Genomic DNA, 532,193 nt, shown 5'->3' with positions numbered 1-532,193 from the left:
AAGACTACTCATTGTGGGGCACACTTGTATCAGTTGGTATTATGAGGCTATTATAAAATGAAACATTTATTAAACACTTTCAAATGTTAATAGAGAATAGTGTTTGTCACTAGTAATTGTGACTATCAGGGAAATTTACTGAGCCTTGGAGAATGATACATGGGAGGAAGATAAAGTATCAGCCAATCAGCTTCTAACTTCCATGTTGCAGGCTGTGTTTCAAAAATGGCAGGAACTGATTGGTTGGTAGTTTAACTCTTCCCTTTATCACTCTCCAAGGCCTAGTACCTCTGCCCCAATGTTCCTATTCTGAATACTTTGTACTCTACTCTTTTAAGCATCGCCAACACTAATCCTTAACAACTCCAGCATGGAATAGAGATTATAATAGTTGGTCTAATACCGATGGGCCACATACTGGGAAATTTCTGCTTAATTTCCAAGCAACTTGGCTAAATCGCTTAGAAATTAAACACAATTTGCTCAATGTGTATGCCCCATAGCGATGGCGATGCACAGCCCCACGTGTCGCTATTGACGGTTGTGGAAGTCGAGTTGCACACACGCCATTTTAGGATAGTATGGCCGCCATTTTGGTTCGCAGAGTTGCGCTAATAAAGTTTCCATACCCGATTCTGTGTGACAAAGTGGACCAGAAGAGTAGCCATACTATCACACATAAATTCATAAATACATACTGACACTAAGTAAAATGTAGTTAAAGGTTTAGAACGCCACACATAGCTTAGTTAGCCCTGCATACATCTGTCTGTATCATGTTTAGTACCGTTCCGTTCCGTTTCTTATGCGTAGTATTCCGGTCATTGCGAATATTTCGCAATAGACACGGCCCGATAGTTATGGACATAATTCCATATTCGAAAGACAGTTTCGGTTGAAAGTATATAACAAAGGAATCTAGATGTAACCGGTTTCTACAGCTGTTTACAATCCCTGCCGACGATACTAACGAACAAAGGACTCCTAAAGTTCACTCCCCTGCACCTAGTCAAACCAGGTGTATCATCTTACCCCCCAATCACAGCGGACCTGACATACGATCTCTGACCAATAGGAATGGCCTTTGACCTCCCCTTTCTGACCCTATAAGATAGGAGACCCAGGGCTGCCTCGGTCACTTCGGCACATCTTTCTTTCCCTGACCTTCAACCGGGCTATAGTTCAACCCTGAACGATAGCGAGCTCTGACCGGACTGCGCTTCGCATATTAGATGAAACGGTAACGGTTGCATTCACGGTATTTATTCTTATTGTATTGTTGGCTGATTGTGTCTTGTATCTGTTTCCTTCCCCCTAGCAGAGCCTGATTATCGTATTCATTGTTAGTCTATTGTATTACCTGTTAAACCTGTATTTTCTATTCCTGTAACCCCCTTTTGTCCATTAGGGACTTAAATACAACCTTTTTACGGAGTTCTTATCTCCATATTTCTATACAGTGGTTGTGTCTGTTATTCGCATTTAGCGATAAAGGTTTATTACGGACTCTGTCCTTAAAAAGGTATATTCGCAGATTAGAGTCAAAGTACTGCGAAAGGATCTCTTATTAAGGTATTGGTTCTTTGGTGTATAATACACGATAAAGGTACGCTACGCTGCGCTACGTTTTGTTCGCACGTAGCTAGGCATAAAGGGTACGCTGGTTACGGACATAATACTTAACCTGCGCTTTTCACTTATTGTTTCTTTGGTCATAATTCATCGGCATTAACAATTGGGGGCTGTCCGTCCGGCCGTTTCACATTCTAGAACTTAGTACCAGGCACGCGGCCCGACCTATACCAGCAAAAGGGTGGAAGTATTATTATCCATTGCTGGATAGGCCGGGTCCGCGGCGGTGCGGGGTTTGAGAAGTGCTAGCGTTGAACCCGGAGTACAATAAGTGAAAGCCACGTGTTTAAAGCATATATTAAGTGTTTAGTAAACTGTACTTCTGCCTGCCACAAGTAGTTTAACGGGGTATAGTGTCTTGAGTTGCTTGTTCATTACAGTATATGTACCAGGTGCGATAAGGTTCGCACACGTGGAGTCTGTGTTTATTATAGTACATAGAGGATCCCCTCTGTGCAAAACTATAACTGTTTATTGTTAGTTACTGCAAAACCAGGGACTCCGCCACGTGGCGACAAGTCCTGAGCCTTTTGCAGTAACGTAAAGCATCTATTGTGTATTACGCAAGGTGCGTGCGCACGTGCCCATATCGGGAAAGTTTCGCATCTTTGTACGTGATTTACGGATTAAGTGCGGGATTTATTTCGCATCTTGATACGTAACTTTCGGACGGAGTTAAGGGATTTATTCCACATTTAGGCGCAAATTACTGCGTATAGCGAAACCCGAGCGCAACCTTGCAAATACACTATAGAACACGTGGGTGGCCGATTCATCGGCGGCCTGTGAACAACGCACGTACACACGTGGCTGTTCATTGGTACTGCACATGCAGCACACATAGGAACTCAAAGGTGAACAGTATTAAACCATCAGCTTTATTTAAAACAGTATAGCAATATACTGTGGATAAGGCGGTGATTAATAAAGAGAAAATAAGTTTTTTTTTTCTTTTTGTTCATTTTCCAAAAACAAGCAACTCAAGCATTATTTTAATAGATTCCTATAGTCTTTTATAAGGGATTTATACCTGCATAAGTATCTAGTGAAAAGCTACCAGCCTGGGAAGATTTTCTGTACAGAAATATTTCAAAAATAAGCATAAGACCAAGGTGTAACTAGCGCCCAGTGTGAAAAATAACTGAGGCGAACGGGTGTGTGACGGCACGACTCAAGCGCAGTGTAGTCCAGTGTAGGACAGTCCAGTTAGGACAGGGTTCACGTGACGACGTGCCCATAGGAACTTCCCCTTCAGTGGAACTGATCCGCTAGGAGGGTACAAGAAGATACATCGGAACCCAGTGATCCGATTAGCTACTTTAGAAAATCCAGTTTTTGGGGGTACAGGAAAACAAGTTTGTTGTACCCTGGAAAAATTAGGCCGCACCTTGCAAGTTGACTAGAAGTTCGCTGCTAGTTGAAAGACTTGGTGATTGAGTATCATACCTCGTATCCTTCGCACCCGCTTGATTGTGGGACTGTTCTAGGAAGCTGTAGAAGTGAGTGTTTGGGGAGCTCTCAGACAAGTAATAACCCACCGGTATCTATTAAGCTGTGAACGTTTATTCCTGTAATTATGGGTAATAACGGGTCACGCTGTGATAACGTGCAAGTTAGGGAGGAAGCAAGCCGACCAAAAGGATCGGCGGCTTTTATTATGTGCTGTAAGCACGGTGAACGCGCAGTTGTTTACCAAAAGAAATGGAAGAAAAATGACACAAGGCAGCAAGTTAGAATTTCCCAGTGTTGGTGGCTTTGATCCAGAAATCTTATCAGCAGTAAAAGATGAAATATGTCTACTCTCCAGTCGTAAGGAGAGAATGAAGCACATAGATATTCTTAAATTGTGGCAGAAGGAAGGACAGGAACAATGGGGAATCAGAGGTCTGGCAATACCAGATACAATCAGCCACAATAAAAATGCAACCGCTGCCGCAATAGAATCAGCTCCCCCACCCCCATATGTGCCGAAGGGGTTAATGACTCATAAGAAAGACATGAGTAATAATGTATCCATTGCTAACTTGTACCCTGTCTTATCCCCTTATAAGGAAACCCGAGAGGAAAACGAGCAGCTGTTGGCACTGGGCGTCTCCCATGCACTTAACATGCTTGAGGGAAAAGCTCAACCCGCTGCTGGGGCTCCAGCACAGGAGGAGGAGACGGCTGATGCCAACAGCATAGTATTAGACACAGGTAAGTACACACAACACAGCACAGAGATAGTTGTTCCTGGGATGTTGTCCAATGGTGCAGGGGGGATACAGATCCACCCTCTGCACACAGTGGAACCTCCTTGTGGACGGGGAGACGGGGATGAGGTAATGCCTGTAAAGGATAGTGACATGCACAATACATGGACACGATTGGAACGTCATTCAATCATCAAAAATTTCCCTGATCCCAGCAAAGATCTGGCAAAGTGTCAGAAATTTGTAAGGGAGCGAGGAAATTCAGATGAGCCCACCAATAAGGATTGGCGATACATGTTGAGAGCTTGCCTCCCTTCACACATAGATGTCCAGAAGTTCATTCGAGACAGTGGTGTGGAGGGCGATAAGATTTTAACTGAACAGGGCAACCAGGAAAATATACGCCTAATAAATATACAATTGGGTGTATATTTCCCAGCGACGGTTGAAAATACCCTAGGGTTCACCATCACACAGAAAGATGGTGAGTCCAACAGCGGATATTTCAACCGTGCCTTACAGGCGTTGCCAAAACACTCTGGTATCCCCAGCCCCAGGGACAACATACATCTTAAGGGAGGGATTGTCTCTGTGCTGATACAAGGTCTTAGGGAAAATCTGAGAACCAACATAGAAACCATTCACCCCAACTGCAGACAGATGTCAATACACACTTTAAAGAAATCTGCTGTTGATCTGGACAAACGATTTATGACAGAAAGACAAAACCAAATGGTATGTTTCAAATGTGGAAACAAAGGACACATAGCCAGACATTGCAGGGTAAGTAACCATAGGAAACATAACACATATGTAAGTAACTGGGAGACACAATGGGAGAAGACAGGTAGGTCTCAACACATAGCCATAGCCCCACCTAGTAGCCAACGCCGCCCTAAGCATGACACATATATGCAAACAGGGAGTAGGACACACATACACCCCACATCCAGGTAACATAAGACAATATCTGAGGGAGGAGCCTCAGATATGGGTAAGTGGAATAGTTTAAATATAAAGTTTTTTTTGTATCAAACCCGTTAACAACATTCCCTCCTGGTCTAGGTTGTGCCAAGCAATTAGTAGCAGCAATTGGGGTAACAGGAAAAATACAGCATTACCCACTGACGAAACCAGCAGATGTTACAAGCGGGCCTCTTAATACCAAACACTCTTTTCTGTTGGCTGCAGCGGCCCCGACTAACCTCCTGGGTAGAGATTTACTATGTAAAATGGGATGTGTCATCTATTGCACCCCTGATGGGGTATTTCTGGACACTCCTAGAAATCTTACACAAGAAGTGCAAGATATGCTGGACAGTCCTCAGAGGCTAATGTTGTATTCCACTGTTATAGAGTCAAATCCATCTAAGGTAGCTAAAAACTACAGCACAAATACCGAGTTCCCTTTGAACTAAAGATGGGAAGGACACAGGATCAATGGCAACCATAGCTTCAATAGAAACCCTGTTAAAAACAGAAAGTATAGCGCCCCAAAGTACAGCTTCACCATTTGAAATCTGAGGTTGAGCTGAAAAAAAAAAATACCCAGTGAAATAACAAGGTTCCCAAAAGAAAACTTTTAGCTAAATACCCCTAGACACAGCCCATAGTCACAACCACACTGGGAAACAGAAAGAAAGGGAGGGCTTACAAATCAGAACAGGAGTTGAAAAGGGTAAGAACCAAATAGTTGAGAGCCAATTCCCCCATAGTGCTAAATCCTGGTGTCATAAAAATAAAAGAAAAATTTCCTGTTGAAAATAAATGTACACATTACTGTCATAAATATTTTCTACTTTTTTTTTGAGTTTTTCTCTCTCTCATTTTCCAATTTTTTCTCCTTCCCCTACTCTTCTGTTCCAGAAACCTCAGAGAACCACCAAGCCCCTCCCCCGGGTCTTGCAAGATCGCACACTGTCCTTACGGCCCACAAATGGGTAAATACCAATACAATGGGTTAATGATCTATTGTTATGTCCTTTCCTCATCCACAGCACCAGCAGTTGGCGATAGACAACTTCTGGTGTATCCTCCTGAGGCAGGACATAAGGTATCTCAGGACGGATTGCGGTTGCGCCTGAACAAGAAGGGGGGGGGGAGGGGGGGAAATCTGGGACACATTAGTAACCATAAACCCACAAATCATAGAAAAAAAATAGTTTGAAAGATCTGTCGCACTCCCAGCAGAGAAATACCCATTGTGAATATGCGGTACCCCATAAAGCGAGTAGTCAATATATATATTTTTCAGTAAATCTTGAACAAAGTCCCAGTAACTTTAAGCATTGCTCCTAATGTTACCCAGGGCAACCACAGCTACCATCTTGTGAAAAGCAGTCCAAGTAATGCACAAAGCATTCCCCTTCTACAAAGAATGAAAAGGGTTGTAAAACGCATTTACATATAAATAGGTACAATCGCAAAACCCATGTCTTCACAGACAAATGTGGATAGTAAAGAAGAAGAAACAGGCCTGATTACAGCCTTTTGCCATGGGTAAAACTGACACAAGAGACCATGTGATTTAGAATATTAGACCTGCTGAGGGGGCGACAGATATAGTGACGTAAGAAACCTGGTGATGCCAGCCTGACCAATGTCGTACTGCAGTGTGCAATTAAACCCTATTACTTGAGCACTTCATACTTGTCTACACAGTGTAGTTGCCATAGCACTACTGGTAAACAAAACTGAGAATGTGGTGTTGGGGTGTGTTTTAACTGTTTATGCTCCTCATATAGTCTGGACACTCCTAAAATTCTGCCTAAACATGTGAAAAAATATTCATCAGCCAAGTTCACTAAATGGGAACTTGCATTGATGTTACCAGTAATAACTCAAGCATTATTTTAATAGATTCCTATAGTCTTTTATAAGGGATTTATACCTGCATAAGTATCTAGTGAAAAGCTACCAGCCTGGGAAGATTTTCTGTACAGAAATATTTAAAAAATAAGCATAAGACCAAGGTGTAACTAGCGCCCAGTGTGAAAAATAACTGAGGCGAACGGGTGTGTGACGGCACGACTCAAGCGCAGTGTAGTCCAGTGTAGGACAGTCCAGTTAGGACAGGGTTCACGTGACGACGTGCCCATAGGAACTTCCCCTTCAGTGGAACTGATCCGCTAGGAGGGTACAAGAAGATACATCGGAACCCAGTGATCCGATTAGCTACTTTAGAAAATCCAGTTTTTGGGGGTACAGGAAAACAAGTTTGTTGTACCCTGGAAAAATTAGGCCGCACCTTGCAAGTTGACTAGAAGTTCGCTGCTAGTTGAAAGACTTGGTGATTGAGTATCATACCTCGTATCCTTCGCACCCGCTTGATTGTGGGACTGTTCTAGGAAGCTGTAGAAGTGAGTGTTTGGGGAGCTCTCAGACAAGTAATAACCCACCGGTATCTATTAAGCTGTGAACGTTTATTTCTGTAATTATGGGTAATAACGGGTCACGCTGTGATAACGTGCAAGTTAGGGAGGAAGCAAGCCGACCAAAAGGATCGGCGGCTTTTATTATGTGCTGTAAGCACGGTGAACGCGCAGTTGTTTACCAAAAGAAATGGAAGAAAAATGACACAAGGCAGCAAGTTAGAATTTCCCAGTGTTGGTGGCTTTGATCCAGAAATCTTATCAGCAGTAAAAGATGAAATATGTCTACTCTCCAGTCGTAAGGAGAGAATGAAGCACATAGATATTCTTAAATTGTGGCAGAAGGAAGGACAGGAACAATGGGGAATCAGAGGTCTGGCAATACCAGATACAATCAGCCACAATAAAAATGCAACCGCTGCCGCAATAGAATCAGCTCCCCCACCCCCATATGTGCCGAAGGGGTTAATGACTCATAAGAAAGACATGAGTAATAATGTATCCATTGCTAACTTGTACCCTGTCTTATCCCCTTATAAGGAAACCCGAGAGGAAAACGAGCAGCTGTTGGCACTGGCCGTCTCCCATGCACTTAACATGCTTGAGGGAAAAGCTCAACCCGCTGCTGGGGCTCCAGCACAGGAGGAGGAGACGGCTGATGCCAACAGCATAGTATTAGACACAGGTAAGTACACACAACACAGCACAGAGATAGTTGTTCCTGGGATGTTGTCCAATGGTGCAGGGGGGATACAGATCCACCCTCTGCACACAGTGGAACCTCCTTGTGGACGGGGAGACGGGGATGAGGTAATGCCTGTAAAGGATAGTGACATGCACAATACATGGACACGATTGGAACGTCATTCAATCATCAAAAATTTCCCTGATCCCAGCAAAGATCTGGCAAAGTGTCAGAAATTTGTAAGGGAGCGAGGAAATTCAGATGAGCCCACCAATAAGGATTGGCGATACATGTTGAGAGCTTGCCTCCCTTCACACATAGATGTCCAGAAGTTCATTCGAGACAGTGGTGTGGAGGGCGATAAGATTTTAACTGAACAGGGCAACCAGGAAAATATACGCCTAATAAATATACAATTGGGTGTATATTTCCCAGCGACGGTTGAAAATACCCTAGGGTTCACCATCACACAGAAAGATGGTGAGTCCAACAGCGGATATTTCAACCGTGCCTTACAGGCGTTGCCAAAACACTCTGGTATCCCCAGCCCCAGGGACAACATACATCTTAAGGGAGGGATTGTCTCTGTGCTGATACAAGGTCTTAGGGAAAATCTGAGAACCAACATAGAAACCATTCACCCCAACTGCAGACAGATGTTAATACACACTTTAAAGAAATCTGCTGTTGATCTGGACAAACGATTTATGACAGAAAGACAAAACCAAATGGTATGTTTCAAATGTGGAAACAAAGGACACATAGCCAGACATTGCAGGGTAAGTAACCATAGGAAACATAACACATATGTAAGTAACTGGGAGACACAATGGGAGAAGACAGGTAGGTCTCAACACATAGCCATAGCCCCACCTAGTAGCCAACGCCGCCCTAAGCATGACACATATATGCAAACAGGGAGTAGGACACACATACACCCCACATCCAGGTAACATAAGACAATATCTGAGGGAGGAGCCTCAGATATGGGTAAGTGGAATAGTTTAAATATAAAGTTTTTTTTGTATCAAACCCGTTAACAACATTCCCTCCTGGTCTAGGTTGTGCCAAGCAATTAGTAGCAGCAATTGGGGTAACAGGAAAAATACAGCATTACCCACTGACGAAACCAGCAGATGTTACAAGCGGGCCTCTTAATACCAAACACTCTTTTCTGTTGGCTGCAGCGGCCCCGACTAACCTCCTGGGTAGAGATTTACTATGTAAAATGGGATGTGTCATCTATTGCACCCCTGATGGGGTATTTCTGGACACTCCTAGAAATCTTACACAAGAAGTGCAAGATATGCTGGACAGTCCTCAGAGGCTAATGTTGTATTCCACTGTTATAGAGTCAAATCCATCTAAGGTAGCTAAAAACTACAGCACAAATACCGAGTTCCCTTTGAACTAAAGATGGGAAGGACACAGGATCAATGGCAACCATAGCTTCAATAGAAACCCTGTTAAAAACAGAAAGTATAGCGCCCCAAAGTACAGCTTCACCATTTGAAATCTGAGGTTGAGCTGAAAAAAAAAATACCCAGTGAAATAACAAGGTTCCCAAAAGAAAACTTTTAGCTAAATACCCCTAGACACAGCCCATAGTCACAACCACACTGGGAAACAGAAAGAAAGGGAGGGCTTACAAATCAGAACAGGAGTTGAAAAGGGTAAGAACCAAATAGTTGAGAGCCAATTCCCCCATAGTGCTAAATCCTGGTGTCATAAAAATAAAAGAAAAATTTCCTGTTGAAAATAAATGTACACATTACTGTCATAAATATTTTCTACTTTTTTTTTGAGTTTTTCTCTCTCTCATTTTCCAATTTTTTCTCCTTCCCCTACTCTTCTGTTCCAGAAACCTCAGAGAACCACCAAGCCCCTCCCCCGGGTCTTGCAAGATCGCACACTGTCCTTACGGCCCACAAATGGGTAAATACCAATACAATGGGTTAATGATCTATTGTTATGTCCTTTCCTCATCCACAGCACCAGCAGTTGGCGATAGACAACTTCTGGTGTATCCTCCTGAGGCAGGACATAAGGTATCTCAGGACGGATTGCGGTTGCGCCTGAACAAGAAGGGGGGGGGGAGGGGGGGAAATCTGGGACACATTAGTAACCATAAACCCACAAATCATAGAAAAAAAATAGTTTGAAAGATCTGTCGCACTCCCAGCAGAGAAATACCCATTGTGAATATGCGGTACCCCATAAAGCGAGTAGTCAATATATATATTTTTCAGTAAATCTTGAACAAAGTCCCAGTAACTTTAAGCATTGCTCCTAATGTTACCCAGGGCAACCACAGCTACCATCTTGTGAAAAGCAGTCCAAGTAATGCACAAAGCATTCCCCTTCTACAAAGAATGAAAAGGGTTGTAAAACGCATTTACATATAAATAGGTACAATCGCAAAACCCATGTCTTCACAGACAAATGTGGATAGTAAAGAAGAAGAAACAGGCCTGATTACAGCCTTTTGCCATGGGTAAAACTGACACAAGAGACCATGTGATTTAGAATATTAGACCTGCTGAGGGGGCGACAGATATAGTGACGTAAGAAACCTGGTGATGCCAGCCTGACCAATGTCGTACTGCAGTGTGCAATTAAACCCTATTACTTGAGCACTTCATACTTGTCTACACAGTGTAGTTGCCATAGCACTACTGGTAAACAAAACTGAGAATGTGGTGTTGGGGTGTGTTTTAACTGTTTATGCTCCTCATATAGTCTGGACACTCCTAAAATTCTGCCTAAACATGTGAAAAAATATTCATCAGCCAAGTTCACTAAATGGGAACTTGCATTGATGTTACCAGTAAAATGGGTAATATTGTAAACCCAGCAACACTCTTACCAGGTGTGCCCGCCAAGGCACAAAGGGTGGATTGATGCTGAGGTTGCTGGAATGGTGGAATTTAGTGGGAGCCGAGACGAATATGATTGCATGACATGTTTGAATCAGACCTTTGCAGCATGCCCCCAAAGGGTGGTAACAACCCATTGGAAGAGGTAATTCATTTTTTTTTTCCTCTCTCTCCCTCGTTCTTTCCACAACACCGGGAGGGGAAAATTGTACACTGGCTATACCGTAATAGATGGAAAAGGCATAGTAGAGGCTGAACCCATTGGACGTCTCACTCAGCAACAGCAGTCTCATTAGTAGTACTGCGGGCTGAGAGAAAAACAGCCAATATTCATGCCGACTCCAAGTATGTTTGTTGGGGTAATACAGAAGATCTTAGGCCCTATGGCGCCTCAGATGTTTTGTTTCAGTAGCTGGCACTCCAGTGGCGCAAGCGTTGTAAGTTTAAAAGATTCCTGACAGTCACACAGCTGCCGGACAGAGTGGCTGTTATCAAGTGTAAAGCCCACATCTTCGATGAGGATTCAGTGTCACTTGATAATGAACATGCTGGCAAGGCAGCTGGGTGAGCCATGTGCTCTGCGGATAATGTTTGTGTTCCCCCTGTAAATGTCAGTATATTCACATAGAAATACAAGATTTGTGTCCCCTGCAGGAGAAGCAGTCTGGAAGCCGAAGGGATGTGGACAGGAATAGAAAGATGGACAAGGAAAACCAGTGACTCTGAGAACATGCCAAACTGTCAGGACAGAGATAGCCCATGGCCTGACGTGTCTTGACAGGGAAGGTATGGGGAAAATTAGTCCGAAATTACTGGTGTGCCCACAGACAGGTAAGACGACAGGATCATGCCTTACTTGTCTGGGGGAAAGAAACTGCAACGGCTGTTCCCACAGAGCCATCTCCACATCCCTCCTCCAGCAGGATCCTCTGCAGGTAATACAAAATTGGCTTTGTACAGTCCACTCTAAAAGCATTCTAGTTATTTATTTATTTATTTTTTTATATACTGTATATATATATATATATATATATATATATATATATGTGTTGACGTTTGTGTGTATAGATATGGCAGCCCAGAAGCACCCTTGAGTATGCAAGTATATATATATGAAAGGTTTAAGTCATGTGTGAACCTTTAGGGACTGATGGTACACCCCATAATCTCTTTTTATAGTAGTAGAATCACTCTCAGAACTCCACCTCATTTGTCCCCATCGAAACATTGCTTGGCGGGCAGCCACAGGTTATGGTAATCCCACAAGGAGATCCTAGACCACAAATGCAAGTGATGTATCCACACCTGGAAAACTGCAGCAAAAGGACTTTGTTGACACCTGTTGTGAACTGTCATAACCATGAACCAGGAGATGTTGTTGTTTCCCCTGCTTTGCCATATACAGGTTGCTTGATAGACCTTTGGAAAGAACCACCCCAAATCTTGTTGACCAGCACTACCTCAATAACAAAGTCGCAGAGAGAGATTCGGGTACGTTCGTCCTACTGCCAAAGGAACAGAAAGCCAGAAGGTCCTTACACTCGAGGGCGAAAGAAAGAAATCGCTAAGAGGCACCATTTCGGGAGGACTGGAGAGCAGCTAAGGTCAAGCAACCTGTACAAGCTACAAAAGGGACTGTGACACACCCCACTGGTAACAGGTTGGAAGGATCACTAACCAAATTTTTTTTCCTTTCTCAGTTTTCTCTATTGTTGTGGGTCCTATTCTTGTCTCCCCCCCCCCACTATCCGTTCTTATCTTCAAAATCAAGGACACCGCCGCCGCACTGCTGCCAGGCATTGGACGGACGATACAGAGTTCTGAGAGTGTGTTACCCGTCCCAGTTTAGGTCAAGGTAGAATCTATAAACTTGACACATTACCCAGGACCGGATGTTTGATAGTGATAATACCATCATACTTAAAAGCATACCACAAAGAGAGACAACAAAGAGTTCAAGGGTCTGTTGTCACAAACAATACCTACCAAAGGATGCCATATCTGAAAAACAATTGTATATAGTGTAACCACCCCTGTTTTTATTTTTATCCCAAAATTGTACATTATCCTTCGTGACCCGGAGTAGATTGTTCGATAAATGCGGCCCATCGTTTATCCATGATCCTGGATCGGCCAAGAGCAGATGGTTTACTCCCCTTATATGTTTATTTCATGGATCCCAATTTCTCTGTTAGGATTATGAATTTCTGTATTGTCGTGTAAAATGTTTTGTACTGTAACAGTTTTATATTTACTGTTAAAGGGTGGACTGTGGAAGTCGAGTTGCACACACGCCATTTTAGGATAGTATGGCCGCCATTTTGGTTCGCAGAGTTGCGCTAATAAAGTTTCCATACCCGATTCTGTGTGACAAAGTGGACCAGAAGAGTAGCCATACTATCACACATAAATTCATAAATACATACTGACACTAAGTAAAATGTAGTTAAAGGTTTAGAACGCCACACATAGCTTAGTTAGCCCTGCATACATCTGCCTGTATCATGTTTTGTACCGTTCCGTTCCGTTTCTTATGCGTAGTATTCCGGTCATTGCGAATATTTCGCAATAGACACGGCTTGATAGTTATGGACATAATTCCATATTCCCAAGACAGTTTCGGTTGAAAGTATATAACAAAGGAATCTAGATGTAACCGGTTTCTACAGCTGTTTACAATCCCTGCCGACGATACTAACGAACAAAGGACTCCTAAAGTTCACTCCCCTGCACCTAGTCAAACCAGGTGTATCATCTTACCCCCCAATCACAGCGGACCTGACATACGATCTCTGACCAATAGGAATGGCCTTTGACCTCCCCTTTCTGACCCTATAAGATAGGAGACCCAGGGCTGCCTCGGTCACTTCGGCACATCTTTCTTTCCCTGACCTTCAACCGGGCTATAGTTCAACCCTGAACGATAGCGAGCTCTGACCGGACTGCGCTTCGCATATTAGATGAAACGGTAACGGTTGCATTCACGGTATTTATTCTTATTGTATTGTTGGCTGATTGTGTCTTGTATCTGTTTCCTTCCCCCTAGCAGAGCCTGATTATCGTATTCATTGTTAGTCTATTGTATTACCTGTTAAACCTGTATTTTCTATTCCTGTAACCCCCTTTTGTCCATTAGGGACTTAAATACAACCTTTTTACCGAGTTCTTATCTCCATATTTCTATACAGTGGTTGTGTCTGTTATTCGCATTTAGCGATAAAGGTTTATTACGGACTCTGTCCTTAAAAGGTATATTCGCAGATTAGAGTCAAAGTACTGCGAAAGGATCTCTTATTAAGGTATTGGTTCTTTGGTGTATAATACACTATAAAGGTACGCTACGCTGCGCTACGTTTTGTTCGTGGGAAATCTGGGACACATTAGTAACCATAAACCCACAAATCATAGAAAAAAAATAGTTTGAAAGATCTGTCGCACTCCCAGCAGAGAAATACCCATTGTGAATATGCGGTACCCCATAAAGCGAGTAGTCAATATATATATTTTTCAGTAAATCTTGAACAAAGTCCCAGTAACTTTAAGCATTGCTCCTAATGTTACCCAGGGCAACCACAGCTACCATCTTGTGAAAAGCAGTCCAAGTAATGCACAAAGCATTCCCCTTCTACAAAGAATGAAAAGGGTTGTAAAACGCATTTACATATAAATAGGTACAATCGCAAAACCCATGTCTTCACAGACAAATGTGGATAGTAAAGAAGAAGAAACAGGCCTGATTACAGCCTTTTGCCATGGGTAAAACTGACACAAGAGACCATGTGATTTAGAATATTAGACCTGCTGAGGGGGCGACAGATATAGTGACGTAAGAAACCTGGTGATGCCAGCCTGACCAATGTCGTACTGCAGTGTGCAATTAAACCCTATTACTTGAGCACTTCATACTTGTCTACACAGTGTAGTTGCCATAGCACTACTGGTAAACAAAACTGAGAATGTGGTGTTGGGGTGTGTTTTAACTGTTTATGCTCCTCATATAGTCTGGACACTCCTAAAATTCTGCCTAAACATGTGAAAAAATATTCATCAGCCAAGTTCACTAAATGGGAACTTGCATTGATGTTACCAGTAAAATGGGTAATATTGTAAACCCAGCAACACTCTTACCAGGTGTGCCCGCCAAGGCACAAAGGGTGGATTGATGCTGAGGTTGCTGGAATGGTGGAATTTAGTGGGAGCCGAGACGAATATGATTGCATGACATGTTTGAATCAGACCTTTGCAGCATGCCCCCAAAGGGTGGTAACAACCCATTGGAAGAGGTAATTCATTTTTTTTTTCCTCTCTCTCCCTCGTTCTTTCCACAACACCGGGAGGGGAAAATTGTACACTGGCTATACCGTAATAGATGGAAAAGGCATAGTAGAGGCTGAACCCATTGGACGTCTCACTCAGCAACAGCAGTCTCATTAGTAGTACTGCGGGCTGAGAGAAAAACAGCCAATATTCATGCCGACTCCAAGTATGTTTGTTGGGGTAATACAGAAGATCTTAGGCCCTATGGCGCCTCAGATGTTTTGTTTCAGTAGCTGGCACTCCAGTGGCGCAAGCGTTGTAAGTTTAAAAGATTCCTGACAGTCACACAGCTGCCGGACAGAGTGGCTGTTATCAAGTGTAAAGCCCACATCTTCGATGAGGATTCAGTGTCACTTGATAATGAACATGCTGGCAAGGCAGCTGGGTGAGCCATGTGCTCTGCGGATAATGTTTGTGTTCCCCCTGTAAATGTCAGTATATTCACATAGAAATACAAGATTTGTGTCCCCTGCAGGAGAAGCAGTCTGGAAGCCGAAGGGATGTGGACAGGAATAGAAAGATGGACAAGGAAAACCAGTGACTCTGAGAACATGCCAAACTGTCAGGACAGAGATAGCCCATGGCCTGACGTGTCTTGACAGGGAAGGTATGGGGAAAATTAGTCCGAAATTACTGGTGTGCCCACAGACAGGTAAGACGACAGGATCATGCCTTACTTGTCTGGGGGAAAGAAACTGCAACGGCTGTTCCCACAGAGCCATCTCCACATCCCTCCTCCAGCAGGATCCTCTGCAGGTAATACAAAATTGGCTTTGTACAGTCCACTCTAAAAGCATTCTAGTTATTTATTTATTTATTTTTTTATATACTGTATATATATATATATATATATGTGTTGACGTTTGTGTGTATAGATATGGCAGCCCAGAAGCACCCTTGAGTATGCAAGTATATATATATGAAAGGTTTAAGTCATGTGTGAACCTTTAGGGACTGATGGTACACCCCATAATCTCTTTTTATAGTAGTAGAATCACTCTCAGAACTCCACCTCATTTGTCCCCATCGAAACATTGCTTGGCGGGCAGCCACAGGTTATGGTAATCCCACAAGGAGATCCTAGACCACAAATGCAAGTGATGTATCCACACCTGGAAAACTGCAGCAAAAGGACTTTGTTGACACCTGTTGTGAACTGTCATAACCATGAACCAGGAGATGTTGTTGTTTCCCCTGCTTTGCCATATACAGGTTGCTTGATAGACCTTTGGAAAGAACCACCCCAAATCTTGTTGACCAGCACTACCTCAATAACAAAGTCGCAGAGAGAGATTCGGGTACGTTCGTCCTACTGCCAAAGGAACAGAAAGCCAGAAGGTCCTTACACTCGAGGGCGAAAGAAAGAAATCGCTAAGAGGCACCATTTCGGGAGGACTGGAGAGCAGCTAAGGTCAAGCAACCTGTACAAGCTACAAAAGGGACTGTGACACACCCCACTGGTAACAGGTTGGAAGGATCACTAACCAAATTTTTTTTCCTTTCTCAGTTTTCTCTATTGTTGTGGGTCCTATTCTTGTCTCCCCCCCCCACTATCCGTTCTTATCTTCAAAATCAAGGACACCGCCGCCGCACTGCTGCCAGGCATTGGACGGACGATACAGAGTTCTGAGAGTGTGTTACCCGTCCCAGTTTAGGTCAAGGTAGAATCTATAAACTTGACACATTACCCAGGACCGGATGTTTGATAGTGATAATACCATCATACTTAAAAGCATACCACAAAGAGAGACAACAAAGAGTTCAAGGGTCTGTTGTCACAAACAATACCTACCAAAGGATGCCATATCTGAAAAACAATTGTATATAGTGTAACCACCCCTGTTTTTATTTTTATCCCAAAATTGTACATTATCCTTCGTGACCCGGAGTAGATTGTTCGATAAATGCGGCCCATCGTTTATCCATGATCCTGGATCGGCCAAGAGCAGATGGTTTACTCCCCTTATATGTTTATTTCATGGATCCCAATTTCTCTGTTAGGATTATGAATTTCTGTATTGTCGTGTAAAATGTTTTGTACTGTAACAGTTTTATATTTACTGTTAAAGGGTGGACTGTGGAAGTCGAGTTGCACACACGCCATTTTAGGATAGTATGGCCGCCATTTTGGTTCGCAGAGTTGCGCTAATAAAGTTTCCATACCCGATTCTGTGTGACAAAGTGGACCAGAAGAGTAGCCATACTATCACACATAAATTCATAAATACATACTGACACTAAGTAAAATGTAGTTAAAGGTTTAGAACGCCACACATAGCTTAGTTAGCCCTGCATACATCTGCCTGTATCATGTTTTGTACCGTTCCGTTCCGTTTCTTATGCGTAGTATTCCGGTCATTGCGAATATTTCGCAATAGACACGGCTTGATAGTTATGGACATAATTCCATATTCCCAAGACAGTTTCGGTTGAAAGTATATAACAAAGGAATCTAGATGTAACCGGTTTCTACAGCTGTTTACAATCCCTGCCGACGATACTAACGAACAAAGGACTCCTAAAGTTCACTCCCCTGCACCTAGTCAAACCAGGTGTATCATCTTACCCCCCAATCACAGCGGACCTGACATACGATCTCTGACCAATAGGAATGGCCTTTGACCTCCCCTTTCTGACCCTATAAGATAGGAGACCCAGGGCTGCCTCGGTCACTTCGGCACATCTTTCTTTCCCTGACCTTCAACCGGGCTATAGTTCAACCCTGAACGATAGCGAGCTCTGACCGGACTGCGCTTCGCATATTAGATGAAACGGTAACGGTTGCATTCACGGTATTTATTCTTATTGTATTGTTGGCTGATTGTGTCTTGTATCTGTTTCCTTCCCCCTAGCAGAGCCTGATTATCGTATTCATTGTTAGTCTATTGTATTACCTGTTAAACCTGTATTTTCTATTCCTGTAACCCCCTTTTGTCCATTAGGGACTTAAATACAACCTTTTTACCGAGTTCTTATCTCCATATTTCTATACAGTGGTTGTGTCTGTTATTCGCATTTAGCGATAAAGGTTTATTACGGACTCTGTCCTTAAAAGGTATATTCGCAGATTAGAGTCAAAGTACTGCGAAAGGATCTCTTATTAAGGTATTGGTTCTTTGGTGTATAATACACTATAAAGGTACGCTACGCTGCGCTACGTTTTGTTCGCACGTAGCTAGGCATAAAGGGTACGCTGGTTACGGACATAATACTTAACCTGCACTTTTCACTTATTGTTTCTTTGGTCATAATTCATCGGCATTAACACGGTCTAGATCATTCAAGCACAGGGCCGGCGCCACCATTAGCAGCTCTAGGCATTTGCCTAGGGCGATGGCACCTGGAGGGCGGCAGTTCGCCCCTCACCCCCAGCGAACTGTGTAAAAAACTTGCAGGAGCGGTCAGGGGTGTCCGTGCGGCTGGGGTACCTGGCCTGCGGCGCCGTCATGTGTATAAAGCTGGCTGCGGCCGGCGGGGTCCCTGCAGTGAATAGAAAATAACTAGCGCTATGCGCGCGGCGGCGCGGGAAGCGCTAGTTATTTTCTATTCACTGCAGGGACCCCGCCGGCTGCAGCCAGCTTTATACACATGACGGTGCCGCAGGTACCACTGCCGCACGGACACCCCTGACCGCTCCTGCACTGCAGGGATGCCGGGGCCATAAGTTTTTTCCACAGGTACCAACCCCCCCCAGCACCGGGGCGCCCCCACCCCGACTTGCCTGGGGCGCTCCGGTGCCTTGCACCGGCCCTGTTCAAGCATGCAGTATATATCTAGTCAGATCACTTAGCAATCGTCCATGTTTTAAAAAGCAATCTCAGCGATCTACAGCCACTCTCCTGTAATACCATACCCATGATTTAATTATTATTTTTTGCACAAATCTCCTATACTAAATCGCTCAGCACAAATCTCTCCTGAAAATGTGTATGGGAGATCTAGACTGAGGGAAATCTCCCACACTGAACTGTGCTCAGAATACCTGTACATCTCTTGCTCAAATCTCCCTGTGTGTATGCCCCATTATTGCTTGCCCTGTGCAGAATCCCCCTTCTCTCCCTCACAATGTTATATAACTTATATTGTGCTCTGTAACTATTTGTTTATTATAATAATAAATGGCAAATGCTAACGATCATGGTGTGTACACACGGTAGATATGCCGTGTTATGTGAGTCCCGATGCGATCAGATCATATCGGGACTCGCATAGCATGGCATGCATGCTGTGGCACAATTTTGACTAAATAGTGCAGATCTGCACTGTATAGTCTTGGCTGCCCTCACTATTTGACCGCCAACTTTCACTCACACGGGAGCGCGCATCAGGCTCGCAAGCCCTAAAAAAGCATACAATCACCATGCGATATGGCTTCCTATGTTCACTATATCGGCAACATCGGAAGCCATATCGCACCGTGTGTACACACTATCAGACCAATGCTGTGTACACACGGTACAATTTTGAATATATAGCATGCAGATCGTATACAGATTGCACAGGTTTTTTACCTTGCGCTCCCGATGCGCGCTCCCGTGACAGCACAAATCGAAACCCAGATAGACAGGGCAGCAATGACTATATAGTGCAAATCAAATGTAGATTGCATGAATTGTATGTAGATAGTACAGAGTTAGCAAGATTGCATAGTAGTTGAATCTTATGTCGAATAGCAAGGGAATCTCACTGTGTCTAAACACCATTACACAGCAGTATAGTAAAGGGGCATACACACACAGCGATGATAGCTGTTAAACAAGCCATCATCGCTGGTATGCTGGTAAAACCAGCAGACTGGAGACTTTGCTAGCGATCATGCGGAAGAGTTCATCATCACTAGTCTACCATCGGTGGCCCATACACACTGGATGATTTTCAGCTGAAAATCTATCAAAGCGGCCAAAATTAGCGATTTTCAGCTGAAAATCATCTAGTGTGTATGGGCCTTAAGACCATGTAATACATCTAAATGTATTTCTTTGAATAAGTTGTGTCTATCTGGATTCCTGACTTTTCAGCAAAACAGCTTGACCACAAGAAATATGCTAAGTGGGGGAAATAATTTGAACATGAACAGATGCACTGTTGTGTAATATAAGCTCCATGTTTGTAGACACAAACCCTGTATAACTATTGAAAGTTATGTTAAGAGAATTATGCTGCATTATCACTTTGTGTAAGTTCGGTAATCATGAACTTGTACAAGAATAAAGGAGATCCTAGTTTAGAATCAGAATAGACTAGATTTAAAGTGGCGTAACAATAGCCCCGCCGTCGCGGGGAGGCGCCGACCATGTGTGGGCGCCGGGGATCTGCGGGGCTATTGATTCGCTTCCCTAGCCCTGCCTTACCCTGATGGCACTGCATGCTGTTGCTTCTGCCGGGTGTGTGGCCGGGACCGCAGATCTACTTCAAGTTGTCTGCGGTCCCGGCTCTCCTTCTGGCTGGCTCCTGATAATGGCATAAAATATCTTTCACAAAATGTCTGCCCCCTTACAGCAGACACTTTTGAGAATGCTAGAGGAGGCTCCTCTAGCATTCTCAAATAGTGTCTGCTGTAAGGTGGTGGACATTTTGTGAAAGCTATTTTTGCCATTATAAGGAGCCAGCCGGGATCGCAGACAAGTAGGTCCCAGCCACACACCCGGCGGCGGCAGCAAGCAGCGCCAGCGGGGTAAGGCAGGGTTGGGGGAGGGCAGGCTTAATTTTGCTGGGGGGGGCTTTATTTTACCGGGGGGGAGGGCTGCAGATAATATCTGGCAGGGGGCGCTGTAATTATAGTTACGCCACTGCAGATTTAGCTTATTTTTAGCACATGTTCAGTTTTGGAGGTCTTATTTCATATGATATAATTTTTTATATCTGTGCTGTACTTGACAATTACAATTGACAGCACATACAGACTACATTATTGGATCACAATTCAAAATATATGATTTTACAAATAGTTTGAATAAGAACACAATATGACTCCACCCACAACAGCTATCATACAATGCTAAGTGCCAGGTGTACAGGAAGACATCTAAAAGGCAGATTCGGGACATGTGTTCTGAAAAGGGGGTGTGACATCTAAAAAAAAGGCATGGCTTTATGGCAATGCAGTGACCACGAGCCACATCCCTATTTGACGTCACTATGGGGGCGTGCCCAGAGCTCTTTGTGCTGCTGTGAATAGATGTGCATGCTCTATTACTGCTGCTCTGCAGTGATTGACAGGTGGTCACCCAATGGCCCCCACCATGGGACAATGTTTACTGTCCTGTGAAAATCGGGACAGTTGGACGGTATGACTAAGCTGGTATGCAATTCATTCTGGAGCTTGGCATTGCCTAAGGGCATCTTTTTATGATATACACTGAGAGAGATCCAGTGGCCCATATTCAGATCTGATCACAGTACAAATTTGTTCTCAAAATGGGCAAAACCATGTGCACTGCAGGTGGGGCAGATGTAACATGTGCAGAGAGAGTTATATTTGGCCGGGGTGTGTTGAAACTGAAATCTAAATGGCAGTGTAAAGATAATGCAGCCAGTATTTACCCTGCACAGAAACAAAATAACTCACACAAATCTAACTCTCTCTGCACATGTTACATCTGCCCCCTCTGCAGTGCAGCATCGTTTTGCCCATTTTGGGAACACATTTGTACTGCGATCAGATCTGAATAAGGGCCCGTATCCGCTGTGGCGCATGCATTATAAGATGCATAAGCAGAACGAATCCTGCACGAATCCATACAAGCATAAACAAAAATAGAACATTTCACTCAATTAAGAATCCAAAAAGCAAAGGGGTATCTTCACAATAAAGCCCCGTACAGTACACACTAACCCATTAGCGGCATCACCCATTTAGTTAACTTTATCTGCGGTACCACTGGTCAAACAATATAGCGCATACACACTGAATGATATTGTTTAACGATATAATTCAGTGACGTCACCAGGCTGATATTGTCAGATTGAGCTCATTGCACAGATGATGAGGGTGGTCTGTGAGACTATATTGTTATCAATTGTATAGATTTCAACATGCTGGATTGACCAAAACCAAATATCGTCCAATGTGTATGCACTATGCACTGGTGATGTGCGCTCCCTCATGTCATCAGCAACATCCTCCTGCATCTGAACATAGCAAGAGCCATGCTGGGGAATGGGCCCCCCCCCCTCCCCCTGTTGCAGCGGATTCAGCTAATTTGTGTGCAGCAGGGTCCCTGTCGCGGACGATGTCGTAGTGTACAAATATCGTTAAATGAGTATCCAGTGCTACCTTGTTATTAAGGCCCTTATTCTGATCGGTGCGCACTTTCCCGAATTCTTACGTAGCGGGCCGCACGCCACGCTGTGCGTACATCGTCCGTAGAAACGCCCACCGAGCCTCCGCATTCGGACGGACTCACTGTTTAAGAAGAGGGCGTGTGTACGGACGACATACAAACCTTGCGTGTGCGGTGGACACGCACAGATTCTGCACGGTCTTACAGCGTAAGCATGGTCTTAACGCGTCAGAACGGACGGGAACCTGGCCGTACGCACCGATGCGGTGTATTTACGCACAAATCACCACTATTATCATAAGACCCAAATCTGTAACATGACCCGCTTATGCAATTAGGCAACCTCATTAAAAAGGGATTGTTTTTAATGGTCATCTATTATTTATCTAATTGATAATTAACCACTTTAATACCACTTTAGATTAACCCTTTCATCATGCTAAGTTCACAACATTCTTTCTTGCCCCTTTACGCCCATGTGTTATGTATGCATATGCGTACCTTTTGCACCTTATATAAATAAACAGCATTATTTATACTTATATACTTATAGTTATACTTATACTGTAAAATAAAACAATAACACACACACCACTTCTAACTTTTATGACAAAAATTTCTTACTATACAACAAACTATTAACCAAAAAAAAAAATCAAAGCAGGAGGTCACAAACGGTCTGCACCTCTGCGGCCATGTCCAGAAGGTGCTGCCGCAGCCTGAGGAGGGCCCCTATCAACCCCTCGCCTTCTTGCCTCTGGTGATCTGTGGGCATGTTAAAGGGGGATCAACATTAATTATGCTATTCAGGTTGACCTTGTACAGTCAATCCTAAGTACCTACAGCATGAGAATTCATACATACAAACAATTACATAGGCAATACTGTTTGTAATGAAAAAAAAAAATGGGCCCACACACACACACAGTAGCTTACACTACTGAATATGTGAGTGATAAAATTGGCAATGTATGTATCAAAATCATAACAACACTTGAGCCTCACTCACAATTCTCCTGCCTTAACACTCACAAATCTACTAGAAAGCTACATCCAATACAACATTTTGCCATACATATATACCTGCATGTCACTGCTTAATAGCTAAACTGCATGATAGATAGATACATAGATGGATACATAGATACATAGATGGATACATAGATACATGGATGGAGGGATGGATGGATGGATACCACATTTAAAGGCTAGCCTAGTCCCTCTACCCCTTACTTCCTGAATCATTGTCACATTGCCAGATAGGTGAAACTGCAGCACTAATCCGCTTCCATACACCAAACAATTTCTAAAGTCAATCCATCCTACAAAATAGCTTTGCAAAATACATGGCAACAACACGGGCCAACTGGCTAGAGGGGGCCCAGGGGAACTGCCCACTTGTGACTCCATTATAAATCACGCCTGACCATACTCCATTGATGTTTTATTTGTGCTTGTATAGAAAGGCCCTCCATAAATAAACACTCCTCACCTACGTGAGCCGCCAGATTCCACGTTTTCAGCTTGGGCCTATAACCCCTAAGTGTGTCTGTTGTAACCCACTTTTGTTTATTAATTAATAATAGAGTAAAACACACTAGATTCAGCAGTGGTACCTAACAAATAGTAGTACCACCAATTATTAATGATGCCTTATGTTTACCTACCAATTCCTTCTACCTCCACCACCTCACACGCCTTCTCCTCGTCCACGACCTCCAAGGCCACCTCCTCCTGGCCCATCTCCTCTGAGGCCACCTCCTCCTGGGCCACTTCCTCTGAGGCCACCTCCTCCTGGCCCATCTCCTCTGAGGCCACCTCCTCCTGGGCCACTTCCTCTGAGGCCACCTCCTCCTGGGCCACTTCCTCTGAGGCCACCTCCTCCTGGCCCATCTCCTCTGGGGCCACCTCCTCCTGGGCCACTTCCTCTGAGGCCACCTCCTCCTGGCCCTGCTCACGGGCCTGTCTTGCACGGTCACGTGCTGTAAGAAAAATCAAAATGCAGAGTGTTAAATAAGGCACATGATTTGTTCATTCATCATGCTGCAAAAACAATGACATATTAGACCCACATTACAGCATGTCAAACATGAAGTACCACACATATAGTGTATGCCATGTTTAACTCATGATCAACCAGGTTACCTTATTGGCTAAAAAAGCATTAATGTACAATTGGCCATTTAATGTGTAAACACTTACATCGTGCAATGCTGGCCCTTATTTGCTGGAGCAATTCGGGCTGGCGGCGCCTCAGATCAGACCATCGCCGCTCCATCTGGGCGATGGTCCTGCGCACCTGGGTGTTTGCGAATATGCACCTGCGGGCAGCGGCATACGCATGGCGCTTCTGCCGGTTCGTGATGAACGGGCCCGCACGGCCCAGCCTGGTCTCCATAACGGAGACCAGTGCCCTCAGCTCCGCGGGAGAGAAGGGTGCTGCTCTACCATAGGCCGCCATCTTAGCAATGGCACAATTCAAGCAATCATGTCCTGTAATTGGTTGTTCAGAGTGATATTTGGTATTAACTTTATTGTTCATTTTGTCATTAACAGCGTGTATGCGCCACAACAGACGGCTAACCCATTGCATCGCCAAACCACACTTGCTGTACCTTTGCATAGTTGAGCAGACCACGCCATTACTTCGTATCTCCAAAACAGAGAGGGTGAAAGAAGTTTGCAACCCGTTATATATAATCTATTACATTCACCAAACATGGGTGAAAACAACAGGTGAAATAGTCTGCATCACTAGCCAGTTACACCTAACTCTACAAGGTACTAAACTAGACAGCTTTATTATAGTGAAAGCTATACACCAGAAACATAGCAAATAGTGCAAGGCCATTTCCAAATATTAGGCCATGGTGCCATGTGAACACTTACCTTCTACCGGCCCACACTAGAGATGTGGAATGAAATGTACCTAGCATCAAGCCAGTATTTGGACACCTTTCACATGTGATTTGGATGCAAGCACTGATTACTATTGCCTGAGTGGTGGACTGGATTTTTTTTTAACTTTATACTTTTTATTGTTTTTAAAAGAGAAGTTGTCACTTACAACAGGTCACATTTTTACACATATTGCATTACATTTTACTCTGCTTTACATATTGCATTGTTACTGTCCAATTTGCACTTTACATTGTGCTACGCCACGTTTAAGAGGCAATACAAAGAACAGCAGCCCCGCTGGGTCCATCCAACTTGATGAATGAAGGAGTTGCCCAGGGTACGTTGCCGAGCAACCGAATACAGTGACATATCCCCACATACATACATACATATAAACAGACCCCTTGGAAAAAAAGAAAGAAGAAGGAAAAAAAAAAAAAAAAAAAAAAAAACCGACTATACATGAGAGCTAATATATATTACATGAGCTATTGATTAACACAAGTAATTAGGAACACCACTGTTGATATTTTGTTTGCAATTTGTCTTATGGCTTTAACGGACAGCGATGCACTTGTTTACAGATCTTACTATGCCAGACCTTTATGAACTAAGAGGCAGAGAATTACTACTACCATAGGATTGATTGATTGGGGAGCATGAATAGTACGTCACAAGTTGCTTTACAACAATAAACCAGTCATAGCCTTACTTCGCCTATACCCCTCTGTTTTGGTCTACCCAAACCCACTACTGGTTAACGATGACTTTCAGCCTGTCACATCAGACAATAGGGTTATACCGACTGGATTTACATATGGAATAGGTTAGTGTCATTTGTAGTACATACCAAACAAGTGTACAGTACAAATGTACATTCACATATACATTTCATGTCTGGCCACAGTTTGAGGTGTTTATTGGTGTTCAAATCTGCAAATAGCTACTAAATCAGACTTAGCAAGTTTGCCTGTTTTTTTTTTTCCCCCGCTGGTATGGGCGTGGCCTATGCGCCGCACGGTCTACGCTGCCGTACGGAACGCTGCCGCACGGAACGCAGGGTGTCGCTGATGTACGCCAATTACAGAAATAGGATATAAAGGTGTGCTAGAAAACCAAAATGTTGTTGCAAACATGGCTGGATCACAATCTGAAGGAGACCAGGAGTGCCAGGAACTTTTCCAACGCATGGACTCCAGCACCTCCTATGTGCCCCTCAGCACAGACCAGCCAGGGGCAGATGAGCAGGCTGCTGGGCCATCCACATCAGCCCAAGCAGCAGCTGGCCCATCTTCTGCCTCAGCAGAATCATTGGGAACACAACAGGTGGCTTCCCAACAGAGTAGCCTGGCCAGCACTTCAAGTACAGCGACAGGTGGGCGTGGGCATGGCCGAAATAGGCCAACGGAGGAACCAAGCAGCAGAAACATGGCATACGAACCGCAGGAGCTTGCCATCCTGGTACCCCGTGCACGGGATTGGATCGAGTGTCCACAGGACAGGTTGACACACACAAGGAGATGGAAGATTTGGGAGGACATAACTGCGGAGATTAATGCGGTAGCTCCACAAGTTCGTGAGGCGGAGCACGTTAAGAAGAGGCAAGTTCATGTGTGTTACATTTGACCAGTACAAGACCAGTAATGTTTAAAATAGATGTTAGATGGAGTTGGGAAATGGCCAGTCACGTTGCTTGGAGCCACAGACATGTTTGCCATGTCATTTAATCGATAGTTATTGTAGGGTGAGTGTGAATGTATCTTCTAAGGGTTGTTTTTATATTTTCATTGAATGTAAGTTGTGTGTAATGAAGCACATGTTGTAATCTGTTGCAGATTGCAATGGTTGCTACAGCAAACATCAGGAGTGACATGTAGTAATATGTAAACTTTGATTGCAGGTGACACGACTTCAAAACCAACCTCAAGAAGAAATTGACCAAGCGGTGGGAACACAGCCACACCTCTGGGGCTGGCCCCATGCCAGGCCGGCTGAAGCTCACCCCCCTGGAGGAGATGGCAGAGTGCTGCATTGCAGTAGAGGAGGTCTGGGGGGGTGTGTGAAAACTGCAGCATATATGTGTGTGTTTAGTAATGGTCCATTTAAGCTGCAATGGTTCCAATTGAAGCACTGACAAGCGTGTAATTAATGAGTAATGAGTAAAGGAGTGGATTGCATTGTGTTCAGCTGACATTTGTTGAGGTGCGCCCGTCCTGATTAGGCGTTCCGATTGCCTAGCACATGAGCGAGTGGTGTCCGCAAAGCAATACTTGCTTATGAACACCGCATATTTCTTGCCTTTTTGTTCGTGTGCATTCGGTGTGCTGTCCGAATGCACCACTGGCGTAACTATCGCCCCGCAGCCCCCGCGGTGGCGGGGAGGCGCTTGGAAGGTGAGGGCGCCGGGGGGCTGCGGGGCTATTGTTACCGTTCCGCTGCGTCTGCCACGGGATCTTTTGCCGGCTCTCCGTCTCCCTGCTCTCCCTGCTCCGTCTGCAATAAAAAAGGTGAAACACAGAAAATGGCTGCCCCCTTAATGCAGACCGTTTTTGAGGTCTGCTGTACGGGGGCAGCCATTTTCTGAGTGACATGTTTTTTATAACAGCAGGAGCCGGGGGAGCAGGGAGACGGAGAGCCGCAGCGCAGACTGATTCGCCGGCTGAAGGTCCCTGGGCAGACGCAGCGGCACTACGTGCAGGGGGTAAGGGGGTTGGGGGGGTCGACCTGGCGGGGGGCGCGCAAAAGGGTTGTTGCGGGGGGGAGATTTTTCCATAGTTACGCCACTGGAATGCACGCCTACCAGAATGAGTGCACTCCCTCGTGTCCGCCCATGTTTACGCCCAGTTTAGCCCACTTTGAAACTACGCCCCTGTGTATTTCCGAATGACGCCCATAATACGCCCATATTTCCCGAGTAATTGCGGTGCACATTTCTGTACGGTATTAGTGAGAACAAGTACGTAGACCATGCGTGGCACATGCACATAGCGTTCCCCACGCATGCGCAGACGGCTAAAAAACGCCATCCGAAAGTATACGGGAATTTACGCATGGACCAGAATAAGGCCCTAAGTATTAAGTTCTTCCATGAAAATAATATTTTAATTACCCCTCTGCCAAAAGTACTGGGACCATCTGGTAAGCTTCACCTTACTGTCCCCAAGGAATAACAATGACCAGATGTGACAAATAGAATGTGACTCAGAAGATTTGAAGGAGAAAAAAAAGCAATCTCTTCTAAACACTTTCTGTATAATCTACATGGGTGCATTCCACATGCCAAATCGCATTAATCCTGATATGTTGTCCAATCCACTGAATATTATACGCTGAGACAACTCCCCCTCCTCTGTCAGCCAAGCACTGTTGACAGATCTGACTGGGGGAGATTCATTAACCCCTATTGTGTCCTCTTACCACCTTATCAACCTTAATTATGTAAGTGATACTTTAAACATACTAAGGACCTGCTGGTGGTATCCTGATAACCAGGGCCGCCAACAGGGGGGTGCCATGGGTACAGCTGTCCCGGGCCCTGGCCTCTGGAGGGGAGATGCCGAGGGCCCTGGCCTGCTGGAGGGAGATGCCACGCCGCTGCTGGTAAGTAAAAGCAATTGCGGGGGAGGCTGGGTGCCGGCATGCACGCCAGGAGGGGGGGGGGGGTGCCGACTGTAGGTCAGTCCTGGGCCCCACCATTACTAGTGCCGGCTTTGCTGATAACCTCAATCACTGATCATGGGTAATAGGCTTGGAGCTATATAATTAGCCCCAATAAGGCAGCCTGTGCAGCAGTGGGTATGGGTCATTAGGTCAACCAATATTAGATCGACGTGCATTGGGTTGACACATGGAATAGGTCGTCATGGCTAAGATCGAAGGTCGACACAAACAATAGTTTCACAATGGCCAGGTCAACAGTCAAAAGGCTGTCAGGAGTTTTTCAATTTTTTTTATACCAAATGTCGACATAGCCAACATGCGCACCGTCAAAGTGTACCGCGTCCCCATGCACGGCTTGCGGCACTTGCCATACTTCGGGCATGGTGCCTCACTACGCTTGGCACACTATTCTATTCTAACATGCCCTAGTGGATGGTAGGGCATGAAATACTGCCCGTCGGCACATGTTGGCTCAAAAGAAAATGTGAAGAACTCATGTCAACCTATTGACTGTCGAATTTACCATTGTCAACCTAATGCATGTGTCGACCTTCCAACCCTGTCGACCTTAGCCTTGTCGACCAAATGCATGTCGACCTAATATGTGTCACCCTAATCACTGTATAATGCTGCAGCTTGTTTAGGAATATTAGCCCTCATTCTGGTTCACAGGCAAAGATACGAGTGCTTTAAACGCTGTCCGTTGCCCGTACGAACGCTGCTCCCTCCTCGCACGCAGAGTCCTCCCACACGCATGCAAATGGCTGTTTAGCATAACCATTCATTTGCAGCTTGTGTGCGGGGAGGAAATCATTAAATGGTCGCCGACCATCGAATAATTTCTAAGGTGCACGCAAAGCTGGTGTCTTATATTTGCGGCTGCCTTGTACGGGAAGAGCGAGGGCAGCTGACATCCAGTGATGTCAGCTGCCCACCTCCGGCACCCGCATCTTTCCCGAATTACCCTGGGAACACCAAGCGTTTTCATGGGGACGTCCATAAAACACTTGGAGTCCCCATGGGCCCAGCCCCTCGCTGCTGACCCACGCCCCCTGCCCGCACTGCTAGGTGCGAACGGGACACGAATAACCACTTTGCCGTACCCGCTCACATTAAGCGTCTAAACAAGCGCAGAAGCTAAACATCGCTCCACCATGCAAACACGCAGGAGAGCGATCAAATCAGACTCACCCCCCATTGTTTCACATGCCTCAGACAGACGAAGCAAAATCCCCGGACGCAGCCCCATTTTCCAGCGAAAACCGGGTTGAGGCTGCCACAAGCCATGTGTGCTATCGGGAGAACTCTTATCTGGCGATCCAAATTGGATAGCACAATAAAAAATATTGGCAAAACAACTGGGAAAAAAATGTTTTGTTGAGGATAATAGGATGCCGCAGGATTTTGCAAATGCAACAACCAAAGCTTCAATATACCATTGTATAGTACTTTGAATATTTTTGTAGTGCATCATCTATCCAACACTTTTGAAACTAATTATGTATATCCCAAATTATGCATATGAATTGATTGAAGCTAGTGATAAAGTTTTACAAATAATATTATAATTATTTTAAGAATGTCTTAAATACTTCTTACCATGGGGGTTATTCAGAGTTGATCGCTTCTGTGCGAATGTGCAAGCCTATAGATTATGGAATGAATGTGTACGGATTGTTTTTATTCAAGTATATTTCAAAAAAATACATCCATTCAAGATCACGTAGTACAATACAGAGATGAAATCGCAGAGATGAAACTTACAATAAGGCAAAACAAATATAATAAATGTCTGCCATACATAGAATACTTAAATTAAGGGAAGGGAGGGAAGGGTGTTCTATGGCTCAAGTACTGCTTCATCTTTCATAATGTATATAAGACACATTCGACACCACGTCTATGTAATCCGAAGATGATGATAACAATAATACATCTCAAATTATACCCACACTTATAGTCTTTAATCAAAGGTAAGATTATGATATGCTAGCCATGGGGACCATATTTCTCTAAAAAGGTCACATTTCTCCTCCACAATGCTGGCGAGGTATTCCATGTGGTATAAGTATCAGATCATCTCTTTTATAGCCAGATTGGATGGTGCCCTATCCGTCTTCCAGTGAGTGGCTATTTTTATTTTTACCACACTCAGCACAAACCAAATGAGTCTTTGAGCTGGGGACTTGATTCCCGGGATATTTAAAGGGAATAGTACGAATTCAGGTGACCTTGGAACATTGATTCCTACTGTTTGCTGGATTAAGTCCAGGGCAAATTTCCAGGTCTCCTGAATCCGAGGACATTCCCAAAATACGTGTAGTAAGTCACCCTTACTCCCACATTCTCGCCAGCAGCAATCTGTTGCCCCGTGATAAATACGTTTTAAGCTTTTTGGAGTTAAATACCATCGGGAGTAGATCTTAAAAGTGTTTTCTCTAAATCGTACGGATTGAGATACAAACGTCAGATTTTTCTTAATTCTATCCCACACCTCTGGATCTAGTTGTTTCCCCAGCTCAGCTTCCCACCTTAATTCATGTGGGGCTTTCTTCTGTTTCCCATAATTTTACAATAATTGATAAATAATTGAGATTAAGCCTTTGGAGGTAACCCTCTTCTGGCACAACCCTTCAATTTTTGTTTTTGACTGGGCACTTTGCCCCCTCTGAGTGCGGGATAAATAACTATGAATCTGCAAGTATTGGTAGAAACCGGATTCTGGAACCTCATACTTTGATTGTAGCTCCGCAAAGGAAGGAAATGTACCAGATACTTCCAGATCATTAATGAATAAGATACCTGTTTTTCCCCAAGTCTTTTTAAAATTATGATCTTTGCTGATGGGGATTGTTAAAGCATTCACTGGGCAAAAAAGCAACAAAAATAGCTAATAATCCCATCGCAATTTGACAGACAGGAAGCTGCCATTTGTGGATGGTTTTCTGGGAGTGTCAGGAAAACGCAGACATGCCCAAACATTTATAGAGAGGGTCTCTGACATCAGCACCGGCCTCCGTCAGTCTGATCCTGTTGCACAGTTGTGGAACACTTGCACACTTGCACAGACTGGGAAAACCATTCAATGGGGAGTGAGTTGCGTATCGATTTGCAAATGGAATGCGATCAGCGATTGCACAAGGTGGGTTTTCACTCTGTCTGGGCGGAGGCTATCTGATTGCAGTCATGTGCAAATTCACACTACAGTGATAAGCAGGGCTGCCAAGAGAAATCCTGGGCCCCAGTACAACAATTTCCCAGGGCCCCCCTGAGGCACCTCAAGGGAGAATAAAACGTAAGTATAAGGCGTGGTAATGGCATGGCACTATGGGGTGACACTACCAGGACAGCGCTAAGTGCCAAGACAGAGGCAGCAGGAACGTATGGTAATGTCAAGGGAGCAACTGTCTTCATAAAGGGCTACCCGCCCAAAACGTTGACTCACACTACCTGTGTCTGTTACTTTAATCATGTGTATCTGCCGCCGTGCAGTAAAAAAATCTTGTGAGCACGGTTTGACTTCGTTTGAGATAGATATAGATATATATATATATATATATATATATATATACACACTGTCTGTATTAGTAAACAAACTGCGGCACTCAGGGGACTCTTCAGTAGTTAAAAACAAATAGCATTTAATTCAAATGCATATATCCCAACGTTTTGGGGCACAAGCGCCCCTTTTTCAAGGTGATGGTAACAATCACCTTGAAAAAGGGGCGCTTGTGCCCCGAAACGTCAGGATATATGCATTTGAATTAAATGCTATTTGTTTTCAACTACTGAAGAGTCCCCTGAGTGCCGCAGTTTGTTTACTAATACAGACAGTGTCATATCTTCCAGAGGGCACCGGGGCAGTTGTAGCAGTGGGAGAGTGCCAGGCCAACCCCCAGGATATATATATATATATATATATATAAAATTTATATATATATATATATATCTATATATATATAAAATTTATATATATATATATAGATATAAAATTTATATATATATATAAAATTTATATTATAAATTAATTTATATATAGAGGTATATTATACATATTACGTTTATATTATACATATTAAGCCAGGCAGCGGCACTTACTAGCAGTGTTTTGATACTGGGTCTCAGTTTTCTGTCAGCAGACAGTGAGCTCAGCCTCTGAGCTCCTCCAGCTCCAGTCCACAGCACACTGTCCTTCCTCTTTCTGGTGTCCCATAGGCAGGCTGCACGCTGCAGCATCCGGTCCCAGCTGCTGCAGTCATCTCCTCCACAGTGAGACCTGCGAGATGATGAAATCTCGCGAGAGTCTCTGACTGTGCATGGTGACGCCGTCGGAAGCTCCGCAGCGGCTGGTGGAATTCCTCTGCCTGCACTCCCTGTCTGACTCTGCACACAAGACTGACAGACTGTAAGCGCCCAGCCGCTCGCTGCGGCCTCTCCCGTCCTCCTTTGATGTACCGCCGGCAGCGCCGCCCACTACGCAGAAGCGCACTTGCTGGGACAAAATAAAAAGTTATTTTGTGTGTTCTCGGACCCGGGCCCCCTGATAGGCCCGGGCCCAGGTAAAATGTACCCTCCCCCCCTCCCTCTCGGCGGCCCTGGTGATAAGGCCTGAATAACACCCTACAGTATATCGGTAGTCATGAGATAATAAGAACTTTGTCATTTGCTATTTCAACCACAAGGTGGCAGGAGCACAGGACTCAGTTTAAAAAGTGTCCTGTAATTTTCCTGTTTTTCCTGTTAAATACAGTATCTCTGTAAAATATACTGCAGGTTGAGTATCCCTTATCCAAAATGCTCAGGACCAGAAGAATTTGGGATAATGGATTATTCCCTTTTTCAGAATATATATATATATATATATATATATATATATATATATATATTTTTTTTTATTATATTTTTATTAGAATAAAGTAGTAATGGTTCACAAACGGTACAGTGATTTTGACAATTAAGCATATGACAAAGAGAGAACAAAATGGTGCATAGACATAATTTGTGAAAAGGCATATTATTAATCATAAAAGAGAACACATCCATGAAGTATGTCCGTATACAATAAGGTAGAAATTTACTAAAGTAAATTTGTAAAAAATAGGTGTATTTGTATCCAGAAATACACTTATTTTTGACATTTACTATCCTGAAAATATGGCAATTCGTAGTCGTAGTGATGTGCTATCAATACAAATATGAATTGCCGTATTTTCGGGATAGTAAGGGGGAAATTTACTAAAGGAAATCTGTAAAAAATAGGTGTATTTGTATTTAGAAATACACTTATTTTTGACATTTACTATCCCGAAAATACGGCAATTCGTATTCGTATTGATAGCACATCAATACGACTACGAATTGCCGTATTTTTGGGATAGTAAATGTCAAAAATAAGTGTATTTCTAGATACAAATACACCTATTTTTTTTTTTTTTCCTTTAGTAAATTTCCCCTTAATGTCAAAAATGAGTGTATTTCTGGATACAAATACACCTATTTTTTACAAATTTCCTTTAGTAAATCCCCCCCTAAGTAACAGTCAAATATTGAGGTAGCATGGGACATAGAGCTTGTGTCAAGTAAACATAAAATGTTGCTGCACAATATTTGAAGGTGAAGCGTGGTAAGGTCCAAATAAGGATTATACCAACAAAGTACGACAGCTTACACATAGAGCAATCAAGCATTGAGGGCAGGTCATCAAACAATGGATTAGAAAGGGGGGTGTCCCCTTTCCAAAGTAGCCAAGTTGTACCAAGTGGTAAGCTAGACTGCCTGTCTTACACGGTCTTTTTCATGAATGGGGAGGGATTGTACAAATGGCAGCCAAGTATTAAATAATTTTGATGCCCTGAATTCTGCATCGAGTAAACACTCAATCCAGTCCATCTGAAACAAGTATTTTAGTCTCGGGAGCATAAGTTGCAGAGGAATAGTGTCTGAGTGAATCCATTGGGAAAGGATAGTTTTTTTATTGGCAGCTGCAATTTTAGCTGGAAGGCATTTATTGCCTCGAGTGAGGGGAGTGTGTGAGCCCTGTGAGTGTATGTTCCAAAACGCCCAGGAGGGTGTCATAGTGAAGGGTATCTGTAAAACATTATTAATATAGCCCTGAACCTCTAGCCAGTGGGATTGTATTATGTCACACGACCATAAACAATGATAGATGTACGCTTCTGTTGATCGGCATTTAAAGCTGTTAGAGTTATCCGCTATACCCATCAAAAACCTATGTTTGGGCGTGTAGTAGGCCCTATGCAGGATTTTAAACTGCATTTCGGCATAGGATGCCGATACAAGCAGTTTATTTAGAGACAGTGTAGCTTTGATGATGGATGGGATTGGGATCTCTGGGAAAACAGCATTCCAATGCGTCAGACCCTTTTTAACTTTGGTTAGGTCTAAGTTGGTGCGTACAGTATATGGTTGTAAAGAGTAGAGGTAGGTATCTGTTCGCCCTTACGATAAATAATCATGAGGTCAAAAGCCCTATCCAAGCCCTCCTTGTGCAATTTCGTGACACTTAGTCACATAACTCTTTCAGAATATTGTTATATTTCAATGATGTATCTTGAGGTAACTTGCATTTATGTTGTATAAACACATGAAATACACACAAATATATATTTTTTGTGCATGAAACAAGGTTTCAAAACATGAAACAAAGTTTGTGTACTGTTTCAGATACTTAGGGACAAATTTATTAAGCTCAATGAAGTGATAAACTGTTTTTTATCACCGGCCAATCAGCTCTTACCTGTTATTTATCAAACCAAGTCTGTAGCTTCACAGGTAGGAGCTGATTGGTCAGTGATAAAAACCAGACACTTTATCACTTCACCGAGTTTAATAAATCTACCCCTTAATTTGAATGCCAAGCAATCATGTCCTTGCACACATTTAGTGCCAGTTACATATCATGTCCTCAGTAGTGCTGTTACAGATGTCCCCAGTTACATATCATGTCCTCAGTAGTGCTGGTACAGATGTCCCCAGTAGTGCCAGTTACATATCATGTCCTTAGTAGTGCTGTTACAGATGTCCTCAGTAGTGCTGTTACATATCATGTCATCAGTAGTGCTGTTACAGATGTCCCCAGTAGTGCAGTTGCATATCATGTCATCAGTAGTGCTGTTACAGATGTCCCCAGTAGTGCCAGTTACATATCATGTCCTCAGTAGTGGTGGTAAAGATGTCCCCAATAGTGCCAGTTACATATCATGTCCTCAGTAGTGCCAGTTACATATCATGTCCTCAGAAGTACTGGTACAGTTGTCCCCAGTAGTGCCAGTTACACATCATGTCCTCAGTAGTGCTGTTACAGATGTCCCCAGTAGTGCCAGTTACATATCTTGTCCTCAGTAGTGCTGGTACAGATGTCCCCAGTAGTGCTTTTAGCAACAACAACAAAAAATGTGACTTTCCGGAATGTATGGTTTTCGGAATAATATGGATAATGGATATTTGGATACTCAACCTGTACTAGTATTTTATTGTAGTTTAGCTAATGTGGATGTAAAGCAACACAATCAGAAAAAGAAAAGAGCCCTAGCAAAACATGGTGAAAATGAAGTGGACAGTAGGATACAGAAAACAAAACAAAATGTGCCAATATGCCACAGTTTATTTCAGGGCAGAATAGTCCAACTGTGCATTTATGGGTCAGGTCACCCCAAGCACATTATTGTCTGGAATCCTACCACCCCCCCATCACTGCCCCCTTTTTTTGGATGCCTCAAAACTGCTGAAGCAGCCTCACCCTACTACAACCACTATCTGCTTCCCATTGTTCCACTCATTGTTTAAAAAAAAAAATATATGAAATCATCAGCCGGAAAGGTCATGGCCTATACACGTGCCCACACCAGTTGCCGACATTAGTAGCGCTGCCTATACATGTGCCCACACCAGTTGCCGACAGTAGTAGCACTGCTTAAACACGTGCTCACACCAGTTGCCAACAGTAGTATCGCTGTCTATACACGTGCCCACACCAGTTGCCGATATTAGTAGTGCTGTCTACACACATGCTCACACCAGTTGCCGACATTAGCAGTGCTGCCTATACATGTGCCCACACCAGTTGCCGACATTAGCAGCGCTGCCTATACATGTGCCCACACCAGTTGCTGACATTAGTAGCGCTGTCTGCACACATGCTCACACCAGTTGATGACATTAGTAGCGCTGACTATACACGTGCCCACACCAGTTGTCGACATTAGTAGCGCTGCCTATACACGTGCCCACACAAGTTGCCGACATTAGTAGCACTGACTATACACACATGCCCACACCAGTTGCCGAAATTAGCAGTGCTGCCTATACATGTGCCCACACCAGTTGCCGACATTAGCAGCGCTGCCTATACACGTGCCCACACCAGTTGCTGACATTAGTAGCGCTGTGTACACACATGCTCACACCAGTTGATGACATTAGTAGCGCTGACTATACACGTGCCCACACCAGTTGTCGACATTAGTAGCGCTGCCTATACACGTGCCCACACCAGTTGCCGACATTAGTAGCACTGACTATACACACGTGCCCACACCAGTTGCCGAAATTAGCAGTGCTGCCTATACATGTGCCCACACCAGTTGCCGACATTAGCAGCGCTGCCTATACACGTGCCCACACCAGTTGCTGACATTAGTAGCGCTGTGTACACACATGCTCACACCAGTTGATGACATTAGAAGCACTGACTATACACGTGCCCACACCAGTTGCCGACATTAGTAGCGCTGACTATACACGTGCCCACAACAGTTGCCGACATTAGTAGCGCTGCCTATACACGTGCCCACACAAGTTGCCGACATTAGTAGCACTGTCTACACACATGCTCACACCAGTTGCCGAAATTAGCAGTGCTGCCTATACATGTGCCCACACCAGTTGCCGACATTAGCAGCGCTGCCTGTACACGTGCCCACACCATTTGCTGACATTAGTAGCGCTGTGTACACACATGCTCACACCAGTTGATGACATTAGTAGTGCTGCCTGTACACATGCTCACACCAGTTGACGACATTAGTATTGCTGCCTATACATGTGCCCACACTAGTTGCTGACATTAGTAGCGCTGACTATACACGTGCCCACACCAGTTGCCGACATTAGTAGCACTGACTAAACACTTGCCCACACCAGTTGCCGACATTAGTAGCGCTGTCTACACACATGCTCACACCAGTTAGTGACATTAGTAGTGCTGCATGTACACAGAGTTACAGAATGCCAATCAGCTAGTGCCAGTGTTATCACCGGAGAATCGCTGTGTGCTGAGCAATCTTGCTGAACTGTTCTGAGCAATCTAGCATTTCTCAGAATCAGGGCCGGTGCTAGGGGGTTCGGCGCCCTCCTGCAAACTATAAATTTGCGCCCGCCCAAGCTTTACAAAGGAACAGCGCACACCAAAAGAAAAACGTGTGATCTCACAAGGAAGGGGAATGGCCACACAATAGTACTCCCACTCCAAATTACACCACATAGTAGCACAATATTATTCACCTTACACAGCTGTAACTAGCCATTTTATGTGCCATGAGTAAAAAAACAGGGAGAGTTCTGCCTATACACGTGCCCACAACAGTTGCCGACATTAGTAGCGCTGCCTATACAGATGCCGACAGTAGTAGCGCTGCCTGTACACGTGCCCACACCAGTTGCCGACATTAGTAGCGCTGCCTATACATGTGCTCGCACCAGTTGCCGACAGTAGTAGCACTGCTTAAAGTAACACGTGCTCACACCAGTTGCCAACAGTAGTATCGCTGTTTATACACGTGCCCACACCAGTTGCCGACAGTAGTAGCGCTGCCTATACACGTGTCCACACCAGTTGCCGACATTAGCAGCACTGCCTATACATGTGCCCACACCAGTTGCCGACAGTAGTAGCACTGCTTAAACACGTGCTCACACCAGTTGCCAACAGTAGTATCGCTGTCTATACACGTGCCCACACCAGTTGCCGACATTAGTAGTGCTGTCTACACACATGCTCACACCAGTTGCCGACATTAGCAGTGCTGCCTATACATGTGCCCACACCAGTTGCCGACATTAGCAGCACTGCCTATACACGTACCCACACCAGTTGCTGACATTAGTAGCGCTGTCTGCACACATGCTCACACCAGTTGATGACATTAGTAGCGCTGACTATACACGTGCCCACACCAGTTGCTGACATTACTAGTGCTGCCTATACACGTGCCCACACAAGTTGCCGACATTAGTAGCATTGACTATACACGTGCCCACACCAGTTGCCGACATTAGTAGCGCTGACTATACACGTGCCCACAACAGTTGCCGACATTAGTAGCGCTGTCTACACACATGATCACACCAGTTGCCAACATTAGTAGTGCTGCCTGTACACATGTTTACATCAGTTGCTGACATTAGTAGCGCTGTGTACACACATGCTCACACCAGTTGACGACATTATTAGCGCTGACTATACACGTGCCCACACCAGTTGCCGACATTAGTAGCCCTGACTATACACATGCCCACACAAGTTGCCGACATTAGTAGCGCTGACTATACACGTGCCCACACCAGTTGCCAACATTAGTAGTGCTGACTAAACAAGTGCCCACACCAGTTGCCGACATTAGTAGCGCTGTGTACACACATGCTAACACCAGTTAGCGACATTAGTAGTGCTGCCTGTACACATGTACAGTTCACATCAGTTGCTGACATTAGTAGAGCTGCCTCTACACATGTTCACATCAGTTGCTGACATTAATAGTGCTGCCTGTACACATGTTCACATCAGTTGCTGACATTAATAGTGCTGCCTGTACACATGTTCACATCAGTTGCTGACATTAGGGGGGAAATGTACCAAAATGGATTCGTAGAAAAAAGGTGTATTCGTAGGGAGAAATACACCTTTTTTTTACGAATTTGTATTTTCGGGATTTACAATCCCAAAAATACAACAAATCGTAGTCCTAAAGATGGAACATTCGTATTTGTATTTACAAATACGAATGTCTACACCATCGATAGAATACGACAGAAATCACCATTCAAAGAATGGTGGTTTCTGATTTACTAAGCAGCCGTACTGACAATACGGCTGCTTAGTGGTGTGAAACACCCACGCAAATACGACAGGAAAATAGAACACCATTTTCCTGTTCTATTTGCGTTTTAGCCTGCACGGATCAGTCAGATCCGTGCAGGCTACAGTGTAAAAAAATTGAAAAATAAATAAATTAAAAAAAAAAACGGCGTGGGGTCCCCCCCACAGCCGAAACCAGCACCAGGCTGAAGGAGCCGGGGCCGGTAATTAAAAATCAGGGAACCCGACAAATAGGGGTTCCCCGATTTTTAACAACCAGCCCCAGGCTCCTGCTCTGGGGCTGGTTCCCAAAATACGGGGGACAAAATGACTAGGGGTCCCCCGTATTTTAAGAACCAGCCCCAGGCAAAACCAGCCAGCAGGCTAATGCCACAGCCGGGGGGAGACTTTTTATGCAAGTCCCCCCGGCCAAAGCATTAACACTACCGACCAGTCAGCCTGGCCAGGGGCCCTGGGGGAGTGGGGACCCCCCCAATAAAGGGGTCCCCCCCCTCCAGGACTTACCTGACCAGGCTGAAGCCTGGTGCTGTCCTCGATGCCCCTGGGCGGTGGGCATCGAGCTGATAGTTGTGTAAAAAATAGAAGAAACCATTGTTTTTTACTGTGGCACTACAAGTGCCAGCAAGCCTCCCCAGCAAGCTGGGACTTGGAGAACCACAAGTCCCAGCCTGCTGGGCATTAAAGGGCCCGCTGGGTCTTGTAGTGCCACAGTAAAAAAAATAGTTAAATAAAACACACTGACACACATTTTAAATAAAAGTTTAATACATACAAAACACACATACTGATACTTACCTAGCTTGATCCCGTTGGTAGGTCGCTGGCTCCGGTGTCGGCGGCTCCGTGTCGGCGGCTCCGTTGTCGGCGGCTCCGTGTCGGCGGCTCCGGGGTCGTCGGCGTCCTGTCCGAAGATAATCCATGTTGGACCTGTGGAAGGAAATCCTACTCACCCAGGTCCTGCATGGATGGTCTTCGTTCTTCATCCGTCGACATCCCGGTCTTCTGACAGCTGCTGGCGACTTCCAGCAGCTGTCGGCATCTTCCGCGACGCTCCCCGGCTTTCAGAGCCGGAGAGAGAACCTTCCTGGTCGGCGTCTGGGCTCAGAATGAATTCTGGCCAATCAGGAGCCGCCTAGCCGCCTAGCGGCCAATCAGGAAAGGTCTTTCCTGATTGGCCGCTAGGCGGCTAGGCGGCTCCTGATTGGCCAGAATTCATTCTGAGCCCAGACGCCGACCAGGAAGGTTCTCTCTCCGGCTCTGAAAGCCGGGGAGCGTCGCGGAAGATGCCGACAGCTGCTGGAAGTCGCCAGCAGCTGTCAGAAGACCGGGATGTCGACGGATGAAGAACGAAGACCATCCATGCAGGACCTGGGTGAGTAGGATTTCCTTCCACAGGTCCAACATGGATTATCTTCGGACAGGACGCCGACGACCCCGGAGCCGCCGACACGGAGCCGCCGACAACGGAGCCGCCGACACGGAGCCGCCGACACCGGAGCCAGCGACCTACCAACGGGATCAAGCTAGGTAAGTATCAGTATGTGTGTTTTGTATGTATTAAACTTTTATTTAAAATGTGTGTCAGTGTGTTTTATTTAACTATTTTTTTTACTGTGGCACTACAAGACCCAGCGGGCCCTTTAATGCCCAGCAGGCTGGGACTTGTGGTTCTCCAAGTCCCAGCTTGCTGGGGAGGCTTGCTGGCACTTGTAGTGCCACAGTAAAAAACAATGGTTTCTTCTATTTTTTACACAACTATCAGCTCGATGCCCACCGCCCAGGGGCATCGAGGACAGCACCAGGCTTCAGCCTGGTCAGGTAAGTCCTGGAGGGGGGGGACCCCTTTATTGGGGGGGTCCCCACTCCCCCAGGGCCCCTGGCCAGGCTGACTGGTCGGTAGTGTTAATGCTTTGGCCGGGGGGACTTGCATAAAAAGTCTCCCCCCGGCTGTGGCATTAGCCTGCTGGCTGGTTTTGCCTGGGGCTGGTTCTTAAAATACGGGGGACCCCTAGTCATTTTGTCCCCCGTATTTTGGGAACCAGCCCCAGAGCAGGAGCCTGGGGCTGGTTGTTAAAAATCGGGGAACCCCTATTTGTCGGGTTCCCTGATTTTTAATTACCGGCCCCGGCTCCTTCAGCCTGGTGCTGGTTTCGGCTGTGGGGGGGACCCCACGCCGTTTTTTTTTTTAATTTATTTATTTTTCAATTTTTTTTTACACATTGCAGCCTGCACGGATCTGACTGATCCGTGCAGACTGCTAGAAATAATTCGTATTAGCGGCCGTATATACGGCCGCTAATACGAATTCCTACGACATCGGTGGGTTACAAAGCAGTCGTATATGACTGCTTTGTAAATCCCCCTCCGGAACACGAGTTTGCATACGACTTAAACAGTCGTATGCAACCGTAGGGAAAATACGAATACGAAAAACTAGGTTTTTCATATTGGTACATTTCCCCCTAGTAGCGCTGTGTACACACATGCTCACACCAGTTGACGACATTATTAGCGCTGACTATACACGTGCCCACACCAGTTGCCGACATTAGTAGCCCTGACTATACACATGCCCACACAAGTTGCCGACATTAGTAGCGCTGACTATACACGTGCCCACACCAGTTGCCAACATTAGTAGTGCTGACTAAACAAGTGCCCACACCAGTTGCCGACATTAGTAGCGCTGTGTACACACATGCTAACACCAGTTAGCGACATTAGTAGTGCTGCCTGTACACATGTACAGTTCACATCAGTTGCTGACATTAGTAGAGCTGCCTCTACACATGTTCACATCAGTTGCTGACATTAATAGTGCTGCCTGTACACATGTTCACATCAGTTGCTGACATTAATAGTGCTGCCTGTACACATGTTCACATCAGTTGCTGACATTAGTAGCGCTGTGTACACACATGCTCACACCAGTTGACGACATTATTAGCGCTGACTATACACGTGCCCACACCAGTTGCCGACATTAGTAGCCCTGACTATACACATGCCCACACAAGTTGCCGACATTAGTAGCGCTGACTATACACGTGCCCACACCAGTTGCCAACATTAGTAGTGCTGACTAAACAAGTGCCCACACCAGTTGCCGACATTAGTAGCGCTGTGTACACACATGCTAACACCAGTTAGCGACATTAGTAGTGCTGCCTGTACACATGTACAGTTCACATCAGTTGCTGACATTAGTAGAGCTGCCTCTACACATGTTCACATCAGTTGCTGACATTAGTAGTGCTGCCTGTACACATGTTCACATCAGTTGCTGACATTAGTAGTGCTGCCTGTACACATGTTCACATCAGTTGCTGACATTAGTAGCGCTGTGTACACACATGCTCACACCAGTTGACGACATTATTAGCGCTGACTATACACGTGCCCACACCAGTTGCCGACATTAGTAGCCCTGACTATACACATGCCCACACAAGTTGCCGACATTAGTAGCGCTGACTATACACGTGCCCACACCAGTTGCCAACATTAGTAGTGCTGACTAAACAAGTGCCCACACCAAATACAAAATGGTGGACAATAGTGCGCTGTCAGGAAACAACTCGATACTCTGTTTCTTCTCCCCTTTTGGTCCAGGTTTCAATCCAAATAGGATACCGAAAAGCAATGGGGGTAGAAACAAAGGTATTAAACACTTCAGATGAACACTCTTATCTTCGAGGTAACACGTAGCTGCCCTCTACTGACCTGAATAACAGGCCCTATGTTCACGTAAAGGTTTCTTTCCTTTCAATAAGCATCAGACATTCCCATGAAATACAAGCTCACCTTGGCACTGGGCCCTATTTTCATATAAAGGTATCTTTTTATCTCCTGGGATCTCTGGATAGCCAAGATGGAATTCCACACCAACAATAATTCAGGTGAAAAACAGGGTTTATTCCAAAAGTCCAATGAATACAGATAAAAAATTAAAAATGGAGGCTTCCACGTGCCACTTTCCCCTTACTTCTTCACCAAACCAATCTCTCCCGGGTGTGAGGTAGGTACTTGCCCAAAGATGGTATAAGGCTCTAGGATCAGAAGGTTGGGTTGGAAGCACTGGAACCATCCACAGACTCCACAGCACCGACGCGTTTCGGACCTACAAGGTCCTTTTTCAAGGTGTGGAGTAACATGGTGTCTGCACAGGTATTTATACCTCTGCAGACTGACTTAATTGCAATTGATAATTAAAAACATGGAACCGGATCACACCGGGAGACACACTGTAATTTAACACAATGATTAAAAACACAATAAAATACTGTAAACACGGTATATATAAATACGGCGCCGTATAAACCGGCAGATATGAAATTCTGGCTCCGGACTGAAACTTTTATGCTATTTTACCCTCTGAGGACATGCATTTTTATACTTGTAGAAAAACGATCATGTAATATTGTATTTATATATACCGTGTTTACAGTATTTTATTGTGTTTTTAATCATTGTGTTAAATTACAGTGTGTCTCCCGGTGTGATCCGGTTCCATGTTTTTAATTATCAATTGCAATTAAGTCAGTCTGCAGAGGTATAAATACCTGTGCAGACACCATGTTACTCCACACCTTGAAAAAGGACCTTGTAGGTCCGAAACGCGTCGGTGCTGTGGAGTCTGTGGATGGTTCCAGTGCTTCCAACCCAACCTTCTGATCCTAGAGCCTTATACCATCTTTGGGCAAGTACCTACCTCACACCCGGGAGAGATTGGTTTGGTGAAGAAGTAAGGGGAAAGTGGCACGTGGAAGCCTCCATTTTTAATTTTTTATCTGTATTCATTGGACTTTTGGAATAAACCCTGTTTTTCACCTGAATTATTGTTGGTGTGGAATTCCATCTTGGCTATCCAGAGATCCCAGGAGATAAAAAGATACCTTTATATGAAAATAGGGCCCAGTGCCAAGGTGAGCTTGTATTTCATGGGAATGTCTGATGCTTATTGAAAGGAAAGAAACCTTTACGTGAACATAGGGCCTGTTATTCAGGTCAGTAGAGGGCAGCTACGTGTTACCTCGAAGATAAGAGTGTTCATCTGAAGTGTTTAATACCTTTGTTTCTACCCCCATTGCTTTTCGGTATCCTATTTGGATTGAAACCTGGACCAAAAGGGGAGAAGAAACAGAGTATCGAGTTGTTTCCTGACAGCGCACTATTGTCCACCATTTTGTATTTTCTGTGCTTGTTTGGATCTGGGGTGGTAACCCAGGGTGGTACAAGGTGCAGCAGCCAGGTTTGGCGCAGCTACTTTCACATACCCGTTTTTTCTGTGCAAGTGCCCACACCAGTTGCCGACATTAGTAGCGCTGTGTACACACATGCTAACACCAGTTAGCGACATTAGTAGTGCTGCCTGTACACATGTACAGTTCACATCAGTTGCTGACATTAGTAGAGCTGCCTCTACACATGTTCACATCAGTTGCTGACATTAGTAGTGCTGCCTGTACACATGTTCACATCAGTTGCTGACATTAGTAGTGCTGCCTGTACACATGTTCACATGAGTTGCCGACATAGTACACTTACACTTTAGTCTCCTGGCAGCTCAGCGTCTCCTGTGTCTTGAGTGACAGTCTTGCTCCCTCGTAGCCCCACCCCCTCCGCCCATGTAGCCCTGCCCCTTTTGGCCCATGTAGCCCCACCCCCTTTCGTCCGTAATGCTTGCTGACCGGTTTAGGAGCCTGGAGGAAGCTCTGTGCCTCCGGCGCTGCTGCATGCCCTGCAGTGTGACAGGCGCAGCAGCAGCCGGCAGCCACAGAGACAGCAGGGGATGCAGAGCAGAGACAGCGCCTCTTCTGCCCAGCGCCTACCTGCTTTGCATCCTCTGCTGAGTGGGTAGCGCCGGCCCTGCGTTGACAGCTACTTCAGTGTGTTGGAAATTTATTCCCGAGTGCCACCCGTTTCATGGACTTATATATAAGCAGCAGCAGTGTATGGACACCCGACAGCAGGGACGCATGCGTCCCGCTGTGATGGATCGCATGCGTCCCTGCTTCCCACCCGCTTCGCCGCCAGGAGGAACGGGTGGTCGGACGGATGCACACGGGTCCGCGCATCAGACCCGACGGCATGTCAGGGAGGGACGATTTGGTCCGATTTAACGGGCCAATTGGTCGCAATCGCCCGAAATCGGACCAATTCACTCGCAAGTACCTGCACAGAGGAGAAATCATTGGACAGTTGTGCACCATCAAATGACTTTTCCTCTGTTCGTCCAGGACTATCTTTTCTGCTGCACATTGTTGTTCACACTAGGGGACGGGTGCTGATGTCATGTGACCTCATCTGCCCGTCCCCAGCAGGCAGGGGAACGTCTGCGTTCCCTGGGACCCACTCAGTGTTTCTATGAGAGCATCCACCATTTTTGCGGGCAAGCCAATGAAACGCCGGTGTCACACCAGAATGCCCCCTGCCTGTCACTCAGGCAGCAAGCGTCCGGGCAAATGAAAATTGCAGGCGTTTGCTGCGGGGGATTGCACATGCACATTAGCGCCTCTGTGCAAGAGCAGTCTCCTTCCATCGGAGACGGGGCCAAATTCGGACCTTTACGAGCAGGTCTGAATCGACTCCATTGACTGCTGATCCTGTTCTTTTGACATGTAACTGGTTAACACAGATTTAATAGGCAAGAAAGCTAAAATTCTTAATGACCTCTTTATTTCTTTTTGTTGCAGTAAAAATTCTCAAGGCATTTGTAAAATGACAATTTATTTGCAGTTTCCCTTTAGTAATTCTGGTGGTTTTCTGACCACCATGGAAAAAGCCCAAAAATGTTGGTTTGGGAAAACCGGCCTTTATTAAAATGTCCTACAAGGTCCTCTCAGCTACATTGGCAAGTGTCTGAGCACCTCAGTGGGACACATTTATTTTTGTTTTGCCTTTGTATGTCTACAAAGTCTAAATACAAAATAATCCTAATTACTGTATATATCGGTATTCCATTGAGTCGTGTCATTTAAGATTAAGCAAATAACTATAATTAGTTCTGCACCTGAAAATTGTAGCTCACATCTTTATGAACAGTATGAGAATTAGCTCACACTGAAACAACAAAACACACCCCTCTTCCCTCATGCTTTCTTACTGGAACATTTTACTCCACAGTGTACAGTGAAGAGGCTACCTGGGGTAAATATATGCCATTTACATTGCCCCATGCCTGATGGTCACTGTGCAATTAAATAATTAAGCATGTAGAAAATGTGTAGTCAATGTATACTAAAAATAAAAACTGAACTCAAAATTCCATCTAGCAGTATAATTAAATGATGAGTTCTTACGCTGTTCTGATTTCATGCAGTTTATGAAACATACGAAAATGTGTAGGGAAAAGGTTAAATAAATACACCAAACTTCTACGTTACCATCAGTGGTGTAGCTAGGTGCCCGGAGCAAGGGCATGTTTCGCCCCCCTCCCTGATTTGTAGTAGGCATGGCGAATTGGGGGCGCGGCCTAACATTATGCCCATTGCACGTAATGCCCATTGCACATTTTAGTGAACTTTGTAATACCCATTACACATAAAGCCACATGCCGTAATGCCATTTACACATAAGGTCACACATGATGCCTATTACATACTATATAACACACCGTAATGCCCATTACATACTATATAGCAAACAGTAATGCCCATTACACACTATATAACACAACGTAATGCCCATTACATACTATATAACAAACAGTAATGCCCATTACACACTATATAACACATCGTAATGCCCATTACATACTATATAACAAACCGTAAGGCCCATTATATACAATATAACACACCGTAATGCCCATTACATACTATATAACACACCGTGATGCCCATTACCTTCTATATAACACACCGTAATGTCCATTACATACTATATAACACACCGTAATGCCCATTACATACTATATAACACACCGTGATGCCCATTACATACTATATAACAAACCGTGATGCCCATAACATACTATATAACACACCGTAATGCCCATTACATACTATATAGCAAACAGTAATGCCCATTACACACTATATAACACATCATAATGCCCATTACATACTATATAACAAACCGTAATGCCAATTACACACTATATAACACATTGTAATGTCCATTACATAATATATAACACACCGTAATGTCCATTGCATAATATATAACACACCGTAATGCCCATTACATATTATATAACACACCGTAATGCTCATTACATACTATATAACAAACCATAATGCCCATTACACACTATATAATACACCGTGATGCTTATTACACACTATATAACAAACCGTAATGCCCATCACATACTATATAACACACCGTAATGCCCATTACATACTATATAACACACCGTAATGCCCATTACATACTATATAACACACTGTGATGCCCATAACATACTATATAACACACCGTAATGCCCATTACATACTATATAATACACCGTAATGCCCATTACATGCTATATAACACACCGTAATGCCCATTACATACTATATAACACACTGTGATGCCCATTACATACTATATAATACACCGTAATGCCCATTACATACTATATAACACACCGTAATGTCCATTACATACTATATAACACACCGTAATGCCCATTACATACTATATAACACACCGTGATGCCCATTACATACTATATAACAAACCGTGATGCCCATAACATACTATATAACACACCGTAATGCCCATTACATACTATATAGCAAACAGTAATGCCCATTACACACTATATAACACATCATAATGCCCATTACATACTATATAACAAACCGTAATGCCAATTACACACTATATAACACATTGTAATGTCCATTACATAATATATAACACACCGTAATGTCCATTGCATAATATATAACACACCGTAATGCCCATTACATATTATATAACACACCGTAATGCTCATTACATACTATATAACAAACCATAATGCCCATTACACACTATATAACACACCGTGATGCCCATTACACACTGTATAACAAACCGTAATGCCCATCACATACTATATAACACACCGTAATGCCCATTACATACTATATAACACACCGTAATGCCCATTACATACTATATAACACACTGTGATGCCCATAACATACTATATAACACACCGTAATGCCCATTACATACTATATAATACACCGTAATGCCCATTACATGCTATATAACACACGGTAATGCCCATTACATACTATATAACACACTGTGATGCCCATTACATGCTATATAATACACCGTAATGCCCAGTACATACTATATAACACACCGTAATGTCCATTACATACTATATAATACACCGTAATGCCCATTACATGCTATATAACACACGGTAATGCCCATTACATACTATATAACACACTGTGATGCCCATTACATACTATATAATACACCGTAATGCCCATTACATACTATATAACACACCGTAATGGTCATTACATACTATATAACACACCATAATGCCCATTACATACTATATAACACTCCGCAATGCCCATGACATACTATATAACACCGTAATGCACGTCACATACTATATAACACACCGTAATGCCCATTACATACTATATAACACACCATAATGCCCATTACATACTATATAACACACCGTAATGTCCATTACATACTATATAATACACCGTAATGCCCATTACATGCTATATAACACACGGTAATGCCCATTACATACTATATAACACACTGTGATGCCCATTACATACTATATAATACACCGTAATGCCCATTACATACTATATAACACACCGTAATGGTCATTACATACTATATAACACACCGTAATGCCCATTACATACTATATAACAAACCGTAATGGTCATTACATACTATATAACAAACTATAATGCCCATTACACATTTGACACATAAGTGCCACTTACCTACATGCTCATTGCTAGGAACTTCATGCTCTATGCCAAGGGTGGGGAACCTTTTTTTGTGCCAAGGGCCATTTATATGAGGGACAAATCCTTTGGGGGCCATATGTAAACATTTCTCTTACAAATTGTCCTGCTGCAGCCGTCCCATGCTCAGCAGCTGACACTGAATAGGAATGACAGTCTCCGGCTGTACAGTAAATAAAACATTTAAAATTTATTTCACTATAGTAAAATTGCTGCTGCTGCTCACCAGAGACAAACTGCAACAGCAGCCAGTCAGTGTTCCGGTCTCCTTCTCTTAAAGCAGACAGGCTCCGTGCACTGTTCTCCCCCCACTCCTGCCCGGCACAGTGCCACCCTGCCCTGCACAGTGTCACAGAGATACCCATACCCCATGCGCGCCACTTGGCTCCTTACTCTATAGAGCAGCACAGCAGCTTATCCCCCAGGAGCCCGCCCCCCCTGACCCCTCCCACCCGGCACAGCGCGACACCCCGCACAGCAGGAGGAGCGGGGGAGCCGGCGGCAGAGAGCATGACTCCGGCGCCCCGGTGATATTTCGGCGCCTGGAGCTTGTGCACCACCGGCTCCGCCCAAGCTACGCCCCTGCTCATGTGCATGTCAAAGACAAAAACCTGAAAAAGGGTGCAAATTGCAATATTATGGTATGCTTCCATTTACATCTTTCAGTTGGCATGCCCAGCACTTCCTGAAATGCAGGACTGTCCACTGGCTCACAGCTAGCCATTAATGGTCTCCAACAGATATTGAATACATTTACCATTATCCCAATGATTTCCCGCCATCAATGGCAACCACAGCACTGCACTGTGTGTAGGAGGTGGTGTACACGTGCACAGCTGCTGAATGTCAGCCGAGTCTGTCAAGTCAGCTGCAGAGCGAGGTGGGCAATTGGATCAAGGTTCATTGGTAGTATCATGCAAGGTGGTAAGTTAAATGGGCAATCACATTTCTTGTATGCTGTTAGTTTGTCATCTCAGTACTTCTCAGGCAACCTCGTGTTTTGAGCTAAAAAGTAACATTTCTCCTTTGTTATATGTTTTTTACAAGAAAATATGCATTACAACCCCCTTATGCCTTTTTAGAAGAAAGAATGTTTTACGTCCCTTTATGCGTTTTGAGTTGAGGATGCATTACTCCACCATTATGCGTTTTTACAAGAAAGGATGTCTCACTCCCAACTTATGTTTCTACTAGAAAGGACGTCTTTCTTCCTCCTTATACGTTTTGAGCTGCTACCTTGTGCGCCTGGTCTCCCCTTGCTTTATTCATACAGTCACTGCTCATAGATGCGGTGTAGGAATTAGGTCCAACCGTGCTCTCATAGTCTGTACCAGGATGTGACTCCAGGGCTGCCCTCTCGTGCTCGTCACCCGCGGCTGATGCCTTGGCCACACGCTACCTCCATAGAGTAGCATGGGCTAGCATAAGCACGGGTGCCGGATGGGTTCCCGACAGTCGGGATCCCGACAGTCATTTACCCGACGTCGGCATCCCGACTTCCAAAACGCCGGCAGCCGGGTGACCGACGGCCACCCGCTATTTTCCCTCGTGGGGGTACACGACCCCCATAGAGGGAGAATAGAATAGGTGGCTCGCGTAGCGAACCACCGTGCCCGCAAGGGGCTTTTTTGCACTCGCCATGCTGCCTGACTCCGGGCAGTCGGGATCCCAACATTGGGGATAATGACTGTCAGGATCCCGACTGTCGGAGTCCCATACCACACCCAGTAAGCACACCTAAAATGCGGCCGCTCCTTACCACCGGAAGTCATTCCTCCAGACTTATAATCAATTAAGCCCACAGATAGCTCGTATAACCAGTAAACAGAGAAAAGATAGGTCAGTCAGTGCGCCTGGCAGCCTGGGGTGGGTAAACCTATGGCGGTGACCCTACACCACTAATAAATAACATGAAAAGGTGATGGCGCCTTAGAAGAAGAATGATACGTCCCTATAAGTGAAGGAACGATCCCCTTCTCCAAAACACATAGATTGTTTATATCACCATGCAAATACCATATGTTCCTCTCAATGGGAGAACGTCTCCTCTTCTCCAGAAATCGGACAGCAAAAGGGAGAATAACCTGAATCAGATGATGATGTACACTGGATCGTATAACCAAGCGTTTATGGCCCATGGTTCATTCAGACATTGGGCAGTATTCAATGTGAATACTGGCGACGTGCAGCGAATCCTGTTTAGGATTCGCTGCAGATTCGCCACTGCTCGCTGCGTTCCAGAGCCTCGCCGGCTCCGGTATTCAACGAGTCAGGGGCTCGCTGCCCCTGACCAGCAAATTTGAGCTCCTGCGGAGGACGCCGCAGGGAGCCTGAGGACGGTGGCAGGCAGGGAGATGGAAGTCTCCCTGCCTGCCCCAGAACGTTTGTGGGGGGGAGGTGGGCTCCCCGGGTGCCAGGCAGCACATGCTGCCCCCCGGGGGTGCCAGCAGAGGACCGGGTATATTCACTACACCCGATCATGCATATGTAATGATCGGGTGAAGTGAATATATGAATATGTAATGAGCGGCTCAGCTCCGGCCCCCTGCTGGCTGGTCTGTGTAAAAAAAAAAAATAATAATAATTTTTTTTTAAATTAAATATATATTCATGTGCTTACAGCACATGAATAAAAATAGCATGCCCCTCCTCAGAATAAAATTCCAGATTTTTTGACACCAATTGTAAAAAACAAAACACTTTATTTTAAAAGTTCACCTTCCACTTCACCATAAAAAGATAGCGATTGCTACTCGGTGAATCATGGCGAAAAAAACCTTGAAATGTATTCGCCATCTGGTCATTGAATAGGGTGATTCACCGTTTTAGTCAGAAATTCGCCTTACAGCACAAAATCGCAATAAAAACCTGGCTAATCAGCCTCATTGAATACCGCCCAAAGAGTTAAAATTACAAACTGCCTCGATCATCTTCGGGACTCCCTTGGGAAAACATTTACTAAGGGAGTTCTGCAGCACTAAACAGCAGTGTGGCTGTACAGTACACGTTGCACATGTGTCACTTGTCGGTATCTGATCCCTGGACCAATCTTTTATCAACCCCACACAGGAAAACCCCTTAAGATATGCTCTTAAAGGAATGTTGTTTTGTACTTGTTGTGTGAGCCTGATAATATAATAACAGGATGTCCTGAGCTCACCTTCCCTCTAAATATATTCTAGCGTTGTGTGGTAGCACAATGATGAAATGAGCCCCTGTGTGAGCCTGATGACAACATTCATTTGTTGAAACGTAGCTGCTGGTTCAAAAGTATTTTACACATTTACTAAAGGCTGGCGTGCTGCATGACCCATTTCTTCATGTATTTCGCTGTAGCGATCTGCGGGCACCCGCTGCATTAAGGATTATTTGTGGCTGTGCTCGATCCTTTGTTCCTACTACTATATCTATCTATCTATCTATCTATCTATCTATCTATCTATCCATCTATCTACAGTATCTACCTATTTATTTATAGGTAAAACAACTGAACATTGGGACTAATAATAATATAATATATAGATATATATCTATATCTATCTATCTATCTATCTATATAAAGATCTATCTATATATATATCTATATATATAGATATATCTATATATATAGTCATATATATACATACACACACACACACAAACCCCTGGGACTCATCCCCTGTGTATAGTTCCCGCCCAGCGGGATACACAAATACACAAACCCGCCCGCCCCCCCCCCCCCCCTAGGGAAAAGACCAGTGTTCTATGTGTATAACGTTCCCTCCCAGCGCGATACACAAACCCGCCCCCCCTAGGGAAAAGACCAGTGTGCTACACACCACCACCCCCTTGACATCACCTCCCCCCCTCTGCCAGCACACACCCCCCGCGACCCCCTCCCGCCATTCACGCCCAATGTTTTGCCCACATACCACTACTATACAGCCTCCTGCTCTCATGCACCCTCACTCCCTCCCATTGGGAGGAGACACTCACCCACTGTTGGGAGCTGCATACTGTCCCCCACCCTCCTCCAGTTCGAGAGATGCCCATCGACCATCAATGATTTCAAATCATCGATGGTTTATGGCCGATGTTGAATACTTTTGCCATCGATGTGGGAGGACCAGATGGTTTCCCTACATCGATGGCAAAGGAGAACCAATCAAGTTTCGAATTTTTTTATGGTGCCAGGACACGGAGCATAGCTCCGCACCCCCACACCTGAAAGTCCCGCCACCGAGTTCTGATTGTCCCACGGCCTATTCAGTCAGAAATAATGGATGACCATCGATAGCTACCATAATTGATGGTTATCCAAGTAATATTTTACTACTATCGATGGCAGGGTGCAAAATCGCCATGGCAGGGCCACCATCCTGTACTCCTGTGCTGCCACGCTGGACCCTCACCCACTGGCAGAAGCTGCACAGTGTCCCCCACTCTCCTCTTTAGTCCCCCGTATGCCCACACACCTCTATCACTACCCAGCCTCCTGTTTTCCTGCGTCGTGACCTCCTCCAGTGGGGAGCCGCTGACTCAAAAACACCCTACTATACTATTGCACACACACACCTAAACAACACGCACACACACCCCCACACCCACAAATGTCACTGTACCCTCCACACTATCAATGTACATCTTACTCTGTAACCGCTTTTTAATTAAACAAAACAATACACACCCCCTTCCAAATCATATGCTCTCTATTTAACACATTTCACCTATAACCAGTGGCGGGCTGGGCAGGGGGGCAGGGTGCCTTCTGCCCCCCAGGCCAGAACAATTTTGCAGAAATAGGGCCACTGTGTTTGCAGATCTGACAGCTGCGAAGGTTTATCTCCTTCCTCCCGACTGTCAGTGTCTGGCTGTCTCTCCCTCGCTGTCTCTCCTGCGGCCTCCCTCTCTCATACCTCCCAACAGTCCCGATTTTATCGGGACAGTCCCGATTGTCAGGGCCTGTCCCGCTGTCCCACCCGCGGGCGGCAGTGTCCCGCGGTGTGGGGGGGCTGTTGGGAGTCCCCCCTGTCAGCTGCTAAGCAGCGGGGAATAAACGCTGTGCGCATGCGCACAGCGTCTATTCCCGCAGCCAGGGGGCTGGGGGCATGGCTAGAGGCTCACAGAGCCTCTGGGTCATGCCCCCATAGCGGCAAAATGGGGGCGTGGCCTCGCGGGGGAGCCACGAATATAGGCCATGCCCCAAATTAGACCACGCCCCCAAAAATTTCAACGCGCCTCCGGCGCGCAGCTGCAGAGTCCCGACTGCTGTACTGTCAAAGTTGGGAGGTATGCTCTCTGTCTGCCCTGCGGCCTCCCTCGCTCTCTCCCCTGCGGCCTCCCTCACTCTCTCTCCTGCGGCCTCCCTCGCTCTCTCTCCTGCGGCCTCCCTCTCTGTCTCTCCTGCGGCATCCCTCTCTGTCTGCCCTGCGGCCTCCCTCTCTGTCGGCCCTGCGGCCTCCCTCACTCTCTCTCCTGCGGCCTCCCTCGCTCTCTCTCCTGCGGCCTCCCTCGCTCTCTCTCCTGCGGCCTCCCTCGCTCTCTCCCCTGTGGCCTCCCTCGCTATCTCCCCTGTAGCCTCCCTCTCCACTGCAACCTCTCTCACTATCTTCCTGTCCCCTTTGTTCTCTCGGGCTATGGGGCCCATTTATTGAAAAATCGCATATGCAGTGCGATCTGGGCATGGTATTAGCACCCAGTATTACATTGCAATAGGCAATTCTATTGGCCGGATGTTCATCCCTGTGATGTGCTCCAGGTGCTATTGTGGCTACTGTACATGCACAGTCCCATTGACCGCACATACGCATTGGCCATTGCCAGAGAGGGTTCTGCAGGAACCTTCTGCAGGCTAGCTATGCAACGTGTGGCACATATCTGTGGGGAATGGTAGCTGCAGGGAACAATTTCCAGGGATTCGTAAATCAGGCAGCATCACATCTGCTGTCTCTCATTAGCTCCCTTTCCTCTGCCGTTTCTTCCTCTGTCTCCTTTTCCCTAGTACAGTCTCTATCACTCGGGCCACTTGCTTGTGTTTGCCCCCCAGGCTGAAAGTTGCCAGCCAGCCCCTGCCTATAACTCAAGTTGCAATACAGGGCATCTTTCATACAATTCTAACCATATTTCTCACAATACAAACTTTCACAAATTAAGGGGGCGCATCCCCTTACGACGGTGTGAAGAGCACGATGAATCACCTAGTATGTATGTATATGTATATATAAATATATATATATATATATATATTTATTACTATTTATATAGTGTCATATAAAGTGAGTGTTCTATAGGAGGTAATTTGAATGTGCAATCTTTAAATAATGGAATATACAATGCATTCTTCAGTAACATTTTAAAAACAATGTTTTGTAGGAGACATGCACCATAGCTTGCATAGACACTCCTGTCTGACATTTTCTAGGAAACGGGGTCCTGTCTCCTGGTAGGACGTGTTATATAGCAGTACTGTCCTGGAATAAACCTGCTATTTGACCTTTCTTGGAAAGGCTGCATAATGATTCATGCATATTACTCATACTGGACCTGCTTGGCGTTGTTAGCAACACAAAAATGCCAGATATTTACTGCCAGCATTAGAGCTGTACATGATAAATAAAAATATGCAATTTCCGCCATTGGAAGACAAAACAAAAAAGTAATTAATATATATGTTACTAACAGAAAAGGACAGGTGTTCAAAGCCTAATGTTAAAACCATCTAGAAAGTTTATGAGTTATGCAGCATCACTTATTTAAATTGAAAGAACAAATGTCTGTGTTTTTCATACGTCAAATGGCTTAAAGGAAAATGTAATGTTGGCACAGCGTAACTTTAACTGTAGCAGATGGATGAGTATTCAAGGACAGAATGCCAGGTGACTGGACAGGAGCCAGGAATATCCAATCAGGTGTTAACTGAACACACCCTTAGCCATGTTGAAACTGTTGAGCCCAACAATGGTTAAAATTAAAAGGATGGGGGTGAGCACTGACTGATCTGCCAGGAGCGGTGTCTGTCAGTACCACAGCAGTGGAATTGGGCTGTTTTGCTGAGGAAAGACTAAAAATTAATTCATAGCAAAGAAAATCCACAGTGGGTGGGACTGCCACCGCTAATGAGTGGGATATGAAAGATTGATTAATTAGTTTAAATAAGGGGAGTAAAATGTTGAATGCGCTATAACTGTAGGAAAAGAAAAACGTATTAGTAGATATGCGTAACTTGTAGATATGTGTAAGACTTCCCATGGAATATATAGTATTATAGTTACAGTGGGTAAACTTACCATGTAGTGGGCATGTCACATTACAGGCAATGCCCCTCCTGTGCCCCAGTTCTTCTCTCTCCTAAGGCATATTTTCACATATCAACACATTTTCACTTCCCATTCCTTTGTTAATCCCTCTCCCAACACTGCCACCTCAGCAGTAACACATTAGCCCCCTCATGACTCTCCCCCCCCCCCCCCCCCCCCCCCCCCCCCGTCATTAGGCAGAGCTACTCCGAGATGCTGCTTTGCCACTGCCTGGGGTGCAGATGGGGTTGATTATGTTCAAAGCAAATAAATGTTGTCTTTGTAAAATGTTAAATTCTGCCCAAGGCTTAAAGTGGTCCTGGAGAGATGGCCCCTTTGTATACCTTTCCTCCTTGTGCCTCCCCAGCACCTTGCCTCCTTGTGTCTCTGCTATACCATCCCCCTCTGCATCTGTCCATCACCATCATCAGCTCCCCCTTATATCTCACCAGCATCATGCCCCTGCCTCTCCAACACTTTTAGGGGAGGAAAAAAGATGAAGCTTTCTGAACTAAAATCCTGGGGGTACCATTTTCCTACATTTCTCCAGCATGGTTCCCCTATGTTTCTCCAGCCTCACCCCTTGGTCCCTGCATCTCATTCCCAGCCTGGGGATCTAACCAATCTCTTCTCACTGATCCTGACCTTGCTTGGTGATGTGATCATTCTACTTTCTTGACATGGGTTCAACTCTCTCCAGCTGTTCTTATTAATGGCTCTATTTTGGGGGGGGGGGGGATCATAATAAAAATGATTATAGATTCAGGTCAATTAATTTGGTGCCTGTCCTGCCAGGCCCTATTCCTGAAGATGATGCTTAATACATACTTACCAAAATTATCTGTGTCCTCTCCGTTAGAAGCCTGGAAGTGTGGCCCACTTTGGTGGCCGGGGCACACTGTCACATCATTAGACTCTGTCCCCACTAAGGGAGAAATGCCACCATTCATGGATCTGCTGACGGGGACAGGGCATAATACTGTAGCATAAATCACATCATTAAACCCTGCCTGTGCCATTTACAGCACCACAATAACAGTGATTTTCTCTTCATTTGTCCGCTCCACAAGGAAGTGGACCTGAAGTGGGTGAGCGGTCTACACTTGTGTAAATTCGGAGTCTCCTGATACTTCTGGGAGAGTGTCGACAAGTTTGGCTTAATACCAGTGCATATGGGATTGTTCTTTTATAAACCAAACAAAGGAATTGAAATACTATGGACCTAATGCAGGCCGTTTCTAGACAATTAGCTCCCAAGGGCGAAGAAAAAAAATGCGCCCCCCCAACCAAATAAATTACATGGCACTGAAGAAATGCGCGCGGCCGAAATAGGGGGTGTGGCTTAATTTAAAAAGGGTGTGGCTTAATATAAAGGCGTGGTCTAGCAGGAAAACAATTACCTTACATCACACATTTGCATCCTGCCATGACCAGACATTGGTTACCGCAGGAATTGTCATTGTCCTCCTGCACTTAAGTTGGCCGGCTGAAGGCCACACAGGGACTTAGTACACCTCACAGATCAAGGCCAAACAATGACAGGCTACTTAAATCATTATACACTATTTATCCGTGATGACAATTACACATTACGCCACACACCGTGATACAATTACACATATGTCGCACACACCGTGATGACAATTACACATTATGTCGCACACACCGTGATGACAATTAAACATTATGTCGCACACCGTGATGCCCATTAGACCCCACACCGTAATGGCTATTACAAATTATGCCACTCGCGCCGCTGACACACAACTGATGCCGTTTAATAATATGCCCCACAGTGCCAGATATGCCCCCACAGCGCCACACATATATGCCCCCACAGTGACAGCTATGCCCCCACAGTGCCACACATATGCCCTCAGTGCCAAATATGCCCCCACAGTGCCAGATATGCCCCCACAGCGCCACACATATATGCCCCCACAGTGCCACACATATGCCCCTCAGTGCCAAATATGCCCCCACAGTGCCAGATATGCCCCACAGCGCCACACATATATGCCCCACAGTGACAGCTATGCCCCACAGTGCCACACATATGCCCTCAGTGCCAAATATGCCCCCACATGCCAGATATGCCCCACAGCGCCACACATATATGCCCCCACAGTGACAGCTATGCCCCCACAGTGCCACACATATGCCCTCAGTGCCAAATATGCCCCCACAGTGCCAGATATGCCCCACAGCGCCACACATATATGCCCCCACAGTGACAGCTATGCCCCCACAGTGCCACACATATGCCCTCAGTGCCAAATATGCCCCCACAGTGCCAGATATGCCCCCACAGCGCCAAAAATATATACCCCCACAGTGCCACACATATGCCCCCACAGTGCCACAGATATATGCCCCCACTGTGCCAGATATGCCCCCCCAGCGCACACATATGCCCCCACAGCGCCACATATCTCCCCACAGTGCCACATATGCCCCACAGCGCCACATATGCCCCCACAGTGCCACACTTATGCCCCCACAGTGCCAAACATATGCCCCCACACTGCCAAATATGCCCCCACAGTCTCAAATATGCCCCCACAGTGCCATAGATATATGCCCCCACAGTGTCAAACTCACTGTGTCTGTGTCTCCCCCTGTGCCATCGCCTCTGCCTCTGCTGCCTGCTTCCTTGGGGAGGGGAGCGGAGCGCATCGCGCTTCTTTCCTTCCCCTTCACTGTGTAGCGTCAGCGTGTACTTGTTCTGAGCCGTCGCGAATCAGCCATTCATACCTCACGGGCTGGCTCCTTATTGGCTGCCAGCCCGCGAGATCTGATAGGCTGAAGCCCCAGTGACTGTGAGCGAGGGGGAAGGAGAGACGCACGATGCGTTCCCCTCCCCTCTCCTCTGCTTGTTGTCATTGTGTGTGGACGGCTGGACGCCTGAGGAGGAGGCTGCGGCGGCCGCGGCGTTTGCGGGAGCTGCAGGGCGCCCCGACCTGATGTTAAACAGAGCGGACAAGCGTGCGGCGCCCCGGGCTGCTGCACGGCTTGTCCGCCTCTAGAAACGGCCCTGACCTAATGTAATAGGCTACAAGTTGTTAGTCTCAGTGCAATTTTAAACATGGTAGATTGTTAGATTTAAAGCAGCAGTAAGGTGGAGCCAATCTGGTGATCTGAAAGAGTAACACAGAGGAGTTGGCGCAAAGGTGGGTAAGAATGACATAAGCAATATTTTTAAGTTGTGCGTGTGCATTAATTAATGGTAGGAGGAGGTTTGGGAATAATGATAAACAAATAATTGTACCGAGAAGGAATACCAGGAGTGGATTTTTACATTGTATAATAATGTTCTGTAGTCGCCAGAAGACCTGTAATTATGTACTACTTGTATGTTAGTAAGTCATGTAAATGTATGTAATGGATGTTGTATGTTTCTGTACATGTCTTTTTTTTTTATACAAAACAAAATCAAATAAAGAATATTAAATCATACCTCCCAACTTCTGTGCTGATGAAATAGGGACACTCGCGTGGCGAAGCGCCCGAAAAGGGAGCGGGGCGCATGCAAATGGGGGAGCGGCTTATGCTAATTAGCCGCGACCTCATTTGTATACGAGAATAGACGCTGTGCGCATGCGCACAGCATCTATTCTATTAGATTGGGGGGTCTTCCAACTGCCACCCCCGCAGCGGGACAATGCCTGCCGCGGGTGGGACAGCGGGACAGGACCCGAAAATCGGGACTGTCCCGCTGTAATCATGACAGTTGGGAGGTATGATTAAATTAATGGTGGGAGGAGGTTACACATTTTAAAGCCACAAATGAAAATATGACATTAATAGGTATTGTAGATGACTGCAACATATAAAATACAATTATTGTCACTGGAAGAGATAAAAACAGGCATATAAAGAATTTGCCATTGTAATTATCAACATTTCCCCTCGTTTTTCTGGAGTAGAGATGACATTGATATTTGTGCCAGAAGGATCTCCCATCTCTCTCGCTCTTTCCTCATACTTGACTGCTAATATACATTAAACTCAGGTGAACTCTAATGTTCATTTATCATCCCCATAAATGAAGTACAAAGCTACAAAGTAAGCTCAGGACATGTTTAAAATGAGCCCCTCCTGCATGCAATGATGTGGTTGCCCAGGTTTTCTATGTACTGTTTCCATAAGCTTTTTGGTGAAAGCTTCATTGGTGTCACCCTGGCTGAAGGTTGTTTGTTGCGCTGTGGTTTAATCACTAAACTTGTCTACTAATGATGTGGTTGCGATGATATTATTGCCAATGCTGGAGGCATTGTATACTACAGACCGTGCCAGATAAACACCTTTGTATAGATATATAAATTATGATAATTTATTTTTATACAGCCAGAAAGGTAGATGATTTGGGTTTGCCTAAACAAGAAGCTTAGTACCTGCCAGCATCACTAACCCACGTATTAAGAACAACTACTAAACAAGTTAGTAGATTGCTTGAATCTCATTAACATTGTGTTCTCTCTATTATTGCACAACGTGCTTGTGAATTAGTGCGAAAGGACATAGTAATAATCACTTATAATATATAAATATATTCTCTGTACTTTTTAAGTTAACCTTTTGGAATTAATTGCACTTGTAAACACATTCACATAGTACTGATTAATCCCCACAGGGGGCCAGATGACTCTCCGTCAGTCGGGATTCCAGCGAGTGTTTTTCCGACATGCTAAATGCCGGACAGTTGGAATCCCTACTGCCAGGGGTTATATTCCCTCATGGGGGTCCAAGACCCCAATAGAGGGAGAATAGAACAGGTGTCCAGCGTAGTGAGCAACTGAGCCCGCAGCTTGGCAAGTGCAGTGAGCCCGCAAGATGCTCTGATGCGCTCACTGCACATCAGACTACCTGACAGTTGGGATTAAGATGTCGGAGAAACAACCGTTTGAATCCTGACGGTCAGGGCCGCACGCCACATCCTAATCCTACACAGTGGCAAACTATGGCTCTAACACCAGGAGTCCAGAAGGGACCCAGGAGCACCTGGGGACTGGGACCACAATCCGGGCTGTGCGCTGCAGTGCCTGCTCCTCCGTAGATTTAAATGGAAATGTGCAACACTATAGCGCTATCCCAGGAGGCATACACAACACAGAAGAGTGCTCCTACGGCATAAGCCAGAGAATACGCAGCTCTTTAAAAGCTACAGCGTAGATGTACTAAATATCAAAACATCATTTCAACGCTGTGACCCCTAAGTGACACATAAAGGCAGTACTAACAGCCCCTAACACAGGCAACCCTGAATATAAGAGTTAAAGTGTCAACATTAATACAGTTGTCTGGGTGCGTGTCGATTGAGGGAACACAACCAACAAGTGTCCTGGTGTGTATCCAACATAAACGATCGCACTTTAACTAACAGAGGCAACGGCACTTTTTCTATTATATGTGGCAGCAGACGCCAAGCGCAGGAGAGATACCACTATTATTGAATCACAGTAGCACTGGTAGACACTATTAGCTGTAGAAAAGTATCGATACATGCAGTAGCAGATGTGCAAATATAACAGGAGCACCCCAAATAATTCACGGGAGGAATCCGAGCACTGTATACATATATAAAGAACGTGCCTGCTCCTGTGGCATAAGCCAGGGAATATGCAGCTCTTTAAAAACTACAACGTAGATGTACTAAATATTAAAATATTTACCCCAGCGCTGTGACCCCTAAGCGACATATAAGGGCAGTACTAACAGCTCTTAATACAGACAATTCTGAATATAATAGCTAAAGTGTCAACACAATTGTCTGGGTGCATGTTGAGTGAAGGAACACAATCAATAAGTGTCCTGATGTGTATCCAAAATAAACGATCACACTTTAACCAATAGGGGCAACGGCACTTTAACTATACAATAACTTGGGGTCCCACTTACTGTGAAGTTACCTGAAAGAAATCTACCACACACCGTATAGAATAATAACCACCACAGTGCACTGCTAAAATACCCAGGAGGTTAGCAATAAATATAAATATTTGGCACTACAGTGGATGGTAACCAGCACATAGATACACTGTGTTAATACCAATACCTTGTGTTATACATTAAAAGAATGACACACTGCTGGCAACATAATACTAACACCAAGAAGTCTGGGAATTATACACTATCCCACAGAATTAAACAGGGGTTTAACTAGACATAGAGTCCAAGAAATCGATAAAAACATCAGCATCCACATCCTGTTTTTAACCACATTTTCTTTTTTCCTTTTTCTGCACATTCTTATTACTGTCTTATATTAGAGGATGTTAACCGTACACCTCTTTTTAATTGGATCAATAAAAGTTACATTTTAGAAATTGTGACAATACTCAGTTGGACGTCCCTACAGTATACCTCGGAGTGCACCTCACAAATCTCCAATCTTCCCTCTTTTTTTATAAAGCAGTATACAAAGTAGAAGAGATGTTATTGTACCCATGGCATATTTAGGAGTTTATTTAAACATATCTTATTACTAAACCCCTGACTGTGAATCACTATTACTTAAGCACTGCTTTCTCCCTTAGGACACCAGCAACCATCCTTCCTGCTCAACCACTGGCTCAGATAACTTGAATTTTATGTTATACCTAGCGGTTTATGTAACACCCTGTAAGAAACAGGCGCTGGCAATATTCATAGAATCTGGTCCTATGTTTAAAGCAGTAATTATACTTGACAGAGATCTTGACTTCAAAATATTGGCAAAAATCATGACATGAGGATCCAGTTCATTATTCCCAGAGTTCTTACACAAAATCAGCTTGTAAAAATTCTCGGAAGACACAGACCCTGGCTTAGACATTTCCAGAAAACAGGGGCGGGTGATATGTTTTTGGGAACATTGGCCAACTCCACCCACCTCCAAAGGCTGGCAGTCTGACTAATTGAGGCTGCTGCAGGATCTTTCATTGGAGATGAACGTAAACCATTTGTTTTACATATATCTCTGAATGAGGCCCTATGTGCAATGGCATGAGCACCACTTTGGAAAGCTTGAGCAAAAATGATTATTTGTGTGAGTCATAAAAGGCCACATTCAGCCTCTGGTCCTGTGTTAAGGTGCCCCAGTGGTATATTCTGCTGCTTGAAACATGTTAAGCTTAATACTGCATGTTTCAAGATACGTTTTATCTTTCTTGAAATGAATGTGGAAGCAAACAAGTCCTGGCACTACAGGTTCATTTAAACTAATTTATTTATATGGTGCCACAAGGGTTTTGCAGTACCTGACAATACATAGATGAGCAAAAAAAAAAGACAAGAAATCAGAAAAGTACATGTAAATTAAGGATAGTTGCAGTAGCGACACTGACACTATTTTAACAGTGACAAAGATATACAGGGGGGAATTTACTAAGTAAAATACATCTGACAAACTTGTATTTGTATATTAAAAAGAAAAAAGTACTACCTGAAAATATACCAAATATACCGACAATTAGCGGGATACGGCCGCTAATTGCCAGGCAAATACGCCAGGAAAATACACTTCATTTTCCTGGCGTATTTGGCAGAGGCCTGCATGGATCAGTCAGATCCTTGCAGACTTCAGTGAAAAAAAAAAGAGAGAAAAATAAATAAAAATGGCGTGGGGTCTCCCCACGGACATAACCAGCCGAGCTCACAGAGCCAGTCCTGGTTGTAAAAAATCAGGGAAATATTTGAGTAGGGTTCCACTTATTTTTTACAACCAGCACCAGGCCCAAGGGCCGTTCCTGGTTCCCAAAATATGGGGACTAAAATAATGACATGGGGTCCCCCATAGTTTAAGAACCAGCACCAGGCCCAACCAGCCAGCAGGGTAATGCCACAGCCGGGGGGAGACTTTTTATACAAGTCCCCCTGGCCAAAGCATTAACCCTCTGACCGGTCAGCATGGGCAGGGGTCCTGGATCAGTGGGGACCCCCCCAAACAAGGGGTCTTCCCCCTCCAGAACTTACCTGCCCATGCTTTGTATAAAAAGTCTCCCCCCGGCTGTGGCATTACCCTGCTGGCTGGTTGGGCCTGGTGCTGGTTCTTAAAATACGGGGAACCCTAGTCATTTTGTCCCCCGTATTTTGGGAACCAGGACAGGCCCTTGGGCTTGGTGCTGGTTGTAAAAAATAAGGGGAACCCTACTTACATTTTTCCCAGATTTTTTACAACCAGGACTGGCTCTGTGAGCCTGGGGATGGTTACAGCTCTGGTGGGGGGACCCCACGCCATTTTTTTAAATGATTTATTTATTTTTTACACTGCAACCTGCACGGATCTAAGTGATCCGTGCAGGCTGCCTATACAAATTCGTATTATTGGCCGTATATATGGCCACTAATACGTGCAGGCTGCCCATATGGATTCGTATTAGCGGCCGTATATACGGCCGCTAATACAAATGGATACGCCATCGGTAAATACAAAGCAGTTGTATTTGACTGCTTTGTAAATTACTCTCGGGAATATGAATTTGCATACGGCTATTACAGCCATATGAATTTGTATTCATTCGTATTAAGAATACGATTTTTCATATTCTTAGTAAATTTCCACCACAGTATTCTTAGAAAAGCACATGAGGAAAGAGGGCCCTGCTCGCTAGAGTTTACAATCTAAAGGCTCATGTCCCATTGTCTTGAGAAAGAGAGATGTTCTTAAAATGCATTGGCAGCAGCCGGTGACCATTAGTGCTACTACCATATCTGATGTACGCAGAACCAGATTCTTGTTACAGAAAGACCCATAAAGAGGTTCTGAAGCCTGCGACATTAAACATCTACAGCCATTTTTGTCACAGACATCTGGCAAACCTTTATCTTGACATGTGTTTTACTATTTGTCTCATTGTTTTATGGCAACAATAAGTTGTGCTACATATTACACCATGGCGGTTATTCTGATTCATTCGGTCCCCCGTACCAATGTTTTGCTAGTGCGCATGCGTATTTATGAGCATGTGCATACGCTGGGTGCGAACAGGCACGGAGAACTGCTAGTTTGCCATCCCATTCACACCCACCAGTGCGGACAGGGGGGGGGGGGGGGGCTGTGGCTTTGAGGGGATGTGCTCATGGGAATGTCCAGTATTTCATGGGTGTTCCTATGGAAATCAGGTAGTGACGCGCCTGCCGGGGAACACACAAAATGAGGGCACCTGAGAGTGCCTTAGTTTTGCGTGTATGCTCCAAATCATTCGATGGTTGGATGATTTGGTCCCCACACCCAATGCTGCAAATGGATGTTTGCAATGGGGAACATGGCGAGTGAAGGGGGGGTGGACCGACTGGACAAGAAGTGTTAAAATCACACGCAGTAGAAGGTCCCATGTTTTCTGCATGTGCTCCTCTCGCTCGATGTTTTGAAAACCATTTCATGCACAACATGGGTGAAATGTGATAGGATGAGAGAATCAGAACGTGAAAGTTTTGGTAAGAAATCTCCAGTTTTTTTAAACCGGCAATCATTTACACTTCCAAATCAAACTTGTTTTGTAGTATAAATGATTGCCGCTTTAAAAAAACTGGAGATTTCTTACCAAATCTCTCACTTTCTGAATCTCTCATCCTATTACATTTCACCCCATATGTTGAAAATCTATTGAAGACCAACTTGCAAGGGAAGTATATTTTATATTTAGTCTGCATTTTCTGTCTCTTAGTATTTACCACTATATTGCACTTGTTTGGTCTAAATCATTTTTACATCTATCGTTTTTAGTTTTTTTTTATCCTTATTTCTTCCACAGCGCCTGTCCATCACGCCATGTACGGTGAAACCTGAGGAGTTTGGCATTCAGAGAACAAAGCAGTCTCCTGGGGATGATTACTGTTTTGAGATGATATAAGAATGTGCAGATTTTGTTTTGAGAAAGTTTCTATTTCGGTGCTGTCTCTCAGCATGAAGTTTTGTACTCTGATGAAATAAGATATGAAGATTCTTTCTTTTCTGACCATTAAATTTACTAATGTTTTGAGGATGATTTTAATGTTAGATATGGAAAGTTCGTCGACAGATGTCATGATGCTGTTCTAGATGTGGGATTGATGCGCTCTCCCCTCTAGATGTGGGACAAATTCACTGTCCTTATACTGTGGGCTTTACTCAGAGGTTGCAATCCAGGGTCTGGCTGGCAACTTTTAGCTTGGGGGCTTGGGGGGGGGGGGGGGGGGGAGGGGGGCAAACTCAAGCAAGTGGCCCTGGAGTGATAGAGGGTGGGATGTACCAAGCAGCGCCACCCATCGCCACAATGCTAATCACATGCGTACTGACATATGCGATAAGCAACTTAACCCCTTCAGTGGTGTCCCTTTTTAGGGAGCGCTCCCCAGGGTGAGATTTTCTGGAGAGCACTTCTTTAAAAAAAAAACACCACTTCACCCAGTCCAGGCTGCGCTGCTGAACTGTCTATCAGCCGCTGCCCGGAACTGCCCCCGGCAACCCGGCTGTGTGCGGCGTGACGTTACAAGGTCACGCCGCGCACAGCCGGGGGAGGGAGGCAGAGCAGCAGTAGCTGGGCAGCCGCCGAAGCAGAGTGTGGTGCTGATCTCAGCGCTCAGCTCAGTGATGCTGCCCGGCAAGAGGGAGCACAGGCAGTGGCACTCCCGAGAATTTTCCAGGTTTGCCAGTCTGCGCACTGGAGCAAACCTCGGAGAATTCTCGGGAGTGCCACTGAAGGGGTTAAAGGGCAGCTCTCCCAATTAGAGCTGACCTTTGCAATCCCCGACACTGCCTAGACTTCCGGGGTTCTTACCTGGCAGCCATGGGGCTTCCTAGGAGGGATCTATGTCGCGCCAAAAACTTACACCATAATGCCTATTACACACCACACACCCATTATAGTATACCACATGCCATAATGCCCATTACACATTATACCATACACCGTAATGCCCATGACACCTTATGCCAAGGCTCAACAATTAAAAAAAAAAATATGGACAACAGGGACAGTGCAGGCCAAAGGTGCGCATCAAAAACTTACACCGTAATGTCTATTACATGTCACACACCCATTACATAGTATACCACATGCCATAATGCCCATTACATGTAATGCCGAACAATGTAATGCCCATTACACATTATCCCAAACACCATAATGCCCATTATATATACCATACCCCGTAATGGCTATTAAATTTTGTGCCATATAAGTGCTGCTTACCTAGATGCTAGGGGTTTCTTGCTCGATGCCAGGACCTTCATGCTCGTTGCCACATGGGAGTGCAAATACTTATTGCCACGGGGAGTGCAAATGCCTGTTGTCAAGGGGGAGTGCAAATTCCACTTGCCAAGGGGGAGTGCAAATATCTGTTGCCAAGGGGGTATGCAAATGTTCATTGCCAAGGTGACAGTCTCAGACAGCTGTAGGCAGCCGGGCCTGGGCAGAGCCCGTTGCTGCTCACCCTGGTGCCGCTGTATCAGATACCAGGAGGGAAATGTGCACCACCACCAGGAGAGAGCCAACTAGACGAGCAGGTCCGAGGTGCTATTTGAAATCTCGTGCCAGCTTGCGGAGCGGCGGCTAATCAGGAGCCGCCGCTCCTGATTGGCTGCCAGATCGCAAGCAGGCATATTTGAAATGCTCATCTAGCTTGCTCTCTCCCAGCAGCGCATGTCTCCCTCCTGTTTCCTTTCCCGGCCCTGTACACTAGATGACAGAGTGACCCAGGGGGCACATGGCACCCTGCCCCCCCGGCCCAGCCCGCCACTGTTGCAATCAATTCTTAATGATCACCAGGACAAGCTCTTACCACCACCAGGATGCTGAGCACCAACCCTTTCAGTCGAATAATAATAATATGTGCATCCTTCGTTTGAAAAATATGTGCCCCACTTTAGTTTAGTAAATTATATATTTTGGGACCCTTTCAAATAATAATTGCTGCCTCCTTTATAGCATAATAATCTGTGTCCCCTTTAGTTGAATGGTAATAAATGTACCCCTGTATTTGAATAATTCTAATAATATGTGCTTTGTTTGAATAGTAATAATATGTATTCTTTATTTTATATTAATAATCTGTACCCACTTTTGAAACTTTATTCAAAAACTTAATCTGTGACACCTTTATTTTGCTGACTTTTCCTGCATCTTCTGATTGGCTGCCTTTTCCTACATCTTCTTATTGCTTGCCTTTTCCTGCATCTTATCATTGTCTGCATCCTCTCATTACCTGCTTTTTCCTGCATCTTCTCATTGCCTGCCTTTTCCTGCATCCTCTTATTGCCCACCTTTTCCTACATCTTCACATAGCCTTCCTTTTCCTGCATCTTCTCATTGCCTGCCTTTCCCTGCATCTTCTCATTGCCTGCCTTTTCTCTTTGTCTGCTTTTTCCTGCATCTTCTTATAACCTGCCTTTTCCTGCAACTTCTTATTACCTGCCTTTTCCTGCATCTTCTCATTGCCCACTTTTCCTGCATCTTATCATTGACCACTTTTTCCTGTATCTTCTCATTGCCCACTTTTTCCTGCATCTTCTCATTGCCTGCCTTTTCCTGCATCTTTTCTTTGCCTGCCCTTTCCTGCTTCTGTGAATTTCAGAGCTCTTCTCTCTGCTACTGAAATATCTGTTATTCAGTACTGCACTAAACTTCTGTTGGTTCCCTCCTTTTTTCCTTATAATTTCTTTATTAGTGATTTATTAGGTTAATATAGGTACATACAATAATTTCCATCTTTAATAATTATACATTAACAAAAACCATCAAAAATAAAACTATATCATTATCTATCAGCATTCTTATTCATCTATACCATAGATTTCCCATCAATTTAACACCTCCTTGTGGGGCATACCGTGCGACAGCTCACCATGTTATACTGGTGGATCATTGGCCCCTAATCTTGTGAGATACCAAGAAGTATTTGAGAAACATTTCATTAATACCCCTTTCACACCAGCCTAAATTCCCGGGTTGAGTCCGGGAACAACCCGGTACTAGCGATGGTGTGAAAGGTTCCTGGGACAAATTACTGGGCTAATTTGCCAGCAATCCAACCCTGCTGTCACACCAGGGGGCTTAGTCGACGAGACTGAGACCTCTGGTGGGGACCTGGACCGGTACCTGAACCGGGAAGGTTGGAGAGGACCCTTGCGCATGGACTGCGCGACAGTGCACCCAGAGCCAATAAGCAGTCAGAGGTAAAATACAACCTGAGTTTATTTGCAGATGGTTGTAATATTAACAGACAGTAAAGTATGCAGGAGAAATGACAGTTCATGCAGATTGCAATACTTTACAGATGTGATGATATGTGGAATCGATGGTGGAACATCGGATGTGAAGACTGTAGGTCCGGAATGACGGACGGAAGACTTGAGCTTGACTGTGGGTCCGGAATGACGGACGGAAGCTTGGTTGGGAGATCCGGAATATCGGACTATCGATGATGATGTGGGAACATCGGATCCGGGTATCGTATATGGAAGAAGGCTGTGGGTCCGGAATGACGGACGGGAGATGACTGTGGGTCCGGAATGACGGACGGAAGCAGGAGATCCGGAATATCGGACTAGCGATGAAACATCGATGGTGGATGATGCTGGAGCATCGGAAGGACCAGAGTCCCGGAGCTAGGCTTGGTCGCTGGGCTGACGAGGCAGGATCACAGGCGATGGAATAACCTGGACTTCACAGGAGATGGAACAACCTGGAACACACTGCAGCATGGAAGACAACACCAGCAGAGAAATACACTTGCACGGAGACAAGGACAGCTGACCATACACTGGAGACAACTGAAGCACTAGCAATGGTTCTGAGAGCTCCCAGCATACTTATCCCCACTGGGTGGCCAGGATTGGCCGAGGAAGTATGACAGGGAGATCAGAACCAACAGGATTGGACAGCACAGACATGTGACTGAAAAGAACATGGCAGCCCCCATGTCTGCTATGGCGGGAAAGTGTGTTTGTGCACACCATGCTGGATACTGGGAGCAATGGCGGCGGACAGGTGGATTGCCGTGCACTGGGGACTGTCACTGGGAGACAGGACGCCGGCAGAGATGACGTCTGGACCGCAAGCTGAACCTGCGGAGGCACTTAGCCGGTAAGAAAGTCTGTCTGACAGCTCGGATCGTGACAGCACCCCCCCCTTTAAGGGTGGCCCCAGGACACCTTTTAGGCTTGCGGGGAAACTTGGAGTGGAACGCCCGGATGAGTCTGGGAGCATGGACATCGATGGCATTGGTCCATGATCGCTCTTCGGGGCCGTAGCCCTTCCAAGCGATCAGATATTGCAGACGACCATATCGGATGCGAGAGTCCAAGATTTTACTGACCTCATATTCTGTTCCACGCTGGGTGCAAACCTTAGGAGCCTTGGGGAGCTTGGAATGAAAGCGATTCAGAACCAGCGGCTTGAGCAGCGAAATGTGGAATGTAGCTGGCACTTTCAAATAGGGCGGCAACTTGAGCTTGTAAGCTACTGGATTGACGACTTGCTCAACTGGGAAAGGACCAATATATCGGGGAGCGAACTTCATCGATGGCACTCTCAATCGAAGATTCTTGGTTGACAACCAGACACGATCTCCTGGACGGAGGGCTGGCACAGCTCTGCGTTTCCTGTCGGCAAATTTTTTGTACCTGCTTGAAGCCTTCAGAAGTGAAGAACGAATGAGCTTCCAGGATTTGACGAATTGCCGGATGGTCGTGTCGACCGCTGGAACAGAGGACACAGGTTGCAGAGTGAAGTCAGGAACTCGAGGATGAAACCCATAATTGGCAAGGAATGGAGTGACATTTGATGAAGAATGATATTGGTTATTATGGCAGAACTCTGCCCATGGAAGGAGTTGAGCCCAGTCATCTCAGGAAGAAGAGACATATGTGCGGAGAAATGCTTCAAGGTCCTGATTCACCCTCTCCGTTTGGCCATTGGTTTGAGGGTGGTAGGCTGTGGAAAACTTTAACTTGATTTGAAGCAGGGAGCACAGGCTTCGCCAGAACTTGGCTACGAATTGGACTCCTCTATCGGAGATGATTTCAAGAGGCAGCCCATGAAGCTTGAATATCTCTTTGATGAAGAGCTGGGACAGCTTGGAAGCTGACGGAAGACCGGTGAGGGGAACGAAGTGAGCCATCTTGGTGAACCGGTCAACAATCACCCAGATGGTGGTGAACTTGTCAGACTCTGGAAGATCAGTTACAAAGTCCATAGAGATATGCGTCCAAGGACGATGTGGCACTGACAGTGGCATCAATTGCCCAGGAGGAGACTGACGACTGGTCTTGTGCTGAGCACATTTAGCACAAGAGGAAACAAAGTCCTGTACATCTTGTTTGAGGGACGGCCACCAGTAGGACCTGGTAAAAAACTCGTAAGTTTTCTGAATGCCTGCATGGCCAGCGAATTTTGAAGAATGCGCCCAACAGAGCAACTTCTTTCTTAGAGCTGGCTTTACATATCTTTTCCCTGTAGGGGGCGTGAGATTTGAAACTCTCGTTGCAGAGAAGGCCACTGGATCAATAATAAAATGTTGATGTGTGGACTTAGACTCACTTTCTTGCTCCCATGAGCGGGAAAGGGCATCAGCTTTTCGGTTTTGTGTCCCTGGACAGAACGACAGCTTGAAACGGAACGTGGAAAAGAAAAGTGTCCATCTGGCTTGACGGGGATTTAAACATTGAGCAGACTTGAGATGCAGAAGATTCTTGTGGTCTGTGATAATTGTGATCTCATGAACAGCGCCCTCTAGAAGATATCTCCATTCTTCTAATGCCAACTTGATGGCGAGGAGCTCTTGGTCACCGATGGCATAGTTACGCTCTGCAGGCAGGAACTTACGGGAGTAGAACCCACAGGGATGAAGACGACCATCGGGCGCTTTCTGCGAGAGGACTGCCCCAACACCCACGGAGGAGGCATCAACCTCGAGAATAAAGGGAAAGGTGGTATCAGGTTGTCTTAAAACAGGAGCGGAAGTGAACCTCTGTTTCAACAGATGGAAGGCTTCGATGGCTTCTGCCGGCCACTTCGCTGGATTAGACCCCTTTTTAGTCAAGGCAGTGATGGGAGCCACAATAGAAGAGAAGCTACGAATGAATTTTCTGTAATAATTGGCAAAACCCAGGAAACGTTGAATACCTTTCAGCGAAGAGGGAATTGGCCAATCTTGGATGGCCTGCAGTTTTCCTGGATCCATTTGAAGACCAGAACCGGAGACAATGTACCCTAGGAAGGGTATAGACTTCACCTCGAAGACACACTTCTCCAGTTTACAGTAGAGATGATTTGCTCGCAGCCGGGACAGAACCTCTTTGACCCAATAACGATGTTCTGTGATGTTATTGGCGTAGATTAAAATGTCATCGAGATATACAACTACATGACGATACAGAATGTCCCGAAAAATCTCATTGACATAGTGCTGGAACATGGCTGGGGCATTGCTGAGCCCGAAGGGCATGATGAGGTACTCATAGTGGCCGTCTCTGGTATTAAACGCCGTCTTCCACTCGTCGCCCTCTCGTATGCGGATGAGATTATATGCACCCCTCAGGTCGAGTTTCGTGAAGATGGTTGCACCGCTGACACGGTCAAACAGCTCGGTGATGAGGGGCAACGGATATCGGTTCTTTACTGTAATGTCATTGAGGCCGCGATAATCAATGCAGGGACGTAGGCCTCCATCCTTCTTCTTTACGAAGAAGAACCCTGCGCCAGCAGGAGAAGTCGAAGGACGGATGAATCCCTTTGCCAGATTTTCCTTGATGTAATTGGTCATGGCTTGAGTCTCTGGAAGAGAGAGAGGATAAGTTCTACCTCTGGGTGGTTCTTTGCCTGGGATAAGGTCGATAGGGCAATCCCACGGTCTGTGAGGAGGTAGGACATCAGCGCCAGACTTGCTAAATACATCTGAGTACTCTTGGTAGGGAAGAGGCGGAAGGTCTGCTGCATCGGCTGAAGAATGACGAGCTGGGAGTACCTTTTGGAGACAGGTACCGGAGCAGGAAGGATCCCAGGAAAGGATTTCCGATGTCTTCCAATCAAGACGAGGATTGTGAAGACGGAGCCAGGGTAAACCCAGAACCAGAGCATGAGTGGCTCGGGGTAAAACCAGGAAGGACAAAAGTTCAGTGTGCAGGACTCCCACTTTTACTGTAAGTGGCAAAGTTCTGCGGGAGACTGTCGCATCAGGAATCCTACTGCCATCCACAGCAGTAAGGAAGACAGACACAATCAGTTGCTGATGGAGAGGACTTAATTACTACTAGCCTACCCTCTCCTTGACGGGCTAGGAGGAGGAGTTTTCCTGACGCTTTGGGCATGCAGAAATTTGATGTGCAGGATCGGCACAATACAGGCAGAGCTGTGCCAACCGTCGACGTTCTCCTGGAGACAAACGGAAACGGTTTATCTCCATTGGTTCTTCTTTGGAATGGACCGCAGGAGCAGTGGGTAAAGAAGGCGGAGGAGTTGGCACTTTAACTGGAGCGCTCTTGTGACGTTCTACAGCCCTTTCTCGGAAGCGTAGGTCTACTTTGATACACAATTAAATAAGGTCACTTAGACCTGAGGGTAAGTCTCTGGTAGCGAGTTCATCCTTAATATGATCGGATAGGCCATGCCAGAAAGCTGCGTATAAGGCCCCATCACACCAGAAGAGTTCAGACGCCAGAATCTGGAACTGGACCAGATATTGCCCGACGGAGCGGGATCCCTGTCTGAGACGGAGGAGTTCAGTGGAGGCAGATGCTGATCGCCCAGGCTCATCGAAGATACGCCGGAATGTTGACACGAAGTCCTTGTAATTGGACAGGATGGCATCAGATCTTTCCCATAAGGGAGACGCCCATTCTAACGCTGCTGCACACAGGAGGGAGATGATGTAGGCGATCTTGACCCTTTCAGTAGGGAAGTTGCTGGGTTGCAGCTCGAAGTGAATCTCACACTGATTGAGAAAACCTCGACAGGTCTTAGGGTTCCCATCATACTTGGTGGGGACAGACAGATGAAGGCGAGGTGCAGCAGCCATTACAGGAGGATGAACTGGACTTGGAAGTTCTCTGACAGGCTCAGGGCCACTGAGAGTGGTCTGTAGCTTATCCAGCCGGGAAGACAGATCTTGCAGACAATGAATCACTTGGCTCTGCGCAGCCTCTTGCTGATCCAAGCGAACAGCTAGTTGCTGTACAGGGCTGGGTGGAGATGCTTGGTTTGCGGCTGGATCCATTTGGCTAGTGCTTACTGTCACACCAGGGGGCTTAGTCGACGAGACTGAGACCTCTGGTGGGGACCTGGACCGGTACCTGAACCGGGAAGGTTGGAGAGGACCCTTGCGCATGGACTGCGCGACAGTGCACCCAGAGCCAATAAGCAGTCAGAGGTAAAATACAACCTGAGTTTATTTGCAGATGGTTATAATATTAACAGACAGTAAAGTATGCAGGAGAAATGACAGTTCATGCAGATTGCAATACTTTACAGATGTGATGATATGTGGAATTGATGGTGGAACATCGGATGTGAAGACTGTAGGTCCGGAATGACGGACGGAAGACTTGAGCTTGACTGTGGGTCCGGAATGACGGACGGAAGCTTGGTTGGGAGATCCGGAATCGATGATGATGTGGGAACATCGGATCCGGGTATCGTATATGGAAGAAGGCTGTGGGTCCGGAATGACGGACGGGAGATGACTGTGGGTCCGGAATGACGGACGGAAGCAGGAGATCCGGAATATAGGACTAGCGATGAAACATCGATGGTGGATGATGCTGGAGCATCGGAAGGACCAGAGTCCCGGAGCTAGGCTTGGTCGCTGGGCTGACAAGACAGGATCACAGGCGATGGAATAACCTGGACTTCACAGGAGATGGAACAACCTGGAACACACTGCAGCATGGAAGACAACACCAGCAGAGAAATACACTTGCACGGAGACAAGGACAGCTGACCATACACTGGAGACAACTGAAGCACTAGCAATGGTTCTGAGAGCTCCCAGCATACTTATCCCCACTGGGTGGCCAGGATTGGCCGAGGAAGTTTGACAGGGAGATCAGAACCAACAGGATTGGACAGCACAGACATGTGACTGGAAAGAACATGGCAGCCCCCATGTCTGCTATGGCGGGAAAGTGTGTTTGTGCACACCATGCTGGATACTGGGAGCAATGGCGGCGGACAGGTGGATTGCCGTGCACTGGGGACTGTCACTGGGAGACAGGACGCCAGCAGAGATGACGTCTGGACCGCAAGCTGAACCTGCGGAGGCACTTAGCCGGTAAGAAAGTCTGTCTGACAGCTCGGATCGTGACACCTGCTAGGCAGCAGGGTTGTTTCCGGGTTCAACCCGGGGACCTGGCTCGTGTGAATGGGGTAGGGTATATTTACCCAGGTTGACGGCCCTCTGTGTCCTGTCCGGCTGGAAATCCACACAGTTGGCGGGCGCAAATGATGGGACAGGCGGATGATGATGAAGCAGCTCTCCGGAGGCAGTGAGGGCCCCGGAGAGCTGCGTCATCTTCATCCGCCGCCTGTCCCGTCATTTGCGCCGCCGCCTGTGTGGATCACCGGCCTGCACAGAGGACAAGCAACCGGCGTGAGTATTCTCACCACCTCCTGCCCACCTCCGCCGCCATCCCGCCGACTGCCCGACGCCATCCCACCGACTGCCGCCTCCTCCCCACCTCCTGCCGGCCTCCTTCCCACCCCCTTCACACACCAGAAAACGCAGGGAATTTTCAGGTGTGAAATGTCCCTGCTTGTCCCGGGAGTGTAATTCCCGGGTTTGTCTCTGCATTTCTGGTGTGAAAGGGGTATTACACATTTTTTGTAGATGTGGGGAGGATTGAGATCTAGCTCTCCCACAATTCAAGAAAATCGGTTGATTCCCTCCTTAACGTTAGACAGCAGAATAATTACAGACTCCCCGATAAAGAAAGATAGTAGCCGATACTTTATTCCTGCTCTGTTATGGATTTTACATTTCTGGCCTTACAAAGAGGTGTTATGTGGAAGGGAGTATGCTGAACACAAGCCATGTAGCAGCCTCACATGAGTATTGCAGTTCCATACACATTTACCTGCCAAACATTTCATGGCACATTTGTTGATTTATATTACATAAGCTTTTTATTCTTTCACTTGTACTCATACTGATTCCAGTGACACGCTCCAACTCAGTCATATTTTCCAGTATTATAAGTGAGTGCAGAAGTTTTCCACAATATCTTGCGTTTCACACAGGATACATTAAATTCTGCTGGCTCAAACACCAGACTTGCTAGTCCACTTGTATAGCAAAGGAAAGTAAATTAAAAAAGCAACATAACCATACAAAATACAAACGTTGTCCAAAAGAGACGATTAGAGGTAACAGCAGTAGTCTAAAGTGGTAATGTAAATGAGCAGAGTGTAGTAACAAAAATTGGCTCACATACTGTAAATACTACTTACATACCTTCCAACTAGATGCTGTGTGATGCAGAGGGCGAAAAATGGGGGTTTGGACTGATGGCACACTCATTTGCATAGACCACACCCTAATTCCTTTTTGGGCGTGCGAACGGCTCCACAATAGTGTCCCTCTTCATCAGATGAAGAAGTTGGGAGGTGTGTACTTATAGCAGCTTTACTGATGTGCCTATCTAAGTGGTTATATTCAAGAACTTTTATGCATAATGTGACTCATTCAGGTCCAGTTGTTAGAGAGCCCATCAGCACAAAGTACAGATTTTTGCTATTTTGCATTTGTGCAGAACATGTTCTGCGCATGTATAAATGGGTCCTGCACCACAGGACGCAGGTTGGCATCAAACTGTCATTGCTTTAAAGTCTGGTGCCATTTCAGGGACGGGAAGCTATGCTGTTGGGAATGACTGTTATCCATATTTGAAGGCATGCCTGACCTTACAGACAGCAGGTCATATTGAAGTCTCAAAAAAGTCTAAACAATATCGATGTTCTAAATGGTTAACCTGAAGCCTAAATTTATCCGAGCATCAAGTCGTGAGTAACAGGATCCAAAAGAGAAGCTGTAAATACACCTACATGCAACATATTTATTTGTCATGACATAAATCAGACCCAAATTTCATGTGTTACATTTATGTATAATAAATGTAACACATGAAATTTGGGTCTGATTTATGTAGAATAGTACAAAAATAGATCAAGAAATACTTTATAAGAAATTCAGAAAAGTTAAAATGAATCATAGTGGAAAGTTAAATTGTATACTTATTACTAGTAATAACGCCTTCCCTCCTCCAAGGTATATGCATTAGAACTATGGTGTCAATGTACATGGAGAGTGAAAACGTGGACGATAAAGATAAACATGCTACAGACTATGTTAGAACAGTGACATCTACAAGCTGATTGGTTGGATGGTCCTTCATCTCCGTCCACTTTATGTCTCTCCAAAGATTAGTACATATAGGCAGTACGAATGGTGTAATGGTTAACATTACTGCCTCACAGTTTACGATTCCTACCATGGCCCTAACTGTGCGGAGTTTGTATATTCTCCCCGTACATGTGTGGGTTTCCTCCGGGTTCTCCGGTTTCCTCCCAGTATCCAAAAATATACTGGTAGGTTAATTGGCTCCCAACAAAATTAACACTAAAATATCTGTGTGCGTGTACATGTGGTAGGGAATATAGATTGTAAGCTCCACTGGGGCAGGGACTGATGTGAGTGTTCAAATATTCTCTGTGAAGTGCTGCGGAAGATGTGGGCGCTATATAAGAAACTGTTAATAAATAAAATAAATACTAGCTATTTATTTATGGCAGCTAGCAAAAATCAAGATAAAGAAAACAGCAGGGGAAGTGCCCACCTGCCTGCCCTAAGCGCAGATGTATGTTTATGAGGCAGCTAGTAAATTACTTTGTGTGTTTAACTATAGAAAAAGGGATTCCACTTTTGTGCAGTAGGACTACACTGACCTTATATACAGTTAAATATATTAACAGAATGAAGTAAAGCCTTACAGGTAAGCAATAACTAAACTTAGATAGAGACACTAGAGAAGATTGAACAGAGCTTGGGGAGCCTGAAGCAATGTTCCAATTCACACAGAAAACCTCAAATATTGTAGATGTAAGCAAAAATAAGCAATATTTTGTACCAGTAATATCCCGCACACTACATCGAACATAGCCCCTGTGAAACTTTATCAGTCATTTGTTTTACCCCTCCTGGTGTGTCTACCTCTGTATATATCCAGAGCCGGTGCAAGGCACCGGAGCGCCCCAGGCGAGTCGAGGTGAGGGCGCCCCGGTGCCGGGGGAGGGGGGGGTACCTGTCCTGCGGCGCTGTCCGGTGCCGGGGGAGGGGGGTACCTGTCCTGCGGCGCTGTGTATTTAAAACTGGCGGCGGAGGCAGCGAGGGGTCCCTGCAGTCAATTAGAAATAACGAGCGCTATCCACCGGGCTATGCGGAAGCGCTTCTGTTGTGAAAACACTGGCCGCACGCTGATTGGCTGAGATCAGCGTGCGCCGTGCTGCCAGTGTTTTCACAACAGAAGCGCTTCCGCATAGCCCGGCGGATAGCGCTCGTTATTTCTAATTGACTGCAGGGACCCCTCGCTGCCTCCGCCGCCAGTTTTAAATACACAGCGCCGCAGGACAGGTACCCCCGCGGCACAGGGGGGGCAAAATGCCGCCCTCCAGTGGCCGGCGCCCTAGGCAAATGCCTAGATTTGCCTAGTGGTGGCGCCGGCCCTGTATATATCTGTGTGTCCCTTGCAAAAAAGGCATATTTTTCCTTCAATACCATTTGCACTGTTGCCGACGAAGGGGCAGATGTATTAAGCCTTAACAAGAGATAAATGCAAGGGTGATAATGAGAGAAAAACGTCCAGCCAATCAGCTCCTTACTGACTTTTTTCAAACCATGGGGGAGATTCTCTAAACTAAAAATGTGGTAAAAACACAGTTATCGGGGTTTTTACTGCATTTTGGGATGCTCTAAGCATCCCCCGCCGGGTTACCACAACGGGGGGCATTGCCAGAAAAATCTGGTGATGCCCCATAGAAGCCTATGGGCTTCTAACTCGACCCACTGCTGCCCTGAACCTACCCCCCCCCCCTCACCTGTGTCCGGGCAGCACAGAACTGTGCTGCCCGGACCTGTGACCTCCTCCTCCCTCCACTATGATCCTCTTCCGGGTGCAGGGAGGAGGAGAGCCCGGCGCAGCAGCACTGGGTAAGGGAGGGAGGGGAGAGCCGCCGGGTCCCCATGGGACCCGCTGACTCTCACCGCAAAGTGCTGAGCTGTCCTTTGTCATAATTATTGCATATGTAGTGCATATGCGATAATTATGAATGTGATGGGCGGCGAAGGGGGGGCGGAAATGAGGTGCGGATGTTAGAACATGGCAGTTAGGATGTGATTGGCTGGACGTTTATCTCTCTTTATCGCCCTTGCATTTATCTCTTGTTAAGGCTTAATACATCTGCCCCAAAGATATTTAAAAACACTGTTCCAAGTTAGTTCCCTGTGGTACTCCACTGGTAACTTTTCCCTCCATAGAATGCAATCTGTTTACTACAACTATCTGTTTCCTATCCTGCAACCAGGTAATGCTGCTTTCCCACTGCAGACCCGTTTTAAGTTACAGGTAATCTTAAACGGTATTTAGCATTCCCACTGCAGCAGATAACAGTTTTAAATGCCATTTAAGTACCATTCCCATTGCAGGTAAAACGTTTTAGCTCTTCAAAACGTTTTTACAGCACAAATGAGTGCCTGTGACTTTAATGGGCTTTTCAGGGTTGTGGGGATTGTCACAACACAGGCAACAACCAATCGCTTGAATTGTAGCCTGTTTTCATTGAGAATACCGTTTAAGATGCATTCCCATTGCCTCTTAAACGGTAGATTACCGTTTAAAACACTGCTTTGAAAACGGGTTGAAATACCGTTTAACTTTAAACGGTATTTCAACTCTGGCGCTTTCCCACTGCAGCCTTAAACGGTATTTTGCCCTCAAAAATCGGCAATATACCGTTTTAAGGCTGCAGTAGGAAAGGGGCATTATCCAGTTATCTGTTTTAACATCCAATACCATGCTATCAAGTTTATTTAGCAGTCTGTGATGTGGGACAGTGTTAAATACATTACTAAACTCTAGATATGCTACATCTAGAGTTTAGTAAGGTATGTACTAATACCTCCCCCCCCCCCATCTATTATTTATTCCACAGAGTAATAAAAAAAAGGTCAATAAGATTAGTTTTTTATAACCCCCTGCCATTAAATCCATGCTGTTTGGCATCCTGTTGTTGTTTGATGTAAGATATTCCTCTCTTTCTTTTACAGTGTTTCCATTACTTTCACTACTTCTTATTTAAGGCTTACTGGTCTTTAGTTACTTACACTTTTGAATCCCCTAGATTTGCACATATTCGCTATATGTGTATAGTAGTTAAGCTTTTTTAATATCCATTGATTGATGCAGAGAAAGCTAGCATAATGCTCGCTTCCCAGCTTATGCTATTGAGATGTCTTACTCATCTCCAAATACAATCATTTTGAGTTAAGTGTCAAAGAAAATGTTGGCGGTAGGTTCCGTAAGGGCCTGAAAGAAATAACAGGTAAGGAGTGGCAGAGACTAAGCTATATTATTCAAATGAATTATAATGTACTAGCACTAATTAAACAATTAACATTTTGTAGGTGACAGTGCCTTTAAGATGTCAATTCATGAAGTATGCATTTCTTTGGTTTCCATGACACTGTTCTTGATCTCTCTCCACACTTATGAGTGTTAATAGGCAATAAAAAAAACGCTCCGCTCCTTGTTTCCAGATGGCATTAATATATACATGACTAAACCGTTTTCTATGGGATAAATATTGCAGCTGAAACTAATACTGCTATAGCAACACTATTGCCAATTCCTGTGTCCGCCGGATCTGTCTGCTGAAAAGAGCCTAGCTCTGCGAGCGCTGTAGAAATCATTCGTTTGTCGGCAACCATCAAGTTATTTCACCCCAGCACGCAAGGCTGATAATGGATCTTTATGCTAAACAACCATTCGCATAGGGGAAATCGGCAAGCGAGGAGGGGGGGCGGGCGGTCGTGCTGGCACCGGGCGGTGTTTAAATGACCCACAAAGAATTTCACAGCTTTGAGGGTCAACCAGAATCACCCCCAATGTGTTGGTCTGTATATAAATACAGTGGGACTACAAAAGTTCCCCAGTCCTGGGTCTAAGGATATGGGGAATAAAACAAGTATGGTACCCTGTATTTTCAGAACCCACAGCAAGCTCCACTAGCAAGGGGGTAATGCCACTGATACAGGATGAAGAGTGTGTCCCGAAAAACATCTTTAGAGAGAAGGAGCATCCGAACAGCGACAGTAACACCTGGAGAAGTAGGGTCTGAGCACTAGAGCGCTCAAACCCTATTACGCATGTGCAAATCTCTGGAAAATGTCGCAGAGGACATTTTTCTGTCAGCTTTGTGGAGTCTGAACACTAGAGCACTCAGACTCTGTATGCCGCTGTATGTCCATATGCGGCAGGAAAGGCAATTACAGCAGCCCTTGCTTCTGTCTGCATTGTACTGCGCTTTCCTGATAACAGATTTATTTTACTGCACTGTACACAGTATGGCAGGGGTGGGGAACCTCAAGTCCGGGGGCCGTATGCGGCCCCTGTAGCCGGTCTGAGTGGGCCGCCCACCCGCCCGGCGTCTTTGCCGGGAGTCAAGTACAGGGGAATTCTCACGAGATTCCTCTTAATCAACAGCAGCCGGAGACTGTCAGTCCTATTCAGCGGCAGCCGCCGGAGCGTGGGACGGCTGCAGCAGGACAATTTGTAAGAGAAATGTTTACATATGGCCCCCGAAGGATTTTTTCCCCATACAAATGGCCCTTGGCACAAAAAAGGTTCCCCACCCCTGTAGTATGCCATCGGAAAGGGGAAACAGAGTGGCCTGTATGGCTTTCACTTCTCTAAAGGAATACATCCCTGCTGGTGATGGGGATGCTGGCGGTCAGAATACTGAAACCAGAATCCCCTTAAAGTGATTCCCAACAGTGGTCTGGTAAGTATACTTACTTTCCCCCTGCCTTCCCACAGCCTAACTCTAACCCCGCCCCCCCCCCAGCCTAACCCTAACCCTCATACTCACTGCCCTTCCTTGTGCATAAACCTATCCCCCTCCCGGCCTTATGCTAAGATGATGGCAGTCGGGACTCTGGCATCGATATCCTCAGTAATGTCAGGATTCTGGTGCTGGTATTCTGTCCGCTAGTCAGAATGATGGCGGCAGTACACTGATTGCCGATATCCCATATGCTGAGATGCTCACCGTAAGGGCGAGATGTATCAAACGGAAAATGCGGTAAAACCCCGGTTTTACTGCATTTTCCAATGTATCAAAACTGATACCGCATTAAAGGGTATCGCCACCTTTGGGTGGCGATACCCTATAGAAGCCTATGGGCTTCTTTTCGCCGCCTCCGACGCAAACCCGCCGCCTCGCCGACCCCCCCTCTGGCTTACCTTCCTGAAGGGTCCTCCTGGACCCCGGAAGGTAAACCCCTCCTCCCCCTAGTGAAGCAGCCGGACATCCTTCCAGCTGCAGGGGGGAGGAGGCGGCGCCAGGGACAGCCTGCTTAGCTGTCCCCGGCTTGAGGGGAGAGAGCCAGGCGGCAGGGAGGTGACGGAGACCCCCCGCACACCACAGTACAGGTTTCGCGGGGGGACTCCGTCATAGTACATATGCGCTGGCATCGTGGCGGGCGGCGATGTATTTTAATACATCCCGCCCTATATCCCTAAGTTCCAATGTAAGTGATTTTACGGTGCAATCCTCTTGATTGGATGACATATTGCTCAGTGTATACTCAGCTATTAAAAGTTCACAAGAAGTGTGAGTAACCAATAAACCAATTGATTTTTCATAGCTAGTTTTATTATTTGTTAAGTAAAAATTAAAGTATAAATACTATGGTTCTGTACTTTTAACCAGTGGGTGGTAAATTCTCCAGTGGAACTCCCTGGTTTTGGCATACCAAAATTGTCATTTTAAATCTAAATCCTCAATTGACAGAACATTTTTGATTTAAAAAATGCAGCTCATTAACCCATCTTTTCCTATTGTTCCCAAATGGAATTTGGGAACTGTATTCAATCCTAGTGTTACAATTTTTGAACAATGGTTTATTCATGATGCCTCTATCAAATATGTTTTGGGATATTCCACTTGTCCCCTACCGATTTGTGAAGTAATTTTTCCTCTGTGCCTACCGCCCTCCATTTTCAATGTATGTCCTTATGTTCTAGAACTTCTCTTTCTTTGAAGTTTTCTCTCTTGTATCTTGTTAAAACTGATTATCTAGTTTAGTTTCTGCTCTGAGAGGTTTAGCTCCCCTCCATCTTTTAATTGGGGAGGCAGCTGCTGGGAGAGCTACAAATCCTAGCAGCTTGCTGCAGTGGGGGTGGGGGGAACTACACACACTTACCCTGCTGAGGAAGACCCGGCTCCTGACATTGGGTGCAGTAGACACCACCTCCGAAGGGGAGTCATTTCTGACTAAATAAGACAATTGGAAATGTCCAATTGCTTAATTAGTCCTCAACATATCTGTCGCTGGTGTCCCACAGAAAGTACCGGTATAATTTTCAAAATTAATAATTTGTGGGGGGTGCATGAAAAAAGATGCAGTGTGTTCTACTCCTGCAATTCAATAGGAAAAGCATGCGGATACAGAACAGACCCCACACTTACAGAAACATAGGGAGGACAATTTTTTTTACCTGTATTTTAAATTGCTGTGTAAATAGTACAGGGCTGTTTATAAAATTGCTAGGGATTGTTTAAAAGAATAAAAAAATTTCCTATGTTTTACACTATACAAGTCTGCACAGATTTCAGGATTCTGCGCAGTGCTCACAATTTCGAGTTCTATTACCCATTACTTAGTAAATGTGTGGTTTCTATTTTTTAAATAGTAAAAACACAGATTTTCATTTTATGCTCTACTCTATTTTTTCGTGCAGCTTAGTAAATCCACTGGTAAGCTACTGCAAAACGACCAGGATTTCGAACCAGTGGCTTAGCATGGGATTTAGAGTATGATCCACAAGACAAGAGGCTCTACAATTGTATATGTTATGAATGGCCATCCAGTGTCCCCCTAGTGTACACATTGAGATACCCACTTGTTTAGTAACTAAAAACTTTATCTTTATATGATACAACTGATAAAGATATTTTTATCTTTGTTTATATGAATTTGTATTCTTAAATATAATTATGTAACTGTAACACTATTACGAAAAACGTTTTAAAGTAGCCGTGAGGTTCTTATAAGTTTCTCTGGAAGAAAAAAAACATAGCTAATTTAATATAAACCAAAATATTCTACTTTACTAGCATTCATAATAAAATTCCTATTGCAGATTGTTACTAATATAACACAATAAGAACACAGCTTTTACCAGTTACAGCTTACATGTTTATTGAACAAATTCTACTAAAATAGTTAAAATACATTGGGTACTTGAAATGCATCATTAGATATCACATTATTACAAAAGCTTGCCTTTATCAATACACAACTGCAACCATACATATATGCCACAACTGCTTAATACTGATTAAATTGCTCTTCTATATACAGCACAGCTGATATCTTCTAATCATACAATATAACACCCAAATGAAAAAAATAGATTACAAGATAAAGAAAAACATAGCCTAAGCATGCATCTGTATAGTAACAGTCAAAAGGCTAAAACAGTTCAGAGCATAGTCTGTCTTGTGAAGGAAGAGCTAAAGACAGGGTTATATATAAAAAAAAAAAAATAATAAAAAGTGGGCTTCCAGATCGTATCTAACACAACAGCATTCCATAAGTATGTTACTTTATTTTGTCACTGAGAGCAAGAACAAAAGTGTAAAAATAAAAAACCCCAAATATATATGTATATTTGTGGGTACTAGCACGTAAAAAATTGGGGCGGGGAATATGCCAAATTATTAGCTGCCACAATCCAAAAAGTAATACCTGCCACGGATCCCAGGACATTTAAAAACATTCCCATTTCTTTTATGTGTGCCTTCTAAAACAAATAATAAAAAAAAAAATTGTGAAAGATTTCTACAAGGTGTGTGATCTATTATTGCTATATCACTTAAATGTACAGGCAGGGACTTACATGGAAATTACATTTTTGTGATTGCTCCCACTAGAATTGCTTGTTGGTGTATTTACCCAAAAGCGCATTCGAAAAAAAGAATAATTAAAAACAAAAACCTTCTAACTTGGCCTGTTCGCAATTACCCTATACGACTTAATTAAAAAGCCACACTAAAGAAAAAAAAAATCTTGCCCAAAGAACAATCAGGAAAAATGTACCAACACCTTCTTAAAACATGAAAATAAAAAAATAAAAATAAAAATCCCCAACAGAGCTACCTTGCCAAGGAGCATGTTTAGAAGTCCAAAATAGCACCATTCATCAGTGTCTCAGATCCCGTGGCAGCTTCTCTGTCACTTACCACAAGGAAACAATGTGTTTCAAACAACTATTTCTATACATTAAAAAGTGTACATGGATAAAATATAAAGCTATACAGACAATGGATGAAAATAAAGTAAACATGTATGCTACATCTAGGTGAAAAGAATACATAATATAAGGGGAACTCTTAGCCTCTGAGAGGATAGTTTATTTTTAAATTGCATCTGTCACATACACATCATTGAGGCAGCCATTTTCTGTTTGAAACAATATTCACAAGATGGCTGCTTATTTGTTCACTAGTGACACCATTGAAGATCAAAGCACATGATAAGCGACGGCACCAATTCCTAGTGAACAAATAGGCCACTTTCACATGAATAATGTTTCCATGCACATGGCAACATGGCTGCCTCTACAGTGTGTAAGAAATGTTACTGAATTAGGAAGGCTTTATGTTACCGGTTTACTGTCAACACTGGTGCTTGAGAATAGGAAGACGTTGTTGTTGTGGTAGAAACAGGCCACGAGGCCCACCTGTACTGTATGTAAACATGGATTCACAGTGTGAAGAGATTCACCTGATCAAGACTGTATAAACTGAGTTATGGTACAACTTTGTCGGTGACCATTCTCTTAAGCAAGGCTCAGAGTCCCATATATTCTTACACTTGATGATTTACACAGGAACAATTCCCAATATATAACATCATGAGCGTGTCAACAACCATAAACCAAATGTACTACACATGGAAGAGATATGATTAAAAAAGGAAGAGGTAATTAATTTCAGTGAAATGAAGTCCGCAGCCATTTTCTGGAGTCAGGGATCGTTCTGGCTTATTGTCCTCTTTGTGGTTGACCCCTCGCGGCAGATGGAGAGATCCCTGGTGAGGAAAAGGACAGAGACTTTATGTTAGAGCACAGTAGAATTAATGTTGCCTAAGAAAAAAAGTCAATTAATAAACCATACTAGCTGATGTGCCCGGTTTCACCTGGGAACAGTTTGGGCGGTATTTTCATCACAATCAGATCTGACTGTATTACAGCCATATGACATGTACAATTATGATTACAGTAAAACAGCACTAGGCCCGTGCGTGTCATGTTGTGCAACCCAGGAATCCCAATACTTCTTTTTAAATCAATCACAGATAAACTATTTTGTAAAGTGCATCCGTTTTTAGGGAATCCGGTCAGTAACACTAAATCTATGGACACCACTGAGGCAAAAAGTCTATTCTGTGATACATCTATAGATACTGTTAGATTTAAGACACAGTAAATGATGTATGAAGCGACATACACTGCAATAGCAACAAGGCGACAACCACGAACCACCGATGTTTTCACTGCTTTAGTTTTCCACTTTTTTTATGTAGAGCTTAATGACTTGACGTTCATTACTATAACATAGCAATACACCGGACACACATCCACAAACTCAGCTACAGTACATACGGTATAAACAGTGTGTTATACCCAGGGGAGGTGAGGGCAAATGGCATCAGTATATACACTCTGAGAAGATTGTTAAAGCTAAAGAATGTTCTGTGCAAAAGATGTGCTAGTGTATTGGTTGGAACCTAGTGTAATAAGGGTTGTTAGTCTACAGAATCTATAGCAGGGGTGGCCAAACCCTCTAGATCTAGGCAACCTAGCTGAGGCAGTGTAGTGTAGTCATTACTGTCACATATTCAAATGTTATGCATTCATTCCTGACACATTCTACAGATCCACAAGTCGCCTGGAAAACATGAACTGTTGGTAGATCTTAAGGACCGGTTTGACCACCCCTGGTCTATAGATTCGACTGTTGCAAATGAAGCCATTCACAGCACAAAATGGCTACAGAACCAGATCAACTGAATAATGAGCAAAGTTACATAGCTTTACTATATGTTGTACCAATAGATTCTGCTCTGCAATATCATATAGATACATTTTTTTTACATAAATGATGAATTGTGCAGTACCGCTCCCCTGTCCCCCCTCTTTATATATAGAAAATTAGATACACAAGATTTCTTATTTTCTTTTTTTAATAGAATTTGGCCCACAGGCACATGGCTGTAGAATATATCCAGTTCTCTTCATACTTTCATGTGTCTGGCATATAATTATGATAATGTTGTTTATAGAGCGGCATCCAGAACACAGATCTATGTTGTGGCAAACAAATGATTTTTAACAGTTTTATGTTTATACTGAAAATACATTTTTATCCAAATTAGCCAGAAGGAGTACACTAATATGTATTTGTAATTAGAAAATGATCAAATCAACAGAGCTGTCTGTCTTGTCAGAAAATAGGCTGCTGTACTGTAGCATAGGGTGTTTTTCTTCCAGCCAAGGCAGCTCTGCAGGATGTGGGAGGCAGGAAAAGAACTGCAGTCTGGGAAAAGGTCCCAGTGTATTGTGCTGGGCAATTCCTCTCAGCTGTGAAAACATGAAGGAAGATGAAAGCTCATCGTGCTCTAAAATCCAATGGGACCATTCCAGGTGTTTCAAAACAAGAAGTTGGAATGTTTTCACTTCAATATTAGAAATAGTAAAAAAAAAAAAACACTGCTTGTCTTTACTACACTGTAGCATTTATTTTGTGCTGACAAAACACAGTGAAACGTCCATCAGGAGACAACACATGTTTAAGACATTAAACTTTTCTTCTCTTTTGAAACTCCAGAGGAAACGTGATTTTATAGTGATTTCCACAAGATTGGGAAACAATGGGATATAAACACTCAGTTTGTACATCAGTGCAAATGCTTCAATACTGTATCAAGATGGTAAGTCTATTAGGAGGCCTGAAGAGAACAATCCTGTGGTTTGGCCAGACAAATGAAATGACAGGATGTTTGCATTTTAGTCACATGGGTGTACTAATTGGTCATTTCATCAAGGATGACTTGGAACGGATCAGTGTGTCTAGAAGATAGTACATGCTATGCTCAAAGGATGTGGCGGTGTACATGGATGGTGACGTCAATCAGATTTTTATTGTGTACTGGGTATTGTGCTCATTTGGGGCGACAGATGAGCTACAATGGTGTGCAAATTTGCCAATACCACCAGTGATGTCATAGCCTGAAGGAATATGCTGGAGTTATGTACTTTACATATGTGTTAACAAATATTGTATCTGATGAAATGACTGCAAATGTGCATTAGAAACAAATGATATGATCTACTTACATGAGAAAATGGGATTAATATAAACACACTGAGCTGGGGTTCAAAGATTCACTGCATCAGGCCCAATGAGTAGGCAAGCCTACCCTGCATCCAGGAATTACATTTATTTAATTTTGTCCTTTGTTTACACCAATGTAGAAATGTCAGTCACAAATTTTATTACAAGGACTTATAACCATATATCCACTTATTTGCGGGGAAAAAAATACTAACAGAAATATTTTATTGAAAATATTTCAAATTATGGGGGCAATCCAGTTACCGGTTGTCAATGAGTGCAGGTAATTGGTTCACTGGGGGCAATCCAGTTAGTCCCAGTGCCGGCACCTGTATCTCCTGATACCCACACTTATCAGGTATTATGTTTCACGTGCCTCAGACAAGCAAGGAATGTTCCCCAAATAGTAATGACCATACCAGAGATAACACATGCGTCATTAATGATGCACACTCCCGCGTGGCCGATACCATTCAGTGTGTACGGGCAAAAAACGTCCGGTGGTGGCCGATATGGTTAACTATAATGGCCATAGTCGAGTAGTATAGAATAAAACTTGGTGCACAGGAAACAATGGTACTATGTGTTTTACTAAAAGCTATATTTTTTTATGTCATTATTGTTCAGTTATTTTCAACATTGCAGATACCTTACACTTCTCAGATTAGTTTTATGTACACATCTGAAATAAATCTGAGTGAGGAGCTATCAGGACTGTGAGTGTGACTTTGCCACAAAAAATGCTAATGTACACTGAGGCCTAATCGGCACTGTAGGCCAGCCGGCAAGCATCTGCAGAACTGAAACAGTAGGACAGCCGACAAGCATCTGCAAAACTGGTACTGTAGGTCGGCTGTCAAACATCTGCAAACCTGGAGCTATAAAACATCCGGCAAACATTTGCAAAATTGGAACTGTAGGACAGCCGACCAGCATATGCAAAATGGGAACTGTAGGACAGCCGGCAAGCATATGCAAAATGGGAACTGTAGGACAGCCGGCAAGCATCTGCAAAATGGGAACTGTAGGACAGCCGGTAAGCATCTGCAAAATGGCAACTGTAGGACAGCCGACAAGCATATGTAAAATGGAAACTGTAGGACAGCCGGCAAGCATCTGGAAAATGGGAACTGTAGGACAGCCGGTAAGCATCTGCAAAATGGCAACTGTAGGACAGCCGACAAGCATATGTAAAATGGAAACTGTAGGACAGCCGGCAAGCATCTGCAAAATGGGAACTGTAGGACAGCCGACAAGCATCTGCAAAATGGGAACTGTAGGACAGCTGACAAGCATATGCAAAATGGGAACTGTAGGACAACCGGCAAGCATATGCAAAATGGGAACTGTAGGACAACCGGCAAGCATCTGCAAAATGGGAACTGTAGGACAGCCGGCAAGCATCTGCAAAGTGGGAACTGTAGGACAGCCGAAAAGCATCTGCAAAATGGGAACTGTAGGACAACCGGCAAGCATCTGCAAAATGGGAACTGTAGGACAGCCGGCAAGCATCTGCTAAATGGGAACTGTAGGACAGCCGGCAAGCATCTGCAATGTGGGAACTGTAGGACAGCCGAAAAGCATCTGCAAAATGAGAACTGTAGGACAGCCGGCAAGCATATGCAAAATGGGAACTGTAAGATGGCCGACAAGCATCTGCAAAATTTGAACTGTAAGACAACCTGCAAGCATATGCAAAATGGGAACTGTAAGATGGCCGACAAGCATCTGCAAAATGGGAACTGTAGGACAGCCGGCAAGCATATGCAAAATGGGAACTGTAAGATGGCCGACAAGCATCTGCAAAATGCACATCTCTGCTGAGGATGTAGTTGGCATACCTGGGCTCGGAATGCCAGCAGTCCAAATACTGGCACCGGAATACCGACACTGGTGAGAAGACCCTCGCCATAATCCGGACGCCACTCACAATACAGTTATATGTACCCTTTTTCACACTCTCAATACAGAGTGCTTCCTGCACACTGAGGCCCAATGTCTTGGGGTGCACATAGGGAGGACGTCATAAATTATCACAAAACACATTCAATCTCCCACATTCTGTCTTGACCGAAGTAGATAAAACATTGATATTTTTTCCATGTAAGTGTACTGTTTAAAGCATCTGTGAAAGATCCTTAATAAAAGCAACATTAAGCATGCACAGTCTGTCATCAACTCTATCCCACTTTCCTTAGCATCTTCTGCATTTTTAACTCCAGGTTTATTGAATTAAGACATAGGGCCCCGAATGGGTGAGAAATAATGTAAAAAGCTGATGTGGGCATTTTTTTCCCTTGTGATTGGCTTTGAATAGCACGAGATGACACAGACTGTTTAGCAAAACAGCTCAGACCACTAATAGATATTTAAAAAAAAATAGCATTCTCTTTGGTTTAGTCACAATTTGAAATTTCTGCCAGATAATCTCCTAGAATAAATGAGTCACCGTACAACCAGACGCTGAGAACAAAACTTACAGAGAATCTGTCACTAAAACCCTCAACAAATAAACCATTTAAAATCTAGACTGAGGGCTATTTTTTATGGAGCGGCGGCTTTTTCTAGGCTTCTCGGCAGATCGGAGCAGAAAATTTAAAGCAGCGCTCGCATCCAGTGTAAAGCATGCCGGGCTTTAAACTGAATGTAAGTGCCGCCTTAACATATCAGCTCCACCCAACCAATAGAGGCAGCTTAAAAAATCTGCTGCTTTGTAATTATATAGGTGATTCAGATGGTGCCAAGCCGAATTCAGCCCCGTTCCAATGTTTGGGGCTCTGCGCATGCCATGGTATATTATGCGAATGTGTAGCTCCCCTTTGCTTATGGCTTTGGTGACTTGCAAAGTCGCCAAGTGATTCTCAAGGATCAGGGCGGGCTGGGGGAAGGTGGCGGCGAGGACGGGGGTCGGCCATGGGAATGCCAAGCATTTTATGGGCGTCCTCCTGAAAACGGCAGGCGTTCCCATGGGTACATGGACGGGACAATGTGTGCAAGGGCCGTCTTCGTCCCAGCACTTGCAAATAAGTTCCCACAGGCCTCTATTTGCGAAGCCAGGATAAATCATTTGATGGTCCATGACCATTGAATGATTTATCCTGCATCGGAGACATGCGAGGAGATGTGTCTGGATGTTCGGACAGGCAGCTTACTGTGCCAACCAGAATCAGAGCCATAACCTCAAGAATTGAATCGGATGCTTTATAGCATGTACTATGGTAATACAGGTATTGCTATATGTACTTTTCTGGCTTCTTCTACTTGTGCCTACACAACGGGTGAAGCTTAGAAAACGCCCCTACATCGCTCCGTAAGTAGGGGCAATAGCGATGTGCGATGTTATCGCTGGGTTATTAAGTTTCTGCAGGCTGGATAAATCTAGTTAGATGGCCCGTCAGGGACAGTGTTTTCAATGGAGAACACTGGCCCTGACAGATCAATCAGCACACAGCGCTGTGCAGCGATCTGAGTGATCTACCATCACACAGATCACTCAGCAAAGTTACTCTTTGTGTAGGCCCTATAACCCATGGACAGTCAAGACATGAAAAGTGCTCATTTATATGTTTACAGGTTAGTTTATAGCTGTCTACAGATATTAAGGGGGAAATTTACTAAAGGAAATTTGTAAAAAATAGGTGTATTTGTATCCGGAAATACAATTATTTTTGACATTTACTATCCCGAAAATACGGCAATTCGTATTCGTATTGATAGCACATCAATACGAATAGCCGTATTTTCAGGATAGTAAATGTCAAAAATAAGTGTATTTCTGGATACAAATACACCTATTTTTTACAAATTTCCTTTAGTAAATTTCCCCCTAAGAGTCAATGAAGTGGTCACTTGTCTGGCCAGCTTAAGGCAATGACAGGTTACCATTGAAATCCTGGTACGCAGACCAAAAAAATACAGGCAAGTAGCGCTGGGGTGACCTGGTGTATGGCGGGTCCGTATTACTAGTAGCAATATAAATCTTTGTATACTTATTGCAGATGCAGAGTAAATTCTGTACTGCAAGTATATGATATATGGGCAGATTTAATCTCTATGGGACAAAACAAGAACAAGCATAGTATTTAGTGACATAGTAAGGTATGCATGTACCAACAAAACATTTACCCTTCCAGCATAATGTCAGTATTTAACAATAATTTGTCCCCAAAAAACTAAAAATAAAAGATGGTTGTATCTAGGGAGATAAACAAACAAACCGCCCAAAGGGAATGTGGTGGCAAGTTCCACGTTCAATATGTTGGCGATGAGAGCAGGGGCACTGTGAGGTCACACCTGTGATGCTGACATGTTAGTCATGTGATTTATTGCTAAATCTCTGAATTTGTCAAGCCAACACTCTTAAAATGCTTTAAATTGCATAAATAGCATGTCGGCATGCAGATTTGGACGTCACACGGTCACCATTCTCATTGCCACCATGGTTTGGGATCGTTTGGTCTACAGCAAGTTGGTCTACAAGCATTAGGTCGACATGGGGAGCGGTCGACATGGTTCTAGGTCGACATGGGTCAAGGTTGACATGGATCTTGGTCAACATGGGTCTTGGTCAATGGGTCAATAGGTCGACATAAGTAATAGATCGACAGGGTCTAGGTCGACATGGAGTTTTTCACAGGTTTTTTTACCTGAATGTCGACAGTCGACATGGACACAGTTTCCAAAGCACTGCATCCCCTTGCACCGCATGCAATGCTTTAGGCATGGTGCCACTATTTTATTCTCCCACCACGCCCTAGTGGATGGTAGGGGATGAAATACCGCCTGTCAGTACATGTCGGCTCAAAATATGCGAATTATACTCACCGATAATTCCTTTTCTTCCTAGAGATCCCATGGCAGCCATGACAGTGGGGATATTCCCCTCCTCCTACCAGATTAGACAGGACTTTTTTCAGGGACCGCCCCCCTTGGGTATAACAGCTCACACCTCCCTCACCTCTGTGTCTTTCGAGTGTCTCCGCACCAACGTCCCTGAAAAAACTTCTAACACAAAGGGTGGGAAATAAGTGGCTGCCATGGGATCTCTAGGAAGAAAAGGAATTATCGGTGAGTATAATTCGCATATTTCTTCTACGATCCCCATGGCAGCCATGACAGTGGGACATACCCAAGCTGCACAATAAACGGGAGGGAGCCAATATGAATGTAACAATGATTTATTCAAGAGACTTATCTTATGGACAAGGCCTCTTCAATTACAAGATTCCCAAAGTGGGCTGTAGACACGTTCAAGGCATAGTGGTTAGTAAAGGTATGGACGGATGACCATGTAGCGGCTTGACAGATCTCCGATACTGACGCCTTGGCCCTTCTAGCCCATGATGTGGCCACTGCCCTGGTTGAATGTGCCTTGATGATTGGAGGCGGTCTCTTATCTTCATTTTTGTAGGCGAATACGATAACTTCTCGTACCCATCTCGAAATGGTTTGCTTCGTAGCCCTAGAGCCCTTCTTCGGACCCTCAGGGATAATGAATAAGTGATCAGACTTTCTGATCTCTTTTGTACGATCCAGATACACTGAAACTGCTCTCACCAGATCCAGCGTATGATAGGCCTTCTGTTCGTCATTAATCGGCTCAGGGAAAAACCTAGGCAAGGAAATTTCCTGATTCAAGTGGAACGCTGATATGACTTTTGGCATGAAGTCTGGGTGAGTTCTCAGCACAACTCTGTCAGGGAAGATCACTAGGTACGGTTCCTTGATCCAGAGGGCCTGAATCTCGCTGACCCTCCTCGCCGATGTTATGGCTATCAAGAACAGTACCTTCCATGTTAGGTACTTCACCGAAGAATCTTCCAGGGGTTCAAATGGCTGTAACATTAGTGCTTTCAGCACCAAATTCAGATCCCACGGGGCCACTAAAGATTTTCTTGGTGGCCGTATTCCCTTGATTGCTCTACAGAACTTCTTTACTAGCTTTTCCTCAGCTAATCTTCTGTCCAACAGTACACTGAGAGCAGAAATCTGTGACTTAATGGTGGCTACCGCCAGCCCCAACTCGAAGCCTTCATACAGGAATTGCAAGACCTTAGCCGTAGAGATGTCGGCAAACTGACCCTCAAAGTTCCCCCATGAGATGAACTTCTTCCAGGTTTTGTAATATATTAGCGAGGAACCTTCTTTCCTTGCTTTCAACAACAGTTCGGTCACTTGTTCGGATAAGTTATGGCGCTTCAGGGTCGCCCGCTCAATCGCCATGCCCTCAGCGAGAAGCTTTCTGGCTCTGGATGACATATTGGTCCCTGTTTCAACAGGTCTGGTATCACCGGCAACACCCACGGTGGTTGCACCGCCATCCTCAATGCTGAAGTAAACCAGGCTCTTCTCGGCCAAAATGGAAGCACTACCAGTACTTCCACTCGGTCCTCTCTGATTTTCTTGAGCACTCTGCTGATCATGGGGAATGGCGGGAAGACATATCCCAGAGTGAACTCCCATTTCACTGAAAACGTGTCCAGTGCCTCGGCTTGTGGGTGAAAGGATTTCGAGCAGAATCTGCTCACCTTCTTGTTGGAGAATGACGCCATCAGGTCTATCTCGGGTTCGCCAAACCTGGCGACTATTTGACTGAACACCTTTGAGTCCAACTCCCATTCTCCTGGCAGAATCCTCTTGCGACTTAGAAAGTCCGCTACAGTGTTCTCTGGACCCGGAATGTACACGGCCGAGATTGATTGCAGGTTGTTCACTGCCCACGACATGATCTTCTCCAACACTCTCAGTACAGGTAAACTCCTTGTACCCCCTTGGTGGTTTATATGTGCCACTACTGTCATATTGTCTGACATGATCCTTAGGTTGGTATTCTGAAGTTTGTCTTGTAGGCAACAGATTGCTTCCCAAACGGCGAGCAGTTCTCTGACATTGGATGACCTTGCACTCTCTTCTGTGGTCCAAGACCCTTGTACCGAGCTCCTCCCGAGGTGAGCGCCCCAACCTTGAAGACTCGCATCGGTCGTCATAACCACAAATTCTGGGTTTGAGAGACTGGAGCTTCTTCTCCTTAAGCCAGAGCTCCACCACCTTAACGAATTCTTCGTTTCGGCATTCAGGATTATCTGGAACCCTTCGTGGGTCTGATTCTTCATGAATGGGAGCAACTGCCACTGTAGCTTCCTCATGTACCACTGGGCCCATGGAATGATACGTATACATGATGTCATCATCCCTAGAAGTTGTAGCGCCACCTTCAGGGGGCATCTTCCTTTTGTTAATAACAGTTGCGTCAGATTTTGTATCTTCAGGCAGCGGTCTACCGACAGGCTCACTGAAAACCTTACTGTGTCTATAAGGACACCCAGGAACTTGATTGTCTGGCAAGGCTGCAGCTGACTTTTTTCTTGGTTGATCACCCAACCATGTTTCTGCAGAAATTCTATTGTAATTTTGACACTCATCTGGACCTCTCTCACTGATCTTCCTGCCAGCAATAGGTCGTCCAGGTACGGCCAGATTTGGATTCCCTGCTTCCTTAGTTCTGCCACAAGTGTCACCAAGACTTTTGTGAACACTCTCGGCGATGTCCTGAGCCCGAAGGGAAGGCAGGTGAATTGATAATGTTGGTCGAGGAGCGAGAACCTGAGAAACTTTCTGTCCTCTAGTGCCACGGGGACGTGATAATAAGCGTCTTTTAGGTCTATGGACGCTAACCAGTCTTCTTGCCTGAGACCCATAAGGATAGAACTTATAGTTTCCATCTTGAACTTTAGTTTCTTGATAAAGAGATTCAATCCTCTCAGGTCCAAGATGGTCCTGAAACCACCTGTACTCTTCTCCACTAAAAAGAGATTCGAATAATACCCCAGACCTACTTGGTCTTTCGGGACATGTTCTATTGCTCCTATTTGTAGAAGCTGTAGAATCTTCAAGGTGAGAGTCTTCTTTTCCAGTTTCTTCACTGGAACTCTTGACCTGACGAATTTGTTCTTCCAAGGCCTCCTTAGAAATTCTATTTGGTAGCCCCTTTCCACAATCTTGATGACCCATCTGTCTGAGATCGATGTCTTCCAGACTTCCGAAAACTGAGACAACCGGGCTCCGACTCTCACCATTGAACCACCGTCATAACTTGGAACCTCTCCGATACTGCTGACGAAAGGACTGGCGAGTCATATTCGGATTCCCCCTACGGGAGTACTGGCGTCCGGGCCGATAACTTCTTGCCTCTCTGTAAGTTTGTCTGCTAGACGTAGGGATGGGAAACCTATTCCTCCTATCTTGGGGTAGTCTCACGGATTTTCCCCCAGAAATTCTCTGGATCATCGAATCCAATTTTGAGCCAAACAAGAACCCGCCTTCAAAGGGTAGTGCAGTTAGACGATTTTTGGAGTTGGCATCCGCACTCCAGGGCTTGAGCCAGAGCGCCCTCCTGGCCGTCACCCCTTGTGCCATCGCCTTAGCCGAGAACGACACCGCGTCCAAAGAGGCCTCACACAGGTATTCGATAGACTTCTGTATGGTTTGTAAGCTTCTCAGCAGATATTGCTTGGAAATCTTCTCGGTTATGTCTGTATGGAGCTCCGACGACCATAGCCTCATTGCCCTTGCCACCGATGCGATAGCCACGCTGGATTTAAGTGACAGCGCAGAGGTCTGGTGCAATTTCCTAAGCGAATTTTCAATCTTCCTTTCCATAGCGTCTTTAAACGCCGCCCCATCTTCCAGCGGTATGGTTGTTCTAGACGTCAGCTCTGCCACCGCTGCATCAACCTTGGGCACTAGACACCACTTCAGGAAATCCTCATCCTTGAAAGGATACATCTTATCCACTCTCGCCCATCCAGCCATCCTTTTATCCGTGTTGACCCATTCCTTGTTGATCATCTCACGGACTACTTTGTGAACCGGGAATGTTCTTCCTTTCTTCGATCTATCTTCGAAGAGTGGATCCGCTGTGGTGTCTGAAACTTCTGGGTAATTCATGGACTTGTAAATGTTTTTCAACACACTTTCCACCAATTCGAGGTTGAAAGATCTCACATCTTCCTCTATTTCACCTTCCTCAATGTCCTCTGCCTCCAATGGTTCTATCTCCTCCGAAGAACCACCCCCTTCTGTCAGCATTCCAGCTTGCTCCCGAGACCTCTTGGGTTTCTGAGACTGCAAGAACTCCTCTTTAGAGACGAATGACTTCTGCATCCACTCCATTAGTTTTTTAAGGACATCTGATTGGTCCGACTTGTCCACCTTAGGCTGTGGGATTTTGTCACACTCTTCACACAGAGTCCTCTTATCGGCACTGGCAAATGCTTTATCACAACTCATGCAGGTGCAGGTAAGGAATTTCTTCTTAGCTGTCCTTTTTTTATGAACAGGTGATTTAGGCACACTGAAAACAAAGCAGAAACCTGACTAGTATCATGCAAAATAAATCAAACTAATGCCCAAAACCAAAGGGCTTACCTCAAAGGGGCAATGTCCGGCTGCTGGGAAGAAGGTGCTTGCTGCTGGCTTTCCTCCATGGTTCTGCTGCTGTATAACACCAACGCAGCTGTAATCCATGTCCGTTTATATTTAGGACAGATTTAACCCTTCCTCCGCCAGCAGCGCTTAAATCTGGCTATTTCAGCGCTGATTTCCGCAATGCGGAACCAAAAAATCGGGTCCCCGTTTCCGGGGACACCATTCTGCTGCACACTCGGTGCACAATGCCGGCGGAAGTGACGTCTATGCGCACTTCCGCCGCACGCGTCCCAGCACCCGGCAGCACGCAGCGTCTGCTCCCAGCTCCCATGCCAGGTATCTGCCGGAAAGCACTTCCGCCGCACGGCTACACGCGCCGACGGCCGCCTGACACCAGCTCCAGCGTGCTGCTCCGCTCAGAGTCTATAAGGTACTGCCGCCATACACCCACATTGAACAGGGGTTTTTGTATGCCATATGCTGCTGGGGTTTTCTGTAAGCAACTGGCGCTAAGCACAGTCCTTACTCCACATAGTTGCTGGAGGCAGGTATCTCAGAGGCCCCACTCCTCCGCAACTCTCCTTCTTCCCGGGAAGCCATCCCATACAGTATAGAGAGGTAGCCCTGTTTAAAAGTAAAATAACGCCCTGCCTGTCCTATCTAGACGGAGACAGGAGAAAAAGACACAGAGGTGAGGGAGGTGTGAGCTGTTATACCCAAGGGGGGCGGTCCCTGAAAAAAGTCCTGTCTAATCTGGTAGGAGGAGGGGAATATCCCCACTGTCATGGCTGCCATGGGGATCGTAGAAGAAAAAACTGTGAAAAACCCCATGTCAACCTTTTGACCGTCGACCTAGACACTGTCAACCTAATGCTTGTGTCGATCTAATGACCTGTCGACCTAAACCCATGTTGACCTAGACCCATGTCAACCTAGAACCATGTCGACCTATCTCCATGCTGACCTAACGGTGTCGGCCCAATGCTTGTCGACCAACTTGCTGTAGACCCAATGAACATATCCCGCCACTATTTTGATTGTCAACCTTACATACTGAACCAACCTAAAACCATCATGCATTTCTTTAGGTTACAATACTTTGGTGAAATGTAAAAAGAACACACTGTAGTCTTTTTAACAGTCTTCCCCGTCTTCAGAGGAACCCGATAGGCCCTCAGGCATCTATGCTACCAAACTGGGCCACATCTAACAGATAAATCTCTCTTCCATAAATAGTAGTCGTCAAAAAGTGAGTGCAGTAGGGCAATAAAAATCCCAGATACTATGCATGCACTTATACAGGGGTGTGGATCAATGGATCAACAATTAATTGTTCAACAATGAATGGTCGACAGGCACAAGTCAACGTGATTTTTTTGGTCAACATGGACAATAATTAGTTTACCGCTTCGCTCGCCCTGCTCCGGGCATCACTTACCATTTTAAAATGCAGTCCACTTGGATCATAAAATATGAAAAAGGCAAACTAATAAACATTGTAAAAAACTTATGTTGACATGTGTCAACCATTGACATGCTGACCTTGTGCTTGAGTCGACCTTTTGTCCATGTCAACCAATAGTGATTGACCAGAACCACTTACACTAAACCATGTTTTATCATCATTATTGGAGTAGAATGTATAGAAATAACACATGTACATAAATATACAGCTTTTCAGTGGAAGAGTTTTGTGTGGGTTTATAAGTGGAGGTGGTATTATATCAATCTGTTACAGAACAATGTTTACTCATTAAGATCAGACTCTCTCCCAGTACAATATTTAATTTAACACTCTACCACAATAACTAGGACCAATTAAAAGTCTACGATTATTTTTAGATTATAGGATGAAATGAACAAGACACCTAAGGACTGCATTGGCTGCCATAATAGCAGGGGAGTGGCTTTCCATTGGAAGCGCTTTCTGTGCTATCAACATCAGGTCTGGCAGTCCCAAGCGGATACTCCCCCAATGGGAAGGTCCTGCCACTGCCAGGCAGTCACTAACTGGGGAGCTACAGTCCTTCGGCCCCTAGGTAAAACCCACGAAAGATACACACGGTTAGGAGTGGTATATTAAGTATGATAAGTTACCTTAGGATATCTCCATCCACCCTTGTGGTGTCACATGGGTCTCCTGTACCAAAGGTTGTTAAAAGTGGATTGTATTCCTATAAAGACAATTATTATACAAGTGTTACATGTATCTGCATTTTCAACAACATAAAAAGGCTTTTGTCATCATGGGTTAAAATGACATATTTTAGAAATTAGCAGTTTCAATGGTTACTTAGACCTGTAGTGAAAATGCAATTCTTTGTGATATCAATCACCTTGTTGTGAAAAACTTTCCATGTGTTACTTGCAGGGCTATTTTTCAGCAGGCTCCAGCAGGAACTGAGGCCCTTATTCTAGTTCACTCTTTCTGACAAAATATTTCTTAGATGGACAAAACCATGTGCACTGCAGGTGAGGCAGGTGTAAAACCCCACCCAAATCTAATTATCTCTGCACAAGTAACACCTGCCTCACCTGCAGTGCACATGGTTTTGTCCATCTAAGAAATATTTTATCAGAAAGAGTGAACTAGAATAAGGGCCTCAGTTCCTGATGGAGCCTGCTGAAAAATAGCCCTGGTTACTGGTAAGCAAGGTTTAGCAGCTGCAGAAAGCACATGTTGCTTCTACTGAAGGGAGGAACTGCATGGTTTACAGAATGTCTTGGTAGATGAGGCCTGATTAACAAGGCTGCAACGTTTTCAGATAGACTAAACCAGAGGTTCTCAAACTGTGGATCCTGACCTTCTCTGCATGGGGTCATGACTCCATGTTGTTGACCATCAGGCTGATGACTTTTCTCATCTTTGTCAGTGATTGAAGGAGTCTAAAAATTTGTTGAATTGTCTGTTATTTTAGACTCCTCCCATCATGTTGTGCCTCCACAATGCTGCCTTGTGTGTGCTGTCTGCTGCCTACACATGTGACGTGATGACCTTCTGCAGTCACTTGCTGGGGTCCTGTAATTATTTTTATTGTCTAATGGGGTCCCAGAGCAAAATAGTTTGAGGACCCCTGGACTAAACCATGTGCATTGCATGTGTGGAAAATGTAACATGTGCAGAGAGTTAGATTTGGCTGAGGTGTGTTTAAACTGAAATCTAAATTACAGTGTAAAGGCCTCCATACATTTGTCTGATTTGGCCTCTTTTCACCGATTCCAACAGATTGGGCAAAAACATCAGGTGAAAAGTGGCCAAATTGGAGGTGTGTGACATCCAATCCGATGTGTGGTCCTGTGCGCGTTGGAGCAGAGTTCAGACCTGCTGCGCACCCAACCTCCAACTCAGCCCCCTCCTGGCAGCGGAGAATGGGATTGCATACGATATATGATATGCAGAAGGACAGCATAAAATATATTGTATGTGTCAAGGAGCATCGTATGTTACTTCTTCATTCAGAGGAGTCGCATAGTGTATGGGGGCCTTAAGAATAAAGCAGTCAGTATTTACCCTGCACAGAAACAAAATAACTCCCCAAATCTAACTCTCTCTGCACATGTTACTATTGCCCCACCTGTAGTGAGCATGGCATCTACAAAAAGTGCAGCCTTGCTAACAGGCCTGAATCAGGCCCATAGTCACTAACCACAGTACTGTATATCATTCTGCACCCAAAAGCAAAATCTCATGTTGTGGGATGTGGTAATCTAATACACCAGAGTGGGTGGAGGCCATGCATTTACTGAGGCATTTGGGGAATACCTAACTTATGTTTCATAAATCATGGATAATTTAACTATAAATAAATTCTGCTATCTCTCAGTGATCATATCAGATGTATGATACAGCATTAACAATGAACAATATTACATACACATATTACATGTACAGTATTAAGCAAATATGCTTAAGAGCAAGGTAATTCATTCTACTCCAGGACTTGTGCAATAGATTGAGTGATTTACTGTGGTCTACAGCGTTTCGGGCTGCTTCCCTTCTTCAGGACACATTGAACTAGGTTATAAAACAAATCTAAATGGGTAAGTTTAAACCTGGATTTAGCTTAGAGAATGAGTCAATGTGCAGATGTAGCTCTCTATGGGGTTTATTCTAGTTCATTCTTTCTGACAAAATCCTTCTTAGATGGACAAAACCATGTGCACTGCAGGGGGGCAGATGTAACATGTGCAGAGAGAATTAGATTTGGGTGAGTTATTTTGTTTCTGTGCAGGGAAAATACTGACTGCATGATTTTACACTTCAATATAGATCTCACTTTGAAGAAAAACCCCACCCAAATCTAATTCTCTCTGCACAAGTTACATCTGCCCCACCCGCAGTGCACATGGTTTTGTCCATCTAAGAAGGATTTTGACAGAAAGAATGGATTAGAATAACCCCCTTTATGGTTTTCCTTACATGACCTTTAGAATACATATTTTGGAGCTATACAATCTGTACCCTCTTGTGGCAGAAATGAAAACTGCAGGTGTTTCCAAATTGGAGAACAAGTACAATATAACAATAGCTTATGCCAGCCCTTTTCTGATGAGATAAAACCTCTTTTAAATCCAAGACAACCATAATTCTGTAGTTAACGTTTAGTTAGGTACATCATGGCTTCATTTAAAGTATTAAAGTAGCTGAAACAATTCTTGCCCGCTTGTTACATAAAGGTGGGTGGACACTATACGATTTTTGATAACGATATCATTGTCCTTATTGTTCAGTGTGTACCTACTATATAGTTAATGATGCTTGCTCCTGCTGATTGTTAATGATAACCCCATATTGAACATTCAGTCAAATCTGACCATATCGCCAGTGCCTGAATGTTTGGCGGGGTCTGGGGACATTGCTGAACTCTACAGTGAACGATATCATTCAGTGTAAACCCAACAGGTTGTTTTGTAATGTGTACAGGGCATAAGCCTCATACACATTGGTCAACTTTTCAAAAGATATCAATCAGAAGGGCCATTCTGGGCAATATCTTAAAAAAAAAAAAAAATCTAGTCTAGTGTGTACATTCAATATAGTTATCGGAGCGCATCGTTAACGCCCCCACCTCGGCTGAACATGCATTTCAAATTTGGCTATATAGCCAACAACTCACATGTTCAGCGGGTTCCGGTGATGTCTCTGAATGATATCGTCTACCGATATCGGTCAGTGTGTATGCTCAACTTGTCCGCCAGTGATCGTGTCCAATACCGTTTACTATATCGCCCTGGGTGCAGGTCGTCTAGCGTGTATGGGCCGATACTGTTGGTTTGGTTACTATTAAATTGTTTGGAAGGTGCTGGTTGGAGGTGTACAGTACCAAAGGGGTGGCATATGATTACCTGTCAGCTGTTCAAAACTACACATCATTATAACAGGAGGGGAAGAGACATTTTAGTTTACAGGCTGAATAAAAAAAAAAGAAAAAAAAAAGAAACCATGAGTTAATGCTGTCCTGTTTAGAAGACCCACTTTATGTCACAACTAAGTAGTCAATGGTCTGCCATAGTGGTTCTCAAGCTAGGTCCCTAGAGCACCGTACCAGTTCAGGTTAAAGGATATCCATGACTGAGCATAGACTATCAAATATAATTGGCTAAGGTACTAATTAAGCCACATATACCAAAGCATGGTTATCCTTATAGTCTGGTCCAATAAGATGCCTTGAGGAATGAGCTTAGGGGTAGATTTATTAAGCTTGGTGAAGTGATACAGGGCAGGATGTTGTAACATCCGCTGCCCATTATTGCCGGGCATCGCATTATTAATAATGGCATATGCTGTAACATATGCGGTTATTAACGCAAGGGACAGCTCTTGCGATAAGAGCTGTCCCTTGCGTTGCGGTGCCGGTGCTGGACTTCCGGGTCTGTGACCCGGGAGTCCATCTGCGCATGCGCAGAGCGCCGGGGCCTGCCGCAGAGCATGCTGGGAGGGATCCGTGATGGATCCCTCACACAGCACTGTGGTAAGAAGCCCATAGGCTTCTGCAGGGAATCGCCAGCTTTTGCTGGCGATTCCCTCCACAGCGCTGCCACTGCGGAGGGGGGTTAGAGCATACAGAAATGCGGTAAAAACCCCAATAACAGGGTTTTTACCGCATTTCTGTGTTAGAGAATCGCCCCCAAAGTGTCTTGGAGGGTCCCATTCAAGCAACATGCCACCAAATACATATTCCTTGTACAAGTAACTGCAACTTTCATAACAACTAGTGTATATATTCTGCACCTTCACAGAGATGGACTGCAGTGTATGCCAACAAATTGTGCAAGATGTGCAGGAAATATGGATAGAACTTGCCAAGTGCGGCGTTGAATGAATTATCTCTCACTAGAATTCTCCGCATCTGAATACTTTGAATACTCAAAGGATTATATATTTTAAGGATTAAAATGAGAAAAAGACTAAAGGTCGTGCTTTATCAAACCTTTCCAAACCCTTCCAGAGTGCCCAGCTAATATGGTGCAGCTGACAGCCTTCAATTATTGAATTTTCAGCAGAAAAGAACCATTGACTCACTTGATCTTCTCTTCACTGTACTTTCTCATATTTGACATCTTGTGGTTCCTTTATGCCTGAGAGCAATGTATACTTATAAACACGTCTGGTTCTTAGGAAAACTATATACATAAATCTGTGTCTTTATCTTCCCAACGTGTGCTTCCTGCTATAATATCTTTGGCACTAGCTATAGTAAGCTAACATTTAGTATGGGCTGTCCTGTGAAAATGCTGTGACACAGAGGTGTGGCTCTGGCAACACCACAACCTGTCTGCAAAAGGCAAGTGACTGAAAAAAATCAACATCAACCCAGTAAGTAATCTCCAGTACCAATGCCAAGCACAATCCTAAACTGAATTCACTTGTTAGGGCTATTTCACACTGTCCGGCTCCTGCCGGACGGCGAAATTCCGCACGGCCAGGAAGCCGTGCCGTGCACAGTAGTTGTGAATGGACACTATTGTGTCCATTCACATGGGACGGCCATGGCCCCGCCGTCCGGTTGCAGCCGGATCCCAACACTGGAAGGGATGGCTGCCAGGCTGTGGCCATCCCCTCCATGATAAACTGATGTGTGCAGCACGGCTTCCTGGCCGTGCGGGTTTTCGCCGCCCGGCAGGAGCCGGAATGTGTGAAACCGCCCTTAGGGTACAGTTACCCTGTAAATGTATTGTTAGATTTGCTGATTAATAAGAATATCATTGGTCCCATTACTACTGGTATATTGTTATGTTATGTATAGTTTATTGGGGGATTCAGTTGCAGATCAGTACAGGAAATCCTGTTGTACTGCAGGGTATGGGTGGTCATAGGCTGGACTGTATGAAGATCGACATACATTAAGTTGACCAATAAAGTTCGACAGGGCTTAGTTTAAAAGTGCTAAGGTCAACAGTCAGAAGGTCGACACAAGCTTTAGTTCGACAATGGGAAGGTCGACAGTCAAAAGGTTGACATCCAAACTTCTACGTAGTCGACATGGACACTGTATCTGTGTACTGCGGCACCTCACAGGGTTTACTGCGCTCGCCATGTTTCGGACAAGCTATTGTGTTCTCCCTCCACGCCCTAGTGGATGGCACAAGTCTGCTAAAAAAAAAAAAATGAACAAATGTTGTCAACCTTTTGACTGCGAACCTTCCCATTGTCGACCTAATGTTTGTCGACATTCTGACCCTGTTAACCCTAGCCATGTCAACCTAGTTCATGTGTCCATCTAAGCCATGTCGACATTTAGTGGTCGACGTAATGTATGTCAACCTTCATAGTGTTTCGACCTAGCTCCCATCTCCTATACTGCAGGGGACAGATGTAGAATGTGCAAAGAGGTTTAGATCTGAGAGACAGGTGACCAAACGCATATCTACAGTAACTTACAGTGTGACAATGGGCCAGATTCTCTAAGCTTCAAAAGTGATAAAATAGAGAGTGATAAACAGCCAGCCAATCAGCTCCTGCCTGACATTTTTCAAACACAGTCTGTGACATGGCAGGTAGGAGCGGATTGGCTGGCTGTTTATCACTCCCCATTTTTATCACTTTTGAAGCTTAGAGAATCTGGCCCATCATCAGCTGTGCAGCTACAGTACTTGCAGAAGCAGCCAGTATTTACTTTAGAAGAAAAATACAGATACGCGCGCTAGAAACAATGTATAAAAAATATTTTTCACAATTTGTTAGACACAAATCATTCTCACTGGCCAGTGATACTAGTAAATATTAAAAAAACAATATGCATATATTATTAGTAGCTAGACAATAATAAAAATTGGCCGGTGGTTTGTTAGTGTGTGGCCTCCGTAGGGTGAATTATATCCAGATATTGTTGGATACGACCTGTCGACAGTGTGTCGACTGTTTTTAGGGATACTGGTTAGTAAAAAAGAGAGTTCTATAATGTCCACTGTCTTGCCAGACAACACCAAACCAATGGTTGGTTTACAGTTAAAAAAACAAAAAAACAAGAAAACATTTTTTCCTTTAAAAACATTGAGATCCTAGTGATTGCTGGCTGCTGGCTGTCAGGCTGCTAATAGGTGCAGTGCTGGATTAGAGATTGACAGTACTTGCTCTTCCGCAGGCAGATAGGGGATCACATTCTGAAGCTTCAGAGGAAATGGTGAGGCAGCATGTAGTCATATGACTATAGGAATAGTTGTCGTGTAAATCTTCATTTGCATGAATATTACGAGCTCTCTTCAAGATGTAAAATCAGTAGGAAGGTTTTTTTTATTTTCAAGGAGCCCCTCCTCCTAGCAAAACCCCTCCTCCTGCCTGGTACTAAAGACCATCCCCCAGCTACAGCACTATATAATGCAGTATTTTTACAGGAAGCTCTGTCTGGGAGAAACCACCATAGAACAATATTTAGAAATTAGTAGTGAAGTTTTAAAACATATTTTTTATATTTATATAAAAAAAATATCTAACTTTTAACAATGGAAGTATAAATGGATGCTTTTTCAAAGAATCAAGACCTTTATGCCCATTGGGGCTACTTATATTTGTGTTGTTGTATATGTGACCCAGTTACACTCACCAGAGTATAAAGAAAGCTATTTATTAATAAACAAATAAGCTCATAGATTTTAACTATGCAAATAAGCTGAAACAAATGTTACCAAAGGAACAATTTATTTTAACTATAATATGACAGACAGTGAAGTTATACATTCTAAGGAAAGAAAGAAAGAAAGACACAGAGCCTTTTGGTAACCTTCCTCAGTACAGCAGCTACAGTGCACTTAGCAACAGTTGCAATGCTGTAGTATGGATAGAGTTCAGGTGTTGAATTACCCGGGGAACTCCTATTGTTACTTACATGTACAAACACACTCGTAGTGCTGGGGACACCTACATCTTTCATTCTGCTCTACTGACCTCATTCTGCAAAGGTGACATGTTCATTTGCCAGCTACTGTGAGATATTTTTCCCTATGTATTCCGGTGATAGCACAACAGGCTGGGAGGTACTATAGATAATTACCTGCAGGAACTGGATCCTGAAATGGGAGGAGTCAGACAACATACAATGCACCAGACATGGTAAATCAAACGATACATTTCTAAATATTATATCTTACCATTCTAACAACCTGGCAGCAGTTCAGTGACTGCATTGTGGCCATAACCACAAGGAGAACAATCTGCAAAAAAAAAGTATATATACATAATTATATAAAATCAATTAATCCCATACACAGTGAAAGTCAATAATATGTGGTTTAAAACATTAAAAAGATGTTATTTAGCAGGATACTGCAGATAAAGCATAAAGTATATTATTTGCTTTATTGCTTTCCATATTGCCCAGTATGTGTGGGTAGAACACAGCACAAAAATGGGAATACTGTAGTCTGTATTCCATCTCCATTGCAGAACAGCGCGCCCCCTATTGAATGTCCTTGCTGAGCCTGTGCTATTAATAGCTGCCTTCACAACTTTGCAATGCACCCAGTGATTCATAAACTGAATAAGACAAAGGCATAACATGTACCCCTGCAACCAGTGCAGACTTGCACCTCTGAGCATACCCTGGCAAACCTTTATACTGTCATAGAGCAGGGGAACAAAAACCCAAATCTCACTTACACTGGGGGTTATATTTAGAAACACCAGTCTACATAACCATTCTAGGTGCCATCAGCAGCACGAACCGGAGTCGGGCAATTCATTGTGCCAGGGCATCACCAGAAATGCTGCTGGTTGCAATTTATTCTGAAACCATTCAAATGTAAAAAAGAAAAAAAAAAAAAACCCACACACACATAATATATATATATATATACACTGTAGATATATATATATATATATATATATATATATATATATATATATATATATATATATAGATAGAGAGAGAGAGAGAGAGAGAGAGAGAGAGAGAGAGAGAGAGAGAGAGAGAGAGAGAGAGAGAGAGAGAGAGAGAGAGAGATACATACACAGAGAGATAGATAGATAGATAGATAGATAGATGTACTAGCAGTTTCTAATTTAAAAGTTATCTTCTTAGGTATTGATGTGCTCTGTATATTATCCATTCCACATACATGTACTGTACACCAGAAAGCCTTGTTGCCTGGAGCCCAAAGTGTCTGTGCAGGTTTAGCAGCCACAGAGCCGGGGATGATGTCATGCTGCAACTAGTAGCAGACACAGCACACAAGCCATTCCCTGCTCCTGCACAAGGGTGCCAATGCTGCAGCAAGGAGCCAGGCACAGGGGCAGCAGGCAAGGCAATGCATATACACACACACAGAGACACACGGGTGTGAGGGCATACTTACAGGCGGCCGCCCTGCTGACTGCTCCCACTCTCTCCTTACTTCTACATAGTTAGCAAAGAGCTGCTTGTAAAGGGGGCATTGTGCTGTGAGGGGGTCTCTCCTTGAGAGTAGTGCTAGTACTTCTAAGAAGAAGTACAGCCCTGTGAGGGGAAGGGGGAAGGAAGTCTTGTATCTGCCTCTTCTCTCTCCAGGGCAGGGCTTCACCTATGATGTATATTCGGAATTAATGAGCTGAGTTTCATGGTTCCTGGCCGGTTTCCCACAGAACCTCCGCTTTTGCTACTGCAGAGTCAGACTGTGCTTAGTCTGCAATAATCTGCAACTCAAAGTCCCCCCCAGTGTCTAGCAGCCAGAGCCTCCCAGCCAATCCCGGGCCCAGCCGCCGCCTGCAGCCCAGCCCTTCCCAGGGCGCAGCTCCTCCTTTGCATCCCCTCCTCTTTGCTGCGGGTGGGGTGCACAGGAGCCCCCCAGTACCGGTGCATAGCTCAGTCCTCGCATGATCCCCTGCTGCTCCCACTTTGCAGCCGGAGACCGGCCTCCCCAGACAGTGCACATGAGGTGATTGGCGCTTTGCACCATCACTTACTATTAGGAGGCAGATCCCCTTCTCCCCTAACTACAAATACAGTGAGAAGAGATTGGTTGAGATCCCAGCCATGAACCCTGGCCAAGCTGCTGCACAGACGTGGCTGACTGCCAGCCTGGGAGGAGGGGGGAGCGCACTGTAATGTCAGACCTGCAGCAGAGGTCGTTTCAGGCAACCAGGACAGAGACGTGCCGCTGCCTCCTTCCCTTATTTGTGCATGTCTGTCGTGAGGAGGAAAATGGTGCACTGGCTGTCTATGGCTGCCTTGTCACAGCCTGTCCCCTCACACTGCCTACTGTATATCACTTTATCCATTCAGTCTAATAACCAAATGGCAGTCCAGCTGTAACATATTCATTCTTCACAACACTCTGGGCATTTATAATTCGATATATGAATTGCATTTCATCATGCATATAGCTGTATTGAGAAATATCTAGCCATGGCCAATGTCAGTGGGCGAGGGATGCTGCAGCTCCCTGCATCTTGGTTATTGTGATATATTGTATTCTCACTGGAACCCCAATTGCTTTATTTGTGGCAAAGCCATTTCTGTGCTTGTAAGACAGCTAGCTACTTATTGCCTTAGCACTGGCACACATCTGGTGTGATTACATTTCTAGATCTCAATGCTGACAATATATATTTTTATATATGATCAAGTTACAAGTCTCAGACAGTCTTTCTACCTGACACCCTAGACATAAGTCTGTGCATGCACATTGTTAATAGACTGCAGGACAGTGTAATGCAGCCCACACACGCACAGATCCCGGCGTGCGTTGTGGGCTTAACTAGCACACATAGCATCGCATCGTATGCCTTGTGCATACGATGTGCATGCGATGCGATGCTGTGCTAGAAAAAGCTAGTACAAAAAGTATGTGCAGCACATACTTTTTGTACTGTACGATGACGTCCCGCGGGAGTGCGCACCCCATCGTACAGCATCGCACCGCCCGCATCGGTGCGTGTGTGGCCTCCTTAACCGAAATGCAGTGTTATTGCTGCTGAAATCAATATGGCAATGCCTTAATTTGTATAGCAGATATGTTTATTATATCACTCAGAATGGATACTTTATAGATTAGTTGCAGACGAGGGTCATGACACGCTGTGCGTACCTTTAATCTGCAGAGAGGTGTGCTATATTATATTGACAATGTCTAAGTTGACATGCACAAGGTCAACACTGGAAAAAGAGGCGGAAGCAGAAAAGGTCAACTCATGAAAAGGTCGACATGAGTTCTTCACTTTTTTATGTGTGTCAATGTTGACACCTGAGCATGTAGACCCCAAATAAGTGTACCGTGTCCCTTCAATTTGCTTGCCATGCTTCGGATGGTATAGTATGAAAAAGTATAAGGAATAAAAAAATCCCCAGAAACTGGTTTCAACCTTTTTTATGTGTCAATTATAACCGTGGAACCTTTTGCTTGTGTTGGCATTTTTGACCATGTCAATCATATATATGTTGACCATATGGTGTCAACCTATTGACTGTCGACCTAGACATTGTCAATTAGCCATCCAAATACATACTGTAGTTGTGGGTGGCATATCTTAAGGTTGCCATACACTACTGCAATGTATCAGAGCAGTGTATGGCCACCCGACTCCCCCTGAGCCGCTCTGGGAAGGTCCTTCCCTGGGCGGCAGGATCACATTCCATAAATTGCATGCGGTCCTTTCACATGAGATGTATTGCATGTGACTCCGCCACCGGGATGCAGCTGCAGCGCTGCGCCAATAGACCGGCGGGTTCTACCTAATCTGCCTGCTAGAACAGAGGCATAGCCATGCAAGTCTCCTTCCCTCCTAAGTAGTGTGTGTAGACACTGGAGAGAAGAAGACAAAAGCTCGTAGCGGAGCTGCTGCACGCCTCTTGCGTGCCTCTTGTGATCCTGCTGCAATGTGTGTGGCATATATATATATATATACACATACGCATGGGGGTCGATCCTATTAGCACCGTTCCACTTTACAGGGTGCCGAATATGCTTAAAAGTGCTCGCACCTACATAGGAATTTTAAGCGAATTCGGCCCTGCGAAGGGTGCGAGTTAGGATTAATTTGTTTGCCATTTTCAGCATTAAAACCGCACCCTTCGCGTTAATAGGATCGACCCCATGGTATACATATAGTATTACAAAAGACCAATCCCAGCATCCCGAGAGGGGCTCTGTACATACCGTAACCCTATCCCCCATCCCTACCTTGCAGCAGTCTAAACCCTCCTCCCCCACAGCCTGACCCTAACCCTGCCTGCTAGTGCTAAACCCTAACCTACATAACCCACTGCCTAAACCTAACCTTCCCACCCGCTGCCTAACCTATCCCCCCTTGTAAGTTCCTATAACTAACCCCACTCTCTGCATCCTAACCATTGCTTCCACCCCACAGCTTGACTCTACGTCCCCCTACTAGTGCATAAAACTATCCCCTCTTCCCTGGCCTGCCCCTAGCCCTGCACACTTACGTTTGGGATGTCAGCTATCAGTATTCCAGCATTGGCATTCTGAAGTTTGAAGCCAATTCTATACTCTCTAATGGTTACCCAAGCCTTTGTGACAGCTGGCAACACCCCCTCTAGAGACTAGCCTCACCCCTAAACATGGACTCCCACCACTGCAGTTACGCCCTAACCTCGCCATCCCGCTGTCTAACCCTATCCTTCCCCTCTCACAGCCTAATCCTTATCCTCCCTTCCACCATAGCCCAACCCTAAACACTCTACCCCTGAAGTCTAACCCTTCCTCTAGTACCTGACCCCAAACCCTGTACTTACTGGAACCTATTGGGATTCTGACAGAATGTCTGTATTTTAACCAGTTCCAATTTCAATGATTTCTGCATATTCATATACAGTGGTGTAACTATAGAGGGTGCAGTGGATACAACTGCTATGAGGCCCAGGGGCTTGGACCTCAAGACCCAGCTGGCAATCCCCTGCACCCCTGATTTTTAAATAGTGTCCTATTGGGGCCCTTATTCAGATCTGATCGCAGTACAAATTTGTTCTCAAAATGGGCAGAACTGCAGGTGGGGCAGATGTAACATGTGCAGAGACAGTTAGATTTGTATGAGTTATTTTGTTTCTGTGTAAGGTTAATTATTGGCAGCATTATTTTTACACTACAATTTAGATTTCAGTTTCAACACACCCCACCCAAATTTAACTCTCTCTGCACATGTTACATCTGCCCCACCTGCAGTGCACATGGTTTTGACAATTTCAAAAAACAAACAGATCTGAATAATGTCTGAATAAGGGCCCGGAAGCAGGAGACCCCGTGAACAGATGGAAATGCCAGTGCCAAAACTAATAAGTCCAAAATCTGAAGGGAGAGGGGGGTGTTCTTATGTCAGCCCACCTGTTAGTTCACCACCTTTCCACCCTGGAGAAGATCCAATTTAGAGGACAGTAGACAGAACAGGTGATATATGTACCCCCCCCCCCCCTCTTTTCTCTTTGTTTGCTCTCTCCTCATCTCCTCTCTCTTTCTCTCTCTAATTTCTCCCTGAGCATCTCTCCCTGACACCCCCTCTCTCACTTCTGGTCTCAACCCCTTTCTATTCCTAAAGGTGACCATACACTGCTTGCGATGTCTCGCAGCAGTGTACGGACACCCGATACCCTGCGAGCTGCCGTGACCTTCCCGGCGGCAGGGACGCATGCGATCCATTGTGATGGATCGCATGCGTCCCTGCTTCCCGCCCACCTCGCCGCCTGGAGGAACGGGTGTTCAGACGGCCTGCCAGTCCGACCACCTGGCCGGGTCCGATGCGCACGGGATCACGCATCGGACCCGACGGCATGTCAGGGAGAGGCGATTTGGTTAACGGCCCGATTGGTCGCAATCTGCTGAAATCGGACCAAATCGCCTCTATGTATGGGGGCCTTTAGACTCTCTCTCACTTGCTGTCTTTTCCCCTTTCTCTCCCTGACACACTCTCTCACTCCTGGGGTGAGAGTTAATAGGATGAGAGTTTCAGAAAGTGAGAGATTTGGTGAGAAATCTCCAGTTTTTTTTAAAGCGGCAATCATTTACACTGCAAAATCAAACTGGTTTTGCAGTGTTAATGATTGCCCCTTTAAAAAAACTGGAGATTTCTCACCAAATCTCTCACTTTCTGAAACTCTCATCCTATTAAATCTCACCCCTGGTCTCTCCCCCTTTCTCTCTCTAACACTCTCCAGCCCTGGGCGAGATGCACCGGTGGGCTGGTGCTAGCTTACCTGCAGCTCTCCCTTCTACCCACTCTTCCGTTCCAATGGCAGCAGCTGCAGAGAAAGTGTGTGTGGGGGGCTCCCTGGTGCTCAGTCACCTCAAACAGACTCACTCCAGTGTAGCCCACCCACCAGCAGTGTGCTCCTGACACAGTATGTATGTAAGCGGCATTGCAGCTGTAGGAGCAGCACCAGTGGCGTAAGTTTGTCCCAGTTGCCCGGAGGCAAGATGAATATTGGTGCCCCCCCACACACACAACGGTATTCAAAATATATATAGTCTGTTATGAAATATATATTATATACTGTATGTATATACAGAAAGAGAGGGAGAACACACATATATTTCAGAACTCAGCCACAGAAGCGATTTTGATGGCTTTCAATTAATGGATTTAAACTGGCAGTGGTGGAGAGGTGCCCCCTTGAGAGCAGGAGCCCGGCGGCAGATGACTCCATTGCCTCCCAGAGTTCTGCCTCTGAGCAGCACCACGCTCACTGCTGGAGGTAGCTACTACTACACCTCTGTTTTTGAAAATGCAGAAAGAATTCTCCTCACTAAGGAGAAAAGTTACCGCCCACAGCATTGATGCATAACCGGGAGTTTGGGACTTCCATTGAAATCTATGTGAAAGCTTCGCAATGACGATGGGTAGCGATTGACACAGGTATGCGAAGAGAAAACTAGAAAAAAATAAACGATAAACAGCTTGCTGCATAACTTAAAATAAAACATAACAAAAACAGTTTGCTGCATCTCACACCTTGTCTCTCTCTCTCCTGCTCGCATCCCTCATTTTCTCTCTCTTGCTCTTCCCATTCTCTCTCTCTCTCTCTCGCTCTTTCCCTCTACCCCCTCTTTCTTTCCCTGTTTTATCCATGAAGTAGGAATGGCTGTCGACCATCAATGATTCAAAATGTTGAATACTTTTCCCATCGATGGGGGAGAACCAGTTGGTTTGTCTCAATTGATGGCACAGCAAAAGCAATGTTTTGCTTTTGTTGTTTTTTCTTAAAGTGCCACCCCCAACACCCATGAAGCACCACTCCCACATTCTGATTGGCTCACGGGCTAGTCAGTCAAGGAAAATGGATGACCATCAATTGATGGCAACTGCACTGATGGCCATCCCTACCATGAACCCCTCTCTCTCACTCCTCTCTCTTTTTCTCTCTTTCCATGATACCCTCTCTGTCTCTAAATGGGGCCATACGTCAGAAAGATATTGTACCAAATCATACAATCTCAATTGATTGTATGCAGATTGTGTGCACATCTTGTGTACACAATCATACAATCAATCAGCAGATGGATTGTATGACTGATTGTATGATGGATTGTATGCAGATTGTGTGCACATCTCGTGTACACAATCATACAATCAATCAGCAGATGGATTGTATGACTGATTGTATGATGGATTGTGAGTAGATTGTGTGTCCAAAAACCACCAAGGACTGCTGGGGATTTCAAGGGAAATTGTACACAATCATGAGCGCAATCGATCTTAAGATCGATCTTTCTGATGCATACCTCCCAACATGACCCTCTCCAGGAGGGACACATTGCTCTGCTTCTGCCCTTCTGTCTTAATTTATGATTGACATCACCTGTGTTGAAACACTTTTCTTATTAATTATCCCAGCGGCGTAGCTAAAATTTGTGCACCCCCCGCCGATATCGGTAGCGCCGCCCCCCCTCCCCTCCCCCTAGCCCTCCCACCCACCTTCCCAAGTTAAGTTAAAACCCCCCTTACCCCTCCGCGTGCCGCCGCCGCATTCAGGGTCCCGCAGCCGGCTCCGTCTCCGTCTTCTCCTGCAGTTCTATAATGACCATCAGAAAATGGCTGCCCCCTAACAGCAGACAGTTTTTAAGGATGCTAGAGGAGGCCTGCGCCTCCTCTAGCATCCCAAAAAACTGTCTGCTGTTAGGGGGCAGCCATTTTCTCATAGTTATTTTTCATTAGAAGTACTGCAGGAGGACACAGAGCCAGGACAAGATCTGCGCTGCGGCCGGGAGTCGGGGCCCTGAATGCGGCGGCGATGGCGGCGGCATGCGGAGGGGTAAGGGGGGGGTTGTTAAATATAGTTGTAACTATAGCCCCGCAGATCGGCGCCCACAGCCCCTCAGCGCCTCCCCACCACCGCGGGGGCTGCGGGGCTATAGTTACGCCACTGAATTATCCTGTTCAACACAGATCAAGGTAATCATGCATTCAGAAGAAAATCCAGAAGCAGAGCATTTTGTCTCTCCTGGAGGGTCATGTTGGGAGGTATGCTGATGTATGGCCATCTTTACTCCCTTCAGTCTTTTTTTTGCTCCCCTAAGGGACATTATGGTGGAAGGGACCTTTAGGATTCTGCTATGGGACCCACAAAATTCTATTTACACCCCTGTGCATATAGACTTTAGTATCCACAAAGTCACTGTTAATTAGGTGATAGCATCATTTACAAGCATCTGCAGCTTCGGCATTTTTCAGGAAAATTCATAGGAGACACTTGGAGCAATCTGCCTGTTGTAAAGTTAGAAAACAGTACTTTTATTTAGATAGATAGTAGTAGACTATAAAGCTAATTCATGAGCAGTGTGCAACAAGATTTGCCTCAGTTCCAGAAAAACGGTGCATTAAAGACTTGCCCTGCAGCTGCTTATTTTGGCCTTGAACAGCACAGGACTACAGGCCTATACAAAATTACATACTGGGCGATTCTGAGCTGAAAGTAGCTCCGTTTTGTCTTTTTAGCTGGTTTCAGCTCGAAAGCCGCCCAGTGTGTGTGGGCTAGCAATGAGCGGTGATTGCTGGTTTATTACCAGCAGGTGGGTGAAGGTGTGGACGGCTTTCCATAGTGTCCTGCTATGGAAATTCGGCCATTCCGTGTGAAAATCACTGGCAACGGGGAAAATCGCTCAGTGTGAATGCACTGAGCGATTCTCAGGCCAGACATTTTTACATCATCGCTGTCCGTACACAATGGGCAAAATTGCTAAGTGTGTACCTTAATACATCACGGAGTCAGATTTTTAGTTCTCAGCATTTGCAGAATGTAAATTATACTTTATTGCAAGTTGCTTAAAGTTTAACAAAAAGTAACAATTATGATATCATACATTTGTTTCATTACAAGGTATCTAGACTACAATTAATGCAGAGCAAGACATTTTAAAGCAAAACAGCTGCTAAAAAGTACGTTTATAAAAAATTGCATTTTTGCCATAACACAGGATTTTCTACTGGATTTCTGTCACGTGTTTTTACATATGGAGCCTTCATGGGCTTCAATATATATTTAATAATTTTTAGAGTTGTCTACTATGACTATTTATTCCCACGACACTTTACAAAACGTCCCCTCAACTTCAGATCCTCTTATTTATTTATTTTCAAATAAGCAGTTATGTCACCGCTCTGCTATCCCAACTCCCTACTTTGCCTGAGGGTTGTAGATTGGATCATGTGTTGTCTCACCGCTGTACTGTGAGTCTGTGTGTCTATGTTTGGACACAGAGTTGACTGGGATTGCCAAATGGCACCTCACGTTTCTGATGATACCTATTACCACTATTCTTTCTTTTTTTTTTGTTAAACAATTAATTTCCGCATCATATGCTGAGATGCATTATAAATTATTGTTTCATGCTTACTCTACTCCACTCCTAAATTGTGATTTCTTATTAGTATTTTCTAAAGGCCCATACAACCTAAGCGACTTTGAGCTGAAAGCCACTCAAAACAGCATGTTTGAGTGACTTTCAGCCCAAAGCCGCCAAGTGTGTATGCCCCAGCGATGAAAGGTGAGCGCTGCTGCGCGCTCCGGCATTATTGATGGGAAAGCCGCTCCTCTGCTGGTAATACCAGCAGATGAGTGGCTTTGTTGACGGCTTTGCATACTGTAGCTCTGCAGTATGCAAAGCCGTCCTCCCCGCTCCGTCGGCGCCGGGCAGGGGGAAAGCCGCTCAGTGTATATGCACTGATCGGCTTTCCCCCCAGCGATGAACGCTATCATCACTGTCCATACACGCTGGGCATAGTCACCCAGTGTGTATGGACCTATTGACTACAATTCTTTCATGTATAAACAGCCATGTGAGGTTTTGATGCACTGTATGTGGTCTTGTGAGTTCACACTTATGCTTGCACCACACTAGGGTTTCATTTTGTAATGACTCTTGAGTGGGCATTGTGGGATATCACTTTATCTAGTTTCCAAAGGTACAAGTCAATTACTGGCAAAAAATGCAGCTGCTGCCAAAAAAACCCCCAAAACATCTATCACAATCTATTTTCTCTGATACGGTAATCTGGGCACTTTTACAACCAGAAGGCAAAATTTACTAAGAAACTTGATCACAGTAGGAATAGGTATGAATGAAATTGGCTGTGATCAGACAAAAATGCAGCCTGAGAACTCGGCAAAATTACTTAGCTGCCAAGTTCTCAGGATTGGTGAAGCAGTGGCAAACGCAGGATTTTCAGAAGGGGGTTTCCAGAGGGGCGGAGCAAAGCACGGAGATGGACACTTAGGTGACCCAGTATATGCCAGGTCAGTTAAAGTATTATAGATAGACCAAATGTATATAAATAATAATAATATTAATAATATATATATATATATACACACACACACACACATATATATATATATATATATATATCTCCTATATATTTGGCTACATCTGTCACTCAAAGTGGGTGTCTGTGTCTATAACGCTCTGTTCCTGGACTTTCCTCTTAATGTGTGATTGCCTTCATCTGTGCTGAACACCTTTCTGAGAAATTAACCTGTTTAAAACAGGTGATGGCAATCATACATTAAGGGGAAGTCTAGAAACAGAGCATTGTGTCCCTCCTGGAGAGGGTCATGTTGGGAGGTATGTGACAGAGAACCAGCCCAGTGAGCCCACAGGCAGTGCCAGACACCCACTGCCTTCCCATGTTGCCCAGCACTGCTACTCCACAGCCACCAGGTGAGCGCCCCCCTCCCGCGATTTGCGGCAAAACCTCCCCCCCGCGCCCCCCCCCCCCTCCCGCGATTCGCGGCAAAAACACCCGCTCCCCCGCGACCCCCCCTACCGCGATTCGCAGCAAAAACACCCCCGCGACCCCCCCTCCCGCGATTCGCTGCAAAAAGAACCCCCCCACGACCCCTCCCGCAATTCGCGGCATAACCACCACCCCGCGACCCCCCCTCCCGCGAATCGCGGCAAACCCTCCCCCGTGACCCCCCCCCCGATTCGCGGAAAAAACACCCCCCCGTGACCTCCCTCCCGCGATTCGCGGCAAAAAGAACCCCCCCCCGCGACCCCCCCTTGCACGATTGGCGGCACCCCCCCTGCGACCCCCCTCCCGCGATTCGCGGCACCCCCCCCCCCCGCAATTCGCAGCAGCCCCAGGATTAAATGGCACATGCAAAACACTGACATGGCTATGGTCGACAATGAAAAAGGTTGACATGAGTTTTTGAAGATTTATTTTTAATTTTTTTAATTTTTTCATATTCATTGTCATGTGTCGACATGGACACCAATGAAGTGGCACACTTATGTCAACATTTACATGTGTTGACCTTTCTGTGTTGATTTTTTTCTTGTGGCGATTCGCGTCACACCCCCCGCAACCCCCCCTCCGGTGATTCGCGGCACCCCCCGCGACCCCCCCCCCCTCCCGCAATTCCCGGCAACCCCCCACCGGAACCCCCATGAACCCCGCTCTCCCGCGATTTGCGGCACCCACCCCCCGCAACCCCCCCCCCCCTCCCGCAAATCGCGGCACCCCCCACTATTCGCGGCAGCCCCAGGATTAAATGGCACATGCAAAACACTGGCACGGCTATGGTCGACAATGAAAAAGGTTGACATGAGTTTTTGAAGATTTATTTCATTTTTTGAATGTTTTCATATTCATTGCCATGTGTCAACATGGACACCAATGAAGTGGCACACTTATGTCAACATTTACATGTGTTGACCTTTCTGTGTTGATTTTTTCTTGTGGCGATTCGCGTCACACCCCCCCGCAACCCCCCCTCCCGCGATTCGCGGCACCCCCCGTGACCCCCCACCTCCCGCAATTCGCGGCAACCCCCCACCGGAACCCCTGTGAACCCCGCACTCCCGCGATTCGCGGCACCCAACCCCGCGACCCCCCCCTCCCGCAATTCGCGGCACCCCCGGGATTCGCGGCAGCTCCAGAATTAAATTGCACATGGAAAACACTGACATGGCTATGGTCGACAATGAAAAAGGTTGACATGAGTTTTTGAATTTTTTTTTTTTCAGTTTTTGAAGTTTTTTTTTTTCATTTTTTGAATGTTTTCATATTCATTCTCATGTGTCGACATGGACACCAATGAAGTGCCACACTTATGTCAACATTTACATGTGTTGACCTTTCTGTGTTGATTTTTTCTTGTGGCGATTTGCGTCACACCCCCCCCCACAACCCCCACTCCCGCGATTCACGGCACACACACACACACCTCCCCCGCGATTCTCGGCACCCCACCCCGTGACCCCCCCTCCCGTGATTCATGGCACACCCCCGCGACCCCCCCTCCCATGATACGCCGCAACCCCCGCCCCGTAACCCCCCTCCCGCGATTCGCGGCACCCACCCCCGCGACCCCCCCTCCCGCAATTCGCGGCACCCCCCACGATTCGCGGCAGCTCCAGAATTAAATTGCACATGGAAAACACTGACATGGCTATGGTCGACAATGAAAAAGGTTGACATGAGTTTTTGAAGTTTTTTTTTTCATTTTTTGAATGTTTTCATTTTCATTCTCATGTGTCGACATGGACACCAATGAAGTGCCACACTTATGTCAACATTTACATGTGTTGACCTTTCTGTGTTGATTTTTTCTTGTGACGATTCGCGTCACACCCCCCCCCATCCCCCGCAACCCCCACTCCCGCGATTCACGGCACACAAAACCCCCCCGCAATTCTCGGCACCCCACCCCGTGACCCCCCCTCCCGTGATTCACGGCACACCCCCCACGACCCCCCCTACCATGATTCGCCGCAACCCCCGCCCCCGTAACCCCCCTCCCGCGATTTGCGGCAACCCACCCCACGACCCCCCTCCCGCGATTCTCTGCAATCCCTCCCCTCCCGCGATTCGCAGCATCCACCCCCCCACAACCCCCCCTCCTGCAATTCGCGGCACCCCCCGCGACCCCCCCTCCTGCAATTCGCGGCACCCTCCGCGACCCCCCCTCCCGCGATTCGCGGACACCTAAGTTGCAATACAGGGCATCTTTCATACAATTCTAACCATATTTCTCATATACAAACGTTCACAAATTAAGGGGGGCGCAGCCCCTTACGACGGTGTGAAGAGCGCCCGTAGGGCGCGATGAATCACCTAGTATATATATATATATAGACACACACACACAGGGGCGTCAACAGCAGTGTAGACCCCTGGGCATAGCAATGTATTGGGGCACCTACTGATCCTCCAGTGGTAGGGGTGGGGGAAGCTTTGATGTCCCACGGGTGGTAGGGGGTATTATATCAACCGCTCAGCATGTAGGGCCTGGATCAGTAATTTCCACTAATTACCCCTTTACTGCACAGTCGGTGGGAGATGGGGTGGGAGAAGGGGGCATTGGGCTGAATGAAGGGGCCCTGATACATAACTTCCAGGGTGGTAGAGGATGTTTAATATGCAGAGGAGGGGTGTATAGTGGAGTGGGCTTATTATTCATAATTTTCTGGTGGGAGGACAGCTTGCATGACTGCAGATATCTCCAGTTCCCAGAAATAGATTTCTTAGATTTTAATGGCATTACAAACTAGAGAATCCCACCTACCAAATGGTACTGGGGACTAGGGGATCAGAGTTCAAGAGGCAGAGCAATCTACCAATGAGAATATAAAACTACATACCAGGTGTGTAGCTAGAGCAGTAACCAGCTGCTGGAAGGCTGGTGTCTCTGGTTCTGGGAACAGGAGAGACAAGCTACTAGTGTCCATCAAAGGGGGAGAGTCACAGATTTTGGAATCTGCCCTCAGAAAAACTTTAAGTCAGACAGAACCTGAAATATCTGACTGGGAAGAGCAATCAACAGGCTTGGATGGGGACCAGTGCTTTGAAGTCAGATATCTCCGGTTTCCAAGGGCCGATTTTTAAAATTATTGTACCCATGGAAAGAGGGGACCCCCTCAGCTATCAGCCTAGGGCCCTTAGACTCCTGGGGGGGTTTCTGGGTACTCAGAACCCCCCCCCCCCTGCGTGCGCTACTGTGAAGTAATTCGAATTTGGCTGCCGAGCCAAATATGGAAGAACCTGAAGCATCGCACGGATCAGATCTGCGCAATGCTCCACCCCCCCCCCCCCCCCCCCCATGTGTAACCAGCCCCGGGCTCTTTGACTTTGAGTCAGTCCTGGTTCTGGTTTTCTGGTAACAAAAATAATAGGGTCCCTCTGTATTTCAAAAACCAGCACCGGGCTCTTTATCCAGTCCTGGTTATAAAAATACAGGGGATAAAGAGTAGGGGCCCCCTGTATTTTTATAGCCATTACGGGCTCCAACAGCCAGTGGTGTAATGCCAAAGCAGGGGGAGACTTTTTATACAAGCTCCCCCAGCTGTCACATTAACTCCTTTGCTGGTCAACCATCATAGGCGAATCTAGGGGGTGGTCCGGGGGTGCACAGGACCACCCATTAGCCCATTTTGTAGCTGAGGGATGGAGCTTTCTAACGAGCCCAGCCCTGTGTCTCTAGCCCCCTGGGAACCGGAGATACGGCCAGGCAAAGCTGGAACGTTTTCCCTATAGGATAACATGGGACCCGCTAATTCCGACCCCCACCCAGTTCAACGGCTGCCAGTTCCCCCTTTGGCATCACTGAAGCTCGAGGTTGATCTCAGTCGAACCCAAATCGCTGGGCCTTCAATCTGATACCAGGCTGAATGGGTTAATTGGTTCCAGGGATATTGAGGTTAAACCGTTTTTTTTTTTTTTTTTCTTAAATGTAATTTCATGACTGTTTATGTTCTTTGAGGGCAGATTCCTGTGGAACCAAACAGCCCCGTTTCACGGGACCAAAATCATTCGAAGCCAACTCAAAAGTTCTTCAATATGATACTGGTCTCATGTAAATGGGTCAGTTGGTTCCGAAGATATAGCTGGTTGGTTAAAGTGGGGTAGGGAGAGGGGAGTGGTTGTGTCCTGTAAATGGGTCAGTTGGTTCCGAAGATATAGCTGGTTGGTTAAAGGGGGGTAGGGAGAGGGGAGTGGTTGTGTCTCCCCCTCACACCAGAAAATGCAGGGACTAGGCTGGTGTATAAGGGGTCAGCCTGGGAATGTCCCTGCATGATCCTGGGACCATATTCCTGGGTAAATCCCTGCATTTTCTGTTGTGAAAGGGGTCTTATTTCAAACAGCCGTGACCTGCAGTGCTCTGAATACAGCCGGGCAGCCCCCTGCTCTCTGCCCACCTGTCAATGACTGTCACCCCTGCAGCTTTCGCTCCAATTCTTCTCCCCGCTTTCACCTCAGCCCGCCCCCCCTTTAATCATGTGGTGCCGGCGCCCGGCGTGCTCCCCCGACGTCACACACAACAACAGCGTGCACAATATGTCAAATGTCTACTCGGCTAGAGGGGACACCAGGAGGGGAGTGGGAGCGTGCTCTGCGCTGCGCTCTGCTCCTCTCCCCATAGAAGCAGCTGCACCGCTCTCCATCTCTCCCTGCAGCAGCAGCGGAGGCTCATATAAAAATTTACAGTAAATGACACTTTTGGGGGCATTGCTTAAGGGACGCTACAAGTGGCGGTATGTGGGGGCATTACGCATAATGTGTGGCTTAATGTGTAAGGGGAATTACGGTGTGCAGCATCATGTGTAATGGGTACTATGGTGCGCGGCATCATGTGTAATGGGTACTATGGTGTGCGGCATCATGTGTAATGGGTACTATGGTGTGCGGCATCATGTGTAATGGGTACTATGGTGTGCGGCACCATGTGTAATGGGTACTATGGTGCCATCAAGCAAGAACCCCCTAGCAATGAGCACTTAGGTAAGCAGCATTTATGTGGCAAATATGTAATGGGCATTATGGTTTGTTATATAGTATGTAATGGGCATCATGATGTGTGGCACAATGTGTAATGGGCATTATGTTGTGTGGCCTTATGTGTAATTAGCATTACGGCGTGTGGCTTTATGTGTTAGGTATTACGGAGTTTGCTAAAATGTGTAATGGGCATTACTGTGTATGGTCTAAAGTGTAATACCACACCCATTTTTGTGATGCCACACCTCCTTCCCATGAGGCCACGCCCCTTTTGCAGCGCGGCTACGCCGCACAAAGGTCCCCCGGCTATTATGTCTAGATCTGGGACCACCCATTACCATAATTCTAGATTCGCCTATGTCAACCATGGGTGGTGGGTGCCGGGTTGATAGTAAAAGTGTCAGCTATAGAAACAGTGGCGTCACTAGGCAGGTGCGGGGTGACACCAAAATCAGCCGTGCTACCGCAATCCACTGCCGTGACTCCAGTCCTCAGTCACTGACAGTCCACTCTGTTTGCACCCGCTGCAGGCAGCCCCGGCCCCCATCAGTCCTGTCATTATGCAATGCCAGCCCTGTCCCTCCCTGACGTGACCAGTGGTGCCCGCCCACCGCTACTACACACAGATCACTGCGGCCAGCCGCGGCGCGTACCTCACGTCAAGGTCACATGCCACCGGTCTTCCACGCAGTCAGCACTCAGCTCATCTCAGAAGCTCAGCCTCAGTGCGCTGCAGCCTCCTCCGCGGCGGCGGATTCCAGAGTCGGATGGAGGGCCTCAGGACATGCCACACAGAGCCTCAGGACATGCCACACAGCCTGTGTGGCATGTCCTGAGGTCCTCCGTCCGACTCTGGAATCCGCCGCCGCGGAGGAGGCTGCAGCGCACTGAGGCTGCAGCGCACTGAGGCTGAGCTTTTGAGCTGAGCTGCTGACTGCATGGAAGTCCCCTGAACCCTTTTTTTTCTAATATTTTTTTTTAATTGTGACCACGATCTCCTGTGCTTGTGTCTCTCCGGGTATGACTGCAGGGGACCCGACATGGGCCCTTATTCTGGTTGGTGCGGCCGGAGCCGCACACGGTGCTCCGGCCGCACAAACCAAACCCCGCCCACGAGACGGATCGCCACGGCCGTCCGTACACGGACGGCTGGCGATCCGCATAAAAATGGTGGAGGCGTACGCCTCCACCATGGTGGGAGCTGCCCCCTGCATTCGATGGTCGTCGACCATCGAAGGCAGGTCCGCACGCCCCAGCAGCTCCCGCAAGCTGAGACCACACGGACAATCGTCCGTGTGCTAGCTTGTATGGGGGCTGAAAGCTGACATCCGGCGACGTCAGCTTTCCGCCCCCATGAGTTGCGTCATACCCTCATTACCATGCATACGCCCCGCGTTTGCATGGGAACGCCCATGAAACGCGGGGCGTACACATAGGGAAATGAGGGTCTGAAGCCCCTCACGCCCCTATACGCCCCCTTTGCGGCGGACGAAATCCGTCTGCGGCGAAGGGGGCTGCACATGCGCAGATTGACCTCTGCGCATGTGCACAATAAAAACATCGGCGGTACGGCCGCACGCGGGCCGTACCGTCCGAACTAGAATAAGGGCCATGGGGCTGTGAATACAGGGGATCCAGCGCTCGGCTGAAAGTGCGGGAGACACAGAGCCAGGCTGTGAGTATGGGAGAATCGTGGCGCTAGGCTGCGACTGCAGGGCAAGTGGGCACCAGGCTGCAAGTACGGGGAGACCCGGAGCCAGGCTGCGAGTGCAGGGGGAGTGGGGACCCAGCGCCGGGATGCAATTGCGGGGAGGACCTAGTACCGGGCGGGATGCGAGTGTGTGGGACAGTGGAAGACCTGGCTCCTCCTCTCCTTTCCGCAGCACGTGCAGGAGACCAAGTGCCGGGCAGCCAGTGCAGGGGACCCGGATCCTGTCCCTCTCGTCTACGCAGTGTGTGAGGGTGACCCAGCAGCACCAGACAGTGCAGAGGACCAGGAGCCAGGGAGTGTGTGCGGTGAGAGACACAGCAAGGTACCCAGTCCCACCTGTACTGAGGGAAGGGAGAGATTAGAAAGGTAACAGTGATGCCAGTGCTGTCACAACTGTTTCTACCCACTGCTCTCCCTTCTCCCCCCCCCCCCCTCCACCCACCCTTCTCTATGCCTATCCTCTTTGTCTCTTCTTCCCCTCACTCTTTCATCTGCCCCACCTCCCTATAGGGCAGTGTGATGGGGGCCCTCACAATATTTTGCTATGTGGCCCTCAAAGTGCTAGTTACGCCCCTGCACACAGGGACACGGTCACCTGCTACCAGTGCTCACCCCACCTTAGTATTAATACACCAGGGTGACAGGATATATACACCTGGCCCAGGTGACCCGGGCCCAGTCTCATGCTCCTCTCACCAGTTTGAAGGCTCAGCCTCCAGTAAGTTATGTGCCACAATGACATTCCAGAAGGCAGGGCTAAGCCAGTACAATGCAATGCAGTATGAATGGGCTGTGCATGTGGGGTGTTCCTGACATTGATGCAATCTGCAGGTACACAATGCAATCATGGTACAGGCCATGCCCCCTTCTTATATGCCACGCCCCCAATTTTTACGGCACGCCCAAGCCTCCCGTTTCCAGCTTCCAGAAGGGTGACACCATGAGTTACTACACCGGGTGTCACCAACCCTAGTGACACCACTGTATAGAAATATTGGGTTTGTTGTAGAACCATTCCCTGCAATCCTCCCCGCATGCTGGGATTTGTGATTGTTCAAGTCCCTGCATGCGAGGAGGCTTGCAGGCAGTTGGAGCACAGTGCTGGTTATAAAAACGCATGTGATTTATCACATGGAATAAATGGCACATCAAGTGCCCAATTGTATGTGAGCCCTCCCGGGAGCTTCCAGGGAAATCAGGTCAGACTTGTCGCCTAATGTAAGATTGCATTTTCACATCCTGAACATTCCCATACACCACTTCCTCAATCAATTGTCATTTTCCTAGTCACATGGAGAAGTTTTGAAACTACTATTACTGCTCATGGCCCTCATTCTACTCATGACCACAATTAATCTTTTTTTTTTTTTGTAAATATATTTCATTACATTTTCTGAAGGAATAGGTTACAAAACATTCAAACACAGACGTGTTTATCAGAATATACAGGAAATTATGATATCACTCAATAACATTTTCTAACCACTTGATTAGTAGTGTGAGGTCTTGGATTTCCCCTATAAATGAAGGCACATATGCAATTGTGTAAAGTACTGTGTAATAGACAGACAAAACAAGACAGGACAGGGGGGAGGTAAAAGCATTTGGGAAAAAAGGTATCTGGATAGCAGTATAAAGAAACAAACATAAATAGCTCTATCAATGTGTGCCTTTCAAATACAGAAAGTTTACAATGGTCACTCACTTATTGACCATAGGAAAGAGAACAGTCCAGTTCAGATTTGTTCGTCCGGGTCCAAACTTGTCCCCTTTACGATGGTGGTGGGTGTACACATGAGCATGTATGCGCATGTGAAAACCCTGTTCGCTCCAGAGGGGGCAGGCAGGGTGGACATGAGGCTGGAACGGGAAAGTCTAGTGTTTTATGGGCGTCCCCATGAAAACTATTGGCATTCCCCTGGGAATGCAAGCCGGCCAATGCCTGCTCATGACAGACACATGATGCCAGCCCTCACCCCAATTCAGCCATTCCTGTCTGCAATAAAAGTCATTTTGATCTGACTTTTAATTCTGAAGGGGAGAGAAATCATTCGATGGTTGGCGACTATCGGCCACATGCGAGGGGATGTGTTCTCATTGTAGCGAGGGGATGCGAGCGTCGTTGGTGCCAGGGGGGGGCGCATTCGGTTGGCGCATTCGGTGGGGCTGAATACGACAGGAATCACCATTCAAAATAATGGTGATTCCTGATTTACTAGGCGGCCCAACCATCCAGCAGGGTAATGCCACAGCCGGGGGGGAGACTTTTTATACAAGTCCCCCCGGCCAAAGCATTAACCCTACCAGTCAGCCTGGCCAGGGGTCCTGGGGGAGTGCCCCCCCCCCCAAAAAAAAAAGCCCCCCCTCCAGGACTTACCTGATTAGGCTGAAGCCTGGTGCTGTCCCCGGTGACCCTGGGCTGTGGTCACCGGGCTGATTCCAGTGTGAAAAATAGAATAAAATATTGTACAAATTCATATTATCGGCCGAATGGATACGCCATCGGAGGTTTACAAAGCAGTCGTATTTGACTGCTTTGTAAATTACCCTCCGGAACACGAAATTGCATACGGCTGAAACAGTTGGGTAGAGATAGATTCATTGAATTCTCCAAGGATTTTCATGGTTTGAGCACTAGAATTAGAATGCGAACCATGCTTTCTTTTCAGATAAAGGATTAAAGACGAGCAAGTGGACCCTTGAAGGAGTGTAGACAATATTTTGCCAATGCAGCTTGCAAATCTATGGAATCTTTACTCTTTCTGGAAAGTGTATTTGTCTCAATATGACTGCAAAATATCTTCAAATTGTTGTTTAGTTTTTAAATATAATGATATTTTGGGGGGTTGTCGGAAAGTTTTTATACATCTGAAAGGAATTTGGGTCTTTGCTGGGCCGACTGGTAAGTGTCAAGAAAAGTTTGGTAACCAATTATTGAGCCCCTAATTACTAATTTAGCTACTTTCCAAAACATTACCTGATCTTCAGCAATATATTGTATATGATCATTTTCATACTCTTCCCAAAAAGTTTCTATTTTACTAGGAAATTTAGTTGAAATTTCTAAATGAGTAGGGAATGTCCATTGCCTGAAGACTCCCTTGTCCATCCTGGTAGCTACAGAAAACCGATAAACCTATTGGTCCAATCTCCGTTGCAATGATAGCCAGGAAAGGCGGCACTTGAGATCACTAAATAATTTATCCTGGATAATGTGCCATATGCGGCTGAGAGACAAATCAATTTTCTGTCTGTAGGGTGTCTTGCTCTCCAGGCATCAATAGTTTACAACCATGAACTGAACCAAGTCAGTAAAAATAAAAAATCACCATCGTCTGCAGTCCATCGAACTGAAAACTGTTGGACCAGGGAGCAGCTACTGACACTCATCCTGCCTTCAGCTCCTACATTACCCCCCCATGGCACCGGATCCCTCTAGTAGTGCTCACCTCTCTCTCCACTGCAGAACTCCTGCTGCCATTGCCGACGTCCAGTGCTGCTGCTTCCAAGTGTCCGAAGCTGCTCATTCATTGTGTGCTGTTCCCCTTCGGGGCATTCTTCAGCGCTGAGGAGCCAACTGGCAGGAGGTCAGCTGCCCACTTTAAAAAAAAATTGGCCCATTTCTGTGTGTGTGTTTTCTTTTAACATTCTTTTTACAGGTGGACTACAAGTCCCAGCGGGCCCATTAATGCCCCGCATGCTGGGACTTGTGGTTCTCCAAGTCCCAGCCTGCGGGGGAGGTCTGCTGGGACTTGTAGTTCTCCTGTATAAAGCAATGGTAGGATTGAAAGAGTTTACACCATCAGGCCGGCGTCCACTGGCCAGGGACGCCGGTGACAGCCCCGGGCTTCAGCCCTGGACGGGTGAAGCCTTGGGGGGGGGGACCCCCTTTATTGGGGGGTCCCTACTCCTCCAGGTACCCCGTCCAAGGCTGACCAGCCACGGTGCTCATGGTACGGCCGGGGGACCTTATGTAAAAAGTGTCCCCCGGCTGTGGCATGACACTGCGGGCTGTTGGAGCCCAGTGCTGGTTTCAAAATACGGGGGACCCCCAGATTTTTTGTCCCCCGTATTTTTGGAACCAGGACCGGTCCAAGAGTCTGGGGCTGGTTTCAGAAATACAGGGGACCTCTACGCTTTTTGTCCCCCGTATTTTTGGAACCAGGTCCGGCTCAATGAGCCCGGGGCTGGTTATGCTCAGGAGGGGGGACCCCACGCAATTTTTTTTTTAATACAAACCCAAAATCGCACATAAGCTCAGATTTGCACATTTTCATGCCTAAAAATCGCCCATTTTCATGCCGAAAATTCGCCCATTATCGCACTTAATTGCACTTTTCTTGCCGGAACACACACCTCATTAAATATGCGAATACAAGGCAAAAATGCGATTTGAAAAAAGTGCGATAATGGGCGAAAAACTGACGTGGGAAAACCTCTCATCCCATAGAATGTCACCCTAAATCTTCTTTATTAAGGAATTGAACACAATCATAATGCTTTATTTTATAACGGCCATTATATTACATTTATTGATAGGGTCCCCCACAAATGTGTTGTCCAGGGCCCAGACAGACCTTAATCCAGCCTTGTCCCAATGTGTTATGTCTTATTCATAATGTCTGGACTTCAGCAGTGGGGTTAGTTGTATTTGATTCCCAATATTAGATAATCACTGTTTGCACTGATATGTTAGCTTTAACACACGTCAGCTTTTCGTACACATTACTTGCAGCTTTAATCTGCAGCCAGAAAATTATCCTTCTCAATTACCAATTTCAAGGTGGTTTGGCAAGAAATGTTTGGTAAACTAAACAATGACAATATGTGAGAAAGGTCAGTCATGTGGAAAGGAGCTTGTAAGAAAGATTAGTATCATTTTTATATATAAATTATACAATTCTGAGCAGCTGAAAGATAAAAAGTCGAATTTGTCAGCAGTCCCATTATCCCATTATTCCTTGGAGGATGCCATGGTAACATTACATTAGGAATGCACTATTGGTCTAATTCAGACTTGATCAGCCTGTGAGCTCTCACCTCTGCCTTCTTTTCCTATTCACTACCACAGCAATTAGCAGCTGATGTGGTATAGAGCAGGCATGTTCAAAGTAACTGCAGCCCTCCAGCTGTTGTGAAACTACAAGTCCCATCATGCCTTGCCACTATGGCAAGGCATGCTGGGATGTGTAGTTGCACAACAGCTGGAGGGCCACAGTTTGGACATGCCTGGTATCGAGAGACTTTTTAATACTGTTGTAAGGGGTTTTTACTAAGAACTGTCCTTTCAGAACATTTTTTTCAAATGGACAAAAACATGTTGGACTGCAGGTGGGGCAAATGTAACAAGTGCAGAGAGAGAGGGATAAAGCCCCATATGATCGGCTGAGAGAATTCTCTCAGCCAATCAGGGTCCGGCCAGACTTTTCTAAATATTTTTTTAAATTCAGCAGCACTTCGCTGCCTTGAAAATGCCACTACCACCTTCCAGCCGCCACTCGGACCCGCTGGCCGTACCCCGCTGCTGCACATACTGTAGGTGTGTGCCAGTGGTACTTCATCACTGACACACACCTAGGATCCTGCCCAACATATTGTGGGTGCTAAAAAGTACCCATGATGTGTTGCTGATGGGTCCGATCTGGCACATTGACCCTGCAGCAGGTTCAATCTGTAGGGTCCGACCTGATGTGCACGGAACCGTGGATCCGGTTTTGCGGGGATGTAAAACATCCAGCAAAATCAAGCCAAACGTTGTAATCAGGCAAAATCATCCCAAATCGGATAAGTGTATGGGCACCTTAAGTGTAAGTACTGTATGTGAGCGACCCCCAGTGTGTGGAGTTGAGATTACAGGGAGTAACATAAACCTGCAGACCGGTAAGTATGATACTTTTTTTTCTTGCACTGCAGGTTTTTTTTTAAAGCAGAAATGAATTCTGTGGGTTTTGGAAGAGAGCATCCCGTGGCAATCCAAAACTGGGTGCAAGGTCCGCTTTCAAGGCGCTCCTTTCTTTTGTTGTCTAAAACCTCGCACCTAATTCAATACCCTCTTAGATTTAACATTGGAAGGTGTGTTATGCAAGATATGATCAGCAATGTGGCACAGAGGTTAGCATTACTGGCAGGGGCGTAACTCTGGGAGGCAATGGAGTCATCTACCGCCGGGCTCCTGCACCCAAGAGGGCACCTCTCCTCCCCTGTGAGTTTTTATCAGTTAATTAAAAACCATCGATATCAATTCTGTGGCTGACTCCCCCTCCTAGCAGGATCATAGATGCCAACATAATATTCATTACATACATACAAATATACATATATTTAAATAAGGTGGTTTGTGGGGGAGCACCAATATTTATCTGGCCTCCGGGCAACTGGGTCGAACTTACGTCTTAGTCTCATGGCAAACTCCTAGTAATGCACTGCACACTTGTGGCTCCTGATACTCAGCATCATTAATCATTGTCACATTGGCAGATAGGTGAAGCTGCAGCACTACCCCACTCCCATGTACAAAACCTTTAGCTAAAATATATATATATATATTTTTTAAATACAAGCAGACCACAGGGGGCCCAGGGGTGCTGAACCCCCTTAATCCGGCCGTGCTGCCGACCTAGACACTGTAGACCTAATAATCCACATCCATATAAAACTGTATTCCTATTTGAGTAATAATATTTTAGTTAGAGAAAACTAGTTATAAGAAGTAACCTTGAGAGCCAATATTCCTTACACATTTTGATGATCATATTTTTACATCAGTGATCTGGAAAGCACAGTGTGCCCTTTGAATTGTTTCTAAAATGATTAGTGCCCTAGGCCAAATGAAGCATTTACCTCCCCTGACTAACGTGCACAGAAATATCATGTACGAATATATAAACAGACAGGCAGCACACCTCTCTATGAATATAAAGGCAGGCAGCACACTTCTATATTAATATAAAAGCAGGCAGCACACCTCTAGCTGGAGATATTTTTTATTCCTATGGTAACTGAGTTTCCACCTTCATCATCATCATTATTGTTATAACATTTTATTTATACTTATCCACAATTCTCAGTACACAATACAGCTTAGAGTGAATTTGTCAAACAATTGAGGTGAAATTTAATAGGATGAGATATTTAGAAAGTGAGAGATTTGGGAAGAAATCTCCAGTTTTTTTTAAAGCAGCAATCATTGACACTGCAAAACCAGTTTGATTGTGCAGTGTAAATGATTGCCCCTTTAAAAAAAAAACTTGAGATTTCTTCCCAGATCTCTCACTTTCTAAATCTCTCATCCTATTAAATTTCACCCTTAAGGTGCATACACACTGTACAATTTTTTTGACCAATTTGGTTGAAAGACATTTCCATTGAACCCAGTGTCCTGGACGAGAGATGTTGACGAAAGACGAACTACGAATGATGATGCACACACCCGCCAGTTGTTCATCAAGATTGTTCGTCAACTGTGCGTACAGCTCAATTTGAATATCTTCAAAAAGAGCCTGTAAACTGTAGCTAGATCTTTCGTCTATTGTCAATATCTTTCGTCAACATCTTTCGTCCAGGAGACTGGGTTCAATGGAAATGTCTTTCAACCAAATTGGTCAAAAAAATTGTACAGTGTGTATGCACCTTTAGTATGAAAATTGGCAATCAAACATTTTTATTCATCATAATGACCTATAGAGGAAAATTTACTAAAGGAAATTTGTAAAAAAAAAGGTGTATTTGTATCCAGAAATAAAGGGGGTACATGCGCTAGAAACAATGTATATAGAATAAGATAGAAAATTTATTATATGTATATATTGCACTGGCTAGTGGCAATCAATTATTTAAAATAACATATGGATATGATAAAATCAGTTAACAGTTAAAAAAAAAGGTGTGTTTAGCCAGTCATTTCATTAATATACATCCTCCATAGGGCAATTATATCCGGACAAACTTATTTTGATGACTCCAGAGCAGTTCTTATTAACTGATGTCTGGCCAGACAAAAATAAGAAAAAAAAAAATATAAAAAAAAAAAAAAAAAAAAGGAGCAAAAAGATAAAAATAGTTAATTATAACATTATAGCCTGTGGGTCCCAGGCTGCTGCTGTCCTACTGCTATATTTGAGGCAGTGATCGATTTTAAAAGTAAACCAGTACTTGCTTTTTGGATAATTGACAGGCAGGTCAGGGATCCAGTTCTGGAGCTCCAGAAAGTGTAGAGGGGGTATTTAAAAGCTGTATGACGCGTTTATCCGCCTCCATACACTTATTTTTGACATTTACTATCCCGAAAATACGGCACATCAATACGAATACGAATTGCCGTACTTTCGGGATAGTAAATGTCAAAAATAAGTGTATTTCTGGATACAAATACACCTATTTTTTTACAAATTTCGGTACTTGTTTCCTAGCATGGCCACAATCGTGGGGATCGTGTACCTTTAAGTTAAGGTACACGATCCCCACGATGGACCCGATTTCCTTTGAAATCAGGTCCATTTTGCCGGCAAAGGTAAAAAATTGGGGGCATCGCGTCAGTCGGGACCATTAACATTGGTCCCGACGCGACCGACGCGACCGACGCGATGCCCCCGATTTTGCCATAGGCTTCAATGTTAAAATATTTTTTAACATTGAAATCGTGAGCATCGCGTCGGTCTTGTGCCATTATAATGGCACAAGATGAGATGGACTTGATTAAGTCCATCTCACATTGAAAAAAATGTAAAAAAAAATGTGAAAAAAATTTGAAAAATGTGAAATGGGCCAATATGACCCATTTCACATTATATATGGCCGTCACCCCACGATAGACGCCAACCCGAAGCGTGGCGAGCGCAGCGAGCCCGCGAGGGGCGGCGGTGCGCGTCCTCCAATCTTTTCATTCCCCTACTATCCACGTCAGCGTGGAGTTGAGAATATATAGTGTGGCGAGCGCAGCGAGCCCCGCGAGGGGACGCGTATACCTGTGAAGTTATACGCGTCCCCTCGCAGGGGTTGCTGCGCTCGCCACGCTTCGGGCTCAGTGGCTCGCTGCGCTCGCCACACTATATATTCTCAACTCCACGCCGACGTGGATAGTAGGGGAATGAAAAGGTCGGAGGACACGCACCGCCGCCCCTCGCGGGCTCGCTGCGCTCGCCACGCTTCGGGTTGGCGTCTATCGTGGGGTGGGGTTTACGTTGTAAAATTTGGGTGTCTAGGGAATATTTTACATTTAATCCAATGTAAAATCGGGTCCCAGGGACCCGATTCACATTTGATTCAATCAAAAAATCGGGTTGGTCGCGTCGATCGCATCGCATGCGACCAAATCGCATGCGATGCAATCGACGCAATTTTTCCGACACAACCACCCCGATGTAAATCGGTGTGGCCGTGCTAGGAAACAAGTACCCAAATTTCCTTTAGTAAATTTCCCCCATTATGTTTACCTTGTATAGGAAAATATAGTTGTTTTTTTTTACACAACATTTTTCATTTGATTTTATATAACAAATCTGAGCAACGTTGGCATTTTTAGTGGATATTTTGCGTATCTCTCACAGAGATGTTGGTACTCAAAGGGTTAATCCAATAAAATACATGAAAGATGTGAAAAGTTTAGGAATACTGTGGTGTTAGGTAAATGGAGCAAACTAATCCTGGTTTAGTGAATTTAATTGATTTTAAGGGCAGTATTCAATGCAGGGGCGAGCGGCTGTCGAGGGGGTTAAACGGAGGGGATCGCAGAAAACCAGCGATACTTGCTGTTTAACCCCCGCGCCGTCCGCTCACCCTATTCAAATGGCCCATATTCAGATCTGATCGCTGTACAAATTTATTCTCAAAATGGGCAAAAACATGTGCACTGCAGGTGGGGCAGATGGAACCTGTATAGAGAGAGAGTTAGATTTGTGTGAGTTATTTTGTTTCTGTGCAGGGTAAATACTGGCTGCATTATTTTTACACTGCAATTTAGATTTCAGTTTCAACACACCCCACCCAAATTTAACTCTCTTTGCACATGTTACATCTGCCCCACCTGCAGTGCACATGTCAGGTCGCCAGGGAAGTCCAGGAACAGAGCATTTTCTCCCTGAAGGAGAAGGTCAGGTAGGCAAACCTGGTCTAACTGTATCTATCTAAAGAGCAGTATACATGAAAAGTAATATATACATTAGAACAGCTTCAAATATATGAACCCCCTACGGACAAATGTGTTCATCAAACCTGATAAAGGCAGAAAATATAACAGATGAGTGGATGATCCTTACAGATTCAGTAAGATCAGGAGATAAGGAAACAGCTGTAATTTATTAGGCAAGGTTACAGCTGGAAATAATTATCTTTGCTCCCCAAAGGCAAAATGCCTGGACTGTATCTAGCGCTCTACAAAAGACAGATCCTTGTTCCATCACTTAGACATGTGCAACGCAAATGAAATCTGCTTCTCAACAGCTTGTTCAAACTCATAACATTTAATTACAATGTAAGCAAAATATCTATGTGTATACGCGTCCAGAAAATATTGTCACCTGCCAATACTTGAATGCATCTGCTATCGCTGAGAGCCCTATTTTCTGCATACTGGCCAGTAAGTGATACTCAGACATTAGATAATCCATGAACAGAATTGTGTGCAAAATCTGAGTTTTATAGATGATTCCGGCAAGACACTGCCTCTAGCTTGGAAGTTATTACATATAAATTCATGTTATAGTGCCCATACACGGAGCGCACATCACATCCTATAGTCCAAAAAGTATGTGCCGCAGGTACTCTTTTAACTAGATCGCATCGTATCCAGTTCAAAACGCACACTGCTTTAGCCCCTCCCATGCGTTTTGAACTAGATACAATGCAATCTAGTACAAAATGCATTGTGCACATCACAATATATCTGTGAATGATGCCATGGTACCCACTGGCCGATAATGCATCATTTTATCGGCCGTTCAATCAAATGGCCGATAAATTGGCCAGTGTGTACGCACCATTACTCTGTACATATTTTGTCATTGATTTGAATGTGCACACCTTAGATGGCTAATATAAAGTTGACTGCCAAACTAGTGACATTTTTGACTGAAAACCATGCAGGAGAAATAGTGAATTGCTGCATTCATAAAGAGCTGCGGTTGTGTTCTGCCCTATAACAATTGACCATGAGTCTGGCATTGTTCCAGTCTTCAGACATGTCCCACTTGCCCCCATGTTGTAAATTATCTACTTTTGTAATGCATTCCCTTTTAGGCATCAATAAAGCTGCAAAACCTAAATTCTGGGTAAACACCTCACTGGCACATCTTCGATTTCACCCTCACACCAACTGAGGATGATCCAGGTACATTAGAATGCCCTTGTCCCACCATATGCCTCCCACCCAGACGCAGGCGGGTGTATTTGCCACAGATGGACACTATTTGGAGCATGTAAAGTGTGAATTCACATAAAACCTTATACACCATGTGATGTAGACCCAGACCCTAGGTATTTCTCTAATATTACTGGTGAAACATTTACAATGTATTTGTTCATCTATTGTGTTTTACAATATATAACATTTTGTGTGTTCCATATAAATGGCCACAAGATGTGCATGTAGCCATAGGGATTATTGTGTTTTATCACTAATGCTGGGAAATGGCGCTGATGAGTCAATGGAAAATTGTGTGTAAAAAATGTTTTGAATATGCTAAAGGAGGGTTTAGAACAACAGGGGTCTAGTGAACCAATCATAGTACAGTTTGATTCTCAAATATACAGGAGGTTGGGGAAGATAAGCCTTTGTGCCAACATGTAGAAGAAGTGCAAGGTTGATAGAAGAAAAATAAAAGATACTACTTCAATACCCCAGTTCTTCTGTCCTGAGGATACGGTCTTGTTCTAGTGCCAACCCAACAGAGTAAGATTTTCTCTCATTGGCAGGGGCCGTAGAAGAAGTTAGAGGAGGTTGACTCTGTGAAATATAAGGTCCACCAGGCCAGAAGAAGGAGGGATGAACTGAGAAATCATGTCAATTTATTAAAACCATTGTATGATGAGTATTCATTGCAAGGGTTGCAAAGTAGAGTGATGCAAAAATGTTTGTTTACCAAAGAACCTACGTTGTCCACTGAGCAAAAATGACCAGGGAAGAAGATGGTACAATGGAACAATGTGTTGTCTTCCCTCTTGGGGTGCAAAGCCTTTATTGAACATGATCTTGTTATGCCTCCCAGGGTAGTAGTGGAACAAAAGCCCTACTGGATCCTTGAGGCTAGGTGAAGTGCCATGAGAATGGAGTTGGACAGCATGAACCATCTGGGTGTAATTGAGAAGTTTAACAGTGGAGAGGTGTAATCCGGCTGCACTGGTTACAAAACCCACTGGCAACATACTGTTTTGCAATGACTTTAGAAAGTTTAACAACATGTCCCAGTTTGATGGCTACCTGATGCCAAGGGTGGATGAACTGGTGGGAAATTTGTCTGTCAGCAAATATTTAACCACCCAAAGGTCTACTGACAGATTCCTCTTATACCTGTAGCCAATAAAATTACAGCTTAAAACCTTTTTGGTGTGCAAGGAGGAGCTTGTACCAAATTCCAAGGGTGAAGAACAAGGAACTGAAACCCCATACTGACTATGTGACCTCATATCTAGATGTCACCATCATACAGTCACAATATTGGGAATCACATCTTTCTAAGGAAAATACAGTACTGGCCTCATTGCGATCAGCAGGATAATGGCTAACTACGAGAAATGTGCAGTGGCCCTGAGAGATGATAAGTATTTGGGTTATGTAATATGTCAAAGCTCATGACCACACCATAGATTAGGACCTTTCTGTGCTTGGTATGTTACTATTGGCAGTTTAGTTAGTTTGTGACAAAAACAGCACCATTAACAAAATTGGTAAAAAAAAAAATGTTCTCCAGATTGGCGGGAGTGGACCAATCTTGCTGAAACAGCATGGGCAGATCTTTGTCTGGCTCTTTTGTACCTCTCCAGTACTACAGGCACCTGAACTTGCCCAAAGAGAACGTAAATATGCTACCATAGATTTCATGGTCATAAAGTGGACCATAGAGGTGCTTTGGTACTTTTTGCTTTGGAGGGTATTCTCCTTATTCACAAATCATGCTCCATTACAATGGATGCAGAGAAGCCAAGGGGCCAAATGTAATAGGGTAAGAGTTTCAGAAAGTGAGAGATTTTGGGAGAGTTTTCCCATGTTTTTTAAAGCAGCAATCAATTACATGGCAAAATCAACTTAGTTTTGCAGTGTAATTGATTGCTGCTTTTAAAAAAAAAAGGGAAAACTCTCCCAAAATCTCTCACTTTCTGAAACTCTCACCCTATTACATTTGGCCCAAGAGGTGAATGTGAAGGAAACCATGCAGTTTCTGGTGATACAACCGTTTCGGTTATATAGTCGTTAAGGCTGAATAAAGATGTGAATCCATCAAGTTCAACCATTGATTAGAGCAGTGGTTCCCAAACTGTGTGCCGTGGCTCCCTGGGGTGCCTCAGGACACTTGCAGGGGTGCCCTGGGTTGGTGATCCAGGACCAATTCAAATTATTAATGGCTAATTATTTATGAGCAAAACAAGTGCTGGTGGCTGCCAATTATAAAATGTGTATAAACAGAGGCAACTCCTGCCCGTTACCACATAACTGACCCTAGGAATCACATATAAACCCAATCTAATTAATTAAAATTTGGCCTAGGGGTGCCGTGAAAATGTTTTTGATACTCTAGGGTGCCGTGAATCAAAAAAGATTGGGAACCCCTGGATTAGAGTGTATGATCTTTTTTCTACATCCTTTCTGATTCTGATCTAATTTTACAGACAGATTATGATTGTTATTTGTACCCCTGGATGTTTTTAACCAATAGATGTTTGTCCAAACTTATTTTAAATGTATTTATTGTGTCTGCTGACACCACCTCTCCAGAAAGAGAGCTCCTCAATTTAACTGCCCTGACCATAAAAAAGTTTTTCCTTCTAAGGAATCTTCTTTCCTTTAGTCTAAACATATGCCTACGTGTCCTAGACTTCTTCCTCAAAGTAAAAAGGGTGCCTGACAGTTCCTTATATTGGCCCAATATATTTGTACAAGTTAAGCATATCTCCCCTTTAAAGTCTCTTTTGCGGCGTAAACAAACCCAATTTGTCCAATCTGTTTTCATAGCTTAATTTCTCCAACCCTTTTATTAGTTTTGTTGCTCTTCTTTGGACTTTTTCAAGTCCTAGGATGTCCTTTTTATAGTGCGGGGCCCAGAATTGTACTCTAATTCTAGATGTGGTCTAACCAATGCTTTGTAGAGTGGCATAATTACATTTGAGTCCCTAGTCTTCATGTCCCTTCTTATACAGGCTAGTATCCTGTTGGCCTTATTTGTTGCTACATAGCACTGAGCACTACACCCCAGTTTGTTATCAATTTGTACTCCTAGATCCTTTTTTAGTTCTTATTTACCCAATGCCACCCCGTCTAGGTTATTACTAGCACACAGATGCATATCCTTGCATTTATCAACATTAAACCTTATTTTCCAGTTTATTTAGATTGCTCTGAAGCGAGGAGACATCCTTGTTTGTTCTAATTATCCTTCTCAGTTTTGTGTCATTAGCAATGATGGATGCATTGCTGAGTATACGCACCCCTGTATCATTTATTAATATGTTAAATAAAAAAGGCCCTTGCACCGAACCCTGTGGCACTCCACTTAGTGCAGGTATCCAACCCGATACTTCACCGATCACAACCACCCTTTGATCTCTATTCCTACCCATCTACAAATTTTTACCCCTAGCCCCAAATCCTCCATTTTATTTATCAACTGTGGCACAGTATCAAAAGCCTTCGCAAAATCCAGGAAGACCGCGTATATAGCAATTCCATTGTCTACATGGTTTCTGACTTCCTCATAAAAGCTTATTAAATAAATTTGGCACAAGCGATTTTTTACAAACCCATACCTCCCAACTTTTGAAGTTGGGAGGTCGGGACGTTCGCGCGGCGTGGCCTCGCGAAAAGGGGCGTGGCCTCACGGGGTGACGCGAAATCCGGCCACGCCCCTGTTTTCGCCGCTCGTCGTAATATTATCGTGGTTTATATCTCCCAACCGTCTCGGGAAGCCGGGACTGCGGTAAGCAGTACCGGGACGACGGGACATCGGCCGTAAATCGTGAATGTCCCGCCGAATCCGGGACGTTTGGGAGGTATGCAAACCCATGTTGGTTAATACTGATTATACAATGCATTTTGGGATTTTGGATACCATCCCTTAAATTTCCCTTGAAACAGTAAGGGCTTATTAAATTATTGGATGATTGTAGGAATATAGCACGAGTGGATTAGTGGATACAGTAGCACTACAAAGAGCCAGAAATGACAGGAACCAAGTCACAAGGAGGATATACTGTAAGCAAAGCAGAGAGAAATACAATATGTGCTGAATAACAATTTTCCACCAACCAAAGATGGAGACATGTAGGACTCACTGAAGAATCCGGACACAGATTGAGACTGGAACAGGAGCACCTCCAAACAAGATCATGGTTCAGGAGCACAGCACAGAGCCAGAAAGCATTCACACAAAAACTAGAGCAGTATGAACTATCACTGTTAGGGAGGGGATACAATAGCTGCTTTAAATCAGAGACAGGGACCAATGGGCTTTCAGTATCCAGCTTAGCCTCTATTAACAATAATTCAGTGCAGCATGCGTGTAATTGGGCATCAAGAAGGAATGACATTTGAAGATGATGTCCATTCTCAGTATTAAATTGTATATTTGTGAGTGTGACAAATTGGAATATACGGGGGTCCTGATACTAGAGTATGGTGACAAAGTTTCGCTTTGAGGTCGCCAGGTAATCATTTTTCAGTGAAATATCCTGCATTACCTGTTTAATGAATGGGACCAACAATTACCATATATACTCGAGTATAAGCCTACTTTTTCAGAACATTTTTTAAGCTGAAAAAGCCCCCCTCGGCTTATACTCGAGTGAGGGTCCCACTTGAGTCAATAGTTTTCCCAGGTTTTTTTTTGTTGTAAAATTAGGTGCCTCGGCTTATATTTGGGTCGACTTATACTCGAGTATATACGGTAAGTTTTGCAAAAGTAGGAAAAAAGTTATATTCACCTACTTTTAAGTATAGAAACTCAGCCTCTAAATAACATACTGTATCTGACAGTGTTTGTCACAGCTGATACTCTGCTTGCAAGTCTGTACAGGACTCATCCGGTATTTTATAGAAAAACATTCCTAGAAAATAGAATTTCTGTGGGAGGCATAGTCATTTACAAGTAACTGAGACTGTATTATACTGTATCTTGTTAACAATAGTCAGTCTTACATCTAAGATTCTCTTCAGGCCCCGGTTTTATTGTTAACTTAGACTAATTGAGGATTACAAGAAGCTTTGACATTTTAACACAGAATTCCAATGAAATAAATTAATAATTGTATAGACCAATGGGGGTAATTCAGACCTGATCGTTGCTGGGCGATTTAGCAGAGCCCTGTGATCAGATAGACGCCGCCCAGACAGAGTGAAAACCTGCCCTGTGCAAATCACGCCAATCAGAGGCTTCCTTCAAATCCATACGCAACTCACTCACCAACAAGCGAAGGGCTAGCGATAAGAATAAACGCTCTATTTGGTTGCTGCTTGGCTTGTACGCATGTGCAGTCTGAATCGTAGTGTGCATGTCCATAATAAAAATTATAATAATATAAATCATACTTGCCTACACTGACGGGGCAAGGTCAGGCTAATTGTATCCTTATGCCTTGTCCAAATCCCCTCACAGGAAATCAGCCACATTGGCATATGGGTGATGCTAAAATTATGCAAGGCACAGCACCTGGAGAAGATCCAGGAGAAAATGACAGGGGGGCACTATGAGAGGAGAGGGTTTGGGAGGGGTGTTAGTGGTGTCAGCAGTGGCGTAGCTTGGTTTGGGGCACCCCCCGCCATCAATGGGGGGCGCCTCCCTCCCCGCCGGCCTCCCCCCTCCCCGCCGGCCTCCCCCCCTGGCCGCCGTTGCCCCCCCCCCCCCCCATCGCCGCAGGCTTACCTGTCTGCGCTTTCCGGCTCCCCTCCTGGCTTCACTTAATAATTCTATGCAGACGAACCACGATAAAATGGCCGCCCCCATACCGCAGACAGTTTCAGAGAACTGTCTGCTTTATGGGGCGGCCATTTTATCGTGGTCCGTCTCCATAGAATTGTTTGAAGCCAGGAGGAGAGCCGGGACGCGCAGACAGGTAAGCCTGCGGGGGATGTGGGGCTGGGGCATTACTATAGCACCACAGCCCCCCGGCGTCCCCACATGCACAGCGCCCCCCCGCGACCGCGGGGGCTGCAGTGCTATAGTTACGCCCCTGGGTGTAAGTGTACCTACTAAGAGGGCGGTGAGAGAGAGGAGAGCAGAGAGAGGATGGAAAATAGACCTTGGCGTTTAACGTACACAGGCCCACCTTGGCAACAAAAGTGAAGGATGTAGTTGTGCATGCGCCAAAGGCGTGCTCCAGTAAAGGGGCGTTGCCACTCAAAAGGGGGCGTGTCCTCGAGTGTGGTGGTACACACCTTATACAACTTCTAAACATTATGCAACAAAATTCTAGACCCCATTATACTTGCCCCTTACACATGATGCCAAATGGATTGTGCCAAAATTCACATAATGCCACACAGATTGAGCCAAAATTAACATAATGCTAGAAGGATTGAACCAAAATTCACAATATGCTTCGTAAACAGGGACATTGCGCGCCGAAGGCACGAACTGAAAATTTACACCATAATACCCATTACATGTTAAGCCACACAATTCCTATTAAAAATTATGCTACATAAGTTCTGCTTACCTACATGCTCATTGCCAAGGGTTCCATGCTCATTACCAGGGGTTCCATGCTCGTTGCCATGTGGGTTTACATGCTCATTGCCAAGGGGGAATACATGCTTGCTGTAACTGGGGACAGCCGACCGCCTATTGGGGAAAATGTTCCAGTTTGCCCAGCGGTATCTCCGGTTCCCGGAGGGCTAGCAACACGGGGCCAGGCTCGTTGGAAAGCTCCAGTCCTCAGCTACAAAATGTTGTCAGATGTGTCAGAAATTACAGGGGGAGCACGTGCCTGGGTGCCATGCGCCTGAATCCGCCCATGCAAAGCACTATGCAAAGCCGTCCTCGAAGCTGCTCATCTGCTAGTAATAACATGTCAGCGAGTGCCCGGGCAAATGAAAAATTTGCCGAAGGTGCTCACTGCGGGGGACCATACATGTGCATTAGCGCTTATGCGCATGCTCAGCCCCCCACCATCGGGCCGAATTTGGACCTGTGTGAGCAGATCTGAATCGGCCCCTATATTTCAATAATCCACTCCCCAAACTATCCCTTAGTGTTACAAAAACAGAGAATTTCCCCATGGATTTCAAAGAAAAAATAAATTCCTATTGGTCTACTTCACCAAATCAAGTACAATGAAACATGATTATTTAATATTATATTGACTAGGATCAAGGATTTGGGGTTTTCTTTCCAAACAAACGTTATTGTAAAATGTGATTTATTATTATTATTTTCTTTATTTTTTGCACCATCATGTCTACCAGCCAGTACTTGCTTGGTATATAGTTATATAATAGTTGGCAGCAGTTCCTCAATAATTTGGGAAAAAACAGCTGGAACTCAATAAACTGTTGAAAGCTCCATGCAAAGCTTGTACTTGTGCCTTAAGCTGGGTACACACTGTGCAGGTCACTCTGCAGACAATATACATACTCCGATCTTCGGAGCAATTATATGCTCAGTGTGTGCCCTGTACATGCATCAGTGTGTACTTTCTTGAATACGCAATTCACTCACCATCTAACTCTGCAGCAGAGACAGGCTGATCGAGGCACTGACGTCACATACCCTCCCTTAAAACACCTGGGCACACCTGTATTTTATCCTGACACTTTCCAGAAAACACAGGTGTCCACCCCCAAACACTGACTTCCTGTCGTCAAATGGCAAGGGGGTTGCGCTATTTATGGTATTTTATTTGGTTTGCGCATGTGCAGATGATTGAAAGTATTGCAAACTCACATAATAGCGCTCAACTCTGAATCAGGCCGATGTGCGATTTTGGCTATGTACAATGCTATGTTTGATTATACTGTACTATAGATTGTACACTTTTTAGACCAAATTGAGTTGCCTGCTGAGTCTACAGTATTTTTTTTGCAATACTGACCCCGCGGGGGGAACGTATGGGGCACGTATTGGCATCGCAAACTGTATACCTATGGAGGGCTCGCTAAGCAGTTTTCGTTAGACTTATGTTGACAGACACCCAAAAATATGAAAAACTCATGTTGACGTTTTCCATGTCAACCTATTTCTTGCGTCGACCTTTTGACTGTCAACCTTATTGCTGTCGGCCCTATGACACATACCCCCCAGCATAAGGGCTTGCATTCTGTAGCTTATGGTAGGTGACTGAGGGGCACATTTATAAGCACAAAAATGATTAAGCGATATTGGGTTTCCAGGGCAAAAACACACATTTACTGACATTCATTTTTATAATTATTTTTAAATGTTCGTAAATGCGTGTTCTGACCCTGGAAGTTAGGGGACGTTCTGGGGTGGACACCCGTCATTTCATGGGGGTGCTCACAAGAAAACCCCAGTGGGCACGCCCATAGAAAGGCTGGGTGGGCCCCACGGAATGCAGGTATTCCCCTGCCTGCTCGGGCTGGCAGGGTGATGTCCCATGACGTCAGCGCCCGCCCCCAATTCAGAGAAGACCATGCAGCAGAAAAGTCCTGGGTTACTTTTCTGCTGCGAAGAGAGGAAAAGTAATTCGCTAGTGAGCAACCATCAAATCGTTTTTCCTCTGTGCAGGCGCATGTGAGCGAATGTGTAAGCATCGGCACCCTGTTATAACAGGGAAGATTCATGTATAATCTGAGTTGAAATATTATCAGTATTAGAGGTGTAACTCTTAGAGGCAATGGAGTCATCTGCCGCCGGGCTCCTGCTCCCAAGGGGGCACCTCTCCTCCCCTGCTTGTTTGAATCAGTTAATTGAAAACTATCAATATTGCTTCTGCAGGACAATACACGTCATACTCTCATTTTTCTTAACATCATTTTTGCTAGTGTCACACCCTGTATTAGAAGAACCCATGAGCTACTCCACTAGATGCAGACACCGTACTGATTGTGATATTTGCTCCTGCAAAGTAAGCATGCAAATTGTACAGTAGCTGTATGGAGTTACTACACTACATAGCTCTGCCTAATAGTAGTGGTTTTGAAATAACAATTATACATAGACAGAATCTGGATCAGGGCCGGCGCCACCACTAGGCAGCTCTAGGCATTTGCCTAGGGCGCCGGCACCTGGAGGGCGGCAGTTCGCCCCTCACCCCCAGCGAACTGTGTAAAAAACTTGCTGGAGCGGCCCAGGAAGCGCTAGTTATTTTCTATTCACTGCAGGGACCCCGCCGGCCGCAGCCAGCTTTATACACATGACGGCGCCGCAGGTACCACTGCCGCACGGACACCCCTTACCGCTCTGCACTGCAGGGATGCCGGGGCCACAAGTTTTTTCTACAGGTAACCCCCCCTCCCCCCCCCACCCCCCCCCCCAGCACCGGGGCGCCCCGACCCCGACTTGCCTGGGGCGCTCCGGTGCCTTGCACCGGCCCTGATCTGGATACTTACAGTGCAGGAGCAAATAGCCCTATCAGTAAGGTGTGTGCCTCCAGTGAGACAGGTTGCAGGTTCTAATCCTGGATATGTGGGGGGTTACCAATATTTGTCTTGCCTCCGGGCAACTGGGACAAACTTACGCCACTGATCGGCATTGCTAAGACACAGGAGGATTTTCTACATCTATCCTGTCTGTCGATGGTATATGTTATCGTGTTTTCCCAACTGTGTTTTTGTGAAAATAGATAAATCATCTCAGACATTTAATGCCTGCGATCTACTCTGTCATTGCAAAATACGGGCAAACACAGGGCATTTTTTCATTGATTGAAGCTATCACATGTACCAGTGATATATTAGAGGAGTTTAGAGACTAGTCCAGAGAGTGTCAATGTGCCTATACACGATGCGATGCACGCTCCCATGCACATCCCATCGCACAAGTCTGTGCTGCATGTGCTTTTAGTACTAGATTGCATCGTATATCTAGTCCAAAAAGTATGGTGCTGTAGCACATTGTATGCTTTTTGTACTAGATGCAATCTAGTACTAAAAGCACGGAGTTCATTGCATCATGTATGGGCACCTTAAATTATGCTTTTTCTCAGTGCTAATTTTAGAAGGCAAGTAGTCTTGGGGATACATATTGATAAATGGTGGTAAACATATCAGCGGTCAGAATAAGGATTCCAGCATCCCAAATAGTGTCAGAAGACCAATGCCACAATGCTGATGTTGATCCTGACTGGCATCCCAATGGAGGTGACCCTGATAGGGGTCAGGTACAGTGGCGTAACTAGTAAATAGGCACCCCCCACCGATTTCGGCAGCGCCGCACCCCTCTCACCCGCCTGTACGCCCAATTAAAGTTAAACAGCCCCCCCCCCCTTTTCCCCCCTTCCCCCTCCACATGCCACCGCCACATTCAGGGACCCGCAGATCTCCTCCTGGCCCTGTCTCCTCCTGCAGTGCTAATGAAAACTGATAGCAGCCCCTAATAGCAGACCGTTTTTAAGGATGCTAGAGGAGGCCGCCATTTTGTGAGGGTCGGTTTTCATTAGCACTGCAGGAGGAGACAGAGCCGGGAGGAGATGGAGAGCCGGGGCCGCGCACACAAGTAATCGGCGGGTCCCGGCCACAGATGTGGCAGCGGCATAACCATAGCCCACACTTACTCAGCGGTTCTACGGGGCTATTGTTACGCCACTGGTCAGGTAAGTATATTTAACTTCCCTTTGCTACTCTAACCCTAACCCCCCTTCTAAGTGCCTAAACATAACTCTCCCTCCCTGCAGCCTGTAGTAGATTATAACCAGGATTATAACCACACATTAAAATATTTTTCCGAACATTTTGGCCACCAGGCACAATCATGTCCTTAATTAATAGACGGATTCAGATGGGCGTATGTGAGAAACAGGCTTGGAGATCAGTGCGGCCCTCTGTCCTTGTTTAAATGCCAATTAAAATATCTAAATTGTCATGTCAGCATCTGCAACTGCTATTATCTTTTGTATCAAATATTTCTATTTATTCTGCCCATGTAATTAAATCCCCAACAAAGGTGTCTTGTTAAACATTAAAATATCTTCCGGAACATTGTCCTTACATAAACTTTTACAGCGCTTATTGTGGGCTGATGTCTAAGTATAGCAAAACAATTGTATTTTAAACACAACAATAGAAATGTAGAACTATTTTTATTTATATATAATAAAAAAAACATAATATATAATTAGTTTTTCTTGGTAAAAGGCACATATTTTTTATTTTTCTGAATTTTTTATAATTTTTTTTTTAGCTGTTTGTTGCAGTAAATATACAGCATCCATTGGTGGCCTGAAATACCTGATACTAATTCAGTGTAACATTTCAGGTCACAGTCACAGCGGTAAGTCAGAAAATCTCCAGTCTTGGACCATTAGCTTCCAATTATGGCTCAGTGGCTAAAATCCGATTTTACCTCAAGCATTAAATGACATTTTTACATTGTTTACACAATTCCTGAGCTGCCAGATCAAATTATTTCAATACCAGGAGAGTTAGACCAAAATTCATTGAAGGCATTATATATAAAAAATATATATATTTTCTTAAAAATACTGAGGTATTAAAAAGTAATAAACAACCAACCAATCAGCTCCTAGCTGACATTTTTCAAACCCAGCCTGTGACATGGCTGGTAGGAGCTGATTGGCTGACTGTTTATCGCTCTCCATTTTATCACTTTTTGAAGCTTAGTGCATCTGGCCCTGATAGTGCCTCCATGTTTTCTCTGTTATTGGGTCATTTGAAACTGTTAGAAGAGAGATATGGACACTAATACTGTTAGAAGGGAGAGATGGACACCAATACTATTTCACAGTTTTTTTAATTTGCCTTTTTGTTAACATGTGCAGCAAATCCTGATGCATCCTCCTTACCCATGCAGTGTAAAACACATTCTATGCTTAGGACACCTTGGGGGTAATTCAGACTTGCTCACTAGGCAGCCTATATTCTGAGCCTAGCGAGCAGGTTATCGCTACCCCGATGAACGCACCCCCCACTGCCGCTCGAATCCCCTCGCTATGCTACGCATCTGCCTGCCTGCAGAGAGGAAAAATGATTGATGGTTACCCGCCATCAAATTACTTTTCCTCTGCTCACAGCCTAAAGGTTGCCCAGGACTCACTTTTCGGCTGCTCATTGTTTTCCTAATTGGGGCAGGCGTTGATGTCATGTGATGTCAGCTGCCCATCACGATCAGGCAGGGGAGAGCCTGTTTTCCCTGGGGCCTGCCCAACGTTTCTATGGGCGTGCCCGCCTGTTTTAGTGGGCACACCCATGAAACTCCGGGGGTCCATCCCGGAATGCTCCCTGACAGTCAATCAGGCAGCGAGCACACCAGCGATTGAAAATATCACCAAAATCGCTCACAGTGGGGAATGCACATGAGCATTAGCACGCGCCATCAACAGAGGGTCCGAATTGGCTGCTCTACGAGCATGTCTGAATCGGTTCCATTGAGGTAAACAGGAATTGCAGTGACTGAGAGGTCAATTTACTAACAACATTTTAAAAAAAATGATTTGAAAAAGATTTTTTTCACACCATTTTCATTATTTTAATATCACTGGAATGCATATTCAATGGCTCTTGGATCTATCCATTAGTAAAACAGGCGCATATACAGTACTACCCCCAACTTACCTGATCTGAGGCTGGCTCGATGAGGGTTCGATCTTCCATGCCATTTTTCAGATTCAGAACAAGGACGGACGTCATCGTTTTTGTGAGTTTTGGTTACTATATAAGTCTTGTGATTGGCACCATCTTCATTCCGGATGAGGATTTCAGACAACACAGATATGTCCATGCTGTCTGAGGGGCACTGCTGGGGGGCACTATCAAGGGGCACTGCTGAGGGGGCTACTAAGGGGCTCCTATAGGGGGACAACTGTGGGGTACAACTAGGGTTTATGTGGAAGACAACTATGGGGGGCTACTAAGGGGCTTCTATGGGGGGCTGCTGTGCTCTGCCGTATCAGTCCAGGGGTGCTGCTAATTGTGCCATGTAATTCCAGGGGTGGTATGAGTGCCTTATAATTCCAGGGCTGCTGCCATGTGTGCCATATCAGTCCAGGGGTGCTGTCCTATTTTATTAAGGGGGAAAAAAAAGATTTTAAATTTTTTGTTATGGCAGGGGTTCTGCTAAGTGTGCCATATCGATCTAAGGTACTGTCCAGTGTCCATATTAGTCAAGGGGTGCTGTGCAGTATACCATATCAGTCCAGGGGCGCTGCTAATTGTGCCATATTAGTCAAGGAGTGCTGCTAAGTCTGCTGTATCAGACCGGGGGTGCTGCTAAGTCTGCTGTATCAGTCCAGGGGTGCTGCTAAGTCTGCTGTATCAGTCCAGGGTGCTGCTAAGTCTGCCGTATCAGTCCAGGGGTGCTAATTGGTATAAGTCCAGGGGTGCTGCTAAGTGTTCTGTGTCATTACAGAAGTGCTGCTTAGTGTGCTGTACCAGTTCAGGTTTTGTACCGCCTACTTGTGCCGCTTAGCTTAGACATCCAGCTAACACAGTGCATTCTTTTGGCCTAACACAATATTGTGAGGAGTTCAGAATATACCTGAAATTAGTGGAATATAATGTTATTAATGTCAATAATACTGTAGGAACAAAAAAATTATGTGATTTTTAGCTGTTTTATGATTTAAAAAAAAAAAACAACTAAAAGAAACCCATCCAAAACCCGCAAGGATATCCAGATCCAAAACCAAAGCACACCCCTAAGTACTAATGATCTATTCAGGAGTAAAACAGGCACATATACAGTACAGTACTGCTGACCTATCTACTGCTAATACAGGCACAGCACAGGTGGTGTAATGGTTAGCATTACTACCATTACTGCTCTGAGGTCACAGGTTCAATTTCCACAATGACCCTACTGTAAATGTGCAGAATTTGTATAGAATGAATGTGTGCATGTACATGTGGTAGGGAATGTGGTAAGCTCCACTGGAACTTACATATTATATATTATGGAACAATATATTCTCTGTAAGGCACTGCAGAAAATGTGTGCACTATATATATAACTGGTAATATACGGTACTACTGATCTATCCAGGAGTAAAACAGGCACTTACTGTATACAGTACTACTGTATATCTCCTAATGGGAATAAAAAATGCACATGTAATGCTTCACCACTTTTGTTCTATGTCAATCAGCAAATATACTCTGATACTCAGTGTCATTATAAAATAAATAAATACAGTTTATTGTTGCATGGTGCAAGTGATGTTAAATAAACAGCATGCAGATTAAAATAATGGTCATCAAAAAAGAACCAATACTCAACTTATATGTGCAGGTTGTTAAAAATATTCTTCATATTTTCAATCATCTGAGCATACCCCACTATCGAATGATACTGTGAATCTTATCGAGGGTCAATATCACCACTTCTACACATTATGAAACAAAAGAGTAGACCCCATTATACTTGCCCCTTACACATGATGCCAAAAGGAATGAGCCAAAATTTACAATGCCACACAGATTGAGTCAAAATTCACATAATGCCACAGGGATTGAGCCAAAATTCACATAAAGCCACACGGATTGAGACAAAATTCACATAATGCCACATGGATTAAGACAAAATTCACATGATGCCACACGGATCAAGACAAAATTCACATAATGCCACACGGATTGAGCCAAAATTCACATAACGCCACACGGATTGAGACAAAATTCACATAATGCTACATGGATAAAGCCAAAATTCACAACAAACTCCATCAATAGGGACATTGCACGCCTTAGGCGCGCGTCAAGTTTTACACCGTTAGGCCCATTACACGTTAAGCCACACACCATAACGTCCATTACTTATTATGCCATAATGCCTATTACAAATTATGCTACATAATTGCTGCTTACCTACATGTTCGTTGCCAGGGGTTCCATGCTCGTTGCCAAGGGGGAATATATGCTCTGGGTAATAGGGGGACAGCCGCCGCCGGGAAGAACTGTAAACACTGACAGCCAGGCAGAGAGCCGGGGCTGCCCAGCTGTATACACAGCGCTGCACCTACCGGCTATTTAAAATCTCGTGCTGCTGCCTTCCAGGTAATGAGACAAGAAAAGAGGAGAAAGAGGAGTGCTAACAGGAGTGAGAGAGTATGTCAGGGAGAGATAAAGTGGGGAGCAAGAAAGAGAGAGTGTCAGGGACAAAGTTGTAGAGACAGTTAAAAAAGAGGGTGTCTGCGAGAGAGAGACAGTGACAGGTATAAAGAGAAGGGGTGGTGGTGGGGAGACAGCACAGGAGAAAGAAAAAGGCAGGGGGGGTGAGATGGGGGCTGTGGACGTTAAGAGACAGGAGGCTGGGGAGACAGGGCAGGGGAGAGGGGGTCTGGGTAAACCAGAAATGGGAGGGCCTGAGCAGACAGGGAGTGGGTAGAAGGGGGTGGGGAGACATGGTGGGTGAAGAGGGGGCTAGAGGGGGCTTGGGAGACAGGGAGTTGGAGAGGTGATACAGGAAGGTAAGAGGTGGCCCTGAACAGACAGGGAGTGTGGAGAGGGTGGGCTGGGGAAATGGGGGGAGGGGAGGGTGGGCTGGGGAAACGAGGGGAGAGGGGAGCTGGGGGAAGAGATGGAGGGAGCTTGGGAGACAGGAAGGTAAGATAGGGCCCTGAGCAGATATGGAGTGGGGAGAGGGTGGGGAGAAATGGTGGAAAGTACTGGGACTGGGGAGAAAGGGAGGGGGAGAGTAGGGGGCTGGGTGTAATAATGTGCCCCGGTGCTGGGTCTGCTTCCATGCTCCCAGCACCGGAGCCCCAGTGGCAGGCAGAGGAGATGGAGCTGTGTCTCCAGCAGGACGCAGCTCCAGATAGCGCTGGGATCAAAGAACCGATCCCAGCGCTGACAGTCCGGGCGGGGGAGCGATGCTGTGGAGGAGAGGCGGCTGTTTGTAATTGGTGCCTTTTTGGCCACCAATGAATACCGCCGCCCCCAGAGTTTAAACATTGGCGCCATTCAGGAGCCAATCACGGCTCCCGAATCGGCAGCCAATAGGAAACGGCTGCAGCAAGCCAATCAGCGCTCGCCACGCCATACTCTACCCCGCCCCCGGCGTCTGATGTCAGAAGCGAAGGAGGAGAAGGGTCCCACGCCGGCGGAGCGCAGGAACGCCCGTGAAGAACACTAGTTACGTGTTACACTAGTAAGCTTTAGGCCCTGCACGGTTTTGTTTTTGTGTTGTCGCTTCCTTACAGGGACCTGTAAGGGGCGTTTTGGAGAAAGTACAAGAAAGGCGACGGTGAGTGTCATCTTGTATGTCCATCCGTATGTGTTTGTGCCTGCCTGTCTCCCTTCCTTCCTCAATCCAGGGTGTACGTGTGAGGTCAAAGCCTCACCTAGGTGCGCGAGTGCCAATAGGTGACACTCCAGGCTCTGAGGCCGTGCGCCGATGATGATGTTTCTTAGAGCCCGGAGCTTCCTATTGTAGAGACGCCGCAGGACGGAGGGCGTTTCGGTCTGCTTCCAGGAAGAACCGTACTCATCACCTCTTCTTCCCCCTAGGAGTTCATGCCCGGGTGCTGGAGAATTCCAGGACCGTGGTTTGACACGGCCTGAAGGTGAGATGGTGCGGCGCCAGGTAAGTGGTCCAGAGCAGCCATACATGCCCATGCCATGGCACTACCAACACCATGCTTCACTGATGAGGTGGTATGTTTTGGATCATGAGCAGTTCCTTTCCATCTCCAAACTCTTCTCTTCCCATTGATCTTTGTCTCATCTGTCAATAGGAACTGCAAAGACTTTTTTAGATGTTGTTTGGCAAACTCTAATCTGGTGTTCCTATTTTTGAGGCTCGCCAATGGTTTACATCTTGTGGTGAACCATCTATATTCAAGCTTATGAAGTCTTCTCTTGATTGTTGACTTTGACACATATACACCTATCTCTTGGAGAGTGTTCTTGATCAAACTGTTGTGGAGTTTTTCTTCACCAGGGAAGTAATTCTTCTGTCATCCACCACAGTTGTATTCCATGGTCTTCTGGGTATTTGGTGTTGCTGAGTCCTCCGGTGCATTCTTTCTTTTTAAACAGTTGATTTGGCCACACCTAATGTTTTTGTTATCTCTCTGATGGGTTTCTTTTGATTTTTCAGCCTAATGATGACTTGCTTCACTGATAGTGACAACTCTTTGGATATCATATTGAGAGTCGACAGCAACAGATTCCAAATGCAAAGGTCACACCTGAAATCAACTCCAGACCTTTTACCTGTTTAATTGATGATGAAATAATGAGGGACTAGCCCACACCTGTCAATGAAATAGCTTTTGAGTCAAGTGTCCCATTACTTTTGGTCCCTTAAAAAGTGGGAGGCACATATAGGAAACTGTTGTAATTCCTACACCGTTCACCTGATTTGGATGTAAATACCCTCAAATTAAAGCTGAACGTCTGCAGTTAAAGCGTATCTTGTTTGGTTCATTTCAAATCCATAGCGGTGGTGTATAGAGCCCAAAATATGAGAATTGTGTTGATGTCCCAATATTTATGGACCTACTATATATACAGTACAGTATATATCTATATATATAAATATATATATATATATATATATATATATATATATAATAATTCATTAGAGAGCCAGCAACATCTAGGAGAAAAAGTATTTATTTAGGCATATAAAGTGCAAATTGGACTAAAAAAATATAACAAGCAGGCTGTTTCGGTGCCACAGTGCACCCTAGTCATGGGCATTGTAGCACCGAAACAGCCCGTCGGGCGTCATGACTGGTTGGTGGAGGGACTGCGCCCTAAAGATGCAAGTGATGCCTGCTCTAATATCATGTTAATTAGACGCTCCCTCTGCTTTTTGTATGTTTTCAATCCGATTTGCACTTTATATGCCTGAATAAATACTTTTGCACCTAGATGTTGCTGGCTCTCTAATGCATTCACTACAACAAACCAGCTCACCTTAACAGGCAAATAAATAAATAATGTAAATAAATAATGGGGTTTTAGTTAAGGAAAGACATAAATTCTATTTAACATTAATCGATCTTACAGGTTAATAAAGATGAGCAAAAGGGAAAGGGGGTATGGGGAATGAGTTCATGCACAAGCGAAAGAAAGGCACTCTCTGTTTGTGGGGGCACTCTTGTTTGTAAAATTTAACTTTTAATCAAAATTTATTAAAAATTAATTGATAACAAATCCATTTTCAAAGACACACTGTGACACATATGAGACATAACATTACAATAAAATCAATAAATATAAACACTGTATGTAACAAAGACAAATCAACGTGTATTAGGATTTAAATATCAGCATAGTCTTTGTAACAAATAGTATGATAATTGAATCCAAATGAAATATAACAAACAGAGGAAAATACAAATAATTAGGCAGTAATATCATGAGGTAACCTAAAGTCTGATGGTATGCTCATCAATGCCCTTGGAAAAAATGTTGGTGTTCCAAATATATATCCAGCATAAATTGCATATTACAGTATTAACCAGTTATTTCTGAAACACAATAGAGTCTTCCTTCTGGAAGTGTAGTAAAGGTAAGTATTACAGGTTAATTTGTAGAGATAGAAGGGTGGCAAGTGCTCCAAAGATTCCCACCAATGAATGGGACAGCTGCTGCTGACCCAGCACCTCCCTGGGGCTTCAAAAGACTCCTGGGTAGGTATTGGTAGGGAAGTGAGCATGTCTCAATTGAACCCTTGGTTTGGGATGAAAATAGAGGGTATCTGCTGTCCTTTTCTATCACATATAAATGAGTACCTGGTAGTGTATCACAATTGCAGGAGCTCATTAGCGTGATTACTCAGGATGAGAGTACCCATAAATGTGTCTAAAGAAAGAGAGAGAGAAAGGAATGACAGAGGAGAAAGAAAAAATTAGAAGAAAGAGATAGAAAGAGAGATAAAGTATAGTGTAATGACTATTTGAGATTATGCTGCTTCTCCCCACTTGTTAGGTGCCAGAGGTAGGGAGTGAGCGATAACCTTCCATAGCCAGAGGCACTATGGAAAAGTAAAAAGATGATTATAGGATAGAAAAATAAAGACGATGTATCCACCTAGGGCAAATAAAACCCCAAAGTGGTGGCACCCAGAAAGGGGAAGAGGTGGGGAGAGGACATCAATAAAACAACAGACATCGTGAAATGGGGGAGCGGGGCCACGTCACAATTCTTATCACTCAGTTCAATGGGGAAAGGGCCAGAAGAAGGGGGGGGGGTTAGTCCTCTTCTTCCTCAGGGCTATCCCGGATGGAGTAGTCTCTGAACAGGCTGTGGATCAGCCTGCGGCAGTCCTGCACGGACATCCTCTCCCTCCTCAGGATGAGGCGATTCCTGGCAAACCACACAGCGTCCTTAAAACAGTTTATAAGGCGCAAGGCTTCCTGGGTCGCCCCAACAGTGTGTGTGCCGGGGAACAGTCCATAAAGCACCGAATGGTACGATAGGTGGCTCCTGGGCACACAGTCCTTAAACTTAGTCTCTAGGGCATCCAGCAGCAACTGTGCATAGGTGCAGTCCCAGAAGAGGTGCATAGATGTTTCCTCGCGAACGAGGCACCAGGGACAATGTCTGTACCTACACAAGTTTCGGGAGTGCATGAATGACCGGTGAGGCAAGCCCCCCCTGGATGGCCATCCATGACAAGTCTTTATGTCTATTAGTCAGTCTCTTGGATGCCACATACTCCCAGACAAACTTAACAGTTGCCGCCGGGAGCCCTGGGATCGATTCCATAATGTCTCTGGCTCTGATGAGCTTGTGGACAGTTTTTGGCTTCCACAAGTCGGGTTTCAATCCCTCCAGTTGGTGTTCCCTCACAAACTTGGACACGTCCAGGTAGAACCACAGAGTGGTCCAGTTGTAAGGGATGGAGCTGTCCCACTTGTCCCATTTAAGGGTCCTCCACAATGGTAGGAGGAAGAAGTGGGACATGGAGTTCCCCGCAGAGCCGGCACAATTGTCAATCAAAGTTCTGCGGATGCAAGTACATACAAAGAAGGCTCTCAGCATATTTGGAATGTATGGAATGCCTTTGCCACCTTTGAGGGGATCCTTGTACATAATGCTCGGCTTCACTCTGTCCATTTTGGAGCCCCAGATGAAGTGGAAAGTGGTCGGGCCGCGGATCTACATTATATGTGGCACAAGTTTGAAAAAAAACAGTGAAATGAAAATGCATTGCTGGACAAACCACCAATAAATGTTTACTTGCTTTTATCTATTTTATTGATTTATTATATGTTAAGCCATTTAGTGGTACATTCAGCGCACCCCTATTCTTTTCTTCTATCCTTACCCCACTTGTACCTTTACTAACAGCGAGGTACTATAGAGGTGCTGCTCATCTAAGCACAATATTGGGGCCATAATCTTCTTCATATATATATATATATATATATATATATATATATATATATATATACTGGAAGTCAAGTGAAGTAAATATCCATTCCATGCAAGAAATGCTTTGGGACTGAGTAAAAAGAGTATGTCAGACATCTGCACAGGGTGTGATAACCCTGGCTTGTCGGAAATCAAACAGCATGTGCTAAGAAGTCTGACAAGTGAGACCAATACAGGGCAATGGATACCAAGTCTACACTGTAAATGCCTGAGGGTGGCAACTTGTACGGTAATATAGACCTGATGCTGAGGGGACTACAGAGAGTGTAGAGACAGATAATCAGAGTGACAGTCCTGCAGTAGAATGTCAGCTGTAGAGACTGTCTGTGTGGGCCAATGCTTCATTATTATTGTAATAGAGTTGTGCAGAAGAGAAGATAAATGCTATAAAGCTTTGCATGTTATTTCATCCAGTGAGCTGGTCTCTGTGTTGGTACTGCACCACTGACATATTTATAGTAAGTGCAGTTGCCTGCTTTCAAAGTCTCCTCTCCGGGAGAAGCTTGGAGAGGAGACTGTCACCAGCACTTCGGGGGCGGGGCCTGATGTACAGTAGATATTATTTGCATATTTAGCCCCGCAACCTCCCCCCCCTGGAAAGCTGAGACTCACAGTAATTTAACGCTGTGAACCGGGTAGATTCAGGGGGTTCTGCCGAATCCCGGAGGATTGCCCACCTTTCCTGGGGGGCCAGAAGAGGGGCCCAATTTCTGGGACCCTAATTGTCACCCTCCCGGGACACCACAACCTGCAGGATGAACTGTGGGACAGCATCCATTTAGCGGGAATGTCCTGCTATAATCGGGTCAGTTGGGAGGCATGCATGTAGCTGATGCCAAAGATCTATATTGCAAATAAAACACCTATTACAGTATATGATACACTGGGTACATGGGAGCACCAAACAGAGGACCTGTTTGGAAGGATACCATTTTTGCAGATGGAAAAAAACATGTGCAATGCAGGTGAGGCAAATGTAACATGTGCAAAGAGAGGGGCCGATTCACACCGTTCGTACGGGTCCTATTTTCTATGGTGGGGGGGTCTGCGCATGTGTGAATATGCACATGTGCAACCCCCCCCCCCCCCGTGCAAACGCCTTTGGCGAGTATAACACTCGCCGAGGTTCACACAGGAAGGGGATGGGCAGGGGCGGGCAGGGGGTGGCAGCAGGGGAACTCACAGCGTTTCATGGGCATCCCCACATACAGTTAACAAGGTTTTGTCCATATGCAAAAATGGCAGCCTTGCTAGCAGGTCTGAATCAGGCCCATAATGGTTACATACTTTATGTGGGGTACGTTTGCTAAAATGCGAGCTCTATTGAAGATGGAATGTTGCACATAGCAACCAATCAGATTTTATCTGTTACTGTATCTCAGGCATGTCCAAAGTCTGGCCCGGGGGCCAGTTGTGGCCTGTGCTGTCATTGCAAGCAGCCCGCAGCCGCCAGCCAGAAGTGGGTGGAGCATCAGATGCGGGACACACAGCACTAAAGGTGGGGCCCCGGCGAACGTGATGGTCAGGCAGGGGAATATACAGTGAAGGGGCAGAGTGGGGGACATACAGTGAATGGGGACAGGCTGGAGGAAATACAGAGAAGGGGGGGCAGTCTTGGGAATATACAGTAAAGGGGCAGGCTAGGGGACATAAAGTGAATGGGGGCAGAGTGGGGGACCAGTCTCATGTGATTAATGATTCAAAGAATGTCACGCTGAATGGTCGGCCCCCCATATTTTCACCTCACCAAAACTATATTATATCTGGTGCTCACATGTATCAGGTTCATTATAGTTGGTGTTTATATGCAACAGGTATATTATTCCTGGACCTCATGTGTAACAGATGCATTGGTTGACATGCAAAAAATAGGGTGCGATTTTTTGGGGGTCAAAAAGTTACATTTACAGCAAATCACACATGTAACAGTGGCGTGGGGGTGAGGTCACAGTGGCTGTTGAGGTGCCCAGCCAGGCTCCCACACTACCTCTCCTGACTGCACATCCCAGACATGTAATTGTCATAACCATTGGTGGTTTTTTTTATAACTTTTACTGAAAATGTACACACTTCTGTTACTAAAAAGTTACACCTTTACTAAAAGATTGCACTCTGTTACATGTGCAATTTTTGGCCAATGTGCGCTATGATACGATTTTTTTAGCACCCTATTACATCTCGCCATTGTGTATGTTACAAATGTTACACTGTTGGGGGGGGGGTGGTATGACACACCGACAGTCGGGATTCCGACAGTCATTACTCCGACGTCGGAATCCCGACTGCACAGCGGGGGGAGTGCAATGAAGCCCCTTGCGGGCTCACTGCGCTCGCCACGCTGTGGGCACGGATACGTAGAAATCCATAGGGGTACCTGTGGAAGAAAATCCTACTCACCAAGGTTCTCCGGCGAAAATCACGTTCTCTTCTTTCCGACGTAGTCCAGGTCTTCTTAAGAACTGGGGCTGGTTCTTAAAATACGGGCGACCCCTAGTCATTTTGTGCCCCGTATTTTGGGAACCAGCCCCGGCCCTGGAACCTGGGGCTGGTTTTAAAAAATCGGGGAACTCCTATCTGGTTGGTTTCCTGATTTTTTAATACCAGCCCGGCTATTTCAGCCTGGTGCTGGTTACGGCCGTGGGGGGTACCCCACGCCATTTTTTACATTTATTTATTTTTCTATTTTTTTTACACTGAAGCCTGCACGGATCTGACTGATCCGTGCAGGCTAAAGCCAAATACACCTGGAAATTGAAGTCTATTTTCCTGGCATATTTGGCCGGCCATAACGGCTGATTTACGCTAATTAGCGGCCGTTTTTTCAATACGGCCACTTAGTAAAATAGGAATCACCATTCTTTTGAATGGTGATTCCTATTCGTATTTTCCGATGGCGTAAACATTCGTATATGTAAATACAAATACGAATGTGCCAAAAATACGAATATGTGTATTTTTGGCATTTACTATGCCAAAAATACACATATTCGTATTTTTGGCACATTTGTATTTACATATACTAATGTTTACGCCATCGGAAAATACGAATAGGAATCACCATTCAAAAGAATGGTGATTCCTAATTTACTAAGTGGCCGTATTGAAAATACGGCCGCTAATTAACGCAAATCATCCGTAATGGCCGGCCAAATATGCCAGGAAAATAGACTTCAATTTCCTGGTGTATTTGGCTTTAGCCTGCATGGATCAGTCAGATCCCTGCAGGTTTCAGTGTAAAAATTCTTTGAAAAATAAATAAATAAATAAAACGGCGTGGGGTCCCCCCCACGGCTGTAACCAGCACCAGGCTGAAAGAGCTGGTATTAAAAAATTAAGGAAACCAACCATATAGGAGTTCCCCGGTTTTTTAAAACCAGCCCTAGGGCCGGGGCTGGTTCCCAAAATACGGGGGACAAAATGACTAGGGGTCCCCCGTAATTTAAGAACCAGGCCCAACCAGCCAGCAGGGTGCCACAGCCGGGGGGAGACTTTTTATACAAGTCCCCCCAGCCATAGCATTCATCCCTACCGACCAGTCAGCCTGGTCAGGGGTCCTGGGGAAGTGGGCACCCCCCAATAAAGGCCCCCCCCCCTCCAGGGCCAGACTGAAGACTGGTGCTGTCCTGGATGCCCCATGGCGGTGGGCATCGACCTGATTGCAGTGTAAAAAATAGAATAATAAACTATTGTCTTATACTGTGCAACTATAAGTCGCGGCAAGCCTCCCAGGCATGCTGGGACTTGGAGAACCACAAGTCCCAGCATGCGGGACAATAAAGAGCCCGCTGGCACTTGTAGTTCCACATTACAAGAAATAGTTAAATAAACAAAGCGTATTTGCCTTAGTAAATTTCCCCCAGTGTCTCATGGGCATTTCCATGTAAACTCACCCGTGGGGGGGGGGGGGGGGGGGATTTGTGCAGGTGGTGGGCAGTGTTAAAATTACACACAAAGCTTTGCGTTTCAATCAGAATGACCTCCAGTATGTGCATAAGCGTTTCTACAATGAGTGTACAAAGGCTTCTGATCCCAGGAGGGACCACTTTGCACACACTGCATCCATGCATTAATACTTACCTCTCCGGAGTCCTTCCCCGACCGCTACATTTGTGTTTAATGTTGCTGCCAAAGTGGCCTCCGCACATGCGCAGTACTGATTTTAGTCTCCAGAACAAGGCAGGAGACATGTTTCCAGAGACTTGCACATGTACAGTAGACTCTGGCAGTAGTGTAGAGAGGAGGGGGCTCACCCGGAATCTGCACACAGGCCACCTCCTCTGTTAAAGTGCTTCTCTGTATCTGATGCTAAATACATATATACATATATTGGGCCACATTCTCTAAGCTTCAAAAGTGATAAAATGAAGAGTGATAAACAGCCAGCCAATCAGCTCCTGTCTGATATTTTTCAAACACAGTCTGTGACATGGCAGGTAGGAGCTGATTGGCTGGCTGTTTATAACTCTCCATTTTATCACCTTTGAAGCTTAGATAATCTGGCCCATTAGCCTGTAAAATACAATCTGCTCACATTTAATAAGGATAATATGCCTGGTGCTCACATGTAACAAATATACCATGCCTTGTGCTCACACATTGAAATACCTTTACACCTTTAACAAACTTGCAAAGCATACTAACAGGGCACCTGAAACTGTTACTGGCTCACACTGTCTAGACATGCATGCTATCAGACATTGATGGGGAGCAGTTACCATGGTGACTAAGAAATAAAACCTTGCAGTTACAAACTGAACATAGAAGCATTCAATGCACCATTTCCACATGAAGGCTACGAAAATGTAACAAACAAATAAAATTATGTTAACTAAATTTAGAAAATATAATCTAGCAACAAATAAACGTACATATGGTTTTCAATATTATTATATTATTATTATTAGTATTATTATTTATACATATAGGGGGTTATTCTGATTCACTCGGAAAGGCACAATCACTCTCTAATGGACGGAAACCATATGCACTGCAGGTGGGGCTGATGTAACATGTGCAGAGAGAGTTACATTTGGGTGAAGTTTGTACTTCAAACTGATATCTATTTTGCAGTGTAAAAATAAAGGGTACTTGTTTCCTAGCACGGCGCCTACGATATTCAGTTGTATGGCATCGTATACATTGTATAGCATCACATGCCATATGCCCGCATGCGATGCACACAATGCGATTTTTAAATTGTATAAGCACCCTAATGGGTTTTTTCAATGTTTAATGGTCCCCTATACGATTTTTTAATTGTATAAGCACCCTAATGGTATGCGTCCTCCGACCTTTTCATACCCCCATTATCCACGTCAGCGTGGAGTTGATTTTATATAGTGTGTCGAGCGGACGCGTATTACTTTACATGTATTACTTTACATGTATTTCGCGTCCCCTCGCGGGGCTCGCTGCGCTCGCCACGCTGCGCTCGTCACACTATAGAAAATCAACTCCACGCTGACGTGGATGGTGGGGGTATGAAAAGGTCGAAGGAGGCGTACCCCCGCCCCTCGCGGGCTCGCTACGCTTCGGGTGGCGTTGATAGTGGGGCTGTCGTGGGGGTGGTTTTAACATTGTAAGCACCCATTACAGTGCTTATACAATTAATAATCTTATAGGGGGGGGCATTTAACATTGAAAGCACCCATTATGGTGCTTATACAATTTTAAAATCGCATTGCATCGCATTGTATGGCATTGTATGCCATATACAATGGTATACGATTTTAAAATTGTATAACATCGGGTGCCATTGCGTCGAATCGCATCGCATCGCATACCATTGTAAGGCTTATGGTATACGATGCGATGGGCGCCATGCTAGGAAACAAGTACCAAATAAAGAAAGTATAGGTTTGAGAGCTTTAGATTTAGGGAGCTTGGGTAACAAGAAAGAAATTGTTTTCCTTATTGATGATAAGAAAAAATAAATTTATTTACACATGTCATCAATTGGCCATACGTGTGTGACATCAATAAAAGCACAGAAATTCAATGATAAAAACAGTAGAGAATAAAAATCAAAATGAAAAAGATCAAAAACATGAAAAAGATGCGTGCACTGTTCTACACTTAAAAGATACTGGACAGTCTTTTTATAAGAGAAACGGGGTAGGAATATTTTGTAAATTCCTCTAATCCTGTTTTATGAAAAAATGTGTATGTACTGTCCACACTGGGGGGGACACTCGACAGTCTTTTTATGGGAGAAGCGGGGTAGGAAAATAGGATGTTAGAAAGTACCTCTACTCCCGTCTCCAGTCTCCAGAGTCCTGTTGCGCTTCTAAATCTCCGTCTCAGGCGGAGACCCGGGCTTTCTATCACACTATGCGCCTGCAGCCGTGGACCCGGCTTCCAGTCAGCAGGGTGTATGTATTCCTCCGGGCGGTCCGCTGTGTACGGTATAGAAGTTTTGCAACTAGTGGGTCCCAGTGAAGAAAGAGGGCTCAGAATTGGGCTGCTGGGAAGGGCGCCTTTGACAATAATTACACAAATCCAATTTTGCTTCAAGTACCAAATAAAGCAGCCAGTATTTACCCTGCAGAGAAACAATAAAACACCCAAATCTCACTCTGGGGGCGATTCTCTAGCACAGAAATGCGATAAAAACCCTGTTATCGGGGTTTTTACTGCATTTCTGTATGCTCTAACCCCGCTCCGCAGTGTACCTGCTGCAGTGTTGCAAGTAAGGGGGTACGGCGTGGTACGGAGTACCTGTAAGAAATATGTTGCAGGTACGCAGTACCACTTACGCCCTGACCCACTGTCAATTCTATTTTTATTTTAAGTCTAAATATAATGCATTCGCATCCTGCCCACCCAGCGTTATGATTGGTGCTGTATGCAGCTACCGGCTACTGCTGATTTAGCCTGTCACACTGACTGGCATCAGCAGCGCCGACAGCATGAAGAGCAAGCTCCACAATTGTAAGCACAAGCTGCCCATCTCTCCCTTATGCAAGAGCCAACCCACCCCCAGTCATACCCTGTTTCTGATTCCCTGTCTCCTGATGCCACGCCACTATTGTCATTTAGTCACTCCTCTAGCTTTGTGTGACCACGCCCCCTCATGACACATGGTCACGCCCATTTTTTTGGTGGAGGCTATCAGTACCACCAAGAAAAAAATTCTACTTGCACCACTGACCTGCTGGGGAGTGAATCGCCAGCAAAAGCTGGCGATTCCCTGCAGAAGCCTATGGGCTTCTTACCCCAGCGCTGTGTGAGGGATCCATCATGGATCCCTCCCAGCATGCCCTGCGGCAGGCTCTGGCGCTCTGCGCATGCGCAGATGGACTCCCGGCTCACATACCTGGAAGTCCAGCACCGGCGCCGCATCGCAAGGGACAGCTCTTATCGCAAGAGCTGTCCCTTGCGTTAATAACTGCATATGTTAGAGCATATGTGGTTATTAGTAATGCGATGCCCGGCGATACAGGGCAGCGGATGTTACAACATCCCGCCCTCTATCTGCACATTACATGAGCCCCACCTGCCGTGCACATGGTTTTGTCCATTAGAGAGTGATTGTGCCTTACCGAGTGAATCAGAATAAACCCCATAATAACACTGTAAGGGTTGCGCCTGTACATAGAATGTTTTTGAGAAATGTGCTTCTAGGGACTGTTTATGCATTATGGAGACAAAAAAAATGGATGAATTTCAATTAAATTTTTACTCTTTTATCAACATCAATAATTTTTATTTTTTTAGATTAGTGACCTAAGAAAGAAACTGACGTATATATTACAGATGGAGCCAAGCTCATTCATCAGGACAGACCGCCTAGCGGTGTGGGTTCTGGTGCACCACTGTTGTAGCGCCCTCAGACGCATTGAGGTGCGTTGAGGAACACCATACAATATGCATGCAATACACATCTCACGCCATTTGCCGAGAATGGGACACTTGCATGTGAGACGCTTACGAATGGGGCGCATGCATGTCTAATTCTCGGGGAGAGGCACTGAATCTCCATCTGTACAGTACAGTACAAGCTCTGGCAACAACTGTATTGTTACGGTAACTTATACTGTACACACATACCAATGGTCAGATGGAGAGAGTCAAAAAAAAAACAATATTCTAAATCAGTAAGTAAATTTAGTGTATTCAGACGCAAATTAACATTTTTTTCATTTACAGTACATCATCCCATAGCCAATAAAGCATAAGCACAACTGATAGCAAGGGATCACTCCTAACATTGGGCCTTAGTTCTCTCTTAGAGGCAGATGTAACAGGTGCAGATAGAATTAGATTTGGGTGAGTTATTTTGTTTCTGTGCAGGGAAAATACTGACTGCTTTTTTTCTACACTGCAATATAGATCTCACTTTGAAGTAAAACCCCACCCAAATCTAATTCTCTCTGCACATGTTACATCTGCCCAACCTGCAGTACACATGGTTTTGTCCATTTGAGAAGGAATTTGCCTCTAAGAGTGAACTAGAATAAGGCCCATTGACTCATGAGGACAGGTCTCTATCACCAGTTGTCATAGTTCAGTGTAAGTTTAAGTGTGATTCTCTCCTGGGGCCTTATTCTGATCGGTGCGGCCCGATCAGAATATGCGGCCGCAACCGTGCAGGCGAATCCCCGCCTTCCATACGGATCGCCACCTGCCGTCCGTACGCGGATATGTGGCGATCCGCATGAAATTGGACGGGGATACGCCTCCTCCGTCTTGGGAGCAGCCCCTGCATTCGATGGTCGCCGAACATCGAATGCAGGGCCGCACGCTCCACCAGGTCCCGCAACACAAGACCACACGGACACTTGTCCGTGTGAAATCATGTATGGGGGCGGGCAGCTGACATCCGGCGATGTCAGATGCCCGCCCCGTACCCACGCGTCACTGCCTCATTACCATGCATACGCCCCGCGTTTGCATGGGAACGCCCATGAAACGCGGGGCGTATGCATAGGGTAATGAGGCTAAGTAGCCCCTCACGCCCCTCTACGCCCCCTGTGCGGCGTATAAAGAATCCGTGCGGCGAAATCGCCTGCACATGCGCAGAGTGACCTCTGCACATGCGCAGACGATCAACATCGGCGGTCCGTCCGCATGCGGGAATATCCGCACCGATCAGAATAAGGCCCCAAGTGAGAATGGTTTTTTTCACTATGTTTTTAGTCTAGCATTCATACATTTATACATACTACCTTACTGTACAGAACTGTGTGTAAAATATATATTTATTTTTTTCAGAAAATGTTATCATGTACAGAATATGGCTGCATCTCATATATAGAGCAAGCATAGAGTCACCGTACTGTCCATAGCAGGCCAGACTCAAGCACAGAGTGGGTTAACAAAATGGCAACCAAGTGTGAACCAGGGCTTTGTGGAAGCCCACATCTATGGAGCGAGCAACGGCATAGTTTTACATGCCTAAGGGGAATGTTGAATGTGCGTCTTATTACACTAGTTACAACACACAAGGGCTGCTGACAGAGGCACAGATGCTGCAATTATCAACCCGCAGCTCCGATCCCCTACGTGTACCACTGTCCAGGTCTGGCCGCACCTGCTGTGCAACAGGGAGCTGAGCACATGGCAGGAGCTGACCCAACTGAGTGCAGGATTGCTCACGTCACCGCCAAGTCCAGCAATGGCGCCCTGGCTGCAGATGAAGCCAGAAACCCAAGCAAGCTGTGCGGACAATTGGAGGGGACCCCACTCACTGCTTCCCTAGCTGGTGTCACATAAATTAAGAAGGCTAATAGCAAGCATCAGGACAATTGATCCCAGCGCTGAATGCGTTTTGGCGGGTGTCCAGGGCTGGGACCATTGTTTGAATCTTGGCACCGGACTGGAAGTGGTGGCACGTCAAACTTGGCACCATTCCGGCAAACAATAAGAAACAACAATGCTGTCGGGTTTACTCAGGGTCACCTTATATTAGGTAGGCTCAGGCCTGTGCACCTGCCTTAGGGGGACAATTGGAGTGACCTATTTCTAGTCTCCAGACCACTCTTATTCATCTGCGGGATCCACTATACTGGGCCTAGTTCCCCCTACTGGTAGTTCCTAGTCCCCCCTTAAGCAGAAGCAGCATTTCAATATTGGTGCCATTCGTGAGCCAATTCAAAATTGTCGACTTCCACAGAAGAAGCCAGAAGACGCTCAAGAAAGAAGCGGCATTTGTGCTGTGGTGTGACTGGCGGGATGCCAAGCGTGACCTCTGGCCATGTCATGCTGCGCAGAGCCGCGCACTGGGGTCAGGAAAAGTCGTGCAGGCCACATACCAGGATCAGGAGCAACGGGGTTGGTCGCCTTAATATGGATCGGCATCCACCTTAGATTAGTTTTTGTAACACTGGATACACTACTTTGAGAGAAAGCAAAAGTTGTTTGTGTGGGAGGCAGGAGGAAGACGCAACCACTGCTCTGGGCAGAGCCACATCCTTAAAAACAAAATGACAGTCTGGCAGGCGGCCTCACATGTGCGCCGGTGTACCGGGAATCTATGGGCAATCCACCTCTGACTGCATGCATTCACATACAGGACAGAGAAAGGAGGAGACTACCCGCCAGCACTGCCACAGTTTCACCTCTGCCATATTAAACTGCGGAGAACTCTGCTGATCAGCGTTTCATCATCAGATATTCAGCACCAGGGTTCTGATGCCACTACAGCAGGGTTACAGTGCTAAACCAGAGGAATACCACTCCCTGGTAGCATGGTAGCATATGCTCACTAATAGGGGTGTGCACTGAACCTTATTTGGAATTTGTGTTTTGTTTTTAGATCTGGATCCCCTTGGGTTTTGGATCTGTATTAAAAAAAAAAAAATACTAATAATCATAAAACAGCTAAAATGACAGAATTGGGAGGGGGTTTGTTTCTACAGTATTGATGACCGTAAATAACACTTACAGTATTTACACTCATTTTCAGTCTTTTCTAAACACCTCACAGCCCACAATATTGATTATAGGCCAAAAGGTAGCACTGGGGTAGCTGTATGATTAAGCTAAGTGACAGAAGTGGGCGGCACAAACACTGGACTGATAAGGCACACTTAGCAGCATGCCTAGACTGATACGGCACACTTAGCAGCACCCCTGGACTGTTTCGGCACACTTAGCAGAAACCTGGATTGATACATCACACTTACCAGTACCCCTGGACTGATACGGTACACTAAGCAGCACCCCTAGACTGAAACGGCACACTAAGCAGCACCCCTGGACGTTACACTTAACAACACCCCATCAGTTAAAAGAAAAAGTTTACATTTTTTTTGCTTTTAATGTTTTCTCTAGGAACCGAACTTACTCATCTCTAAGTCACTAATGGTTTTATTGTTGTTTTGAGCTCATAGTTGAATGTGCCTTCTTTGTCACCATTTCAGTCATTCATTAAAAGCTATTATCTCTTTCTACAAAATAAACCTCTACTGTATTTATTTCAGTGCAAAGATCTACTTAAATGGAGTTGCATATTCCTAACACAGGAACCGAAATAGCCAATTCTTGACAGTACATTTCAGAATTTGACATTTCGATATATTAATGTGATAGCAATACCATCATGTATGTACCAAGCTAACACTGGGAGTTTATGTTACGCAGATCACCCTGAAACGGCATTGTGAATGTGTCCTGTGATATGTCAAAAAAGATGGCATTTTTTCCCTGGCAGTTCACTGACATTTGCACTGGTACAGCTGAAGGTGCAAGAACCAGCAAATCTGTACTGACTGCGGTGTCACGGAACATGATGTTGCTAGGAGACAATGAGTACTCTATATTCTTTCTAATTATTCTTTCCAATCCTGTGGAAATTTAACCCTATCATTATGTCAACTCCAATATTTTTAGTAGTGGAGCATATTTAAGAAAAAAAACTAATGTAACAAACAGCCTGATATTTTATTACATTAGATGTACTCATGTTTCTGGATCTGTAACAGAATGTGCTGCATCAGATTTACACATAAGTATTGGGGAACAAATAAAGCTACAGTATGTCACAGGTGTAGGATTTGATGAAGTCGTGTGGTGCTGAGGAACTGTAGATGTACCAGGAGATGATGGGTTAAAACGGGCTGGTTTAATCAAAGACTTATGCATATATATATAAAACAGAAACAAGCAACACTCAAATACTTCTTTGAGAAAGAAAAGTCAATAATAATTAAAGCAAAGTTCTTGGAATAAACTTGGGATGACGGTAGCTGGAGTCTTTTAGGGGTGTTGAACGACACTGAAGAATGAAGTGGACTGTTTGATGAAGGATGCCTTGGGTAATGATATCCGGAAAGAAGAATGAATTGAATGACAATAATTGGATCCAATGAAAGACACTAAAAGACTTTGGTAATTGACTGGAACTGGATCCGGGATGGGAGTGAAAGGACACTGTCAAAAACCACAGGAGACCAGTTGGACTGGACCGGAGGTAACGGACCGGGCCAGGCTGTGAATAATGTGATGGGATCAGGCCAGCAGAGGATTACCGACAGGTTAGGCTGGAAGCAGCAACAGGACCTAGGAGAGTCAGGAGTCTTCCCAAAACGAGGCAACAGGCTCAGAAGACTTTTTGCACTGACCCATATTAGCCTAGGCAGATCCCCTATATACCCAGTGGATGACTGCCATTTGCTGACAGGGCAGGCATACAGGAAAGACCCTGGCCTGGCCCAATAGCTCACTTTCCCTAAATCAAGATGGCGGCGCCGGCCTCACAGCAATACCAAGCAAAGTCAGACTCCAATGCAGCACGACCATCCCCCTGACGCCGCTCACATGCCCGCAGACCCCCGCTGCCTCCCGCAGACCCTGGACCCCCGGTGGACACATGCTAGCCGACGGCGGACACGGAAGGGTCAGTAGCATGCCTGGCGTGTTCCACAGCGGCGGCATGTGACACAGTAGATGCATAAGTGACACAGTAGATGCATAAGTTTTACTGCAAACATATATTGTCTTGCTCTTTATCTTATTATTATTATTGGTATTATTAACAACTATTAAATGCAAACATACTGTAGAGGAATATTTAGATATTAAGGTAGCCATGTAACAGTGTTTTAGAGTACAAGCATCTTTTAGCAGGGAACATCTATTGCGTGCTATTCTTTGAATCAATATTTACTATTTTCTAATACTTTTATTGGCCACAGATTGGTTCTATTCCACAGAATATGTTTTTACTGCACACAGATGTTATAGAGTAAATTCTGTCTGATTCTTATTCATTCGCTGTGGATCATTCTGCCACTGTACAATCTACCCTTGTAATGCTGTTGATTTAGCTCTTTGAGTCTGTAGACTGTCTACTCCTTTCTGTTTACTGTACCTGGCTATCCATAAACCCTCTTAGAGGGCATTGGGAATTACTTGAGACTAGTCGATAGGATCTACCAAAAGATTTAACAAATAGCAGATTGCAAATCCACAAACATTTGTAAGTGTGAAAGTTGTATGTTTAAACCTATTTGTCCTGTTTTATATTCATCAAGTTTATAATAATAATAATAATAATAATAATAATAATAATAATAATGTTATTTATATAGCACTTTTCTCCTAACATGACTCAAAGTGTTTGCATTAGCCTTGTACAGCACAAAATACAAAACAAACTTAACAACATTAGTGAAATGCTTGGGTGAACAGGAAAGTCTTGAGTCTGTTTTTGAATGTTTCCAGAGTGGAAGCTTCTCGAACTGTGCGGAGAAGTGAGTTCCATAGATGCGGAGCCACAGTGCTGAAAGTTCGACCCCCAAATGGATTCAGGGAAATTCTGGATACTGTGAGTAGTCCTTCATCAACCGATCGCCAATAAGGTATCAGAAGCTGCTGCAGGTACCTTGGGCCCTGGTCATGTAGAGCTTTGAAAGCCAGTAAGCCAATCTTGAAAATGATTTGCCCTCTTATAGGCAGCCAGTGAAGGGAGTACAGAATGGGTGTTATGTGTCTGGAATGGGGCTGATTGGTTAATAGCCTGGCAGCTGTATTGTGTACCATCTTCAAGCTGTGCAATTATATTGTGGGAAGACCAAGGTAGAGGGCCTTTTTGTAGTCAAGGTGCACATTTATGAATGAATTTAGACAGATCTGAGGGAATTAAGTGCTTGATTCTGGCTATATTCCTTATATGATAGAATGAGGATTTAATTGTGGCTGATACCTGATGTTTAAGTGTCAAGCCACTATCCAGGACACCAAGATTCTGCACATATTTCGTGTTTTGAAGTTCTGCACCCCCAAGCGTAAGTCCTGTTGATTGGCTCTTCTGCAGTCTTGTCCCATCATAAGCACCTCACAAGTTTTATTCAGGTTCAGTCACAGCCAACTGGCACTCCTGGAGCTCTGTGACCTACCTGTGAGAAATGATTTGAACTGTGCCATCCAACCCACAGAAATTTTTCAGGTGCTGAATTAGAATATCATGATCCATGGTACCAAAAGCTGCCGAGAGATCCAGAAGGATAAAGAAGCAGTCACCTCTGTCTCTTGCCATCAGAAGATCATTAAGCACACATACCAGGGCTTTTTCAGTGCTGTAAACAAAAAAAGTATGCCAGCGCTGGCTGAATGACATGTATAAGATGTTTCTCAATGATAAAAAATATTTATTAACTAAACTTAAGGCAAATATATATAGCAATAATAATGGATGGCGTAATGGTTAGCATTACTGCCTCACAGCACTGAGGTCATAGGTTCAATTCCCACCATGGCTCTAACTGTGCAGAGTTTATATATTCTCCCCGTGCTTGTGTGGGTTTCCTCCGGGTACTCCAGTTTCCTCCCACAATCCAAAAATATACTGGTAGGCTAATTGGCTCCCAACAAAATTAACCCTAGAATGTCTGTATGTGCGTGTACATGTGGTAGGGAATATAGATTGTAAGCTTCACTGGGGCAGGGACTGATGTGAGTGTTCAACTATACTCTGTAAAGCGCTGCGGAATATGTATGCGCTATATAAGAAATTGTTAATAAATAATGATAATGGTAAACACAATTAGAAACTGTATATTATCGCAAAGATAAGTCAATCATGGTATATATTATTGATTAAATCTTTAAAAATTAACGATCGCTTTCCAGACTTGGCAATAATGGTGCTCATATTAGCATTCCTGAGTGATCCCTTAATACTAGGTATTGGAAGATGGTGGATAGGTGTCGTCCTATTAATTTTTGCGGTCACATTGCACCACGGTTGCTCTATGTTTTCAAGAGCTCATGATATCCCAATGGGGAACCACATCTGACATCTGGTGTGTTAGGGATTGGGCTCGGTATCCCATATAAAGTTCAGTCACTTTGCCAGTTTCCTGTGGTCTATAAATTCAGGAGAAGGTCATTAGATGTGTTGAAATTGGGGGAATTGAGACCAAATCATTCTGTTGTGTACACAGCATTAGATTTACACAATGATATGAAATTTACAAATGTAAGAAAATGCTCAATCCCATCCATTTTATCTTTCCACTATTTAAATACTTGTTTCCTAGCACAGCGCCCACGATTTTAATCTTATGCCATCGTTTCGATGCGACCAAAACGATTTTTTAATTGTACATGCACCCTGATGGGTGATTACTATGTTATATGCACCCCCATTGTTAATGCCACCGCCACTATGAACCCCAACCCGAAGCTTGTCCAGCGCAGCGAGCCCGCGAGGGGCGGCGGTATGAGTCCTCTGAGCTATTCATACCCCCACTATCCACGTCGGCGTGGAGTTGAATTTACATAGTGTGGCGAGCGCAGCAAGCCACCGAGCCCGAAATGTGTCGAGCGCAGCGAGCCCCGCGAGGGGACGCGGATCAGTTCACATGTGTTCCGCGTCCGCTCACGGGGCTCGCTGCGCTCGCCATGCTTCGGGCTCGGTGCCTCGCTGCGCTCGCCACACTATCTAAAATCAACTCCGCGCTGACGTGGATAGTGGGGGTATGAAAAGTGGGGGTATGAAAAGCTGCGCTCGCCACGCTTCGGGTTGGTGTTGATAGTGGAGGTGGTGTTAACAATGGGGGTGCATTAAACCCATCAGGGTGCCTGTACAATGTAAAATCGGGTGTAATCGCGTCACATCGCATCGCATGCCATTGTAATGGCATGCGATGAGACGCGATATTAAAATTGTATAGGAAGCTCTTAAAACCCTAATATTGGGTCAGATCAGGTCCCATCGCATACCTTAACTAATGGTATGCAATGGGACCCGACAGGCGCCATGATAGGAAACAAGTACCAAATATATCAATGCCCTCCTAATGTCTCAGGGATATTCAAGCCCGAATCCGACTGTCGGAACGTTCCCGACAGTTGGATTTACAGCTGATTTTTCTATCGGTTCTAAATGTAACTCGACAGTCGATATTTAATGTTCCAACTGTCGAGTGCTGGAACAGCCGTGTTATGTCAGAAACGGACGCCAAATTGATGGAATTGGGTGCAAATTCGACAATTAGCGTTTCCGAATCTAAAAGCCTTCAATGCTGTTGAAAATGGCAGCATTGAATAGGAAAGTTCCAATATTTCCGCCAGCAGAAATAGCGATACAGATTGAATTCCCCCTTCAGTATTTCTTATACCCAATAGCACATTACTATCAAACGTCTCCAATTTCCGTCTCTGTTAGCAGCCCCCAATCAGTCCTTTACACCATTTATGCCACAGTTTTCTAGTCTCACACTTTTTCTCCTTTCAAATAAAATACTAACTTTCATATTCCAGAGCCTTTTTTACCTTTGCGGTTACATGGGAGGCAGAAAGACTTTTATAAAGAAGTATTAATTCTTTACTAGAAATTGCATTACTGAACAAGCCAGCTATTATCACACTCAAAAAGTTAATTAGTTCACTGCTGTCATTTAAACTATTATTAGTCTAATTTTGGTAACCTCTTTTTTTAAGCAGCTGTAAAATAACATAATTAGCTTGTACATGGAAAACCACTGGAATTCATTACAATTCAAGAAGTCTGGGTCATCAGCTACAGCATATATCCAGAGAGAGCAGCTGCAGTGAAATGTGTCACTGAAATACTGGCATTGCACGGCAGGGGCCACGAAGATCCACCCTCCACCCTGCCCCCATCCCAGCCTGTCAGTGGCTCCGCCCAGAGCCCCTGCTTCAGCTCTGGACAGGTGAAGCCTGGGGGGACCCCTTTATTGTTTGGGGTCCCCACTCCCCCAAGTACCCCGTCCAGGGCTGACCAGCCACAGTGCGCATGGTACGGCCGGGGGACCTTATGTAAAAAGTGTCCCCCCGGCTGTGGCATGACACCGCTGGCTGTTGGAGCCTGGTGCTGGTTCCAAATACAGGGAACCCCCAGTTTTTTTTGTCCCCCATATTTTTGGAACCAGGACCGGTCCAGGAGTCCAGGGCTGGTTTCAGAAATATGGAAGACCCCTATGCTTTTTGACCCCAGTATTTTTGGAATCAGGCCCAGCTCAATTGCACATTTTCATGAATAAAATTCGTACATTTTAATGAATGAAAATCACACCATATTGCATTTTTTTGCTGCAAATTCGTATCTCATAAAATAGTCGAATTCTTCTGAAAAATGCGATTTTGAAAAATGCAATAATGTGCGATTTCAGAAACTTACTAAAAATCGCATCCCATTAAATCTCACCCCATGTTTTCGATGACCTGCACATGTGTAGTAGACTCTGGTACAATGCCAGGGCCCAATCAGAGCATGCACACATGCAGCCTCCTCTATTAAAGGGCCTCTGTGCTTTAGGTAAATACATAAGCTTTAGTAACTGCAAGCACTGTCTATCTCTGCGGGCGATATCTATGTGCGGGACCGCATATCGCCATCGCCATACACATGGAATGATCTGGGCTTCATAGAAATGGGCTTAAAATAGTATGTGACATACAGTATACCTTGCATAACCATAAGCAATGATACAGAGCCATACATATCTCCTGATGTGTAGCACTTTACAAACGGACAGAATTAATCTACAGGACTTTTGCGTGTTGTGGGTTTCTTAAGTAAAAATTTAGTCTATTCTGGGTACTTGGTTAGTTTCACGGTGCCCGATATATCGGATGCGATATTGGCCAATATATCGATGCGATTTTTGACCTGTTCATAACCCCACTATCCACTACGGATGAGTTGATTTTATATAGTGTGGGAGCCACCGAGCCCGAAGCGTGGCGAGCGTAGCAAGCCCCCCTGAGTATCAGAATATTTTTCAGGGAACCCCTAAGGCAAAAGTTTCTCATTGATAAAATCAGAAAAAAATATTAAATAAATTGTGTTTGTCCGATTCGATGTTTCATCCGATTTTTGCTTTTCCTTTTTTTTTCTCTACTCATGTGAGATCAGCTTGAGAATTTCACTTTTGTGTTTGAAATTTGCTATGAGATGTGCTATGAGATGTGCTATGAGATGTGCTATGAGATGTGCTATAAGATGTGCTATGAGATGTGCTATGAGATGTGCTATGAGATGTGCTATGAGATGTGCTATGAGATGTGCTATAAGATGTGCTATGAGATGTGCTTTGAGATGTGCTATGAGATGTGCTATGAGATGTGCTATGAGATTTGCTATGAGTTTTGCTATGAGATGTGCTATGAGATGTGCTATGCGATGTGCTATGAGATTTGCTATGAGATTTGCTATGAGATGTGCTATGAAATGTGCTATGAGATTTGCTATGAGATTTGCTATGAGATGTGCTATGAGATGTGCTATGAGATTTGCTATGAGATGTGCTATGAGATGTGCTATGAGATTTGCTATGAGATGTGCTATGAGATGTGCTATGCAATTTGCTATGAGATGTGCTATGAGATGTGCTATGAGATGTGCTATGAGATGTGCTATGAGATGTGCTATGAGATGTGCTATGAGATGTCCTATGAGATGTGCTATGCAATTTGCTATGAGATGTGCTATGAGATGTTCTATGAGATTTGCTATGAGATGTGGGTACTTGTGTAGTATCACGGCGCCCATCGCATCGCAGACCATAAGGCATGCGATGGTATGCGATGCAATATCGTGCGATGTTCACCAATGCCATACAATGCGGTGGGATGCGATTATAACTTGTATAAGCACCCTAATGGGTGCTTACAATGTTAAATGCACCCCCACGCCACCCCCCACTATAAACGTGAACCCGAAGCGTGGCGATGTGCTATGAGATGTGCTATAAGATGTGCTATGAGATGTGCTATGAGATGTGCTATGAGATGTGCTATGAGATGTGCTATGAGATGTGCTATAAGATTTGCTATGAGATGTGCTATAAGATGTGCTATGAGATGTGCTATGAGATGTGCTATGAGATGTGCTATGAGATGTGCTATAAGATGTGCTATGAGATGTGCTATGAGATGTGCTATGAGATGTGCTATGAGATGTGCTATGAGATGTGCTATGAGATGTGCTATGAGATGTGCTATAAGATGTGCTATGAGATGTGCTATAAGATGTGCTATGAGATGTGCTATGAGATGTGCTATGAGATTTGCTATGAGATGTGATATAAGATGTGATATAAGATGTGCTATGAGATGTGCTATAAGATGTGCTATGAGATGTGCTATGAGATGTGCTATGAGATGTGCTATAAGATGTGCTATGAGATGTGCTATGAGATGTGCTATGAGATGTGCTATAAGATGTGCTATGAGATGTGCTATGAGATGTGCTATAAGATGTGCTATGAGATGTGCTATAAGATGCGCTATGAGATGCGCTATGAGATGTGCTATGAGATTTGCTATGAGATGTGATATAAGATGTGCTATGAGATGTGCTATGAGATGTGCTATGAGATGTGCTATGAGATGTGCTATAAGATGTGCTATAAGATTTGCTATGAGATGTGCTATGAGATGTGCTATGAGATGTGCTATAAGATGTGCTATGAGATGTGCTATGAGATGTGCTATGAGATGTGCTATGAGATGTGCTATAAGATGTGCTATGAGATTTGCTATGAGATGTGCTATGAGATGTGCTATAAGATGTGCTATGAGATGTGCTATGAGATGTGCTATAAGATGTGCTATGAGATTTGCTATGAGATGTGCTATGAGATTTGCTATGAGATGTGGTATAAGATTTGCTATGAGATGTGGTATAAGATGTGCTATAAGATGTGCTATAAGATGTGCTATGAGATTTGCTATGCGATTTGCAGAGGGGGTGTGTCTATTTCTAGCTAAATAAAAGCCTTTCTCAATGCAGAAATCGTGCATTTGAACTCTGCTAGTCTGCTTGTCAGAACTGCTGCCCATTTGCCTGGATTTCTTTTTTGGACAAGTTTTATTCATCTCAAATGGCTTCCAACAGTGCTTGGATTTTATACATGCAGGGTCTTGCCCTGCTTGAAATGGATTTGCAGAAGAAGAGAAAACGTAATCGTCGTCGCACAGTGTGGACCAAGCCATGGCTTCTACAAAGGGAGTCCATGTCCCATATGCCTTTGCTCTCTCAGATACGTGAGGAAAACCCGGAGGACTACAGGAACTATCTGAGAATGGACGAGGCAATGTTTCAGGAGCTGTTGTCACTTGTGACACCCCTGATACAAAAAGTGGATACAAACATGCGCAGGTCAATTTCTGTGGAGGAGAGGCTGGTTGCCACCCTGCGTTACCTTGCCACTGGCAGATCCCTGAGGGAGCTCAGGTTTTCCACCCTTATTTCACCCCAGGCATTGGGCATCATCATTCCGGAGACATGTAAAGCCCTTTGCTCTGTTCTACAGCATCAATATATGAAGGTATGAAATTATTTTCATTTTCTACTTATCTTTAAAAATGTGCAATTAATCTAGTAATGTTTAACTGTGTATTTCTTTGCTGTACTTGGAATAGGTTGAGCAGGTCACAGAGGTTGATAGGCTATCTCCCTTGTGATCTCACCAGGCACAGGCAGGAAGTAAAGAGCAGAGAGGAGACTTTTTAACCCAGTGCATACTGTGCAGGTGTTGGGATCATTTGGTCAACAGTCCTTAGGTCGACACTGTTGGGTCGACATGCTGGAAGGTCGACAGGTGTCTAAATCAACATGGCAGAAGCATACCTCCCAACTTCTTGGCTGCTGGAATAGGGACACTCGCGTGGCGTGAAGGGTGCGGGCATATGCAAATGAGGGCGTGGCTTATGCAAATTAGCCGCAACCCCATTTTCGGCCGCGAATAGACGCTGTGCGCTTGGGGGGGCTACCAACTCCACCCCCCGCAGCGGGACAATGCCGGCCGCGGGTGGGACAGCGGGACAGGACCCGAAAATCGGGACTGTCCCACTGAAATCGTGACACTTGGGAGGTATGCAGAAGGTCGACAGGGGACAAGGGCGACAGGTGTCTAGGTCGACGTGGGTAAGGTCGACGTGGGGTTTTTGACTGTTTATTTTACTGGAATGTCAACACAGTTGACATGGACACTGTTTTAGTTGCACCGCGTCCCCTCAAATGGCTCGCTGCGCTCGCCATGCTTTGCGCACAGTGTTTTTTATTCTCCCTCCATACCCTGGTGGATGGTAGTGCATGAAATACCGCCTGTCGGCACATGTCAGCTCAAAAAACAGTGAAAACCCCCATGTAGACCTAACCCATTTCGACCTAACGCATGTGTCAACCTAGGCAGCTGTCGACCTTGTCCCCTGTCGACCTAGACTCATGAGGACCTTCTGCCATGTTGACCTAGACACCTGTCGACCTTCCAGCATGTCGACCCAATAGTGTCGATCTAATGACTGTCGACCATCTTATGGTCAACCCATCGACTATATCCTCTGTGCAGAGAGGAGATTTTATTTTTACCTTATTTATTTATTTATTTATACTTATTTATTTTACCTTACTTTATTTTTACCCACCTCCTCCTTTTTATGCTGTAAAAACCTCATATGTGAGCCTGTGTCCCAGAAATGTCCATTTAAAATGACATCCACTGTTTTCTATGGGTGAAATGGGTTGAATGTGAATGGTATAAAAGCAGTATTGAAATGGTAATATACCAGTTACAACATGCAATGTGAAAGGGGTTTAACTGGCTTTAGACCCGTTTTAAGAAACGTTTACAAAAACGGGTTGAAAGCAGGTTTGCAATGTGAAAGCAGAAATATGAGAGGTTGAAAGCTTTGATAACACTTAAGCCAGCTTCACATTGCAGCTTTGACACAGTATATTGCTGTTTTTTTACCATTTTAAAATGGGAACAGCTGCAGTGTGAAAGCTCCATTGTTAATTTACCGGTTACAGAATACCGGTCATTTGAAACGTGGTAAAAGCAGAATCCTACACGTTTCTGAGCCGTTTCCCTGCAGTCTGAACAGCTCAGAAATGGTATTTGCTACAAATGATAACCACACATGATCCCCGCCCACAAGCAGGAAAAAATTTAAAATGACATTGTATGGCTTTCTATGGGTGAAACGGGTTGAATCTGAAGAGACAAAAATGGTATTGAAACTGCAATATACCTTTACAACATGCAATATGAAAGGGGTTTAACTGGCTTTTGACCCATTTAAAAAAAAGTTTACAAAAACTAGTTGAAAGCAGGTTTTTGCAATGTAAAACCAGCTTAGCCCTGTTTATTGTAAAGATTTGCTGAGTGCTTGTAAAAAAATAGTTTTTCATGTCTGAAAAACTATTGGCTATTTTGAGCTTGGGGGCTGTACTGCATCTTTTGAACATACTTTAAATCTGTTGGCTAATTTCAGCTCGGGGGTGTTGATGTTTATTTTTTCACAATTAATGGCTACTTTGTGTTTGTGGCCAGTGCAGCATCATGTTTGGCAGTGGGTGGTGACGTATATACAGTATCTGTTTATACTGCTCAGCTTTTGGCTGAGATCATACTTTGTGAACTATGGAAATCTTTTCACCCAAACCTGACCTTTAAATTGAAAGAAAATGATGTAATGTGCCATAGGCGAATCTAGAATTATGGTAATGGGTGGTCCCAGATCCAGATATAACAGGAGGGGGGCCTTTGCGCGGTGTAGCCGCGCGGCAAAAAGGGGGCGTGGCCTCATGGGAAGGAGGCGTGGTATCACAAAAAGGGGTGTGGTATTACACTTTAGACCATACACAGTAATGCCCATTACACATTTTAGCAAACTCCATAATACCCATTACACATAAAGCCACACGCCTTAATGCCAATTACACATAAGGCCACACACCATAATGCCCATTACACATTGTGCCACACATCATGATGCCCATTACATACTATATAACAAACCGTAATGCCCGATACATATTTGCCACATAAGTGCTGCTTACCTACGTGCTCATTGCTAGGGGGTTCTTGCTTGATGGCACCATAGTACCCATTACACATGATGCCGCACACCATAGTACCCATTACACATGATGCTGCACACCATAGTACCCATTACACATGATGCTGCACACATAATGTCCCTTACACATGATGCTGCACACATAATGCCGCTTACACATGATGCTGCACACCTAAATGCCCCTTACACATTAAGCCACACATTATGCGTAATGCCCCCACATACCGCCACTTGTAGCGTCCCTTAAGCAATGCCCCCAAAAGTGCCACTTACTGTAAATTTTTATATGAGCCTTCGCTGCTGCTGCAGGGAGAGATGGAGAGCGGTGCAACTGCTTCTATGGGGAGAGGAGCAGAGCGCAGCGCAGAGCACGCTCCCACTCCCCTCCTGGTGACCCCTCTAGCCGAGTGGACATTTGAAATATTGTGCGCGCTGTTGTTGTGCGTGATGTCGGGGGAGCACGCCGGGCGCTGGCACCACATGATTAAAGTGGGAGCGGGCTGAGGTGAAAGCGGGGAGAAGAATTGGAGCGGAAGCTGCAGGGGTGACAGTCATTGACAGCTGGGCAGAGAGTGGGGGGCTGTCCGGCTGTTTTCAGAGCACTGCAGGTCACGGCTGTTTGAAATAATACCCCTTTCACAACAGAAAATGCAGGGATTTACCAGGGAATATGGTCCCAGGATCATGCAGGGACATTCCCAGGCTGACACCTTATACACCAGCCTAGTCCCTGCATTTTCTGGTGTTAGGGGGAGAGACAACCACTCCCCTCTCCCTACCCCCCTTTAACCAACCAGCTATATCTGCGGAACCAACTGACCCATTTACATGAGACCAGTATCATATTGAAGAACTTTTGTGTTGGCTTCGAATGATTTTAGTCCCGTGAAACTGGGCTGTTTGGCTCCAGAGAAATCTGCCCTCAATGTTTTGATTTAAAATTGCAGGGACATTTAGCATCGCTTTGCTCCCCGACACCCGCAAAGCCCCGGCCCCGTGTTTTGATTGGCCCACAGGCCAATCGTTCCAACACAATGGATGACCATTGATATGTAGAAACATCGATGGTCATCAATTGCATAGTTTTGGACTATCGATGGGCAGTTGCAGAATTGCCATCGATGGCAATGGCAACGATGGACATCCCTACTGTGCATATGCATTCAATGAGAGCAGGGGTTTATGGAATTAAACTCATGATAGACAGTCATATGGTCGACCACTAATGGTCGACAGCAACAAGGTCAATAGGGTAACAAGGTCGACAGGGGTAAAAGGTTGACATGAGGTTTGAATGTTTTTAGGGTGTGTATGTCGTGTACCACGTCCCCTCGCATTGCTCGCTGCACTCGCCATGCTTCAGGCTTGGCACCTCACTGCGCTCGGCACACTATGTTATTCTCCCTCCAGGCCCTAGTGGGTTGCAGTGCATGAAATTCCGCCTGTTCGCACATGTCAGCTGAAATTCTGGGGTAAAAAAAGCATGTCTACCTTTTTATGTCGACCTTTTCCATGTGAAACGTTTAGCCATGTCGACCTTTAGACCCTGTTGACCTATTGTGTTTCGACCTTTAAACCCTGTCAACATTTTGACTGTCTACCTTTTGCCCCTGTTAACCTTTTGACTGTCAACCAGGGCTATATCTGTGGCAGAACGGTCCGGAACGCCGTTCCTGAAGTTCAGTTGAAAAATGACCTCACCAGAAACGGCGTTCCGGAAGTTCAACGCCGGGCGCACGCTGCAGCACAATACACAGAGGTTTGTCTGCAATCTCTGTTACGCGGCGGCAAGGAAGATGTACTTCCTGCGACCGCCCCTTGACCTCCTACTCCATGGATGCGCCTGACGTCAGTGTCAGTGCGCATCCATGGTGACTCCTGCGCCCGACACCCGCATACCTCCCAACAGTCACAGCGTCTATTCCCTACGGTGCGCAGCAGCTATGTCCTGCCAAGAGAACGTCAGAAGTTGGGAGGTATGCACCCGCCGAGACACACTGTCCAGCCCGGCGCCCACCCGTCTCTCTTGCTGCTCTCTCCCGCCCGCATGTCTGGACCGCCCAAGGCTTAACTCTCCCTCCGCCTGCCTGCCTGAGGGCGCAGGTGACTGATGGGCTGGAGATGGTCTGGTAAGTGGTAACTTACTGGTCTAATAATGCTGCCCCAATCACTGTAGACTGGCCTATTGGAGGGGTTATGCAGCCACTAAGGAGACAGGTCAGGTGGAGACCTGCCCAGCATACCAATCTGCCCAGTGGCGGAACTACCGTGGGTGCAGGGGATGCAGCTGCTATGGGGCCCGGCGGCTGGGGGGGCCCGATAGACAGCAAGCACTCCCCTGCACCGTGCTTAGTTTTTTGTTTTTTTAGGGAGCCGCGGCCGCCTGTATTCTGTTGTTCGCTGGAGGGGAGAGAGGCTGAGCAGCAAGCAGACGTAAGGAGCCGGGCGGGGGGATGGGCGGGGGCGCTAGTCCGGAAGACAGACTGCGAGGGAGGAGGGACTGTCTGCCTAGCGCACTAGCGCTGGCACAGCAGTGGAGTGCTACATTCTCATTCTCAGTGCTACTGACGGCGATGCGTAGCCGATTCCCAGTAATGTGCGGTGGTGGCTGTGTCCACAGAGAGGTACAGCCACTCACCACAGTAGTCGCCACCTCCTGCTCCCCGCCGGCTGCCGCCTATACCCTATCCTCCCCGCCGCCTACAACCCCCACTCCCATACAGGCTCCTCTTGCTCCAGTCCCCACTAGGAAACCATGGACTGAGCTTCAGGAGCCTGCTGCTATTTTCGCCCGTAGTACTGTCTGTCTCTGCTCTGACAAGCAGATCGGGGACTGACAGCCAAACTTCTGGAGACAGCGCAGGGGCATTTTGACTTTGCTGCTGTCAGTGAGTGCTCACAGATAGGCAGTCATCCTGATTGGCTGCCTGTACGTGAGCTGTGATTTACTTCAAGAGAGCAGCACATTCAAAATGCTGCTGCGCTGTCTCTACAAGTTTGGCTGCCAGCCAGACTCAGTCAGTACCCAATCTGCTTGAGTCAGAGCAGAGACAGACAGTCCTAGGGGCGGAAGTACCACCGGTCTCCTGAAGCTTAGGAGCTTTGTATCTGGGTCACCAATCTCCTGCTATGCCGCCCGGGGGTCTTTGGGCCTGAGACACCACTCCCATTTTCCATCTCCTGATGGTGGCCCTGCAGCAGCACGCACACCTGCCCCCCACTCCTGCTACTGTTGCATAATTAAATGGACCCCTATGCTCCCACATGCTGGTGTACAGGCCTCTCATACTCCCACACCTGTGAAGCAGAGAGGAGCCGCGGTGCCTGTGGAGCAGCGTGGGACAGAAATGCGGTAAGTTTGTAATTGTTGCCTAATGTGTAATGGGCTTTGCGGTGTGTCACTTAATGTGTAATGGGCTTTGTGTGTTTTTCCTAATGTGTAATGGGCTTTGCGGTGTGTCCCATAATGTGTAACGGGCTTTGCAGTGTGTCACTTAATGTGCAATGGGCTTTGCTGTGTTTCTACTAATGTGTAATGGGCTTTGCGGTGTGTCCCATAATGTGTAATGGGCTTTGCGGTGTGTCCCATAATGTGTAATGGGCTTTGCGGTGTGTCCCATAATGTGTAATGGGCTTTGCGGTGTGTCCCATAATGTGTAATGGGCTTTGCGGTGTGTCCCATAATGTGTAATGGGCTTTGCGGTGTGTCCCATAATGTGTAATGGGTAGGGTTACCACCCGTCCGGGATTACTCCGGACAGTCCGGTAATTAAGCCGGGTGTCCGGAGTCCGGGCGGGTGGCGTTCCCGGACTATACATTGTCCGGGAACAGAGCAGGGAGGGTCAGGCAGCCGCACTTCCTCGCTGCGGTCGCCGGGGACCAAGCTCCGGCACTGGGGGCCAGGGGCGGAACTATCAGCGGTGCAGTGGTGCACCGGAGAGTTCTTGGAGCCCGCTGCCGTCTGCACCGCATCATGCTGATTTCGTTTTTTTTACTTTGGCGGGGAGCGTGGGAAACGTGGGGAGAATGCTGCGGCGGTGTGGGTGGTAGTTGCCGGATAAGAACAGATCCGCGGCCCTGCTGCTGCTCCGAGTGACAGCCGTCTGAGCCGACGGCGCTGCACTAATATTCAGTGCGGCTGTGACGGCTGATTGACTGTGCAGCCTGCGCCGGGGGCAGGCGGCAGGAAGGAAGGAGATCAAAACCTGCCGCCGCCTACAAAGCCTACTCATCTCGCCGGACCGGCTCCCAGATGTGTTAACCAGAAGTGGCAACTCTACTGAGTCCTGGGGGTAGGTGTATGCTGGGTCAATGGAGCATACAGTATATGGGAAAAAGTGGAATAATAGGGTGTATGTGGGTGAAATAGTGTATGTGGGTCACAGGCTGTGACATAATAGGGTGTATGTGGGTGAAATAGTGTATGTGGGTCACAGGCTGTGACATGTTGGGGAATTTTTGTAAGCTATGCCCCTCTGTCACGCAGTATGTGAACCTATCCCTCTCTCTTACTGTCCCTTCATTTGTCACCCTGTGTGTGCCCCCCGTCACCCTGTGTGTGCCCCCCGTCACCCTGTGTGTGCCCCCCGTCACCCTGTGTGTGCCCCCGTCACCCTGTGTGTGCCCCCCGTCACCCTGTGTATGCAGCTCTGTCACCCCATGTGTGTATGTGGGCCTTACAGTGTGTCGCATAATGTGTAATGGGTATTACAGTGAGTGTGATGTAATGGGCATCATGTGAGGTGTAACGTGCAATGGGCATTACAGTGTTTGGGATGACGTGTATTGGGCATTAGGGTTTTTGGTATAATGTGTAATGGGCGTTATGGTGTTTGGTATAACATGTAATGGGCATTACTGTGATGTAACATGTAATTGGCATTATGGTATGCAAAATCAAGAATGGGTGTGCGATGTGTAATCGGCATTACGGTGTCCGTGTTGTCCTTCGGCGCGCACTGTCCATATTATCCCTCCTTTACAAAAAAACTTTTTTAGTCCTGGCATAACGTGTAATGGGCATTGCGGTGTATGGTGTATCATGTAATGGGCATCATGGTGTGTGGCATAACATGTACTGGGCATTACTGTGTGTGATGTAACATGTAACTGGCATTATGGTATGCAAAATCAAGAATGAAATTGAAGCAACGGTTAAAAAAAATCAACAATAGGCGGGTCAAAGGGCGGGGCTGGGGGTGGAGCTGGGGGCGGGTCAGTGGGTGTGTCAAGGGGAGGGCCACTGTCCGGGAATCTCTGAACAAAAAGGTGGTAACCCTAGTAATGGGCTTTGCGGTGTGTCCCATAATGTGTAATGGGCTTTGCGGTGTGTCTCATAATGTGTAATGGGCTTTGCGGTGTGTCCCATAATGTGTAATGGGCTTTGCGGTGTGTCCCATAATGTGTAATGGGCTTTGCGGTGTGTCCCATAATGTGTAATGGGCTTTGCGGTGTGTCTTATAATGTGTAATGGGCTTTGCGGTGTGTCTCATAATGTGTAATGGGCTTTGCGGTGTGTCCCATAATGTGTAATGGGCTTTGCGGTGTGTCCCATAATGTGTAATGGGCTTTGCGGTGTGTCTCCTAATGTGCAATGGGCTTTGCGGTGTGTCTTATAATGTGTAATGGGCTTTGCGGTGTGTCTCATAATGTTCAATGGGCTTTGCGGTGTGGCATAATTTGTGAGGGGCATTACCCTTTGAAGCGAGGCCACATACTTTTTTATAGAATCTGTCCATTCTTTATTTTAGAAAATATATATTGGAGGGGCACATTTTTTTCTGTTCACACTAATGGTGGCCACACCCGGCGGGATGCGCACTGGTAGAGACCTGAGTTAGGGGGGGCCCCATTATAATTTTTGCTATGGGGCCCACAAAGTTCTAGTTACGCCTCTGAATCTGCCCCTGCATGTGTGTGTCCCAATCTGTCCCTGCATGTATGTATCCCAATCTGTCCCTGCATGTGTGTATCCCAATCAGTCCCTGCATGTGTGTATCCCAATCAGTCCCTGCATGTGTGTATCACAATCTGTCCCTGCATGTGTGTATCACAATCTGTCCCTGCATGTGTGTGTCCCAATCAGTCCCTGCATGTGTGTATCCCAATCTGTCCCTGCATGTGTGTATCCCAATTTGTCCCTGCATGTGTGTATCCCAATCTGCCCCTGCATGTGTGTATCCCAATCTGCCCCTGCATGTGTGTATCCCAATCTGCCCCTGCATGTGTGTATCCCAATCTGTCCCTGAATGTGTGTATCCCAATCTGTCCCTGCATGTGTGTATCCCAATCTGTCCCTGCATGTGTGTATCCCAATCTGTCGCTGCATGTGTGTATCCCAATCTGTCCCTGCATGTGTGTATCCCAATCTGTCCCTGAATGTGTGTATCCCAATCTGTTCCTGCATGTGTGTATCCCAATCTGTCCCTGCATGTGTGTATCCCAATCTGTCCCTGCATGTGTGTATCCTAATCTGTCCCTGCATGTGTGTATCCCAATCTGTCCCTGCATGTGTGTATCCCAATCTGTCGCTGCATGTGTGTATCCCAATCTGTCGCTGCATGTGTGTATCCCAATCTGTCGCTGCATGTGTGTATCCCAATCTGTCGCTGCATGTGTGTATCCCAATCTGTCCCTGCATGTGTGTGTCCCAATCTGTCCCTGCATGTGTGTGTCCCAATCTGTCCCTGCATGTGTGTATCCCAATCTGTCCCTGCATGTGTGTGTCCCAATCTGTCCCTGCATGTGTGTATCCCAATCTGTCCCTGCATGTGTGTATCCCAATCTGTCCCTGCATGTGTGTATCCCAATCTGTCCCTGCATGTGTGTATCCCAATCTGTCCCTGCATGTGTGTGTCCCAATCTGTCCCTGCATGTGTGTATCCCAATCTGTCCCTGCATGTGTGTATCCCAATCTGTCCCTGCATGTGTGTGTCCCAATCTGTCCCTGCATGTGTGTGTCCCAATCTGTCCCTGCATGTGTGTATCCCAATCTGTCGCTGCATGTGTGTATCCCAATCTGTCGCTGCATGTGTGTATCCCAATCTGTCGCTGCATGTGTGTATCCCAATCTGTCGCTGCATGTGTGTGTCCCAATCTGTCCCTGCATGTGTGTATCCCAATCTGTCCCTGCATGTGTGTGTCCCAATCTGTCCCTGCATGTGTGTGTCCCAATCTGTCCCTGCATGTGTGTATCCCAATCTGTCCCTGCATGCATGTATCCCAATCTGTCCCTGCATGTATGTATCCCAATCTGTCCCTGCATGTGTGTATCCCAATCTGTCCCTGCATGTGTGTATCCAAATCTGTCCCTGCATGTGTGTGTCCCAATCTGTCCCTGCATGTGTGTGTCCCAATCTGTCCCTGCATGTGTGTATCCCAATCTGTCCCTGCATGTGTGTGTCCCAATCTGTCCCTGCATGTGTGTATCCCAATCTGTCCCTGCATGTGTGTATCCCAATCTGTCCCTGCATGTGTGTGTCCCAATCTGTCCCTGCATGTGTGTATCCCAATCTGTCCCTGCATGTGTGTGTCCCAATCTGTCCCTGCATGTGTGTATCCCAATCTGCCCCTGCATGTGTGTATCCCAATCTGTCCCTGCATGTGTGTGTCCCAATCTGTCCCTGCATGTGTGTATCCCAATCTGTCCCTGCATGTGTGTATCCCAATCTGTCCCTGCATGTGTGTATCCCAATCTGTCGCTGCATGTGTGTATCCCAATCTGTCGCTGCATGTGTGTATCCCAATCTGTCGCTGCATGTGTGTATCCCAATCTGTCGCTGCATGTGTGTATCCCAATCTGTCCCTGCATGTGTGTGTCCCAATCTGTCCCTGCATGTGTGTATCCCAATCTGTCCCTGCATGTGTGTGTCCCAATCTGTCCCTGCATGTGTGTATCCCAATCTGTCCCTGCATGTGTGTATCCCAATCTGTCCCTGCATGTGTGTATCCCAATCTGTCGCTGCATGTGTGTATCCCAATCTGTCGCTGCATGTGTGTATCCCAATCTGTCGCTGCATGTGTGTATCCCAATCTGTCCCTGCATGTGTGTATCCCAATCTGTCACTGCATGTGTGTATCCCAATCTGTCCCTGCATGTGTGTATCCCAATCTGTCCCTGCATGTGTGTATCCCAATCTGTCGCTGCATGTGTGTATCCCAATCTGTCGCTGCATGTGTGTATCCCAATCTGTCGCTGCATGTGTGTATCCCAATCTGTCCCTGCATGTGTGTATCCCAATCTGTCACTGCATGTGTGTATCCCAATCTGTCCCTGCATGTGTGTATCCCAATCTGTCCCTGCATGTGTGTATCCCAAGATAAGTAAGAAATTGTAAGAGCCATAATGAGGATTCACAGCTGAATCCGTGCACCCCTGAATACGAATTACGGGCATCTTGGTGTGGGCCTTATATATAACGGTCATCTCTGTGTGTGACATATAATGTATAATAACTGTTACGGAGCGGGGCATATACATAATGGGCATGACGGTGTGGGGCTTATGTATAATGGGCATGACGGTGTGGGGCATATGTATAATGGGCATCCCTGTGAGGGACATATGTATAATGGGCATCTCTGTGAGTGGCATATGTATAATGGGCATCTCTGTGAGTGGCATATGTATAACGGGCATCTCTGTGTGGGCCTTATGTATAACGGGCATCTCTGTGTGCGGCATATTTATAGTAAGCATTACAGTGTGGGGCATATGTATAATGGGCATCACAGTGTGGGGCATATGTACAATGCAAATCTCTGTGTGTGGCATATGTATAATAAGCGTGACGGAGTGAGGAATTATGTTTTTCTTTTTCTTTTCTATTTTCATGTAATGCCCCGCCCATTTTGTAGCTCCTCCCACATCACCGCCCACTTTCTGCCCCCGCCCACAGTTCCTGAACCTATTTTCCTACAAAAATAGCACTGCTGTCAACCATTAGCGGTCCACCTTATGATGTCATGCATGAGTCAGTGTATGATCACTCCGGATACCAGAGCAGGGATGGGGCACCATTGTCCTTCCAGGTGTTGATGAACTACATAGCCCAGCATGTTTTTTTTATTTTTAACAGTTTTGCTATGTTTTCAATGTTAAAATAGTTGCATTGTATGCTGGTTGGTGTTGTACAAAAACAGCTGTAGGGCCAAAGGTGCCCCATCCCAGCCTTAGAAATTCATTGACATACATGTAGAACTGTGGTGGCAAAGTCATTGCCCTGCAGCTGTTGTGGAATCATATGTCTCAGCATGGCCTGCCACGCAATTAATAAATTAGTGTGCAGGAACAGTTGCAGGGCAGGGCTTACTGAGACGTGTAGTTCCACAACAGCCGCAAGGCAATGACATTGCCACCAATGATGCCGACCATGTCGACCAAGTGGTGAAGTTTACCGTTAAAAACTACGTAAAACATAAATATAGGTTTGCAGATGGCTGGAGGACACCATCAGCATGGTCATTTTGGGATGTTATATTGAAAATGAATGATCAATGAAAATTTTTATTTTCAAAAAAACAATTAACTTCTTTATATTTCAGCTACCAACAACAACACAGGACTGGATACTAATCGCGGAGGAATTTGAACAATGTTGGAATTTCCCCAATTGTGGTGGTGCAATTGTTGGGAAACATGTTCGAATAAATCCACCACCCAATACTGGATCCCTTTACTATAACTACAAAGGTTTTTTCAGTATTGTATTGATGGCTATTGTTAATGCCAACTATGAATTTATTTTTGTGGACATTGGCAAAAATGGAAGGTGTTCTGATGGAGGTTCAATAAAAGATACGGACTTCTACAGAATGCTGGAAAACCAGGACTTACAGTTACCAAATCAACAGGAGTGCAAATATGGACTAAACTACGTATTTGTGGCGGATGAGGCCTTTGCTCTCCATGAGCATATAATAAAGCCTTATCCGCAAAGGAATTTATCCAAGGAAAAAAGGATTTACAATTATCGTGTGTCCCGAGCACAGCAGATTGTGGAAAATGCTTTTGGGATTTTGAGCAATCGTTTCCGCATTTTCCACACACCAATTGATTTGAGAATAGACAAAATCAATTGGGTGGTAATGGCGTGCTGTGCATTGCACAATTTTCTTAGGCGTAAAAACACGTCAAGAAGACCTGCTCATACACCATTTCTGGACGACATTCCACAAGTACCGGACGATACAAGCTGGACAACAATTGAACGTCCACCGCCACACACCATGCCTACTGGAAATGCTAAAGCTAGAAAAGTCAGGGAGGCCTACTGTCAATTTTTTAACACAGTTGGAGCCGTTCCCTGGCAGGAGGAGTCAATTTCTTCAACTTTATAATGGTTCCCTTAGGTTATACCTGGACATTGCGTCTTCGTGTTCTAGTGGATGGAGATCAAGGAGACCTGGATGCATACCTAGTGGACCACGTGTGGACGACCATCCACAGACAACTCTACTACCGGAATTTTCAACACACTTATTAGGTCAGGGTGGACTTTAAAACATTATTGGACAATGCAGGAGCAAAACCCTGGCAGGAATATTCATTGATTAACTGGTTCGCTGAAGGTATATCGGGACATTGCGTCTTCGTGTTCAAGTGGATGGAGATCATGGAGACCTTGATGCATACCTAGTGGACCACGTTTGGACGACCATCCACAGACCAAGCCATCAGACATGATATCCTTTGATAAAGCTAACTGGAGTAGCGAAATTGGTCAGAAAACTCACCACTCCTTACAGCTAAAGGCCTTGGATTGCAGACCTGACCATGTACAACTAGGCTCCCCCTCCACCCTCCATCTGGATACAAACCATCTTCCAATTTTCCATCTGGATACAAAGTACAGCACCTTCTATGGAACCAAGAGGTTGAGGAGACCACCCCGCTTCACTACACTCAGCGGTAGGAGTTGGTTATTTGTGCCATCCTGGGCCACTCCTGGTTGTTTCATCTGGTCCTCCCTCTGGACTGTACAAATTGGGGACTGCCGTTGTTTCATATGGACTCATAAAGTCGGGACTCTCCTGGCCACTCTTTAACAATATTGTCTGGTTTGGTGAGGCCTTTTTATCTAGTTTTTAATTCACGCTATTCACATCCACCAACATCGATGTTTATAACTGGCTTAGTATGTTCATTTTAGCTTACTTTATAAATTTTGTACTAGATTCACCAATCTGGTTTTATTTTTAAACACCAATTATTAGTAGCGCTGCTCACTTTTCCTTGTATACTGACATCAGAAACGGTTGTATACATTTTTACTTATATTTTGTTCTTTGTTGTTTAAGGTTACCAAGAAATGTTTTGACAAGGAGTGTTGCGGAGTTATTTAGGGTAACATGCACGTGTATGTACTAAAATTAGGAAATGATGACAGCTCCTTTGTTTATGCAAATAACATTTATTAGGCCCAACAACTGATCCTACTTTTATTGTTGTTGTTTTTTTTCACATTAAAATATATTGAAAAATATTTTGTCGCTTAGCACATATTTTTTACTTTTTTAAATAGATATGATCTGCAAAAAATCCGTACCAATAAGATGTTCATGTAGCCAACCAAATTTAAAACACCCCAAAAAACAATTAAAAGCTAAGAAAAGTAAGTAATTTATTGATTTATATTGTGGATTTTGTTACCTAAATTTTATCAATATAGTTGTGTCTCTTACCCCAAATAGCAAGTGTTGCATTGTGAATTCAGGCCGCCCATAAGCACAAAAATTACGTCTGTCCCATTACCCACCACAGACGCGTAACTAGAACTTTGTGGGCCCCATAGCAACATTTTTGAAGGGCCCCCAAATCAGGCTTCCACTAGAGAGGGTATGTAACAGTGACGTTTGGTGAGTTCAGAGACAGATTTATACACACACACACACACACACACACACACATATATATACTGTATGAACTTGAAGATTCATGTGGACATTATACACAAGTGCAGCAGTATATATGTGCAGGCATTATACACAGGTGAAGCAGTATATACAGCTGGAAATCTGGTTAGTTTTCATCGGAAATGTGCAGAAAAGTTAGGCAGGCAGGGCAGTGTCGCACATGAGGTGTGAATAGTGTAGTGTGATTAGGCAGAGAGAGGCAGCAGGGAAGCAGAGACAAGAGAGAAAGGCAGTGGGTATGTAGCAGGGGGGATGTAGAGACAGAGGCAGCAGGGATCAATAGAGAGGCAGCGGGGACATAGAAAGGCAGCCGGGATGTAGAGACAGGCAGAAGGGGCATGGAGACAGAGGGGGGTACAGAGACAGAGGCGACATGGAGATAGAGGAAAAAGGAGCACGAAGACAGGGGGGGGGGGGTAAGGAAACAGAAAGAGGGGGCACTGAGGAAAGGACAGAGGGGGCACTGAGGCAAGAGCAGAGGGGGCACAGGGGCAAGGGCAGGGTGGGGATAGAGGCAATGGAGAAAAAGGCAGAGGAAATATGGAGACAGGGGCACGGTGGCAGAGGGAACAGAGACAGAAGCAGAAGGGGCATGGTGAAAGAGACAGAAAGGGTCATGGAGACAGAGGGGGCAATGAGTCAGGCAGAGGAAGCATAGAGATGGAGACAGGGGGCACAGAGGCAGGTAGAGGGGGGCATAGAAACAAACAGAGGGGGTATGGAGACAAACACCATGGGCACAGAGGAAGAGGGGGTACAGAGACAGGGGCAGAAGGCAGCTGTCACGGCCTGGACTGTCTGTGTTCCCGGCACTGACCTGGGTGCGCCAGTGGAGGGCGCAGAGAACTGGAAGCGAGGAGGCTTGAGGTAGCTGGAGCTCATGCACGGAGGTTGAAGGGAGATGATCTGCCGGGGACACAGAGGATTGGCTGAGACCTAAAGCAGAGGCGCGGGGTCTAAGCCGACAGTGGTATTCACCAGGGACCCCCGCAAGGGGATATGGACTTCGCTGCAACTGCCGACCAGGTCGCGGCCCTCTGCCCAGGTTCCCCTGTGGCTTTAGCAGAGTTTGGACAACAAGAGTCTTTTAAAGGGGTACTTAAACCATCGATGGTGATCGATGGCACTGAATGCTATACAGCAACAAGGAGGGTACTTGAGAATATGAGATGCGGCCTGGAAGCCGGGGATGACACGAAGGTATCACAGGGAGACGCTGGAGACAATGGGAAACACTGGAGCGGCTAGGGAGCCGATACTTGAGATCACTGGGGATCGCTGGGGCGGCTAGGAAGCCGGTACTGGAGATCACTGGGGATCGCTGGAGCGGCCTGGGAGCCGGTACTGGGGATCACTGGGGATCACTGAAGCGGCCTGAGAGCCGAGGGGAGACGGGCACGGAACCCACGGATAACCGGACACTGAGTAAGTAACCTGGGCTGCACAAGAAGACAGGATCACACGGCAGATGGAAACACGTGGAGACTTCTGGCAGGAGTGGAATGACCAGGACGCTGAGAGTAACACAGGTGACAGCGGACTCAGGAAACCGGACCTCTGGAGCACGTGGGGAGTCTTGACAGGAGCTTAAAGCTGGAGAACTCACAGGTAAACTGACGAGTTGTTCAAGACAAGGAGGAGACTGTGAGCTGGGCTTTTATCCCTCCAGGTGATTAGGGAATCAGACGCAGGTGATGGAATTAGCCGCAGCAGCAGCACACAGACCAGGAAGTAAGTTGGAGCTTACCTGGATCATGTGACCCGCAGCTTGATCGGGGAATACACCTGGAGCTCACAGTGACACAGGGGCGACTTGGAAACAAAAGACATCACGCCAGGGATTGCCGACTGTGCCGGCAGCTGATCTACGGAGGACACTACCCCAGCGTGCCGGTAAGGGGCGCATGCGAGCAGTGCGAGAACCGGGGTTCATGACAGTACCCCCCCTTTGGACTTACTCGGGTTGTCTTTATGAAAAGCTGAAATCAAACGGGGAGCATGCACATCTGCAGCATTGATCCAGCTTCTTTCTTCTGGGCCATAGCCCTTCCAATCGATGAGATATTGGATGTTTCCATATCTTCTGTGAGAATCCACCACCTTATCGACCTCAAATTCAACCCCTCGATGGGTATAAACTCTGGGGAGCAATAAGGATATGTGGAAAGAATTTGGGATTTTCAGGTATGGTGGTAGCTTCAGCTTATAAGCTACAGGATTGATCCTTTGGATCACAGGGAATGGCCCGATGAATCGGGGGGGCGAATTTCATGGACGGGACTCGTAAGCGAAGATTTTGAGTGGAGAGCCATACCTTGTCGCCAAGTTTTAACTGAGGAACTGCCCTCCTTTTACGGTCAGCAAAGAACTTATATCTTTTTGAGGCTTTCTTGAGAGAAACATGCACATTTTTCCAAACTTGTGAGAAATGCTTGAGTGTGGAAGATGCAGCTGGCACTTCCAAGGCTGGTAAAGGCTCAAAGATCGGTGGTCGAGGGTGCTGACCGTACACTACGTAGAAAGGAGAGTAGCCAGTAGCTGTGTGGTATCTGAAATTGTGGGCAAATTCTGCCCAAGGCAGCAGACTAACCCAGTTATCTTGTGACGAGGAGACATACAGGCGAAGGAATGCTTCCAGATCTTGGTTAACCCTCTCTGTTTGCCCATTAGACTGCGGGTGGTACACTGTGGAAAAGTTCAATTTTACCTTCAGGGCAGAACAGAGAGCTCTCCAAAAGCGGGCTACAAATTGCACTCCACGATCGGAGACAATATCTGCAGGGAGTCCATGAATCCGAAAGATATGTTGGATAAAGATCTGAGCGAGCTTGGGAGCAGAGGGCAGACCAGTCAACGGGATGAAATGTGCCATTTTGGAGAACCGGTCTACCACCACCCAGATGGTATTACATTCTTGAGACTTTGGGAGCTCGGAAATAAAGTCCATGGAAATGTGCGTCCAGGGAGGCATGGGAGTGGGCAACGGAAGGAGAGCACCGGCAGGGGATTGACGATGGACTTTATGCTGGGCACAAGTAGGACATGAGGCCACGAAATCCTGGACATCCTTTTTCATGTGAGGCCACCAATATGACCGGCGAAGAATCTCCAGGGTTTTGTAAACGCCTGGGTGACCGGAGAAGGACGAGGCATGAGCCCAGGATAAGATTTTGAGCTGGAGCTCTGGTAGAACCAGCATCTTTCCTCGAGGTGGCACAGGCGACACATGGGTGGCGGCAAAAGCCGTAGGACTGATGATAGGACGCTGTTCTTGCAGCACTGTGTCATCTTCCATAGAACGGGATAGTGCATCGGCTTTTGCATTCTGGGACCCAGGATGGTAGAAAATTTTAAAACTGAATCGTGAGAAAAATAAGGACCAACGAGCTTGACGGGAATTTAAACACTGGGCAGTCTGGACGTACAGTAAGTTCTTATGATCTGTGAAGATGGACACAGGAAACTTGGCCCCTTCTAACAGATATCGCCATTCTTCCAGTGCAAGTTTAATTGCCAACAACTCTTGATCGCCAATGGAGTAGTTTTTCTCGGCAGGGAGGAATTTTTGAGAGAAAAACCCACAGGGGTGCTGTTTGCCATCGTCTGTAACTTAAGAGAGCACAGCACCAACACCCACATTTGAGGCATCAACTTCCAAGAGGAAGGGTTTGTCAGTATCTGGCTGCCGGAGGATGGGGGCAGATATGAAGGCTTGCTTAAGCAGGTGGAATGCGGACAAGGCTTCTTCGGACCAGACGGCTGGGTTGGCACCTTTTTGGGTGAGAGCTGTGATGGGAGAGATGAGGGTCGAGAATCCTTTGACAAATTTTCTGTAATAGTTGGCAAAGCCAATAAAACGCTGGACTGCTTTGAGAGAGGTTAGTTGGGACCAACTATTGATGGCTTCATGTTTTGCGGGATCCATTCGCAACTCTGAGCCAGACACGATATACCCTAGGAAGGGTATCTGGGGAACTTCGAATGTGCACTTAGAGAGTTTACCGTACAATTTATTAGCACGTAAACGGGATAGCACTTCTTTAACTTGAGAACGATAAGACTGGAGATCTGAAGAAAAAATTAATATGTCATCGAGGTACACAACAAGGTATTTATATATGACATCTCTGAAAATTTCGTTGACGAATTCTTGGAAGACGGCAGGTGCATTACTGAGACCGAAGGGCATCACTAGATACTCGTAATGCCCATCTCTAGTGTTGAAGGCAGTCTTCCATTCGTCGCCTTGGCGAATTCTGATTAGGTTATACGCCCCTCTGAGGTCAAGTTTGGTAAACATTTTAGCACCTTTGATACGATCAAATAACTCAGTGATCAAGGGAAGAGGATAACTGTTCTTGATGGTTATCTCATTGAGACCTCTATAATCTATGCATGGGCGTAACCCTCCATCTTTTTTTTTCACAAAAAATAATCCTGCACCAGCAGGGGAGGTAGAGGGCCGGATAAAACCTTTCTGGAGATTTTCTTGAATATACTCAGACATCGCTTTAGTCTCAGGGATTGACAAAGGATAGGTACGCCCCTTAGGAGGGGACTTCCCAGGGAGAAGATCGATGGGACAATCCCATCGGCGGTGTGGAGGTAGTACATCGGCGGCTTGTTCACTGAAAACATCGCTGAATTCATGATACACTGAGGGAAGACCCGGAAGGCTTTTATCTGCAGAAGATCCAACCGGAGTTACTTCAGTCAAGCAATGTTTCTGGCAATATTCGCTCCACTCCACGATTTGGAGAGATCTCCAATCGATACGGGGGTTGTGGAGTTGTAGCCACGGCAACCCTAACACAAGGTCATAGGAGGATTTAGGAATGACCAGGAAATCCATACATTCTTGATGAAGTACCCCTACGTGGAATGAGACAGGAACTGTCCGATGCACAATATCACTTCCGGGAATCCTACTTCCATCCACCGCTGTTAAGTAGTGAGGCTGGGAAAGAGGCAGGATCGGAATTTTGCACTTTTTTACCAGCTCGGCTGAGATAAAGTTCCCTGCAGCCCCGGAGTCTGCCAGGGCTGAGACTTGCAGGGTACCCACAGGGGACACAAGGGCGACAGGTAGAATCAAGTCAGTGGTGGGAGGAGTTTTACTGAGACAACCTAACTTGACTCCCCCACTGCAGGTTAGGGCTTGGCGTTTCCCGGACGCTCGGGACAGGACCCAATGAAGTGGCGGGGGCGGCACAGTAAATCCATAATTTTTCTTTCTGCCTCCTGGACCGTTCCTCTGTAGATAACCTAGATCTACCTATTTGCATAGGTTCTTCTGTGGCGGTTGTCGCAGGACGGTGCTGAGGCGGAGGCGGGACTCTGGGAACTACTTTCTTTAATCTTTCTAAACCTCGCTCTCTTAGGCGCAGGTCTATTTTGACACACAAGGAAATTAATTCTTCAAGCTGCTCAGGGAGATCTCGGGTGGCTAGTTCATCTTTGATGCGTTCTGAGACGCCCAACCAGAAGGCGGCTGTTAATGCTTCATTGTTCCATTTGAGCACGGAGGCAAGGGTCTGAAATTGAACCACGAATTGGCCCATGGAACGAGAGCCCTGTTTGATGCGGAGAATTTCTGTAGAGGCTGATACAGGCCTTCCTGGCTCATCGAATATCCGTCGGAAGGTAGAGACGAATCTGTCATAATCGGTGAGAATTGGATCAGATCTTTCCCAGAGGGGTGATATCCAATCTAGGGCAGAACCTGACAGCAAGGAGACAATATATGCTATCTTGGTTCTGGCAGTCGGGAAGTTCTGCGGTAGAAGTTCAAATTGAATGTCACATTGGTTTAGGAAGCCTCTACAGCCTTTGGGATTGCCATCATATTTATTAGGAGTAGGCAGCTGAAGATGAGGAATATATGCGGGGGCATGAGTGACAGGCTGATTAGATACCGGTGGCGGAGGTGGCCGGAGGGACTGCTGGAGGGAATCCAGACGAGTAGACACATCCTGGAGGTATGTAATCACCTGCTGCTGCGTCGCTTCTTGTGTCTCTATACGCGAGGTGACATCTTGGAGAGCCGCTGGCCCCACACTATGGTCGCGTGCCGAGTCCATCGGTCTTGAACAATCTGTCACGGCCTGGACTGTCTGTGTTCCCGGCACTGACCTGGGTGCACCAGTGGAGGGCGCAGGGAACTGGAAGCGAGGAGGCTTGAGGTAGCTGGAGCTCATGCACGGAGGTTGAAGGAAGATGATCTGCCGGGGACACAGAGGATTGGCTGAGACCTAAAGCAGAGGCGCGGGGTCTAAGCCGACAGTGGTATTCACCAGGGACCCCCGCAAGGGGATATGGACTTCGCTGCAACTGCCGACCAGGTCGCGGCCCTCTGCCCAGGTTCCCCTGTGGGTTTAGCAGAGTTTGGACAACAAGAGTCTTTTAAAGGGGTACTTAAACCATCGATGGTGATCGATGGCACTGAATGCTATACAGCAACACGGAGGGTACTTGAGAATATGAGATGCGGCCTGGAAGCCGGGGATGACACGAAGGTATCACAGGGAGACGCTGGAGACAATGGGAAACACTGGAGAGGCTAGGGAGCCGATACTTGAGATCACTGGGGATCGCTGGGGCGGCTAGGAAGCCGGTACTGGAGATCACTGGGGATCGCTGGAGCGGCCTGAGAGCCGGTACTGGGGATCACTGAAGCGGCCTGAGAGCCGAGGGGAGACGGGCACGGAACCCACGGATAACCGGACACTGAGTAAGTAACCTGGGCTGCACGAGAAGACAGGATCGCACGGCAGATGGAAACACGTGGAGACTTCTGGCAGGAGTGGAATGACCAGGACGCTGAGAGTAACACAGGTGACAGCGGACTCAGGAAACCGGACCTCTGGAGCACGTGGGGAGTCTTGACAGGAGCTTAACGCTGGAGAACTCACAGGTAAACTGACGAGTTGTTCAAGACAAGGAGGAGACTGTGAGCTGGGCTTTTATCCCTCCAGGTGATTAGGGAATCAGACGCAGGTGATGGAATTAGCCGCAGCAGCAGCACACAGACCAGGAAGTAAGTTGGAGCTTACCTGGATCATGTGACCCGCAGCTTGATCAGGGAATACACCTGGAGCTTACAGTGACGCAGGGGCGACTTGGAAACAAAAGACATCACGCCAGGGATTGCCGACTGTGCCGGCAGCTGATCTACGGAGGACACTACCCCAGCGTGCCGGTAAGGGGCGCATGCGAGCAGTGCGAGAACTGGGGTTCATGACAGCAGCCGTGGTATGGTAAGAGGCAGAAAGGGTCATGGAGACAGAAGGGGCATTGAGGCAGCAGAGGGGCATGGAGATGGAGACAGGGGGGCATAGAGGCATGGAAACAGAGAGGGGGGGTACGGAGAAAGGAGCAGAAGTGGCATGAAGGCAGACAGGGCATGGGTGAAAGAGGCAGAAGGGGCATGAAGGTAGACAGGGCATGGTGAAAGAGGCAGAAGGGGCATGGAGACAGAGGGACCATGGAGACAGGCAGAGGGGGGGGGGCACAGAAGAAGAGGGTGCACAGATGCAGGGGGCATGGAGATGGGGCAAAATGGGCACGGAAGTAGGGGCATAGTAGGGACAGACGGTGCACAGAGATATGGTCAAGGAGGCAGAAACAGTAGGTGCTTGGCGGCCATGAGAAGGACCCACAGCTATAAAGAGGAGCCAACAGTGGCCCATCCCCGGCAGTAGAAGCAGTGCTGTCCGGGGAGGGCATCTTCAATTCACCTGGACCTCCGCCTGCAAAGCAGACAACACGCAGATTGTGCGGCAGGGTCACTGAGCATCCTGACTGAAACCCGGGCTGATCTGCACTAGTTCGCCATGCCGCTGCGGAGCTTCCCCTGGACTCGCGAGATGATGACATCATCATCTTGCTAGTCCCTATACAATAGGCAGCCGCAGCACAGCCCTGGCACCCGGGCCCGCACACCATACAGTCCGGACGCCAGCAGTTAGATGCCTGGTGCCGCACCTCCAGTGCACAAGAAGTGTACCTATGGTAACAGGGTTAAGTAAACGAAGGGTGCAGGGGATTGCCTGCCAGGCTCACGGGCCCCCCAAACAGCCGGGCCCCATAGCAGCTGCATCCCCTGCACCCTCCATAGTTACGCCACTGACCCACCACAATGTTAAGAACCACAGTTTCAGGTATGATATATATTACTGTGACAACCTATATGTATACATGCACACCATGGATCGGTGTTGTCTAACATTGACACTCCAGATGTTGTTGAACTACACATCCCAGCATGCCCTGCATCCGTTTTAACATAGAGCAAAACTGATGCATTGAATGCTGGTATGTGTAGTTCAATAACATCTGGAGTGTCATTGTTAACCAATACTGACAAAGAGCATACTAATAGGGTTAGTGTATACCAAATCTATTAAAGTATAGTTTCTCTGATATGACTACATACTATTTTATTCCATTAATTTATTTAGCGAATATATGGAAATACTAATTATTCAAAGTTGTTATTTGTGGGAGTTAATAATGGTGATAAAATAATATATAATTGCCACTTACAACTTTTTCTTTTTCGTTTAGAAACTGCTTAAAAAATCTACGACTAATGAAAGTTACTCCAATTCATGTCTATATATTTCACCTGTTTTAAATGTTTAATAAAAAATATATTGTGACCAAATGTCTTTTAAAAATCAAACAATTCTTAAATAAAAAATGTAAAATAAAAATCAATTAAAAATAATCAAATTTTAAAGTTGTGCGCTTGATGGACAATGGGCATACCTATTAAATCAATCTTGAAAACATGACATTATTACTTTACAATTTAATAACTAAACATTAATGAAGACACAACATAATTAATTATAGTAGAACCTTTTACTTATAAAAGTATGAATAAATAAAATTAAAAAAATAGTATTTAGCATACTGAACTGGATTCAATTAGCCTATAGGAGCCACGAATGTTTCCGAAGCAAGGACTACAACATCTAGCAGAAATTTGCATACAAGAACCTTGTAAAGAACTATGTAAAGAGAGAAACAGTCAATGCATCTGTGGTCAGGATAAAGATAAAGTCGCCAAAATGCAAACAGCATTCATTCAAGAAGCACAAAAACACATTGGAATCTATACAACAGGTGGCCGGGTGGAATATGGTCTACAATCCGAACGTGTGGGACGGTAGACCACCTAAAATTCACAGAAGAACAGCTTACAAAGACGACAACATAAACAATTTTTTAAACATAACCTTAAATTTTAGAACAACGTAAAATTTGGAAACTATAAATTGAGCAAGCTAGTCTCATCCTGTGGAGTCATATCAGACTCCAGCATCATCGAATATGCTCCACCGGATGAAGTACTCGCTTGCCTGGGGGGACTGGACATGTGGGCACCCAGCGTATAAGTGTGGGAATGCTGATGACTTCCCGGCGCATAGAAAAAGGGTTGGGGACGGTGAAAGGTGGGTTGAGGCATCACTGCTGGATGAGGGGTGGTAGATGGAACCACCGTACATGCTTCGGTCAATTTCTTGGCCAAAACATAGTTCACTGCTTCCGCTACCACTTTCTTGAATAGCCTCTTTTACTCCTCATCCATGTTTTTCACTTAACTAGCAATATACTGCTTGTACAACGCATCTAAATTAGTCTGCGAACTGAGGAATGCATCAGCCCGTTAAAAAAATTGCTCATGGCTGGGCTGCTCCGGGGCAGACTTCTTGGAGGCCTTCCTCCGTCTGACAAGTGGAGAAGGACTTGGTTGCTCCACATCCGCTGTATCCTCTGCAGGATCTTGGTGCTCGGATTATAGCATATCCTCGCCCAGCTCCGGAGATAACGCCTGCAAAAGAAAGAATATAATGAAATACATTGCAAGCTTGAAGAATTATGACATTTAAAAAATGTAAATATACTCACTAGATCCAGACTCCGTGAATCTTCAACCTCCACACTGGCAGGTGAAGGCTGAGGTGGAGACACGGTTCTGGCACTACTGATGGATGTCGTCTTTGCAGGCTGTTCCACAGTAACTTTGAGGAGGTCATAGTACCACAATGTTGGATTGTAGACCTCATCCGCCCCGGCACCTGATTGTAAAGATTCCTAAAACTCACTAAACTAAAAGAAAATTTACAGTAACATGTATATAGTGAAGAAGAACATTTGCCTGTACAGCTGTTGCTGAATGAAACCATCCTATACATCCAGAGATATTTCTGTAGGAAAATAGGTTCAGGAAGTGTGGGCGGGGCAGAAGTGGATGGCGATATGGGTGGAGCTCCCAAAGGTGCAGGGCATCAATTGGTGCATACATTTTTTGGAGGAACACAATGGCCCCAGCAGTGCCATATATACACATAATGCCACCAGTAATGCCAGATGCACAATGTTCTTCTGCAGTGCCAGATAAGTATTGGCCCCAGCAAGTGGTGCAAGTCGAAAAAAATACTTAGTGGTTAAGCGCTGCAGAATGCAAGAAAATGCTAAAAAATAAAATAAATACTGGGACCACATGGGGCATGTCCAGTGAAAATGGGGCCATGATATAAGGCCACAATAGTGCAGTGCAAGATACACATATGCCCCTCAAAATTGCCAGATACACATATGCCTCCAACACGCCTCTCCAATGACTGTGGTAATAGGCTGCGGGTTATGTGTGTATGGCTGCCTGTCACTATCTGTCCCAGCGTGCACGCATATGAAAGTGACTTGAAAAACACTTTTTATATGGGTGTATCTCCCACAACTTTCGATGGTCGGCGACCATCAAAAGATGGGGGAGATTACCCGCGGCATACGAATGGATGTTTATGGTAAACATCCATTCACAACCTGTGCGGGCGAACCCTCACTGTGAAGGGGGGGGGGGCAGGTGGGCAGACATTTGCAGGGTGGGGTTTGGTGGATTTGCAAGGCTGCGAATTTGCAGCCTTGCCAATCATCCAGAATAACCCCCAAATGTGCACAAATGCAGCACATAACATGTCTACAGTGAAGCCCAAAGACAGGAAGCTACAAAAAATTAACTCTACACAAGCATTTTTTGAATTAAAAGTGACTGATTTCTAAAATTTACCTTTGCTCGCTGATCCTGCCGATGTTGACATTTTTTCCTGTATAGGGACGTGTGCGTTTTTCCTCAAAGCTCTGGAAAACAATTTTAAAATATTGTAATACATAAACATCCTTTGGAACTATTTTATTTATAAATCATTTAAGCCTATGTAAGCGTAACTAGGCAACATGTCAAAATGGATGTCATGCTGCCTTTGTACATGTCTTGCTGCCAAAACACACAGCCATGTGGCAAAGATTTCAAGGTTGAAGAATAGGCCAGGACAATTTATGGTTTTACAAATGCATCACGCATACAAGAATGATTATTAATAAGACTATAGGCATGTGTTTGCAGCAAGCAATGTGAAAAGCCAGCAGTACATGCAGCCCATGATTAAAAAAGAATACCATACATGCCCTTTTGAAAAAACAAACAAAAAAAAACATATATTTTGCCTGCACTAAAAACTAGAGTTTTCAAAGTGTGGTTGGTATCAGAAAACTTTGGGCCTTATTCTGGTTCACACTCTGTCGCAAATGGACAAAACCATGTGCATTGCAGGTGGGGCAGATGTAACATATGCTTTAAGAATTCGATTTGGGAATTCGATTTTGTCCATTTCAGAAGGAATTTGCCTCTGAGAGTGATCCAGAATAAGGCCCTTTATACACTAGTAGGTTACAGTTGACAAGAACATTAGGTCTACACAAGCATTAAGCCGAGACAGGAAAGGTCGGCAGCCAAAAGTTCAACACAAGATTATTCATGTTGATAAACCAGCCGACTTGTGTCGGCAGGGATATATTTCATGGACACCCATCCAGTATGGCGTGGAGTACATTAAAAATAACTGTGCACCGCTCCATAAGCATAACAAGCAAACCATTAGAATGTACACTGTGCCCATGTCGACATTGGTGCCAAAAACATGAGAAAAATAATGTGTACAGCTTAAGTCTGTTGACCATTCCCGTGTCGTCCTTACTACACTGTGACTCTAACCCAATATGTCATTAGATTGCCATAAATAATAGATCTACATGGGCAAGGTCAACAGTCCAAAGGTGTAATTGAAGTTTAATACATTTTAAAAAACTTTATTGCCGACACAGTCAACATGGACACTATAGCTTTGCAGCGCATCACCTCTTGGTGCACTCGCTAAACATCAGGTACAGTGCCTCAGTAGCCTATGGCACACTAGTACACTACTCTATTCTCAAACCATTCCCAAAGTGGGTGGTAGGGCATGAAAAACCGCATGACAACACATTTAAATAATAAAAATAAAAAAATATCAATGACTTTCAACCAAACACTTGAAACCAAATGTCTGTGTCAGCCTAGCCTATGTTGACCTTGATGCATGCACATCCTCAGTCATTTCCACCTTCAAGCATGTCAACCTAGTACTGTCGACATTATGCTTGCAGATATAAATGTCCACACACACTGCATGATTTCACCCAGCGTGTATGGACAGCAGGAAGAGGACAACATTGCATAGTGCAGTGCTATGTAAAGTCATCGTCAAAGCTACTCATCTGCTGGTAATACCAGCAGATGAACAACTTTCCAGGTGATGATGCGGCAGTGCACAGCAACGCTCACCTCTCATCGACGGGCCATACCCACAGGGCGGCTTTGTGCACAAGAAAGCTAAAAATTTCAGTTTGCATTGATTTTTTGAGTCATTATGTATGGGCCTATAGTGACTGGATTCCATCCATAACAGTCTTTACACATATGTACTTGTGAAAAATGCACACCATGTGCCGTGCCGAGCTGTTGGGCAATGCAAAATCTTTTAAACACCATTAATTACTAAAAATCTTGTGGCACGGGATGTTGGTCGACATTGATTAGGTCAACATAATTAAGGTCGACATGCATTTAGGTCAAAATATGTCTCGGTCGACATGAGTATCGGTCGGCATAGTTTAGGTTAACAGGGTGATTAGAACATGATTTATACATGGAGTCAGATCTACAGTGAAAAGGTACAAATTTCAACATGTTATAAAAAAAAACAAAAGTGTACACACAATCAACAAGCATACTGAAACGTAGCCAGGGCCGGCGCCACCACTAGGCAAATCTAGGCATTTGCCTAGGGCGCCAGCCACTGGAGGGCGGCACTTCACCCCTCGCCTCTCGCATGCAGACTGCAGGGGTGTCCGTGCCGGGTACCTGCGGCGCTGTGTGATCTGGCGGCGGGGTCCCTGCAGTGATGCCTCCTATCCGGCAGCCAGGCGGGAATCGCTGCTGGGTTTGAAAACATTCCGCATGCTGATTGGCTGAGATACATTGGTGGACAGTGGTAAAGCAAAGACAATTTGTACTTACCAATACAGAGACGCTCTCTCCCACGCACCGGACAGTTCCTGCTGCTTCTTTTGCCGCCCGGGACTCGATAGAAGAGGACGGCGGTCGGATGACTGACAGGGCCCTGGAAATTGCATTGCGCATCGCATGCGTATCGCAAGGCGCATGCGATGCGTTCGATCTCCGTGCGATTTCCACTATATAATCTTGGCTGCCCTCTCTATTTCACCTCCGATTTTAGCTGACGGGAGCGCGCATCGGCAGCGCATTGGGCTCGCAAGCCCTAAAAAACATACAATCAGCATGCAATATGCATGCGATATGCCTTCCGATGTTCACTATATCAGCAACATCGGAAGCCATATTGCACCGTGTGTACACACTATTAGTGTCACCTATGTGATAATGGACAGAATGAATTTCTGTTTGTCCACAATTTGCCTATTACATTGGTCATAAATCATTTTTCATGGATATGGAACACCAATTCAGGGCACCTCTAAAAGTCCCCCAAGGCTCCGGTGCCACGGCAGACAGTTTGGAAACCACTGGTCTAGCCATAAAAGAGGTACTGTATGAAACTGGTTCCCAGACAATGAAGATTTAATTTAGCTAAATTATTTTTAGTCTCTAAATTGTTTTTATTTTTGCCTCTGTTTATGCTGAATATAAAATACTTTGGCTTGGCATGCTGTACTTATTCTACTGCAAAACAAAAACAAAAAAAACAGTTTTATTATGCGAAAGCAGTAAAATAAGAAAGAGCATATTTGTTACAAGGCAGATGAGGTTTCCCTGCATGACCTCAGGCATCTGCAAATTGAAGCTTAGTTTATTTTAACATTGTAGCATTTCTTTTGACAGCATATAATTGATATGAGAACAAAAAAGTAAAAAAAATAGTTTTTAGACATTGTGTAAAGCCATCTAAGGATTTTCAATGTACAATAAAAAAATCCAGATTTTTTTTTTATTCTGAGTATCTCTTGCAATATCTTCTTATGGTACCCTATAAGGAAATGTTGTCTGAATGTGTTGTTTCTGAATGTAGTTAGTTTAGCCTGCTGATAGCGCTGTGATGTGCTTAATTCTGAGGCTGCACTGAAGTTTAGGACATGTAGGGCCAATTGTAATAGGGTGTGAGAATCAGAAAGTCATTTTTGGAGAGTTTCCCATTTCTTTTTTAAAGCGGCAATCATTTACATGGCAATATCAACCTGGTTTTGTAGTGTAAATGATTGCCGCTTTAATAAAAATGGGAAAAACTCCCTTACCACTCCCATCACAGATCAAGAACTCCTATTTATTATTAAATCACTCAAAAATGGGAAATCCCCAGGCCCTGATGGTTTCAGTGCCGAATATTACCAATTACTGAAAGATAGGTTGATACCCCATCTCCTCTCTGTATATAATTCCATATTGGTAGGAACTACACAGCCCCCCCCCCCCCCCCCCCCCCCTCGACTTTACCGCGGCCCGTATTGTAGTATTCCCAAAGCCGGGCAAAGACTCTACCTTTTCTTTTTTCTTTTCATTATTCTTTATTCATTTTCATACAAATAACATATATATATATGTGCAATATTACATCACATACACTAAACATAAAACATTTTCACATTTGTTACATATATTTGTCACATACAGTACACATAAAACACATCATCAGTTCCTAATGTCAAATATTTCCATTGTTCTATTTTTATCTTTGCTTTCTCTCCCCTATCTTTATTCAGCAGTTTTATTTCCTTTCCCCATGGCTGAATGCCTCAGATCTATTTCTTTCTATTTGTTCTTCGTATATTATGATATCCTTTAGTCTTTCAATTGAAACAGGTTTGATTCAGTTTATGGTCCTTAATTTATATATCCTTTAACGGGCTTATCCCTTATACCCCTTTCACACCAGAAATGCAGAGACAAACCCGGGAATTACATTCCCGGGACAAGCAGGGACATTCCCGGGTTGGGACCCATTCACACATGCTTTTGAAGCAGGGACAACCCGGATCGGCACCTTTCACACTGAACCTGGGATGACCCTGCATTTCTATGAGAAGAGCATTGAAAATGGCCTTTTTTAGGCTCACATTAGATTATTGATTATTAATAATTAAGACACAAAACATTTGTAGTGTTTCAGCCTTTGTTTACTTGTATAAAACAAATTAAAAGGCATATGAAAGCATCTTCACCTCTAATGATTAATAGCTCTCTCACCTCCTCATTTGTCCAAGACATGGCACACATTGCAGGCTTTCAGGGGTTAAAATGCACTTCTGGGGTCTGTGGTGCTACAGAACATGCACACTGTCTCCCTGCACGCTGTATGCTGTCTCTGGGCGTGTCTGTAAGTGTCCACCACAACAGGAAGTTGCCCTGCTAGCGAATCAGCACTAGCAGAGGCAACACGGGAACACCAGCCAGTAACCCTGGAAGGACCCGGGAGCAACCCTGCTACCTAGAATTGAATTGCCGGCAAATTAACCCGGGAATTTGTTCCTGGAACCTTTCACACCAGAGCTAGTCCCGGGTTGTTCCCGGACTCAACCCGGGAATTTAGGCTGGTGTGAAAGGGGTATTAGATTTATAACACAGCTCTGCCAGTCATGAGCTTACATATATATCAATATCTCAGTCTTTGATTATTTAAAGTATGGATTAAATAGACGTTTATAACCATCTTTATAAATCATGTATTATAAGGGTATATCAACCCTAGTGAATTTATTTAAGTGCACAAAAAAAAAATCCCCCCAAAAAATTGTATACTATTTGTGCGTGTGAATATTCTTTTAGATAAGTGTTTAATTCTTTTTCTTTTAATAATAATATATATTTTTTTGTATACATTTTGTGCATTTCTAGCTTTATATTTCTTTCCTTACCTTACTTTCCCCCTCTTTCCAAAAACGAGTGCTATTTTGTGTATTCTTATATACTCATATTATAAATATTAGTTTAAATATTAGTTTAAATGTTGCCAAAATTTACTGTTCAAACAATTTATGTTTACAGCAAGTGAGCCGTTAAAATTTGATAAAGCTGCAGGCAGTGTTAATATACAGTATGACACAAAGAAAAGCAGAACACATATGGGGCAGAATGTAATGCGGCCCAAGATTTTTTTTTTGTTTAAGGGGCAATCACTTACAAGGCAAAACTATGCCTTGTAAGCAATTATTGCCCCTTTAAAAAGGATAGAGTTTATTTACTAAAATGAGAGTTCCATTGAAAATGGCATGTTGCTATGGGCACCCAATCAGATTCTATCTATTATCTTCTAGAAAGTAATAAATAAAGGTACTTGTGTATTATAGCGGCGCCCCCGATGTACATCGTAAGATGAAGGCGTCGCGTCACATCGCATCGCATGCCATGTACCTGATGGCATGCGATGCGACGCGATTTTTACCCCCTATGCGATGAAAAATCGCATAAGCACCCTAAAGGGTGCTTTTGAGCACCCTAATGGGTGCTTACAATGTTAAATGCACCCCCACGCCACCCCTCCACTATAAACGTGAACCCGAAGCGTGGCGAGCGCAGCGAGCCCGCAAGGGGCGGCGGTACGCGTCCTACGACCTTTTCATACCCCCACTATCCACGTCGGAGTTGAGAATAGAATAGCCCGAAGCGTGGCGAGCGCAGCGAGCCCTGCGAGGGGACGCGGATACCTTCACAGGTAAACGCGTCCCTTCGTGGGCTTCACAGGTATCCGCGTCCGCTCGCCACGCTTCGGGCTCGGTGGCTCGCTGCGCTCGCCACACTATTCTATTCTCAACTCCACGCCGACGTGGATAGTGGGGGTATGAAAAGGTCGTAGGACGCGTACCGCCGCCGCTCGCCACGCTTCGGGTTCACGTTTATAGTGGGGGGGTGGCGTGGGGGTGCATTTAACATTGTAAGCACCCATTAGGGTGCTTAACATTGTATAAGCACCCATTAGGGTGCTTATACAATGTTTAATCGCATCGTATGGCATTGTATGCCATGTACAATGGCATACAATTTGAAAATTGTATGCCATCGCACACTATCGCACGAAATCGCGTCGCATCGTATACCATCGCATGCGTTATGGTATGCGATGCGATGGGCGCCGCCAAAATACACAAGTACCTAAATAAATAAGAAGCATATTCCGATTGGTCATTTTCAATAGGACAAATCTTAGTAAATACACCCCTTTGTGGCTGATTTCACTCCACAATGCAGGTGCGGCTTATAGTCACTGAAAGCTGCATTTGCTCATCACAGCTTTCAAAGTTGTAAAATAAATTAAGATTGACTTAATGCACAGAAAATTGTATGTACTGAAAATGTGTAAATGATGTTACAGTAGCACTTTTACTTTACTGCTGTACATTGCGTCTGCCTAAGCCACTTATGCAAAAAATGCAGTCATGTATTCAACAAATAATGTTCTACAAAGTATGCACACTCGTTTCATTAAGAATAAATTATTTTGTGATTTATGAGCTTTGGAGACTTATTTAACACAATGTTTTTATCTCTAGGACATGACTTGAGTTGCATTCTGTGTACAAGCATGTCTTTATTTCAGTTACCCCAGGGTGTTGAGTCTCTTCATCTTAAAGCTTTACACACTTCTGAACTTACAGTAAATAGAGATAAGTAAAACAGTGAACTTTCCAGCCAACAAGAAAGGTAAGACCATATTCTTGGACACAGGCGTGCGCAGCACATTTTATTAGGGGGTGCACCTTCAAAGAGCTGTGCCTAACACCACCTATTGGGCATGACAAACACTGCCAATTAGGTATTTCTACAATCATCTATTGGCACTCGCTACAATATAAAGAGTCTCTCAGCCACACAATAATCTCATGAATATTTCAGTTTTTTACTCTGTGTAACAGTACATGCAAATAAAGTCATAAACATATATGGATGACGCAGGTGTGTAGTGATATGACAATGGTCTAGTACATGGGTGTCAAACACAAGTCCCGCGGGCCAAATCCGGCCCGCCAGACCTCGTCATGTGGCCTGCGCGAGGAGATAGCACGCAGCTCAGTGTGTCCCAGCTCCTGCCTAGGCCACCTCCTCTCACCCACCCCACCGCGGCCGCCTTACCTGTTCCTCCACTGTCGGCGGCCATGTTCCTGTAGGCACATATGTATGCGGCTACAGAAACATGGCCGCCGGCCTCCACGGCTATGTGGAGGAGGGCCCGGCCGCCTGTTCCCTCTGATGCCCGGTAGTGACAGACACTGGGTGGGGACGTCATGACGATGACGCCACCCACCCATGCGTCTGTAGAGAAGTAGGAGCAGGCAGGGAAGCTGGACCGGGAGTCGGGGACAGTGTGGCCGCAGCAAGCAGTGAAGAAAAGCTGGAAGCCGCAGCAGCTACAGGACAGACGGAGAAACAGTAAGTGAGGATGAGGATCACACTTACAATAAAAAAAATATATATATCTGCTGTTTCCTGAGGTGTCCCCGTGTATAATAATAATAATAATAATAATAATAATAATAATAATAATAATGCCATGACATCACAGGCTGCTCCTCCTGTATAATCATTTATGTGTCATGGCATTACTTTTATTATATTATACAGGGGGAACAGTCTGTGGTGTCATGGCATTATTATTATACAGGGGGAGCAGCCTGTGGTGTCATGGCATTCATTTTATATTATACAGGGGGAGCAGCCTGTGGTGTCATGGCATTATAATTATACAGGGGGACCTACAGATACAACCGGCCCTTTGAGGGTGACCAAACTGCTGATGCGGCCCCCGATGAATTTGAGTTTGACACCCCTGGCTAGTACAATTAACAATGCAAAACAAACAATTGATTGATGGGCGATTCTTTTAATGGAATACAGTTCTAACAATCTAAATGCTTTGGTAAAAGGTATTGCTAGTGGCAGGGAGGTGTTAATAAAGGGGGCACAGCATTAGGGGGTGCCTGTGCACCCCTAACACTCAATGTGCGCACACCTATGTTCTTGGAGGGAGTATTACCTTAATAGTGACATGTGACAGTAGGGAGGTGGGGTTAACATGCTCTTTGTCATGGGATTAACCTACTCTGCCAGGGGTTACATGCTCTGGCTGGAGTTACATGGTCTGCCAGGGGTTACATGCTCTGCCTGGAGTTACATGCTCTGCCAGGGGTTACATGCTCTGCCAGGGGTTACCTGCTCTGGCAGGGGTTACATGCTCTGCCAGGGGTTACATGCTCTGCCAGGGGTTAACATGCTCTGCCAGGAGTAAACTCCCAAATCAAGTGGCGGGCTCTCAGCAGGCCCTGGAGTCGCAGAGCAGAAAGACCTCTGTGATGCTGCTGCTCCCATGCTGGTCCACGTCCACCCACATCCACACTCCCAATGCCGCTGCTGAAAAGTTGACTATGGTGCACTCAGACCCAGCGCACTCACCACCAAATAAAAGAAACCTGTGTGTCCAGACCCGGCCCCCCTGACAGGCCTGGGCCAGGGTAAACTGTACCTGCTCCCCCCTTCTCGGCAACCCTGACTATATATTACTTTTTTTTTTAAATCATCAGTTAAGTGATTCATTCATTATAATTCCAATGCACCTCCTTATATCCTGCAAGCAATCTGCAGTGAAGCTAACAGATGATTAGATAATAAAACACATACACACATATTCCTTTACAATGCACCACTCTATTATGTTACCCCCCACCCTGTAAATATATATATATATATATATTGTGGAAGTCTAGGTACACACACGCCATTTTTGTGATAGTATGGCCGCCATTTTGGTTCGCAGAGTTGCGCAAATAAAGTTTCCATACCCGAGTATGCGTGACAATGTGGACCGGAAGAGTAGACATACTATCACATATAAATTCATAATAACACACTTACACGAAATGAAATATAGTTAAAAGGTTTAGAACGCCACACATAGCTTAGTTAGCCCTGCACACACCTGTCTATATCGTGTTTAGTACCGTTCCGTTCAGCTCATTATGCGAAGTATTCCGGTCATTGCGAATATTTCGCAATGTACACTGTCCGATAGTTATGGACATAATCCATATCCCAGAGACAGTTTCTGTTGTAAGTAGTTAACAAAGGAAACTAGATAAAACCGGTTCTTATCCTTGCTGACGCCGAAACCACCGAACAAAGGACTCTTAAAGTTCACTCCCCTGCACCTGGTCAGACCAGGTACAGCGTCTAACCTCCAATCACAGTGGACCGGACATATGATCTCTGACCAATGAGAATGGCCTTTGACCTCCCCTTTCTGACCCTATAAGATAGGCGACCCGGAGCAGGCTCGGTCACTTCGGCACAACTAACTTCCCTGGACCTTCCTACCGGACTATCGCTCATTCCTGAACGATAGTGAGCTCTGACCGGACGGCGCTTCGCATACTAGAGTGAGACGGGTAACGGTTGCATTTCACGGTATTTATCCTTGTAGTATTGTTGGCTGATTGTGTTTTGTATTATTGCATTCTTTCCCCTTAGCAGAGTTTGTTAGTTATTCATTGTTAGTATATTGTATCACTTGTTATACCTGTTTATTCTTATTTCTGTAACCCCCTTTTGTCCATTAGGGACTTTAATACAACCTTTTATATGGAGTTCTAACCTCCTTACTTCTATTCAGTGGTCGTGTCTGGTTATTCGCATGATAGCGATAAGGTACATTGCGGACTCTGTCCTTTAAAGTATATTCGCAGAATTAGAGACAAAGTCCTGCGAAGGGATCTCTTATCAAGGTATTGGTTCTTAAGTGTATAACATACAATTAAAAGGTACGCTACGCTGCGCTACGTTTTGTTCGCACGTAGCTAGGTATAAAGGGTAAGCAGGTTACGGACACATTACGTAACCTGCGCTTTTCACATATTGTATCTCTGGTAATAATCAAAATCGTCATTAACAATTGAGGGCTCGTCCGTCCGCTCCACAGTCCAGAACTCAGTACCAGGCGTGCGGATCGACCTATACCAGCAAAAGGGTGGAAGTATTTATTTGTTTCCATTGCTGGATAGGCCGAGTCCACGGCGGTGCGGGGTTCGGGAAGTGCTAGCGCTGAACCCGGAGTACAATAGGTGAAAGCCACCACGTGTTTTAAAGCATACCATACCTAAGTGTTTAGTAAACTGTACTTCTGCCTGCCACAAGTAGTTTAACGGGGTATAGTGTCTTGGGCTGCTTGTTTATTATAGTATATGTACCACGTGCGATAAGGTTCGTACACGTGGAATCTGTGTTTATTATAGTACATAGAGGATCCCCTCTGTGCAAAACTATAATTATTCATTGTTAGTTACCGCAAAAACAGGGACTACGCCACGTGGCGACAAGTCCTGGGCCTTTTGCAGTAACGTAAAGCGTCTATTGTGTATCACGCAAGGTGCGCGCGCACGTGCCCACATCGGGAAAGTTTCGCATCTTTGTACGTGGTTTACGGATTAAGTACGGGATTTATTTCGCATCTTGATACGTAACTCTCGGACAGAGTTAAGGGATTTATTCCACATTTAGGCGCAATTACTGCGTATAGCGAAACCCGAGCGCAACCTTGCAAATACACTATAGAACACGTGGGTGGCCGATTCATCGGCGGCCTGTGAACAACGCACGTACACACGTGGCTGTTCATTGGTACTGCACACGCAGCACACATAGGAACTAAAAGGTGAACAGTATTAAACCACTAGCTTTATTTAAGCAGTATAGTAATATACTGCAAATAAAGCGGTGATTAATAAAAGAAAATAAGTTTTTTTCTTTTTGTTCATTTTTTTCATAAGCAAGCAACTCAAGCATTATTTTAATAGATTCCTATAGCTTATTATAAGGGATTTATACCTGCATAAGAATCTAGTGAAAAGCTACCGGCCTGGGAAAAATTTTCTGTACAGAAATATTTCAAAAATAAGCATAAGACCAAGGTGTAACTAGCGCCCAGTGTGAAACATAACTGAGGCGGACGGGTGTGTGACGACACGACTCAGCGCAGTGTAGTCCAGTGTAGGACAGTCCAGTTAGGACCGGGTTCACGTGACGACGTGCCCATAGGAACTGCCCCTTCAGTGGAATTGATTCCACTAGGAGGGTACAAGAAGATATATCGGAACGCACTTGTTTCCGATTAGCTACTTTAGAAATCCGATTTTTGGGGGTATAGGAAAGCAAGTTTGTTATACCCTGGAAAAATTGTGCCGCATCAAGCAAGTTGGCTAGAAGTTCGCTGCTAGTTGAAAGACTTGGTGATTGAGTAACATTACCTCGCATTGTGGGCTCTTCGCTTGATTGCGTTGAAGTGTCGCTGTGTGGAGAAGTGAGTGGTTGGGGAGCTCTCAGATAAGTAATAACCCACCGATTATCTATTAAGCTGTGAACGTTTATTCCTGTAAACTATGGGTAATAACGGGTCACGCTGTGATAACGTGCAGGATAGGGAGGAAGCAAGTCGGCCAAGAGGATCGGCTGCTTTTATTATGTGCAGGAAGCACGGTGAACTCGCAGTTGTTTACCAAAATAAATGGAGAAAAATGACACAAGGCAGCAAGCTAGAATTTCCCAGTGTTGGTAGCTTCGATCCAGAAATCTTATCGGCAGTAAAAGATGAAATATGCCTACTCTCCAGTCGTAAGGAGAGAGTGAAGCATATAAATATTCTTAAATTGTGGCAGAAGGAAGGACAGGAACAATGGGGAACCAGAGGTCTGGCAATACCTGATGCAATCAGCCACAATAAAAATGCAAATGCAACCGCTGCCACACTAGAATCAGCTCCCCCACCCCCATATGTGCCGAAGGGGTTAATGTCTCATAAGAAAGACCTAAGTAATCATGTACCTGTTACTAACTTGTACCCTGTTTTATCCCCTTACAAGGAAACCCGAGAGGAAAACGAGCAGCTGTTGGCACTGGCCGTCTCTCATGCAATTAATATGATTGAGGGAAAAGCTCAACCCGCTGTTGAGGCCCCAGCACAGGAGGAGGAGACGGCTGATGCCAACAGCATAGTATTGGACTCAGGTAATGATGCACCACACAGCACAGACACAAATGACTCCCAAGCAGGTCCCAGTAATGCGAATGTGGTACAAACATACCCTGTACGTACACTGGAGGTTCCCTATGGTAAGGCAGACAGAGAGGGTGTGATACCTACCAGAAAGATGACCATGCTAAACCCATGGACACGGTTAGAGCTGCGGTCCATCATTACAGATTTCCCTGATCCTAGGAAAAATCTGGCTCTGTGCCGGAAATTTGTAAGGGATCTGGGAAACTCTGATGAGCCCACCAACAAGGATTGGAGAATCATGTTGAGGGCCTGTCTCCCCACTCACATTGACATCCCGAAATTCATTCAGGATAGTGGATTGAAAGTGGACAAGGAGATAAATGATGAGATCAACCAGGAAAATATACGCCTGATTAACTTACAGTTAGGAGTGTATTTTCCTGCAGCAGTGGAATATAGCAAGATATTCACTATCAAACAACAAGATGGTGAAGTAGCTAGCGAATATTTCAACCGGGGTTTGATGGCGGTATCAAAGTACACTGGTGTCTCTGAGCCTAAGGACGACCCCCACCTGAGGGAGCTGATTGTCTCTGTGCTGGTGGAAGGGCTTAGCGAAAACCTGAGAACCAGAGTCCAAACTTCTTTCCCAAATTGGCGTGGAATGACAGTGGATGCCCTACGGGAATCTGCTGTGGACCACGACCGCAACATTAAAAAGCGCAAGGAACTGCAAACTGAGAAACTGATGATGGTTAGCATCCAAGCCCTTACTAATGCCCCAAACAAAGTTGCATACCAACAACGAAACACCAGGGACACAGGCAGAAAGCCCATTATTTGCTACAACTGCAATAAGGAGGGACATATGGCAGCACAATGTAGGTCAGGAAACCCAAGGAGTTACCAAACACATAGGCGAGAATGGGAATCTCACAAAGGTGAGACACGGAGATACCCAGCCCCTAGACAATGGGAGGAGACAGACAGGTCACGCAACATGCCTCCTCCCCATCTGATGGCTGACACTGTGCTAAGGGCAACCCAGGTCAGACCATAGGAAACAGGTCATACCTGTATCCTACAGCCAGTTAGACTAACACAACACCTTGGAGAGGAACCTCAGGTGAAGGTTGATATAGCTGGAGTAAGACAAACCTTTTTGGTTGATACAGGGGCGGCCAGATCTGTTCTCAACACTCCTCTTCACTTGGGTTTCACTAACCAATCAGTAGCGGCAATTGGGGTAACAGGAAAAATACAACATTACCCACTGACGAAACCAGCGGAGGTTACAATCGGGCCTCTGCATACCAAACACTCTTTTCTGTTGGCTGCAGCGGCCCCGACTAACCTCCTGGGTAGAGATTTACTTTGCAAAATGGGATGTGTCATCTATTGCACCCCCGATGGGGTATTTCTGGACACTCCTAGAAATCTTACACAAGAAGTGCAAGATATGCTGGATAGTCCTCAGAGGCTAATGTTGTGTTCCACTGTTGTAGAATCAAATCCATCTAGGGTAGCTGAAATTACAGCACAAATACCGAGTTCCCTTTGGACTAAAGATGGACAGGATGCTGGGCTGATGGCAAATGTAGCTCCAGTAGAAATCCGCTTAAAAGAAGGCAGGATAGCCCCAAAAATACCGCAATACCCTTTAAAACCTGAAGTTGAGCTAGGAATATTTCCAGTGATCCAACGATTGCTCCAACAGGAAATCCTAGTTAGAACTTCCAGCACGGCCAATAGTCCCATTTTTCCTGTGAAAAAGAGCGGGGGGAGGGGCTACAGACTAGTGCAGGATTTGAGAGGGGTAAACAAGGTAGTTGAGAGCCAATTCCCCGTAGTGCCAAACCCAGCTGTCATCCTCATGCAAATCCCACCTCACTGTACCCATTTCACAGTCATTGACTTGTGTTCAGCATTCTTCTCCGTCCCTTTGCATCCTGACAGCCAGTATCTGTTCGCCTTTACTTACAGAGGAGTACAGTATACCTGGACACGACTCCCCCAAGGGTTCATAGACAGCCCCAGCATCTTCTCCCAGGCCTTGCATGATTGTCTGCAATCCTTTCAACCCATGAGCGGTTCGATACTGATACAATATGTCGACGACTTATTGTTGTGTTCTGAGTCACTGGAGTCATCAGTGGATGACACTAGACAGCTACTGATGCATCTCTCAGAGACAGGACATAAAGTATCAAAGGATAAACTGCAATTATGCCAGATCAGGGTTAAGTATCTGGGTCACTGCCTTACCCAAGGGCTGAGACACCTCACCGACGACAGAATCCAAGCGATTCAGAACATGGTACTGCCACAGACCCAACATCAGATCCGTACGTTCTTAGGCATGTGTGGATACTGTCGCAATTGGATCCCAGGATTCTCTATTCTGGCATTACCACTGCAAGAGATGGTTTCCTCAACTAAGCCTGATCGGGTCTCTCATACTGAGGAATCTGAGCTGGCTTTCGAGGAACTAAAGGTGAGCCTAACAAAGGCCCCAGCACTGGGAATGCCAGATTATGGGAAACCCTTTGAACTGTACGGAACTGAATCAGGTGGGTGTGCGGCAGGAGTGCTTGTACAAAAACATGGTGATGCCAACCGACCAATAGCGTACTACAGTGGCCAGCTGGACACAGTAGCACGCTCACTCCCAACTTGCTTACGAAGTGTGGCTGCAATAGCACAACTAGTAAGTAAGAGTGAGGACGTAGTGCTGGGACACGATTTAATTGTTCATGCTCCCCATGCTGTCTCTGCTCTCCTAAATTCTGCCCAAACACGTCATGTGTCCTCAGCACGGTTCACTAAGTGGGAACTGGCGCTGATGGCCCCAGTAAATATTACCATCAAAAGATGCAACACACTAAACCCAGCCACATTTCTTCCTCATGTGCCCTCCAAGGCACAAAGGGTGGAGGGTGATGGAAATGTTGCTGAATATGGTAAAGCAGAGTTTAGTGAGAGTGAGGACAAACATGATTGCATGACCTACCTGAATCAGACCTTCACAGCACGTCCTGACATAAGCGACAGCCCATTAAGTGAGGTAGACATAACCTTATTCACAGATGGTAGCTGTCATAGACAGACGGAGACAGGAGAGCTTTGCACAGGCTACGCGGTAGTAGATGGAGAAGGTATTGTGGAAGCTGAACCCTTAGGACCACCTCACTCAGCGCAAGTAGCGGAACTGGTGGCACTGACCAGAGCATGTGAACTGGCTAAAGGGAAATCAGTGAACATATATACCGACTCCAGATATGCTTTCGGAGTAGTCCATGATTTTGGAGCCCTATGGCGCCTCCGAAATTTCATGACGGCGGCTGGCACACCAGTGGCGCATGCGACGTACATTAGGAGACTTCTGGGAGCTATCCAGCTTCCAGACAGAGTGGCTGTTATCAAGTGCAAAGCTCACACATCAGAGAAAGACCCGGTGTCACTTGGTAACAGCCGCGCTGATGAGGCAGCGAAAAGGGCCGCATGCCCTGTAAATATTTTCACCCATCCCACCAACCTTTGTACACTGAACATGGTATCCACATCCAAACTGATAGACATGCAGAATTTGTGTTCCCCACAGGAAAGAGCAGTATGGAAGTCGAAGGGATGTGGCCAAGAGTCCACCGGACTTTGGAGAGATGGACAGGGGAAACCAGTGGCCCCCAGAGCATACCTTCCTAGTCTAGCCGAGGCGGCCCATGGGCTGACACATCTTGGGAAGGAAGGTATGTGCAAGCTGGTAAAGGCCTACTGGTGTGCACCAGGGTTCGCTTCTCAAGCAGGTAGAGTGGCAATGTCATGCCTCACCTGTTTGAGGAAGAACGTTGGAAAAGCCATCCCAACAGAGCCATCCCACATCCCTCCTACAGAAGGCCCTTTCCAGGTAATACAAATCGACTTCATACAGTTACCACCCTGTAGAAATTTGAAATATGTATTGGTTTGTGTTGACATGTTTTCCAGCTGGGTGGAGGCTTTTCCCGCTGCCTCCAACACTGCTACCTTTACAGCAAAGAAAATATGTCAGGAGTTTGTCTGTAGATATGGTATCCCAAAGGTCATTGAGAGTGACAGAGGCACTCATTTCACAGGAGAGGTCTTCCAAATCATGTGTAAACTCCTGGGGATTAATAGTAAACTTCATACTCCATATCGTCCCCAAGCGAGCGCCAAAGTTGAGAGAATGAATGGTACTATTAAGAACAAATTGGGTAAAGTTATGGCTGAAACAGGGTTGTTATGGCCAGAGGCACTGCCTATTGTGTTGTATAGCATTAGGACCACTCCCAGGACTCCGCTCAACCTGTCCCCCTTCGAGATACTGTTTGGTCGGCAGCCACACATCATGATAGACCCACAGGATGATCTAAAATGTAATAATGAGCTAACTGTACAGTATATCCTAAAGCTAAACAAACAGCTAAGGGAGCAACAAAAGCAGCTGAATTTTCTGAACCCTGATATGCCTACCGAAAATTGTCATAATCTTAAACCAGGAGACTTTGTTATGATCCAAAATTTCTTACGCTCAGGTTGTTTGATAGACCGTTGGGAAGGACCGTACCAAGTTTTGTTGACCAGCACTACATCGATTAAAGTCGCAGAGAGAGAGACTTGGATACATTCGTCCCACTGCAAGAAAGCCAGTAACCCAGAATCCCAGTGTGCAGAGAGCGAGAGAGAAGAAGTGTCGCTAGAAGCATTGTTTCGGGAACACTGAGAAGCAGCCAAGGTCGAGCAACCTGAGTGAACAAAGGTCTAAGAGCAGAGCAAAATAAAAGTCTCCTGGGTAGAGATGATGGAAGGACTCCAAGCAAAAGGTTCACAGTTATGCATATATGTCTTTGTTTTCTTTCTGTGTTCTTTCTTTCATCCAAAAATACTTGGTGGCTGCCACATTCTAGAGCGATCGGAGCGGAGTCCTGACAGTGTAATAATGGACCCAGATATGGGTGAGGTAGAATCCCTAAACCAGCTTGACACTTTGCCCATGACAGGAGAAGGTAAAAGGTATGAGGAAAACGTAGTTCAAGGGCTATGTGATGATTTATTGTCTGGTGAGTACTGTGTCTGTAGGTATTGTCAACCTAAAATGGAAGAAGGATGCATCCAGCGATGTCAGTCGACCAGTAAGGCAACTACCGGCCAACATCCTTTGAGTGATTACCACTCATTAGTGGGTAAGGTTTTAAACCAAACAGAATGCTGGGTGTGTTCTCAAGTATTACATAAAAGGAGTAGTGTAGGCCTAGTCCCATACCCGCTTAATATTTCAGAGATAAGCGTATTAAACAAGGGGAGGCCATTGGATAAGAGATACCTGTATACCAGGTCCCCTAGTCTTAGATTACACCCATACCAAGTGGATAAATCCCTGGTATGTATGAACTTCTCAAGTTCCAGAACAATTGGTACTTGGGAAGTGACATGGCAAAACCAGACAATAACTTACTCCCAGCGTCCAGATGGAGAGCCCATAGATAAAGAATTATTGTTAAAAATCCGAACCAGTGGAAGACACTATAAATATGTTTACACGGTGAAGAAAAGTAAAATGATGGCCGGCAGAGTATCAGCCGGCTACTGTAATATGACCCTACAGCCAGAAACATGTGAGGAACGAGTCAGGGAGCAGGGGACGGGGATGTTCTTGTGGATAATGTGTGACAAGATAATGAAATACTCTGTCCCTTATTTTCTCCCTGACGATGTTTATTATATTTGTGGTAGAAGGGCGTACAAATGGCTCTCCATGAACTACGTTGGTATTTGTTATCTAGGCAGAGTGTTACCGGAAGTGATGACCCTCACACACGATGAGATGATAAACGTACACAGAGGTATTTCTCCTCCTTACACTCATACCCATTATGACCAAATCCATAAAAGGGATTTAACAATAAGAAAAGAACCCCTAGCTTCTGAAATGATACACGAGTCGTTCGGTATCCAATTCCTCATTGCATTAGATATCACCCATACCGCCAGAGGAGTTATCAATTTTAAGTATATACAAGCATTAGCAAGCTTGGTAGACAACATCACTGAGATTTATGATGACACCTTTAGATACACTGGGAAGGAGTTACAAGCGTATAAAAGAGAGCTAGTTCAACATCGAATGGTGTTGAACTATCTGACAGCGATGACAGGAGGATATTGTGTCACCCTCTCTACACAGTTTGGGGTGAAATGTTGTACATATATCACCAACAATACTGAAGACCCAGAAGAAATCATCGATCACCGGATGGATGAGATTCTTCAGCTTAAATGGGAATTTAGAAGGGAACATAATATCAGCCTGGCAGAAATAGGTAACAAAGTTAGCGAATGGACCGCCTGGTTGAATCCAATGCACTGGTTCTCTGGTTTAGGAGAATGGGCGCAGGGGATCATAGCTAGCATAGGAAAACTCCTTCTCTGTATCGGTGGTGCCATCATAGTCTTTGTGCTATTGTTCAAATGTTTAAAGGTGGTGACCCGGGGAAAGGCAAAACGTACCGAAATCATGAGTGTAAGAACGAGAGATACAGAGGAAGACCAGGGTTTGGTATATGACCCTAAAATCGAAACCACCTCCCTTTAAAGAAACCATATTTGTGAACGTGTATATGTTGTAACCGCCCCTGTTTTTATTTTTATCCCAAAATTGTACATTATCCTTCGTGACCCTGAGTAGATTGTTCGATAAATGCGGCCCATCGTTTATCCATGATCCTGGATCGGCCGAGAGCAGATGGTTTACTCCCCTTATATGTTTATTTCATGTATCCCAATTTCTCTGTTTGGATTATGAATTTCTGTATTGTCGTGTGAAATGTTTTGTAATGTAACAGTTTTATATTTACTGTTAAAGGGTGGACTGTGGAAGTCTAGGTACACACACGCCATTTTTGTGATAGTATGGCCGCCATTTTGGTTCGCAGAGTTGCGCAAATAAAGTTTCCATACCCGAGTATGCGTGACAATGTGGACCGGAAGAGTAGACATACTATCACATATAAATTCATAATAACACACTTACACGAAATGAAATATAGTTAAAAGGTTTAGAACGCCACACATAGCTTAGTTAGCCCTGCACACACCTGTCTATATCGTGTTTAGTACCGTTCCGTTCAGCTCATTATGCGAAGTATTCCGGTCATTGCGAATATTTCGCAATGTACACTGTCCGATAGTTATGGACATAATCCATATCCCAGAGACAGTTTCTGTTGTAAGTAGTTAACAAAGGAAACTAGATAAAACCGGTTCTTATCCTTGCTGACGCCGAAACCACCGAACAAAGGACTCTTAAAGTTCACTCCCCTGCACCTGGTCAGACCAGGTACAGCGTCTAACCTCCAATCACAGTGGACCGGACATATGATCTCTGACCAATGAGAATGGCCTTTGACCTCCCCTTTCTGACCCTATAAGATAGGCGACCCGGAGCAGGCTCGGTCACTTCGGCACAACTAACTTCCCTGGACCTTCCTACCGGACTATCGCTCATTCCTGAACGATAGTGAGCTCTGACCGGACGGCGCTTCGCATACTAGAGTGAGACGGGTAACGGTTGCATTTCACGGTATTTATCCTTGTAGTATTGTTGGCTGATTGTGTTTTGTATTATTGCATTCTTTCCCCTTAGCAGAGTTTGTTAGTTATTCATTGTTAGTATATTGTATCACTTGTTATACCTGTTTATTCTTATTTCTGTAACCCCCTTTTGTCCATTAGGGACTTTAATACAACCTTTTATATGGAGTTCTAACCTCCTTACTTCTATTCAGTGGTCGTGTCTGGTTATTCGCATGATAGCGATAAGGTACATTGCGGACTCTGTCCTTTAAAGTATATTCGCAGAATTAGAGACAAAGTCCTGCGAAGGGATCTCTTATCAAGGTATTGGTTCTTAAGTGTATAACATACAATTAAAAGGTACGCTACGCTGCGCTACGTTTTGTTCGCACGTAGCTAGGTATAAAGGGTAAGCAGGTTACGGACACATTACGTAACCTGCGCTTTTCACATATTGTATCTCTGGTAATAATCAAAATCGTCATTAACAATATATATATATATATATATATGTAGTGCAGGTGTCGTCTGCCATCATTTGCAACCTATATGTTTGTGCCGGTGTCTTTGTCATGGATTTGAACATAAGGGAAACACGCAGGGATTAAACAATGGATCTCCAGCAGTCTGTGTGAAGGCTGTAATAATGCTGATGAGAGATAGGAAGCCTAGTGCCTTCCTGCTGCATAATGCTTGTCATTAGAATTCACATCCACAAGTCTATTACGTACAGACAGGGCTGGAAAACCTGGGTCATTTCAGGACAGCTCTGGACCAATCACAGAGGCAGATGGGAGTGAGAGGGTGATGGGAAGAAGGGATGTTAACTGATAAAGGGAGAGGAGAATAAGGAGTATTACAGACATGAAAGGGAAAGAGAGATAAAGGAGAAAGAGAAAAGAGACATAAAGACATTGATACGTTAACTGGAGATTAGTACAGGGCATATAAGGACAAATCATTTTTCAAGAAGAAATGGAGAGAGAGAGAGAGAGAGAGAGAGAGAGAGAGAGAGAGAGAGAAAGAGAGAGAGAGAGAGAGAGAGAGAGAGAGAGAGAGAGAGTCCCTGGGGGGAAATACTGAAGTATATCGCAGGTCAGTTGAGGACACATCCTTCTATCCGGCTGGTTGTTCCTGGCATTGTGCTGAAGTACATTAGTAAATTCTCCTGTCATGTGTGGATTATTGATTACTGTAGTTGCAATAGGTCTGTGGTTAGTGCAGGATTACTATAGGAGCATGCAGTATTTCAGCATGCTACAGCTACATCAACATCTTGTGAAGCACATTAAGCTTTTTATAGGCAATGTCGTCATTGTAGGACTGCAGAGTGGAGCAACAGCGACAGAGGCAGGCAGGATTTATAAGTGACATTGAGAATCCATACCAGGCATCTCATGCTGTTTCTAACAAGTTTAGCAGCACAGCAGGAACATAGCACAGCTGGAATACAATATTTTATTGTATACTCAGTAACTGTACTTTGGTTAATATACATTTTGCAAGGTAATGCCATGAGGAGTAAAATCACCTGCGATTTGAACTACAAGTGATGTGTTTTGAACTAAAAAGTTCAAAACGCATCTGAGAATCAAAGCGTGTGCGGGCACCATAACAGAAAACTTTTATCAGGTCTATTTACAAAAAAAAAATCAAAGAGAAGTCATTATCTGATCACTGTCATGAGGGCCAGGGCTTGGAGAACAGTTAAGGCCCATACACACTAGGCGATAAGGTTCCAATATTGTGCATATACATTGAACGATATCAGTAATTGACATCACCAGGACCAGCTGAACACGGCGTGGCCTAGCAGAAAAGGGGCGCAGCCTATATGCACGGTGCTGCCGTGAGACCACGCCCCGTTGTCACCGCTGTGGGGGCATGCCCATGCCTCCAGCCCCTCCGGCTGCAGGAATAGATACTGTGCACAGCGTTGATTCATGTGTGCATGGGGGGCCAAATTGACCTGCATTATCAGCAGACCATAGTTGCCTTCCCTCCTGCATTCTGCAGGAGAATCCCTGAAAAAACAGCAATCTCCCTCTCTCCCTCATTAGTCTAGTAATCTCCCTCATTTCACCTAGCCAACAATACACTGTTACATTATTGGGGAAAAAGGAGAAGCTACAGTATGAGAGCTAGATTTACATTGAGTCATCAGCACCATTTCTCAGCACTTTAGCAAGTATAGTAGCTCTTACTAACTGCTTTAGGGCTCATCTACATTTGGCTATTTCATTAGATGTAGCAGTGCACACCCACGCTTCTAGGTGCCACAATCACAATCTCCAGTGGCGGTTTTTACGTATGGGCTGCAGGGCGGCTTCACTGTGACTGGCACTGTCTTCCTATTGGAAGTCCAACCTGCCAATCACCCAAGGCAGTCCCATTAGGAGGTGTTCCCTCCCTCTGGGATGCCTCTATGGGCTGCTGCGACCATGAAATGATTTCTTCAGCACTCACAGATCTGAGACACCTGTATGGTGTCTCTGATCTGCGGGCGCCCTGTGCAAGGACAGGGCAGGCAGCTGACATCCGCTGCCTGCCCCCACCTCATCGGGGAATTACCATGGGAATGCCCAGCGTTCTAATCGGAAATGCTGGGCATTCCCATAGGCAAATTCCCTGGCCTGCCTCCCCACCCCCCTCCCGGACGTCTGTGTGCGAACGCTGTGAGCGCTCACACACAGCGGTGACACATGCGTACAAAAACGATTGGTCCCCTGTGCAAACGAGGGGACCGACTGAATTGGAATTACCCCCATAATTAGAGCTGGTTTGTTTGGGTGCATTCTATTTGGCAATGTTTTATTTAACTAACAAGTACAGCACATTTGTAACAAATATCAATATTTAAAAAATTATTTCTAAACTTAAAAGAGCAAAATATACTTTTCAAAATAGCTCATATAGTATTCATGTAATTCTTCATCCCCCCCCCCCCCCAATAGATTCATATTACGTGCATCACTAGGCTAATAGATGCACATGATGCAAATGATATACAGCATGCCTATAATGTATCTGCATAAAAAATGTTCCAATACATTATTTCCCAGTCAAACACGCAAATTAGCAGCGCCAGCGATCATGTAAACGCCGCCTCAGTAGAAGGGATGTATACGCAGAGCGTAGTATTCGCAGTTGAGCGAAAATGTCCAAAATCTTTTGTCACAGGCTTAGCATGAAATGATTTTTCCACGGTCATCTCAAGCTAGTAGTAGCCAGAGATGTACTCGGTGACTGTGATGGTTACAGGCATATCCGGTCTGGAGCTGACCTCACACACCCTCCCCTGAAACGCTTGCGCATTTTCCTAGGCAGGTCTACAGTTTTTCTGCCAAGCCTGCAGTTTTCTTAGCATGCCCATTAAACGTCCGGTTACGACCCCCAGAAGCCGACCGATTACAACCCCAGACGCCGACCGGTTACAACCCCAGATGCCTGCTTCCTGTCAATCACCTTGCGCTCAGCTAGCGAAGGGAAAAGGAGCAAGATTTCACTAGCAGGCGTCGTGTATGTGTATCACTGGCTGTATCGATAAACGCCTGCAATGAGAAATCTGGCGATCACAGTAGCGATCAGGTCTGAATTGGGCTCTATGTAACATTATTTGTTATGCACATACAGTTATATACAGCTTGTCTATATTGTGGGTGAAATAGAATAGGGAGAGATCAGAAAGTGAGAGATTTGGTAAGAAATCTCATGGGGTTTTTTAAAGCGGCAATCATTTACACTGCAAACCAGTTTGATTTTGCAGTGTAAATGATTGCCGCTTTAAAAAAAAAAGTAGATTTCTTGCCAAATCTCTCACTTTCTGATTCTCTCACCCTAGTACATTTCACCCAGTGTGTCTAATTGTGACTGTATCTGCATACCAAATAATGTTACACGGTTTAGCTAGGCAACACTGTATCAGAGCATCTTTTAATACAGATACAGGACCTTATTCTGGTTGACTCACAACTCGCAAGGCTGCAAATTTCTGAGTCCCCCAGATGCCCCCTCACCCGGCGAATGGATGATTTGCATAATCACCCATTCGCAGCCTTGGGTGGGAGGGAGAAATCATTTGATGGTCGGCGGTTTAGTTGTGTATAAGTGGCACTACAGGGGGCATTATTTGTGTAAGCGGCACTACAATGGTCATTATATGTGTAAGCAGCACTAGCGTGGGCATTATGTGTATATGCGGCACTAGGGGGCATTATTATTTATTAACAGTTTCTTATATAGCGCAGCAAATTCCGTTGCGCTTTACAATTGGATTATGTGTGAAAGCAGCACTACTGGGGGCATTATGTATGTAAATAGCATTGCAGAAGGCATTATGTATTTAAGTGGCACTACAGGAGGTATTATGTGTGTAAGCGGCATTATCAGAGGCATTATGTGTGTGTAAGTGACACTACAGGGGGCATTATCGGTGTTGTATAATATGTCATAAGTATCACGGTGTGTGGCATAAAGTGAAATAACCATTACAGTGTGTAGCATAATGTGTAATGGGCATTATGGTGTAAGCGGCACTACAGGGGGCATTATGTGTGTGGTATAATATGTAATAGGCATCACGGTGTGTGGCATAAAGTGAAATAAGCATTACAGTGTGTGGTATAAAGTGAAATAAGCATTACAATGTGTGGCTTAATGTGTAATGGGCATTCCAATGTGCAGCATAATGGGGGTCATTCTGGTTCATTTGGTCCCCCACACGTTCGCATAGGGGACTGATGTTTTTTTTGTTGTTGTGCATGTGCAAAATGATTTATGTTCATGTGCAGGTCCCTGGATGAACAGACTTGGCGATTTTCATAGTCACTGAGCCATTTGCACGGAGTGATGCAGGCTGGGGATAAGGCGTGCATTCGCCGGGGGGGCATTCAAAAGACTCGGGAAGGAAGTCAATCAGAATTGGGGCCAATGTGTAATGGGCATTATGGTGTGTGTTGTAAAGGGCATTCTGGTGTGTGGCATCATGTGGTGTGTTGCATAATGTGTAAGGACATTACTATAAGAAGGAAAAATGACAGAGGGTGGGGGGTGCCAAAAGATACCCTTATTCCAGGACCCATGTCACCTAGCTACTCTTCTGTTTCCAGGTTGTAGTTTTTACCGTTCTACTGTAAGGTCTGATTTTAATAATAGCTTTCAAATCCCTGTTAGAATTAGCTTAGTTTATGGATCTTTTTTTTTTTTTGAACATCCGTAGATTTAGACACCCGGAGTGTATAGACCTCAGTTCAGTGCCCTCCATCTGTCACAAAGCTCCATAAAAAAAAAACAGTTGGTACACTGGCCTACACCTGCTGCCAACATTCCCCAAGCAAAAAGCTGAAAACAAAGGAGAAATATAGAAGTACAAATAATTTTCACCCCCTTATCACCTACCCTTCATCTTTGGGCTGTTTGTCATTATTAATGCCTTATTAGTGTAAAAGGAACTTTTTTTATGTTATTTTGGATAATAATAATTATTTTCAGATTGTTGAAACCTATTTTCCATACTCTATATCTGCAGACATGAACCGCGAAAATCGACATACTGTATTTCTGTGAACCTTTATGAATATTAAAAAAATAAGGGAATTATTCAGACCTGCTCATTTCTCCCTGCGATCAGGTAATAGCCGCCCAGCCAGAGTAAAATCCCAGCCTGCAAATTCATGTGCATGGCTTGCGAAAATATTGCAGGCCTGTGATTATCTGCAAATCCATTTGCAAGTCACTCACCATTGAATTATTTTACCAGCATGTGCAGTCTGTGCCCAGAACTTACTCAGTGGGAGAGATATAAACGGGCTGACTGAGGCTGGAGATGACGTCACACGACTCCAAATGGCTCAGCACACCTGTGTTTTCCCTGACACTCCCAAAAAATGTTTGTGGCTTGTTCGAGTTCTATGTACTATACTGTAAATTAGACGTGATTAGACCAGATTTCGAACCAGGTTACTTGTATGAACAAAGTATTTATGATTTGAGACAAGGGGGGTTATTCTGGTGGATTCGCTTGGATGCAAATTCACCCCCTTCCGAGTCCACCAGAAGTCGCCCTGCATCTGGTAATAAACACCCCCCCCCCCCCCCCACAGCATGTGTTCGCACGTAGGGCATCCGAATGGATGTTTAACATAAATATACATTTGCATCATGTGGGTGAACACTGACATCAGCCAGTGGCTGGCATATGCACATTCCCAGAAATTCGGCTGTGCATGCGGCAAACATCAGTCCCTGTGCGAACAAACGCTGACTGCGAACGGACCAGAATAAGGTCCAATATCAGTTAGAGTTTTTGGGTAATGTTTAGTGGTGATTTCAGAGCAATTGTTGCCAGCAGGGCAGTAGAGAGCCTGGCTGGGCCCAGGTACTTTTCAGGGGTGTGGCCTAAATGCAGGAGGCATGATAATGCATCTGTAGAATAAAACACAGGAAAAAATAGCACTTCACGCACCTCCCTGGCCTTTCCACAGCCCAGCACACAGCAGCATGGCCTGTGTTAAGAAGAGCTGCTGCTTTCAGATAATGGGAGCCCCACCATCAGACCTGGGCCCGGGTAATTATAGGGCCTATCTGGTAAATTATCGTTAGACTGCACATTCGTACGGCCAAAGTAAGTATGCATGAGGCCATCCTGCAATAAAATCGTGCTCCATGTAAGTTAGACGTACGCAAAGTGATAACAGGAAGCCAGCGTTTGTGGATGGTAATGTTTTAGTGGAATGTGTGTGTCATCAGCTTAGTCCCGAAACATCCGGTCCATAGTCGGCCCCAAAGAGCAGTTTGTGTAGGTCTGATGATTATGGTAAGCCACTTACTACATTCTCTCTCTTGTGTGATGATTGAGCATAGGTAGATAATCAGAACCACAACTATCGTAAAAAATCCTCAGGATGGATTCATTTCATATGGGGTCTTTCTCAAGGTCCACAGAACACTATTCTACACCTTGAAAAAGACCCCAGTTGGGGTAGAAACTCGTTGGTGTTGGCCATTATAGCAGTATCCAGAGAGGTAGTGACCGGTTGCCAAGGAAACACGTGCCTGGAGGGTAACTGAGTGTCCGGGACTCACCATCTTACCAACATGCACTATTATAACTGTAATACCGCAGTTCTTCTAACTTGGTAATTATTATCCACTGCTGTCTCTATTCCGGATCCATTTTTGCCCTTTTTATTCTTATGTGTGATCTCTGAAATTTTATCACTGTGAAATGTTATTATTGTGTTGTTATTAAAAAGCTGTATTACACTATGATATGTTTCTCTGTTAATTCACATGGTCCATCAACCTGTGAACAAATATTGGAAGCTTTTACCACATGAAATGAATCCATCCTGAGGAGGTTGTGGTATGTGGTCCCGACAGTCGGGATCCCGACTGGCTGGACTCAACAGTGGGGCGAGCGCAACAAAGCCCATTGACCCCAAGTGTCAGGGACACTTGACCCCAAGTGTCAGGGACACTTGACCCCAACTGTCAGGGACACTTGACCCCAAGTGTCAAGGTTTTGACTGTTGGGATCCCGACTTCGGGGTAATGACTGTCGGGAAACTGTCCGGCACCCCCTGAGGAGCGCCAGTTTTTTTACGATATTTTGTTTGCAGTTCACGGTTGGTGGAGGGTATTTGAACACCTCTATTTGTTTGAAAACCTGTTAGACAGTTTTTTGTTGTGCACAGTTCAGTTTCTTTGTCTATATTCTTGTGTAAGAACGACAGCCTAAGGGTGACAGGTAAGCACAATGCATTCAATTTCATATATATTTTGGCCACCCCCCCCCCCCCTCCCCTATAGCAGAGTACATAATTGAATCACATCATTGGAGCTCCTCCCCCTGCTATAAAGTGTCTTTTTTTCCAGGAAACTATGGGGGGTAGAGTCACGATGATGCATTCATGATGCTATGTCCCCAGACAGCCCACATTACCACCAAGACAGAGGAGGAGGTAGCAAAGTAGTGAAGTATGACTAGAAGGCCATTGAGACAGGTTGAAACTATAGGGTACTGTGATTCAAAAAAAAAGTTTTGGAACCACTGCTTTAAGCCATAGGTCAGAAGTGCAAATCTGTCATCTGTCATCTGTCATAATCTAATTTTTAAAGATAGACCCTACTGCATTGATCACCGAACGAGAAAGGCAACTTCTATTTGCACAGAAATATGACATTTATTGGCGGAAAGTTTATGATTGATTTGTTTTTGCATTATATAAGTGTTTAGAAAAAAAGGGGGAGTTGTGTGATCCCTGATGGGGAATTAACCTCACCTGGGTACACAGAACCCGGCGCTCTATAGATCTCAGAATGAGTTCAAAGTAATCAGTGATGTTATGCTTTCTTAATCAACTGCTGCATACATCCAGTGAGTAAGCCAAGACTCACACAGAAAAGGAGAAACTAGATTATATACAATTGGATGTTAATGCGCTATTGAAAAGAGTAATTTCTGAATTATGTCTGCTGAAGAGAAATGAGTTCGGACACACTGCTATAAACGTAACAATTTTATAATCAATAAAAAATGCATAGAAATTTACATTACATACAATCAATAAAAAGAAAAAAAGAAAAAAGTACACATAATAAAAATGACAGCCAATAATAAGAATTAGATATCCAGATATTTGCTCCCTATAAATAAGGGTATGAAAGGTGTATGTCTCCTGTTGTTACTTATAGATCGGTCTCAAGTGCTTAGATTAGCAACAATTGTTTGTAAACATGTCTGTATGACCGATAATAAATTTGTAGCAATCCGGACAAGAGGTTTTATATCAAGTGCAAACAGTCCATCCTTTTTAGCATGTAAGTGACACGCAGCGTTATAGTGATGCAGGAGCGGACTTAAATAGCGCAATTTGTATTTATGGACCGTGTGTCCACACCTCAATGTCGATTAGTAGGGTATTTTTGCTCACCTACTTAGAGTTGGTGTCCGGTCCTAGACAGTCGGGATGAGATGTTAGGAAGCGCCGGCTGCAGGCTGGCTTGAAGAGCCGATGTGTGCCTTTGTAGGTGCGCTCGTTTATGTGAGCCGTCACACTTGCGTCCCAGGAACCGGTCAGTCGAGCCCTTATGCGCTGTTGAAATCTGGTGCTGCACGATGCACTCAGGTAGAGTCCATGCTAAAAAGGATGGACTGTTTGCACTTGATATAAAACCTCTTGTCCGGATTGCTACAAATTTATTATCGGTCATACAGACATGTTTACAAACAATTGTTGCTAATCTAAGCACTTGAGACCGATCTATAAGTAACAACAGGAGACATACACCTTTCATACCCTTATTTATAGGGAGCAAATATCTGGATATCTAATTCTTATTATTGGCTGTCATTTTTATTATGTGTACTTTTTTCTTTTTTTCTTTTTATTGATTGTATGTAATGTAAATTTCTATGCATTTTTTATTGATTATAAAATTGTTACGTTTATAGCAGTGTGTCCGAACTCATTTCTCTTCAGCAGACATAATTCAGAAATTACTCTTTTCAATAGCGCATTAACATCCAATTGTATATAATCATTATATAAGTGTGTGGGATTGGTCAGGGTAACAGAGTATATACAGGGAAAGATGCAATTTGGAGACTAATGATAGACTGAATGAGCTTGTGAACCTGTCTACACGGACTGTACCAAGGGGCAAGACCACCAGATAGCTTCCTCATTGACCACATAACAATCAACAAAGGGAAGATGAACTAGACACCAGCTATAATGATGTTTATAATAGTTTTCTTTCATGCAAACTAAGATGGAACTTTACACTGTTTCCATTCTAATATTGATTCATTCCTTGGAGAAGAGATTCACACCCATGTCCTTCTCCCAAGCCAGCTTGTGTGCTTCCTTCTGTGGTAGATTTGTAAGGAAGCAGCAGCTGATAAATGGTGGAAATAAGGGTCTTGGTTATCTGAGAGCATCTACATAGAGTTTCAAAAAGAGAGAAAGTCATGAAGGATACATTTTTCAATATAAAATGATGAAAGTTTCAAATTTGCAGTTGCTTAAAAAAATAGCTTGCAGAGTGAGCACCAAAGAAGCCTAGACATAGAAAGAGTATCCATGTCTAAAGTTGCCCAAACACTGCAGTTGAGTAGTAAATGCCACACTTGATGAGGTCCGGGACGCCAAGGCTTCCAAGAGAATGATGTCTGTGCTATAAGCGCATATTTACTTTTTTCCAGCCCAGATGAAAGTTGAGCTCTCACCATGAAGTTTCTTTAATATACCTTTGTAGATATGGGGATTGGGAGTGTCTGCCATAGATAAAGCAAACAAGACTACCACTTTAATAGCTGACAGACGGGCAAAAAAATAAAAAATAATCAACTTATTCCAGGAGGAGAAGTCTGCTTTAATAGCAGAGAATATCGTAAAATGAGCTTGATACATGTCTGAATATGTTAAATACACACCCAGATATTTAATCTTATTTTTTTGAAAACATAATGGGTAAGAGAGTTAAGAGTAATGAAAACTGATGGGAAGATAGTGATATTTGAAATTGAAAATTTGGCAGTAATGATTGTTGTATTCACAATTTTATGTTTAATGTGATGAAAAGTAATACTAGAAATGTAATTGTTAAACCTACAGTAATTCTAGGGAACTGTTGGAAAACTGCCTTCAGTGAGCTGTAAACATCTTCTTTTTGAGGAATGAACTGCTCCTAAAATGAGCCTATAAACCTTTTATTGATGGTCTCTCTGGTAATCATAAATCATCCATTGACAAAGATTGGTGATCCATTCCTCACTTACCTCACTGGAGACAAGTTGGATTAACTGTTTCAATTCTGTTTAAAGTTACCATCTAATTTTCATTGCATTTATACCAATATGTATGATTATTAATGTTTTTCTCTCAAAATATTTCAGAATTTCATTCCACTCTAGAAGTAATCCAGATATATATGACCAGTATATCATCTATTTGGCCAAAATAATATGACCTAATTTTTGGCACACTAAAATAATCAAACGCTAAATCCTATCACCAATTTTAAACTTGTGGTGTTGGCTATGTTAGAAAATCCGGGTCATAAAACTGTAGCTCCTATGGCCTCATTCAGAGATGGCCGCAAACTGGATTTTTACGCAGTTGAATGATTATCGTCCACCTGAGCCTCATTGTGCATGTGGCAGTGATGACAGTCATGGGCCCTAATTCTGGTTCACTCGCAGAGGCAAATTCCTTCTCAAATGGACAAAACCATGGCCCTTATTCTGGTTGGTGCGGCCAGAGCCGCACACGGGGCTCCGGCCGCACAAACCAATCCCCGCCCACCCTACGGATCGCCACGGCCGTCCGTACACGGACGGCTGGCGATCCGCATAAAAATGGTGGAGGCTACGCCTCCACCATGGTGGGAGCTGCCCCCTGCATTCGATGGTCGTCGACCATCGAAGGCAGGTCCGCACGCCGCGGCAGCTCCCGCAAGCTGAGACCACACGGACAATCGTCCGTGTGGTAGCTTGTATGGGGGCTGAAAGCTGACATCCGGCGACGTCAGCTTTCCGCCCCCATGAGCTGCGTCATGCCCTCATTTCCATGCATACGCCCCGCGTTTGCATGGGAACGCCCATGAAACGCGGGGCGTACACATAGGGAAATGAGGGGATGAAGCCCCTCACGCCCCTATCCGCCCCCTTTGCGGCGGACGAAATACGTCTGCGGCGAAGGGGGCTGCACATGCGCAGAATGACCTCTGCGCATGTGCAGAGTAAAAACATCGGCGGTACGGCCGCACGCGGGCCGTACCGATCCGATCAGAATAAGGGCCCATGTTCACTGCAGGTGGGGCAGATGTAACTTTTGCAGATAATTAGATTTGGGTTGGGTTTTACTTCAAAGTGAGATCTATATTGCAGTGTAAAAATAAAGCAGTCAGTATTTACCCTGCACAGAAATAAAATAACTCACCCAAATCTAATAATCTCTGCACATGTTACGTCAGGGAAGCTTACAATGAGTGGCAGGACAAATGCATCAGTGTGAGGCATATCTCGGCCCTCAGCCTATGACTGCAATACCATAACGCAGTGGAAATTACTCTGGTATCTTCTTGTGGCCATGCTGTGCAACCAAGGGGGGTACTCAGAAGTTTGATAATCGACTGATCTGTGACCGATGCTGCGTCTTTTTATGCAGCTGCTGGGCGCCTAAATAGGAATCCAGGCTGTGGCATTTGTATATTTGCTCACAGTCTCTGCGCACACATTTGCAGCAGCGGGGGCCATAACATAGGACTTTCGCTACCCCAGAGACTACTATATTTCGCCCAGTACCTCCTAGGGGACACACCTCTAGAATCTTAAACTGAAAAGACAGCATAGCAAACACATACGGATACATCTGTAAGCATTCCACCATAAATTTGTTTTAAAATAAAATCTAAATGAAATTTCCATCTCTAATGTAAAAATGTATTTAAAAAGTGAGTGTTTCTCTATGCTCCATATGCTGGATCACAAGAACATCTTTGTTTTGAAGTGTAAATTGCTTTCCCTTGAACAGGAAAGCATGAGTTGAATAATTTAATGATGGCTTTCGCTGCATCCATGTTTCTGTAGCCATGTTTCTGTGCACTCAATCAAGTAATTACATTAATCATTTATTTCTGCATTTTGAATAGTTAAGCAAAATATTCTCTGAATCCACTCTTCTATTTTCATGTCTAACATTTACCATGGTCCTATATTTAATACAACATATGTGTAAACTGAAGAAATTATTTTGAATACAGTATATTAAATGCTAGATCTAAGAAAAATACATTTAGATTATATTTTTCTGTCACCCCACTAGTGGGGAAAAAAACACTAATCACAATTATTTAATTGCACGACTCCCCATGCCCTCTCCATGTTCAGCACCTCCTGCTTTCACGCTACCTTTGGACACTTTTCAGCACACTTCAGGTCAACCCTCTGCTAATTTCTCCCACTGGCCTTTTATATATATCACAGGGGTATTTGATGTACTAAAAATTGGTAATTGTGCATTGTTGTATCTACATTGGGTTAAGCTCTGGTTGGAAAAACCTTTTAAACATCTACAAATACTTTAAGGCATTTTGACTATTCTTCAACTTCTGCCCCCATATGAGAATGCATGGTCCATGAATAAAAAGTGCGTATATCCTTCCTCTATATCCATATCAAGTAAAATCTCTATACAAACAATCTCTTGTAGACTGTAGTTTGATCCATTTATACTCCTTTCACATTGCAAAAATGCTGGGGTGCACCCGGGAGTGACCTGATATTTGCAATGAAAGTCCCCCACAGTGACCCAGCAATTAGCCGAATCACCTGACATCAGAAAGGGGGCGGGGAGGAAGCATCGCTTGGAGCTGACCCTGCCTCCTCCCTATAGTGTAAAAAGGACCCCAGTTACCCGTTCACACTGCACAGCAACCCTGGTCTTCTCCGTGATAAACCCTTCTTAAAACCCAGGTAAAAATGTCGGACCCGGTTCATTTGTGTGAAAAGGGTATTTGACAGATGAGAATATTTGCCATCATTTCTCATTTTAGTAGATATTCCGACAAACAAAATAGAGCGCTTATAGTATAAAATACACAGATATTTTTATTATACATATATATATATATATATATATATATAAAAAAAATATTCTAAAAATCAGCTGATCAAGCTATCCGATGGAGAGAGATGATACCTGGATATAATGTCTCTTTAAATATCTATAAGGAATCCACCAATTGAGATATCCTTTCTGGGAACTTTTTGATTGACTGACCAATATACAGAAGTAATGCTGGGTACACACCAGTAATGAGGGGATGGAAAAGGGGGTAGGGCGATAGAAGAGGGAAGCAGAGGGTGTTTACTTAATGAGTTATCCCCTGTCCCCCCTCAACAAACACATTAGTCTGATGGCCAGCAACATGGAGTCGTGACCCCATGTTGAGGTGGTCAGGACCCACTTTGGGGTCAGAACCCACAGTTTGAGAAGGAATTAATGGAGAAGGAAAAACAGCAATGATTGAAGTGTCGGGAGGAAGCAAATGAGCAAATATATTCCAAATAACAGGTGCGTACCCTCACTCACACTGTGAAGGAAGTGAATACTCATGTAAAGCTATCTTTAAACACCTGTCGTTTATCGTGATCGTGGGAACTCCTTATACCTGGGTCACCAAGGTTTAAAAGCTATTTTTACCGTACTCACACATTTGCTAGCCGGCTCTTTCACATAAAGGTACAGTATCTTTGGTTTTAGCTTTCCAGAAATTCACCACATGGATGGGACTCAGCCCAAATGAATCTGGGCACAAGAAGAAATAATATCTTTCAATAAAAGCAGTTTTAAAATAATATATTTCAGTAAAAGCAGATTTAAAAGGGAAACAGTGCAAGAACAGCCTACGTTAGATGTTATTTCTGCTTATACCCTGATTCATTTGGACTGAGTCCCATCCATTTGAAGAATATCTAGGGAGCTATAATCCACACAGTTAGAGCCACAGTAGTTGCTAAATTCAAGTGGGCTAAAGGACCTTTCATGCCCAAGGGGAGAAGCAAGGCCGGGGGGACGTGCATTTTCACTATTCATGCTACCGCTGGCTGCCTTAATAGCCTGAAACGTGGTGAGTGAAGTGAGCCCTCAAGGGTCTGTTTGGGACCCTTCTTCCAACATTTCTCCTCCCTCTGTCCTGTCACATGACAAGTCCATTAGTCCACTTTGAAATTGACCTAACCATGTTACCCACTTTTTGGAAACTGCAGGGAAATATTAGAGGCTTCTCTTCTACACTTATGTGCTACCGCCATACAGTTTTGGGATGGAGCCGGAAGATCTGAGAACAGATGATCGAAGCGGCTGACAAGATTTGAAGCTGAAGCTGCTGAATTGCATAGGTTACTACCAGGTTTGACATTTAAGAAGTGCAGCCACATGCAAAGGAGACATGTGGCCTAATTACAAAAGGAGTAGCCAAATGCCAGCCCAAGACACTGAATGGAGTCAGCCACAAGGAGCAACCCTTCCTGCTCCCAAGATCAGCCTGCCCTCCTTAGTATAGAGCAGGGGTGGGGAACCTCAGGCCCGGGGGCCGTATGAGGCCCCCGTAGCCGGTCTGAGTGGCCCTCCCACCCGCTCGGTTGGCTTTGCCGGGAGTAAAGTACAGAGGAATTCTCGCAAGAGGTCGGTAGTTGTCGAGAGATTCCTCTTAATCAACAGCAGCCGTAGACTGTCAGTCCTATTCAGTGGCAGCCGCCGGAGCGTGGGGCGGCTGCAGCAGGACAATTTGTAAGATAAATTTTTACATATGGCCCCGGAAGGATTTTTTCCCCATACAAACGGCCCTTGGCACAAAAAAGGTTCCCCATCCCTGGTATAGAGGTACACATATCCCTGGTATAGAGGTACACATTGTGGGGCAGATATATTAGCTCCACTATAATACTTCCTACTTCGCCTCACTAACGAGGCAAAGCAGGAAGGTACACTGACAAGATGTATTAACATCTTGTCAGCCGAAGCAGGGGATCGTAAACTCCTCCCTCAGGCGATATCCTCTTCTGAAGTTCAGACTGAGAGGCTGTCTCTGCCTGTCTGGCTCACTGGGCATGCGCGAGATCTCACTAATATCGGGAGATCTTGCACGCAGCCTGAAGCCAGCAGCAGGGCTAGCGTCCCTGCAGTAGGAATAGGACAATACCAGCTGTGAGGGCAGGCAAATCGGCCAGGGCGGATTATTTAATGCATCACCCTCGACGCTAATTGCTGGGGGGTTTGAAGGGGACTGAGCTTCAATCTGTCCATAGCACACGTTAGATGCACTAGTAATACATTTGAAAAACATTATCCCACCAGTTAACTAGCGATAAGTGCAGCATATGCACTTAACGAGTTAACGCTAGATAATACATTTGCCCTGTTCTAAGCAAAGATTTTGTCACTTTGCTGAAGGAACTAAAAAAAAAAACCCACAACATTACTTTCTGCTTTGGATCTGGCAAACCCACCTATTCCAATACGTCCAGGGCGACAACAGTCTGGACACACATATGAACATATGAATCATTACAAACTACAAAGATATCTATTCTACCACATGCCTGTACAAACGCTTACAGCACCACATCTGTCATTCGCTAGGCACTGGCAGCTCATTGTGTCCCGGTTCCTAGAATCCTCTGTACCAGTCTCGCGCACACTGCATTTGTGGAGCAGGAGCTCAAACTACAGGACCAGGAACGAGTCCGGGAGGCTGGAGACAGAGACTGCGCCAGGGACCGGGGAGCAGCTTCGAAAGCTATAACCGGCGTCTGTGCCCAGCAGACGCCGGCTTTTATTTGAAACTTTGCGCCGCCTAGCTGACGTCAGCTGGCGGCGCGGGGAAGTTCGGGGTCGTTGCCTAGCAACGCCCCGACGCCCGAGTCCAGAGCGAGGCGTGAGACGCTGCTGGGGACCGCCCCCAGCGCTCACGTGCCCCGTGACGTCCGCCGGCTGTCAGGGCGCAGGAGATCCCGGACAGCGGCGTTTAACAGTACCCCCCCCCCCCTTGAGGAAGGGTCAACAACCCCTTTCCACCGCGCTTATCCGGGAATTCTCAGAACAAAATCCTTTTAAGATTGGGCGCATGAAGGTCCTTGTCAGGAATTGTACCATCACTGGGGAAGACCCAGCGTTACTCCTGCGATGAAACTTCAGAGAAAAGAACACAGGCTTGAGAAGAGAGGAGTGAAAGGTATTGGCGATCCTGAGGGACTTGGGTAGAGACAAGCGAAATGCTACCGGATTCACCCTCTTAATGATCTGAAAAGGACCAATAAATCGAGGTCCCAGCCTGGCTGAAGGTTGATGAAGTTTGATGTTACGGGTCGAGAGCCAGACCCAGTCACCGACCTTAAAGCGACAAGGACGCCTAGACCTGTCTACAGACACCTTCTCTCTCAATGCAGCCTCCTTTTGACTCCAGATGACTCTGAGTCGAGAGGCCGAGGACGACGAAGCCGACCCAGAAGCTTCAGGTCCCAAGGAGTTGGCTCGCGGATGGAACCCATATACTGCAAAGAACGGAGAGGTCCTAGAGACTGAATGATGTGCGTTGTTATATGCAAATTCAGCAAGTGGTAAAAAGCTTGCCCAATCATTCTGCAATTTGGACACAAAGCATCTCAAGTATTGTTTGAGGGACTGGTTCAATCGCTCTGTTTGTCCATTGGACTGTGGGTGAAAGGCCGACGTCAAACTGGTCTTGATTTTTAATGCAGAACAGAACAGTCTCCACAACTGTGCCACAAATTGCGGCCCGCGATCAGACACGATATCTGTGGGTAAACCGTGCAATCTAAAGATGTGTTGCAGAAACGGAGCAACCAATTACTAGGCCAATGGTAATTGTCTCAAGGCCACAAAGTGCGCCGTTTTCGAAAACCTGTCGATCACGACCCAAACCACTTGACAGTGAGCGGATACAGGTAATCCTACAACAAAATCCATCGCCAAGTGTGACCAGGGTCTGACAGGAATGGACAGGGGAATCAATTCCCCCACGGGCCGAGACCTCGGAACCTTATGCCGCGCACAACCATGACAAGATAATACAAACTCCCTGGTATCACGTGACATGCCAGGCCACCAAACAACACGAGAAAGCAGTTTCAAAGTTTTGAAGACTCCTGGATGGCCAGCCAGTTTGGAATCATGGGACTCCGACAGGACCCTACGTCTAAGAGACGGGGGAACATACAACTTGTTGGTAGGGGTTTGGGCTGGAGCCTGACTCTGAGCTTGGCGGATGAGGGCTTCTAGAGTCTGCTGGGCTCCTGCATGAATGCAAGATGTAGGCAAAATGGGACTCTTGCTGAAGTTGTCTTCGTGTCGAGGAAGAAAACACAGAGACAGCGCGTCAGCTCTGATGTTTTTTGAGCCCGGTCTATAAGAGATAAAAAAATTGAAGCGCATGAAAAACAATGCCCACCGAGCCTGCCGGGCGTTGAGCCTCTTAGCCGTTTCGATGTATTGCAGATTCTTGTGATCCGTGAGGACAAGAATCTGATGAACCGCTCCCTCTAACCAATGACGCCACTCACGGAGCAACAATAGAGGAAAAAGAGTGAATAAATCGCCTATAATAGTTGGCAAATCCCAGAAAGCGTTGGATTGCCTTCAAACTGGTAGGACGGCCCCAGTCTACCACAGCTTGAAGCTTGTTTGGGTCCATTTGGAAACCCTGAGAAGAAATAATGTAACCCAAAAAAGAAACCTCTGTAACTTCGAACTCACATTTTTCAAGTTTGGCAAATAATTGGTTCTCTCTCAATTTTTGCAGGACTTGACGCACCTGAATTCTGTGGGAATGTAAATCCTGCGAAAAAATCAAGATGTCGTCTAAATAGATGACTACAAACTGGCCTAAAAAATCACGAAGGACATCGTTGATGAAGTCCTGAAACACAGCGGGGGCATTAGAGAGGCCAAAGGCCATCACCAGATACTCATAATGCCCCGTCTGAGTACTAAAAGCCGTCTTCCATTCATCGCCTTCCTTGACTCTAATGAGATTATAGGCGCCTCTGAGGTCAATCTTGGAAAATATAGTTGCGGACCGTAATTGATCAAAAAGTACCGCAATTAATGGAAGAGGATAGGTGTTTTTCACCGTGGTTTTGTTTAGGGCACGAAAATCAATACAAGGCCTTAAGGAACCATCCTTCTTGGCCACAAAAAAAAAAACCTGCGCTGAGGGGGGACTTTGACGGGCGGATGAACCCTTTTTTGAGACTCTCCTGTACATAATCATCCATCGCCTTCATCTCCGGAATGGATAAGGCATACAATCTACCCTTAGGCAAGGGAGCGTTGGGGACCAATTTGATGGCGCAATCATATGGGCGATGGGGCGGAAGCCTGTCCGCCTTCCCCTTAGAAAACACATCCGCAAAGTCTTGATAAGGGGGAGGTATCCCGGAGACGGAGACAGACGCCACCAAGGCCGAGGTTTTAAGACAATGCTGAGTACAGTAGGGGCTCCAATGAGCAATCTGCGCCGAACTCCAGTCAATTATGGGGTTATGTTTGACTACCCAACACTATGGGAATGAGAGGACAAGAGGTTAACAAAAAGGAAATCTCCTCCGTATGAAATAAACCGATAGTCATCAAGACTGAGGGAGTCTGAAAAGAAATTGCCCCATTGGACAAGATATTCCCATCCAAACCCGAAGAGTAACAAGACCTTGGAGTTTCAGATGAGGAATACCCAATGTCTGGGCTAAACTGATATCCAGGAAATTTCCGGCCGCACCACTGTCTATGAATGCTGTACCGGAAAAATTATTTTCCTGAAAACAAATACCACATGGAACTAATAAAGAATCGTGAGAGGAAAACAATTGCAGGCCTAAGTGAACCCTCTCCTCGTTCACTTGGCCAAGGCTTTTACTGGCCTGTTGGGACAATTCTTAAGGATATGCCCTTTGTTCCCACAGTATAAACAAAGGCCCGAACTAAACCTACGGGCTCTCTCCTCCGGAGATATGCGAGTTGCCCCAATCTGCATGGGCTCATCAATCTCCTCTGGAACTAAGGGAACATAGGGAAGTGACCGTGCTTGTATACCCTGCTCAGATCTCCGCTCACGGAGACGGCGGTCAATTTTTATGGCAAGTTCCATTAATTTATCCAGAGAGCTGTGGGGTTATGTTTGACTAACCAAGGATATCCCAACACTATGGGAATGAGAGGACAAGAGGTTAACAAAAAGGAAATCTCCTCCGTATGAAATAAACCGAGTCATCAAGACTGAGGGAGTCTGAAAAGAAATTGCCCCATTGGACAAGATATTCCCATCCAAACCCCGAAGAGTAACAAGACCTTGGAGTTTCAGATGAGGAATACCCAATGTCTGGGCTAAACTGATATCCAGGAAATTTCCGGCCGCACCACTGTCTATGAATGCTGTACCGGAAAAATTATTTTCCTGAAAACAAATACCACATGGAACTAATAAAGAATCGTGAGAGGAAAACAATTGCAGGCCTAAGTGAACCCTCTCCTCGTTCACTTGGCCAAGGCTTTTACTGGCCTGTTGGGACAATTCTTAAGGATATGCCCTTTGTTCCCACAGTATAAACAAAGGCCCGAACTAAACCTACGGGCTCTCTCCTCCGGAGATATGCGAGTCGCCCCAATCTGCATGGGCTCATCAATCTCCTCTGGAACTAAGGGAACATAGGGAAGTGACCGTGCTTGTATACCCTGCTCAGATCTCCGCTCAAGGAGACGGCGGTCAATTTTTATGGCAAGTTCCATTAATTTATCCAGAGAGCTGTGTACAGGGTACTGGATTAAGCTGTCCTTGATGATATCGGACAGACCACCGGCGGAACTGACTCCGTAAAGCAGGGTCATTCCATCCGCAATCATTTGACCACCGACGGAATTTTGTACAATAGACCTCTGCGGGGTCATTCCCCTGTTTAAGTGCTCGGAGATGAGTCTCATTGGAGGCCTCTCTATCTGGGTCGTCATACAACAAACCTAACGAAGTGAAGAAGCTGTCAACCAAAGACAAGGCCGGACTGTCGGGAGGTAGCCCGAATGCCCATGTCTGAGGTTCCCCCTGTAATAAAGACATCACCATGCCTACTCGTTGAGACTCTGAACCGGAAGACCGGGGGCGGAGCCGGAAATACAACTTGCAACTTTCCCTAAAGTTGAAAAACGCCCTCCGATCCCCAGAGAATCGGTCGGGCAAATTCACTTTCGGTTCCAACACCCCTGGATCTGGAGGACGCATCCTCTGTTCTTGGGAGGCTACCTTTTAAGACAGATCCCGGACCATTTGGGTTAGCCCCTGGAGTTGATCCGAGAAAGTCTGAGGAGTAGGATTCATTAAACCAAAACGGCTAAAACAAACAAAAATTTGTTATATAAATCCCCTTTATATAACCTGTATGGCCGGTTATAATGTTATGCTTGTTGCTAGACTCTGGGGAACAGTTACGGGGAACAGGGAATTGGAGGTCAGGCGTGAGCCCGTAGCCGGGACCGCCGGTTAGGACGGCCACAGCGAATCCTACGCTGACTCTGTTGAGTACCCCGGGCAGATGACAAACCCCTGCAGGTACTAGGCTTCACCTGTGGCCGCCGCGTTCGAAGGAGCGAGTTAGGCCCGCTCAAACCCTGATGCAGCTAGGTCTATGAGGGGACAAGGGGTAAGCAATCGTCAGGGGTAACTCAAAAGGATGTACTAACTACTGGGCCTAATTGTAACAAAACCCCTGTCTGCCGGCACCGGGCCAAATCCGGGAATGCGATCCAGTCGCAGGCACAAGCGACAAGAGACGGGGAATCTCCACGTAGAAAAACAATAACAAGAAGACTGGTAGCGAATCCCCAAAACATGGACTGGGACAGGAGAGGGGGAGGCCCTGCCTATCCGAGAAGAAACTAAAGGCAGGCAAGGGAATCTCGGTACCAGATAAACAATGGATATAAAAAGTGTGGGCCAAGCTCATGGAGGGGCAAGGTCCAAAAAAAAACCACAAGGATAACCAAACAAATGGCTGGACAGCCTAAAGGCAAAAGAGCTAGGCAGCTCCAAAAAGAAAGGAACCAGGCTCCACAGGAGCACTTACGTGACCAAAAGAGAGATCACCGGGGTGGCTGGGCTGGGAGACAGGAGCAGGATGGTGACACTCCAAATCTCCCACCAGCAGACACAGGCAGGAGCTCAAACTACAGGACCAGGAACGAGTCCGGGAGGCTGGAGACAGAGACTGCGCCAGGGACCGGGGAGCAGCTTGGAAAGCTATAACCGGCGTCTGTGCCCAGCAGACGCCGGCTTTTATTTGAAACTTCGCGCCGCCTAGCTGACGTCAGCTGGCGACGCGGGGAGCCGCCGGGCGGAAGTTCGGGCGGAAGCCAGAGCGAGGCGTGAGACGCTGCCGGGGACCGCCCCCAGCGCTCACGTGCCCCGTGACGTCCGCGGGCTGTCCGGGCGCAGGAGATCCCGGACAGCGGCGTTTAACAGGCTCAGCTGTTGGGAAACACATGCATTGCAAGTCCACTATATTATGTATTGCATATTAGTTATGGCCATATTTTATGCTGCTATGTAACGAGGCACAAAAAAACCTACAGAATAATCATTTCTGCAATCTGCTTGTGTAAGCCTGATTCTATGGCCAGATGTACTAATCCATGGAAAATGGAGAGTGATAAAACACCAACCAATTAGCTCACTGTCATTTATAAAACACAGCCTGTAACATGGCATTTAGATGCTGATTGGCTGGCAAATTATCATTTGCCACTTTTTTAAGGCTTTGTACAATGCCTCTAATCGGGATATCCAATCAGCAGTGGTAATTTCCCACTGTTAAAGAATTCAGAGGGCTATCCAATTAGCCCCAATAGCCAGCATGTATATATTTGTGTGTGTGTGTCTGGTTTGGGATCCTGGCGGTCAGAATCCCAGTGGAGGAAATACAGACGCCAGGATCCTGACCGCCACAATCCCAACAGGGGGCGAGTGCAACGCTGCGCTGCAGGCATGTTGCCTCGTTACGATCGGCTCACTAATTTATTCTCCCACAGAGGGAGAATATGTTGGGATTGTGGCTGTCAGGATCCGGCGTCAGTATTTTGACCGCCGGGATCTTAACCGCAGCGCGTGCGTGTTTGTGTATGCTGACACCACCTTTGCTGTGACTTTTTGCATGATTTTTTACATGTTTTGAATACAAGTTTGCCATTTGTTGAGAGTGCCGCCTCCAGTCTTCATTCATTTGAAAACACTTCCAGTATACTTATATTGTGGAAGGCACCTCCCTGCTGCCATTGATTGTACCAAGTGCCGGTCGTCACCCACCGATATATATATATATATATATGCAGTCTTGCCCGGCACAGCCTCCTGTAAAGTTGCTTTGTGGGTGCCCGCAGTAGATCATATAGAATGCGGTGTGTGGTGCGGCACTCCAAGAATACGCAAATCAATACGGTAACTGCATTTATTAGCAGTCAGCAACGTTTCAACGCTCCAACGGCGTTGTCATCAGGCTATATATAGCCTGATGACAACGCTGTTGGAGCGTTGAAACGTTGCTGACTGCTAATAAATGCAGTTACCGTATTGATTTGCGTATTCTTGGAGTGCCGCACCACACACCGCATTCTATATATATATATATATATATATATATATATATATATATATATATATATAGTGTATAAATAATAAATAAAAATTTTCCCTTGCTCTAAATATATTTTTCATATTTTTTATATTTTTGTTATAGTTGTATTTTATACTTCTATTTAGGGACTAGGCTGGTGTAAAAGGGGCCAGCCCGGGAATGTCCCTGCTACCTGAATAAATAAGATGTGATATAATGATAGTTAAGCTAGTCACAAGCATTTCATAGAGTGTACACTAGGTGGCGGTGCATTACCAAAGCAATGCATTACATAGGGGCAGAGTGGGGGACCATTCTGATGTGATTCATGATTCAAAGAATGTCAGGCTAAATTGTCGGCCCCCCACATTTTCACCTCACCAAATCTGGCCCTCTTCGCAAAAAGTTTGGACACCCCTTACCTATAAGGATCTCCAAAGGATCCAGTTTTTGATTTTATATTTCGTCCCTGAGAGGTTGACATTTGGAGTCAACATTTACACTTATGTGTTATAAGCTTATGGAATGTTACCCCCGAGGAAGTCGTTTACGACGAAACGCGTTGGGTTTATTCCTTGTACTTGTTGAACCGAATTGACTCCATTCCGATGAATAAAATGCTTTTATCTTGTATTTTTTATATAAATTTGTATTAAAACTGTTGAACAGTGTTTTGCATTACGGTTCTTTATATCGGTTTTGGTGGTGGAATCTTATGCTTGGGGCGCACTCTGTTTCCTACTATCCATTTTCTCTCCTTTCACCTCCCCCACTAACAGGGAGGATAAACTGAGTCGCTGCCCAACCAGTTCTTTAGCGCATTGAAGGAGTACCGTTTTCTTGTAATATATATATATATGGGGAGACTGTATGGACTGAGGGAACAGGACCTCAGAATCAGGACTGGAAACTGCAAAGCACTGTCACCTGGGCAAACTTGGGTTCTTGGGTACTTGTGTATTAGTACGGCGCCTGTTACGCAGTTGTAGCGGCGCTGTCAGAATCAGCATAGTGTTCGCACGCCCAGCATAGTGTAGTGTTCCCGCCCGTTTTCGCGCCTAGCCGGAGCTTACGTAGTTAGTGTAGTCAGACAGGCGTCCCTGTTAGTATTCGCGGCCAGCCGGACCTTATGTAGTTAGTGTAGTCAGTCAGCGCTTATTACATTGTGTGGGCACCATTGACCATTTAAACCTGGCTGATTTCCACGCCAGCTGAAGCGTGGAGAGCGGATGCGTTGGCATGGAGTTGATTTTATAAAGTATGGCGAGCCACCGAGCCCGAAGCGTGGCAAGCGCATGCGGATTACTTTACATGTGTTCCGTGTCCCCTCGCGGGGCTCGCTGCAGTCGCCACGCTTCGGGCTCGGTGGCTCGCTGAGCTCGCCACACTTTATAAAATCAACTCCATGCCGACATGTGGATAGTGGGGGTATGAACAGGTCAGGAGGACACGTAACGCGTGCGCTCGCCACGCTTTGGGCTGGCATGGATAGTGGGGGTTTGAAATGGAGGCATTTGCCAGATTAATCCCAAACCGATGGACAATAAGTGAATTTCGCAGTTTAGGTACTGTGTCCGTAAAGCGGTATCCTTTCTCAGTACTAAGTACTTAAACACACTTACAGTAAATTCACCAGGTATAATTAGTACACTAGACTTATATATATATGTATATATTCGCACACCGCAGGGAGCTTGGGGAAGGCGGCAGGCAGGGAGATGGAAGATTCCCTGCCTACGCCGGAGTCTGTGTGGGGGTTTGGGCTCCTGGGGACACAGGCACAAGCTGCCCCCCGGGAGAGCTGGCAGGGGTGCCGTGTAAGCTGACTACGCAGGGCTGCCGTGGAGTCACTATGCTGACTACGCTAGGCAGCCGTTGGGCTACGCTGACAACGTAGCTTAACCTACGCTGAAAATGTAGCGTAGCTGGGCGCCGTGATATTACACAAGTACCCAAATTTGTTTGTATCTGAAGAGTGAGACTGGGCTAGGACCAGTATTGTCTTTTAGGCCGGCTGGCTGTCAGGAGCCGTGCGAGCACCTCCCTCCTCCAGCCGGCCGTCTCCAGACTGTGCGTCCCGGCGGTTGCTAGGCAGCCAGGACGTCACAGGAACTTCAGCCCTGAACTTCCGGCCACCGTAGCTAAGCGTCCGGGACGCCGCGCTCACTCGCTGCCTCCTCTGCCACAGCGGTTGCCTAGGCGACGGAGGACACCAGGCAGGCGCGGGCAGGAAGGGGTTTTAGTCCCAGCGGTTCCCTAGGGTTGGGTCTGATTGTCATTGGCTGAGGCTTATTTTTAAACCATCCTGGGGAGCTGCACAGACGCCGGTTATAGAAGTTGGTTTGGTGTACTCCTAGCTATCAACTGTTTATGTCCGGTCCTGCTGATTGGATTATTCCTGTCAGTTCTTTCCAGCATTTGATCCTGTCTGGTGCTTCTTCTGTGAAGTGCAAGTATCCCCGTTATTTCCCAGTTTCCTTATTCAGTTTTCATTGTACACTTTGCATTCCATCTGTAGTATTGCCAGCCCCCACGTCTCTATTATTCTCCCCGTCTGGGGTAGAGGGTGCCTCTCAGGCTTCAGCTAAGGCCTGATCACTCGCAGCAGGTAGTTTCCCTAGATTTGTATTATTTTTTCCACCTAGTTTGTACGTCTCAGTGTGTCCACATATACCCTGCACTTATCCGCATCTCTCTTTCAGTGTCTGTATATGTAGGGTGGTATCCTCAGTATTTCCCTTCCTTAGTCCTCACTACCCTCCACTCAGCTTCCTAGTTACTCCCTTACACCATAGTGTTAGTGTAGGATTAGGTCCTTTCAATTAACGATAGGTTGCTCGGGTATTCTAGGGTTAAGCCTGCACTGCTGCCAGTCGACCTAAGTTCTGGCGGCATACCAGTACCGGTAGACGCTTTCAGTCTTTAAGGAACAGGGCTGTTGTAGGCTAGAAGGCTTGGCTTAGCTCTGGGGTACCTGGGTACCTATCCAGAAGACGCCGAGGACTCCATTGTCATCTCCTGGTCCTTCCCTGGATGCCCAAAGACTTCCGTGGTATTAGCTTGCAGTTCCAAGTCTCTCCTGACGGTGAGCGTAACACTGGCACAGATGAGGATACAGGATCGGCCTGGATCCAGGTAACACTTCTTTAGTTTGTTTGCTCCAGCAGAAATACAGGACCAGGCTGTGACCGGTTAAGGCTTCTTGGGCCGGGATGGTACCAGCAAAGATAAATGGCTGGGCTGGAACCGGTTAATGCATGTTATACAGTACTTGGTGGGTACCGTCATTGATACATGACCGGGCTAGATCCGATTAGTTTTTTTTGCACTGGGTGGCACTGGCGAGGATGAAGGACTGGACCGATACCAGTTAATGCTGCTTGGGCTGGTACTGGCAATGATATAGTCCCAGGCTTGAACTTGATAATACTCCTTGGGCTGGGTTTTTTATCGGCAAGGAAGGATACAGGAGTGGGGTAGATTTGGTTACTGCTTTTTGGGCTTGGCTGGGCTGGTACCGGTAAGTATTAGGGATGACTAAAACTGATGGATATGTCTTGGGCTGGGCTGATCCCTGCAAGTATACAGGAGCAGGTTGAAACCGGATATGTCTTGGGCTGGTACTGGTGAGGGAACAGAACCAGGCTAGAACTAGGTAATGCTTCTTGGGCTGGGACTGGCGAGGATACAGCTTTGGCCTGGAACCAGTTAATGGGTGCCATTTAATGGGATTTGATTTTTAGTAATGTTTTGAATCGCACATTATCTCATTTTCGGAATTTGGGATATTTTCTTAAAAATCGACTTTTTAATGGGATGAGAATTTGCAGGTGAAGAGTGCAATATGGTGTGATTTTTGTTGTTGTCATAAACTAGTGGACATGTGTGATTTTGGACACATGGTAATGTCCCCCTCCTGAGAATAACCAGCCCTGGGCTCAATGAGCCGATCCTCATTTCAAGAAATAACGGTTCAAACTAAATAGTCCCCTGGATTTTTTTAAACCAGCACCAAGCTCAAGGGCCAGGCCTGGTTCCCAAAATATGGGGGACAAAACGAGTAGGGGTCCCCCGTGTTTCAAGAACCAGCAATGGGCCCAACCAGCCCCGTTGCTGGTAATGCCACAGCAGGGGGGGGGAGACTTTGCTTTACAAGTCCCCCCGGCCAAAGCATTCACCCCCTGACCAGCCAGCCTGGGCAAGTGGGGACCCCCCCCCCCCCATAAAATCCCCCCCCCCCTTCCGGAATTTACCTGCACAGCCTGAAGCCCAGGGCTGTCCACGGTGGAGTACTGTGCAGATGTTTGTGTAAAATTTAGAACAAACTTTGTATTGTTGTGAAACTATGAATCCCAGCAAGCCTGCACTGCAAGCAGGGACTTGGAGAACTACAAATCCCAGCATGGGGGGCATGAAAGGGCCCGCTGTTTACTTGTAGTTCCACAACAGTACAAATAGTATATAAAAAAGACACATACGAACAGTAAAGCTTTATTAAATACTACAATCATCCACTCATTCATTACCTATGGGTCCAACGATGACCTATCCTCTTCTCCAAGTAGAATCCATTTGGATTTCTGTGGAAAGAAATCTTACTCATGCACTGTCTTATGTGCTTCTCCGGCTCCCCATGGATGCTGCACACACACTGTGATCTTTTTTTTACATCTGTGGCTCCGCCCACAGACTGGGAGTTAGGCCCGCCCACCAGCCAATCATGATCGGGGATTGGAGTTTCTCCAATGCCTGGTACTGGTTCCAAAATACGGAGGACCCCCAGTCGTTGTACCCATATACTTTGAACCATGACCAGTCTAAGAGCCTGGTGCTGGTTTCTTAAATATCACCATGATTCCCCCCCCCCCCCCCCCCCCCGTGTTTTGGGAACCAGGACCGGCTCAATGAGCCCGGGGCTGGTTATGCTCAAATGTGGGCCACCAGTTTTACACTTTTTTGGACAGAACCATGTACAGATCTCACTGATCTGTGGATGTTTTTTTTTCAAATTCGCCAGCCTGGACCTGGACTATTTTGTCTGCGATTTTTGGTAATGTTTACCAAACATCGCTACCTATAACATTTGCGATTTTGATGTTTTCGATGAGTAAACATCTGAATGCAATTTGTAATGTGCGATTTTTTTTTAGACATGTCAAAACGTGCTGTTTTACACGAAATGTGCTAATTTTACCACGGCCTATTACAGCTGCGATTTTTGGGATGGTGTGATTTCGGCCATTTTTTAAATCTTAATATACCATATTTGCAAAATTTGCACTCTTACATTTTATGTTATATGACAGTCACTGGGCACACAGGCTTAGAACTGTGATGTGTGAAGGCTACCAATGGGGTGAGGTCTGGACTGAAGGAACAAGACCTCAGGAGCAGGACTGGACTCTGTAAAGCAATGTTATTGGACTGGTTTGGTCAATTGTAACACATTCAGCAAACAGCGCCAAGAGGGCTCTCCCCGTCCGCAGCCCAAGTGAACCAAGAGATGTGCCGTGTCGCTGCTTTCCAACTGCTTACCTGCTGACGCCACTGCTGATGGAGAAGGAGTGGAGACTGTGACAACACCGATCAGAGCCATGGAGAATTAGAGTGCAGGCTGCAAAATAATGTCTTTCCTTCCATGAATGTTGTATATGTTGCATCCGTTTGGAAGTTACTTATAAGTGAGGGCCCTGGGACAGCCTTACCAGCCTCCCCCCCTCTGCATTGATTAGCCCTTCCCACCTAACACACCACACATCAAATACCTTCATCAACACCTTCATCAACACATGAATATTACACACTTGATTCACACCAATGCCCTTATTCTGGTTGACTCGCAAGGCTGCGAATTCCGCAGCCTTGCAAATCCACCAGGTGCCGTCTGCACAGATGTCCGCCCCCCCCAGATTTGCATAATCATCCATTCGCAGCCTTGGGTGTGGGGGAGAAATTATTCAAAATTCAAAAATGGTGGGATTTCAATCCAATCCTGGGATTTTGGAATTAGACTGCGCATGTGCAGTCTAATGCCGTGCAGCGTCTGAGCACTCAATCAAACATTGCCCGGCTGTTTCTGACTCTGTACAGCATGACGTGATGTTAAAGGTCACACTGCACAGGCCGCACTCCCTCACCACCTCCACTGCCGATGGCCCGGCTGCTCACTGGCTGCACTGCCTGACCCGCTCCCCAGCCGCACCACCTGCTGCACAGACAATGGTCCTTATTCTGGTTGACTCACGTCAGCTGCCTGCCCCCTGCATCTTTAGGGAGTTCCCATGGGAACGCCCATGAAATGCAGTGCATTCCTAAAGGCAAATTCCACCCCACCCCACCCCCCCCCCCATGATAAAAACCGATGCGCAGTCGCAAACAATCCCCACCCAAACACACGGTGGACCGATTTACTTTGAATAACCCCCTATGTTAGTAGGTGTGCATGGTGGTCGGTTGGGGGGGTGTGGGAGGTGTTTTTTTTAATTAGTGCCAACCCAAGGAATCCCAGGATTGAGCATTTTCAACCCCCAAATTCCGGGATTGAAAAAATGCCCAGGAATTGACATCCCTAATGCCACTCCCTAGAATAGAGTGCAGTGATGACTAACGTTCACACTCCAGCTGTTGTTGAACTACACATCCCAGCATGCACTGCATCAGTTTTAGCATTGGCAAATAGTAAAACTGCAGCAGGGCATGCTGGGATGTATAGTTCAACAACAGCTGAAGTGTCAAGGTTAGCCATCACTGTTCTAGTGTGTACAGAAGCAAAGATATATTGCTAGAGACCAAACAATGTAAAATATTGATCAGTCATAGACGGTGGACGCAGTTAACCTGGGCTCCTGCAATACCGGCACCTAACGCCCGCTACCAGCCTCATCCCAGCCTTGAAGCCGGGGCCTAAATTTATACAAGCAGCCGCATCCTGAGCTCCATAGCGGGCGCGCACCGCCAATTCAGCTGGGAAGACCCCCACGCTCTGGCTCCCACACTGGACTCCCTCCAGGGCCCCCTCCAGGCTGACAAACGAAGGGTGAGTGGCCCTACTTCTGGTTAAACACCCTACCTTCGCCCCTGCAGCTCTCCTATACAGCGGTGGCCATCTTGTGTGTGGCACTGACAGGCTGCACATACTCCTCGCCCCCATACAGCATAGGAGAGCAGCCTTTGGGGAGAAATAAGCTGACTGCAAAGGGGATCCGATTCAGCTGGGAAGACCCCTACAATCTGGCTCCCACTCTGGACTCCCTCAGGGGCCCGATAGGCGGACAAACGAAGGGTGAGTGGCCCTACTTCTGATTAAGCACCCTACCTTCAGCCCTGCAGCTCTCCTATACAGCGACAGCCATCCTGTGTGTGGCACTTACAGGCTGCACATATTCCTCACCCCCATACAGTATAGGAGAGCCACCTTTGATGAAGAAATAAGCTGACTGCAAAGAGGATCAGGTCACATATCCCCACTTGGCCCTTGCTCCAGCTGCCACTAAACAGAAGCCCAGACCCTACCGTCATATGCCCTGGACCAAATTTAATAATTCTCAATCTTAACAGCCGGGCTTTCCACCCATAACAGCCAAGGCCTCTGGGACTACACACCCATAGAAACCAGGGCCGTATGGACAGGTTCCCAGCCACAGAGGCGGAGACCTGAGCACCTACCCCATACAACCCCCCACTCCCCGCCCCTTGCTACCTGTGTCCCTGGCCCATTTCCATCCTCGGACCAGGATCCCTAAACTGATGACCTTCTGAGGAGGCGTCCCCATATCCCTCCAGTGGTTATATATCAGGCCTTCTAAAAAGCTTGCTCAAGTCTCCTAATACCCCTCCACGCTATCACAAACTCTTCAAGTTCTACCTCCATCATGCATAGAGGTAATACCACTAGCAGGAAAAGAGGAGGAGGCGACATCTCTCAACATTTTGCTAAAAATTACAAGTCCTCGACGAACTCTGGCCCTCCTTCACCTGGCAGCCCACAAACAGAGGACTCACCCTCATCAGCTCCTTCAACCAAAGATGACATTCTAGCCCTGCGATCTCTTATAGAGGATCTGAAGGACTCACTAGAAACTAAACTTGACAAGGCGGTCGCAACTATTCAATCCGACCTATCGACCCTTTCCGCTAGAACGTCCAAACTTGAAGCCAAGCAGGACTCCCTCCACAAAACCCAAAACGAGACACTGAGAGACCTTGACCACGTCTTTCAAGATCTGGCCGACCTACGTACTAAAAATGAAGACTTGGAAAACAGGGAAAGGAGGAACAATCTTAGGATTCGCAATATCCCTGAAACAGTCCCACCAATGGAACTGGAACCTTATCTACACAACCTATTCTCGCACATCCTACCAGACCTTGGTTCTCAACAATTGCCCCTTGAAAGAGCCCATAGAGCCCTCCGTCCAAAACCACGAGATGGCGATCCCCCCAGGGACGTTATTATGCGCTTTTCCAGCTTTAAGGACAAAGAAAAAGTTTTGGCCACGACGCGGAACAAGCCCCATATCTCATATGATGGCTCTAAGCTAATGTTTTTCCAGGACCTGGCCCCTGTAACCATAATTAAAAGGAGAGAACTCAAGGACTTAACCAGTGTCTTACGCTCAAGAGGAATCCGCTACCGCTGGGGTTTCCCATTCAAGCTATTGGTCGACTTGAACGGAAAGACTATTGTCATACGTGACCCTAAAGAAGGAAAATACTTCCTCGTACACCTAGAAGAATCGAGACCTTCTACCGATCCTCCTCCAAATGCCTAATTTCGTAACTATGTTGACAGTTAATTTGATGTTCATGTTTACCTTAGGCTGATCTGAATGAGTGCTATACTAGGTTTCGGTCTAATTTCAAAGTAATTTCAGATATCCCCCTTGGAAGGCCTTATAAAATTTGTACTGTTACATGTTTCTATTGAGTTTACGGAAAATATCACGCCCGCAAACATAAGAATAAGATTCTTAGTATCGTGCCTCCCCCCTTTCCTCTCTACCCCCCCCCCTTTTCCCTTTTTTTTTTCTCCTCACTCCCCATCCCCCCCCTTTTTTAAATGGCTTCCCTCATGGCACGTCATCTCTATAGGATTAGCTCAGTTTACCATTATAAGACATTCAAACAATATTTCTATTTTTATTTGTATAAGTTATATAATCTAGCCTCCCTAGGGCAATGTAATTTCTGACGGCCCTATTATATAGGCCGAGCTGCAACTCCATAAGTTCACATTCCACTGGAGGGATGTTACCCTCCACTTTTGTATTTACAAGTTTTCAGCTTTATTGAATTATTACGTAGTGTCTTTTTTTTCAGCAAAATTACTATTATCACTACCACCTAACTACCCTCTGAGGTAGCTTGGTCTTTCCCCCAGGCTGCCCCAATTTGGACCCAAAGGTCCCAAACTCTGGGCGTGTTGTCCTCCGCTGGTCGTGAGGCCCACTCTCCCAGATCCTCCTTCCAACAAAACCATCAGGAGAATAATTTCTCGTTTCTCCTATCCCCCCAACGACGGGACGAAATCTCTTCTTTCATCTCCCTGCACTTACTCCACCCCTCTCCTAATCAAACATGCCCCTAACACTGTCCTCCATGAATGTTAGGGATTAAACTCTCCTCAAAAATGCACCACCCTATTTCGCACAACTCACGACGCTAAGGCTGATATTCTACTCATACAAGAGACCCACTTTAAAGCTAATTCCCACCCCTCTCTTAGCTCCAAACGTTTCCCCATGGTCTTCTACTCCTCCAGTCAAACTAAACACAATGGCGTGGCCATTATGATAAGCAGTAAAGTCCCCTTCACGCTTCATTCAATCCACACTGACTCAGACGGGCGTTTTATTATTCTCACAGGCTTGATAGCCCATCTAGAATGTACAATCGTGAACATATATGCCCCCAACACAGGCCAATCCTCTTTTTTTAAAGCCTTTTTCTCGGAACTAGAGAAAAAACGAAAAGGCTATCTTATAATAGGTGGGGACTTCAATGCTATTTCAGACATTTCTCTAGACAAATCTCGTCCTACAACTAGCTCACAAACTAATGCTATTTCTCGCTCACTGAACAAATACATAAAGGAATCAGGCTTATTTGATGTCTGGAGAGCACATAATCCCACTTCCAGAGATTATACATTTTTCTCAATACCGCATCAATCTTACTCCCGTATAGATATGCTCTTTTGCTGCCCCTCTGTAGCCCCACACATCCTAAAATCTTCAATAATTCCCAACTCATGGTCTGATCACTCATTTCTCACGGCCTCATTTGATTTTCTCGATACTCCCACTTCCCGCCCATCCTGGCGACTAAACGAGACACTGCTGAAAATCCCACAATTTCAAGAAAAGATACTCACAGCCATCAATGATTATTTTTCCCTTAACACCAATGACTCCCCCTGCTCTCCTTTGGTGTGGGAAGCACATAAAGCCATTATTAGAGGCCATATCATAAGCTACGCATCTTTTAGAAACAAGGAACAAAAAGCTAAACTAAACGCTCTTACCGCTGAGGTTAATACTCTGGAAGCTCAGCACAAAAAGCAACCCACTTGCACCGTTTATAAACAACTTACCGAAGCTAAGGCATCTCTTAATGCTTTACTAGCTGAGAAAACAGAGAGGACCCTGCGTAGGCTTCAGCAAAGGTTTTATGAGAAAAGCAATAAAGCAGACTCTATGTTAGCTAATAGATTAAAGGCCCGCAAGGCCTTGACAGCTATATCTGCTATTAAGGATGCAACAAATACTCCACAATATAACCCTAGTAAGATCAACTCTCTTTTTAAAACATACTACGAACAATTATATAACCTCAAAGACCACTCAGATGCGAACCCATCACAGCCCAACTCAGTCTCAGATTACTTATCCTCTTGTAACATCCCGAGCTTAGACACGGAAGCCTCTACGAACCTAAGCAGACCCATTACTGACGAGGAAGTCATATCTGCACTTAAAACTCAAAAACCATCAAAGGCCCCAGGACCTGATGGCTATCCAATCTCATATTATAAAACGTTTCAGACCCCACTAATACCCCATTTAACAACAATGTTTAATCAAATACTTGACGGAGCCCCATTTCACCCAACCACTACAACTGCCACTATCACGGCCATCCCCAAACCTAATAAAGATCCCCAACTCGTCTCTAATTACCGCCCCATTTCATTACTTAACGCAGACCTATAGATATTCGCCAAAGTCTTGGCCAATCGCCTAAACCCACTTCTCCCTTCATTGATCCACCCCGATCAAGTAGGTTTTGTCCCAACCAGACAAGCTTTAGACAACACTAGAAGAACCATTGACATCATCCACCATATTAACACCACCAAAACTCCTTCATTAGTCCTTGCCCTAGACACCGAAAAGGCCTTTGATAGAATCTCCTGGCCTTTTATGACCCGAACCCTCCAACAATTCGGACTCCAAGGCAAATTCCTTAAAGCCATACAAGCACTATACCATTGCCCCTCAGCCTCGGTTCTGGCGGGCGGTTTAGTCTCCTCCCCCTTCCAGATAACAAATGGAACTAGACAAGGATGTCCCTTCTTGCCCCTCATATTCGCCCTAACGATTGAACCACTAGCTTGCCGCATAAGAGCCAACCCCGATATTACAGGAATCCGCATTAAAGACATTCAATACTCCCTCTCCTTATTTGCGGACGACATCCTCCTCACACTCACCAACCCTCTAATCTCGCTCCCGAACCTCTTTCAAGAACTCACAACCTTTGGAAACCACTCAGGTTACAAAATTAACAATTCAAAATCGGAAGCCCTTCCACTACATATTTCAGATCAATCTAAAAAACTGCTACAGGGGGGGGGCGTGGCCTGGCTGTCTAGCGAGGAGGACGCGTTCTCCAGCGGCGCCCGACCCCTGAGGCTTAATCTGCCTCCATCCAGCCTTTCCCAAGAAGGTAGCCAGCTATTATCAGCCCCACTGCCTCCTGATATCCCCCCTGTCCCCCCCGTGCGGGTTGCGGAGCCGGGCAGCACTTCTACGTGCAGCCGCGGGTTGCGGCCTAGCGACGGGGAGAAGCCGGGGCCTCAAGTGAGAACTCGCCGGAGCGCCGCGGCGAGGCACCGCCGGCTATTTAGGGTGCGGGACGCCATCCTACCTGCTCCCTGAGCCTGTCTAGGGGGACCCCTAGTGCAGAGCCACCCGAGGCCGCAAGGAGAAGCCCTGGAGGACGGCTGAGAGGGGCACCCGGGCGGACGCCACAGCCCCAGAACCTGACGCCGACGGAGGCCTTGGCTACGGCCTACCTCCATTCAGATCTGCAAGCACCTCCAGCGTTCCGGAATTCGAGGTGAGAGGCACCCTGGGAGCCTGCTTGAACCGAGGGGAGTGATACAGTTCTGTCCCTGCTCCTGAGGGCACGCTAGAGGCTGCTTTGCCTTCATCCCTGGGGCCCCCTTCACACTGCATATGAGGAAGCACTGGATGTGCGGCCCCTCCTCACCCTCTGAAGTAACCCACTCCTCTCCAGACTTCCCTTGCTCTGCAGCTCTCACACCATATATTTAAAGTATATCACTGCTGGGCTAGCTGAAAGCCACGAGGCTCCTTTTGCATAGTCAGAATATACAAGCTATTAAGTTTTGCCTCTGGCACTCACTACTGACCCACAGCCTGAGCCTAACTTCCGATACTGGGTTTGACAGTTTCCGCATGCTGACCTGCTACTGGTGTCTCCCCTGCCATTATAGAGTTCTCATAGAAATTGATAACCTCCACCCACCAATCTACCTGTTCCCTCCTCCTCTAATAAGCCCTTCCACCCTTCATCCTCTGGGCACGCCCTGACCATACCCTCTGACGGTTCCTCTGTAACGATTTAACAACTCCTCTGGTAACTACTCCAGCAAACTTGGGCCCTGATCCCCCTCAGTGACCCGTGTGAGTCCAGGCTTTCACATATGTAACCACGGGACGGCCCGGGCCTCCCTCCCCTCCCGCCGGCCTCCTCCCACTGTTATCCTGACATCAACAGGACCCTTATGAGAATGGCACAGTAAACCGCCCGCTCACATCGGTACCGATACCTGACTTATTATACGTAGCCCCAGGTCTTTTGCCTTGAAAACCCCTCAGTGCTAAGCCATGCCTAATAAGAGGGTCAAGACCCCCGTCCCCTCCAAGGTCTCCCTGCCCTCCAGATCAGCCCCCCTCACCTCCCCGGCCCATCCCTCCCCTCCGAAGCATCTGCCCCCCTCTCAGGGGTTGCCGGCGTTGTCGGAGAGGCTGATCGCTACACCTGATGTGGCCGACCTGGACATGGACTCAGAGGAACCTGTGACCCTGAAGTCCCTCTGCAGGGTATTCTCTGCGTTCCAAGCGGAAATGTCCAAGGACCTAAAGTCAGCTATAAGGGAGGTCAAAACCGAGTTAACAGCCATCGGGGACAGAACAGACCACCTGGAGCGGAAAATGGAGGAGCTGGTCACATCTCACAACGACCTCATATCCTCCTTCGACACACAGCAACAGGAGATTGACTCCGTCAAGGCTAAACTAGCAGATTTGGAGGACAGATCCAGGCGGAACAACCTCAAAATCAGGGGCATTCCTGATTCGGTAGCTAACTCCGAATTGGAAGAATATGCCTACGCCCTGTTCCGTAAGCTCCTTCCGTCTATGGACTTGAAGGACCTCCTGATTGACCGCATCCACCGTCTCCCTAGACCGAAATCGATCCCAGCAGACTTGCCCAAAGACACCCTCCTCAGAGTCCACTTTTTTACGACCAAGGAAAAGATCCTGAAAGCGGCTCGAGAGGCCAAAAACACCGACACGCTGGGAGGCCTACAGATATTTCAAGATCTCTCTCCATCCACATTGGCCGCCAGGAGGTCCTTCGCCCCCATCACCAACGCCCTAAGAGCCAATGACATTCGGTACCGATGGGGCTTCCCAGTCAAGCTCCTTATCTTCCACGATGACACCACTTACTCAGTTTCCACTCTCGACGCAGGGGTCAATCTCCTTCTGGAATGGGACATTACCGTCACTAGACCGCCTGACCCCAAACGGGCGAGACCCCTTCAACGGGAATGGTCGACCACCTGACAGTGCTAAGAGTTTTCTCTTTTGCCTTCGACCCTCCGGTCTAGCCGTGAGACCCCCCCGTTGATCCCGCCTTCCCCCTCTGCTGGGAGGGGACCCATTTATTTTTATGTATAATGTTTTTTCTCTTAACCAGATTCTCCTATCAGGCGGATCACGGGGTGACTGGTATGTTTAAGGTAACCGTGTTGTTTTGACTGTAACAAGACTGCATGCTTCTGAGTAATTACCGTTCTCTTGTTTCTAACAAATGTTTAGTTTGGGTGTTTAGAACATTTATACTGTTAAATACCTTCCCTTTGCCGTCCTACGAGCACACCCACTCCCTCACCTTTCCTTTAGCCTTGAGGCTGGCGGGTGGGAGATTGGTCCGCGCTTGACTGGCGCTCGCGGGCCGCCTCGCCACCCCCCGATACTCTCTGTACTACTGCATATTCCCCTTTTTCCCTCCCCCTGCAGTGGTCACGCAGGTCCTATTACATGGACCTCTTTGCTTTCCCTTCCCCTAGACTTACCTACCCCACCCCTCCCTCCTCTCCCCTCATTCAGCCCCCCAGAAGGTCAGGCCCTATCCTCAACCTCTTATCTGCCGTAGTAATCCCTGCTGGTTCAAGATCCTCAAGTACTAACCCCTTACACCCTGAGACCCGATTATCCCCAGTTATGGCCCGCAGCCCACCTCTAAGCTACTATGACTCGCTTAGTATCCTTAAATGTTAAGGGTTTGAACTCACCCAATAAGCAGGACTGGCCTTATCTTACTTCCGCAAGATTAAAGCAGACGTTGTGGCAATCCAGGAGACCCACTTTTCAGCTTCTAATCCCCCTATTCTTAGGAGTCCCTCTTATCCTCTAGCCTTCTATGCAAATGGCCCAGCTAAACGCAATGGGGTTGCCATTCTGTTCAGCCAACATACCTCCTTTGTCCTCCAGAACCAAATTGCCGATAAAGCGGGTAGGTTCTTGATTCTAACTGGCCTTTTGGAGGACAAACTGGTGACTCTAGTTTGTGTCTATGCACCTAACTCCAACCAAACCTCCTTCCTTCGCAAGCTTCTCCTCCTAACCCGTAAACATGCTAAAGGTGCGCTTGTGCTCCTGGGGGACTTTAATCTTATAGTGGATCCCAAACTCGACAAATCCCATCATCCCTCGCCCCGGAGCCCCTCACGCTTAAACCCTCCATCAGCCTTCCGCAACCTCTTAGCAGAATTTGACCTGTACGATGTCTGGAGGACCACTTACCCTTCAGGGCGGGAGTTCACTTACTACTCCCATGTACACAACACGTACACTAGAATAGACTATATTCTTTGTGACAAGTGGTCCCTACAACACTCCAAAGAGATAGATATCCTTCCCATCACGTGGTCGGACCATGCCCCAGTTATGTGGCAGTGGAACCTCACCCTCCACACCACCCCTCCCAAGCCCTGGAGACTGTTTTCTCACCTTCTTCAAGAGCCCTCAGCTAAGGCTGCCATCCAATCCGCTATCGAGTCCTATCTAAACCACAACTCCCCCCAAGACACCAGTGTTACTAACTTCTGGTGCGCCCTTAAAGCTGTCACACGGGGTGCGGCCATCCAAGCCGGGGCGAGACTTAAACGTAACACCCTTAAGGTACAGCAAGATCTAGAAACTAAGTTAAAAGATCTTGAGGCTCGTAATAAACAGATCCCTTCTAGGTCCCTAAAGAAAGAACTTTCTGAAGTCCGGTCCCAGCTCCAAAAACTCCTCATGGGCCGCACCCAAATCGCTCTGAATAGGCTCCGTCAGAAATTTTATCTGTCTAGCAACAGAGCTGGGAGGATGTTAGCCCGTAAAATCCGGGTCCAGCTCGCCAGAAATAGGATCAAACACATTATCTCCCCAGACAAGGTAAAAGTCTTAAATCCTAAGGATATTGCCAACCAATTTGCCCTCTACTACTCCCAGCTCTACAATCTTTCCTCTGACCCTGACACCCCTCAACCCTCTGAACTATCCATATCCACCTTTTTAGATAAAATTAAGCTACCCTCCATCACACCTGACCAGCTGGCCACTCTCAATGCACCATGGTCCCAGGAAGAGGTCATGATAGCCATCAGGTCCTTACAACCTAATAAGGCCCCGGGCCCTGATGGCTTTACCTCAGACTTCTACCGCACATTCGGAAATCTCCTTTCCCCCCACTTGACAGCTCTCTACGCTGATCTTTCCAATTCCAGCTCGGCCCCTCCAGAGCTTCTAGAAGCGCGCATAGTTACCATCCCGAAGCCGGGGAAGGACCCAGCGGTCTGTCAAAACTACCGCCCCATCGCATTACTCAACTGCGACATTAAAATTTACGCCAAACTCATAGCTCTACGTATCCAACAGCTCCTCCCACTGCTGATACATCCGGACCAGTCTGGCTTCGTCCCGGGGAGACAAGCCTCTGATAATACTAGACGTGTATTCAACGTAGTGGACTCCCTCCCGTCGGACCAGGGCCTCTTGCTGCTCTCATTAGACGCAGAAAAAGCATTCGACAGATTGAATTGGCGGTACATGCGAGAGGTCCTGATCCGCTTCGGATTCGACGGCCAGATCTTATCATCCATCATGTCACTCTATAGCTCTCCCTCTGCCCGGGTGTTCAGCAACGGTTTTTTATCAGATTCATTCAATATCTCAAATGGCACGAGACAAGGGTGTCCTCTGTCTCCCTTGATATTTGTTCTCTCGATAGAGCCCTTAGCCGCAGCTATACGAGACAACCCTGACCTCCCTGGCTTCCGAATGGGCAGTGTAAGCCACAAATTGAGTTTATTTGCAGATGATGTCTTACTTTTTGTATCCGACCCGGTTAACTCACTCCCGATCCTACACCGTATCTTATCAGCATATAGCCTAGCATCCTATTACAAACTGAACACGTCCAAAACGGATGCATTGCCAATTAGCCTTACAAACTCTCTCCCTCTCCTCCGAGAGACTTACAAGTATAATTGGCAGTCCACAGCAATCAAATATTTAGGAATTCACATCCCGCCCAATACCTCCCAGGTCTTTGAAATCAACCTCTCCCCCTTACTGACTTCCCTAGAAGCCACCACTAGGACATGGCTAGCATACGACATATCTTGGATGGGTCGTATGGCAGCCTTTAAGATGTCTCTACTCCCGAAACTGATGTACCTATTTCGAACCATACCTTACACGTTCCCCAAAAAGTCCCTCCATCAGGCCACCCGAGTAATGATGAACTATATTTGGGCCTCCAAACCCCCTAAGATCGCCCGCTCAAGACTTTCCCTCCCTAGAGAATTTGGAGGACTGGACCTTCCAGATCTAGCCCTTTACCAGTCTGCCTGTCGCCTAGCCTCTCTCAAATACTACTGTGTGGCCGATCCACACCTCAGCTGGGTTGCACTCGAGCAAGCGGCCTCGCCCCATATCCCACTATCAGATTTGATTAAAATCCCAAGACAGGCCAGACCGCCAACCCTATCCCTCCTTCCCACCACTAAGGCTACCCTATCAGCATGGGATCAACTGTTACCTTTCTTATCAAATCCCCCTACCCTCCTTCCCTCGCTATCACTTACTACGGTCTCCAAACTGTTACCTAACTGTAATCTCAAAATCTGGAGGATGTGCGGTATCACCACATTAGGCGAGGTTCTAGATTCTAACAAAGTACTCCCCTTCCAAACCCTTCAGGAGCAGTTCGACCTCCCCTCCTCAGAATACCTCCATTACCTACAGCTGTCTCATTGGTGGAAAGCTCTCTCACCGAACCACACTCCCCCAGATGAGAAATCGCAGGCGATCACCACTAGGCCTTTCTTGTTCCCTTCGTCAGGTGATATATCCTTTTGGTATAAATCCTTGATCACTCCTGTAAAGTTTTCCAAATCCCCCGCCCACCTAAAGTGGGAAACAGATCTCAATAGGACTATCTCTCCTCCACAATGGAGGCAGATCTTCCTTTCCTCCTACTTAATGTCCCGCTGCCTGAACCACACCGAAATGCAGATTAAACTAATCAATAGGCTCTACCTCACCCCTGATAGATTACACTCTTTTTGGCCCGAGTGTTCCAACCAATGTTGGCGCCTATGTGGTTCTGTGGGCGATATATTTCATATATTCTGGACATGCCCCAGAATACAACATTATTGGGCAGAGGTTTTTTCCCTCATTTCCAAAGTCCTGAATCTTCATACCCCACCAGACCCCTCGATCGCGCTGCTGCATCTGTTCCCTAAAGAGCTCCCTGGAGACAAGGTCTATGTGCTAGGTCACGTGCTAATTGCCGCCAGAGCAGCCCTGGCTCAGAACTGGAAAAGATCAGATCTCCCCTCCATTGCCCAAGTCATTGGGAAAATTACCCACCATTTCCAAATGGAAACCAACTCAATCCCCTATAGTGCATCAGCAAGCTCCCCTCACCTCAAGTGGCTTCCATGGCATACTTTTATTACAGAGAGACCTGGCGCACAAAACCTCCCCCTCCCCCCCGCCTCTGCGGACTTTGTCCAGTTCAGCTTAAATGAACCTCAAGATGGTTCCTCCAGTATCCCAACATCCCCGCTCCCCCCCAATTAGACCACTATTACTGGTCCCTTAGCTGCTTCCTAGCCGGTAGACTAACCTGTCCCACCCCGAGGGACCTCCGGTGCGGGTCCCTGATCGAGTTCGTTTGTACGTATAGATGGTTGCCCAACGGGTTTGAGTTGTTGTTTCCCTCATTTTGGCAGACAGATAACGTAGTCTGTTTTGCTTTGATCTTGCTTTGCATCTAATTATTGTATTTAATTAATACCTGTATGTACGCTCTCTACATGTACTTTTTTATGTCTGATCCCCCCTCCCCCAATGCCCTCCCCCTTCCCTGTTTGCTTTCTGTACCCCATTTATACCCTGTTTCAATAAAGATCTATTGAAGTTAAAAAAAAAAAAAAAACTGCTACAGGCCAACTTCAATTTTAATTGGAGAAAACGCTCCCTGAAATATTTAGGGATTCAGCTAACTAAATCTTATAGTTCTCTTTATCAGGCCAACTATCCTCCACTTATAAGATCAATTCATAAGGACTTACAACATTGGCAATCACATTTCCTCTCATGGATCGGCCGCATTACCGCTGTAAAAATGAATACACTCCCTAAACTACTTTATCTATTCCAAACCCTCCCGATACCAATTCCATCGTCCACGCTCGCTGCTCTACAATCCGCCATCTGTAAATTTATATGGAATAATAAGAAGCTCAGAATTCGCCGAGACGTCTTATCTAGACGCTCCCAAAATGGTGGCCTGGGCCTCCCCATACTCCAGCGCTATTTAGATGCCACTAGGCTAAGCCAGCTCATAGCCTGGCATTCCCCTCCTAATAGCAAAAGATGGGTAGACCTGGAAAGCAACTTAGTGGGGATCCCATCCGTCTCATATCTCCCTTGGTTGCCCCGCAAGAGCCACCCGCAATATTCCTTTACTTCTCCTACAGTAGATCTGACCCTAAAATTCTGGGAGAAACTCAATAAAAAATTGAAACTTACATCATCCCCCCCACCCCTAACCCCCTTATGGAATAACCCACTTTTTCCACCGGGCCTCAACCCCTCGATGGCGGCTCCCTGGATACGAGCGGGCATTACCAGAATTCATCATATACAGGGGGACTTTGCCCCTAAAACTTTTGATGAACTGCAACAAAAATATAGTATCCCAAACACCTTAAACTACCAATATACACAACTCTGACACTTCTCTTCTACGCACCAATCCACACAACCCCACCAGGCTCCCTCCCAGCTGGAAAGATTTTGCATATATAGACCTACCGACAGAGGATCTATATCACAGCTTTATAACTCAATCCTAATTAAAGACACTCCTACCCTAGATAGCCACGAGCGTGAGTGGGAAACTGATCTGGGCCGGCGTCTCGAGGAGGAGGAATGGGAATCAATTCGTCTAGCAGTCTCAAAATGTTCAATTAGCGTATCAATTAAAGAAAATTCCTATAAGGTATATTCCAGGTGGTATTTGGTCCCAACTCGTCTTCACCGCATTTATCCTAATTCATCAGACCGATGCTGGAGAAACTGTGGGCAGAGGGAGACGTTCTACCACATCTGGTGGTCCTGTCCAATTATAGCCCATTTCTGGAAGATGGTTCTCTCCCTCCTCACTCGACTTGTCGTCCCTCCTACTCCCATCGAACCCATTAACCTACTCTTATGTGCCCCAATTGACCATTTCCCTAAGGAATCTAATAAGTTGATCCTGCACATTGCTTGCGCGGCTAAACATCAAATAGCAAGCAATTGGAAAAACCCAAATGCCCCTAGCCAACAAGAACTGATTAATAGAATATGGTTCATAGCTAAAATGGAATATATCACAAGTCTACAAAACAACACTGTTCGTAAATTCCACTCTGTTTGGCTCCCATGGTATACACATCACAACGCCCCTCTTCCTGGTCAGTCTTAAAACTTTCTCTCACATATGAATAACCTATCTCTTCACCTCAACCTCGCTACTTACTATTCCCGCTTCTTCTTATGACTTGTCTCTCCCCGTCGTTGGGTCCCCCCCTCCCTCCCCTATATACCCCTTCAAATCGCCCACATCTAGCTAAATTGCACATTTTGACCGCTGCCCTATTTAAGGGGTTGTCGGTTAATGTCATTTAACAACATCAAAAATCCCTATTCACATGAGTATCGTCACTACAGTCATGATTCATTGTTCTTGATCTAACCTGTCCATTACAATGACCTGTAATTCTAATTACTGTAAATGTCTTCATAACTGTCTGTTTCTTTTGCTGAAAATGTAATGTAACTACATTTACTCAATAAAATCTATGATATAAAAAAAAAATATTGATCAGTCGTTAGCAGTGTGTGTGCGCTCAATTTGGCAAGTTCTAAGCTCAAGAGAAATTGTCAGTAATTCGATTGGCGGTCACTCCACTGGGTACCCAACTTAAAATTGCTGTAGACTTCATGGTAGCCCCCTAGTAGGTTTTGTTGGTCCAATCATAAACTTTCGATAGAAATCCTGATCTTTGTACTGAACCTGAAGTGCCATATATTCTCCACTCATTCATTGTACTGTAGTCTTCATAATGTTTCATGTTGTATTTTATATTATGTTATCTCTCTTTCATGAATACTTTATTTTATCAATTGGATTCCATAGATGTTTAGAAATTCCTTGTGCACCATGGCTAGGAGAATGTAACCAGGAAACTGCAGATAACTCCTACAGGATCAGTTACACGTTATTTGGAGTTTATCACAATCACTGCTGGCAGATGTGAGCTAATTACCAATGAACATGATTATACAAGTGATTGGTTAACTGATTATTTATTATTTACAGTTTGTTATATAGCGCAGCAGATTCCGTTGCTATAAACATAGCTTCAGCCCCAAAGGTTGTGTACCCTTATGCACTGATGCATACCTCCCAACTGTCCCGTTTTCTGCGGGAATGTCACGTTTTTTGGGGGAAGTTCCCGCATCCCTCCTTGGGACGGCAGTGTCCCTCAGCAGGGGAGCAGTTGGGAGTAGGTATGTGCCAGCGGTGCGCCCACAGTGCAGATGTGCTGGAGGCAAGGACCTGCTGGCACACTCCTAGTTACAGCCTTGAGTAATATACAACTTTTTGTGAATGACATAACCACCTGGGTGGACTGACCTTTCAAGGAGGAGAAGGATGCCGCATGCAATAGTGCCCAATCCTCTGCAGTGGTGATAGTTCCCTATACCCTGAGCACTGTGCCCGGTCCCGCATTGGGGCAAAGGTGGCTCAGTAGTTTGCCACTTGTGCAGAGCGGGACATGCTGCCCTCAGCACTACTGCCCATGCATCCAATGCCAGCCACAGCATGTATACTGCTATATATGTGTATTATAAGCAGGAGTACTGGGGTACTCCTTACGGTGTGTGACACAATATGTACTGGGCATTATGGTGTGTGGCACAATATGTACTGGGTATTATGGTGTGTGGCACCATATGTACTGGGCATTATGGTGTGTGGCACAATATGTACCGGGCATTATGGTGTGTGGCACAATATGTACTGGGCATTATGGTGTGTGGCACCATATGTACTGGGCATTATGGTGTGTTGTACAATATGTACTGGGCATTACGGTGTGTGGCACAATATGTACTGGGCATTATGGTGTGTGGCATGTTGTGTAATGGGCATAATGGTGTGGCATGTTGCGTAATGGGCAAAACGGTGTTTGGCATAATGCGTATTAGGTCTGAATTGGGCCCATTGGCTGCAACTGATTTTGACAGAGTGTTGTCAGAACTGCAGTACCTGGAGCTCCAGAACTCCCCTTTTAAAACCAACCCCCCTCGCTACCCAGTTTCTCTGCTTTTGGTGGACACTGTACCTCGACCCGGGTTGACCAGGCAGCAACCCGGCAAAACCTGGGTTGTAACTTCAGTGTAATAGGGGTATAACTATATAGTGCACCATAGACTAATGTTTTGTTGACACATTGTGAACTTTTCATGTTTTTATACATTAAAAGATCACAACAATTTATTCAAATTGTATGTGTAGTCACATTAGTGGCAAATCAGACATTGTGCTACTGGGTTTGCCATGTTCTGACTCTACATAATGAATAATGTAAATACTGAAAGGTGGACCAATAGTCTTCTGGTCTCTGCTGCCATCTTGTGTAAGATTGATATACAGTAATGGAATTTTATTATTACAGCAAATATACCACAACTAGGTGATTCATCGCGCCCTACGGGTGCTCTTCACACCGTCGTAGGGGGCTACGCCCCATTAAATTTAGAAATAAAGATTTTTTTTGAATTATGTTTGTATTTTGGTGAATTGTGTGTGAGGGTGGGGGAGGGGTGTTGTGGGTTAGGGGTATGTTGGGTTATGGATTTTGTTGGAGCATACCTCCCAACTGTCACGATTGCAGCGGGACAGTCCCGATTTTCGGGTCCTGTCCCGCTGTCCCACCCGCGGCACGCATTGTCCCGCTGCGGGGGTGGCAGTTGGGAGACCCCCCCAATCTAATAGAATAGACGCTGTGCGCATGCACACAGCGTCTATTCTCGTATGAAAATGAGGTTGCGGCTAATTAGCATAAGCCGCACCCTCGTTTGCAAACGCCCCGCCCCCTTTTCGTGCACTTCGCCGTGCAAGTGTCCCTATTTCATCAGCACAGAAGTTGGGAGGTATGTTGGCAGTGGCGTAACTAAGCCTCCGCAGCCCCCGCCATGGCGGGGAGGCGCAGAGTAACTATGGGCGCCTGGGGGGCTGCGGTGCTATAGTTACCCGCTGCGCTGCTGCCCGGCCGCATCTGCGGTCACTGTCCCGTCACTCGCTCCCGGCGCCGGCTCCTGCTGATAATGAAAAGTGACACTTAGAAAATGGCTGCCCCCGTATTGCAGACAGTTTTGACAGCCATTTTCTACGAGTCACTTTTCATTATCAGCAGGAGCCGGCGCCGGGAGCGAGTGACGGGACAGTGACACAGATGCGGCCGGGCAGCAGCGCAGCGGTGACTGAGGGAGACAATGACCGTCAGGTATTAGTATGGGGGGGGGTGCGCTGAAAAAATTTGGCGGGGGGGCGCAAAATATATAGTTACGCCACTGTATGTTGGAGTGCTGTAAGTTTTAGGTAGGTGTAAAGTGCATGCGTTAGTGGTATAGTGGTGGAAAGAGAGTGTGTGTGTGTGTGTGTGTGGTATTAGTTTTGGGTGGGGGTGGATTGTGGTAGCATGAAGGAGTGTTATAGGCTGCAGGGGGTGTGTGATTAATGTTAGAGGCTGCAGGATGTGTGTGTGGTTAGTGTTATAGGCTGCAGGATGTGTGTGTGGTTAGTGTTATAGGTTGCAGCAGGATGTGTGTGTGGTTAGTGTTATAGGCTGCAGGGGGGGGGGGGGGTTAGTGTTATAGGCTGCAGGGGGTGTGTGGTTAGTGTTATAGGCTGCAGGATGTGTGTGTGGTTAGTGTTATAGGCTGCAGGATGTGTGTGTGGTTAGTGTTATAGGCTGCAGGATGTGTGTGTGGTTAGTGTTATAGGCTGCGTGTGTGTGTATGGTGGTTAGTGTTATAGGCTGCAGGGGGGGTTAGTGTTATAGGCTGCAGGGGGTGTGTGGTTAGTGTTATAGGCTGCAGGATGTGTGTGTGGTTAGTGTTATAGGCTGCGGGGGGGGGGGTGTATGGTTAGTGGTATAGGCTGCAGGGTGTGTGTGTGGTTAGTGTTATAGGCTGCGGGTGTGTGTGTGTGTGTGTGTATGGTGGTTAGTGTTATAGTGTGGTGCCCCAAAGCCCCACCGAATGACTGTTCCCCAAAACAGCGCATCAGGGGTTAATTATTCTCCTAGGGCTTCGCGCCCAGGAGTGATTGACAGGGGAGGCAGTGACCCAGGATTGGCGGGTAGCCAGGAAGAGGTGGACTCACGTGAAGCGGGGTGAGGAGAGAGCTCTGGTGGGAAGCGTCGAGTGAGCGGAGTGCGGCGCACGCTTGGTGGGATCTTCCCCAGCGCCAGAAGCAGCAGCGTGTGTGAGGAGCGACCGGAAGAGAGAACAGCGGGCAGAGCGGCAGAGAGGTCCCAGCGCCCGTGTAGAGGCGAAGCCCCGGTGCCTGTCAGGTGGAGAAGCCCAGGCGCCCGTGCAAGGGAGGAGACCGGCGCACAGACCCGCTCCGGCAACATCAGCCAGACGGACGGAGAGGCACTGAGTGGGGCAACGCTGCAGCTGTGGCGCCCCCACTAGTGCGGCCGCCCAGGAGAAGACATCCGTCGGCGGGCCCCAGGAGAGGATCGGAAGGCTGGAGTCGGAGCACGCGACAGGCTGGAGCCTGCAACTGTGTCCAGTCCCTCAGGTACTGTCTACCCTTTTAGCTGCACACCCAGCCGTTCCCACCTATCTGTAGCCGCACCGTGCTCCAACTGCCCATTTGTGCACTCCCTGCGCCCCATTAGTTCCGGACGCCCAGATTGAAGCCGCAGTACCTAACAGCCCACACGTCAGCACCAGAGTCCCGGAGGGCTAGACCCAAGGCGCCGGTGGTAGTGGGACATCGCCGCCCCAAGGAGGGACTGACAAGGAGGTCAGGAATCCCGTCCAGGCCCGCTACCTTTAAGTTTATGCTACACGTTGCTACCGGATACCTGTGCTCATAGGGACTACCAGTTGGAAGGAGACAGCGCCACCTTGTGGCTAAATCAGAGAATATTCCCCTTGGGCTAGGAGGTGTAATTCCTCTATGGACCCCGTCCAATTGACCTACTCTTAACGGCCCCTTTCCCCTAAAGGAGACTCAGGGACCATTGATGCTGCCGGCTATCCTGGCCGGATTGACGTTTCTAAAAAGCCCCTGTTGACAGGTAGTCCGGGACTAAGTTACAGTTAAGGTGACGTCACCTCAGGGTGTTAGTTAAGAACCTAGACCGGTGCACCAACTAGACAGATTATTGCCTACTGTTACGGCTGTTATTGTGGTATTTTATATATGCGCGGATATGTGTACATGTTGAATGTAGTCTTCAGTGTTAACGGTACCGTGTCGACTCATTAATCCAGTAGTAACGTCACAGCGGGGGTGTTTGACCCCGACTGTCGTCACGGTACTCCGAACACGTGAAACCTGTAGACCCGAGTGGGTATCTATGTATTCTGTTAAGACCAGCTACCACTGGTATTACCAGACCTCACCAGCCTTTGGGCGCCTGAACGGCGTGTTACTTCGTACTATTGTTTTATTGGGAACCAATTGTACTCAGGAAAATTGTTTTGTAATTGACTGTTGTTCATTACCGTTGCCTTACCCTGCAGTCACTACTCAGCCGTGAGGGTCAGTGGGTAAAGGCTGCATCTAATTCATAATAAATCCGAGTTGTACTGCAGCACGTGTCCTCTTCATTGAAGTGTCCCTCTCCTTGCCACGGAGAACCTGAAGAACCTGAAGTGCCCGAAGACGTAAGGTAAGGGGAGAATCCTCCCTGCGCACCCCGGCCACCACATCTCTTTTGGCGTCACGACGAACAGGATCCGTGTTAACAAGGAGAGTGACAACCCAGTGAAAAATGGAACAGCAACAAGGCGGAGGGGCGGCACAGCCGCCAAACCCACAGATTCAAGAACAAGACGCAGAAGATGCAACACCGGCTGCGGCCATCACCCTGCCGTACTATTTTGGAGCCCCATGGCTCCTGACCTATAGCGGAGACGATGACCAGCTACAGAAAACCCCATTTGCAGACTTCAGGAACAACATCGAATCCACGTTCCGGATGTATAAGCCTAGCGAACAGCAGAAGGTGGAAATGCTGATGGGGCAGCTGACTGGATCGGCGCGCAGAGAAGTGGCCTCATGGCCAATGGAAGATAAAAAAAGTGCGACAGACGTGCTAAAGAAAATCTTCACAACCTTTGAAACGAAGACCATCCCTGAGCTGAAGATGAAATTGTATGCTCGCAAACAACGGCCAAATGAGTCTCTACGGGACTACGCCCTGAGCCTACAGGAGACGTTAAAGGCTATTCAAGCAGTGGACCCGGAGGAGGTGCGAAACGCTGACGAGGCCTTAACGGTCCAATTTGTCGAAGGGGTGGCCCAAGAAAATGTCAAGGTCCAGTTACGGCTGCTGAGGTCGCAGATACCTGGAAAGACCTTCCGGGACTTCAAGACGGCTGCCCTCGCTATCATTGGTAACCCTAAAAATAGGGAAGAGGGGTATCCGGAACTGATCGGCTTCAAAGAAGGAGCGAACTCAACCGGAGCCACAGCCAGCGGCACGGAGAAGGCGAAATGGCCCTACGACTTGGCGGTACAGGGTGGCCAACAGCCCGACGGGGACGCGATGCAGACACTCCAGAAACAAATGGAGGGGTTGGTCGTAGGGATGGCAGAGATGCAGAGGGAGATGCGCCGAATGGCGAGCTCGCCGGCACAGACTTACTCGGAGCCGAAATGGAGAGCCGAAAGACAAAGACCGGCCCGAAGTAGGTGGGAACCGCCCCGAGAGTATGGACGGCAGCCTCCCGACCAGTTTGAGGGACAGGGACGTCTGATGCACCGTCAAAGCCAAGAGGCTGGACACACAGAGAGAGGTTGCGACCAGGACGAAGCTTTAAACCCCAACGCCCCGAGGTCAAGGGCCGAGCCTCGGGGAGGACAGGAAGCGTAGGTCCAGCTCCCGAAGATGGGCAGGCTTGTTACGGCAGACAATGCTATATAGGTGCAAGCGAGTTATCTGCCACCTCGGATCGCTACTCTCCAACCCGCATGAAGAACCAGGGAAGAGTGGTTTGGTTTCACGTACAGCGGGGGTACGGTTTTATTAACTGTGCTGACGCAGCAAGGGATATCTTCGTCCACTTCACAGCTATCGAGAAGAAAAATGCAACAGATTCCTATCGAAGTCTTGGGGCCGGAGAGCCGGTGGAATTTGACATCATCAGGGGAAGAAAGGGCCTCCGGGCAGCCAACGTCACTGGCCCTAGTGGCGTTCCAGTCAGAGGTACCCAATATGCTGCAAGAAGAGAGCGCCGTTGGAATTACCCAAGACACAGAAGTCACCCACGGTACTATCCTCCGAAAGATCCACCCCGATGGAATGGTGTGTACCCTGAAGGAACAGAAGATGGGGTAGGAAGGAGTAGCGAGAAACCGTACAGATGTGGCCAACAGAGCTCTCCGGTTCGAGTACAGAGTGAGCCAATGAGGAAGAAGCGGCCACATACCGAAGTATACCCCAAGCGGGGGCTGAACTCGCAGGCAGTCGAATCCATGCCGATAGGGGCGGGTGGCCAGACCTCGAAGTTCGACGACACCCCTCCAGCATCGGCCCACAGGAGTCAGCGCAGGTTCCGCCTAAGACCGGACCGAAAGTTAAAGGAAGCACCAAAGGATGATGGGGACGAAGAGCCGAAGGGTGAAACGGTCCTCTCGCCTCCGCTGCCCACTGACCCTCTCGAGCTATTGATGATGGTGGGCTGGTCCATTACGCCACAGCAAACCTGGCTTAAGTCGCCAGTCGAATTAATCGCGCCTCGCGCGGCCGAGGAGGTGGCCCCCGAGCCTGAGCTAAGGCGCTCCGAAAGGAGTACTCGGGGTACACTTCCCCGGCGGTACCAGGTTTAGATACCTTCCCATAACCTGTTGTGTATATGTATTGGAAACTGAAAACAGTTGTTATAAATGTTGTAAATATGTGATGTGAGCGAAAAGGACAATTATCCGCTAAGTTGTGATGCGCGGGGACACGCATCTGAAAAGCGAGGGTGAATGTGGTGCCCCAAAGCCCCACCGAATGACTGTTCCCCAAAACAGCGCATCAGGGGTTAATTATTCTCCTAGGGCTTCGCGCCCAGGAGTGATTGACAGGGGAGGCAGTGACCCAGGATTGGCGGGTAGCCAGGAAGAGGTGGACTCACGTGAAGCGGGGTGAGGAGAGAGCTCTGGTGGGAAGCGTCGAGTGAGCGGAGTGCGGCGCACGCTTGGTGGGATCTTCCCCAGCGCCAGAAGCAGCAGCGTGTGTGAGGAGCGACCGGAAGAGAGAACAGCGGGCAGAGCGGCAGAGAGGTCCCGGCGCCCGTGTAGAGGCGAAGCCCCGGTGCCTGTCAGGTGGAGAAGCCCAGGCGCCCGTGCAAGGGAGGAGACCGGCGCACAGACCCGCTCCGGCAACATCAGCCAGACGGACGGAGAGGCACTGAGTGGGGCAACGCTGCAGCTGTGGCGCCCCCACTAGTGCGGCCGCCCAGGAGAAGACATCCGTCGGCGGGCCCCAGGAGAGGATCGGAAGGCTGGAGTCGGAGCACGCGACAGGCTGGAGCCTGCAACTGTGTCCAGTCCCTCAGGTACTGTCTACCCTTTTAGCTGCACACCCAGCCGTTCCCACCTATCTGTAGCCGCACCGTGCTCCAACTGCCCATTTGTGCACTCCCTGCGCCCCATTAGTTCCGGACGCCCAGATTGAAGCCGCAGTACCTAACAGCCCACACGTCAGCACCAGAGTCCCGGAGGGCTAGACCCAAGGCGCCGGTGGTAGTGGGACATCGCCGCCCCAAGGAGGGACTGACAAGGAGGTCAGGAATCCCGTCCAGGCCCGCTACCTTTAAGTTTATGCTACACGTTGCTACCGGATACCTGTGCTCATAGGGACTACCAGTTGGAAGGAGACAGCGCCACCTTGTGGCTAAATCAGAGAATATTCCCCTTGGGCTAGGAGGTGTAATTCCTCTATGGACCCCGTCCAATTGACCTACTCTTAACGGCCCCTTTCCCCTAAAGGAGACTCAGGGACCATTGATGCTGCCGGCTATCCTGGCCGGATTGACGTTTCTAAAAAGCCCCTGTTGACAGGTAGTCCGGGACTAAGTTACAGTTAAGGTGACGTCACCTCAGGGTGTTAGTTAAGAACCTAGACCGGTGCACCAACTAGACAGATTATTGCCTACTGTTACGGCTGTTATTGTGGTATTTTATATATGCGCTGATATGTGTACATGTTGAATGTAGTCTTCAGTGTTAACGGTACCGTGTCGACTCATTAATCCAGTAGTAACGTCACAGCGGGGGTGTTTGACCCCGACTGTCGTCACGGTACTCCGAACACGTGAAACCTGTAGACCCGAGTGGGTATCTATGTATTCTGTTAAGACCAGCTACCACTGGTATTACCAGACCTCACCAGCCTTTGGGCGCCTGAACGGCGTGTTACTTCGTACTATTGTTTTATTGGGAACCAATTGTACTCAGGAAAATTGTTTTGTAATTGACTGTTGTTCATTACCGTTGCCTTACCCTGCAGTCACTACTCAGCCGTGAGGGTCAGTGGGTAAAGGCTGCATCTAATTCATAATAAATCCGAGTTGTACTGCAGCACGTGTCCTCTTCATTGAAGTGTCCCTCTCCTGGCCACGGAGAACCTGAAGAACCTGAAGTGCCCGAAGACGTAAGGTAAGGGGAGAATCCTCCCTGCGCACCCCGGCCACCACAATAGGCTGCATGGGGGTGTATGGTTAGTGGTATAGGCTGCAGGATGTGTGTGTGGTTAGTGTTATAGGCTGTGGGTGTGTGTGTGTGTATAGTGGTTAGTGTTATAGGCTGTGGGTGCGTGTGTATGGTGGTTAGTGTTATAGGCTGCGGGGGTGTATGGTTAGTGGTATAGGCTGCAGGATGTGTGTGTGGTTAATGTTATAGGCTGCGGGGGGTGTGTGTATGGTGGTTAGTGTTATAGGCTGCAGGGGTATATGTTAGTGGTATAGGCTGCAGGGGGGGTATGTTTAGTGGTATAGGCTGCAGGGGGGTGTGGTTAGTGGTATAGGCTGCAGGGGGGGTATGGTTAGTGGTATAGGCTGCATGGGGGTGTATGGTTAGTGGTAGAGGCTGCAGGATGTGTGTGTGGTTAGTGTTATAGGCTGTGTGTGTATAGTGGTTAGTGTTATAGGCTGCGGGGGGGTGTATGGTTAGTGGTATAGGCTGCAGGATGTGTGTGTGTGGTTAGTGTTATAGGCTGCGGGTGTGTGTGTGTATGGTGGTTAGTGTTATAGCAGGGTTGCCGACTTTCAAAAAATCTTGCATTACGCGTTTTGGTGGTGGGGCTTAACGGTGACGTAATTAAGCCCCGCCCCTATTACAACAAATAGCCGAAATAACAGTTATCCATGGAGGGGGCGGGGCTAAAACGTCACGATTGTGCCGTTTTAGCTCCGCCCCCTCCCCTGAGACCCGCGGACTGCGGCATATAAATGCCGCGATCGGGGGGCTCAGTGGGGGTCCCCCTGATTCCGGGGGCCGGGAGGAAGGACCCAATTTTCGGGAGACTCCCGCAAATTCCGGGAGGGTCGGCAACCCTGTGTTATAAGCTGCATGGGGGTGTATGGTTAGTGGTATAGGCTGCAGGATATGTGTGTGGTTAGTGTTATAGGCTGCAGGATGTGAGTGTGGTTAGTGTTATAGGCTGCGGGGGGGGTGTGTATGGTTAGTGGTATAGGCTGCAGGATGTGTGAGTGGTTAGTGTTATAGGCTGCGGGTGTGTGTGTGTATGGTGGTTAGTGTTATAGGCTGCATGGGGGTGTATGGTTAGTGGTATAGGCTGCAGGATGTGTGTGTGGTTAGTGTTATAGGCTGTGGGTGTGTGTGTATAGTGTTTAGTGTTATAGGCTGTGGGTGCGTGTGTATGGTGGTTAGTGTTATAGGCTGCGGGGGTGTATGGTTAGTGGTATAGGCTGCAGGATGTGTGTGTGGTTAATGTTATAGGCTGCGGGGGGGTGTGTGTATGGTGGTTAGTGTTATAGGCTGCAGGGGTGTATGGTTAGTGGTATAGGCTGCAGGGGGGGTATGGTTAGTGGTATAGGCTGCAGGGGTGTGTGGTTAGTGGTATAGGCTGCAGGGGGGGTATGGTTAGTGGTATAGGCTGCATGGGGGTGTATGGTTAGTGGTAGAGGCTGCAGGATGTGTGTGTGGTTAGTGTTATAGGCTGTGGGTGTGTGTGTATAGTGGTTAGTGTTATAGGCTGCGGGGGGGTGTATGGTTAGTGGTATAGGCTGCAGGATGTGTGTGTGTGGTTAGTGTTATAGGCTGCGGGTGTGTGTGTGTATGGTGGTTAGTGTTATAGCAGGGTTGCCGACTTTCAAAAAATCCTCTCCGGGAGAAGCCCGGAGAGGAATCTTGCATTACGCGTTTTGGGGGTGGGGCTTAACGGTGACGTAATTAAGCCCCGCCCCTATTACAACAAATAGCCGAAATAACAGTTATCCATGGAGGGGGCGGGGCTAAAACGTCACGATTGTGCCGTTTTAGCTCCGCCCCCTCCCCTGAGACCCGCGGATTGCGGCATATAAATGCCGCGATCGGGGGGCTCAGTGGGGGTCCCCCTGATTCCGGGGGCCGGGAGGAAGGACCCAATTTTCGGGAGACTCCCGCAAATTCCGGGAGGGTCGGCAACCCTGTGTTATAAGCTGCATGGGGGTGTATGGTTAGTGGTATAGGCTGCAGGATGTGTGTGTGGTTAGTGTTATAGGCTGCAGGATGTGTGTGTGGTTAGTGTTATAGGCTGCGGGGGGGGGGTGTATGGTTAGTGGTATAGGCTGCAGGATGTGTGAGTGGTTAGTGTTATAGGCTGCGGGTGTGTGTGTGTGTGTGTATGGTGGTTAGTGTTATAGGCTGCATGGGGGTGTATGGTTAGTGGTATAGGCTGCAGGATGTGTGTGTGGTTAGTGTTATAGGCTGTGGGTGTGTGTGTATAGTGTTTAGTGTTATAGGCTGTGGGTGCGTGTGTATGGTGGTTAGTGTTATAGGCTGCGGGGGTGTATGGTTAGTGGTATAGGCTGCAGGATGTGTGTGTGGTTAATGTTATAGGCTGCGGGGGGTGTGTGTATGGTGGTTAGTGTTATAGGCTGCAGGGGTGTATGGTTAGTGGTATAGGCTGCAGGGGGGGTATGGTTAGTGGTATAGGCTGCAGGGGGGTGTGGTTAGTGGTATAGGCTGCAGGGGGGGTATGGTTAGTGGTATAGGCTGCATGGGGGTGTATGGTTAGTGGTAGAGGCTGCAGGATGTGTGTGTGGTTAGTGTTATAGGCTGTGGGTGTGTGTGTATAGTGGTTAGTGTTATAGGCTGCGGGGGGGGTGTATGGTTAGTGGTATAGGCTGCAGGATGTGTGTGTGTGGTTAGTGTTATAGGCTGCGGGTGTGTGTGTGTATGGTGGTTAGTGTTATAGCAGGGTTGCCGACTTTCAAAAAATCCTCTCCGGGAGAAGCCCGGAGAGGAATCTTGCATTACGCGTTTTGGGGGTGGGGCTTAACGGTGACGTAATTAAGCCCTGCCCCTATTACAACAAATAGCCGAAATAACAGTTATCCATGGAGGGGGCGGGGCTAAAACGTCACGATTGTGCCGTTTTAGCTCCGCCCCCTCCCCTGAGACCCGCGGATTGCGGCATATAAATGCCGCGATCGGGGGGCTCAGTGGGGGTCCCCCTGATTCCGGGGGCCGGGAGGAAGGACCCAATTTTCGGGAGACTCCCGCAAATTCCGGGAGGGTCGGCAACCCTGTGTTATAGGCTGCATGGGGGTGTATGGTTAGTGGTATAGGCTGCAGGATGTGTGTGTGGTTGCCAAGAAGGAAGGATATAAAATATCCAAAAAAGGCGCTGGTGTATGAGTCTGTTTGGCTAATGGAGCAGCAGTCTAAAAAAAGGGGGAGTCAGCCCCAATACAATGGTAGAAAGGAAGGGAAGTGGTCGACTGCGCTAGGTACATGTAAATAGTTAACTATACACAATGAATGAAAAAAGGTCAGGTGTATGATGAAAAAGGTTATACATTTTATTAAAATTAATCACATATAATAAGACAATAAAAATAAGGTAAAAAGTGACACTGATAATTATATTCACCCTTCAGTTGGTCATAAGAGTCCAATCCAGTTAGTAGATTATGTAATTTGTAATCCGTTTGGAAAATTGGATGGGTGGATCCACACCTGGCAATTTCTTATAGCGATATGGCAAAGTGAGGGGCCAGTTCACTTTGTTTGTAGACCGCAGACTTGATGAATTTTACCAGATGGATGGGGGACACCGGTATTGTGGGAAATAATGGAACCTCTGCATTCAAATCGGGCTTTATTAAGGGGGTGGCGTACCTCCAGATTTTGTAGAGCCACAGATCGAAGTCCAGGGAACCAAGATGTTACATCCACTGTTGGTGCAATGCGGTGGTATTATAAAGAACAATTCTGCTGGGAGTAGAATTCTCCTGATGCAGGTGCTGGATCCAAAAAAGGTTGACACAGACCGTGGGTGTCGATTGCTGAAGTGGTATCAGGTCACTGCAGCCCCTCACTTTGCCATATCGCTATAAGAAATTGCCAGGTGTGGATCCACCCATCCAATTTTCCAAACGGATTACAAATTACATAATCTACTAACTGGATTGGACTCTTATGACCAACCGAAGGGTGAATATAATTATCAGTGTCACTTTTTACCTTATTTTTATTGTCTTATTATATGTGATTAATTTTAATAAATTGTATAACCTTTTCCATCATACACCTGACCTTTTTTCATTCATTGTGTATAGTTAACTATTTACATGTACCTAGCGCAGTCGATCACTTCCCTTCCTTTCTGTGTGTGTGGTTAGTGTTATAGGCTGTGGGTGTGTGTGTATAGTGTTTAGTGTTATAGGCTGTGGGTGTGTGTGTATGGTGGTTAGTGTTCTAGGCTGCGGGGGTGTATGGTTAGTGGTATAGGCTGCAGGATGTGTGTGTGGTTAGTGTTATAGGCTGCGGGGGTGTGTGTATGGTGGTTAGTGTTATAGGCTGCGGCAGTGCTCGAAGTGGAAATTTGAAAGTGGGGGTATGGAGAAAAATGTAGGATTTAGTTTTGCGCGCTCTCTGGAAAAGGGGGTGTGGCCATTGGAAAAGGGGGCGTTTAAGTGAAGTGTACCACCAAATTCACCACACTAGTAGGACTCCTTATACTCTCTAGTACTAGTGCCCTTACACATTGTTCCACACGGAATGAGCCAAAATTCAAGGACAGCCAGGACAAAGGCACAAGGAGAGTGACAGCAGAGAGACAGTGGGAACACAGAGAGATTGACAGCAGGGACACAGAGACAGCCACATATGTACTGTATATTGGGCATCATGGTATGTGGCATATGTATAATGAGCATCATGGTGTGTGGCATATGCTCATTATACATATGCCACACACCGTGATGCTTATTATACATTTGCCACACACCGTGATGACCATTATACATACCCAACACACTTTGATGCCCATTATACATATGCCACACACTATGATGTCCCATTATACATATGCCACACACTGTGATGTCCCATTATACATATGCTACTCACTGTGATGTCCCATTATACATATGCCACACACTCTGATGCCATTATACATATGCCGCACACCGTGATGCTTATTATACATTTGTCACACATTGTGATGCTCCATTATACATATGTCACACACTGTGTTGCTCCATCATACATATGCCGCACACCGTGATGTCCATTATACATATGCCACACCGTGATTTCCATTATACATATGTCACACACTGTGATGGCCGTTATACATATGCCCCACACCGTGATGGCCGTTATACATATGCCACACACCGTGATGGCCGTTATACATATGCTTAACATAGATGGACAGACAGACACAGGGGGACACAGCATAGATGGATGGGCTAGTGGTAGCATAGATGGACAGATGAGGCAGCATAGATGGCCCAAGGGGGGTTCTGGGGTAGCATAGATGGATGGACTGGGGAGGGCAGCATAAATGGACAGATCAGGGGGGTTCTGGTTGCATAGATCGACTGACAAATGATAGATGAACTGTCCATGGGTGGGGGCATTTTAGATGGACAAACAGAGGGTGAGGGGAAGCATAGATGGACAACCAGGGGATGGGGGCAGCACAGATTTGCGGTCTGAGGGTAAAGGGCAGCATAGATAGACAGGAGGGAGGGATTACAGGCAGACAGATAGTGGGTTACTCACCATCATCTTCCGTTGCACAGGGAAGCAGCAGCAGTTCCACACAGTGGCAATGGTTCCTCCTTGGTCCCTTGCTTGTGGTGGCAGCGGCTCCAATTAGCGGCAGTGTCTGCGAGTCCTCCTGGAGGGACCCCGCCGGCGACTTCCCATATCCCTCCAAGGTCTCCTCTGTGGAGCGGCTCCAATTACCGGCAGCGTCTACGAGTCCTCCTGGAGGGACTCCGCCAGCGACTTCCCATACCCCACCAAGGTCTTCTCTGTGGAGCGGCTCCAATTAGCGTCTGCGAGTCCTCCTGGAGGAACCCCGCCGGCGACTCCAGGGTATGGGAAGGAGGAGGGGTATGGGAAGTCGCCGGCGGGGTCCCTCCAGCGCATGGGAATTAACCTACAGGATGCCGCTGGTTACTTCCCATGCGCTGGAGGAACCCCGCCGGTGACTTCCCATATCCTGCAGGGACCCCCTGTCTGCCGGACCCCGGGGTGATGTCACAGAGCCAGCACCGACCGTACATGGCTCTCCTGCCGCCCGCACTAACCCTCCGGAGCCACAGACTGTCCTCTCTCCCATCACCCGGACAGCGCTGCAGCTGCCAGGGCCAGAGTCCGGGTGGTAACCCTAGCCTTCTGATAGGGCGGCAGTGGGATACTCCTGATTGGCTCTGCTCTGAGTCTTCACTAAAAAAAAAACAGTGCTCGAAGAAAAGTGCCGGTATGCCATACCGGGGTATACCGGCCCACTTCGAGCACTGGGCTGCGGGGGTGTATGGTTAGTGGTATAGGCTGCAGGGGGGGTATGGTTAGTGGTATAGGCTGCAGGGGGTGTGGTTAGTGGTATAGGCTGCAGGGGGGTATGGTTAGTGGTATAGGCTGCAGGGGGGTATGGTTAGTGGTATAGGCTGCAGGGGGTGTGTGGTTAGTGGTATAGGCTGCAGGGGGATGTGGTTAGTGTTATAGGCTGCAGGATGTGTGTGTGGTTAGTGTTATAGGCTGCAGGATGTGTGTGTGGTTAGTGTTATAGGCTGCGGGTGTGTGTGTATGGTGGTTAGTGTTATAGGCTGCGGGGGGGGGGTGTATGGTTAGTGGTATAGGCTGCAGGGGGGTGTGGTTAGTGTAATAGGCTGCAGGGGGTGTGTGGTTAGTGTTATAGGCTGCAGGATGTGTGTGTGGTTAGTGTTATAGGTTGCAGGATGTGTGTGTGGTTAGTGTTATAGGTTGCGGGTGTGTTTGTATGGTGGTTAGTGTTATAGGCTGCCGGGGGGGGGGGTGTGTATGGTTAGTGGTATAGGCTGCAGAGGTGTGTGGTTAGTGTAATAGGCTGCAGGGGGTGTGTGGTTAGTGTTATAGGCTGCAGGATGTGTGTGTGGTTAGTGTTATATGCTGCGGGGGTGTGTGTATGGTGGTTAGTGTTATAGGCTGCGGGGGGTGTATGGTTAGTGGAATAGGCTGCAGGGGGGATGTGGTTAGTGGTATAGGCTGCAGGATGTGTGTGGCTAGTGTTATAGTCTGCGGGGGGGGTGTATGGTTAATGTTATAGGCTGCAGGGGGGTGTGGTTAGTGTTATAGCCTGTCCCAGGCCGGACGTTGCTGCGTCCTCTCCAGAGACACTCAGCGCTCCTTTGTTCTCCATCTCCTCCTCCTTCCTCCTGTCCACGCGCTGAAGCACCCCTTCTCCAGGGGCCGGGGATCTCAGTTTTCTTGCTGCTTCCGGTGGGGGCCGGGGATGGTCACATCCTCGGCCCCCACCGGAAGCAGCAAGAAAACTGTGAGAGTACTCTGTCGCTGCAATACCATACACTACTTTTCCCCATACACTAACTCGATTTGTGCCAATTTCACCCGTTCCCAACAGACTGGGCCAGGAAATCGGGTCAATGTGATGTCCGGGTCAATGTATTAACATATGCGCCTAGCATCGCAAAGCGGGGGCAGAGGCCCCCCATGATACCTGTGATGTGGTGTGCGGGGGGTCCCCAGCTCATCAGCTGTCCCCGACGTCTCCTCCGGACATACTGCTAGGGGGAGGAGGAGTTTGATAGAGGGAGGGGGTGATAGAAGCCCATAGGTTTCTATAGGGTATCGCCACCCAAAGATGGCAATACCCTGCCCTACGAAGACGCGGCAGCCAGGTATTAGTACATTTTTCCCTTAGTACATCCCACCCTATGACTTGTACACAGTGTAAAAATCAGTGGAGAGTGAGTCTGCTACAATGAGTTTTGGACATTTTGCATGGCTGCGAATGGATTTGTAGCCGTACACATACATTCACACAGCAATCACATTCATTCGCAAGGCAGGATTTCACTCTAGCAGGGTGGCTTCTAAACTGAATGTTGGATGCTGGGTATTTGCGGCTGTGTGATCAGGTCTTAATCGACCCCTATATGGTATTTTATGTCCAGTTTGTCCTGATTCTTTTCTTATGCCACCTTTTGTTAATGTTTACTTCAGCAACTGGGTTTAGGGGGCATGCTGGATGCAACAAGACTACACATTGGAACAAGGGAGATGCTAGGCGCAGGCTGAGTCGTGGGGTTTGTTGCAGTTTAATACATCATTTTACCGTTTTCTACAGGGCTGGTTTCTGCGTACACTGCTGAGTACACTGCTGAGTACACTGCTGAGTAGGGTGCTGCTTAAACCTGCGCCAACATCATGCATACAACCTGCCTATCCTAATAGGTCCCCATGTGCAGCATCTGCTGGGATAATCACATAGCAGACAGGGGCGTTGGGACGGCTGTGCCTTGTGGGAGCTGCAGTTTATTTTGAGTTTCTTCACAGTACTGTACACACAAAATAAATGACCAGCAGCAAAGGTTGCTGGGAGCAGTAGTTTGTTTTGTGTTGCTTCACAATACAGTAGTGCGGTGCCAGGCGCGGCGGTGCAAACACCACTGCCAGCTTCGGGCAAATACTGCAATGAGGGCATATCAGGTAATGAATGCGTAAGGGACCTTGCAATAGTGGGCACAATATGTAAGGGGCAGTAAAACGGTGAGATTAGTGTTGGGGCAATATAACTGGGCTCTCCCCATGAGACCACACCACCCTAATTACACACACAAAAGCATACCCTCCAACTGTACCATTTTGGCCAGTACAGTACCTGTTTTTATGGCCTGTACCAACCAAAAAGGGCTTGGTATTGGTTATCTGGGTCACCAACTGTCCATTGAAAGTATAGGAAAGGGGGAGGCCATGCCCTCTTTCCGAATTTGTACCATACATGCCTTCCCTCTCGGAATGGCTGGGAGGCTCCCAAAAATTGGGTCCTCCTACCAGCCCCCTGAGAAGGTGAGAAAGTCTCCCTTATCATTCGCGCAGCCCCCTCACCCCACTTCCCTGCTGCACCAAATACCAGATTTTGCGGGTCTGCAGCGAGGGGGCAATGCTGGCATCAGCCTCTTCCCTGACATAGTGGTGAGGTAGTAGTATCAAGCCTGAAGAGGAGGAATAAAAAATGGCAAGTATGATTAGTATCAATTTCTGCCCTTCAGATGTTGGAGGGTATGCAAAAGTTTGGACTCATTCTGCCCATATCGTCTTTTCACCAGTTATGCTATTATATAACCTTTATTTGGGAATGCATACCTCCCAACATGACCCTCTTCAGGAGGGACAGAATACTCCGTTCCTGGACTTTCCTCTCTGAATGTATGATGGCAGTCACCTGTGTTGAAAAACCTTTCTGATCCATTAACCTGTTCAACACAGGTGCTGGCAAACATATATTAAGAGGGAAGTCCAGAAACAGAACATTGTGTCCCTCCTGGAAAGGGTCATGTTGGGAGGTATGGGAATGGGTAAAAACCAGAACAAGACAGCTCCACGAAACTCCACAGGTTTGCGCGTAGATAGATGTGTGTTGCTTCAGTGTAGGGTCTGTACAATAGTACAGAATAAAGGGGGACTAAGTGAAAACTGGAACTGTCTAACTCTATTCTGAAGCTTGTAGTGTCCAGTTTGGGGGGGTGTCCCGTCCAGTGGGGCTGCTGTGACACCTGTCACAAGGGTGAGGGGAAGGGGGAGAATATCGCCTCCCTGCATGGTTCAGGGGTGTAATAAAAAAGGGAATGGTCTGGACCATACAAGGAGTCTGTAATCTTATGGTAGGGACTAGTTCCCTTTCGCCGTAAGGACCTGGTCCTTTTGGTGAAGAGGAACTAGCCAGTTGATGCAAAGCAAGCTAGTAACCCTTAGCCAAAAGGACCTTTTACCCATTAATGCAATGTAAGCTAGTTCCCTTTTGCCGAAAGGACCTTTTTGCCCCCTAGCGGTCAGGTCCTGCATATGCTCACATACTGACCCTGCCCAGCAGATTATTTATTTATTTTATTTACAGTTTCTTATGTATCTGCGCTTTACAATAATCATACATGCCTGTATTTCAAGTACCCTGATCTATGTTCACAGCACCTGTCGCCGCATGCCAGTTTTACTAACACTGCTAATATTTATTTTCATCTTACTTACCATGAACAAACCGCCCTCCCCCTGGATCGGCCATAAGTAACACAGAACACAGTATGATAGTCCGGTCAGGTGTTCACTTAGTGCCCCTGTATTCTATGTACCATTGTACAGATCCCACACATCTATATACACACGACACAAGCCTGCTTCAACACATGTGAATCTTCTGCTATATATTTCCCCAGCACACATAGTACACCCCGGGCCCCCCCCCCCCGCGCACATGCAACATGGTACACCCTGGGTTCCCCCCACGCACATGGTACACCCCGGGCTCCCCCAGCGCACATGGTACAGCCCGGGACGTGTAGTTGGAGCGCAGCGCGCTTTGCTTCCTCTTTGTGCCGGGTGGCTGCTGTGTGCTCGCGCTGTGGGGACGGGGTAATCACGTGTTCAGGCGCTAAGATGGGCATGTGCCAGCCGTCCCGTGTAATGGTTGAGTCTGTGTGTGGGATACCTGATCCCGACGTTACATGATCGGCAGCAAGGAGAATGCAGCTGTTGCAGCCATACGGGACGAGGCCATGTGAGTGGATCCCGGCCCATGTAGGGCTCCATGCTGCCGTGCCGCGGTTAGCAATGGGATGCGCAGGAAGCAGGCCTGTTGCACAAATGGTAATTATCGCTGTTTTCCTTCAATCGAAAGCAAAAGCACAAATAGTATGTGTGTTGGGCATACTCTGTTATTGCAGAATGTCTCCCATGGTCCAGTTTATCACCTCCCTGATGGCTGTCAGATGCCAGCAGCATATCCCACCCCACCTTCAATCTGACAATTTCTTCAAAGTGTGCATTTGAGAAATTTGTTCTTATTCTTTATTTATTTCCCTTTAGATTATCGGTCATGCACCGCACCTGCACTGGAACCCTGTGAGCAAGTGCCCTGAGACCAAAGCTTATACTTCTATATATACCTGAGCCTGCTAACCAAACAGGTCGGTAATCAATATGGGTTATGTAGTGCACACACCTTATGTAATTGTGTAACCATGTCTAACCTATTCCAGTCTTGGTTTTACACCAGGAAGCGTATCTTGCCTTTTGTGTTGCCATTTTGCTGTATTAGTGGCAAATGTGGTGTCTGAAAGGGCAAATATAAAACCCTCCATAGCCTGCTACACCTTGTGCTGTCCTTTGGTGTATGGCTGTGCTGGAACACCGGCTTTGTGTGCTGGAACGAGTACTCTCATTGGCAGTGGCGTAAGTTCATACCAGGTGCCCGGAGGCGACAAAAGATGGTAGTGCCCCCCCCCCCAACTACACATACATAGCATAAAGGACCCCCAGATCTACAGACAGCATCTGCAACCCCCAGATACCACGGATAACATCAGCAGTTACCCCCCCCCCCATACTCTACCATACCTCCCAACATTAGTAGCGTGCCCGTGGGACCCATGCACGCACCATTGGCGTGCACCTGAAATTTGGGGGCTTGGTCTAGTGCCTCTCTTCAGTGAGGCCACGACCATACCTTCCAACTTTTTAAAAGGAATAGGGACACAGTGTCTGAAAAGGGGGTGTCGTGTATGCAAATGAGGATGCTGCATACGCAAATTAGGAGGGTCACCCCCCATTTGTGGACACTGCACCGCTGAATAGATGCTGTGTACATGCGCACATCGTCTATTCTGTCAGATTGGGGGGGGTGACTCCTAACTGCCCCCTCCTGCAGCAGGACACTGCCGGCCGTAGGAGGGATGCGGGAACGTCCCCAAAAAATGGAACGTTCCTGCGTTTAGCGGGACAGTTGGGAGGTATGCACGACCCCTGTTTTCACCACTGAGGGGGCAAGGCCAGCACTCTGAGCTGCTTGTCATTACCCCAGCCCCTCTGTCTCGGGGAATAGATGCTGTGCGCATGCTGACAGCATCTATTCACTGCTAAAATTAGGACAGTTGGGAGGTACAGTATGCAGTAGCTGTAACTAGGATTTCTGTCAACCCCCCTCACCACATACTGTCCCCCAGTCCACGTCAGCCTGTCTGCAACTGTGTACAATATACATAAAATCTTACACACACGCATACATACACCTATGCATACATGTACTCACAAATATACATAGTCAATGCATACATATACAATCACACCCATGCACACATATAGTATAATAGTAAAAGATAAATATATAGTGCACATTTCTGTCACACTCACCATGATGCTGGAGGGCCTGCCGTTTAGCCCCGCCCCCTTTTCTGACTGCTCCTCGAAGCCTGCTAGGGTGATTCATAAAAACTCTTGGGAGGCTGATGAAGGGTGTGAGGAGCTGAGATGATCAGCCCTCTCTTCGTCTGGCTGCAGTCAGTGAGTGAAGAAACTAAAAGTAAATTATAGCTCTCAGTCCCAGCAGCCCTGAGCTTCCTGCAGCAAGGCCTGCTAGGAACTGTAGTTTAGGAACTGTTGTACTTTCAGTTTCATCCCCATGATCCGGCTGCTACAGCAATGATATCGGCACTCGCTTTGATCTGGCTCCTGCGTCGGATCATGCCCCCATAGTTGTGGTGCTGGCTCCTTCTTTCCTGTGACAACTGCAGCAGCAGGTACATTGCTGCTCACTGCAGAAGTCACAGGCTCCTGGTACCGGCTCCTCAGTGCTCCCCCTAGTGGCTAACGCCCGGCGGCCAATGTCTCCATTGCCTCCGGGAGTTACGCCACTGCTCATTGGGCTGTACCAGTTTGAATAGTATTCATATATTTAGTTGTATACAGTGATAGACGCAGGCATTAGCACTTCTGTAAAACCCTGGTCAGCTTGCCAGGTTGGTAACTATGGTTATTAGGTTTTGTGCTTTCACACTTTACTTCGACACTAAAGGCCCATACACACAACGATGTGTCAGTAACGACCCATCGTTAACTACCATCTTTCATTTTCACCCTTGAAGTGAAAATGAACGACCTCAGCATTGCAGGTGATCACTGGTGCACGACGGCTGACAAACGATGCAGGTCCTTTTCTATTGCAAAAAACAAACAATGTTAACGACCATATCCAAATTGACCTGCATGCATGGACGATGGCTATGGTCTTTAACGACCCACGGGTACGCGCGTCGTTGGTAGTCGTCCATCATTCACAGCATAAACACTACATGATGTTAAAATATTCACCTCCTAAACAACCCTGAACAAAGTCGTTCTGGGTTCAGGAGGTGATTTATAATGGGGTCGTTCATCATAAGAAGATATCGTAGTGTGTGTACGGGCCTTAAGTTTGGAGATGTGAAAGAGGTACAGTATCTGTTACTCAGGATAGTGTTTATTCTAGCACCCGCCACCTTTGAAAACCCATGCAGTTCCTTTTCCCTGCCTGTGGTGTCGCTGTCTGCAGTAGTGTTTCTAGCACATTGTGGTCTGTATCAGCACTGATATGCAAACAAGACGTGCTAGAAACACCACAGCAGACAGCGACACCCCAGGCAGGGAACAGGAACTGCATGGGTTTTTAAGGATGGCGGGTGCTAGAATGAACATTATTTAGGACTTTACAAGCATTTGACACACAGGATAGGAAGAATTTAAGCTGGGCACAAACCTAAAGACTTGTCGGTCTGGTGGGTACAATACTCTGGCAATATATGGGAGCAAATGACAATCGACCATTTGCTCCCAAAGGTTGGGTAAAGGACCACTATCTTATAAATTGTTAAATGAAGTGGATTTAACCACTTTGTCTGAACTTTTTTTTTTTTTTTTGGAATTTGCTCCCATGTATTACCAGAGAAAGCTAAATCTTTAGGTGTGTGCACCTTTAGTGACTCAAGGTACGGATACGTGGTGTGCTGAGCCGTACAAATTGTGTGCCGGTACTTTAACTAGATCGCATCTAGTTCAAAACGCATGGAGCACATCGCACAGTGTTGGCACCTTCAGGCAGTCCATCGGCAATACAATGAGTCTAAGCCTCAGGCTGGATATTCCCTGTGTTACAGCCTGTATTGTTGCATTAATCTTTCATTTTATGATCAAGTATTTGTTTTGTGGTATTCATGTATGGCTGTTTTATTCACAGGTTACAGCACATGGACTAATTAGCCAAGGACTCTGCAATAGTACCAGTATTCACAGCTTTTGGTGTAAAGAAGGTAATTGGAATACTCTATTCTTTTCCTACCCAAACTCTTGCTGCCGGTACTAGTCATACCTAGACACATCCAGCATTTCCTGTGTTGCTATTTGGATATGATAAAACTGTGGCAGACCTCTATGGGATTTGTAGCTCAACAGCAGGAGTGCCACTTATTTGCCCACCCGTGTACCAGAGCAGGCCTGGCCAACTTGTGGCTCTCCAGCTTTTGTGACACTAGGAGTTCCAGCATGCCTTGCCACAGTTTAACATTCCCTTATGGCAAAGGTACTTGTAGTTTCACAACAGCTGGAGGGCTGCAGGTTGGCTAGGCCTGCACTAGAGGGTGGGCTATCTGGTTAAATCATGTTGGCTTAGGACTAAGTCCTGTATCCACTTGTACTTATTCAAGCACTGGCCAGGACACTGGCAATACGGCCTGTGCATCTAGCAGCCTATACATTGCAAGAAGGCTACGGCTACACTAATACAATCTCTGGGGGTACATGCAAAACCTTCTGTGGGGTTCCTTTTTTATCTGTTAACTATTTGAATGGTATAAAATAAACCTTTTAGGCATCAAGCATCACCATGGGGTCATGTATAGCAGTCACCTCTTGCATGGCCTCTTACTGTCCATGTACCCTTGTATCTCTCCCCCCTCCCTTGTGCAGAACACAGCAGAATGAGTCTCAGGGCTGATCACCCCCTGTGACAGCTGCTATATATGTACTGTCTGCTTACTCGTGCTCAGAGGGGAACTGTAATCGGTGTATGTGGGACAGTGGTAAATGGTTCCTGGAAATCCTGCTTTTGTTGCACAGTACCATGGTAATCACCTTTTGCCTTTGTGTTACCCATTTGTTCTTTTCGGTGATGAATGTGGTGTCAAACAAGGCATACATTATACTCCTTGTCACTCATACTGCCCTGATGCTTAATGCCTCGGGCATGGAGTTACATGGGCACAGTACTGGACGATGAATGGTTTAAAATATTCTCTACATAAAATTGCTAGAAATGTGAAGGTCGCTCTGTGCCGTTTAATAGTAATAGACACTCTTACAAATGGTATCTGCATGCAGGATGAAATGCCTCCTACATAAGTAGTACATCATTCAGTCCTAACTGGTTTGTTTCCACAGGAAGGTGCGGCCATCGGCTACGGCAGCCTAGCACCATGACCAGCATACAGAAGAATGGCCATCTGCTGTAATGGCATTACTGTTTCAAAAGTTGTCTTTACTTGGTTTATGTAATGATATGGAAATAAAGCTGTATATAAGGTACTGTGTGTTGGGAGTTGTTGGTATTTACACCGTACACTTCAGTGACTGCAGGAGTCTGCTACAGTGTGGGGGAGTAGGGAATAAGCACTGGTTCTCATACATGGCTAATCTTTAGATCCGGGGCCATCTAACGACCATATAATATTTAGGATACTTTACATAAAATACTATATAAATGCTGACTGTAGTATATGGGATTTAACAATAAATTCAAATAACTGGTTCTTGATGAATAACATTCATATATAAAATGTAACCTTTATCTCCAATAGAATAATTGTATAGCCCCTCTGTTATCATTCATTAACACACAAGGAAAGGTTTTTATAGTGGTGGAATGAGGGGGCAGTAGTGTTCACTCTAGGTTTTGCATCGGGCAGGGCGGTCCAGCCCCGCCAACGTCACAGCTGGGGGCGTGCCCGGGCCGCCGACGTCAGGAGGGGCGTGCCTGGGCCGCCGCAGTCATGAAAGGGGACAGGCCTGGTCCCTCAAGTCACTATGATGCCGGGAAGCGCCAGGCATCGCAGTCTACAGCGACGCTGGGCTTCCCCACGAGGCTGTTTTAGCGGGTGCTGCAAGAGGGGCAGGGCGCATTTTGCCCTTTAAAAATCGGACAGGGCCCCGCTAAAACAGCCTAGCGGGAACACTAGGGCAGTATTTATATGATTATTTGCCAGGGATTTGTGGCCAGGACTGGCAGTGGGGTATAATGCTACAGATGTGGTGACCAATATAGATATTGTGTTGTAACCTTTGTCATGTGCATTCCTTTTACTTATGCTTTCTCAATAAGATGACCATTGTGGTGTTGGTGTGGGACAACGGGTCGATACCAAAAAGGTTGACAACCATAAGGCCGACATGCATTATGTCAACATGGGGAAGGTGGACATGGGTTTTTTCAATTCAGTTTCCCAGGCTTGAAATAAACTCCCCTAGGATCGGCATCTGTAGTATTTATAGGTCAGCTATTGTGTAAACTTAAGCTTCCACAGCAGTTTAAATATCTTTGTAAGTAATGTTTCAGTGCTTGTTTTGCTAATTCACAAACCTAATGCACTGAGTTTGACTATTTACTGTGAGTCTGCTGGTTCACAAAAAATACTGCATGGGAAAAATCTGCTTCATTTGCAATGCAGATAAATCAGGGGGAAAAAAAGCCAACCTAACTAGGAGAGGGATGCAATCCCAAGGTCTTGGCTGCCATGGTATCTCTAAGTCTCAGGTAGCCAACTCCAGTCCTCAAGAGCTACCAACAGTTAATGTTTTCCAGGTCTCCTCAGAGGGGTAGATTTATGAACTGATGATCAGGGGAATATGCGCTAACCCTGTGCCTTATGGCAGGGGATAGCGCTTCCCCTAATCAGACACCTGCCGCTGTCTATCGTGCGGCGATGTGGGGCAGGATTCATATTTTGTATTGCGCGCCATTTATGAATGGTCAGCATCGCTGACAGCTGCAGGCAGCGATGCCTACAGCAGGGACAGTGCTGTCCCTACTGCTGGCTCTGAGCTGCGCTGGGGTTCTCGCAAATGTAGCGAGATCCCGCGCATGCCCAGTCAGCCCGCCGGGGGGGAAGGACAGGGCGCATCAGTATTAACTGATGCGCTGTCTCCAGGAGGGAAAATCGCTGGAGGGGGAGTTGACGCTCCCCTGCTTCAGTCGGCAACATGTTGATATATCTTGTTGGTGTCCCCTCCTGCTTCGCCTCGCTAAGAGGCGAAGCAGGAACTGTTATAGCGGCGCTATAATAAATCTACCCCAGAATCACAAGTGAAGTAATTAGCTCCACCTGTGGATCTTTTAAAATGTCAGTGAGTAATGAATGCACATTTTCAACAACTAGGTTGTCTGGAAAATGTGAACTGTTAGTAGCTCTCGAGGACTGGAGTTGGCTACCACTGCTCTAAGTATCATTGAGTATAACTTAGATATTTTCAATGTGAATGAGCACTAGAAAAAGTGATTAAATGCTAATAGTTCAAGTGCTGAAAAGGATAAAAACAGACCATGTCACATGCAAGGCCTAGTGTGGCAACCGCATCAGTGGTTACAAAGTGCAGAGTGATATTTGGATACTTTCTTATTATCCCATCCATAACCTACTATGAGGACAGGCCAACCTGTGGCTCTCCAGATAAACTACAAATCCCAGCATACCTTGCCACAGTTTTAACACTCCCTTATAGCAAAACTGTGGCAAGGCATGATGGGATTTGTAGTTTGACAACATCTGGAGAGCCACAGGTTGGCAAGGCCTGTACTAGATATTTAGAGTTGACGCCTTCCAATGATTCTAAAGGTGCCCATACACGTACCGGGTAATTGGTACGTGTATGGGCACCTTAAGTTAGAGGCCAATTCAAAGTCAGCTGATAAAGTCATAGCCTTCAGCTATGTAAACTTGTACCTTTCACAGCACATGGATTGAGTTGAAGCAGCATTTATCAGTTATTTAAAAAATAATAATCTGCCATGAAATTGTGTTATGGGGTGTACACATGGTGCGATTGTCTTGCGATTAAATCCTGATTTGATAAACCGGGATCAATTATCAAAACACATTACATTTTGACTATTCTAGTAGAGGTCTGTTCTATATAGTCTTGCCTGCACTGTCTATTTTTCTGTTTGATATAGATGAAACGGGAGTGCTCATTGGGGATCAAATGTCTCAACCTTTTCAGATCGATTTCACCTATATCAGCCAAATCAAATAGAAAAATAGACTAATAGTGGGTACACACTTAGCGATTTTGCTTGTGATTTGATTGTGATCAACTTGTACACAAAATACATTTGATTTGACTATATAGTTCAGATCTTTACTATAGTCTTGCCTGCCAATACTTTTTCTATTCAATATACACTACACGGGAGTGCGCATCGGGATCAAATGTGGCTTTAAGCATTCAATTCGATTTTGCTTTTATAAACAAAATCGAATAGAAAAATAGTGCATATCTCACCGTGTGTATGCATAATAGTCGAATTATACTCACCGATAATTCCTTTTCTTCCTAGAGATCCCATGGCAGCCATACATTGTGATATTCCCTTCCTCCACTAGAGCAGACAGGATTGGTTTCTCTTGGGACCGCCCACCTTGGGTATAATGGACCCCTCCTCCACCTCCCCTGCATCTTTTGAGTGTCTCAGTCTCATGGTCCCTAGAGAAAACACATCAGAAACACAAGGGAGGGTAATCAGTGGCTGCCATGGGATCTCTAGGAAGAAAAAGGAATTATCGGTAAGTATAATTCGACTTTCTTCTACGATCCCCATGGCAGCCATACATTGGGACATACCCAAGACAATAAACGGGAGGGTAATATGCATGAAGAAAAAAAACATTCTTTATTATAAAGAGGGATTCAGGAAACCGCCTCTTGGAGTACATGCTTCCCAAAGTGGGCAAGAGAAAAGTCAAGTGCATAATGATTCACAAAGGTGTGTACTGACGACCAGGTAGCTGCTTTACATATTTCAGTCACCGACGCCTTGGCCTTATTTGCCCAGGAAGTAGATACTGCCCGTGTGGAATGTGCCTGTACAATAGGAGGTACTTTCTTGCCTTCTTGTTTGTAGGCTGTCACGATAGTCTCTCTTATCCATCTGGATATAGTCTGCTTCCCAGGTTCCCTTCCTTTCCTGACACCTGGAATAACGAACAGATGTTTGGTTGATCTAAAGTCTTTAGTTCCTTCCAGATAAATGGAGATTACTCGGACAAGATCCAACGTATGCCAGGCTTGTTGTTCCTCATTCTCAGGTTTAGGATAGAAATTGGGCAGAATAATTTCCTGATTGAGGTGGAAGACTGATACCACTTTTGGGACAAATTCTGGATGTGTCCTTAACACAACTCTGTCAGGGAAGATAACGAGATAAGGTTCTTCAATCCATAGAGCTTGTAGCTCACTCACTCTTCTAGCAGAGGTGACTGCTACTAAGAATACTGTCTTCCAGGTTAAGAGTTTTAACGAACATTCTGTTAGAGGCTCGAACGGATGTTTAGCCAGGACCGAAAACATTAGGTTTAGATCCCACGGTGCCACTATAGCTTTGACTGGTGGTCGAATCTTTTTCATAGCTCTGTTAAATCTCTATCAGTCTTTCTTCTGCCAAAGATCTATCTAATAGTACCCCCAGTGCTGATATTTGTGATTTAATTGTGGCTGGAGCAAGACCAATTTGAAAGCCTTCATAAAGAAACTGTATCCGTTGCTATGGAGGAGAAGTCACCACTGAAACGACCCCAATCAATAAATTGGATCCATGTCTTGTAATAAGCTAGAGAAGAAATGTCCTTTCTAGCTTTCAACATCATTTCCATAACTTGGGAGGATAAGTTATGTCGTTTCAGTATCTTCCGTTCAATATCCATGCCCTTAGCGATAACTTTGTGGGCTCTGGATGATAAACCGGACCCTGATGTAGCAGGTCCACTCTGTCGGGCAAGGGAGGAAATATGTATCCCAGCTTGAAGTTCCATTTCACTGAAAGAGAATCTATTGCTAGGGCCTGCGGATGAAATGACTTTGAAAAGAAGCTGCTCACCTTCTTGTTCCCAAAGCTTGCCATCAGGTCTATTTCTGGGATGCCAAATCTCTCTATTTGAGAGAATACTTCCTTGTTCAACTCCCATTCTCCTGGGGACACTACTTCCCGACTCAGGAAGTCTGCCAGAGTATTCCTTCTGCCTGGAATATACACCGCTGTCATTGATCTTAGGTTGTGTTCTGCCCAAAACATCTTTTCTGACATGCGCATCAGTTTTACACTTCTTGTGCCCCCCTGATGATTTATATGGGAAACCACGGTAACATTGTCCGACATAACTCTTAGATGGGAATTGCTGATTTCTCCTTCTAGACAACATATTGCTTCCCACACCGCCTGTAACTCCCTCATGTTTGAGTTATTTGCCTCTTCTATCGTCCAATGTACCCAGGATCAATCTCCCTTCGATATGGGCACCCCATCCGAAGAGACTGGCGTCTGTGGTCAATATTCGAAACACCGGTTCCTTTAGGCTGGTTTTCCTGCTTCCTAGCCCCTTCCACCATAGCAGATCCTTCTTTACTTCCTGACCTAATGAGATCAGGTGTTTATCGCCATACCCTCTTTTTTGTAGAGGAATGAGGAGCCATTGGAGTTTCCTCATTCTCCATTGAGCCCAAGGGATGATTTTGATGCAGGACGCCATCATACCTAGTAGTTGGGTGGCCATAATCAGAGGAAACCTTTCGCTTTGCAGTAATAGATTGACTAGGTCTTGTATCTTTCTGCATCTCTCTGAAGAAAGGGAAATTGAGAACCGCTGAGTGTCTATCATAGCTCCTAAGAACTGTATTCTCTGTACTGGTACCAGCTGACTCTTCTCCTTGTTTATGACCCAACCTAGAAACTGCAACAGGTTTATAGTCATATTCACATTAGCCTCTGCTTCTGCTAACGATTCTCCTGCAATCAGTAGATCGTCTAAGTAGGGCCATACTTGAATCTTCTGAATTCTTAATGCTGCAATCACTGTTACCAACACCTTGGTAAAGACTCTTGGTGAAGTTTTCAGCCCAAATGGTAGACAAGTAAATTGAAAATGGTGATTGGCCACCGAAAACCTCAGGAATTTTCTGTGCCATCGATTGATCGGAATATGGTAATAAGTATCCTTTAAATCTATCGATGCGAGGTAATCTTCCCTTTTTATCCCCATCACAATAGAACTCAAGGTCTCCATTTTGAACTTTATCTGTTATATATATATATATATATATATATATATATATATATATATATATATATATATATATATATATATATATATATTCAGTTCCCTCAGATCCAGAATAGTTCTGAATGTACCATTCGGCTTCCGTACCAGGAATAGATTTGAATAAAAACCCTTTCTGTGTTCTTTCTCTGGTACTACTTCCATGGCCTCTGTCTGTAGGAGTTGATCTATTTTTAAGAACAGCGCTTTTCTCTCTTCTGAAAGTTCTGGTATCCTTGATCTCATGAATCTGTGACGGGTGGGAACTTTCTCGAATTCTATGCAGTAGCCTTGCTGAACAATGTTCAACACCCAGGTACCTTTATCATCTTTTTCCAATTTACTGTAAATAGCATTAATCTGGCCCCAACCGTCTTCTCCTGTAGATAGTCATAATTTTCCCTTCTGGCCCCAATCCTTATCTGGTTGGTATCGGCCACGAAAATTTTGTCGAAAGGACTGCCTAGATGTATTAGCGTTCCCTCTTTTGTAATATGTTTTGCCTGGACGGTAAGTTTTTGCCTCTCTATAGGCCTTTTGATGAAGCGGGGAAATTGAAGCGATTTCTTTTTTCTTGAGGTAAACGAACCGATTTTCCCCCTGAAATCCTCTGTATCATCGTATCTAGTCTGGAACCGAAGAGAAACTTTCCTTCAAAGGGTAAATTTGTGAGTTTATTCTTTGAATTAGCATCTGCGTTACAAGGCTTAAGCCACAGAGCTCTTCGTCCCGTTACCCCTGCTGCCATAGCTTTAGCTGCAAAGGACACACCGTCAAGTGAGGCCTCACACATATAGTCGATGGCTTTCTGCATAACTTCTAAGTTCTTTAGTAGGTACTGCTTCGATATTTTCTCCTCCACATCTGTTCTTAAGTTGGAGGCCCAAAGTCGAACAGCCCTAGCTACTGAAGCCATTGCCACGTTGGTCTTCAGGGAGCCTGCGGAAGCTGAATGTACTTTACGTAAAGAATTTTCAATTTTTCTGTCCATGGCATCCTTAAATGCCGCAGCATCCTCAACCGGTATAGTAGATTTTGATATGATTTCCGCAACCGCTGCATCCACCTTGGGCATGGTGCACCATCCAAGGAGCTCTTCATCTTTAAACGGGTACATCTTTTCTACCCTATTCCCCAAGGTAAACCTTTTATCAATGTTGGTCCATTCCTTGTTTATCATATCTCTCACCACCTTGTTAACGGGAAAGGTTCTCCCCTTTTTATCTCTATCTTCGTACAAGGGGTCTTTGGTTTCAGAGGTGGATGCAGTTTCCCTAAAATTCATGGCCTTGTATATGTTTTTAAGCATGTTCTCTACAAGATCTAAATTAAATGATCTCACATCCTCCAGTTCACCAGATTCTTCTGAAGACTCCTTATCTTCACACTCAAATTCATCTGAGGAATCTTCCTCTGGTGTAAACTCAGCTTGCACTCTAGACCTTTTAACAGACTGGTTCTGTGCAAATTCATTCTTTGAGACAAAATTTTGTTTCATCCAAGACATTAACTCTTTAAGTACTTCAGTATGTTCATGTTTTTTAGACACTTTAGACTGCGACATTTCACATAATTCACATAACTATTTCTTCTGAAGTGAAGCAAACGTCTGATCACGTCATGCACACCAATTCTGTAAATATTTTCTTTGCTGTCCTTCTTATTTACAGGAGAGACAGGCACACTAAAATGCAAAGAAACTACACTCAATATCTAACTCAGAAAAAAACAATACTGATGCCCAAAATCGAAGGGCTTACCTCACTGGGGCATCATCTGGCTTCTGGGGAGAAGGCGCTTCCATGATAAACAGTCCAGCGTTTTCCAAACAGCATGTACAACTGAACGCTATCAACAGAGCCATTACCGGCTATTTAACTGTTTCCTGATGGTCCTCCGCATTCAGGATGGCCGAACGGAACCAAATTAACAGCCCAGTGTTTCCGGCGGGGCTGAATTTAGAGACGCACCTCTGGCGTCTGTGGGCAGAAGTGACTCGTTCCCGGAACTTCCGCCCCTTCTGCCTTAACTTCTAGAGCGTGCAGCCGCGGCTTTCCAGCGGGGCTGCCGCTCTATACCCTCTGCAGACCTGCTTCCTCCGGACACCCCCGGCGTCTGTGCCACGGTCCTGCAAACAAGGTAAACTGACATGGCAGGATACGGAGTGCAAGGAGACGAATACCACTGCACCTTCTTCTCCCCGGGGAGCCACCCCCCCTGTTTAAAACAAAATTAATCTGTCCTACTCTGTCTACTTCTAAACGGAGACAGGAAAAAAGATGCAGGGGAGGTGGAGGAGGGGTCCATTATACCCAATGTGGGCGGTCCCAAGAGAAACCAATCCTGTCTGCTCTAGTGGGGGAAGGGAATATCCCAATGTATGACTGCCATGGGGATCGTAGAAGAAAAAGGGTAAGCACGGTGAGAGCTGCTCTATTTTTCTATTGGAATTTGCTTCTAGAAGCAAAATTGAATAGAAATCAAGGGTGACATTCTATGCTATGCGCTAAATGCGCATGTTTAATTCACACACCATATCGCCGCAAATCGCCTATTTTCAATTCGCATTTTTCAGCCTAAATGCGCATATTTAATGTGATGCGCATTGGAGGCTGAAAAGTGCGAATAGGGGCGATTTGCGGCGATGTGGTGCGCTGTTTTTAGTCCTGAAAATGTGCGATTTTCATGTGTGAAAATCGCACATTTGCAGGACAGCGCAAGGTGTAAAAAAAAGAACCGAGCGCGGGGTCCCCCGCCCGAGTGTAACCAGCCCCGGGCTCACAGAGCCGGTGCTGGTGACATAAAATCAGGGTCCCCGACAAATAGGGGTCCCCTTGATTTTATGAAACCAGCACCAGACTCAAGGTCCGGCGCTGGTTCCCAAAATACGGGGGACAAAGTGACTAGGGGTACCCCGTATTTTAAGAACCAGCACCGGACACAACCAGCCAGCAGGGTAATGCCACAGCCGGGGGGAGACTTTTTATACAAGTCCCCCCGGCCAAAGCATTAACCCCCTGGCTGGTCAGCATGGGCAGGGGTCCTGGGGAAGTGGGGACCCCCCCAATGAAGGGGTCCCCCCCCTCCAGGACTTACCAGCCCATGCTGATAGTCCGGGGCTGTCCTCCATGCCCCTGGGCTGTGGGCATGGAGCTGATGCTTTGTGTAAAAAAAAGAATGTAAACTATTGTTTTACACTGGCGAACTATCAGTCCCAGCAAGCCTACCCCACATGCTGGGACTTGGGGAACCACAAGTCCCAGCATGCGGGGCATTAAAGGGCCCGCTGGCACTTGTAGTTCTGCAGTGTAAAAAATAGTGCACAAAATCACACTGACACCCTGTAAAATAAAACTTTAATACACACAAAACACACACACACACTGATACTTACCTACCTTGAGCCCGTAGGTCGGTCCCTGGATCCTGGATTCTTCCTCCGGGGCTCCAGGGCAGAAGAGTCCGGTTCCGGGGCCTTGGTCCTGGTTTCGGGGCTGGTCCTGGGGTTCCGGGGCTCCTGGCGTGAAGAATCCGGGGTCCGGGATCCGTGGTAGTCCAGAGGGGTACCTAAGGAGGCAAATCCTACTCACCTGCTCCCCGGCGGCGACCTCCGGTGACAGCGCTGCTCCCGAATGGTACCCGGCTTCAAGGAGTTGGTCCGGCGCTGAGATGTTTCCTCTTCGCCGTCTGTGAACAGAATGATTTCTCGGCCAATCAGGAGCCGAGAAAGTCAGCTCCTGATTGGCCAGAAATCATTCTGAATATAGACGCCGACAGAGTAACATCTCTGCGCATCCAGAGCAGAGATGTTACTCCGTCGGCGTCTATATTCAGAATGATTTCTGGCCAATCAGGAGCCGACTTTCTCGGCTCCTGATTGGCCGAGAAATCATTCTGTTCACAGACGGCGAAGAGGAAACATCTCAGCGCCGGACCAACTTCTTGAAGCTGGGTACCATTCGGGAGCAGCGCTGTCACCGGAGGTCGCCGCCGGGGAGCAGGTGAGTAGGATTTGCCTCCTTAGGTACCCCTCTGGACTACCACGGATCCCGGATTCTTCACGCCAGGAGCCCCAGGACCAGCCCCGGAACCAGGACCAAGGCCCCGGAACCGGACTCTTCTGCCCTGGAGCCCCGGAGGAAGAATCCAGGATCCAGGGACCGACCTACGGGCTCAAGGTAGGTAAGTATCAGTGTGTGTGTGTTTTGTGTGTATTAAAGTTTTATTTTACAGGGTGTCAGTGTGATTTTGTGCACTATTTTTTACACTGCAGAACTACAAGTGCCAGCGGGCCCTTTAATGCCCCGCATGCTGGGACTTGTGGTTCCCCAAGTCCCAGCATGTGGGGTAGGCTTGCTGGGACTGATAGTTCGCCAGTGTAAAACAATAGTTTACATTCTTTTTTTTACACAAAGCATCAGCTCCATGCCCACAGCCCAGGGGCATGGAGGACAGCCCCGGACTATCAGCATGGGCTGGTAAGTCCTGGAGGGGGGGGACCCCTTCATTGGGGGGGTCCCCACTTCCCCAGGACCCCTGCCCATGCTGACCAGCCAGGGGGTTAATGCTTTGGCCGGGGGGACTTGTATAAAAAGTCTCCCCCCGGCTGTGGCATTACCCTGCTGGCTGGTTGTGTCCGGTGCTGGTTCTTAAAATACGGTGGACCCCTAGTCACTTTGTCCCCCGTATTTTGGGAACCAGCGCCGGACCTTGAGTCTGGTGCTGGTTTCATAAAATCAAGGGGACCCCTATTTGTCAGGGACCCTGATTTTATGTCACCAGCACCGGCTCTGTGAGCCCGGGGCTGGTTACACTCGGGCGGGGGACCCCGCGCTCGTTTTTTTTTTTATTTAACCATTTGTTTTATTTTTTACAGCAGAACCCTGCACGGAACATTGCGATCTGTGCAGGGTTCTGGCTAATTCGCCTAACAGACCCAGGTCTGAAATTAGTGCGAAAATTAGTCACTTAAAAAATGCGATGTGCAAATGCGCATAGCATTAAATAAGCGACTTGTATACTTTTCTGTGCGCAAACATCTGGATGCGATAAAAATGCGAATTAATGTCGCATTTTTATTCACCAGACCTTAACGCACAAAATATGCGATTTCAGCCCCTATGCGCATCCCATTAAATCAACGATTTAATGGGAAAATGCGATATCGCCATTTTGTGGTCTAATTACCGCAAAATAACGATACTCGCATAGCATAGAATGTCACCCCAAATGCTTTTAATAGCATAGAAATCGAATAGAAGAAAGTTTTGGCAGCAAGCCTATGTAGTGGATATCTAATAGTAGATAGTGGAAATCTAATGTGTTCACTGCTGCATTCAGTTCAGATTCGATTTCAGTCTCCTGCCTGAAGGATCAGGAGCACTGTAATCGAATAGCTTAATACCCCTTTCAGAATTAAACCTAACCATGCAGCAAGAGTAGTGGATAAGTAGCCTCCCATCTGAGGTGGGAGAGACAAATACAATAGCAAAATGTAAACATGCTTGGGATAGGCATATTTATATCCTTACAAAGAAATAAGGATCAAATATGGTTTGAGGTAACATGTTTAAAAAAGGGGCAGACTAGATGGGCCAAGTGGTTCTTATCTGCCATCAAATTCTATGTTTAGTGCTTAAAACTAACCCAATCAGGCATACTCACCGTTTAGGAAGCCATCTGTTGGTTTTCCAGCATCCTGATCCTTTCGGAATTGGTTCACCTGCTTCACAGGAGGATTCTGTCCTCCCTGAGCTCTAACTTCTGAAGGTAGTTGGGATGCCAGCATCGGTATACTGAATGACTGCATCCGGTTGAGAATGAGTTCTGATGGGGGTTCAATTAAGAACTTGATGACAGTATTTTTTTTTTTTACTACTTGGAGTAACTATTTGCAGGGATTCATTATGGCTGAGGTTTCCAAACTTTTCCTAACACAGTCCGAAGTTTTAGGTTATCCATGCTTGGGCACAGATGACTTGTTTAGTATTTCTGTTTGATCTGGGCTCAGCTGGATAGTTGTAAAACCTAGAATGTAATGGCAGAATTTGGGTACTTCATTATAGACTATCCGGTGTACTGAGGCTGCATGTGCGGTGTGTTCTGAGCTGCAACTGTTCCTCACCTGGAATCTGCTTATATTTGATCACATAACTGCAGTTAATACCCTTATCGCAGTGGCTCACAAACTCTATACTCGGGACACCATACAGGTCATGTTTTCCAGGTCACCGAGGAGGAGTGCTGTGTATCACCAACTATCACAAATTTAAAAAATCACAGGAAACCTGGAAAATGTACTGTGTGGAGTCGTGAGGACAGAGTTTTAGAACTTGTGCCAGATATATCTAATAGTGTGTGCCCAGCCTAAAGTTCCTCATACACTATGCGATTTGGGGCAGAATCCGGAGGATTGGGACGAGAAATCAGGTGAAATCTGCCCAAATCGCATGTGTATGACATCTGATCTGATGGGCAGCCCTGTGTGCATGGGACTCAGAGGTCTCATGTGCTGCGCGTCCGGCCACATGGATCAGATGTGACTTTTCCCATCAGAAGTCACATGGTGAATGGGGGCCAATGTCTGTGATACACTATGCTGTACATTACACCCTACGTCACCTTCACACATTATGCTTTCAATTCTCCTGCGGCTTTAGAATATTGATAATCCATCTCATTATTAAGATCTCAGCTACAGACTTGTAGAAGTTTCTCAAGTTTTGATGCCCCCTGTAAATGAATTGAAATCATTTTTAAATACTTTGGATTTTTAATACTGCAAGAATAAAATAAATCCAGAAAATCCTTAAAAAAAGTAAAATTTTACAGATAAGGTGTTTTACAAGCCCACGGAGAGACTAGAATCTATTAGTAGTATGCTAAATAAGAATATTTGTACAGTTCTACGTCAACTGAAAAACTCCGGGAGCTGGAAACAATTGGCGTTTAGTCACAATTAATATTTAAATGTGCACAGAATTTGAAACAATGACATGAGAGCAGCATATACGATAATGTACAATCCTTTGTAACATTGGCGATGATTTATAGGACACAAGCTTTGTTCAGTTCTGCTTGTTTTTGTTAATACTATGTCCACAGTAGACCAGTTTGCTGTGTATTCTGCTTTTCCACACACACAAATGTATGTTCCCAATGCAGTTGTGGCCTCCGTCTTCCTGTATAAAATGGCCTACATATTCACAGCCAATGGCGTTGCTGTTTAATGGTTTCCGTGATGAAGGCTCCATGGACCATAAATAAACTGTGAGATTATCCACCTAGTCTGTCATGGAATTAATATTTACAGAGGTTCTGATCTGTAGAGCGACTGCTCACGTGTATAGAGTCCATGCCTGCGTTCTGCTCATTTCATGTCTCTGATTTGAGGCGTGAGGTGGGTGCTGGTTTTATGGTCTTTAGATTGTGCTTTCCATCCCTGCTGTGAGGAGAACCCCCAGCCTCGGTTAGGCTATCCTTGGATCCATTCCTTTTCTGAAATAATGACAGTTTTTTTTATTATTAACTGAAATGCACATAGTTACCTAGAACCACAAATGATTATTTCTACAATGTATGGTAAAGGGGCTATACACAATCCTCTGCCTCCAGGCGTGTCACTCCTACACAGACATGATAGGAGCTAAGACAAGCTGCAGAGCTAACCATGGAGGGCACATGATAACATGTACTGTATGTGATATGTGTGCTGGATGGGGTTACGCTATATTAGATCTACAATGTCTATCTAGGGCCACAGTCAAAAAGTTGACCACTATTGGTTTGACAGGGTCAAAAGTTAGTCAGACATAAAGTCGACATGGTCACAAGGTCGACATAAATTTTTACATTTTTTTTGTGGTGTCTATGTCAACATAGGTTGGTATGGACACTATAGGTGTACCGTGTCGGCTCGCTGCGTTCGGCACACTATTTTTTCTCCCAACATGCTGTAGTGGATGGTAGGGTATAAAATACCACCTGGCGACACATGTCGGCTCAAAAAAATTGAATAACTCATGTAGACCTCTTGTCCATGTCAACCCTTTGACCATGATGTCATTTTGACTGCCAACATTTTGACCATGTCATAATGACTGCATACCCTGGATGGAACCCCCAGGGATTGGCAGTGCTGTATGCATTGGGCAGGAATCCGCTTAAACCACCACATACTCTTAAGCTGCCCATACACGTCCCGATGCCGGGCTGTGCGTTCCTTTGAGGTGCGCGCTCCCGCGGCACCTCATCGCACAGTACAAAAAGTATGTGCTTGCACATACTTTTTGTACTTAGTTCTCATCACATTGCATCGCATTGCATGTACAACGCATGCACATGCAATGTGATGTGATCTGTGCTATTTAAGCCCACAACGCACGCCCATATCGGGCCGTGTATGGGCAGCTTTAAGCCTGCCCGGACTCCTGCTAATCTAGCCAATGGGAGTCTGGGGGCAGGCTTACAAAGTGTGTGAAGGCTTATGCTGCTTTCCGATGTGTACAAAGCTGCCAATACCCGGTGGATCCATCCAGCACGTGATAACATGTATGCTTATATGTGCTCAGCGATTCTCCCCTGCACTACATGGTCAGCTGCCTATGGAGCTCTACAAACAAATCTATTTCAAAATGTACTACAATTGCTGACTAGAGAAGTTCATTAGGAGGAAGCTGATAATCCCTCCACTAAATATTTCTCATGTCTGTCTGGTATATTCCTGTTGTCATGCCGACTCACATGCTCTCTGTTCACACCCAAGCACTCATATCTGTATCCGTGCCAGCTGTAATTCCTAGCTAATTAATATCAATGTAGGCATCATTGTGGTTAATTGTCTTCATGTCTCTGCAGGTTACTGTGTATATACTGTATTAATGTGTGTCATATCTGTAAGACGACTGTCCAGCACTGCGTCTGTTGTGCTTATACATACATGATGATAATGAATAAAAACACATTCTCCAGCTCACAGGTACCAAATACATGACAGCACTCATTGTGTTTTATAATTATATATATTTCCTAATTGAAAAACTTGTGATAATGGTTTAAAAAGAATATGTAATACTCCACATGTATTATTAGAGCCGGTGGTTCCAAAACTGGTGCTAAAAACGTTCTACATTAAATCAATTATGATTCACCAAAAAGTTCTCACTGGGATTAAGGTTTGGGGAGTTTCCTGGCCATGGATCCAAAATTCAGATGTTTTGTTCCCTGAGCTGCTCAGTTATCACTTTGACTTATGGCAAGGTACTCCATTATGCTGGGAAAAGGCATTGTTCATCACCAAACTGTTCTAGGATGGTTAGGAGAAGTTGTTTTTGGATGATGTTTTGGTACCATTCTTTATTCATGGCAAAATTGTGAGTGAGCCCAGTCCCGTGGCTGAGAAGCGACTCCACTTATGAAGGGTCTCAGGATGCTTCACTGTTGTCTTCACAGAGGACTGATGGTAGCACTCACCTTTGCTTTTCTGGACAATTGTTTATCCAGGTGCACCAAACAAGCTGAAGGGGGGATTCATCAGAGAAAATGACCCCAGTCCTCAGCAATCCAACCCTGTACCTTTTGCAGAATATAAGTAAGTCTGCCCAGATGTTTTTTTTCCTGGAGAAGTGGCTTCTGTGCTGCCCTTCTTAACACCAGGCCATCCTTCAAAAGTCTTTGACTCACTGTGCATGCAAGATGCACTCTGACCTGCCTGCTGTCATTTCTGCGCAAGCTCTGCACTGTTTGTACTTTGATCCCGCAGCTGAATTAACTTAAGGAGACCATCCTAGTGCTTGCTGGATGTTCTTATGCCCCGTACACACGGGGGGATATATCACTGAGCGATATATCGCTCGCGATGAGCGATATATTACTCAGTGTCCTGTTTGCATCAGCGACCAGAGATGGTCCAACCTTACAAGCTCTGCTGCTAACATCTTGGTGCCTGGTACTACAGGACACCTCCAGAGGTCTTGTGTAGTCCATGCCTCGACGGCTCAGAGCTGGCAGCATGGGTATGGATCATAGGGTTGACACAACTAAGGTCGACCACTGAAGGTTGACATTCAAAAAGGAAACATGGGTTTTTCAGTTTTTGTCCCTTATGTCAACATGGACACCGTATCGGTGCACCACGTCCCCTTGCCATGCTTGGCCACTATTTTATTCTCCCTCCATGCCCTAGTGGATGGTAGGGCATGAAATACCGCCTGTTCTGGTACATGTTGGCTCAAAATAAACTAAAAAAAAACCATGTCTACTTAAAGCTTTTGTCCACCTAATAACCCTGTCTACCTAACCACGTGTCGCCCCAAGCCCTTGGTGACCCAATTCACGTTGACCTAAGGTATGTCGACATAACGACCGTATCCGGTTAGCATGAGTGGGGCCTACACAATATTAGGCGTGTGGTGGTAATGTTATATCTGATTTGTGTACATTACACCTGTTTGTGTACATGTGAAGACACACACACAAATAAGAGCAAAGACAGATATCACATGTACAGAGAGATCTTTGAAGGGCACGTTCTGACTTTTTTTTATATATGTAAACAAAGCTGCCCGGAACGTGTAAGCTACATGCTGCAGCAATCTTTCTCTGCATGTGCTCCCCTCTCACAGCAACATGGTTTGTTCCAGCAGCAAACGGATCATTTTTTATTTGCACTGTGAACCAGGCCCAGGATCTCTGGGATACCATTACACAGCCTGCTAGCATAGTCACTGCAGCCTTCTCTGTGCGCAGCTTACTAACCTGTTGTGACGATGGCCCACTAGAGCAATGCGTATCTGAGGCCCGTGTCACAGTCAGAGGAGCCACAAGATCATTTTTCACACTGAGAACAAGAAATGAATTGGATGATTGTAATTACCGAACAAACATGGGGTACAAGTAAAATAGAACATATTCCTAGTTATCTGCTTACAAAAAATATACATTAACCAAAACGAGGAAAGAAAACAAATGTAAAATGATGTATTATGGATTTTGTGTATGAAGACGTGTGATAAAATAAATGAGAAATAGCCTCATCGAGAGTAGCATTAAAACCATCTCAGTGTTTGTGTTGAGGCAGAAAAAAATGTCACTAGGAATGCCTGCGATATTCTGGCACACAAGTTTTTTTTTCCATTAAACGTCCGGTAACCACCCTGTCAATCAATTGGCGTATGGCTAGTGAAGAAAACAGTAGCGGTATTTCATCGCTGGACGGTGTCATGCATGCACATTGAGACCGAGATTCATGCGCAGTCTACGGATAATCGCCCAATTCACACAGCAGCGATCAGGTGTGAATTAGGCCCATAATCACCATGGATCTCTAATGCAAGATTAAAAGAAAAACATCCCGCAAGTGAAAGATACACAGATTAGCTGGTTATATTTATTCTGCTTGAACATGAACACTGACTTGGTTTTAGTATTACACCAGATGGCGCTAGTTATCATTTCTTGATCTACATTCTGTTTTGACTGGTAACCCTCAAGGAGAAGATAGCAACCACTAGAACTACGCAGAGTGTTTGACAGCTACTGTTGGACATTTGATTCCATGCCATCAGCTTCCACAATACGCACATCATGAATGCACAGTAGCGTTCACTTTCTCCACTGCTATTAGTGGGGGAAAAAGTTATTACAGTAGATTTGCCAGGACAGCTGCTTTTCAAAATCCCTGAATCACCTCTGTTGCTCTACATGTGGATAGTAAATAAATACTGGGCTGTACTGGTAATGCACATCTTGTAGTACCACAGGGAACTTACTTGACTTCTGAGAGAACCGATCTTTCCCCATCAGAACATTGCGATCTTCTGTACTGACGAAAGCTGCGGGGGGAGTGCGAATGTCTGATACGTATGGGGTCACCTTGAGTCCTATATAGAATAAAAGCAATGTACGTAACCTGGCATTACTTGTTGTTTTGTGATATTACTCATTGGCATTTCATGTCATCTACTGTCATTGTAATGATTGGTTTCATTCTTTCTATCTGTAAAAGAGATTTAAACATTCCTATTTTGTTTACACTTCCAGGATTGCACAAATGGGATAGGGAATGAAGTTTTCTGAGCAGGCTATACAGTGACATGTAGCAGCACGAGTCATTTAAGGTGAATTAACTTACTCTATTTTCATGTAAGGAATTTCCTTTAATTGTTCTTCAGATAAGCCCGAGGGATCGACCAGTTCCTTCCTGCAAAATGAACAATTTACAATAATCAACACATTATATTCACAGTGGCAAACGCAGGATTTCTAGAGAGGGGTTTCCAAATGCAGTCTGCAGAACTTTGGAACAAGTCAGGGAGTCTGAGGGAGTGGTAGAAGAACCGAGTAACGACCCTAGATATTAATGCAAACATTGGTCTCTTTTTACACTGGATTCTGTATGTAATACAGTAATAATACCTAACACTATAAATGGTCCATAGTATCGGCTGTTTAAACATTTAAATAATATAAATAAATGGTCAGGAAAAGGATTAAACATGCCATAATAAGTACACAAACATAATAGAACCAGAACTGCACTTTCTAAGCACGTATTCTCCCACCTAGTGGTAAGGTTCCTGTCTCTTATTCTTGGTAGCTACTATCTGGTCCAGTGCACTGTTTGCGCAAACTTGGTAAAAGAAGCTGACCATGTGCACTATCTCCACTCTGTCCTTTACACTGCATGATATGGCAGCAGCTCTAGTAATAATATTGTATACCATTACTATTGTCATCATTGGAGACATTTGACAAGAGGAGGGGGATTCCGGGCAACCCCTCCTGCGTTTGCCTATGATTCAGGTAATTCATTTTTTTTCTTGCTGTCATTACATTTTCTTTTCTAGCTTCAAACATTACATTGATCGCATTCATAATTACACTTACATATATGTTATTGTGAACAGTAAGGTGCAAATACTGAAAACTTACTGAATGTGTTTCCACAATGCTTCCTTTGCTTGAATATCTGGGCTTCTCCTAAGAAACAAACATAAGCCGTTACTTTACCTTCAATACTGGTTCTGTAGCTTGGTAAATAGCATCACCAGAATTGACAAGACATTGACAATTCGGTACTCTTTACCTAGAACGGCGCCCATCGCGACCATCGTATGCACTAAAAAACGGGTGCGATGCGATGCCCGCGATTTCCCATAGGGATCAATGTTAAAAGTGAGATTGGACGCGGTTTTAGTGTTCAATGCCTCAATGCCCGCGATTTTTCCATAGGAAACAATGTTAAATGGGCCACAGAGCCCAAATAGTCACCCTAAAGTCTGAAATGGCCCCCACAATTGTTAACGCCACCCCACGATCAACGTCAACCCGAAGCGTGGCGAGCGGCGGCGGTACGCGTCCTCCGACCTTTTCATACCCCCACTATCCACGTCGGCGTGGAGTTGAGAATAGAATAGTGTGGCGAGCGGACGCGGATACCTTCACAGGTAAATGCGTCCCTTTGCGGGCTTCACAGGTATCCGCGTCCCCTCGCGGGGCTCGCTGGGCTCGCCACACTATTCTATTCTCAACTCCACGCCGACGTGGATAGTGGGGGTATGAAAAGGTCAGAGGACGCGTACCGCCGCCCCTCGCGGGCTCGCTGCGCTCGCCACGCTTCGGGTTGACGTTGTTCGTGGGGTGGCGTTAACAATTGTGGGGGCCATTTCAGACTTTAGGGTGAGTATTTGGGCTCTGTGGCCCATTTAACATTGTTTCCTATGTAAAAATCGCGGGCATTAAGGCATTTAACACTAAAATCGCGTCCAATCTCACTTTTAACATTGATCCCTATGGGAAAATCGCGGGCATCGCGTCGCACCCGTTTTTTATGTGCATGCGATGGCCGCGATTTTTTACCCCCGACGCCCGCGATGCCAATCGCGGGCGCCGTTCTAGGTAAAGAGTACCGACAATTCTAGTCAAACTGATTGGTTAGAACCAATGATGTCATGAAAGTGCCCCAAATATGGTCTTAAAATCACCACCATTGGTCCCTATATTGGGGTTTCACAGATACAGATGCTCCCTCAATCATCTAGCCCAGTGGTTCCCAAACTTATTTGAATCACGGCACCTTAGAGTACCAGAATTTGATTCATGGCACCCCTAGTCCAAAAGTTTCTTATTGAGAAATTTTGAAAAAATATATTTCATTGAAGTAAATTGTGTTTAAATGTCATCCTTAGGGTTAATTATGTGGTGAGGTTTAGGATTAGCTTCTGTTTGTACACATATTATATAATTGGAAGCCCACCCAAAACGTTTTACTTATTATACTGACCAATTTTCAATTTGAATTACTCTTGAACCACCAACCTCAGGCACCCTTACAAGTGTCCCAAGGCAACCCCAGGGTGCCACAGCACACAGTTTAGGAACCATTAATCTAGCCTCAATATGCAATGCAGTGCGAGATGCCTGTGTGACTTATCCACCAGGTCACATACAACTCTGCACGAAATGCATCTTAAGCCCCGTCCACACAAGCGGACTAACGGCACCACCAATATAGTTAACTATATTGGTGGTGCCGCTGGTCAAACAAGATAGTACGTTCACACTTAACGATATCAGTTACAGATAAGAACTTAGCATGGCCGTAGGTGCTACATCATAGCACCTTGTAGGCAGATTCAGAGACTCAGTCACACACAGATAAACAAGTGTCCAATTAATTGGCACAGTCTCATGGTGCATTGTAGTTGTATTGCCTTGCAAATAAGACACATTTTAAGCCCAAAAGATTTCTTAATACACATCCCATGCACTGCACAGCACATGAGTCTGCTGCACTGCATATATGGTACTTTTTATATGCTCAGTGGAGTAACAGGGAATGCAAGTGCTATGGGGCCTGGCTGCTGGGGTAGGGGGGTAGGGGGTGAGGGCCCAGCAGGCAATCCTCTACACCCATTTAAATAATGATGTACAACGGTGGGTGGGGGCCCTTACAAGATTTTGCTATGGGGCCAACCGAGTTCTAGTTAGGCCCCTGCTTTCTTCCATAAATTTTATTTCCATTTTTATTTTTCTGGATGATAAAGTGACAGGCTAGTGTTATATCCACTCCCTTACCTTATATGTATATTACATTTGGTTCCATATACAACAGAATCTTTTGTAAAATACTTGTGAATTATAAAATATGGATCTTAACTTTACCCATAATTCCCACATTCAGCTGTCATTATAGAAAAGGTCTGTTGAAGTAGAAGTTGTTGTTCTTTATGCTGCCAATACTGTGACACTGAGCACAGGGGCATACAATGTCAGAGAGAAGGGTAATATAATTCCAATTACACATGCTGGGTGCACCAGTAATATTTATCATGGGCAACAAGTTAACGTCAAGCATAGATATATATTTAACGTACGATCTAGACCGGTGCTTGGATCTTCTGAGGTTGGGGTCAGTCTGATTCTTCTCCTTTTGTCTTCTTAAAACGGCTTCCCACTGTGGACCCGAATCCACCATATCATTTTCCTGCCGTAACCTGTAATAAAAGAATTCTTTATGTTGTCACTGAAGCGCGTGCAAGTGCAGCCATGTGACTAATGCAGCCACTATGTCATTTTGCTCCTACGCTTCCATGGAGAGAATTACACAGTAATCTTTCAGTAAGTAGAGAAAACAGTATGAGTTTTTGCAGGAAACAATTCTGCCTCAATTATACGCACACTGGAAAACACATGCAGCATATAGATATCTTTGGAACATTTCCTTGGTAGGCTGAAAACCAAATATAATGGACAAGTTATAATCATCACTGTTTATGTGTATGACACAACAAATTTTGCTGCACTTGATGGCCCACATACCAACACATGAGCACAATCATCTGCGCCCTGACAAAATGTGGGTTCCCCAGGCAGTACAACCTTGCAAGTTACTGCTCACACCCCACCGGATGTGTGCTGCCAAACATTGCACAAGATTACAGCACAAGCTTGCACTAATGGAAGCTCGCCCAGCCTATGAGCTGCCCAGGTACAATGATGCAGCAAGAACACTGAGGGCCAGATGCACTAAGCTTCACAAGTGATAAAATGGAGAGTGATAAACCAGCCAATCAGCTCCAGTCTAACATTTTTCAAACACAGTCTGTGACATGGAAGCTAGGAGCTGATTGGCTAGCTGTTTATCATTCTCCATTTTATCACTTTTGAAGCAACTCCCAGTTCAGCATGGTCCTTATACAGCTGCTTGTGGGCCTGATTCAGCATGGATCGCTACATTGATAAAAAGCTGTTGCTGCAATGAAATAGTTGCCCGTGAGAAAGAAAGAGAAAATCCACTCTGCAGAAATTGTGTTTGCATCGCAAAGTGTCACGCATTCACAGAACCAGTCACAAAAATAATTGGAACATCTAAGGATACTGTACTTTCCATCTGCACCAGTCAAAGACATACACAGGCTGACAGTGGTTATCGCTGATGTAGAAACGGTAGTGTCTAGATCCCCTTCAGTTTTGACAAGTTTCCCATCATTCCCTGGGTCCACGTATACCTGGAGGGGGAATATAAATCTGTGGCGAGCCACCGTGCCCAAAGCGTGCGAGCATAGCGAGCTCGCGAAGGTTCAATGCAGCTAAAATAAAACAAAATAACCTACACCTACGTGAATTACAGATAAAACAAAATTGTTGTGAGGGCATCTAACAGCTTCCGCCCTCACTGAATATCACATCCTGAACTGAAGGGGATCTAGTCTCTACCATGTAGAAACACACCCACAAAAGGTCATGCTTCCTCTCCTAAGCGCTGGCTTCCTGTCAATCAAAATGTGATGGCGTTGAAGCAGTATGCGTATGCAGATAATTAGCAAATTGTGCATGGACAGTCATTTCATAATCGACCCGTTTTCTCAACTTATCGATCCATGCAGAACTAGGTTCAATATTCCCTTATGATAGCTTTACCAGATTGCATGGCAGTACGTAAAGCTGTCACATATATCCCACTATGGTTAGGGAGGTGAGGAGGACGGCAATGCAGTAGTCTTAGGAAACATTGAATGCAAATACAAAAACGTCATTTGCCAAGTTCAATAGCGTTCTCTAATCAACAGATGTGTACTGCATGGCCCCCTTTGGGTATCCAAATCAAACTAGGCACTAAGAAGCAGGGGACAGGATGGCAGGATAAGAGGACTAGGAATTATAAACATGTCACTATGACAAGCGAGCAGGAAACCTATAATGACATTAATGTACGCAATTTCACATGCCAGTTCACACAGCTACAATATAAGATGACAACCTCCTGCTGTGACCATGAAAGATTAAAGGACTTGAGACACGCTCACATGAAGTGCTGGCAATAAAACAACTGGGTCTTTCAGTTATCCGTGCTATTCCCATGGGCCGGCTCACCGTAGGGATTACAGGAGAAATAAGGGGGAACGGATGATTTACTTCTCAGTTATAATGGTGAGATTTTCATAATCAAGATTATAACCCTGAATTTTTACAAATACGGTATATGGAATGCTTAAATACATAATAACTGAGTCCCATTACTAACCTGAGCTTGGCCCTATGTGCTATAAACACAGCGTGCCCCTGATAGCCACCTACCATGTCACATCACATTAGGCACTCGTCACCAGTCTGCATGTGTCACAGTACATTCTGCACAACATGTGGGGCGCTGTGAAACGGGGAATCAGTATTGGGGATAATAAATATAAGTGAAAATCAAAATATTTGTGGCAGGAACAGCATCTTTACACATGAAAGTGATGTCGAAGATCCAGCACCAGCAGGAAAACTGATGTGATCAAGTTCGGGCTGATTAGCAGCACCTGTGGCTTCTTAATAAAGGTGGAATAGCTGCACAAGTGATAGGCTATGGTAGGGACCACTGAAGCATTCTGAAGAGTTTGGACTATGCTGTGATTACCTGTATGCAGCAATGCTGTAACTATACTTGCCTATGCTGTGATTACCTGTATGCAGCAATGCTGTAACTATACTTGCCTATGCTGTGATTACCTGTATGCAGCAATGCTGTAACTATACTTGCCTATGCTGTGATTACCTGTATGCAGCAATGCTGTAACTATACTTGCCTATGCTGTGATTACCTGTATGCAGCAATGCTGTAACTATAATTGCCTATGCTGTGATTACCTGTATACAGCAATGCTGTAACTATACTTGCCTATGCTGTGTACCTGGTATGCGATCATCTTAATCTATAATGGGTGCCGTGTGTGCCATGCATGAGGGGCTCTATGCTGCACTCCCTGCACCCAGGGCAGACTTACCATTAGAAGCACAGCAGGTAGCAAAGGCTAATTAAATGTGCTTAACTATATTCTGTACATGTGCCATCTTTCTGAAGGCACTGCTGAAAAACCAGGAATAATATGCCCCCTTTCAGACTACAACCTCTGGCTAAGACTGGGTTACATTCCAACAGAGTCCCTATCTGTGTGGAGTTTGTATGTTGTTCATGTTTTAGGGCGGGTTTCCTCCCGTTCCCCGGTTATATAGAATACAGTTCACTTAGAAGTACTTAAACGTATTTGAAGAAAATGACAATTAGAGGACACCAACAGCAACAAGCCCTTACCGCCAAAATATATTTGAGATAAGTTTTCTCTCCTTCAACAACTTTCATTCTATACATTTTTATAAATCAGCTGCTAAAAAAACATGTCTCCTGTAAAACACATGGATTATATCCCACTAGCTACCGCCAAGTATTTTACATGCTAATGAAATGCTCTTTACTGGTGTTCATTAAATTCACGTTTCTCAGCATTTCCTGTGCATTTCGTGAGAATAAATTAATTTATCATGAAACAGTTCAGTATTGATCACAATAACCAAGGAGCTGGAATAAAATGACTCCGGAGGCTAAATGTGCACATAAAAGAACAACAAATGAGATCATTACAGAATTGGAGATCAATAGACATTGTTTTGCAGTAGAATAAATGTATCATTAGTCAATCTGGCAAATTAAGCGCAAATGGCTTTTTCTAGAAGCGGTAGTTCATCATAAAGTAGAACACACATAAGCCTTAATTCAGCCTGGATCGCTAATCAGAGCATTCGCAATGCGAACAACTCCGAGTGCGCAGTGGTCACATTGCGCATGTGCTGCAGCAATTAGTAGGTAGATATCCGTACAACATTTTATTGACAGCAATCTAGCGTTTGGGCTGAAGCATGGCCATTTCTGGGTGTGTTTGTGAAAATCTAGGTGTGCCCAGGTGGTTTTTGGGTGGGTCTCTGACATCAGCGATTACAACTTCCAACCTGGTTCATAGAATATTTGTGCAAGCCCCAGACTGGCGCAGATGGAAAAAACTGTTTGATGGTTCGGTTTTAGCGAATGGATCTGCTAATGCATCGCTATTTGTGATGCATTTGCAAGGGGCGGTTTTTTAATCTGTCTGGGTGGTGACTTTTTAATCGCAAGCCACTGTTTTTTCGTTAACTAGTGATCCAGGCTGAATTAGGCCCATAGTACCAAACATTGACCATGCTCTGTCTTTGGTGCATTGTACAGTTGCACAAGCACAAAGGAACAGACACTGGGGAGTTGCGAGCACAGCAAACAAGGAACAGGGAGTCAGTTTTAAAATATTCATGGGTATATTTACTAAGGTGGAGATGTTGCCCGTAGCAACCATATTCTACTTGTTTATCTAGAACCTTATAGAATAGCTGAAATATTATTGGTTGCTATGGGCAACATCTCCACTTCTAAAAACCTGCACCTCTGCACCTTTGAGTTCAGAATGGGCAGGTCAAAGCCTACATTTCAGTCAAAAATACAAAGCTGCCCAGTATTTGAGTGCTACATACAAAAGCACTATTTTACCTGCACGCAAAAAGAAACCAGTTTGTACCCTTTGTGTTAAATTGTTTTGCTCATGGGGAATTTTTCATATCTCTCCATGGTTGCTAAAGAAAGATATGTGTCCAAGCTTGATCCCAGATTTGTAGTGTCTAACTATGCCTATTACCCAATGAGATGATCCCAATGTTCACAGCAGCAGAAGAGTGTGCAAATTGGGACACAGGTACCTGTCTACTTGGATCAGTGTGAAAATGAGGAGAGTGTGACGGGGCGGCGAGAAACAGAGGGCAAACAGAAAAACTATGGAAAACAAAAAACTATGGACCTTTAGTAAATATACTTCAGGGTCTCCAATAGCAACATACTGTAGAAATGTGAGGCTCCGGTCCTCCTACTTAGGGAGACATGTGCTGTCAATACAGACTTCGCTGTAAAATAAAGTTCTAACATCCAAATGTGCTGGGTATTAGTTACTTAAAACATTTAAACTACTAGTGTGCTGGAGAATCCACCTGACAGTTATCAGGTGAGTTTGGAAACAGAACAGTTACAGTGATAAACATCTATGTTTCATGTTTTATTATTGAGCACATTCAATAACTAACCTTAGTTCTGTCTTTAGAACTTTTAAATGTTATACATATATTAAAGCACAACAGAATTTGCTGCGCTATATAAGAACCTGTTAATAAATAAGTATACCATTATTTGCGGCCTGTTAATATGTTCATTCGTAATATATTATTCGGTACTTATGTAATATCTGGGCTCCCGTTTTTCGGTACTTATGTAGTATCTGGGCTGCCGATTTTGGGATTGTATGCCTTACCTTAAGGCATACAATCAGATGCGATGCGATGCGATGCGATTCGATTTTGCATAGGATTCAATGTTAAGAAGGTCCTGTTCATTTCCCCACTATCCAAGTGGGCATAGAGTTGATTTTATATAGTGTGGCGAGCGCAGCGAGCCACCGAGCCCGAAGCGTGGCGAGCGAAGCGAGCCCCGCGAGGGGACGCATATTTCTTAAAAAGTATTCTGTGTCCCCTCGCGGGGCTCGCTACGCTCGCCACGCTTCGGGCTCGGTGGCTCGCTACGCTCGCCACAGGTTTATATCCGACTCCATGCCCACTTGGATAGTGGGGAAAGGAAAAGGACCCCTTTTTCTCATTGAATTCTATGTTAAAATGGACTCAGACCATTTTAACATTGAATCCTATGGAAAAATCTTGACCATCGCATACGATTTGGTCGCATGCGATGCGATCCGATTTCTAAATCGGACGCCCAGATACTACATAAGTACCAGTTTTTCTTATGAGACCGTGTCCCCTTGCCACGCTTCGGGCACACTATATAAAATCAACTCCATGCGTAGTTGGATAGTAGGGGTATGAAAAAATGGGGTGCATTTAACATGGGAGCCCAGATAATACATAAGTACCTATTATTCTCACGTGTGTACCTTACAAGCAATCTTGTTCTTTCTTTTAAGGCAACTCATAGTTACTATAACAGTGTCTTCCTATTGTGCGGAAGTCATGGCTTATCAATGAAACAGCTGCCAATATTCTATTTCCAATGATCACACGTTTTAGAAGTTGTACAGATAGAGAACATTTGTATCTCAATGCCTCCTTATTTATTGCTTTCCCCATGGAGAAAGAAAAGCTTGTTATGGAGAAATGAATATACCTAAATCTATATACTGTATGGGAAATTGACTGTCTTGCACCACTAGATGGCAGCCAAAGAAGCTTAAAGAAACTCCAGCTACTTCTGATGGATTGTGAGCAGGTTCAGAAAGTACCAGCTTAGACAATAGGAAAGTAAAGATGATTATTTATGAGCTGCAAAAAACTACCAGTGAGCACATGGATATGTAAGTGCAGTAATAAGATTTCAGTTTGCATGGTGGAGTTACTGCTGTGCGATATATGGGTCATATTACAGGGGTCTTTCTTCCTCCCTGTAAAATTACTTTCATTTCAAAGATCTCCAGAGTAATTATGGGAGACATTTTGCCTGTAGTAGTGGCATTCCTACAGGAAAGCATTTTTCTAGGCGCACTCCAACCAATGTGAAAATACAAACAAACAAACAAAAAAGGACCTATTAAATAAGAACAAAACGTACCTAAAGGGGCATACACATGTAGAGATGTGTGCCACTGCCAAGCTATTTAGGGTAGGTGATTTCCCGGTGCCAGACCTCCCATGGAGAGCACATACACATGCAGTGATTTGTGCTATGCAATTTTGCTAAGCCAAAAAATGGCAGGGTACTGGTCAGATCTCAATCACTATCCCTCATTCTGTACACAGAGAGATTTGCAGTCACTTGCTAAGCAATGTGACTAGATTTTGACTGCATGCACTGACATAGTTAGCAGGCGATAGCGACGTGTGAGACTGCGCATCGTAAATGCTTAGGGTATACACACGGAGAGATCTGTGCTTACTTTATAAGCAATCTAGTCAGATTGTTTAGAAAAGAGCACAAAAATCGCTCCATGTGTATGCCCCTTAACTCTCATGAATAACTTACTGAGCAGGTGGCCTTCAGAAATATGTTACAGATCATAAAATGACCCTCCTTCAATGGAAGCAGAGAGGAGACCACAGTAAGGGCAAGAGGGGTGTTGCCACTATGTCCTTTACATACAAGTGCAAACACCCTAGTGTCATCAGCCTTCCACTAGCTCCACCTAGAACTTTCACTATTCGGAGAACACCTCTTGCAGACACTGAAGTCAGGTGACTACCCAGTCCCAGTGCTTTGTGCTTTGTAGAAAGGTGACACTGTTTTATTTAAGCAGTGAACTACATTATCCCTGATGAATCGCTTTTCATTTCAAGAGATCAATGGGAGCGAGTTCTTTGCAAAAACGTTTCTGTCAGATTTAGATGCTTTACTAATAAAATCCCTGTGTCATCCAATAACTTGTATAACCAGGATTTGTAACCTGCGTTCCTCCTGTATGTAGTTGGGATATGCCCACTTCTGTCATCCCAAATTTTAGAAATACATTGATGGATTCTGTCAGCTGGTATACAAGTCATCAGGATATATGGGATATATGTATACAGTATGATGCCCTTGTTACCTGTTTCGCTTTTTCCTATGTTCCCTGTTGCAGTTTTCGGACTCACTGTCACTGCTGGTATTACACCGCGACCTCGATCTGGAAGGACAGGACAGAAAATTATACACATCTTATTTAATCGCAGCCTAGCGAACAGGTAAATGCTGCCCCGCTGAATGCCCACCCCCACCCCACACCCCCTCCGTCCCTGCATTTGCATGTGAGTGGATGTGTACGATTACACATTCAGGGGTAGATATCACCGCTTCATACATAGAAACATAGAATTTGACGGCAGATAAGAACCATTTGGCCCATCTAGTCTGCCCCTTTTTTTACCCTTCAGGTAAACTCAACCCTTTTTAATCCTTATTTCTTTGTAAGGATATTCATATGCCTATCCCAAGCATGTTTAAATTGTTCTACTGTCTTAGCCTCTACCACCTCTGATAGGAGGCTATTCCACTTATCCACTACCCTTTCTGTGAAGTAATTCTTTCTAACATTTCCCCTGAACCTACCTCCCTCCAGTTTCAGTGCATGTCCTCGTGTTTTATTACTTACTTTCCTTTGAAGAAAATTTCCCACCTGTACTATGTTAAAACCCTTGATATATTTAAATATTTCTATCATGTCCCCCCTTTCCCTTCTCTGCTCCAAACTATACATGTTAAGATCTTTTAGTCTATCCAGGTAAGTTTTGTGATGTAGGCCATACATCTGCCCCTCATTTACAGTACATACGGCCGCAGGGCAAAGAATAGTTGCTGACCATCAAATTATATTTGTTCCCCTTCGCCGATAAAAGTCAAGTCTAAACTGACTTTTATCCTGACCAGAGACGGCAGAATTCAGGGCGGACGCTGACGTCAGCCGCCCGCCCCAAGCAGGCATCGATACACCTGCATATGCATGGGTACTCCAGCATTTTAATGGGCACATCCATACAATGCCACATGTGCAGACCCCCACCAATGGCCGAGAGACCGAATTCAGCCCACAAAGAGCAGGTCTGATACACCCCCCTATGTCACATAGCTAAAATGAACTTAAACCCAATTACTATTTTTAATATTTGTTCAAGTTAAGGTAATTCCATATTATACAGTGACTATGGCACTTTGGTAGGAACTAGAAGATGCACAAACTGGCACTTCTATATAAATGTGTTACACAGGGCCTTATTCTAGTTCACTCTTTCTGACAAAATCCTTCTTAGATGGACAAAACCATGTGCACTGCAGGTGGGGCAGATGTTACTTTTGCAGAGAGAATTAGATTTGGGTGGGGTTTTACTTCAAAGTGAGATCTATATTGCAGTGTAAAAATAAAGCAGCCAGTATTTACAATGCACAGAAACAAAATAACTCACCCAAATCTAATTCTCTCTGCACATTTTAAATCTGCCCCCCCCCCCTGCAGTGCACATGGTTTTGTCCATCTAAGAAGGATTTTGTCAGAAAGAGTGAACTAGAATAAGAACCACAGTTCTTTTCCTGGTCTGAATGCATCACTGGTTTCAGCAATCCGGAACTATCCTGCTGCCACGGATGTTCTAGATCTTACCCTGATATTTACTGCTGTTCTGCTAGCTCATTTCTTGTCCCCTACTGACCCAATGTACTTTTGCAACTGCTAAATATAATTACAGAATTAACCCCTGCCCTACCAGAAGCACAAGGTACAGGTATACATATTTACAGAGGTGCTGTGTATATTTTACAGGCTCAAAACATGTACCCTATGAGCAGAAAATACAAGTTCCATCAATATTTGCACAATTGATTCAGCTTGTGTATTAGCATTGCAGTATATAATCATTTTAAGACACACCCATATAGAGGGTTATGAGGAAGAAACATTAAATCGGGGTGATAGACAACAACTACACAGATTCCAATAGTAAAACACATATATGTGGAATGTTCAACTATACTCTGTAAAGCGCTGTGGAATATGTATGCGCTATATAAGATACTGTTCATAAATAAAAAATAAATAAATATATTCTGTAGTTTATATGGCCGAAAAAATAATAATTTGTAACAGATATTCACATAAGGCAGGGCTGGGCAACACCGGCCCTCCAGATGTTGATGAACTACACATCCCAGCATGCCTTACATCAGTTTCAGCATGGCCACATAGCAAAACTAATGCAAAGCATCCTGGGATGTGTAGTTCATTAACATCTGGAGGGCCGGTGTTGCCCAGCCCTGACATAAGGGATACTCAACATGTACAACATAATCTGTGGCAGCTGGTGAGAACAGATCTTTATTTTCGGGAGTAGCGGCCTAATGTAATACACCATCAAGCAATACCCATGACCCAGGAATCCAAAGAGGCCACACCCACTCTGACATAACTACTGTTCCCAGGCATTCTTCAGGAGGTTGGCCATGGACTTGGTCAAATTTGGCATGGTCTAAAGTATTGATATTTTCAGTGAACCCCAGAGCAGTTCTTCATTTATACTATATAGGCCTTGTGCATTTTTAGGGACTTTACACACCCCTATAGAACAGCTGCTTTGACAGCGCCAACGTGATCCCCTGCTTTCGTCTTGGTCAAGGACTTGCTCTGAAGTGTAACTTGTAGCTAATAAAGAATATTAACTGGTTATGTTAATGAATTAAGTTATCTGTGTACCACTAAACACATACCCCAGTGTTACCTGTACATCGTAAGAATAATACAATAAACACTACTGGACACACTTCCTTGTAACCTATGGCACCTGCTTACAATAAATACTACATCATTTATTTTATTTATTTAACGTTTCTTATATAGTGCAGTACATTCCATTGGAGGTAGGAGGGCCCTGCTGCAAGCATCCAATCCATAGATGTAAACACTGAATCAGCATAACACAAGTCACTAACGCTTGTTAAAAAGGACACTAATTATTTATGGCCACTCTGATGTATTATTTATAGGGTTTCTGTTTCTGTACTATAAATATCTGTCTAATAGTATAAATATCATCAAATAATGTGTACAGCGACAGCAAGCCCAGTCTGTTAGTTTCCGTGTACATACCTCCTCCGGTGCTTCAGGTCCGAGTCCTCATTGCTATTCTGGCCTTTCCTACACAGGAAAAAGTACAGAATTATAAATACATGCCTGCAGGTCCGAGCAAGGCTCCGGGAAACACCTCATTCTTTATTCAAATTCCCTTCCTTTATCTCTTCTGTGACTACGCAGATATCATGTTATAGCAATGTTATTTATCCACGGAAAAGGTCAAAAGAAAATGAAAGAGCAAATTAAATGTCTTTTCATGTTAAAGCCACAGTAAACTAGGCTGTATGTTATTATTTTCCTGTTGGTAGTTTGTTACATCAAGAACACCGGAGACGACAAAGAAACCAAGAAAAGTATAAAATCGTACACAAACAGTAATGCGGCCTACACAGAGAGATTTTGCGATATGAGCGATGTATCAGTGCTGTGTGCTGAACGATCTGTCAGGGCCAGTGTTCTGCCAGGAAATTAACTTGATTTAACTGGATCTTAATTCCCAGGCAATAGCGAGGCATAGGCTGCGCATCGCTATGGCCCCTGCACATGGAGCGATGTACAGGTCACGCATTGCTATAGCCCCTACACACGGAGCGATGTAGGGGCTGCGCATCGCTATCACCCCTACACACAGAGCGATGTACGGGCCTCGCATAGCTATTGCCCCTACACAACGAGCGATGTAGGGGCTGCGCATTGCTTTCACCCCTACACACAGAGCGATATAGGGGCCTCGCATTGCTATCGCCCCTACACATGGAGCGATGTGCCAGTCAAATGAAGTCGCTTACAAAATGCCCTGGAATCACCTCGTGTGTGGGGCCCCATAAGAAAACAAGGCTGATAACTGGGGAAGACACTGCAGCATAAACGTACAGATTGCAGCTCTCTGCTCTCACATTTTCTGCTTCTATTTTTAAACTCCTAAAAGCTTTGGCTGTGTTATTGTACATGTGATCAGTGGTCGGTAACCCGGTATTTCCACAGGTGGGCCTTCATATGCCATAATGGAAGATGAATGGAAGAAACAAAATGACCGTTATTGGGATAGTTCACCACAGGGCTTCAAGTATATGTGCTAAAATTATCAGTTAAGTGCTTCTCTCATACAGTAGTGCTAGAAAGTTTGGGAAAATGCTTTAGTATTTACTACACTTCTGCAGAAATATGACTAACTCTTCAGCTTAATCCTAAAAAATAAAGAGAACCCAATAAATGAAATACCCAAAAAATTCCTTATTCACGATTAAAAAAAAATACCAAATGAAATGGACCCATATTACCAGAGGCATATTTCATTTAGTATTGCAGTGACACTAACAAATATGCCATTGGTATTTATCATTACATACCCCTCCAGCTAGAGCCAATGACATCCCCTGTCCCTTGCTGGTGCTGGCAGTCCACTACTGCAGGTGATGAGCTGCATGCGCATTGGTCAGTCCATTCATGCACATGACTCACTCGCCACCAGGTGGTGTAAGTGGTACAGTGACAAACAATGGGGGCCAGATGTAATGATGCCAGAGTGGCCTTGCCTTGTAAGTGATTGCCCCTCAGTTTGGCCAGTATCCCGCATGACTGCTAGACTCGGGCATTATTACATCCGGCCCTGGGTGTTTGTTGAATACGGAAAGGAAGACAGAACCGCTTTAAAGAGTGCTAAAGGGGTTGTGTGTTCATTTGTATGTGGGAGAAATATTTTGTATTATCCATGCACTTTCTTGCATAAGCATGAGGGTGGATCAATAAGTACCCGTGTTTGAAGACAGGTGGCGTTGCTGCGGAAAGTACTATCGTGTACTACCATCTTTCAAACAACGCCATACCAAATTTCAGATTGATTCATAGGTTATTTTTTCGGTACTTATGTATTATCTGGGCTCCCATGTTAAATGCACCCCATTTTTTCATACCCCTACTATCCAACTACGCATGGAGTTGATTTTATATAGTGTGGCGAGCGCAGCGAGGGCACGCGGTCTCATAAGAAAAACGGGAGCCCAGATATTACATAAGTACCATTTTTTCTTTCCACCACGAAAATGCACCAGCTCCCTCATTAAGAATTGTTGTTGCCAAAATGCATGAACTGCGCTATGACTTGTTTTTTTCCCCCGCGAGCCACGTTTTCAGGTTAGGGAACAGAAAGAAGTCGCAGGTAGCCAAGTCGGGCGAGTACGGTGGATGCGGAAACAAGTCATAGCGCAATTCATGCAATTTGGCCGCAACAGTTCTGGATGAGGGAGCTGGGGCATTGTCGTGGTGGAAAAAAACTAGCCTATGAATCAATCTGAAATTTGGTATGGCGTTGTTTGTACATGGCGGTATGACTTTCCTCAGCAGCGCCACCTGTCTTCAAACACAGGTACTTATTGATCCACACTCGTATTAGCAAGGCACACAAGTGGGTGGGGACTGAGAGATGATATTTAACTGTAAACCCCATTTAATGATCATGAATGCTTTTGAGAGACCAATGACAATGCACTTGGGAATGTACATTTACAAATAATAACATTATTACGGTTATTAGAGTACTCACCGCCTGCTAGCTTGTCCTGACTCATTGTCACTTCCAGACTGGTTACGCCGCCGCGGGGTAGGAAACTTTGGTGATTTATTGCGGTCATTGGGAGAATTATAAAGTCCGCTAAAAATAAATATGAAAAGTGTATAGATGACATGCAATGTATTGTCCGATACTCGTGTCAGGCGTGCAAAATATCACAGTGCAGCACAGTACTGCCTGAAACACTGGTGCTACCAGAGAGGTGTGGTGAGGTCAATGGCTGGGGAGGCACAGGCTAGTAACACACACACACACACACACACACACACACTATTTGGTGGTGAGTTCTGACTATAAAAATGATTTCACTAATACAAAGATGATGAATAATACAGATATGATAAGTATTTATAAGTTATAAATATTTTCTTTGTATCATACAAATCCTTGTTATAGTTAAGCCCCTGGAGTACACAGGAGAATGACAGGCGACTCCCTGCATCCCCTAACTGCACATCGCTGGGTGCTATTCAATTGATCTTGATATGTGTAACCTGGAAAATTGAAGGCTTAGGGAATAAATCTTGGTAGAGAAATGTTTTAGTAAACTGAAGCCTCTGCTCCGCCTGACTTGGCATGACAATGAGACTTGCCTGCAATTGTGGGTGATCCTGCAGCTTATTGCCAATCAAATTAGCTAATAATACAACAGAACAGAATGACACACAGTAAGTGCCTGGAATAATATGATATTTCATTATATTACTAGTACTGCACATAGAAGGGTATACAGTTTTATAGCATGCAGACTTCTGTGTCATAAAAAGAATACATGCAACAAACGCACACACAAAAAATTAACGCTCAAAAATAATGAACCAAAACCCATGATAATAACTGCATTATTCTATCACATCACCAGAGTCAGTAACGTGACACATAGTCCCCTATGCTGTAAAATTATCCAGCTGTACCTAGAGATCTATTGAAGATAAGGGCATAACATTTACTACAGTTCAATTTTAAAGTAATCTAAAATGTCGACATGAGGTTTTGAGACGTTTTGCCGACTTGTGCCATCAGGCAGAATTTCACGCCCTACCGTCCACTATGGCTTGGTGGTAGAATACAATAGTGTGCTGAGCGCAGCGAGGCTCAGTGCCATGCGAGGTGACGCGGTACACTTTGACAGTGCCCAATTTGACTATGTCGACATTCGGGACAATAAAAGTCATGAAAAACTCATGTCGCCTTTTGGACTGTCGACCGTCCCATTGTCGACCTAATGCTTGTGTCGACCTTCCGACCCTGTCGACCTTAGCCATGTTGACCTATTTCAGGTGATGACCTAACTTCAGTGGTCTACCTAATGTATGTCTACCTTCATTGAGTCGACCCTTAGGGTGTAACTATGGAAGTGATCCTAATGGTCCTCATGGTAAACCAACAGTGTCTGTTTTCTGATCAGTAGATTCACTTGTAGAACTCATGGAAGGGTATCTACTAAACATGAGCTGGAAGTGTGCCTAAGGAAATGCATATATGTATTCTTGATGGTGCTACACTATAGAAGACTCCCCTGGTGTCACCCTCAGGAGGCTACTGTGGCAAATGAAAGGAACGATGAAGCAATAGTACATGGAGACAGATGCAGGGAAACAATAGTTGACCCTGGACATAGTGACTAGATGATGAAGAACATAATACAGAAGATAGGCATGTATGCTTCCACAATGTATAGGGACACTGTACCTGGGAGAGCCGTTCTCCTCCCATGGTGCACTTGCTCTGCTTCTTTGGGTATCTGGGCTGTTGTCACGTTTCACCTTCTTTGAACTTAACACACACAGAAACACAACAAATATTACCACCTAAGATGAATCACCTCTTTAGGAACAATAGTAGACAAAAACCTTGTACACATTATTTTACAGTGTTTAATGTGTTCTCAAGGTGCACTAAACACCAGTGATGAGCAGCCAGGTCAATGGCCGGAAAGGCACTGGAAATCAGAGTCAAATGTACACACACTTATATGAATTAAAGGCCCAGTGGTGAGTATTGACTATATATAGAATGATAAAAGGATAATATACATCTTATAAAGTTGAAATTAGAAGTAATAAATATTTTCTTTTTATCATTATAATCATTTTCATAGTCAAAACTCTGGAGAGTACTGGAGTATGACAGGGGAGGCTATGCCAACCTTTGCCTACCCTGACTGCATGTCACTGCTAAACACACTATGATCCTGATAATGTCAACTCATTGGTGGGTATTCAATGCTCCGGCGAGCGCATGGCAGCGAATCCTGTTTTGGATTCGCCGTGCGCTCGCCGTGATTCTTCTGTCCCCCGCAATTCGCCGCCAGCCACCAGCCGATACTATTCAATGCGTCAGGGGCTCGCTGCCCCTGACGGCGAAAATGATCCCTTACGACGAATTCAGCTCCCTGCCACTGCTGCTGGGGATGGAGTGGAGTCCCGGCGGGGGAGCGCGCTTATGCCGGCGGGAGACTCATCACACAGCCTGAGGACGGGTGCAGCAGCAGCAGACCTCTGGCTCCAGCAGTCGCTGTGGAGTGCTGACATCTGCTAACACCGCGCTGGGCTGCTGGAGGTCTGCTATTGCTGCTGCTGCTGGACCCGTCTCTCCCTACTGTCAGGTCAGTGTCCCACCTGTTGCCTTCTGGGGTCGGGGAGCAGAGCGGGCTGCGTGTCGGGTGTCGGATCCCGGCTGAGAGGTGCCCGGGCTGCTCAGCAGCATCTTCCTCCAGGTGCCCCCCTTTCTCCTCCGCAGCGTTCCGCACTTTACTGAACGGGCGGAGGGCGCAGTTGATCTGACATAACGGCTGCAGGGAGCCCCTGTCCGCCCGTGGGTGGCATGCAGCAGGGTCTGGCAGGATGTCCCTGCGGTGTATGTGAGATCAACGGCGGGGTCCCTGCAGTGGATGGGAACTACTAGTTCCCACCCACTGCAGGGACCCCGCTACTGATCTCACATACACTGCAGGGACCTCCTGCCCGCCAGCACTACCTGACATGACCCTGCGTTGCCAGACCCCACTGCATGCCACCCACCAGCGGGCAGGGGGTCCCTGCAACCCTTATTTGAGATCAGCGGGGCCCCCCTGCAATATGTAAGTGAATCAGCCGCACAGCATATGTAATGTGACCAGCAGCGCCCCCCTGCATATGGTATGTAAAAAAAAATATATATAATTAAAAATATATTTGTGTTACTTGTCCAGTTAAAAAAATAGAAAGACTCATAAAAAAAATTAATAAAAGATTTTTTTACACCCCCCCCCCCTCCCCCCCCCAAAAAAACCCCCATCATTTTAAAGGATCACATTCCAGTTCACCTAAAAAAGATGACGAATGCTAAACGGAGAATCATGGCGAAAATCAATGGAGAAAGCAGTTCTCCATTTGAGCATTGAATACACTGTCGGCGAATTCCACTAAAAACCCCATTGAAAATCACAGGCGAATTGTGGAGAATCATTTATGGCGAATCGGCAGACATTCGCTGTTCATTTGTGGCGAATTGCCTCCATTGAATATGGCGAATTGTTTTTTGTGACAGAAAATTCGCCGTTAACCCAGCGAATTGCCAGATTCACTGAAAAAAAACGGCGAATCTGAGGCATAGAATACTGGCCATTGACTTGACACACAAACACTAATACATTATTGGATGCATAAAATGTGCGTTAAGAATACAATACAGATCTATGGAATCGCTCATTTAGCACATGCTAAGAATTTAGAAGGCACTGAAGGGAAACTCAATTTTTGTCAGCACATATGTGAAAATACTTGAACACACGGACAAGGTTGAAGTTTTGTCTAAGGTGTTTTACTAGTTATATTATATGTACAGGTGGGTACAAGCCTTATTTTTTTTTTTTTGGGGAGTGGCAAGAAAAAACACAGTCGGTTTCCACTCCCACTCCCACTCCCTGTCAATCACCTGTCAATCACTGTGTGATTGGCCAGCGAACAGAACTAGTTGAAGGAGTTCATCGCAGCATAGCCTTGCGCATGAGTACTGTGAACCAATTTATTTCATGTACGCTGTTAAACCCAAAATGTATTGATCCCAAATTATTCTTCAACTCCTACATCACATACACAGTGTGCAGTGTACAGGGTGTAATACACGTTACATATCTATATAGAAGGACACAAGGCTGATCCACTCAGAGAACCTTTTAACCCTATTTAGATCTTATAATGTGTAGATAATTTCATTGAACATTGTCACATGCAGAGTCAGGATTCATGGATTCGCCCCCCCAGTAACAAGAAACCACTCTCTACTTCTAGAGTTTCACAATGTGAACCATTACTGTAAAGCTCTCCATAGTCACATCATGTACGTCAATGCAGCATTTCTTTTTGCCTGTTGACGCTTGCTAAGAGAAAGTAATCCATGCAGATGGGTTGTGCTGAAGCAAGGTGTCATTAGTTAAACAATTACAGGCAGAAGAACAATAAGAACACGTGTTGCTGGGTAGTGGCTGGGAAACCCGAAACTTATAAGGACATAAATCTGTGAATTAGTGAAACAATACACCAAGTACATGAAACATTTCCCCAATACAGTCCCCTAGCCATGCCACACTTTACAGCTCATGCTAAAAGCCAGGTTGCAGTGATGGATATTGCTAGGAGAATTTCTAATATAAAGTTATCAATCATTTCATAAATGCTACAACTACTCATTGTGGTGGTAACTAGTAGCCGGTTGCGGCATTTGTTTCCAGGCCTGCCGCTCTCCCACACCTTGCAGCCTGCTTTCATTTGGTTTACTAAGGTCTCCAATTAGCCTTTTGCCTAAATAACTCTATAGTTCTTACATTCAAAGACTGGTCATTGGTGTTCAGGCCTTTGGTTCTTTGTGACTGCTCTTGTACTGCAGTAAAACCAATATTTACATTTCACCATGATGTATTTTGTAGTGGAAGCAGCGTGCCATACACAAGCATTTTATTGGTTATACTCACTAGAGATCTAGGATGATTTGTGTGAGACGCAATCCCTGCCCATAAGCCACTATAGGGTATTTAGGGAAAAATGTATGGTGTAATGGTTAGCATTACTGCCTCTCAGTACTGAGGCCATGGGTCAATTCCTCTGCCCTAGCTGTGCAGAGTTTGTATATTCTCCCATGCCTGTGTGGGTTTCCTCCAGGTACTCTGCTTTCCTCCCACAATCCAAAAATATACTGGAAGGTTAATTGGCTCCTTGCAAAAATTAACCCTAGTATAAATGTGTGCGCGTGTGGTAAGTAATATAGATTGTAAGCTCCACTGGGGCAGGGACTGATATGAATGGGCTAATATTCTCAGCAAAGTATTGCAGAATATGTGTGCAAAATATAAATAACTGGTAATAAAAAAATATCTATTAAAGATTGCAGAGGGATAAAGTACCCACCATTTAGCTCCTATCTGTCAGGTTACATGTAGTTCTGATTTGGGATCCAGTCAAACTCCTAGCAGTTGACCATCAGAAGACCGACAGCAGGATTGCCGTGTTTAGAATCCCGACACATACTACCGGTAAGTACTGGAGGAGCCATGCCCCCATTTTCACCGCCGTGGGCGCATGGCCAGTGCTATGTGAGCTGCTGGCCATGCCTGCCTGAATAGAATGCGCACAGAATCTATTTCTCCCAGAGCAGCGCCAGGAAGGGGAGATTCATATTTCTCCCCGCCCCCCCCGCGGGACTCTGCCAGCTCCAGGTGGGACACAGGACTAGTCCCACAAAATCGGAATGGTTGGAAGGTATGGGTATCTTTTTTTAATACATATGCCCTCACATCTTTTTTGTTTCGTTTTGCCCATGTTTGTTTCTTTTCTCACTTTAGAACATTCCTTTCCATCATCTACTTTATACTTACTCCCCAGGAATACTTTCTTCCTTTCACTTCTTCTTATCCATTTATTATTTCTTCCCTCATCCATAAGTCACCTGAATGTTTCCTATCCAGCTACATGTCCTTATAATTGTACATTGTGTGTAATTCAGGGTTGCCTACTTTTAAAGTCTCCTCCCCAGGAGAAGCCGGAATCTGGGAGGGTTGCCCACCTTTCCAGGGGGCCGGTAGGGGGACCCGATTTTCGGAAGCCTCCCGGCCATTCCAGGAGGGTAGGCAACCCTGGTGTAATTATTATATTGCATTTTTACATCACAGATGGAGAGAAATTGTAGCAAGGCTACGAGCTATACTGAACATGCCAATCCTTTGCAGTTAGTAGGAAGCAGACAGTGTACAGTATAATGTCATCTATCAGACAACAAATACTGCCAAGGGGAAGTAGTAATGAATCTCATTGCTCTCAGCCTCTCTCCTGTCTCCTCTCATCATAGGCACATCCAAGACAGCTGAGTAATAGCATCAGCCAGTGCTGCTCTTTACCTTCCTAGAAATTCTCTGGTTACAAAGTGCATGTATTTATAACAATTCTACCCCAGGCTTTACACATGGTAAGCCTCATTATCTATCCTACAGATATCTGGATCCCAATGTCTGTGAATGTCAGGAAACAATATGACGAGCAAGCTGCATGCTTACTATGCTGTATAAAGAATACTGTACAGTTTGGGATTACATAGAAACATAGAATTTGACGGCAGATAAGAACCACTTGGCCCATCTAGTGTGCCCCTTTTTTTACCTCAAACCATATCTGATCCTTATTTCTTTGTAAGGATATCAATATGCCTATCCCAGGCATGTTTAAACTGCTCTACTGTATTTGCATCTACCACCCCTGATGGGAGGTTATTCCTCTTATCCACTACTCTTTCTGTGAAGAAAATTTTCTTCAAATTTCCCCTGAATCTTCCTCCCTCTAGTATCAGTGCCTGTCCTCGTGCTCTGCTGCTCCTCTTCCTGTGAACAATGTCTCCCACCTGTACCTTGTTAAAACCCTTGATATATTTGAACGTTTCGACCATGTCCCTCCCTTTCCCTTCTCTGCTCTAAACTATACATTGAGTAAGTAACGGGAGTGGGGAATTTAACCTCTAGGGGAGCCTGTGATTGGTTAGCGGCACATTAGCAGAGATTAGAATTAGCCCTGATCATGGATTGTCATGTGACCATCCCAGATGGCGGCCCGCGTTCTCATGAGCCTCCGTCAGACCCGACAAATGTGCAAGAACCGCAGTTTAGTGTGCACCCTGTCCGGAACTCATTAGCCCAGTGCCAATCACATACAGGGACCGGCGTGCCCGAACAGGAGAGTAGCCACGACCAGAACGAAAACCTTGCCGGATTTTGACAGAATGAAGATGCTATGGGGCGCGGAGCTGAGAGGAGCCCACCCTCCTGGTCAAAGTTACATGTGTTATATATATTTTTCAACATTGGCTGGTATATGACCAGAAAACAAGTAACAAGTCAGCATGACTCCACATAGTCCTACATATAATTGTCACTGCCTTTCTGTAAAACTTGTCAAAAATGTGAAAATAAGAATTCAGCATGCAAATTACAAGCATATAGAAAGAAAATAAAACAGGAAAGGATGTAGAAAAACAAGATCACTTCAAGATCAGATCTTAAGGAACAAACATCACACGTATTTACATCTTACAAACATGCCATGAATGCTTTAACAATACATACTATACATTCCTTCTCTCACAGGTATGTACTGTGGGGTAACTGACCCTATGGTTATTCAATTAGCCCCAAATGCAGCCAGTCATCAGGGATTTTTGCATTAGTCATTATTTTAAGATTCAGAATGTGGACACCAGAATGTCGTCATTGACTGAGTGACAATAATCAGAAAGTCAACATGGTCTTAAATGTCAACAGTGAACATGGAACATCCTATGTTGACATGAACATTTGTGACCGTATAACCATGTTGTTTTTGAACATGTCAACATAATGTTCATGTCGACATTTTAAATGCTGACCAATTATAAACAGCAAACGTCTCTCTTTTCAGGGTCTTTTATTATGTGTCCAAGCTAAGATCTAATCTAGAAATGCTGGTCAACATCAGTTTCCATTTTGTTCTGATCACTTATATAATATATATTAGACATTTGTCATATTTTATTAATGTCCAAAAAAAATTTTAATTATCTGTAATTTTCCTTTAATGAAAATGTCTGCAGCTTTGTTTAGTAATTTATTGGGTTTAATTAAAATACCTTTTCATGGGTGACGGTGCCATAATTTTGGTGGTGCCTTCATTTTCCCCGGTTTCCAAATCTGTCATCACCTGCTCTAAATTGTTTGGACCTACAGTATAAAAGAGATATGTAAATGTTGGATGTATTGGCTTTTGTGCTGTCATGCATTGTAAAGAAATAGTTATGTTATATTACATTTATTTCACTGTGCACTCTGTCTTCGCAAATCAGCAATACAAAAATCAAAATGCCGCTGGAGGCTACAATCATATGACAGCGATGAACATGTTTCTTTGAAGTAGCTTGTGCTCTGCTGATAGAGCTGCATTGTCAGGCTGCTCGGATTTCTGGAGAAAAGTTGGGTGAGTGCAAAAGTTTTGATGAGCTCAGCAGTCACCAAAGGTTGTTTTGTAGAACTTGATTTTTCAGAGGTTCCATTCTGCACTACAACAGCACAAAGCACTTTAGAACAGGGGTGGGGAACCTTTTTTTGTGCCAAGGGCCGTTTGTATGTGAAGAAAATCCTTCGGAGGCCATATGTAAAAATTTCTCTTACAAATTGTCCTGCTGCAGCCGTCCCACGCTCCGGCAGCTGCTGCTGAATAGGACTGACAGTCTATGGCTTCTGCTGATTAAGAGTAATCTCGCGAGAGGTCGGTAGTTCTCTGTACTTTACTCCCAGCAAAGCCGCCGAGTGGGTGGGAGGGCCACTCAGACCGGCTACAGGGGCCGCATATGGCCCCCGGGCCTGAGGTTCCCCACCCCTGCTTTAGAATATGGCTTCAAATAGGTGCATTCGTGCAAAACTCCAAAAAGGAGCAATTCAAAGTCAAATAAAAAGATGTACAAATCAAGGCACTTGTCTGTACTGCATCATTGGATGTAAAAAAGGTGCCCACGGTTGGCCTCTCAGACCTGCTGTCTGCATCTGAAGGCACAGCATCAAATCACCATCGGGTTAGTTATCTGACAACTACACAACCATAAGGTAACTCAGAATGTCCAGCTGCAGGGGCCAGTGAATCTGCAGTTGCTGACTTTGGACGCAGGTGACACAATTCTGTTTTTAAAGCCGCTCCACAGATAATAGACAGGCTGCGGCTAACTCAACACTGCATCCGGAGCCTCAGTACTATTGCAGCTCATACACGCTATGGCTTCGTTACATCCACACAGAAAATTAACCATCGGTCAATTGAGACCAAATTGCCAGTGATTCCAGGTCTGAATCAGTCCTGAGTGTTATCCAGAAACATCTCCTCACTCTCATACTGCAACCTTTCCTTCTCAGATCTACTATCCATTTATGTATAATCATTTGTGTATAGCCATTTTTAGGCTATATACAAACGGCCATTAAAAAGTTGTAACCAATGTTGGTAATATTGCTCATGAAGAGGCTCAACAATGTCACCTCTCCTTAGGAATTCTTAGGATGAACTTTTATCAACATTGGGAAAGGCTGACTGTTGCTCTTTAACATAACAATATATTTTAGTTATCTTAACCCTTTGAGTAACAAGAAAAAGGATTTTTTTGTGTTGAGCTTGGTCCCTATGCGTATTTAAATGGATCACAAAGTTATAGTTGGGTAATTTTACTTGGTGATAACGTATATATACAGTGCAAAGTAAGACATCATGATGCCAAACAGATATACATTATGAAAAGAATGCAAAAAATAATAAAAAACAAAGAATAAAACAATCCAGAGTGATACAGTAGCGAGTGCTAGTGTATGTTCATAAACAGTACCAGAATCTCCAAATTTGATCGACGGGCTTGTAGCCAGTCCTGTCAAACCTGGGAGATCAGTCTCCTGGTTAAGCTGGATTGTGGGGGGTATGCTCGTCCTCCTTAATTCAGGGGGATGCTTAACCAGGAGACTGATCTCCCAGGTTTGACAGGTCTGGCTACAAGCCCGTCGATCAAATTTGGAGATTCTGGTACTGTTTATGAACATACACTAGCACTCGCTACTGTATCACTCTGGATTGTTTTATTCTTTGTTTTTTATTATTTTTTGCATTCTTTTCATAATGTATATCTGTTTGGCATCATGATGTCTTACTTTGCACTGTATATATACGTTATCACCAAGTAATATTACCCAACTATAACTTTGTGATCCATTTAAATACGCATAGGGACCAAGCTCAACACAAAAAAATCCTTTTTCTATGTACCATTTAACAGGAAGGCACAGTCAGACCTTCTAGTGTTTTGCAGCTAGTCCACAACAGTAACACTTGGTGCGCAGGTATACCACAACCTTTACACCTTTGAGTAACAAGATTGCTGTAAGAGATCCTCAAATAATCCCCTAAAAATGCCAGCGTCACTCATAGCGACTGTTCTTATTTTTGGGTGCAATATTTAACTAAACTTCAATGAATTGACTTGGCTGTATTTGTATTTGTTTATACTAAAAGAACAGTCGCTGTGAGCAGCCCTGACATTTTTAGCGGATATTTTGAGGATCTCTCACAGAATCATCGGCATTCAAAGGGTTAAAAACAATAAAGCACAAACTGATTTGGTTATTACATTTATTTTGCAAAAACCCTGTTAATATATTTTTTGTTGTTTGGTATAGTTTTCTTTTATTCTAATTTGGAAACAAATGAATGCAAAATGTTTACTAGTTGTGCCTATGTATGACCAATTTAAGGTTGACAACATACGCAGCCCTTCATGTATGAGTCAGATGGTGCTGGGAATGACTAGAGGCGTGGCTTAACATTGAGTACTACACACATAATGATATGCACCAAATAAATCCCCAAATACTTTGCTTGTCTTTTTACAACACATAGGACCAGATGTATCAAGCTTCAAAAAATGATTAAATGGAGAATGATAAACAACTAGCTCATAAATGTAATTTGTCAAACCCAGCCTGTAACATGGTAGTCAGGAGCTGATTGGCTATAAACGGTGAGAAAGTCCCAAGGTGCAACCAGTCCCTGCAGCCACAAATCCAGATGGAGGAGAATACTTGCTAGAGAGTAATCCCGAACAAAACATTGACAAGGGACAAATCAGATACATGGTATTCAAGTTATAAATGTGAAAAAAAGAAAAAAATTGTGTAAGTGACACAATACATAAATGTCATTAAAAGTGAATAGAAAGGGGTTACAAATGATGGTTTACCAAGTGAAAGTTGTGATTTGTTAGTTTCAGATGCATACAGTACTCACTAGGTACCGGGCATAGTGAAACATATAATGGTTTCTTTAACATTCAGAAAAAACAGGGAGGTGTGCAGAATTCTTCACGGATCACCATGTGCCAAAAACTAAACACTGGTTACCATGAAGTGATCAGAAATTGGTCCGGAATGGTGCGTACCGTACTCACTATGGGGGTTTTCTAGTCCATTCTTTCTGACAAAATCCTTCTTAGATGGACAAAACCATGTGCACTGCGGGTGGGGCAGATGTAACTTGTGCAGAGAGAATTAGATTTGGGTGGAGTTTTTCTTCAAAGTGAGATCTATATTGAAGTGTAAAATCATGCAGTCAGTATTTTCCCTGCACAGAAACAAAATAACTCACCCAAATCTAATTCTCTCTGCACATGTTACATCTGCCCCCCTGCAGTGCACATGGTTTTGTCCATCTAAGAAGGATTTTGTCAGAAAGAATGAACTAGAATAAACCCCTATATGAGGGGGGGGGGGGGGGGGGGGGGGGGGGGCGATTTCAAATACGTAGCAGTATCTTTAGAGACTCATCAATGTCACAATCTGCGTAGTGCTTGGCCCCATATAAATATGGGTGTATTTACAGAAACAATGAAATGGTCTCAGTAAAAAATTATAAACATTTAATGAACAAAATAAAAATAGAAACAAATTCAAACAACTGAGATGTGGCCACATTGGCCAATAGACACAATCACAGTGAAGCAATAAAAACAGTATAATCACTCACTTCTCTGCCAACATGTTTCAACGGTCCCAGCTGTCTTTGTCAAGGATAGAGAGTGAATGAACTGGCAGTGATATATATACCAACATAGAGGAAGCACTCCGGTTCGACTCAGGTTACATTTCCGGTTGTGAACATTATTCTATAACCGGCTCCTAAAGTGTAATAATTCACATATAAGGTACTTTATATGCGTTGTAATAGGCCGGCAAGGTAGATGACTAAATCTATAATAAAATAGATGGTGTCTACAGCATAGAATACCGGGCATAATGCACCATAGAACGCAATGCTGGAAATCAACTTCCGGGATTTGGAATGCAAATCACGAAAGTCAAGAAAGTCGAGCCAAATCGTGGGCTGAACCGCACAGCAGGTCCAGCCGGATATTCATAAGGGATGCCGGAAGTAAGGCGGCCGGGGAATGGAGCACACATAAGGTCCCGCCGGATATACTCAAAGGGATGCCGGAAGCGAGGCGGCCAGAGTGATAGAACGCAATTAGATAATAATGGAGCGCAAAATAGCTAGTTTTAAAGTGCTATAGCTCTTAGATAATAATAGAGCACAATTGGATAATAATAATAATAATAATAATAATGGAGTGCAGTAGAGCACAATTTAAAGAAGCATAATATATTGGAAAAGTGCTTCCTCTATCTAAATACAATTTTGAAATAAACTAAAATAAAAATACACATTAGACTAAAATAGCATACCTGAAAAATTTAAATTTTCTTAAGAAACCATTTTAGCTCAAATTCATGGTTTAGGCCAAGAGGTGACAAGGATGCTAAATTAAAAATCCACCGCATTTCAGTTTGGGCTAGGCGAACATCCCTGTTGTTATATTGCCAATTAGTTTTTATAGCTTCTAATCCCCAGAAACCGGTGATAAATTTAGTGGAATTATTATGCTGTTCACAAAAATGTAGTGAAAAAGGATGTTCACTATAACCCTTTTTATTGTTTCTTATCTGATTTCTGTAAATTTTCTAACATTTGATGGACAAGATTTGCACATGGCGCAATCTCCACATTGATGGAAGCCATTATTACGTGTAGAACCTCCTATTGGTTTATCAACAAAGGCACTGTTCACTATTTTAACCCTAAGATTAGCGGCTCCTATAAATGAATTTAGGTGTTTTGGGTAAATTTTTAACCAACACAGGGTCTTCTAACAAAAGTTTCCAGGTTTTTTTTTTAAAGATCTGCTCTATAGATTTATAATAAATATTGTAGAAGATAAACTTCACTCTTAATCAAGGTCCTTTATAGATCTGCAAGAATTGAATCAATTGATTGAGAGACAAATGAAGTGTGCACACACAGGTTGCGATTGCCAACACACGTCTGGTCTCTCTTTATTTTGTCCAGGGATATATACATGCATATACAGTTTCCATACGTCATATTTAGATAAGCAATACATGAGAGAGACTGATTCTTTATTTCTGGGTCCTGCTCCCCCACCCGCCCACTCCTCTTTTAGTGTCTGTTGGTACCAAGACATTCCTATGCTCTGAAACTTTCTTCATGTTATCTTGATCGTAAAGTAGGGGGTGGGAGTCTATAACTTTACTGGTTCAGGACTAAGAATACAGAGTGTCTATTAGAACTCCTAAAAGATGAGACAAAATGGCTTCTCTCATGATTATTATATTGTCTCTTTCACCAATATATTGCATGCTAAAGGCTATCTTATATTTATTAGAAGACGGGGCACCCTTATTTTCTTTATTTGCGAATGAAGTTTCTCGAGGAAGATATCAAGACTCCTTAAGTGCTTTTTCTAAACATGCATGTTATACCCCTTATTAATACATTTTTTCTTCATTATTTCCGCACTGACCTCAAAGTTATCAATTTTTGAAAAAATTGCGTTTAAGGTGAAGGAATTGTCCTTACGGCACATTAGAAATCCATTTTTTTTATATGATTACTCGAGGGGTTAATATAAGCATTGGATTTAGATGATTTGGAGTAAACTGTGGTTTCAATTTTACCCTCTTCTATATATATATATATATATATATATATATATATATATATATATATATATATATATATATATATATATATATATATATTCAAGTCCAAAAAAATTAACTTTAATTCTGCTCTTAGTGAATGTAAGTTTAATATTGAAATCATTTTTATTAAGGTGGTTACAGAAGTTGGTTAGTGCCGTCTCATCTCCCCTCCAGACAAACAGCACATCGTCTATGTAACGCCACCATTGGACCAGATTTGCAGCCAACCATACCATCAGGTTTTCCCATTGGGTCATGAAGATATTGGTATAGCTGGAGGCAAATCTGGTCCCATAGCTGTACCGACTTCTTGGATGTAAAAACATCCATCAAAGTTAAAGTAATTATTTAGTAAAATAAATTCAATACTTTCTAACAGTAGATTTTGTAGGTCTGAATTCATTTCTGTATCTTGTAAAGCATTCTGAATGGCTAATAAGCCGTCTGTATGTCTAATTATGGTGTAAAGAGAAGTGACGTCAGCGGATACTAAGTAACAATTTTCATCCCAACTTAAGTCATTTAATTTATTCAAAATATCTTTTGTATCCTTTAAGTGAGATCTATTAGTAAGCACCATAGGCTGAAGATGGTGATCTTTAAAGTAGGATAGAGTCGCAGTTATGCTGTTAGTACCAGCGACAATAGGACTTCCAGGGGGATTCACATCATTTTTGTGAATCTTTGGTAATAGGTAGAGCACAGGGATGGAGTACTCTTCCCTTACCAAAAACTATGCTGTTTCCCCAATTAAAGTTTTTAACACCACAAACTTATTAATAAGATTCTTGAGATCGGACAGAATTCTATGGGAGGGATCTGTTTTTAGTCATCTATAAGTGACACCATCATTTAGTTGGCGTAAGGCCTCAGTGGTGTACATGGATTTATTGAGGACCACGACCCCACCGCCTTTATCGCCCGGTTTGATTATGAGATTGGTATTATTGCGTAAGGAATCTATGGCACCTCTTTCATTTTTAGTTAAATTATGCCTGAGAACGGGGAGATTATCTTCTAGTATAATAAGTTCACTACTGACTATTTTTTGAAAGGACTCCACAAAACAACCCTTCATAAACTAGAGGTTGAAAGAAGAAGGGTTTTTAAAAGGATTAATCTCTTGCTCACAGTTTACCGGTTCTTTTAATGCAAAAAACTTTTTCACATTTATATCTTGAATACCACGAGAAAATGTATCTGATTAGTCCCTAGTCAACGTTTGGGATTCGGAGACAAACAGGTTCAGCGCCAACATTTCCATCTTTTGTTCCACGAGCTGACCACTCTCCATTTTATCACTTTTGTAAGCTTGATGCATCCTCAGCAGAGAATGCTTAAAACAAGTGTTCAGTAGTTAGTATTCTATGCAACAGCGTTGCTGCATTTTTATGGAATTTGCTTAAATGGGGTTGTGTGAAAGGTCTCTGACCAATCAGAAACAGGCTGTATTTATCATCATTGTCAGCAGCATCCGCTTAATCATCATCAACAGTGTGCAACTTACATCAGAGTTTTAAAAGCCACGTCAGGCTGTTGCAGATAAATGTGATTGTAATTGGTAAGCAACTATACAACAACCATATGGTATTATACCCACACCTACATCTTCTCTCCCACATTCCACATTTACACATTCATTCCAGACTGATCTGAGCCCACGGTTACAATGCACATTTAGGCCTCAAAAAATTTGCAAGTTGCAATAACTACACATTGGGTTTATGTACAGTATAACTCTGTATAAAGCCACATGGCTGCATTTTAACATTTATTTTATAAGTCTGGGAATGAATTTTCCCAAAGCCAATGTAATTGTGCAATAGATAGGTGAGGGTTGTAGTCTGGGGGTGTTGGTTAGACCATACCTGGCTGCTGTGTGAGTGCTGTCCTTTTGGGATAAGTTTTGCTCCGAGTTCTCTCCACTTTCAGGTCAGGCCGGGGGAGCTGGATGGAAAGGTCACTGGTCATCTGGGAAGCAGTTCTTCCACTATATAAATAGGAAAAAATGCAAACATGTTTAAAGCACAGCAGCATTTAATTTACATAACAGCACTTGTACATAAAACCATAATTGTATATATATATATATATATATATATATATATATATATATATATATACTTATTTTTGTTGCCTCTAAGGTAACACATGTGTTTATTTGTACTCTAAAAAGTGCCCATAAATTAGTGGGATATGGCCCTTTTTCACACGATTTTGACCCATTGGGCTTATAAATCATGTGAAAAGCGCCATATCGTATGTGACTTACCTCCAATTCCGCTCTGATGCGCGGTTCCTTGCGCACCAGATTGTAGCTGCAGATCTTCATGGCTGCCACAAGAATTTGTCTTATCAATGCAGCCAGGACTGGGATCGCATACGATACACTGTATGCAAAAGGACCCTATGCTTTGCATCGTATGAGAATGCGATCCGGACCTGGTAGGTATTGCATGCCCGGACTGCAATACCTACCGGAGGGGAGGGCATTGTGAGCTGAAAGGCCAATCACAGCCTAAGGTTTCGTATATCCTCTTACAGCCATAGACAGCCCTCGTCAAACTTTTGGTCAGGTCTGTAAGAGGAACAGTAGAACACAGCCCCCGGGACTCGCAGCCAGGGCGCAGGAGTTCCTGCACTACCAACTTTCACTAGGTGGTACTGTAGCTTTTTTAATAAAATGTGTCTTTAACTAATAACATCCAACCATACAAGAAAGCAAACTGTAGGCCAAAATGTGCGCCCTGTAGGCTCAGGCTTGGCTGACTTCCTGTGTAGAGTAACGTGATACATAACACTAGAGGATGCTACAGATGACATCACAGTGAGTCACTAGATAAACAAAGTCCACATGAAGACATGTTCTAATACGCTGAAGTGTTACTAAATGCATGCACATTACACCCACCTGTACCGATGCCTCGATCCCAAAGATCCAAGCTTGCTGAGCTTCCGTGACAGGGTGCTTGAGTCGTTCTCTGGAATTCTTTAATGTATGTGCCAAATAACATAACAAAAAGGATTACAATCTGATTTATTGTAAAGTTTTCTCATTATAATGTAATGTTGCATGTTTAGCATTGATAGTAGTAGGATTGCAGTTTCAATCCCATATCAGTTATACTGTATACAGTCCAGTACTGTGGATAGTAGCAGTAATGTTTAATAGCAGTCCAGTTTCTGTCATGGGATATGTGTCTGCTTATGTTTCAGTGTGTACTGCGACTCTAAAGTAACAGGCAAAATATTTCCTCTAAAAATTTAAATTTTGACCAAGACTAAAAAGGAAATAAAAAAAAAAAACAGCTTCGGACGTATGATTTTGTTTAATTTCTTGCAGAAAATGTGTATTAGTCACAAGACAATGCGGCTAGCACACACTAGTAGACTCTGCTGATTAATTTGCTATGGGAAACTTGTACTGTAGATATGTGTGCAACTGAGTCACTGATCTGTATAAAGGCCCCCATACACTTGTCTGACTTGTCCTAAAGACAAGTAGGAACCAATTTCCCCTGAGCTCCCGGGCAGCTCCCTGGAAGGCTCACATACGATCTGGCACTTGATGGCCATTTTCATATGTGATAAATTGCATGCGATTATCGCATGTAATACTCTCAGGGAGCTGAAGGCAGGAAATTTAAAAAGAAAACACATTTAAAAGAACAGAAGCCCGCTGATTGGCTGAGAGTGCTCTCACAGCCAATCAGCGGCCGCCCATTCTTTTAAATGTGTTTTTTTTTTTTAAATTCTCCTGCCGCCCGCCATCTGCTGCCAGCTACAGAGCGGGGAATTTCCCCGCTGGTGATGTGCCGCTCACAGCGGCACATGATTTATCTTATATACAGCCCATCCGACCTCTGACACAAGTCCAATGCGCACGTGACTGTGCATCTGAACAGATGTCAAACACATCCAAATTGGGCCAATCTCAGCATGATCTGTCGGATTTGGATGAAATCAGGCCAAAATCGGACAAGTGTATGGGCACCTTTAGAAGTGCTAGAATGTAGCAGTAGCAGCTTTTTCCCAATACAAATTCTGTTCTGCTCTGTATACAGGCTCAGTCACACACACAGTATATAATTGTAATATCACATTAAGCAGCTCCTGCATCCTAGCAACCATGTGTTGAGACTATGATGCTTTTTCAGCAAAAATTGAGGCTTGATTGCACAGGACCTGACGGCTTACTCAGGCCAGGCACCTTGCAGTACATGGGGTATTCAGGCTTGATTATGAGGACGCATTTGTAAATAATGTAATTAAAGAGGTTAAGAAGGGTTATGAAGCTTCTTATACATATTTGGTACTAGTAAGCCCGCTCGATGCAAAAGCTTCGAAAGCTAGTCTGCTACCTTCTGTAATTGTGCGAGAAAGAGATACAGTTTCACTCTCTGCCAGCAGATGGCAGTGTTTCATAGACTCACGGACACTAGACATATACATATATATACATATATAGAGATGATAAAGTTTATGTAGAACATCTTTTATTTTATTTATTTGCAAATTTTCTGATATAATGGAATAGGGGTTTAGGGGATGTTTATCAAAGCTTGGAGAGATAAAATTGTGAGAAATCAAGTACCAACAAGTTCCTGCCATTTATCAAACAGACTGTAGAGCTTAAAATTGGGGCGGATTGTCTGGTTCTTTATCTCTCACAATTTAATATCTCTCAGATAATTGATAAATATCCCCCTTAGCAACCTCTATTTATAACTGGAATAGCAGTCCATAGTACTCTAGGGCTTCGGACTTAATTACCTCAGTCCCATGTGGGAACTCTCACTACTGTGTAACTACAAATGGCTTCTTCCTCAAATGGGGCTTATTAAATGTATAGACTTTGGGTACATTTGCGAAGTACATTTTATACACAACATGTTTTACAAGAGTTATTGAAATCATAAAGACGGATAAACTGAGAAATGTTTTACACAAAAAATGGAAACTTTTATATATTTTTAAAATGCTGTTGCTAAAGAGCAAAGGCTGGATTTCATGATATGTTTACACTTCTCTAAACACCTCAAAGATTTTTATGCCTTTTCCACACCGTGTGAATGCACTTCAAGTTCATGAAGGGTGCTCGGGAGTGCACTGGGTGAATCATAAAGGCTCAGCAGTGCACAGCTAAGCTGTCTGTAGCTAAATACCCAGAAAAGTTTAACTTTAACTTGATGAGACTTTACATATGTTAATAAGTAAAAAGAGTTTTCTATAGCGTTTGCAATAGGCTTTCCATAATATCCTTTAAAACCTGGGCACCGATGCATTACACAGGTTCTGTGGCTGGCCAAATTCAGGCCTGCATTTTACCTGGTTTTAACCAGCCACAGAACCTGCATAAATCATAGGTGTCAACACCCAAGCGTAGGCAGAATATATTGATTGGTGGGAACCCAAATTTAACTTTAAAAAAATAGAGAATGGGGAGAATAATCAATCCTTATAAAAAGTTATTTTGTTTGTAAATCTCTGCCCTGTCGAAGAACAACTGCAGTCCCCCACTCAGTATAGACAGGAAATATAAAAGTGATGGAAGGTCTTCTCTTACAAATTGTGATCATTTGCAGTAATATCACAAGAGTCCTCTTTTAATACAGTCCTCTTTGATAAGTTCACCAACCTGAAGAATGTGTGGTGTTCCACGCAACATTTCCACAGATGTTTACAGGCCACTTTGTTCTGTGTTTCAAAAAAGAATGAGGTTTCAGTGCACTAGGAAAAAAAAAGAAAAGAGAGTATGAGACGCCAGTTTTACAGCTGCAAGGAACGCAGCCCTGCACCACCGATTTATCTGCCAGTTAATTCAACGTTTCTATACAATCACAGGGAGGCATGATTGGCATTTCTCCGTTAAAAATGAGGGAAAAAAACAAAACATCTGCCAACTCAAACACAAAATAATTTCAGCTGGCGGAGATCCAAGCACAAGGCTGACAATATACACAGGTGTTTGCTGAACTTACTAGCAGGATGTGTGGTTTGACCTCTTTACAACTAGAAGAGCTGGAGACAAAGACAGCACGGCGATCAGCCCTCCACAGTATAATTACACTTAGCCACACAAAATTAAATATATAACTATTTCCTTTAACATTTATCTTTCCATGAGCTGTATTTACTTACATTGTATTTTTTATGTCATTTCAACAAACCACGGGGAACACAATAATTATAGAGTACATATGTTATTATATTACACAATGTATACTGAATGCATATTTCTGCATATATAGTATGCTAAAGGTGTGCTTGTTTGTCTTTGCATTATTCCCATGATTGATGTGGGGCGGTGGGGTTTATCCTCTACACCTGTGTTATAGTTCATGCCATTGTTAAAGCATTATAATGTCATTGTTTGAAAAAACACAAATTCCAGTAATTCACTTATTTAATGTAGAGGTCCATCTTGGATCACTATTTCAAGCAGGAGGTGTCTTCATACGCCAAGCACCTCCTACTGTATAACCATACTCATACCTCAAAGCTGCTTCCAAATAAGGAGCAGGTAAACATATCTCCACTATCCCGAAGCAAGGAGACGCGGAATACACGTCAAGTAATCAGCGTCCCCTCGGTGGCTCGCCACACTTTATAACATCAACTCCGCGCCGACGTGAATAGTGGGGGTATGAACAAGTTGGGAGGACGCATACCGCGTCCGCTCGCCACGCTTCGGGGGTGGCGTGGATAGTGGACGTGTGCTAAATGTGCTTAATCGCATCGTATGCGACTGGATCACATGTGATGCAATTTCCCTGCCGCCGTGAAACTACAAAAGTACCTCCCCTCCAAACAAAACCTGAATCAGAGCCATTGTGGCCTGCTTAGTGAAAGCAAACTGTGCCCGCTATCTTATGCACAGCTGTATACTGGAAGTGGTCAACTTTTTTTTTTAAACAATGTTAAGGGGTGGCAATTAAATAACACGTCTGATGCTATCAATTACATTTAATTATTTTAAGTACATTTTAATTCTCATTCTATGTACTCCCCTTTTATATCTATACACAGTTGCATTCTTAATTTAAATTTTTAAAGCTGCGTTTTAGCTCATAATCTGTCAGCTGTGTCAACATCTCTGTTGTTTACTTTTATACCTCAGAAGCTCATGCAAAACGGGTTCCTTTGAGGACAGATTTGACTCTAGGAAAAAGAAAGAAGGCCTGGTGAAAATGGAAGGTGTTCTAGCACTGCAATCTATTTGTTGGCCAAAAACTGCTTTACAGATAGAGCTGTGAAGGCTGGCGCTTTGTCTTGATGGAAGATGAAACCATTTTCCTACAACTCTGGCCTCTTTCTTCTGATTATATTTGCTGCAGTTTCTAGAACATTTTGTAATAATGTTCTATGAACACAATGTAATAATGTTGATTCACTGTTGTTTATCTGGTTTCCATTACTATCAACATGACATCCACCATATCAAAGAAAACCATTCACATGAATGTAGATTTGCTTCAGTGTAGATTCAATTTTAATTTTCTTTCTGCTCAGCAGCGAGAAGCCCTGTAGCCATCTTGGCACACACCTTGTTAAGATCTTTAACCAAAACCCACCGAACAGTTTCTTTGTCGATGTTGACCATTTCTTCTATCATTCAGAATTGATGTTCAATTCAAACTATTAAAACAACACATTATCATTTGTTTTTGGGGCATTCATTATCTGCAACATCCCTAAATCTTTTGTGCCACTCAAACACCTGTGCACGTGACACAATGTTCCCTGTGAGTTGATTAGCATACAGAAAGATTTTGTGGGCGTTCTGTTCAGTTAAACGATACATTTTAAGTTAACACATTGCTCTACTTTTAAACTAAGCATTTTTACAATGCACTGGAAAATTTATTTTTCTTTGAAATATCTGTGTGAGAGGGGTGATACTTGTAAAACCATTTTAGGATAGTCCATGGTCAATGTTCCCCCACTTCCTTATAACTCAGGAGTCATGAAGTATGGTTTATTTTTTACGAGAACTGTCTCATTATTTAATACACTGATATAACTGTACTAATGACTATATCTAGCGCATTCTCTCAATGGCCCTGATAAGCAGACACATTGGGGCAGATGTACTAACCCCTCCCCCTTAACGCCTCTCAAATAATGGGTCCCACTTCTCCTGCATAACGAGGAGAAACGGGCACCCGTTATGGGGAGATGTATTAACACCCCTCCCCCCCCAGCCAATAAGGAGAGTCGTTATGTTCAGCCATTATGGCTCTCCTTATCGGCTCCCCCGGCGCACCGCACCGCACCGCACATGCCCACTCTCCCTCTCTCCCCCGGACGGCTCTAATGGGCATGCGCGAGATCTCGCTAAAACCATAAGATCTCCAGCACAGCCCAAGCCAGAAGCAGGGCTAGCATTGTCCCCTGAGCTGGCGAAGCGGCTGGGGAGAATTAACGCCTGGGCGGCTGTTAATACATCGCCCCAGCCGTTAAACACTGGGGGGGATTGCAGGGAACAGCCCCACCGAGCGTAACAAGCACACCTTACATGCGCTAGTAATACATTAGAGAAATCAAAACCCCCTCCCAGTTAACCAGCGTTAAGTACATTTCTGCACTTAACGCTGGTTCATACATCTGCCCCATTGTATGGGAAGGTTGGGCCACACAGAAGGATCTTTTCCAGCACCTAAGCATGCAGTAAAGGTCACCTGAGGTCATCTTATGATCCCATTTAATAACATATAGATCTAATTGTCTTCAAGTTAATAAACATTAAGCAATGCAGCTGTACTGGGACCACATATGCTATGGTATTGGTCCAATTGTCTAAATACTTGATTTAATTATGAGCACAGTCCTATTTGTGGAGAATCTGAATGTTGTTACTGTTTGTTTGAGTTTCATCTCACACTCCACATACATAGTAGTAGGGGGTTGGGATCATTTGGTCTACAGCATGTTGGTCGACAAGCATTAGGTGGACAACACTAGGTCGACATGGGTCTAGGTCGACATGGGACAAGGATTCGCTGCACATGCCGAGTATTGTCATTGAATACTGCCCTGAATCTCTATACAGAGTGTACACAACATGTGATTACTCAGTGATAAATAATGCTGCATGAACTGGCTACCCGGCTAGTTTCTATGCAAGCAGATAAGTACAGAAACTGGGGACAGGAGATCATAGGAAGGAATTTGAAGTGAGACTGTTGTGTTGTAAATTAAGAGTAAATAAGGGGTTTGACAGGTCTAGGTGATGGTTATCTGCTGAGCAAATGGGTTCAACAAATATTTTCCAAGAAAAAGTAAAGGGACATATTTTTAGTACCCACTTAAAGCTTTCAATGATGGCATGCAACTTTCACATTAATTATGGTTTAACTGCATGTAATTAATGTACAAAGTACTGAATACACTGTGTTTGAATACCTGCATATAAATGTGCTTTCATTAATAGTTAAAGTGTGCATACTGTATGCAAAGGTTGTACAAATTGCCATATGCATGCAGGTCTCCACTAGTAGCCTAAGCACCATGATTATGGGCCATTCAGAGATGCATGCTAATGGCGTAGCACCTAGAAATGTGTACAGAGCAACTCTGCAGAAATATGCAAATGCCTCCGACTCCTGGATTTGAATTGAGACACCCACTGGTGACATTGTTAGTCCTCAGTGGCTGAGGGGGGGAAATGCAACATTGGCCACAGTTGAATAGCCCAATGGTTGTGCAGCATGAATGCAGGAAGTAGGGCTGCCAAGGGGGGGGCTCCAACTCCCCTTCCCCCTCCATCCCTCCAGGGTGGCAGCAGAAGCACACACCTACAGCATGTGTTGTGCAGTGCACTGCTGACAGCAGGCTCAGCAGGCTCAGCATGAGCGTCTCCCTGACAGCGTGAGAGCTCATGCTGAGCCTGCTGTCAGCATGCACATGCTGTAGGTGTTTGCGGCTACCGCTGCTGCTGCAGAGGGGGAGGGGATGCACAATAACACTCCACCCTCGACTTTAGAGCTAAACATTTTGGGGGCGTGACCTAATCGCAGGAGGTGGCTATGCCCCTGTGATTAGGCCAGACACCCAAAATTTTACCAGGGCCCGGCATACCTCTCGGCTTCCCTGGCAGGAAGTCAGGCGTCAGAGTCACTATCACTGCGTATGGGATCACAGCCAGAGTCACTATAATTGCGTACTGGATCACAGACCCAGGCTGAGACACGCCCTGATACAGTGGTCACTTGTCACTTGCCTGTGTTTATGCCGCCACTTCCCATTACCTCGCAGAAACGTTGCCTATCAACCCCTTTGCAAATAATTCCTTTCTGTGACAGCTCTGAAAACATTGGGTTTATGAACAACTATGAATCAGGCCCCAAATCATCCATACATCATTCATTATGGAGTTTGACTGCAATTAAAAAGAAAAAACTTCCAATACAGCAGCATAAACAATTTCTTTCTCTGGTGAAAGGAAGAAGAAAAAAGCTTTGCTAAAACACAAAAGCGCATAACACAGTATATACACATTCAATGAAAAAAATGATCTTTTTAGCTTAAGATATGCATTCGCACTCTGCTACAGCTGGCGATAATCATTATCACCACCGTTACCTATTTGCAACAAACCTTAGGCAACCACAATTCATACGTTCTGACATTTCTGTCTGCTTCTGTTCGCAATTACTCCAATAAGTCCTTACTGGCGATTCCCTGTATTATTTTATCCATACTGTTCATATCACTAGTAGTGGGTTGGATACCGTAGGACTACCACATTTCCACAAGCCTAGGGGACTACCCAGATCTCAGTAGCTCTTCCTAGGGTTCCAGAGTAGGTAAGTATGGGAGAGATAGGAGATAATCTGCATATATGCGTAAGCAGGTATCCTGTTTCTGGCTGTGCGCAGAAACAATTTGCATATTATAAGTTACTCAAACTGTTATATGTCCAAGACCCTATGAGCCCTAGAAAAGTCAGGAGGGGTAGTAGCAATTTTTAACGTTGGGATAAGTAACTGAAGAGTAATGGTTCATATTACCCAGGGGCTTCTCTGTAACTAATAATTTGATTATTCCAAGCACTCGTCCACCTAACAAATAAGACTGGAAAGAGAGAAGGATATTTAGCCTTATTGCTATTCTCCAACATACTGACCAAGTCAAGCTATTCCCTGAAGAAATCTGATTAATTTCTAATTATATATCTGTAATGAACTTGTTCAATTTGGTTTAAGGCTCTAACTCTTAAAATTGAGATGATCTATTTTATTGTTCCTAAAATTGTTAGAAAAGCACTTTTTAATCAAATACATATTTAAATTAGTAGAAGATCGAAGTGGATTAAAGCAGACTCATGGACTAACAGATGGGAAATGATGACAACACAAATGAATAGAGTGATGGGGTCATTAGGGTGGATGCATATTTTTGTAGTTGGGGGAGATACAATTTCGCAAGCAGCAGCAAAGACTACTGTCCCGATTCCCAGAATGAAATGCTAGGCGGTATGTGGATGAGAAGAGTTAATAAAAGAAGCTCATTGTTATTTCCTGCTGTGTTTAGCTGTCTTAGTGCCAGGAATATTTGTAGCTACACATATTTAATCATGATATTGTTGGGAGCTTCCATATAAGGAATATAGCAGCAAGCAAGATACAAAATGTTACCTTAAGCCTGTAGACTTGACAAGGAAAATTTCCTCTACCATTAACTATTTCACTGCATAGCATTTTTGATAGACAGAATACATTAAAAGGTCTGTTGGGGAGGGTGTGGTATATGGTCCCGAGAGTTGGGATCCCGAGTGGCTGGACTCAGACAGTGGGGCAAGTCCAACAAAGCCCCTTGCGGGCATGGTACCTCGCTACGCTCGCCACCTAATCTATTCTCCCTCTACGGGGGTGATGGACCCCCACGAGGGAGAATAGCCGGTGGCCGTCGGGACCCCGAGTATCGGGATCTTGACTGTCAGGATCCCGACGTCGGGGTAATGATTGTCAAGATCCCGACTGTCGGGAAACTGTCCGGCACCTGTTTACGAGGGGCATACATTTCTATCTTTAGGGCTTTTAGGGGAATATTCAATCATGGATTCCGACTGTCGGAATGTCCCAACAGTCAGAATTCTGGGCCGTATTCATTGGATCCAACACTAACTCGACAGTCGAAATTCAATTTTCCGAATGTCGGAAAGTCCATAAATTGTTGGACATGGCCGCGGACTGTCAGAAAACGGCTGTGAATTCGACAAAACAGATCGGACGTAAAAAACAACAACTTGGATCTGACACCCTTCAATGTGATCGTTAATGGCAGCATTTAATAGGTGAGTGCCAATATTTCCTGGCACAGATTGAATAACCCACAAAACCTTTTATATGCTAAATTATGTGTCTACCCTAATATAGAAAAGAAGGCCTTTTCTGTATGTATCACCATATTTTTCCAGGCTTGGGTGTGGAAGCGAAATCTAAGCTCACATTTTCTCCTATTTCACAGTTAGTTATGGACTACTAAAAAACTGAATATAATGATTGTTAAAGTGTATTTGTGATTCAGTAATCAGTATTATATTTTTTGCAGATTCTTTTTCCAGTCTTCCCCTATTCCTCTTTATAGAACGATGGCTAGACTCTATGGGATACATTTACTAAGGCTTCTAAAAATTAAAAGAGCTGATGTTTCCCATAGCAACCAATCAGTTTCTGTCTATCATTAGGATACAATAGAGAAATAACAACATCACCTTTTCATTTGTAGAAGCTTCAGTAAATGTACCCTATGGGTGACATTCTATGGAAAGAGATTTTTTTTTTTGCGATTTTTTTTCGCAAAAACGGCCGAAATCGCATGTTTTTCCATTTTTCGCATATTTAATGAGCTGCGAAAATTTTAAAAAAGTGCGATTTTGGCCAACAAATTGGACATTCTGGAAATGCGATGGCTGTTTCTCGCAGCACATCGCATCCAGATGTTTTAACATTGAAAAGTATACAAATCGCATATTTAATGGTATGCGATTTGTATAAATGTGTCTAAAATGTGTCTAAAATCAGGAGCCGACTTTCTCGGCTCCTGATTGGCCGCTAGGCGGCCAATAGAATCAGTCTGAGGAGAGGCGCGGAAGATGAAAATCTCTGCATCTCTCCAGTCCGTGAGTGGGTACCAGCCGGGAGCAGTGCGTCTGGAGTTGAAGATGCCGGGGTCGTCGCCGGGGACCAGGTGAGTAGGATTTCCTTCCTCAGGTACCCCTTTGGATTACTACGGATCCAGTACCCCGGAATCTTCAGCCCAGGAGCCCCGGACCAGCCCCGGAACCAGGACCAAGGCCCCGGAACCGGACTCTTCAGCCCAGGAGCCCCGGACCAGCCCCGGAACCAGGACCAAGGCCCCGGAACCGGACTCTTCAGCCCAGGAGCCCCGGACCACGGACCAGCCCCGGAACCAGGACCAAGGCCCCGGAACCGGACTCTTCAGCCCTGGAGCCCCGGACCCCGGATCCAGGGACCGACCCACGGGCTCAAGGTAGGTAAGTATCAGTATGTGTGGGCTGTGGATGTATTAAACGTTTATTTTTCTGGGTGTTAGTGTGTGTTTTATTTAACTATTTCTTGTACTGTGGAACTACAAGTGCCAGTGGGCCCTTTAATGCCCCGCAAGCTGGGACTTGTGGTTCTCCAAGTCCCAGCATGCGGGGTAGGCTTGCTGGGACTCATAGTTCTACAGTATAAGACAATAATTTTTATTCTTTTTTTACACTTTTCATCAGCCCGATGCCCACCGCCCAGGGGCATCGGGGACAGCCCCGGACTTTCAGCATGGGCTGGTAAGTCCTGGAGGGGGGGGGGACCCCTTCTTTGGGGGGGTCCCCACTTCCCCAGGACCCCTGCCCATGCTGACCAGCCAGGGGGATAATGCTTTGGCCGCGGGACCTTATATAATAAGTGTCCCCCGGCTGTGGCATTACCCTGCTGGCTGGTTGGGTCTGGTGCTGGTTCTTGAAATGCGGGGGACCCCTAGTCATTTTATCGTCCCCCCCCCCCCGTATTTTGGGAACCAGCGCCGGACCTTGAGCCTGGTGCTGGTTTCATTAAATCAAGGGGACCGTGATTTTATGTCACCAGCACCGGCTCAATGAGCCCGGGGCTGGTTATGCTCTGGCGGGGGACCCCGCGCAGGTTTTTTTTTTTTTAAATTGCGATTTCCAGACCTGAAAATCGCACATTTTCAGGACTAAAGAAATCGCATCAAATCGCACCTATTCGCACTATTTGGGCCGTTTTTCGCATCTCATTAAATATGCGAAAAACGGCCCAATCTTGCGATTTTCAAAAGTGCGATTAGGTGCGGTAAAAATCATGCGTTTTTTAACGCTACACATAGAATGTCACCCTATGTCTTTAAATGTTAGAAGAACTCATGTTGTGTTACATGGATTATTTTTTTTTTTTTAGGTGAGACTGATAAAGAAGAGCAGAATGTTGGCCTCCTTTATACAAGTAAATAAGCCAAATCTTTAATTAGAGGAAATTACACATTCATCAAACGGATTTCAGCATAAAATATGTTTTGCAAAGATTGCATGGGTAATTAACAAATATCTTTTGCAGGGCTTTGAATTTCTAACAAGCAGCTAAAATTGAGCACCTGAATCTCACACATAAATGTGCGCTTGTTTCATCCTGAACTGCATAGTTATGTATTTTGATGATAAAACTCATAAATGCAGAATAAACATCGACGCCAAAGCAAAGGGGGAGACGCATCGAACCTTTGAGAAAAATAATGTGAAGTTGCCCATAGAAACCAATCCGCTTCTGTCATTTTACAGACTCTGCTTCTGTAGAAGGGGATTGGTTGCTTCCCCACTTCATCTCTTCCCTAAAATGATTTCATTTACACTGCACAACTGTTACATTTTTTTTTTTCCATCAATAGTTTTTATTGAAAATTTTGTTCCATTAACCACGGAAGGGGAAGGGCTACAGAAAATAAAATGGTAAGACGGGAGGGGAGGGGAGGGGGGGGAGATAGGGGAGGAGTCCGATCATAACATTTTAATTTAATAATATAGTGGCTTTACTCTGATTGGCCCGAGCATGAGAAAGTCCATTGGATTGGCTGGTCACAAGAGGAACAATAGGAATCAGTAAACTTTCTTTTATTAATGAGGTTTAATACTAAATCTTATGGACATTGAAAAGTAGCAGTATATAGAATAAAGTATTACTGAGTCTATAACCGTTGTTGGCGTGAGACTAGGGCTGCTGGGGTGAAACTCTGTTCCTCAGCTGCACTATAGAAACTGACTTATAGTTCATTACCTACAAACTAAACCTGGCAGTTCACACTCAGTAATGTCATCAACCTTGTTCACAGGCATAATACCATTCCTGACAAAGCTCCCTGCAAATGAAAGTGGAGTGCATGCAGGTGCCCTTTACCACTTCATACGAGAACTCCCCTGTAGTGCATAGCAGAATATGGAACATCATTTTGATTAAAACAGAAATGAGAAAGCTCTGAGTCCCTGAATCCTTTCTGTAGTTTATAAGTCAAAAACAGGGATCAACAATATACAGCAAAGTTTAAAGCTAGGTACACACTAGTAGATATATCTGCAGATCAATCTACAGACAGATTGGGCAGTGTGTTTTCCATATTACACTGCCGGATCCCTCATGATTGGCATCAAAACTGGGCGGGCGCATTTGCGTGCACCCGCCCACTGGGCTGTCAATCAACAGCGGCTCCTGCAGTAAGTATAGTCGGAGTTGATCAGGGTTCTTTATCTCGGTGGTTTGGAGAAGCTTCTCTTGAATGGGAGATGGATAACAAGGTTCATCTGGTTGAGTTTATTTAGACATGACTAGATATGACAAGATGATAATTATGAGTAAAATGTTAGTGACAGCTATCAGTCTAATGCCAACCTCTTTGCTAGGACCTGATAAATAAGCCATATACAGCAAAGTAAACTATATGCAGTTAATCACGAATCAGCCCCTAAGAAAGCAAGTTTAAAAAAAAACTCTAATTTGGTATCTTCACAACAATAGCCGTTTCATGAATACTGCCTTTAAGTTTTTACTGTATTGCACATTGAAAAACCTCAGAAACCCTAGAGGTATAATTGTCCATGCCCATTATTACCTCAAAAGGTCTAGTTCTAGGAGTCTGGGGATATCAATAAAGTGTAATTTTTTATAGTTTTTTATTTTAAGGAAAACCATAGGATTTTATGCGCAGATATACACATTCTATTTTCGTGAAAATATCCTCTTATAAATGGTTTCAATGCTAATGTAATTTTCATGATACACATTGAACTATGCAATAGATATGTATGGGGTAAAGGGGACACCTTTCCAGACCCCCCCCCCTCCCCCCCCCCCCCCACACACACACGTATACACACATACACACCCTTCCTTATTCTCTACTAGCACAGGGAGCATAACTTGCGACATTAGATGACTGTATGCATTATCAAAACATCTACTATCTATACACTCATCTACTCTCATTTTACCTAAACTTCACACTGTGCTCACTGGTTACACCTCCCAGAACTTGGCCATGTCCCCTTCTCTCCTGGGCCCACAGGTTGTCTCGGCAGCCTTGGGGGGGTTCAGGGCAGCACTCCACTTTAGAAGTTCTAGATCTACCACTTGTGTACAAGCCACGCCCTTAATGTGACCAGTGACAGCAGAGGCATGTCCTTATCCCAATTCAAAAATCTTAAATGTTGGAAGACACGAGTACCAAGCGTACAAGTGATTGCTTAAAACATAAAATCTAAAACTGAATTAGTAGAAAATTGGTAATTTAAACCTTTTGGGCCACAAGTGCTAAAACAAGACTCAAAACAGGAATAACAGTTGAAGGCAGAACAGTAATTCCTGATCTTAAAGAAAACAGATGTAAAACCATGGATACAACATAAGTATAAAATATCTACAATTATAAATGCAAAGTGCAGGAATCCATGCTCATTTAAATAAAGTATGAATATAAAAGCCCTTAGAGCATATGTGGTGTTACAACACAGTCTTTGAATCAATTGTTTCTGTCTGTAACAACCCACCCATTTACAGTTGCTTTGGGCTAGATATAAATGGCATTAAACTGATTGGAGCATTAGCTTTAAACCAATACACTATACATCAGCCTCTAATAGCTCAAGGTTCTTTACAAAGCAGTTGGCATGAAATACTTTTCACTTATTACATGCTGCTTAGACTTGCAATCAGCCATTAAACCAGTCTGTTCATTAAATATGACCTTTCTAAAATGTCTTAAAAATTCTTAAAGGTTTTTTTTTTTTTTACCAGGGCTGTGCCAATTCTGCAAAAGTGAATAACAAGCAGTACTAATTCAAGTAAAATCCTACTTAAAAATACAGTCAACGTAGAATGAAATTCATATACAGTAAATGCTGTAAAATACATCTGTCAAGTATTTCTTATGATGACAGGAGAGAACACAAATAATGCATTTCTGGCTTATAAGAACTGTGGAGTGTGTCACAGTTCCCATTCTCTCCTTTAGGAAGTATCTAAATTTGACCGACTTCAAATATATAAAATAATAATAGTAATTAGATTTATATAGCAATCTTTCTCCAATAGGACTCAAGGTGCTTAACAGATAGGATGAATGTAATACAGTACAAAAATAATGAAGCACAGAAAAGCTTTTTATAAACAATACTTAAGGGAATAAAGGAAAGGCTTGAGTAAACAGGAAAATCGTGAGTCTGTTTTTGAAGCTAGAGTGGGGGCCTCTTGAACTTGCGGAAAAATAGACCTCCCAATGGCAGCTTCTATGGGACATGTATACCCCCTGATAGTCTGATAGTCTCTTTTCGTCTCCATTTATTATCTCTCAATTCTACAAAAGTAGGTGAAATTAAAATTTTCTCCAACTTCTGTATTGGGGCTATTCATTACAAAGGTGATAAAGGAGATCTCATTAATATTCCCTGTTTACTTTCAGTCCCGATCTGGCCCGTCATCCCTATACGATAGAACGTAGACCTAAATTAATCAAGGTTCAAAAATACAAAAGAGACCATACACTGAAATTGTTTACTCTCATATCATTTGCCAATGGTTACTTTTATTACATCTTATGACTGTACTATCATCGCTAATACTTGGGGCCAACAGATTTGGATTATGTATAAAATATACTAAATTAAATAATAATGTTTTCTTACAGCGATTTTACAAGCCAAAGTAGTAATATCCCTGCTGTGGTGGAATAAATACTTGAAAACGTCACCATATATTTCCACAATAGGAAGTGTCAGTGAATTCAATCCCTGATGTCTGGGAATTCACAAACGTAGGAAACCTCTCCTTCTCAAATTCACAGAGGATTGCATGTGAATGAAGAAAAGAAGAACATAGTGCGTAACTTTAAACAAATGGGAATTTAATAAAGGTTTGCACTTCCAATTTAAAAGAAGTTATAAGTATAAATTAGAGTGACCAATGGCAAAGCAGGAAACATTGATGTCCCTGGGACGGGGAAGGTGGCTCTGGCTTCTGGATCAGGTTCCACATATACACCAACACCTGTAGTCCCTCCTGATACACAGATTTGCAAGACACTCTTAACGCATTTCAGATCAAAATATCCTTCATCAGAAGCGTATGATGAAGGACAAATTTGATCTGAAACGCGTGATCACTCTGATTTATGCTTATAACTTCTATTAAATTGTAAGTGCAAACCTTTATTAAATTACCATTTGTTTAAAGTTACGCACTATGTTCTTCTTTTCTTCATTCACATGCGATTCTCTGTGAATACTGTTTCTTGTACCATGAAGCATTGCTATTATTTCAGCTCTCCACAAGGGATTATTGATCTAAATCAGCGGTTCTAAAACTGTGGGGTCCTGACCCCAAAGTGGGTCCCGACCTTCTCAGCATGGGGTCGCGAGTCGCGACTCCACGTTGCTGACCATCAGGCTGATGACTTTTCTAATCTCAGTCAGTGATTCAAGGAATCTGAAAAATCAGTTGAGTTGTCTGTTATTTTAGCCTGCGCCCATCATTTTGTGCCTCCACAATGCTGCCATGTATGTGCTGTCTGTGTGACTACACATGTGCCGTGATGACCTTCTGCAGTAACTTGCTGGGGTCCCGTAATTATTTTTATTTTCTGATGGGGCCCGAGGGCAAAATAGTTTTAGGACCCCTGATTTAGACATAATAGTGATGCCTCAGCCCATGGAGCTCACAGGTATTTCAACACAAGAGCTGAAAGATGTATGTGTAGCAAGCGTGTGCTTTGCCTGTGCAGCCGTTTGGGTATCTACCTAGAAATGTGCTGATGTTCTGCCGATGAGAGCTATCCTCTCTGCGATAGAAGTCCTTCTGTGCCTGCGCAGTGTGACGCGAGTTACCGAGGGTGCTGGGAGGGAACTGGTTGTATCGCATTCTGAATGTATCGCATTCCAGAGCTTGGAACATACAGGAAATGTGGCCATATTCCGAAAACAGGAGTTTTGGGATTTTCAATAGAATTTTCTTTTTAGTACATCCCGCACTATGAAATTTATTGATTTAAGAAAGCTGCTTCCACAGATTGCAAAATTTAAAACAAGCTTATTCATATTATCTGTTAAAAGAAAAAAAACTTTACAGAGATGATTTTACCGGACTGTAAGCATTGGTTAATATCTTCACACTCAGGACTGTAGTTTCTATTATGCTGATATACAGTAGATGGATGGTTGATACATTATTTATTAGCACATCAAATGAATTCAGCAATTATAGCTAAATTCAAGGTTACTTTTTGTTTCATTTGATTCATGGATTATAGTTATTAATAAATAATTTCTAACATGCATTTAGAAATCCACTGATCCAGTGCTTCCTAGAATTATTCTTATATGCTTTGTGTATTATGTTAACTTATGATTTCATTTTGGAAGTACTGAGTGGTACAAAAGCTTCTAAAAATGATAAGTGGAGAAAGTCAGATTCCATAATTTTTCTATTGCATCCTCGAAAATTATAGACAGCGTATGTGTCAGCAACGCTGACAGTTCTGCTGCTGCGGCGCCACCGCAGCGAAGTGCCGGTGCCCGGAATAGGGCTGTTTGGACACTTCCCCCAGGCGACGCTAGGTCCCGCCGTGTCACGTACACCCAACCGGGACACGTCACTTCCGCCCGGCTGGGGGACATAGGAGAGGATCCTGGCAGCCTCCTAGCGTCGCCCGGAGGTTGCTTAGCAACAGGGGGACGCCGGGCAACGCCACCTGATTGAAGTAGCAATCACAGGGGGCTGGTTTCACGGCGGCGGCTGATTGGCCAGGGAATCCCTTTTAAGGGATTTGGCCTAGCTCAGCCCCTCCAGTGATATTGCTTTGGCAGTGCTTTCTGGCCTCTATGCGGTCTTGGTCTGTATTCCTGCATTCCCTGGTCCTGTCAGTCCTTCCCAGCCTGCTCTTTCCCACCCTGAGCTGCTGGATGTTCCTTGGTCCTGCTGTGTCTGTTAAAGGTCACATATGTGCTCCAGTGGAGCCGGATTCTGTTCTTTCTTGATTTAAAAGTTACCTGGCAAGCTGCCAAATTATTTTGTTGTTCTCCTCTCAGAGGTACCTTGGTTCAGTCCTCAGGTGTAGAGTGGCACACTATATCTTTTGGGTTCTTGTTTTGGGGTACCGTTTATTATTATTTGCTCACTTAATTGGTTGGCGTGGTTTTGTTGGAGGCACCCCGGTCCATCTGTACCTGGTTTCTGCAACTAGCTCACATTCCCCTTCCTTGGCCTGGTGCCGGTAGGCAGGATGTTTGCACCAGGTAGGGCCTCATAGATCTTCTCTTGACACTGCCTCTGACGATCACTGTCATCTTGCCTCCACTCAAGACCTGGTTGCATCGGGGTTGGAGCTGGCCTAACTCGCTCCTTCGAACGCGGCGACTAAAGGTGATGCCTAGTTTCCTGCAGATTTCAGTCATCTGTCCGAGGAGGTTAATAGAGGTAGTGTAGGCCGTGGCCATTCTAAATAGCGGTCCCGGCTGAGGGTTCATGCCCACCACCTCACTCACTGTCCCCATTAACGTAACAGTCTGACTGATTGCTGTGGGCACCACCTCCACTTCTTAGTTTTAGAGCTTTAATAAATCTAACTCTCAATGTGTATTCTGTGTTTGTGGCTGTATGATTTGTGAAGCTACTATACATTTTTCAAATAAAGGCAGCAGGGGTTTTATAGAGAGGATGAGTCACTGTGTAGTAGGGTCCGAACACTAAAGCGATTAGACCCTCCTGCAAATGTGCGAATCTCTGTAAAAATAGGCCAATTTTTCAGCCAACTTTCAGATATCTGCTGCCACATCATTGTAGAAACGGAGCACTAGAGAGCTCAGACTTCACTGCGCTTATCACCGAAAAATGGCTTCAGCGACATCTTTCCGGCTATTTCAGCAGCGCTGAGATCCGCTTCCGCTAGGCTCCGGCGTGCAAGTATTAGAAAAATGGGTGCAGCATGCACGATGTGGGCCCCCTGGACTCATTATAAATACACCACTGAAAGGAATCATACTGTATGAAGAGCATGGGTGCAGTCAGGGTCAACTATTTGTCCCCAAAAATGTTAGGATGATTCTACTTATAAAATCCACGTATTGTTAAAGTCAGCACAAAAATCACCAGCACAATAGCTAAAATATGACTTGTAAGCTCATTGTACACACAGCGTGATCATTTACATAAATTAATAAAACCAAGATTACTATTGCTTCTATTTCCTAGCAAGACCGTAGGAAGCCACAAAACCTATTAATATAAATCATAATGTGCATATGAACTGTGAGCAATTATTAGCTCATTATAGTTAGTAAGATAAAATGCTGTTATATGGAATCATAGGTGAAATAATAAACTGTAACATCAGAGCAATAAGCACTTTACAATGCTTATCAATCAGCAGCGTAATAAGTAATGGGCAGCAGCAGATAAGGAGAATGTGAACAGAATGTAACATAATGAATCCCAGTTAGCAGGCTGCAACACTGTAGGGATACCGGGGTACAATATTATTTATGCTGGGGAGAGTAGTGTCCAGCCAAGACTACATGCCCAATATTTGTCATTTGTTGGCTAGAAATACACATTATTCCATTAACTGGAAAGCCACAATATATCCCCATAACCATCTGTTACACATATAAAGAGAAATAAAAAAATAATTTTGTTACAATCTAAAATTGTACATGCAATCATTGCAATGCTAATACATGAATGAGCAGTAAATTATACTGTATACAATATTATAAATGAGATGTAATAATTAGGGTGACCTTATGTTTACAAATGTGGATTGTTCTGGATAGTGTGCTATGTTGACCATATAATAGCTTTCTAAACTCTGGGGACGATTTTAACACCCCTTTGTGTCTGTGATGTTTTTCAGTCTCTGATGCTAAGTCTGGAAATCTTTCCTGTCGGATTGTGGTGATTTCTATATATTAGAAAGGGGTACAATTTCTAGATGATGGGGCATGTTATATGGGGTGGGTTAGTCTTAGGATCTCTGGTATTTGCTAAACTGGGTGAGACTGAATGGTCTAAGGATTAATATTGAGGCCTACCAGATGTAATGATAGTGGGTCGAATATTCATCAACTTTCTTTTCAGTCGATCCACCACCACCCCACGCCCCACCCACTCCTGCCTTTTCTGTGATACTTTTGTCTATTGTTGTGTTGTTTCCATGGTCTGAGACACTATGGATTGGGAACCCTCACTTGATGTTCCTGATGTGTTCTCCAAGTTTTATTGAGTTTATGAATTGTTCTGCCCACATACTGTTACTGACAAGGGCATTCAATTATGTAAATGTAATTGTAACTGTCCCAAGTGAGTGTTTGCTTGATGCAATACTTGAGTTTTAAGTGACGTGAAAGTGGTGGTGGGATCGTGCTCCTGTATCCTACTGTATTTGCAGTTATGGCAGTGGAAAAAGTGGTAGAAACCACGTGCGACTTCATGATCCTCAAGGGTTTCTGGTTTTGTCAGTTACATAGTCCCTCACTACTTTTTTCCTTAATATCTCTTGCTTTGCGGAAAACTCTGTTTGGTTCCTTAGGTACAGTAGAATGGTTTTCAGTTGGTCATCAATCAATAGGAGGTGCCAATTTTGCTTAACCATATTTTTTACCTTACATGCCAAGTTGGTATAGTCTGTTGTGAAATAGTAAGAAAGTTAGTAACTTTCCTTTATATAATGCACTTTCTCCAACAGGATTCAAGGACTTCTAGACTTTACTTGTATTAGTTGTCTCTTTCTTTACTTTGTACTGCAATAGTGCATATCTTGGTGTTTGTTGAATTGTGTTAAAGGCATGATCCTGGAATACTGAAGTCTACAATTTATGTTAGTTTTATAGCAGTCTTAAGTCTGTCAATTGTTTAATGTTGTTTTAGGTAATATAAGCAAGGAGGCGTATATAAATATATATATAATAGCATATACATTAATTACTGTGTTACAATTATTCTGTATGGTTTGTTTGCCTATAAATAAAATCCTCCAATTGGAGCTAAAATTACAAGTCTCGAACTCTCATATTTGGGGAATCAAATTATGACAAGTACTCTGCATATTGTATTGTAAGGTCTATTAGAATATAATTGCAGATGTCAAATATATATGTTATTATATCAATACCAGATATAATAAATATATTTTATATAATATTTCAATCTCAATAACCCTTATTGGGATAAGAGAGATATATGATCCCTAAAATAAAACTCTACAATCCATTATAGTTGTGCTGTATCCATTCTCACTAAAGTTGTGTTTGGGTACTGAACCTTGACTGACATACTATAGTCCTCCATGTTGGAGCAGTTCCTCCAAATTTATGTGAACTGACTCTGTGGTATACTCTTTATCCAACTGCGGTGATGGTTACTGTCTCCCAAAATATAACTGTTAATCTCTACATGTTTGTAGTGTGTACTGGTTTGTGTCAAGAATCGCAGTAATAAGGGTAATCGCACTGTCTGTGCGCATCAACTACCGGCCCGCCTGTGCACTCTGCGTCTCAGTGTGACCGCTGGAATTAGTTGGCATGATTTCCCTCGCGTGGTTACATGTCAATCCGTATTGTTTACAAACAGTCCTGGACATGGGTGCAGCCATGATACCTGTGATTAGCTGACTGCTGCTCACCTATCCAGCAACCCCAGTGATCTCAGGTGTGATCACATGACACAGATAGAACCAGGTAAACTCTTATCCTTCTTCTGCTCTAATTGCTGCTGCAGTAAGCAGCCAATCATCAATCACTCAGGGGGATATAAGCAGGCCTCCCAGAGTCCTCCAGTGCATTGAACAAGTGTATACTTCCTGAGTTTGATCCCAGAGTTTGAATCCAAGGCTCCAGGATCTCTCCAGTCTACCAGCATATTGGATTCTGCTGCTGCACAGTTCCTGTTTACTTCTGCCAGCTTCTGTCAGCAACTCTCTGTGACCAGGATACAGGACATTTCAGCGCAGATCAGCCTGTATCATCAGTTCCCAGACCTACCATCGGTATCCAGTCCAATATTTACCTGCACCATCGGTTCCCCAGTTCCGTTATCCATCAGCATTTTAGAAAGGCTAGGAGGGAGGTTTCGTCTTCTTTACAAATTAAGTACATCGTCGATGTAAAGTGCTGGGTACAGATGTACTTATTTGCCCAGTTACTCAAAAAAAGAGATTAGCATAGCTCAGGGCCAACTTCGTAACTATCGCAGTGCCGTGGCGCTGTAGAAAGAAATCCCCCTCGATCCACATGTAATTGTGCTAGAGGATGAATTCTACTCTTTGTGTATTGAAGTGTGCCAGTGCTGTATCGCATTGTTGATCTTGTTCTAGGAATTGACAAATGCTGGTTAGTCCTTGCTCAAGTCCTTGCTTTGAAAGGGGAGAGGTGTGTGAATTTATCATTGATACAGTGGGTCTCTCTGGGGGGGGGGGGGGTGTAGGTGGTACTTTTAAGTATTTTCGACAGATAGTAAAACAGGAATCACTGGGTGTGGTGTGTTGAGGTAGTCAAATTTGGATTTGGTTTGTATAGCCTTCTATTTGCCCTCTTTTAGCATACAGTACTTGTCAATTCCTGTGGTAGGTCTCTGTGGGGTCAATCGACTGACTTCGGTATTTGTTCTTGTCACCCCTTACAATATAGGGCCCTTATTCTGATTGACGCGGACTTTACCGCATACTTTCGGATCGCGTGTTTACGGCGTCTGCGCATGCGTGGAGAACGCAACGCGCATGTGCCACGCTTTGACTCGGTACCAGTTCGGCCAGATCCCGTCCAGAACTGTTCACCGCTATCATTCGGGAAATAGGGGCGTATTATGGCCGTCATGCGGAATGACACATGGGCGTAGTTTCAAAGTGGGCAAAACGGGGCGGAAACATGGGCGGACACGGGGGAGTACACTTATGTTGGGGGGCGTACATTCGGAAACCACTCCGAATGCACGCGATCAAAAAGGGCAGAAATGTGCGGTGTCCACAAGTGTACTATTGCTTTGCGGACACCACTCGTTCATGCGCTAGGCGAACGTACGCCTAATGACTACAACCATTAACACCTGAACCCAATAGAATCTACTCCTTTACTCATTACTCACTAATAGGACGCTTGTCAGTGCTTTAATTGAAACCATTGCTGCTTCAAGGAAACCTTACTAGTCCCCCACATATGCTGTACTTGTCAGACACTTTAAAACTGCTAACAATGGACATGACAGAATATTAATACTAGCAATACACATGTGTATTCGACATGTTCCAAATAAGCAGTTTTTTATGAGGATAGGTAATTGAATAAGTGGGTCATGTGATGTATAGCAGAAGATACTTCATAGTGGGTTGTTTGGCGTAAATACTCCGCTTACGGGCGGTAGCACCGCTTGGCTCCCGTTCGGATGCGGTATTCCCGAGCATACTCTGTAATACTCTGTAATACCGTGCCGAATCGGAGTGTTTCTCCCGCACACGCATGGTTTGTATGTCGTCCGTAAACACGCCCTGTTCTTAAAGAGTGAGTCCGTCCGAATGCGGAGGACACGTGGGCGTTTCTACGGACGATGGCCGCACGCGGCAAAACACCGTGGCGTGCGGACCGCACCGTAAGAATGCGGGAATATCCGCACCGATCAGAATAAGGGCCAATATAGGAATTATATAATATGCTACTTGGATGTATAGGGGCCAAAATAAAATTGCTTAAAAAAGTGATTGTTGACATTATACACTGGTGCGGGTTAGCGCTAACCCGCTTCTCTTTCTAAGTCACTCAGAATGTTGTATGCTTCTATGATGTAGTCAGCTTTGATTTAAACCACTATTCCTCCTCCCTTGTCTGCAGGTTGCTTCACTATGTTGCTGTTAGAACGGAGTTGTGTCAATGCCAACCATTCCTCTCTTGTTAGATTGTCTGTAGAGTTGCATGTGTTCCTGAGTCCTCCAATGTCTATCACAGCCGGCTGGAAGGTTTGTACATAATTCACTTTCAAATAGCTCGTAATTAATTTTGACAGTGGTGTTTATGTTGCATATGTAAATTTGACTGGAATTTGTCCCTCTTGATTAGTGGTGACCCTCTTATGCATGAAATCTTTTTCTTTTGGGGGGGGGGGGGACAGCTCCCTTGTGAAGCTTTTGATAACTAAATAGGTGTCAAATTAGTTCAGTTTGTTGCTGCAAATTTTAGGCCTTTGTTTAACAGTTTTGTCTGGGATAAGGTAAGAATACGTTTAATATGCCTACTGTTTGGTGATCCACTAGTGTGCATGGAGGTCCGTTTTGCTTTTTTTGCCCTCCCCTACCTCATCTATATTTTGTGGGGCCTGTAATCTTGGATGGGTGTATCTCAAAGTCTAAAAAAAAACAATCATCTCGCATTGTTGCTCATTCTGATTCTTCCTGGATTTCTAAATTCAATTTTGTGAGGAAATCTAACATACTGGGTAGGATTCTCGGTTGGTTACTGAACCACCTTCTAAAATATGGTTGGAGAGTTTGTATGGGTCCTTATTATGTACCTCCTCGGTGACCAGAAAATTCATCGGTACTTGTGTATTATCACGGCGCCCACGATGTTGATCGTACTGCATCGCATTGCATGCAAAATAGCGGCATGCGACGCATGGGATGCGATCAGATGCGATTTTTAATTGTACAAGCACCCTGAAAGGTGCTTACAATGTTAAATGCACCCCCATTGTCAACGCCACCCCCACTATCAACGCCAACCCGAAGCGTGGCGAGCCCGCGAGGGGAGGCGGTACGCGTCCTTCGACCTTTTCATACCCACCCGTCCTCCGACCTTTTCATATCCACGTCGGCGTGGAGTTGATTTTAGAGAGTGTGGCGGGCGCAGCTTTCCACCGAGTCCGAAGTGTGGCGAGGGGACGCAGATTACTTTACATTCCTGCGCTCGCCACACTATCTAAAATCAACTCCACGCCGACGTGGATAGTGGGGGTATGAAAAGGTCAGAGGAAGCGTTCCGCTGCGCTCGCCATACTTTGGGTTGGCGTTGATAGTGGGGGTCGCGTTGACAATGGGGGGGGGGATTTAACATTCTGGGGGCATTTAATATTGTATGCACCCGTCAGGGTGCTTGTACAATCAAAAATCGCATGCCATTTGCTGGCATGCGATGCAATATTTAATTGTACATTCCGGCTTTTTCACGCGGAAATCGCATTGCAACGCATACTATCGCATACCCTATTTAGTGGTATGCGATGCAATGGGCACCGTGATAATACACAAGTACCAATTCATCCATCCCAAAACCTCTCTTGTTTGTAATGTCCTTCAGTATGTTTCTCAAAGTCTTTGTCTTTCTATTCCTAATTCCAAATTGATCCACCAAAAGTTTAGACCTTTTGTTGCCTCCTCTCCCTTATTGATCTGTTTATGAATCATGGACTCTACGGTCTTGTATTCATCATCTTTTTTGTGAAGCTCTATTGTGGAATCTAATTGACAGATCTGTGTTGTTAAGGTTTCTCATTCTGATTTCCTCTTATTAGTAGTGAGTGTCATTAAACTAAAGGCGCAATGCTCTAAGATTGTGTCCCACTTTGTGTTAAATTCTGTATTGAGACATATTTGATTCCTTGCGTATGCACCCAACTTAGAATAGAAAACAAAAGAGCAACTGCATTTACATCCAACTCTAAATAAGACCCATGACTAGGTGTCAGCAAATAAGAAAAAAAAGGTTCTATAGAAGAGCATTGCAGCCAGTTAGCATGCTGTGAAATCAGTGATTCTTCTCCAGTGTACTGTTTTATGAATATAATTATGAGCATAGTTAAACAACTGATTTGTTAATTGTTTCCATATTTTTTTCTCATATAATGCATGTAAATGAACCAATGCTCGAAAGGAAAAAATATTCACAATTCACTTGGGTAGAGTAAATAATAAAAAGGGATTGAATGCAATATATATAAAACCGGTGGGATTCTAAGGCGGCAAGATGGCTAAATGGTTACATTTATGCAATGGTTCTAGACAGGTCAGCAATGAAAAAGGAAACACTTTTGTGCTTTAAAAGTCCCCACGTGCAATAGCGGAAGAAATCTAGAAATAAATATACATGTGAACGTATTCCATTATAAAAGCATCCATTCAATATTAAACAATAGCCTTACCACAGAGTCTATATTTGTTCCTTTAAGTTTCTGGATGCAACATCCAGCCACTACCCTGGGCCAAGTCTACAAGCACCTGGTAGTGATTCTTTGTTTTTACTAACAGGTAATACTGGTAACTGTTTGTCTTTTAAGGAATGTCATAATGCATGCCAAGCATAGTTTGTGCAGAGGAGCATGAATTGCCTGTTAGGCAGCCAAGGGGGGTAATAATTAATGCAAAGAACCGTGGGCAAGATGACTACTGTAAAACGAAAAGGTTAGGAGAATGACACAGCTCCTCCCTTTATATATGTTCACCTAATACTGTCGGTAAAAAAAGAGACCGAATAGATTTAATAGGATAAAAAAACAAAACAAAAAAACAAAGGGCCTTATTCTAGTTCACTCTTTCTGACAAAATCCTTCTTGGATGGACAAAACCATGTGCACTGCAGGTGGGGCAGATGTTACTTGTGCAGAGATAATTAGATTTGGGTGGGGTTTTTCTTCAAAGTGAGATCTATATTGCAGTCTAAAAATAAAGCGGCCAGTATTTACCCTGCACAGAAACAAAATAACGCACCCAAATCTAATTCTCTCTGCACATTTTACATCTGCCCCCCTGCAGTGCACATGGTTTTATCCATCTAAGAAGGATTTTGTCAGAAAGAACATTTGACAATGATAATGCTATGTTTTAATAAGATAAGCCCTGGGAGCTATATAGTTGAAAATCAATTACATAGTTCTAGTCTTATGTGACTTTTGGATTTCCAGTTATGTGTGTATGTTAGCACATGCCTATAACAATCTTATAGTCTTATAAAATTCCATTAATAATTATTTACGTCCAAATAGAGCAACATCTTGGAGATAAAGAAATCATCCATCATTTTGTTTGGTACTTGTTTCCTAGCATGGCGCCACCGATTTCAATTGTATGGCATCGGGTCTATCAGATCGGGTCGCATCGCATGCGACCAGATCGCATGCGATGCAATTAGACACGATTTTTAATTGTACAGCCACCCTGATGGCTGATTCCTAAGTTATATGCCCACCCAGACCTGGTTTTTAATTGTACACCCACCCTGATGGGTAATTAGTATGTAAAATGCCCCGCCATTGTTAACGTCACGCCACTATAAACGGCAAACCGAAGCGTGGCAAGCGCAGAGAGCCCGCAAAGGGCGGCGGTATGCGTCCTCTGACCTTTTCATACCCCCCACTATCCAAGTCAGCGTGGAGTTGATTTTATATAGCGTGGCGAGCGCAGCGAGCCACCGTGCCCGAAGCGTGGTGAGCGCAGCGAGCTCCGCGAGGGGACGCGGCTTAATTGACATGTATTACGCATGCGATCGCCACGCTTCGGGCTCGGTGGCTCGCTGCGCTCTCCACACTATATAAAATCTACTCCACACCGACGTGGATAGTGGGGGTATGAAAAGGTCGGAGGACGCGTACCGCCGCCCCTCACGGCCTCTCTGCGCTCGACACGCTTCGGGTTGGCTTTGATACTGGGGCAGCGTTAACTATGGGGGGGCCATTTCACATAGTAATTACCCATCAGGGTGGGTGTACAATTAAAAATCGGGTCTGGGGGTGCATTTACCATAGGAATCAATGGGAAATCGCGTCGCATTGCATGCCATTATAATGGCATGCAATGCGACACGATTTTAAAATTGTATATGAACTGTAAAAACCCTTCTATCGGGTCAGATTGGGTCCCTTCGCATACCTTAAGTAAGGGTATGCGATGGGACCCGACGGGCGCCGTGCTAGGAAACAAGTACCTTTTGTTTAACCAATTTTAAAATGGTTTCCTATAAGTAGCCACATATGCAATATAACCACCAAACCTATGGCATTCCTTCTAAAATGGAAATTAAATATAGTTCCAGAAGTTCCTGCCAACCACTGTTGCAGAAGTTAACACAAATGTGTTGCACTTGTATGTTAATTTGCTCTCATTCTTCTGTCCAGTTCATCCTAAACCATAATCCCCAAATAGCTCAATGGGGGTAAATATGTAGATTGTACTGGCTACTCCATGATTTTAAACTTACCATATTGTCGGTGCCCACACATGGTAATGGATCATGGCCACATCGTTCCATGTGTAGTATGGCATGATAAACCATGTGGCCATGTCCTGGCACCGGCACACCTCCCCCACCCCCCACGCAACACACAATCACCCCCACGCACCACACAGCTCCAGCATCTCCCCAAGAGTTCTCTCAGCCAATAAGCGTCCCCAGGGGTGGAGGTGCGGCAGCAGACGGAATGGCAGATCCTGAACACCCCTGATCATGACCACACTGAACTACTGAGTAAACTCTGATCATTTACTCAATCATTCTGTGTGTGTGTGTGTGTGTGTGTGTGTGTGTGTGTGTTTGTGTGGTCATGATCATTGGTGCTCTGGATTTTAAAATAAATTGGATATATATCTGATTGGATCCGATATCTATCTGTATGTGGGCGCCTTTAGACTTAACTGTTGTTTGTGCCAGTAGGGTAAGCTTGCCAGCACTGTGACAACCAAAGACAGTGAATCTCTAATGCCCGCTTGCCACTAGGATCGGTTTAGGGTGGTTTTCTTGGCACATATTAAGGATAGTAAAGGATTCAATTGTGGGTCGCTAGTCAAAAGGTGGCCATGGGGTTTTTCACTTTTTTTGTCCCGAATGTTCACACAGTCGGCATGGACACCGTAACATTGCACAGCGTTGTCTCCTAAGCATAGAATACCTAGTTTATCAGCTTGCATCATCCAGAATAGTATGGTTTCTCTGTTACTGAGCGATCCTTCTATGTTTTGTGTTAGTATAAATCTTTATGTCGGTTTGTTTCTACCCAGTTTGTTTAATCAGTGTTGTTTCCAATTGTAGAGCGCAATGGAATATGCTGCACTATATAAGAAACTGTAAATAAATAAATAAATATCTACAGAATGTGATTCATTTCAATTATTCCTTTATGTACATAGATATACAGTATGCATATTCCACAGATGCAATAATCCAATTAGAATTTTTAAGGATACAGGTTGAGTATCCCTTATCCGAAATGCTCGGGACCACGAGCATTCCGGATATGGGATTTTTCCGGTTTTTTTAAATAATTTCTTTTAAACATACTTACCTGCCCCCTGGTGGTGCCCCGATGGTCCCTCGGTGTCCACGGCAGGCCTCCAGCATAGTCACCGGTGTCTCCAGCGGTCCATGGAGTGCATTGCATGAGTTCCCAGACGCGCTGGTGACGTCAACAGCATGGGCGCGCACTCCTGCAATGCACTACTGGGACTGCTGGAGACCTGTCGTGGACGCCGGGGGACTTGCTAAGTATAAAAAAAAAAAGGGTCGGGGGGGGGGGGGATTCTAATTATTCCAAAAACCATGGTTTTTGGAGTAATTCGGATAATGGATCTCTGGATACAGAATACTCAACCTGTACTTTATTTGATTAACTTTTATTTAGATTCACATTCAGATGTGGTTGGATTTGTTATCACTGCTACTCCTTGGAAATGGCAGCAGGCTGTCAATAACTGGCAGTCTGCTGCCCTCCTGCGTTCTGGGTCGCAGGATGTGTTCTAGCACATGCAGAGCAGGTCCTGCGCATGCGCAAAGTATAGATAATCGGTACTTTGCACATACTGTAAGTAAACAACTCCAAGAGCCGTATAACTCAAAGCCACTGGAATTGGGATTCGCTTGAATTATTCATGAAATGAACATAAGAATTCATGACACTATACTTTTGACTTGTTCAACACAATTTATGTTTAAGTCAGATAAAATAACTGCAATATAAACATGAAGCTAATTAATAAAAACTATTGCGAGCTCAAGTTCTAATAAGCGGATATAATAACTAACTTATAATACGTAATATATATTTTCATATTAGCAATTATTTTAATTAAATTCAAAATATATTTAGTTTCTTGCTTTACAGGCAAAGTTAAACAGAGATGGGCTGCTAAATACACAGATGAAAAGAGCAATTTACTCATATTTTTCTGCATTGCAGACTAAGCTAAAGGCCCATACACACTGGGTGACTTTGAGCTGAAAGTCGCTGAAAACAGCAGGTTTGAGCGGCTTTCAGCTCAAAGCCGCCCAGTGTGTATGGCCTGGTGAGCGCTGCTGCACGCTCCCGCAACATCGCTGGGAAAGCCGTTCAGTCTGCTGGTTATACCAGCAGAGGAGCAGCTTTCAGGACGGCTTTGCATAGTGCTCCGCTATGCAACGCTGTCCTACCCCCTCCGTTGGCGCCAGGCAGGGCGAAAGCCGCTCAGTGTGTTTTTACTGAGCGGCTTCCCCGCAGCGATTATTGTCATCATCGCTGTCCATACACGCTGGACATAGTCGCCCATTGCGTTTGTACCTTAACTGTTGTAACTTTGTAATGAAAGATGTACAGTGTCTTCAAAAATAATTCATACATATTCTCCTTAACCCCTTCCTGACACAGCCAGTTTTTGCCTTCCTGACAGAGCCCTTTTTTTCAAATCTGACATGTATCACTTAAGTGGGGATAACTTTTTTTTGCTTTTACTTATCCCAGTGATTTTGAGATTGTTTTCTCGTGACACATTGTACTTCAAATTAGTGGTAAATTTGGGTCGATACAGTCTGTGTTTTTTTGTGAAAAATACCAAAATGTCGTAAAAAATTGGAAAATTTAGCAATTTGCAAAATGTTAAATTTTCTGCTTGTGAGACAAATAATCATACCACTCAAAATAGTTAATAACTAACATAGACCATGGGCGAAATGTAATAGGGTGCGATTTTTAGACTAAAAAAAAATCGCACCAAATCGCACCTTTAAAAATCGCATTTTTTGCCGCGAATTCGCATATGTAATGAGATGCGAATTAGCGGCAAAAAAATGCGATTTGCCGCGATTTGCCGCGATTTTTAGTCATGAAAATGTGCGCATTTTCAGTCATGAAAATGTGCGCATTTTCAGTCATGAAAATGTGCGCATTTTTATAAATGCGCTTTTGTGCAAAAAAAAAAAAGTAAAAAAAAAAACGGCGTGGGGTCCCCCCTCCTAAGCATAACCAGCCCCGGGCTCATTGAGCCGGACCTGGTTCCAAAAATACGGGGGGACAAAAAGCATAGGGGTCCCCCGTATTTCTGAAACCAGCCCCGGACTCTTGGACCGGTCCTGGTTCCAAAAATACGGGGGACAAAAAATCTGGGGGTCCCCCGTATTTTGAAACCAGCACCGGGCTCCAACAGCCCGCGGTGTCATGCCACAGCCGGGGGACACTTTTTATACAAGGTCCCCCGGCCAAAACATGAGCACCGTGGCTGGTCAGCCTTGGACGGGGTACCTGGAGGAGTGGGGACCCCCCCAATAAAGGGGTCCCCCCCCCAGGCTTCACCCGTCCAGGGCTGAAGCCCGGGGCTGTCACCGGCGTCCGTGGCCAGTGGACGCCGGCCTGATAGGGTTAAATCCATCATACATATCATTACATTGCTTTTTACCGGCGAACTACAAGTGCCAGCAGACCTCCCCCGCATGCTGGGACTTGGAGAACCACAAGTCCCAGCATGCAGGGCATTAATGGGCCCGCTGGGACTTGTAGTCCACCTGTAAAAAGAATGTTTATAAAAAACACACACACAGAGAAGTACAAGTTTATTACACACACACACCTCAATTTTACACCAGCATACTTACCATTCCTGGATCCAGCGCTGGTCTGGCTGCTTCACAGCCGGCTCCCCCCGCACTGACAGGCAGCGGGGAGAACCGGCTTTCTCCGTTGCCTGTCACCGGCTTTCTCCGTAGCTTCTGTAGCTCTGTCCGAGTGCTACAGAGGCTGAGAGCGCGATTGGCTGAGCTACAGTATGCGTCTCCATGGAGACGCATAGCTCAGCCAATCAGGACTGAGCTATGTGTCTCCATGGAGACGCATACTGTAGCTCAGCCAATCACGCTCTCAGCCTCTGTAGCACTCGGACAGAGCTACAGAAGCTACGGAGAAAGCCGGTGACAGGCAACGGAGAAAGCCGGTTCTCCCCGCTGCCTGTCAGTGCGGGGGGAGCCGGCTGTGAAGCAGCCAGACCAGCGCTGGATCCAGGAATGGTAAGTATGCTGGTGTAAAATTGAGGTGTGTGTGTGTAATAAACTTGTACTTCTCTGTGTGTGTGTTTTTTATAAACATTCTTTTTACAGGTGGACTACAAGTCCCAGCGGGCCCATTAATGCCCTGCATGCTGGGACTTGTGGTTCTCCAAGTCCCAGCATGCGGGGGAGGTCTGCTGGCACTTGTAGTTCGCCGGTAAAAAGCAATGTAATGATATGTATGATGGATTTAACCCTATCAGGCCGGCGTCCACTGGCCACGGACGCCGGTGACAGCCCCGGGCTTCAGCCCTGGACGGGTGAAGCCTGGGGGGGGGGGACCCCTTTATTGGGGGGGTCCCCACTCCTCCAGGTACCCCGTCCAAGGCTGACCAGCCACGGTGCTCATGTTTTGGCCGGGGGACCTTGTATAAAAAGTGTCCCCCGGCTGTGGCATGACACCGCGGGCTGTTGGAGCCCGGTGCTGGTTTCAAAATACGGGGGACCCCCAGATTTTTTGTCCCCCGTATTTTTGGAACCAGGACCGGTCCAAGAGTCCGGGGCTGGTTTCAGAAATACGGGGGACCCCTATGCTTTTTGTCCCCCCGTATTTTTGGAACCAGGTCCGGCTCAATGAGCCCGGGGCTGGTTATGCTTAGGAGGGGGGACCCCACGCCGTTTTTTTTTTTATAAAAACACTTTTACACATTTTTATTAACAGAACCATGCACAGATCTCAATGATCTGTGCATGGTTCTGTCAAATTCGCCTGTCAGAACCTGGTCTATTTTTTTTGCGATTTTTGGTAACATTGACCAAAAATCGCACCCTATTACATTTGCGAGTTGTATACTTTATAATGGGAAAACATCTGGATGCGAATTGAAATGTGACTAAAAATCGCACTTCTAAAAGTGCGATTTCGCGGTAAAAAGTGCGATTTTTTACCGCGATTTTCAACCTATTAAATGTGCGATTTTCGGAAAATGTGCGATTTCGGCCGTTTTTGACCAAAAATCGCACATGTCTAAAAAATCACACCCTATTACATTTCGCCCCTCATGTCTACTTTATGTTTCCATCATTATTTCAACTTCCTTTTAATTTTTTTGGACACTAGGAGGCTTACAATATGAATAGCAAATTCTCAAATTTTCAAGAAAGTTTCAAACACTGATTTTTTTAGGGACCAGTTCAGTTCTGATGTGACTTTGAGGGACTTGTATGTGAGACACCCCCATAAATGATGCCATTTCAAAAACTGCACCCCTCACAGTATTCAAAACAGCATTTTGGAAGTTTGTTAACCCTTTAGGTGTTTCACAGGAATTAAAACAAAGTGTAGGTGAAATTTAAAAATTTCATTTTTTTTGCAGATTTGCAATTTTAATACATTTTTCGGTACTCTTTACTTAGAAGGGCGCCCATCTCGGGCATCTCGGGGATTGAATGCACTAAAAAATCGGGTGCGATCAACCGACGAGATGCCCGAGATTTCCCATAGGGAACAATGTTAAATGTCTCAATTGACCCGATTTTCCTGTTCAATGCCTCAATTGACCCAATTGTTCCATAGGAAACAATGTTAAATGGCCCACAGAGGCCAAATAGGCACCCTGAAGTGAATAATGGCCACCCGAATTGTTAACGCCACCCCACGATCAACGTCAACCCGAAGCGTGGCGAGCGCAGCGAGCCCGCGAGGGGCGGCGGTACGCGTCCTACGACCTTTTCATACCCCCACTATCCACGTCGGCGTGGAGTTGAGAATAGAAAGTGTGGCGAGCGCAGCGAGCCACCGAGCCTGAAGCGTGGCGAGCGCAGCGAGCCCCGCGAGGGGACGCGGATACCTTCACAGGTATCCGCGTCCCCTCGCGGGCTTCACAGCTGTCCGCGTACCCTCGCGGGGCTCGCTGCGCTCGCCACGCTTCGGGCTCGGTGGCTCGCTGCGCTCGCCACACTTTCTATTCTCAACTCCATGCCGACGTGGATAGTGGGGGTATGAAAAGGTCGTAGGACGCGTACCGCCGACCCTCGCGGGCTCGCTGCGCTCGCCACGCATCGGGTTGACGTTGATCGTGGGGTGGCGTTAACAATTCGGGTGGCCATTATACACTTCAGGGTGCCTATTTGGCCTCTGTGGCCCATTTAACATTGTTTCCTATGGAAAAATCGGGTCAATTGAGGCATTGAACAGGAAAATTGGGTCAATTGAGACATTTAACATTGTTCCCTATGGGAAATCTCGGGCATCTCGTCGGTTGATCGCACCCGATTTTTTAGTGCATTCAATCCCCGAGATGCCCGAGATTTTTTACTAACGATCCCCACGATCAAAATCGTGGGCGCCCTTCTAAGTAAAGAGTACCCATTTTTCTAAGGAACACAGTAGATTTTACTAGAGAAATGTGACTAAAAATTGATTCCCCCAATTCTTTTGTTTTCATAAATATCCTATATGTGGCCCTAGTGTGCACGTTGACCAAACCACAGGCTTCATAATAGAAGGAGCACCTACTTGATTTTGGAGCCTTCTTTTTATGAGATTATTTTTTAGGCACCATGTAGGTTTCTAGGCACCATAAGATGCTAAAATTTAGGAACCCCCCCACAAGTGACCCCATTTTGCAAACTACACCCCTCAGGGAATTCATCTGGGGGTATAGTGTACATTTCAAACCCCCAGGGGTTTCACCAATTGTGGTACAACTGGGCAGTGAAAATGAAAAATTAAATTTTTTACACAAAAATGCAGTTCTGGCTCAAAATTTTTCATTTTCAGAAGGTATGAAGGAGAAAAAGCACCCCAAAATCTGTGCCCCAATTTCTCCCGAGTACGGCAATGCCTCACATGTGACCAAATAATACCATTTGGGTGCATGGCAGGACTCAGAAGGGAAGGAGTGATTTTTGGATTTTGCAGCTCAGATTCTGGTGGAATGTTGGTGGGTGCTATGTCGCATTAGCAAGACCCCCCAAGCACCAATACAGTGGAACCCCCCCACAAGTGACCCCATTTTGCAAACTACACCCCTCAGGAAATTCATCTAGGGGTATAGTGTACATTTCAAACCCCCAGGGGTTTCACCAATTTTGATACAACTGGGCTGTGCAAATGAAAAATTACATTTTTTACACAAAAATGCAGTTCTGGCTCAAAATTTTTCATTTTCAGAAGGTATGAAGGAGAAAAAGCACCCCAAAATCTGTGCCCCAATTTCTCCCGAGTACGGCAATGCCTCACATGTGACCAAATAATACCATTTGGGTGCATGGCAGGACTCAGAAGGGAAGGAGTGATTTTTGGATTTTGCAGCTCAGATTCTGGTGGAATGTTGGTGGGTGCTATGTCGCATTAGCAAGACCCCCCAAGCACCAATACAGTGGAACCCCCCCACAAGTGACCCCATTTTGCCAACTACACCCCTCAGGGAATTCATCTAGGGGTATAGTGTACATTTCAAACCCCCAGGGGTTTCACCAATTTTGATACAACTGGGCTGTGCAAATGAAAAATTACATTTTTTACACAAAAATGCAGTTCTGGCTCAAAATTTTTCATTTTCACAAGGAATGAAGGAGACAAAGCACCCCAAAATCTGTGCCCCAATTTCTCCCGAGTACGGCAATGCCTCACATGTGACCAAAAAATACCATTTGGGTGCATGGCAGGACTCAGAAGGGAAGGAGTGATTTTTGGATTTTGCAGCACAGATTCTGGTGGAATGTTGGTGGGTGCTATGTCGCATTAGCAAGACCCCCAAAGCACCAATACAGTGGAACCCCCCCACAAGTGACCCCATTTTGCAAACTACACCCCTCAGGGAATTCATCTAGGGGTATAGTGTACATTTCAAACCCCCAGGGGTTTCACCAATTTTGATACAACTGGGCAGTGAAAATGAAAAATTAAAATTTTTTACACAAAAATGCAGTTCTGGCTCAAAATTTTTCATTTTCAGAAGGTATGAAGGAGAAAAAGCACCCCAAAATCTGTGCCCCAATTTCTCCCGAGTACGGCAATGCCTCACATGTGACCAAAAAATACCAGTTGGGTGCATGGCAGGACTCAGAAGGGAAGGAGTGATTTTTGGATTTTGCGGCTCAGATTCTGGTGGAATGAATGGTGGGTGCTATGTGGCATTAGCAAGACCCCCGAAGCACGGTGAAATTATGAACCTAATAATACATAGATGTGTGGTATCTTTTAAAACACTCCTTTATACATAGGCCGGGTTTGTCGGGGCAAGTGTCACACTGGAAAATAGTTTGCTTTCTTATTCCCTTTTTATAGCAAACTTTGCACCTTTTTTGTGTCCTGCCCTTTTTTCCAGTGGAGGGGATTTCATCAGGAAAATGCTGCCCTGGTACAATACGGGGGCCAGTACTAGAAGTACTGGGGCCCTCTGCCTGCTGGTTCCCAAATATTAGGCCCTTTATGACTTCCTCTTGAAAGTGCATAAATGTCCCCCTCTGGCTGGTAGAACGGAATAGCACGTAAGCGTTATACAGTGCCATCTGGATGATATACACGGCCAGCTTCTTGTACCAGATTTTTGTTTTCCGCAGGGCACTGTATGACTTCAGTACCTGATCTGAAAGATCCACTCCGCCCATGTACCTATTGTAATCCAGGATACAATTAGGTTTTGAGGTGTGGGTACTGGTACCTCGTACAGGGACGGAGGTGGTACTGTCTCCGTGAATTGTTGTCAGTATAAGGACATCCCTCTTGTCCTTATATTTGACCAACAACATATTTTCGGTGCATATTCCCCTGCTTTCACCCCCAGTGATCGCGAAAACCCCCCAAAATTATGGGTCCCTGGGACCCCACACTTAAAAAAATCGGGGTCCTACTTGACCTTTTCTGGGTCCCAATGGAATAAAGCCTCCTCTCCCCTTCCCCAGCATGGCACATACAGAAGCCTCCTCCTCTCCTCCATATGGCATATACCCTGAGCCAATGGCCAGCCTGAGTCTATTTTTTTTTTTTGGTAAGCAAACATAGATTTGGGCACCCCAAAACTGTGGCTATTGTTGGTTGGGGGGGGGGGGGGGGGGGGGGTGTATCAATTGGCAATTTGCCCACTCACATAAAGCAAGATACACAAATATTAGCGAAGGGCATAATGTCGGAATAGGGACACCTGTGCTGCACCAATAAGGATTCTGCCCCTGTCCATTGTTTCTAGAATGGCAGCAGGAACAGGAGGGATAGGGTGAGTGAATTCCCAGCAGAGTCTATAGGCTCCTCTCCTACAGGCAGCTCTGCCTCTTAAGAGTTAATTGGTGAGCTGCAGCCGTGCAGTGAGGGGAGGAGGGGACAATTGGGCCAATAACAGCCAGCACTCAGAGCCTGGAGGTGACAGTGACACACAAGAGAGCAGTACCGCGAGGTAGGAGAGGAGGAGGGAAGACTGCAGCCCGAGTCCTGCTAGCAATAAATCCCCTTACATGACACAGCCAAGCGGCCTGCTAAATGGACCACGCACCCCTCTTACCTCTACTTCCTGCCCTGTCCTCACTGTCACACCTCCCTGGTTCTGGCCCCCAATGCTGGTTTCGGTTCCTCGGGCTCCGTCCTCACACCAGCCACAGCTCTGTTCCCCTGCTGAGCAGCAGCTTCTGGTGTTGGCTCCAGCCGTCTGTTGTTGAGGCACAGTGCAGGAGCCAGCTTACGCGGCTTCCGTGCACTGCTGCCTATGACTCTGCGGTGACAGGGACCCTTTCATTTTCGCACCCAGCAGATGTGTGAAGTGGCCGTAAGTCACGCTGTGTCTTCTTCACGGTCACATCACAACTGAGGGGGAAACAGATCCCTCCGCCCTTGTCACACATATTAACACGGCATGCAGTCCGAAATGGGCGGAGCGGGTCCCAGGGGACCCAGCCATTCATAAAAAATGAGTCCCTGGTGCTCCAAAGTGGGTAAAATACTCACTATAGCGAGTATTTGCGAACCCTGACCCCTTCTCATTACTTGGGCAATGTGCGTTTTTGGGAGGCCTCTTTGGTTCTTGCGCACAGTACCGCAAGCTGCTGTACCTCTTGAACCAAGGGCCTTAAACAGGGGGATGCTAGTGTAAAAGTTATCCACATAGAGGTGATAACCTTTATCCAGGAAGGGGTGCACTAAATCCCAGACAATTTTTCCACTAACACCTACGAGGGAGGGGGGGCATTCTGGCGGTTCAATTCTTGAATCCTTCCCTTCATATACCCTAAACCTGTGAGTGTACCCTGAGGTGCTTTCACACAGCTTATACATTTTTATGCCATACCTTGCCCTCTTACTGGAAAGGTACTGGCGGAATTTAACCCTTCCTTTAAAATGTATAAGGGACTCGTCTATGCAAATGAATTTATCTGGGATGTACATCTCTTCAAATTTGGCACTGAAATGATCAATGACCGGCCTGACTTTGAATAGCCGGTCAAAGGTGGGATCATCTCTGGGTGGGCACTGTGCATTATCGTTGTAATGCAAAAATTTAAGGATTAACTCAAAACGAGTCCGGGTCATGGCCATACGGTAAAGTGGGGTGCTGTACAGAACATCTGTACTCCAATATTGCCTAATTTCTGGCTTTTTTACTATGCCCATATGAAACACCAGACCCCAAAATGTCATCATCTCTACTGCATCTACAGGGGTCCACCTAGCAAATGATGACGTGGGGTTTTGAGCAATAAACTGCTGGGCATATAATTTAGTTTGGTCCACCATTAAATTTATAAAATCATCAGAGAAAAATAATTTGAAAAAGTCAATTTCTCTGAGACCTGTGGAATCAAATTGGATTCCTGGGATGGCCAAAAACTCAGGAACCTGGGGCTCAAAATTGTCTGGTGGTGGGGTCCATACGAGATCAATTATTGGGGGGGGGGGGTCTCAGCTGCTCTATGGGGGCGTCTTTGAGGGGGTCCCTCATCACTAGAGGAGGAAGAGGAGCTTAAGATTAATCCTTCAAATTCCCCGCTTGCCTCACTGGCTGTGTCAGAGTCAGAGGCAAGCATGGCATATGCCTCCTCCGCTGAATACATTCTTCTGGATGACTGGGATGACATTTGGGATGACATTTGGGATGCCATTTTTATGTTTCTGGTAGTGAAATGTTTCAACACGTGTATAGTGTAGGGGGGGGTACAAACTTTATTTCAATGTAGTATGTAGTGTGTAGTGTGTATGTAGTGCAGAAAAAAAAAAAAAAAAAAAGGTCCTGCGCCAAAAATTGAGCACAGATGTTGGTCAGTAACGTCCGTCACTGAACAGCGCTCAAAGGCAACAGGAATTTGATCAAAAAAAAAAAAAAAATTAAATAAAGACCCCACAGCACCCACAAAAAAAAAAAAGGTGATCAGTGATGCGACACTGATTACCAGTGAGGGGCAGCAGGTGCACAACCTTTGGTGCAACTGACAGTGCAACTGGCAGCAACTGACAGGTATATATAAAAAAAAAAACCTCTGCACCCCCAAAAAGTTGCTGATCACCTCAGATATAGTGATCAGCACAAAAGGGGGGGGCAGCAGACACAAAATATAGCACTCTCTATCACTCTCTGTCACTATCTCTCTCTATCTCTCTCTATCTATCACTCTATGACACTGCAGCAGCAGCACTGACAGTTATATATATATAAAAAATAACCCCTGCACCCCCAAAAAGTTGCTGGGGGTGCACAAAAGGGGGGCAGCAGACACAAAATATAGCACTTTCTATCACTATCTCTCTCTATCTCTGACAGGTATATATATAAAAAAAAAAACCTGCGCCCCCAAAAAGTTGCTGATCAGTTAATTTATACTGATCAGCACAAAAGGGGGGGAGCAGCAGTCAGTTGCACACGCAGTACAGCTGTATATATATAAAAAATATATAGCACAATCTGTCACTATCTCTCTATCTCTCTCTATCTCTCTCTATCTCTCTATCTATAACTATCACACTGCAGCAGCACAAAATATAGCACTCTCTGTCACTAGCTCTCTCTATCTCTCTCTATCTCTCTCTCTATCTCTCTATCTATAAATCTATCACACTGCAGCAGCACAACACAGCACAGCACAACACAGGAAGTCACAAGAAGTAACAAGATCCAGGAACGCTACAAGCAGTGATCAGGTAAGTATTTGCAAGGATCAGGTCAGTATATCGCGGCAGATAGGCACGGTGACCGCACTGCACGCAATTCCAGACCGGAATGGCGTCTGCAGTGCAGTCACCGTTAGTTTAAATCACCCTCCATGGCTGTGATTGGTTCGTCGGTCCGACTAACCAATCACGGCCTTTGGGGGCGGGTGGGGTGAGGTGGGGTGACACCAGTGTCACCCTTACACCCCGTGGTGATTGGTGCTGTACTTTACAGCACCAATCACCACCGATCCCTGTGTCACCGGCGAACGTTATTCGCCGGTACACAGGAAAACGCTGTGAATGGCTGTTCACACTGAACAGCCAATCACAGCGATCGCCGACGGGGGGGGCGGCATCGCAGCCCCCCCTGGGCATGCAGGGACATGTCTGCTGTCAGGGACAGCAGACATGTTTAAACTGTCACCGCGTCTATAGACGCGGTGACAGTTTAAAGCCATGACGTACATTTATGCCATGTGTCGGGAAGTACATCCCGGCCATGACGTAAATGTACGTCAAATGTCGGGAAGGGGTTAAAGCATCTTGGCTAACGGTAGCCACCTCTGGGTGTCACCAGCCATACATAAATTTTACGATGAAAATTTTTGTGTGTTTTACAAGGAAAATTTACTTGCTACAATGATATTTTGCTCAGTAAATGCAGTAATGAAATCTTACCTAGCAAATCCACATACAGATGTAGCCATGAACATCGTTGCCAGAGCGCCACTGAAAAATTTGCACGTGTGGTACGGAAACACCATGCTGTAATTCCACCTCTGAATGCGTTTCTATAAGCCAGCAGGAGCAAATTAGATGCACACGCATGGTTGAGATTATGCCAATCGCCAAGGGAGTCACACGTGGCAATTGGCAACGATGAGCGTGGCTACATCTGTACAATACATTTCCATAATATGCTATTAAAGAAATTTGAAAATATAATTGTTCCATATATTCAGTATATAGTTTGCATAGTGGAGGTGGATTTAAATGGTGACATTCCAGTTCTCACAATGTATTATTTCTTTATTATTTACTATGATGTTTTACTGGAGAAAAAAAAATTGTAAGGGGGTGGGGGGTTAGGGCTCTGTGAAGGTGAATCTGTGACTAAAAAATAAAAATTAACAGTCTTCAAATTCCAGGCTGTGAGATTATTAATAGAAGGGACAGAAGAGACTGGCGCTGAATAACCATCATGGCACTGTACCTCAACTAAGGTCAGGTGCTAAGAAACATATGCAGAGGTAGCCAGGAAAAAAGTAGCAAGGGTAATTAGCAATAATTAGTAGATTTCTATGTAATTTCATGAGAATTTTGGGTACTTATGTAGTATCTGGGCTGCCGATTTTTTGATTGTATGCCTTAAGTTAAGGCATACAATCAGATGCGATGCGATGCGATGCGATGCGATGCGATGCGATGCGATGACCCGATTTTTCCATAGGATTCAATGTTAAAATGGACTGAGTCCATTTTAACATGGAATTCAATGGGAAAAAGGGGTCCTTTTCATACCCCTACTATCCAAGTGGGCATGGAGTTGGATATAAACCTGTGGCGAGCGTAGCGAGCCACCGAGCCCGAAGCGTGGCGAGCGAAGCGAGCCCCGCGAGGGGACGGTATTCTGCGTCCCCTCGCGGGGCTCGCTACGCTCGCCTCGCTACGCTCGCCTCGCTACGCTCGCCACAGGTTTATATCCAACTCCATGCCCACTTGGATAGTAGGGGTATGAAAAGGACCCCTTTTTCCCATTGAATTCCATGTTAAAATGGACTCAGTCCATTTTAACATTGAATCCTATGGAAAAATCGGGTCCATCGCATCGCATCGCATGCGATATGGTCGGGTGCGATGCGATGCGATGGACCCGATTTCAAAATCGGCAGCCCAGTTACTACATAAGTACCGAATTTTGTTATCTGATATGGATATATTTTGTCTTTAGTGTTGGGACTGCTATGGTACTATCATTTACTATCATAAAGGAAACTTCGTCTGTGCAATTTAAGATACTGTGGGTTTGGTAAAACGTAATTGCATAGCACTGCCCCAAATCTCTGATCGCAGGAACCAGATACAGCTAGAGTTAGATTTTAGTCAGCAGCCACTAGTTCTGCACTGTATTAGGTTCTATTTTTTTTTTCTCATTTTATTAAGCTCATCAAAAGGGTCTATCTATAGGACATAATTACCAACAATCCCAGCCCACCTACAATTTATAAGAACGTATTGTTTTCACTGAATACTAAACACCAGGGCTATTTTTCAGCAGGCTCCAACAGGAACTGAGGCCCTTACAGGAGTACAATTTAAACATGCTTGGGATAAGCATATTGATATCCTTACAAAAAAAATAAGGATCAAATATGGTTTGAGGTAACATGTTTAAAAAAGGGGCAGACTAGATGGGCCAAGTGGTTCTTATCTGCCGTCAAATTCTATGTTTCTATATTCTAGTTCACTCTTTCTGACAAAATATTTCTTAGATGGACAAAACCATGTGCACTGCAGGTGAGGCAGGTGTTACTTGTGCAGAGATAAATTTGGGTGGGGTTTTACACCTGCCTCACCTGCAGTGCACATGGTTTTGTCCATATAAGAAATATTTTGTCAGAAAGAGTGAACTAGAATATGGGCCTCAGTTCCTGCTGGAGCCTGCTGAAAAATAGCCCTGCTAAACACCATATCATAGACACAACATGAACAATTCTCCATGTGAGTTCTTCATACAGGGACAGTGTGGCCATGGGTGTAGGAATTTACAAGTCAGGATTATTAAAACTTATTATTTAATTATTCAATTTTTAATCATTATAAAAATGTTATGCTACAATGTATATTTTAATCTTTATTGGTTATAACTAGGCAATATCATCCCTCACTCTGATTGACTCACAAAGATTTTGCAGCTTTGCAAGCCAACCAAATGCCGTCCGCCCCCACATACACTTGCACCGCGAATCTCGTTGCGAATGGATGTTTTGCATAAATATTTTGTGGGGCAGAAATCATTGGATGGTCACAGACTATCGAATCATTTCTTATGCGCTTGCAAATCTAAGTCACTCTCTGGTGACATAGGTTTGCGGCACTCTGATATGGAAACAGGGCGGGCAGCTGACATCTGGTGACGTCAGCTGCCCTCCCCCGACACTCACATCATGGTGCAATTTAAATGGGAATGCCTAAAATTTTCATGGGAATGCCCATGAAACATGCCCTGTGCCCGCTGCCCCACGCCCCCTGCTCGCACTGCTACATGCGAACGAGTCGACAAATGATTCGCCGCACCTATTCACACAAAGAGGCTGCACATGCATATAAATGTTTAGGTGCATGCGCAGTAGCTAAACATCGCTCCCTTGTGCAAACGCGTAGGGGAGCGTATGAATTAGAATGACCTCCATTGTGTGTATGCTCCCTGCCATTAACGATGCGAACTCCCACGCATCGTTAATAACCCCCTTTCTCGTACAAGTATGTCCAGACGAGGGAGGCCATCGTCAACGACTGCCATGCTGCAGCTGTAGCAAGGCTGTCGCTTCCCCCGCTGTTGCTCACCTCGGAGCAGGCATCGGCAAGTATGTATGCACTTGCCGATGCCTGCCCATATCGGCCAATATCGGCGAGTGTGTATGGGGCTTTACACTGGAGATTGTACACATACATGATTCTCCTTGTTACCTCCATTAACATAGCATGTACAACACTGAATTATGAATAGAATGAGACATTCTGTTTTACAGGAATGAAGTATCTTGCCAAGTAGGATGTCCTCCCTAATTCTTTGCAGCATACCTCATTCCTACTGTGCTATTTGCTGATCTTAGTATGTGCCAGCCAGTCAGATCTGTGTTCATTTTTACAAAGCCGGGGAATTCAGTCTAATCCCCAAGCAAACAGCCTTCAGCTCAGGTCACTGACAGCAGAGATATTTCAAAGATGTATTATTGGAGTGTGTGCTATACGTAGCTAGGTCAGGCGGGGAATGTTAAACAACATCAAAGAAAGGTCTAACTGTAAAAAGAATAAAATAATGATTTGGGAAAATCAGTGAACAATAATATAGTCACTCAGGATGTTCATTTTGCTTGTTCACCTTTGTTAATCTTTTTGGTTCAATGACAGCAAATTGCAGAGAGTTCTACGTGCACCATCAATAAACAAAGAAATCCTGGCCAAGTGCTCTCGGCTGATATCCAAACCTTCTAAAAGTTGCTCTGGCATCAAAAATTCAAAACTGTCCTCCTGCACCCCAAAGTATAAAATTGTGGGTAAACATTACACCTTCAGGTGCGGATTAGACCTGCGAATATGCGCATGTGCAAATCCCGGAGCAAGATAAATAAAAGTCTCAATACGTTGATGACGACAAGTTTCTGTCTCCGTTATTGAAAGCCACCAGAGTGCCGCCCACCTGTATGCTTCTGTCTCAGTTATTGAAAGCCACCAGAGTGCCGACCACCTGTATGCTTCTGTCTCAGTTATTGAAAGCCACCAGAGTGCCGACCACCTGTATGCTTCTGTCTCAGTTATTGAAAGCCACCAGAGTGCCGCCCACCTGTATGCTTCTGTCTCCGTTATTGAAAGCCACCAGAGTGCCGCCCACCTGTATGCTTCTGTCTCCGTTATTGAAAGCCACCAGAGTGCCGCCCACCTGTATGCTTCTGTCTCCGTTATTGAAAGTCACCAGAGTACCGGCTTTCTCTCCATTGTGGTTCTTCTTTTTCCATATCTCATCGAGTGTGAATATTGAAGAGAGCGATAAATCCAAGAGAGACATCGCAGTTTGATAGCCTCACCTTTGATCCTTGCGCCTTAGAAGCCTGGAATCCCAAATCTTTTGTATTGTATGACCAGAGTACCGCCCACCTGTATGCTATATGTTGCAGACCCAGCATGGTATACCTTACCCAGGTGCATTGTATAACCACGAGCATAGGAGTGCCAACTTCTGCTAATTTATATATATATATATATATATACACACACACACACACACACACACACACACACATATATACACATATATATATACACAATACCCAGCATTCCAACTCGCGCTCTACTAGTATAAGTACGCACCATAATATGGCAGGCTGCCTTATCACAGTATCCCCAGAGGGTTCAGGGAACAAACAACAACAGTAATAAATTATCCAATAGTGATATGGTGCCTAAATTATAAATACAATGTCCATAATTTTGTTGATCCAATATTTAGTGAAGCAGACCAGAAAGTTTCATTCAATATTCTTTTATTACGATCTTTAACATGTTGTCACAGGTAAAACAGAAACGTTATACACATTCCAAAGCGTTTCGTCTGCAACAACTTCATCAGGGGAACAGACTTCTAAATCTATAAATACAGACATTTATTTTTAATATGCATAAAAATAAATTTTTTTTCTTTTTATATATTGTGCTTCACTATGGACCTTTATTAGAGTATAGATGCCCATATAAGCAGAATAAGGTGCCCATACACGGTCCGTTGAACGGATCCGTTTGGGTTTTAATTAGCATGCATCGTATGGGATCGCATGCCTAGTGCATGCCTAGTGCATGCAATGCGATCCGATACGATGTTTAGCTAGTACAAAAAGTATGTGCAGCACATACTTTTTGTACCGTACTATGTGATGCGCGGGAGCGCGCATCGCATAGTACAAAACGGACGGTCCGGGAACGGACCGTCTATGGGTACCTTAAGAAAGAGAGGAAAGATAGAAGAAGGTGGTGGTGAGAGAATACTAAAAAATCCTGAAAAATTATTAGTGGTGCTGAAGAAATATTGAAAAGAAACACCCGGAGTTGTTATATAATGATAATTGTGACGATAAGGTGAGTATACCTTTAAGAACTGGTTTCTCCAAGTTTTGAGAGGAAAAAAGCCTCAATCTCAAAGAGATGTAATATGTCTTTAAGAGAAAACTACCGTACTTTCTTGCTCATTTAATAAGATGAGAGATTATACAGTACCTACAATTTTGAACAAAAAATGTGTAAAGTAAATATTTGTGAGAATCATTAATAAAAATTATATTTTTTAATAAAAATCCACCAATTATTTGCATCTATGAGATACATACCTAGTTTCCCATAATTTTAAGGGAGCCGATTCAGTATAGTAGTATATTGGTAGCGGCTAACAAGAGAAACACCTACAAGATATTTATATAATATTATTGATTTAATTTTGTTACACTAAATGAAAAATATAAAAAAAAATGTGAGAAAGTGGATGAATGGGAACATACCATGGGAGTTTATAAACTACTCCAATGTTCCTTCCCTGTTAAGGCTATCTTGTCAGACCTAAAATGGAGTGTAATTTTTTATAAATATAAAAAAAGTGAAGTATGCAAATGTGAAAAAGGGAGAAAGAAAGGATATCATTGTTGGCACATACCGGATAGAAAGCTGAATAATTGTGCATCCAGTGAAAATAGTACTGATAAAGGATCTAAAATTATAACATTTAACCATTAAAATCAATTAAGAACAATACAAGTCTTTTAAGGTACAATTAAAACTATAGTCCCCCAGGTAAACAGTAAGGTATTGTTAATTACCTCTCAGGGCGGTATTCAATGAGAATACCTGCGAGGTGCAGCGAATCCTTTTTAGGATTCGCTGCACATTCGCCACGTTCCGGAGCCGGCGGGCTCCGGTATTCAACGTGTCAGGGGCTCGCTGCCCCTGACTGGCGAATATGAGCTCCTGCGGCGTATGCCGCAGGGAGCCTGAGGACGGTGCCAGGCAGAGAGATGGAAGTCTCTCTGCCTAGCCCAGAACGTTTGTGGGTGTTAGGTGGGCTCCCCGGGTGCCAGGCAGCACAGGCTGCCCCCCGGGGGTGCCAGCAGGGGACCTATATTCACTATACCCGATCGTAACGATCGGGTGCAGTGAATATATGAATATGTAATGAGCGGCTCGGCTCCGGCGCCCCCTGCTGGCTGCTGTGTAAAAAAAAAAATATATATATATATATTTTTTTTAAATTAAATATATATTCATGTGCTTACAGCACATGAATAAAAATAGCATGCCCCTCTTTAGAATAAAATTCCTGATTTTTTGACACCAAATGTAAAAAACAAAACACTTTATTTTAAAAGTTCACATTCCACTTCTCCATAAAAAGATAGCGATTGCTACTCGGTGAATCATGGGGAAAACAACCTTCAAATGTATTCGCCATGTGGTCATTGAATAGGGTGATTCACCGTTTTAGTCAAAAATTCGCCAAACAGCACAAATTCGCCATAAAAACATGGCGAATCAGGCTCATTGAATACCGCCCTCAGTGTGACTCCTTTCTCTTACAGGTAAGGCTAGCTGAATGAAGGACTTAGACCTGATCTCTATTTATAGGTTGTGTAGGGATGACCTCACTTCCTCCTCATTCTTATTGGTCCACATCCTATTAGGTTTTATAAATGCTTTGCAAGTAAATTAAGTAATAGGATTGGGAATCAATATAATCCCATTAGTTAGTTATAACAGGAAATGTTAAGATATCTTTAAAAAGAGTGAGGATTAAACATCTATGGAAGATATAAACCTGGGGCTACCCATAATCCTCCAGGGGTACCCACAATGACGTGTTTAACACAGAATTATAGATATTAAATAATACCAATCGGACTAATATGTGCTTAAACTTATAGTTTGTTGTGTTCCTGGAAAGCCAAGGAGTAAGGTGCTGAAAGCCGATTGTGTTAAACTTTGTCCTGATCGTAGTTAGAGATGCCGCTGGAGGACTTCATTATTCTGTCAGCGTCGGCGCCGCTGACTTCCAGCTTGCGTTCCATGCTGAGCCGGAAATGCTGTTCAACTAGCTGCCATGTTTATTGAGTGACCGCTTCCGGTCCGCTTTGTACCGTAAAAGACGTATTGTTCTTAATTGATTTTAATGGTTAATTGTTATAATAAAAGAATATTGGATGAAACTTTCAGGTCTGCTTCACTAAATATTGGATCAACAAAATTATGGACATTGTACAGTATTTATAATGTAGGCGCCATAACACAATTGGAGAATATATATATATATATATATAGATTGTTGATGCCCGGCACTCCACTGTCGAATGCTTTGTTCTGTACCCGGTGCCTTCCAAATGTGCTTTTCAGCATTGGGTATATAGAGGGATATACAGCAGGCGGCACTCTCGGTTTTCGTGGTAAAGCAAAATATCCTTTATTGGTCCGACATGTTTCGGGCGTCTGCCCGTCCTCAGGGATCCCTGAGGACGGGCAGACGCCCGAAACATGTCGGACCAATAAAGGATATTTTGCTTTACCACGAAAACCGAGAGTGCCGCCTGCTGTATATCCCTCTATATATATATATATATATATATATATATATATATATATCTCAGGGAGGCAGACCAGTCACTCAGGGCTTGTTTTTTAAGCTTTTTGTCCCGCTCCGGTGCCCTCAAGAAGAGGAGATGTATCCCCCTGATAATATGCAGGCAAAATAAAGCGGCACTCGGAGACTGTATACATTTGCCCCAATTATGATAATAATTTGGACTTCCCTTTCATATATACATACATCCTGACAAAGTTTAGTCACACAATATGTACATCTTATTATAGTAATAATAATAATAATAATAATAATAATAATTAATCTTACTTACATCTTTCCCAAGTACTCTTAGTTCAAACTGTGTCTCCTTAAAATGTATCTTTGTAATTCTAGGCCTATAAAAATATCAAATTTGATAATAAGCGGTTATGGAAATAAGAACAACAATAATAATACATGTAAAATCAAATAAAATGACATTATTTGGTTCTGGCTCCAAGACATGTTCTGTACTTTGACCTCAATCATTTAGGCCCTTATTCTGATTGACGCGGACTTTACCGCATACTTTCGGATCGCGTCTTTACGGCGTCTGTGCATGCGTGGAGAACGCAACGCGCATGTGCCACGCCTTGACTCCGTACCTGTTCGGCCAAATCCCGTCCAAAACTGTTCCCCGCAATCAGTCGGGAAATATGGGCGTATTATGGGCGTCATGCGGAATGACACATGGGCGTAGTTTCAAAGTGGGCAAAACGGGGCGGAAACATGGGCGGACACGGGGGAGTACACTTATGTTGGGGGGCGTACATTCGGATACCACTCCGAATGCACGCGATCAAAAAGGGAAGAAATGTGCGGTGTCCACAAGTGTACTATTGCTTTGCGGACACCACTCGTTCATGCGGTAGGCGAACGTACGCCTAATGACTACAAGCATTAACACCTGAACCCAATAGAATCGACTCCTTTACTCATTACTCACTAATAGGACGCTTGTCAGTGCTTTAATTGAAACCATTGCTGCTTCAAGGAAACCGTACTAATCCCCCACATATGCTGTACTTGTCACACACTTTAAAACTGCTAACAATGGACATGACTGAATATTAATACTAGCAATACAGAAGATATATAATAGTGGGTTGTTTGGCGTAAATACTCCGCTTACGTGCGGTAGCACCGCTTGGCTCACGGTCGGATGCGGTATTTCCGAGCATACTCTGTAATACTCTGTAATACCGTGCAGAATCTGAGTGTTTCCCCCACACACGCATGGTTTGTATGTCGTCCGTAAACACGCCCTGTTCTTAAAGAGTGAGTCCGTCCGAATGCGGAGGACACGTGGGCGTTTCTACGGACGATGGCCGCATGCGGCAAAACACCGTGGCGTGCGGACCGCTCCGTAAGAATGCGGGAATATCCGCACCGATCTGAATAAGGGCCTTAAATAGATGCTTTGCGAATACACGTGTTTAATTGAATTGTTGGCAAGCAGCAGCTCCTGAGGTACATTGCTGGATTGTGTCTAGAATTCTTGGAGCGGGTGCAGCAACAGGCACTGCCAGCAGCAACTTACATAACTTTTGCTGCTATCTCCCTGTGCAAATATCTGCATTCCATTCTTCATGTAAAATGTTCAAGGCACATAGTATAAATAGGGAGACAAATAGTGCAGATATGTAATGCATACCTCTAGTTGCTCAATTAAGCCATGTACACAAATTACAGTTGTGTGCACTCAATGACGCGAGTAATGTGCTTGCAAAGCTGGGAGCTCTAAATGCATTTGTAAATTGCATGCAGTTAATATGTACCTGCTGCCTACACTCAGAGCAGGGAGTCATTCTGAAGACTGAACCAGTATCCATGAGAATGCAGCCAATCAAAATGCAGTAACCGGTTATCAATAAACTGACATGCTGATTATAAGTACACACCAAACATGGCCGCTGTAATTGTATATAAGTGCCACATCCCGTACACTACAATAAATCATAAAAATTATCATGCAACCTCTTATTACTAAAGCCTTACCAGAAATATTTCCCCACATGTTTTTTGTTCTTATATACAACCAGTCCAACAGGGGTTAGGCCTAAAAAATATTCAGAGTTGTTTTCTCCCTGGAAGAAAGAATACACTGGTTACTGTAATTCAATGACTGTTCATTAAAAAAAGCAAAAAGATGTCAGCAACACAAAAGGACCTGATGCAGTTGGGTGGATATTGGGCATATGTTTTTGCACTGCATACACAGAGAAATCAGGCGAGACCCCATCCATACTATGAGTCTGATACTAGCTATTACCAAAAGGGCCCACTTTCACCAGCCTATACTAGGTGTAAATGATACGCTAGTATACTGGAATGTTTAGACTTACATCATTGGGGTAAATTTACTAAGATCGGAGGGGATACGGTCATTGGGTCACCAGCAAGTTTTTCGACAGTCATTAGGTTGACACTATTAGGTCGACATGTGTCTAGGTTGACATGCAGGAAGGTCGACATGAGTCTAGGTCAACAGGGTCAATAGATCGACAGGGTCATTAGGTCGACAGTCAAACTGTTGACATGGGGTTTTTCACAGTTTTTTGAGCCGACATGTGCCGACAGGTGGTATTTCATGCCCTACATCCATGGGAGAATAAAATAGTGGGCTGAGCATAGCGAGGCACCGTGCCTGAAGCATGGCGAGCGGACGCGGTGCACTTTAACCTGTGCCCATGTCGACTATGTCAACATTTGGGTCAAAACAGTGAAAACCCCCAGTTTGACCTTTTGACTGTCGACCTAACCCATGTCGACTTAGTGACCCTGTTGACCTAGAATCATGTCGACCTTCCTGCATGTTGACCTAGACACATGTCGACCTAAATGCATGTCGACCTAACGGTGTCGACCAAAAACTGTCTAACAACTTGCTGGTGACCAACTGATCCACACCCAATCGGAGTTCTATTGAAGATGGGATGTTGCCAATAGCAACCAATCATATTCTATCTATTAACTTATAGAAGAAGCTAAATAAATAAGTAGAATTGGATTGGTTGGTATGGGCAACATCCCATCTTCAATAGAATTTCCATCTTAGTAAATTTACCCTGTAGTCGGTGGTTGAGGTTCCATGAGCATGTCCTGACTGAATGTTGCTTAGGTAAGAACACCTCATCACAGCCCTGTTACGCTTCTTCAGACATCATCTATATATATAGGTCTAGCGTTCGTGCGGCTCTGAAACACTGTCATCTGTTGGCAGTGAGTAAAACTACATCGACTAGCTTTCGAAGCATTTGCTTCAAGCGGGCTTACTAGTAATGGTGTGTACACACGGAACAATGCAGCATACAATTTTGATTATATATTCAAAATCGCAACAGGATCGCAATCAGATCGTACAGGTCTTTTAACCTTGCGCTCCCAATGCGATCCCGATGCGCACTCTCGTACAGCACAAATCGAAGCCAGATAGACAGGGCTGCATTTAATATACGGTACAGATCTCTACTATATAGTTAAAATTGCTGGCGTGTCCTCTGCTTACCATGCAATTTGATCGCATCGGGATCGAATAGCATGACCGTGTTAACACACCTTAAGAATTTATATGCAATTCAAATGTGTACAACTTGTATAGCTCATACATATGTTCAATGATATATCCGCAGACAGGTGTACGGTCATCCGGCTCAAGTTTTCTAAAATTAAATATAGAACTATTCCATTCCTGTGTCACCCCGTCTACAGACGTGCAAGATTCCCCACAAGACTGCTCTAGAGCCTGAAACTGCTAATGAAGCGAAGTTTCTCCTGCACTACAGGTTTCATCTGAGGCAGTGTATAGGGATGGTTACGGTATAAATGGTAGACAATCATTGACTTCGTTGACACCTTGAGATGGTCAATGTCGACACATCAACACTGACAAAAGATCGACACAAGCTTATGGACGACATAGACATGGTCGACATGAATAAGCTCCACATGAGTGTTTCACGTGATGTCAGCACCCGTCCCCAATGCCATCTGAAAAGTATAGACTCACTTTTAAGAGTGAAGGCTTGGAAAATCATTTGATGGTGTGTGTGACCATGGAATGACTTTTTCTCCATGCGGATGTGTAAGTGTTCACATCTGATCACACACTAGTGTGAGGATTCCCCCAGCGGGAGTGCGTTCATCGGGCAGCGTTTACTTGCTCGATAGGCAGCGACTATACATCTCAATACTAAACTTGGTGACCCATGTTATGGGAAGTATCCTGAATAATACTGTAGATCCCATATGAGTACTATTAAAATCGCATTAATGTTGGAGAACTTTTTACCTATTTTGCCTGGTTTTAAACAATATCATCTAAAGTATAAATGTAATAATAAATTCCTTAAAGAAATTAAATCATAAAAGCTTTTCTCAGATCATTTACTCTGCAAAGTAAATGTAAATAGTATATAGTATTATTCATATCCTGTTCATTAAAGAATAAAATACATTTGCAGTACATTATGAATGCCTGGAGATTATGCTTTCACCAAGACGCAGCGTCTGTAGAAAGTCGGATTTATTTAACAAGAAATAATACTGGTAATATAACAAAAATCCCTCAGATTAGAGAACTGAAAAGGAAACATTTACATTAGCGAAACCTTTATGTCTACAGCTGAAGGCAACGGTTCCATTTACCGGATCTGCTGTGGAACAGTCATTAAGGACACATTAGTGTCAATTAACAGTTCACACAGATAGCCAGCATGCTAAAAACAAGATCAAGTGTAAAGGCCCCCATACACTATGCGATTTTGGGACGATTTCATCCGATTTCGGCACTTTGTGCCAATAATCGGGTGAAATCGGACCAAAATAGCAGGTGTGTGATATCTGATCCGATGCGCGGTCCCGTGCGCATCGGACTGGATCAGGGAGGTCGGACGCAGGGCCGGCGCTACCCACTCAGCAGCTCCTGCAAAGCAGGGAGGCGCCATGCTGAAAAGGCGCTGTCTCCCTCCCTGCTTTGCTAAAGCTGCCTCAGCCTTCACTGTCACTGCCTCCTGCACGCCGCCCGCAGCGCCTGTCTGACAGCGGGCGGCAGTATGGAGAGGCTGAGCAGCTCCCTGCACCACGCACACACTGTCCTCCTCCTGCGACCTGCCCCCTCTTCCTCACAGATACTTGCGCTGAGGCATGTAGTGCTGTCTGTGAATGCCTGGATGACATGTCATATCCGGACCCACCCCCTACCCACTGCTCCCATGCGCCTGTCAGCTGTCAATTAAATGACGGACAGGCAGCAGCGCCGCCTCCCCTTCCTCTCCTCTAGTTCCATCTCCTCCTTCTCTCCCCTCCTTTTCCCCTCAGTCACGAGAGGGGTGTAATGGCGTCCTCAGCATCCTGCCTATGCAGATAGAAGAGGAGGGACTGCACAAGAGTTAAACAGCAAAAGAACAGTGAGTCTTTTATTATACATGTTTATAACACATTTTTTAATAATTGTAGATTTTTTTTATATTAATTTAGACACTTTTTTAAATAATGGGCTGGGTTATGTGCCTAAAGGTGGCCATACATGCTGCAATAGCAGCGTGCGATGCGATGTGCGCTCCTGAGATCCTCCATAGGATCGCATATTGCATACGCTCCCACAATCGGGCTGCAGCTTGTTGCAATGGCAATGTGAAAGGCCGCAAAATTTATGGTTTGCAGGAGGTCGCCGGACACCCTAGCACCGGCCCTGGTCGGACGGTCAGTACATACGATCACGTCCGACCTCCCTGTATGCATATGCCTGCCCACCTGACAAGCATATGCATGCAGACACCGGGGGAGCAGTGGGGCGGGCAGCGGGTCCCTGAGTGCTAAGCTGGCGGCGCCAGGGAGTGCTGACCTGGCCGGGCGGTGATGATCATAGATATCAGCATAGCAGCGCTGCGGGACAGGACGCGCAGTGGTGGGTATTAGATTTTAAAATTCCTGTCAAATGACTAGCCATTCTCTGATTGGCTGAGCTCTCAGCCAGCCAATCAGAGAACGGCCAGTCATTTGACAGGCTCCCCCTGATAAGAGCACCGCCGCCCCCTGACCCTCACCGCCCGCCCCCTGCGCCCCGACATGTGATAAATCGCAAGCGATTTATCACATGTCAAATTTGGCTCATCAAGTGCCAAATTGTGTGTGAGCCTCCCGGGGAGCTCACAGGACAAGTCAAGGACAGGACAGGACAAGGACAAGTCGGCCTAATGTATGGGGGCCTTAAGAGGCGACATAACTAGCCTGTATTAGGGAAGTTATTTATTTTACCGGAATAAAATAGGAGACATATTTGGTCTCTAATCATTTTATTTAAAGGTTTATAATGGAAATAACCAAAATGCAATACAGGCCCTATACCCAGGTATGGGTCATAGGTTCGACAGCACTAAGGTCAACATGCATTGGTCAACCACTAAAGGTTGACATGAGCCAAGGTCGATACATGGGAAGGTCAACATGTCATTAGGTTGACACATGCGTTAGGTCGACATGGGCAAGGTCGACAGCCAAAAGGCCAACATGGGATTTTCCACTTTTTTTACTCAAATGTCGACACAGTCGACATGGACACATGCTTACTGCACTCGCCATGCTTTGGGCACGGTGACTCACTACGCTCGGCACACTAATTTATTCGCCCTCCACACCATCGAAAAAAAGTGGGCTTACTAGGAAGAATAAATATATATATATATATGCAATTCAAATGTGTACAACTTGTATAGCTCATATTTGAATTGCAAACTGTTCAATGACATCTGTAGTGTGAAAATGCACAAGATACACTCCACAGACAAGTGTACGGTCATCCGGCTCAAGTTTTCTAAAATGAAATCTAGAAATATTCCATTCCTGTGTCACCCCGTCTACAGACGTGCAAGATTCCCCACAACACTGTTCTAGTGCCTGAAACTGCTAATGAAGCGAAGTTACTCCTGCACTACAGGTTTCATCTGAGGTAGTGTATAAGGATGGTTGCGGTATAAATGGTAGACTGTGTGTAGGTCATCAGTGACTAGGTTAACCACAATCAAACCTTACTATGCATGTAAGAATTCTCTATAGGAATTTTTCATTGTGTCATCTACATGCAGCATGGATGCAGAACGAGCAACATTAATTCCCCAAATGACTTTATCAACAGAATGACTGGCCACGGGTGCAGCAATGCTGGTTCCATGTGTTCAGTGTGTATGATCTGAAGGCAGAAACACACCCTAAAAATGGCCTGTGTTTCTGCCACCACAACTATTACCTTCCTGTCAATCACTGTAAATCCTCACTGCGAGCGGTATCGCACAGGTACCTTTGTGTGGGTGAATGCTATCATGGCACCTGCGCAGTCTTCCTTCACTACCTTAAATGTAAAAACATAGGCATTGTGTCAGATCTAGGGCTTGAGTCCTGTGGTGTGTTCCCTTATTTATGAGGGGTGTGAAAGAAGGGGATACGGTCACTAGGTCTACGGCATGATGGTCAACAACCATTAGGTCGACATGCAGGAAGGACAACATGCACAAAGGTCGACATGACTGTAGGTCGACATGAGTTAGGTGGACAGGGTCATTATGTTGACACCAGCATTAGGTCGACATGGGGAAGGTCAACAGTCAAAAGGTCAACATGGGGGTTTTCACATTTTTTTGTCTTGAATTTCTACACAGTCGGCATAGACACTGAAACATAGCACCGCGTTCTACACAGTTGGCATAGACACTGAAACATAGCACCGCGTTCTACACCGTCGGCATAGACACTGAAACATAGCACCGCGTCCTACACAGTCGGCATAGACACTGAAACATAGCACCGCGTTCTACACAGTCGGCATAGACACGGAAACATAGCACCGCGTTCTACACAGTCGGCATAGACACTGAAACATAGTACCGCGTTCTACACCGTCGGCATAGACACTGAAACATAGCACCGCGTCCTACACAGTCGGCATAGACACGGAAACATAGCACCGCGTTCTACACAGTCGGCATAGACACTGAAACATAGTACCGCGTTCTACACAGTCGGCATAGACACTGAAACATAGCACCGCGTTCTACACAGTCGGCATAGACACTGAAACATAGCACCGCGTTCTACACAGTCGGCATAGACACTGAAACATAGCACCGCGTTCTACACAGTCGGCATAGACACTGAAACCTAGCACCGCGTTCTACACAGTCGGCATAGACACTGAAACAGACCGCGTTCTACACAGTCGGCATAGACACTGAAACATAGCACCGCGTTCTACACAGTTGGCATAGACACTGAAACATAGCACCGCGTTCTACACCGTCGGCATAGACACTGAAACATAGCACCGCGTCCTACACAGTCGGCATAGACACTGAAACATAGCACCGCGTTCTACACAGTCGGCATAGACACTGAAACATAGCACCGCGTTCTACACAGTCGGCATAGACACGGAAACATAGCATCGCGTTCTACACAGTCGGCATAGACACTGAAACATAGTACCGCGTTCTACACCGTCGGCATAGACACTGAAACATAGCACCGCGTCCTACACAGTCGGCATAGACACGGAAACATAGCACCGCGTTCTACACAGTCGGCATAGACACTGAAACATAGTACCGCGTTCTACACAGTCGGCATAGACACTGAAACATAGCACCGCGTTCTACACAGTCGGCATAGACACTGAAACATAGCACCGCGTTCTACACAGTCGGCATAGACACTGAAACATAGCACCGCGTTCTACACAGTCGGCATAGACACTGAAACATAGCACCGCGTTCTACACAGTCGGCATAGACACTGAAACCTAGCACCGCGTTCTACACAGTCGGCATAGACACTGAAACATAGCACCGCGTTCTACACAGTCGGCATAGACACTGAAACATAGCACCGCGTTCTACACAGTCGGCATAGACACTGAAACATAGCACCGCGTTCTACACAGTCGGCATAGACACTGAAACATAGCACCGCGTTCTACACAGTCGGCATAGACACTGAAACCTAGCACCGCGTTCTACACAGTCGGCATAGACACTGAAACATAGCACCGCGTTCTACACAGTCGGCATAGACACTGAAACCTAGCACCGCGTTCTACACAGTCGGCATAGACACTGAAACATAGCACCGCGTTCTACACAGTCGGCATAGATACTGAAACCTAGCACCGCGTTCTACACAGTCGGCATAGACACTGAAACATAGCACCGCGTTCTACACAGTCGGCATAGACACTGAAACATAGCACCGCGTTCTACACAGTCGGCATAGACACTGAAACAGACCGCGTTCTACACAGTCGGCATAGACACTGAAACATAGCACCGCGTTCTACACAGTCGAACCCATGCCGACCTTAATGCATGTCGACCTAATGGTGTCGACCTAATGCTTGTCAACCATCCTGCTGTCTACCCAATGATCCATACCCGAAAGAAGTTCCTGGATGCATAAAAAGTATTATAATTACAAACAAAGTAGACATTCAATTTTTTTCAAAATATTTGCCAAAGGAATTCATGCAAAGTGGCTACTAAGACAGCATGACCCAGTCTGAAGAAGCTATATCTTCTACATGCTGGGTTAAGGTATTCACTTCTGCATTCGGAGACTAGAGATGAATCGCACGCATTTTGTGCTAGAAGATATAGCTTCTTCAGACTGGGTCATGCTGTCTTAGTAGTCACTTTGCATGAATTCCTTTGGCAAATACTTTGGAAAAAAGTCTACTTTGTTTGTAAATATAATACTTTTTGGGCATCCTGGAACTTCTTGCACACCTCTAATAAATAAGGGAACACCTCTAATAAATAAGGGAACACAACACAGGACTCAAGGCCTGAATCCGATTTGTACACGATGACAATGGTTCACAACTAAGGTACTGAAGGAACACTGTGCAAGTGCCGTGATAGCATTCACCCACACCAAGGTACATTGATGCCGCTTGCAGTGAGGATTTACAGTGATTGACACGAAGGGACCCTTTGGGGAAGGTAATGGGTTGTGATGGCAGAAACACAGGCCATTATTGGGGTGTGTTTCTGTCTTTAGATCTCACACACTGAACACATGGAAGCAGTATTGCTGCACCCTTGGCCAGTCGTTTGGACTATAAACTCATTTGGGGATTCAATGTTCCTCGTTCTGCATCAATGCTGCATATGTGTAGATAACACAATAAAAAAATCCCATAGAGAGAATTCATATATGCATGTCGACTTTTTGGTGTCTACATATTGAATGTCGACCTAGGCCCTGTAAACCTGTCAAACGGATAACCCAAGTTACATGTGTTCTAGAAATCTTTCACCATTTGGTGATACATGGGGATCCTTACAAACTTTTGCTATGGGGCCTACAAATATTTAGTTATGCCCCTGCTACAGGATTCGGTATGAAATGCCGGCGGTCAGAATCCCGGCAGTCGAAATACCGACGCCGGAATCCCGACCAGGGGGCCGTGGATTGCCCTCCCTTGCGGGCCCGGTAACTCGCTGCGTTCGGCACACTATTTTATTGTCCCTCTATGGGCATTGTGGCGGTCGGGATTCCGGCGTCGGTATTTCGTCCGTCGGGATTCCGACCGCTGGCATATTGACCGCATCCCCTGCTACACACGTAACGATTTTGGGTAAATTTTCTAAGCAATCTGACTAAATCACTTAGAAAAGGACTCCAAATCACTCTGTGTGTAGGGGCCACAGCAATACACTGTCTCGCACATTGCTATTGCCAGTCTAGATTTATACTGCATGCAGTGTAAATCTAGTCAGATCGCCAGTGTTCTCAACGGAGCATTTTGTATGCTGAGCAATCTTACTGAGCATTGCTAAGATTGCTGGCACATGTCGCTACGTGTGTAGGCCCCATAAGCCATCATCGAGCCAATCGGCTATCGATTGATCGGCCTGATAATAGCATATGTTTCTACCCATCTTAACTCATAGTGACCAATCAGATATATGTTTTTATTTTCTAAAACTGAACTAAAACAGTAAAAATTACAACATTATTTTGGTTGCTACAAATTATTTTTTTGAGAATGCAGCTGAACCCAGCAGAGCGTCCACTGTCTTCTAGTGCTTATCCTGAGATATTCTGAGATTGTTTCCATTTGGCAGGACATTTCACTAAATACATAAGTGCCTTATGTGCAGACACTCTACGGGCAATTTACTAAGCTGCCATATTTACAGTTCGGATGATCGGTTGTGTTTTATGTGGCATAAAGCAGCTTATTTACCAAGCTGCTGTGTTCTTGTTCTCAGGATTCGTATTTTAAGATGGTGACGTTATTTGTGTTTGGCTGCCGAGCAGGACCAGTGATAGTAAATGTTTGTTTGTGTTAGACCGACAAATCTTGTAGATTGGATTGTGTACACTCTCCCGAGCACTCCTTCCTACCAGCATTGGGGTTGTCCCATCAACTGTGCAGCACAGCAGCTGATGTCACCAGCCTGGCAGTTGATGTCATGCTGCTGAATGCACCCATGAATGATCCAGTGCATGATATTGCGTTATATCATTCGGTAAGTACAGCCAACTGACATCTCGTCCTGTCGGTCATAAAGTCATCCATGATCCCCGGATCGTTAGTGTGCACCCAGCTTTATTTTATTTGCAGACACACACATACTAATATTAACCTGTTCAAGACTGGGATAACATAGAAACTCTTCCTCAGATAGTCGGTTGGAATAGAACCCAGGGCCCCAGCACTGCTAATGCTAACAATTGTGTTACCCAAGGTATTTCTACATGAGTATCGTGAGTCAAACATAGTAGTACATTTACATATGCTGCATATAAACAGGATCCATTCAGTTTATCGACAGCAACAACTATTTACATAATAAGACTATTGGCACGCATGGAACATAATATCAGGATCATGTGCTAAACCTGGAGAACAAGGAAAGATGCTGCAACAACCAATCAGGACTTTTCTTAGAATTGATTGGTTGCACCTGTACACAAATGTTTATAAATATCTGCACTTCTGTCCATAGGCGAATCTAGAATTATGGTAATGGTTGGTCCCAAATCTAAATACACAAGCAGGGTGGACCTTTGCATGGCAAAAAGGGGGCGTGGTCTCATGGGAAGGAAGGGCGTGGTATTACACTTTAGACCATACACCGTAATGCCCATTACACATTTTAATTAACTCCGTAATACCCATTAAACATAAAGCCACACCGTAATGCCCATTACACATAAGGCCACACACCATAATGTCCATTACACATAAGGCCACACACCATCATGCCCATTACAGGCTATATAGAGACAGAGTGTGACAGCTGTAGGCAGAGGGTGACAAGGAGATAGTGGGTGATTGGGTCATTGTGGTGAACAGGGAGATAGTGGCTGAGAGTTGCAGCTAAATCTAGAGACATTCATAAATTTGGATTGGATGGGCTGTGAAATGCAGGCAGGGCATGGCTGTTCCCCCGGCAGGTCTCGCTCTCATTATGCCACTGCTCCTTAGCCTGCAAAAATAACTCCATACAGGAGAAGGTTAGGAATAGGCTGCAGGGTAGGGCTTTAGGTTTAGACAGAGGGGTCCAGGTGTTATGGTTAGGCAGTGGGGAGAGTTAAGGTGAGGCTGCGGGGGGGGGGGGGGGAGATAGGCTTCTCAAGGGAGGTTTAGGGGCAGAGGGAGAGGTTGGGGTGCATCAGAGCTCCATTAGCTTAACTTCCAGCATCCCAAATGACAGGATATGGTATGTATCCAGTAGCAACTATACTGTCATGATGCAGTACATACAAACTCAACATATTTTTACTTTGCTCATCCCCAATACTTTAAATATGACATACTGTAATGAAAAAAAAAAGAAAATAGTTTAAGGGGCTCCATTTTTTTTTAGAAACACTTTACACTGTGGGACTCTAAGATTGAGACAGTTTTTCATTTCAGGTACAGAAGTTGCAGACTGCCCCACACATGTCACTGCACTCACTGACCTGGCTGCTGACCTCTCCCTACAGTCCGTTATCACAGCTCTGAAAAGGGCTTCAGGGAGAATAGTCTCCGTTAATCTACTGTGCTGACAAGATTTCCGGGTGAGCAGCTGCTGGGTCCTTGCTCCTAACGTACAGTATTTACTGTAGCTGCAGAGATTGAAAAGCTGCAATTCACAGCTCGCGCTGCCTTGCTATAATGTGACAGGCACAGTGTAGTGCAGCTGGCAAGAACAGGGAGCAGCAGCGGGGATGCATACTGTAGCAGGGAGAGCGCCTCTCGCACAGCTCTCTCTGCCCAGCTGTAATTTCGGTACTTGTGGAGTATCACGGCTCCCACGGTGCCCATCGTATGCAAAAAAATCGCATTGCATGCGATCGCATACGATTTTGCACTGAAAAGCATCCAAATGCATTGGAATTAGTATTAAACATGTTCAATGGCCCCCAACTGGCATTTTTGAGGCTGTACCACCCCCACTATCAACGCGAACCCGAAGCGTGGCGAGCGGCAGCGGTACGCGTCCTACTACCTTTTCATACCCCCACTATCCACGTCGGCGTGGAGTAGAGAATACAAAGTGTGGCGAGCGCAGCGAGCCACCGAGCCCGAAGCGTGGCGAGCGCAGCGAGCCCCGCGAGGGGCCGCGGATACCTTCACAGGTATCCGCGTCCCCTCACGGGCTTCACAGGTGTCCGCATCCCCTCGCGGGGCTCGCTGCGCTCGCCACGCTTCGGGCTCGCCACGCTTTCTATTCTCAACTCCACGCTGACGTGGATAGTGGGGGTATGAAAAGGTAGTAGGACGCGTACCGCCGCTGCGCTCGCCACGCTTCGGGTTCGCGTTGATAGTGGGGGTGGTACAGCCTCAAAAATGCCAGTTGGGGGCCATTGGACATGTTTAATACTAATTCCAATGCATTTGGATGCTTTTCAGTGCAAAATTGTATGCGATCGCATACGATCAAATCGCATGCGATGCGATTGCCTACGATTTTGTCAAAAAACGGCCAAAATCGGTAAAAATCGCATCGCATGCCATAGCATGCCACTATATATGGCATGCGATGGGAGCCGTGATACTCCACAAGTACCGTAATTTCTTTAAAATTTTATGCGGCTGGCGGTCTAATGGGTGGTCCGGCGCACCCCCGGACCACCCCTTAGATTCACCTATGCTTATGTCTATCAGATCTATTTTCTCTTTGCTTATGTCCAAACGTTTGCTAAGAATCATTTAAAACATATTTCAAAATCTCACCCCTTTGTGACTGGAACTGTTGAGAAGTTGCCGGAGTCTTATCTCTTACTATCTATCTTAATCTTGTGAGATCATTTATAAAGATAATTAATTAAAAAGGGATAAGTATGTGGTAGATCCTCCCTTACAGTTTGATACAGGGGCGGATTGGCCCACCGGGAAACCGGGCCATTTCCCGATGGGCCAGTCCAAAACTCCTGAAAAACGCCCCCCCCCCCCCCCCCCTGGACTGGCAGGGCCGCGGCACTTTGCCCACATCCAAAATGGCCACGGGAGGGCTGCTGCGCATGTGCGACAGCGCAGAGCACCTCCCACGGACCGCATTACAAACACCGCCGCCCCCCGCATTACATCAGCGACCACACACACACACACCCCGCATTACATAGGACGCCGTCCCCCCGGGCTGCTACAAAATGTGGCTCTCCCGGGATGGATTGAAGTCCCAATCCGCCCCTGGTTTGATATACAGCCAATACAGAACTAAAGATACAGGAGAATGTTACGTTGGTACCACCATATTAGTAGTAATACCTCATTAGGGGGCAGATTTATTAAGCCTGGTGAAGTGAAATTGTGGCCGGTTAAACCGCACAAGCCAATCAGCTCCAATTGTAATTTTTCAAACCCAGCCTGTAATGGCGCCTACACATGTAGCAATTCCTGGCCACTCTCTAAGCGATCTCACTAGGGGGTAGATGTATCATAGTGCTTTTATCATTCCTTAATTGATAGGACCCGCTTCATCACATAATTTGGCGATCAGCAACAGGGTCAGATAAGGAACGAAGCGTTGCAGCGCCTGATGATACATCTAGTAAGAGCCCAACACTATTTAAAATATAGCAGCGCCAATAAGCGCATTGCGGGTGTCACACATCAGGGGAAGCGCTATCCCCGGCCATAACATGCGGGGATAGCGCATATACCCCTTAACGCCGGATAATACATCTACCCCTATATCGCTTAGAAAATGCTCCTAAATCGCTCTGTGTGTAGGAACATAGCGATGTGCGTCTGGCGATTAATGTAAAGCTTGCTAGATAAATCTATAATCGCCGGTGACCCATCGCTGTGCAACACTGTGTGCTGATTATCTGTTCTCAGCGATCTAGCATCGCTCAGAATGCTCGTCTCCCTGTATCGCTTCATCTGTAGGCCCCATTAGTTAACAGTTAGAAGCGGATTGGCTGGTGAGTTATCACTTTCCATCTTATCACTTCACCAGGCTTAATAAATTTGCCCCTAAGGGCTTCTGCCACATAACCACATATATCTGACTGTAAAATCCATATACAAGTAACCAGCAGAAAGATACAAAATATATTGTTTGTAGCATGTTTAGGACTTTTGACTTACATAGACTGGGTGAAGGTCAACTCCATACATTTCAAGCGATTTGGCAACTCCTAGATAATTTGATTCAGCTACAGAAGGGACTTGTCCCCTGGAAAAACAAAACAAAATTGTAATTACAAAACTCTGATCGACATTTAACAAGCCCAGCAAACTTATCTATGTCCTGTAAAATCTATATCCTGTACATGTTCTGCGTTAGGTGACAGAGGATTTTTGTTGGTCACACAGAAAAAAAAATACTTTTTTTCCCTTCAGAGGATACTACCAGTAAGTAACTTTATATCATATATGTGCCCCTTACTGCATTGTTATTTAAGCAGCTGCTTTAAATGGAAGTACATAAGAAACAGGATTACCAAGTTTATCTCTCAGAGGCATCTTTCTCATGTTATTGCAGATTTTCCATCTAGGATCATTGAAAATGAATATTGAATTAACGGTTTCCAAACTGTATTCATTGCGGCACGGCCTTTCTGGCTGTGCATTTAGTGGGTGCAGAAAACAGTCCACAATAATGTTTTGTATGGCACTCGATATCACGGCTCACTGCAGCCTGTTTGCAGAATCCCCTAATGGGTTCCTCTCCTAGAACACAAAAGGGATCTCCAACCTATAAGTGCTTTGATTAACAACATTTCAGTTCAGCACAAATAGATCACACAAAAGAATGCCCTGAACACTTTCATATACAGCTAGCTACTTGCTGAGCATATTGTATACTACGAAGATGCTTTGTGCCATAAAATTATTATCTGTTCTATGTGATGTCTTCATAATCACTGATCACGTCACGTGGAAGAGGAAGATAAAGGGTCTGCATAGCCTATCAGCTTCCAGAAGGAGTAACTAAAATTGAACCAATTGCATTAGTCAACCAAACCAAAATAAACATTAGTAATGGGCCAGTGGACATGTTTCTATTGTCTGCCTGCAGTAATAGAAGAAGAAAAAACAGAAAAAGAAAGTCGGGAAAAAAAGCAAATGTGCATTGTATTAAAATGGCAACATTTGAAATGTGTATATATACTACAATAGGTTATGTATGACTGAACCTCTCCCAACTGTCCCATTTTCCGTGGGACCGCCCCGCTTTTTTGGGACGGTCCCACGTCCCTCCCGGGGCCGGCAATGGGAGCCGGCCAGCGAAGGGGGGTGGGGGCAGTTGGGAGTCCCCACAGCCTACTGAATAGACATTGTGCGCGTCTATTGAGCATCGCGGACAGGAAAAACGAGTGCATGGTCTAATCGTGACTAATTTGCATATGTCGTGCACTCATTAGCATAGATCACGCCCCCTTCTTGGCCACACGAGAGTCCCTACCTCAGACAAACAGAAGTTGGGAGGTATGCTTAAGTCCTTATTAGTGTCGTGCAAAGTCCTTACACATTTCGAAACAAAGGACTTTGTCAGAGGGCTTCGGCCCTCTGACAAAGTCTATCATGACTAAACGGTGTGGGTGTGGCCTAGCACAAGGGGACTCACTTCATGCAGTGATGTTATATTAACTCAAATGCCTTTTATACTGACGGTATTTTAATTATATAACAAATGTGAGCGACGCTGGCATTTTTAGTAGATATTTTGTGCATCTCTCACAGAGATGTTGGCACTCGAACGGTTAATACCAACTTTTATGGTACGTGATTTTAAACCGCTGTTAAATTATTCAACCACAATAAATGAAACATTAGGCAGATTCATGCACTATGGAGCACCCATCTTTATTTCTTTGATTTTAGATTATTTACCATTGTGGATGCAGATTATATTGGAGGAGTTGCCAATCTTTAAGATCTATACTCCTTAGGACTGCTTAGGACTAACTTCACATTCATAAGTAATGATGGGGCAGATGTATTAAGCCTTAACAAGAGATAAATGCAAGTGTGATAAGGAGAGATAAACGTCCAGCCAATCAGCTCCTTACTGACTTTTTTCAAACACAGCCTGTAACATGGCAGTTAGCAGGTGATTGGCTGGGCATTTATCTCTCCTTATCACACTTGCATTTATCTCTTGTTAAGGCTTAATACATCTGCCCCTTTGTTGTTTGGCACTGTAATCTGGACAAATAAATAACTGCCGGCGTGCCCTTCTCGCAGATGACATAAAACAATATATATATGTATATGTATATATATATTTTTAAGATGCAGATCATTTTGTATGTGCAACTTATTCAATTAAAATATTGTTTGAACAATTTCATGTAATGTCACAGGCTTTCAGAGATCAGTGACGTAAATATAAATTTTGCTCCCCCTGCCAAAAAAGCTTGTGGCGCACCCCGCAAACCCCCCCCCCCCCCCCCCCGTGCTGTGGGAGCGCAGCTGCCAAGCATGACACACACCGCCGGCCCAGGGCTCCTTGCTGCTTTTCATTACACCTGGGCCCTGCAGACTCCATCGGCGCTGGCTCCCCCAAGCTGCCGCAGGGTCTGCCCCATTATAGTTACACCTCTGACATGTGGTGGGTTAATGGCTGTGGAGGCCCTGCTAGTATCAGAGATAGATATACACATGCAATCTTATTACTGTCTCACTTATACCCCTTTCAGACAGAAAAAAAGACCCGGGAATTTCCCTGCTCTTGCCGTGTCGACCCGGGTTTTTCTTCTGTCTGAAAGGGTCAACACGGGTCTAAAGTTCCGGGACTTCGACCCAGGTATTTACCTGGGTTTTTCCCGGGTCTGTATTCCAAAAACCCGGGTCGCCGGCTGTCTGAAAGGAAACGACCCGGGTTTTTGGGATTATTACACATTGTTAGGCACTGATTGGCTCTGCTGGAGAGGTGCTAGCTGATTGGTTGTGAGGATAGGCTTCTCTGATTGGCTGGGAGGGCATGGCAATGGAGCTGCCCTCTGAGGTCATTAGGGAGCTGAAAAAAGGATAGCATGGCCCACTGGTAGAAGCAAGAGGTGAGAGCTGCTGGCAGTGAGAGGGGAGGAGTATATCGGCAAACAGATGACTGGGACAGTCAAAGATGCCACAGTGTACTCAAACATTGCAAATATACTGACAGCCATGTGAGGTAACATGTACCTTCCAGTATATAAAAACAATAAAACTTGTTTACAACATATCCTTGTGTCATGCCATGGTTAATACAATGCAGTGAGCAGTCACCACCCACTTTTGATGTCCTCATCTCAGTGTGCCTTTAAAACTGTCCTATTCTTATGACACACAGGGGCAGATTTATTAAGCTTGGTGAAGTGATAACGTTTCTGGTCTTTATCACCGGCCAATCAGCTCCTACCTGTCATTTTTCAAACCAAGCCTGTAACTTCACAGGTAGGACCCTGATTGGCCGGTGATAAAGTACCAGCCACATTAACACTTCACCGAGCTTAATAAATCTGCCCCACAGAGTTTTGCAGGAAAAATCCGGCTTCTGTGTGAAAGGGGTCGACACGGGAAATACCCGGGTTTTTGCTCCTGTGTGAAAGGGGGTCAGCCCCTTGCTGCCTAGTTGTACCCGGGTTTTTGTATCCGGGAAATACCTGGGTTTTTGGGATTTTTCTGTCTGAAAGGGGTATAATTCAACTTCATCCAAAAATTGTGAAGGATGTTGTTTAAAAAATATACAATTCAACTTACACCGAAGTAAAGTAAAAACACCTTCTTCTGCATTTTTGAGTGTGATAATAATTTGGGTTTCTGTGGTGGGTGTTTAACAAGCTCTTTTGAAACTATGCTGAGCTGTTAAAATGCTGAATATTTAATTATTGTAATTGCTTGGTGTGGCATATGAGACCCTGGAGGAAAAATAGCACTGATAGAAGTACTTAGCATTTACATGAGCAGTACCAGGCCACAGGTCACAGCAAGTACACATGTTATCGCTAGCATCAGGTTCCTTACAGAACACCGCCATTGTTTAACTGACAGACATATGAGTGAGCTAAAGACAGATTGTGATCATCTATAACAGGGAAGCAATTACCTTAAACAATGTGCTACAAAGAAACATCTTCTAACTAATCCATAATTTTAGCATCCATTTCTACCTTCTTGTATCTGTGTATTTGTAACTTGTACATTTCCTGGGAATGTTTTAGCATTTTTTCAGTGAATACCCTCGGGATCCAAGTTTCTGGTTAGCTGTAGTAGAACGAGTTCAGAGAGCTGCCTGTAATATCTATATATTTAGGCTTACAATTAATACCTGCATGGGTAAACAGTATGGGACTGATGCATATTAGAATCTTGTATCTTGTTTTCACACTGGGCATGCACTGGAGCCAACCAAGTGCAACTATGGCTATTGCAGAGTCATCTCCACTCATAGCTGCAGGGGTGTAACTGGGAATTAACGGACATTCAACTGTAGGCTAAGATCAGGGGGCAGTAAGTGCTTGTACATCTATATATGCCAATTTACAGACATATCTTTTGCACTAAGGATAAGACTGAAGCAACCACACGTTGATGGTGGTGATGGTCATCAATCCAAGTGCACGGGTAGGTGTTATCTGCTCCGAGAGACCAGTACAACTCATAGGCGTGTGCACAACCCATTTGGATCATAACATTTGAGTGTAGAAATCAGAAGACACCTGTCCTGGCACTGTACATTGTAGGCAGAGCTGGGTGGATGCTCCAATCCAACACCATCAAGGTCATTGTCCAACACCAAGGCAGAGCAGTAGTGATGGGATGAGCTGGAGATGGGAAAGCCAGGGTTCACATACCTTCCCTTAAAAAAAAAAAATCAGGTGGTGTCACACGTAGCCGCGACGGAGCGCGGCGGGTACAGTACTCACCCGTCCGCGCCTGCCGCCGGCTAGCGTGTGCAGGCTCCGGTCTGCGGTGTGCGGGTAGCGGCAGCTCTGGGTAGGGATGGCAGCAGTAGTGGTGCCGGGAGGCCGGCGTCGCCATCTTGGTTGAGGGCAGGAGACAGATTGGCCCAGAGTGGAGGTTCCCTCCTCATCCTGTGCTGACAGCCAATGGCAGCCATCCCCTGGGGATATAGGGGATCTGCCTAGGCTGTTCAGTGTCAGTGCAATGAGTCTTTGGAGTCATTCACAACTCCTAGCTGATTCCCGGATCCTGGCTCTTTCTCTCCTGACTCTGGTGCCTTGCTCCCTGCATCTTGCTACAAGGAAGTTTTCTCCTGACACCAATGCTGCAAGTCCTACCTAGTGCTTGTTCCTGCTTGTGTCCCAGAATTACCCTGCACAGCTTTCCGCTGTCCTCCTTCATACAACTCATTCATTCCATCATCTTTCAGTCATCCGGATCCATTTCTTCTGTCATCAAATCAACCTCCTTCCGGATCCTCATCTATGTACTCTGGCTCCCCAAGTATACGTTTCCAGATTTCCCTGCCCGTTATTAGTATTGTGCTGGACTCTATTTAATTTATTCCAACTGTCACTTAAAGAAGTATTTGAGTGAGGTTTATCATTTATGAAATCAGTTATTAAACCTGCACGTTTCAATCCTACTCCTCCTGGTCCGTCTCCGGTTCCTGTGCACCGCACGACTCCATCCAGCCCTTTAGCCGTGACAGTTTGCACTGACCCGATGGAATCGGGTGAAGCACAGGCCTCCATGACGGATGTTCTTCAAGGCATCATGGCTCGATTGGAACAAGTAGAGACTACCCAGCGTCAAGTGGCTCAATTTCTCCAGACCTTGTCATCACCTCAGGTGGCTCCCTCAGTTTCAGCAGCACCAACCTCCGGAGCTTCGGCCTCTGCTGCTCCCCCTGGGCCAGCTGCTCCTCACCATCTACACCTGTCAACCCCCAGTAAATATGACGGGTCCCCGAGGGGGTGTCGAGGATTCCTGAATCAATGTGACGTCCATTTTACCCTCCAGCCTTCCAATTTCCCCTCTCCCAAGACTCGGGTGGCTTACATCGTGTCCCTACTGGCGGGCCCAGCCCTGGAGTGGGTGTCCCCCCTTTGGGAGCGTGCGGATCCCATCCTCAATAACTATGAAGAGTTTGTGGCCTCCTTCCGTCGCATCTTCGACGAGCCTGGCAGAGTGTCCTCCGCAGCCACAGAGATCCTAAGGATTCGTCAGGGCAGTCGCCCAGTGGGACAATATGTCGTACAATTTCAAACCCTGGCTTCCGAACTCAGATGGAACGAAGAGGCTCTCGTTTCTGCCTTCTGGAACGGCCTAGCCGGGCGCATCAAGGACGAGTTAGCAACTCGCGATTCTCCTTCCACCCTGGCTGAACTCATTTCATTATGTAACAAAGTCGATCTGCGACTCCAAGAACGCCAACTTGAGAGGAATCGCTCTGATTGCCTTCGCCCTCGATTTCCTTCCAATGTCGCACCAGCCTCCAAACCAACCCCGCCTCCTGCGGTGTCAACAGATGAGCCCATGCAAATCAACCGCTCCCGTCTCTCTCTCGAAGAGAAGTCCCGAAGACGGCGAGAGAATCTATGCATGTACTGTGGCTCCTCAGCTCACTTATTGGCTTCCTGCCCGCTGCGGCCGGGAAACGACCGCTCCTAATCTCCCCGAGGGAGGTCCGATTAGGAGTCTTGCTTCCATCTCCCTCTTCTTCTGATTCCACCATTCCGGTTACCCTTGTGTGTCCCCAAGGGAGAAAAAGAGTTCAGGCCCTATTGGACTCTGGAGCAGCGGGAAACTTCCTTTCTTCTTCTTTTGTCACCCAACATGCCCTGCCTGTGCAACCCCTGGATCACTCGCTGGTCCTCACTGCAGTGGATGGGAGTCGAATTCGTAGTGGACAAATCACCCATCAGACCACCCCGGTGACACTGCTCATAGGAGCTCTACATCAAGAGACCCTCGAATTCTTCATTCTTCCACAGTCCTCACACCAAATGGTCCTGGGCCTTCCCTGGCTCTCCAAACATAACCCACACATCGATTGGACCAATATGGAGGTCAAGGCCTGGGGAACAGATTGCCAGTCTACTTGCATTCCTCAGATCCTTCCGGTCTACCAGACCCATCCACAACGTGAGGGTAACTATCCTTCATCCTCTTCAGCTCCACCCTTGTCGATACCCGCACCATATCGTTCATTTACAGACGTATTCAGTAAAGGTGGTGCCGACACCCTGCCTCCTCACCGTCCTTGGGACTGCCCGATAGAGCTGGTGGCCGGGAAATTCCCTCCTCGTGGCCGCATCTATCCCCTGTCGCTACCTGAGACTGAGGCCATGTCCTCGTACATTCAAGAGAACTTAAACAAAGGTTTCATTCGACCATCTACTTCTCCGGCCGGGGCCGGGTTTTTCTTTGTGAAAAAGAAGGATGGCGGTCTTCGGCCATGTATCGACTATAGGGGCCTGAACGACATCACCATTAAAAACCGCTATCCCTTACCCCTTATCGCAGAACTATTCGACAAGATCAGAGGGGCAGCAATCTTTACTAAATTGGACCTGCGAGGGGCCTACAATTTGATCCGGATCCGTCCAGGTGACGAGTGGAAGACGGCTTTTAACACGCGCGACGGCCACTATGAATACCTGGTGATGCCCTTCGGCCTTTGTAACGCCCCCGCCGTCTTCCAACAGTTTGTAAATGATATCTTTCGGGACTTGCTGTACCACTCCATCGTAGTCTATCTAGACGATATACTCATCTTCTCTCCAAATCTTCAACTTCACAGACAGACAGTGTCCGAAGTCCTACGACGTCTTCGCCAAAATCAACTGTTCTGCAAGTTGGAGAAGTGCGTTTTTGAGGTCACGTCCATTCCATTCTTGGGTCACATTCTCTCCGCCACTGGGATAGAAATGGACCCAGAGAAGGTGAGAGCCATCCAAGACTGGGCAGCCCCCACAACACTCAAAGGAATTCAGAGATTCCTAGGGTTCTCAAACTATTACCGGCGATTTATCCGGAACTTCTCTACTATCGCTGCTCCCCTCACTGCTCTCACTTGCAAGGGAGCTGATCCAAGCCGATGGTCGCCAGAAGCATCCTCTGCCTTCCAGCAGTTAAAGAGAGCATTCATAACGGCACCAATCCTCCTCCAACCAGACCTCGACAGGCCCTTCATTCTCGAGGTGGACGCATCCTCGGAAGGGATCGGGGCCATCTTGTCACAAAAAGGTGAGGATCAAGAATTACACCCTTGTGCCTTCCTCTCCAAAAAATTCCTCCCGGCAGAGAAGAATTACCCCATCGGGGAACAGGAGTTGCTTGCAGTCAAAACTGCGTTAGAGGAGTGGCGATACCTTCTGGAGGGGGCACGGCATAAGATCACCGTGTATTCAGACCACAAAAATCTGTCCTTTCTTAAACAGGCTCAGTGCCTTACTGCCCGCCAAGCCCGTTGGGCCATGTTTTTTGAACGCTTTGACTTCCAAATTAAATTCCGACCTGGAACCACGAATACTAAGGCAGACGCTCTATCCCGCTCCTTTGAGACGACCTCTGACCTAGAGACACCTCCTCGTCCAATCCTCGATCCGCTGGTCTTCGCCCAAGTAACCGTACAGCCATCTCCTCCTCCAGGTAAAACGTTCGTTCCCCCCGAACTCCGCAAGAAAATATTGTCATGGGCACATTCTTCCCGCTTCGCAGGGCACGCAGGAGCACAAAAGACCTTGATGTTCCTGTCACGTTCTTATTGGTGGCCAACCATCCGCCACGACGTAACCAACTTCGTCGCTTCTTGTGTAAGATGTGCTCAGCATAAGGTGCCCAGAACAACTCCCGCTGGTCCTCTCCGCCCTCTAACCATTCCCACAGAACCATGGACCCATCTGTCAATGGACTTCATTTGCGAACTACCTCCCTCAAAAGGTCATACCGCAATCTGGGTAGTGGTCGACCGATTCTCGAAAATGGTCCATTTTTTCCCACTAAAAGGTCTCCCCTCTGCTCCAGTACTGGCTCAGCTATTTATCTCAACCATTTTTAAACTTCACGGACTGCCCAAAGAGATTGTATCCGACCGCGGAGTACAGTTCGTTGCAAAGTTCTGGAGAGCTCTCTGTGCCGCGGTACAGGTCAAACTCAAGTTTTCCACTGCCTTTCATCCCCAGACCAATGGCCAGACAGAACGGGTGAATCAAGACTTGGAGGCCTTTATCCGACTGTTTGTCTCGTCGTCCCAAGATGACTGGGTGGATCTTCTCCCGTGGGCAGAATATATGCATAACAACTCCTATCACTCTTCCTCCGGAACCACCCCCTTCTTTACAGTATTCGGCAAACATCCACGATCTCCGGATTTCTCAGAATTATCCTCTTCCGAAGTTCCTGCAGCAACCACTTCATTACAACGCTTTGCTAAAATCTGGTCGGATGTCCACACCGCTCTTCTTAAATCTTCCGCCCGATACAAGAGGATGGCAGACAGGAAAAGAAGGGCAGCGCCCAGATTGAAAGTCGGAGACCGGGTATGGCTGTCTACCCGCCATATACGCCTCCGTCTGCCCTCTATGAAGCTGGCTCCCCGGTTCATTGGGCCATACCCTATCATCCAAGTCATTAATCCTGTCGCTTATAGACTTCAACTTCCTCCTTCCCTAAGGATTTCGAATTCCTTCCATGTGTCCCTCCTCAAGCCTTTAAGGTTGAACTCTTATCAAAAGAAGATTCCCAAACCGCCCAAGATTAACTCCGAAAGTGGGGCTGAATTCGAGGTAAGACGCATTATAGACTCTCGCTGCCGCAATTCTCGTACCCAGTATCTGGTGGAATGGGTTGGGTTTGGTCCCGAAGAGAACTCTTGGGTGGATTCCATTGATTTGCACGCTCCAAAACTGGTAAAGCAATTTCTCCAGAGAAATCCGCACAAGGCCCATAGGCGCCCTGGGGTCACCCTGAAAAGGGGGGGTACTGTCACACGTAGCCGCGACGGAGCGCGGCGGGTACAGTACTCACCCGTCCGCGCCTGCCGCCGGCTAGCGTGTGCAGGCTCCGGTCTGCGGTGTGCGGGTAGCGGCAGCTCTGGGTAGGGATGGCAGCAGTAGTGGTGCCGGGAGGCCGGCGTCGCCATCTTGGTTGAGGGCAGGAGACAGATTGGCCCAGAGTGGAGGTTCCCTCCTCATCCTGTGCTGACAGCCAATGGCAGCCATCCCCTGGGGATATAGGGGATCTGCCTAGGCTGTTCAGTGTCAGTGCAATGAGTCTTTGGAGTCATTCACAACTCCTAGCTGATTCCCGGATCCTGGCTCTTTCTCTCCTGACTCTGGTGCCTTGCTCCCTGCATCTTGCTACAAGGAAGTTTTCTCCTGACACCAATGCTGCAAGTCCTACCTAGTGCTTGTTCCTGCTTGTGTCCCAGAATTACCCTGCACAGCTTTCCGCTGTCCTCCTTCATACAACTCATTCATTCCATCATCTTTCAGTCATCCGGATCCATTTCTTCTGTCATCAAATCAACCTCCTTCCGGATCCTCATCTATGTACTCTGGCTCCCCAAGTATACGTTTCCAGATTTCCCTGCCCGTTATTAGTATTGTGCTGGACTCTATTTAATTTATTCCAACTGTCACTTAAAGAAGTATTTGAGTGAGGTTTATCATTTATGAAATCAGTTATTAAACCTGCACGTTTCAATCCTACTCCTCCTGGTCCGTCTCCGGTTCCTGTGCACCGCACGACTCCATCCAGCCCTTTAGCCGTGACAGGTGGTTTACATCTGCCCGGGGTAAGTTGCGAGTGGTTATTGTCAGGGTGGAGATGGTTTGTGGTAAGTGGTCTATGTTCTGGGACTTGCATATTGCTCCCCACTGTTCATCACATTGGGGGTGAGGTACCTGTATGACGCTTCTATTACACATTATATCTGGGACTTGCACAGGGCTTTCCCATAGCAGCTCTCTCTATTTACTGTAGATGCCTTTACAGATTGATGACAAAAAGTAACCTGCCAACCCCTCTCACATGCAGGACGCATCGGCCTGTGGGTGATACAGTAGTCACTCCATAATTTTAATGGTTGGGAGGTATGCATATAGTCCATCTGGAAAGTATTCATAGCGCTTCACTTTTTCTACATTGTGTCATGTTAAAGCCTTATTCCAAAATGTAACAAATTCATTTTTCCCCTCAAAATTCTACACACAATACCCCATAATGACAATGGGTGGGATTCTCTAATAACCCCTGGTGCACATAGCCGGCATTCACATTGTTAATAATCGCATATGCAGTAACATATGCGATTATTAACTCAACTGTGCAGGGAGGAGGAGATCACCGGTCCGGGCAGCACAGCAGGAGGCTGCCCGGACACAGGTGAGGGGGGTGCGTCGCAAATCGGCGGGGGGGGGGGGGGGGGGGGCGCATGGGGCGGCGGGGGATGCGAAGGGAAGCCCATAGGCTTCCATGGGGTTACGCCATATAGAACTGGCATAACCTCCCGCAGCGAAGCCCCGACAGTGGGGCTTTGCTGGATATGAAAATGCGGTAAAAACCCCGAAAACAGGGTTTTTACGGCATTTTTAGTTTGGTGAATCTCGCCCAATGTGAGAAAAAAAAGAGTTTTTTGGAGATTTGTTCACAGTTATTAAAAATAAAGGTACTCTTTACTTAGTTGGGCGCCCACGATCTCCATCGCGGGCGTCGTGAGTAAAGAAATCGCGGTGATCGCGGGCATCGCGGCCAGTACATTAACGGCCGCGACGCGATGCCCGCGATCACCGCGATTTCCCATGGGGTTCAATGTTAAATTTAGTGCTGCCCGCGATTTTACATTCAATGCTTCAATGGCCGCGATTTGGCCATAGGAATCAATGTTAAATGGGCTACAGAGCCCAAATAGGCACAATTAACACTTAAATGTCCCCCCAAATTTGTTACGCCACCCCACGATCCACGCCAACCCGAAGCGTGGCGAGCGCAGCGAGCCCGCGAGGGGCGGCGGTACGCGTCCTCCGACCTTTTCATACCCCCACTATCCACGTCGGCGTGGAGTTGAGAATAGAATAGTGTGGCGAGCGCAGCGAGCCACCGAGCCCGAAGCGTGGCGAGCGGACGCGGATACCTTCACAGGTAAACGTGGCCCTACGCGGGCTTCACAGGTATCCACGTCCCCTTGCGGGGCTCGCTACGCTCGCCACGCTTCGGGCTCGGTGGCTCGCTGCGCTCGCCACACTATTCTATTCTCAACTCCATGCCGACGTGGATAGTGGGGGTATGAAAAGGTCGGAGGACGCGTCACGCCGCCCCTCGCGGGCTCGCTGCGCTCGCCACGCTTCGGGTTGGCGTGGATCGTGGGGTGGCGTTACAAATTTGGGGGGACATTTAAGTGTTAATTGTGCCTATTTGGGCTCTGTAGCCCATTTAACATTGATTCCTATGGCCAAATCGCGGCCATTGAAGCATTGAATGTAAAATCGCGGGCAGCACTAAATTTAACATTGAACCCTATGGGAAATCGCGGTGATCGCGGGCATCGCGTCGCGGCCGTTAATGTACTGCCCGCGATGCCCGCGATCACCGCGATGGGCGCCCAACTAAGTAAAGAGTACCAAAATAAAAAACTAAGAAATAACATTTACATTAACAGCCTTTGATCAATACTTTGTTGATTCACCTTTGGCAGCAATTACAGCCTCAAGTATTTTTGAATGTGATGCCTCAGCTTGGCACACCTATCTTTGGGCAGTTTTACACACTTGCCAATGCCGACAACAACTAGCAATGAGTACACACTGGAGGATTGTTAGAATTTGTCATAATGACTTGTCATTATTGTGAAATACAATTAAGATATTGTCTAATGTGTACTCGGCTTTAAGCCCCGTTCCCGGGGTGACTTCTCCTGGCCTGCAGACTGACTGATGCAGTACAGGGAAATTGCCCTTGGGCTCTTGGTCCGGTCCTGATTCCATAAATATGGGGGATTTTCTTCCCTTCGGCAATAAAAAAGTCAGTCTAGACTGGCTTTTATTCTGGCCGATATCCATCATTTAACGCCTCCCCAGGCAGGCATCACCACGTCTGCGTTCTCAGGGGAATGGTCAGCATTTTTATGGGGACGCCCAAAAAACACTGGGCGTTCCCCTACTGCCGACCCCTGCCCACCCCTGAAGCGAACAGCTCAGCGAGTGTGAAACTCGTCGAAGCGGTTAACTCCTGGGGTTTGCACAATGTGCATAATCGCACATGCGCAAACCCTGAACATCGGGGTAGAATTTGGACCCAACAAACGGGACTGAATCGGCCCCATTGCGATTGAATGAAGCAACTAAAGTTTACACAGGGAAAAAAAAGCAATAATACATCTCAATATGGAATCAGTGACCTTCAGGAGAATCAAGTGCAAAAGCCTTTTCATACTTTAAACTTAAATAAACTCCTGAACTCATGGAATTTACAACTGAGAGATTCGTGCATACACCATAAATAATCCATACCTTAGGGGGAAAGAGCTGCATGAAATATATATGAAGCGAAGTGTGTGTAAAATTAAATAAAACGCACCCAGCGAATAATATATTTTTTGTTACTAAACATTTTATCTGTATTATTTAGCAGTGTACCATGAGAATACTAAATGCATTCTAATGAAATATATAACTTATTTGATCTGCTGTAGGACAGTAAATGGGAAAATAAAACTAAATATTATTCTGTCTGCATTTACATTCTACAGCTGAAAGGAAAATGTTCTGCAGCGGGTGGATTTTACCACAGAAATCTTTATAAAAACCCATTTCCTCCTACAATACAGCTATCCGCTTCAAACAGAACACACTGCTGACTGGACATGTTGGGAAATGAAATGGAAATTTATTGCAGCCTGCGGATGACATAAAGGTTGAGTGCCAAGAAACACACAATCATAGTGTAAACCAGAAGAAAAAAAAAATTGAACAAATGAATGAAGGCGTTCCCTGCTACTGGGGGATGCTGTTCTAGTGCTGACCCTGCAATGTGCAGACAATGCACATAGCTTAGGTGCCGCAACTGAAATGATTTGACACGTTTGTATGTCCACAATGCAACCTAAACTCTATGAAAGGTGCTGTATGTAAGAGATTATTTTACTGGAATGTAGTACTAAATCCCCATACACTCTCCCCTCCCATACAACCCCCCCTTGAGACTCCCAAGACCTTCCTGGGTAGCAGGATCACATGCAATATATCGTATGCAGGGCTTTGTCATACATCAAATGCGATCCCAGCCAAGCCTGCCTGGCTCGGATGTGATCCAACAGATCGCTTCTGCAGCCGGTGCAAGATCTGTGCATGGTTCTGTCCAAAAAATTGACTGTTACTCAGACGAGCGATGTATACGCAGACTTATCTTGTCAGGTTCTGCAGAAGGTGCAGCAGAAGTGCTTAAGCTTACTGTTGCAGCCCTTCCACGGTTCTCTCGTGGAGGGGCTGGTGGTCACGACAGGCGGGCTGGGAGTTGGCACTATCTGCTGCTCCTGTCTGTTTCCTGCCAATTTGGTCCCTCTCGATGGGCACCACTGCTGGGAGCCACCATGTTGCCTGGAGTCATCTGACTGACTTCAGGCCAATCATACTGGTTTCCACCCTCCTGGCTGCAGAAGCCAATCAGCAGACAGAATTTGGTATTTAGGGGATGGTCCAAGATTTGCTAGTGCAACATTATTTACAGTCCCACTGTGTATGTGTGCTCTGAGCTCCTTACTGTGGATCAGCAGTCATTTGTTAGTGGTTTACTTCATTATCAAAATCCGGTCCAGCTCATCTGGTAATTTGACGGTTGTTTCCACCGTCACCAATATCCAGTCCAGCCTGTCTGGTAAGTTCTCCAATTTGATTTCCATCATCAGTAATATCCGGTCCAGTTCATTTTTCCAGTTCATCATCAGTAATTCCAGTCCAGTCTGAGAATTCTCTTGTTCCATCCGATCCAGTATCCCTGACCATTCACTGATTCTATCTCCAGCTCTTAAAACTAGTTCGATCATCAATGGCTCTGTGTCAGCCCCTCATCCAGAGGTCACCATATCTGTAGCCAGTGTCCCAGCCAGTCCGACGCTAGCTTAAACACTTCCTACGACAGCGTCCTATCCAGTACATCTATGTTTCAGTTACTCAGTCACAAGTAATAGGTAGTATCCAGTGATAGTATCCAGTGATGCATGCGGAGGGCTGCAACCTTCTCAACAGATGCTCAGCAGAAGATCATTGGCGAGTTTAGACTCCAAACCTCCATTTCGGGTCTTCAAAATCCACCGAATACTCGTCTTGGTTAGTAAATCTTGGTACATAAATCTAGTCATCTTCCAGCCTTCTAAACCTGCATCTGCACTAAGCCAAGGTCCAGTTTCGGCTCCACAAACCCCATCGGTCCTGACAGATCTGATGCTACTTCTTCAAACAAAGCAGCAGATCACCGTCAGGAGGCGTCTACTTACACAAGACCACTGCTATAATAACAGTTTCAGAGATGCACCGAAGACCTTTTGGCAGATGAAATTTGTAGCACTGGGAATGCTCCATAGCTCAGAGTATGTATCTGCACACGTCTTGTGTTTATCAGTCAGAATTCCACTTATTTTAAATTGGAATAGCTTTCTAACAATGAGGCTATCGAACAAAGGCCATGTAGAATGAGAGCATGGAGAGATGCATACACATGTATATCTACCCTATGTGTATCACCCATGTCTGTCTGCCCATCTACATTAGAATGTAAGCTCTCACAAGCAGGGCCCTCTTTATTACTATTACGTGCTTTTCCTTCTCACTTAAACCATATTTAGTGCCATCAAATATGGTTTAAGTGAGAGAGGGGTTTTCTGTCCCCCTGATACTCATCTCAGTGTCATCTGCTGGTGCAGCTATGTTTATGTATCATGTATTTGTCATTTAGTGCCGTCAACTGTAAAAATCACTGTTTCCTGTTTTGTTTATTCTTTCATGTACTCTGAAATTGGGCGCTGCAGATGGAATGCAGTTAAAATCCCGGCGGTCGGGATCCCGGCGTTCAGAATCCCCACGCCGGAATCCCGACCGCCGAAATCCCAACACTTTCTCCCTCCGTGGGTGTCCATGACACCCCTGGAGGGAGAATAAATTAGCGTGCCGAGCGTAGCGAGGCACCGGGCCAGCTGCATGGTGAGCGCAGCGACCCCGCAAGGGGGGGTGATCCACGAAATCCCGCACAGCCCGGAAGCCATGCCTCATCTAAGAAGTTTAGAATGGAGGGGATGGCCACAGCCCGGCAGCCGTCCCTTCCAGTGGTGGGATCCGGCTGCAACCGGACAGCTGGGCCATGGCCGTACCGTGTGAATGGATACAATAGTGTCCACTGACAATTACTTTGCATGGCACGGCTTTTGGCCGTGCGGGATTTCGCCATCCGGCACGAGCCGGAGTGTGTGAAATAGCCCATAAGAATCTTTTTTTAAGAAGGATTTTGGTTTAAGGGGGTTAAAGTGTTATGTCTAGTCTTCAAGTGCTGCAACAATCACAGATCCGATCTGAATATTTGAATGCAGTGAAAAGTTTTCCATTTTCCATGAGAAGGTGATCTATGGAAGGTCAGAGGGGACGAGTCATTAGTATGCACTGCAGTGTGTTAGCTGTTAGTCACACCCTGTATTGCTGGAGGACCTGCAAATCATGTCAAAACAAAAACACTCAGAAATCTACAAAACTAAAGTATTGTGCTGGATATATGTGCAGAGTTTCTACAGAATCTTCATAATATGTGTCTATTTAAATCTTCGTATCAGTCCTAATATCCCCTATAATCTCCAAAAAGAACAGTTTGATTACCTTTAAATTAAGTAACAAGTTAACCCTCTAATGCAGCAGATACAGGCCCTTATTCAGATCTGATTGCAGTACAAATTTGTTCTCAAAATGGCCAAAACCATGTGCACTGCAGGTGGGGCAGATGTAACATGTGCACATTATCAATAATAAAGGGCTTATGCTGTGAAGGTTAGTGCCAAGGCAGTATTGTGGCTATCAGCTCTGCCATGTTAGTGCACATCATTCCCACAACCCCCTGCTAACATAATTTAACTGAAGCCTCATTCATACTAGGAGGCTTCCACAATCAGATGGTAGTTCACATGTAGGCACTGTAATGCTGATTCCATAGGAAAAAATAATTAGTAGTGCTTCAGTTCTGGTAACAATGGGCCTAATTCAAACATGATCGCAGGACAAATTTGTTGTCAAAATGAGCAAAACCATGTGCACTGCAGGTGGGGCAGATGTAACATGTGCAGAGAAAGTTTAAGTTAGGTGGGGTGTGTTGAAACTGACATCTAAATTGCAGTGTAAAATAATGCAGCCAGTATTTACCCTGCACAGAAACAAAATCTAACTCTCTCTATACATGTTACATCTGCCCCACCTGCAGTGCACATGGTTTTGCCCATTTTGAGAACAAATTTGTACTGCAATCAGATCTGAATAAGGGCCTGTATCTGCTGCAGGCGGGGCCGAGGTAACGTGCGAGGAGAGTTAGATTTGGGTGTGTTATTGTGTTTTTGTCTGCTTTATTTTTACACACTGAAATTTAGATTTCAGTTTGAACACACCTCACCCAGATATAACTCTGTCTACACATGTTACATCTGCCCCACCTGCAGTGCACATGGCTTTCCTCATTTTGAGAACAAATATGCCCTCAAGCAAAGTCTTGCTTGAGGGAGAATTGAATCAAGTCTGAATTAGGCCCAATATCTGAATGGTATGAATAAGATGGTATCGAAATCTGTCAGTCTCCATCCCAAAGGATCGTAATTTGGACAGATCGTGGTAAGTATTTAACCTGAAGGTGCGTTTTTTGCCCAGAATGTACAGTATGAGGAACAATAAGGTGAAAATCGCTGGCCAGAAAATTGATCAGTGCGTTCACACTAATTGATTTTCACCCATTCCATCGATTTTTAACATCAGTGCTCATCGCCCTGACATGCACACTAGCAGATATTGAGCTGAAAGTAGCTCAAAACACCAAAAAGTGTGCATGGGCCTTTACCCCTAACCCCGGACCACCAACCTGAGGCAACCCTGTAAGAGCCTGGTGACATCCCAGGGCACCCAATGTGAGACTCACTGCCCTGTCTTCTAGGTTAAGACAGAACATGGACGTTCATCAAATTAGATATTGTCAGCAGTAATAAGAAAAGCATAACTGTGATATACTGTACTCTATCCCAAGGTGAATAAACATCAAAGAAAAAAGGTGACTTTGAGGTGAGCACATAGCTACAGGCAATCATGGATAATATGTCAGCCATCCAATTCTGCCTGTTTAAACTTCTAACAGTGGCAGCGATTAGTCAGCATCACACCAGCCTAACACAATCATATCACTCAGAAATGTGACAATAAATCTGCAAGCACTGGATACACTGTAGGCAGCAGAGATATAAACAATGACAGTCTTTAAACATTAACAATTTGTTATTACCAATGAATGACTTATTATAGGAAATCATTCAGTAATTTCAGTCTGGATGAAGTATGACTAAAACAGACCAGATTCGTTGGACCAAATTCAATTAACAGCAGCACTAAAGAGTGGTAGGCTTTTAAGGTCCATACATTTGTGGTGATTTTGCCCAGTGTGTATGGACAGCGATGATGGGGAAAATCACTGGGCTGCAAATTGCCCTTCTGAGCGAGTTTCCCAGGGGTGGACAACTTTTCATAGCATGACACAATGGAAGGCCATCCACCCCCTCACTAATCTGCTGGTAATACCAGCAGGTAAGAGGCTCACTGCTCATTGCTGCCGCGCATACACACTGGGCGGCTTTTAAACTGAAAGCAGCTCAAAAGCCAAAACTGAGCTGCTTTCAGTACAAAGTAACCCAGTGTATGGGCCTTTACACCAAGGGCTATTCAATTACAGCTATTTTCTCTCACAGTAAATTATCTTCTATCACACTTAAACCCATAGAATCCAATATAATTTTTTGGCATTACGGATAAACAGCTTTGCAGTACCCGCCATCAGGGCAGTAAATACAGACGTCTGTTTGAGCCTGCTCAGATTCAAACAGTAATACATAATGGGGTGTATTCAAATGTGGCCGGCGAGGGGCTTAATCGGCCGTTTACCCCCGCGCTGGCCGATCACCCTATTCAAAGCGCCTGGGAAATCCTTGCTGCCAGAGGACAGCGAGGATTCCCCCAAACATCAAAGCTGGTGGCTAATGCAGGAGCCCACTGCATTTAGCCACGAGCCTCGCTGTTTTAGCAGCCACATAAGCCGCTTCCCCCTCGACGTGTGCAGGGGCTCAGTTGAATACCTGCGAGCTGTGACAGCAGGCAGACAGCACTGCTCGCTGTCACAGCTTGCAGAAAGCATTGAATACACCCCAATGACTGCAGCCTGCACGGTATAGTTAAATAGCCCAGGCAGATGAATAAGCCTGCCTAATGAACCTCGCTAACTGAATTCGGCCCTCAGAATGGAGGTCTGCATTTTCCTGGTAACAAAAGGTTGAATGATGAATTGACAATGACTAAGAATGTGCTCTGTTTTCTTTTGAATTGCTTGGCTAGTTTTACTTAAATATTATTTCAGTTGTACGGTCTTCTATGCCTTGCATTACCACATAATCACAGAACATTTAATTCCACGATTTCAAAATGGCTGTGTAGTGGTCCTGTGAGTGTGAGGACCAATTGGAAACAATTGGTTACAATGTTCACACCCTCCTTACCAACATGAAAATGTCCTTGGCTTTCAGGTAGTTTGTGAGACAACCCAAAAATGTGGAGCAAAAAGGATACATGCAGAGAGTTAGCCCAATATTAGTAATAGGTGGAAACGCTGTTGGTTTGTGTATTTTTAAAAATTTGTGTTACTGTATTCTCAAATGACAGCTATACAGGGGGGTGCTGAATACAAATCATCCTGCACTGACTGTGGATACTAGTAGTAGAGGCTTGCTGGAAGTTGAAGACTAGGGATAAGTAACTGAAAATTTGAATAAATTCCAACCTAAAATAAATCCTGCTGTGTTTATCCACTACATGTGGCGAGCATGGGGGAGGTAATGACCTTCCCTCCTAATAAACTTGTGTCAACACATTAACATGTTTTATATACATGACTGCTAAAGCCCAATAAAATCCCAAAGACTAAAGTGTTTTTGTGAGAACCATAATGTAGGCCAATCCTAGACCAGAATGCCAAGGTTACGCAGAAGCTACTAAGGCAGTGAAAGGTGTAGGTGCAGTGTGATGTGATGCAGAGCTTACATGATTCTATATACATCTACAGTATATACAAAGAGAATAACAAATGTAAATGCCCACTGGTTTTACAATGTATTTGAATATATGTGAAAATACAATAGTATGGAACAACGTATAGACAAGCTCATGGATGCTCATTAATGACCCAGCTTTAATTTGCTTTCAGTATAATTCCACGTTATACTTTAATTACTCTCTTGCCATCACTGTGAGTTTATTCTTTGTAGTCTGATTGTCATGATTCAATTACTTATATCTTAATCACATGAAGCTTTCTGATCACCATGCACCACAATGCATAACAATGAGATGTTTAAATGCTTACATTAGTGTTTTATGTATTCGCTCAATGGCCTCTTCCAGCTCTTCCTTCTGGTCAGGTACAAAGCGATACTCCGACACATAACCGGCTATGTTTTTATATGGATCGTAGTCACCGAGTTCCGCTGGAACAGACAGAAGTTAGGATTATTTTCTAAATACTTTTCAACTTTCATGACATTAGTAAATCACTAACAATCTGTTATCAAAACTTTTCCTTATGTTGTACAGTTATGAGGCCAGTTTTCCAAATCGAAACACCCTGCCAGCCATTACATGGGCTTATAGCACTTGTGCTGTGTCTTTATAAGCATCCTATTTCATAGAGTTTATGTTTTTCCTCTGCTTGGTAAATAGGGCCTAAATCATGTTTCTACACAAATGCAATTGAGATTTTTTTTAGGCTACGGAGCTTCTAATGTTGGCAAGTGAAGTTCTCACCCAGAAATGAAAAGAAACATCCACCAAAGTCATAGAAGCTGCATTCATATTCTCAGCCTATACACAATAATGTACGGTCAGATGTTAAAACTTCATTTTGTTGTCCTGTCAAGGGGCAATGACAATAAACTAATCTGAATCTGAATAATGAGGAACATTGTGTCTGAGGGTTGGTCTCTGGCTGCACAGACTGGACACAACAGTAGCGGTGCAGGTGGCTTGCTTTTGCTAGCTTGCAGCTGATGGCAGCAGCCGAGTCACGCCACAAACCACTCCCTATACACTTCCTATTATCACCTCCAAACAGTCACTTCCTGTGAAATCAATTTTTCCATTAAATAATCATTACAAGTGGAATCGCAGCAGCATCTCGGCGCATGTGTATTATGACTGCAGAACATCTCGGCGCATGTGTATTATGACTGCAGAACATCTCAGTGCATGTGTATTGTGACTGCAGAACATGCACAGTCTGACGATAATCGTTCAATTGCTGGAACATTGGCCATTGCAGGCAAACATGATTAGGCCCATAATATAGATTTTGTATGTAAGAAATGCTAAGATAGATTTCTAAGCTTAGAACAGCATGAACCTGCTGGAGGTGCAATGCGTTACGAGGGCCTGATTCAGACCTGATCACACCGTGAATTTGCAGCAGTCAACGTTTGGTTAAGCCACTGGCCACCTATGGCTACATATCCATTCGCAGCCGTGTGAATATGTCCAATGCTTATTGTAACAGGATCACCATTGAATGACTTTTACACTGGCCACAACTCATTGCAGTTGCCGCGTAGCCCGAGACTCACACAGGGTGCGATGTATAAAAGCATATTCAGACTGGTGCGGACGTCACACATGCTCAGGCCTGCCTAGCATTGTCCCAGACACTCCCAGCGTTTTCCCAGACACCTACTTTCTGTCAATCACCTTGTGAACGGCATGCATATAGAAAAAGTAGGACTTCATTGCAGGATGGCCTAGCACAGGCATTCTACGGGCCATACGCATGTGCAGTGTATCGATAATTGGCCGCTGTCTGAATTCACAGCCATACAATCAAGTCTGGGCCCTGAATCCAATAAGTTCATCAACATTTCTGTGGAAACTACCAGGCTTGCATAGCAAGGTCACAGCATTTACAGAGAGGAATACTGCCGCACCTGATTGGAGGAGTTGGTCGGAGAGATTGGGCATCTTGTAAAGTACATATTAGGTGCACTGACTGCTATGTCCAGTTAAGTGGCGCACAAGTCTTGAAAAATAAATAAAGAAGTAGAGAATTTTTAGGAGCATTTTTGGAAACCATCCTCACAGAGAAACTCCCCAGTGGCGAGATGGTGGACACCAGGTTTTACCCCACATTTTATTGTCTTATAGGTACACATTAGGGGAGATGCACATATCTAGGCAGACCTTGTCCAATTTTAAATAAAGCTATAAAACACAAAAGATGTCCACAACATTCATGGCAGTAACAAGCATGTGTGACCTGCGCTGCTGCTGGGGTTGCGGCCTGGGCTCTGTCCAGGGCGTAGGGCTGAGGGTGTGGCTTGGTACTGCCCTGGCAGAACCCTTTTTCTGCTTACAGGGTACCTGAAGCCATACTGCAGGGGGGGGGGGGGGGGGTGCAAGCAATTATCCTAATGTCCCTTCTAGGAAGCCCAGGTATAGGAACTGTAGGTAGGTGCCTTCTTTCTAGGCAGAAATATAAAGAATTGCAACATAAAACTACTTGTCCACTGCCAGTCCTGTTAATGCTAACATTACACTTTACCAATGGGTGAGCTTCAGTAGAGGACGGCCTCAGGGGTTTCCCAGCAGAGGGAAACTCCCAGCATTAGACAGTATCCTGCATGGCTCCCAACTGCAGAACCATATTCTATTTACCCTATAGGGCTAATTCAGGTGCGATCCAGTCCACATTATACTTGATGTTTGGGTCCTGCAATCAGAATGCAGAACACTGAACGCCTCTGCCTGTGACAGTCAGAGCCGATCACAGGGGTGGCCAGCATTTCTAGAAACGGGAGCATGTCTTCGCCATATTCCAGGAGTGGCCAGGCCAAGGACTGCGGCGCAATCTTCTCTGCTTCACAAGCTGGCCTGTGACCGCAAGCCTGAGTATGGTAAGACTTACTGAGGCTGCAGTCACAGAGGGACACTTGCGACCGATGGTTGCAATGTTCCTCTTGATCTGCGATCGCATCGCAGTTCGATGCAATCACAAATGTAGGTAGGGGGTGGTATGCACCTGCTCCTGCATTTGCATTGCTTAAGGATCACATATGTTAAACTGCTGCGAGCAGCTTATTATAGGCGATCCAAGCTGAATTGGGCCCCATAGTCAGACAAAGGGCCTTTCCTTTATAAAATCAGACCAACTGTAAAGAAGATTTTGCAGGAAGGATACAGGCATTTTGTTGGGCTGCTAGAAGTTACAATACCCATGCTTATCATTCGTTCCTGGAATGACACAAACTAAGTATACACAGAGAAATATAGATTAACAGAAGGAAATATTTATTTATCTCCTCGGCTAGATTTTAAGTAATCTTGAGGACTGACATTTTAGCATTTGTTTGGCGGAGATGCACTTCAAGGTTGTTTGTGGGTGATAGAAAAACAGCTTAAAAGTTCTTTATTTATTTTCTAGAAATGCTTTTCCATTATAGAGAGCTGAACTCAGAATGTTATCAGACCGGAGTCTTTCAGCAAAGGAGTAAACAGGAACTTTCGGCTTGCTGAATCTTCTATTGAAGAATCATCCTTTTTAAGCTAAGGCACCATATGGCCTTTCTTTGGGAAAGGACATCACAATAACGGCCAAGAAATAAAAAAGATAAATCAGATTCCACATAAAATGGCTGCTTATATGTATTTGTTTGTTTTCTTCTGTGCAGATTCTTTGGCCCAGACTCTTTTAACACAAATGTATTATGTGTGTGTGTGTGTGTGTGTGTGTGTGTGTGTGTGTGTGTGTGTGTGTGTGTGTGTGTGTGTGTGTGCGTGCGTGTGGGGGGGGTTTGCCTTTATAAATCTGTCGGTATTGGTTATCTGATGCAGGACAGTGCTAACCTCATTGAAATTCCTCACATTCAGTTGCCTTCATCCATCCGGCAAGTCTATAATGTGCTAGGAAAGGATTAGACTGTATATTATACACTTTCACCAACAAACAATACAGCAGAGAAAGAATGTCATTGTCACCAGGGACATTGAGAAGATGTAAATACTGGGATGTATTAGTGGGTGGCTCACTAACAAAGTGCAAAGGTGCATGTTTGCAGAGACCCATAGCAACAAATCAATCAATAGACTTGTGCAGGCAAGTGAATGTACGCTAATATATATTCACTATTATGGGTCCTTGCATATTGGCACTTCTGTTCGTAAATAACCCTCACTAGTAATATTGTATTTGAATTCATTTTAAAATGAACATTTAAAAGGACTGTTGCTTACAATGACATATATCATGGACTTTTTAGAATGGTTTACTAATGCCAAAAATAAGTTGTAATCCACATAATATAAAATAATGGCATGTATGGTTGACAATGTAGTAAAATAAAAAAATACTAAATGCTCCTCCATACAGTGCTCCAAAGCTACAGCTACAGCTACAACGGCCATCTTGCTACTGATGCCGCCTGAATTCCTACAGTACATGTGCATTCAAGTATAGGGAAAATATATTAATCTGGAATTTGTGGGCTATTGTTGAATCTGATAATGTTAATTCAAAATGTTAATTACCTCCTGTTACTTTCCACAGTTTACAGATATACAGGATCTAAGGATCATTTATGAGCAATATAAATATTAAATCAAAGTAACATTTTTACAAGTGCCCATACCACCCCCCCTCATAACCATCATTACATCCATGAAGTGCTGGTAAACCCCAAAGGACAACTGTGACTATATAAATAGGAGTGGCATATACTGCAATAGGTTCTCATGCAGAGGCAGAACCGCCATTGGTGCAGCAGGTACAGTGCACTAGGGCTAAGGAGGACTAAGGGGCCCACTGCTGCCTCTCCCTGTCACCCACTGCTGTGTTGCACATTGTGAACGTTGGTTGGGGTGAAGGAGGGGGCCCAAATAACATTCTTGCAACTGGGTTCACCACCCACAAGTACCGCCACTGTCCTCATGCACAGATGGCAAGCTGTGTGGCATCTCTGTTAAAGTTAATCTTGATCAAAAGATTTAGTGCAAGTTTAATTTTACTGGTGCAACTGTGAAAAGTATCACATACACAGGGAGAATTAAATTAAGTATTTGGTCTTTATTTTGTAAAGCAGGTCACAGCATACCAGACCATTTCCACAGGCAAGCGTAGTTACAGGAATCCGCATATAGGTAATTACAGCATATAAAATACTCTTGCAAATGTTCCAGTGGTCCCTACCATAGCCCACACCCTGGCCTAACGCTTGGCCAGCTAATACAACATCAAGAGCATTTCCCCTTTGCCCTGGAAACACTTATATCAGGAGATCACAGGTGCTGCTTATTACACAATTTTGCATCTGCTTCTGCTCCAAAACCTGGTCTGGATCCTCCTCATTACTCTCATGCGCACTGCAAAACCAGTTTGATTTTGAAGTGTAAAGGATTGCCGCTTTAAAAAAATTGGTACTTATGTAGTATCTGGGCGTCCGATTTAGAAATCGGATCTGATCGCATCGCATCGCATCGCATGCGACCAAATCGTATGCGATGCGATGGTCAAGATTTTTCCATAGGATTCAATGTTAAAATGGTCTGAGTCCATTTTAACATAGAATTCAATGGGAAAAAGGGGTCCTTTTCCTTTCCCCACTATCCAAGTGGGCATGGAGTTGGATATAAACCTGTGGCGAGCGTAGCGAGCCACCGAGCCCGAAGCGTGGCGAGCGTAGCGAGCCCCGCGAGGGGACACAGAATACTTTTTAAGAAATATGCGTCCCCTCGCGGGGCACGCTTCGCTCGCCACGCTTCGGGCACGGTGGCTCGCTGCGCTCGCCACACTATATAAAATCAACTCTATGCCCACTTGGATAGTGGGGAAATGAACAGGACCTTCTTAACATTGAATCCTATGCAAAATCGCATTGAATCGCATCGCATCGCATCTGATTGTATGCCTTAAGGTAAGGCGTACAATCACAAAATCGGCAGCCCAGATACTACATAAGTACCAAAAAATTTGGAGATTTCTTACCAAATATCTCACTTTCCTATTAAATGTCACCCTCTGTCTCTGCCACACAAAATTATTTATTCAAGATTTTTTCGGCCTGAGAGTTTCTTTCTGTGGTATTGCTAGGAACAGTTTGTGCATATGATGTTAATAATACAGAAGGGCAAATTCAAACTAAAATGATTTGTCATTCAAAAACTTTTTTAAATGCATTTAACCATCTCATATACAAGTCTTTCATTATTATTACTATTTGTTTTGGTGTACTTATAATTTTGTTGTCATTTTGGGTGGTGGAGGAGGAAGGTAAATATCATTAGGTGCACTGGTGCCATTACAACAATAATAATAACCCATTGTACAATATGCTTTACAATGTACAGTGTGTTTATGTAAACTAAAGCCTCATACACACTACCCAAAACAGGCATTGGATGATATAATTAACAGTGCATGATATCGTTCAGTGGCATCGCTGGGAACTGCTGAACGTTCGGGTCATTGGCTATATAGCCAAATTGACCTGAATGTTCAGCCGAGAGGGAGAGTCATTACTGATCTGCGAAAGCACCCATAGGCCTTATTCTGATTGACTCACTAGAATTTGCACCCTTGCGAGTCATCCAGATTCCGCTCAGCGAATGGTGGTATGCCCGCCCTCATTCATATGCCAGGTTTGTTCGACCGGCACGCGAATAGATGTTTTACATAAACAACCATTCGCATGCCAGTGGGAACCTCCCCCATCTTTCGATGGTCACCAACCATTGAATGATGGGAAAGGCACACGCATATGTACGGGTGGTCCAGACCCCTCGTACATATAAAAGAAGAAATGCAGTGATATGGGCGGGCAGCTGACATCCGGTTATGTCAGCTGACTGCCCGCCGCACGTGCATCACGACCGCATTACCATATGTACGCCAGCGTTTTCTTGTGAATGCCCATGAAACGCTGGGTGTATGCATATGCTAATGCTCCAAGCCAGCACCAGACACCCCTCTCCACCCACCACTCGCAAAGCAGGGAGCATGCAATCCGCGACGAGATTAAGCGCCGAGTTCGCACGCTCACAGTTTATGCACATGCGTAGAAATGCAGCTGCGAATGCACAAAACAATTGTCTCCTTTGCGAATTTGCGCCCGATGGAGTAATCCAGAGTAAAGCCCATTGAGTGTAACCACTAAAATATACAGTAAAAGATATCGCTTAGAAAGTCCTTTCTGAGTGACAGCTTTTACTATGTCCTCTTGTGTGTTTGGGGCTTAGCAATACAGGAAAACTGTAGTTCAATCCATCATAATAATCCTCAAAAATATAATCAAGTGTATTGGTATAGATGGAAATATGCTATTGTCAGGCTTTTACAAGGTGACAGAATTCTGGAGAGAATAAATGGCCTTATCACTGAACAACGGAACACACACAACATTTTGTAAATATGACATTTAAGCATGCACAGATAATAGATTGCTTAAATCCGCACTCACACAGCATTCACACTTGTTAGTTTTACTGAAATAGCCAAAGTAGGTTTTCATTGAAAAGCAATTGTATACAATCAACAACGTATGAATAAGGCTAAAATACAGCCTAATACAATAAACACTGATACTCAGTATGTGGTGTACAGCCTGATAATTGCATGAAATTGGGGTATCAGTAAAACATTAGACAGGTTTTCTCACTTGTTCCAAAGGTTAACTCCCAGATGAAAATATGGATATGTTCCCAATTGGATGTGGGGAGAGCTGGAATGGCGGGTGTCCATAAACCTGACCGGAGGAAATAGAGCCTGATCCTGATTTTTTGTAGGGATACTGGTCTCAGTCCTTGGTTAGAGGGCTCCGGTGATTCTCAGGTGGTGGTGTCCCTTGATGATGTCCAGTTTTGAGTAGCCCAGGTGGAAAGGCTTTTGGGGAGGGAAAATGGAGGGGAGTTGGTCCAAGTGAGGTAGTCTCTGTCTGGAGTCCCAAATGAGTCAGAGCTGTAACAGAGCTGTAACAATTGACGCGTTTCGTTACCCAAAGGTAACTTTATCAAAGTAACATAACGCGTCAGGCAAGGTGTTACAGCTCTGACTCATTTGGGACTCCAGACAGAGACTACTTCACTTGGACCAACTCCCCTCCATTTTCCCTCCCCAAAAGCCTTTCCACCTGGGCTACTCAAAACTGGACACCACCACCTGAGAATCACCGGAGCCCTCTAACCAAGGACTGAGACCAGTATCCATACAAAAAATCAGGATCAGGCTCTATTTCCTCCGGTCAGGTTTATGGACACCCGCCATTCCAGCTCTCCCCACATCCAACTGGGAACATATCCATATTTCCATCTGGGAGTTAACCTTTGGAACAAGTGAGAAAAACTGTCTAATGTTTTATTGATACCCCAATTTCATGCAATTATCAGGCTGTACACCACATACTGAGTATCAGTGTTTATTGTATTAGGCTGTATTTTAGCCTTATTAATACGTTGTTGATTGTATACAATTGCTTTTTTATGTGAAACATCACAATAATCTTTTTATCAGTAATAAATTAGTTTGTAATACCCAATTGGTCATATTGTTCTATCAGAGCGCTCCACCACTCTACTGTTTGCTTCTTGTCTCTTTTTTGGGGGCTGACCTCCCCACAGTGGTAGCAGCTTGCCAAACCACTCACCTCAAAGCGCCTGCTATATTATTCCACTTAGGTGGCATAATAAATAGTAGCAAGGTTTTCATTGAACTCCATTTGGTTGTAGAACACCTACAAGTTCACCATTTTAAAATGGCTACCGCAGGATGTGAAAGCATGAGGACCAATTAAAAGCTGCAATCCCAGTGATTGGAGACTTTGTTGATGTGACCTACTTGCACCACTTCATATAGCTCCTATTTGCTGCATCAGAGAGCTGAGAGAATGAAGAAGCTAATTCAGTAAGCACCACAAAAAAGGGGCGGAAATCGTAAAATTCTGCACATCTGCGCATGCGTGAAAACTACTGAGGTCATGCGCAATAATAAAATTACTCACACCCCGGAAATTGTGACTGCAGTAGTCTAAGTGCAAATGGGGGGTGTCAACAGTGCATTAGGAGAGTGGAGACACGGTGTTGGGGGGGGGGAGAGACATGCCTTTGTTGTCCAGACCGTTTGGTGGGGGCAGCAGCTGCATGATGTCATATTAAGTTGTTAAGTCCCAAAACATGGCGGTCCAGCGTCTGCATTCGCAATCTTGTAATCGCATTGCCAAGAGTGACCAGCATGCAGGGCGGACTTGTCTTGTGCTGGGTATCCCCAGCATGCTAGTGGAAGGATATGTCGTTTTGCATTTCTCACAAAGCTACAACTCATGCTGAATTAGGCCTGAAGCCCAAATATTATGGTGATATTTTTACCTGGGTGTGTCCTTAATTACAATGGATCCAGTTGCCCACATACTCAAGGACATATTTGGTCTCATGAAATGGGCTATGAATATGCAGCAAACTTGGACAAATGTTTCTGAATAATGTTTTGTATTAGATCCCATTATTCTGTATGCTTGGGAGCATCACCTGTACCAATACTTAAGTGATCTCCTAGAAAGTGGTTGTGTCACAGGTAAAACTAATTTAATCTGTAAACATTGCTGATTCACAGCAGGCTGTAGCTTTATTTGACTAACAGACTGTCCCTACATTTGGTAGGGAGACTAATTAGGACATGGTGTATAGCAGTGGTTCTCAACCTCGGTCCGCGAGGACCCCCATCAGTGCACGTTTTCCAGGTCTCCACACAGAATCAAAGGTGAAATAATTATCTCCACCTGTGATCTTTTAAAATGTGCCAGTGAATAATGAGTGCAGCTGTGCACCTGCCGGGTGACCTGGGAAACGTGCACTGATGGGGATCCTTGAGTACCGAGATTGAGAACCACTGGTGTATAGGATTTCGCAAAAAAGGTGTAGTGCAAAAGTTGCTGATAAGGTGAATGATTGCTCTGTACAATGAGAGAATAGCGTGAAAATGGACAGACAAATTAATACCGGACTATAAATATTATTACAGACACTGCAGTTACACTATGAGCAAGAATATTCATTTAGACACCAAAACCCCAATGCATGAAGATCAATAGGGGAGAGAGAGACTTGCAGATTCTGCAATCTTATCAAAACAATATGTATAACATATAATAGTAATAATAATAATAATAATAATAAGTGCATAAGAAATATTTGAAAGAAACCGCATGACCAGAACGTTACCTTTTGGTGGGTACCAGTTATAATGTACATCTAGAAGAGATAGGGCAGTATTCAATGCGGCCGGCGAGGGGGTTAAATGGCGGGGATTGCCAAAAACAAGCGACCCTCGCTGTTTAACCCCTGCGGCGGCCGCTCACCGTATTCAATGTTCCAGGGGAACCGTCGCTGTCAGGTGCCCTCAGTTTGTAATATTTTTACATATTGGTGCATATATAAACAAAACTGAACCAGTGTCCTCTAACCAGAGGTAAAGATAGGAATATGGGGCAGATGCATGGAAATAAAGGACTCTATCCATCTGTATAGTTGTACAGATCTCTGTGGCTGGAGGACCCCTATCCATGTGCTTGGTTTCATAGCCATCACCATTATAAGTGCTCACTTGCAGCAGACCTGTCCCTGAAGCAAAAAACATGTTTGCACACAGCTCTGCATAGCCTGAAACTCTGGGGGTTATTGTAATTGCCTCGCTCATCTGTGTCTTCGCGCAGGGCAGCGAGCGGGCACGGCGAACTACTAGTTAGCTAGTTTTGTCATCAGGTTCGCACCTACAGTAGCAGTGCGGGCAGGTGATATGGGGTGGGGCAAAGGGTAGCACCCATGGAAACGCCCAGCGTTCTCCAGCTGATCATGGCCAAAGGATATTCCTGTTCTGTCTGGTGTTCAATTAGAAAGAAACAGGAATCTTGGGAATATAAGTATGTGTATATACTTCTTTTTACACTTATATTTATGTATTCGCCGATAAGTAAATAATAATACATGTAGAGAAAGCAGCCCATTCTTCAGTTAAGCCAGGGGTTCCCAATCTTTTTTGATTCACGGCACCCTAGAGTATCAAAAACATTTTCACGGCACCCCTAGGCCAAATTTGTATTTATTAGATTGGGTTTATATGCGATTCTTAGGGTCAGTTATTTGGTAAAGACAGGATTTGCTTCTGTTTATACTTATTTTATAATTGGCAGCCACCAGCACTTGTTTTGCTCATAAATAATTAGCCATTAATAATTTGAATTGGTCCTGGATCACCAACCCAGGGCACCCCTGCAAGTGTCCTGAGGCACCCCAGGGAGCCACGGCACACAGTTTGGGAACCACTGAGTTAAGCATTAAGGCCCTTAATCAGATCTGATCACAGTACAATTTTGTTCTAAAAATGGGCAAAACCATGTGCACTGCAGGTGGGGCAGATGAAACACGTATAGAGAGAGTTATATTTGTGTGAGTTATTTTGTTTCTGTGCAGGGTAAATACTGGCTTCATTATTTTTACACTGCAATTTAGATTCCAGTTGCAACAAACCCCCCCCAAATGTAACTCTCTCTGCACATGTTCCATCTACCCCACCTGCAGTGCACATGGGTTTGCCCATTTTGAGAACAAATTTGTACTGCGATCAGATCTGAATAAGGGCCTAAATTAGGTGTTCAGATTATTTGAATGCAACCATTTATTTTTCAGTAAAATGATTGTAAATTGAATTATTCTACACCTATTGTACACTCATGCATTATTAATGATATATTTTTAGGACAGAAAAGTCAAAAGTACACATCGGACTAACTTTATTTTTCAGCCTTACACTGTATAGCATAGGCTCCGAGCTGAGCAGCAATGTTAAATGGACAGGGAAGCCGACCTTGTAACACATCCTGTTTCACTTGTAAAAAGAACTGATACCTAAAAGAAATAAAAAGAACACAATTGTGTTACAGTGGAGATCACACTGTTTATTGTAGTTTCATCTGACTAATGGTGTGTACACACGGTGTCTTATGCCGTGAGATGCGAGTCCCGATAGTAATGCAAAGTACGGCTCTTCCGATAAGTGATAAGCGAGTCCCGATAGTAATGCAAAGTACGGCTCTTCCGATAAGTGATATATTGCGATGCTCACTTAGCATTGAACTTTCGGGTCTAAAACCCGGGAGTCCCTCTGCGCACGCCAAGAGAGACACGCCGCTGGCCGCAAGGCATGCTGGGAGGGATCCATAACAGCTTCCTCAACCAGCGCTGCAGAGTGAAGCCCAAAAGATTGGTTTGTCAAAATTGTCCATCATCAGCAGCTTTGGACGATAGTATTAAAATGGCAATAGAAACAAATGATAAACCAGGTTTATCTTTCAATTGTCATTTTCAAACTGTCAGCCAAAGCTGACAAATAGTTTATATTTAGTCTCCCCCGCCATAGTTATTACTAGACCCAAGCTAGTCAGCACAGACTAGCTTGGGTCTAGTAATAACAAGATTACCAAAGCCAAGCTGAAAAGCACCGGGGCTCTCCATCACCCCCCTTGGTTGGGGGCAGGCATAAATAATAAGACAGGATTTCTAGTGTAATGGCTCCAGCCTGGTCCTGGTTTTCACTATAGCAGTGTGGTCTTTGTTCTAGCTCCAGGCCAAGATCTCTAGTGTTGGTTGAGGGTTTGGGGATAAATTATTACATAATGAAGAATTTGTTCAGTGCCGGCAACCAATTATTATCATGATATATGGTTGTACGTGTTGGTGGACTACAGATCTAGTCAATTTGGTAATATAATTTAGATAGAAACATACTGATTTGATTGGCAAAACACAAAGCAAACTTGATATATACTTTTCATTTATCTGGCCCAAACAATTTGAGTCTCCTATATCCAAAATGTTCCAAAATTATGGAGAAAGTGTCAGCTTTGATTTCTGATGGTTCAGTGTAGAAAATCTTTGTTTCATGCACTAATTCTTAAAATGGCCTTCAGGCTATGTGTATAAGGTGTATACAGTATGAAACATAAATAAATGCATTATCTGTCTAGACTTGGGGCCCATCAAAACGATATCTCATGGAATGCAAATATTAAAAATATATGTAAAAATAGGTTATCCAAAATACTTCAAGCATTTCAGATACAGGAGACTCAGCCTATACTGTACTTTTGACAAGCAGACTTGATGCAACGGCAATGTGTTTCCTTAAAGAGTTAATACATATTGCCAAATGAAGCGTACACATTAGTTTAATGGTAGCTACATCTGCACATATCTCTCATGCTGACGTGTGCACAATGGCTTGATCACTCTGCTGCAACGGGCAAATGCTGCTCCATCTGTAGGCTGCAAGCAAGACAGGGAAACTACATCTGATCTGATTTTGAAGCTGTGGAGTACGTTATCCCCCAGTTTCAAAAGTTGTACATAACTGCGATCAGCAGCTGGTTATACAGATGGCAACCACTGGCTACTACATCATGCTGCAGACAGTGATAAGACAGACCTGTACTTTGTCATATATCTGTCTGCCATCATTACCAGGGCCGGGGCAAAGCATTGCAGTGCCCCAGTCGCTCACCCGCTCCACAGTGGTGTGTGTGTGATGCGTCTGCATCCAAGTCATTCCACAGGTGGGCGGGCGGGGGGTTTGCGGACGCCACTCACCTGACTCCATGGGGGGTTGCGGGGGCTTCTCCCAAGTGCCGCCCTCCAGTGGCCGGCACCCCCAGGCAAATGCTTAAAGCTGCCTTGTGGTGGCGCCAGCCCTGATCATTACCCATGACGTAATTGCTAGGTACTTCCTCTCTCACTTATTTTTCTTTCTTCAAACTTGGTTACATCCAGTATGCCCCCCTATCTATCTCCAGGCTTGGATACATGTCCATATGAAGGAAAACCTCACACAGCTAGGAAGGGTGATTCCTACTCATTGCAGTAGAGGGGTCCACAAGAGAACTGGTGTCAGGTTCATGCAGGAGGTGTACTGGGCTAATAAGTTCATAGTATTCCCTGCATTATATTTATACAGTAGGTGGTGCAGATGTGCAACTACATGGTGTCCCTGGAAACTGTAATGAAATACCGACAACTACTGTATGCCGAAACAGTATACAGTACCTGGTTATCTCTTCCTTCAATTTACATGGATCTTCTGCATAGAACTTAACACCAAAATACAGAGTGTAGGGAGGGCCAGCTACAAAAAAAAAAGAAAGGAGTAATTATACGTATAATATAAAATGTATAATAAATGTAGTAGAAAAAATTAATGTACACTTCTGTATATCAAGAAATGTAACTAGGTTTCATGTAAACATAGAGAAAGGGAGAGAGGCCTTTTCCACAAAGCCTTTCTGTACATTTATTTATTTTATTATTTATTTACAGTTTCTTATATGGCGCAGCATATTCCATTGCGCTTTACAATTGGAGACAACAGTGATTAAACAAACTGGGTAGATACAAACCGACATGGAGGTAGGAGGGCCCTGCTCACAAGCTTACAATACATTATATCTCTTTCTACTCTTTAAGGGTAAATCAACATATTCATCATACACAAAATACACTGACTTTGTGGGGTACAGCATTAATGCAAATATGTAATCAGCCATGAGCAGGTGCAGATCGGGCATACACACTGACCGATATGCACTGAATTGAGCAACATGTCGCTTAAGTTGGTTGATCGGACTGACATATTGCTCTATATGTAGCTAGCTGTAGTGCCAGTACGATTCACACACAGTACCCAAGAGCTGGGCACATTGAAATCATCCCCCTAGAAGACCAGTGCTGGGATAGAACTAGAAGGAGATAGAGTGGCAAGGAACAGCTGTTTGCTACAGATTATTGGAAATCACTGAAAAACATCAGCGAATACATTATTTGCTCTTAATATGTTACTTTGTTTATTTGTAAATACTTATATGTACCTGTATATTTGTATTGAACTACTAAGAGGAGATTTCTGTGATGTATATTTTAAAGTATACTTATAAAAATACTATGATTTATGATATTATGAAAAAAAACTAAAATACTTAAAAAGTGCCCTAACAATGAGGGCTTTCTGTTCTCTTTTCGGTTTTTTTGTTAGTTACCTCACGAATGTTGCGATTAACCCCTATACAGTAATTTTTGATGGATTACTACTCAGACAAATGTTTGTCATATTTAGTCATACATACTAAACTATGGGGGTTATTCAGTAAGTATCTCAAAAGAAAAATCTTTCTCTCATGGCCAAAACCATGTGCACTGCAGGTGGGGTAGATGTAACATGTGTTGAGAGAGTTAGATTTGTGTAAGTTATTGTGTTTCTGTGCATGGTAAATACTGGCTGTTTCATTTTTACACTGCAATTTTGATTTCAGTTTGAACCTCAGTCAAATCTAAATCTAGCTTTTAGATTTTAGATTTAGCTTTTGCGATCCTTACTGAATAACTCACTGAGGGCCTTATTCTAGTTCACTCTTAGAGGCAAATTCCTTCTTAGCTGGACAAAACCATGTGCACTGCAGGGGGCAGATGTAAAATGTGCAGAGAGATTTAGCTTTGGGTGAGTTATTTTGTTTCTGTGCAGGGAAAATACTGACTGCTTTATTCCTACACTGCAATATAGATCTCACTTTGAAGAAAAACCCAACCAAATCTAATTCTCTCTGCACATGTCACATCTTCCCCACCTGCAGTGCACATGGGCCCTTATTCTGGTTGGTGCGGTAATATCCGCGTGCGTTCATGCCGCCGATGTTTTGTGTCTGCGCATGTGCAGAGGCGTCTCTGCGCATGTGCGAGCGGGGCGTACGGCCAAATCCTGCATGAAATGTGAACACTCCGAACAGGGGGTGGAGAGGGGCGTGAAGGGCTATTTGGGCTCATTACCATATGCGTACGCCCCGCGTTTCATGGGCGTTCCCATGCAAACGCTGGGCGTACGTATGGTAATGCGGCCGTGACGCATGTGTAGGGGGCGGACATATGACATCGCCGGATGTCAGCTGCCCGCCCAGATCCCTGCTTTTGCACGGAAAAATGTCCGTGTGGTCTGAGGTTGCGGGAGCTGGTGGACCATCGAATGATGGGGGAGGTTCCCTGAGATGGAGGAGGCGTATTCCATGAAAGATACACGTGCGGTCCGTTTGGACAGCTTCTTACCGTGTACGGACGGAGTTGGCGATCCGTATGGAAGGCGGGGTTTCGCACGCACGGTCCTGGCCGCATATTCGGATCCGGCCGCACCGATCAGAATAAGGGCCCTGGTTTTGTCCAGCTAAGAAGGAATTTGCCTCTAAGAGTGAACTAGAATAAGGCCCTATATTTTGAGGTTTAGATCTGTGTGGAGCCAATCCAACCTAATGGATGGTTTCCCTATGCCAGTCATGTGACTAGGTAATCCCAAAGGCTGTATTAAGTATACTGGATGAAATAGAAATATTTGCCTAGGCAACTAAACTGGGCACTGGAAAGGGATGAGTGATGAAGCAGATACTTAGAAGGAGGGAGTAATTCATCAAACAACAAAGATACAAAATGGAAAATAAGTAGTGCTGTAAAATAATAAACAGATAAAAAAACATGTTTTAATAATATAAAAAAGCACAGTAAAAACATGAAAAGCACAATGCACCTTCAACCAGAAAGAGTCCACATGTACAGACCTCCAATAGAAAAAATCTCTCTTTAATATAGATGGTAGGTGTATAGTTACCACAATTTTTGTCCATTTGGGGAATTAATCCAGTTTGGAATGGATAGCAGCAGTATCCTAAATAATGGCAGCGTGGTGAAATGAGGGGATTCCTCTGGTGTAACAGTAATGTGGAGTGCAAAGTCTTAATGGAGGATACTGCTGCTATGTATTCTAAACTCTTATTAAAGAGAGACTTTTTCTATTGGAGGTATATACATGTGGACTCTCTCTGGTGGTATTATTAGGAATGGATATACTTATTCATTCATTTATTCATTTGCTCTAAGTGTTGAAGGTGCCTTGTGCTTTTGATGTTTTTACTGTGCTTCTTTATATTATTAAATCATGTTTTTTTTTTTATTGTATATTATTGTACATCGCTACTTATTTTCCTTAAGGTATACTGGATGTGCTGTTATATTGCTGCCACACTTGGTAAAAATTTTTACAAAATGTTCTATATATACGTTTAATTACAAAACAGTTGGCTCCTAACTTTTGGCTCTGTCCAGGCTTTTAGAAATATCATGCATTCCAAAGATAATTCCTGCAGCTAGAGTTCCCATTTCTTGTTACATGTACTAACAAGATAACGTTTTTTTTTTCACTATAGAATTTAAATCACATATGGCAAAGGGAAATCCTAATAGCTGCATAGACTTAGATCAATTATGATACATAAGTCTGCATGACAATTGACAATCCCCTTGTAAGCCAGTCTCTGTTGCCCATGGAGAGGTAAACTAGGTAGAGATCATGGGCGATTCAGAAAGCGCGCTCAAGCAATGTACTTACTGCTAATCAGGTCTTTGTGTTCAGAGATCGTCTTCGCAGGATCCAGCCAGTACTACAAAAGACACAATACAGAAAAAGGTCTTACTAGCACCAGCGTAGCAAATCAAGTAACAAGTAATAGACATTGCAACATTTCCCAGTGATGTAACTCTCCAATGTAACACTACTGGATGGCTGACAGACAATCTCTAGGTTGACAACGTATGGTCAACGTACTGTATGGTCAATGTGATCAAGAGGTCCTCATGTCTATGGTGGACACATAAGATCACCATGTTTTTCAATTTTTTTCCTTATGTTACACTTTCATACTTTAGCATCCACAGGACACTGACTGGGAACAGTAAAGTGTGGGGAGCGCAGCAAAGGTACCTGACCCTTCGCTCACCATGTGAGGAGACGCAGTAAACTAACTGGGTTCATGTGCTCAGGTGTTGACATTGACACAAAAAAATTGAAAAACCCTCATGCTCCTTACACGTGTCAACCTTTCTGTGTTTACTTTTTGCTGGTGTCACCCTTGTGGATGTTGACCTTTTGGGGTGGGCCTAGTCACTGTTGACTTAAACATTGTGTGTGAGCTATACCACACCCATACTAATGGATGGCCACGAATACCAGCTTCTGCTTAAATAGCTCAGATATAGCTCAGCTTACTAGGGACTCTGGACACGTTTAAAGCTTTTTAACCATTTCCCCAGTGTGTGCATGAGACCTAGGCATATTACAAAAGTTCTGGAGAAGCAAGAACAACCTGCAGCAACCAATTTAAAAATAAAAAACGAGAGAGAGATTATGAGGACCAAAAAGTAATTAGTAGATAAAAAAAAGCTAATTATACCAAGAAAATTGGAATTAACTTCACACAGCATAGTAAAGAGCAATGCAAGGTAAAGTTCACCCTTAATACCAGTTTCGGTATGGACACAGCGACTTTACATAGTGTAGTACGTGGCCATGAATATAAATTGCAGTGAGGTAGTGCGAGATTAGCAGTGAGAAGAGGCCTTATCTGCTGATCGCCAGTCACATAACACCTATGCTGTCTGACTGACAAGAAACCAGGTTGCAGCCAGCACAGAAAGACCACAACAAAGACTGAGGGGTTCCATTACGGAGCATGGCACAAACTCAATACCATGCATCATTCATCAGCATGTTATCAAATTGTGCTGTAAGCTTCTAATAAAGACCCCCGATGATTTGATGAGTTGATGAGTCAGCTATGACAAATGAGTCATCTTCACAACAGTGGGTTGTATTAACAAAACCCCCTTATAAAGCACCAAGACAAAGTGTTCCTTGGTTTTGTGTACTGGCTCAAAGAAGAGCACACAGAGCTTACATATTATTTTTCATGGGCCAAAAGAGTAAAAGAACCACAAAAATCTCACAAATCTCAATGCAGCTTGGCCTGTAGCAGAGGATTCTGGACATTATAATTACAACAAAAGCTGCTTCCTTTATTATGGGGCTTTGCTTATATTTCTTTTTCAACCACTTGCTATGGTACAATGTTGAATCAGACACTTTATCAGGAGTCTTGCACATTGGGCCCGATCAGACCTGATTGCACGCCTGTGAATTCGCAGGACGGCCGATTATCGATACACTGTGCATAGTACGCATGCGCGAGGCTTTCCTGTGATAAAAGCCTGCTATTTTTTTTTATCGCTGGACGTTTGCAAGGTGATTGACAGGAAGCCGGTGTTTGAGAGTGATAACCAGCCATTTTCTGGGAGTGTCGGGGAAAATGCAGGCGTGACCAGGCTTTAACGGGAAGCTGTTTGACGTCAGCCTCAGCCACGAAAAGCTTTCTATCGCAGCCTTCGAGTAAGTCCTGGGCTACGCACACACAGGAAAAAATAATTCCATGGCAAGCAGCTTGCGAATGAATCTGCAAGTATTTGCATTGCTGTGAAGATTTCACAAGCCATGCACATCATTTCACAGGCTTGCGCAGGACCAGATTTCACTCTGGCTGGGTGTCAAAACCTGATCGCAGGAAGCTGCGATCAGGTCTGGGTCATGCCCCTTGTACAATAATATTGACTATGGCCCTTATTCTGGTTCACTCACAAAGGTAAATTCCTTTTAAAATGGACAAAACCATATGCACTGCAGGTGGGGCAGATGTTACATGTACAGAGAGTGTTAGATTTGGGTTGGGTTTTACTTTAAATTGAGATCTATATTGCAGTGTAAAAATAAAGCAGTCAGTATTTTCCCTGCACAGAAACAAAATAACGCACCCAAATCTAACTCTCTCTGCACACGTTACATCTGCCCCCCTGCAGTACACATGGTTTTATCCATTTGAGAAGGAATTTGCCTTTGCGAGTGAACCAGAATAAGGGCCTATATGTATAGAACTTACAATATTTCAGTCGTGGTACTACAGGGGTGAAGAGGGCTCTCTGGGTAAAAGGTTTGCCTTTTCACAAATTGGTTATTGATGATGACATCACTGGCTAATTCATAAGCGTAAACAGATGCTTTTTCAGACAGGATTTTACATTAATTGTAGTTTAGCATGTACAAGATAACAGCATATGGAAAGAAATTAAAAACAAATCTATCACAGCAGAGGTAAGTACGGAACACCATCCTGTACTGCAACCACGCTGGTCTATATTGGGGCATTGATGGGTGATTAAGGATCAAGGCCATATTGTACAGTACATGTAACTATAACTAAACCTTCCTTTTTTTCTTTTTCAAAATTCCACAGGCTTCACTGTGGGCCTGATTCAGAAATGTATGCTAATGTATTCGTAATGCATGGTCACACAGAATGGTCATGGGAACTGAGGATCTGGTGCCGTTTTCTACGGTCTGGAAAGCAGTTGTACACTGAGACATGTTATGAAAATGGTCACAGCACACCTCGGTTTTTTTACTACCATTTCTTATTACCTGCAGTCAGTCAGTAACCCAACTATCCGCAATGCATACATTTCTGATTCAGCCACCCTATCCATTAATATAGAAAATGACTTATTATATATTCAGTGTATAAAAACAATGCGCACATGACAATGCACAATTCTGTACCCTCCTGAAATATTCTACATGTGCTTGTGATAACCCACTGAACAAGTTAGAATTGTGCAGTGTTCTATAGAGAACACACAGCATGCATTGACATGTATTGAGACTGAGCCCTATAATCTTTTATGACTATCTGTCAGCATTTATCGGCCCTCATTACACCCTTACCTTACCTAGAGTGTAGGTCATACTGGTTGGAGACACTCAGGGGGTTATTTTGGTTCACTCCTTCTGGCAAATTCCTTCTTAGATGGACAAAACCATGTGCACTGCAGGTGGGGAAGATGTTACATGTGCAGAGAGAGTTAGATTTGGGTGGGGTTTTACTTCAAAGTGAGATCTTTATTGCAGAGTAAAAATAAAGCAGTCAGTATTTTCCCTGCACAGAAACAAAATAACTCACCCAAATCTAATTATCTCTGTCCCACCTGCAGTGCACATGGTTTTGTCCATCTAAGATGGAATTTGCCAGAAGGAGTGAACCAGAATAAGGCCCACAGTCTCAGGGTGGCGAAATGGGTATTGTTAAAAATTAGCTTTTATTGTTTAGTTCTAAAATATATTGACTTCTCCTACATGTGAGATATATTACAAATTGCGAACATATAAAAAGTATTTAGCATCAGATTTAGAACATTTCTAGGCAACTGCATGGGGAAAAATTAATGAAGAAAATGTTCTTGAAAAACATTTTTTTGTGAATAAATAAGGTGACCATCATATAACCAATTTGTTTGCTAGGATGCAATGAAGATTAAATCATGGGTGACCGATTTGTGTATACTGTATGTTCTCCAATGAACCGCCTAGTGCTGCTTATTGGCCCACAAAAAAAAACAAATTAGGATAATAACAAACATGAGCTGTAATGTACTAAATGCTGGTCATTGATAATTCTTAAGATATAAACAAAGAGAAGTGTTTGTATATGGCCAGTTCTTAGCAGGAAGATCTCACTTCTGCTGTTCACCCGTCTTATCGAGAGATAGCGGACGAGGAATGAGAGAGTGGTATTCCCAAGAACTGGTCAGAATTAGAGAATAAGTGGTGAGCATCTGGTGTCTGCCCCATCCAGGTCAACCCTGATGCTTGTCAGCGGTAGAGGGTACACCCCTAAGAGAGGTATGTCGCTGAGCGACACCGGAAGGAGATGACAGGGACAGGAAGTAGACAGTTTGTGAGCTAAACAATTTGCTTTACTAAAATCCTATGCTGCCTTACTTATTTTCACTAGAGTACCTCTCTCATGCTCCCAAAGTACATTGGATCATACAATTAGCCAGCATAGTGTGTGTGTATTATCAGCTCTGCCCTTTGTCAGCCTTTGTATTGACAGGCAACACAGAGTAAAAAACTGGTTACCGCACAAACTGCATTGCCAGAGTATCTGCGGTATACACAATAAATGAATTATGTGCACCTTATATGTAGTCCATAAGCCACATAGTTTTGTGTACACCTGACTGGGGCTCAGCGCGGCAATAGTCACTGTATCCACAGAATATGGGTTTGGTAAGATTTGTCCATGTTCATGTTAACAACCATACTGATTAATCCATGATGTCAACAGGCACTTTATGTCAACAAAGTTGTCTATTATGTAGACCTGCAACATGTGAACTTCACACTATTGGCACTTATTTTTAACATTGATCATGTTGAAATGTTAAACCCTTTAAGTGACAACATCTCTGTGAGAGAAGCGCAAAATATCCGCTAAAAATGCCAGCGTCACTCACATTTGTTATATCAATTCAAATATATATAAGGTAACATTACAGGTCATCATGATGAATACTAAAGGTTTCCTGGGCAATTTTCACACCAATTTTGACAAATTCACTTGGCACTCAAAGGGTTAACCCTGTAGTGTGTTAATATTTGGTAGGTGTTGAAATGTTGAACATTGTCATGGTAAAATCTGACATTCCGCTGTCGACCTTTTGGACGTTTACGTTCTGTCTGTTCTCATGATTACTACAACACACAGATGTCACCCCCTTTAGACTATAGGCCCACTTTGCAATATACCATTGTAGTCTGTATTCCACACATAAATATTTATATATAATTTTTTTAAATGATCCTTCTTTTCAATAGATTTAAAATGCCAACATCTCCCGCAGCGCTGTACTGAGTAATACACACAGGGCCTCATAAATATCACCTGACATTTACAAAAAAGTAACAACAACAATGACATTTTTTTTTTTTTAAATGCATAGAAAGAAGAGGGAAGGGAACAAGTAAGATGACAGAACAGGGGATGATGTGACAAGATCTGACAGATCTTGTGAGCCAAGTTAGTTATAGAGTCAGAATATATTTTATTTCAAGAGCTGAGCTGTAGACTTAACGTCAAAGCTCCAAAAAGCAAAATTAATCTGGCCTTACCCATAACTGCATTAACTTCTGTTGTTACGTATTCCACCAAACAACGTGAAATAATAACATATTGCCTAAGCCATTAATATCACCCTAACTCCACTAAAGAAAGTAGAACCGTCTGAGTCAGACTAGGTGCGAGGTGAGTGACGTTACACCAGGGATATCAGCATGTTACCTTGTGCTGCTCTCACTTAGCTGATGAAAGGTATTAACATGTCAAGGCAGGAACCTTGCTGTAGTGATGCAAAACAGGATTTTCACTTTCGCTACTGTCTGTAGTTTATTGTTTTTGGTCTGTCATCAGCTATTAAATGCCCAGTCATCCATTGAAGCATTGAGAAATCCAGTAGAGTAGTGCTGTCGCTATGATAGGTGAAGGGGTTAGCATCTAACAGGCAGTCTGGAGATCCACAAAAAGAGCAAGTTCTAGTATAACACAAAGGATCATATTTTATATAGTCTATGCTAGTAATTATTTACAGATATTTAGCAATTATAACAAGCCATAACGTCATGATCCTTTCTGGCCAATGACAAACATTGATGTTCACCTAAATTAAATGTTTATAAATAGATGCCATATACAGTGGCGGATTCAGGGGGGGGGGGGGGGGCACCCGGGCACGTGCCCCCCCTGTCATTTATTTTGTAGCTGAGGACCAGGGCTTTCCAACGAGCCCAGCCCCGTGTCTCTAGCCCCCCGGGAACCGGAGATATCGCCTGGCAAACCTGTAACGTTTTTTCCCCATAGGATAATATGGGACCCGTCAATTCCGACCCCCACCCGGTTCCGATGGCTGCCAGTTCCCACCCTGGCATCACAGAAGCTTGTGGTTGATTTCATTCAATTCCAAATCGCTGGGCCTTCAATATCATACCAGGCTAGTCCAAATCGGTTAATCGGTTCCAGAGATATTGTGTGTAAACCGATTTTTTTATTTTTGAAATGTAATTTCATGGCTGTTCATGTTTTTGAGGGCAGATTACTCTGGAACCATACGTTCCAGTTTCACTGGAACAAAATCATTCAAAGCCCACTCAAAAGTTCTTCAATATAATACTTGTCTCATGTAAATGGGTCAGTTGGTTCCGAAGATATAGCCGGTTAAATGAGATAACTGGTTAAAGGGGGGAGGGGTGGTTTTCTCTCCCCCGCACACCAGAAAATGCAGGGACTAGGCTGGTGTAAAAGGGGCCAACCTGGGAATGCATTTTCTGGTGTGAAGGGGGTATTATTTCAAATAGCCGGGACCTGCAGTGCTCTGAATACAGCCAGGCTCTGACACTGTCAGTGGCTATCACTTCTGCCTGGCGGCGGCTGTCCCCCATTTACCACGAGCATGTATTCCCCCTTGGCAATGAGCATGTAATCCCACATGGCAACGAGCATGGAACCTCTGGCAATGAGCATGAAACCCTTGGCAATGAGCATGTAGAGAAGCAGCACTTATGTAGCATAATTTTTAATAGGCATTATGGTGTTTGGTATAACACAAAATGGACATAATGGCGTGTAACTGAACGTGTAATGGACATTATGGTGTAAATGTTTAATGCGCGCCTTTGGTGGACAATGTCCCTGTTTATGAAGTGTATTGTGAATTTTGGCTTAATCTGTGTGGCATTATGTGAATTCTGACTCAATCCATGTGGCATTATGTGAATTTTGTCTCAATCCATGTGACATTATGTGAATTTTGGCTCAATCCATGTGGCATTATGGGAATTTTGGCTCAATCCGTGTGGCATTATGTGAATTTTGGCTCAATTCGTGTGGCATTATGTGAATTTTGGCTCAATCCGTGTGGCATTATGTGAATTTTGGCTAAATCTGTGTGGCATTATGTGAATTTTGGCTCAGTCAGTATGGCATTTTATGCATTTGGCTCAATCCGTGTGGCATTATGTGAATTTTGACACAATCCATTTGGCATTATGTGAATTTTGGCTCAATCCGTGTGTGTTATTATGTAAATTTTGGCTCAATCCATGTGGCATTATGTGAATTTTGACACAATCCATGTTTCATTATTTGAATTTTGGCTCAATCCATGTGGCATTATGTCAATTTTGGCTCATTCCATTTGGCATCATGTGTAAGGGGCAAGTATAATGGGGTCTAGTATTTTGTTGCATAATGTGTAGAAGTTGTATATGGTGTTGACACGCCCCCTGTTGAGTGGCCACACACCCTTTTCTGGAGCGCGCCTTTGCCGCGCGCACAACTACATCCTTCACTTTTGTCGCCATGGTGGGACTGCGTACTTTAAATGCCAGGGAGTATTTTTAATTCCATTCCCACCCTCTCCTGCCGCTCTCTTAGCATGTACACTGGCACCACTAACACCGCCCCTCCCCCACCCAAACCCTTTTTTATCATGGTGCCCCCCCTGTCATTTTATCCTGGATCCGCCCCTGGCCATATACAGAACAGTCTATTGATCCTCCGTCTTTGGGCTCATTTACAAATTACATTTCTGAAACAAGTACATGGCTTGGGATCATTGATCCTCGTGCCTGCACGCCTCTACTATGTAGCTAAGCATTAGGAACTTGGTGACTGAGACTCACTTGGCAAATAGTGTACACACTATTCTCTGGAATGGGATTATGGGACACAGTCCTTCCTCTGATCAGCACAAGCATGCAGGATCAATTATACCAGTGCCCACAGCATTTTCAGAGTAGTCTAGTCTCTCTAGGCTGATGTAAATGAACACTAGTTTGTGCAGTGTACCTTGTGTGGTTTTGTGCGGTACTACAAACAGATATGGGCAATGCATTTATACATTTATATTACATATACATTTGAATTGCAGTTAAGACATTAGAACTGTAACTAAGTTGTATAGTGTGATCTCACATAATCATAACTATGCCTATATCAAGCATTATCTTTTGCACCTAGTATCAGGTAGGCGGGACGTGGAAGTGTGATGCTGATTATAGCAAGCTAGCACATAAGAACTGTTGCACCATAAGAAGGTTACAACTATGCATCCCGCTAAATATACAGTTGTGCTCATAAGTTTACATACCCTAGGAGAATTTCTGATTTTCTGGCCATTTGTCAGAGAATATGAATGATAACTCACAAACTTTTCTTGCACTCATGGTTAGTGGTTGGGTGAAGCCATTTATTGTCAAACACCTGTGTTTACTCTTTTTAAATCATAATGACAACAGAAACTACCTAAATGACCCTGATCAAAAATTTACATACCCCAGTTCTTAATACCGTGTATTGCCCCCTTTAACATCAATGACAGCTTGAAGTCTTTTGTGGTAGTTGTGGATGAGGCTCTTTTTTTTCTCAGATGGTAAAGCTGCCCATTCTTCTTGGCAAAGAGCCTCCAGTTCCTGTAAATTCTTGGGCTGTCTTGCATGAACTGCACATTTGAGATCTACCCAGAGTGGCTCCATGATATTGAGGTCAGGAGACTGAGATGGCCACTCCAGAACCTTCACTTTATTCTGCTGTAGCCAATGACAGGTCGACTTGGCCTTGTGTTTTGGATCATTGTTATGTTGGACCCCCCAAGTACGTCCCATGTGGAGCTTCCGGGATGATGAGTGCAAATTTTCCACCAGTATTTTTTGATAACATGCTGCATTCATATTGCCATCAATTTTGATCAAGTTTCTAGTGCCTTTGTAGCTCACACATCCCCAAAACATCAGCAATCCACCACCGAGTTTCACAGTAGGAATGGTGTACCTTTCATCATAGGCCTTGTTGACTCCTCTCCAAATGTAACGTTTATGGTTGTAGCCAAAAAGTTAAATTTTGGTCTCATCACTCCAAATGATTTTGTTTCAGAGTTTCTGAGGCTTCTCTCTGTGCTGTTTGGAGTATTGTAAGTGAGATGCTTTGTGACATTTGATCAGTAATGGCTTTCTTCTGGTGACTCGACCATGCAGCCCATTTGCCTTCAAATGACTCCTTATTGTGCATCTTGAAACAACTACACCACTTTTTTTCATATCCTGTATTTCAGCGGAAGTTATTTGTGGATTTTTCTTTGCATCCTGAACAATTTTTCCTGGCAGATGTGGCAGGAATTTTTGTTGGTCTACCTGACCGTGATTTGGTTTCCACAGAATCCCTAATTTTTCACTTCTTAATTAGAGTTTGAACACTGCTGATTGAAAGTCTCAATTGCTTGGATATCTTTTTATATCCCTTTCCTGCTTTATACAGTTCAATTACCTTTTCCTGCAGATCCTTTGACAATTATTTTGCTTTAACCATGACTCAGAATCCAGACACGTCAGTGCAGCACTGGATGAAAGATGCAAGAGTATTTCAGTATTTCAGGAGACCAGAAACTCACTGCCCTTTCTTTTCCCATTGATGTGGCTATACTTATTGGTTGTATAGAATCCTTGCAGGCTAATGTTACATCTTAGTACTTTATACTATTTTTGTTACATAATGTTTACAATACTTTCTGTTATGTTATTACAGGTGTCTCTTCCTTTGACTAAGGGTGAGAATAAAATTTCCCGCTATAAATTATGCCAGATGAAAATGGATAGTAGCTTTGGGCTTTAACGCTTGAGGCTATTGAATTGGACTCCCGATTTCTCCGATAGCCTTGTTAATGCCCGTTAAAGTATTGTGTTAATGGCGTTATCACACACAGATTTGTATGTCAATGTGGTTTCTGCACCGCTGAGGCAGGTGAAAAGAAATCCCTGATGACTGCTGGCTTTGGGGCTAATTGGATAGCCCTATGGAGATAAATTAGCCCACTGCAATATACCAAAAATAACTTGAATTGGACCTTTAATGTGTTGTTTTAATTTATTACTGAGAGAGAGGTTAATGTGCGGCTCTTTTGAGGATTGGATCGCCGCATACTGTGACACCTCAGCTTGCTTATCATTCTCATAAACAATATTTATCTTTGCCATTACATTCAGGTCTGTACACTATTATTGCCAGTATTCAATGTGAAAGTACGCTATGTGCAGCGAATCCTGTTTAGGATTTGCTGCACATTCGCAGTGTTCCGGAGGGCTGGAGCGTTTGCCGCCAGGCCTCCCTCTCACCCTATTCAACGCCGCAGGGGCTCGCTGCCCCTGACGGCGATTTTTAACTGCCGCAGGGAGCCGGGGGAAAATCATGCTGAAAGCAGTTCTCCATCCTAGCATTGAATACACTCTCGGTGTATCCCAGTGAAAACACCATTGAGATACACCAGCGAATTGCAGCGAGCATAAAACGGAGAACTGGCCGGCATTCACTGTTCCCTTTCGGCGAACAGTGAACATTGAATAGGGCGAATCACATTTTCAGTGAAAAAGATTCACCACAAGGAGTGAAAACAGCCCGATTCGCCGGGAAAAAACGGTGAATCGGGAGCATTGAATACTGCCCTATGTTGTGTAAGCTTTTGTTTCAGGTGTATAATACCTAGAACAAACACATTTCTTCTACCCCATGAGGAATACTAGCAGGGAGACAGGCCAATTTGTGATACAACAATAGCCATAGATCATGTTTAACACAGTGATATTTTAATTCCCTCTGGATATACAGATATAATTTACAACCATTTGGGATGTCCAATCATGTTACAATATGAAAAGGAATTGCTCAACTTGGGCTTTCAACTCCAGCGCAGGTGGTGGAACAAGAGTAAGATTCAGAAGAAGTAATCTCATAATATACATATAACCCTTTCATTACTATACAGGCAGCACAATGCTCACTCAGTGTAACGAAGGACCTGTGTGTTCTTCAAAAGAAGTCTGGCCAGGATAGAAAATGAATTCCACAATGAGCTACGATGTGAGAACATTAAGGTTTCTCTGAACAGAGTGAAGTAAGGTCAGCTTCTATCAACATGCATGAGGAGATAAATCAGGTCCTGTATAAGAACTGACAGGACAAATATTTCTCACATACTACATGCTGTATGTATACAGACATACCTTACCCAGATTGGCTTTGCGGTGTAGAATAATTATACGATCAAAGAAACCTATTATTAAGCCACTGGACATTTCAGCTTCATGTTAAAGAAAACAGAAGATCATTTATTCATATTAAAATGAAAGCCGGGTTTACACACTTTAAGATTATCTGTCCAATATGGCTGGTTGGAACGAGAATTTGGAAATGAGTAGAAGCTAATTTTTATCAGCCATTTGCTCCCAAATGCAAGAAAGGGGGGGGGGGGGGGGGTGGATACGGATTTTACCAATTTTTCTGTGCACTGCAGGGGGGGGGGGGCAGATTTAACATGTGCATTGATTTTACACTGCAATTTAGATTCAGTTTCAACACACCCGACCCAAATTTAACTCTCTCTGCACATGTTACATCTTCCCCACCTGCAGGGCACATGGTTTTTCTAATTTTGAGAACAAATTTGTACTGCGATCAAATCTGAATAGAGGCCAAAGTGTGTACTTAAAGTGTGCTTACATGACATATTTGTGGTTCCTTTCCAGACTGAAATCAAAGGGAAAAACTAAACTACACGATATGTAGTCATGTGATCTCAGGAGATTAACGTCATAACAGAGACCACTCATTTTGTAGCTTTCCTAGGTTCTGTTCTACACCAGTTTTTGTTAATCACTTCATACAGTATTGTGATTATTTCCTGGAATCACACAATGACGCAAGTTAATCATCTCTCATGGACTACAGGTAATTTATCTCCTCTATAGATTTTTAAATAGAATGAGCAATTGTTTATTCATTTGGGAAATATTAAGCGGTTCATTAAAAGAGAGGACATAAAGGTTTCACTTTTAACTTATTGTGAGTGTCTCACTACATTAATTGCATAAAATGATGTAAATCGGCTTTTGTATTCACCTTAATGATTAATCCCCTGAGATAAAAAAAATCACAAGATCATGCAACAGCCAAAAAAGCAAGTGTTGAAAACACTCATTTAGATGGACTGCAAAATGGATTATGCAGTCTTTTCAGAGGACAATAATTGAGGGCCTGATTCAGAGGTGGGCGCCATGCCAGTGGCCATTGTGTCCTTGCACGCAAAGATCTGGGAAGATCTGCGAATGCCGCAGTTGTATTGAGGCTCCTCTGCCTGCATCAGATTTGCCACTTGCATACACACTATAGGACCACTCAGGACCAGATCCTATGTTAGCACAGAATGTCCATCACAACTAAGACAAGTAGCAATGTGTACAAGGACGCATTTGCTGGCTACAACATGGCCACAAAATGTACACTATTGCGTTTTAGTAGCTGGTCTGTGTAATTACACTCTAGCAGTCGGACTCCTGCATGATCCCCGTCTTTAGGCCCAGCTGCTGCATAATCAGTAGCTTACCTATAATGCTGCTTTCAGACCGCAAAATGCCCCTTTCAGACCGCACTTTTAAAACGGTAAATTGCCGTTTTTTTACCGTTTTAAAACGGTAATGTGTGCGGTCTGAAAGGTCCAGTCCCACTTAACCGGTTAGAAAATGCCGTTTTTTCTAACCGGTTAAAATGCAGGGTCCTACCCGTTTCTGAACCGGTATTTTAGCGCAAAAATCGGCTCAGAAACGGTATTTAGGACCCAGCCAATGAGCTGGGTCCTAAATTCAGCACAGTGAATACTTAATGAGCGCTCATTAAGTATTCACAGCACTGGAGCCCCCCCCGCGCGTGTCGACACCCCCCGCGCGCGTGTCGACGCCCCCCGCGCGTGTCGACGGCCCCCCCGCGTGTCGACCCCCCCCCGCGCGTGTCGGCGCCCCCCCCCCCGTGTCGACTTACCCCGTGCCGGTATCTCCGTTGTGGTTCCCGGCACTGCAGCTCAGTATGCTCGGAAAGCACTTATGAAAAAAGTGTCTTTCAGAAAATGGCTGCCCCCCATACGGAAGACAGTTTTTTTAAACAGGGTTTCCTATGGGGCAGCCATTTTCTGGAAGACACTTTTTTCATAAGTGCTTTCCGAGCATACTGAGCTGCAGTCCACAACGGAGGTACCGGCACGGGGTAAGTCGACATGGGGGGGGGGGGGGGGGGGCGCCGACACGCGGGGTGGGGTGGGGGCGTCGACATGCGCGGGGGGGCGTCGACATGCTCTCGGTCGACACGCGAGGGGGGGGGGAGCTGCACGGAGGGGAGGGCTGAAGGCTGCACTGGCTTTGACCCTGTATTTGGAAAGTTTCCAAAAACGGGTCTGCCAGTGTCAAAAAATCGGCACTTAAACGGTAATATACCGTTTAAGTGCTGCGGTGTGAAAGGGGTTTTATCTGGCAGACCCGTTTTTGGAAACGTTTCCAAATACAGGTTCAAAGCCAGTTATGCGGTCTGAAAGCAGCATAACTGGCTTTGAACCTGTATTTGGAAACGTTTCCAAAAACAGGTCTGCCAGATAAAACCCCTTTCACACCGCAGCACTTAAACGGTATATTACCGTTTAAGTGCCGATTTTTTGACACTGGCAGACCCGTTTTTGGAAACTTTCCAAATACAGGGTCAAAGCCAGTGCAGCCTTCAGCCCTCCCCTCCGTGCAGCTCCCCCCCCCCTCGCGTGTCGACCGAGAGCATGTCGACGCCCCCCCCCGCGCATGTCGACGCCCCCCGCGCATGTCGACGCCCCCACCCCGCGTGTCGGCGCCCCCCCCCCCCGTGTCGACTTACCCCGTGCCGGTACCTCCGTTGTGGACTGCAGCTCAGTATGCTCGGAAAGCACTTATGAAAAAAGTGTCTTCCAGAAAATGGCTGCCCCATAGGAAACCCTGTTTAAAAAACTGTCTTCCGTATGGGGGGCAGCCATTTTCTGAAAGACACTTTTTTCATAAGTGCTTTCCGAGCATACTGAGCTGCAGTGCCGGGAACCACAACGGAGATACCGGCACGGGGTAAGTCGACACGGGGGGGGGGCGCCGACACGCGCGGGGGGGGGGGGGGGTCGACACGCGGGGGGGCCGTCGACACGCGCGGGGGCGTCGACACGCGCGCGGGGGGTGTCGACACGCGCGGGGGGGGGCTCCAGTGCTGTGAATACTTAATGAGCGCTCATTAAGTATTCACTGTGCTGAATTTAGGACCCAGCTCATTGGCTGGGTCCTAAATACCGTTTCTGAGCCGATTTTTGCGCTAAAATACCGGTTCAGAAACGGGTAGGACCCTGCATTTTAACCGGTTAGAAAAAACGGCATTTTCTAACCGGTTAAGTGGGACTGGACCTTTCAGACCGCACACATTACCGTTTTAAAACGGTAAAAAAACGGCAATTTACCGTTTTAAAAGTGCGGTCTGAAAGGGGCATTTGTGTCTTGCTTCCCAGCTGTATCAGAAGGCTTATCCTTTCCCAGTCATCCCGATTGAGACTTGTTCCCTGTATTACCCAGCCTGCCATAGAATCAATGCTGCTGCACAGTCCGGCCCTGTCTTTCCTGGCATGGTTCCATGGTCTGGTCCTGTACCTCTGTCCCCTGTACCAGCGCTACTCCGTAGTCCGGTCCAGTAAGTCCATTTATGCGTAACCGTCCCAGCATTTTTATGTATTGTCTTTGCAGATGAAGTTTTGAAGCTTCAACATTTTTATTTATGCAATATCTATAAGGCATTGGTAGTACTGGCCCCAACAGGTGGCCTTACAGCTCATTTAACAGGCCTATTTGAGCGGCATGTTAGACACAGTAGTGTAACCTCAAGGGATGCATTCACTGAACCTCGAGAAAGATCAGCTGCTATGTATAGAACCTGTACGGCTGCTTCTCAATACTTTCCTTTCTAAAATACTTTATGGGTAGTGTATCATCAGTAGATAAGTGTCAAATCCATGCAACATGTATTAAGAAAATCTCTACAGTCATACCACAAAGGCTATCCTCCTGGCTCATGTCATGCTCTAAATATCCAGATGGTAAAGCCTACTGAAAATGAAAAGGACTACAACATAAATGGTGTTCCCAAAATGGAGCGGCAACTGTGCAAATCCAGGATCATTGACATATATATATAGTAATCGCTGGGATTTCTCACTGATTCAGCATTTTGCATAGCTGTATTAAAGTTCATGGGAAAAAGCAATTCATACCTGAGGGATCCCTTACTGAATCCCATAAGCTCCTATGGGCTGATGTACACTGTGAAGCAATTACATATTGGCAACTAAAATGAAGACATCTTGCAGTCAGATTGGCCATGCATCATGGCCGACTGGATGATATCACCAAACACTACAGGAGTGCACAGATTGGCCACACACACATTGAATGATCCGGCCGATATGTCGTTCTGATTTGTCCAGCAATGACATCGCTGTTTATTTTTTCCCCAGCAACAATACAAATAATGTGTTGGTAAATCTAGAAAAGAAAATGAGGGCTACAGGACTTATGGTGCGGGTATGGTCTCATGAAACTCAATTGTAGCAACTGTACTGGCCTCAAAGTGGATTGAATTTTATTGCTATAATATGTGTAAATGAAAGCCATGCGCCAGCACAGGGATCAGTGCTTGAGCACTGACTGTCCCTTGTGAATTCCTTCCATATGTTGGCCCCAGGAGGGGACAATTTATAAATGTGCAACCAGCATATGTGCCCCCAGCTAGCTTCTCAGCGCATCCTGAAGGAAAGGTCCTGTATGACCTTGAGACGTTTATGATGCTACGGCACATGTTTGTGTGAATACACCTTTTGAACTAAGGAGGTGATTCTAATCTGCTCGCTATTATTGTGAGTTCGGCCCCGTCCAGATGGTTGTGGGATTGCACATGGTCTTTAACCACATGTGCAGGTCCCCATTTGCGAGCGGCTTGGGCGACGTGCATAGTCGCCAAGCCGTTCGCAGGGATCGTGGTGGGCGTCAGCATGAGTTCTGTGGGTGGGCGTCTGACGTCACTGGGCATCAGCCACCTGCCCGTCTTCATCCTGGCGCACGCAAGTAAAAGTCAGTTCTCACTGCTAAGCCAGGAGAAATTATTCGGAGGTCACGATCATTGAATGATTTCTCCTGCAGTGGAGACATGTTATGAAAGAATTATAGATAGAATTATGAAAGTCAACCATTGTTATATGGCAGTGTAATCTTACTGTGCCTTAATCTCATATTAGGCGAGTCCCACAGTGTTTAACAGAGTTATGACTGCTGATGTGACTAGAGACTGTGATCACTGTAGGCCCCAGACAAAGCAATGTACTGGGATCCCTACACACCCATTCACAGGAATAAATCAAATTAATTATAAATGACCCATCTTGTAGTCACGCTGTTTCTTCACATGCTTCCATACAGTGAATGGCTGTCAGCACAGTTCCAGCTATCCACCAATCAGCATGCTAACAGCCACTCACTGTCTGGCTGCAGGCTAGGATCCCTCACTGCTCTGATTGTGTGGAACTTAAAATCCCAACAGCAGGGCAACATTCTTATCTGCCTCCCAAGAAGCTTAGAGGGCACCAGCCTGTGGGAGGGGGGGACGACAAATACCTTCCAGTACACCCCTGCTCAAAGACCTCTAGAATAGTGGGGCCCCAAGCCAGAACTCACTCGGCGATGTGAAGGCCATGCGGAGAAGGAGGCCTCTGATGACGTCCAGGAACGCCCAGAAAACACCAGCGGTATGGTATGCCTCCAAATGCCCGCAGGGTGTCAATCACTCATTCGATAATCAGACAGGCTGCGAATCGCCCAAACGGGTCTGAACTGGCCCCAAGGTTTCAAAATAAATAGATAAAATTTTATGTTTCTTTTTTGATATTTTTACAGTATACAGTATTTTAAATAGGCGTCCTTAACCTAATTCCATCATTAAAAAAGAGAAATTACAATTTATAAGCATTTTGTGTAAAAAATACTGTATTCGCCAGTCACAGTAAGTGGTTAAGCATGCTCGGGGGAAATGCCTACAGAGCAGTTTACTTCATAGAGAACTCTGCACTGACGAAGGATTTAATGCTGGAAAGATGAAAAGGAAAGGTGATTTCCGATTACTTTATCTGCCATCGGAGTGCAATCAGCTCTGGAAGGGACCTTCATTGTCTGTTTTGCCAAGTACTTTGAAATAATTCAAGCTACACAATAATGTTTTGCCACAACTGTCTATTAAACTGTCAGCAGAGACATTTTCAGCATGAAGCATTTGTGGCAGCCCAACTGAATGAAGCCATAGTTCCTGGAGTGGTTTCAGGTCACAGCGGAAGGACACACTTTTCAGATGTGCTTTGTGATGATTAATAACATCGAAGCTTAGCATGCATGATTCACACTGCTTCATTTAGTTGCTGTTTTAGTGAAAAGCTGTTACAAGGGACTAATAATAGATAATAGTAGTTTGTCACACAAAGCATCCGGACCAGAATAAATGTATGAACAATTTACTTCATCTGTTATGGGGCACTCAATCTCTATCGATATTTCCAACAGTGAAAATATTGCCAGTTTAGTATTCAATCCTGGCCAGGACTCGCCATCCCGGCCACGACATGCCTGCTACAGACTCGTCTCCCTATGAAGAAGAGTCTGTATGGTTGGAAACGGCTGTAGTTTGACGAATTTGCGGGATTTCGGTGATCCACTGACTTTATGATACTCGACAATAGCAACATTGAATACCGACTGTCGAGTTGTTATCAGACGCCAGCAAAAACGGCTGGGATTTCTACTGTCGGGACATTCCGACAGTCGGAATCCCATATTGAATACACCCCTATACTTAGTGTTCATTCTAGCACTTGCCATCTTTGAAAACATATCTAGTTCCTCTTCCCTGCCTGGGGTGTCGCTGTCTGCTGAAGTGCTTTTTGCACAGTGTGGTCTGTATATCAACACTGATATGCAAACCAGAACTGTACTAGAAACACCACAGCAGACAGTGACACCCCAGGCAGGGAACAGGAACTACATGGGTTGGGGGGGTGCTAGAATGAACACTAATACTGTAACTCCATTTATGAAAGGGATGTACAGGGAAGGGGGATGTTGACAGTCATAATGCAGACACCACAACGTTATCTGTTCTAAATGCCAACATATGTTGACACTGCCTGCATGTCAATATTAGGGTTCAGCTGGGGTTAGGGTTTGGCATTAGAAAGTGGATTAGGGTAATAATAGTTACTGGCAGCTGGAATGCCAAAGGTTGCCAATGTAATCTGTCTCTTGGCACCAAAAATGGCTGAAGAGACTCGAATGGCGTTTGACCTCCCGTAGAGGATGCAGAAGAACTTGACAAGTACTCGTTATACGTATATACACTAAACTGAATTCAGATTTGGAAACCAATCTGGGTCCATTGATCAATTTATTGCGTAGATTGAGGACAATTAATGGTGAAACTTATAGAGGGTGAAAATAAATATGGCAACAAGGGGGGTTATTCAGAACTGATCACTGAGGGATGATTTGGCAGAACCTTGCGATCTGATCGCCGCCAGATAGAGGAAAATAATCGGCGGCTAGCTGCAAATCCATATGCAACTAACCCAACATCTCGTGATTTTTTTAGTCAGTGTCTAGTCCTGACCCTTCCACAACTCTGTGATAAAAACAGGCTGATTGAGGCTGGAGCTGACCTCACAGACCCTCCCTGAGCACACTTGGGAACACCTGCATTTTTTCTGACTCTCCCAGAAAACGGCCTGGGGATAACCAAAAACAGCAGCTTCCTGTCAATCAATTTTCGAATGGCTTGTGAATAGAGCAATCGCTGATTTTTGTCATCGTGTGTGCTAAGGTGCGTACACATGCGCATTCTTAATAATCGGTTGCCGCGCAAATTCGCACAGCAGCGACCAAGTATATATAACACCCTAAGTTACAGCTTTAGGGTCAGTTTGACATCAAAAGTGATTCAATGCAGAGATTATTTACATATAAAAGGTGTGGTATATTAGTCACGGTGACAGTGAGAAAAGGTTGACACAAGCAAAAGGACACATGAAAAGGTTGACTTGAGTTTTTCAATTTTTTTGGTTTCAATGTCGACACCTGAGCACGTGGACCCCAACTTAGTGTACTGCGTCCCCTAGCATGTCTCGCATCACGCACAATGCTTCGGGTCTCGCGCTGACAAAGTTAAAAAATTTTCCCGTGTTGCCCATAGCCATGTTTGCCCATGCTGACTCTATGCATGTCAATCATATGTTGTCACCCTATTGACTGCAGACTTGCCATCTGGATTCCAAATTGAGAAACCCATTTAAAGGAATTTTAACTCAAACTTGTAGTTAATTTTTTCTGCTAAAAGATCTATTTTACAATGTAGTAACAGAGACAGACAGGTTCATATCTGCATACATACGATTCCTGAGTTACAGTAGAGCAACATTGCTAATTTTTCTATGCGATAGGAAGCAAAATGCGACACGATGTGATCACAATGTGCCACCATTACAAGCTTCCGACGCCATTCTGATGACACATCGCCATTCTGACGACACATTGTCCACTGCACTTTGAAAAAGTAAAATAATTAAAAAAAAAAAAATATCACACTTGTAGTTCTGCCAGAGGCTTTTTTAGGTGTTAATCTGTTGTTTTGCTGGATAAGAGGAGATGCAATGTAGCGCTGGTGCATCACCCTGTGGGGTCAGCTATCTGCAGATGAAGAAGTGTTGTGGAACCTTTAACTTATAAGATGTCAACGAATGCCCTGAAGTATATTATGCTGTAGCTAAGGGGTAAGTGAGAGAGCTGTATCTTTTCATGCTGTCAATTCTGTGAATGCAACAGAAGAACCGAGTCTGTGCCCTGTAGCTCATCATCTCTCATAGACACTTGTTTCTGCACAGATAAGCGCCGAGGAGAATGTTCTGTCTAGAAAATATTGTGCTAAAATCTGAGTCCAGGAAACCGTGTCAATGCTGCAGCGGTAATGGAAGTTTCCTATTTGCCTAAAGCTTATGGCCACGTATTACTTTTACTTTATATGTACAAAACAGACCAATTGATGTATATAAAATATATAGTTTGCGGTCTGAGCTCCATAACACTCAGACTCCATTGTGCATGCGCACATCAGCTGAAAAAACCATAGCTCAATTCAGGCCGCAAGAATTCCTTATAAGGGAGCTGGTGCATTGTCTTGGTGGAAAAAAAACGGTACTTGTGTAATATCTGGGCGCCCGATTTTTTAATCGGGTCGGAAAAATCGGGTCAATCAAATCACATGCAACCAAATGGTCCCTCACACCCGATTTTACATTGGGTCCAATGTTAAATGCCCCCCAGACCCCATTTTTCATTGTATAAGCACCCTGATGGTTAATTATGTGAAATTCCCCAAGATTGTTAACGGCACACCGCGATCAACGCCAACCCGAAGCGTGGCAAGCGCAGCGAGTCCACGAGGGGCGGCGGTACGCGTCCTCCGACCTTTTCAACTTCACCTGTCATAGTTCCTTTACAATTGTGCTTGCAGTGAGGATGTAAGGGCAGATCGATAACCAGGAAGTGACAATTTTTTGGAGGTAAAGAGGATTGGTGGAAAAACATAGGCGTGTCATAGCCATGTATCTGACATAAGATGTGAACATGTATGCAAAGAAAACATGGCGCCTGCTTCACTACTTCCACGACCAGTCTGCTTAGCCTTAAAGTGTGTACACATGTATCGATTTACTTTCGATTTTCCCTATTCCACCCCTTTTCGATTTGCTTAAACATTCGATCTGCACTTTTGCATTCAATATCGATTTCGTTTATCAAATTCAATTTATAGTCAAGGTACAGTGTACACATTCGATTTTACTGAATCAAATTAGATATTTCCTTGCCTGCACGGTATTTTCGAGAAAACGGGAGTGCGCATCAAATCGAATGGGCATCGAAAGTGTCTTAAAAAAACATTCAATTTCGTTTCTATAAGCAAAATCAAATCGAAAACCTGTCAAAATCGAAGCGTGTGTACACCCCTATAGACCTACTCCGGCAGTCAATTACAACGGTTGCCGCGTATGAGCTGCAAATGTGTCCGCATATTACAAATGATTTGCAATAGCACCGCTGAGCGTCTCTTTATATTCCATGAGCAGCAGATTACTTGCTAACTATGGCAGTTTTGTAGCCTAAGAAAAATGAAAATGCAACTGAATTAGCGAACAACTCTGAATAAGGCCCTATGCAAACGTCCCTGCACCCTTACTACATTTAGGGCCTTATTCTAGTTCACTCTTTCTGACAAATTTCTTCTTAATTGGACAAAACCATGTGCACTGCAGGTGGGGCAGATGTAAAATGTGCAGAGAGAATTAGATTTGGGTGAGTTATTTTGTTTCTGTGCAGTGTAAATACAGACTGCTTTATTTTTACACTGCAATATAGATCTCAATTTGAAGAAAAACCCACCCAAATCTAATTCTCTCTGCACAAGTTACATCAGCCCCACCTGCAGTGCACATGGTTTTGTCCATCTAAGAAAGATTTTGTCATAAAGAGTGAACTAGAATAAGGCCCTTACTGTGGTATTTCCATCTACAGCTATGTTATAACTGCGTAGCAGCAGGCGTTTTCTAATTGCAGCTAAATACACACAACAAGCTGAAGTTTAAAATACAATCTGAAACATATTTTGACCCCTTAAGCAGGGAAGGAAAATAAGCTGCCCCCAAGCTGCTGTTGTGTTACACATCCCAGCATGCCCTGATAGCAAAATTGTAGTAGGGCATGCTGGGATGTGTAGTTCCACAGTAGCTGCAGGGACGATTATTGCCCACCCGTGCCTCAGAGTATTGTGCTGTGTAAAGTAATACAGGATGTTAAATCTCATTCCAAATGGCATCTTGCTGTGCTGATTTCCATGCAGCAGGATGCAGTGAGGAGAAGAGACAGATGGCAGCATTCAAACTCATAAGCCAGAAAACACAGTACTGCTATATTGCGCTGTACTCAAATTATTTTAATTTCTAGGTGCAAAGCCCTTTAATTGCTGCTATATACCACAGAAAATCTTAAATATGGTTGGCCATGCTTATAGAAACATAGAATTTGACGGCAGATAAGAACCACTTGGCCCATCTAGTCTGCCCCTTTTTTAAACAAGTTACCTCAACCATATTTGATCCTTATTTTTTTGTAAGATATACGATTTATAAAGATATTAAAAAGCACTGGTCCAAGTACAGATCCCTGGGGTACTCCACTTGTAACCTTTCCCTCCTTTGACTGTACTCCGTTTACTACAACTCTCTGTTTTCTGTCCTGCAACCATGCTCTTATCCATTCAACTATCTTAGAATCCAATCCCAAGCTTTCAAGTTTATTTAACAGTCTGCGATGTGGGACAGTGTCAAAAGCCTTACTAAAGTCTATATAAGCTACATCTACAGCCCCTATCAAACACCAATATACTGTATGTCCCTTTTTAACAAAAATAAAGATTACCTACATTCCTAGAACCCTGTAGCCCAATATGGTATAAACTACAGGAAGAAAAAGAAACTGCCCAGGTTATCATCAAATATGGTGATAATATAGAAGCACCAACCTATTTGGGGAAGGGGGACAATGACGACAGCTCCTTCTCTGGATCCATACATCCCTGTATCACTTTTAATCCAAAAAGGGTCTCTCCAAAACTCATACACTGGGTCCTAGATTGGTCTGTTTTGTATTATTTTTGTCTTAGCTACAATTCATGAACATGATGAAAACTATCCGGATTGCCCTGTATGACTGAAGCCCAGTTTTCCCTATCGGCCAGCACCAACTGCATAGGCCAATAAGCACCCAGCAATGATTGGCGTTCCATCTGGCAAATGACACATGATAAGAATGTTAGATTTGCCCATCCTGTCTGTTTATGTTCAGGATCGGGGAATAGGGATTTCTAAATATTAATATTGATATTTCCCAACCCAGCCTTCAGAGGGTCGGGACATTACAGCATTTTATTGCTTTGTATGGAAGCTATGTGCACATTAATCTGAAATTAGAGCCCAGTTTGATCTTGCAGTCCCACAAAAAAAAAACCTAAGAAAAAATGATATACAGGTTGAGTATACCTTATCAGAAATGCGTGACTACGAGCATTTTGGATAACGGATTTTTCTTTACTTTACATACTCCCTGGTCCACTGGTGGTCCCCACAGCGGCCATTGGGCTCATCTTCAGAGGTATCCCCGATCTCAGGGATGCATTGCGTGGGTGTGTTGGTGACGTCATGATGTCACTGGCTCACCCGCGCAATGCATCCTTGGGACCAGGGATGCCTCTAAGCCTCTAAAGACTAAGCCGAAGGCTGGCGTGGACATCGGGAGACCAGTGACTATGAAAACGGGGGGGGGGGGGGGGGGACCTACGGTTTTTTGAATATTTTGGTTTTCGGATATCCGGACACCCGACCTGTATTTATTTACATTTCTTACAGTGTACATATAACAAGCAGCTATACACAAATAGACACTACAGACAACTCTAAATATATAGGCTGGATCAGAAAGACCTGGTTTCACACACACACTGGATAAATATGCCTCTATTTGTATGTTATTTTTATTAGAAAAGCATTGTGAAGTTTGTAAGTTGTTTTTATAATTTGTGCACAAGTTTAAAATAGAAAAAATAAGCTTATTCATGTATCTATGAAGCCATTAAAAGGGATACGGTCATTTGGTCTACAGCATCTTGGTCGACACCATTAGGTCGACATGGGGTTAGGTTGACAGGTCATTAGGTGGACATAAGCATTAAGTCGACAGTGTCTAGGTCGACGGTCAAAAGAGCGACATGGTTTTTTTTACTGTTTTTGAGCCGACATGTGCCGACAGGTGGTATATCATGCCCTACCATCCACTTTTACACCAACATACTTACCGCACCAGGGTCCAGCGCTGTCCTCCCTCCAGCAGAGCCAGCTCACCCCACACTGACAGCGGGGTGAGACGGCTTTCTCTGGTGCAGATAACAGCTTCTGTAACGCTGTCCCAGTGCTACAGAGGCTGCTAGCGTCTTTGGCTTATGCGTCTCCATGGAGACGCATAGCTCAGCCAATCATGGAGATGCACAGCGCTACAGAAGCTGTTATCTGCGCCAGAGAAAGCCGTCTCACCCGCTGTCAGTACGGGGTGAGCTGGCTCTGCAGGAGGGAGGACAGCGCTGGTCCCTGGTGCGGTAAGTATGTTGTTGTAAAAGTGAGGTGTGTGTGTAATAAAGTTAAACTTTTCTGTGTGTGTCTTTTATTTTAACATTCCTTTTTACAAGTGGACTACAAGTCCCAGCGGGCCCATTAATGCCCCACATGCTGGGACTTGTGGTTCTCCAAGTCCCAGCATGCGGGGGAGGTCTGCTGGCACTTGTAGTTCACCTGCACAAAGCAATGTTAGGAATTACTGTTTTTACACTATCAGGCCGGCGCCCACAGTCCACGGACGCCGGTGACAGACCTGGGCTTCAGCCCTGGACGGGTGAAGCCTGGGAGGGGGGACCCCTTTATTGGGGGGGTCCTTACTCCTCCAGGTACCCCGTCCAAGGCTGACCAGCCACGGTGCTCATGTTTCAGCTGGGGGACCTTATGTAAAAAGTGTCCCCTGGATGTGTCATGACACCGCGGGCTGTTGGAGCTCACTGCTGGTTTCAAAATATGGGGGACCCCCAGAATTTTCGTCCCCCGTATTTTTGGAACCAGGACCGGTCCAAGAGTCCGGGGCTGGTTTCAGAAATACGGGGGACCCCTATGCTTTTAGTCACCCGTATTTTTGATCCAGGTCCAGCCCAATGAACCCTGGGCTGGTTATGCTCAGGAGGGCGGAACCCACGCCATTTAAAAAAAAAAAAACTTTTACACATTTTTTAAGACAGCACCATGCACAGATCTCAATGATCTGTGCAGGGTTCTGGACAATTCGCCTGTCAGAACCTGGTCTGCATGTGTGTCGATTTTTAGACACATTTTCCCGAATTCACATCTTATTAAATATGCCAATTGTATACTTTTCAATGGGAAAACATCTGGATGCGAGTTCCGGCGCAACAAAAAATCACACTTTCAGAATGTGTGATTTGACAGCAAAAAACGTGTTATTTGCCATTTTTGCATCTCATTAAATATGCGAATTTGTGAAAAAGTGCGTTTTCTGACTTTTTTTTGCCTAGAATTCGCAAAAATTTAATTTTCGCATTTCATTAAATGTCACCCAGGGTGTCCTATTCCCTCCAATCTCATATTTCTCACATCATTTCCTCAACCTCAGTCATCCTTATTTAAAATGATTTAACGTTAGAAAGAAATCCAGCTAAACAGTATAGATGTGCACCAGTAGAAAGAACGCTGCGATACAAGGTGTGCAAATGCTTTTCAGACGCAGGAAGTAGAGGCTGCTTTAGCATGTTGCTCACAAATTCTGGGGAGCTTTATTTTTAAACCACACGTTAAGATAGGATGAGCGCCCGTCACTAAATCTGCCCACACATTTACAAGTGATTTGCCTACACTGCAACATGATTCTGCCAAGAAGCAAAATAGCACTGAATAGTTGGATTTACAGCTAACTCAAAACAAGGCCCATTGTGTTATTTTCTCCTCAGTCAGATCCCAGATTCTATTTTTGCAGTATGTTAATTCTTACAGTTGTACAATAGGACACCTCCTCAAATATCTATATTCTTTCCTCACCGCTGTATTACCATCCAGCCACTCGGATCTGTTCCATCGATAGCAAGCAAAACCATAACCTATTATTACCAGAAAACTTTATGTAAAACAAAAACAAAAAACACATCACAATACATAATGGCTGTATGGAATCTGGTTACTCTGAAAGGCTGTATGTTAAGCTCTTTCCATCCTAAAAATACAAAGGTCATTGAAGGAGAAACGTTATGGTTGGACAAGCAAAATGTCCAGTGTCTCTCACTCACCGCCTGATGGTTTCTGTCACAGTACCGTAGCCCAAAGTAATCTATCTCCACGAGGTTTAGGTGACGGAATACGTAGTCCAGGACAACAGAGCCTTTCGTTGACTTCTGTGGGAAAGAATGTACAGAATCTATTCAGGAGAATATTCTGAATTGTCAGCGTCATTCATGCGTGCTCTATAGCCTTGTGGTACCAAAGGGGCTTGTTTTATTGACCAGGAGCTACATTTGGCCTCTTCACTGTGAGATTGTATGGGCTTTATTATGCTACTCCTAAGTTGTATTCACTTGGCAAAATGCATGAAACCCAGGGGAAGGTGCAGCTTTTGTGTGTCAGTGTAACAAGACTGATACCCAACAGCTCTTTGTGTAAGAGCGTTAACTCCCCATTTCTATAAACTCACATGTTCAGACACAAAAAACACCTGTTGCTGCAACACTTCATGGTGGGTATGTGAATGGAGTCCGCCTTGAGAAAATCACATTGCCTTCTTAAAATCAAATACATATTTAGGCCCTTATTCACAGCTGATCGCAGCAGAAATTACTTCTCAAAATGGGCAAAACCATGTGCTCTGCAGCTGGGTCAGATGTAACACGTGCAGAGAGAGTTAAATTTGGTTGGGGTGTGTTGAAACTGAAATCTAAATTGCAGTGTAAAAATAATGCAGCCAGTATTTACCCTGCACAGAAACAAAATAACTCACACAAATCGAACTCTCTCTTTACATGTTACATCTGCCCCACCTGCAGCGCACATGGATTTGCCCATTTTGAGAACAAATTTGAACTGCGATCAGATCTGAATAAGTATAAAACTGCAGTTTATAACCGGTGGACTGATCAAGCCCATCCTGCCTGTATTTGTGTTGCCACCTTTGTGAAATAATAAATATGGTCCAAGAAATGGGCATGCTTAATAAGAAATGGCTTATTGTATAATCTGCATAAATAATAGGTGACTCCCTTATTCTGGCTGTGGATGGAATCATCTCCCTCAGACATCCTGCAGCTAGGAACCTCTGTGCTAATACTGGTACACCGTGACTCTGCAGGAAATCTGCCTGCAGCACAACGGCAGAATAATTAGCTCCATCAAACAAATCTCACTTGTGACAACAGATTCACTTTAATCTATTCATTGTCAATATGCACAGTCAATATGATTAAGGACTTTCTGCTAATTAAGTGCAGATCAATGGCTTTGTTCTATAATGTTTTTCTGAAGTGATCTCTTCTATGGCAAGCACTGATAGGGTGTTGGGATGTGAATACTAGTATACATTTGTATCTTTGCCTTCTCTTTTACAAAGACACTAGTATAAAAATATCCAGATTTTAATCAGCGGGGGGGGGACACACAACATCCCTTGTGTGTGTTGAGCATGAGCATCTTACGACAGGTTAGGTACACCAGTGGGCAGTTACTACAGACATGACCACTTACATCTAGCACTTTTAATGGCGTGGTGTGACTTGGTAGAACCGAGCATCTTTTCATGCAACATTTGCCATTAAAATGTCTTATTCTCCAAACAATGGAGAATAAGAACCTCTGCTGATTAAGATATACTGCATGCCTACATTCCGTGTGTGACCGTGGCTGTCTCTACATGTGAAAAAGTTACATTACAATAGTGTTTTCCTAGACAAGCAACCAACAGAGTCCTATTTGGTGCTCTAAATGCAATGAAGAGGTATATCTGGTGTCAAACATTATGGGGCCAATTCGGCCCCTGCCCCAATGTGCAAACCCCAACTGCGAATGGCCTCAGTGATTTACAGTGTCGCTGTGTCATTGACAACGGGGAGAGTGGGTGGCGGCACCGGGCCATGGGAACGCCCAACATTTCATAGGTGTCCCCATGAAAATGCTGGGCGTTCCCATGGGAATGCGGGCGGGACAAAGTCTGCCGTGAGCGGGTGGCTGATGTCACATGGTGTCAGACGCCCGCCCTGTCTTCATCCCGGTGCCCGCAAATATAAGTCAGTCTCCACTGACTTATATTGGCAAAGGCAGGGGAAATCAAATGATTTCTCCTGCTGTGGGCACATGTGAGGGGATGTGTCTTCGTTGGGGCGGAATCACAAGGACTTGGTAAGCTGTGAGCTTCGCAGCTTATAGAGTCAACTAGAATCACCCCCTATGTGCTGAGACCATTCTAGTGGCATCTAAATTTACTCACTGGCTGGTATTCAATTATTCCTGGAGAAACATCAGGTGTGAAAAAGACATTCTTTACAATTTCCCATGATGTTTCTCAGATTTGGGAAAAAATTTGAAGAAATAATTTGAATTGTTTTATATATAAGAAACAGTATTCCAAGTTGTTATGCTGATCACACACAATGTACCGTCAGTTATTATTATTATTATTATTGTATGATCTCCACCAACCAGTTCTATTACTTGCCACACTTGCAATCTATTGTATTTCATTGATTTAAATAAAAAACTAAAAACTAAAATAAAAAAAGAAACAGTAACCACAAATGCACTAAAATGGGTAGAAAACGCTAAGAAATATATTGATAGGCAGCCTATCTCACACGGTTTCTATTTGGTGGGCACTATAACATATGACATTCGTCTTTCTCTCACGCTCTGTCGCTATATATAAAAACACAGTTTCAGTGAAACCTACTGTATGTGTTTTCACTAGCATCAGCCCTATTTTTGTTCAGATGTTTTGGGGGATTTTGGTTCGCCTGCTGGAGCCAAGTGAAACAAACTCCTGTTGCTGCATCTCTTGCCGGCTTATCGGAGCTAATGGAATAGACCGCCGGCAAGGTAACTGAATAGCGGCAACTAAGTTGACCTCTTCTTTTTTTGTTCACCTTAGTAGTGACTACAAACATTTGATTAACCCACTCACTCTAGCCATCATAACAGTCTCATAGCAAGCTGTGCACTTTTCTGGATTCCCAATTATTCATTTAGTAAACACCTTTCTTTGCTGTTCTTTTAACTGACAGACTTTGGGCCTTATTCTGGTTGAATAGGACGAATGCATATTTCAGAAGGGCACAGAATGTTCTTAGCCCCGCCTATCGTACGGATCGTTCATGCCGTCCGAATGCCGGTAAGATGCCAAGCGAATGGACCGCGAGTGGATGTTTCATGTGAACACCTCCCCCATCTGTGGGAACCTCCCCCATTCTCCCATGGTCCCCAACCATCGAATGACGGACCGAGCGGTCAGGCAGCCCCAAGTGCTCCAGACTACTCGGACATTTTTCCGTGTGAAAGCAGGGATAAGGGCGGGCAGCTGACATCCGGCTATGTCAGCTGCCCGCCCCCCCACATGTGCGTTACGGGCGGATACGAATGCCCATGAAACGCGGGGCATACGCATATATTACCATATGCAAAAACAGCCCTTCATGCCCCTCTTCACCCCCTGCTCGGATGGTTCCCATACGATCATTTTCTGCACGGAATTCACGCCGTGTTCAGACGTGCCTATGCACATGCGCAAACACAAAACATCGGCCGTCGGTCCGCACACGCAGCCGTCCAACTCAATCAGAATAAGGGCCAATATTTCAACCATTTTAGGTGCCTTCGTTTGTATAACTCAGATAATATACAGTATTTTGCAGTAATTCTGATGAATGTAGAGAAAAAAATATGAAAAATCTGAAAGTTTGAAGCTTGGACTTACAACAACAATACCTTTTCATACCCTCCAACGGTACTGATTTAGCCGGTACAGTACCATTTTGTATTGGTCTGTACCGGCTAAATAACAGTGTACTGAATGTACCATTTTTTGGGCGGCTCCTGAATCCTTCTTCTCAACTTGAGGATCGGGTGTCCAGTGGATAGCAAATATGTAATTCGGGCTTCTGCACCGTTCCCAGTGGTGCAATGGGGGTCCCAGTGTGCATTGTGGAACCCCCAGCACTGAGGGGCGTGCCATTATCTGTAAAGGCAAAGCCTCTGGTGGCGGCCATGCGCATTTGAGGTCTCTGGATGACTGGAGCAGCAGATACTGCTGACGGCTTGGAGCATGTGAGTTGCACAAATAAGAAACTGCATATGCTGTACAATTTACTGTAACTGTCTGTATATCTTCTTATGATATTTTTACCACCTACAGTCTGAACCCCTGATGAAGTATTTTTAATGACAAACGCGCCGGGTTTAAGGATCATCGGGACTTGAACAATCAGACTCAATATTTTAATAAAGTTATTCATTTTGTTATTATCAGTTGTATATTTTCTTTGACTACTAGTAACAAAAACTATTGGGTGGTGGCCTACTTCAGCGCTCTCTATACCTTTTCTGCATCTTTTACCCTGTCCCCCACTAACGGGGGATTTATAGAGTAGCTGCTCCACTGGATTAGGGCGCACTCTGTGTCATTCTTTGGTTTGTGTTATATATTTAAAAAAAAAAAGACAAAACTGGAATAGGTGCAATGACTCCTGCACTTAATCAGGATGTTCAAATGAGTCCACAGTCTCTTTTATAGACACTTGTCCCTTTTTGGACCGTTGCTCCCTTTCTTCAATCTCGATTCCCGTGAGATGACCAACAATCTTTCTACAACAAAAATAGAAGAGATGGGCGCCCAATAGTGCAGTATCATCTGGTTTATTTAAACTAATTTAAAAAGCTTCAGTGTACAGCATGCGTACCAAGTTTTTCCTCAGTGGTGGACTGAAAACCACTTGGTGTTACATATAATCCACACTGGCAATCAGCATATGCAGAGATAGAAACATAGAATTTGACGGCAGATAAGAACCATTTGGCCCATCTAGTCTGCCCCTTTTTTTTACCCTTCAGGTAAACTCAACCCTTTTTAATCCTTATTTCTTTGTAAGGATATTCATATGCCTATCCCAAGCATGTTTAAATTGTTCTACTGTCTTAGCCTCTACCACCTCTGATGGGAGGCTATTCCACTTATCCACTACCCTTTCTGTGAAGTAATTATTTCTAACATTTCCCCTGAACCTACCTCCCTCCAGTTTCAGTGCATGTCCTCGTGTTTATCTGCTAACTCACGGTTCCCCGGCTATACACTGGCTGTGTATCGTCGCGGCTTCAGCACATGGTACAGGACTCGGTGTCAATCTCCGCTCTCCTGCAAGGTTGCGTCAGTCAGGCCACTTCTATTTTTGTTGTAGATATATAATATATATGTGTGTATTAGAAAGCCACCAGCATCGTAATGAAAACAGTTCAAATTGATTTAAGCATATAAAGTGCAATCGGAACAAAAAAGCAGAGGGAGCTTCTACTTAGCAGAATCATAGTGACATAGCTTGATTGACAGAATCCAAGTGCCAGACCGCAATCCCTCCACCAAACGCTGACAGGCTGTTTCAGTGCTGCTTTTTGCACCTTAATCGACACGGCCCATGATTTAGGTGCGACAAGCAGCACCGAAACAGCCTGGCGGTGCCATGACTGTTTGGTGGAGGGATTGCGGTGTGACAACTCAAGCCATGTCACTTTTATGATTCTGCTAAGTAGAAGCTCCCTCTGATTTTTTTTTTAGGATTGCACTTTATATGCTTAAATACATTTGAACCTTTTTCATTATCATGTTGCTGGCTTTCTAATACATTTATGTATTACAACATTTTATGAAGCTACAGCACTCAATCTTGTTGTTGTATAGTGTGTGCAGCCTTGGTCTCATGGTCTGAAGATAGAGAATATATATATATATATATATATATATATATATATATATATATATATATATATATATATATCAATCAATTTGTAATGGGAATTAAAGGAGACCGGGTTTGTGAAACTCCCAAAGGTATAGGATTTCTCCTCTATGTTAGGCTCCATATTAATTCAGTTTATGAAACTGAGCTCGAGGTCCTACACAGCTGAGTAGCCAGGAGCCAAATCAATATTGCTGCATACCACATGGGAGGACACTCCAGATAACAAAGCTACAGTCGTATTATCGTGTAAGAAGAAGAAATCCAATCCAGGCAACCAGCACAAAGAATTCAAATCATTCCCATTAAATCCTTAAGAGTGTGCTACACATAGATACACAAGTCTTGTGTCAGTGCAGATAGAATTGCATGCAATTTGCAGCTAAGAACAAAGGTAAAATGCAAATATGGGGGGGGGGGGGATAAATACACAAATTGCTGTTTGCTAGTTACATTATGAAGAATTGGCAGCAAATATTTGATGGAACAACCCTGCATAGGTGGCAAAAGCGCCTTCCTCCTGCTGCCAATAAACAGAGTGGCTGCACAGGGAATATGGTAAGAGGTGTTGCTTCACAGAAGATGAGCAACATACAATGGGCCTTATTCTGGTTGACTGGCTTGGGCACGAATTTGCAAGGGGGACCAATGTTTTGCGTATATGCATGTGCAGCTGCATTTCTGCGCAGGTGCATACACTGGGAGCGGGCGAACTCGGCGCTTAATCTGTTTGCCGATTGCATGCTCCCTGCCCTGCGAGCTGGGGGGGGGGGCGGAGAAGGGTGTGGGGTGCTGGCCAGGGGCATTAGCATATGCATACGCCCAGCGTTTCATGGGCGTTACCAAGAAAATGCTGGGGGTACATATGGAAATGCGGTCATGACATACATGTGGTGGGTGAGCAGCTGACATAACCAGATGTTAGCTGCCCACCCATAGACCGCATTTCTTTGTTCATATGTACGAGTGGTCTGGAAAAAACAAAACAGGCTAGAATTTCCCCATCGGGATAAAATCACAATATTAGCCTTTTTATACATTTTAAATCCTAAATCCGCTAAAATCCAACTGACTGCTTTAAAAGGCAAATGAAAGGGTCAAATGTTTCTTCTTAAATGCGTCTGAAATATATCAATAAGCCTATATCCTGACACCACGGCTGTTTTTGTATTTACAACCTAGTTATGTAAATGAACTTCTCCGGTTTTTCAGTTTGTGCTTTTATATTAAACAAGCACATGAATTCGGGGGAAAATTACTAAAGGAAATTTGTAAAAAATAGGTGTATTTGTATCCAGAAATACACTTATTTTTGACATTTACTATCCCGAAAATACGGCAATTCGTATTAGTATTAATGTGCTATCAATACGAATACGAATTGCCGTATTTTCGGGATAGTAAATGTAAAAAATAAGTGTATTTCTGGATACAAATACACCTATTTTTTACAAATTTCCTTTAGTAAATTTCCCCCTTTGAAGGGTTTACAATATTGTCCTTGTGCTCTGACATCAATCCTGACGTACAATTCCTATCCAATTCTGAACCGGACATCATGTTTGTGTTGCTAGATTTTTCTTTATAGCATCTCTTCACTCCATATAATGATTCTGGTCCTTTTATAGACATGAAAAGTAATTCCTTTTGCCTCTCATAAATTAAATTTGTGTTCCTGAAAAGAAATACATTTCTTCTCTACCTCTACAACTACAGGTTGAGTATCCCTTATCCAAAATTCTTGGGACCAGAAGAATTTTGGATAACGGATTATTCTGTATTTTGGAATATTTTTATATTTGAATGAGGTATCTTGCATTTATGTTGTATAAGCAAACACATGAAATACACACAAATATGTTACTTGTGCATGAAACAAAGTTTAAAAAAATGAAACAAAGTTTGTTTGCAATCTCAGACACTGAATTTGAATGCCAAACAATCATGTCCTTGCACATATTTAGTGCCAATTACATGTTATTTCCGCAATAGGTTTTTAGAAAAAAATAAAACTAGATTTTTGAGACTATGGTTTTCGGAATAATTTGGATAACGGATATTTGGATAAGGGATACTCAACCTGTAGTGCAAGAAGGTTCTTGATCAGCATTTAATTCTAAAACATATTTTAATTTAAAATCTACTAATCTCAAATCTTCCCGGGTCTCCTACACTCTACTAATGCACCTATTGTTCTGCAGATGTCTTATGGGAAGCAGATGATAAGCACGTCAATATGGCAGCATCTGTGAGTGGCGCAACCGTTTTTATCTTGTCACTGGAGAAAATGGAAGGATTGGGAACAGTGTTCCCTCTAAGCCGTGCGCACGTGCGCGCGCACACAACTCGATGAGCGTGCGCACAGACATTACAACAGAGCGCACAAAGCTGCAGTGGTCCCTTTTTGCAGTTGTGGACTCAATTAATGTGTTTTTCACCCATTAACTACATTGTGTGCTGTGTTTTGAATGTTTAAATGTTTAATATCATTTCAAAGTAAAGTTAACACAAATGCTGAACGTCATTTTCCAGTTTTATATATAAGTGAAGCACAAAAATTTTAATTTCCTTCCAAAGTTGCACAGCCAAAATCTTTTTGCCGCACACAGCCTTCTTAAAATTAGAGGGAACATTGATTGGGAAGATCCTATCTGAGCCATGATTGATGGACTTTTTACTGTGTCAAAACAAGGGGGCATATTTTAATAGCATCTGAGTTCAGACGCTTTTACATATGACCCCAGATGTATATGAATCTGAAAGGTTGGAGAGTGCCTAGAGTAATAAAACAGAGAGCTTTGTCACAATGGGGCAGATGTACTAAGCCTGGTGAAGAGTTAAAGTAGAAATAAAGTGGAAGGTGATAATGCCCCAGCCAATCAACTCCTAACGGTCATTTTTCAAACATAGCTGATTGGCTGGTACATTATCACCTTCTACTTTATCTCTTCACCAGGCTTAATACATCTGCCCCAATGTGTGCAAATGTGAGCAGAAAACAAAATTATTTATTTTATTTTTTTTATAGAGGAAGCGTAAAAAAAGAAAAGTAGGAAAACAAATGTAATTCTACTAAAAGCTCAACTTTAAATGATATATATATATATATATATATATTTACATACATACATACAGGTGGCTGTGGTGGTACTCCGTGGTGTCTGTACCCAAGGTACTAGTTTGCTCAAAGGCTCCGGTGTCTTCCAAAGCACGGCTGTGCGGCTCTGTGTATAGCAAATGCTAGGGGGCGGCGGCACTCGAAAGAAAAATACAGGAGACAAGCGGTGTGGGTAACCGACGTTTCAAAAGCCCGCAGGCTTTTTTTATCAAGGTCAGTGTTGCAAGTAAGGGGGTACGGCGTGGTACGGAGTACCTGTAAGAAATATGTTGCAGGTACGCAGTACAGCCTTCTTTTTTTGCACAGCTTGATTTACTTGCACAGCTATATTTGTGTGCCCGGAAAAGGCGTACTCGACTTCTGTACAACAGGACAACATTTCAAGTATAAAGCTCTTGAATAGCACGTGTATATGTAATATATAATCAGAGAGCACTTGACGATGCCATGTTTGAAGTACTATGAAACTTTTTAGCAGAATACATTCATCCTAGATACCTATTAGCAAGGCTTTCAGAAGAGAACAAAGGCTGCTTCACCGAGCTACAGATAATAATTCGATATTAGTAGAATGAAGTGTAATGTAGAAAGCCTGCTCTCTGCTCTGACAGACAAAAACAACAAAAACAGCATCTAAATGAAAGCGGATATATACTACGAGTAAGCAATCTGATAAAGACGGGTGCACAGTAGCTAACACAATAAAATAATATATTCACATACATACATTGTAATCACTGCTCATTTTTCTTTCTGCAAAACATTACATTTCCATGATGCTAAATATTGATTTGGGTTACAGTCCACGATATTCAAAAATAACTTGGATAACCCTGATGGGAATAACGTCTCAATAATGAAAGGCTAACACTCTATGGAGGGAATTCAACTGTATTGCACATCAGCAGCCAGTAGATTGTAACCGACAGAACAATTTAAGTGTTTCTCCCTTTGGATGCGCACAGCCGCTGGCGCTTATATTCCAGTTATGCTATACGTTTTGACTGGCAGGGCCCTCTCTCCTCATGCGCTTTTCTTAGAATATACAGATATATATACATCTCTGCTACCCTGATAATTGCTTCAGTGTCCTGTACCCTGAGGATGGTATCCTTATTTACCATGTACTTGTCCTAAATTGTCTTGTACTGTAATTCGTTATTAGTTTTTTGCCTATTTATATGTATTGTTAGGCGATGCAGAACCCTTGTGGCACCGTATAAATAAATTATAATAATAGACTAGTAACTAGTCTGAAATATTTTGATATTTTGTCAGGGAGACACACATTTACCATACGTTCCAACTTGCCAACTTTCACAGGACAGTCCCATTTTTTTGAGAACTGTTCTACCCATGTTTTGCAGTGTCCCTCAGCAAGGGGGGGTGTCTGTCACTTGCTGCTCTTTTGTTGAAAGACGGAGGGGTTATGATAAGGGACGGTATGGCTCAAGATCTCTGCATTCCCGCAAAGCCACGCCCTATCTCGGGACACATCTCAGACATGCATAGGAATCCCAAGTTAGCCCAGCACAATGTTGGTAGGTATGGAATTAGAATTTACTGTGGGTGTAAAAGGGTGGTAGCCTAGAGCTTTTAATTACAGTGTTACTGAGCGTTAACCAAAAGCGATAAGATCCCGGACCTATATGTTAACGTGGGTGCAGCACCCAAAAATACTGTAGGCTAGTTATCATAGATTTCTTTTGGAGGCTACTTCAATTACCACGTGGTAAATTACTATGGATAATTGAATTTACCCTGATATTCAGAGTTTGAAATTTGCATTTCTTCTTATCAAATGTATTGCAAAATGTGGATTTTTAACCATTTGCAAAATGTGTTATTTTATTTATCATGAAGCTGTCCAACTAATACAAAATGACTAATGGTTTAGACAGGATCGGTAACAGCTTATTTACAGGTGGTGCAGTGGTAATAAAAGTGCAGCATAACCTGCACAGTTATCAGTGTAATAGGTCTAGTAATAGGATAGGCAGAGGCAGCACCTGCTGTGGAGGAAGGAGATTGTTTCTGCAGAGAACCATCTCATTTCCAGTTCATGCTCATGACGGTACTTGTTTATGAAGGTGTACCCACTGGTTGCCTGTGCGATGGCTGGAAGTAAACAGAATATGCACAGTCCTGTACAGTCAAAATGGATATCCACCTAGATTTCTTCCCCACCTTATAGGTCTCTCCAGTGGCATAAGTTTGTCCCAGTTGCCCGGAGGCAAGATAAATATTGGTGCCCCCCCCCCCCCCCAACACACATATCACCTTACATAAATATATGTATGTATGTTATGGATATTATGTTTAGAATAAAGAGAGTGTGGCATCTATGGTCCTGCTAGGAGGAGGAGACAGCCACAGAAGTTATATAAATGGCTTTCAATTAACTGATTCAAACTCACAGTGGAGGAGAGGTGCCCCCTTGGGAGCAGGAGCCCGGCAGCAGATGACTCCGTTGCCTTCCAGAGTTCTGCCTCTGGGTCTCTCCACAAACTCCTGTAACTGAAATGATTAATTTATACATATCTTTTGTGGTTTTACTTAGGAAGGATCCCAGTTTTTGGTTTTAATAAAAAAAAGGGGGGTTTTCTAGTGTTTATTTGGTTACACCTGAAAGAGCATTAAATCTGATTAGATTAGAGGAGGTTATTCAGACCTGATCGCTGGGTTGTGAATTTGCAGACCGGCTGATTATCGATCGACTGGTCATGAGTTCGAACATGTACGAGGCCATCCTGCGATTGGTAGCATAGGGTGAAATGTAATCGGGTGAGAGACTCAGAAAGTAAGAGATTTGGTCAGAGATCTCCATTTTTTTTTTAAGCGGCAATAATTTACACTGCCAAACCAGTTTAATTTTGCAGTGTAAATGATTGCCGCTTAAAAAAAAAAAAAAAAAAACCCTGGAGATTTCTTACCACATCTCTGACTTTCTGATTCTTTCACTCCATTACATTTCACCCCTGATGTTTCCTGGGAGCGTCAGTAAAAACACAGGCACGATTTTGTGGGTTTTCACACAGACTGTTCCAATTCTGCAGGAAGGAGCTGAGGGTTGCAAGTGAAGACATAGGGTGCTATGTTATTCGCCCCAATTGTGTTTTGGCCATAAAAAAAAACAAAAAACAAACAACACAATTGGTGGATATTACAATGGATGGATATTGCAATTGTCATTATCGTAGTATCCATTACCACCCATTATTTTTCAGCTGAAAATGGTCCCGCAATTGGGCAAAAAAAGATGGGATCAAGGATAATATTGCAAGTGTAATTTTTCTGGGGATCATGCATGATATCCGATAACAGCGGGTATTGGGGCTAAGGGACGCCAGCATCAGGCTAATAGGATAGCCCTGGCAAACCTATTAGCCATGATGAAACACTGCGTCTAATAGTATATCCCCCTTAGAAGGCCACTTGCGGCCTATAACTGCTATAAAATTATTGCTAGTGGATTTGTTGCTATGGGTACCATCCTCTTTCATTATGGCTGTAGAAGTGACTATAATCTCTTATCAGACATTTGGGGCATTCTGTTACATAGGCAGGACAGGTGTAGGTGCAGCAAATCCGCATTAGAGCTTTCCAGTTCTGGAGCTGAGAATCCAAACAGAGCTTCTCTGTACATGTGCCGCCCACTGCACAAGCACAAAAGAGAAAAGCTGGGGCCTGGGTACAATGTACTGGCATTACTGGGACACTCTTGCCTATGTCTCTGCATGACTAGTAGACCTTATAATACAAAAAAAAATACTGTTCATTTACCTAAAGGTCTACATGTAATTTTCAATATTTCTTTGGAACATAACTTCTAACAATAAGCAAGCTAAGGCCAGCAAAAAGCCCTTTGTTCCTGTTATTTATTGCTTGTAACATATGGTTTGCAATACTATCAAGATCTCCATGACACCTGTTAGAAAGGAATGCATTAAGAATTAATGTGGCATTTCTGGTTTTCTTGCAGACTGAGGAAATACAGACACAGTTTAAAGTTGTGTGTTGGTGATAGAAAGATACTAATAGGACTCGGGCTGGCAGCCATTGCAGGTGCCCCTCTACCTAGCACACATGCAACAGATTTTGTTCATCGAATTAAATCATACACGTGTTATCACAAATTTAGTGCCAGTTAAATATCATGTTCTCAATAGTGCCAGTTACATATCAAGTTCTCAATAGTGCCAGTTACAGATGTCCCCAGTAGTGCCAGTTACAGATGTCCCCAGTAGTGCCAGTTACATATCATGTCAGCAGTAGTGCCAGTTACAGATATCCCCAATAGCGCCATTTATAGATGTCCCTAGTAGCGCCAGTTAAAAGCAACAGAACTTTGTGTCAAAAGAGTTAGGAAAAACACAAGAAAAAGGAAGCCATTGTGGTTTGCAAAAGAAGTAGCAAGTATTGTGAAAGCAAAAAAGTTGGCCTTTAAGAAATTTAAGCAGACGCAGAAGAATGAGGACAAAGAGGTGTATCTTGTTAGACAGAAGGAGGCTAAGAAGGTAATCAGATGTGCAAAAGCACAGGCTGAAGAGAAAATGGCCCAATCAGTGGGTAAAGGGGGGAAAACTTTTTTTAGGTATATAAGTGAAAGGAGAAAAACCAAAAAGTGGAATAATAAGAATAATAAGACTAAAGACAGAGAGTGGAAGTATAGTCAGAAAACTGAGGGAGAAACAAGTACATTTACAGAGGAGAAAGTCCTCACAGAACTCTCAAAACTGAAAGTGGATAAATCAATGGGGCCAGATGGGATACATCCAAGGATACTAAAAGAGCTCAAAGGGGAGCTGGTAAAACCAATAACAGAATTATTCAACCAGTCACTAGCTACTGGAGTAATCCCAGAGGACTGGAAAACAGCGAATGTAGTCCCACTGCACAAAAGTGGAAGCAAAGAAGAGGTAAGCAACTATCGACCAGTGAGCCTTACATCAGTAGTAGGGAAATTGATGGAAACACTCTTAAAAGAAAGAGTTGTAGAATATCTCAAAACCAGCAATTTACAGGATCCAAAACAGCATGGGTTTACTGGGGGAAGATCATGTCAAACAAATCTTATTGACTTTTTTGACTGGGTGACTAAAGTAATAGATCAAGGTGGGGCTGTAGATGTAGCTTATCTAGACTTTAGTAAGGCGTTTGACACTGTCCCACATCGCAGACTGTTAAATAAACTTGAAAGCTTGGGATTGGATTCTAAGATAGTTGAATGGATAAGAGCATGGTTGCAGGACAGAAAACAGAGAGTTGTAGTAAACGGAGTACAGTCAAAGGAGGGAAAGGTTACAAGTGGAGTACCCCAGGGATCTGTACTTGGACCAGTGCTTTTTAATATCTTTATTGGTGATATTGCAAATGGAATTGAGGGTAAAATGTGCCTTTTTGCAGATGACACAAAGGTATGCAACAGGGTAGACACACCAGGGGGGTTATTCTAGTTCACTCTTTCTGACAAAATCCTTCTTAGATGGACAAAACCATGTGCACTGCAGGTGGGGCAGGTGTTACTTGTGCAGAGAGAATTAGATTTGGGTGGGGTTTTACTTCAAAGTGAGATCTATATGCAGTGTAAACATAATGCAGCCAGTATTTACCCTGCACAGAAACAAAATAACTCACCCAAATCTAATTCTCTCTGCACATTTTACATCTGCCCCCCTGCAGTGCACATGGTTTTGTCCATCTAAGAAGGATTTTGTCAGAAAGAGTGAAGTAGAATAAGGCCCCAGGAGGGGTAAAACAAATGATTGATGATCTAAGTAGATTAGAGGAATGGTCAAGAGCATGGCAACTACAGTTTAATGCCAAAAAATGCAAAATCATGCACTTGGGTTGCAAAAATCCAAAGACTCAATATAGTATAAATGGCACTATAATGGAAACTACTGAGGAAGAGAGGGATCTAGGTGTCACTATTTCAGGGGACTTAAAGGCAGGTAGGCAATGTAACAAAGCAATGAAGAAGGCAAGTCAGATGCTTGGTTGCATAGGCAGAGGTATCAGCAGTAGAAAGAAAGAAGTAATAATGCCACTGTATAGGTCATTGGTACGACCTCATCTAGAGTATTGTGTTCAGTTCTGGAGGCCATATCTCCAGAAGGATATAAATACATTAGAGACTGTACAAAGAAGGGCAACTAAAATGGTGCATGGCCTACATCACAAAACGTACCAGGAAAGACTAAAAGATCTTAATATGTATACTTTAGAGCAGAGAAGGGAAAGGGGGGACATGATAGAAACTTTCAAATATATCAAGGGTTTTAACAAGGTACAGGTGGGAGACATTCTTCACAGTAAGAGGAGCAGCAGAACACGAGGACATGCACTGAAACTAGAGGGAGGAAGATTCAGGGAAAATTTGAGGAAGAATTACTTCACAGAAAGAGTAGTAGATAAGTGGAATAGCCTCCCATCAGAGGTGGTAGAGGCAAATACAGTAGTACAACTTAAACATGCTTGGGATAGGCATATTGATATCCTTACAAAAAAATAAGGATCAAATATGGTTTGAGGTAACATGTTTAAAAAAGGGGCAGACTAGATGGGCCAAGTGGTTCTTATCTGCCGTCAAATTCTATGTTTCTATGGCCCTTATTCTGGTTGGTGCGTTAATATCCGCGTGCGTTCGTGCCGCCGATGTTTTGTGTCTGCGCATGTGCAGAGGTGTCTCTGCGCATGTGCGAGCGGGGCGTACGGCCAAATCCCGCATGAAATGTGAACACTGCGACCATCGAATGATGGGGGAGGTTCCCTGAGATGGAGGAGGCGTATTCCGTGAGAAAGACACGTGCGGTCCGTTCGGCCAGCTTCTTACCACGTACGGACGGAGTTGGCGATCCGTATGGAAGGCGGGGATTCGCATGCATGGTCCTGGCCGCATATTCGGAGCCGGCCACACCGATCAGAATAAGGCCCTATGTTTCTATGTCCCCAGTAGCACCAGTTACAGATATCCCCACTATGGTTTTCAGAATCCAGATAAGGAATCCTCAACCTATATTTGTAGAAATAACATCAATATAATCATATGCAGTGAAGAATTGCAGCATGGAAGCCTTAAAAACTCTATCCAGCCAGGTACCGTTCTATCTAGCACATAGCTTATTTAACAAAAAAAGCAAACTTGATGCCAACTTCTGTAACACGTCAACTTTAGCTCTGACCTCTAGTTATAATTATCAAGGCTACAGATAATGCTACAATTAATTATCAGGGGCACTTACACACAGGAGGTGATTTGGACTTACACACAGGAGGTGACAAGCCTGGACTTTGGGAAAGTATAAATTGTGGAAAGATTTACTTGCAAATTATTATGTTGTAATGTAACCACGATATCACACAGAGCACTGATACACAAGGCAATTATTTATAAAATAAGCAGGGCCAGTGGAAGGTTTTGTAGCACCCTAGGAAAAACTTCAGCTTACTGCTTCATCCACCATCCACATACCAATACTCACTTTGCAGAACCTCCGGTAAAAGTGTGGAGGAGGCGTCTTAGTTTAAAACCTGCAGCTTGCATTAAGTTCAACAAGGATGCCTCTCTTTACCACTTAAGAGGTACTGTATGCCTGGAAGTCTTGCAAACTGCACTGGCCACACCGGAAGATTTCTGGGCTTGTATGGCGCCCGGTAATCAACATAAACCATTACAGTGTTAAGCCAGCCCCCCCAAACTCCTTTTGGCCGAGGGAGGGCTTAAACGATGTCATGGAGGTTTATGCTAAATCAGCGCTGACGACCCCCCTCCCTACACCGCTCCACATCATTTGAAAACACACCCTGGGAGGTGTGTTTGAAAAACACAACCCACCAGTAAAGGTGTTAATGTCTTTCCCCCATTTTGTGATAGGCTAGAAAATGTAGAAAGTATTAACTTTTCTGTCTTTATAGTGGTAAGAACTTCTTGAACAATGGGATTTTGTATAACAGACCCTCACTATAAACTAAAAAACGAACCCAGGGACAGAATCTGCTCAAAATCTTCAACATAACCAAAACACGGAATGTAGTTCGCATCAAAGCAATCAGCATGTCGGAAGACAGAATTCCAATGCTGGAATCTGAACACTACTCTAAATCACAACAGCTGACATCCCGAACGCAATGGTGTAGCAATGCCACCGTAGTCCAATCAGTGGGTCTGCCAATCCACAGGAAAGCTGCAGAAAATGTCCCTCCAAAAATGGCCTCCGCCTTGGAGGAGACTGATGCTAGAGGTCCTTTCAGTGACTGAGGCTGTGATAGCATTGATCAAGTGCAAGATTTAGCTGCATCTGGGCATGGTAAGGGGTGTGACCAATTTATTTTACCCTAATATGCTGGCAGTTATAACATGCGATACAAAAGGGAAATTATACAGAGGAAAAATAAAGTATGGCTCCTCTATAGAATGACAGGTACAGTACATGGCCTGCTCTTTTTTGTAGGCCTGATTTGATAAATGGCCCTCTGAAAGCTGAGAAAGGGGATCCCAGTTCATGACCCATAGCTGAATAATTCATATAATGCTCATATGATCCTCAGAGCACAGTGAATGATATACTGTATATAAAGTTGACTGCAGAGACATTCATTTAATGTCTCTGGAAATCGGAAGAGCATGCATGTCTGGAAATACATCTAGTTAGTATAAATGGTATTAAATAGCAGTCAATATTCCCACAAGAGAAACATCAGATATTTAATCACAAATCATCAAGCACATTATTTTCTACATGATCACCTTGCAGTATTTCTGTTTCCTTAATTGTAAATGCCTGCGCAAATCCAAAGTAACTGCAATAGAGATCTAACCGCCTGCTGCTAAATAATAATTATCATATCCTTAGATTTTCCAAAAGCATGTAATTCCTTGTCTTCATAAGTAGATTTGCACATTCTGCAAACATGTTCCATTACTTTCTGTAATAAACCTGGTTGCAGGATTGCAACCGTAATAAAAAATGTGGCCAACCGGAGAACGTCTCCTGCTCTGTGCATTTCGCAGCCTTGGGGGTAAATTTAATAAAGCTTCTAAAAATTAAATTGGATGTTGTCTATAGCAACTAATCAGATTCGGTCTATCATTTTCTATGATGCATTAGAGAAATTATTCTTAATACGAATGAATACGAATGCATACGGCTGTTTTAGCCCTATGCAAATTCCTGTTCCGGGGGATAATTTACAAAGCAGTCAAATACGACTGCTTTGCTATCCGCAATGGCGTATTCATTCGTATAAATTTGGCTCAAAGAGCAGGGGCTGGTTTAAAAAAAAAAAAAAAAAAATCAGGAAACCAACGAAATTGGGCTCCTCTGATTTTTTTAAACCAGCCCCAGGCTCCAGGGCCGGGTCTGGTTCCAAAAATACGGGTGACAAAATGAATAGGGGTACTCAGTATTTTAAGAACCAGCCCCAGGCCCAACCAGCCAGCAGGGTAATGCCACAGCCGGGGGGAGACTTTTTATACAAGTCCCCCCGGCCAAAGCATTAACCCTACTGACCAGTCAGCCTGGCCAGGGGTCCTGGGAAAATGGGACCCCCCCCCCCCAATAAAGGGGTCCCCCCCTCCAGGACTTACCTGGCCAGGCTGAAGCCTGGTGCTGTCCCCGGTATCCCTGGGCATTGGGTACCGGGCTGATTAAAGTGTAAAAAATAGAATTAAAAACTATTGTCTAAAACTGTGGAACTATGAGTCCCAGCAAGTCTCCCCCGCATGCTGGGACTTGAAGAACCACCCAGCATGTCCCAGCATGCGGGGCATTAAAGGGCCCGCTGGAACTTGTAGTTCCACAGTAATAGAAATAGTTAACAAAACACACACTGACACCCATGAAAAATAAAAGTTTAATACATCCAAATCACACACATACTGATACTTACCTTTCTTGACCCCGTAGGTAGCCCTGGGTTCGGCGATCCTGGGTCTGGGGTCCGTAGAAATCCTTTGGGGGACCTGTGGAAGTAAATTCTACTTACCCAGGTCCTCCGGTGAAGATTGGTCCTCTTGGGTCCACCGTAGTCCCCGGGATCTTCAGAAAATAACAAACCACAAGTGTCCCCGTAACCATCGCACTGATGGAGAAGCACCGAAGATTCATCTTCAGCGCCTCTCCTCTGAATGTTTCTATTGGCCGCTTAACGGCCAATCAGGAGCCGAGAAAATCAACTTCCTGGGTGGTTCTTCAAGTCCCAGCATGCGGGGGAGGCTTGCTGGGACTCATAGTTCCACAGTTTTAGACAATAGTCTTTAATTCTATTTTTTACACTTTAATCAGCCCGGTACCCAATGCCCAGGGGTACCGGGGACAGCACCAGGCTTCAGCCTGGCCAGGTAAGTCCTGGAGGGGGGGGCCTTTATTGGGGGGTCCCCACTTCCCCAGGACCCCTGGCCAGGCTGACTGGTCGGTAGGGTTAATGCTTTGGCCAGGGGGACTTGTATAAAAAGTCTCCCCCCGGCTGTGGCATTACCCTGCTGGCTGGTTTGGCCTGGTTCTTAAAATACGGGAGACCCCTATTCATTTTGTCCCCCATATTTTGGGAACCAGACCCGGACCTGGAGCTGGTTTTAAAACCAGTGAATTGTTTCCTCTTGGAGGCTGGTGCTGGTTACGGCTGTGGGGGAGGACCTCATGCCGTTTTTTACATTTATTTATTTTTCTTTTTTAGTAGATAGTAAATCCCGAAAATACGAATGTGTAAAAAATAGGTGTATTTCTGTGTACGAATACACCTATTTTTTTTGATTCTGCATTAGTAAATTTCCCCCATAGTCTCATACAACACTTGCCTTCCTGTCCATTGCAACACATGTGAGGCGAGGGTTGACATGTTTAGACAAAGTCCTGGGATTTTTGGACCGGGGCCCATTCCCACCAGCTAGGCTGGTGGGAAAGGGGCCAACCCGGGAGTGCCCCAGCATGATTCCAGGACCGAATTCCCTGGTAAGTACCTGGGGTTTCTGGTGTGAAAGGGTAGCTTTCACTAAGGATGCAAAATTGCTCAGTATGTTTATGAAAATGCAGATGGATAGTTTAATTTCACCTTCTGAAACATAGAACAAAAACATTTATTTAATGGTCTGTGATTTTTAACTTAATCCCCTCAAAATACATAGATTAAAGAGATGTGACCAAGTATTAGTAGAACAGCATTGTGTAAGGGAGCACGGACTACCAGCAAATGTCCCACATCACACAAAGCATGGATGGCCTTGGGGGACTGCTGCTAGACTCATATTATCCAATACTCTACCTGTGCTGTCAAGTCTTACGGACAGCAACACAGGCTGTAAACTGGCCTTTGGGCACAAGGAAACCTTAGCCTGAACTCAGCCATTGATGGTTTAAGAACACAAAAAAATACAAGAAGGACTCATGTAACAAAATCATACTAAAAGCAAAGTACAGAAATATTAAATCCACCTTTGCATCAGATCTAGTTTTTTAATTTAGGTTTTTCCTCTGTGAAAATACATCGCCCATGCCTGATAATGGTTGTGGTATTTACACAGTCCTAATTTTAATAGTTTTTGCCCCTGACAATAACAAAAATGTACAGTATACATATGTAAACATCTACACAACACTATTATTACAAACACTTTGTGCATCCTCGACAAAGTATCAAACGCCACAAATCCATAGCCACACTTACTAGAGATGCAAGCTGATTAGCGGCTAATAGAATCAAGCCCTTAGGGGCATATTAAAGTAGCTGAGGAATTTACCGCATAAGGATACCCTTGAATTTTACGCCCAGCGCTTTGTAAGTGCAAACACACGTCTTCCCATTGTAGACCAACAGCTATTGCATTTTAACTGATATGTTCCGGGTTTAATTGCTCTGAGTATTGGGTAAGGCAAGGTCAAAAAGCCATACTTAGCACACCATCAAGCAGTTGGTACAAATAGAAAGTCACGCCTTGCCCTCTCCCATTAACGTTGTTCCATGGCTCCTCCACCTCCCTAGTTCCACACTCCCCACAGATGGCCTAACCATGGTGTGCTGGAAAGTTGTTCGGAAACTTCCTTCAGTCTCCTCGCTATCATCCCCTTATATGGCCTTCCTTTACGACAAACGTTTTTCCCCAGGTTCTGAGGCCAATACTTTTCGACGTGGTACAGCCAGGGTCTCTTTCGCATAGGGCAGCTGGTGAACGAGAAAGGAGTCATTCCTTTTGAGAATCTTTGGAGGGAATGGAATTTGCCGGCAAGTGATTTTTGTCGCTACCTACAAGCTTGCCATTTCATGCTATCTCTAGGCCCTATTACTTCTCGTCTTCCACTCTAAATCCTTTTGAACATCTTTGTGTCCTGCAACAGACCCTCCTTCCCTATTAGAGGATACTAGTTGGAATCTCCCGTTTTATTAAAAAGTGGAATAAGGACTTGAAGGTTGATTTAACGTCTGCTAAATGGGGAAAAAAAATTTCCAGCTTGCACATGCTTGCTCCCCCAGCACACTAGTGGTGGAAACGCAATATAAACTAATGATGCGGTGGTATAGATGTCCTAATGTTATATCGAAAATGGTGCTGCTCCTCAGGCCCGGGGAAACCTTTCCATATTTGGTGGGATTGTCCCTCCTTACAACCTTACTGGAATATTATCATCTCTATATCATCTAAGATACTTGGTGAAGCGGTCCTTTCAGATATCCTGTTTTGGCTGTTTTAATATATGTCTGGTTCTGTTCCAAGATATAAGAAATCCCTCTTATGCCTCATGAACAATGCAGCAAAGGCAGTCATTCCAGTGCGCTGGCGGTCAAAGATTGGTTCCATAGATTTAATCTGTATATGGATATGAAAGATATAGTGTCTTCTGCTGAAGTTATGACTCCATTAGTGTTACCTGAGCTTCATGGCTCCCCTACATATGGGACATTATTGGAATTATACCACCCCACTATCTTAGCTACACTCTGCTGTGGACTCTACTGTACATTTACCGGTTTTGTTATACTTATACCCAAGGAGTATTCTGCACATAATCTCATGTTTTTCTATATGTTTTGTCAGTTTTTTATGGATATGCATCGGATCTGAACCTCCTCTCCCCTCCCTAATCCCTTCTCTTCCTCACTACCTCTCTATACCTTTTCTATTCTTTATCTCTTCTCCTTTTTTTTTTTTAATTTGTTTCGATATAAGTTGGATGATATGACAATGTTGACGGTGTTATTTTGATGTACAGCACATTTGTTCGTTATGTCCTAAAAAAAATTCAATAAACACATTTTGTTCTAAAAAGCTCTACTTACTGTGAATGTCTGTTCGCACATCAGGAGGGTGCAAGCAAAAATCAGTGGTAAGGGCAGGCTACGGGCTTACTGAGGGCTGCAAGGTAATAGCTCCAGGTGCTGCAACAACAATGTGGCAAACACTGTAGTTAATTGAATATGCCCCTAAGTGTCAGTCTTTGGCTTATTGAATGTTGAAACCACACAGTGGAGGTTATTCTGATCGGAGCGGCCAAACGTGCGTACGTTCACTATTAGCGTACGCTCTCCGTACGCGGCCGTTGGGGTTAAGTCCACCCACAACTCAGCCGCATACGTACGGCCAGAAACAACGTCGAAGGGGCGTGGCGTACAATTGAGCGTACGCCAACGTACACGGACGGACTAGCCCTTACACTCCGACAACTGGCGTACAACAGAGCGTACGCCACCGTTTACGGACGTCTCTCGTCCGTCTTCCCACCGACTTCTTGCGGCTATCTGAGCGTACGCCAGCTTGCACGGACGGGTCCCTATTGTTTTCAATAGAAAACAGCTTATGTCACCGCTCGTGAGAGTGAGCGTACGTCCGTGCACGCTGGCATACCCTTCACATATATGGACCTGCAAATCTTGCCTTTCAACTAGAATTATGAAAATTAATTAATTGATTGAATTAATTAATGTGCAAAATAGTGGGCATGGGCTTAAAACATTGCTGAAACATCCTTTGTAGGTGTTAGATGTGGTTTATGTTATTGTATCATAAATACAAAACCTATGTTTGTATTAGAGTGAACACGTTGACACATGTCGACTTGTGTAGATTGAGTGTGCTACTGTGTAAAGTCTATGAAAGCACGTAGTGAATGTGTATAACTGTTTAACAAATACCTACCATAGCATATATAAGCAGGTCTTAAAAAGATTCTTACCTTAAATTAAACAAACCTTTAAATGTAGAGAAGTATAGAAAGATAAGCTTCCAATGTGTTTGAGTGCTGTGTGTGGCTTGCAGGTAGTGAAATCATGGTTTTGACTTAATAGACTGCAGCATTGCTTATTACGGTACTTGTTTCCTAGCACGGCCACACCGATTAAGATCGGGGTGGTCGTGCTGAAAAAAATCGGGTCGATCGCATCGCATGCGATTTGGTCGCATGCGATGCGATCGACGCGACCGACCGATTTTTGACCCGATTTTTTTCATTGAATCCAATGTAAATTGGGTCCCTTGTATTCAATGAAAAAAATTCCCAACCCCCCCAAATTGAAGCGCGTAAACAGCAGCCCACGATAGACGCATACCCGAAGCGTGGCGAGCGCAGCGAGCCCGCGAGGGGCGGCGGTACGCGTCCTCCGACCTTTTCATGCCCTACTATCCACTGGGGCGTGGAGTGAGAATAGAATAGTGTGGCGAGCGCAGCGAGCCACCGAGCCCGAAGCGTGGCGAGCGCAGCGAGCCCCGCGAGGGGACGCGGATACCTTCACAGGTAAACGCGTCCCTTCGCGGGCTTCACAGGTGTCCGCGTCGCCACGGACACCTGTGAAGCCCGCAAGGGGACGCGTATAACTGTGAAGGTATCCGCGTCCCCTCGCGGGGCTCGCTGCGCTCGCCACGCTTCGGGCTCGGTGGCTCGCTGCGCTCGCCACACTATTCTATTCTCACTCCACGCCCTAGTGGATAGTAGGGCATGAAAAGGTCGGAGGACGCGTACCGCCGCCCCTCGCGGGCTCGCTGCGCTCGCCACGCTTCGGGTTGGCGTCTATCGTGGGGCGACGACGGGGACATCTATAATGTGAAATGGGTCATATGGACCCATTTCACATTTTTTTACATTTTTACACCATTTCAATGTTAAAATTTTTTTTAACATTGAATCCTATGCAAAAATCGGGGGCATCGCGTCGCATCGCGTCGGGACCAATGTTAATGGTCCCGACCGACGCGATGCCCCCGATATTTTACCTTTCCCGACAAGATTTCAATGTTAAAATATTTTTTAACATTGAAGTCTATGGAAATATCGGGGGCATCGCGTCGGTCGCGTCGGGACCAATGTTAATGGTCCCGACCGACGCGATGCCCCCGATATTTTATCCTAGCCGGCAAAATGGACCTGATTTCAAAAGAAATCGGGTCCATCGTGGGTAATCGTGTCCCTTAAGTAAGGGACACGATTACTCACGATTGTGGCCGTGCTAGGAAACAAGTACCCTTATTACATTCAGGTGTATGTGTTTGAGTAGTAATCAGCGTAAATTAGCAAACCCAGGCGCACGCTGGCATGCGGTATCTGTAGGGGTGGTCTGAGGTGGCGGTTGGCGGCCGCCTGTTTTGTGTCCGAAATGAACGGTGCTTTAGGCGATCGTGCGGTAGTAGCACCGTTCATTTTTGGTGCACACCCCCGTGTACGCCCATGTTTACGCCCATTTTCCCTCATTATTTCGGCCGCTCCCCTCAACACGCCCCTATGCCGCCCCCAATGCCCGTACTCTCGCGTACAGGTTTTTTCGCACGGAGAGACCCGTCCGTAAGCGTTGTGGAGTGTTCGCGCCTGCGCATTGGCGATTGTACGCATGCGCAGATCATGAAAAACCCCGGAACGTACGCGTACGGCCCGGCCGCACCAACCAGAATAAGGCCCAGTGTCAGTCCTACCTCATTTGACACAAGTGGGAAGGTATATGGTATGCGTGTCTCAGACAAGAATTGGTAAATAATGGATTTAGCTTTGCATAGGGGGGCATGGCCTCACTTCTCAAACACCCATTCTTTGGTCTGCAGTACTGGCTCTTACTGTGATAGGAGCCTAGTACTGCATGTAATACAGATGCTCCTCACATAACGACCGAGTTCAGTTCCTACTACTAGGTTGTTAAAGCAATTGGTCATTAAGGCCCTTATTCTGATCGGTGCGGCCGGATCCGAATATGCGGCCAGGACCGTGCGTGCGAAACCCCGCCTTCCATACGGATCGGCAACTCCGTCCTTATGCGGTAAGAAGCTGGCCGAACGGACCGCACGTGTATTTTTCACGGAATACGCCTCCTCCATCTAAGGGAACCTCCCCCATCATTCGATGGTCGCAGACCATCGAATGCAGGACCGAATGCTCCACCAGCTCCCGCAACCTCAGACCACACGGACATGTTTCCGTGCAAAAGCAGGGATCTGGGCGGGCAGCTGACATACGGCGATGTCATATGTCCGCCCCCTACACGTGCGTCACGACTGCATTACCATACATATGCCCAGCGTTTGCATGGGAACGCCCATGAAACGCGGGGCGTAAGCATATGGTAATGAGCCCAAATAGCCCTTCACGCCCCTCTCCACCCCCTGTTCGGAGTGTTCACAGATCATGCGGGATTTGGCCGTACGCCCCGCTCGCACATGCGCAGACACAAAACATCGGCGGGCCGAACGCACGCGGATATATCCGCACCGACCAGAATAAGGGCCTAAGTGATGAGCTGCATACCTAATATAGGTAATTGTTTTTATTCATTCTGAATAAAGAAATAATCTAAAAGGAAATTCTAACTTGATAACCATATTTTCATCTGCATTACTCTTACATACAGTATTAAAAAACATAAAAATACATAATTAAAAAAAAAATTATCAAAAGGATATATAAGCTGGCCAGATAGATAGTTGCAAGTCTGAGCACTCACTAAACAGGTAGGTTGTTAACGGAGGAGTATCTGTATTACAGTGCAGCAACCAGCTCCTGTCACTTAGTAAGCACTTGGTATAACCTAACTGGGACACTCAAACCGTACCTTGGTAGACTAACCATAACTAATTTACATATTTTACCTCAATTCATACACTTCACCCACTCGCTTTGCTTCACAAATGAATGCCAATTCTCCTTGCGATGGAGTACTCCCATTCCCACCTCAAGATTTTACAAGTGCTGCTCGCATCTCTAGAATGCTCTGCCTTTTCCTATCAGACTCTCCTCTTCTCTACAAAATTGAAGACCATCTTCTTTACAAATCTAGCTATTGTTCTTGCCATCCCTCTGTTCCATACTCACTGTATATCACATCTGTATTAACCATAACTGTCCCTCACCTTTAGAATGTAATCACTCATGAGCAGGGCTTTCTTCCCTCATGTGCTGTTTTCGTCTCTTAATTATACTCTATACTCCACACAATGGCACCTAACCCTTGGCTGCTGCCATCCTGCTGCCTACTTGAGTGTTCCGACCACTGAAACAGAAGTATTTATAAACCATGTACTAGTCCAGCATTGTCTTGTACATGAAGTCACTGTTTTGTTTTGCTTTGCTAATTTGTTTGTAAGGAGCTGAAGAACCCTTGTGGTGCCATGTAGAGAAACAATAATAATACAATGAGAAATTAAGTAATTTATAGAGTACTGTATGACACGAAAGAATGTGAACATTTGAAAAGAAAGAGGGACATGGGGAATTTAATCCACTGGTGAAAGACATAAATAGTGAACAATGGACAGTATGGAATGGCCAGTTTTGCCAACTTTTACAGCATGCCAACATTTCCCCCAATTAAGAGACAGTGTTCTATTTTTTTTACCCTCACCACAGAAGATGCATTACACGTCCTTTCATTTTGCTTAATCTGGACTCATAACTGCTGGAACAGAGGAGCCAAGGGGACAGTTCCCCCTCTAAAAATCCAAGAGGCACCAGTCAAAGTACTGGGTCATGGTGTGCATTGTCAAGACGGAGATAATATTCTTTCCGGCTGATCCACGACCCTTCTCCGCTTCCAAGGCCCTCCCCCCACCTGCAATGAGCTCCAACTCCTACAGTGTGAAGCTAGTTACTGTAGACTGGCCTCTGCCCTGGCACCAGCCCTGTGCCCTCCCACTTCATATGTTCCTCATCTCTTCCCACTTTGTTCTTACAACCCACCTTCCTTTGCGGCAGCCCCTGACCTCACCAACCGGAATGTGCCCTGTAAAGTCTCATAACATTCCATGCACTCCTATGCACTCTCATGCATCTCAGCCAAGGTGTAAATTATAAGTGGATTCTGTCTGACCGGTACTTGTGTATTTTGGCGGCGCCCCCGATTTCCATCGCGCAATGTTTTAATCGCATCGCATGCCATGCACCCGATGGCATGCGATGCGACGCGATTTTTGCCCCCTATACGATGAAAGATTGTATAAGCACCCTAAAGGGTGTTTTTAAGCACCGTAATGGGTGCTTACGATGTTAAATGCACCCCCACGCCACCCCCCCACTATAAACGTGACCCCGAAGAGTGGCGAGCGCAGCGAGCCCGCGAGGGGCGGCGGTACGCATCCTCCGACCTTTTCATCCCCCCACTATCCACGTTGGCGTGGAGTTGAGAATAGAAAGTGTGGCGAGCGCAGCGAGCCACTAAACCCCGCGTGGGGACGCGGATACCTTCACAGGTATTGGAGTCCCCCCCCGCGGCCTTCACAGGTATCCGCTGCGCTCGCCACGCTTCGGGCTCGGTGGCTCGCTGCGCTCGCCACACTTTCTATGGTCGACTCCACGCCGACATGGATAGTGGGGGTATGAAAAGGTCGGAGGATGCGTACCGCTGCGCTCGCCACGCTTCGGGTTCACGTTTATAGTGGGGGGGTGGCGCGGGGGGGTGCATTTAACATTGTAAGCACCCATTAGGGTGCTTATACAATGTTTAATCGCATCGCATTGTATGGCATTGTATGCCATATACAATGCCATACAATTTTAAAATTGTATGGCATTGTACAATATCGCGAGATATCGCATCGCATCGCATCGCATACCATCGTATGCCTTATGGTATGCGATGCGCGCCGCCAAACTACACAAGTACCGTCTGACCGTCACTTACATAAAGTCATTTGCCTGTTACACTGAGTATACACTAAACAATATTTGCATAGGATATGCATGTTAGCAATATTATCGTACAGATTGCCATAACTAGATCATTAACAAAACGCACCTACGTGGATTATTAATGCCCCCCCCCCCTCCCCTTCCCGTTGTCTTAGCATGCAGTCAAATTTGACTATATTTTATATGCAGGATCAAATCAGTATGTGCGCTGATGTTAACAAGTCGCATGCAGGCTCAGCTAGACTTAATCACATCTGAAGATAGATATCTATGTCATCAGGTAGGTGCTGTGGCTGCAAGTCTATCTGCCCTATGTCACACTCTGTGGTTTTGTAGGAACTGGCAAATGGGGAGTAGCTTAAGAGGAGATGGGGAATGGATGGCGGAAGCTTGGTGGACGGATGTAGTGCTTTCACATGTACCAGAATACAGGATAAACGGAGGAGAGTTTGAGTAAGGTTTAGAAGTTTAATAATAAAGTCTCGCAATACAGTCTGTGAATAAACTTCAAAGAATCAATAAGCAAACAAATACTTGAAATGCAAAGTACACAGTCAACAGTGATGACAGAAGCAGTTCATACATCGGTAGATAGATTGATGCATAGAACTGGGATACAACTGTGAAGAGTTTGAAGATACCTTGTGGAATACCCTGGGACCTTGGTGATGATGGAACGACTTGTAAATAACTGAAATATTCTGTGGATTTGAAGACAACTGTAAAGAGTTTGCAAATGATTGGGAGAACCTTGGAAACAACTGTAAAGAACTTGGAGATGATTGTGAAGTATTTGGAGACCACTGTAAAGAAGTTTTAAATGATTAAGAAGACCTTGGAGATGACTGTAAAGAACTTTGAGATGACTATGAGGGATTTTGGAGACCACTGTAAAAGATTTGTAAAGGATGGTGTAGACCTTGGAGACGACTGTGAAGAACTTGGAGACAACTGTGAAGCACAGGGAGGCTATCCCAACAGGAGAGAGGTGGGTCCCCTGCCGCACGCTGCTGGATCACTGCGGAACTGGTTACCTTTAAGGAACACCAGACAGGAGCAACAATAGGTTGGACAGGAAAAACTGTGGAGCACAAAGCCAGAGAACCACTCTCCAGGAGGTAGACTGAAGCACTGGCAGGGGGACATAGGCCAGACCCCTTGCATCAGGGAAAGACGCACTGGTTTGGCTGGAGAAACCTTGGTCTCCAACGCGGCCGCCTCCATACTGGAGACACCACAGAGAACCAGGCACACCTCCTCTCAAAGCCACACACATGCAGCATGCCTGCCCCTACTCAGCTGTGCTACAATGGTGGCCACGTGGCCCTCAGGGCAGACAGCACGACCCTTACTTGTGGTAAGCCTCTGCGCGCTGACACCCTAAGGTAATAACATTTAATGATATAGGAACGCCAAAATGAAATGGGATTGGTTCCAAATCCCGGCGGTCGGAATCCCGGCTTCAAAATCCAGACTGCCGAAATCCCGACAAAGGGGGGGGACGTGGATCGCTAACGCAGCGGGCCCGGTGCCTTGCTACACTCGTCACATTCGTTTATTCTCCCTCTGTGGGTGTCGTGGACAGTGTCGGGATTTCGGCGGTCGGGATTTAGGCGTCAGGATTTTGAACATCGGGATTCCGACCGCCGGGTTTGTAACTGCATCCCAATGAAATAATACTTTGCCCTCCCCTCCAAAAAGGTTGTGGAGACCCGTCTGGATGTCTGAAAATGTATCGAATGCTCAACCTCCAGCATTTCAAGGACATTTTGTTATTGTTTTTCCATGACAAAATCCTTGTATCCCACCCTTATGAGGTCAGCTGACAGGCCTGCCATTGAACATAATGCTTTTAAGTTTGGCACAATAAAACGTAGATAAAATATAATTAGTTACTGTATTTCTTTTTTATCTTAAGTCTTCTTTTTTTGTCTTTCGCCCACCATGCCATTAAAACGTTCACTTCAAAGGGAGCAATTAACAGAACATAGACATGTAACTGAAGGATTTTCTGCATGGTTGAAAAGTTAAAATGTAAAAAGCTTATTTTATAAGGTCTGAACAAGTGCCCCAGTTAACAAAATATCAACTTCAAAAGTAATCCCTTCAGCACTATGCAATCTCTTTCTTCATTTGGAATAATAGCAATTGTTAGAATCGCTTATTCATTTTATGTGTCACTGGGGCAAAGACCAAGTATTGCACAAACCATTTATATTACTCAACGTTCTGCACATAAAGAAAAAAAAAATGCTCAAAATGAATCCCATCATTTAAATAGTGTCAGGTTAAATAGCAAATAATACGGTTTCAATATTAAACATTATTAAGTAATTTCATGCATTTTGACATTTCCAATATGTAAAGGGAAAAAAATGGGTAAAACACAGCTGTGGCAAAGGAGATTAAGCCCTTAAATAAAGTAATTAATTGTCTGAGAAAATTAGCGCAGGTCAAAATGTCGGCATAAGCATGACCAAAAGTATTTGACTTGGTCTTATTGATTTTAATTTTGCAGAAGGAGTGCAGCAGGTGCATGGGTATATAAGGGAACCTCTGAAAAGCTGGCCATTCGTATGACTTGTGTAGCAGGCTCCCCCTGTCTGGTTTATGAGTTTGCAAATGAGCAAGTATGCACATGTGCAAGCCCCCTTAGTGCAAGTTCAGATGTATTCAAACTGTTCCTATTGGCTATCTAAAACATGTGACAGCCGATAACCAACAAGATCCCACGTTGAGATTTGAGTAAATCCGGGTAAAACCGAATCTGCACATCTCTAATTTCAACATGCATTAAATCAATGCGCAATGTACCTTATCTACACTTTTTATACCCACGTGTTTCCATGAATATACAATTAAAATAACTCCCCAACCCTAGTGAGGGGGGGGGGGGTCATTAGTTTGAGAAGGAGCAGGAAACTATGGAGTTTGTGTAAGATCTCCGTTTGCTTGGGTTTCCTCTGGTTTCTTACCACCATCCAAAAATATGGCTCATTTCTAATATAAAAAACCCCAATCTGTATGTTTTTTCCATCTGGTAGGTAATAATAGGGCATATATAGCAGAGCTTTGACAAAGATAAAATACTAAATAAATATATCCTGAAAGCTTTGATGCATATGCCCCATAGATTTGCTAGGGCAGAGGCTGATTTTCTCTAATGTCCTGTACAAAATGTGTGAACTATATAAATAAAGGTTACAAATCAAAATAAATAAAAAGCTGGAAGTAACAAACTTTATTTGATTTACAGATGCAGTTGGCATCAAAATCTTCTAGCATCATGGTGGCACTACTAGGTGCTGTTGGGTACATTGCTCCTTCCACTATTTAATTCCCAGTCTGTGGCTTTTTGCTTACGTCTTAGGAATATGATCACACTGCACAGTCACACACAGCTCTGTCCTCAGCACTCTCATGTCCTGCATTAGAGCTGAAGCTATGAATTAGCTAGAGTAATCTAGTTTCATCCAGGCCATCTTCATTTTCTTTACCCAGAAATGGGATATTAAACATAGGATTATGAGCATTTCCTTTTAAAATTTCATTCAAGTGAATCTGAAATGTATGTATGGTGTAATGGACTTCAAAGACATCCCCAAAAATGTGTGTGGAAGTAACCATAATAGGGAACACACTGCCAGTTTTCATCTGACGCACTTAATCATGGGGGTAGGATGTAATTTATAGCCGAGGACAACTCATCCCTGCACGGAACGGAACACCATCAATCTTACTCTGTATATTTTAAAATGTGCTAATTAAAATGACCCGGGTGAACAAAGGGATGAGTTTTTTTGACATTTTGCTTTGAGATCAGATAACTTGAAAAAGCTTAATGGTAAATCAATACCTAGAAATGAGCCAGCAGAGACTCCCGCTGGATAATATCAACACAAGAAAGGAGTTCTATTTATTTTATAGACACAGACCAGGCCAGTGAATCATTCATCATCATTTATAGAATTTTATGGTTTAACACCTGTATCTCTAGAGGGGAGAGTTCTGCATGGTGAGTGAGGCCACAGTCCTGTGCCTTATATCCCTTTATCCTCCTGCAGCTTCCATAGGGATACATATGGATGACCGGCGGTGGGCATGCCAGCGCTCAGAATACCAACCCCAGCAACCCGAAGGAGGGAATTGTGAAATGGGTAAGGCAAGTATACTTATCTTCACCCTTCCCTCCCTGAATGCCAACCCTAAAATCCCCCCCCTCCCCGCAGCCTAGCTCTAACCCTCCCCGGTAGTGTCTAACCCTAATACCCATACCCGGCAGCCTATACCTAACCCCCCCCCCCCCAATCCACCACAGCCTAACTCTAACACCCATTCTAAGTACTTAACCCTAAGCCCAAACTTACTGAATAGTGTATCTTTAGTAGAGATAGGCAAATCTTGTCAGGAAACCCTCTCACTGATAGGGGTCAACCAGTTCGGGGCAGTGCGGGTGGGCGTGATGCCAAATAGGGGGTGGGGAAGGGGTGTGACATGATATACGAGATGGTACAGGAGGCATGGTTAGCATGATCGTGACAATGTGGCCAAGTTTTGAAGATACCCCCACCCTACTACACAATTGCAAGATTATAGGCATTGTACAGCAGAAGTTGTCTAAGATGATACAATTCAGGCCAAATCACATCAATAGTCGCCTGAACTGCTCACGTCGCTGGGTAAATATGTAGCAGCTACCACTGGGAGACAGCAGTCTTTCTGACAGCTGGGAGTGCCACCCAATTTCTGTGGGCCTCCCGGCCATTTCGCTAGAGCAGGCAAGTATACTTTGAAGGTGTGTTTGAATAGAATCAAATAATTAAATTACATTCATTATTAACCTCCTGTCCAATGGTTATGCCACCAATTGTGAAGTAAGATAATGTCCCGGCTGACCAGGATGTTCACAGAAGCACAGACTATTTAGGGGAGGCGTATGCTTATCATGTAGAAGACATTGACCGGCATTTTTGTGTGAGGACAGGGATGTCAGGGTCAATGTTAAATTTAAAGAGTAAGCAACAGATTTAGAGAATAAAACAGCCAGTACCTCAACAAAAGATAGCCTGGAATCAGTTTCCACTGCCATAGAGCACTTGTCACGCTGCTATCTAAGTAGTCATAATAAAAGTAAATGTACTGGGTCCAGGAAATGGCAAATGTCTGATATAAGAAGACAATGAACATGTCCTTCAGCAATAAATCTCGTCACATCAAACCATTATAGTCATTTTCACTGCTGGGTGTTCTCACTCTCTGTCCAGTTTGTCTGCTAAAGGTTTATTTCAGATAATTATATGTAACACGTTTTGTATCATGCAGTTTTAAATTTGAGTGTAATTCCCTTGGATATTTATTTCGGTGCCAGTATAAGAGATTTACTTCAAATTTTAAGACTGCTGGGTACTGAAAGTAAATCACAGCAAATCATTTTTATTGGAATTAATGAGATGTCTAATAAAAATGCAATTGAATGGCTCAAAGACAATTTTTCTCCTCCAAACTTTTCTTAAAATCTGAAGGAGGTGAACCGTTTAATTAGCTTCAGCAAGTAAATGCAGAGGATTAAAAGTTTTACTGGAAAAAAAAAACCGAACCATCTTGTATTTTATTAAGCTTAAATTCATGAAGCATTTATTTTTAATACGGCACTAACACCTAAAGCAATGCGTTTTAAAATGGCTTCATGAAAGGTGTTGAAGAAGGAGGAGAAGTCAGAATGATTATGTTGACGGCTTTTCATCGGTCTTCTAGCTCACACCCATCCAACACGTCACATCCAGACACAACTATGTGGTACGTAGCACACAGTTGTGCCGAGAATTTTCCGGTTTACGCTAAGGTGCCCAGAATGGCAAACCCGGACAATTCTTGGTATTGCCACTGTCTGTCTCAGCTTCAGCCGCTGCCTGGCTCCGGCTGTCCGGCCCCGTCTCCTTTCCCCGGCTGTGTGCGGCGTGGCTTGCTAACGTCACGCCACACACAGCCGAGTTGCCAGGGGCAGGGCCGGGCAGCGGCTGATGTAGTGCTCAGCAGCGCTGCCTGGCCCTGGGAGAGACAGTGGTGGGGTTTTTTTTAGGGAGCACCCCCCCCCCCCCCCCCCAAAAAAAATACTCGCCCCAGTGGGGGGCACTCCTTAATAAAAAAAAAAAAAACAATTGAAGGGATTAATGCTTCCCATGGTGGTAATGTAGTTAATCTAACTACCAACTGCATGTTACCGGAATGCTACTTAGGTAAAATTGAGCTGTGAGGGAACTTACAGTAGATTTTCTATTGCTGCTACTGGACAGTAAATGGGAAAGATTGTCTGATAAAGTAATACACTTCCAGCATTGGGAGGTGTGTGACGTCAGCGCCAATCAGCCTGGCTCAGTTGTAGAGCTGTGGAAGGGTCAGACTTGCTCACATTTGTACAGACTGATGGTGAGGGAATTGCGTATGGATTTACTACACCAAACTCCAAAAATTCACTCACAGATATACATGGGGCAGGGTGCTCACTCTGTCTGGGTGGTGTCTAACCGCTCCCAGTCATCTGCAAATTTGCTGATGAGAGATCAGGCCTGAATCAGGCGCTAAATGCGTATGTTCACCAGCAAGCCGAACTGTATCAGCACCATGATACTGCTTCTCCCCCATGTATAAATGGGGGACGTGTGCTATGTGCCACTGTCTATATTAGTGCTGCTGTCTACAAGATAGCAAGTGAATATGAAGGGTAATGTGTGAACAGTTATTAGCATTGAGCATTCTGATACCTGCAGCTATCGATCATCTGGCGGGTTCCATCTGCGGGCTGCACAGGAGAGTTGGCGATAATGGTAAGATCTGACACATGCTGTGAGCCAGCTGTGCAGCGTAGTGCTGATTCGGTGTGGAGCAGTTGTGCAGCGTAGTGCTAATTCGGTGTGGAGCAGCTGTGCAGCGTAGTGCTGATTCGGTGTGGAGCAGCTGGCAGCATTTGTCAGAAAGGGGAGTTTTCACTCCCCCACTTCAACATCCAGGCTGTTAGTAAGTCTTGTCGGTGTAGCTTCCTGCTTGACCTCGGTGAACAGGTGAAGCAGAAAGCATTATACCCATATGATACATGCGGGTATAATACATCTCCCCCATGGTGCTGTAATTATGAAAATCTCCACACAAAGTGGAATTTATTGTACTAGGCTTCCTGGTCCTCTCACTCTCCTCCCCTGTCCTTACTCACTGTGTACACTGCAAAGTTCTCAGCCATGAGAGCCCTGCAGACGTGGGTCATGTAAAAGTCAATTGCTGCCAACAGGAATGGAGCATTCACAGCATTGCTTTCACAGATAGGTGAAAAATGAATGACAAAAAAAAAAAAATAGCTTCAGTGGGGACTAGGGTGGCCAATTCCGGGATCGGTGGGATCCCAGGATTTGTCCCCAAAAACGTCAGGATTTTAATCCCGGGATTGGATTTTCCAATCTCGGGATTTTGGGATTAGACTGTGCATGCGCAGTCTAATGCCGGGCAGCATCTGAGCACTCATTTAGATGCTGCCTGACTTCTACCATCCCGGCTGTGTGGCTCTGCACATCATGACGAGGTTTGAGGTCACGCTGCGCAGTCACACAGCTCGCCTCACTCCTCGCGCTAATCGGCCGCCCGCGGCGGTCATTTTTATTAGGACAGCCAATCCCGGGATTGGGCATTTTTCAATCACAAATCCCGGGATTGCAAAAATGCCCTGGGCATGGCAACAACTACAAAACAAGTATTGCTTAAACGTGCACACACACACACAATATATGCCTGAGCAGCACATGAATTACTAACCAGCATCAGTGGGCATTTGAAAACAGCCAATTACAAGCAGTGCAAAAGTGTCGTGGTGCGGCTCTCCCAAGTGTATAAAGTTGCCCATACACTATTTTGACTTCTCTGAGGGGAGAAGTCGCAGCTGATCCGCCTTGAACCGCCTTCTTGGGTGGCAGGACAACATACGATACACCGTATATGGTCCTTTTGACAATTATGTATCATATGCGACCCCAACAAGTGCTGACGGATCCTGGAGGATCTGATCTATCTGTAGTGCAGCATTTGTGATCTAGGGGCTCTGATCTAATATGCATGGGCCCACGCATCGATCAGCTCTAAAACACCTGCGATTTGCCAATTTTCATCCGATTTCTCAGCACGATATGTCGGAATTGTGTGAAATCGGGCAACATCGAATCAGTATATGACCAGCTTAAGTGCAATGTGAGCATTACTGTATTCAGCCTGCTGTTTAAGAAAAACACTTTGCAATCATGAATAGTTTTGGTCACTGATTAACTTGTGACTTTCTACCGTGTGTATTTTCCATAGTATCCACAAATACAGGGCAATAACCTTTTTAAATCTGAGTTTCTACATTCTGTGAAGTCGGTGTGACCTTGCAATGTCCTGGTTAGACACTTTCTCTACAAGAGAAGCAGAGCGGGTTTGCAGTCGATACATTGATACAAGAACGCACTGTTCTTGTATCCTTATTAGTGGATGATAAACTGGAGAGAGGGGAAAGTACAGCAATTACCCCTAACCCACCAGGTCTGTCTATATATATAGAATTCAGAGGCAATTAAGTACCTACTCATAATAAAAGGAATATGTATATAGTTAGGGCACCTATTTCTAATTGGTAACAGCGCATAATAAACTTTGGCAATCAAGTTATTTGAAGGGCGGGTGCAGATTAATTATATTTATGCCTCTGGTACAAAAACACAATACTAACCTGGAGTAAGAATTGTCAGTAAAATACATCAGCCGTCATTCTCAGCAGTCAGTGATCTCATGCCGTCCTTTCTGGCACTCTACAATGCTGTGTCTCTAATGGAAACTCATTAGTGTCAAATCAATTTCTTCCCTGGCTCAATCTCCAGTAAGTATTACAAAGGTAAGATGATTAAAATGTGTTTTGATGGACTTCACTGAGAGCTTAAATAGGGTCTGTAAAATGATCCTCTCCAAAATGTATGGGAAGCAATGGGATTTCATAATGACATAATAAATTACCTTTCACATGAACACAGATTATGAAATAAACACGTTCTCTAGAAACTATGGTGCGATTTCTCAGCATGGGGGAATACACCTGGAGCAGAAAGTCATTTATTAAATGTGTACTTGGCTGAAAAATGACAGTAAACTAGCTAAAGATCCACTGGGAAACATGTAGTTGCTAAATAAACGGATTTGGAAAAACAGATTCATCTCCACTTTAGCAGAACCAGTTTCTCAACAATAATCTAACGATCCATTTATAGAAATATATATATATACACTAGTAAGCCCGCTCGAAGCAAAGGCTTCGAAAGCTAGTCTGCTACCTTCTGTGTTTGTGCATGTGTGAGAAAGATGTAGTTTCATTTTCTGCAAGCAGATTGCAGTGTTTCGGTGACTCACAGGACCATTATACTGGTTGACTCACAAGGCTGCGAGTCCACCAGACGCCGCCCGCCCCCCTCCCACGGAGATTTGCATAATCATCCATTCGCAGCCGTGGGTGCAGGGACAAAATGATTTGATGGTCGCCGATCAGCGAATGATTTTAGATGCGCTCGCAGATCAGAGACACCTCTGCAGTGTCTGTGCTCTGCAGGCGTCCAGTGCAGGAAGAAGATGGGCAGCTGACATCAGCTGCCCGTCCCCACGTCATCGGGGAATCACCATGGGAATGCCCAGCGTTTTCTGGGAACGCCCATGAAATGCTCGGTGTTCCCATGGGCAAATTCACCCGGCCCGCCGCCCCACCCCACACTGTTGTGTACATGTGCCCGGCGAATAATCTATTTGCTGTGGATGCGCGCACACAGCGGCACATGCACATAACTGACTATGCGCAGTCGCAAAACATCATTCCCCTGCGTGAACATGAAGGGTAGCGTGTCAACCAAAATAACCCCCACTGATACTAGACATACATATATAAATGCAGCAGGAGGCATTTGGCATCATTAGAAATCACCAGCATGTATGACCCAGTGCTGCCACACAGCCACCATCAGCTGGCTGTGTGAGGCATGATGTAATCCGGCCACTGTGGCTTCTACCAAAAGGCCACCAAATCTCTGCTTTTCTACAGAGTTCCTGGCCTCGCCAAAGTGAGGTGACTTAAGCATAGCATTTGCATAGAAGTCGCAGTTTGATTGACACGAATCCAGCGTTCCGGGATGTAAATATTACATTTTCTGGGTGTGTTTGTAAAAGTGTTTTTTTTTGGGTGGGTCTCTGAAGTCAGAGAGGACTACTTCCAGCCTGGTTCTTTTACAGATCTGTAGAAGCCCCATACTGGCACAGATAGAAATTAAGAAAAACTATTTGATGGTTTAATTTTTTTGCAATGGGCGTTTATTCTTCCTTTCTGGGTGGCGGCTCTCTGCTTCTTCTCTAATTTAGCAATCCATCCTGAATTAGGCCCCATGCCCTCAAACGGCCTGAAGATCGTCAATCTCTTGACATGTGCAATTGTAGTGCATCTGACAAAGCACATCGGTACTGTGCATATGGGGCCTGATTCAGACCTGATCGCTAATCAGTGACTTTGTAAAATTTCTGATCACTGTGTAGTTACAGTTTGATTGATAGGATGTCAGCATTTGGGGGCGGAAACCTGACGTTAGGAAAAAAGCAGGTATGTCCAGGCACTTTCGAGGAGTCTGTGACATCAGAGAGGACTGCTTCCACCCTGTCTCAGTCACAAATTAGTGGAAGCCTCAGACATATTCACATTTGCAGAGACATCACAGACGCTTCGATGTTCCAGGAATTATGACCTGATTTTCCAGTGGATAGCGATTAGCAATCCATTCGCAAATTAGCAAGGGGCGCTTTGTATTTTCTGTCTGGCCGGCGGCTTTCTCATAGTCGCCCACTGCGACTTCTCAGATTAACGATCAGGCCCGAATCAGGCCCATAGTGTAGCAGAACCTTTCAGTATCTGAATCAGAACCATCGTTTGATTTTATACATCTGCAATTCTTACATTATAATTTTAATTAAGCTCATAATTAATTCATAATTAGGAAAAAGGAAGGATACAGAAAGATGAAAAAGCATCAGAAACGTTAAAATAACTTAAAAACTATAAAATAGCTACTATATGTTGCCTTAACAACACATTATATTTCTGAAATGATTAAATTTGAAAGTGGGTTTAATTATTTTATATATGTTTCTAACTTATTTGCTGTCACTCGGTAACCTAGTAACTCTCTACATCACAGATATATCCTCATACAGCTTTGCCACAGTCACGACAAGCAGCCCTTCTTGGCACTCCATGTCACGTGAAGATCTAGTGTCACCTTTTATTAATGTTTTTTAAATAAAATTGCGTCTTTAGTACTCGTTTATTACCTTACTTCCTATGATGGTGCCTATATTATCATCATTTATTTATATGGAGCCACTAGGGTTCCACAGCATCTGACAATACAAAGATGATCAAAAAAGAAAACAGTGATTTACAGTTTAAATGCAAATTAGGACAAGTACATGGTAAATAAAAGCCAGTTGCAGCAGCGGACACCGACGCAATTAGCGGCAGAGATATATTCTTACAAAAGCACATGAGGAGAGAGGGCCCTGCTCGTTAGCGCTTACATTCCAAATTATTATTTATGTGTAGTTCCAGGTTATGTTCTTAATTAATGCAGATTATGGACCTTATTCAGTCCGTTCGTTCGGACCCCTTAATTCGCAAGTGGTCCAAAGGTCACCAGGTGCACACACCCAAGTGTGCGGGTGGGGGCGTGTTGGGCAGCGGCCATTTGCACATGGGATCTCCCTGCATTTTATGGGCGTTCCCATAAGAAGGCTGGGCATGATCACGCAAATGCCCTGATGACGCGGGTGCAGGGGGCGGCCAGCTGACATCACCGGATGTCAGCTGCCCGCCTACTTCCTCCCGAGCGTCCACGCATATGTAAGTGACTTGAGAGTCACGTTTATATACACGCTCCTTCGCCATCATTAGACAGTCGGCAACCATCAAAAGATGTGGTGGATCCCCCTGTCTAACATCCATTTGCAGGTCCTGCGAGGGAAACGCCCGTGCGAATGGGTGGCGGCCAGGTCACCATTCGCAAGACGAGGTTTGGTGGACTCGCAAGGCTCCGAATTTGCAGTCTTGCGAATCAACAACAATAACCCCCTATGTTCATTAAATTTACTTTGAACACATTCACTTGTATAGTTTCAATTTAGCACTGCCATCCTTTGCCTTCCTTTTATCATGTCGCCCTTTTTTTGTCAATTTCGTCATATTTGTCAATGTCCACCTAGTGCACGCTGACATTTTGTCTGTGTCGACCTATTGACTGTCTACCTAGACACTGTAAACCTATTCACCACATCCCATCAGTGTCAAGGTGCCCATACAAATTGCAATGTTCTGGGACGATGCATGCTCCCGCACACATCCCTTTGCACAGCACATAAAGGGCCTGATTCTGGTTCACTCGCAAAAGAAAATTCTCTCTTTAATGGACAAAATCATGTGCACTGCAGGGGGGCAGATGTAGACATTAAAATAAAATTTTAGTCGAGGAAGCTTTTACTGAGAAATGGCACCATGGCCAGTCCATTCACGATTACTGACAGCCAGAAATAGGTTTAATGACAGAAACAACAGAAAATGGTTTCTAATGACAGAATGGAAATGTTTTACGGAGATTGACCACTGCAATGTTTCTGTCAGGCTGACCTCAGTGTTCTGACCCAAATAGTCGCTGAAGAGACAGCAAAGAATGTGGGTAACATATTGGAAGTAATAAAAGCATATTACGGTCATTAAGCTGCTATTTCAGCAACATTAGCAGTACAGTACCTGTCACAATGATTCGGCTGGCAGGTAAAATAGAATGAGGCAGTATGGGCCAAGCTACACTCAGAACTACTGTAGGAAATCTTGCAGTTTTACAAATAACAATATGGCAATACCATATGCATAGCTGGGGAATGTTGTTGGTCCATATTCCCTCTAAAGGACCCCATCCGCTTGTGCAACGTATCATATGTGGTACCTCGCATGCGGTACTCTGCATTCTCACCCAGCAGCTGCCGGGAGGCAGGATCGCATAAGATACATTGTATGCAAAAGGACCGCATACAATGTATCCTATGTGATCCTAGAAGGGGCTACAGGCGGCAACAAATATAAATGGCAGCCAGCAGGCACGGGAACGCGCCTGACATTGCAATCGCCGATAAAGGACATGCAATGTGCCACTTTTTATGCAATCGGTCACAGCGATGTGTTAAAATCACATAAAAAGTGGCCATATCGCACTAGCGAATGGGGGCCTTAGGAAAATACAGTGGTGCAGTAGATTTTGTCTGAGCAAGGACACTACCATAAGTGATTGACTAGAAGGACATACTAGGTGCTAGCTAAATCACCCTGCAGGCTACTCCGGTCCATGGCTACTAGCACAGATTTATTACGCTATTTATATAGCATACAGGGATTTCGGTACCAAACATACGCACATGGATGGAGAATGAAAATACAGACTCCAAAAAGAGTGAACTTCAAATAAATGGGTATTTAATAATTGTGTGCTGTAACTTGGCTGTTCCATGCAGATGTGCTGAACAGATCTGCCGCATGGGTTGCCACGGTGTGTCTGAGGCATGCATGCCGCCTTCCGTGCTTGCCAGGAACACCAGCACATGCTGCCTAGTAATGACTGATATTTTGCAACCAATATGGAGTGGGTGTAAGTTCCGATGCTAATGGTGACAGCAGTGGCTGGCTGGCTGGCAAAACACAGTGGATGACACAGCCTTCCAGATGAAGATAGATGATACTCGGTGCAGACACCCAGATTCTGAAATTAGCATAAAGTAGTATGTAGGCTGCCACAGCCATATGGAAAAGTAGCTGCAAATGATTCTGACTCTGAGATTATGCATCTCTTTATAGAGCATAGTTCAAATCAGTCATATCAGCCCCTGATCAGGGACATTTCGAAAGAGGAGAGGACCCACCGTGCAGCCTCCGCTGCGGGCCCCTCCTCTCTGAAGGCCAGTAGACTCTGGCATTATGCCAGAGCCTACTGTGCATGCGTAGGTCTCCGGGAACATAGCGCTCACACCTTGTTCCCAGGGACATATCCAGAGCGCATGTGCAAATCACTCGGGACTCAGAAGGAAAAAAATTAAAGTATGGGTGCACCCATTATAGAAATGTCTATGCCCCTGATCCAGTGGAGATAACAATCTACATTTTGGGCATCAAGAGCACAATTCAAACTGGATCTCAAAACGCATTTTTTTCCCTAATGGACAAAACCATGCTGCACTGCAGGTGGGGCAGAGGTAACATGTGCAGAGAGGTTAGATTGGGGAGTTATTTTGTTTCTGTGCAGGGTCATCTTTATTTTTCTTCTGAATCTTAAAAGGTGCCCATACACTTATCATATTTAGGCAGATTTCGCCCGACATCCCCTCACGACATGCGATTTATTGCATGTAAAAATGGCACATCAAGTGCCAAATCGTAAGTGAGCCTGCCGGGGAGATGCCAGGGGGGGGGGGTCAAGGGCAAACTGGTCTGACTTGTCCTTAGGACAAGTCGGACTAGTGTACAGTATGGGGGCCTTCAGGGGAAAAGATGGGAGTTCTATTGAAGTTGAGATACTGCCCATTGCAACCAATCATATTCTACTTCTTATTTATTTAGCAACATCCCATCTTCAATAGAACGCCCATCTTAGTAAATTTACCCCTAAATCTCTTTGCCCATGTTACATTTGCCCCAAATACAGTGCAACATGATTTTGTCCATAAGAGAAAAAATGTGATTGCGATTTAGGTTTCATCTAGACGAGTGAAAAACACGTGGCTCTGCAAATTTTTTGCACAAAACTGCCGGTGTTTTCGTCCGCTTTTCTTACATTTTTTTCACCCATGCCTTTTCGGGTGGTGAGTGACACTTCAACAGTCGGGATTCCGACGGTCATCGAAAAACCAACTGTTAAATGCCCAACAGTAGGGATCCCAACTGACAGGGGCTATTCTCCCTTGTGGGGGTCCACGGCCCTATAGAGGGAGAGCATAACCTGTGGTGGTTATAACCTGTGGTTGATTGGTCAGGATTCCAATATCGGACTAATGATTGTCGGCATCCCGACTATCCAAGCATCATACCACACTCGCCTTTTCGCCCATAAAAAAAAAAGGCATAGCTAAAACATGACAAAAAAAATGGGTGAAAACAGCCGCAATTGAAAAAAAGAGCGTCAAAATAGTCCTGTTATTTCGTCTAGGTGAAAAAACAGGACCAACTGAATACCCCATCTGAATCAGGCCCAAAATATGCTACTTTAACATCCACAATGTCTTCTACCTTTAAAGCCAATTAGAATAAACCTCAAAGTCAAAGGTGCATCCTGCCGCCCGGCATTCCTCTGGCCGGGCAGAGTGGTGCACTTTGTTGGTTTGGTGTGCTCTGCACCTGTCTCCTTGTGGCACCAGCGGCAGCCCCGTAGGCTGTGTCCCCCTGCGCTCCCCGTCCCCAACAGTGGTCTGAGAGATTTGTATTTAACTGCAATGAGTGCCAACAGGCGGTGATCAACACATCCCTCTGACAGTGCAGTGCCACCCGGCTGGAAAACATTTCTGGGGAGAACACTGAGTATCTGATTTACTGTTTCTTTGTTTAATCAGACTTATTTGTTAATCAATACCATTTCAGGGCTTGACCATAAATTTCTAAATACAACACACATGACACACAAGACTAAAATGGTTAACAGCTACAAAGGAATTAACGGATTGCTATGTTTGTATCATGAATGCCATAAAATAAGCAGCACCAACAGTGGACTGTTTGTAGCATTTTTGTAGTTATATGTTCATCCCATATTAGCAATACCAATATATTCCAGAACAGCACGCCGCAGATGTTGAACAAGTTTAGAGTTGTTCCACAAACTTTTTAGTCCATTGATATACTAAATAGTGTTTGGAATTATTAAAGCATCAATGTCTCCAGTCATTTAATAACTGGCAGATAACATTTTCTAAAACACTTTCATTTGCATTGTTTGTGTCTGAAGCCGCACTGGTTTTGTCTCCAGCGAAACCAGAATGTCTTTAGAGTTTAAGTTGAGGCTTCCTTCCTTTATTCCAGTGAGCCCATCTCTACCCCGACGTTACTGGCTGCATCCAGCTACAGACTACACCTTTGAAGTGACGTTTTGTACATCAGGTTGAAGGAGTCATTTGGGAAGTTAAATGTCAGAAGAAATCAGAAAATCAGTATTTACTCTGCAACACTGTGCCTCAGCTAATGGATTTATCAGCCAACAAACCAGACTCAATACACATACAGTGGGTACGGAACGTCAATAGCTCTCAGCTGTACAGGACATTGCAAGGATAAAAGAAACACTCCATAGTTCATCCACACTTCACACTGGGTCCTGTCTATAAACATCAAACTCTGCTTAACTGAGGTGATGCCACAAAGAACACAGTAGTGCTGCAAAAAGAAAGAAAGGACCAAATATTCTTATTGGATTTAGGTAAAGTAACCGTTTAATGATATAAAATACTAATGTTCCTCATTTCTATTTAGCGCTCGTTCAAAACCACAAATAAAATACCTTATTTAGGGACTAATTCAGACTTCACTGCTATTTAGAGAATTCACAAGTCGATCAATTATCAAATGAGTGTGCATGCGTACCATACGCATCACACAACAGAAAATGCATATGGGTCGCAAACGTAATAGTCCATCCAGTTTGATGGACAGGAAACCTGCCGTTTTCTGGGCGTGTGCCCAGGTGGTTTTTAGGAGGATCTGCAACATCAGTAGTGACCACTTCCACCCTGTCTCAGTCACAGATCAGTGGAAGCCTCAGAGCTACAGTACTCAGATTTGCACAGACAGTTAAATCCTATCGATGGTACAGGAATTGCGTATGGATTTGAGAGTGGATGCAGATTAGCGATCCATTCACAATTTTGCAAGGGGGCAGTCACTCTTTCTGTCTGGATGGCGGCTTTCTCCTTGCAGTGCTATGCAAATTCTCACATTAACGATCAAGTCTGAATTAGGCCCCTAGTTGTCAGCGTGCCTATCACGGACTAATGAGGGACGAATTAATTACATGGTTTTCTTTTTGCTTTAAAACAGCTGACTTTACTAAATCTTTCTATTGGTGGAATTCATCACCCACCCACCGGAGACAGAGTAGTCTTTTAAAATAACGCACACTGCCTTGAATAGGAGCGATTGAACGTTGGGTCCCATGTAAGAATGGGGGGTATTCAATCTGCGCCGAAATTTCATGACGGGGAAATATCGGCACTTACCTATTCAATGCTGTCGTTAACGACAGCATTGCTGACATTACCGACAGCATTGAAAGCGATCAGATCCGACTTTTTTTTCAAGCCGGATGTGTTATGTCGGAAATGGCCGCGGATTGTCAAATTCATATACATTTTCCGATAATCCGCGGCCATTTTAGCTGAATTTAGGAGTTTCCAACACTCGCCTGTCAGTACATTAAATATCTACAATCGAATTAGTGTTGGATGCGGGCGAAAACAGACAAGATTCCGACTGTCGAGATCCCAGATTGAATACACCCAAATGTGTCTTAATAGCAGTAGCAGATTTTTTTAGTATTGCAGGGATACTAGGGAATATGGTGTTAGTATTTAACACTATTTTGCTCTTCAGTGATGTCCAGTGACCTTGTCTCCTCTGCTCTGTTGCTGGCAGCCAATCACTGACTATGTTGAATTGCTGTGTTATGTACAATGCCTATTCCATGCAGGGGCTGGCTGGCAACTTTTAGCCTAGGGGGCAAGTCCAGAGCACTGGCCCATAATCAGCAAAGTCACCGTTGGAAGGAATGCTTTTGCGCGCCGTAGGCGCGCCGAAAAATTAGGGGCGTGGCCTATCATAAGGGGCGTTGCCTGTACCATGATTGTATTGTGTACCTGCAGATTGCACATTTTAGCGAACCTTGTAATACCCATTACACATAAAGCCACATGCCGTAATGCCAATTACACATTATGCTGAACACCATGATGCCAGTTACACATTACGCCCAACACTGCGATGCTAATTACTCAATACACCGCACACTGTGATGCTAATTACACATTATGCTGCACACCTTGATGCCCATTACACCCCATACTGTGATGGCAATTACCCAATGCTCCCCACACCGTAATGTCCATTACGCCCCATACCATGATGCCCATTACACCGCACAATGTGATGTCCACAGTGCCAGATATGCCCCCACAGTGCAAGATATTCCGCCACAGTACCAAATACACATATGCCCCCACAGTGCCAGACACAAATGCCGCCACAGTGCCAGATATTCTGCCACAGTGCCAAATACGCATATTCCTCCACAGTGCCAGATATGCCCCCAGAGTGCCAGAGACACATATGCCCCCACAGTGCCAGAGACACATATGCCCCCACAGTGCCAGAGACACATATTCCCCCACAGTGCCAAAGACACATATGCCCCCACAGTGCCAGATATGCCCCCACAGTGCCAGAGACACATATGCCCCCACAGTGCCAGAGACACATATGCCCCCTCAGTGCCAGAGACACATATTCCCCCACAGTGCCAAAGACACATATGCCCCCACAGTGCCAAAGACACATATGCCCCCACAGTGCCAGATATGCCCCCACAGTGCCAGAGACACATATGCCCCCACAGTGCCAGAGACACATATGCCCCCACAGTGCCAAATACACATATGCCCCCACAGTGCCAGACACATATGCCCCCACAGTGCCAGATACACATATGTCCCCACAGTGCCAGATACACATATGCCCCACAGTGCCAGATACACATATGCCCCCACAGTGCCAAATACACATATGCCCCCACAGTGCCAGATACACATATGCCCCCACAGTGCCAAATACACATATGCCCCACTGTGCCAGATACACATATGCCCCCACAGTGCCAAATACATATATGCCCCCACAGTGCCAAATACATATATGCCCCCACAGTGCCAGATATGCCCCCCACAGTGCCAGATACACATATGCCCCCACACAGTGCCAGATATGCCCCCACACAGTGCCAGATATGCCCCCACACAGTGCCAGATATGCCCCCACACAGTGCCAGATATGCCCCCACAGTGACAGAAACACATATGCTGGGGTGAGGGAGGGGGGGGGGGAGCGCTTACCCACTCGCTGGCTGCGGGCCGTGCTGCGGCTGGATCAGCTTCTCCAGCCCTCCTGCGCTGGCCGCGGCTTCCAGAACACGGCCGCGGCTACAGGAAAATGGCCGCCGGCCTCCTGCACTGAGAACATGTCCTCAGTGCAGGGGGCCGGCGGCCATTTTCCTGTAGCCACGGCCGTGTTCTGTAAGCCGCGGCCAGTGCAGGAGGGCTGGAGAAGCTGATCCAGCCGCAGCACGGCCCGCAGCCAGTGGGTGGGTAAGCGGCCCGGGGGGCATATGGCACTCTGCCCCCCGGCCCAGCCCGCCCCTGATTCCATGCATGAGCATGACTTTCACCTGGTGGAGAACCAGCAGTACCTGGAAGACTTTGCTGAAGCCAGAAAGGCTGCGCTGAGTCCCCATACTGTATCGCTCTCTCCATCTATTAAACGGGAGAAACCATGACAAACAACAGTAATCATAGTTTACCACTGTTCGTTGAATACTGAAAGGAGGACAGAGGGCCTTATTCTAGTTCACTCTTTCTGACAAAATCCTTCTTAGATGGACAAAACAGAGAGAATTAGATTTGGGCAAGTTATTTTGTTTCTGTGCAGGGTAAATACTGGCTGCTGTTTTTTTACACTGCAATATAGATCTCACTTTGAAGTAAAACCACACCCAAATCTAATTCTCTCTGCACATTTTACATCTGCCCCACCTGGTCCATGGTTTTCTCAGAAAGAGTGAACTAGAATAAGGCCCAGAATCCCTTTAGTGAGTGCTAAAGGAGTTATGTTTCCTTCCTAAATGGGGCTCTTAACCTGGAAAGGGCTTTCATTTAAGCTATTACTCAAGTGATAAAGTATTGCTTATTCTGCATTCACATACATGGGATTTCAGGCATAGTCATGCAATCCAATCAAATTCAACTAAATACACACATTTGTTAATAAAAATTATTTATTATAAAAAAAAAAAAAAGACATTGCAAGGGTGCAGTGATTACTGGAGCTAGGATTAAATGTATGGTTGTGTGCGGCTAAATCACAAATCTGGCAAAACAAAGGCTCCAATGCAAGCGGAACCACAATTTTACGGCCACGTTTTGTCATATATAATTTATGAATTATACACACAGCACAGTAAAGAAAAAGCGCAGGTAACTTTGTGTCTGGAACAAACCATGGTGCAATGAAAGGAGAGCAAATACAATTATATTTTTTCTGTGCAGGATAAATACTGGATGCTTTTGCAACTTGCTCACAAATATTATGTCCGTACGTACACACAACCCATTAACAGGCTCGCCTATCCACACGCAATTGCCAGGCAGCTCCCTCACCCCCCCCCCCTTCCATGCCGCACTAATTACCGGGTTTTCGTGGGTCCGCTGCAAGGGGCGGGATTAAAATGACGCAAATCGCGTCAATTCGCATCATTTTATCCATCTGCCACGTCCCCGCCCCCCAACCTGGAGATCCGGCTGTCCTCTCCGGGCTTCTCCCGGAGAGGCTATTTGAAAAGTCGGCAAGTATGATTAACAATATCAGTGGTGCCGCAAGTGGACGATATAGAGCGTACACACTTAACGATATTATTAACGATATCGCTCTGGCACCGATGGCACCGGGACAGGACATTCTCTTGCTGGGAAGTCCCAGCTGGGTCAGGAGATACTGGATTCATCTCGAAAACCCTAGTTAATTTATGACACCAATGTGGAGCCCTTTGTTCCTTGCAAGGCCCGTTCTGTGGCTGTCTTATAATAAGACCTAGGAAGCAGAATACATTACTGCCGCAGCTATACTACTTATTTTGCATTTAAATAAAAATTTATAATGATGTGGAATCTTGACCATTTGCTTAATTCCATTAAATTTAGACAAGAATATTTTTACACCTTTCGGGGTAAAATAGTGAATTCATCTATTTTGTAACATTTGCTACATTTTCATAATGGCAGGTTCCAATAAAGGAGAGGATCCATGTGCGGGCTCTGGGCCTTATTCAGATCTGAGCTCATTACAAAATGGGCAAAACCATGTGCAATGCAGGTGGGGCCGATGTAATACATGCAGGGAGAGTTAAATTTGGGTGGGGTGTGCTGAAACTGAAATCTAAATTGCAGTGTAAAAATAATGCAGTCAGTATTTACCATGCACAGAAACAAAATAACTCACACAAATCTAACTCTCTCTATACATGTTACATCTGCCCCACCTGCAGTGCACATGGTTTTGCTCATTTTCCGAACAAATTTGTACTGAGCTCAGATCTGAATAAGGCCCTCTGTGCGTGTTCCCTCCTCTCTGACAGACTAGTAGACTGGCTTTTTGCAAGAATCTACTGCACTTGCGCAGGTCGCTGTGGACATGGCACCCATGTCACATTGCCAGTGACTGTTCTATGGTTCTTGTACAAATGTCGGCGATATGGCAGACCAGGGAATCAGGAAAGGTACATATAATTACGTGTGAACTGTACACCTTACATGTATAGTAACGCCATTGCTGCTACATACAGAGATAGGACGCAGCCTTGTGTTTGGCTGGAGCGATGTACATGAGAATGAAGTCTAGGAACACTCAATAATATTATATGGTTTTCACTATGGGCAGTATTCAATGAGAAAAATTCTTCGTGTTTTATGGAGAATTTTTGCTTTTTTCGCCTTGGACGGAGCATTTTGCTCTCCAAAAGTGAACCACCCTATTCAATGTGAAATATTCGCCGTCTTTCTAAGTGATTTTCGCCGTCTCTCTCCGTGTAGAAATTCTCCATCTTTTGATGGAGAGCTGGAATGTGAACTTTTAAACTAAAAGTTTTTTTTTTTTTTAATTTTGGTGTCAAAAAATCAGGTTTTTTTTTTCTGTGAAGGGGCATGTTATTTTTATTCATGTGCTTATAGCACATGAATATATATTTAATTTAAAAAAATATATTTTTTTTAATTTTTTTTTTTTTTTTTACACAGTGCAGCCAGCAGGGGGCCGGAGCGCTCGAGCCGCTCATTACATATTCATATATTCACTGCACCTGATCGTTAATATGCACGAACAGGTGCAGTGAATACTGGGTCCCCCGCTGGCTATAGGGGGGGGGGCAACCTGTGCTGCCTGGGTCCCGGGGAGCCCTCCTCCCCTCCACATTCCTCTGGAGCAACCAGGGAGACTTTAATCTCTCTGGCTGCTTCCGTCCCCAGGCTCCCTGAAAGCTCCCTGCCGTGGACGCTCGTCCGCTGCAGGGGTTAAGACTCGCCGCGAGTGGCGGCGAGTCTTAAATACATTGAATAGTGGGAGCAGGAGGCTCCGGAACAGGGAGAGTGCATGGCGAGAGAAAAAATCTCTCGCCATGCACAGAGAATTTTTTTCATTGAATACTGCCCTATGTTATGTACAGATAATATTTATTATTTTTCCTTGCTTGCACAACATTATGGCTTCTATCCCTGCATGATACACTTCCGTTCACTTAAAGATTTAATTGCTGAATCATTATCTGGCTCTTATAATGATGTATTCCAGCAAGTGGAGGCAGCAGAATAAAATTAAAATTGGCATTACTGGACTAATTGCTGTGGCTGAACTAGCGCTATTGGGGTGTGCAGTGGTTATGGGGCCTAGGGCTGTGAAGAACCCAGTGATGGCAGTTCATCCGAGGCCCCAGGAGAAGATGAAGTGGCATTGCGTACTCTCATCCTCACAGTATGCTATGAAACGCGTTGAGTGCGCAATATGTCTGACAGGAATACAAACAAGATGCTTCAGAACCAGTCAGGCTAAAATATTAGTTTATAAACCAATATCATGTTGCATCATATGATTTCAGATACAAAATTTATGGTGTTGTATAAACTAATTTTCAAGACAGCAAAAAAAAATATTCATATTCCTAACATAGTGGTTTGGAAGCCCAAGCATTTCATGGTAGCATGCACAGTATTTTTTCTGGAGGGGACATGGCCACATCTTCTGAATATGGCCAATTACCCTACCCAAACCTCCACACATACAGTATTACCCAGGCCACACAGATGTAGCAACAGCCCTGAGTAGTTTAGAGAGGGCCAGATAAAAAGGGTTGGGATCGTTGGGTCTACAACAACTAGGTCGACACAAGCATTAGGTCGACACAAGCATAAGTTGACCTGGGCTTGGTCGACAGTCAAGGTTTTCACAGTTTTTTGACCCGAATGTCGAAACAGTTGACATGGACACAGTTTGAAGTGCACCGCATCCCCTTGCATCGCTTGCTGCGCTCGCAATGCTTCGGGCACACTATTTTATTCTCCCACCACGCCATAGTGGATGGTAGGGCATAAAATATCGCCTGTCGGCACAAAAACCTGTGAAAAACCCCATGTCAACCTTTTGACTGTTGACCTAGCCCATGTTGACCGAATGCTTGTGTCGACCTAATGTAATGTCGACCTAGACCCATGTCAACCTTAACCCATGTCGACCTTGCTGCATGTCAACCTAGTGCTGTCGACCCAATGCTTGTCGACCTAGTTGTTGTAGACCTAATGACTATATCCCGATAAAAAGACCATAGTTCTGAATGGTAACTTTTACTTAAGGCCCATACAACAAGTTTGAGCGGCTTTCAGCTCAAAGCAGCCCAGTGTGTATGGCGATAAGCGGTGATCGGTGATTCGCACTCCCACATCATCGCCAGGAAAGCCGCTCATCTGCTGACAGCACCGGGAAGGGGGAAAGCCGCTAAGTGTGTATGCAGTGAGTGGCTTTCCCCCCAGCGATGACAGCGGTCATTGCCATCCTTACACGCAGGGCATAATTGCCCAGTGTGTATGGACCTTTACTCAGAACTATGGGGCAGATTTATGAAATTATTGTTATCACCCCTTATAATAAATGGTGTTCTAGCTAATCAGTTCCTGTCACCTGTCTGAAAAATTACATTTAGGAGCTCATTCTCTGGAGTACCACTTATCATGAATGATAATAAGAATATAAGATAAATCTGACCCTAAGGAGGGAAATCAATTGTTAACTCCACTCCCATCCAAAGTAACGGGAGATCTCAGGGGCAATATTCAATTGATGCATGTGATCATGCTTATCGCACTTTTTAGCTAATAAGCTAAAAGTCTCTACACAAAAAGTCCTGTATGATAGCTCAGATGGTAACCAGGCTGAAATGCTGGCACTGGGGGATGGTTATGCCCAACAATTGAATAGTTCCATCGTGCGAGCAGGGGAGACAGCTGTCGGTGATAAGAATGAAACTTTTTACGGACACTGGTCACTGCTGCTAATGGCTGAACGCTTATGCTGACATACAAATTCAGCACTTGAAAGCAGGTCAGGCTACCAGTCACATCATGGTACTGTCATGTGACCAGCAGAGAAACCTTGCAAGGTACAAGCAGGGAAACTACAAGTCACGTCATTCACCATGAAAATGAAGTCATACTGTATCTTCTGCTCAGACTATTACAGTACACTTACTGCACCCTTCATTTTAGGCTCCTGATTCATTGATATTTCTCATAAATAGATAGGATTCTGCAAATAGGTATAACTGGCATTTCATGCAATGCGTCACTTTATAGCCATGTACATGTGGACCATAGTAAGGGTTGGCATCGATCCATAGTTTTTTGCTCACGTTTGATAAATTACAAAGACATGGGGGGGATTTAATAGGATGAGAGATTTAGAAAGTGAGAGATTTGGTAAGAAATCTCCAGTTTTTTTTTTTTTTTAAAGCGGCAATCATTTATACTACAAAACCTGTTTGATTTTGCAGTGTAAATACATGCCGCTTTAAAAAAAAAAAAAATCTGGAGATTTCTTACCCAATCACTTTCTGAATCTCTCATCCTATTAAATTTCCCCCATGATGTTTTAATAGAATTAATCCCAAGGTTGCAGCTGCCTTAGGCTGTATGAGTGGACATCATCACTAGTAACAAACTTACACCTACCCATTGATTGGTGCAGAATATGCAACTGAAACAGTGCATTTGCCTATTCTCAATTCAGAACTCTGATCACGCCAATACCCATCGGGTGCCACACAGCCATCGGGTAGACGTGACTGAGCTGTGTCTAATACGAATGGCTTGTTGATGCGCTTAATTGCATATGTAGGCCGCAGCATATGTGCAGCTAAAAATCCCGCTAAGCAGCCACATTTGAATCAGGCCCGGACATTGTGCACAAAGATACAAACACTTTTAGGAGTTGTACTGTGGTGATGTCTAGGTGTCCCAACAATGTCCAACATAGCCTCCCATTTCTGTTCCCTGTATTTATTTTGCATAATATTCTCCCTGACACCATATCCACTGTACATACTGACACACATTCCCCCTACTCACAGCTCTAATCCTCCGACATAGAGTAACATGCGCAGGAATACAGAGCAAGCTTTGCCGCTTCCCCTCAGGGTGATTTCCACTTGCTGACACATACCTGTCAAACAACTCCCAACTATGATAAATACAAAGAGACCAGGGAGGCCGGTTCTATTGTCTGGGACTGACATGGAAATGAAATCTCACACCAACAGCGGCATAACCGTGCCAAAGGCCACAAAAGTGTAAGAGGCTTCATTCCCAACCCTCTGTGATGTACTCCCAATATCAACAGAATATTATAACCACTGGGGCTTTAAAAAGTGGCTGTAAATTCTTTTAAACCAGTGTGACAGACACAAGACACCTGAGCAACTAGATTAGTTTCAGCCACTATATGGTGTCACCCTTTACCTATAGAACCTTGGCAATGAGTGGCTAAGGAAGTTCCGATGTCATTCCATTGATAACACTAGCAGTATGCAAGACCATTGGTAGAATGGTAGGAGAGAATTCCCCTTAACTGTAAAACTATCTAGTGGCTTCTTTAACCCCTTCAGTGGCACTCCCAAGAATTTTCCAGGGTTTGCTCCAGTGTGCAGACTGGCAAACCAGGAAAATTCTCGGGAGTGGCACTGCCCACGCGCCCTCTTCCCGGGCAGCACCGCTAAGCTGAGCACTGAGATCAGCGCCACACTTAGTTTCAGCGGCTGCCTGGCCCTGCCTCCCTCCCCCAGCTGTGTGTGGCATGACCTTGTAACGTCACGCCGCACACAGCCAGGTTGCCGGGAGCAGCAGCGCTGCCCGGACCTGGGGGGTGTAGTGGTGTGTTGTTGTTTTTTTTTTCTTTTGGGGGGGGGGGGGGGGGGGGGGCGGGGGAGTACTCACTCAACCGGTAAAAAAAAAAAAAAAACTCGCCCAGAGGAGAGTGCTCCCTAAAAAAGAAAAATACACCACTGAAGGGGTTAACCCACTTAACTTAGCATGCAATCTGTTCTTCTCCCATTATATAGCAAATGGTTGTGCCAATACAAAGAAATCCAGTTACATATTATCTTCAGGACCTTGGTATGCAGCAAATCCCAAGAATTTAATGGGGTTTTACTGTGTCCCGGTGACTATTAACACTCTATAAAGAATTAGTAAGGCCCCATCAGTAATTCAGTGTCCAGTTCTGGGCACCACACCTTAGAAAAGATATTATGGAACAGTAAAGTAAATATCAGCTGTAGAGCAAAGGGATATTATAGTATAATAGGTTGAACGCTATGGACTGACATATTTTTTTCAATCTCACCAGCTACGTCACTATGTCACTCTGACTGTTCTACTTAAAACCCTATAAACATTTAGCCATTTGTCCACAAAATATAGACATTATTGATTCAAAGAAATGTAATCTCCCAAGCACCCACAAGCTCCCTTCTACTTTGGCAAGACTGAAATAAGGTCTGTGGGGACCTGATCTGTTACACACAACAAGGGTTGCAATTCGCAGGTCTGAACCAATCATACATCATGTTTAGGTGAAAGCTGGAACAGCTCGGACTCCGGATCACCGGACCAGCTACCTGCAGAGACCTCAGCTCTCTCTGCTGTGTGACAATGGTCACATACATGGGGATAGGCACCGAGAGCTCCACAGCGGTAAAAGTCACTGTAGAGAGCCATTATGGCGTTACAGAATCTGGACTGTCCAGGCTGCGCTGCACCTATTTTCTCTTCCCAGGTGCAGCAGCTGTCATTCAGTATTGCCCCTTTCAGACCGCACTTAAAAACCGGTATTTTGCCGATTTTTAACCGTTTTAAAACGGTAATCTGTGCGGTCTGAAAGGTGCACAACTACTTTACCATTTAAAAAAAGCAGGTTTTTTAAAACGGTTAAAATGGAGGGTCCTACCCGTTTCAGACCTGGTATTTTGGCATCAAAATCGGGTCTGAAACGGTATTTGTGACCCAGTGCAGTGAATATTTAATGAGTGCTCATTAAATATTCACTGCGCTTCACCCCCGCTCTGCCCCCCCCCCCGCGCGCCTGTTAACATCCCCCCCACCCCCCTCCCCCCGGGGGTAACAAACCCCCCCCCCCCCCCCCCCCCGTGCAGCCAGTACCTCCTGCGATGCGTTAAGGATCCCGGCAGTATGGATGCATTGCACTCGTAAAAAAAAGTGTCTTTCGGAAAATGGCTGCCCCATAGGAAAGCCGGTTTAAAAAATTGTCTTTCGTATAGGGGCAGCCATTTTCCAAATACTCCAAATAGTAGAACACCCCCCCCCCCCGGCTGCACAGGGGGGGTCCTTAAACACATGGGGGGGGGTGCGCGGTTGTGTGTGTGTTAACGGGGGGGGGGGGGGGGGGCGCGGTTGTGTGTGTGTGTTAACCCGTGTGTTAACCCGCTGGGGGGGGGGGGGGGGGGGCACTGTAGACCGCACTGGCTTTGACCCTGTATTTGGAAACCTTCCAAAAACTGGTCTGCCAGTGTCAATAAAATGCCACTTAAACGGTAATATACCGTTTAAGAGATTCACACCACATCAGGGGTTTTACCTGGCAGACCCGTTTTTGGAAACGTTTTCAAATACAGGGTCAAAGCCAGTTATGCGGTCTGAAAGCAGCATATGTGGCTGTACATCACCCTACACCATTTGCTGTGTGTTGTACAGGAAGACGAAAAGAGAGAGCTCAACATCAGCACCGGGAACTGGTCCTGTCCGGTGTTCCGAAGTCTGAACAATATGGCTGCCTCAATTCACAGTAGGCAGTTATCCATTAAAACTAGAAATTGTATTATTATTAGTAGTAGTAGTAGTATTTCTAGTTTCACATCATATTGGATACAATAGGGGTCGATCCTATTATTGCCGAAGGGTGCGAGTTGCTGTTCAGGTGCCATTTTAATGCTGAAAATGGCACCCAAATTTAGCCTATCTCGCACCCTTCGCAGGGCCAAATTCGCTTAAAATTGATCGCACCCCTATGGAGGTGCAAGCACCTTTAAGCGAATTCAGCCAACCTTAAAGTGCGCTGGCGAATCATCCACAGGTAAAGGGATCCACCATAATGAATGAGATGTGCAGAAAGAGGATTTTGTTTTTCACTAATTATGTACCCTTAGTAGTAGTAGTAGTAGTAGTAGTAGTAGTAGTAGTAGTAGTATACTAGTAACACATAATATTCCATACAATGAGTGTGATGTGCAGAAAGGGGACCATTTGTTTTTTACCCATTCTAAACCCTTAAAGATTGGTCTAGTAACACCGGGAGGCGCTGATGCATGTGCTTTAATGATCTGCCAATCCAATTTCAAAAACAAAAACTAACAATAACATTAAAATAACAATGGGAGCATGGGAGCTGCACAAGGGGAAGTCTGATACACTGCACTGTGCATGCATCACTGACAGGACAGCTCCTCACATCCTTTCAGACCACAGGTTAGGAATACCATGAAGCGAGTTACTACAGAGCCACTTGCAGCACCCAGCCCATGGCAACAGGTCTCAGTATATACATGGCGCATGGTGCCAGTGCTGCTCTGCCACTGTCTGTCATACCCTAAGTGAGCTGTCAGTGCCTGCCCAGTGCCGGTGACGCCCACATTGTGCCCATCACACAGCAGCAGCAGCAACTTTGGAGCGAGTAACCCGGGCGGCCACTGCCATTGTCTCACTGTCTGCCACAACTTGTCACCATGTAGCAGCTGACCCCGACATGTGGCATAACTACGACATGACCAGTGCCCCTGCCATCAGCAGCGCTTACCTTCACCCCCTGGTGCTGGCTGCTCAGTGACAACTTGCTCTCGTCCAGCAACAAAACTTCACAATAGAATTCCTCCGGGACGGCGCAGAAACAGCCCATGACTGGTCCGGGACAGCCGGGAAGGTACCCGGGCGCTCAGTCTGTGCAGAGTACAGTGAGCCCTGACGGCCACTGTGCATCCTCCCAGCCCGCACCGCGTACACTGTGGGCTCCGTTGCCTAGGCTCTGTCTAGCACCAATGTATGGGCTGACGGGGGGCGGGGCTGGGGACGTCACTGGGGCGGGGCTGTCTTCTTCCAGAGTTCCAATTCCACCCATTGCCATTGGACAATGAACTCCACATAGAGATGGTTTCGCCGCGCTTGCTTTGTCTGCCCTCTGCTGGACAAGTGCTGTTACTGTATCTAATCAAGAACATTTATCGAAGCCAAAAACATTCAGGATTAATTTGCATTAAGGTACTGTAGTGAGCCCAGGAGATCACACAGCCTATTATCAATGGAGACTAGTATCTGATGGCAGTGCCGTTAGCCATTAAAAAAAAGTAATAGCATGCACCAGTGGCAGGCTGGGCAAGGGCGCCATGTGCCCCCAGGGCCGCTTTATCGATTAGGGCCACGCAAGGGCGTAAGTAACTACAATAGGTGCAGGGGGTCCAGCTGCTATGGGGCCCAGAGCTGAGAGGGGCCCTCTTAGCCTGTCAAAGTATCATGCACTGTATACATTTTTCAGACATGTATCTAGTTACGCCACTGGGGCCATGGGCCGCACTGGTGCTTCATTGTATTGTCTGCACGCCGAGTATCTGACTGTTGCAGGCAAAACATCGATAAAAGGTAGTTGCTACATTATAGTGGGCTAAGGGCTGTTTCACACAGTACGGTTCCTGCCGCACGGTGAAATCCCGTACGGCCAGGGAGCCGTGCCGCACTCAGCAGTTGTGAATGGACACTATTGTGTCCATTCACACGGGACGGCCACGGCCCGGCCGCACGGCTGCAGCCGGATCCCCCCACTGGAAGGGACGGCTGCCGGGCTGTGGCCATCCCTGCCATTATAAAATTCTGAGTGCGGCGCGGCTCCCTGACCGTACGGGATTTCACCGTGCGGCAGGAACCGTACTGTGTGAAACAGCCCTAAAGGACCTTCCACGCCCAGGGAGAGGAGCAAGGCTGGGGGAGAGGGGGGCGGGGGGTTGCTCCTTCAGTATCCATGTCTGCTCCTTCAGTATCCATGTCATTACTTGTTGATTTTAGTAACCAGGTGGCGAGCGACGCCGAGTAGTGTGCAGGGAACAGGCAGCTGGGTTGGTGGCAGGCCAGCTGGGGAGATTGCTGCCAGCCGCCAGCCCAGCGCTACAGATCTCTGATGGACAGCCGAGCGATGGCTCAGCTCTCCAATGCAATATGAAGCTGCATCCTGATTCCTGCGGCCCCGTTATTGGCTGCAGAGAAAAAAGGAGACAGGACCCCTGGCATTTTGGCGGCATGTGTGACCGTGTGGAGTGGACTGAACAAGGAGGCTGTGCTGTGCGGAGGAGTATAGAACATGGAAGCTCTCCTCATCTTCAACACAGCAAAATTAAGCAATGCTGTGTACTTTTTTGTTTTTTGTTTAATATATATAAAGAGAGAGAGAGAGACAATGTAGGTGATTCCCACGCTGGATGACACATCGCACGGCACTCCAGGAGTTTAGTGAAAAACTTCAATTTATTGTGCAACAGTTTCGGAGCACTCAGCTCCTTCGTCAGGTGTATAGCTTAAACAGCATAATTTTATATATTTCAATTTGTATTTTCAAATAGCAGGAGAACATTTTGGGTATATGAGCCCCGTCCTCAGATCCAACCTACAGCAGACATACAATGTACACAACATACATTTATACTTACAAGTCGCTTGTCTGGCCCGGGAGCTGCCGCAAGCACCGTCCCCACAGCCGGAAGTCGTCATCACCAGCATCCGGTAACAAGCAGCATGTGTGTCAGCACCCGGAAGACTAGATGACATGCATTACCCGGCTTAAAGTGGACACATGCCGCAGCAGCCCCATGGCCAGAATCTCACAACTACACAAATTAAAATACAGAGACACAGAGTAACGGCACCAGATAACCGATGTGAGTGTGGTGCGGAACACATCAGGCTGCAGTATGAGAGAATGTCATGGACAACATTCATATCAGTCTCAGCCCACAGAGCAGCTCAGTGGAGGTGGACTCTAGCTGTGCACACTCCCTCTGGACTTCATTATTGTGTGGGTCTCATACCACTGAGCCTATCACCTTTTGTTTCTGGAGAAAATCAAGCTGTTTTGCTTCTGTTGGAGTTTGCCTATCTGGTTATCTATGAGAAACTCTATCTGGATATATATTTTGGATTTGGATTGACATAGCTGTATCGGTCGCTCTTTTGCTCCTGATTAAGTTGCCCCTGATGAAGTCATGAGAATGACGAAACTCGTTGGGATTTCCACCATCAACCCACCAGAGTTGTGCATACATTTGTGAACATCTTTTGAGCAATTCATCTACTCACCAGAAGTGGCATATTGTTGTAACACTTGTGTTTGTGTTAATTTGTAACACCCGATATAGGGTGATTCATGTGAAATTTCATTCTTAATCCTTTTGTATTAAATACAATTCTTTTATCTAAATTTCTGTGTTATTCTAGCGCCCTCTGAAACCCCCCTTTCTTTCTCATTTCTATTTCCTGGATCCTATCTAACAGAGGATCCCTCGGAGGTGCTGCTTCCAAAAACTCGCGCAGAGAGGGGACCCCCATACCTTGTTATATATATATAAATATATATATATATACCCACAATAGTGTTACTCGGCGCCCTATGTAATTAAATGGGAATTCCTGTCACTCT

General features: G+C 45.0%; 1 protein-coding gene, 2 long non-coding RNA genes and 2 other non-coding genes across 6 annotated transcripts; 3 read left to right on the top strand and 2 right to left on the bottom strand.

Annotated features, from left to right (window-relative positions):
* Positions 1 to 85,650: 85,650 nt before the first annotated feature.
* Positions 85,651 to 110,578, bottom strand: LOC146015568 (uncharacterized). Its single transcript, XR_014448490.1, has 4 exons — positions 110,093 to 110,578; positions 108,890 to 108,952; positions 101,399 to 101,475; positions 85,651 to 87,569 (listed from the first exon to the last, which is right to left on the bottom strand). It is a non-coding gene; the product is annotated as an uncharacterized LOC146015568 (long non-coding RNA).
* Positions 110,579 to 288,090: 177,512 nt separating this feature from the next.
* On the top strand, positions 288,091 to 293,123 carry LOC146015526 (uncharacterized). The gene is made up of 4 exons (XR_014448449.1): positions 288,091 to 288,380; positions 288,600 to 288,700; positions 291,781 to 291,853; positions 292,980 to 293,123. It is a non-coding gene; the product is annotated as an uncharacterized LOC146015526 (long non-coding RNA).
* On the top strand, positions 288,801 to 288,926 carry LOC146045629 (small nucleolar RNA SNORA13). Its single transcript, XR_014465533.1, has one exon. It is a non-coding gene; the product is annotated as a small nucleolar RNA SNORA13 (small nucleolar RNA).
* On the top strand, positions 292,678 to 292,807 carry LOC146045622 (small nucleolar RNA SNORA13). Its single transcript, XR_014465532.1, has one exon. It is a non-coding gene; the product is annotated as a small nucleolar RNA SNORA13 (small nucleolar RNA).
* A 12,537-nt stretch (positions 293,124 to 305,660) lies between the features above and the next one.
* On the bottom strand, positions 305,661 to 529,552 carry EPB41L4A (erythrocyte membrane protein band 4.1 like 4A). 2 transcript variants are annotated; one of them, XM_083151665.1, is made up of 23 exons: positions 529,314 to 529,552; positions 472,124 to 472,228; positions 445,894 to 445,945; positions 442,521 to 442,599; positions 440,233 to 440,330; positions 428,773 to 428,893; positions 408,328 to 408,415; positions 394,746 to 394,834; positions 393,040 to 393,103; positions 347,119 to 347,210; positions 344,392 to 344,469; positions 343,349 to 343,470; positions 335,528 to 335,618; positions 329,093 to 329,176; positions 327,374 to 327,481; positions 324,847 to 324,894; positions 321,823 to 321,900; positions 314,275 to 314,394; positions 311,831 to 311,878; positions 311,031 to 311,099; positions 310,669 to 310,779; positions 309,656 to 309,737; positions 305,661 to 306,397 (listed from the first exon to the last, which is right to left on the bottom strand). In XM_083151665.1, the coding sequence occupies exons 1-23, from the start codon at positions 529,410 to 529,412 to the stop codon at positions 306,275 to 306,277; spliced, it is 2,049 nt and encodes a 682-aa protein (XP_083007791.1). In that variant the 5' UTR covers positions 529,413 to 529,552; the 3' UTR covers positions 305,661 to 306,274. The 2 variants fall into 2 exon arrangements, with proteins under 2 accessions (XP_083007791.1, XP_083007792.1); XM_083151666.1 differs by lacking the exon at positions 472,124 to 472,228.
* Between the last annotated feature and the right edge of the window lie 2,641 nt (positions 529,553 to 532,193).

The sequence above is a fragment of the Crinia signifera genome, chromosome 1 (genome assembly GCF_055691185.1).
Source record: "Crinia signifera chromosome 1, ASM5569118v1, whole genome shotgun sequence".
Classification (NCBI taxonomy): Eukaryota; Metazoa; Chordata; class Amphibia; order Anura; family Myobatrachidae; genus Crinia; species Crinia signifera.
This window is presented reverse-complemented; position numbering and strand designations above follow the sequence as displayed.

What these genes read in the sequence shown, in the direction of transcription:
- EPB41L4A (XM_083151665.1), bottom strand. Translation starts at nt 529,412, where the DNA reads ATGGGCTGTTTCTGCGCCGTCCCGGAGGAATTCTATTGTGAAGTTTTG. An exon ending in GAGGAGAACGGCTCTCCCAG is followed by an intron (nt 327,482 to 329,092) that starts GTACAGTGTCCC and finishes ATTTATTTTTAG; the next exon opens with CGGACTTTATAATTCTCCCA. An exon ending in GACCTGAAGCACCGGAGGAG is followed by an intron (nt 321,901 to 324,846) that starts GTATGTACACGG and finishes CTGTCCTTCCAG; the next exon opens with ATCGAGGTCGCGGTGTAATA.